The sequence below is a fragment of the Haliotis asinina genome, chromosome 2 (genome assembly GCF_037392515.1).
Source record: "Haliotis asinina isolate JCU_RB_2024 chromosome 2, JCU_Hal_asi_v2, whole genome shotgun sequence".
NCBI classification, from domain to species: domain Eukaryota; kingdom Metazoa; phylum Mollusca; class Gastropoda; order Lepetellida; family Haliotidae; genus Haliotis; species Haliotis asinina.
The window spans coordinates 91,033,664-91,559,747 of NC_090281.1; the positions used below are offsets into that span (position 1 = coordinate 91,033,664).

Here is a 526,084-nt window from a genome sequence, read left to right on the forward strand (position 1 = left end):
ACTCGCGGATAATTGTGGGCGGGGGATTTCTCAAAGTACGTACAGTTCTTGCACAATCAGGAGGACGTGTGAAACCAAGAATAGCGTCGTTTCTTCAAGACATCGCCAGTTTACACAACGACCCCCCACACTATTGCATGGACAAAGAACCCAGTTCCAATCGGGTGGGATCATATTGTTCAGAACGAAACTCGCTTCGTACTTTGCGTGGATTCTATGCTAGTACAAGATGACAGCGAATCAATCTTCAATGACGAGGAATTGAGTAGATTTACAATACACATTTTTTACCTATCTTCATAATTCGTATATACCCCCTCGAAGAAGATGAAAGAAACACCTATAAAAATACACACTGGGACATTTTTGTCCACGGGTTTAGCATTCAAGTTTGTTAAACTCTCATTAACCTGAATGTGTGTTGGTACAACTTGAAGTCGATACGTCAAGCTACCCTGTCCTGTTACATGTCTTAGTTCTTATCACGGTCTACCATACCACAAGTAATGTGTGTATTTCTGTGCGTGCGTGTATTAATTCCTGTCACCCCTTTTCCCGTATCACTGAAGGGATTTCTGTGACATACGTAAACGACAGGTCGATACTGTTCAATAGTGCACAGCAAGATGGTATCTTCCTTCTACACACGGCCTTGAGCCTAGATTTTCGAAGCTATCTTAGCGCTAAAGTAGTCGCAAGTTTAAGCTATCGCACTTAGGGCTATCTTAGCGCTAAGAGAGCTTCGAAAATCTAGTCCCATGCATTCTTTACCCTGCCTCACACATACTCGGTTCACTTCAGTGTGGTACCCTAAACATCCGGGTTAGAACTAGTCTTCAGCAAACCACGCCGTCTGATGTCAGAGATAGGAGTTTAGTTTTACGCCGCGTTTATGAATATTCCAGCAATACCAAATAGGGGATATCAGAAATGGGCTTCACACATTGTAGGGAATCGAACCCGAGTCTTCGGTGTGACGAGCAAACGCTTTAACCACTAGGCTACCCTACCGCCCCAGTGATTAAGAAGACGGTTCAGACTTAGCGCAGCTGTGTGGCACCGATATGTTTATGATTCTATTCTGTTCTATATGTTTAAGAATTATAACATTCCACATTTATATTTTGCTTATGAATCTTAATTCACCATAACTCTATAGGTGCGTATCGTATTCACGTAATGCATCATCTGAACATGTCATTGTGGTTTTCTTTTTCAGCTGGACCCTGTACAACTATACATCCTGCTGAGATAAAGTACAAAGGCTAATTTTTGTCTGAATCTTATTCTACTCACATGAAATGTCGAAGTATGATTTGGACACTTGTAGGCCGCTGAATGTTCCGGAAACACGTGGTCATATAACCGTTTGATGGTGATTATAACTGTACTTAGGGGAAAACGTATGGGATCACATGGAAGGACAAGCGTCTCTTTATTTTTTCTAGGTTTCTTCGCAAGCTTTGTATCGCATAGCTTGCTTTCATGTGATCACTTTTTCACCCTCAGTATATAATCGCACATTCTGCTCTTGGTGGATATTTCTAGTGGTTATAGAAAGAGATTTGTCGGTGTTATTACTTTCATGAAGGTCATCGGGCCCAAACTGATAGTTTTATGGCCTTTAGTATTGTTCGTTTTGTTGGAGAGAAGTTGATATTAGCAGATAGCAGAGGACAATCGCGAATGGCGGACACTGATGGTAGGAGTATCAAGAAGCAATCACTTGGTCTCAAACGTCAGGTTGTATAAATATTCAGATCAGCTAAATGCGACAATGTCGCCTTCGATAGTGGCTTGTCATTAAAGGTATTTAGTTGACGTTCAGGGTGTTGGCGACACTTCCTTACCGTCGTAGCCGTGAATCGTAGGTTTGTCATGACGTCACGAAGAATATATAACCGCAATTTGTGTGCTAAGGTTGGTAGACCTGGGGTGCTGTGTGCCATGTGGGAATCGAACCAGGATCTCAGAGTGACCTAATCGCCAGCACACAAAGTCAGCAATCGAATTCTCTCAGCCATCGAGGCCACCAGGAGAAATAGTTATGGGAACCGTGCCAATTAACACCTGTCAAGATCCATTGTAAGATCCAATGGCGATTCCTAGTTAGTGTTTGTCGGGTTCACGGGTTATTCGTTGATTGTGTCTTCCAATCATTGGATTGTCTGGCCCAGTTTACAGGCCCCTAACCGCCGCCTTGGTCTAGCGGAGGGAACTCCTGTCCATGGAAGAGAAATTCCGTGGTTCGAACCCTAACTGCGTCTTACTAGATGACTTGAAAGGATGATTTGTTATCTCCTTGTTCGGTATCAGGCGTTATAGGGAATAAAGTCCATATACCGTGTCTTAGTAGGGTATCAATGTTACACTTTGGCATGGTATCTCTGTGGGTATTACCACTTCGTAACTGGTATACGTATTTGCCACAACCACGCATGCTCATAACAGGATTAATTTAAGAAATTTCTTCTCTGGTTTAGCTTACATGAAAGACTTCGGATAAGGTTTCCAACAATTTGTCCTAATTGGTACGATATCATCAAGTCGTTATTTATTTGTCAGCAAAGAAAAATCAGAATCCCTACATTGAAAATCCCCTTTTGTCCTTGAATACATTTTGCGAGATATTGAATTGTAAAGGTTTGATCAACCTAGTCAGTATATGAGAAGATATTCCTTATAACATTTTAAAAATAAAAAGTTGTGTTTTATTAATGCTGATCTGAGTTCTCATTTATTCCATTAAACTTACCGTACACCTCCTGTAAAGTGCAATGCCATAAATGACTCCTTGATATAATCCATAAACTGAAATGCGTTGATTAACTATTATTGTCTGACGCTATATCCCCTCTACCTGTGTCCTCATTAGAACCTACTTGAACAAAGAACTGTACATATTTAACAGTCTCGGAAACTTTCAAAATTCTTCAATGAAATTTCAGGTGAAGTTATATACACTGGAATCATTGTTAATGCCTAATCTCTAAAAGTGTCACGCCTTAATACCATAATAAATGTTAGCTTAAGTTCAATTAGCGAGCACGGCAGTTTTACACCGCTATGCGAGTGCTCCTGCATTGTTCACGCGTCGTAAAACTGGGATACAGTCTGCTCTCTCGATCGTCAACCTGTGACGTCACGTTGCAGAAGGACAGCGTGAGCCCATCTTCTGCGACTCGTTCCAACATCTGCAGATGTAATTTGTCTGTTGAAATAAACCTAATCTTAAATATTAATGGAGGATGGAGCTAAAAATATCTAAAAAAAACCCCAAACCTCAGCATTCGAGAATTATACTACTCCATTAATAACTTTTTCCATACATATATTTTTGGGGGGTAAAAAGCTGTGTGTTTTAATCTTTAATCTTTTTCCTTAATGCTATACTTAACGCTATATACACTTCCTGTCGGGTGTAATGTCCTTGCATAATGTTTGTGTACAATGGTAAACTCAACAACTGCCTGTCTACTCTTATACACCTTTACCGCTTCGGGATAGTTCGGAAGTATGAATTTCTAAAACATCTCCGATAAACGCTTAAATGTAATGTTTACATAAAACAGCAGTTTTGAATCACACTCTTGCTTCATTGCGTCTGTGAGAAAATCAACTGAATTAGATTTTCACAAGTTGGTTGGAAACTAAGCGACGTCGACGTCTCTGATAAAGGCTCGGCATGATCTAGATTGTTCAAGGTGGTTTAATGGGCGATACTTTGTTCGAATCTCAACGTGAGACGTCGAGTAGGTGACGGCAGGTTAGATATGCGGTTGCAGATGGCGCCCAAACAACGCTGCTGACGTCCTTGGTGACAACAAATTGATAAATTGTGTGTACAGTAGACCAGCAGTTAATGCTGTGACTCTCGGTTATGTGCAATTAATTTGTAAAAGAACAATTTTCTGGGATGCTGTCTCAAACAGGGGTTAGATTCAGACGTTGGTCTTGTGTGCACCCACCCGTGTCAGATTCAATGAGCCGCAAACCTCAATCCGCTGTTTCAGGGAGAAGAAGGCCATTTTAATACAGAATCCCGTTGAGATATTTGTTCTCACAGAGGGAGTAATTTAACACGGTGAGGTGTGGTAGCCGAAACACATTGGGCCATATTGGACAGATTGTGGAGACCTCGCTTCGGTGCGTTAAAGAGAGAAAAAAACGTTTTAGCGGAATATCCATCATGGTGTCTGTTTTATTTATGATTTGTCACCTAAATGAACCATTTGTCTTCATGTATGATTTTTTCAGAGGCTTTTGAAGTCAGTTTTTCCGTTTGACCTCAGCGCAGGAACATATATATTTGACCTCGGGAAAAATGGTTGACTGCGCCACATCAGGATCAAAAAGAGTGCACACAATTTCGGTGTCTTTCATGTGTATAGAACTCTGTTTTTTCTCATAGTTTACTGTGTGGATTTACTCTCTGGTGATTTTGTAGGAATCCAAGCAAAAATAATGTACATGTTCTTCAAACGATGGCGTCTTCTCTTGAGATCTGAAAAGAGGGGAATACAGAAAATATCACATTGTTTATCTACGCAGAAGTGTCTCTCAGCCTTGTCACTGTACCCTGTCTCAGTTTACCTACAGCCTATACCCCGTTTGTATCCCCGGTCTCTATACCCCGGGTTTATACTTTACCCTGCGTCTTTACCTCACCTCTGTCGTCCTTATAACCCGTCTCTGTACTTCGTCTCTACGCACCGTCTCTACAACCTGTCCAAGAACTCGTGTCTATACCTCATCTCTATACAAGGTCTCTATACCTCATATCTACATATCATCTGAACACCACATCACTATACCCCATCTCTGTACCAGGTCTCTATACCTCATATCTACATATCATCTGAACACCACATCACTATACCCCATCTCTGTACCAGGTCTCTATACCTCATATCTACATACCATCTGAACACCACATCACTATACCCCATCTCTGTACCAGGTCTCTATACCTCATATCTACATATCATCTGAACACCACATCACTATACCCCATCTCTGTACCAGGTCTCTATACCTCATATCTACATATCATCTGAACACCACATCACTATACCCCATCTCTGTACCAGGTCTCTATACCTCATATCTACATATCATCTGAACACCGCATCACTATACCCCATCTCTGTACCAGGTCTCTATACCTCATATCTACATATCATCTGAACACCACATCACTATACCCCATCTCTGTACCAGGTCTCTATACCTCATATCTACATATCATCTGAACACCACATCACTATACCCCATCTCTGTACCAGTTCTCTATACCTCATATCTACATACCATCCGAACACCACATCACTATACCTCACCTCTATACCAGGTCTCTATACCTCATATCTACATACCGTCTGAACACCACATCACTATACCTCATATCTATACCAGGTCTCTATACCTCATATCTACATACCGTCTGAACACCACATCACTATACCCCATCTCTGTACCAGGTCTCTATACCTCATATCTACATACCGTCTGAACACCACATCACTATACCCCATCTCTGCACCAGGTCTCTATACCTCATATCTACATACCGTCTGTACACCACATCACTATACCTCATCTCTATACCAGGTCTCTATACCTCATATCTACATACCGTCTGAACACCACATCACTATACCTCATATCTATACCAGGTCTCTATACCTCATATCTACATACCGTCTGAACACCACATCACTATACCCCATCTCTGTACCAGGTTTCTATACCTCATATCTACATACCGTCTGAACACCACATCACTATACCCCATCTCTGTACCAGGTCTCTATACCTCATATCTACATACCGTCTGTACACCACATCACTATACCTCATCTCTATACCAGGTCTCTATACCTCATATCTACATACCGTCTGAACACCACATCACTATACCTCATCTCTATACCAGGTCTCTATACCTCATATCTACATACCGTCTGAACACCACATCACTATACCCCATCTCTGTACCAGGTCTCTATACCTCATATCTACATATCATCTGAACACCACATCACTATACCCTATCTCTGTACCAGGTCTCTATACCTCATATCTACATACCGTCTGAACACCACATCACTATACCCCATCTCTGTACCAGTTCTCTATACCTCATATCTACATACCGTCTGAACACCACATCACTATACCCCATCTCTGTACCAGGTCTCTATACCTCATATCTACATATCATCTGAACACCACATCACTATACCCCATCTCTGTACCAGGTCTCTATACCTCATATCTACATACCATCTGAACACCACATCACTATACCCCATCTCTGTACCAGGTCTCTATACCTCATATCTACATATCATCTGAACACCACATCACTATACCCCATCTCTGTACCAGGTCTCTATACCTCATATCTACATACCGTCTGAACACCACATCACTATACCCCATCTCTGTACCAGGTCTCTATACCTCATATCTACATACCGTCTGAACACCACATCACTATACCCCATCTCTATACCAGGTCTCTATACCTCATATCTACATATCATCTGAACACCACATCACTATACCCTATCTCTGTACCAGGTCTCTATACCTCATATCTACATATCATCTGAACACCACATCACTATACCCCATCTCTGTACCAGGTCTCTATACCTCATATCTACATACCGTCTGAACACCACATCACTTTACCTCATCTCTGTACCAGTTCTCTATACCTCATATCTACATACCGTCTGAACACCACATCACTATACCTCATCTCTGTACCAGTTCTCTATACCTCATATCTACATACCGTCTGAACACCACATCACTATACCTCATCTCTGTACCAGTTCTCTATACCTCATATCTACATACCGTCTGAACACCACGTCACTATACCACATCTCTATACCCCGTCTCTGCATCTCATCTCTTCACCCCGACCCTATCCCTGGGCCTAGATAGTCGTAAGTTAATGTTAATGTATGGCACTTCCGGCTATCTTAGAGCTAAGAGAGCCTCGAAAATCTAGGTTCAAGTCTCTAAACCTCTTCTCTTCACCCAGTCCCTAAATCCCGCGTAGTCTGATGGTCTGTATACCTAGCCTCAATAGCAACCCTCACCCCTTACCCCCCCCCCCCCCCCCCCAAACCCCAAGCAGCCAACACACTTAACAGCCAAAGTTCCCAAAGTTCTATTCGGCAGATAGTTGCCTTTCACTCGAGAATGTAAGTTTTCAAAAAGTGCCAAAAAATTATTCTTCCGATCAAGATCACAACCTTCACAGCAGTATAAGCTTTACTGTTTGCATAAAACTGGATAGCCTCACTATTTGAGAGTGGCTCCTTACTAATACAGTTGGAATCGTACAACATGTTAAAGAATATCAGCAACGCTGGATACAGACAGCAGTAACAACCTTCAGGACCGCATGTCTATCTACTTTTGAGAGCGAGGCGAGCAAGTCTTAACGATATGCTGAAGTAGCTCATATGGTTCGATGGGACTGGTATAGCTCACCACATCCGCAACCATCTGAAGCTGACTCTCCTTGTGTTGCGGCCAAGGGTCAGTTCTGATTCAGAGTTGTACCAGGTGGACTGTTTGTCATTTCTCAACGGTCACCTGAACGGTCACCTGAACATAATCCTTATGTATAGCTATCTATAATGGGAAGTATATCGCCATATGTTGTGTGGAGACATGGTGTTGTTGTCTGAGCTTAAGAGAATATCAACATAACATCATGGTTATATCATATTTTACTTCAGGACTCATTTGAAACATTTGTTTTTGTTGTTGAAATGGAAGAGGGCGGGGTCAGGATGTTTTTATACATCGTTGTGGTGGATTTTCAGTTTTTTGTTCATTGTGGTTCTATTGTATATGCATTACCACAAACATGGTTCTGGCTCCAGTTGTACAAATCAGCCTTGTTAGTGTTACGACTGTTAAGGTATGGGAATTGCGATCACTTTGGACAAAAGTAACAAAAGTAACCAGGTCAAAAGCTGTCCACGTTAGGGGACTGACTGATGGTATATCAACTCCAGGGAACCTTCTTCATCCTCAATTGTGTTTCTGAGTCGGGGATTGGTGTGGACGAAGCGTGGTTGCGTTCACCATCTATAGGCAACAGTTGCACATCTGACGAGGATGTTATTCTCGTAAATCACTCGTTGGATAAGCAGCCCGTCTGTATCTAAACATCGCTTTGAAACAATTAGGTATTGAGCTACTTTTAAATAGTAATAACTCAAAGCAAAAAGTAAAACCACGCATTATTGTTTAAATTAGTACCGCAAAACAAATATCAGGGGAATCCTAATTCAGGTCACATCTGAACGATAGGATGCCTGATTCAGGTCACGTCAGAACGACCTTGACCGTCCGACCTTTTGGAACGATTAGCAAGAAGACGACATTAATCAGAAAGCACTTTTCCCAAAGTTCACGGCAAGACTTTCATGCCAGACTACACGTTGAAAATACTTTCACAAACGCTTTCAGATGGCAACCTTCAAAACGCTCTGACTGGTCCGATGAAATGTTTTTGTGACACGACTCTTAATTAAGAGAATGTCCTCAGGTCTCTCTTATACGGCACCGAGAAGTAATATCTTATGTAAATGAGATAGGAAGAGGGTTAGTACAGATCATTATCGCTATCGTCATATTTCCTTGCAGATCCCTTGTTCCTCGGTGTGGATTAAAATCACATCAAACATCATTTTTCTTCATTTTGAACAATATATACCTCTTGGTCCACTTTAGAGTGTCTGAAGTTCCCAGTTGCTTGGGAGCTATATATTCAAATAACATGAAAATGTATACGCTTACAATTCTGTCAGTTTTCAGTCAGTGTCTCAACATCATCGATCTGATGACGTAATGCAAGAACAGGTGTGTTCTGTTTTTATGGGGATGTGTCAAACACGATATGCTCATGGCTTACACACACAAAACGCTTAAATATAACGCAAATATCCCCTTCAGATATCGCGAGTCGATTGTGCAACATGCTAGGCGATATTAGTCGCCCGCGCATTCTTCGAATGTTGAGTATGAAATACCATGGTGGCAATAATGCCAGATTCGTACGTCACCGTTTAAACGTTTATAATTCATAGTCGAACTAGGCTGACAAATAAGAAATACTTTAACACGTCTTACTGAAGGTTATTACAGCTTTTCACCTGTCTATATTGCATGTGATAAATCTTTTGAAATCAGTTCCATTGTGTTTTTAAATTCATAAAGTGAAACTTGAATAGACTGAATAAATTGTTGCACATTTCTTTTTCTGAGATGAGTCAGGTGAGTATCAAATGATTTGTCCTATTTGTATTTGCCGAAGCAGAAGATATAGTTGGAAAGAAAAGGTAATGAAATATTTGGATGGATTATGTCAGTCCACTATCACAAAGCACCGAACAGACGTGAATGAGTAATGGATCTATGGAGGTTTTATACACACAAAGGCGTTCCCGTTCGAGTTAAACCACAATAGGACAGAATACATGAACGATCCGATACTTTTAGCAAGGTGACATGCCCTTTGTTATATATGTCAAAAAATTGAAATATTGTCAAAGCGACTTGTCATTACAAAGTTGTTCATGGCGGGGGTCGCCATTTTGATTTGACCAATGGAAGGGAACCGTTGATCCGTAGCGCCATCTAACGGGAAAGAGTGTCATCAGGACTCAACTTGGAGAAACGATCAAAGAATCGTTCTCTGAGGTGTTTACTTTATGCTTTCTCGTAAACTTAACGCTATTTTACCATGGCTGTTAAATCAGCGTTGGCCACAAAGCGCTGATCCTGTACATGTCCGGCATAAAATGCTTTCTAGCGTATGATATGTAGATAGATAGGTTTTCACCAGACACTTCCAATAAACATGATGAGATCGTTAACACTCGGGTGAAACAGGGGGTATATCACAGTGTATGGGATTAAAAGCAGATACTCAAGGTTAACGAGGGATTATAGCCCTGTATAGAAACATGTAAGTCAATACGAGCAAGAACTAACGTTATTTCACTAAACTTGTTAACCATGCTAGCAGTAGGCAGTGAGATATACGTTAATTAAGACCCTCCCTCTCTCTCCCTCCCTCTCTTTCTCTCAATCTCCATCTCTCTCCCTCACAATTTCTGTATAAAGTATTGTGTAATACACATACGCATACATAAAATATTTGGTACACGTGAAGACACACAGGCGTGTGTGTGCGCGCGCGCATACGTGCGTTATATTTCATAAGCATGGACTTTCTATTTGCAATTATTGATGCATATTAGGTACATTGTTGATGCATAATTGATGCATTCTTGAGTGACTCTGAACTTTAATCAGAATCATGCATATTATGAATATTTGAATTTTCCTTTAAAGAGACAAGTTGAATATGATCTTTTTAAATAATTTTAGAATCAGTACTGGGTACGAATAACTTTAAAGGAAATAAATATTTCATGAGGCAAACATTACTTCTGTATATTATGAATATAAAAAATGTCTGTTTACTTAAATTGGAAAAAAAACCACTTACAAACACGTGAATTTGTATTGTATGAATCTTGTACCCAGCAATGAACGATTTATATATCCAAACCATTTACACTTCGTATGTGTGTGTGTTGTGTGTGTGTGTGTGTGTGTGTGTGTGTGTGTGTGTGAGAGAGAGAGAGAGAGAGAGAGAGAGAGGTTTCTTTATACATATATGGGCACTCAAAAAACATACAATAGATGAACAGGACATAGAATTCCAGCATGAGACAGTATGTGTATATTGCATTCATGTGTAAAGTGTTGATACCGTGTTAATATAACAGCGTGTGAATCGTTCAACAAGTTAAAGTACACACATACACCGGGAATTATTTCTTCATAGTATTCAAACTTATAGCACTCGCGTTTACTCGTCTGTTTGTTGAAGACTAACGGCGTCTTGCTATTCAAACATCAAGCAAAAGGTCTGTAGATATTCCGTTATTTGTGTCGACTGAAGTGGTTCCTTATCTGAGAACGAACCCCAATCCCATCCCATATAGTTGGAACTCCAAACAATAGTTACTTCACGTCACGGTTTTCTCGCTTCCATTCAGCACTATTAAAGTTCTGTCTACCCATTTCTATCAACCATTCACCTTAGGTCCGATAAAAAATATCTATTTGATCAATTAGTAAGTCAATTTGCTCTGGGCCGATTGCTACTAAATGGTTATTAATGACAAACACCTGTGTGCCGTTCGCCATTTTTCAGTTGCAGTGTATGGTGTGGTGTGTATCGGGAAGATCTCATTGGGGTCTTGCATGTTTTGGGCTATGAATGGCCATTATAAACATTTATAGCTGAGAGTCTTCTTCGGGAGCTAATATGTATTCTTCATTGGTGTTTATGGCTTTCTGTTAGAATCCTTCATGAATAATTCATTCTGTTCTGATTATCACACACGACGAGCAAGACGATCTACAAGGTTTGTGATTCAATGGTCCGATACAACAACGTCTGTGATTCAATGGGTCCGATACATTGAATCAGTACATTAGAATCATACATTTAGATACAAAGCGGCTGAGTAAAATAAGAAAACGCTGAAAAACCTCCTTCATCTTATAGCTAGCAATGTGTGGGATTCTTCTTGGTGAACTGGAAAGGCTGAATTATATGACACATGTTATTTGATTGATAACTAGTCAGGTTGTCCTTCATTTCCTTGAAAGTTGGCGCGGGATTATAATGCACATGAAAGATCATATGTATGACATGAGTCCATATAGATATAGACAGATTTGATAACGTGTGTTTGATCTGATGTAAACTACCCATTCACAGTTGACACTCAAGTGTTGATTGTTGTTGGATTGAAATCGTCCCTTTTGCCATACAAATTTGTGGAGATTGTTTTGTCACTGTGAATCTGTGTCCAAACATCTAAACATGAACCAGATGAGCATTCACTGGGCTCCTTTACGTCAGGTACAGGGCGGTGGGGTAGCCTAATGGTCGACGTATTTACACCATTATGAATTGAAACCATTTCATGTATTGTGGTTTTTCAGTCTAAAAGATCTCGGTTCGATTCCCAACATGGACACAATGTGTGAAACCCGTTTCTGATGTCCCCCGCTGTGATATTGCGGGAATATTGCAGAAAGCGGCGTAAAACTAAACTCACTCAGAACTTCAGGTACAGACTGGTAAATCCGTGAAAAGGAATTGGCTATCTGATGGTGATAGAAACATGTACCTGAAACATGAATTATACATCTTCTTTGGTCTTTCCAAGCAAAACAATAGATTCATATTCATGAAGGAACAGCTCGGCACGAAGGGGTGGGGAAAAGCTACCCATGAGGATGACTGCTTTACCCCCAATTTTACATTGATGATATCACTGAGGAAGACGAATATGTTACATATTCCTTCACGGTGCACTTTGGAGGGCACGTACCTTACTTTTAACAAATCGTTTTCTATCTATACAATATATATGTTCAGTACTTTCATTATGTTTCATGGCATATGTTGAAGAGACATGCATCAACAAGATCTGGGACCCTAACAGACCAGATCCTTCTGATTCATCACGGGTTATCGTATTCACATACCTGAAGACTTCATCACGGGTTATCATATTCACATACCTGAAGAATTCATCACGGGTTATCTTATTCACATACCTGAAGAATTCATCACGGGTTATCATATTCACATACCTGAAGAATTCATCACGGGTTATCATATTCACATATCTGAAGAATTCATCACCGCTTATCGTATTCACATATCTAGGTGACACAAAAGAAAACAGCTTATGTTTTAAGCAAATGTCCACGGAACTATTCGCGTGTGTAATCTTGAAGCACATATGGTTTGAATAAAAAGCAAAATATTTTTGTTTACAGGTAAGATTATGTTGTCTTTGAATGGCAGTTAAATGTGATACTACAAGGAGGAGCGTTTTTTGTTGATGTCAACTTCTTTATTAAGAGGAAGAACACAGCGGTTAGGGTGTATCATTACCCCTTCGCCTGGTGAAGGAATGGTGAGACGCAGAGGGCTAATTACTGTTATATCTAAATAGTGGTGATGCCAAATATGTTGCTCACATATAAACAAAGGCTCATACTCTGCCAACACACAATAAGAGTACATGCATCGACAGTTTTTATCTCGTATTGACATAGTGTGTGGAACGGTTTTGTTGTGAGTTTTGCAATACTGCATCAAAATCACATTGAGGGGAAGATTTTTATTCCATTTGGGCGAAAAACTGAATGAATGGGCGTGTCCTGGATTTTGTTTTGTTTTGTTGGTCTTTTTCTGCGAGAAGGCGGAAGATTCTAATATAATTTTGGACAGAATTTGCGTGAATCTTAACACCGTTTTAGCTGCGAGAAAGCGCCATTGCATCAACGTGAAATCGAGAAAGGGGTTTTAATGTTAAGTTGGTCAGAGTTCGCATGAACCAGTGTTGCCCTTTTTCACACGCCTATGAACTACCAGCAGAATAGTTCGCCACGAAATCCTTGTGATAGTTTTAAGATGAAAGGCTAAATGTTGAAGAGTAAATACAAGAATATCAATTAATTACCAGCATTCCGACACACACTTACACTAATACCTAGAGCCAACATCAAGTCAGGTGCAGGGCGATATTCCCAGATTTGTGATGTATGGAACACCGTCGGGGCCAATCTGGGTCAACGATCACAAGACCTGGAGGAACACGATAAGCGGATGATTTGAAGGGGAACAATGGGGCGCCTTTTAGCTCAACACCGCCGTATTATCTGTGTCCGGTGTGGGTAAACAAACCTTCCTAGGTTAATATGGGCAATTAGTCGTGTTTACCAGGTTGTCTATATCAGCTATTGGAAGTGGCTGATTGATGGGATGCTAATTATTGATGCGGAAAAAGTGGGCAGGTAAACACCCGGAACACGTGTTGTTTTCCTCTAGGGTTGGAGGGAGGAGCGGTGAGTTTGATGTTGTAGGCCTTTCACACTGTCAGGTGAATTGTGAAACATGTTTTACAGTGTTTGTCAGCTTATGAATAATATATCATCAGCAAATTGTGTTCATACAAATTCGGGATGCATACAAATTGTGGTGCATAGAACTTGGGGATGTTTACAGAATGTGGTGCATATAAATTGGGGATCCAGGAGACATTTACACAGGGCATACTTTGTATTACAATTATTACTTATAAAGGGGACTTTAAGTCGTTGTCTTGGTTTGGTCGACAAATATATACAAGAGGATATTAGTCTAAATACAGAATGATAACTCCAAAAAATAACCAGGCTTGTTTATCACCCGAAACTGATTTCATTGCTGTAAATATAATGCGAAACCAGACAATATCAGATCATGGTCTTGATCTACCGTTCATTTTCATGATTATCTGGATTCTTTAAGTGGTACTTTAGAAACTGTTGAACTCACGATATATTGACTTATCAATCTTTACTTCATTATGTCTGCCCCAAACCAAAAGACTTTGAATGATTGTATTTGTTGTTACCTTGTCTTACGAGTGGGCAAGAAACACGCTCTGGTGGGCTTGGTTTCATTTCAGTAGACGGTAACGTTAAACTGTGACATGGTATTCCAGAAAAATCAACACGTTATAATACATTGTTATGTTATAGTATGATGACCCGACATTAAAAATAGAGTCAGTGAGACACTGACAAATAATCACAAGTCAAAAAGACGAATTGTGTCGGGCCTACCATTAGCCACTGATGCCTGAAAGTGTCCTCTTTTCAGTCACCAAACCTTTTACAAGCTTAATGAAATTGAAAGCTAGAAAGGGTGATGAAACAACAAGACTCGATCTTCTTTCAGTTTTACTTCAAAAGACAAAAGCATGGATCTGCTGAAACAATGCTGAAAGTAAAACACAACTGTAAATTATTTGAAAGTTAATCTGTTATTTATTTTTTTTCATCATGAATGACACCTGAAACTGTCTTTGTTATGTGTTGAATAGGACCTACTCACAGTGTCATAGTCTTGACCTTATGGGATCGGAGATGAAAAATATAACAGTTTTCACCTACGTATTTACTTGACCATTGTCCACAACGAGTATATCGAGATAAGATCAACGATCTGTACTGATTGCCCGCAAGGGGTTAGAGAACCAGCAAAGTAAATAAAGATACAAGTAACTTTCTTTATATACCAAGATGAAAGGCAGTGATATTTGCTTTCAGCTTTTTCGGCTTGAGCAAAAACCGGTAATATATCTGCATTACGCTTTCATCTGTGGTTGGAGTCCCTCAAAGCACCCCCTATCCCCACTCCCCGTCCCTTATTACATGTGATTACATCCTTGCGGCTTAACTTAAGCTACAGGAGACGCAATCTTGTTTTATCCAGGTGGGTGCGTGTAAGAGATAAGTATTTACCCACTACAGAGGACGAGGAACTGTCTACTGGGGGTACTTTACCTCCTCTGACAGTGGCGCTCTATCCAACCGGTGTGAGAACTGACATATTCCTTGTTTCATTTCGTACTTAATGAATTTAGCCTCCGCTGTTTAACGTCTTTTTAACTCCTGTTAGTGTCTGCTGGAAAGATAAAGTAACATGATTCTTTCGCTATTTAAGCATAATTTACATGTACGAATTGTACCTATATAACAGGTTAAGCCCTCTTAGCTCTAAGATAGTCGTAATTTAATGTTAATGTAAGGCACTTACAACTATCTTAGCGCTAAAAGAGCTTCGAAAATCTAGGCCCTGTACAATATCTATATTAAACGTAAATGCACTTACAAATTACGATTATGAAAAACAACATTTGTTTATTTGATTTATTTGTTTAACAGACATCCACATTAAAACCTTGATTTTCATTGAGATAAATTTAATAAATATTGGCAGAAATGGGAGTTTCTCGGATGAACAAGATACTTCCCTGAAGAAATGTTCAAGATGGTGCCACCATCGGGTCAATATATAGGATCGTCTTCCCCCTTCCCCCACCCACCCATCACCCACCCACTCGGGTGTCTTAGTTTAGTGTGTAATCACTTAAAAAAGTTACCTGTAAGGTTCATTAAAATTAATCATTCCAAAACTGAACCATCGAGTACTGGTGGAATAATGAAGTCTTCACTACGGAGCCACAATTGAAAGGTGGTGGAAACTAGGACGAGGGTGAGTTATTTTTTTAAATATCCTGGCGCATGGACGTGAGTTTAAAAAATTAAAATCTAAAGTCACATCGGCAGTATTTCAGCCATGCCGTGCGTGTACCGTTGGCCGCGAAACTGCAGACCACCATTCGGATGCATGTCTCCCTTAGGAAGATGTCTTCAGGTCTGTTCTATCAAGTGACTTGTTGACATAAAGCAACGTGATGCTTGCGAACCTTCAAATTATTAAGGAGGTAAAGAAGGAGACTCGTTCCGGACCCGATAGCGCTACCTGCTAATGCAAGCTCATTGAGGCAGATTGATGTCTGCATCCGTGTTTCCGCTCTTTAAACGAAAGGGCTTTGAAGTGAGAAACTCTTTGTCTTTCCTCTTTAACTTAAAGGGTCATTTGGTACCTGAAAGAATATTTTCCAACTAATTAACTGCAGCTAATGCTTTTAACTCCCGTGGTGTTTAGACCTGGTTTATTGTCATCACTTACAACAGAGCGAAATGGTTGCTCTCACTGAATATTTTAATCCACGAAGTCAAAGGTAGATGAGTCATATCTGTCCAATAAGTATTTATGTCTTTTTAAGACGTATTCTACAATACATTAATCCATATTTCAAATGGCTGCTACATATGAAAGAAAGGCACTGTGGATTCATTTCAAACTGTTCGTGCTGATTTTGTTATCTTTGAACTGATTATTTTTTACTTAAAAGCAATTGCCATTTTTCAGAATGGTCAACATCCACCTTCTGAAATGTGACGCCATTCTTTCTCCGTTTATATATATCTGGCTTATCACTGAAATGTTAATCTTCCAGGACATATTTTTAACAGTTATTTGATTAATCGTTTCCACAATACATCCACAAATATCCAATAATCAAGCGTAAACAATCTATCGGTGGGAGTTCACTTCATGTATTACGAATTAATCTATAGACTAGATTAACACAAAATTCAACAGCTAGATATATATTGCAATAAAGACCTTGTACTTACTCTATATTTGAATTTCATCTTATTTCAGCTGATGAACTGGTTATGGGACATGTTTTCTCGTGGACACTTTGTTGTCTTCTGTTACCACGTATGATATCGTCGTTACATACAGTGTACCACAATTCTACATTTTCGATGTCGTTTTTATGATTACAGAAACATTTATTACAACTTCAAAGGGTTTTTAAAACCTCCTATGATTTCTACACAACATTATGTTAATTTTGAATTTGCAGATGTTTTATCATCTACATTCGAATTATTTTTTAAAAAGTTGTTTTATAAAGCCTGAATCTTCAGCATGGGCGTTGTAAGTTTATTGCGTCAATAAAAACGTCTAGGTCTTTCTTCAGGGCTGATGGTGAGGTATAAAAGGGGTATTCGTTAAGGAAACAAATTGTGTATTTAATAACAAAGTATCCGTGTTCAAATTACACACGCTCCCTGCTCTCCCATCTGTTTTATAACAATAGGCATTTTGTCTCCCCTGTATCCAGACTCTAACTAGAGATGGAAGTATAAGCCCACACAATGTTCATAATAAGTTAATTTTAACATTTGTAATTGACTACGCGACAAGGCGTGTGTTTGGTGCATAAAAGTCGTCTTTCTATAGAAACCCGATCTTGAGGTGAAAGAATATATCGGCAAAAGAAACCGATTTTTTAAAAAAAGCAATTCTCCCAGGGATATTATATTTTTTCGGGGGCCGAAATGACTATCAGAGGAAGGTTTTTAATCATATTCATAGGTCTGAGCGATTGGATGGCGCGACACGTCTCGGATCACTATAGCTCTAACGCCATCGGTAGATTCAATTGATGAAGGATCTTTGCCACACACGTTTATTCCGTTACAGATAAAGCCATGTTTTTCCTTGTATTGATAAGCTTATCGTGGTACATCAGTGGGATACGTATTTCATTGCACATAAAATTTCGAGTGAATTTGTGTTTTATATTAACCATACTTCTGCTTTCGTGAGAATTCATAAGTGATTGGAATACACGATGTGCAGGATAGCCTTGACAAGTAGCTATCGTTTGAGACGATGAGTCTGTGGGTCTTTATTTGATCGAAAATTACAAATATTATTGTTTATTGGATTCATATGTAGCTGTTCGTGATTTGGAAAGATTTGAAAGTTCACACAGCGTGCAGGTCAGTGGTTCTGTCCCCTGGACGTCCTTGTGGTCACTGAAAAAAACAAGAACAGCTAAAGGAACATGTGGTACAAATTATTTGAATTTGCAGCTGAAGTCATTTTGATCAAATTTGTTAGTAGTCTCTTACATATCTACAAGGAAGCGCTTTGAAAGCTGTTCTAATTCCTTGCATATTGTAACCGTTAGTAGCTGTCGTAATGTTCATTCCACCAGGGATTACTCCAAAACTGACCCTTGCAGGAATATAGTCTTCGGTTTTGTGAACATTTGGTAGACTTTGAATGAAAATAGTTTTCTTGCTTTCCTTGACCAGTTTTCACCATTGGCCATTCATTTTTGCTACAAAGTCTTGTGGATTGTGTTTTTGTGTATTTTTGTGACTCTTAATCTTTATGCATGCATCTATACATCCATACATCAACCCTTGGTTCATTCAGGCCAATGGTGACCACGTCAAGCTGTGTGTGTATATGTCACGAGTTGTAGTCCAATCACAGCAACTGGTGATGGGGAACAGACAATGGAACCTCTATAAAATCATCTTGACTGACAAAATGAGATGCATGATAAATGACTAAACAAACAGCCCCACGTCGATCACATCAAGGAGGGCACTCGGACGGGATTTGACTACAGGCTTCTGTCGTGGGAATTAAGTACGATTGTTCACGATCCCTATTGTGAAAGCCCAAAGGGGGTTTTATGAATATGTACCCCAGGTATTGGACTGTGTAGGGTACAGTACCCGTACAAGAATAAAATAATGCAAATATCATAAAATAGAAGAAAAGTAAGAAACTAACGTTATCTGAGTACGTGGGAAAAAAGGTTTCACCCAAATCCCTTTCTGGTTGTTGAAATATCACATTAATCTTTCCAAAGGGGCGTGGCGTCTAAGTTACGATTCTGATACACAATAAGTATTTTGCAACACTGCCATCCTGCATTCTCACTTTAGAGGTAATGATGTTATGTTTGGACCCAATAAACTACCCTTTTATTACATTGTTCAATGTTCCAGAATGGCAGGGTTTACCTCTGCATACAATACGACAGACAAACGTCATTCTCACTGGGCCACCCACGGTGAACATGGGCACATCTTGTATAGTAGCATTAGTGATGTATTACACCAAAGATTGTATGACGGTAGATCTGAAGAATTACTTCCTGTTTACAAATGTTGTACATATTAGTGATATATATACTGAGGGAAAAATCAGGATTCACGTGAAAGCTATAGCGTTCCTGTATTTTTCCAAGACCTTCCGAAGCTTGTGTATTGCATTTCTTCTGAAGAAACCTGGAAAAAAATATGGAGCACTCATACTTACATGTGATCCCTTATTTATTCCCCTCAAACATTTTCAGTACATTTCATTTCTGTGGACATGAAAGGTTTTAATGTAGACATACAGAAATCATAATATTTATCCAATTTCAAGGAAGAAGTGAACGAGCTTAACTTTAGGCCGCTTGTAGCACTGTTCCAGCAATATCACGACGGGGGATACCAGAAATGGATTTCACATGTTGTACCCGTGTGGGGAATCGAACTCGGACTTTCGGTGTGACGAGCGAACGCTTTAACGACTAGGCTACTCCAACACCTCTTTAAGGAAGGAACATAGAGCACATTTCAAATAGAAAGTCACCAGAGATTCACTTTCCGTTCTTGTTACATTTGTTTTGTTATGAATTGATGACATATTTTAACTTTTAACGCGGTACTCAACTTTACAGTCTTGTTGTCCGTTTCACGAGGCATTATACAATCATTCGACAGAGACAATTTAACATGTTTTGCTACACCCTGACTCTAACTATAGAAGGTATCGCATACAATACTCTATCCTTGTAGTGACAGAAGTCTTCCTTGTGTAGTTAGTATAGAGATCCACTCTATATTCCGTTGGTAGGTCGATATTTCCCATTCGCTTTTCTAGTCGAATACGTCATCATGTATACATATATTTACCTCCGGTTGCCGTAAAGCCCATTCGCACGTGCTTATATGTCACAGGTTTTTATTGACTGACTTCATCCCTCCCACGGACACATACCAGCTGGTACCATCTACACACAAATATCGAAGGGAAGAAGCTAAGGACATAATACGTAGTTCAGGAAGCATCAACATCTCTTGCTAACCGTATTTAAATGCATGGGACAGAATAACGAGAAAGAGTCTTAACCTGAAGTGCGTTCAGGGTTTGTTGGAGAATAACACCTTTGGAAATGTTGATGTACCTCGTGTAAATGTGAAAAGGGAGACGCAAGGTTAAGGACTAGCTAGTCTATGTATCCCCTTGGCCGCACATTCCCTCACATTGGTACCCACAACCCCACAACACACTCCCTCCTTTAGTATCATATTCCCACCCTCGTGCTAAAGGGGCGGCAGGGTAGCCTGGTGGTGACAGCGCTCGCTTGACACACCGAAGACCCGGGTTCGACACTAAATGGTGCCGTGGGGTAGCCAAGTGGTTATACCTCATCCTCGTATAAATAACACATTCCCTGGAGTTTTCGAAAGCGCTTCCATTGTAGGCTTATTTTGAGCCATGATAGAGTCATGTATTCACGTATGGTAATACTGCGTTACGTGTGGCTATTTCTACACGTCCACTGTCAGTGCATGTCATTCGCCTTGTACATAATCCTTTAAGAAGACATAACAGAGGTCTTTAAGCCGGGCACACTGCCAGTACGAGGTCCAGCTACGTTTACAACTAACAGAAAGATACTGTGTGTTAAGAGGGCTCTTATTAGAGCAGTAGCTGTGCCTCTGTGTCTTCAGATACTATTGGAAGCTCTATCAATACCACTGCCGAGGCAATAAACCCCTCATAGCTCTAACTTTCGACCTTTTGTGGAGCGTCTGTGTAGTTTTGTGAGGGAGGTAACGTATTTTATAGACCTATGTTTGTCGATCAAAGTGCCTCCCTGCTGTGTTAAGGTCTGACTCGTTATGTTGAGAATAACCCACATAACGGTCAGACTCACTCTACCTGGAGGACACGCACGGTCACAGCTATTGGCCAGGTAATTATTCACTGTTAACTTACCCTCGCGCGACCTGAGCAGAGACCACCCCAATTCAGTCAACTCTCATCAACTCAGCCCCACCCATCCTGGATAAATAGCGGAGTAGACGACAGACAGACCACATGACTAGTCTCTACCCGCTTACAGCAGGCGTGAGCACGAGAGTCGCAGACGACAATCTCCATCCCGGGTCTACACTTGGGCCAGTCAATCAAGCGTCACATTGTGTTTGCTTTGCGGTGTTGGGATAGAAAAGGGCATAGTGAAGCAGGCCGAGGAGGAGTGATCGCCAAATCTGGACGACCAATCCGGTTGACAGACGGTCCCATAAAGAGACCTAGGATTAGTGTGGTCGCTTACAATAATCTTATTTTGAAAGGTTAATTCATTTCCACCCATCGCTATTTATACGTTGTGGGAAGTCAACACCGTGTTGGATCACTTAATACCAAGGCGGCATAACTTCAGATCAGGCGTGCACTTTCCTCGCGGATTTTCCTGGTTCGGTCGAACACTGTGGTTCTTAAAACTTATTTTGTGACATTGCGGATGTTTAACTCAGCCTTGATCAAATTGGAAATCCTGTCTTTCAAACTGGCCAAGTGACTGTGACTGTGTTGTCATACAGCTTGTGACATATGACCTAAATTTCAAGTTGAATCCCGAAAAAGCAGTTTTCAAAATGACCAGCTTGATGTCATCACCTTGCGTGAACCTTGATTCAGAGATGCAGGACACGGATGACACTGCAAATCTGCTGAACTTTGTTGACATGGCTTCAAGTAACATCAAACTTGCTCTGGACAGACCATCAAAGTCGAAAAGGAAGGTAAATCACAGAAAATACCTTCAGAAGCAACTGAAACGATGCGGTGGGTCCCCGAGACGCTCTGGAGAAGGCAGAACTGGTGTTGTTAATAATGTGTCCTCTGGGAGCAAATCTAACAGGAAAGAAACGTCACAAATTGGTGTTCAAATTAAGTCTCTCCAAGCCCTGTTTGACCCCCGGACGCTTCATGAGCGTTGTTGTACTGACCAACCCAAAACAACTGGTCCAAAACAATCACTCAGAAGTCGAAATTTACCAGCGTCATTTTTCATGGAGCCGGGAGCAAGAACTGGGGACCGAGATGGTTTAGACGTTGTAGACCCTGCGATGCCACCGTTGGCGTTAGCGACGTTTAATACATTAGGATTTGATTCTACATTAAACTCATACCCGTCTTTACCCGCAGACACGATTGAGAGTATCTTGGGGCAGACCGACATTAGTGATTTGTTATCAGGTTCTTGGCATGATCCCCCACGTGACGCCGCCCGAACCCCCGGGAGTGTTGGGACTTGTAGTCCAAGGTCATTCTCAGATTCATCAGAAACCTACTGCAGTTCGTCACCTGATCTCTCAACCCGAAGCCCGTCATGGCCGTGCCCAAACTCAAATATGGCGGCAACTTTCATGCAGTCCACTGAAGAAAATGTCAGCAACTTCAACATCTACCAGCAACACCAACAGTCTCATCACCATCATCATGTTCAGCAACAACAACAACCACAACCACAACACAATAACGAACATTTCCACCTGAATTTCAATCAAATCGCACCTGTTTCTCTGGAAACTGAGAGCCATTTCCCCAATCAACATACGATATCCGGTATGACGTCTGCCACAACATCATTGCCAGGATTCCATCAGACATTTCCCAACTCTTTCGCGGTGCGTCAAGGCAATGTGATTCCTTCATCATGGCAGGGAGTAAGCATAGAACCCAACTATACCTATTTATAATGAATTTGTATTACCTGTGCTCCATGTTTGCAATGACGAACTGCCAATTTGAATCTGTGCCATAATTAATTTGTGCAAGAAATTCCGACGACTCGTCCGTTTCACGGAGTGACGAATCACTAGCTTTCACGTCGAAAGTTAGTAAGGTATATATTTATAACTGTGACATACCTTATCAACTTGACGAATGTATGGTAAACTTATTTGTCATCAGGTTTGTGACGATTGCTAGAATAAGTAATATGTCTTTAAATGAAACGTGTACAAATATGACGTGTCCTTGACATTTGTCCTGAATTTATTTCGGGGATACATACTATACTTTATTATCATATGCTTCATTGTATTTCAAACATTCGTAAACTGTCGGTGATAAGGGAAACTGTTTCCTATGAAAAAGCAAAACCCATGTCATTGATCACTGTGAAAAGAACGCAATTGTAGCTCCATGTCATGTTCATAATCAACGACCTAAACATGTGATATTATACTGTGAATATATTTATGAATAAATCATGTGCATATTTTGATTTCATCCATATGTTCTCTTTGGTATTTTAGCAACAATGGTTACTTCATAATTATCTTGGACAGTACATGTTTAGCCTAATCATGAACTCCGTGTGTCATCTCTAATTTTAGGAGTATCCAGTCAAATGATCTGCACCGTTTATTTGCCTTTCGTACAAGTGAAAACCGTAACGGGGCATAACTGACAATCAGGCTCTGCCGTTAGTGTTTTGGATTCATATCTTTCATTACACACACGCACGCATACATACATACACACCACCACCAACAACAACAACAACAACAGCAGCAGCAGCAGCAACAACAACAACAACAACAACAGCAACAACAACAACAACAACAAAAGCAACACACACACACCGAAGTAAAAGACATGTAGAATCAGACCAATGTAAATATTGTTTGGGTGACATTAATCGTAAATTCCCGTTATGCAGTGGAAGTAGATAGATAGATAGATAGATAGATAGATAGATAGAGAGAGAGAGAGAGAGAGAGATAGATAAATAGATAGATAGATAGATAGAATGGGTAACAGGTGCGCTGTTTGAATGGGTCTGACAAACGTGTAATCGTTCATAGATGTGTTGATGGATGAATGAGTGTGTTGACAGTTTAATGGTAAGCACCCAGTCTGGCAACATACATTTACTTTTGAAAAGCATCCACATACTTTCAGGGTCATATCAACCAGAGACCATATAATAGATATGGTCTCTGTAACAACGTATCCATAATTTGTTGAGGCTAAATTTAAAAATCAGGTCAAAATGACGATTCAGCGTCCGTATTAATGTTTTTTTTCGCTGCAAATGTGTAAACATCAACGTTATCGTCAAATACATCACGCCAGCTGTGAACTTAAGTTTCAGAAACGTGTTTCAAATAACGAACATGACAACTTCATGATATTATACCCGCATAACACAACACAAGACCATAGAACATGGACAAGAGACATGGCCTTGATGGTATAAACCTTATATGTTACCATCATAATATAACACATTTGTAACACCGGATAACAGATTTATTCCCTTCCAGATGTAACACTTGTATGATGTTAACTTATAAAGCTTGGATGGTCCTATCCTTGTCGTTTTGTCTCATGATAAAAAATATACACTGCTACAGTTATCGAAAATAGTTTGCGTTTGGAATATTTGAAATGACGTTATCAATATATGTGACGTTAATTAATGAGTTTATTTACGTTAGGGATCACTTACAAATTGCTTGTCTGCACTGCATCCGTCAAAAACTGATTAATTCATTACGAGAAAAAATAACAACACTCATACCTGTAATATTGATCAAGGTGACACGGGTAATTGAATGGGAGGTGTACGTTGCATAACATTGTCAAGCCGTCAATACAGGTGATCCTCAGCGCCTCTCATATTTGGTTGAGGTACCCCAACTGTGTGTTCACGTGTTGTCCTGTACAATATTTGCTTGTTGGCGTGTCTAAGAAATTGATTGAAACCACACCATGGAAAAGTAAAAGCATATATTTACGACTAAATTAACTGTCACGCGTTCTTTGTTTGTACCACTCAAAATCAAAAAAAAGTTAGGAGGTTAAGACCACCCAGCCCTTCGTCCTGCTATGGTTAATTTGTAGTAGATTAACGAATGAATAGAATGTTGTTCTTCTACTTCTTTTGAGCAGTATATTTTCATATGCTATAACACGATATAACGAAGTTATTGAGGAAGTACTTCGAATAAATGTCTGTCGGAATATTTAAAGCGATAAATGATTGACATTATTTCAAACAACAAAGAAATGTCTGGTCAAGTGCAACAAAGGTATGTATTAAACCTTGTTCTTCTCTGAAACAGAACAAAAATAGCGATGATTAAAACACGATTGTGAAAAGACACAAACTTACTCGTTAGCAACAATAAATGTCAAAGTAATGCAGTGGCCATTACAGATTATGTATTCTGTTTTCCACAGCTAGTTCATTATATAGCTGCCATATTAAATGATTAATGTATGCAAATATGACATATAATATGTTGAGAAAGTAACGTTCAAGGGAATCCTCTTTTTGCCATAGCATAACGAATTATATATGTTTGTGCTCAAGAGTAATTATTCCAATTTATCGAATGTTATAATTCCTTGGAAATTGGGAATTATTAAGATGATATCACAATGCGGTTAACACATAATAACTCACCACATGTTATATAGCTATATAACATACTCTTGACCTTCGATATGGGGATGCTTGGCCAAAATTTCAATCGGACATCTGTCGTATTATAAAAGCTATTGTGGACAAGCTGCCTTCTTATAATTACAGACAAACACAGTTGTCCCGAAGTTGAAGGGATCTACGCAAATACTTAGTGCTATTAGAGATTGGACAAACTGATGTAGTATGGAATAGCTATACATGTATAAGGAATGGGGACAATGTTTGTGATTCGAGAAAACCGTAGATTCGACACAACGATGTTTGTAACTCGGTGGTATGATTTAACGACCTTTCCAGTACACCCGTGACTCCTGAAAGGGACATTGCTTAGTCACAGGAACGGGACCCCTAGAACAAGACGGTTTCACTGTATACAAAATGTTAAATTTGATATAAAATCAAGTCCGGCATCATGACCCCGCCGTGTCTCGTTTTCCCTTGAAAACAATGAAAGAAGCCGTACTTATGTGTCAATTTATGTACATGTATTTCTTTGTATGAAGATGACCCGTTGTTTGCCTCACCTTGGTGGCGTATGTAGGACAATATTTACGATCGTGTTTACACTGCGCATGACCAGGATGACAGTGATTATTTTGATGTTATTATTATGATACACATTTAGGCCTTGACCGTCAAGAGAAAAACAACAGAACTTTATTACACTCGGACCTCTTTCAGTGGTATACGAGGTGTGGTACTGTCACAAGTATATACACGCATTCATTCATACTGGAAGGTTTATGTACACTGTTTACACAGAGTATGGTGCTTTCATAGTTTGGGTACTCATTGATGGTCTTTACTTCAGTTTTCCCAGTTGTTGAAAGCACATTTCTTTCATTTTGTCAACACATTGATTCATTTGTTATTTGAATAATTGTACACTAAATACATCAATCGATGTTTAATATTTCGTCGCTCTGTTTGTTTTGTAACACAGGGCACATGGAATCAAAATGGCATATGTATCCAACGCCGTTTTTCTTAAAGAGATTCGATGCAAATGAATATTTTTACATCCTTCTGTATTGAATATAGTGGCTACATCATCTTAATTGATTGCAAGTTTGTGGGGTTTTTTCCAGGGACAAATAAAAACGGCACCTGGTATTACGTTTCATAAATGCATATGCATGTGTGTTTTTACAAATGGCTAATTCCTCTTTGATGATGGTAATCAGATTTGTTGTTTAGCAGTTTTGACATTAGCAGGCGCTCCAATTCGCAGCCTGCTTTTAACAGATTATCTTTCCCAGATATGACAGAGACCTGAAAATCAACACCGGAAGAGGCAGAAGGATGTAGTCACTCGATCCCCACACCAAGCTTACACACGGTAATGGCGCGACATGTTGTCTGTCTTTAACTTTACAAGTCAACTTGTCCTCCAAATTAGCAAATACTGCTCGAGATTATAAGGTACTTTAATCTCCATTACGTCACACCTGACCCGGTCAGCCGACCACAATTACATTTCTTCGCCCTGTTCTATCTTCGATTCTGAAACGTATATATTCTTAAATGACAGGTTAATAAAAAAAAGCGTTAATAACAATTATCGTTTATGGCACTACATTAGTTTGGGGACACAGCAGGTCCCCGCCTGTAATGTCAACGTTACGTCATCATTGCGTCATAGGTTTAAGAGTGACGCTAAAGGTCTGTACAAACAAAGTGAAGGTGGGTAATTATAGACTATATCAGTCTAAATGAGGTGACCTTTAGAGTACATATAACAGCTGCTGTAATGCTGTAAGTAGACAATAACGTTCCGATGTCTGAAATCATGAGCCCAGTCCATGTAGGATGTGAGCTGAAAAGCGCCTAAGTAACGTCGGGGAAAGGATGAGGAAAACTTGAAGTCTTTGATGTGTTATTGATTTGTTCATCAGAGGATTTGTGACATTGAACAAACTGCATCCTGGTTGCAGTTTAAGAATTACATTTTGATGCAGAACAGGAAACAGTTTTTTCCTGTTCCATTGTGGTATCTGTTAATGTGCTCCCTGGCAGTCGTTCTAACAGGGGTCGCGTGTACAAACCAGCAGTGAAGATCGTAATACCACTGCAGCTGAACAGCTGTGATATGTGTTGTGTTTATATTTTGGTGCTGAGCTAAACCTTGACTTATAACTATAATATATTTATAATGTAGGAACACCTTTTCAGATCAGTCATCATTCAATATGTGCACAACACAATGAAATGATCGATTCCACAATCAATATATGAACCTCACAATCAAAGTATCGATTACACAATGAACATATCCATCTCACAATCAACGTATCAATTACACAATCAATATATAAATCTTACAATCAAAGTATTGATTGCACAATTATTATATCAATATATCCAACACCTGATCAACACATACATCACGTAATCAATATTTCCAGTGAACTTATACATTAAACAATCAATACGAACATCGCACAAGATGCAAAATGTACATTTGAAAGTCTCTCTCTCTCTCTCTATCTATCTATCTATCTCCCTCCCTCCCTCTCAGTCCCTCTCTCTCTCTCTCTCACACACACACACACACACTAACACACACACACGCACGCGCGCGCGCTATATCATAGACCCGTTTTACCTACACCAGCATTGTTTTGCTGCTGTGATCCCTTACTGGCGGCTCAGTGACTACGTCCCTTGATTGGTTGGTTGTGTGCAGGAAGGCCCACCTTCCATCCCACGTTGGCACAACATGATATAAGGTGAATGCTATTTATGTTGGTATTGGGCGTTAATGTGCCCGTAACAACGTAATAACTTGGTAGATCAAGCAAAGGAAAACAATATTTATTTATTTATTTATTTATTTATTTATTTATTTATTTATTTATTTATTTATTTATTTATTTATTTATTTATTTATTTATTTATTTTACAAGATAACAGTAAGTGTACTTATAAACATGTTCATCTCTGTCAACTGTAGATTCGGATGTTGCAATTTTAAACTAGCCGTGGAAAGGGGCAGATATTCTGATATTAATTATAATGAAAGGTACTGTCTATGTTGTAAATCTAATGGTATTTTTATATCAAAGATGAATGCCATGTATTTTATATGTGTGAACATTCTAGTATCAGGAATAAATATAGTGAGAAATATATTAGTAACCTACCCACTAACATATATTTTATACCGATTTTACAGAGTGAAAATATGGATATGATAAGAAATGTATGTATATTCTTATATCTTGTAAACAAAAGACACAAACTGTACATACTGATGTGTTACACATTATTATGACTGTATTCTGGGCCGGTGGCCTGTTACTGAATGCGTTGTCAAAACAAAACCCTGAACTTTCAAAGCGTCGATACCTGTGAAGGTCCGGGGTAGAATAGGCCTTCAGCAACTCATGCTTGCCGTCAAAGACGACTGTACTTTGCCATGACAGGATCGGGTGGTCAGGCTCGCTGGCTTGGTTGACACAGGTCATGCGTTCCTAACTGCGTAGATCGATGTTCATGCTATTGGTCACTGGATTGTCTGGTCCAGACTCAATTATCTACAGACCGCCGCCATATAGCTGGAATATTGCTGATTGCGGCGTAAAACAAAACCCACTCACTCAAAGTGTCGAAATGTGGGTCAGTTATTTCTTCGCAAAATACAAATTTGCTAGTTTCGTATCATAACTTCAACTCGTTTGTTTAACTTATTTGATGTCCGAAGCGACGCCTATCGGATGATTGAAGAATGAGAAGCTGCCTGTCATAACAAACTATATTCAACAAAGAGGTAAAGTCAAACTGATGAAAGTTTTTGTTTTTAGTTAATGACTACAAGACTTGAAGTGTGAAGCTATCGGTGAATATAACATTTATATAATGGATAATTTATAAAAGTCACAGTATCCCTTCAGGGACTAGAGGTAAAAGATAACAAATTATGTCGATAAACTAAAATCTGTGATAATTCATCACTTAATGATTTACTTTTTGAACTGTATTTGTGTTCCTTATATATGAAGACTATGTCCTCGTATATCAAACCGTAAACTAACTGTATTCACATCTTGCACAAATCCACCAGTTAGTCAGTTAAAATAAGCCCAATATAAGTTTTGGTGCAGTGTCCTAACGATCGTGTTATTTCTGTCAGAATTTGATAGTATATACTATTAAGTCGACGCTTTTAATAAACATATTTAACAAAAAAAAAATGGCTCTTCTTAGTAACTGAGAGTTCATATCTAAGCGTGGATCAGTTTAGATGAAACTATAAATATAGCAATCACATCAAAACAGGTGATAAATACAGTATCATGCATCTTGTTCGGGTAATGTATCCGTCAATAATATCAACATCGGGGAACAGTACCTCATACATTGAAAGATGTACAGAGAAATTTCATCGGTGTCATGAGCCTTTGTAACGTTATGATATTTCATATAATATCTATAATCGCGTGCCCTTCTCTGATTGCTTAACATGTCTCACATCTCATTGGTCAGCTGAGACTGCATGCCTGGAATCAGCGTTTCTGATTTCCACGGTTCTTTAATAAATTCAGTTTAGATGAAAGGAACAATCACTCACCTTATTATCGCTAGTATCACTAATCCTATAAACCAGAGTATGTTGTTTTCACCTACTCCTCCAGACGTGGTTGTATCCCCGTCTTCTATAGTAAACCCACATACATAAACACTTGGAACAAGTCTGCTGTCCAAGGAAATGCAATGATTCATCAATCAAAGGATGCATTATCGGTCAATCCTTTGACTAAAGTTTTTTTGCAAAGTCTAGGCTAGTCGACTAATAATTACGTGCAATAAAGTCATCAGCTAGGCAATATGTGTAGGTCTTATTCGATGAGACAGGGGTGACAATTATGAAATGTTGTATTGTATGCAACACGCCTGAATAGGTAAGAGGAACTAGGGACTCCTTTGTTGGTCTGGTATCCAGTGACTACGTCGGTTTGGTGACTAAGATTTGAATTTTCTTTCAGTTTGACATACTTGTTAATCCAGTGAAGGCTTGTTCTTGAGGTACGTAAGATCCAAACCATAGCAATGACACCATATCAGATACTTCGACTTAATCAATGGACAAACCATTTCTTCTTTGATTTTACACATTGAACACGTTGCACGTATTGTATTCTCAGCGGCATATGGCATTGCATTCCCTGTAATGACGAATTTCAGTTAGGTGTATCGTGAACAATAGGGATTTTACGAAAGGTCAATTTGTATTACATTTGTTGTGTGAACCCCATTGTGTGGTGGTATGTCTGTATGCCAGCATGGAGTAATTGTGACAGCGAAGTCCACATGGTGGAAGTGAATGTCATGGCATACCTCAGTCCCAGCTACACGCTCTGCCACTGCCTCTAGGGTAGCAGTCACACTTCCGCATATTTCACACACACTCGGGTGTCTGGGGTGGTGCTTGACGGGTAGTACACGCTGCCTTGAGATACTTAGAGGTAATTCTGGAATTCGGTCACTATGAGGGCAAGACTCGGTGTTTGGGACCTGTGTTACATCACACGGAAGTAAACTGGAAATGCCTCCAGTTTGACGTTACGTGACAATTTTGCTTCATAGAAACAAGACTTTTTATTTTTTTCAGGATCTACTAATGCTTACAAATTAACGTATATCTTGATATACCATGAAAAATATTCTTGTTTTATGTCAGGTGATCAATAATACATGTAGTGTTGTAAGGTTTTGCTTATTAATTCGAAAGAAACATGCAATGCTCCAAGTCTACGTTTCAGGTGAACAAAGATGAGTATTTAAACTTAAAGGTTCTTATTTCATCTGGATATTCCACAGGACACCAAACGTCATGTAGACACTGGGATACCAGATGTGCAGGTTTCACACAAAATAATGAAACACCCCACAGAGCTGCATCATACTTCTGAAAAGTTGGTTTGTCTATGCAAAACTAGATGATGAATGCCTTGAAACGCCCGAAAGTTAACACAGTAACACACGTTACAATGCACACATGCAGACAGGGTAAGTGAGTGAGTGAGTATGGTTTTACACGGCTTTTAGCAATATTCCTGCAATATCACAGTAGGGGGACACCGGAAAAACACGACAGGGAAATCATGGTTTAACCAAGACGGTTCTATGTAGCCAGCAAGTGTGCGCTGAATATTGATAAACATATATCAAGTCCGGTTATTTCCAACTTGATGGAAGTTAATGTGAGGAGTAAGGTAACCGCTGTTCCCGAAACTGTAAACACAAAAATCTAGATTTGTAGGTCTTTGTTATCATTACGTTTACAGCAATACGGTGAGGCGTAATATGTCAATTTCATGATATAATCAACAGCACTGTTATATTCTCAATACAAAAGCCATGAAAGCCCGTACGCAATGTTTCCAACATGTACGAGGCCCTGCCTACAAACTGTGTATATGGCAACCAGGGCGATGGAATTCGCCTCCAGCACAGGTATCGTTGCAAGAAACTATGCAATTCATGGCTGAAGTCGACGGCACGTGGCTACATTTGGAGGGTCATGGCATTGGTGAGAGTCACGTCGTGTGTTCAAGGCAGGTGGGGAACCTGGAGCACAAATTACCTCCACGCCTTCTTAGGAGAATGCTTTGGCTGAGAATGAAATTCCAGATGACCCCAAGAGCGTTGTTAGGCCATTGAGTCAAGGTTAGGAGAGATTTTCAGGGTTATCGAGAACTTTCTCATACGTTGGCTCGCGGCAGGCGTGTTAATAGCTACGTTTACGTTCATTTGGTATTGAAGTTTATCTTGTGTTATGACATTGTGTTGTAGGTGTGTCGTCGTCATTTGTTCTTGGGTGGTTTGAGAATTAAATTGTGTAAGGAGATTTCAGTGTGGACAATAAACATGATGTGGACATTAGGAGGTGTATTACTGGACAAAGAGCTGTAAATCCGACTGACACTTTAACTAGCCATGGGTTCAGCGTAACCACCATTGAAGCGTGAAGTTGTTTTGGTTTTCGTACATTGAAAATAGTATTGTTAGTATTAAACAGGGTCGTCCAGTTTTTGTAATGCCAAATCACAAGTTTCATTTTGAAATGTCAGAATCAATTGTGCATACTCTCACAAAGGCTCAGCTATCCCATTGGGATGGATTTTCCGAACGGCTGCTATCTACCACCTCCAGCACCACACTACTACTGCTGCTGCTGCTGCTGCTGCTGCTGCTGGTTGGTGATGTAGCCTCGTAGTTAAAGCCTTCGCTCCGAACGCCGAATACTCAGGTTTCATTCTCTATATTGGTACAATGTGTGAGTCCCATTTATGATATTGCCACAATATTGCTAAAAGCTGAGCAACACCTTACTCACTACTAGTACTATCACAAATATTACTAACAACATACGCATGATGTTCTGGGTTACAACTAATCATCAGTAACCCGTGCTTGTCGTAAGAGGCGACTAACGGTATCGGGTAGTCAGATTCGCTGATTTGTTTGACACATGTAATCTGTTCCCAGTTGTACAGATCGATGCCCACGGTGTTGATCACTGGATTGCCTGGTCCAGACTTATTTACAGATCGCCGCCATATCGCTTGAATATTGCTGGGTGCGGCGTAAGCTTAAGTCAGTCAGTCAGCCACTACCAACACCAATATCACACACTGGTACTAACGCAACCTCCTTCGCAGACACTGCTACAGTAACGTCCTTCACCGGTACAACCAGTATTACTACAACAATCATCGTCACCAATACTACTACATCCTCCCTCCCCTGCTACCATTTTAACTTCTGTGTTATTACATCTTACAGCATCTACAATACCCGTTACTGCTTCTATAACAGCATCTACAATACCCGTTACTGCTTCTTCAGCATCTAGAATACCCGTTACTGCTTCTATTACAACATCTACAATACCCGTTACTGCTTCTATTACAACATCTACAATACCAGTTACTGCTTCTATTACAACATCTACAATAACAGTTACTGCTTCTATTACAGCATCTACAATAACAGTTACTCTTCTGTTACAACATCTACAATACCAGTTACTGCTTCTATTACAACATCTACAATACCAGTTACTGCTTCTGTTACAACATCTACAATACCCGTTACTGCTTCTGTTACAACATCTACAATACCCGTTACTGCTTCTGTTACAACATCTACAATAACAGTTACTGCTTCTATTACAACATCTACAATACCCGTTACTGCTTCTATTACAACATCTACAATACCAGTTACTGCTTCTAATACAACATCTACAATAACAGTTACTGCTTCTATTACAGCATCTACAATAACAGTTACTCTTCTGTTACAACATCTACAATACCAGTTACTGCTTCTATTACAACATCTACAATACCAGTTACTGCTTCTGTTACAACATCTACAATACCCGTTACTGCTTCTGTTACAACATCTACAATACCCGTTACTGCTTCTGTTACAACATCTACAATAACAGTTACTGCTTCTATTACAACATCTACAATACCAGTTACTGCTTCTATTACAACATCTACAATACCAGTTACTGCTTCTGTTACAACATCTACAATACCCGTTACTGCTTCTGTTACAACATCTACAATACCAGTTACTGCTTCTGTTACAACATCTACAATACCAGTTACTGCTTCTATTACAGCATCTACAATACCAGTTTCTGCTTCTATTACAACATCTACAATACCAGTTACTGCTTCTGTTACAACATCTACAATACCCGTTACTGCCTCTGTTACAACATCTACAAAACCAGTTACTGCTTCTGTTACAACATCTACAATACCAGTTACTGCTTCTATTACAGCATCTACAATGCCCTTGACTGTTTCTGTTACGATATATACAACATACGCCACTGCTTCTGTTTTAACATGAATAGTGCAATATTTACAGAGGTATATATGCTGTAGGTAAAGAGTTCATTGTGTTTGATAACAGGTGGTACATTGGCTAATGATGGTGCATTATAAACTCAATGCAAATAAATAAATGGATACTTGCACAAGAAAGACAGAGAATGCATTAGGGTTAAATATAATGCACTATAAACAATACGTCAACATTTACACAGGTCCATAAACCACGTACAGACTTCTGAACTGCACAGGCAGCATAGGACGAGTCATTCTCCCACCATCTTGAAGCAAAGACACACTGGCAGATACGTCTGGGAGTGGGCAGTATCACCCGGTTGACCCCAGAATTCAGGTGACAACTATACAAGAGGAGGGTCAATATACAGGGAACGTGAAAGGACTAATATGACCTGTCCTTACAGACTTTTCTTCTCGATGTTTCGCTTTGAGTCGCCTATTGTTCCGTTACCTGGTAATCCCTGCTTCTGAGAGGAGCAGGGCAGAATATAACGTTATACACTTTCTATGGGAGCCGATCAGCGCCTCGTGATCAAGTTTGGTCACAGATTGTTGGGGCTGTGTTCACAGACCAGACTCGCGGTTATGGTCAACCAAACTGACAGTTTCTGTCTTTGATCACACGGGTTTTAATTAGAGTTTTAATAACCTAGTCATGTTTTAAACGATATGTAGTTTCATCTCTTTGGTGGGGGTTTTAGTTTGATTTCAAACACCATGTATATTATACAAACATGAGCTCTAGAAAACAGGATGGGAAAGGCAAAAATGTCAGTTGTAAGACACGAAACAGTTGGGTTCCTTAGGTATTGAGGAAGTTGGGTGAGAGTAGAGCTAGAATAGTAACGAGAGTTCATTGGCGTCTTCGAATTGTTAGGTAGAAGGTTATTATTTCTGACACAGGGTCATATTCACTCACTGAAAATCGATCATCAACGAGTCAATTGTAATCCGTCCTTGAGTGCTACGACAAGCTGTGACGTAAGTCACATATAAATGTTTGTACATGATGCTACTGTTTCATCTATTACGGTTTTATTGAAAGACGCTCTATAGTGCATACCGATATACGGGACGTGGTGTACGGGAAGTGGTGTACATACATAACTGTAGCATTTACACTTACCGCCAAAAGAAACGTTACCCTCCTACCTACCTGAATTTCTGAAAAACAAAAAAATGGCACTAGTTTACAAGACAGCTGAACAGCACAGCTTTATGTAAATCACAAAAAAGAATTCTCAAACCCATTCAAATTTAGGAAAAATGCATCTTTTACAGAAGAATTAAATTGCCCTACGTCGAAATAATAATGATTAATAAGAGTGACCAATAACAGTGATTTAGATGACGAAAAGAAAGGGTAAAATATGATTCTGCTTTGAGACAAAGATAAACCATTCAAAGTCCCCATTTTTCAACTGTTAAAACAAGAAAAAAAACTGTTTTGGATTGGAGCAGATGGAGTGGACATACCATGCCTCTCTATATGGTATAACGGTGTTACTGTACGCTACTCTCCGACGTATAACCGCATTATTGTATGCTGTTCTCTGATGTATGACGGTATTACTGTACGCTACTCTCTAATGTATAGCAGTATTACTGTACGTTACTCTCCAGTGTCTAACGGTATTACTGTACGCTACTCTCCGGTGTATAACCGTATTATTGTACGCTGCTTTCTGATGTATAACGGTATTACTGTAGGCTATACTATATAGCGTTTAACCGTATTACTCTATACGATCAAGTGTGTAATGTCATTACTGTACACTACTTCCGGTGTATAACCGTATTATTGTACGCTGCTTTCTGATGTGTAACGGTATTACTGTACGCTACTATATAGCGTTTAACCGTATTACTCTATACGATCAAGTGTGTAACGTCATTACTGTACACCACTTCCGGTGTATAACTCGTGTCACTGTATGTTGCACTCCTGTGTATAACCATATAACTGTACGCTACTCTCCATGATATAACGGTATTACTGTACACTACTCTATAGTGTACCCAGGTACTGAGTGCTATCCTGAAGGATATAACGGTCTCACTGAATGGCATATTCCGCAAGTGTGGTTACTGAAGCCGCCCCATTCTTGATCCGCGAACAGAATATTCATATTAATTCAGTGCTATCAATGTAAATGAATAAGAGGACATTTATTGACGCGCTCACAGAGGTGTCAGTTCAGCCTAGTTGGACCGAGAAGACAGGAGATGAAAAGCCGATTGAGATCATACCTGATCTCAGTTTGAACGGAGGGAAACAAAATTGACGCTCATTTGTCAGACCGTCTGTCCATTCACGACTCGAGCGTGACCCTCGTAGGCTTTCTAAGTAAACTTTCACGGGAGAAGTGAAAAGCTGTCAATAGACTTTAGACGAACACAGTTGCAGGTGGGGATTAGCCATACAGGTGAAATTCACCTGTGGACATGTTCACACAGGAGCTTGCACAGTCCCTTCCCGGGATGATGGTGTGTTAATAAATCAATCAGCCTTAACAAACTACTCTCAAGGAGCATGACTTGGCGGCATGTTTTCTGTGCCAGGCATATGCTGAAATGGAGTGGGGTATTGCAACGGCTGCATAACAGACTTGGTAACTGAGTTGCACCTTCAATACACATGTCAATACACACCTACTACATGAATATGGTGTTGGCTGTCGTGTTGTCAAAACAGACAATGATCTTTGTTCGGAAGACAATTTCAATACACCTTGATATTGTAACGAGTTTACGACACACTGTCGCTATAAGTTGAGTTATCAATTCTTACCTTATTGATATTGATATACACACGTAATAACATGAGGAATGATATACAAAGTGACATAACATGGAGTGGTCAGCACCTTATTGTGACTGTACATTTCACAATACTGCTCAACTGCAAACCGAGGCGGTGGGGTAGCCCAGTGGTTAAAGCGTTCGCTTATCACGCCGAAGACCAGGGTTCGATTTCCCTCATGTGTGCAATGCGTGAAGCCAGTTTCTGGTGTTGCTTGTAGCTATATTGCTGGAATATTGCTAAAAGAGGCGTAAAACCAAGTTCACTCAACTAACTACAAGACATGCTCCAATTCAGGCTTTCGTCTCGCATTAATCTGACACGCAGTGCTGAGCTACTGAACAAATAGTGGAGTTAAACCCACCTCACTCACTCACTCACTCACTCACTCATATACACACAGTTAGAAAATCTTTTATGAGGGGAAACAAAAAAATGATATTTTATTGCTTGCTACTGTTATGTTTACATACCAGATCACATAAAATAGAAACACGTTAATATTTAGATCCAGAGACTGACAAAAGGAAGATTGCTGCATTTTGCCCGAGTGAGCGAGTTTGCGAGTGCGTGAATAAGGGGGGTGGGGTGGGGTGGTTTGGGGTGGGTGGGGTTGGGGGTTCGCACATTGTACCAAATTAATGTCCGAAATCAAACATGGGCATTTTATAGGCTTGAAAACTGAGTATTTTTAAGCGTAAACCCACCAGTGGATTTGTTGGGTTTTTATTATCACGTTGCTGTTTCAGCAATTCATCGCCCATACCCATTCTATCTGTCGTCCTTTCTCACTCCTTTTGGCGTTCTATTCTTCCGATCAGTCAAGGATGCTGAAGACAATACCGTATTCCGCACTCGTATATACTGTAAATGTAAATAAGTACCTTCAGTGTCAAACAGAACGCTATTATTCGTATTAACCTAAGCAACCTAAGCTGTACGTCTCTCCATGTTTCTCTGTTAATCTGTCCTTAGGAACATATAACATTCATAGTGACATCTTGAATACATATTAATTACACATATGTGATACTGTTGTAATGCATGATGCCTTTGTAAACATTTTGTACATACAAACTTAAATACACAGTGTCACTAACTGTTCAAGCGTGGTTGTGTTGACGATAGCGTTACCGATGCTCAATTCAAAGAAAGCTCCGTCCAGTATTTAGTCTCCTGTATGTATCTCTTACAAGTAAAAGAAATACTGTTATTAAGTGTACCTTTGTGTGTGTGTCATCAAAGACAACTTTTCTTCATTTTTTGTTCGTATTTTGGGGATGGAAGAAAGAATACTGGGTATCTCCATTTCAATGTTGTCATTTTCCAAGTGTTTCACGTTATTTCCCACTTGGCTAACATGTGTGAAGACCATTTCTTGTGTCCGCCGATATATTGACATCCCACGTATCATTAAAGGGACGTTTTGTCACCTTGACGGCTGACACTATGTCATTCTTTAGCGTCCAGAATTTAGCTTCTTGGGTAGGGGAGAAATTGGAATTTAATTTTAGCAGCGATGCTATTTATTACAGGGGCGTTTCTATCCTAAACGTCATTAGATGAGAACGTTACCTGACATAGTATGTGACCACCAAATTTCTGGCAGCACTGGGACATGAAGGGTTTGGTCTCAGTCGTTTCTGAGTTCTGTGGGCTCGAAAGTGACCAATGATCATCGAAAGTGACGCCCGATCCTGATGTATCAGCACCATAGCTGTGTTTGAAGGTCTCCACAAAGAATTAATACGCCTCACTATTTGAGGTTTTCCTGCCGTACAAAGCTGTCATATAACTCGAACATTGTTGAAGCAGAGTCAAACTCAACCCACTCACTCTTTTCTTTGCAAGCGTGTGTGTCTCCACTGTGCCATGGTATTTCCGCCTTAGTGGAGGGTCTTGGGGATTACGTTTTTAATAAATTAACGTTTTTGTCTTCATTTATTACAGAGACACCAATTAGCTCGGACTGACCAAAGCATCTGTTTTAGACTCTTCGTGAGGCCATGCTCACGTTGTTAATGCTCCCATTATGGCCGTAAGTTGTACTGCAGATACATATTTTAATTGTGCACTAACGTGTATAAGTTCAAACATACTTCAGGAGTCAATCTCCGTCTCACCACAAAACCTGCAAGCAACTTGTATGTGTCATCAAGGTGCACCAATCATTTAAAATCTTTACAGGAAGAAAATATATTTTTCACTATTGCTTAATGTTGGTCTCGAGTTCCGACTTCAAATACACAGCTGTGAATCTCGTATTTTTGAATATTTCTAAATGGAAAATTTTCATTAATGACCACATCAGTTTTGCATAATCTGTAGAACCAGGTGCGCATAAAATCAATTTAATACATCAGCCCAATTTCTCAGTAAGGCTCCCCCTACTGGTATTCATCGTTTTCCACCCGATGTTCCCCGAACTTCACGCCTGTGCTGAATCTTCACTGAAGCAGACGACTTCCGCTAAAGCCATGATGACTGCATTATGGGGTGAAAAGATGTCACTTCAACTCCAGTGAAAGTTAAGACGTTGTATACTAAAGCAGCTGTCGCTGTTCCGACCACGCACATCACCAGCTATAACTCTCATAATCTCAAAGTCGAAATTGTGATGCGAAGCGTTATACATGAATGTGGCTTTTGTAAGCTGAGGCGGAGTTCCCACAGTGGGAAAGATCAGTAGTATTTCTCATTCAATTTTAACAACCACACGCATATCCACCCATATTGTACGTGCATTGAGAGTGTGGAACGCCCATGGGTCGGGGGCAGAATAAGTGCTTATCATCAGGAGGTGCTGTGTGAGGGATATGATACCAGATCGGGCGCTGACTTGAAGTTAAGCTTCTATGTGAGCCTATTTCAATAGATGTATGTATGTACATTGTCCCCTCAAATCACACAAACAAAGAAATGGAACTCCCCGTTGCACTGATGATGAAAAAAGGGCGTGGTGTTAGCATAAAGTACTGGTCTTTGGAACAGGTGTCCCTTATATATTATGTTGGTTTCATAATAGAATAACGTAGCCGAAATGATATGAGAACAGCCTAGGATAACATTTTATTGAGTAAGTATTTGCAAACGTCCTGAAACTGAAGATATTTAGAAAATTATTTATATGCTATTAGAAGGAGTTTATGAATTTTTTACAAATTATGAAAAGAAAGTTCATTTACCAGTTATAATGACAGTTTATTATTAATAACCTTTTGTAAAATACGTGAGCTTAACTACCTGTTGTACAAGAGTGCGCGTGATTCCCCCTTTTTAACATGAACAGAGTATAACTTTTATTGAAATATTGTTATTGTGTGTTTACCTCATTATTTGAGAGTCACGCCGTATCCAGCCAAAGGAACGAACCTGAATATATGAAGAACGCTTTAACCTTAAAGTGCTCAACCGGTTTTCCGAAAATAATTGTGTAAAATGAAGCTCTTATGCTGACATCTATATACGCCTTTCTGACATTAAATGGAACAGCATCATTATCTGTTGAAGTAAGTCGTTACGATGTAAACTCAAATAATATGATTATTGTCATTAATATGAAAGTCATGTAAACAGTAGAGTGCAATAAAAGGGTTTTTCAAGCGATCCGCGAGCGAAGCAGTTCTGTACCTTAAGTTCAAAACTTAGCCAAACTGGTATCAGTCACTGATGGCGTGCATGCAATGGGATCACAAATTTCAGTTCGTTCAAAGTAGTTTGTTTTACTCATTTCGACTAAAACATACAGCCAGTAAGATGGACCAAAGAAACAGTTCGCTGTAAGCGTGTTCCACAATATACTCCCGACATGACGGGTCGTGGATTAAGTTACATAATGACGAAACCAGGCTTCGGGGTTAAGGCATCAACTGTGTCTCACAAGAATACTCAAGTTAGGAACTATTTTTATATATGTATATTATATTTACGTGCATTACATGTTTATATTTTATACATTTTATACACGAAAAACTTTTCTAGGTTGAAAACAGTCAGCGAGATCATCAAACTTCAGGTGCAAAACACTTTAATACCTGTATCAAATACATCCCAGTGTATCGACGTGTCATTTCCTGTCTATTTCTTTTCAGAATTTTATCAATCGCCCGACTCTCTAAAGAATCCACGGTGGTCTGTTCTTAATGCGGACAAGGCGAACCTGGGTTCTCATTGTATATAGGGGTACCCTACTTACCCATATAGGGCACCCTACCTACCCACATAGGAACTCGGGTATACTAAAAGCATAAACGACATGCTAACTCGTTTGAATGTTACAATAAACTCCAACTGCCGAATCTCAAAATAACAAAAAGACAACCTATATACACGACTGCATGGTGTGCAGAAAATTATCCTGAGGTATCCCGCCGTCCTTGGTAAGTACCCGGAGCTCAGTCTAGTGGTTAAAACAGACACTTGCCAGACGTCTGTACGATACACACGCCTCTGTGCATGCACATTTTAAGTAATGGCTCTCGAACCTGGGCCTTCGGCGTGGCGATATTGACAGTAACCCATTAGGCTACCCGGTTATTGTTAAAAGCGGCGTAAAACCATATTCACTCACCTTGTTTTATTCCCTGTTCACAGGGAAACAACAAGTATCATGTTCTAACGTAATAAGGGACAGCTCGTTTAAACGAATACCTGTGTCTGGATAAAAGAAATGTATATAATGATCATGACTTTTCATTTAGTTTAAAGTGTTGAGCCAGTCTGCAGTATTGTTGTTGAGTACATTGGGGTTAATTGTAAACTGAAACAGACTTTCGATGTTAAAAACATTTCTTTAGATAACTTCATTGTTTCGTTATTTTTCAACTTTTTAAAAAAAACCGTAGCAAAGACCAGTCGATATTATGAGAATAAAATCACATTGGTGATGAACATACACACAATGTATACATAAGATGGTCTAGATGAAATATGTCTTGACAATATTTAACATTACATGGAAAACAGAAGCCCATTATGTTGTCATGGTTACACAAATCAAAGGCTTTATGTTTTCAGCAGAAAACCCAACAACAAATTATTTCATATTTAAAAAAAAGACCGTAAAATGAACATATGGTGGGTGCTCTCATTGACTAACGTCTTGCTTGAGTGATAATGTCCATGCATTTGTTTAATGTACAGGCTTAATCACATGCATGTCTGTGGGCTGTCTACTAAAAATCAGCACACCACTTGAAGTTGATTTCCTATTTCCGTCAATCACCAAAACAATTATACACCAAGACATAAAGGCTCAGAACCTTCCAACCGATCGTTCCAGGAGCATCTGGTGGCAATGTATACCTTCTTGAGCACATTTTCATACATACGACCCATCGTAAAGTAATCAATGTCCCCTTGTCCTCTGATAGCCTCCATCTGCGCGACAATTACCTGTAATTGCGGGGGAAATAAAACACATCCCATCCCAGCAACCTATTGTCTGTCCACAGTCCCCGGCCCAAAAAAGGAAGTGGGTTCGTTGTCTTTATTGTACATGTTGGCGGCCCGATGCCGTGTACCTGAGCGTCTTTGATTACCACAATACCAAGAATACACCTGGACCGACTCATATCTACCTGAAGACAGAGCCAAGGCATCACCCTCTACTCAAGAAGATGGTTTCTTGTCCGGGGTAGCTGAAGTGGCCATCGCGTTAAGTGGCAGTCCATTGTATGCAGATTATGACTATCTGTTGAGAAATACAAAAGTATTGTGTGAGTCTCGAGTTGTTACTTCCGATGATCGTATTTGATGTGATGATCAAGGCGGTGCTGACAGATTGATGGGGTGGGTGTCGTTCGTGATGAGGTTTACTGCCTTCAGATGCTATTATCTGTGAGTGCTGGAATCGGGGGTGTACTCACCTTAAAGGTTAATAAGGGTTCAGTTGCTTTGTCTCCGTTTGCCCTTGTTGGAGAAGGGAAACATTGGAACTTTTAGAAAGTAGAAATGGCTTGTAGGCTGCTTTAGTCATCCAGCTGTAATGTTTACACTTTGCCATAAAAAAGATTCGAAACCAGAATTGCGATTGTTTTAACCTCAAGCCAAACCTACCACCTCTGAATAACTAAATGATTGATCTATATTAGAATAGATCCTGTTGAAAAAAAACAATAAAAAAGTAGCAAACTTACAAAGAGCGACAGTGGGACTATATATTTTGGCAGTTCCGGGATTTGTTTGTTTTTTTCAAATCGACAAATGTTCAGAATGTCAGGTTTTGCGCTTTTGCTTCCTTAAAGCCTGAATGTCCACTAGACATAAATTTTCCTCCACTTGTGTAAAATTCTATTATATAAATAAATAAATATACCCAACCCCCAGTTTCAGTTGGAAATTGGTGAATAATTCCTCTTAATTTTGAAATTCATGATTTAAAATTAAAAGGTAACGTCAACAAGTGCTTATAACTTTATAATATCTCTGACCATAGAATAACACTATCCTTTCGACGAAGGAAACGAATTAAGATGCCATGATTGTAGAAACTGGCCTTTAAATTTCACATATACATTATTTTATTTTTCAAGAAATTCTGTTAACGTCTATAGAAGTCCACACAATTGAAAATCCTGTTTCTCCCAAAACGATTTTAACACTATTCATCAGAGTAAAGTTATATTTTCCAGTCACTGTATTCTTCATTGCGCTATGGCCAGACACACTGAAGACGTGCACGCCGACATATTATCGCCAATGTATGAATACAATGTATTTCATTAACACAGTTTAATATCGCAGACCATGAAGATCTTTGAGAGCCGCTGACCTACAGTCACTCAATATTCGGTCACACTTAACCCTTTCAAGACTGTAAATACGATTTCCTCTGCGATATAATATTATACGTAAAAACAATTCACAATGGGGCTACTGCGTTGTGCACCTGCATAGCGTTGTGTTTATGGGTGGTAATAGAGGGAATTGGTGGTGCGTTCATAAGATGTCTGTACTTGAAACGTTTGCTAACATTTACACTTCCTATCCAAATTGAAGGTTCAGGGTCCCCTTCTTTTTTTTAAAGAATATATATGATCATCAGAGCGAGTGAGTGAGTCTTCTTTGATGCCGCTTTTAGTTAATATCAGGGGACACAAGAAATGGGCTTCACACATTGTACCTACGTACGGAATCGAACCCGGACCTTCACCGCAAGGCATTAACCACTTGGCTAACATCTCATGAAAGATGGGAGGCGAAAACAGTCTCAGAGCATAACACAGACTGGACAAGTGTATTACATTCTTAATACTCAACACCGTACCCGTGAACATCAAACAAACAATACTTGTCATACTTTTAAGGCATTTCATGCTTTCGAAACTTGCGTTCCTTTTCTGCTTTGAAAGCGGATCCGTTTCATGTCAAGGATTTTATGGGCGCCTTGAACAGTACGCCCGTTGTGAATCAGGCCTCACGTTAAGGAAGATCTAAGCAAAATGTGTCATGTAGTGACGAATATATTGACTTAAATCCCCCGAACGTGGTGCGTGGTACATTTAGATATCAGCGTGTAGGGGGTTAACATCAGTGAGGCGACTGATCAGTGTTTTATTACCTGTCATCGAACAGCCCAGGTGTGACATATATATAGGTATCGGACATGTCACACTGTGTCAATACATAAGTAGTAGGGGGATAGTTTACAATTACCATAGTCTACGAATAAAACACGTGTGACCTAGGCTGGCGATTAACCCAGATAATCTTTTATGAATGTCTTTAAAGTTGGGCCGCACATATACAGAAAAAAAACATAATGACACTATTTGTTCCTTTGAATTGATTTTAGAATTTCAATTAATACTTGTATCAATGCTCTTTTGGGGTTCCGACGCTAATACCCCTATGAAGCAAATTCTCTACAACGGGTTGGACGCAGCTATTCACATTGATAGAATAAAAGACTGGAAATCAATGGCAACCGTTTCTGCAAATATTCTACAGCTTGCAATACCGTTCAAAGATATGAAAACATTTTAAGTTAGGTACTTACTATTTTATAATACTCATAATATATATTATAAATTACACAAGGATCTTGTCAGCACTGAGAGAGAGGGTACTTCTTCATGGCTTCAGTTAAATATAATTTTATTTCAAAATATTTAAATTTATGTTTTTAAATTTGAAAATACGGCAGTGTTGGTTGGTTTCGCTGAGATGTTCAATTTATTATAATCCATACATTTACATTTTTAGCACACATTTACAAATGATAGAGGTCATGTGGAGCAAATTCATATCAAACAGTCTTCTTTCCAACTCTTCTTTACTTCGTTATGTTATAGGGGTAGCCTAGTGGTTAAAGCGTTCGCTTGTCACACTGAAGACCCGGGTTCGATTCCCCACATGGATACAATATATGAAGCCATTTTGGTGTCCCCTGCCCTGCCGTGATATTGTTGTGATGTTGCTGGAATATTGCTGTGATATTGCTGTGATATTGCTACTTTAGCGTATAAGTAACTCCACTCACTCACTGCATATGATTAACCCTCACAATGACCTGTCCACGGATTATAAACAAATTTACTTCATTTCCAACTGCGTTATGAAAAGAACTTGGGGTGTTTACTTTTGCCACTCCGTACTATTAAACTTTTGCAATTTGTACAATTACATATTTCAACACACATGTAGAATTGTTACATATTTATATATCGTTGTCTAAAAGAGGTAAAACGTCTGACCGGAGAGCATAATTTCAGGAGCTGGATTTCCAGGTGTTGTACCACGTGACGTTAAGACATGATACTTGATTTTACCCTGCCTGGTCTTGCGCTCGACATTCATGGGATGAAACAGACTAGCTTGGAACTGGGACTGTTAGAGTAAGGACAGCATAGTCTATGAACACGCACGCACACACACACGTGTGCATGTACGTAATTATGTGGGAGCAATAACCTTGAAAGCGACAAACCTACCTCATCTCAAACTCCTTACAGCCAGTATCTGCCCACCCTTCGGTGACAACGTTATATTTTACGGCTGCTTGTATCACTGTTGCCATCAGAATCCAAATTTCAGACGTTTGGGTTGAATGTCGCGTTATAATTCTCTTTCTTGTATAGCTCACTGCGCGTCAAGTTGTGTATAGGCTTGTGTTTGTGCATGCGTGCTTGTGTAGTTAGCTTCTGGTTTCAACAGTCCGGACAGGGCTAGCTCACTCAGTATTTACATGGATTCTCGGGACAGCGGAATTGTTCAGGTCTTGAGCGTGAATTAACCTTTCTTTCGGTATCTGATACAGTTGCGAAATAACATTCAGTTGATACAAGAATGCGAACATATATGAAAACGTATGTTTTCTGTCGTTGATACCTGGCTCCCTATTCGTCCTAGACGAAATACAATTCTGAATGAGTACACCTATTATTGTACAAAGCCTATAGAGGAACTCATATCTTCGATCAACTTTTTGATCGTATGATCTTGCTGTAAACCGTTGTTCAGTGCTTGCAAAACATGGTGAATGCCACACCCCCTTGTGACACGCCCACCCGTGGAACCGACAACAAAAATGTACACTATACTCTACTGTGACCGCGTGTGTCTTTGAGTACATCTTTCATGGTCTTTCATCTGTTCTTCTGAGTGGAAGGATAAATATTAAACCAACATCTATGGGGACAAAGTAGAGACTACTCTTAGAAGTCTTTAACCTAAAACCCAAGCAGTGTCATAAAACTCGGGGATACCCATATACACAGAAGCCTATTTATGAAATGAAAAAGAGCTAAAATGTAGATATGACTTGACTTCAGTCTGACAGGTATATTGAGTTATTTTATGTTGTAAGGGAACGGTGGATTAATGCAAAGCTGCAACAAACAAATAAACAAAGGTCAAAACGTCATGACAACATCGAATACTGTTCCCAAAATGTCTGGGCAATTATCCAATAGCATTCTGCACGAGGCCAAAAATCAATGTGAAGATACTTAGGATGCTAATGATTAATACGACGAAGCACGGTTTTCATATCACGTGTGTCAGAACTATGTCAGGCCAGTTTCATTACCATACTGTTGTCATCAGATAAATAAACAGCTCGCATAACTCAGTAGATGTATTCATGATATTTACGACAGGGAAATACACCCAAATAATGATCGCAACGTATTTTTCCTGATGCCTACCCCATCTAGCTCAGACCATACTATATGATAATTCGCGGGTTTTATATATGCATAGGAGATTGTCATTGAAGTGTCTGCTTAAATTAAACCATTATACAATACGAGGCGATCACACGTGGTGCGTAATGAGAAGTAAATGTCGTGCTATAGATTTATGTAGGGTATCGTTTGTATACGAGATGAATTATATGACAGGCACGTGAAACGTTTAATTCGCCAGCTGTCACTTTACAAACATCCCGATACGTTTTCATCACAAAGGTGTCACCCCATTCACTAAATCTACATGTGTTAGAGAACCTGAGATTGTGCCATTGGTATTAGTGAATGTGAAACAAAGTGAAAATCAGATGTAAGATATAGTACGTACAGTTAGTGACATGCGGGGTGGCTTGGGAATCGTAAGTTTAGTACTGGATGTAGTGGTAGCCAAACACTGCTAGCTAGATATTGGACTGGTTGTGTGGTGCGTGCGTGTGTTGAGAGAGAGAGAGAGAGAGAGAGAGGGAGAGAGAGAGAGAGACTGAGAGAGACTGAGAGAGAGAGAGAGAGAGAGAGAGAGAGATCCAGGCGTAAGAAAGAGTATGATGGTGGTGGTTAGTGTATGTGTGTGTGCGTGTGTGTTCGTGTGTGGTGTGAGGGTGTTTGTGTCAGTGGTATGTGTGTGTACATACATTACATACATGTTTGATTCTGACTCTTTCCCACTCTCTTTCTCTCTTTGTATGGTGTCTTTGGGTGTCCTTACTGTCTGTGTGTGTGCGTGCGTGCGTGCGTGCGTGCGTGCGTGCGTGCGCGCGCGAGTGTTGTGAGGGTGTGTGCGTCATTGATATGTGTGCATATACGTTATTATTCAGACTCCCTCCCTTTCTCTTCATGTGTGTGTGGTGAGTGTGTGTGAGTGTGTGTGAGTGTGAGTGAGTGTGTGTGAGTGTGTGTGTGTGTGTGGTGTGTGTGTGTGGTGTGTGCATGCATACATGTTTGATTCTGACTGTGTGCGTTTTGAGAGTGTTTGTGGGTGTCTGTGATCTCTCATCTGTATTTTACTGACATGTATATCACAAAACAACTTGGATAACATAGCATAAATATAATAAAGTAAACAAGGCGTGACATGTGATATACTTGGGATTACACATTCTTAGTAAGATCATCGGATCTTGGCCGTTTGTGGCTATGCCGGAAAATACCACATGGTAACTTACACGTTATGGAAAGGGAGCGAGTGCTAACAAATACAGCTTTACTCTGAGTGATTGAGTCAGTGAGTGAGTCAGTGTGTGACTGAAATCGGAATTCCCGTTGTGTCAGGAACAAGAATTTCAAAAGGATAACATCGATATGACTGCATGAGTGCATGACAAATGCCGCCTGTGTATACAATATATAAATGGAAATGCTAAAACAACAGACATCTTTTTCATCTATTCGTTCGAAACATACTTCATGAATAGTAAATATATATTGCATCAAACAATTACTTTGCTTGTTGTCACTAGTGTGATATAGACTAAATTAGCATTATATAACAAGGTTTTCTAACGCATTACCTCTCGTGTCATACCAACTATACCGGCCTTGTCAAAGGCTGGAGTAAGTAGTCAGGCAATTTGGCATATGTCAAATGTGTCTTTATGTATTTCCTGTACGCAGTCTTTGTTCGACACATATATTTGACAATCGCAACATATCTTAGGCTACAGGAAGCGAAACGGCCCAGTATCAAAACGGCTTCGGATGTGGGGCTTAGCAATCTGTTAATTAGTAAGTAAATTGAGCCTACTACAAACGCCGCTTTGAACATTGAGAAGAAAGACCAAAGATGTTAAGATGAAAGACGGCGGCCGCTCGGTGAGTGAATGAATATAGTTTTACGCAGTCTTCAGCACAATATTCCAGCAATATCATCAGAAATAGGCTTCGCACCTAAGTCTTAGGCGAGGCGAGCGAACGCTTTAACCCCTGGGCTACGCCGTCGACCAGGAGGAGTATGGAAAACAGAAACATTACATTGTCAAACCGACATTCGTACACAATGGTGTGTCCATTGGATTTATCTTTCCTTTTGAGCACTATGCCACATCGCTCATCGAGAATGTATATTCCAATGCATTGTGTTTGTATTTTTTTGTATTCCATGTGCACCCCTCCCCTACACCAAAAGTTAGACAAACAATAGAAAATTGTCTTTTCCTAAAATCTGTGTTTTACCGGAAATTGTCAGAAACGTTTCCTCTGGATAAAAAGTTACAATAAAAAGCAAATACTCTGACTACATCGTATTAATCCATACGTATAATTTCTCATTCTATTCCACATCCACATCACTGCATGTCGCACGTATATTTTACGGCTTATTCGCGGTCCATAATAATGAGTTGACACGTGTGTGTAGAGTTATCTGCCCCTATGAGACGTCACTAGATGGCGTAACACTTCCACGTTTGCTATTGACAGGCATGAAGCCCATGACAAGTTGATAAGGAAAACTTTTGTGAAAACAACCGAAGACAACAAAATGTCTGTAGGGGGAGGAAATCTACAAGGGGGGTCAACCCATCCTCTCAAGATCTTCGCCAGCATATTCATATCCTTCATCGGAGCTGGAGTTCTGGGGCTCCCTTTTGCTTTCAAGGAGGTAAACATTTGATCGCCGGCGAGCTTATTTATCGTTATAAATAATCTATCAGACTCATTAACGAAAGCGTCAGTATTAAGTTAGTTTGTAGTAAGAATTATCGTATTCATGCCTTGTGTATAACCTGGGAAAGACTTCAGTGATCAACTCCTGTTGGGATGTACGTAAGCAGCTGTTACGTATACAAGCAGGTAATCTTCAATGTAAAAGAAAAAATGCCAACACTATGAATTGATAAATTCATGATAAAAATCAAATGTGTGGGTTTTTTAAGTGAACTGAATATGCATTACTGGTCCATCTCTCTGTGATAAGTGCGAAGTATATGTTAATATACTTTTGACCTGTTATTTGTATATCACACGTATATCAGTTGGAACTGATGGCCATCATTTGTTATAACCGTGACAAGCCTTTTGTCAGTGATATATCCCAGTGTTGTTGGTTTTCGACGGTATAAGACAAAAATGGGGAGTAGTGCACTTTACCAGGCGCACTTTTTCTGATTTATTTTTCGGATGGATATACTCACACCAGAGGTAAGCCAACCCTTACCTTTACTCGCTAACCCTAAGGATCTAGAAGGGGGTGCCAATGGTAAATTCAGCGCGTTCATAAGCAAACGCTCAGCAGTCCCTGGGTAGCGAACCCGATAAACTGCACTCTAGCCCCAAAACATGATTTTTATCATAAATATCATTTAAAGTTTTGATTTTGCTAACCTTGAGTGATAAAGATATGCTCATCTATTTCACACAAAAATATCATGTGTTTCCTGCAAATATAGTGTTGATGACATAACATCGGCAAAACTGTAGCCGCTTGCCACATTAGGGTATTTTGTATATGTTTTCCACGATGAGCCATACTTTCACCTCTGCATAGTGAGAGAGTGTTTCGATCACATGGCTTCCTGGGTAAATAATGTTGATGTTTATTTGCTCTTTACATATCAATTGTCAGTAAAAAGTCTCATGACAGGAACTGGGCATCTGCAATACTCATGAAGCAATTTGTGCACTCTGATGGTGAACGTACTTCCCCGATATATAGCTAGCAATGCAATCATTGAAATCACCAGAACGTCAAATTCATCTCGCTTTGGGATCTTGATTTTGACATTCTAGTTGATTCAAATAAACTATTTTCAGTAACAATTTGTCAGTTCTGAACCTGGAATAATTAACACTTCAGTGGTTACACATTAATAAGCAATAACTGTACCCATCAGTCCCTAATTTGTAGATGTTAATTTCTTGTGATAGTATACTGGTGTTTCCTATTCTGGCTGTACTTACAGATAGCAGCTGAAAAAATATTTTTATAAAACATTATCGTAAGAATGTTTGATGATTTTAAATGAAGAGACTCCTCCTCTAACATCTGCATCTATCATCTGCTTGATCACTCAGGTGTATTACATGTACAAATCTTGAACTCGGTGAAAAACTAGGTGGTCCTCCACTGACTTATTGAGACATCTCCTATTTTTGCGACATAACAAGGAAGTTACATTATGAGGTGTAAGGAAGAGGATACAAAGTATCATGCATCAGCAATCTCAGCAGAAAACATGTTTATTGTAAGAAGAGGAAACCCGCTAGATCCAGTTTGACAGTGGCTCTCTCCACTTGAGGACTCACATTTTGCTACACAACTAAACAATCTTCTTGCTTCTCCATTGAGTGTATTTGCAGTGGGTTAAATCATCATGTCAGTGAATGTACCAAGAAAAAGATGTTTCAAGCCATGTTTGTTTGTTGGAAGTAATTCATTAAAGCATTGAAAATGAAATTCTCAATGCTGTGATAACTACACATTTTAAATGTTGTAAGCCGAAGGGGGTGAAATACTTTGAGATTATTTGGACCCTTAACCATGCTAATTATCAAACTCCCCCTTTAAATCTTAAAAACATAATCAGTACAGTAACCTAAAGAATGTGCAGTCTGATTTGGATTAGTATGAACAATGATGTACTAAAAGTTCAAAAGGAAACATTTATATCAGATGCAGTGCAGTGGGGATAACTTACCTGAATTGAAAGTGCATGGAATTATAAGTTTTTAGTAATATTTCACAACAGGTCATAACTGGTTTACATCATCTGATATGTTGTTCAGGTTGTTAGAAATCTAAAACCATAAGATCATATTAGTGTGACAGTGTACAACAGTAGTGGAAGAGAGACAGTGGCTTCGTGTTGGTTTATCAGAAGATTGCAGACTATCCTGCAGTATGATATGTTCAATTTTGATGGACAGGTGCTGTTAGTGTTAGTCTGTTGATCAAATACAGTATGTAAGACTAAGAGATTGTAATTTAGTTTTATGAACAAAGACATGCTTTCTTGCCTCACAGGATTGCTGTTAAGGCATTGCATGGGAGCTTTTCAGTGAACTACAATGATGGCAATAATGTACGTGTTTGTGGCAGAGATTCAAGTACTATTATATAAGACAGTAGTAATACAATGTTGGGTTTGCCACGTTGACTGTGAGTAGTAATAAGAAAGACATGTAAGCAGCATCTGCAGCAAAACCATATTACTACCATATATCATTATATCATCATCTTACTTCTAAGACTCTGCAAACCCACAAGTGATATAATTTATTATTGCTCATAAACAAGTTGATCAGCATGAAAGTTACTATATTTTCAGATTCCATTTAAATTTTATCATTTTTTTGCGCAAGAACAGTGAGGTCATTTGTTCATTTTGTTCATGATACGATATTTTTCAGAGCATCAATTATGTATCCCACAAGTATGCTGTCATTAATACTTTTATTTGTGAAATTGGGGACACAAATGCCTGTGTGTGGCTCAAATGATTCATTTTCAAAGGAAACTTACAGCAGATGTTTTGGTCATGTTATAAAGGGATGGAAACTACCCCATCGTTTGTGCTAGCTTGAATGTTCACAGCTTTTAGGGAAAGAACACACATTCTGTTTTACATGTCTTCTTTGTCTGATGTGTACTAGTTGAACCATAAACATTGGAGAGACATTATTCAGAAAGTCCAGATATCTATCCTTTTTGTAATGTATCAATAACTCATTTTGTTTGTTTGCAGGCCGGAATCATAGAGGGAGCGATGATCATGACCTTTGTCGGCATCGTCAGGTAACTTGGTACCTTAGTTTTACTTCTTGTATATATAGCATAGTGTTGTGCCCATGTGGGATATTGAGCTTGGGTCTTCAGCTCGACAGGTGAATGTTTTAACCGCAAGACTACCTACCCCCATCCCATGCAAGTGTTGAATACACAAACACTGTGTATTATGATACACTTTACATATATGTTACTGTGTTACATGCTATACATATTACTACCAGATCATAATACATATAGATGTATCACAAACCTTGTAATATAGGCACTGATTCAATCTCTCATTGTAATATATACCATGACAGACCCATTGGATATTTATGAACATGAGAAATGTTAACCCAATAGTTTTATTGTGCATCAATCATGTCAGTAGTCTGAAGCCTGAAGTGAATGTCTGTTTAGTGTTAGTAGTATCTGCAGCTCCATATGATAACACAAAACTGTTCTGAAAATGATGCTATGAATTGGCTGTAGTGTATCACGTTTTCTCATATACTAGTTATGTCTGAACTAATTGATGAACATGAAACAAACACACGTTACTTATGCTTTGATAATATGTCTTTCATTGAGAGAATTTGATCAGTAATGATGCAATAGGATTTATGTTTGTATTTTATGTTATGAAGTTTATTGCATTAAACATCGTCCAAAGATTTTACTAATCCAGGTAATATAAAAATATATTGATGCATCTTTTCTGTCACAGATAGTTTGTATGAAAGCAATGTTCAGTGAAACTTTGATTGTACTCAGGGATAGTTTTGTGGTTAATTTGAAAGTGTTCACTCATCATGCTCAAAACCCTAGGCCCGCTTGCACCGAACAATCTTAGTTACAATCAATCTTAGGCCCCTACAATCAACTTTACTACCACCATACAATTGCCCTAATCCACTTGCACAAAGACAATCTTAAGACAGCATGGATTTAAGATCGCAATCATAGTTTAGATCAAACTCTTCAACATTAGAAATTTCTTATACTCGACTCCAGTCTACAGTTGTCTGCAAGTGCGCATAGCATGCTATGCTAATAAAAGGTGGAACAGGTTACTGCATGCAACACACACACCTCCCATGCACCTTGCATAAAAAAAACTAAAACAAAACAAAACCCTCAACTGGAAACAATTACGTGGAAGATAACTAAATAGTTTTCTATATTCCAGCTGTCTTGATTCATTAACCAAGAATGTGATATTGCAACCACAGAAGTACCAACCCATTTTTATGAAGATATTGAAATACGGAAAAATACATTTAATAGATTTGGGTCTAGATTTAGTGACATAGTCATTATGAAAATTAAATTTATACAAAATTTCTTTTTGATATAGCACCTAAATGCAACCCTATTTTGTTGATAATTATTTTTTCTTTTTGAGAAAATCTTTTTCACACAAATTTCAATTGAGTCAGCAATGAGAAACTAAGACAAAAATCATGGACACGAACATGACCGAAAAGAAATAGACGTTGAGTTCTGCGATGTCACAACATAATATAAATTGTATTTGGGCATGGCAGATTTTACAACAACAGCATAATATGCCAAGGGAAACCACTCCCATTTTGCGTAAAAACTAAGATTACTGGTAGCTGCCCTTGAGTTACTGAAATGGTTTGGGCCATTGCAGTCATCTTTCGTTACTATCGTTTCCTTGATTATCAAAAAGGAATGGTATTTGTACTTTTTCCAACACTGAATTTAGTGAGAATCATACTTTATGATACCGTCTCGATAAGATGTTGTTCAGTACCACAAATATCAATATTTCTGACATTAAATCAATGTTGCATTCTGTGAGTTGTTGTAGTATGAGGGGAATCACACACTTTTACGAATATAAAAGGTTCTTAAGGATTTACAATAAGTGTAGCAGTTTGCCCACATGGATACGTTTGAAGCCCATTTCTGGTGTACCCCTCCTGATATTGCTGGAATATTTCTAAAACTGGTCTAAAATTAAACACACACACTTATTTCAATGTTGTCATCTGCTGCAGATGGGCAGTTAGGTTGGGTCAGCTTCATCTGTGCTACACTGTTAGAACCTCAATTAATCAGTCTGGTATTCTTCATGTATACAGTGTATGAAATTAACCTTTTTAGCAAGTAATTATCAGTAGGTATCTAAATCCCTTACCTGGTAGCAGCATTCGTTAGTATTGGTGTTAATGCCTCCTGTTCACCCAGTGTCAGATATATGCATGTTGGATACCCACCATAAGTTTGAACAGCAACTGATCTGTTTTATCCTTACTGAAATCACAACACACAGAACACCATATTTTCTTCACAAAAGAATCATTTTAACCACTCTCACTCAGGTTCTAAATATTTGTGATTTTCCTGTAAATCAAATTTCCACTTGAACACTGTACTATTGATGTAACTGGGTTAGATTTTGTTCTTTTAGTTTTAGCGATCAAGTAGGAAATATTCTGATCATCTTGACAGTGACTGTCATTGTTTGTAAAACCACCAGAATATCTGATAGTTAAAGTTTTATTCATGAGTAAATCAGAGTTTCATTTTGACAGCGAAGGTTAAAAAAAATGTTTTCCTCATGAATAAATCAAGCCATTTCGACCAATCTACATTTGAAACGAAGACACATATGTAACGTGCATCATACATCAGTTCATAGCGTGTACTTCTGAGTACTGGGCTGTATTAAGTTATGCAAAAATGGGTACTTAAATTGTTCTAGCAAACAATGTTTTACCGCCCTTATGCTTCAGGCAATGATGAATGTCCATTACCAAACATTGGAAGCAGTAATGTTATACTTAGGAGCATGTCGGCTGAGTGGACAGGCTCTCTGTTGCAATTATGTGAGTTTGCAATGTGTTAGTGACCAATAAGTGCTCCAATGACCATCTGTTTGGAAATTAAAATACCAGTGTTGGCAAGTTGGAAGTGAAAGTGCACAAGTGGAGTTCTAAACTTTGTTCAAATGGCATCAAACTGATGAATGTCAGTGGTTTCACTAAAAAATACCAGGAAACAACTGTGTTTTAGGATTTTGAATAACAAATATGTTACCTCAAAGCTTTAATTTTGAATCCTGCTATATTGTTTTCAGTGTTAAGGCCATGTTGTTAATCATCGACTGCAAGTACAAAATACTAGAAAGACGCAAGTCAAAGAAGGGTTACAGCAATGGCAGTATTGATGAAGATGGCCTCACAAGGTCTAAAGAAGAGGTTACAGATCTCCTCAAAGGAGAAGGGGCTCTTGTCATTCGAGTTAAAGACCCTCCAGTTCCACAGGTAGGCAACTTTTGATCTGATCTCCCCTGTGCATGAAGACTGACAACATCTGTAAAGTGAATCCATATCCAAGAAAATACAGGAAATTCCAGTAGCCAAGGTGAAATATGGATCTTCAAAGACTTTATTGATTCCACTGGTCTTGAAACTTTTAATTATTGTTGACTCCTGGCTAACACTCTTGCTGTCAATAACACTGCAACATAACACTTGGTTGATCTAGGTCTGTGTGCCATGATTGTTATATTTAGGGTTCCTTGACATGTGCCTTGTAGATCGGTATTTCAGTGCGGGACTCAAGGAAAGTGACAATACATATCCTGAACTGGGCAGTTGCCCAGTGGTTTAAATGGAACTTGCTCTTCACCTGAAGGCTGGGATTTGAATCCACACATGGAGTTAGTGATGCCATGGTGTTCCATGTGATGTGCAATTAGTATTACGAAGTGAACAGTCCATACCTTTTCACTTCTTTCAAGTTTCACTATATACACTATTTGCATCTATTGTAAATTGTAAATTTGTGTTTCCAAAACCCATACTCAAGTTTTGTTTACGTCCATTTTGAAGGTGTTTATATTTTGCATCAGTGGTACAAAGCCTCATTATGGTCACAAGCATAGTGTCTGCTGAGTAGTGGTGATAGTCCTCCTGTTCCTAATGCAGCTGTTTCAGCGACTGTTTGTTTAACATTGCAGCATGCATTCACATGACTGATTCCCATTTTGTACAGTTATATTCCATTTATTATGCTAAATATTTTAGATGAGATTTCATTGATTTATGGTTAGTAGGTTTGTTGTGTCACTTTGTTCCAAATCTGCTGAAAATAATCACAAACTATATCATGTATATAAACATGAAATACTGTACTGTGGTATTGCAAGAGCCCATGGGCCCATATGATTCCTGTGTGAAAGATTGAAAGTGGATAAAGGGGGCAAGTCACATGGTTTATAAAATCCACAATAATGTACTTTATGATATAGCTATGAATAATAATGGACCATTTTGCACATACAATACTGGCTGTCAGCACATGTCCATACTGATCACCTGGGATGAAGATGCATATCAGCCATATCAGCCAAAGGGCCTAAAATCCATGTCCGCCATATTGCCATGTAAACTGGTATTGGTACTGAATGAATACATGCAAATGCTCGAAACTTTAATAGACAGAGCCTAGTTTATTTAGAGTTAAGTCCTCTGCTCAAGTGTCTGTGCGTCAAGAAATGGTGGAAGTATGAGTTCTAATCTTGGTGGTGATGATGTGGCTGTGTTTGCTATGACTGTTTTCCCTTCACTGGTCATATCAACACGAGACTACCAGATGAGCCCGAGGAGACTCTGGTCCTCGGGCTGATATGACTGGTGAAAGTTATATAATAACTTCCTAGTATGTGGTCCCCATTGTATTATGATATATACCCCGGGGCATCTTTCTTGTCTTCATTCCAGCTTGAGAAAGGTTTAGTACAAGCCTCATCAATGGTTAGTGACAACATAGTCTTGAATGAAAAGGAAATGTACAATGTAATATAATGTCTTTTCACTATGAGTGTTACACAGTGTTAAATACATTGAGGCTCACTTCAGTGGGGCAGCTTTTTCGGATGTGGATCTGTGTTATTAAGAATCACTTTGCCTGGATGTTTATGTTAAGAAATCCTGTCTTGTGTTAAGGGTGAAAGAGTAGGTGATGTCAGTTAGAAGAGGAAGGGTTGTGATCAGGTTTATGATCATCACGAAGATATATAGCATGAAATAGGTCTCTTCAAGCACTGATTACAGTATGGTAAAGCAAAATGAGAATTCAGACTTCAAGGAAACAACTGAAATAATTACACTGCCATGTGACACCTCTTCTTGATAGTATATAGTCATGATCGGTTGAATGGCTTGTGTGAGTGAGTACATGCAGGTGAATTGGCCTATACATTCCCTATGCTGGTTCTTTTTCTAAGTTTTAGCGCTGACTTAAGTTGGATACAGTCGAACTGATAAGTCAGACAGACCTCTCATGATTCGTCATAATTTTTTGTTTGGAAGATATTGAGATACATTTTCAAAATTATTTTTATATATTATAAGTTGTTCACTGGTTGCGAGGTGCCAGGGGCTCATGTACCCTCATGAGGGCTCATGAGGGTACATGAGTCCATGGACCCAGATCGACCAGTGAGCAGCTTATTTATCTTACCGAACAACTGAATTTTAATTTTGAACTGTTTGAAGCACTTCTGTTGAATGTGAGGCGAATTGCCATTTGCAGACGACACAAGGTAAACAGATTTAGAGTGATCTCCCTTCCATTGATTTTCAATCGCAAAACATCAGTAATTTCCGTGCCTGATGCGTGATTCAATGTTATTCGAGGCAAAGAAGTACTACCATGAAGCACCAGAAGAGTTTGGAATTCCCAGTGGTGTACATTGAAAATAATACATCGCCTGTAAGCGGGGTACATTGAAAATAATAGAATAGGGCTTAGCCAATCAGAAGGCGACATTCATGTGTGATATGAGGTACAGTACTTTAAATACTGTCAAAAGAGGGGAAATCTTCCATACAATTAATCCCTTATCAAAAGAGAGGTGGCGAATGTGATCAGGATGTTGGTAGGTTGTTTTTGTCAATGGAACACACAGTAACATTCCAGTATGTGTCCAGCAATCATATATTAATAATGTGAACAATTAAGTTTGCATGCTTTCCTTGGTTCCGTCTGTGTAGCACATGATTTTGCTGCCATAGACAAACTGGATCTTGTTCATTCGCCATGAGAAGCTGACATTATTTCCATTGACCTGAAGCTTGTGGCATTTTTTGTGGAGCAACAGGTTGTATGTAGGAAACTGTTCGTACTGCTTGCTTATCAACTCACGAGGCTATGTATATCTCTATGCTTATTACAGATGTTTTAAAAAACATGTTTTTTGCAGACTGATGTCATATAGTTGTAATATCACTGAGTGTTGTGTTAAGCAACAAACAGGTAATAAGTAGTCTTTATGACCTACCTGCATATAAGACCAACATTTATATTGTTGTCAGTATGTTCATATGAACCTTAAGAGAAGGGTACAATATTGTCCAGTAATATTATCAAATATGTTTCATTTTCGTGAAAACTAACTTTGATGATCACTACTTCCTTATGTCTGACAATCAGGGATAAACCTGGCTTGGAAACAATGTAAGATAAAATCTCACATGGGACCAAAAGCATGAGATGTTTTCAAATCATATGAGATTTGACTGTTCATGATCGTTCACAAGATAGGGAATAAACGACAAATATGACATTGTCATATGTATTTAATCAACTTCAAGTCAACCAATCATGAATTGCAATGAATTACACAGCATGAAATTGAATTGACAATTACACTTCACCACTCACCAAATTTAGTTTTCCACATATTTTTGAAATTTCAGTTTCAGAACTTGGTTTGCAATTGAATCTGTAGATCTACTAGCGTCTCCATTGGTGTCTATTTTCTGGTTTTCATCAAGATCAACGATTTTCAGTTTTTCTTCGTTTTCATTTGTAGTGTTTAGAAATTTTAGTATCAAATGTTTTTCCTTAGCAAATAAATATAATCATAGCTATTGTAAGTCTTAAAATGGTTACAGCTGTAATGGTGGTGATCAGATATGTGTTTCTCTTACAACTGTCAATATATGACAATGTGAATCAATATTTGGATATACTAGATAGATTTACATGTCTCATGAGGTCATTGACTGGTAGAATGTGTAGTGACATCAGTACACACGCATCCACCTGTTAGTCTTTCTCATGTATGTAAGCTCTTGGTACTGTTGGTATATGTATCATATATTTATACCTTGTATCATGTGCCATTTTCAGTTCTGCTTGACAACTTTACGATTTAAGAAAAGACACCCCTCTTTCATAAAATAAAGTTGCTATCCATAATTCATGAATACGTTTATCAAAATTTATCTTCCCAATGAGGAGGATCCTTAAGAGTAAATCTATTAATTTTCCCTGTTGTTTTACAAAAGTGATAAAGCAACCCTTATTCTTTTCTGACTGTTCTAATTACACATTTGTTACTGGACTGGTGTATGGTTGTGATCCCAGTCTTCATGCTCAAGCTACACCTCTAATCAATAGCCACATTTCAACACTGGTGAAGGCAGTCGAAGATGTATGTATTTTCACTTGAAATATTAGTTCATACTTACGGTGTCTGTCTGTTGAGAGGGCATATAGACAATTATCTTGCTCCTGTATGTAGTATATCAGTTGTTTACAGTTCTACTTTTCCTCACTGACTTACCGTCTTACTCACTTTTACTCTTTACAAGTGATTTATTCATTCTTCATAGCTCATTCCCCCATGCCTCATTTACTCACTCTTTTTCTTCACAGCTCATTCACTCATATCATCACTAACTTGCCACCATTCATCCTCTAGTTCTCCCACCCTCTCAGTCACTCTACAACTCATTCTATCATACCCACACTAACTCGCTAACTATCCCATCATCAGCTTTGTAATGCATTGTTAACCAGTTGTACAATGCATCAGTGTTGGGAAAGACACAAGCCTTTTGCTGCATTGAGTTGTGTCCCTTTGCTGTCAGAATGCATCCACGTGCCGAATGTGATCTAAGCGTTAAGTCTGTTTTGAAGTATAGTGGCTATAACGATAACACAAGTCTTTGCACTTCAATTACTGTGTGTCTGTGAGGCCTAATGGATTCTGATATAATCTTGATGGTGATCAGCTTGGTTTACAGCCATGCACACACACATACACCTGTGTTTATCAGATACAGCATGCTTGTCAACAGGTGTTGCATCTGTTCAGCCGGCAGACAGTGACAGCCTTTTGTAATGGTGTAAAGTCCTGAATCACACATCCAACAACTCTGGTATAGACAAGTCGATGTCAGCTAACAGTTCTCTTCTACCCTCCATCCATGATATCTTACACTGCTGCTAATATGAAAAATAGAGAACCAATTAGCTGGAGAGTGAGTGATGAACAGTAGAACACAAAACAGATGTTATACTGTTTACAGAAGCAAGATGGTTGTCCATGTTTCATCAAAATTCCTTTCCCACAGAATTGAGCCTATTGGACTAAAACTAATATCTCATGGAAAAATCATACCCCTGTGATATTGCTGGAATATTGATGAAATCAGTGTAAAACCCAACTCACTTCCTCATGTAAAAATAGAGGCACAGGGGTCATTATCCAGTGCTCCCAAATTTCCTTCCAGAGTTGCACCCCTTTGGCCTACTATTATCCTAAGATTATGGATGTAAGGCTGTGTGCCCCCAGGCTATGTTTCTAGGTGTGTCAGCACCATAGCCATGCTTGTGTCCCTGTCAAGTGATAAACATCTAAGATTCTCCCACCTTAACCTGGCTCTCCATGATAAGTGAAGTACATGTTGAAGTTGTGCTGAACCAAAATTTGCCAAAAGACCAATTGAAACCAATTTGAATGAGTATTCATTACCGGCATTAGTGTTTATAAATATTCACTTCATTTGAAGCATCTGTCATTGCAGACCTCACCTATCAATCATGTCGTCCTGCTGGATTTTATATCCATATATAACTGTTAGACACTTATACCGATATAGTGACATTGATTACTGTAACAAGAATGCTGTTGAATTATTGATCTTGGCCTGTCTGTTGGCATGAAGCAGACCCAGAGATGAGCAAGATTGATGCAGAGAAATATAACAAGTCTGTGTGAAACCCAGTGAGTGTGAAAGTGTTGAGTGAAGCAGGTGTTGTGCTTGTCGGCCTGATGTGACAGATGTTGCATTGCGTGAATATGTTGGCAATGTATGTGCTAGGTGCTGTGCGTGTCAAATTATGCATTTTCATGAATGATTGATATATATTTTTTCTTAACATTTACAGGATAAAAAGATACTAGTATTCAATCACAACAGAATTATATGTTATATGTACCATTTATTGATATACGTAAGAGATACTGACTCTGAATTTATACCAGAAGCATGATTAAACAGACTTCTTATTCAGTCCTTACTTGCCAAATATGCAACGTGTTTGCCTTAGCCCTGTTAGTAGTCTTACTAGTTTAGACAACTGAGACAAATATTTGTCAGTGTTAAATATAAATAATGACAGTTAATGAATTCTGTCCATGTGGAGTGGTTTCGTTTGTTACACAATAGTCCAGCTGTATGATGGCGGTGTGTTTTATGACATGTAAGCCACATGTGATAAGGTCTGACAACTGGTTAAACATACGTCACAGACATGAACAGAATCGTGTATAGTATCTAGCAGTATATCATGATTTAATGATACATATTACTGTTTCAAATATCTATGATACTAGTACTCTAGCTTTTTTTTCATGCAAGAAAGATATCAAATGAGGAATTATATTTTTCAGTACAAGGTTTTCGGTTGAATAGTGCAGGAACTGAAGTGTACAGCTTGAAATATTTAGAATTGAGATGGTATGGTTGCCGTGGTTACATAAGATTCCTGTACACACACACATGGTAGACATTTGTGTGAATTGAAAGAAGCACAAGGGAAAGTGTGTGTTGATTGTTTGGATGTTGGGTAAAAGGGTTTGGGGGAAGTGATGTGATATCTTAAATCTGGACATATTTGACATGGAGTATCATGGCACAGCATGGACTCTTGGTATGGTGTAGTAAAGAGACATTACCATAATGTTGTCACCGTCATCAATATCACTCTTAAAATCATGGAAGTAGGATACAGGCCAGAAAATAAATAAAAAGTCTGTAGAGAGAATCTTGTTTATAACAGGCATCCACAGTCTATGTTGATCATACTCTGCGGCACAAAAAAAACGGGGATGATTTTGTTGGGGTCAGCATACCCCAGGGTTGTGGATAATAGCACGAAATATCAACTTGATTATCTCATCGAGATGTGAATTTTATGCATATGCAGTCATCACAAGACTGCAATATTGTTATTTTGTGTTAAACACTGTCTTGATTGACATGGCAGTATTGATGATCATTTGTATCACGTTTTTGACAATCGTCTATCATGGCCATGTGTGAAAAGAAGCAAGAATTGTGGGCAGTGATGACTACTTTTCATGAGATAGCTTGATATATAGAGATGTTTTTCTTCTGCTGGTTAACATTGTGATTTGTTCTGTGTTTCAGACATCTGACCTGACATATGGCGATGTAGGTGAGTGGTGGTGATAAAGAAAGTAGGGTGCGTTTCCTGACACAGCCATGTGGTGGCCACACTTCAGCCTTAATGTTGAAGGGCTTGATTAATGCATTGTTGCTTGCACTAGTGCACCCCAGTATTACTAAGATCAATGTAGTTTCAAGTCGAGAATATTTTGTGTTGGTAAGCTTCTGAATGAAACATAAATCAGTAGCATCTTTCTCTCATTACATATTGCAGTAAAACAGTGCAAGTGGAATATGGTTTAACCAGACTGTTCCCTTGGGTTGCACCTGGTGCAAGTAGGTTGACACTTCTTAAATTGAGCCCTGTGTTACCATGAATGATAAATGTTATTTACAGGATAGATCATTCCATTCTAAGTGGTTCCATGCAGTCTGCTTGATACTGTGTTAAAAACTAAGAGGATATGGGTTAGATGTATGTTTACTGTTTTAATGCTGTTTTAGCCATGCTCAAAGACTGTACTGCATGATATTTCAATGGATGTGTCATAATTGTGTCCTTAAAACAGGTAGGTCAAGATTCATGAATGGTTAAAAAAGGACTCCAGTCATGCATGGGGACAGTTTGGTCAATATATATTCTTGAAAGTCTCTTCCTCTGCCTCCCCCCTGCCTCCCCCTCTCTCTCTCCCTCTCCCTCTGCCTCCCCCCTCTCTCCATCTGCCTGAATTTTTCTGTGTGTCACATCTGGAACTTAATTGTAGTGGTATATAAGTAATATTTTCTTCAGAATACAATCAAGTATATGTGTGTGTGTGAAATGAATGTGTGAGTCAGTATCTCACCTTGTAATAAAGGAAGGTATTAAACTGAAGCAAGATTGATTGTTGTTTCCCGTATTTAATGTTATAGTGAACAATGTTCCAGGTACAGCACAGCAACATGTCTAGGCCTGAGAACCATGTCTATTCTTATCAGATGTTACAGATATTCAGTTCCACAGGCATGTTTCATGCATGCATGCATATTCATGTATGCATAATAGGTATCAACCATCTGACAACAGCTGTGAGGAAAACATAGCTAACATGTTGTTTAAAGTGCTCATTAAACACTCAAAAAGTTGCATTTACCTTAAAGTATAAACGACCACACCACATTGAACTTATATATGACTATCGAAATTGAGGATGTTCCCATACTGTTTGTTTGTAGTGTACATTCCGACAACAATCAACTATCCATGCAGCACCTGGAAATGTAGATTTTGTCAACCTTCAGGTTTTAATGTGATCATTTTGGTGATAATTATCTGCATGATCAGGAAACTATCAAATTATGATTAAGTGTCCATTCACTTGGAGAATATGAAATTAAGTTACTGACATTATATGAAATATGAGATCCTTGGGAAGGTGTTATTTTATCATGTTTGCATAATTAATATTGAATTCACAGATGTGTACTATAGTAAGAAACATGAGTACTGCTTCGCTATCAACTGTTTATCTGCTATCAAGCTGCTCTTGAATGTGTAATATATGAATGTTATGAGAGCGAGTGGTTTCTGTAATTTGTATAATAATTGAACTGGTGATAGTTGTGATGGGTCACATTTCGCATCAGATATGTTTTATGGTAATACTATTTTAGTGGCACACCTTTTAAGGTAGCGCTTTATTGTTGCCACCCTTTAGGCAATCTTCCTTAATTGAGCAAGCGTTTTTGACCATTGGTAAGCAAGACGCCAAACAAGAAAGTTCTAAGTTAATGGCGATGTTGTCGCACTGTGCTTGAATGTTCAAGAATCTGTGACTGTATATGTAAAGGCTGGTTGTTGTGTTGAAGGGACATACACACAGAAACTTACACTTGTGTCCATCATTCAGCCTGCCTACATCTGCCTGCCTCTTCGTCTGATTGTCAACACATCTTATGAACCTTAATACCTTATGGCTAAAGCATTCATGTTTACTACAGTGACAAAAACATTAACAGATTCATTCATGCTGTGATATGGCAGACATATGTTGGGTGTATATCTATCCTCAGGGGTTTTGTATGTCATGTTACGGTTAATAATTTGCCGTGACAGAAGGCATAAGAAATCCCCCCTGAACCGGCAAAATATGGCACTGACAAATCTGAAATATTCTGTAACATGTATTGACCAAAAAAAGCAAGATACTGTTACGAGTGTTTATTTTCTGTACATTTTGTTGTTAATTAAATAATATTTATTACTGGATCACAACGTTTAGTGTCTTGAATAATAATTATGATGGGTCACATTTCGTATAATAGATGATCCACATTTTGAGGATTCTGGCAGCAGGTTTGTCCGGAAATTATCTGCCCATGACTTCCTCTGTTTACTTCTGGGAGGTTATTCTGGGGTATTCTACCGTGTTGGCGATGGCTGTAGGTGCTGGAACTTTCGGGAAATGATTGAAGGTATATATAAAGGTTAGTTGCCGTGTTGTGACGGATATTCACACTCACATCACTGGACTTTACATCGCCAACAAATCCGTCAACGCCTGAAACTGCTGTCAGACCGCTCGCCGTGTTACATTTTGCACGACTGTTTCTCTCTCACACTAAGACTTTGGTGAGTTTGCTATACTATATATTTTGTGATCCATTGCCTTAGATTTTGTCGCATTTTATTGTGTTTGAAATCTGTATTGTGAAATTGACTTGTGACTTTGTATAGCTTGCTCTCTTGTGGCTAAATAATAATGTCTGAATATTTTAAACTTGAGGTTTTTTTTGCTGGTTCACAGGGGTATTTCTTACATTGTTTATCATAGTAAATTTCTTAACCATAACAGTATGATGATTCACAATAGAGGTTTCTAGTACAATGCAGTTAAGCAAAGTAATGGGTCACAAACATAAGATCAACTGACCAAAGTCTTGGTTTTCAATGAAAAACAGATCTACTAAATGTTAAGGAGCAAGCCATCTTGAATGTAGGTTGAACGTTGACAAAGAGGCAGACAGATGTTGATAGGCCTAATGATGACACAACTCCAGTATTATGCAGACAGCACAACAACCAGCCTGTATATACACAGTCCCTGATTCCAGAGTATTGCATGGAAGTATGGAAACTTTGCGAATGGCCTCGTGTTTACCAACAGTCAAAGTACACACCCAATGGAAGAGGGAGGCAACTCTAAAGCACTACCTTAAAAGGCATGCCACTAAAGTACTGTAACCAATGATACGAGTGAGTGAGTTTACTTTTACGCTACACTCAGCAATATTCCAGCTATATGACGGCGCTCTGTAAATAATCGAGTCTGAATCAGACAATCCAGTGATTAAGAGCATGAGCATCGATCTGCGCAATTGGGACCCGATGACACATGTCAACCAAGTCAGCGAGCCCGACCACCCGATCCCGTTAGTCGCCTCTTACAACAAGCATAGTTGCCTTTTGTGGCAAGCATGGGTTGCTGAAGGCCTATCCTACCCGGGATCTTCGCGGGTCACCGATGATACGAAATGTGACCCATAATAACTATCACTCAAAACTGTAAACATGGTGACCCAATAATAACTGTCACTTAATAACAATGCAAATTACGGAAAATACAGTCTCGTAAAACACTATTCAGTGTCATTGTAGCAAATATTCCTATAAGTTAGTTACAATATATGTTTCAGGATTTGAAGCTTTGGGTCACACAGGGAGGTTCCTGGTGGACTTGGCCATTGTGGTTTCTCAGACAGGTAAGATATGGCTATTGGAGACATGAAATATTGTCTGCCTCAGGCATCTGAGACAAGTTTGTCTCAGACAGGTAAGATACAGATATTGAAGACATGAAATATTGTCTGCCTCAGGCAGCTGAGACAAGTTTGTCTCAGACAGGTAAGATACAGATATTGAAGACATGAAATATTGTCTGCCTCAGGCATCTGAGACAAGTTTGTCTCAGACAGGTAAGATACAGATATTGGAGACATGAAATATTGTCTGCCTCAGGCAGCTGAGACAAATTTGTCTCAGACAGGTAAGATACAGATATTGAAGACATGAATATTGTCTGCCTCAGGCATCTGAGACAAGTATGTCTCAGACAGGTAAGATACAGATATTGGAGACATGAAATATTGTCTGCCTCAGGCAGCTGAGACAAGTTTGTCTCAGACAGGTAAGATACAGATATTGAAGACATGAAATATTGTCTGCCTCAGGCATCTGAGACAAGTTTGTCTCAGACAGGTAAGATACAGATATTGGAGACATGAAATATTGTCTGCCTCAGGCAGCTGAGACAAATTTGTCTCAGACAGGTAAGATACAGATATTGAAGACATGAATATTGTCTGCCTCAGGCATCTGAGACAAGTATGTCTCAGACAGGTAAGATACAGATATTGGAGACATGAAATATTGTCTGCCTCAGGCAGCTGAGACAAGTTTGTCTCAGACAGGTAAGATACAGATATTGAAGACATGAAATATTGTCTGCCTCAGGCATCTGAGACAAGTTTGTCTCAGACAGGTAAGATACAGATATTGGAGACATGAAATATTGTCTGCCTCAGGCAGCTGAGACAAATTTGTCTCAGACAGGTAAGATACAGATATTGAAGACATGAATATTGTCTGCCTCAGGCATCTGAGACAAGTATGTCTCAGACAGGTAAGATACAGATATTGGAGACATGAAATATTGTCTGCCTCAGGCAGCTGAGACAAGTATGTCTCAGACAGGTTAGATATTATCTGTGTTCCTGACATGTGAGACAAGAATTCATGAGGTAACATATCTGTCTAAGACAGAAAGACAGATTGTCTCAGTCGTGAGGTAAATTCATTTTATGTAAGACAGGTGAATTATTGTCTGTTGTATTGAGTACATCTCTGAAGGGTAAGATATTGTCAGTGTGTCTCAAACAGATGAGACATTGTCATCTTGTCTCAGACATTGAGACATTGTCATCATGTCTCAAAGAGGTGAGACACTGTCATCTTGTCTCACACATGTGAGACATTGTCATCATGTCTCAAACAGATGAGACATTGTCAGTGTGTCTCAAACAGATGAGACATTGTCATCATGTCTCAGACAGATGAAACATTGTCATTTTGTCTCAGACATGTGAGACATTGTCATCATGTCTCAAAGAGATGAGACATTGTCATGTCTCAAACAGATGAGACACTGTCATCTTGTCTCGGACAGATAAGGGGCTCTTGACTCTGTACTTCATGGGTTTGTTTCTTTTATGTTTTAGGATTCTGTTGTGCCTACCTCATCTTCATATCTGAAAACCTCTCTGACTATTTCAAGGGAATGAGGATGTAAGTATCCACATGCATCATGTAGTGTGTAGATGTCAGATTTCGTGTGATCATACTTCTGTGAAGATTCACTGTAAAGTAGGTCCTTTTCAATTTATGCTGGTTTTACCACATGCACTGGGTGGTCAGCCTTCCTTACTTGATTGATTGCATGGCATTTGAGGTGATTGACGCTCAAGATGTCAATCACTGGATGGCCAGGTCCACAAATATTTGCCAGCTGTTATATACTGTCTGGTCTAGTGGATGTGTCAATCCTTGGCATCATGTACTCTTGCCAGAAACCTACAATGATGTCTTAGAATCTGAGATTTGTCCTGGATATGTTGATAGTTGGCAATACACACCCATGCACCAGGCTTTTACCAAGGTGGTGTAGATCTAAACTGACTGGCTTCAGTCTGGTGTTTCCTCCTACACAGAGCTTACATGCCTGAAATGCTGTTTAAAAATATGTTAAAGGTCACATGCTATGTAACACACAACTTTGCAGATTCTGATACCTTTTGGTATGCGCTTACCGAAACAAGTCATGAAAAATGTCAATTCTACCTATAAAGTTGAAAAAAAACATGATGAAAAAAGCCTGCGAAATCAGAATTCAAATGATTCACTAATTTCTCCCCAGTGAAGGGGGAAATGTGGCTTAAGGAACTGTGCTGCACTGCACCCATATGTATGCGCAGTGCTTGAAACAGTATGCATGCCCAGAGTATGGGTCCGTGAGCAGTAGTCTGATCCTGGTTGTGTACACAAACAAGTAAATATTCTACTTGTTACCTGAAAAAACCCATGTTGATTGTGATAAGAAGACTCTGTCACGGAAAACTCAATGTCTGGTTTATTGTCACCTATATGTCTGCCTTCCTGTTTGTTAATGCAATGCACAACTTCAATCAATTGACCACATGCAGTTGAAACTTAACACCTATCTGGCTTATATGCGATAAACAGAGAGTCGGCTAAGTGCATTGGCAAATGAGCTAGCCAGTGAAAAGATTTCATTACACTTGAGTGCACACCCAACTGCTCTGACTGGGTTCGGTATTTTGGGTCCTTCATTTTGCATACTGGGTCCAAGTACAAATTATTTCACTTTCAATTTGTAATTGTCCACTTAATGAATAATAATTGTTGTTTTAATTATGCTTGATTTTTTGGTTGCATGTGACCTTTAAACCATCTCATTCACATACATCTGTTGACAGTATTTTTATTCATTTGTGTGCATTGTGAATTACATCACAAAAATAAATAAGACCGCGTTGCACATGATGGCTTGCATCATGGACTTGTTCTAAACAGGGTTAATGTAGGAGAACATTGCTGTAAGGATAAAAATTGTTTTTATTCAATCCTTGTAGTATAGTTCATGTTTCATGTTGGTGTTGCAGAGGTCACTGGCTGTTGATACTGTTGCCGCCACTGTGCCTGCTCACCCTCCTGCGTCATCTTTCCAGCCTCTCTATATCCAGGTGGGATTTTGTTGTAATCCCATGTCCGGGTATAATGTAGATATCTCTCCAGCCTCCCTATATCCAGGTGGGATTTTGATGTAGGCCCATGTCCGGGTATAATGTAGATATCTCTCCAGCCTCCCTATATCCAGGTGGGATTTTGTTGTAGGCCCATGTCCGGGTATAATGTTGATATCTCTCCAGTCTCCCTATATCCAGGTGGGATTTTGTTGTAATCCCATGTCTGGGTATAATGTAGATATCTCTCCAGCCTCCCTATATCCAGGTGGGATTTTGTTGTAATCCCATGTCCGGGTATAATGTAGATATCTCTCCAGCCTCCCTATATCCAGGTGGGATTTTGTTGTAGGCCCATGTCTGGGTATAATGTAGATATCTCTCCAGCCTCCCTATATCCAGATGGGATTTTGTTGTAATCCCATTCAGGGTATAATGTAGATATCTCTCCAGCCTCTCTATATCCAGGTGGGATTTTGATTTAGGCCCATGTCTGGATATAATGTAGATATCTCTCCAGCCTCCCTATATCCAGATGGGATTTTGTTGTAATCCCATTCAGGGTATAATGTAGATATCTCTCCAGCCTCTCTATATCCAGGTGGGATTTTGTTGTAATCCCATGTCTGGGTATATGAGCACCTGTTGTATGCAGCAGATATCTCTTCAGCCTCCCTATATCCAGGTGGGATTTTGTTGTAATCCCATGTCTGGGTATATGAGCACCTGTTGTATGCAGCAGATATCTCTTCAGCCTCCCTATATCCAGGTGGGAGTTTGTTGTAATCCCATGTCTGGGTATATGAGCACCTGTTGTATGCAGCAGATATCTCTTCAGTCCCTAAGTATCTAGGTGTACTACACATGTATTTACATGTCTAGGTAAAGGCCCAACCTACACAACATAGGAATACAGAACCAGTTTTTGTAGATTCCCTTGTATTACCTGCCATAAATAGCAGAATCTGTGCATTGCTTCCGATCTTACATGTTTTGTTTCTCCCTACAATGTGCTATTTTTGCTGTCGAAAATGCCTCAAACAGAAAATTTAGGTTTCTGGATCACCTAGAAGAAAAGGACCATGTTAAGTTTTGATATGAAGCACTGTGTTGCACTTGTATCACAATCATTTCATGAGAATGACTATTAAAGCAGTCCATACTCCCTTACTCCCTTGTGTACACCAGGTGCCCACTTTCTATAACACCAGGAGAAGTCAGCTGGAGAAAGGGGGGAATATCTATCCAACTGCAGTTAGACTAAGTTTTCAAACAGACAAAGTTTTCAAACAGTGATGGCAATATTTTTGCTTACATCTGCTAGAATCAAACGTTTTGATACCTCTGGAATCTGCTTACAAAATGGTATTATTTATTATTTATATGCTTAATATCTGATCTAATTTTCAATTATGCATGAAAGTGTATGACCCGAAAGTTTATGACATTACATTCTCCCACCATGGCTAGAATATTGCAGCAGATTATGAGGAGTATTGCGTTCCTAATCTGAAAAAATATGTCTGTTTTCAGCTTGATGGCTCAGTGTTCTAACCTCATGGCGTTTGCTGTTGTGTTCTGGTTTGACTTTGAACATCTGAACAATATAGAGTGAGTGATCTCCTTTGTCTTCTTCTTGTGGCATGGTGGTCATGTCTAGGAGGAGCGTAATTAGAAACCAGATGTTGCATTATATATTTCACAGAGACAGCGACAGAGACATAATCTAGAAATAATGAATGTACAGTTCTTTGAGCAACCTTTGTTTTATAAATGTACAAATAATCAAATACTAACTGCTTGCTTTTTCAATATTTTTCTAGACTAACACTGCTTTTTGACAGCTTCTTCTACTTGTAAATTTATAAATTTATTGCTTGTCTGTGTTTTGAATGATTGTGAATGATGACATTATTTAGTTATCCTGGTGTTTTCCCAGTTGCTGAGGAGGAATTACCTGTTTTATCTTTATGGTGAAATGTTATGTGCCCATACCTTTTCATTTGGTCACTGGACTTTCATGATCTTTTTATACATCAATATCACAGAAAAAAGGTTTGTTGTATTTTCTCCTTAGATATATTCCTATCTTGAAATCATTAACATTAATTCACCTGGTTAAAAGATTTTAACAACTAATTCCAATTACTGAAAAGAATTTGTGTGGGAAATCTTTTGCAAATGTTGATCTGGGACATTTGGGGAGGGACTTTTTTGCATGAAATGTTATCATATTTGGTTTGATGGAACTCAAGAACATTGAAAGATGCCTCACATAGAACGGTTGTTAGGGTAATAGCTTCGGATGAAGACTTCCTCAAACATTCACAATATCATGGCTATTGATAGACATTGTGAAGTCCTTTTATGTATGCCATAATCAGTATAATATTTGGTGCGCGAGTCTGGAAATGTTGAATTGTCATGGCAATTTCCAAGAAATGTTTTCCAGTAAAAGATCTGTGTTATTCAAGTGTTCTTACCCATTTCATATTGTGTTTTTAGCATTATGTCATTCATAAGCCCATGAAAAACTATATATCTATAAAAGCTTCTGATGCCATGAATGATTTGTGGATTGAGAAACAGGCATTTTGTCTGGGATTATTGATGTTGCCAAGCGTGTCCATAACTGGTTGTTTGGTCCAGACTTATTTAGAGGTATCCATCAAATTGCTGGAATATTTGCTCACTTGACATGACACCTCATACGATCATAAAGGTTATTGATAAAGTTATTGAAGATTCTTTCATAGATTTAATTGTTAGTATAGACAGGAAGTTGTGTTCTCAATGTAAAGATGTGTACATGACTTGTAGCAGTTTTTGCAGGGATATATCAGAGCAGTAACTCATTCATCTACAAGAGCAGGAAGTATCTTGAAACACTGATCATTATGAATACTCAAGTAAAACATCAATGTTGTCTTTCTCTACCTAAGTATGATATTTGTGCATCCATTTCTTGCATATTTGTCTGTCTGTAGGTCATGTTAACTTGCAGGTGTTTGTCGTTGAAAGGTATTTTTTTAGTAAATCCAGAGCACTTTTATCCTAAAACTGCCCATCCTCATGGACTTAATTTCCATAAAAACCTAAACTAGTGATCATAGGGAACATCCCTTGAAGATACTAAATTATCATTTTTAAGGACATTATGTAGGAGATAATATTTATGTATTTATTGAGTTATACAATTTCATAATTCTAGGTGTGATTTGTATGTTTACCCAGGTGTGTGAGTGTACACTGTAGATACATATGTTTGTTCTGTAGGTGCTATGTCACTTTCGAGATCCTGCTGCATTGTCACACTAGGTATACTAAGAATTATCTCCCTTGGACCAGGCTGTTGTACATGTTGTACCCACGTAACCGACATTTAGGCTGGGTGTATTACAGTTTTGGGTTAACTGAAGTTTCACTGTCCTCTGTCGTATACTTTTTTATTTCTTTGGTTTTGTTTCTTTTCTTGTGGAGGGACAGTGGGATACCTTGTGGTTAAACAATTAACTCGTCTCGCTGAAGTCAACAGCATCATATACTGCTGTGGGTGTATGTTGTGAACCTTATTTTCATGTCCCCTGATATGAATGAAATATTGACAAACACAACATCACGCTAACAGTGACACCCTATATGAGTGTATTTACCCACCCTGCAGCTCTTCAGCAACCAGTATATGATGTTAGAGGTGAGTGATGGAAGCTGATGATCACGTTTACTTACACATGTCATTGTATTCCTATGTGGATCGATGCTCATGATGTCAGTCACTGGATTATCTGGTCCTGACTTGAATTATTATGGAACATTGCTGATCATGGTTTTAAACAAGAAACAAACAATGTTGAATAGCCTGCATTGACAAATCTCTGGACTTTGCAGAGTAAAGATGTAAGTGGCTGACCTTCAGAATGTACCTCGTGTTTCAAATTTTGAGAGGACAGTGTTTAACTCTGGGGTATGATATTGCACCATCATGTTATGAATTCTTTTTCATTTTATGGTTTGTTTACTTGTTTTTTCTTATTTTCAGTTTCAATCTCACAATCTATCTATGATCATATCCACCAGAATGTTTCTGTTGCCCTTCAGTTTTACAGAAAACTCATCTGCTAGAGTGACCATTCTGATGGGCTTCAGGTTTCAGATAGGCTTTCGGTCTTAAGGGTTACAAAGTCAGGGTTTTACAAATGGATCCTGTTGTCAAATTGTATTAGTTTTCAGCTGACTCTTCTGGGTGTATATTTGAACAGATGGTCATGGAATAGTTGTAAACGGTATAGCTTTAATGTGAAAATTGACAGATGGGTCTGTTGTCCAGGACACTGCAAGAAGTTGTGCTGATTGACTTCCCTTTAATGCTGGAATATTAGCTTGGGGTAAAAGCCTATAGTTTGGGGCTCAGTTGCTGTTTCATAATTGATTCATCACAACCACGCCAGTATTCATGAATGTCATCAATGCAGTTGATATCTTGGACCATTTTGAATATGGAGCTCCTGTAAACTAAACATAGTCATATGAACTAAATGCTGACCAAAATGGCATTAATTTTCCATGTAAACAGTCAGTTTTGTACAGAATGACCCATGTTTATCTGGATTAGAATTGGTCCTCTTCAATGCTTCAAAGAGGTGTCAAAGGAGATTGCACGGTCAGACTTGTTGACTTGATTTATTCATGTCATTGTATCCCAGTTTTGCAGATCCATTCTCATAGTATCAGTCACCAGATTGTCTGGTCCAAACTTGGCTGTATCTGGACTTCTCTCATAGAGCTATACTGCTGGTGAATGGTGTTTGACAACAAAAGATTAGAATGATAAGTTGCATTTGGATATCAGCAATCAGCAATTTCCATGATATTTATGATTATCAACAGGCTGTTCAGAGTGATAATTAAGCTTTGTCAAGGGATATTAAGCAACACTAGGAGCAGTAGATGAGGTGGGACACTGGGAAGAAGCTCACCTTCCCATGATTCTACAGAACAAAACAGGGGAGACAAATTCTATTTTCTCATACAGCAGTATACATTAGAATGGTGGCTGAGCCAGGGAGGTGTTCCATTTGTGACTCTTAAAACCTTTCTTTGATTCTTCACATGGATTTAGGACTACATTGACTTGGTGTTCAGCCAGTGGACATGTCCATTTCAGGTTTGGTCAAGCTGTCTAGGATTATTGCTTATGTTTTCAATCACTGTCTTCTCTGGTTTACATTTCAGTTTACATTTTACTTTTAGACTGCTGTGAATGAAATAGCTTACTATTCACTTGCTGACTTATTCTGGTACAATGGATCCATTGTCAGTCATTGAGTCAGGGGATTGTCTGGTCCAGCTCATTTGTTTATGACGGGAATATTGCTGACTGTGGTGACAGAACCAAACAATGGCTACAAACTGTATTATGAAAACAGTATTTCCAGACAACTGCCTATAATGCCCCAGTCCTATTTGCAGATACTGTAATGAGGATGGGCATATGGTTCCCTCTCACAAATGTCTTGATGAGATCTTCAGGTAAAATACCCATTATGACGCTGGTGTCGGGTTGTGTTAAAGGGAGGTAACTCCTCATGGCACTAGCTAGTTCAAGTACAGAAACAAAGGTGTTGGGAATGCACTGACCTCCGCATAGCTGCAGCAATGTATCATGCAGATGTTTAGATTCAGGCCTCCATTAAAGTAACATTTCATTCATTCAGTTGAACAGTAGATCTAACTTGTGCACCGTAGAATTGTTTACTAACACCACTTTAGTTTAGGAGACTCAATTGTTAGATGCATGTTAGTTTGTAGAATAGTTTAGATAACTGGCATGGATAGTTTTGATGAAAAGCTACCATGGTTAATTTATTCTGTCACACATCCATAAGCACAATAGATTTGAACTGTATTTGACGTCATATTCGTTTGTGGCTCAATTGTGAGATACATGTACATGTTAATTTGTAGAATACTCTTGGTAGGTGACATTTATAGTTTTGATGAAGTTGCCATGGTTACTCAGTTTTGCAGGTACTATGAGTAAATACTTAATACCAGATAAAGTATATCATTCACATTGAATATTGATAGTTTTATGTTGGTATTGGGTATATTTGCTCCTGTAGTTTGAGACTGTTGGGTGTTTTCACAACATTTAACTCGTCTGTGCACGGATTATTCCACTTGAAAATGCTGCTTCTTGTGACATCTGCACTTGCAGATTAATTTGTCATATGTTTGATGTGTTTTACAGAAACAAAATATCCTGCTTATTTAAACATGGTAAACTTATCAGGACCTTCATCATTGGGCATTATGTGTTTTGTAAAGTTTATCCTAAACTGGTTATATTCTGCAGTGTCAGTGTTTATATGTATCATTGCCATACCATCATGTAAAATATTGAAATTTCATTGCTCAAAGACGCTTTAGCAAGTTTCTTTGTCATCCCTCCTAGGAGGGTGACAACAGGAAAAACAGCCACTGCTACGGTAACCACCAAACTCTCCGCCAAGAAGCTGTATTACTATCAATCATATGACATCGTAATATGACGCAGACAGTGCATGAAGTTAAAAAAAAACATGTTTGTTTGATAAGCTGTTTATGAGTTCACATTTATTTTACCATCTTTCACTGCTTTATTGAACTATTTTACACATTGCATCATTTGTACGCTCAACTGAAGCATAATTAACCATTTTATAGCAATCTTAAGCTTGTTACAAAGTTTCACTGATTTTGAAAATCCAGTTGAGAGGCAGACGGCATTTTATTTACATGTCATATAGTCAGTACCAAGTGTATCGATATTCAAAATATAATATAGTATAAATTTGTACATTTAACATGGCAGTAAGACAAATACTTCTCTGTCAGGTACTGTCTGATTTTACATCATGTATTCCTTTTGTAGCAGTGTCATCCCATGCTTACCAGCTGTATTGCTGTTGCCAGAAGCATACATGTTATATTAGTAGCTGATCATATACTGTCCATAAAGCTTTTATGTACAACTTAAGATAAGGATACTTGTCAGTGTCATACTTTTACTCTTCTCAGGACACGTGTACTCATATTTACCTCCATCCTCGATTTTCAAGGACTTCATGTGAGCTATCTATTATGACAAATACTTTGGACCCAACTATGCTTAGTTCAGATTGAATGATGCCACTAAGTGGAAATACTGCTGCTCAAAATGCAGTATTTCTCTGAATCATCAGTGAATGCTTGTTTTTCTAATTCTTGAAGTGATCACTCGCATATATGTAAACTGATATCTCTAACATTCAGAGGGCAAAGTTGCGTTGGTTCCTATCTCATGAGAGATAAAATGTAGGGAGGTGGTCACTTCTGAAACAAGTCACCATATTGAATGGATCTATGATATCCATGAACATATCAGAGAGAGATAATGAAGAATGGTAAATGTTAATTTAAAGTGAAGCTACTGATTGTGTTCATTCCTTTCTGTGAACTATCCATGATATACTATTGAGAAGACACTTCCATGTAACGGAGACAATCTACTCGCCACTGTGGTCTGTATTTTCTCTAACATTTGTTGAGCATTATATATGGAGAATGCAACATCCAAATGATGTATATTTATTGCTGCAGTATACTGCAGTGTAATACCTTTACAGCAACATTACACTAAATTAATACCGCTAGACATACGACATCATAATGTTTCATAGTTATGATGTCACAATGCTAATGCTGCTGTTGCTTGTTTGATACCAAATCATTAAGTCATGTAATAAAAAGGGTGTTTTACGGAAGGCCGTTTAGTATATAGATATACACACCGAGGGAGAAAATAATGGATCATATGAAAGCACAACTGTTCCTTTATTATTTTCAGAGTTTCCTCAAAAGCTGTGCAATACAAAGCAGAGAATACATGTCGGTTCATGTGATCCAGTATTTTGCCCTCAGTATGTATCCATTATCTGAGTGCCTGAAATGTATGTCTGTGTATTGTGAAGATAAGACCATGATAACTTGAAGGTACCATCTGAACATGCCAACACAGATTTCATGTTTGGCAAGGAGATTTTGCAGTTGTCTGGAAAGTAGTATTTATGTAGTGAAATATAAAGTTACATGTAGGAAACTGAAATACTGTTTGCATGCTAGGTTTGACATAAACATAAGGTTTAGTCCAAGTAGCTTTGACTGTCATGTTGCCGTTAAGCTAACAGTAACTCTGCAGCAGGTTTAATGAATATGGAATTATCTTCCTAACCCTCGTATGTAGGTTTGGTTCACATTCAGCAGGGACTGATGAGAACGACAGGGAAACAAACTGATGGCATACGGTCGTCTGTAACTACAACAAGGAGAGAGCATGTGCATGTTTGATGAGTTTTCTGTTTACTGCAGTGGTGGTGGTGGTAATGGTGGTGGTGGTGGTAACGGTGGTGGTGGTTGTTCTTGGTTGCACATGTTTGGTAGCTAAAAGTTAAAATATACATTTTGTAATGGTCCAGGTAGAACAGACCTTCTGCAACCCATGCTTGCCATAAAAGGTGACTATGCTTGTCGTAAGAGGTGACTAATTGAATCGAGTGGTCAGGTTTGTTGACTTTGTTGACATGTCATTGGTTTCCAGTTGCGCAGATCAATGCTCATGCTGTTGATCACTGGATTGTCTGGTCCAAACTGTCATTTACAGATTGCTGCTATATAGCCTGAATATTGCTGAGTGCGGCATAAAACTAAATTCACTCACTCACTAAAATATACAATTAATATATATCTGATTATAGATAGAGGGTTATATTATCTGTAAATTTTCTCAAGAATAAATATCTTTTTGTCTAACTTTTTTTCATCATTTTCATAGCAAAGGACTAATTCTTGTTGTATTTGGGCTTTTTTCCCCAGTGATTAAATTTTGCTTTATTCCTCATTTCTGTACTAACATGAAGCCTAGAATAGAAACAACAATGTCTTGAGTCACTTTCTGTTGCACTCAAGCAAGTGATGGGCGAATTATGTCCCTTATCTACATCAGGACATAGTGGATTCAAATCCCCCAATCAACCCACTTGCTCACAAACACTATTCACATCTTTGTTAATTGCATTTATTGCAAAATGTATAGAGAGAACAAGGAATACCCTCTCACAGCACTATAGGCTTCCCTTACCCAATATCATTACACATTCCTAGTTCATACTTTACCATTGTTGTTGCCACGTCAGAAACACAACTCTTTCATGATCACACCTTACTTATACCTGTAAGAATCAACGGGACCAATGAGTTTCATGTATTCTCACATAGTTTCACAACATGTTCACATTACTTTAATAACATGTGCACAAAGAGATTCACATTTTTATGGTTAGTTTTACATGTCCAGCGTTAATTTGATAACATGTCACCCTTAGTTCCACAAGATGTTCACATTTAGTTTTGACAGCATATGTCACCCAATCACCTGAAGCAGAGTCACATTCCTGTAATAGTAGGTTTGACTTCAGGTTCTCTCCGATTATGAGGCTTGGTTTATGAGCACCGTCCACATTCACTTCACTAAATATTTGACACCTGCATCACGTTCTGAACCTGCATGAAGTGCCACATACACTTAGGTCACTGTTCTAAGGGTCTTAAAATCCATCTCACTCTCGCATACACTGTTTCAGCCATCAGCAGTTCCTCCTGCTTGGTTGTGTGTAGATTATCCTGATGTCTATATTCCTCTGTTTAGGATTCACCCGAAGAATATGTCGATACGGGGATTCCCCTTCTTCCTTGCCATAGCGATCTACTGCTATGAGGTATGTATTCCTTACTTGTACCTCTGAAGATCCTGTTATAATTGATCTTCAGCATGTATGCAACAACTGACGGCTGGTTATGGTTGACACTTGTCACCATATCCTAACTGCATAGATCGATGCTCATGATGTCAATGTCTGTATTGTCTGGTCCAGAGTCGATTATTTGCAGGTTGCTACCATATGGCAGTATCTTGAGTGTAAGATTGGTGTGGCTTTATACATTACCCCCAATAATATTACCTAGCTGTACCTTGGCTAGCTTATCTGAGGTGATTGTAATGATTGGAAGAGAATTCGATGGACAATGGGTAGTTGTCTTTGTTTATGATGTATATCATATCTCTGTTGTATTATTGGGATGATTGGTAGCCTAGTGATTAAAGCACTTGCTTGTCACTCCTAGGACTGTGTTCAGGTCCCTCATGGATACACCAAGTCAAGCACATTCCTGGTTCCCCCCACCATGATGTTGCTGGAACACTGGTACAAGCAGCATGAAACTACCCTCACTTGCTATATTAGGTTGTTTCTCATTAAAACTATTCTTGTGAATGAGAGAAGTCAGACCAGTGAGAATGACACTTCCATGTCAAACCTATGGTGGCCACTAAGAAAAAGATGTGAATCATAACAAAATGGAAATATTCCATGTTGAACTGTTTAGGATGATGAATCTCTTGCTGTTGTATGGTGACTGAAACATCAGATATACACAGTGGTTCTCTTCTTTATGTTGGCGATGGGTAGACTTGTGGTTAAAGCATTCGCTCCTCACACCAAAGACCCAGGTTCGCTTCCCTTCATGAGTGCAGTGTGTAAAGCCTATTTCTGGTGTCACCCTAAGTGATGTTGCTGGAACATTGCTTAAAGTGGCATAGAACCAAACTCAAATTATTCTTCTTTGTGTCAAGTGTTTGAAAAGGATATCAGAGTGGCACAAAGGGTCTCTTGCTTGTGTGAGGATACTGAAAGAGGATTGCAGGGATGTAATCATTAAGTCTCGACAATATTTGCACGCTTACTAACCTACTCTTACATGGTTTATATGTTCTTTCAGGGTGCTGGCATGATTCTATCTCTGGAGTCTTCCTTAGCTGAAGAGGTCCGACATAAATTTAGAAAGTAAGCAGTCTTCGAGAAATGTAAGCAGTGTTCGAAGAATGCATCACTGAACTGTCACTTCTCTTAAGCTCTTATGATTACCTGGAATGGTACCATGGGATTTAGCATGTCACATCCCCTGTCCAGGGGATAGAGTGTCTGACTGGAAAAAGTAATGTCTGGATTCAACCCCAGGACTAAGATGTACAACATTTGCTGTGCTGAGATTACTTTCTGCAACTTCACCTGTGGTATGAATGGGGTGTATACACACACATGCTGTATAGGTTCAGTGACATTAAACGTGATGCTAAATCCTGAGTTCGAAATGATTTCACTTTCTTGTGGTGTATTAAGTTAAATAACAGATTATGTAACCGTCCTTGACATTGATTAACTTCTATCGTCACATTTCTTGCACTTCTCCATTTCAGATTTTTTATAACAACGATGGTTATTGTAACCTCTCTATATATATCTTTTGGAGCGTGTGGGTATTTGGTAAGATATATTTCTTTGCCTACAATTCTGATTCATCATGGGGGCAGTGGGATAGCCTAATGGCTAAAGCATACGCTCATCACGCTGATGACCCGGGTTCGATTTCCCACCTGGGCACAATGTATGGAGCTCATTTCTGGTGTCCCCTGGTGTGATATTGCTGGATTATTACTAAACAGTGATGACTCTGATTCATCAGTGCTGCTTGTTCTGATATTCTGTGTCGGTTTGCCATCTAATTAGTGTTCATTTGAGTAACTTTGACAGACAATCCAAACAGGTGGATCTCTTTATGTCTCCTGAAGGAGACTGCCTTTTGAATTGTCTAGTCTGTTGGAGATCAAGTTCACCTTTGGGTGGAAATATTGTGAAGAGTCTTAGTAGTTAGAGTATTGCATGGTCAGCTCATGGTTTGAAGTGTCTATGGAATACCTGTTCAGCTGTCACATGGTATTTTATTGTACAGGCACTATCAAAACCTGTCAATAGTACAAGCAATTTTACACCTTCATGCATGCATTCACATTGCCAGATGGGGCAATGGGGTAGCCAACTGCCTCAGGTTCGATTCACTACATGGGTACAGTGTTCATTTCTGGTGGTATTCTGGGAATATTGGTAAAAGTGGTGTAAGAGCAAACTCACATGTTCATATTGTTTTGCATGTGTTGAAGTCTTCACTGCAGTGTTACATGATTGTTCCTTCACTATCCCCTTATGTTTCAGTCGTTTGGACCAGAGACAAATCAGATAATAACCTTGAATTTACCTAAAGGTAAGAATGTCACATGGAGTCTTTACTCTTCCATGAAAATGCATTTATGCTCTGTAGTAATTAGTATTTTGCTGAAGTAAATGTCAAACAGACACATGTGGGTGGCATCAGTTTTATGATATACCTGTTTCCTCAATGCTGAGATGGTTGGTTTGTGTTTCAGGTCAATCTATAGACTTCAGTATGATTGTCAAGTCCTTCCTGTGTATAGCCTTGTACTGTACCTATCCTGGTGAGTAGCACTTGAGACATCGTGTACAGTAGCCAAATATATTGAAGTCATGAGAGTAGCTATGATAGTCAAGTCCTTCCTGTGTATAGCCTTGTACTGTACCTATCCTGGTGAGTAACACTTGAGACATCGTGTACAGTAGCCAAGTATATTGAAGTCATGAGAGTAGCTATGATAGTCAAGTCCTTCCTGTGTATAGCCTTGTACTGTACCTATCCTGGTGAGTAGCACTTGAGACATCGTGTACAGTAGCCAAGTATATTGAAGTCATGAGAGTAGCTATGATAGTCAAGTCCTTCCTGTGTATAGCCTTGTACTGTACCTATCCTGGTGAGTAGCACTTGAGACATCGTGTACAGTAGCCAAGTATATTGAAGTCATGAGAGTAGCTATGTGGGCAGTAGTCAATAAGTAGCCTCCTTACGGTAAGGGAATTCATAAGTAGCCTCCTTACGATAAGGGAATCATTAAGTAGCCTCCTTTTGGTAAGGGAATTCTTAAGTAGCCTCCATACGGTAAGGGAATTAATTCATAAGAAGCCTCGTTAAGGTAAGGGAAATCTTTGTGGAAAGTAGGACTTAGTAAAACTCTGAGGGTGCGGGTTCGAATCCCGGATGGGACTCAAGCAAAAAAGTACCAGAATTTGTACTTTACTAAGAAAATGAAATCCCAAATATGACATATGTTACATTTGACCACTTTCTAAATGGCATCGTGTAATCTTAGTAAAACTACTCTTTGTTGTGCTCTAGTTGTAGATAATCATGAGCATAGCTAGTCAGTAGAGAGCAAATTCCTATGATGTTTACATTTAGTGAGGGCTGCAGTGTATTGTTATATTCCTACTCATGTAACAATGACTGAAACTGCATACCAGTTCCAACATACAGTTATCACTTGTTGTATCACGTTTGTTAGAAGTCTTACAATGTATGTTGAGCAGTCTCTATATATGTAGTATTAGATACTCTCTTGTAGACATGCTCTTGGATAGATCTACTCAGATGGGATATGGCTAATAGTTTGGTTGTGTGTTTCAGTGATGATGTTTCCTGTGATGAAGATCCTAGAGCGATATACAATCACAGATGCAGATAAGAACTATTGGAAAGGGGTGAGTTCACCATGCAGCTGGGTCTAGTATAGTCATTCCCTGTTTATTGACCTAGATGTTGCCCCTGCCCCTGATGACCATGCTTTAAGCTCCAACAATCCAAAGGGGATTTGATGACTAAAATGGCTGCTAATTGTGAGCACATGAACAGTGGCCAGTGTCTGTGTAACAAAGTGTCTGTAGTGCTAAGACTGTCATATCACAGTGTTAAACTGCAGGAATCACGACAGGATGATTGCTTTCGTAAACTTCTTGTGGTTTACCTGCAGGTATGCTAACTGACAGAATGACTGACGGTGATATATTAAATGGAAAGATAGCACTTGTTAATCTGCCTGGCTCTTGATAAGGGAAAAAACCTTGCAGTCAGTAAACAGATAGAAGCATCCATGTTTAACTGCATCATGGTATATGAATGACCTAGGTCTATAAAACTGTCATGAGTCGTTACAAGTGCATGCAGCTACACTCTCTCACATATGTGTATACACAATACTGTTGAGGTGCAGTAATCTTCAGTGCAACATAAATTCATCTCACGTTTACATTGCTACTAGAAACCTGAAAACTGCCTACATCATGTAAGCAGGGCCAAAAAGGATGAAAACAAATCAGAATCAAGGTCCCAACCCACAAAGGGACTAATGTAACATTATGACCTGTTGTAACTCTATAGTTTATCAAAGGCTAATTAATGTTGTTGCAATATGAAAACTTTGTGGATTGGGACCTACGTAAGTATTATGATTGTTCAGATAGTTTCCCGTGACAACCTGGAATTCATTGCATCCTCCTGTACTTTCAGAACATCCTGCGAGCATGTATGGTGCTGTGTACGGGTATTGTCGTCATGATGATCCCCAACTTTGCTAACCTCATGGCCCTTGTGGGTGCTAGCTGTTGTACCCTCCTGGCCTTCATCCTGCCCGGCGTCTTCCACCTCAAAATATTCAGTCAGTAAGTAATGTCTCCTGCCTGTCATCTACCACCTCAGGATATTCAACCAGTAAGTAATGTCTCTCATCCTGCCTGGCTTCTTCCACCTCAGGATATTCAACCAGTAAGTAATGTCTCTCATCCTACCTGTCGTCTTCCACCTCAGGATATTCAACCAGTAAGTAATGTCTCTCATCCTGCCTGGCTTCTTCCACCTCAGGATATTCAACCAGTAAGTAATGTCTCTCATCCTACCTGGCTTCAGGATAGTTAAAAAATCTTTACATGGGGAGAAAGTATGGAAACCTATCAGTCCTTTATGTTTGTGCCACTGCAGTAACAGAACTATTGTGTTGGCATCAGGACATGGGCAGATGTTGAAATGCTTCATAAATGTCGTTTTCTGATTGGCTGAGTGCTTTTCTGTTACTTTCATTGTACCCCACTTACATGCGAGGTACATTGCAACATACCCCACTGCCATTAGCAACTCATTTGGCAACTTCATGTTAGTTACATTTTGTATCTCAAATAACATTAAATGATGCACGGAAATTACCGATGTTTTGCAAATGGAAACTGATGGAAGGGAGATAACTCTAAGTCTGTTTTTCTTGTGTTGTCTGCAAGATCTAGTTGAGGCTACGAAAACATTTAGCTCTCTTTGCAATCAGTAAATTTTGACAAAATGTTCAAATTTAGTCCCTGTAAATATTAAGAAGTGGAATTACTTCGCAGCGACTTTACCAAGACAATACCTACGGGAAAAACAGCAAGAGACAAGATTCGAAATGTTTGATTCACACATGTTGGCTGAAGTGTACGATCTGATACCCATGCTTCAAACAGTTCAAAATTAACATTGAGGTGTTCGGTTAGATACATATGTTGTTCACTGGTCTCTTGGGGACCATGGATTGAGGTACCCTTGATGTTTGTTTATGTTCCCCTCTGCCTTTGAGCTCAGGGTCATAAATTAAGCATGGAGTTTACCTCAACCCATGCACTCCTTGTGACCAGTGACCAGTGCACCTGTTGACTGTTGTGGCCCCACAATGCACTTGTGGGATGTTTTAAGTCATACCATTGATTTGAAACAACATGATAAAAACATAAATTAAACTTATTCTTGTGTGGAATTTTGGATATTCATATGCTGAAATGATACTGCCCATTTTGGTGATGCTGTGTTAAGTTTAAACAAATGTGTCTGTAAACTTAAAGGGGCACTGATGCGGAGCGAATAATGCTTCTCGCCAACGGTCTAATTACGAAAGCAGACCGCAAATTGGTCAGCGCCCACTCCTTCGACTGTGACGGACAAAGGAACTGGGCTCCTGTCCATATTAGCAAAATTTCTTCACTTAAACAGTCAGGAGGCCGGATGCCCATCACATGCCATTTGTTTAAAAATATCCATGGTATTCCTTGTCTGATCGTAACCATATATCCCAGCAGTGTAGTTCTTTTCGGATGCTTGGATGGTATACTTACTGATCCAATTTGATCCTATTTCTGTGTTTTTAACCTCGATATTTAATCATGTTACATGAAAATATGATGTCTACAGGCACGTAGCAAGCCATTTGTTTCAGTACGGAAGATTGCAAAGCTGTATATTTAGGTAGTTTTGAGTGTTGGTTGAGCTGTGATAACAAACAGCATACGTAAATTTTGGTAGCTATGGTAGCTACAATGGTTTATTATTTATGATAATAAAACACACAGTTGATTTATTTGAATTCGTAAACAAAAATACGATGACCTTGGCTTTGGTAGAGAAATCTGAAAATTGTCTTACGTAAAAAAAACTTATTTCACTTATTCACCAAAGTACACAGCAAATGCCTGTGTGTATTCCTTATGTAACGAAATTCCGTTGGTATCCTCAAAACAGTTTCGGCCCATAAGTGTTTTCAGGCTGCATGCGACACAGAGATTACATCCTCCTTGCTGTAACTCGCGTTTGATGGTGTAAACCTACACGTGTTATTTGTCATCATTCTCTTGATGGTCAATTCATGAATTTATAACAGGTATAATTAGTAGCAACACCACTTCAGTTACTCAACAAAGGTTCCCATTTGGCATTTCTCCTGTCTGGAGTAAATACTCAACATTATAAATTAAGGTCTGTAATGGCAAATGTATTGTATGTTATGTAATATGTGCATGTAAGTGATGCAAGAGGGTTTATCACCTGAGTTACAAAAACAAACATCGATCAAAGGATTAACCGATAAGACACTGATTGATTAATTACTTTTGTTCTTCTAGCGGATTTGTCAAAAGGCAGTGTGTGTAGATGACTACACCCTGTCGTAAAGTGTGAGTGCAAAAACAACATCCTCCCTTCAAAGAATTAACCACTCTTGCGTTGATTGATTGATTGCTCAATATTGGTCAACTAAATTACTTAGAATAGTGGACATCATACAATTAGTTGCCAGGTGTGCTATCTTGAGAGACCAATGAGAGGTTTATCTAGTTTTCACCAACGAAAGACGTGAAACGATGTGTTACTTTTTCGCAAATGAGACAGTTGTAAGACACGCGACACAGAGCAGGATTATTTACCAGCTGCAGATGAATGGAATACGATTTCTTTTACGTGGATATTGATGGATACATTCCTGAACAAGGTAGTAGCCTGACACTGTTGCTATAAAATTAGTCTGTTTTACGTTCATTATTTGCATTTTGTTTTAATTTATTTGTTGTAGCATTCAGCAGAATCTGTATGACAGAAAACACACACTAGATCGCGTATGTGTGTGAAATAGGATCCACATTGGCAATCTATACAATGTATAAATATTGCTGTTATGTTAGAAATTTACTATGAGTATAAGCAAATCGTGTGTTCTTTTATTAATTTTCAGAATCATACAAATATGACAATAAACTAATTAGGGTTATGAGACAAAATATAGAGACGTACATTGACTTCGTTATTTTTCCGTCCTAATAGTTTTTTACCATTTCTACCACTGGCAGATGATTAACCTTCTAAGTGTTTCATTTGTTTTCATAATACATTTGTAATGAAGTACAATTGACTTCACCTCAGTTGATCTGTCAATAATTAAACTATCAATTGCGCTTACGGACTGCGCAGCAGAGGTCACGAACCAGTCACGAATTCTGGGATATCATCCGGGTACTCACGGGAGAAAAACAATAACAAAAGTTTACACCAGTCCACGGAAAATGCTCCGCATCAGTGCCCCTTTAAGAGTGCAGTTAGCTTAATGCCCCTTAATTCTTGGTGGAGGATTTTCAGACATCGTAACAGGTCATTTCAGTTGTGATTTCCATCCACTACCAATACAAAAGAAAGTTAGTCCAGAATTCTACATTGATGTCTTTTTAATACATGTACATTCTCATCCTGCAGCTTTCTTAGTTCAGTTAAAAAATTATTGACAGTGAACCATATCTCATAAATATCTTTCTTATCACAAACTTACTGTCACAGTATGTGCCCTCAATATTTCTGCACTCAGTAAATTGCCTTGTAATCTCAGGATACTGTTTTTTGGAGCAGTACCGGTATACCCAACTCATCAACTTGACATTAACTGTCATTTTGTTGATCAACTTCAACCATGCCTGTGTTTCAGATCTCTATCATGGCCACAGAAAGTGACAGACTTTTCACTCATTGCTATTGGAATCATCGGGTAAGTCCTATTTACACAGTCTACTAGACTTAGTGCCATTGTACAAGGTGATCCTAGTGCTAAGGTGACCTAACTCCGTATCTTAAGACAGACTAAAGCACTGGGCCTTTGTGAAAAAATAACTGTATCTGTTTGATGAAATCTGTTTAATTATTAAATATTTCTTATAATTTGTTTCAGAACTTTAGTCGGGTCCATTGATGCTATTAATAGATTGTATAGCAATGAAAGTACAGAGAAGCCCATGCAAACAGTGTCAACACTGACAACAACAGTTGCCAACGCAACATCATCGATCTTGTCATCATCCAAGTTGAGCACGATATCAAGTCCAACATTATCAAGTGTTATCAACAATATAACCACAGCATTGAAAAATCCTGGCCTTCATTAACATCTGTTGTCAGTGTATGATGTGATTGTCCTCATGTTGTATTTGCCTGTATCTCATACTGCCAGTATTCATTTTAGGTAATGCCAAGTTACGTGGGCCAAGGCTACTCATGGGCTCATTGTATATCAGACTAGCAGACCAGGGACTCCGTTCATGAAGCAGCCTTTGCTAAGGTTAATCTTAACTCCCATTCTTTGACATTGCACTACGGTAACAGTAGCAACTTATAATCACCTTAGTGGGATCAGATGGTCAGGCTTGTTGCCTTGATTGATCAGTTCTCATGCGGTTGATTATTTACAGACTGCCATCATATAACTGGAATAGTGCTGAGCGTGTTGTAAAACCAAGCTCACTCACTCATTACAATCACCTTAGTGCTTTGTGAAAGGAGACCCAGTCCACCCTGCAAAAAATTGAGTCACTGTAAAATGGGTGAGGGGTAAGAATGGTAGTAATTTGTTGTTTAACGCTGCACACACTGTTGCAGATGCATGGTGGTGGTGTGTAAATACCTGTAATTGAATCGGAACCGACAATCCAGTGATTATTAACAAACCATCAGTCAAGTCACCTGACCCCATAATCCATTCACTCATCTCTGTGTTTGACTCAGGTTCATGAGGAGTTGAGCTGTAACAGTGCAGTTATGATAGGTGTCCTGGTTAGTGTTTCATTGTTAATATGACAGTACACTGGATGCATGTAGTCGCATGGATTTCTGGGTTGGATGAGGTCCTAACCAATCGTGTTTACTGTATGAGGCACCCGATTGGTCAGTTGTCATGTGTGTGTCCTCATGCCCTGATGGAGTGGATGCTTGTTAATAACATCAATCTTTGGGATGTTTGGGTCCAGACTCTGTCATTTACAAGATGCCATCATTTGTTTGTGTGGGCACGGGTAGCCAGGTTCCGGCTTCCTTTCACATTATGCTGACATGATATAAATGGAATCATGTTCAGAGTGTCTTTACACCCAACACTCCATTTTCTATCGCTACAATTAGCTACAATATTGCTGATGAGGCTTAAAGCAACATTTACTTGCTCATATGTTAGTATACTAACGATGTTATACTACAGAGTACGACAAACAAAATTTTGTTAATAACCAATGACTGGATGCTGCTCTCTCATGTGGATGTACATTGCAGAGTGTGACGTTAAACAACAAACAATTAAGTTGAATAACCAATGAATGAATGCTACTGTATGGGGAATGTGTTGATCTGATTATTGTTTGAACGGTCCCCTTGTCCGTATTACTCTGCCACATCTCTATGCATTAGGCATCACTGCTGGTTTCAACAAGGAAGGATATGAGGGTTATTGTACTCTAAGTGCATCTTAACATGATCTCTTCAAGTGCATATGTTATCATGTGTTGTGATTGACGCATCTAGTAATATAGTTTAGATTATGATGGTGGGAAGATGATCCGTCCATGTGGCCTATGTAGTGATTACAGCAATCTTGTTTTACCTTGCAAGATTGTAAGTTAGTTCCTTGTAAGTTGTTCTTGATTTTTCTGTGTTCAACATACTAGTTTACTGTGTCAGATGAAACATTTCCGTAATGAAATAGAGGCTAGCTGTAATTATGGATCACTCACCTGGGTAAACTAGTATTGTAACTGTGTTGTTGTTTTGTCATTTGTTCAATGATTTGTCTTAGGAATTATCTATCAGCCATATCCATGTTAAATAATAAAGGACATAACACATATGATTTATGTTGAAGTTGTATTCAGTGTTGCTAATTTCATTGAAACTAACATCACTTTAGGACTAGGGCCCTGTTGTACTTAGTGTCCTTTGTGCTAAGATTGTTTTAAGTCAGTGTTAGGCATGGTATCTTTGATAGACATTCTAGAGGTTGGGTACATGAAGAATGAGGCCTATTTTTATGGTTAGGCTTGACAGCATTAGAATCTATGCCGAAACATCACCTATACAGAATGGAAAAGTTATATCCATATAAATAGTCTTCATTCTTGTTGGTCGTTGGAGCTAATTACCTCAGTGCCAGTGTCATACACGTATCACAGCCCATGTTGTATTTCTTCTGTCTTCTTACATTCACTTTCAAACCATGTGATCTGTTTTGAGTCATTGTGAGGGATATATTCAACATTGACAGCTATTCTATATATCAGAATATATGATGCAGTAACATGTGATAACAGTCATATTACTTGTTCAACCATTAGACATATCTTACATCACTGTCATATCTTCAAGTGGAATGTAAACTGTGCAATCTCATCCTGTACTTGTGGGACCATTCCTTTATTTACAGTCTTGTCAATATCCTGCAACCTTGGTAGACAATATTATCAGTTTACTATGCACCATAGCCTTTTGGTTGAAGATTACACAATATGTTGTGAGTGCAGCTTGCAGATTTCTATTTGAATTGTACAGATTCTTTTATTGTATTTTATTTTATTTTGTGTAAATTTTGACATGCAATGTTTCATATTGGCCTTGCATGAAGTGATGTGTTACTTTATGACTGTATATAACTTCCTGCCTGACTGTAGTAAGCTGGGTTATACAATTGTTATGACATTGTGGCTTGTATATACTATGTTGCTGTATCACCTGCAAACACATTTGGCTGTAGTAACTCACAGAGATCAACTGAACCCTTTATTGAATGTTTTATGGATATGTTGATGTCTGACAGATGTGCATTAAAACATTACTGTAATCTGACCACTCTTTGATGTGAGCTCTCTCTGGTTTCACCTTACAGTAAACATACAAGTGTCTCTCTTGCAAACAAACCTTTTCTAATTGATTTAGAAATGAGTTTTAACTCGTATTTCATGTCACAAATTGTTTTATCAAAGGGCTATTTTACTGTATCATTTTTAACGTTAATTTGGATGAATATTTTATAGGAAACCTGTACAGTCATCAAAGTCATCATTGTCAAATTAAGAACTATATACATTACTTATAACCTTTAAATGTACATGGACTTATGGCCAATACAGGTTGTTTTTGTTTGATGTGTCTGGAAATATTGACTACACTGAGAAGCTGTCCCAATATTCCTGGTAGTGTACATGGACTTATGGCCAATTCAGGTTGTTTTTGTTTGATGTGTCTGGAAATATTGACTACACTGAGAAGCTGTCCCAATATTCCTGGTAGTGGAGGACCAAGTAAGGTGCTGGAGGAGTGCAATGTAGGCAACCTTTTCCTGATGATGGGGAGATACCACACAGTACAGCATTGTTTTTGTGGCATTTAAACAAGTCATTTATGGCTTGTTACTTCTACTTATTGGGAACAATACTTTGTGAGAGGTAATGTGACTATGGCTTATAACGCTTCTGTTATCCATATTTGCCTGGGACCAGTTGGTTTTACTTTATCTGTTTGACCAATCACAAAAGAATTGTCTGACCTCTGACCTGTCATGCATATGATTTACAGGTTTTCTTTTAATGTGCTGGTTAATAATGCAAGGCTGTCTGTGACCTTATTAGAAATACTATTCAACAAAAGCTGTTAGATGAGATCCGTCAGGAGGCCAAGGACCACTTTCTATTGTATCAGTACAAGCAGAAGTAGGCTTAAGCAAAACATACAGCTGTCATTACCTTTGTTAATTGAATTTACAAGTTACAAGCAAACTGTTAATTTTCTCAGAAAAACGGGAATGTGAAATTATATTTCATTCTATAGATTTGCTTCGTATTAACATTAATATTTTATGTTAATTATATTCTGCTGAGCACTGAGCTCAGTCAGTGTGTGCTTGGATCTGTACAGTTTGCTACCACTATAGACAGGATGTTGAATCTCTGGGTGCTCGGTACAGGAGGTACATAAATTATGTATTCTATAATGTAGTTTCTTTAGAACAGTTGTTTCTGGAAATAAAAAAAACAAGACCTGAAACAAGTAATTTAACTGACTTGAAACAAGTGATCGTTGAATTTTTTCAGTAATTTTCACAATGACCGATAGTGGCATCAGATAATTGTCAGTGTATTCCTGGTTTAGAATCAACCCAACGACAGTAATGTAATGTTATCATAATGGCTTATAAAAGCTTACTAAATTAGCTTGATATTTCCCTTTAAAAACATACATACATACATACATACATACATACATACATACATACATACATACATACATACATACATACATACATACATACATACATACATACATACATACATACATACATCATACATATATATATATATATATACACAAAAATGTTTTATCTCAATCAACAGCCGTTTGAATTAATTTTCTTCCACATTAGATGTTTTTAAACACATCCATCGTTTCATGTATGAAATAATTGCCATGTGATGCAGCAGAAGAGTTGTGTCCCTGGACTGATGGGATCATTGGTTCAACCCCAGATATAACCCATCTATGATCCTCGACTGGAATATCACTGAAATACTGATCAGTGAGAGCCTTTCATGCATTGCAGTATATGATGTAGTATCTTTCACCAAATGTTAACATTTTACATACATGATGTGTATTTAATCCTCTTGCCCCATCACAGGATCAGTATTCCATGTTCATACCAGTCGTAATGGTATGTTTAGTCGTGTGGTTTCTATATCAAGCTCAGCTGATCAAACAGCTGACGGCATGAAACTGATTTAGTGTATCAATTTAGCATAACAACAGTGTAGACAATTTGAACACCTTTTGTTGGTTGCAGGTTGTGTTGGTCATGTTAGTAGTGAATGTGTATTTTGACCTGGTCACTATTACATAGAGTATCTGCCTGCCATGCAGGGTTTTGAAGGCTAGCATTGTTGAATGTGGAATAAGACCAGTATACCATGGAGACCAGTATTGGCTGTTGTTATACATGTAGCATTGATCTTATCACACAAGCATAATTTAGAGAAATTTTAGGGAAATCTAGTCTTGTTGATTTGGGGCATATTTTGTTTTAATTTTGTCATGTTTTATTGGGTCTTTTTCAAATTTGAACATTCTGTTCTTGGAATAACAAAGACAGATAAACCTCTTGCCTCAACAGGAACATTGCAGTTATGTTACACTTTCTGATGACTGAATCTTTTTTATTTTTTCAATGTTCAGCCATGTACTGACAATGATTGTTGATAAGATTTATGGTTTCATAGTATCAAAATATTTACCTGACATTAAGTTTCATCAGATCAGTGACACCTGGGTGACCAAACATGGATCCATACGCTCATTCACTCACTCTGCTGTGTTGGCATTGAAGGTCAAATGTAACAGTGTGGCATTAACTTCCCAGTCAAACAATGGACCAGGCAGAAAGTCATTTTTGTGATGCAGTTTCTGGCGGTTTGTCTGGCAACTTTGTCCCTGATTATTGTGATGGATATTATTTTGGAATATATTTTTGGTCATGTCTTTAACATATTTTATGCACCATGGCCAAATTATTTTCTGCTCAAGACAACTTAGGGACCACTTAATTAGCAATATCAAACAATATGGTAGTTGTTAGTTTCTTTGTGTTATATATATCAATCTAGAAATTCCATCTGAATATTCTAAATATGTGTGATTTGCAAAGTGCAGTTGTTACATTTTACAGATTTTTTTAAAGATAGCATACTTTGGACTAGCTAAGCATTGGCTGATTAGGGTCTTGATACTCCAGTGATATGGTAACTGTTACGTATGTTTGCTTTTGTGAGCATTTTTGTGATGGTGATATTTTGTGATCATAATGAAGGAGAGGTTTGTATGTTGTAGGAAAACATCAGAGGTGGCTTGTCACTGTATATGAATATATGACATATTTTAAATACATTGTACAAATGTCCATAGCTGTAAAGAGGTGTATATTGATGTGTACATAATATAGGAGCATTGTATACTTAGGGTGAACTATGACAGTGGTGTACTAATATACTAAGTATATTGTGCTATATTTGGGGTTGGAAAATGGGAATTAAACATTTTTTATATATATACATACTTCCTGCTGTTGTTTTTCGAAAAGATTATCCCTCTAAGGAAAACCGTGAAGATCCGGATTAGAATTGATTTCCACCAGTCAATGCTTGTCGTAAGCAGCTACCAATGGGATCAGGTGGTCATGCTCACTGACTTTGTTGGCTTGTATCAAAATTGCATAGATAGGTGCTCATGATGTTGACCACTGGGCTGCCTGGTCTAGACTATTGAGTTCAGCGTTAAACAAGAAACACTTAAAATTCCAAACCCTCTTAGGAAGTTATAACTAGATTCCAACAACCAACAGGCAGTAAGATAATAATAACAGCATATTTGTAACATGCATATACCCATGGTTAAGCATGGTCAGAGTGCACATAATAGAGATGACATTGAAGGAAAGATCTGTAGTTCAAAGGCTAGCTTGAACAAGTGTGTTTTAGGTTGGATTTGAAGGTATGAAGGTTACAACAGTCTCTGAGGTTCTCCAGGAGACTGTTCCAGGCTATTGATCCTGAATGTCAGCATGCGGACAGTAAGCCAAACTGTATAGTGTTACCTCTCTTGACCCTGGTGGTTGTATGTTTGGCTCTGTGTACATGCTTTCAATCAGGAAGTTAAATCACCTTGTTTGAGGAGAGAATGGTAATGTTTTGGGCCCTCTAGTGCCTTAAAGGCTCCTAAAGAACCTCATGCACCATGAATATATCAAGCATGGATAGTGCAATCCAAATGTATCATTACCAATGACTATTTCAAGTTATGTGCCAAATTTTACTGAAAGCATTATTGATTACAGTAAATATGTTATCTGGTTCAAACCAATCATATTTAATCCAGAACACAGTGATGCAAATGTTACAGAAACTGCTTATGAACATTTATTGACAAGAGGAATGTTTAAATTTACACACACATCTCCAATATAGACAACACCCTGCAAGAGAAGACGACAGTTACATGAGTACCATGTTTAACCTAATAAATGCACATCTGGCTTGTAAATATATCTGGGTACATTAAGATAAGTGTAGATGTCCAAGTTATTAATACTTCTAGAAGTGGAGAGAATTCCATATATTCCTGCCCCTTTCCTTAAGATAGGGTTAGGGCTATACAGATTTAATTCATAGCTGATTGTCTTCTGTATTGCTTATAGACATAATCTATGTTTTAACTTAATAAAAATAACATATAACCATATCAGTTTTAAGTGTATGGAACGACTGGAAATCTTACCCTAGACGCTGTATCAGATAAAACCTCATGCATATTTGTGAGGTATGTTAAGGAACAGCTCAGTAGTCAGTAGGGCAGTGTGTTGATGATCAAGGACAAGACTGGTTTGAAACCTTGGTTCACAGTATCCAGTCATAAGATACTTGATATGATGGTAATGGTTCACTGATTCATTAAGTTTCAAGGGAGTTCATGTAGCCCCAAGGGAGAGAACTAAGGCTGCCATGACCTCACTCTGTAGAAATGTTATGTTCGCAATATCAACCACTCCATACAGATTGTCAAGTGACCTTATGTCAGTTATTAGGTTGAACATGGTTAATAACATCTTGCATAGAACAAGGCCATCACAGGTAACATACAACCTTTAATGAAACAGGTGAGTTGTCACTGACAGTATGACACATACACCGTTGTACCAGAACACCCTGAAGATGTTCATTGTGTGGAACACTCTGACAACATCAGTCCTTGGTTTAAGTTTGTTAGATCACAGATTTGCCTCTGTCAAAGGCAGAAGTCGGAAATGGAACAAAACCGAAAAGAAGTCTATCAAACCAACTCACAAACATAGGTGAAAATGAACCTAGTTACAATAATCAGGGTAAAACTTGGATTCAAACCCATGATCCAAGTTTCCTGGTAGCAAAGGGAAGGAACTACCCACATGGGTCACTTTACATTGTGTCTACAGGGCCATTTGAATGGTTGGAAGGGTGTCCACAAAATGTAAAGGAATGAATTCATTAACTGATCTTCAGAAAGCTTCTTGTCAGACTGTGAGTGTATTTTTCCCAAATGATGAGTAGTCTCTTGTATATCTGAATGTGTCACAGATTGACAGTTCAAGTTAAAATTTCATAAGATATTGCTTGTAAACCTGTGATCTAACATAAAAAGGCTTTAGGTGTTTTTTTAACACATGTTCTGAAGGAGATATTTGTCATACTGTATAAATTACACCTCAAACTGAGATTATGTACAAAATAATTATAGAACACTTAGTATACACTTATGTGTAGCAAAATATAAACAAAGACAAATCTTATATACAGCCAATTTGCAGAGCAGTAAACAGAAGACCACTGCCAACCTTGTTGATAAAGGGAGACAACGCCTCTCAAATATACACCTTAACAAAGGTTCAATGTGACTTACTACATATTAAAATGTATCATCAAAACAATCTTTTTCATAAACTATATGCCGTGTTGATTTCTGAAGACATATACATGCTTTGGCTTACATGCTAAGACAATCTGATAATATTCAAACCTTTGATACGATTCCTCTCAACAATAAGTTATCATGTAGGATGAACTCTCCACTAAGCCAATCAGAAATGAGGCTTCTAAAATCTTTTTTATGAGCAAAGTAGGGGTTAAACTGTATACCATGGTATTTGTAGAACTGTGGTATTTTGCCTTCATTTTGATAACTCCTAATGCCATCAAACAATTTGGTATTTTTTTTTTTTGTACTGTCATTTTATTCACTCAAAATCTCTGCATTTCTTTGCTAAATGGCTCTTGTGACTTTTCCACATTGTGATCATATCTCATATACCGAACTAAAACAAAACAAACTGAAGCCTTTGTACCGCAATATGTACAGTACCATGATGTACCTGTTCACCCCTAAAGCAAACCATTTACATCAGATTATCTAATATCTGTAGTCTGAAAATAGGTGAACCAAATGACACCCAATATATCGTATGCTTTAACAATTACATTGATGAGCCATAAATACAGTTAGCTTTAGTTCATTTTGGGGGGGTTTTCATCAGCACAGATTGAAATTTCTGTTTAAGTTCTTCCAAAAATGTAAAGCCGGCAGCTGATTGACTCAAGAACCTCATGGATTTCTTTTATAATAGTATAGCAAAAGTTTGATCCATGTTCATCTGACACGGTGAGAGTATTGAAGTCCAGATGATCTTAATAAAATTGGTCAGATATTTTTTTTTACTTGTAAAGATAAGATACATGTATAAACCATCTTTTACATTTAAGAGTGATGCTTCTGTGTAGGTTTTAATCCCATGGTGATTTCCAAGCATCACTTGCTTGATAACAGTGTTAGAACCTCCTCTGAAATTTGAACCCTATTTGTCCAGAAGGAGTTGCTTATCCATGAACTTTATCCTTCCTTAAGATTCTGACCTTGGAGAGAAGATATGTAATGTCTATGAGAATAATACTTCACCTCAATTTCTATTCCTTCATGTCATCTGTGCCTCATGTGGTATGCACTGGTACTTTCAACCATCTCATGAACTGTCCTTGTACCTATTAAGGTGTTATCAGAAACTTTTAACAAGTGACAGAATTTCATGGACATATTTCAGATGCCATACATGAAAGTCCGGGGTAAATATAATGTACCTTAAGTCATTATAGTTAATATTTTCAGGGTTTTCATTTCCACACATACATGCATGCAAACTCGTATATAATTCACGGGGCTGGATACAGCTTTTTGAGAAAGGGGTGGGGTGGGTAAGTGGGGGTATACACACTATTGAGAAAGGGTGCACACTTAATTTTCATGAGAGTTCCAGTGGTCATGTAATTAACTTTCAGGACAAAATGGGGGTAGTCCACCCCTGCAACATCCACCCTCCACCCCCAGATCTGCCTATGATGCAACAAGTTTGAATCCGACATTACGCATATTTTTCACATCACAGTGAAGTAGGCACTTACAGATACACTGCAATATAACACTGTTTCAAACATGAAATTAGTGAAAGGTAATTAATCATGACAAATATAACCTCCCCCCCCCCCCCCCCCCCCCCCGCCCCTCTGCAAATATAATTTATAATTAGCTGAAATTCAGATGTTGGCATGTAAAACCAGTTATTGCTTGATAGAACCTGTTCTTAAACCTACAGAGGCAGATGTTTGTGGAAGACGTTCTGTCTTAATTACTTACTAGTACAGTATCAGCTGTTTAACTTTGAACAAAGAGTTCAACACTCTCGTGTATACAAGCTTGTCTGCTGACATTTAATTAGAGATAATTATCTGCAGCTGGGGCAGCAGACATCAGAAAGCCATGATTGTTGGTAAATACACTGATTCTGTATAAACAGTATAGACAATTATACATGTAACAATATCTCTAAATCTAGTTTCACAACAATATACCAACAAGCATGATTGGTGTGAAAGAGAGGCGGGTTGTAAGGCTAGGCGGATACTGTTTGATGGAGTATATATCTTGAAGAAAGACATGACGACTTGATAAAAATATTGTTTTGATTTGTTGAATAGTATTACATATAAAGCAAACATGGGTAAATGTGTTATCAAAATCAGTTATCTTTAATGTCCTTGTGTATAGTGTACCATTTCTACATTCTATTGCAATGAATACTGTGAAACCATTCCCTTTCGAAGTCTGACACTACTTGTGACTTGCCCAGTTTACACAATGCACAATACTAAAACTATGGCTGGTTACTAAAACTAACTCACAGCGATTAAGAATCATTCACTCAATGTCAAATGATGACTGACAGCTATCAGTGAGATGAAATCATGAAAATGTCTGAGAGAGATATTTCATGTCATTAGTGAAGAATGGATCACTAAAACTGATTTCTAACAAAACATTGTTTTGAACACAATTGAAGCAGCCAATGAACTGAGACATAGTTTTGTGTGTGTAAACTGGAACTATGAGTTTCATCACAATAGTTTATGTATGATATTATCAGTGACAGACTTTGCATATCAATAATCATTTCATAATTCTTCCCATATTGCAATTATCAAAATCGTTTTCACCAGCTCGAGTAAACATAGTCACCTGATTACCTTACACAGTACTAAAAGTTGCCAAATTCCAGCATAGAAATCATACACTATGTGACTTCTGCACCATAGTTTTCATAGATATTGGGTGAAGGACATTATCACAAAAGAATGAAGTAACAATAAACTGAATCATGAAAGATGTTGAGAAGGAATTATCAAGTTATTTACCTAGGCAGAGTCTTCTTCGCTATGCAAGAACATAGGAACATGGACCTCACTAGCTGGGTAGTTCCTTCTGAGACACCTTTGATGGTTCTCTATCTTTAAGTGACTCTTGAGGAGAAGGACACAACAACTTGGATGTTGACCAATGCTATTGTTGTGATTGTACATGTGTCTTGTAAACAAATATAAATGTCTTACTTTATGTCTTGTTTTACAATTTAGTCAGTTGTCAGTAACTGTAAGAAAGGCAAAACAAAATATTTTCTGGGTGAAAATTAGGGCTGAAGTCCTAGCTGAGGAAAATATATCAGTTTGGAACTGACCGTTTAAAAAACACTATATTTATCATGACAAAATTTACAAAATTGTGTAATTCTTGAAAAACAAAGGAAACAAAGTTTCTGAGCGTAATAATGACATTTAATGTCTTTCACTATCAAAGATCCTTCTGTTTTGAAACAGAGTTGGGTAATTGATAGTTTGAGGACAGAAAATACCATTTTTTAAATACAAATTTTGCATTCCTGTGTTTTGACAGACCAATCCCATTTTGCTTTATGTCTGAAAATCATGCCCAGAAACAGGTAATATTTGACTAAGTATGTTTATATATGTTGGACAGTTAGCGTCAACCAAACCATGATTGTTTACTTTGGCCTTGTGCCGAAAACACTTGGAATAGTTCATTCTGCTATCATGGGGAGATCAAGCATTAGCACAGGATTTGCCCATGCAGTGTATAAACATATGTAAAGTGGAACATTCTGCTCAGCTCAGCCCAAGGTTGAATATTACAATGTACGGAACAGAGTCCTCCTCTACTGCATCATCCAAGTTAGGTGGTTTTGCTGTTCTGCCTCTTTTTCACATGCAGAGAAAATGCTTCTGTATATTCATGGTTTCGTCTACTGGCAAACAGTTTACAGGAAAGAAAGTCAGGATGACAGGAAGTCTATCAACGTCTCATACTTATTTGTGCTAGTGTGATCGTATCCCACGACCTTGATTTCAGTTCCACCAAATATAACCTCGAGGTCCACTGCTCTCTCCTTGTCCCCGGTTAGATCCGGCATCCGGACTATTAGCGACCCACATTTCTCAACTCCAGCCTCATCTGTGTATTTCACATGTCTTTTAGAAGACCGGAAGAACTCAAATATAATTCCTTTCTGGTTGGTAATAATGGGGGTGTATGTTTCCCTCCATATTTCATTGTGTCCGATGGTCTCACCAGCTTCGGCCCATGTTTGCAATATGTTCTTACAGAGGGTGACACCATCAGAGACAACTCGGAGGTCCTCTCGGTGCACGCCTTCTTCAAATGGTAAGTATGATCCAACACCGTATGTGAAACGACAGATCCTCTGCCATATCGAACTAGGATCATGCCCGAATGCTACTGCTCCCCTAACAACTGCAAGACTGGCTTCATCTGGAACAAGGCACGTTACCCTTTCGCTAAAATGTGTTTTCAGAGCTTGTTGCAAACGACTGGATTCTGCAAAGCCACCGACCAGGAAGATATACTGTAAGTCTTTGGTCTTTGGCTTCTGGAGAAGCTGATCTACATGGTCTTTAATCTGGGCTAAGGCATCGGCAAACAGCGACGTCACAACTGCCGACGTCAACACCAACTTCCCAGACGAGAATTTGACTTCATTGTTATTGTCAGCAGCGAATGTCTTGATTGCCTGTTGTACACTGACTTGATTGTGTTTGAAGTTACAGAAGTTGTAAGGCAGGGACACACGGATACTATCACACTCTCCACGCTTCTTGATCTCAAAGTCCTGTAGGAGTTCCACAAAATCTTTGGGGTAGCTCTGTTGGAACTCAGTGATGAAGTCTTTGGTGAAGATTCTGTGGAGAAGATTCAGGAACTGCCTGTCTATGATGGTGCCACCCCACGCTCCACCAGTAGCGCGAAACAGTTCCCGGATCCTCCCGTCCTTGCGGATCTTGTGCGCCACACAGTCAATGGTTCCACCTAAAGGGAGGACAGACCATTACTGAGTCAAGATTTATTACAGGACAGTCTATTTGTGAGTCAAGATTTGATATACGACGGACCATTAGTGAGTCAAGATTTAATATAGGACAGACCATTAGTGAGTCAAGATTGAATACAGGGCAGACCATTAGTGAGTCAAGATTTAATACAGAAGCAGCATGTGTCCCAACAAATAAATAAAAAACAGTAAAAGAGACTATCTAATATAAAGAATGAAAGGTACACTTTTAAATACATTTGAATGTTGCTCTTTATACAATCTCCTTCAAAAGATGTTTTTGGTATTTATTTATTTTCATTGAAAAAGTATCAAAATATTAATTCATTTTATTGTAATACTATTTTCTTCTTTCAACAGATTGGGTAACATTTTCTTCAAACATAAATAAGCTATAAACAGCCAGGTATATACAGGAGTTATTCCTCACAATATCAGCAGTAGCTGTAAATATGTCTGCTCTTTAGCATAACTTAAGACCAATGATCCCCCATCAGGATAAAAGTTCACACAATCAGATGATTTGTCCACCTGATTCAACTTCTTTCAGCCAGCTGTCTATGCACAGATTATTTGATACAGATTTCATTTAGATCATGATGTCAGTCTACTGATCTATTCTTAATTTTCATACTGTATCAATACAAATTTATGAATAATGTTCCTAAAGTTAACTGCCATGCATGTAAACTGCCTTAATGTTTACATTGACTATCATGGCTAAGATGGAACTTTACAAAGCAGAAAAAAGTTATAATAATTATTTAGGAGATAGTCTTAATACACTGAGCACTGAATTTACCAATTACAGTTCTACATATATAATTTACAGCTAATGCCTGTGCAAGTAATTTTGTTCTAGATCTATATATTTGAAACTGTGGTAATATTTCCAGTGACACCTCTTCTATAATGACCTATTCAGACCTGAAATCCTGTTAATGGTAAATCTAACCAGTATGTACCTCCAGCATCCACAACAAGGTACTTGGTGCCAGGCTCGAAGCAAGGGTTGGATGCCTGTGCTGTGTCCTTGTAACCGATGAAGTCTGTAGCAGGGAGGTTGCGGCAGTGGAGAGATGCGGCCTCTGGCTCCAAAGCTATCACTAGCTGCTCACTGTGGGGAGTCAGAATCAGAGAACCCTGCAACACAGACAGGTGAGCTAAATTATTGACTGGCAACAACCAGGGCCATATTACAGGTGAGCTAAATTATCAATTGGTAACAATTGGGTCCATATTACAGGTGAGCTAAATTATTAATTGGTAACAACTGTACTTTGGTATGATGCATTTTGGAAATTCCTTCTATTGCTGTGTTTTTACTCAGGCCTTTCAAAATGCAAAAAAAAATATTGATAACACCATCAAGCTTCACTGTCTTCCAAAAACTCACATCAATTTAGGTTTCTATGTTTGTTTCTGTCTTGGATAGAAAACTTGCATTTCTTATATGTGTGAGTATATAACATTCATAAATCAAACATAGAACATCTTTTAAGCCCATGTAAGAAAATAAATGACCTCTAAACCTAACTACCCCTTTTCCATTCCAAATTCCCCCAAGAATGAATCTAATTTTTTCTGGCATGGTGAGACATTGATGCATCGCACACCTACCCTGTATGCTGCCTCTCTCATGAACTGCTTGGCATTCTCGTCCCAGATGGCGGGCACGGTGAGCACCCAGCGGACAGTGTCTGGGTGGGGGTCATACCCAAGGTGAGCACCGATAGCACGTAACATGTGTTTCTTCATGAAGTTGAGTGAGTGAGCAAACACGTCCACTGCAAGCTGACTTTTGCCATTGGCATCTTTCAGAGTAATATCTGCATTCAGCTCCTGAAAAAACATTTGTTACAGATTACTGATGGTGTCTGCCTCTTCAGATATCAGTGAAGTGAAGAAATGTCATTTATAGGCTAGGAAACATATATTATACTGATATTCATTAGTAGGATTCATTTTGAACAAGTGATGTTAATGCTTCATATTCATTTCATGACATTGTCTAGAGGGAAGAGCACCTGCTGGAAAGTGGAATGATGTTGATTCATGCCTAGCCAAAAGACATTAAAAGATGGTACTTACTGTTCCCCTTGAAATTACATACTACTTAGTAGTACAGACTGGTCTCAATCTAGATAATTGTTACAAAATGAAATAATGTTTGTGACCTCAAGATTTTAACCCACAATATATTGTCTGCTCTCCCAAGGGGGATAACTCATTGTAAAAAGGAGTCAGATATCACACACATCTTAAATTCCTGTCTTGTTAGGGCATAGTCTGAATGATGATCTTGTGTAGCCAGTTGTGCTACTGTTTATTTGTTTTACAATTTTAATATTTCATGTATTTATATCATCTGTTTAATCAGAGGAACACAAATTGTATGTTTAACATCACAACATAAATATTTCTAACAATTATTGAAATATATATCTATTTCTATAACATGTTCAATTCTTAGAACTAAATAGAACATATGAAATAACCTTAAACAAAAATGGGGACCAGCTTTCACTAATTTTAGTTCTATATTTTTATGTCGGAAACTATGTATTTTCTTGCACTGCAATATACTGTATAAGTCTTAACAGTTTATGCATACATGATGCATGTAGTATACATGTGTATATGGACTATACCCGTGAAGGTCTACCCTGGGTAGAACAGGCCTTCAGCGACCCATGCTTGCCATAAAAGGCGACTCTGTTTGTGGTAAGAGGCGACTAACGGATCGGGTTGTCAGGTTTGCTGACTTGGTTGACCCTCAGATCAATGGTCATGCTGTTGATCATTGGATTGTCTGGTCCAGACTCCATTATTTAAAGACTGCCACTATATAGCTGGAATAGTGCTGAGTGCAGAGTAAAACTGAACTCACTCACATGTGTATTTGTATATTTAGAGGGAAATGAGTGAGTGAACAGTATCGTATATTCTTTAAACAAAACCCCTAAAAGGTACAGATAAGTCGTGAAATATTCCTTTCATATTATTGATTATTTGTACATATTTCCCCCCATAAAGCAGAAATAAAAGTTACATAAATAATATTATGAATATGACATCTTAAAATCTATGTTGTAATATAAGAAATCAAGATTGTGATATCGAAAATTCTTAACACCTTTTTAATTCACTAATTCATGAAAGCTTATGTTTATGTGAATAAAATGTACATAGGACAGTTCTGTGGACCCTTAGGTGAATTTGTTACCTTATCCTTATCGGCTGGTCTGCTATGAAGTTGGGTAGACTAAAAAATATAACAGCTGTCTTTGTGATGAACATAGTAAGATTTGTTGAAAAATTCTCAAAATATCTTAATGAAATATTCAGGAACAGCACTAACCCATTTCAGATGTAGTTCCCATGATCTTCTAATAGAAAAGGGTTGGCATTTTGGGATACCAATGTTGTGAAAACATTGTACTTATCAAGGGGTAGAGGAAACATATCATCTCATGCTTGTTTGTCGGTTGTATGCAAACATCAGAAAAAAATACATACAGAAATGTTCTACTTGAACTCCCGAATAGATAAACTCAATACCCTCATGACATCAACAACTCACAGGATACCTTGCAATGTATATATACCACGCCATGAATATTAGATCCTCTGCATTACAGATGTGATATTACTTACTGTATATCTATGTATATTGCACCATCTGCTACTGATGTAAAATGTACTAGTATAGGCGTCGGATAAGCCAATGGAAGGCTATGCTAATTATTCCGTCTGTTTCGATTTACAAGGTTTTTGTTTATAAAAAGTAATGTATATTTATGCCATATGCCCATAGATTCCAAACTTTGTGTGACATACACTTCTTCTATGAACTGCTTCGTTGCCAAACTGTCCGTCCCGCAAGACAGAAGCACGTGTTTGCAGAGTCACGTGACAGGTCACATGATCACTCCATGTGGGTCTTACACAGTATTATGTCACAATCAAGCTCTCTATACCATGACTAAAATATGCGGAAACAACACTACTCAGAAATTATTCATGATGAAATACTGCGCCTGATATCGTGCACTGATTACAAAACAAAGAAGAGCAGCCAGGCGTGAAGTAAACCATTTACACAGAGTTAAAATACTGTCAATTATCTAATAACAGCTGACTCAACTGACGAAACGACACGACTGCATGCCAGATTTGAAGCATACTTCAGTTTCACCATAATGACAAATTGGACACATGGATATTGTATAGTTTCAAAACAAAGGAGATATGCGATTACCAACCTTATTGTCGTAGAGTTTCATCTTGAATCTGTCAAAATAATAATAATCTCCAGCCTCATCCTCCGCGAGATCATTATACCTAGACACTGCTTCAAACCCGAATGCTTCAAACTGTCCGTCGGATTTGAGAAGAAGGCAGGTGGGGGTTTTATGCAGCAGAAAACCCTGAGTTTGGCCCCAGTTCTTGTTGACGTGTATGGCGTCTTTGTTAGAAGCGAAAGAATACGCATAGCCGCTAAAAGTCGTACCAAAATCTATGGCCGCCACGATTTGATATTCTGCTGTGTTCTCCGAATCTGGCGGATCGTCTGTTGGGGATTTCATACCTCCGCTGCACATGGGGCTAACATCTACTGGCTTCAGAGAAGAGGCGGATATTTTCGGTTCTGAACTTGCGGCCATTTTCCTTGACTTCCAATTATATTCCAGTCTCCCAATACAGCTCGCGCCACGCTCATTAATATAGAGTTATTGATTAATCTGTCTCACCCCAGACTGAACCCCTCCACATCTGTCAATGTTCATTTCGCGCAGACAAAAGATTCGGGAAATTATTTAGTGCAACATCAGAATTGTTACTGATATCTCAATATTTTATCGAAATAAAATAGCATAAATATTTTCATTAAACATTGTCTGTAGTTAGCATACGCGCATGTGCAGTATTATCCAAAACCACGAGACACCGCTTATGAGAATGGAGAGCCTTATAATGAATTCGCGTGACTACAACAGTGGTAAAATCGATAACTTTACCCAAAATTCCAAGCCGGTTGTTGGTTTCTGAATCATCGCATGTAGACAGTGTCAGGTAAGAAATTCTTGCATATATCAGAATGAAACGTACAAAACCGCCTCAGCATATACCAGAGCATTTGTTTTCACCCTGGGCGAATAAAGCGAGACAAAGCAACAAGGAAAATACCATCTAGTGCTGGATAGCGGCACGCGCGGTGCACGAGAGAACGGAGACTGACATGACGCGTGTTGATGTCGCTATCACACGTCTTCTAGTCTTCCAAGTGAATAGTGTAAACATTACAGTTCAGATGCCATTTTCACAACAATTTGTCTGTGCTGTATACATTATCCATATCACTGTAGACAGGAGGCATATCTCCGTACACCCAACGCTGAATTTCTGCAGATAAAACGGAAGATTTGCAGTTTCAGTCGACCCTCTTACTTCTTTTCGATTTCCTCTTTCTTTGTAGTGATGACTTAGTTCAGTTGTAGTACACAAACTCTCTGGTGAGTGGCTGTTTCGTTTGTTTTAAAAGGAGACACAACTGTATCGAAACCGTGTGATTTGGTTAATATTACTGTTGAAAAACGACACCATATATGTTGTGCTACTTAAACATCTCGACACGGCGTTTGTTTAATGGACGGTCATTTGTTGACTCCAGTGAGCCGTCATGTCGACGGCATGTATTCTTGTTGGCTAGTTAGCAACGAGTACTTGTCACACCTGTGTAACATATCTCTTGTGATATCTAGACCAATGCTACACCAATGGCCTGCACATATTGGACGCATGTGGGAAATCAAACCCAAAGAATTCAAGGTTTATCCATTTGGCAACGTATTCACGTCTGCTGCCTTACACACGCATGTTCGGGCATCGATATACGCTATATTTTGTGTGAGGGGCAGTAATGAGAACCGCATTTATAGACTGCCCATTGTTTCTCAAAAGCAGGAAACGTCTGAGACCTGCACTTCCTTCCTAGGTCCTCCATTATCAATCTCACGCGCCGTGAGTTAACTGCAATACTAAGGAAAGCGGCACAAACCCAAACTCACTCGAAGAGTTTGTTTAAAGTACCCTTCCTTGTTAGTGATTGATGATGTTACATGTGTCACAAGCAGGGTGTATGGAGCTCGACCTTCATGTAACCGGAAGAAGAACCTTCCGTTAGTACAAACCTGTATTTTGGGTTGTATGTCACAGTATATCGCATGGTTTAATGTCGGAACACAAACCATACCCCACTACTCATGGATTACATGTATTCCTGCTGCCAGTAGATTAGGGCTGGGACGGGTAACACCTATACCTCGGACAGTAGGGTAATGAGCTGGACCCTGATACCCGCCTCAATACCCGAACCCGTTATGTGACGTATTGATTAAACAGTGCCATATGTTATTCTTTCATAATTTTACGGTTGTGTTGTCTTTGAAGATTTTGACATAATTCACCTGTCATCTGTTTTGAATATCATACATGGTTAAGATATTGGCAAACTCAAAATATATGCCTCAGAGCTGAAGAATATATTGTCATTTCTTACAAGTTTGGTGTCAAGGATTAACATCAGTATCAGGGTAGGGAGTGTGGTATCCAGGTAGAAAATTTTGGACCCGTCCCACTCCTCTTTAACACATTTCTGGTGATATGAAGGCGGAGGATAGTCCAAATGGCCTACACATATTGGACCCATGTGGGACATCAAACCTAATCATCGCCGCGAAGAGCGATTTCAAAGTTTAACCACTACAGGCACAGTCACTACATCTGCTGCTATTCATATACATGATCCAACAAGGATTGACACCAGTAATGAGAGCAAGTTAACATTCATGTCACTGAGTGAGTGTTGGTTTCTATGTTGTCTAACGCCGCACAATCACAAAAACAAGAGCTGACAAACCACGACTGGTCGTCTGAGGAACCTGGAATTATACAAACAACTCAGATATATCTGAAATATTACCGTCCAAATATACTTGTTTTTGTTTTAGTTTCACCACTGAATAAACAGGATAGAGGTAGTCATGTACAATGTAACACAACAGCGTTAGTCAACTATTCTCTGGCAATGAGTAAATAATCCACTTGAGTCGCGAGTTGCGGAAGATGCATGAGAAATGTTCTGGCTTTTTTCATCTTAATAATTAGGGGTTTTATATATTCTTCTAAGACACATCTGACCAGATTTCACCTGGACGACGAAGGTCCATATACTTGAGCATAGTTATCAATATTCATCAACTGAATGTTTAAAACTTGGTCATTCAGAAATATTGAAATCTCTCTTCTTCAAACGAGTGTCTGCCTGTGTACAGTTTGTGGTGGTAGGGGGTGCAACCTGAGGACGGTGATTTAAAGAAAACATGAGCGCTTCGAATAGAAATAAGGCCGTGGAAAACTACCACGGTTGGGAAAGAATGGCAGCCATTACTAGGATAGCGACTAGGGGGTGTCCACCACCATGACTGGGATTTATGAGGTTTAGGTAACAAGTAAAACGTCACTATGCATGGCAATATGGAAGTAAGACTGTTCTGATTCTCTGTTGACAGCACATAACACATTGAGGATAGGCAATCTTCCAGCTAACATGTCTGGCGATGCCAAGAAAGATCTGATAGCGGAAGCTCGGAGCTTCTCCGCGAGTCTCTCCAACGTCTTCCTCATGAAGAAGCGAGATCAGCAGACGAGACATCTCTTGGAGAAAGCTCAGAATCTTTTGGAGGGACTCTTGGCGGAGAACCAGCGTCTGTCGTCCAACACCGGCACCCCGCGTCAGACACGTGGGGGAGGCATGGGTCAGCTGTGGGTCAAGTTGGATGAGATGAAGAGAGAGAATGAAGATCTACGAAGACAGCTGGGTCGCCATGACGACAGGTCCACGCCCACCAAAAATATGAGTAAGTCTGGAATGTTGTGTAACTGTAGTTTGGAAATTCAACAATATTCAGAATATCGTAGTCGATCATGTTTCTATCTAACACTAAAATATCCATCTATGATAGGAATATAGAGTTTGGTCGTATACATCGTCGTACTCACAGAATCTCAAACTTGTATTGCTCAGTAACTGAATGTCTACATGTGCAGGTCACGGTCCTGGTGACGTCATCATTGCCGACCTACAGAAGACGAAAACTGAGAACGAGGCTCTGAGGAATCAGGTAGAGAGTCTGCAGAAGACCGTAAAGGAACTCCAGAACATCACAGCCACTGTGCAGGTGCGTGCTGCGATGTTATAAAAAGCGGGTATATACAGTTGGTGCAACAATAAGTCCTCCTTACGTAAGTTTCGAAATTTTGCGAAGGTGAATCACTGGGTTAATCCTCCAACAAATTACATTTTTCAAGTCGGTATTTTTTGTGGGCAATGGCGGCTACCATTATAAGGTATTTCAAAATTTTTGATCACTACAGCGTTTTCCCACAATGGTCACTCTCTCATTGTCCATTGATTTTAAAGAGAAAAGAAAGTTACCATGAAATAGAGTTAAGGTTGGCGACAATTGCGACAGTGATGATGTTTCCACGCGTTTCAGGATGAGTACAAGCGGGCGAAGATCGGTCTGGAGGCTGCACAGAAGTCAATGGAGAAGGCCCGCCATGAATACCGTAGTCTGGAGGCCAATCTTACATCTGCCAAGACAGAGAACGACTCCCTCAAACAGAAGTAAGTCTCAGATATATTGTACAGTTGAGTCTTCAGGCCAATCTTACATCTGCCAAGACAGAGAACGACTCCCTCAAACAGAAGTAAGTCTCAGATATATTGTACAGTTAAGTCTGGAGGCCAATCTTACATCTGCCAAGACAGAGAACGACTCCCTCAAACAGAAGTAAGTCTCAGATATATTGTACAGTTGAGTCTGGAGGCCAATCTTACATCTGCCAAGACAGAGAACGACTCCCTCAAACAGAAGTAAGTCTCAGATATATTGTACAGTTAAGTCTGGAGGCCAATCTTACATCTGCCAAGACAGAGAACGACTCCCTCAAACAGAAGTAAGTCTCAGATGTATTGTACAGTTGAGTCTGGAGGCCAATCTTACATCTGCCAAGACAGAGAACGACTCCCTCAAACAGAAGTAAGTCTCAGATATATTGTACAGTTGAATCTGGAGGCCAATCTTACATCTGCCAAGACAGAGAACGACTCCCTCAAACAGAAGTAAGTCTCAGATATATTGTACAGTTGAGTCTGGAGGCCAATCTTACATCTGCCAAGACAGAGAACGAATCCCTCAAACAGAAGTAAGTCTCAGATATATTGTACAGTTGAATCTGGAGGCCAATCTTACATCTGCCAAGACAGAGAACGACTCCCTCAAACAGAAGTAAGTCTCAGATATATTGTACAGTTGAGTCTGGAGGCCAATCTTACATCTGCCAAGACAGAGAACGACTCCCTCAAACAGAAGTAAGTCTCAGATATATTGTACAGTTGAGTCTGGAGGCCAATCTTACATCTGCAGATGTAGATGATGTAGATGATGAGCTGTTGTGCTTTCAGCAGTAACCCTGGGCGTTTCATTACACAATACTCATGTCTCCATTAAGTGAATTTCATCGTGGCCAAATACAGCCGATTAGACTTACTTTAATATTATACGTTCTGAAAATATACATAGACCGTAGGCGAGGTGCAAAACTACTATTGTCCTGGTCGAGTCAGTTTTCTTGATAACAAATGCAGCTTTACCAAAATGGAATTTCTTTCTTCTTGATTCGTATTATGCTAGTATGCCAGGTAATCCCGTGCACCTGTGTCATGGTATACCATTGTTTAATCTTTTTCCTAACAAATTATTGTCTCAGGTTGACAAGCAGCGTGAAGCCCATGGTAAGGGCAGATAACCGCCTTACTGAGAACATCAACGAGCGGTGTCGACCCAGTGTGATCGCCATGAGATATAATACCCTAGAGAGTCAGGAGTGGATGGATGCTAAGGAGTCACTGGAGGACAGCTCCGGCATGGACGAAGAGGAGATAACTCGTTTCTTATGCTCTTCCATAATGGTGTGATATGATATTTATTCGAGTTATAATCAGCATAAAAAGGCAATACACCAATGAGTGAGAGACTTGAGTTTATCGCTAGGTATTCAAGTAATATCAACATATAATCGGGGAAACAGTGGATTCGAACCAATGATTACAGCATCTATCTGAAAACAGCCATGTTCTGAAAAAAGTAAACTGAATATTGACACTTGTTTGAGAAGACACTCCGAAAACAGGAGACGCGTCCACACAACAATTAACATGGTGGACCTATGGATGGGAGTGATGACTATATTAAAATACTTTGATTAATCATAAAAGTATATGTAAAAATGAAGTGAAAGAAATGATGTAATTACAATGTGTACTGACCTATGACATGACGTCATCTGCCACAGCAAACGTATGAGGCTTCCCGTGAGGTATACCAGTGTCTTGAACTTGCCATTGGAGAACTGCTGAGGAGACCAGCACTGGCGGTGAGTATGGCCGCCAGGGTTTTAGACAGTATCTGCTTAAAAACTACATGATGTGTTATTAGATGTGCCGGTGTTCTTTTAATGCACATGCATAAAATGAAAGACAATATAAATTCACACACGCCCTTGTACATTAACACTGATCATTTATATAACTTTTCTTTTGGGTTTTCATGCGTAGATATGCATTCTTATATATCTATAATGTATAAAGAAATAGAACGTGTCCACACAGAGACGAATGTGAAACACATCTAGGTAGATTAATATCACACGAATGTCACAAATGGTGTACATTTTAACTATATGGAGCTGATGTGATGATGCCCGTGTAATGCCTGCCTATGTTCTGCATATATCTGGCTCTTCTTGACTACAGGTGAGCATCGCACAGGGCGGCATGAGCTCAGAACCCACGCAGCTTCCGGAGGAGATGACCGACGCCATCCGAAGCCGACTGCGACAGAATTGCGACAGCATCGACTCGGGAGAGCTCATCAAGGTACATGTTCACCAGACAAACAGGGGTTGCACAGTTTTGGAACAGTGATGAAGAATTTTTTAACAGTCGTGCGCAACCGTTTGTAATAGAAAATACACATGCAGCTTTTAACGAATAGTAGTGTCATGAAGATCTTTATGTTAATAGCAGCCCACAGCTTTTGGGGAATAAAGGGTGAGCATCGCTTTGGAGAAGGGGTGCCCGCCCTCTTGGAATGATGATGCTAGGCATTTCCAAAGGCTTGCACAAACTTTGGGAATACTGGTTGAACAACCTTCAGGAATAGGGCAAAACCCTTTGTAATAAGGTACACAGCCTCTTTCAATAAAGTGTGCTAACGATGGTAGCAATATAGGGTTCTGGAAACCTTCACCGCAACGTCTATTAGAATAATGTACAGGCTTTCAAACAGAGGGTAAAATCTTGTTGAAATTGAGGTGCACAACAGTTTTAACACGGGAGTGCATCGCCTTTTGCAGTGTACAGCCTTTCGACATATGGGTACCCAGCTTGCACATGAAAATGCACTTTCTGATTAACTCCGTTTTCAAATAGATGCTTGTATTCCAGATCACAAAGAACACCCTGGAAAGAGAGTTCAAAGACGTGAAAGGCCTTATAAGTAACAAGGCCGTGAACCGCTACCTGCACGAGAGCGCGAGACTCACCTGGCAGATGGCGATACAACAACCACCGATGAAGATGTCCATCACGGATAAACGTTATAACGATGAGCGTCACAAGCTGTGGTGGTCATGTGACCAAGCACGTGCATCGTCTATCAATCACTTTATTTGGCCAGTGCTGTTTGATTACGATGGCGGCAATCTCATGGTTAAAGGATGTGTTTTTGCTAGCTGACTCTGTTCTCATTTACATCGTGATGTTTGTGACAATGTTTTATATTTATATTCATCTATGCATTTTTAAATGAACAATTCCCGATTCACCAAGACAATCCAAACTGTTCGAGGTGCGCCATCATGATTGTGCTTTGCCCTAAGGTTAAAAAGGGATTATTTCATAAGTGCTAACAAATGTCCCGTAAAAAGTATGATTTCAGGTGATAATCATCATTGTTGTGACAGCATTATTTCCTATTCGTGTAAATTTAAGACCATTGCTATGCGTGTAGTAATTTGACTAGTTCCTTGATATACGTGGCACCGAAGTTCGTAACTCTGGTATATTCAGATTTATACAACTGGTGAATAATTAAGCAAAAATACTTACTTCTTTCCCTTGTATATCCAACCTCAGTACAATATGATATAACTCAGTACATAATTGGGGTATTTCAGTACACATATGGTATAACTCAGTACATATATAGCATGACTCAGTACATATATAGCATAACTCAGTACACAGAATGAATAACTCTGACATTCTTCTCATGTTGATAAATGATTAAGGTAACACTAGTCTGGGCGGATACAGATTTTTGAGAAAGGGATGGGGGTAGGGGTGTTGCACAGTTCATTTTCACCCTTTCTCACAAGTTTCCATGGCCATTTAAGAGACTTTCCGGACAAAGGATCCCTCCGCCTGTGCTTGTGCTTGTTGAAACGTTAGTACCAAAAACTAGCGTTTTGCTGGTTAGTGTCGAGAGCTTTAATAGTAGTCACGTGGTCAATCACATGACGCATACATGCAGGAGAAAGCAGTTAAGTGGGTATTAACTGGTGCACCTGTGGTAACAGTGCAAAAATATGTCATCATTTTTTATGTTTAATGTCGGCCTACTTCTGTTTTTTGAATGCCGCTTTGTGACTCGTTATGAATTTTTCTGAAATTTAAGTCGGGATACACTGAAATGCCACTTTTCATTTTTAAATGTAAGTGGTGCTTAATTATTTTCCAGGAGTATGTAATACTAATAATATATTCAAATTATGGCAAAAGGAGCTTTAAACAAACACAAGCAAACACACGTAAATTGCCAAAGTGGACACATAGTTGTGGCCCTTTTCTAGTCCAGATATATGTGTGTGATAGCTTCTTATATGTTACAGACAGCACTCTTTTCATAATTTCCATCGATGTAGATTTGCACCATATGAAGCATTTATTTTTACATCAAGTGTGCTGTTTAAAATATTTTTTGTACGTTTTGAATAAGTTCTTGTCTTCCTATTAGCAATATACGCGTAAGCTATGTACCTGCCATATGTAACTGTCGTGACGTGATACACTTGCGCACCTAGGACACGGTACCAGTCTACACCCCCGTTAGAATATGATGGGTGAACCGTTCATGCATTGGCAAAAATAAGAGACAGGAACGAATTTAAGTATTTAAAGAGTCAGCAAAATGAAAATAACAATCAAAACCGACTCCATTCAACTCGTGACCTACGCTTGTACATATTTGGTTTACGAAGTCGAATTTACAAGTTACCTTGCTGAACGATAATTATACTTATGTACATACATGCCAATTTCAGTCTATGTGGTTGTGTGATATCTAGGCATTACTGTATTGTTTTCTGTGATCTTTAACGTGAGAGTTTTAGAGTTTCAGTCTTTCGTGTTTTCATCTCAGTAAAATACAATCTGCTAGAAACAAATAAATTTGGGATTCTGTAACCAGAACTATATCTGCTGAATAAGTAGTCAACAAATTGTTGTATTTCTTAAAATTACAGCAAACGATCAAAGGGGAAGATGACAACAATCCCTTAATTCAACTTTGTGGACCAACATATCGTGCTGGTTAACTATTGTACCAATTGCACCCCGTGGCTAAAAACGTCCAGACCAACCGTCCCTTCTGCAGACGTGCATGGCCTCATCCCTTCTCAGCTGATACAGGTGAAATGATGCGCGAGGCTGGTCTAACGCGGTACACTTTCCAACTGGTCTTAAAACTCAAAGAACTTGGTTTATCCAAGCAAATGAATTTGCCTTTGACCTTGAGGCATTGAATCTCTTGCTTTAGTGAGTCCAATGATTATCATACCAGAAAGAATCTCCATTTATTTAAAGTGATACATAAATTCCCGGGTTCATTTGTAAACATGATCTTCCAAACCTAAACGCTAATCCTGAATCAAGGTAAAGCCTACTGGGTCAGTTTGAAGTACGTGTTACATTATCATACCGTATATTTGAAAATCATCAAACCAATAATCGCGAGATACCGAGGTGTGAGGGGCGCATGGTGAGTTGGTGAAATCCACTAAATCGTGATTTGTTTAGAATTTACCTATTTTGTTAAACAATACTGATGTTGTACATGCCTTCACTGTTGATGCAAGCATTGTGAGAGTTGTTTCCCTTGCACCGCCAATGCAGCGTTAAGTAGTTTCACCTGATTATGTTCACTCATAAATTATTTGTTTATTGCAATTGTTGAATATTTTCTGAGTATGTGCTGAAATAAACACGTTTTTTTCTATACACAAACCAACAATCTTTGGTCTCCGTGTTTTACACGCTGTGAAACGTGGCTACCGAAATGTCAGGTTAAGACTCTCATGGAAGTTAAGCATGTGGTACGTAGAGATCTTTCCTGCCCACAACAGAGGTAAAGATCGATTCTGTTCTGATACCGGCTGAGGTCAAAGCATGAAGTCAAGCACTTGTCTCACCATAATTCATCTCGGATACTCCTCGAGGTGAAATATTCTGTAGTTTCTCTTTTAACACGATCGCAGCAGATGTCAAGCACTGTATTTGAGATCTGTAGAGTTATCCTTAATATCTAATCTGGTCTGATACTAGCCGAGGTCAAGCACCTTAGGTCGAATATGATCTCATACTATAATACCAGCATGGGAACTGCGATCTATCCTGCCCTTAGATACCAGCATGGGAACTGGGATCTGATCTGTCTTCAAATACCTGCATCTAGGATTCTGCCAAAACCTCAGACACTAGCTTAGGGCAATGGGAAGTTCAAATATCAAAGGGTCCTTGGATGGGTGCCATGTTTGACAGCACGACTCTTGAGAAGTCAAGAGACTTCAGTCCTGCCTAACAATGAAGCAAATGACACACCTTAGGTAAGAGAGTTTGATAAAAGTTATCCCTGTTCGCCCAGCAGAAAATGGGCAGCTACAGCTAGTGTTATCCAGGGTAATAATCTCCAACATGTTGTATGCTCTTTGGGCATGCCTGTGCAGTGATATATAAGTGGCCTTACATTATTGGGTATGGGGGTCTGTCTTGCCCTCAGATAAAAGCATGTAGTGTGGGTGTGACTGACTTGCCCTCAGATAAAAGCATGTAGTGTGGGTGTGTCTGACTTGCCCTCAGATAAAAGCATGTAGTGTGGGTGTGACTGACTTGCCCTCAGATAAAAGCATGGGGTATGGGTGTGTCGGTCTTGCCCTCAGATAAAAGCATGGGGTGTGGGTGTGTCTGACTTGCCCACAGATAAAAGCATGGGGTATGGGTGTGTCGGTCTTGCCCTCAGATAAAAGCATGGGGTATGGGGTTTATTCCAACTCCAGATACCAGTATGGTGTACTGCATATATATTTTTTCACAGTCGTCCTGTTCCATCTTTGTTGGCTCCAGTCCTCATGCCCTAGATATCAACTTCAAAAGACTATCTCTGGAGACATACAGCTAATGTCCAATGAGGGTGGAGGTAAAAGGTGGAATATCCACATACCACAGTGTGAGACAATAATGTGAGTCTAGTGAACAAGACGTGCACAAAGAAGTTTCAACCAGGAAATATATGTTTATTCTAAGATGGCATACATCAATATACAGATGGAAGTAAAGCAACAGCTTACAAAGGTCACCAATAGAAGCAAGTCAGGTCCTCAGTTTTATGTTCATATACCATCTACAGGAACAAGGGATCACAAAATCAAAATGGACGAAATTCTTCACAAATAAAACTGATCAAGTTTTAAACATTAATGTTTCCAAAACAAACATACCAAAATAATCAAAAGAACAGTCATATTTCGAAAATATTGTACAACCTTTTCTTACTAACCATAATGGACAAGCTTCTTTGTGTAACTTAGCAAAGTTAATACTGTTATTAAAACAAGCAAAGATTTAAAAATTCTAATTCTATATATGAAGGTACAGAAACTACAAAAAACCTGCATGAAAAAGTATAAAGCACCACATGTCTTTCCTGACATTCAGAAACAAACAAGATCAGAGGATCTACCAGTACAATCACAATGTCCCAGTTAACCTGTGTGAACAGACACACTGTTCAACACATAAAGAGCCAGACTCTATAACAAATATTGAGAGCTGAAATGCATGTTGAAGCATTGACCTGAAACAACTTTTTCATCTTGAATGCTGATGATTGCTGTTCATTTCCAAAGAGATCCAAATGGGTAGAAAAACAGATCACCTAAACCATGCTATGCATTCACGATATGAGAACATTGACATACTTGTGCCAAGTCTGTTGAAGGTATATTATTACGTTTTGTCTTAAGAACAAGGCCCTCAACATGTTGACTACAGTATCAAGTTCACATAAGCAAAATAAACTGGTTTGTGTGCATTTTCAATTTTATTCCAAATAACCTGATTTTTCCAACATGAAATTATCATACTTCATTAATTAAACAATTTCCATACAATCAGGAATAAAAGCAAAATATCCTTGATGTTATTACAATGCAAAACACATGCCCCTCTTGAACAAAACAATTTCCAATAACTACAACATAAAAGTATAGTTAATATAACATTCGGTAATACAGGATTCAGAATAACTATTCAAACACTTATATCGAGATTTGGTAAATCACCTCAGTTGGAAGAAGCAAATTAAATCAAGGGAGATAACTCATCTTCTCATGACTGATAGAGGATTATGGTTGTTGGCCCCAAATGGCTGTCTACACATATATAACATAAACTAGAATGTGAAATGCTTGAAATGCAATGAAAATGGTTAGCGTATAGTTTTTTCTGTACACAAAGGTTCCAGTGTAACATAACACACCTTCGCCACGCTTTGTTCTAACCAATGTATGATGAATAACTTTATCGCAGGGCTTTGTCTAAATACCAAACTGTAACGTCCTTAACAGGGTAAATGGGAACCAATCATTAGTTCATTCTAAAATATGTAGGTCAATATTTTTCACAAAACTCAATAGGCATAACATCATTTGTCTTCATACTAAAATATATTCCCCCCAAATTGGTGAATATCTGCAGTCTTTGTTGGGGCTGAATATTTGCCTCTCACATATCCTTGATATATCTGTACTGAAACTTTTCCCAAAATCAGACATTCAATACATGATTTTTGCTATCAAAAATTTGGTTTGAATATGCAGGGAATATAAGTCAACTGTCAACTGAAAATTCCAGATGGTATGCATCGTATACCTGTTCTATGTTGTATACGATGCTGTATCACATGTGTATGTACAATGCTAGATACAAGTAGTAACATGCAGTTGGTAACCTGTAGTAACAAGTAGCAGCCCTCATCTATGCTTTACCAGACTTCTCGGCTTCAATATCTGAAACAGAAGTAAAGACAATTTCAAACTTCCTAGAGTGAGTGAGTTTAGTTTTAAGCTGCACTCAATATTCCATCAATATGGCTGCCGTCTGTAAACAATTGAGTCTGGACTAGACAATCGATCTGTCAACATCTGGCATACAATGAAATAGGTCAATAACCCGATCCTGTTAGTGGCCTCTTACAATGTGATTGAGTTGTTGAAGATAAATTCTAAGAACAACAATGGTATGACATATATAGGAGCAATAAGCATGGAATGGTGTCTAGCACAGCAAGGTATATATAGCTGATTTATCGCACTATGTGGCTGATCTGAAGATCTGAGTTGTTGAAAACATGAAAACAGTTTACTAAAATCATCAGACCTCTTTCAATAGCCTTTTACATTACGTTTTCTGGAGTTGGAAATATAAATATGAACCATGTACTCAATGAAGTTTCACAATGAGTTCCCGTGATTTCATTTCTCAGGAAACCATCATGATTGAAAGAACTTCTTAAGCTAGAATATTACACTGTGTACTAATTTTCCCCCAGACACCAAGGCCTAATCATCAGACATTTCACTAAATACGTCATAAAATCTATGTCACATACTCAGCTAATTACTTAAACTAAACCTAGAATTAAACATCAGACAGTCTGAATTACCTTCTTTGGAAGGCAAACAACTTTTCTCCTGGACATTTGTCTTCTTCAGGCTGGCCCTCTGAAAACTCTGGATAGAGTTCTCGAACTCCATCTGCTTCTTTTCAAGGTCAATGGCTGAAGGAAACAAAACGTACTGGTTTATCTTACGCATGGAGAAGCATCAGCACTAAACATGTAAATAATTAAAATGTTGGGCCGCAAATCCCCACAGATGACCTTGGGAGTCCTTGCCATAAGAACAGCATTTACAATTTACGTCAAAACCACATGTAACAGCAACAGATATCATGGAGAGAGAGATAGCAGAAATGGGTTTAAGACAGTGTTCCTATGTGGGGTACCAAACCTTGGCCTTCAATATTTTGAGCAAATGTTTTAATCAATAGGCTATCACCTATAAATACAATTCCTGTTTCTGTTCTTTATTTGTAGAATTTATTTTGTACAGATGAAGTGAAGGGGTATCACAAACGTTTCAGAATTACGATAGATAATTCAATTTTTAACCCAGGATAAACTTATCCTGACAAGTAAGGGAGACAACTCTGCACAGACAACCGCTTCAGTGAACACCACTTGACTGTTTTCCATCACACACAGGAAGTATGAAGGCCCAAGAAGGGGCTATAAATGTATTCATGCAATGGGCATACTAGACTGATCAACATTCATAACATTGTATCATTCAGAAGACATACTATCTTTTGGTGGAAGGGGATTTTTCTCCTGGACAGTTGTATGCTTGAGGTTCTCCTTGTCGAATTCTCCAATAGATTTCCTCAGTTCAGTCTCCTTCTTTTCCTGACCAATGTCTGAAACAATATAAAGGCAGAGTTCATGAATAGTGTCTGACTCTCTGACAAACCTGCTGGCCCCAGTGTCTGACTGACTATATCACAATGACTTTGTCTGAAGTTGTTATTTGTGGCACGTGACACTTTATAAATTTATGTTTATAATGTTTGTCATAATATAATGATAATAATTTCAATACCAATTATGAGAAATGTTAAATCTGAAATGTGTGTTTTATTGTATTCTGTGGGTCCAGTGAATTTTCAGTGGGTCAGACAGACATCTGAAACTTAAGGACCCAATGTCCTGTTACTTTGAAACACCATTTGTAAACACTGTAAAGGAGTGAGTGAGTGAGTTTAACACTACTTTGAACTGTATCCCAGTTCTACTTGCACAATATGAATTACGCCTTAAGATTTAACCAGATGCTTATGAATGAAGAAGAAAGAGAATCTGGTTGCACTGAATCTATCAAAACTGCGCCAAGGACACTTTGATAGGTTGGTTTGCGTAATCTTGCTCTCAGCAATGGCAGTGGTCTGAGAATAATTGAGTCAGGACCAGACAAGCCTGTCATCAATAGCATGAGCATCAATCTACACAGTTGGGACACGATATTTTGATAGGCAATGCATCTCCTATTAATGCCATACACAAGCCTAAGAATGTGACCAACACATCAGACTATGACATTAAACTTCAGCAGAACAATAATTAATAATGATTATTTCATTTCAAACTGCTTTCCAAATTTGAAAACTTTTCGACCAGTATCTGTTTTACACAAAGGTGGTCCCCAAACAATCCTATCAATGAGTGTCAAGTTACTGGTGGATCAAAATGTCTTCAGATTGTGAGATGGAATTCCTTAGTTTATTCATAGACCCTGACCTTCTTAGGGGTCATAGCAAGGTACAGCTTATTTTCAGTGTTGGATATACGTTGAAATTATTATTTATTATCATTACTGGATGTTTATATAGCACACATATCCAAGCAACAGTTACTACTGCTTGCTCAGGGGATGGTATTTTTTTCCATCTATCATTGGATGTCTTCCATCTATCATTGGATGTCTATCTCAACAGCAGATCTTATCATCAGTCTCACCTCCCTTGGCAGTATACAACTCTTGCTGCCTCCAGGCGCACTGAGTTTATTGTGGCTTTCTCACCCTAACAATGTACCCATTTACAGCATGGTGGGCTGGGACACAGTCACAGTACTTTGTCCATGTTTACTGCACGTTGATGTATCTGCAGCTAGGTGTATGCACTCATTCATGTGGCCACCATCTGGTCATATGCCAACGGATTCGTGGATTCTTGTAAGTGCACATGGTGGTGTACTGTACACTAGGGGTTGAGACAACAAGGAAAGAGTGCACACAAAGTTGACTTCAAGGTTTTCACACCCAATCATCTCAACATCACTACATCACTAGCCTTTCTCTTTTGCCAGCTGCACCCCTAATAATAATAAAACTTTAAATGTCAATGAAACTGAAACAGTTTTTTAGAATAGTTTCAATAATATATACTCCTCTGCATCTCAGTTTTCTATAAAATACATGTGGTTTACATGTGAAAAAACTGTTATGGTTGTGTTTTCCATTTTGCTGTTATTTTTCATTTCCATTTTTCCAGGGTTAATTTTGGTAAAACATTTCTATTACAAATAATCTTAGCAATGATCCACACAGTCAGCACATAGAGAAACTCAATCATCCAAGTCACTCGATCCATCACCTCTATACATGGTATTTGTGTTCTTATAGTCTTTCAATCCCTGAGTCACGTTTCCCTCCACTCCAGTCTCTCGAGCTTCCATCTGACTGGAGCTCCTTTTCACCTTAAACAGGGTTATCTATTTCTACCAAAATTTAAATGTTAAAATCTATTGTTGTCATTGTGCTTCAGCTTACCGTCACTGTTAGGGAGCACTTTCTTCTCCACAGTTTCTGCCTTTTTCAGTCCCGTTTTGTCAAACTGGTTGATGTTCTGGATGGTCTTTTCCTGCGCCAACGCTGGAAACACAAGTACATGATCAGCAAAACATTAAATATTACTTCACCATTAATATTCATAAAACAGAACAAATAGAAATTTTACTAGTTTCAATGTCATGTGCACATGAATGGAAACAGTGTTCAGTATGTTCCTCCTATGGCCTGACTGTAATGCTTTGATTGTTTGTTGTTTAATGCCACACTCGGCAATTTTTCAGCAAATACGGCAGCAGTCTTTTAATACTCCAGCCCTGACCAGATGATCCAGTGATCAAGAGCATGAGCACTGATTTACTGATGGGGACATGGTGACATGTGTCAACTAAGTCAGCTAGCCTTACCACTTGACAGGTGTAGGTTTCTGAAGTCCAATTCTAGCCAGGATCTTCAAATATCTAATCATGAAGTGAGGCTACTTTCATTGCTCTCTGTACTATCACATGCAAGCATGACTCTGACACTGAGTATCTGATTTTGTTAATAATTCAGTATGAGGATATCGGTCATTTGATGTTGTTAAAAAAATATTACACAAATGCTTTACTGAGTCAACCACATTATCTTCCATTATTACTACTCCTGAAAGTTATTAAACTTGCTTAGGAGACATAGCTCATGAATATGTCTCACATCAAATATCAAACAGTATTTGATTTAAAAAAAGACATCACCATAATAGAGAAAAATTAAACTAGAAAATTTTATATGATTACAAAGCAGTTATTTAAACTTTGGTAGCTGCATACTGATATATAAAGAGGCACTTACATGTGTTTATTGGCTAAAGCACATAGATATGTACATGAAATGTGGCTTAAAATAACAAAAGAAAATGGTATCAAAGAAACATATGAAAAAGAACTGCAAAGCCAAATTTAACACAAGTATCTGTGACTTATTGCAAACTATGTATACTAAAGAAGAGACATACATAAAACAATATGACAAAGAACTGCTTGTGATTAAACTATTGGGATTAGTTTGTGTATACATAATTAAATACAATTGTACGACGCCCACATTACCAATGAACGATTTCTTTAAGTTCATAACTTTGAAAATCTACCATCTACTATAGTTAAACAAAAATCCCATAGGACAAAACTGTACCTTTACTGTCCAGATTTGTAAGCTAATAGTGAGCAATCAGATTGTGACATGAAATACTATCAAGTGACAGCTTAAGTGACCATCTTGGATTTGGTTAGAATACAACATTCATATTATTTTTATTATCAAAGTGCTTATTTCAAATATATATATGAAATTCTTCATCAACTTTAATATTCTTAATCACAAGGTATGTTTTTCCTATATCTGCAATCAATTTAGTGATTTGTCAGAGAAAGGTGAAAAATTACATATTTTACCAGAGAGAAGTTAAAGAACATCCAATTCTTTCATATTACTACTATTAATCTGTTATGATATAGTTAACATTTATAATTCCTCATAATAATGTAGATGTTCATTATAGATGTTAGAAGCTGACATCCATAAATCCGTATGCGTTTAAATTCTAAATGCCATTCACAGACTCAAGACACTGCGTGTGAGTGAGTTTAGTTTTACACCACTTTTAGCAATATTCCAGAAATGTGTGGGGGTGGGGGAGGGGGAGGGAGGGCACAAGAAAAATTTTCACACTTCGTACCAATGTGGGAATCAAACTGTCTTCAGTGTGACAAGCTAACGTTTCAACCACAAGACTACGACACAGTACCCCCATGGCATGACAGAGTAACTATAGTAACATAACAGAGTTGGGTGTTCTTCAACTTTCTGTGAGTGGCATATGCTTGGAAAAAAACAAACCAAAAACACATACATATAATTATGTAAGGGTTCAGATATTGTCAATGAAGCATTTGAAGGCATCAAAGTGAGGAAACATTTCAATACTTGTGCAGCATTATTTCAGTGACATTCTTATTAATAACTGAGCCCAGTTAATATCATTGAAAATCATGACAAGTTCTACATCTCATACAATCAAACACCAGCTCTACTTATGTAAGTCTAGAACACACTGCACATATGTCATGCAGATTCCACATTCATTTGACATGCTTGTTGAATTGACATGCTTGTAGATACAAGCTAGTCATTGTTTGTAGGTTGGGACAGGGGGTAGAATTAATCATTTTGACTTATATTGATAAAAACAAAAAACCAAACAATGAAAAAAGACCTGTCTTCAGGCCCAATTTAAATTTACCAATTTCCTCTAACAAGAGCACACACACACACAATAAGTGTTGTGCAAATTGTCGTGTCTGTGACAGATATTAGGTTATTAGACTTGAATTAATTCTCCCTGAAATAATAAAAGGCTTTAAAATAAGTGTTGTCAATGCATTTCATTTTTACCACATTCATATTTGCTAAAGTATTAGGCACCAGCTGTCTGATCAATGCAGGGGCTAATGTACCTGGACTTTAGAAAAAAAAAAAAAAAAAAAAAAAAATATAAATAAATAAATAAAATTAAAAAAGGAATAGTGACAAAAAGGGGGTAAACAACTTAAGAAATCTTCAGAGGGGCTTATTACAGCAAATACAGTAATAGTCAAAGAATATCTGGCTAATACCTCCTCTGCGCTTAGACTGAAAAGAGCATAGATTAACTTTTCATGCATATCATTCATTCAGTAATCATGCGAAGCCTACATTTGCCATATTACATATAATCTTTCAGTATCTTCCAGGATCAGGGTTAATGCTACACCGAGGAACACTCTGGACATAATACAGGCTGATGCCAAAGATGTTGACGAAACATTTAGTTGTCAAAAACTCACTGGAATATTCGAGAGGAATCATACACAAGTCTGAAGAGTACACTGACACTTTCTTAAAACATGTTCACTTTCAGTGTTCTTGCATGGTTGTCGGGTACGTGGTGGTGGTTGAGGATATGAGAGGGTGAAAGGAATGTGGTGGGAATCTGGAAGGGTATGTGGATCAATACTTTGATGGGAACTTAGGTTGGCAATATGGATGGATGAGTACAGTACAGACACACACTGTACAAATACAATGTACGTCATGCTCAGTAACACCTACTTTGTACATCGGGCAGGACATTCTTCTCCTGAGAGATAGTGCGTTTAAGCTCTGATCGGGGAAACTTGTTAATGTCCTGGAGGTGAGTTTCTCGCTTCTTCTCCTCTGCTAGGACTGGCCACAATTAGCCGTGCAAAGCAGACGTCACAGTGCAACAATAAGCAGACGGGCAGCAATAAAAACCCAAGGGGGATGAGGAAATAAAAGGAGAAATTCATTAAGAACTTGACCTTGAGGTCAAAATATAAGAAAGTGTCACATAAGCTGTATTCAAAGGCCAAACTTGCAATAATTGGGGCAAGGAAATGCAAAGTAATTTATGTGTTTCAATAGTAATTTAATAACATGACAAAGCAAAACAAAGTCATTGGATGGGGAATATTAAAAATATGATTGACTTTTGTACAGACTCAATATGACACTTTTCTTTGTGCAAGACGATGTACTCATGAACTAAGATGCTCTAGTAAAGCTCCCACAATGAAAGTATCAAACACAAATTTCTGAATAGCATTGGAGATCTGTTAACAAATGAAAACAAAAACTGCAGGAGATAATAAATCTGCACTGAAGCTTGTTGCCAATAAACAGGTGAGACAAAATACATGAAACCAGAAAAGAAAGTTGACTTTGTATTTTGAAGTTGTTATTCCATGCAGTGAGTACAGTTCCCTGTTATAGGACTCACAGGATAAATACATAGTGGATATATGACTTGTGAATCCATGCAATGTGCTGTGGGTACCATAGAATGAGATACATATAACCTGGTCCAATACATGTGCTATTACAAGCCAGCAAACTGGTTTCTCAGGGAAAAACATGGGTTGCTTTCACAGATGCTTCAAAGGTACCACTACATGAAGAGACAGTGTGAAAGTTAGGAAATCAGTCATTAAGTACAGCTTGTTTTTTTCACAAGAAAGAGTAAATGTTGCTTACAGGAAAGGCATAAAATAAAAACAATGCAGGGAAGGTTAAAAAGAGTTCAGCGCCACTCAAAGATAAAAAATATATACAGTTCTGAACAGGGCATCCAGATGAAGGTCAGTTTGGAAACAGAGACACATGCCTGTTTGGAGGAAATGGAGGTGGGATCAACAGGACAGTCTGTAAGGGACATCTGTATTGTCACTTGCCCATGCGTACCCTCTTCCACTGATTGGATACGACAGAACAATGTACTGATTACCATGATGTCTTTAAAGGGGCACTGATGCGGAGCGAATAATGTTTCTCGCCAACGGTCTAATTACGAAATCAAACCGCAAATTGGTCAGCGCCCGCGCCTTCGACCGTGACGGACAAAGGAACTGGGCTCCTGTCCATATTAGCAGAATTTCTTCACCTAAACAGTCGGGAGGCCGGATGCCCATCATATGCCATTTCTTTAAAAATATCCATGGTATTCCTTGTTTGATCGTAACCAAATATCCCAGCAGTGTAGTTCTTTTCGGATGCTTGGATGGTATAGTTACTGATCCAATTTGATCCTATTTCAGTGTTTTTAACCTGATATTTAATCATGTTACATGAAAATATGATGTCTACAGGCACGTAGCCATTTGTTTCAGTACGGAAGATTGCAAAGCTTTATATTTAGGTAATTCTGAGTGTTGGTTCAGCTGTGATAGCAAATATCTTACGAAAATTTTGGTAGCTATGGTAGCTACAATGGTTTATTATTTATGATAATAAAAACACATAGTTGATTTATTTGAATTCGTAAACAAAAAACGATGACTTTGCCTTTGGTAGAGAAATCTGAACATTTTCTTACGTAAAAAACCCTTATTTCACCTATTTACCCAAGTACACAGCAAATGCCCGTGTGTATTCCTTATGTAACGAAATTCCGTTGGTATCCTCAAAACAGTTTCGGCCCAATAGTGTTTTCAGGCTGCATGCGACACAGAGATTACATCTTCCTTGCTGTAACTCGCGTTTGATGGTGTAAACCTACACGTGTTATTTGTCATCATTCTCTTTATGGTCAATTCATGAATTTATAACAGGTATAATTAGTAGTAACACAACTTTGGTTACTCAACAAAGGTTCCCATTTGGCATTTCTCCTGTCTTTAGTAAATACATTATAAATTAAGGTCTGTAATGGCAAATGTATTGTATGTTATGTAATATGTGCATGTAAGTGATGCAAGAGGGTTTATCAACTAAGTTACAAAAACAAACATCGATCAAAGGATTAACCGATAACTCACTGATTGATTAATTACTTTTATCTTTTAGCGGATTTGTCAAAAGGCAGTGTGTGTAGATGACTACACCCTGTCGTAAAGTGTAAGTGCAAAAACAACATCCTCCCTTCAAAGAATTAACCACCCTTGTGTTGATTGATTGATTGCTCATTATTGGTTAACTAAATTACTTAGAATAGTGGACATCATACAATCTTGGGAGACCAATCAGAGGTTTATCTGGTTTTCACCAACGAAAGACGTGAAACGATGTGTTACTTTTTCGCAAATGAGACAGTTGTAAGACACGCGACACAGAGCAGGATTACTTACCAGCTGCAGATGAATGGAATACGATTTCTTTTACGTGGATATTGATGGATACATTCCTGAACAAGGTAGTAGCCTGACATCGTTGCTATAAAATTAGTCTGTTTTACATTCATTTTTTTGCATTTTGTTTTAATTTATTTGTTGTAGCATTCAGCAGAATCTGTATGACAGAACAAAACACACTAGATCGCGTATGTGTGTGAAATAGGATCCACATTGGCATTCTATACAATGTATAAATGTTGCTGTTATGTTAGAAATTTACTATGAGTATAAGCAGATCGTGTGTTCTTTTATTAATTTTCAGAATCATACAAGTATGACAATAAACTAACTAGGGTTATGAGACAAAATATAGAGACGTTTTCCGTCCTAATAGTTTTTTACCATTTCTGCCACGGGCAGATGATTAACCTTCAAAGTGTTTCATTTGTTTTCATAATACATTTGGAATGAAGTAAAAATGACTTCACCTCAGTTGATCTGTCTATAATTAAACTATCAATTGCGCTCACGGACTGCGCAGCAGACGTCACGAACCAGTCACGAATTCTGGGATATCATCCGGGTACTCACGGGAGAAAAACAATAACAAAAGTTTACACCAGTCCACGGAAATTGCTCCGCATCAGTGCCCCTTTAAATGTTTGGATGTAGGATCAAAAAGTGGTATCTAAAAGTTGTAGTTGTTATAGGTATGAGGTATTCCTGGATGTGAAGCACGTCCCGAGACATAATACTATTATGGTGAATTGAACCCGGGGTTTCAACATAAGGGAGTGCATTATCTATTAGGCACCCCAGGACCCATGCACAAAAATGACTCTAGCTCCAAATTATACAAGCATTCCAAAGACTCTAACCTCAAATAAAGCACCCATGCACTTCAATGACAATGACCCCAAGTACTGCACCACAACAATCCAACAATTTTAACCCTTTCCCTGAATACAGATGTGCACAAGTATCATAGCCTAAAGCCCAGTCAAGCTTAACAAATTTAGAATACCACAAACTGTAATAGATCCTGGCCAGAGAGGGTAGACTAACAGAGCTCTCTTTCATAAAAAAACTGTCTATTTCACCCATCACTGACTCACATTAGAAGGCAGTTGTGGGACTTTTTTGAAACTCTGTGTTTTCATACTAATGCATTGTATGCGATTTTTCATGCTCTGTATGTTGAAAAGATTACTACAGGAGTACAAAATTTTTGAAAATGTCAGTCACTTCATAAAGTATTTGAGGACATTAAGAGGAATTTGTGAGGATCCCCTTTCTGCCACTGTATATTTCATAGTTCCTATACCTAGTCTTGGAGAGATAATCTATACACTAACACAGCTGTATCATATGATTCTGTTGGATGACTGGTCACATAACTTTGTATGATTTCTTGTACATAAATTATGAAGGTATCATTTTAGCTTATTGTACACATGAATCTGTGTTACCTGGTTGATTAAGAACATGGGATGAAGAAAGAAATGGTGGATAACATGCTCGTGGAAAAAGCAGAGCATGCAAAATCTGCTCAGATGTCAGAATCTTCAACTATCCTTATCTTACCTCACACATAAATGTCATTTTCAGATTGGCTAAGCGCTCTTCTATTATTTTCAATGTACCCAAATTACAAGTGAGGTAGATTGCAACGTACTCTGCCCCAATGGCAACTCATTCGGTACTTCATAGCAGAACTTCTTGTATCTCGAAAAACATTCAAGCATGCATGATGCATGAAAAGTACTGATGTTTTGCGAATGCAAATTGATAGAGGGGAGATAACGATAAATTTGTTTTTCTTGTGTCATCTGTAAAATCAAGCAATTTCTACAAAAAGTTCTGCCTTGCATTACAATTAATAAATTTTGACAAAATGTCATCCGTGTGAATATTAAGAAGGGAAATTACACCATATTGACTTTATCAGGCCCCCCTAAGTAATTGAAGGAATTACAGCAAATTTGAAGGAATTGCATCTCAAATGTAAACAAACACAGCCCACTCGCGAAACAATTGCAGCGATATCGGTAGTTTAGCGGTAATAACAGAAACACATTGGCCCTATCGGAAGCAATGTCGGTAATACTGGAAACGCGATCGGCCATCTTCGGAGATTTTTCGGTCGCGAGCGGAAACTCACGCAGCAAAACATGGCGTCGTTGGAAGAAGCACCCGTCTCGGTGAGATTTGTTTTTAGTTCCTACTATTACATTTTCACACTTATCCATCTTTGACCACCCGCGTTGAATGCGTTTAGGTATGAGGTGTTGTCGGGGCAAAAGCTTATGTTTTTAGGAAAAGATTGTCACTGCAGAAGAGTGTCACAAGTCATGCCCCTGGAGATTGTTTACATCTGAACATCGAAGTCGTGCCGATGATTACGAACATCATGAACGTGCGCCATGAAGAAGTTTATGAGCCATAATTTTTCTTGCTACGAAGTGCAATTGACAAATTTAAACACATTTTACAAAAAAATGATGTTATATCTGGCGCACGTTCGTAATCATCGGCACGACTTCGATGTTCAGATGTAAACAAACTACAGGGGCATGACTTGTGACACTCTCCTAGAGTGACTATCTTTTCCTAAAAACATAAGCTTTTGCCCCGACAACACCTCATACCTAAACGCATTCAACGCGGGTGGTCAAAGATGGATAAGTATAAAAATGTAATAGTAGAAACTAAAAACAAATCTCACCGAGACGGGTGCTTCTTCCAACGACGCCATGTTTTGCTGCGTGAGTTTCCGCTCGCGACCGAAAAATCTCCGAAGATGGCCGATCGTGTTTCCAGTATTACCGACTTTGCTTCCGATAGGGCCGATGTATTTCTGTTATTACCGCTAAATTACCGATATCGCTGCAATTGTTTCGCGAGTGGGCTGCGTTTGTTTACATTTGAGATGCAATTCCTTCAAATTTGCTGTAATTCCTTCAATTACTTAGGGGGGCCTGTTTATTAAGACAATACATGCAGGAAAAACAGCAAGATGCAAGATGTGAATTGTTTGATTCACACGAGTTGGCTGAAGTGGATGATCCACTACAAAGGATTCAATCAGTTCAAAATTAACATTGAGGTGTTTGGTAAGATAAATACATTGTTCACTGGTCCCTCAGGGCCAATGGGTTGATGCATCCTTTGATGTTTGTTTATGTTTATAAACAAACATCGAGGGTACATGAACCCATGCCCCCCTCATGACAAGTGTACAACTTACAATGTATATCGCCCACATGATAGATAACTGTAATAAGTGTCCAGCTTTTGGACACAGCCTGAGCACCCCTTTGCAAATTGTTGGAATAGGTGCTATGTACACATTAACTGTAGCACCATAAACATATAGACAATGTCAAGGACAACCTTCCATGTAAAGATGGGACAGGAAACAACATGGAAACTGAATAACAACCAATCATACTGCAGCAACACTGTAACTGCAGAATCTATAAATGAAAATAACCAATTATATCACAGCAATAGTGACACTGCAGAAACTCAGAATTTAAACCATAAATCATAGTGCAACAATGAAAGAGCAGCCATAAATATAGTGTAGTAATTTGCAAAGCATTGGCAAGATATTCAGTTTAAGCTGTGCAACAAGCATATCCATAAAGCAAGGCTGTAAATACAAGCAAACTCTATGAAGCATGAAGAAGCTACACACCTAAATACTACTGAAGGTGAAATACCGGCCATCAGGAACTCACATCATGTTCATCATAACATTTGCAAATACTTACACTTTATTACAAAGATAAAAAAGTTTTATGTTAATTAGGTTGGGGAACTTCTGAACTGTATAATTTATTGTTTTGTTGCGGTAGCATGTATCCAAAAAGACCAAAAGAAATTGGTGTAATTACACAGATATGCAGGAAATTCTCATCCCTGCTGTCTCTATCCATTTCCAAAGCAGTGATGATGATTTCAGCAATATTTGCAAATCCTATGATGTAACTATGAAGGAGCACCTCCAGCCAATCATATGAGTGAAGGAGGCAGAGAGACAAGCCAAACTCACTACTGGTGTCAGGCAGGATAGACCTTTCCTTGGTTTCCGTATGATGGAATGAGGATTTATCAAAGTTGTTGACACCGTCAAGGACTTGTTGATGATGCTTCTCCTGATTTACATCTACAACATCATGCGGTTGTCATAGAAACAGATACAGCTATGTCAGGAGCCATGTCATAAGCAAAATAAACTATTTTGAGAAAATGTCATCACAGTAATTCAGTGATACTGTCTTCAAACGCATGTTACTGACAAAGTATGCACATAGCCCCATTTGCAAAGATTTTGATCTTTCAGTTGCTTTTTGGTTTCTTTTCCACAACTATTTCCACAAGTATTTGCTTCTCGCTCTTGATCACAACCTTTTTAACAAGGCTTTAAGATCTTTAACATTGGCAACATCCTATCCAAATTTCAAGATGTGTGCATATGTACATATGTACAGATCTCAACCTTGTCAGTCTATCTTCAAAAACTAGCTGTGCACTTTTTTGGCAATGTTTCTTGTCATATTGATCTCAAGACTGAGATATATTGAGAAGATGGATGATTAGAGGTCATTCTAACAGTGAAACAATCAGCGATTTGGCTGACAACAAACTGCATTAGAATATTTACATGATCAAATTATCATCTGCAGTGGAATTCAATGGAAACTGGTATTTTCGGAATATGATTAGTTAATGTCCTGGAAATTGAACCAACCCTAAATCCTGAAATGTCACCAACTATAAAATTTTATTGAACAGTATCAGTTGATTACTCACCAACATGTAAACACTGCAATATAGTGTGGTAGATTAACCATGGAAACAACTGAATGATCTGTGAAAGCTTAAGCTGAAAGACTCTAGAATATCAAACAAAACGCAAAAGCTCAACATTCATGTTGTCACAATCTACAGGCAGTTCACAAGATACACAAATCATGCCAAACATTTCTGTCTATAAATTACTACTTGGCCATGATGTTAAACAATGACCTTCACACATGAGAAATCATTATAAGGCATTGCCTTACAGTGTATAACTTTGTAATGTGGGAAACCAACTTTGAATATACCTCTTCATTTCACTGTAACAAGAAGATTATACTTTCTTGAAAACTATCAATGTTCAGTGTTCTATGTTTAATATAACATGCAGGCATAATAATTAGGCAATGTTCACTATTGCCATACTTTGTTGAAAACTATCAATGTTCAGTGTTCTATGTTTAATATAACATGCAGGCATAATAATTAGGCAATGTTCACTATTGCCATACTTTGTTGAAAACTATCAATGTTCAGTGTTCTATGTTTAATATAACATGCAGGCATAATAATTAGGCAATGTTCACTATTGCCATTATTTGTTGAAAACTATCAATGTTGAGTGTTATATGTTTAATATAACATGCAGGCATAATAATTAGGCAATGTTCACTATGGGCATACAATTCCAATATTACCCATCAACAATGCACAAGTATGGCAATAGTTGTCACCACCTGCATCAATACTGAGATAGTATTAAACCAACTTTAAGGCTCACTAATTACATCAATTAATGTAACACAAACAAACAAACTATTCCTGATAATGTCAAGGTCAACTATTTTCCTCTCCGCTGCTACTCAAACCAGGAAGTAATACTAGTGTGAAGAAGGAGTAAGCATATGCTCCAAAATGTTGTGTTCCTCATATCCTCATAATTAAAACATTCATGTCCATAAACTATCTTCCCCTATCTGACGAAGTAAAACCTTGTGAAATAAAAACAGAGCAGTTTGAAAACTGACGGTAATTTTTATAAGAAATAAAACTTATACATGTGAAGCTAGGCAATACCTCTTCCATCTGGCAGTGATTTGTATTGGAAATCTATAATACCCAGAAGAAAATATGGGTTGCCAAGTAAATATTTAAATTTAGTTCTGGACCCTTATAGATGAGCGAGTGAGTTTTTCGGTCGTTAAAAGACGATTCTCCAGCAATATGACAGCAGGTGAGAACACAATTAGTCTTCACCAGTACCAATTTGAGATATTGGACCCGAACTTCAGAATGACGAGGACATGAACCCATGGGCATTTGGAAAGATTACCTGCTGATTGCTCTTGAATGGGATCTGCTTTTTGAAGTTTAAAATTACATTAGGTAAGCCAAATGTTGAGGGCCCAAAAAATGGAGTCTTATCTACATGTTACAGTTTTGTTAAACCTCTTTTTTGGTGGTAAGAAGACATCATATCACTGAGTGAAGAACCAGAGAAAATGCCTTGTCAGGGAATATGTCAAATGTGCAACTAAACATCACTAGGCAAGATTATTTACTTTTTCAGTTCTGATTTGTTTATGCTTGGCACTGTATTATAAGTTGAAACCTTTTCTGATGTTTGATGAAAACAAGATGAACAAAGGTTGGTGGTTCCGCTTATGTCTGGTACACAGCATTTGGATACTGATTTTAAAGGTCAAGTTTGGACCTTGGTAATATACAGTAAAAACAATAAATTCAGTATCATAACAAACTCATCTAAAACCTTACTGACTTAAATTATTTCCTCAAATTCATGTATGGAATACATATGGCATGGTGAAAGATACTATGCACCACAAAAAGTAATATGTTAAAGTACATTTACTTTTGACAGGCACTCAAGATTTCTGATTTCTCAGTTTTTGTAGATATTTTCTGTTTCCTTAAAGGAAACTAAGACATAAACACCTGAATACTATTGATTATAAATCAATACGCATCAAAAGTCTGGATGATTTGAATACCATGTCCTGAATAATATCAAGTAAGTGTTATGACAAGATGAATTTGAGGCCAAAATCTTTCCTTTTGTTTTAGGTAACGTTATAGTCAGATTGTTTCCTTTGAAACCCCAATGTCTATTTAACAGCTGGGAACAGCCATCAAGATGTCATAAAAGGTGTGAGGTTTCAGCATTTTATCACTGCTGGTCTAATTCCTCTTTTGGACCAATGAAATAGACAGCCTTGTCTGCTTAGGGCAGATTTCTGAACACCATCAACAAACTTGCCAAAACAAGATTTTTCTTTCAATGAGACATTTGGATGTAGATATCTGTATATTTATCTGTTGAAGACAAAAATTGGATGACAATTATGCTGTCAAACATAACTTTGCATTTTTGGCACATCTGCATAAATATAAACTTGTATCTTGCTGTAACATGGCTGGCATAATGCCATTGTGGCATTAAAACTTAACGTCACTTACTCGTACCTTCATACAGACACTGATAACTCTTTGAAGCTGCAGCTTCATACACACCATACACAGATACAGATATGGTTATCACTCGGCACACAGTGCTATATATCAGTCTGATACATCAGGTCTGACAACCACCACCAAAGAGGAAGCATTTGTCTGATCAACTGATTGAGTATCAGCACGTGGTGTGGATGAATACAGATAATACATGCCTCATCCTGCTGTAGAATGTCTTCCATACATGTACACTTAGGACCTGTATTTACAGTGTGGCTTTAATCTGGCAGTGTAAACACGATTACAATGTTATCCACACATAAGGAGTGATTACTTCTACTTGAGTTATCCCTGACAGATCATGTCGCCTACCTTGTACAAATACTTGTTTGTATTCATTCATTATCTCATTTAAATGTTAAAAGAGAGTTGATAAGAACATTTTATGTAATGGACTTATGAAGCTTTCATGCTTTGAATTGAGTCTGACATAGACAAATAATCCTCTTAATTATTAATCATTAATCATAACTGTCTACATTTCAAAGCACAGTTGGGTAAGAACCTTTCAAGTTAAGGATTTATACAGTAATCATGCTCCCAGTTCAGGAAATAGACTGAAGCCATAGATACTGCCAGATAAATGGCCATTGTACAACAGTAAATGGGCTACCATGCAGACATGCAGGGGTGTTATTTCTACACATATCTGATGAATCACCTGAAACAGAAGTTGGTAATTAAATTTATTTGCAGCCTATACTGCTGACCTACCTTCCATGGAGGGCAGAGGGTTTTTCTCACTAGTGTCCACATGCTTCAGTTTGTGATCACCCTTGATGGCTCCCAAGAGGGAAGGATCGACTTTCTGTTCAGTGGTGGCCATTTCGAATAATTGAGATGCTGGTTAAATCTGAAACAACAGGGACCTCATGTCATCTAAAAAGTTCAAGAAAAGTATGAGATCTTGTACTGGTCTGGTTGTATGCCATGAACTCAATGGATTGAAAAAACTCTTGTCAACATTGACAGACATTGTGTCAGTAAAATCAGCCAGAATATGACTGACAATTGTGGTCACCACAGAGTAAATTGTACTCCATCACCATTCTGACCGCACAACTGACAACTGATAAGATGAAGATCCAGACAAAAATCCAGAGAAACTAAGAAATGGGCAATGGTTTCCCACAAATGAAAATGCGTCACAAACGATTTCAGCAAGAAACGAAAATTTGTTGCAGTGAACAAGGTGAACATTTACATTCATTAACTTAAGAGAAACCACAAATCCATTCTATTTTGACTAGTACAAGACAACTTAATTCACAGCTGTGGCCAAGCCTGAATCATAACACATAAATCTACAGAGCAGCCCACCTTGCCCAAGCAATCTACAACATCAAACCTTAAGGAACAACAAAGGTTGACTCTGTTAAATATGGTTTTACATCATTTTTAGCAATATTCTGGAAAAATGACAATGGCTTTGCACATTGTATTGATGTGGGGAAGCAAACCTGGTCCAGGTCTCAGTGTCTAGTCCTCTGAGCCGCAACATCTGCTGCAACCAGTTACCGAATGCTAAGGATCACTGAACACGGAGTATTTTTACACTCGTGCTGTCATCAGCACGAGATATAGCAGTCATATGAATCATCTGTATTCATATTCACAGAAGAGATATAGTAAAACACCTGAACACAAACACACAAGTCTCGCATCTGACATCAGCAGAAGTCCTGTCTTGAATGTAAACAAATACAAATGTCTTTAGACGTTAACACCTCTATAGTCAAAGGAACAGAGTGTATGAACTACATGCCTTTCTGGATCATCAGGGTTAGACATGGTCACTAGACCTTGACAAGTGAATACCTGGATGATCCTTCCGTTACCGTGACTACTGAAAGGTGATGATTAATAATTTGATGATGGTTATCTTCAGTAAGTTGTAGCAGGATCCTCCTCCTCCACCACATCTCAAATGGTTCTACTTTGTTACTTATTGGAACAGAACGAAACGGACATCAAATGTAAACATGAACAATCTTGTCTTGTTGCAGAAGGGCTAGGTAAAAACTCTGAGATCTAGTGGCATAAACACCTGAACCAGTCTAAAAACCAAACCAAAATGAACATGAAGTGACTCACCATGAGTTACCCTAATCAAATTACATGCTTGTTCTTGATAATGTACCTTCAATTCCAAGGTTCTTCAGACCAATTACATGACTGACCTGTTAAAAGTGTATATGTATGGATGTATTCAAGCGATGTGACAGTGGTCTGTGAATAGTCTGGTCATGACAATCATGTAATTGACATAATAACTATTGGTCCAACAAATGGCAGTCTTTGTGATAAGGGTGACCCCCCCACCAGTCTTCAAGATTTCTAAAAACATTCTGTGAAGGTCTGACAAAAAATCATGTTCTTATATCCTGACAGCTAGTGTCTTCTACATTATAAATACTCAATCCGTGAACAAGGTGTGGCGCAACACCGCTTGGAACACTACTTCAGTCATCAGTATCAGCTCTAAACAAGGCAGGCTGTACCTGCTTACCACTGTAGGGTGAGTGAGAGAGTTGCGTTTTTTGCCAATTTTTAGCAGTATTCCAGCAATAGCAGGAAAATGGGCTTCACACATTGTAACTATGTGGGGAATAGACCCTTGGTCTTCAGCTTGATCTTGCAGCACTTTAACCACAACACCCCTTATCACTGCAGGAAACTCCTGAGCTTGGGTACAGTTCATATCATGCATAATAATTTGGATAAGAATCCAAACCAACAAATACTCATTGCCTAATTCCTCATAAGGGCAATTTGGATCCATGCACTGAAACAGCTTTTCCGTGGGTCTAGCTCAACAAATAGTTTCTCAAACACTTCAGATATATTATTTCCTCTTGTTGACTCGACAAGCCAAGGAAATATTTCAGCAGACATGATTACAGGGTTCACGAAACTAACACTTCATTTTATTCAATCTATGGACCATCAAATACTTCAGAATGTGTTTTTGTGATTAATATAACCCAATAAATGTATTTTAAGCTGAGCAAGAATTGAATATCACTGCCTCAGAACCACAGTAATTGACGGTTATAGGTTAGGTCTAGGGTTAATTTACCTTCACCTCAACAAACTTAAACATGGGATTATACTCAATAACATTTGAAATGAGAGTCATTAATAATATCTTATACTGTGTGGTGAAATTACACTACAGTTTCAGTCATTTAAATTTAGAATTTGAAAGGAAAATCATTTTGAAATACATTTTGTTGAATAACCAACCATAAAAACTGGTAAAAACAATAAAACTGTTGACACTAAATTTCTAACTTGTCCAGCTCTATAGCTCTATACCAGTCAGGCGTAATCTGTGAAGTGCAAGTAACTAATTACACAGGTTGTCAGAACATGAGTGACCTAGAATCCATCATCCTCGAACTCCCCAGGCTAGGCAAACTATGGCAAGCATGGTTCATCTGCCAGACAGACTTGAAAACAGTAAAAGTAGGTTATCCCTGGGGAACTGTGGGTAATCTCCTGTAACTAGTCCTGAACTGTGTGACGTGACCCCAACCCACACACCACTACAGATGTCAACACTCCAGCTACACAGGGAACATTTATATCACACCCTGTCTGGGTATTGCCCTACCTTGAAGACGACCTGTTTCAGCGTGACTCACTCACTACAAACAGGAAAATCATACCATATTAAGAGAAGCCCTACGCGTTTAATGCTGGACACAATTTAGACCACTTGGCATTGCTCAGCAGGAATTCCAATATCTTCAGATGTGGACGATATTTAAATTATTCTATTTAATTATTATTTTCTTTCTGTTCATGTAAATAATGTAACTTGACAAATTACTGGGAGAAATGAAAGAGAATTCATGACAATACAAAACCATATACATTTTATACTAATAATGCTTTTGTCTTCCTAAATACTTAAAGATGGTACACTGGCATAATGGCAAAATGATAAAAAAGTATTTTCGAGCAAAAATTCTACAGTTAAATGAAAGCATATATGAACATAATTAACCTTAGAATCTAACAGTCTTCCAATGATATTTAAAGATAATATCCCGGTGTCAGCATTTTTTGGACAATGCAAGACAAAAACGTAATGTTCATCAGTAGTATCATGTACAGCTTTTATTTCACTAACCTTGGGTGATAAAGGACATACTCATCTATTTCACACAAAAATATCAAGTGCTTCCTACTAAAATAGTGTTGAGGCCATTGTACCGGAAAAACTGTTGCCGCTTGATACATCAAGGGATTTTCTATGGGTTTTCGATGATGAGCCATACTTTTCGCTCCGATCTGCAAGCATGTGGATTCCTATTTAAATATTGCCTGTCACTATCAAATGGTTGATCTTACTGAAATTTTGCTTGCTATTTTTTCTTATAAAAATAATTGATTTTGCATCTGAAGTGGTATTAATGACCTTGGGTAAATAATATTGATGTTTGTTTTCTTTTTATATAAATTAACTTCCAGATTTCAATTGTCAATAAAACTTCTCACAACAGTGACTGCGCATCTGCCGTACTGATGAAACTGCTTGTGCACTCTGGTCGCACACATATTCCCCTAACATAGCATGAGCAAGACAATCGTCTAAATCACCATAATGTTGAATTCAGCTCTTTTGGGGATATGCAGTGGCACAATGATAATCAAACTTACAATCTAACAATGCCACAAATTTCCCCCTCAAACAAATCTTTTTTAAGCCTGGAAAAAAGAAAGTAAACTTTACACCTAAATTTTTTAAAAAAAATTAAAAGTAGGCTTTCCCAGAAACAAAAATCAAACTGTGTCTTAACATAAACTTGAGCTTAGAGTGCCTCTAATATATTAGCTATCACAGAAACCAACTACAAAGGTTGGGTTGTCTAGAACAACAGGTGTATGGTATCAATGACAGGTAACACTTTACCTGTATTGCCAAAGCTGCTACCTAATTAGCATAAAACTAAACTCACTGATATAGAGGAGAAAACAGAAAAACTTCATCATTCCTATTGCACACTTGCAGAAAGAAACCACATCTTGATTATATCCTGATGTAATCACAAAAAGTAAGATATTTAACAAAAACTGAGGAGCAAATTAATCAAGAAAATATTTAGTTCTAAAACCACCATTGTTGAAAATTGTAGACCTGAATGCTGTTTTGAATAATACCCTTAATGCCTGCAATGTTGACAAACGGTTATAAACAATACCAGTGATAACTAAAACTTTAACTAACACAAAAAGTACACAACAAAAACAACTAAATAGATCCATACACAAAACAAAAACAACATTGAAAAATGAGAAATGCATAACAAAATACAAACTTCTAAATTTTGAATTTATCAAAATTTATCAATGACTTGATTCCATAGCAATACCAGCATGAGTTAAAAATAACCAGCCTACCAATCTGCTGTCCTCCGTGAGTGAGCTGAGTGAGCTGAGTGAGCGTGTGACTGAGTGGCACTGGGCGAGGGATGTGAGCCGCTCTACCTTTAACCTGCTATCTCCATAACAATGTCTGATTATGTCACCCTGATGAGTCAGGAAATATTTACACAAGGAAACCGGATTACGATAGGTCTACATGTTATACTTACATTGTCATTCATTGTGTGTTAGCAAGTTTGTCAGATGTTTACATGCTTGGGAGATAATATTTTTTGTTGCTCTAAATGGACTCATTTAATTATAATCCTCTTAACATACTTCTAAATGCAGGTAGTCTATTTCTGTTTCAGGTCTGAGCAATTGCCTTCCCCCAACAGAGACTCCATGCACTTGTAAGCAGATACACTACACAATTCTTCCCAATGGGGTGACAGATTTGTTTGATCACCAGTATAAATCCTAGATTAATCCTGATCATGTTTGAAGGATAGCATCACATCTGTGCGTGTGCAGTTCACAAGAGTGGTCAACACCTAATATGAGCGTGAATGAGTGGTTTTGTGCGGTGGTCTCTAAATAACAGACAGTAAAGGGATGATTATCATAAGATAACATGAGTCAACCAAGTCAGCAAGTCTGACCACTTGATTTCATAAGTCTACCTTTTAATGAAGATAAATTCTAACCCAGGTAGAGAAAAACGTGATGAATGTTCAGGGATATGACATATCATACCGTGGTGACTGGAGGACCAGCGGGCATCCACACCCAAATATATTGGGTGGGTGGGTGTAGGTTAATTGGCAATATGATTAAGTGAGCAAGCAAACAAGCAAGATAATGGGCTATAAGTTAGTGAGTGAGTGAGTGTGTGCACAGGCAAACTGTAGCGCAAATGGGTTGCGCAGCATAGAGAAAATGACCTGTTTTCTTACATGTTGGAAACATACTTACCTCGCTTCAGATTGAAAACTGTTTTTATGTCAAAACAAGATATTGCCACAATCAAAGGTACACTCCCATTTCCTCACTTGGCTGTGATCTCAGACTAACTTGAAATATGTTTCATACAACATTATAAGCACCTCTCACGGTATTCTGATCGTTCTTTGCCTCCATTACCCCTGCCAGCTTCTGGTTGAATGGAGTGACAGAACAAGAATAAGCACAAATAAAAATGAAATACCATATTGCCCATTTTTATCATGAGTTGGAGTTTAAATGTCTTATCTGTCACTGCTATTGTTAGAATTTTGTAACACTTATTCTACATAAAAAAACTGGCATTTTGGGTGAATGAAGCAGGGGCGATAACTAAGTATTCCATATGGAATAATGCCCTCCTGTTTCTTCACCCCATTGAACTGAAAGCTGGATGGGGGAATGGAGGCGAAGAATGATCTGAATACGATCTAAATATTTCATGCTAGTAATGGTTCAACATGGGGTTGGAAATCTGAGAGCACACCCCAGTGAAGAAATGGGTGTATACCTTTGATGGTGGTGATATTTGATTTTGACATGAAAAATATTTTTCGAACTGAAGCGAGGAAAGTATGTTGTCAACCTTTGCTCGCTTCTCTCGGATTAAAAAGACTTGTGATTTTCTCTATGCTGTGCAACCCATTTGCACTACAGTTTGCCTGATGTTGTGTGTGGGTGGGTGCTGGGGGCAGATGAGATGTTGGAATACTTCAAAATAACGATCATGCTATAACATTTCAACAACATGCTTCATCAATACTACCTACCATACAGGACTGCAGCATGTCATTTGTTTGAATCATATTCTGACTGCATACTTAACAGGGAGGGAAATTATCCAAGAAGTGTATCCGTCATAAAAGTGATAACATTTAGCAATATTCCCCCCAAGATTTCAAACTGCCCTATTTCCTCTCAGGATGCGATAAACATTACCCAAACAAGTCATGCTTCCATGCTATGCTAACATCAGTGGATGAACACTACCGTCTTGGATGACGACAACTAACTGTAAGCCATGTCACATAGTTTCACCCCCAATCACCATGTCTGTATCTCAGGAGGGCCAGATGAGGGGGATGGAGGTTCCTATTGCATGCTGTCAGACCTGTGAGACATTTCATGCTATTCTTGTATTTCCCAAACATCTATTCTACTTCCGACATTTTACTAAACATGCACATTTTGGATTCCAAGGAAGATCAAGATCACTCTAGGTGTGCAGGTAATGCTAAACCATTTGGTAATAGCATGTGCTTTGGCGCCATGCCATTCCATAACCTATTGTTTGCTCTTGTTTGAAGTTCTACTGCCACACTCAATGGTAAGAGCCCGGAATAAATCAAGCTGGAACCAGACAAACCAGTGATTAATACCATGAACACAAATGAGGAATGATGACTGCTATCAGTCAAGTCATAACATGTCCTTTGGCTTTGTGCTATTCCATAAACTAATGGGTCTGAAATTATATTGCCGCACACAAAAATCCTCCAGCTCATGACAGAATCTGGCAAAATCAATCCTGAACCAGACAAGCCAGTGACAGATAGTATGAACAACACTGATAAGGAATGATGCTTATCAACCAAGTCATGGCACATACACCCTAAACCGAGACACCACATGGGTTAAGCAGAGGTTCACAGGATCTTAATTTTGATAAACAATTCAGTATTATATAATTTGTCAGGCCTGTTCTACAACTAGAACGTCTTCTGACTATGGCATAGTCACTGCTTATCACTCCTATCGAAGTAGAACCTCTCACAAATGACTGTTGGACTCAACAACACATTCTATGTTTCAAGACAGAATAGTATTTACATTTTTCTTTTTAAGATAAAACAGCATTTAAAGCACATCTGCATTTCTTTCTCACCGTAATTGCTATGGAGTATTCAGAAGCTCAACTCAGTCAAAACCAGTTGACAGTTTTCAAGACCCACCCTCATCAGATAGGAAGGGGATGCATCATATAGTGATTGAGGTATCACAGTTTCCCCCATTCTTGGTCATACAGGGAAATGTCTCCATGACAACTGTCCTGGACACTTCACTGCTCCAAACTGCATTGGAGCATTCATCAAAACTGAACTAAAATTTACATGATAAATACGAATGCGTAAAAACCTTTTAAGGCTTACATGAAAAGTTATACATGACGAAGAATGGTATACGCATAGAAAAGATAGGATGTTTTATGGATGACAACATAACATATAACAAAAAGTTGTTGTCCATATAGTATCTTCCTTTTCTTATTAATTTCTACATTGCCAACAATACTGATCATGTTATACACACCCAATATAGAGCACACCTTTCTGTGAGTGAGTGAGTGAGACAGTGAGAGAGTGAGTGAGTGAGAGAGTGAGATTAGTTTTATGCGGCTTTTAGCACTAATCCAGCAATATCACTGCTCAGACTCCACAGATTGCAACCCATGTGGGAAATCATATCTGAGTATTTGGCTTGATAAGCAATTGCTTTAACCCTGAGGCTACCCCACCCCACTGCCACAGCATAGCTTTGAATGCAGTTTGGACTATTCGAAGCCATGTTTGGAATCAAACCAACACAATGACACTTCTACCACAACACTGGACATATTTAGTTCACAACTGACAAGGGTTGAGACATATTTCATGTCAATAGAACACTCTGATCAGTGGTTCCCCGCCATCACAGATCAGTTTACAGGAAACACCCACTTATTACAGTAGCCTTGAACAATTACAAGGTCAGAGGTCCATCGGATATGTACATTTGATGAGATGGCATAATCTTGTCACCTTCATAAGGCAAGGGTGCTGTCGAAAGTTCAAGTTATTAATACACTGTGTATATATACATAGGAAGATGTATTGCGAGAATTATGTTATTTGTAAATCTATACTCCCTATGTGATGATGCACAAGAAAATCAAAGTAGGTATGAATACCAACTGTTCAGCCTTACATAGAAGGTAAGATTTTACTTTTATAATTTGTTAATAATGCTATCTTACTTCACTGAATATAGATACCATGAAATAGATTACATGGGTCTGGATTTTACCTTGGAGTTTTCTGATTGTCTATATTGCACCTTACTCAAATAGTTAAGTAAATAAACATACAACATTCCGAAAATGATCACCAGAGTGATGGAGATAGGACGAAGACAGAAAATGTAAACACAAACACAAGAATCATTTCCATCCATGAATAAATCAATTCTAAATCAATTTGTGAGACTACAAGAATGCACACTGAGATCTTCCTGTATTCAAATCAAGACTACCTGCTCTCCCAGTTAACATCAGGGATTCTGTATGATCTTCACTGATCTACAATGATAAACTAAAAGTCAGGTTAAGAAATAACATACAACATCTATAGAGCTGTCATGGAGACCAACAATTTTACACAAGAAGCCACAGTTATCTAGAATTCCTAATTATTTTCCAGTGGCAGACAAACTGGGGCAAATTATATGTTGTTAAAATTGATCTTCATAAATATATAAAATTCATTATTCTGAAACTAAGCATGAACACATCCCTCAAGGTCTCAGAATCCAGGAACTAGTAGTCACCCTACAAAGGTGTTCTAGGAATATCAGTTGAGGAACTCATACTGACGTTTGTTTCAGACTTTAAGCTCAATATCTTCCGAAGAGCTTGGTCTTGTTTACAAGTGGATAAAGAGGATCATCGCAAGTTGATGTCAAAAAGTGGGAGTGACAATCACCTCAGTGCTAAGGCTATGGAATGGGACATAGTCTAGACACAACATTCAACCACCGAGGAGAAACACACATGGAACTTGGGACATAGCCTGGACACAACATGCAACCACTGAGGAGAAACACACATGGAACTTGGGACATAGTCTAGACACAACATTCAACCACTGAGGAGAAACACACAGGAACTCTGACCAAGAGATACCATTCTCTTACAGTGGAGATACCATTCTCTTGCAGTGGAGGACAAAAAGCAGTACTTGTATCAGCTTCATCACATGTCAGTACAAACTATTTGTGTTAGATTCAAGCTGTATGGTATGTAACTATGTAATTGTAAATAACCAGCATTGGATCTCACTACGGAATGTGGGCCATCACATCAGACCAAAGCGTGTATCTCTGTGTTAGTTAGTGCGACAGAATTACCCATGATCAAATGTCTGGTGACCTTGACTGGAATTTGCAGAAAATGTTGACAGATATTCTAGGTCAAGCATTGTCTCCCACTGCTGTGTAACTAACTGCAAGGAAGAAGAATTTCACGCTGGTAGTGATCCATCCCACTGGGAAGGATGTCATGAAGACAATATGCCGGATTGTACACAGGGAACTGAAACCACGAAGCTGTCAATTTATTACAGCAGACAAAATGAAATTCTGTTTATCTTCATGAAATAATTCCACTTCCTACATCATGTGTGCTGAAGTGCCGATTTATCTATAAGAAGCAAAATGGGATGCAGTACAAGTTCTCCAGCACGTCACTTTCAGCTTGACAATGGTGTAAGAATCTACATTAAAACATCAAACTGTGCAATAAAAATGTTGTTAATATCCATAGTCAATGTTTCAGTGAGTGAGTGAGTTTTAGTTTTATGCCCCTATTAGCAATATTTCACCAATATCACTTCGGGAAAACCAGAAATGGGCTTCACACTGAAACCACAACGCTACCCCTTCAGCCCCCACAAGCATCAGTATCATCCATATTTCAAAAAGGCAGTAACTGACATACATGCTTTTATTATCCAAATGTTTCATCCATCAAATATTTTAAGGTTCTTACTCAACCAATCACATTTTACAAACTGATGTGTCTATTTACTGTGTAATGCTGCATTGAGGAATATTCCAGTTTACGTGGTGCAGTTGGAATGTAATCTAGTCTGGACTGCATCATCCACAAATCAACAACATACATAAGCACTGACCCACTTAAATAGCAATAATGACAGTCTCCTTAATAAACGGCACTGCCTGATGTGAACTGGTGCAAGATTGTTGATGGCAATTCATAATTAATCACCTACCATCTCCAACTTGGATCAACAGATGCCTAAGGGGTTGGGGAAGGATAGTGGCATGGGCTACAGATATAGACCAAACACAAAGTAACCCGGTACCCTAAACGTCAAACAAGTCCATTATACCGGTACTTAAAACAGAAACCTAGTGTAGTTGTTTCCAGTTGTGAGTAGCGTACTGTGCATTGCAAACTACACATTACTCTGTAAGCTTGTTTCTTATATAACACAATCAAATATATCTAATACACAGTATGACGTTTCTGATCAAGAAACCTACACAATGCAGAATAGACTCGTCCTAGGATATATTTCTGTGTTTTCTGCTTTTGTAGTGCCTGTGCCGACAACACCTTCAGAAGATTCTGAATTGTTGCTGCTAACTTTCTTGCCTTACGTCTGAAATTAAAGGAGCGTCTCTTAACTTTTTACAAAGGTTATGACAAAGAATAAGGACTTCTATGCTTGATTACAAGTGACTCATATCTTACACAAAACATATTTGTCCCAAATTGAGTAAGCCTGTATCACCAAGGGTGTGCCCTTGAACATGTTTTCTGACTGAGGTATGCTTAATGTTCCTGTCAGGATTGACAATCTGTGGCCCACTGTCAGCCACTTGTAGACTGCATCACAAATGTAGATCTTGTAACAGCAGCCTCAACAGGTGCCTTCCTAGGCATTCATCCCATCAGCAGTGTTGGCTCAAGAGAGGGTTTTGGAGTGTTTTGACTCATCAACTTCAGTGAGGACCCCCTCTATTTTACATCTGCCCATCTATTTAACATTGGAGGGGGTTGGGTGGTCCAGAAACATTATTTTCATCAATTTGGACCCACTCAAAATTTCACCCAAAATCTAACACTGCATCAGTGTGCCATCCAGGCATCATCTTGTAGCAACTACAGTGAGTGAGTTTTTCACTGCTTTTTGGCAATATTCCAGCAGTGGAAACCAGAAATGGGCTTCACACTTTGTACCCATGTGTGGAATCAAACCTGAACTTGTGAACGCTTTAACCATTAGGCTACCCCACCATCCCTTCTGCAACTAAAGTCAGAGGCCAGATAAAGAAAAGAAGTTGGATTTAATTCCACTTCAAACTGTACTTCATGTACATTGCTCCTTCGAATGTTTCGTGTGGAAGGAAGGGCAGATGGGATGCAGGTCTTTAAAGGTCACATGCAACGTAAAACACAACTTTGCAGATTCTGATACCTTTAGGTATGCACTTACCGAAACAAATCATGAAAAGTGCCAATTCAGTTTATAAAGTTGGAAAAAACGCAATGAAAAAAAAGCCCGCGAAATCGGAGTTCAAACGATTCACTAAATTCCCCCCAGCATTGGAGGAAAAACTGGTTTCAACAATTGTGCTGCGCTGCGCCCAAAACGCATGCGCAGTGAATAGGTTTGCGGAGCTTGAAAGAGTATGCATGCTGAGGTCGTGAGCAGTAGTCTAATCATGGTTGTGTATACAAACAAGTAAATAATCTACTCGTTACATAAACAACCTTGTTTGATTGTCGAAAGCAGCCTCTGTCACAGAGAAAGCTCAGTGTCTGGTTTGTTGACACCTGTATGTCTGCCTGCCTGTCTGCTAAAGACACCTATAAGGCTATACACCATAAACAAAATAAACTGATTTATGACTCGTGACCCCGAGTCCAGTCTCTGCCACATTATGTAATTAGGCAGGTGTGATACTTGTACACATGACAAGTTTTTATGTCTGTGGGTTGCAAACAAACTACATTCATTTTTTCGGATGACTGGATTTGACGGAAACTGGTGCAAACTCTTTCAAGTTCTGCTTTGTACTTGGACGAATGACACTTTCCAGTCATGTAGTAGTTCACCATCTCTACCGAGATGATTTTTGATTTGATCGAAATCAAATTCAGAGAACGTGTATTTACAAAACCCAACATCTCTATATACATTCTCTAGGGATAACAACTTATTCTAGTGTAAATGATTTTGTTTGACAACGGTATATGAATCCATGTTGAAACGATGCATCAAGTACAATAAAAGAAGTTGTTATCCATAAAGAATCTTACTTTCTTGTGACTACAATTACTTACAAAAGGCCCATCAAACAGATCATCTTTCTGTACACACAATGAGCCCTCAGCGTATCAGCAAATGAAACAGCCAATCGGAATCCGTCGTTACCCTTGAGTGCACAGCCATCCGTTATGACTGGGTTCGGAATCCCGAGGGCTTCGTTTCGAGGGAAGTAAGCCCAAGTACAAAATATTGCACTTTTGAATCGCGATTGTACGCTTATAATTTTGTTTATGTGTTTTTTAACAAGCAGCAATGTATATTAGATGTCATGAATAAGTGATAATTGTGTTTTAATTATGTTTGATTTTTGGGTTGCATGTGACCTTTAACGTTTACTGTTTTGACTAAATCCAAAAGTACAGGTACAGCACTTATGAACTTAGAAACTAGTATTCAAACCTGTGATCATTTCTGGTAGGTCCAACTTCAGGCCCCTCGAACACATTGGTGAGTGAGTATGGTTTTAGTTATTACTCACCAATAGAGATCCTGCAGTATAATAATTTTATGGAAATATTACACTAGTGTAATACCGCTAGATGTATGACGTCATAAGGGTTCAGAGTTATGACATCACAATGCTAATGCTGCTGTTGCAGTGGTACTGGACCTTGTTTGTTTGTCTAGAGGATAACTGTGAGTCCTCACACAGTAGCTGCATTTTCTATGAAATTGTGTTGGAAGCTTTCCCTCGTTTGATACCAAACCATGAACTCATTTAGTAAAAATGGTATTACATGGAAGGTCCTTTAGTATCCTCTATGCCTCTCTTATCAACATTCTAGCAATATCACAACAGGTGATACCACACATTGTTTCTGGCAAGTCCAACAAACCCAACTTCAGGCACCTCAAACAGAGTCCAGTAATATACTGTCAGTATAATAACACAAGAATCTATCATCTGGGAATTGAAAATGCATGTTCAGGGTGTTAGGCTTAATAAAATTATTTTGCATCAACTTTCACATCACACAAAACTGACCCCAATAACAATTTTTATCCACACCGACCACAAAACAATGGTCAAATTTAGACACAGAATTTACACATATAAATTACATACAAAATTTCTTATCAGTCTTAAATGCCCATGAAAACTCACATCTTACAAATTCAAACTTGCAAAAGAAATAATTCATTCACACGTTCTAGTCCAATGCACATATTTACCCGAACTACATCGCACTTATTACCCAACACAAACAGCCAATCAATACCTTGTGACAATGAGCTGTGCATGAGCCATGCTATATTGCAGTTATACACAGATGTGTGTATAAGGCTATATCGGCTTTTTCTATCAACCAAATGTCAAATGACTATTTACACAGCCTTGACGGCAGGAAATCCAAGACATTACTGCCTAATACTAACACACAATAAAAAAAAAAAAATTAATACAGTGCTTCAGTGTCTAAAATGTATGCAAACAAATAATATTTTTTGCAAATGTTTAAATTTAAAAACAGCAATATTTTTAAATCTATTGTGTAAGTGGATGGAGATGCTGCAATATTCTTATGCAAATAAGCTTTGTTAAATTAATTTAACAAAAGGCTAAAAATAGGCACCTAGCAAATAACATTAAAACTGTTTTAAAGCAGCCTTTCCATCAACTGTAAAGAGTAAAGCATGCGTACATAAACTGTGTAATCAAAATCATAATGCTTATGAAAAGTGTTCTCCTAATGCATTATTTGAACATTACAATAATGCAAATTATTAACAGACATATTGTTAAGTTATTAACAACACTGCAATACCAATGTAAGCATCCACCTAAATGCAAAACAAGTAAATACTTTGAAACAATGCAAAGACAGAGTAAACTTACAAGCAGCCAGTGGGAGAACAGCTTTACAAGGTCCAGAGTTATGTCCAGTCAGTCAAGTGTGACCTTTTTTATCTCATGCACAATATCCCCTGAAACAAGATGCTTGAACTACCTGTGCAGGTATGCAGTTAACGAAGCTTCACACCGGTTTCACCTGCTGTAATTCTGATATGGAGTACACTGGTCAATGGTCAATCTGCATGCTAGGCAACTTCCCCAAACTGTCTTGTCCCCAGAACAGTGAGTCAAGCCAGGAAGATTTGCGCAGGTTAAGCTCTAACTAAGCCTCACATCGGCTTTGTCGGACAACAGCACAAGCGTGTGAACCATATTTAGGTTTGTTGTAACCATCCATTTATAGACTTTGTCGGTGTGGAGCGTGTAGATGTAAACATTCCTTATAAGGAAATACCAACATGGCGTTTGGGATACTGGATGTGGAGTCACTGTGTAAGAAGGACTATAAGTCATGAACGCTTGAGTTATAAATGTTGAAGTTACTTCTCACATATTCCACTGGGTTCAGGAAGTACTTGTACTACAATGTACTGATTTGGAAGTGTAGACTCTACCCATTCTTAGAATCACCATATAAGGACATCTACTAGAGACCTACACAGCTATGTGTGAGCATTAAATCCCAGGTACCATGGCAGTGACAGGTTAACTGTTGATCTATTCCAGAAATGTATGTCAAATTGGACATAATTAAAATAGCCTTGACTCAGAATCAAAAAGCTGAATGGAAACTGAATATTTTATTACAATAATTGCTGGCATCTGAAAAGAAAATATACCTTGAATGCAGACATAATAAAGTCAAATCATTTCAAGAGAACATTGAATATATGTGAGTGTACATCTGCACTTATCTATTTATCAAAAAGTCCCATTTGCACAGTGAAACAATTTATTATGATACTATTAATTATTATTTGGCTTGAACAGGGCCATGTTCAGCATGTACTGACGGTTTTGACAGTTAATTAGAAGGTAGAAAGTGGCAAATTAGCAAAACAATATGATATACCAGCTGTAGTGTTGTTAGAACTTAGATCAATACTGCAATTGTATAATTAGTGACACACAAGGCAGCTTATGTAGGTGAGCGGCTGGGAGTAGAGAAGAGCAGAGTGCAATCTAGTGTAGTAAGAGTGACAGCAACATGCCAGTAAATTCACAGCAAGGTGCAGTACACAAGAGTCTATGTCAGAGCCAAACTAGTTGTTGATAGCACGAGCAGCCCTAAAAAACAACTGTACATAATTAACCACGTAGTACACTTTCACTTTTTGTGTACTGTAAACTAGACATTTCTGCTCTACTATAATCTGGGATGCAGAAGATAATCCTCTTCCATGTATATGGACTGACTTTTTGACACCTGTATCATACATCTGGACACTGCCACTACAGTGAGTGAGTGAGTGAGTGAGTGAGTGAGTGAGTGAGTGAGTGAGTGAGTGAGTGAGTGAGTGAGTGAGTGAGTGAGTGAGTGCGTGCGTATAGTATTCCACCTTTTGATGATAATCCAGTCTGGACCAGTCAATGCAGAGATCAACAGTATGAGCATTGATCTACACAACTGGAACCTGGTCAGAGAATCTGATCACCCGCTCCTGTTGAACACCTCTTACAAGCACATGTACTGAAGATCAATTCTGACTTTTTTATAAGTCCTCCCACTACTAAGACTGCAAATACTTGTGTCCACAGACTCACAGACTGACGTACCGCATGCACAGCTGATATGATACTGAAATCCCCTACTAGTGTAAAACATATTATGAAACATAACAGCTGTATTGAGCTGGCTTTTATGTTGCTGATCAACACAGATTGATGTTGTTCCACAATGTGTTGTTTCAATTCTTGTGTTGAAAGGAGTGTTAAGATAAACTAGAAATTGGGACAAAGTTATTTGCAAACATCTCAATTTAGAATTAAGCAATTTTTTCCCCCAAGTGTCTAACTGTGGCCCTTGGGGTGGAATCCTAGACATATGTCTGATCTGAACTCATTGCTGAAAAGCTGAGCATTGCTTGTGTATTGATTATTAGCTCTTTCCATGACATGCAACTACACTTGACAGAGTGTTATGGCAGTAGGTGGGGGCAGTACTTACACTAAGTGATTCATACATCAGCCAGTCTCACAGTCCAAAACAACATTATTTTCCCTTCCACTCAGCCTTCTCTGCAATGTGAAAGCCTTAAACAAGCAATTCTAGATTTCTCCAGGTCAAGAACCCCCCAATCTGACTGGGGAACCTTTACAGTTTAAATGAACAATATGTATTGAGAGACCTAAGTGTCAGGCTCACACATATACTGGCAACAGCTTGTGTGTAGTATACAGTCAGGTGCAACATCAGGGTTATCAACTCTGCCCTGTTTAACAGATACAGGTTTTCGTGAGTTAGTCAGCTTAGTTTTATACTGCTTTCAGCAATATTCCAGCAATATCTTATTAAGAGTGAGTGAGTGCATGAGTTTAGTTTTACGCCGCTTTTAGCAATATTCCTGCAATATCACGGCGGGGGACACCAGAAAATGGACTTGTACATTGTACCCATGTGGGGAATGGAACCTGAGTCGTCAGCGTGATGAGTGAACACTTTAACCACTAGGCTACCCCACCAGCTCTATCTTATTAAGAAGGGGAGAAAGGAAGAGGGAAGAAATAGCAGAAATGGCCTTCACAAATTGTATGTATGTGGGGAATCAAAGCTGGATCTTTGTTGTGATGAGTGAACACTTCAACCATTAGGCTACAACCATTAGGGTCATACAACTTTTCTTCCTGGAGAGAGGAACAGATCAAATTTCATGAGGAAAAAGTAATATCTAAGTTTATAATTTAAAAACTACACTATAATATAGCAAACTGAATAGAAACCAATAAATTCAGTTAATTATGATGATATGTTTGGTATGAACACTTCAACTGTCATGGCCGGAGTGAAAGTTTAAACAACTGCTTTGAATTCCATATTGAAACAACACATCACAATTTACCAATGTGCAATTAATCAGAATCTTGACAATCATGATACCTAACAAAAACAAAAAAGGTTTGCTGAAAAAACATATTTGAAAGGGTATGTTTTCTTTCTTTTATTTTTCAACCACACAATTTAAGCAAATTTTACATGCAAGAAAGGCTAAATAAATGTTTCAACTTAACCAAAAGTAAAGAAAACATTTTCTTTGAGATGTCACCTATGATACAATTATTAATGTACTTAATATGAAAATATGCAAATAACATTTCAATTTCAGTCGGTAAAAGAATAAAAAAATTATTTTGTAAATTATCATAAACAAGATGACCCATGAAGGTCTCGGGGTAGAATAGGCCTTCAGCAACCCATGCTTGCCATAAAGGGCGACTCAGCTTGTCGTAAGAGGCGACTAACGGGATCGGGTGGTCAGGCTCGCTGACTTGGTTGACACATGTCATCGGTTCCCAATTGCGCAGATCGATGCTCATGTTGCTGATCACTGGATTGTCTGGTCCAGACTCGATTATTTACAGACTGCCGCCATATAGCTGGAATATTGCTGAGTGCGGCGTAAAACTAAACTCACTCACTCACTCATAAACAAGATGGATAATAACCACTGTATTTTCCTGGTGACAAAAAATCTCCATTATACCCTGGATGCATTTAGGGCTTGGCCTAATGAATATATTGCCTCCCTTAGCTGGCTTTTTATCCAATCAGGTGTCTATGATGGGAAGTCAAGCATACCAATCACAACTCACTTTTGCTTCTTAAATTATCTTAACAATTAAATTTGGCAAAAGAAATCATGCAGAGGTACTCTGAAAGAGGTACAAGTTCTTGGACAAGTTTCAGACCTGTCAATTTGTCTGTATCATTTCCCAAGATCTGAGTCGCACCGCGAACAAACCTTTGCAGATGCAACCACAATCTTTGTTGATGCTGGCAAGCATGGTTGTAATGGTGGCTTAACTGATTGGCTACTGTGAGAACGGAGAGCCAGCACAGGGGCATGATAAAACAGCCATAGATGCATCCAGGGTATAGCGGAGATTTATCAGAATGTATACCCCAGAGATATCGAGTATGGGCAGGGTGACCTTTGAGAATAATTTGTGCAATAGGTGTATGGATCCGAGGTTACAATCTAAAACAATCACAAAGTTAAGCAAACCCATTCATTCTGTATGAGATGGTTATATCACATCTTCTTCAATGATTATTTAGTGCTAACTTTGTTATAAATAGTTTAACATATAGCAATCCATGCTAATGTGTCCCCAATGATAGGTCATGCCACATGAATTTGTTTGTTTGCTGTTTAAAACTGCTCTTATTTACCTTTAGCCTGCTGAATTAATTTCAGCATAAGGCGCTGAGAAGAGGGTGGGTGATTTCAAACAGTCGGTGTGTCACTAAATAAGGAACAACTGAAAAAATATTCAGCTCATTAATACTAGATAGAAAAATAAACATTATAATAAAAAAATATCCAGATAATTTCAAACGTACAGATATTAATTACAAGACAAACATAAATAAAGTAAATTTTATTGAATTTAACTGAACTGCTCGATTGACAGCCGGATGCATTTTATATTAGGAGCCGTATAAATTGTTCAATTATCGCAAACCGATTTCAATATTCTTACTACTGATATTTCATAAGTATCTGACTTTAATTTCGTATATTTGTATCGGCAAATATCCGCGCGACGACCAATTAAAAATTAATTCTGAAAAAAATAATCGAAAACGTTCGTCGTAAACAAATCATATTTTCGATGCCATGACAGGTCTCACTGAAATGGCACGATTACGTTTATTTAAACGTGTCATGTCATGAAAATAGCAGAATAAAATACATGATTTATAAACATTCATGAGTGCAAATTTCAAGTGTTATGGTTCAATAAGTTTTGCACAAACCCGCAAAAAGACGGTGTTAGATCGTGTTACACGTACGAAAAACAAACATGGCGCGCTTCGTCCAACTCCTTTATAAAATATAGCTTTTTTAGTCAGAAGAAATATTACAGAACTCTTCTGTGTAAGACCTGGCGAAAGAGGGAGCATTTCTCATTCTACAAGTGTCCCATGTATCATTTTCCGTTTAGTATGACGAGAGACATATGAAAATTAAGATCGTGAAATCTAACTTGTTTTCTAGTAAATGCAAAGGTCACCGGATGTGATGTCACAGACAGGGATTGTCTGAGGAAATTCATTCGTTATTGAATATTAACAGAAAAGTTGGAGATATTTCGTCTAACAAACCCAACTTTAGCACAAATAACTGTCTAAAATGATTAATCAGAGCTCATAGATTTTTCTTGGTGTATTTTTTACTATATAATTCGCAAATAGCCGAACCAGTTTGACCTTGTATGCTCCCGTGACCCGGAAACAGTAGTCGATCAACACTGCCGATGCAAGTTTTTCAGTATCTTTATTTGAATGTTTGTTCATATTAGGCACATTACTCTATTGTCCACTGAATATAATGACAGCAAAGATATAATTGTGATGCATGTTGATCCTAGCTCATTCTTTTTTTGACATGGTCCGACACAAAAACGTTTACAAACATCATTCTCAACAACAGGTGCGCGGATATGGGCGTGGCATTTGTGTTTCAAAATAACATTCATGCTTTTCTTTTTGTGACGATTTAGTGTAGTAGCAACTGCAGTATACATGTTTTATTAACTAAAATATATTTTCAGTTATAGTTTCACATAACATCGGAGATGATTTGATAAATATTGCGTTCAAATTACATGATTGGAAAAATTATATGTCTCACTTCAGAACAAGTTGAATTACATTCATAATTTTATGCAATAAATTAACGTTCTTGTTGAATAATTATGATAGATTTGTCAATGCTTTATGTTTCATAACTGGTTACAACTTTAAATCTTTTCATATGTTTTCAGATGTTAATTGATATTAATAATATAACAATTATTTTTCTCTCCAAAATACACAAGGGCAAAGACACTTAAAGTCTGTCAATGCATAAGCAACGTGTAAATAACCAAATTATAATTAATGTCTTTCAGTAATGTTGAAAACTGACAATTTTACACAATTCTTAAATACAACTACATGTATGCCATAAAATATATGGATAGATGTTACATATTATTTTGTGTATTTTATTTCTTTATAATATCATGCCAAAATGTACATCAAATACAAATGGGTGATGAGCTATTTTTGTTTTCAACAGTACCACTTTGTTTACTGAATTATTTTGAATCACACATGACTAATGTCATTTATGTTGTTGCAGTAACAGTATATTTATCAGAAAATGTTATCATTTGATAAAAAAAAGAAACCATATACATATAATAAGTTATATTGTCTCTGGTGAAAGTAAACAGGCTTCATGTTCTGTAAATATATATTACTCTACCTTATTGTCTTTTCCTGGGTTTAGGAGCAATGTCACAATATCAAATGAGTCTATTGAACTTTCAAGGATTGTTTCTGTTTGCTGAAGTGTCTGATGGTGATACTCCAATTATTTAGTGTTCAATAGCCTAAACCATCATAAAACAAGAAACATCAAGAACAGTCTTCTTTGAATAACAAAATGCCAAGGTCTTTGGTTTAAGATCTGGAAGCATTTGATATATATGTCTTTGTCATATAAGTATTGCAATGAAAAAAATCTAAATTGAAATCATAATGAATAGTTCCAAACTGGACAACAAAAACCACTCACCGCAGAGCTCAGTATTAGGAAAAAAGAAATCTACTTGTCCCTGGTGCCACCACATGATTACCTTGATGCCACAGACTAACACAGGTTGCACCTCCTGCTCAGCACTTAATTATCTGTCACTTGTAGTTTTGATATTCCATATTCAAAACATCACTACAACAAAATTATTCTAGGTCTGGTATGATAATTTCATATTACGTCATGAAATTTCATCACAAGAAAAAAATGAGTCTGTCTTTCAATCACTGTCAGTGTAATCACTGCTCCAAGAGTTTGGATCATCAGTCTGTTATAACAGTAAAATAAGAACATAGACACTTTAAAAAGTATGGCCATAAACATGAGGTACATTTTGCAGTTCAGATTGCACTAGTGCAATATCTAAAAGCTTTATGGAGCCACGGACTGAGCCACATGACATGATTTTTTTACACAAATATGCACACACGTCAAACAATTTGATCTGAAACATTACCTGCATTATACTAGGTAGAATTAACTCCGAAAGCTCTGCCGTTTGGAGTAACAAAATAATTTCAATTTTGCTCCAAATTCGTGAACAAAAGATGTGGTGTTTAGCTGTTTTAATGTCTAAAATAAATACTGATTCTCTAAGACGATGACAGTTGTTTTCTAAGCAGTAATTAATTTTTATGAAATACATTTACTGTACGTTACATTCTCACACTAGCTCTGGTTTCGTTCGTTTCTGCTCAAGGAAAAATGATTTTTTTCATGACATCTTCAATCATCAAAATTGTACTTCTTGTGACGATATACACAGAACATTATAATGTTATTGTTACGACACACTGACAATTTATAAGTCTCCCCGTGTCAGAACATTCTTCGAAAAAAATAGACCGCGAAAATCATCGACTTCGGATTTGCTAAACTAAAGATCAACACATCGACGGCTAACTTGAGGAGAAATACTACAACACAAGCAACAAATGACAACTGCTATTGAACACAACTAACAGTAAATAACTGAGGATGACTGAAAGGTAATTCTGGTGTATAGTATGGATCTTACGGGAATTTGAATCCGTTTAGAAAATGTATCAATGGTCGTTTTCAAACTCGTTCATATTTTACTTCCACGAGTGCCATGCCGTGTACGTGCTTCCGGTTCATCAAGGGTGGGTACAATTACAAATATTGTGATATTGTTTCATGATCTGCATTATATAGGTATTGAGTCGTTTTCTTTCAATGTATATGTGTTCAGATTCTGCGTATGAACGCGTTTTTTCAAACAACCTTCGTATCTTGTAACTTAGAGAGACCGCGAGTTTGGCCACGCCCTTTCGGGTCACCTACGGCTGTCAACTTTGTGAATGTTGGAAGGTTTATCAAACAAAATCAAAATAAAATCGCTAAATATGGTAATTTCTGTGCAGAGACAATAACATTTACCTATTAACACCGTGTAATTAATTCCAGATAAAATAGTTGGATATGTCAAAAGGATGGCACATTCCCTTCGGCATCACGATGCATGTGGAGTTGTTTGTTTACCGCCGTTGCCATGATCGTTCCTGTTCGTCCAATCGATGATGTAACATTGAGATTGGTTTTGTTTATAATTATTTGAGCCGAAAGTTAGTAATTTTTAGAAAATGGGAAACTTATGGGCTTTCTCTTCGTCAAGGAACAAAAAAATATGGATTAAACTATCAAAAAATATTTCATTATGAAGAAAATATTAGACTGGGTACCACACGATGGTGGTGCGCTGGAAGTCAACAATGGCCGTTACTTTCGACTGCGTGCGGAGAAATTCGGCGATCTCATTTTTATTTAGCGGGCGTTTCGTTTTAAGGTATACAAACGTATTGAACATTATGTATTTAAAAAGGTGAGAATTAGTACATTCCATACATAATTCATATGACACGTAAATCCGACTCGTTGAATAATTATTGCAAGTTTTATTTGGAGATGTCACTATCCTGCACTCCTGTCGAATGGGTTCGACGGCAGCATTGAGAGGATTAAGAATCTAGGACATAGCATGACATTCTCAATAATTTGGCCTGGATCAGACAAAAAAAAAGCAGATCAGTCATATGAAAACCTGCAGATAAGTAATACGAAAATATAAAAAGATGCTTGCCTTTTAACACAACCACCCAGAAATAAGTTGTCAGTCTCTGTGACTTGGGTGATATTGCGTGAGAGGACCCGTGCAATGTGGGATTGTCATAACTCAGTTACAAACCTCCAAAGTAAATGAGTAATTCACTGACAATGATATAAAACGCTAAATTATGCTGTACTGTAAATGTACTGCAAGTATGAAGGAGATTAAAGATCAGGCACTTAAAATAACTTTGCTGTGATTACAAGGGGTCAAGTCCAAGGCCATCAACAAGGACTGGTATTGTTGTGGGCATTAAATGTCCCCCAGGATCTTGAAACAGGGTGACAGGAACGTGGACATTATTCTTTCATGGCCTGTAGGTATTGCTGACCCACTGTGAGGGAGATACATCAAACCCTGTAGAGCAACTTAAAGGATCTGTGGAGGCCGTATTCAAAATGTCAGTGTCAATCTTGGCCTTGTTATTCGTGTCTCTAGCGAAACTGTAGTATGGGTTTCAATGAGAGAAAAAAAATTGAGTTTGAAGGCTGCTGATATGATCCTGCAAGTTCTGAATGAAGCTTTCCAATGAGCCTCTAGCCTGCTCTAATTAAAGAAGGATTAGGCTCAGAAACATATTGGACAGACTCATTAAGTTTTATTAAACGCTTTGAGATAGCACTTTGTTTGCTGAAATAAACATTACTACTTTTAGCTATGAAAAGGTATCGGTTATCTTACTGCAGATAACAAAGTCTGCTTATATAGATCAGAGTGAAACTGGGCAGTAAACTGTAGCAGAGACTCCCTTTAACTCAGTCAATGACAGGTTTGAAGTCTGGCACAGTTGCCATCTCTGCACTACGATTATCGGACAACGTTGATATGGGTGACAAAAAACTCAGTGCTAACATCCTGTTGTGCATGTGACGCTGGGTAGGTTGTCAAACAAAGGTATGACTAAGCCTGCTCTGAGCAAATCTGGTTGAGGGGGATGTTTCTGTTTTTCTGTTTAAATAGATTTTGAAACATGGTGCTCATTAGTCTGATGATGTACCTGCAGAAGGGTGGGAAGGCTAAACTTAAAACATGCTTTGTTTGGAAGGAGATATTTCAGGCTTATCAATAATAATACCCAAGTAGACAACTGAACTGAGCCATCTACCACCCCTACTAAACAGGTACACCAGTTATTGTAGGAGTTTCACACCAACTCCAACTCTGAATCATTTGTCAACATGCATGATCAAATTGTTATAACTATTTTACAAAAACAATCCACCGAAACTGTTGAAGCAGAAACAGAATTGAGCAGACGACATAAACTTGTGAGATGGAAATGATGAGCATACGTTGATATCACCAGGTTGGTGTACTGCCCCACATTCACAACACCACAAACATATGCAAAAGATTTTCAAAACTGTTCGCAGTTAATGCATTATTCTGCATTATATTTACCACGCACTGATCTGTTTCTACAAGACAAACTGAATCTCTTCCAAAACGTCCTAAAGATAGTTTTCATTGTTAGTATGATATAGAAACATATTGCAATTAAATCTTCTACTATTAATTCAAACGACCATTTAAGACTTGTGTTGTTATATGCATAATGTGCCTTGCTGACAAATGAAATACTCAAGCACATTAGGATACATTAGTCAGTATTCAAACTACTTCCTATAACGGAAGACTGTGTAGTGTCTTTACATCATGTATACGTTTGTACAAGGATGTATAAACATCAAACATTGCCCAATACTGATGAAACTATTTCTTCAAGTGTGGCCGGATATTTTCACGCTCAATAGCTCACACCAGTCAGTGTTTATTTAACCAATCATTGCATAATTGCACCTATGTGCAGCAGTCAGCTGGACTTAAACTCTTAGAGAAATGAAATTGAAGCCAAATGTGTTTGTCAAATATTTCAAATGTTAAAATTCCCTGGCAGTTTTTCAAGCCAGCATGACAACATGCTATGTTTTCCACTTGTTCAAATGCCCAGGTTATGGAAACTTAGTGAGTTCTTTCTTTCAGCTTGTAGGCAAACAGCTGTCACAGGTCAATGATGCCAGATAGGAATACAGTCATGTCATTTAACACATAAACATGCCATCAACTTCTGGAGAATGTATCTGGGAAGAATAGAGAATATATCCATAGAAACAACAAATATGTAGACTGAATGCACACTACTGGATATATAAAGAGCAGCTGAAGCTGCTGCTTCATGTGATGCAGGGATGATCCATGGTCATAGTTCAGATACCTGTCAATAAAGGTCGTACATGCCACATATCACGGTTTTACCATGAGTCCTGTATTTGAGCAGCGGTTGGACTCATACTGTTAATTTTCAAGGGTCCTGGACTACGAACGACACTTCAGTATTATTATTAATACTATGTTGTAATATGGTTGCAATTCAGTTACTGTTATTATATTGTCTATCATGATCATCACATTGTTGCAGCTATTCAGTATATTGTAAATGATACCACAACTCGGCTAGTTGCCGACTCAGTGATAGCTTATTGTACTGGCTGCAGACTACTATACAGAGAGCTATGCTGTAACCTCCACATCATACGTGATTCCACAGGGGGACTTATACACAGTATACACACACACTTAGTCTCTAATATATAAAACTTTGACTCAAACAAATAATTCCTTTAACATTGAAAAGGAGCACAAGAAAGATGGCAGATTCTGAAGAAAACTAGACTTGATTCACTTTGGGTTTTAGTACTTCTGGTAGCCTAGAGGGTAAAGCGATCTCTCATCACGCAGCAGACCTGGCTTTAACTTCCCTCATGGGCACAATGTGTGAAGCCCATTTCTGGAGTCACCACAGCCTAGATATTGCTGGAAATTTGCGAGAAGCAGGGTAAAACCAAAACTCACTCATTCAGCACTGAGGAAAGACCTGGGCGGAAAAGGGAACATAATACAGTTCCTACATCAGTACTTCAGCCACATGTGATTGTATACAATGCAAACCCATTGAGGCCCAAACTCACTGAAATTAATGCTAACATTCCATTTGTGACTAGAAGACATGGTTTTCCTACATACTAGGTAAATCATAAATATAACAATTATGTGGTTTGTCATACAGTATCAACATAATGAACATGAGTCATCTCAAAACCTAGTAATGATAAATAACATCTGTTCACTGAAAAAGTTAGTCACTCGTACAGACCCTACAGCAAATATAATGAAGAAAGAACAAGCAAGTCTAGAATATGTGGCAAGTCTAGAAGAAAGCCTCAGATCTCCTTTTCATTTCAGTTTAGTTTCTTTCCATATGAACCTTTTCAGTAACAGTACAAAATCTTCATTTCAGGGACAAGCTGTTAGTCTATGAGAAAGTTATCAATATGCTTTACACTCCGGCATATCGGACTTCAAAACCTATTTACATGTATGGAAACCCAGCCACAACACTTTCACTTCCCTGTCACAGTTCTATCATTGTTTTACCAAACATTCATACAGATATCTTTGGCAATACCAAAATGAGGTGTGTGTTAATTCTCAAAAAGAGCGTCATGATTTTTGTTCTAGAATATATAGAATAGTTCCAATATAACTGACATACTAGAATATATTGATGGTCTTAAACTAATGAGATGACTAATGAATCAACATATTGCTATAAAAATTATTGAGTTTGTGATACCTTAAACCAAGAATGCTGAGCGCAGGGTGACCTGCTCAAACTGAGTTGTTATTCAGGTAGCTTCTAAAACGATGTCCTAAAAACAGGAAACATGAGTACATGAGTGACTATAATACCAATCATCAATACTTGATATCAATGTAAAGTATTGTGATATCCATTTCAACACTGCTGCACCACATCACTGCTACAATAAGCAGATACCCAGTATTGTAAACAGCAAACTGTTAAAAATTAAACTATTTTAGGAACAGTACAACCTTTCAATTCAATTTCATAACAAATGGGACCTTAACCCTATCACATTTCTGTTGAACTGTGACTCCAGACTGAATGTATCCGACCAAGCTATTTAACAATGAATGAGTCTATTATCCAGGAGTAACCCAACAACTCTTCAAATGTCAAGGTCACTTGATTGATAGCTTCAAAATGTCAACATGCTCTTGTCCAACAAGTAATAAATGTTCAATTACAAATTCCCTTGATCTTATTGATGTATAGCCATACAGAGATTTCACAAAATGCAACACTTAGAATGTTATGCAATTATCAGAAATTCTGTTAATTGAGCAGATATCAATAGCTTCATTTTGAATAACATTCCATGTTATCCACCTGATCACATAAACATGACTCGCTGACCTAGTAAATCAACATCGCAATGTGTGCCAAGGTCATTGGCAGAGATCAATTATAGCAGAAAAATAGACATACTCTCTCTTGCTCTAGCTGTTGCCCTGTTTGTTCAAAGATTTTATCCTTTGCAATAAAACTGAGGTCAAGTGAAAGGGGGATTCATGACTGATTCAAGATTTTAGCACTCATAAAGCAACTTACAGACATGAGGGCATGAGCATGTGTTTCGATGTACTTGTCCCGATTCATCAATTTGCTTGCAGGGTGGGCTGGTTGCTAGTATATGTTGGCAATCTGCAGATACTCTTTTTCCATGACCATGTGTGATTGTGTGGTACTAAAATCATTTAATTTATTTACTTTCTTCTATATTGTACTTCTTAGTTTTGGTAGTACAGAATACTTTCTTCATTTCTCCCTTCTCTGTATTCTATTGAAATGCCAGTCCTTTAGATCCATGTCACCTATCTGTATATTTAATTCCTGTCACCCAGTCTGGGTAGGCCTCCTTTAATTCCTTGTCACCCGGTTAGTGGAGAACAGCTGTGATTCCCTGACACACTCTATGTGGAGGTGTCTTAATTTCCTACCCACCCATGGAAACATGCCATATAAAAACAGGATACAAGAATTGCAATTCAGCTACCTATTGTGATGATTGTATCAACATCTTATATCGTCAAGAAATATCTGTTTTCACCTTTTCATTTTACATCCCGAGCTTCTTGTTTTGTTGAAGGCAGTCAGTACAACAAACAAGTATGGAATGCTGCTGTAAACAGGTTACTAAAATCATGTCAATTAATGTTACGTTGGTAACTTGTTGAATCATAACTATTCTTGATTCATAAAAAGTAGCAGAACAGACCCGTCTTCTGTATTTAGTCTCTGTGGCCTTTGGTTGAAGTGTCTTCCAGAAAATGAGTTGGCAACTAAAGCCATGGAGAGCACTTCCTGGTCTAGAGCTGTTGTGGTGAATGAGATCAAGAAGATCATGGAAATGATAAAAAAAAAAAAAAGAAAAAAAAAAAGAAAGAAAGATGCAGTCCCACACTTAGACGAACAACAAGTCTCTGAAATGAACACATTTTATGAAAAAAAAATTGAACAGTGAAACATGCTGTTATTTGATCTTGCACATTGTACCATAATTGATTAATGCACGATTATACCTCAGTTGGCAAGTAACCAGATCGGGTGATCAGACTCGTGAACTTGCTGACACGTCATCCCAGTTGCATAGATCAATGTGCATGCTATTATTGGTCACTGGATGCTCTGGTCCAAACTTAATTATTTTTGTTGTTGTCCCCCTTAAGACAAATTGACATACACTAGTCTCAGATATCACCGTCCTTTAGATAGAGCACTCAAATCTATTGAGGGACATTAGTGTAAGTTCCTTTATGAAAACAGTTCAAGTGAGATCCATCGGCTCTCTTTACTGAGGGGGGTCACCCGGTAGTGATAATAATCATTTATCAACCCTTCCCCTGTTGAGCTTGTTTGCACTGTCCCACACTTTTGTAAAGGCTTGTAATGTGATCTTTAAGAGACTGTAAATTGAGAAGTGAGGAAATCACTTCCTTCCCCTTGTCTGGCGATATCTCAGCAGATGACCATATCCCGGAACATAACCTGTGAAATAATAAGTCCTTTTGAATCACCTGAAGACATCTATTGAGCTACTGCAAAAAGACATGTTTCACAAACCTTTGTGTTTTTTTAGCCAATGCCAAAATATTACCGACAAGAAAGTCATTTTTCAGGGTTCTATTTCTAAATTTTCTGTTTAAACGCTGTTCAGGAAGGTATAAAGACTGTGACAGTGGTCTATAGATAACTTAGTGAGAGACCTGATAATGGATAAACACTGACTTACATGACTGAGCGAGTCTGATCACAGGATCTAGTTGGTCGCAACTTTCATTTTTTTTAAGAACAGTAATTCACACTAACCATGACAAGTATGAATTCTAATACCAATAATGACTTAGTGAAACTCAAAGCAGCACAAAATACATGCAACACTGGAATGGCTATCTACAAGGCTAGCTAAACATGAGAAACCAGTTTAGGCATATTTTAGGATAAGGAGCTCCTAAACAGGGTCATTTCAGAAACAGGAAACAACATGCAGAAGGAGGAAAGTTTATCAATATATTCATGCCACTCTGTGTCAGCTTCACATACAACTGCTGTGTAAGAGGGAAGAAAACCTGAAGTGACTCATCTTACAGATGTCCAGCCATCTTGGATAAATTGAAAACTTACCAAGTAATGGAGAATGAAAAGAACCCATGTGTCTTCTCTACTTTGTAAATTTATCTACTGAATATGAGCGATGAAAAAACAGAGTGAAAAAGTCAATAACAGAAACAATAACTAAATTGAAAATAACTCATCATATATAGCTTCCAATTCCAAATGATAATACGTTAAAGAATTAATACTATCTTAAAATTATTAACCTTTCAATAAAATACTTTGAAAGATATCTATACATTCTGAAAATGCCTCTGGTTTGTTTGCCTCTGGACTTCTGCCCACTCAACAGAAGGTGCTGGTAGGTAGTTTGTTCCCTGGTCATGGTTCACAAAAAGACATTAAAATAAAGATTGACTGGCCTGCAGTTCATTTGTCCCACAGTCCCTGAACAGTATACTGCCTAGCCCAATGTAAAGTCCCATCTGTTTGTTTATACCAAAATATACTGTATCAGAGTTGGGGATCCATGGTCAACTGCAATTTTAGTCTTAATTAGCAAAAACACAAGTAGGATGAGAGCATGCATGCATACATAGACACACATTGACACTAGGTCGCTACAAGCATATGAATGTTAAATCAAATTCTATTTTGCCTGACCATGCGTTCCATAAATACACGATAATTGCCGTAATTCCACAATCTGCCCCATCCTTAAGTTAAAATCTTCTGTCTATATTCATTAACAGGGTTGAGCGGAAATGGGATGTAAAACCAACATAGTGTATAATAGGAACACAGGAAGTCAGGAGGCTCTTCACACCTCGGGCCTGGGTTACGTGATTGTTCTATAAAGAATACTGCTTGTGGCAGGTGTTCGTATTCGAATTTGGGATAACGTATTCTCCACTTCACGTTCCTCATGTCTGCCTGTGCCCCTGTTTGTTTTGTCCTCTTAAGTAAATTCCATATGTTTGTCTATCACTCCTTAACTCACAAAACATCCAGGATATTTCTGAAAATTGTCTCAAGCTCCTCAGACAATCTGCAATGTGTGTGGCTTTAAACTGGAAATGTTAAATATATAATAATAGATGAATGAAATATTTTCCCACTTTGTTTTTTTTTTCAAAACTAAGTTCCTGGATTGACCTTATCCCAATTGAACTTTCTGGTGCCCTATATTTTCCTCCTACACCCCAAAAGCATCAATCATGATAAAATTATTTATTTTGAAAGTAACCCAGTTATACAGTTTGTTTAAAACATAATTTTTGCAAATAAATTAGATTACTTCACAATCAAACTAAACTAATATGTATCATTCCTTTGCTGCATCCATCTTGTTACACAAACCAATGGAAGGTATGGCTATAATTTAACATGTAAATGAATTTTATTGTTTTAAGTATCTAAAAACAAAGCAACTTGTAAAAAAACTCTGCTTAATATAATGATAACGGACAATTTCTTCATAAAACTGATTGACATAGGTGTCAGTGGTTCGTGCAGATCACATTTGTCATCATTATGATCAATAAAAGACAAACCAGATTAGTGGGCAGCCAGCTCTCCTCCATCACAGTTAGCATAAAACTGTCAGGTCATAAACACCTTGAACACATTGATAAAAACCTCATCTGAATATGTCCCGTTGTCTGACTAGCTGTGATCAACCAGTGTACCAGTTATATGCTCAGGTACCATCCATGTAGTGTACAAATGAACTCCACATGTACCATCCACATGAAATGTATTTTCTGGTACCTTTAAGGAACTAAACTTTCATTTGTCAGAAATATTTGATGTTGGTTGTTCAAACCAAGACCTTGCGCTACCCACAAGCAGTAAACAAAGCCTCTCCCATTCCACATCTTCAGACTAACCTCTCGATGCTCTACAAATACTTACTATTTACCCATAATCCTTCAAAGAAGCCTATAATCCTCTACCTTAAAATAGAGTCAAATTAGTCTTCTGATAGCCGACCATTCTTTACCCTTTAAAGAAATTTCCCACCATTCAGTATCTAACAACTTGCATCAATCAAGACCCGTGAAGGTCTGGGGTAGAATAGGCCTTTAGATACCCATTGCTTGCCTTAAAAGATGGCTATGCTTGTTATGACAGGTGACTAACGGGATTGGGTGATCAGGCTTACTGCCTTGGTTGACACGTCATTGGTTCCCAGTTGCGCAGATCAATGCTTATGCTGTTGATCGCTGGACTGTCTGGTCCAGACTTGATTAATTGCTGACCGGCGCCATATAGCTGGAATATTGCTGAGTGTGGAATAAAACTCGACTCACTCATTCACTACATCAGTCAACTTATGAAACAACAAAATACATGGTGTACTTTCTCACTTTTCTCTTAACGACTTGTCTTCTTGGGTCCATGTTTGTTGTCATCCATTCCTTCATTTGAAGATTTACCTGAACATTAGCATGATTAATGTAACAAGGACATCTTGAATTCAACTTTTAAACATTGTCTAAATATTTTCTTCATGTGAGTCTGTTGTGGAGGCACTGCACTGAAGTAGCCACATTGAGTAACCATGGTGACTCCTCATCCATGACTATGATGTTACTTCCTGCCATCCTTCTGTAACCTCATGAAGAGCTTAAACATATCTCATTAACTACTTACTATATCTAGAAGGAAAGTGACACAAGGCAAAATGAGGCATGACTTTAAACAAGGAAAATACTGTAACCTAATTTGCATTTGCCCTGTTTAGTCATCTGCGAGCACTTTTACATTTGCACAAATGTAAGTGTCAATTCCCGTTTGGACTTTATCCATGATTCGGGACGTAAGATACACTTGACTCTGTAAATGATGTACAGTTTCTAAAGGCATTGAGTGATAAGACACATAATACATGGCCACCATGTATTAACGATATGACATTTTATACAACATGTGAACACCTGACTTGATACAACCATGCATGGGATCAATAAGCTAGTGATATGATACCTGACATTAACACTTGAAAACTCTTACATGAAGGCTGTATCATGTCAGATAATTACAAAGGGTAACATCTTTTTGAATGAAATCCCCGGTAGATTTTAGATAAAACCATTGAGACATTGACAGAACTTGTTACACTTATTTAACCAAATATAAAAGTAATGAGTACTGGTGATACTGTACAGTCCAATATATAATCATAATGTAAAAACAGGCTACAGAAACTAACTAAAAGCAAAACTGCAAAGACTAAGAAATAACAAGCAAATTGTTTTTTAAAATCCGAATTTTACGCAAACTTCACTGAGTGGCAAACAGCGAACACATTACTTCTTGGGGTGCTTTTCTTTTAACAAACACATATTTTATGCTAGATAACCTTCCAAAAGCACTGAACTTGGCATTTTCAATAACTTCAGTATCAAAACCACAGTATAAGAGCATGTGTAACATAAGGGTTAACAAGGGTCCTCGTTCCACTCCATGATGTCCATCTTTCATTGACTGCATTCACGACTGTACACATTTACTGACTAAAATTACAAAATGAAGCAATCTGAACAGCATACTGAACAGCAGTTTTATAAACAACATGTGCATATGTAGACGCTGCTCAGCTGACCTAGATGAGCCAACATTTGAAAGACACACATTCAAAGTAGCCCTATTCAAGTCCGACTGACAACCAACTTAAGCCTTAAGGTCACTGTACTTCCTTAAAGTACACAGCTGAAAGACTTTAAGAAATGCTAAATGCTTGAAAGAACTTGAAGCCTTCACATTTTTCTGGAATGTTGACCTTAACCAGTAAAATTTTGAACCTATAACAGAACAATCAACTTGCACATTATTTTGAAGCATTCAGATGGGTAAGATACCTCCAAATTCACAATGAAACATTCACATTTTTCTAAAAAATTTACACAGATACAATCTTTTGCCTTACAAACACAAAATACATAGATAAAAACAAAACACAAAGATAAAAAGCAAAACATCCTAAACGCTTACTTATTCCGACATTTAAACATATTCAAAGGCATGCACAACATTGTGTCCAGTCTGAACTATTCAAGTTACACCAGCATGACTATTTGTTTCCCATTTGTAGGATAACAAATTTGTAACTTGGCTCTGGTACTGAAACAGGTGATGACGCAACAGGATTCATCAACTGACGTCCTGCTCATGTTTCCTGATCCTATCATTAAAGTAAGTAACCTAGCAATCTGGTTTATGGAATCTTAATACCAAATATGTTACTAGGAGCACTAGTCAGTCTTGTAATTGTCAAGATCACAGATGATTTCGTTTATATAATTAGTTTATGGTACTGTAAATAGATGTAGTATGGTATTGTTAGAGTGTGTTATATATTGTTGGGAGTGGTTGTTAGATTATGTTCGGTAATACTATGGGAACAGGGTTATGTTCAGGGAAGCGTGACCAGGTATGGCCAGAGAGCTGGGGTGTTAATTTGTAAACAATAGAGAGGTGTTGAGTAGCTTGGGTATGGGAGGTCAATATAAATAGTGAGGAAGGGTAGTAATCTGCACAGTCAGCCAGAATCACCACTGTGTTCACCTGTATGGGTTCAACTTTTGTATGGGATTGCATCTCACGCTGGCTGGCGTAAGTTTTTATTATCATTATTACTTTTGTATTTATTGATTGAGTAGATGTAGCAAGAAATTGTTTTACTGATGTAGTATTTCTAGATATATGTGCATATTGTAACACTATATAGCCACAAAGCCATTCAAAATTTGAATGTTATCGTTCCACAAAACCTGTTCCACTTTCAAATATGTAAATCGGAGTAAAGTACATGCATAAAGTATAAGACATTGACACATGTCTTACTGAGTAACTGTAGTTACTTATATTGTATTGTAGTGTCCCGGAACTGGCCGGTTATCCTTAAAGTAAGGAGAGGGGTATTATCTCCGCCTGTAAGGAGACAGACAAGAGTCTTCCCTGTTGTACAAGGAGCATGTATCTCCTAGTAATGTGAGATGTGGATGGCACAGCCATCAACCATTACACAGGCCCCTTAAACTCCGTGAGGGAAACCATCGCCTGGGTGTGAGGGATACCACACAAATACCATGACGTCACCAAGTGGAACCAAAGTGCACTGACATTCTGATTACATTGTAAAGAGAAAGTGTTCTCTCTGAGTGGCAAATTCCTTTATTGTTATTTAGTTCAATTGTTTAGTTTCTGATTGGGATTATATGTAATCATTATCTATATTAGTGAGGGTATTAGGATTTTAGTGTAGTTAGTAGTAGTAGTAGTATTATTAGAACTTTAGCAATATAAGTGGTAGACAGAACTGTATATGTAGCTAGGTTAGGTAATTAGATTAGTTAGTTGTATTTGCACCTGTAGAATTAGTTTAGTATAGGTATTGGGGTTACTTATATCTTAAGGGGAGGAATAAAGTTTTGCAAAACAAACTATTCTTCTGTTGTGGTTACTTTGGTATGTGACATTTTGGTGGCAGCGGTGGGATAATTAGATTATTTGTCACTATCAAAGGGAACCCTAGTTGTGTTCTGTAGCGCATTTGATGTAGCGTTGTTGATTGTATATCGCTGCAGAATCTTTGTGTCCATAAAGAAGGGTTAGAACATACGGCACCACTTCTGCGTCCTTGAGTGTATGATTTGGAATTCAAGGGTGGAGGGTGTATTGTGGTTATTGGTCAGTTAAGGCCATTGGTTCGTCGTGAACATTTTGAACATTGGGATATATGGGAAATCACCTCCGGTTTTATTCTTGGTAGGATCCCTATTTATTCCAGACAGTTTGACTTTTTGTGTACCCTGCTTTGCCCTCATACAGACAATTATGGACATTGACAAACTTATCAAACTGGGTCAGAGTTTAGGGTATGAGAAAGATGATTTGAGAGTGTTTGTGAAAGAGCAAATGGAGTTGGAGAATGAGAAAGAAAAGGACAGGCTCGAACGGGAGGAAAGAGCTAGGGAGCGGGAGATTAAAAAGTTAGAACTGGAGGAAAGAAAGGAGAAAGAAAGGTTAGAATGGGAACGAGAGAGAGAACGATTAGAATTGGAGAAAGAAAAGTGTAAAATACAGTCAAATGAAAGAATAGAACTAGCCAAGTTAGAAAAGAGTGCGGCAGGAAATCAAGAAGGGCAGGTAGGAGAGAATAGATCGGCAGCCATTCCCAAGATGCCTAAAATGCCTCCATTTGACGACCACAATGACAATATTGATGCATATCTGCAAAGGTTTGAACGTGTAGCTACAGCGCAAGGCTGGGACCCGTCCCATTGGGCAGCTTACCTGTGTACTCTGCTGAAAGGTAAGGCTTTAGAAGTATACTCCCGGTTAAATGCCTTTGAGGCTGAAAATTACAATGCAGTTAAAACTGCATTACTTAAACGCTATGAAATGACTGAGGATGGATTCCATCAGAAATTTAGGACTGCTAAAACTGAAACAGGTGAGATTTTCACACAATTTGTAGTTAGAATTGAGAACTATTTCAACAGATGGATTGAACTAAGTGGTACACAAAAGACGTTCGAAGGTGTGAGAGATTTGCTGCTGCGTGAACAGATTTTGAATGTGACTGGAAGGGATCTGGGTATATTCTTGAGAGAGAGAAAGCCAAAAGACGCGATGGAAATGGCTAGACTAGCAGAGCAATTTATAGAAGCTAGAGGTACGAGTCATGGAAGATACAATAGACCAGTTATTCCAGGTCAAACTGACAAGCAGGTTTCCAAAGGGAAAATAGTCGAGGGTAGCGCATCAGGTAAACATGGTACTTGTTCCAAACAATTTGTTCCTATTAAGGAAAGGACATGTTACAACTGCAATCAAACTGGGCATTTGGCAGCACAGTGCAAGAAACCCAAGTTTAAAGTGGCAAGTATCCAGGTGAGTGAAGACAACACAAACATGTCTCTAATACATCCAGATAACACAAAAGTAGAGCCCTGCATACATGAAGTTCTAGATGGTGATGCAGCAACTTCAGAGGAGGTTACTAAAGCAGATGTAGCCTCAGGGAGTGTGCTTACCAAAGATCACCGCATGCCATTTTATCAGGGAAAGGTAAACGACACTCCAGTAGATGTGCTTAGAGACACGGGATGTAACGGTGTAATAGTGAGGAGGTCAATGGTAAAAGATGCATGTTTGACTTCAGAAACACAATCTTGTAAATTAGCAGATAGCAGGATCTTGACACTTCCGGTAGCATGGATTACTGTAAATACGCCCTTTTACACGGGTATGGTGAGAGCAGCATGTATGGACACACCAATCTGTGACTTAATATTGGGCAATATTCCCGGAGTTAGAGAGCCAGGAGATCCAGACTTGATGTGGGATAAGCAGGACATTAAAACAGTAGGTGCTGTAGAGACAAGGAGCCAGAGAAGAGTACGCCAAGTAGGCATGGAACCCTTGAAGACATTGGAACCTGTTGGGTTGACACTGAGTCGAGGTGAGTTCGTATCCCTACAACATCAGGATTCAAGTCTGAACAAAATAAGAAAATTAGTGGAAGAAGGTAAGATTAGGGAGACCCGACATAGTACTTCCTCTTACTTTGTGGAGAATGATATGCTGTATAGGAAGCATACTTCCAATAAAATGGACAATGGTAAACAAGTTGTACAGGCAGTAGTACCGGTTGGATTGCGCACACAGGTAATGAAGGTATGTCATGAAGCACTGATGGGTGGACATCTTGGAATCAAGAAGACTCTAGATAGGGTAATCTCACAGTTTTATTGGCCAGGAGTAATTGGTGATGTCAGAAGACATGTTCAGTCTTGTGATATTTGTCAACGTACCATGCCGAAGGGAAAGGTAAGGAAAATACCACTGGGACAAATGCCATTAATTGAAGTGCCATTTGAGAGGGTAGCTGCTGATTTGATTGGTCCATTGTATCCTGTCACAGACAAGGGTAATAGGTATATACTGACGGTGGTTGATTATGCAACACGATACCCAGAAGCAGTAGCTTTACCCAGAGTAGAGACGGAATATGTTGCCGAAGCTCTGTTCGAGATATTCAGTAGGGTTGGTATCCCCAAGGAGATATTAACAGACATGGGAGCCCAGTTCACGTCAGGCGTGATGAAGGAGGTAAGTAGACTATTGTCCATACATCAGCTTACTACTTCCCCTTATCATCCAATGTGCAATGGCCTAGTGGAGAAGTTCAATGGAACCTTGAAGACGATGCTGAAACGGATGTGTGCAGAACGACCAAATGACTGGGACAGGTATGTACCTGCTTTGTTATTTGCTTACCGAGAGGTACCTCAAGAGAGTTTGGGTTTTGCCCCATTTGAACTCTTATATGGACGCACTGTGAGAGGACCAGTACAGATTCTGAGGGAAATCTGGACAAGAGATATACCAAATCCAGAGGTAAGAACCACATATGAGTATGTGCTAGATCTTCAAAACCGTCTTGAGGAGACTATTCACGTAGCACAGCAAGAAATTCAAAAGAAAGCATGTAAATACAAAAAGTTCTTTGATGTGAAGTCCAAGCCAAGAAAAATGAAGGTTGGTGATAAAGTATTAATTCTGTTGCCCACTGATTCAAACAAACTGTTGCTGCAGTGGAAAGGGCCATATAAAATACTGGATACCTTTGGCATTGGCAATTACAGAATACAGGTTGGTAACAAGATTAAAACCTATCATGCCAATCTACTGAAAAGGTACATTGAGAGAGAGGAGGTCAAGGACACAGCTGCATGTGACGTCAGCATAGCTCAACTTGTGCATGTCAGTGCTGGTCTGGTGGATGTCAAGGCTGAAGAGGTAAGTATGTTAGACATAGCTTCACCTTCTTTAGTTTCTAAGGAAACGTATCAGGATGTAGACATTTCTGAAGATTTGACAGAGGAGCAACAAAATGAGGTGAAGGAGCTCATAAGTGAATTCAAAGATGTACTGAGTGATTTACCAGGGAAGGTAAATTGTATGGAATATAAGATCAAGCTGACATGTAATGAGCCTATACGATCCAAGCCCTATCCACTTCCTCATCATATGAGAGATGTTGTAGCTAAGGAGATACAGCTAATGTTAGACATGGGGGTGATAGAACCTTCTCAGTCACCATATGCATCCCCCATTGTACTTGTGAAGAAGCCTGACTCGACTTACAGATTTTGTACCGATTTTCGCAAACTGAATCAGGTGACCGTATTTGATGCCGAACCAATTCCATTAGCTGATTCCATCTTTGCACGGTTACGGAACTGTAAATATCTTACCAAAATTGATGTAAGCAAAGCATATTGGCAGATTCCAATGGAAGAGAGTAGCAAAGAACTGACAGCATTTATAACTCCTGATGGATTATACCAATGGAAGGTGATGCCATTTGGAGTAGTTAATGCACCTGCAGTATTTTCCCGACTGATGAGACAAGTATTGCACAACATACCAAATACAGACAACTTCATAGACGACATCATAGAAGGAACTGAGAACTGGTCACACCACATGGTAAGTCTGAGAGCAATATTTACGAGGTTAAGACAATTCCATCTTACAGCTCGACCTTCAAAGGTAAAAGTGGGATATAAACATCTGGACTTTTTAGGGCACAAGGTGGGTAGTGGTCTAATTCGACCAGAAGGTAAGAATGTAGAAAAGATCCTAAATGTGGAGCGACCTCAAACCAAGAAACAAGTGAGAGCGTTGTTGGGACTGACCGGGTACTACCGGAAATTTATCCCAAACTATGCAGCCATAGCAGTTCCGCTAACTGATCTCACAAAGAAAGGAAAGCGAAACAAGGTAATATGGACAGAAAGCCAGGAATTAGCTTTCACTACGTTAAGAACCCATATGTCAAGTTTTCCTATCTTGAAACTACCCGACTTGAAGAAACCATTCTTGGTAAGAACAGACGCTTCTGACGTTGGAATCGGAGCTGTACTGCTACAAGAACAGGAAGGTGAGCGATTTCCAATATTGTTTGTGAGTCGGAAGTTAGTAGATCGTGAGAGAGCGTATTCTACAATAGAAAAAGAGTGTTTGGCTATTGTGTGGGCAATACAGAAGTTAGAAAGATATCTGTATGGGAGAGAATTTATTTTGGAGACTGACCATCAGCCCTTAATATGGATGACCAAGGCAAAAATGACCAATGGACGAGTGATGAGGTGGGCCCTGACTTTGCAACCCTACAGATTTCTAATTCGTGCAATCAAAGGAAGTGAGAATGTTGGGGCTGATCTCTTGAGCCGGTGTTCACCCTAGTCATACTATGTGTATGGTAGTGTGTAAATAATGTACTCTCTGCATATCCAGATTATTTGTCAGCAGTTATTTCTTATGTATTACTGTGCTATTGTACATTTAGACAATTGTGTTTTATGATATTTATGCATTAAAACAAACTTAAATGTGATCTTGAGTGTAATATATAATTGTACTTGTGTACAATTACTTGAAGAGGGGAGTGATGTCAAGATCACAGATGATTTCGTTTATATAATTAGTTTATGGTACTGTAAATAGATGTAGTATGGTATTGTTAGAGTGTGTTATATATTGTTGGGAGTGGTTGTTAGATTATGTTCGGTAATACTATGGGAACAGGGTTATGTTCAGGGAAGCGTGACCAGGTATGGCCAGAGAGCTGGGGTGTTAATTTGTAAACAATAGAGAGGTGTTGAGTAGCTTGGGTATGGGAGGTCAATATAAATAGTGAGGAAGGGTAGTAATCTGCACAGTCAGCCAGAATCACCACTGTGTTCACCTGTATGGGTTCAACTTTTGTATGGGATTGCATCTCACGCTGGCTGGCGTAAGTTTTTATTATCATTATTACTTTTGTATTTATTGATTGAGTAGATGTAGCAAGAAATTGTTTTACTGATGTAGTATTTCTAGATATATGTGCATATTGTAACACTATATAGCCACAAAGCCATTCAAAATTTGAATGTTATCGTTCCACAAAACCTGTTCCACTTTCAAATATGTAAATCGGAGTAAAGTACATGCATAAAGTATAAGACATTGACACATGTCTTACTGAGTAACTGTAGTTACTTATATTGTATTGTAGTGTCCCGGAACTGGCCGGTTATCCTTAAAGTAAGGAGAGGGGTATTATCTCCGCCTGTAAGGAGACAGACAAGAGTCTTCCCTGTTGTACAAGGAGCATGTATCTCCTAGTAATGTGAGATGTGGATGGCACAGCCATCAACCATTACACAGGCCCCTTAAACTCCGTGAGGGAAACCATCGCCTGGGTGTGAGGGATACCACACAAATACCATGACGTCACCAAGTGGAACCAAAGTGCACTGACATTCTGATTACATTGTAAAGAGAAAGTGTTCTCTCTGAGTGGCAAATTCCTTTATTGTTATTTAGTTCAATTGTTTAGTTTCTGATTGGGATTATATGTAATCATTATCTATATTAGTGAGGGTATTAGGATTTTAGTGTAGTTAGTAGTAGTAGTAGTATTATTAGAACTTTAGCAATATAAGTGGTAGACAGAACTGTATATGTAGCTAGGTTAGGTAATTAGATTAGTTAGTTGTATTTGCACCTGTAGAATTAGTTTAGTATAGGTATTGGGGTTACTTATATCTTAAGGGGAGGAATAAAGTTTTGCAAAACAAACTATTCTTCTGTTGTGGTTACTTTGGTATGTGACAGTAATGTCCCTAATTTTGGATTCAACAAGTCCTTTCACTAAAATATTTTTTCTCAATATTATCAAAGGAGTGTTTCTGCTCAAGGTCTAGTCTGTCTCATTGTCTCTGAACCACATTATTTTCACTACTGCCTAGCCCACTCTTCAATGATAAAACCTTAAATGAAATAAGTCTTGATTTTTCAACTCACTGGGGCTACTTTTCAATTTAAATAGGTCTATTTTTTTTCTATCAAAACCATGTGTACTCTGAGACTAAGCATTAGTCTCCACAAGCTGGTGACCCTTCTCCAGAGTATTTATAAACCTGGTGGTGTCTTTGAAGAACATAAGGTCTGGTCACACCCATGAGAGTAAGCCACTGAGTTCTTTCAGGATATGAGTTCTGGGCCTCTTGAGACCCTCTCTCTCAAAAGTGTAACCTCTCAGTCATTCAAACATATATCAAGGCCATGAGAATACCTTCTTAAGGGCTTAAAGTTACTACCTACTCTGGGCAGAGGTTTATTATAGAACTGTCTTCATAATTTCAGTTATATAACATCATCATCCAGTTGAATCATTGCCAAAATCATGAAATAAACAAGTTTGCAATGACAGGAATTCCAAGAATGGTTTCCATATGCTTTCTCCACATGGGGGATTCTAAAGTGTTCTCACTGTCACCCTTAGAGAATGATCCAACACACAGCGTAATTAACCAAAGTTGGTTATACAGTCATCAACCACTTTATATGGTGCACATCAGAAAGTGACAAATAAGCTTTTCCTCTTCAGAGAAGTCCTCCGGGTAAGCCGATAGGCTCTGTTATCAAACAGTTGCAGACATCCGCCATGGCAAGCTGACTCATAAAATGCGTATGTGTTCATCTGGATGACCTTTAGGCTGCCATTTGAGCTAGGTTTGTTGTCTGTCACCACGAACATGGGTGAAATGTAATGGAGTGAGAAAATTAAAAATATGAATTACCTTTGACAAAGGAACATGACTGCCTGATTTGTTTGTCAAAGATTAATGACAGACTAGTATGCAAAATCTGAGAATTCATAAGTGTTCATATCAATACTAATTTTCTGTCACTCAATATTTTGACTAAAAATCTAATAGCAGCTTCAGAACTGTATAGTTAATTTGAAATGTTTTTAGGCAAAAATACATTCTTACACTGACAAGTAATGTTAACAATGAACGGGGCAGCCTTTAAGCTTTGTGCTTAGTTGTTGCCTTTTTGTTTTTTAACATTCCATCAGTGACAGGCATAGTTGAAGGGTTAAATGTTTTTAAGCAACAGCGATAAAATCTCCCAATATTGACCAGAAAACCACAATTCTTCTGCTCATACTGTCTAATGCCTTAAAATACCCAGAGCTTACAAAGGGCAAAGCGTCAACAGGCGCTGCCTTGAAAAGCAAGCCAAGCAGAAATAGATAAACTTTTGTAAACAACGGACGATTTGCTTTAAGAAAATGTCACCAAATGCCATACGAATCTGTCGTAAAAATATGTGAATTAACACATTGACATAGTGAAGGATGCATTTGTGGTATAATATTTTTATCAGTGTATCTGGGTTGAAACGAATCGCATTAACAAGATCCAACAAAGACGTGACGGGGATCATTTCATGCCAGATGCACTGCAACTTGTTGCCTGCAGCTCGTCAACAGCGCATTACACCACAAAGTAAAAGAAACAGACAAAGCCTGCTTAAAACCATGTAAGATTCTTAATGTGGAACCGGTATTGATAGTTTGTGGCTACATTTGCAATAATCTAAACCCTTACCTTCAGCTAAAGTTGCAAACTGTCTCTTGCTGAGCTGTCCCAGGCTGAAAGTCCCTAGTCCAATGAATCGCTTTCGCGCGTGGGTGTGTCCTCGCTACACTACGGAAGCCTAACATGGACAAAATACCGCCTCTTCCGCTTAGCGCGTTTCCAGGGCCCATCTCACACCCGGAATAGCCACTGAATTTTTCATGTACACAAAACTGAACAATTGTTTGATGCTTGAAATAAATGTGTACATTTCGTGATTTTAAAAAAAAGGTAAAGCACGAAAGGTTATAAACTCGCTTAGCAGTTACAGAATGCGCAAACGAGATTAAGGTCGACCATAGTTCCTCTAAGTTACCGTAGGTACCATGGTGTCCAGGGCTATGTGCCAGTGTGGTATCATCACGAAAACTCCGAATTATATAACATCGACTACTGAAGAGATGTATAACAGAGGCTCTGTTTCGAACACATTTCTCTCCTGTTTCCGTGTCTACAATCTGAGATGCAGAACTTATACCGTTGAAAGAAATGGTTGGAACGATTGTTAAAGAAGCATTCGTTCGAAGTGACATTCCTCACATAACTATGGCATGCTCAGAAACAAAACATAGATATGTGCCATAAGTCGAATCTGGACACGTGACATCATGAACGTCGAGCCTCACCATAGGTGTTACCTGTGCCGTTTTACACTGGAGTGTATTAGTGTCCTGCGTGGTCGTACCAGAGACCATAGGTGTTGAATAGCCTTTGGTTGTACCTAGACCGGAAACAATGGCGTCTTTCGAAGGGATTTTACATTGAATTATATATGACACATTTTAACACGTATTTGTAATATAGTGAAGTCTAGACCAGTCTACAACATACCCGAAAGTTCACTGGTAATAACGTGAAAGATCTGCCCGTTATTTTGCCCGATGTGAAACAATTTTCGCAAAAGTGCCACATGGATTTTATATTATAAAGATACCTTTAAGACATCGTAAAAACGGTAACCGCAGTAATGCAAGAAAAACGACATTTCAAATGTCTAACAGTTGTGTGCAGAGTTCTGTCCAATCCATGCACGTGAACTGATGTTGTGGTTACGACTCATATTACTGATCACATGCGTGTTCAGTCCATGCTAGATACATGGCATACCTCCGCCACACAGGCTTCGTTACTGATGGCTACGGTGGCAGGTAGTACGTACCTATTAGCCTATTTTCAGAATACGCGTCGAAGATTATTACTAATACGGGCTACCGTACATTGACGACATTGTCATGCAAAACATTTCCCGTTTTGTCGTGTGGTCCACGTGTTGATTCAGACTATTCTGACCCCACGCAGTGTCTGAAACTTCATTCCGCTTCACTATCGGTGCAAAATCACCGACAGTAGACAGCATTTACACATCACGACCCAAACGCAACTCACAAAAACAGATGTTTTCCTTTGTGAAACACGTCACGTGACATCTGTCAACTGCGGTGACCGCATGAAGTGGTGGGACGCTCATTGCAACACAAACCACACGATTTTCTTCTCAAAGTCAAGCCTCTTGCCTGATGTACTCTACCTTCATAAACATTTTAAACTTTAAATTCAAATTATAAATATAATATACCCTGTACGTAATGAAAAATAAACAAACCACTTAAACTCTCGCCTATAAAAACACCTTGGTTTCTTATTCATTCTTATACATAACTACTGCAGTACATTAGTACAAGTGGTTTTATTTCATAAAGGAAGTGTAAATTAAAAAAATTATATAAATACACATATTTAGCGCAGATTTGTTCGCACTCTGAAAAGATAGGTGGCGCTTTGAACCTTGATCTAAACGTTTTGGGTAATACTTGGCGGATGATTTGAAGATTGCCGCCTTATGCCGTATTTCTTGTAACTTGTAAAATGACATGGACCTACGCTGTACAGCACAATAAACGCAGGATACGTTGGAGCCCAGGAATACAACTTCAGTTTGTATCCCAATTTTCGAGATTGGGAGATTCAAATTCAATAAGCAGGTTAGGCTCACGTTTTGGCAATGTCTTAAATTTTAAGACTAGGTAGGGGTTGGGGTGTTGGTGCATAGTTAATTTTCACCCCAGTTTCAACAAACAAAATTTCAGAACAACACACACACACACACACACACACACACACACACACACACACACACACACACACACACACACACACACTGCTGGCCGATGTACATGTATGGGTATACAATGTGTGAAGTCCTCTGCCGTGTTATTGCGAAAACTTCACTCACCCACACATATCGTATATTCAGGAAGGATTGCCTCAAACTGATGTGGACTGACAGTGTGAATAACAAGTACATCTTCATTTGACGTGTTTCTTTGTTTGTCAAGTCCGCTTGAGGCAACAGTGCAGCAGTGTAGGACCTGTAAATAATCAAATAATTGAGTCGGAAGAAGACAATAGACAGATTGTTGAGAACAACGACCTTTCAGTCGTTCATGCAAGACGCGGGTGTACATGTTTGCTGCTATAACGCCGCACGATATTCCACCTATATACATGGCAGCGGCCTGTCAGTAATCGAGCCTGGATCAGACAACCCAGTGAACAACAGTATGAGCATCGGTACAGAGTTACTGATGTGTGTCACCGGATATCCGAATGTCTGAATAAAGCAGGAGTTTTGATGAAGTAGGTAATCATCGATATGTCGGACTCACGCAATAGGCCCCAGAACAAAAAAGTAAAATGATATGCTGAACAAATGCTTTTATTCAAATTCTACGCAAAATGTAGTTGCACTTAGTAGTGTGGTGAGGGTTAAGGTCGTATTAAAATTATTTCACGTGTTTACAGCCTAGCCCCTACGTTGACTGAGTTTGTAGTACCACCAAACAGATACGATGTCGCAGTTTAACATCAACACAACTTATATGGAGTCGGGACTGATCCGCCTTTAGTTTACTCACATGTATAATGTCCATGCAGCGGCAGGCAGGGTATAAACAAACAAAATCTAAACATGTTTGGTTTGATGCGCCGTGACTGGTATGGAGCTTCCGCTCTCCGTGTAGACATTGTATCCTCTACACCTTAAGAGTTTGAATCTCATAGCTCTACTTTAATGACATGGCCGCCAATTGAATTACACCATCTTGAAACATAAACGAGTCTAAGAGTGTTCCATGTAGAAAGTGACAAAGTGTGCGGTAGGTCAATACTATTTTGAGGTAAATATGCATCAGGAAAATGGTGTAAATTCTGACAGTAGTCAAGATGGCGGTAACTGTAATACTGACGTTCCTGTTGTTGCCATTTAATAAATCACACGATACAGAATCCATATCAATCGCGAGCCACAGAAATACTAAGATCATTACAGGAATCAGTAACGCCAAATCGTTGGATAAATAGTTCCCATGCAGTAATTTGCCAGCACGTACAGTCGCGTGTTACCAGTCGGACAATGTTTCTTAACGATTCGAAGGGATGCCTAAACCCTAAGGCGGGCCCCGAGCAAGTCAAAAAAAGAAGGCAGAACCATCAATATCCCCCGCAACGGCAAAATACCCTTCGTGAATATGTCTACAAGTTATGATTATGCCGAATGTTTTGGTGTGTAAGTAAAAAAGTGGAAGGAGAGCAATGAAAGGTTTTCAAAGTTGTCCTCCTGAAAGGAGCAAAACCACCAGTTTCAGTCTAAGTCAAACTTGTTGTGATGGAAAGGCCAAAATATTTTACCCAAAATTCAAAAATTACCAAAAGGCACCAATACCCATTAGACCGGACCATGTGCAAAGTTTGCTTAAGAAATAGTGAACAGTTTAGAGTTCTACTTGTCAAACTTGTTGCTATGGAAACGTAAAAGATATTTTATTCAGAATACCCAAATTATCAGAAGGCACCAGTACACCACCAGATTTATCTATGTGCCAAGTTTGGTGAAGAAATATTGAACGGATTTAAAGTCCTGCTCCGGAAAAGATAAATGTGCACGGACGGACGGAGCACATTTTAATACCCCCAGCAAAACGTGTTGCGGGGGATAAAAAATGTTTAATCGTAGATTAACATACGGCTACCGAACTTATTTTACAAAAAATACACCTGAGGTAATCTAGACTTGCATGGGGTGTATTGGATGTATTTCATCTGAATGGCAGAATAGTATTATCGCATTCTGTCGATCTCTTAGAATCTTTGTCGTTCCAGTTAAAACTCGGTGACGAGCCCGTCTTGTCCTATCTACAAGGCCCTGTTCCGAGATAATACTCTAATGAACGTACCCCGGCACATTCATGTTAATGTTTGTAATTAGAAACAACAGTCCAGGGACTCCATGATGAAGCGAAACCCAGGGGTGTTTTGGTAGCCCAGTGGTAAAAACCGTTTGTCCGTCACGGGGGTTCAATTCCTCACATGAATACACTGTGTGAAGTCCATTTCTGGTGTTCCCCGCCGTGATGTTGCTGGAATATTGGTAAGTGGCTTAAGACCCAACTTACTTAAGGGAAACGCTCCATTACGATCATGTGAGTTGGCACCCAATACCACACGAAGGAGCTGGGAGCCTTAACACAGTTACCACGTGGAGATTGTGGGATGTTGTTTTTTTATAGCTCTACAAAGGTAGGTTTTCTACAAAGGTTTTCCCTTACCCTTCCACTATTAATTAAAGCGTGTGATTTATGTTCTCGCTGAAAACTGTGAGGGACCAGACTGAAGTGACCTCGGCGAAATCAGCCTCTTTATAGCTGTATGCAAATGAAGGCCCTTTCCATAGAGAGGACATATGACGTCATCGCATGAGTCCCAAATCATCTTTGGCGCGCAAATGAAAGATGACGTCACAGAAGCGCGTGCCCATGACGTCATGGAGGTACGTCAGGAACCAAACTGCAAGCCTCTTTATGGCTGCATGCAAATGAAGGTACTTTCCTTTGAGCGGGTATATGACGTCATCGCATGTGTCTCATTGTCATCATTGGCGCGCAAATTGAAGATGACGTCACGGAGGCGCGTGCCCCATGACGTCATCAAGGTACGTGGAGTGTCTTTCCTTTAGTCTGATAGAGAAGCTCCAAGCATGCAAACCACACACGGTTCGGCTTACTTCGTCCTCTGCAACACAAACCAACTGTGTCTGTGTTGCCATACAGTTTTCTATGAAGTGTGTGATGAGCAGAGTCACCGTTTTTGCAGATGCCCACCGAAGCACCTGTTTGTCAGTTGTGACAAGCACAATAAAAACACCTGCAGCCACGGCAACAAACATGGTTACTGGCCTCATCTCAGTTGTTACTACGGCAAAGATGACCAATTCACTCTTGACCGTCCAACCAAGACCCAGAACCACCAAACATCTGGTACAGCTACAGCTGCAGACCATGCTCCGAAGAACACACCCCAACCTCATACAGGACACGGTGTTCTCACACAGCTGAATGACAAGATAATCAGCACCCAACAATGTTTACAGGACATGCAAGGTCAGCTCACACGTATCTTGCAGGTACGAGAACTCACGGAAGAACCCATGGAGATAACTTAGTGACCAAAGGCAGCAATCTATGGACCTGTGATGCCCTCAGGCCAAGTGTCCTTCAAGACTTCCCTACGTTTCCAACGGCCCTTTTCAGGGCCACAAAATTGGTCCAAAAATAGTACTTGAAACAGGTTTGAGAACCGACTGCTATATCTTAGCATCGTATCACAGACACAGAACCATGGCACACGTCGAGACAAGATACGAATGTCTGAATGAAGGGCAAGTATTTTGTTTTAGTCAATGATCATTGATGTGTCGGACTGAATGAGACTAGAACGAAACATTCCAGTGCAATGTATTCAAAATGTATTCTTACCATGAGGTGATTTGAAGTGGCATGTAAAATTGTGTCAAAATTGCTTCATGCATGTGTGAGTAACAGCTTTTGATCTTTCGCTCCGGTTTGACGATTTTGCAGCTCTAGCAAATTGAGATATTTCTCAATTTAACATTGACACCGCATTCTAACTAAATGTATAGTGGAGAGGCAGCCACTTAATCCAAAATGTGTTATTAATGTCAGTGTTCCAGTGTAGGGGTGTAACGAATAATACTGGGGCTAAGTTTACTTAGACTGTCATAGCCCGAGAGTTATTCCCCTTTTTCCGACGGCCGACTCACTGCGCATACTGCTAAATCAGATTGAGTTATCTCATTTACATCGATGTTTAACTAAACATTGTTTTTACCTTAATTGCTACCATATTCAACAGTAGAAATATGAGCCACTACCCTTGTGGCCGCGTGCAGATAAATAGACTTTTATCGTCATTTCGGCCGAAAACGAAGCTTGATGTAATTATCGCTACGCAGATTTGCTAAAGTCATCTATTCTGTAACGGAAATGGCAAGTGCGAAAAAGGTCAGTACGCACTGCTTCTGTAAATGGGGTGTCAAACTACAGCTACCATCTCAAAAACGCTTGGCCTTTGACAATCCAACTGGGCCTGCGAGATGGATGAGTGTTGCTTAGAACACATTGGCAATCCTTGGCATCGGCTGGAAGATTCTTGGACCGGTTCTATATGCTTTGATGTCATTTAGTTTTAAATACAGGTATCGTAGAGCTGATATACATGACGCCATCGCACGTTTCCTGTGTCGCCATCCAAGCGCGTGTATAAGCGTTATTATCATCGTGCCGCGTATGGAAAATAATAGAGTGAGTGATTGAGTGAGTTTAGTTTCACGCCGCACTCAGCAGTATTCCAGCTATATGGCGGCGGTCTGTAAATAATCGAGTCTGGACCAGACAATCCAGTGATCAACAACATGAGCATCGATCTGCGGAATTGGGAACCGATGACATATGTCAACCAAGTCAGCAAGTCTGACCACCCGATCCCGTTAGTCTTACGACAAGCTTAGTCGCCTTTTGTGGCAAGCATAGGTTGCTGAAGGCCTATACTACCCCGGGACCTTCACGGGTCGGAAAATAATAGAAGCTAAGAGGCAGTGATAGAGAATTATATGCATTTATAATACCCTGTTAAATTGCTACTATGGCGCGTACTGATACCAGTAGTGTAAATGGAGGATATCGTCATAGTAGCAGTGATCCATGTCGTCATCGGGTACTGTTCCCTGCTGATCACTTGTTGCGAGATGTGCGAGACGGGTCCCAGTTTACCCTTCAGTCTGATATAGAAGCAGACGCCACCCATTTAGTCCCTCTTCGATGACCTTGAAGTTGCCAAACAGTTTTCTGTGAATTGTTTGATTATCAGATATATCGTTTGACACCTAGCATGGCAACATGCCGTTACTGGAGCCTCATCTCTGTTGATACTGTGGCAAGGATGACCATATCACCTATGTCCAACCAAGACCCAGAACTAGCACGCATCTGATACAGCTACAGTTGCAGACCAACATCTGAAGCGCATACCTCAACCTCGTCCACAGCATATGGTATACTCATTTCTGTGAATGACAAAAAGACCACAAACTTCGAAAAGGTTTCCCCAAGCACTGTTTGAATAGTCAAGACTAAAACTGTAGCTATCATGCTTGAAAATATCTGCAACAATATCATGACTGAAAATATCTGCAACAACATCAGTATTTTCCGCTTCGTACGTGCATCCGGTTCAGTGGACAATAATAGTTCAAAGATGACGAAAAGAAGAACATCATGTGAAATTATACAAACACAGAAAGCGTAATATATGAGGACATACGGATTTTCTGGAAAAACGACATGCAAGTAGAAACCTATATAAGAACTATTCAAATTTGACAAATGAGGAAAAACGTACTTGTGATTTCGTTGCCGATCCTCCCATTGCAAACAGACGCTGGCACACAGAGCAAACATCACTCATGCACTTGATCATTTTAGAATTTGCACATTCTGTGATAATGAACTGAACAACATTTTCTTAGTTCTGTTGTTATGAAGACAGTAAATTTGATTTGTTAAACAAATTCAATTCTACTTTTGACAACAAAAACTGAAAAATCGTAAAACAAACCTGTTTTATTGCAAACAGTTACAACTTAATTCAATTTTTATTGAATTTCTGGCATGAGCGTTTATCTAAGAAGTTGAAAAAACGCATTTTGTGCATGTGACATGTATTAGTGTTTAGTGAATGTATCCTGATTTAGTGAGGAGACTTCAGTGACTAGCAAACCTTATATGCCTGGATGTCATTTCTTAAAGGTGAATGCAACTTAGCTATCGGGTAATATCATAGCGAACATTTGATGTTTAAATACACCATGTCCGTTATTTTTCTCACTCAGTGACATCCCCACCCAGGTCAGACCACGTCTACAGTGCCATCTCGAGCGTCAACATGAACCGGTCAACGCAACCTTGAAACCAAACACTACTACCAAATATTAGTGTAAGTGACAGGAAAGTAAGTAAGGAAAATTGTCATTTTGTGAGTGTCACTGAAATGTTATTAAATGTATACATCACCATCCCATTACCATTCCTTGTTCGTTTCATTATAGCCCCATTAAGCAAGGGGGTGTATATACTTCTATTGCTTGAATCCAAAGACAGACACCATAACATTTTCTTGCTGATTTTACGAGTGTTTGTCTTATTCTGCGCTATGCATTCAATCGTGGCTAATCCAATGTGTTAGAGAGCACCTCCCACGATTCACGCACATGAACGTTGGTGGGTCCGGTTGACCATGCGTGGCCGTGTCAATGTTAAGTCAATATTGAGAGATGCCAAGATTACAAAGGATTAGACAGACATTAGATGGCGATTTAAACAATAGCCATGACATGCATCGGGTAAGGCCTGGAGCTTTCGCCGTTCGCTTGTCCCGCCTACGGCCCGAATTCAATTCCCCCACGGGTACATTGTAGGAAGCCCATTCCCGATACCCCTGGCTAAAAAAGTCAACGTTTAACGGCATCGCTCATAGCGATCTTACAACAATAAATGTTGTAATACCACACAACAGTTGTCATTGGTGCACATATATTTGTTTGAAATGTATGTTAATATTTAACATTGCATTCCATACCTGTGCGAATATTTATTTCGAACTTTCGCCAAGCCCAGATTACTTTCAGATGACAATAAGCCTTCAACATATCAATAGCTTAGTTTTATTGTTTGTTTTTTCACGTGTAATATAAATTATTGCAATACCCTGTAGTTCTGCGGTCGACATGACAGGACATTGGACGATTGAGTGATGGGATTATACGTGCGGTTGGTTTAATCTGTGGTGTGTGTGTGTGTGTGTGTGTGTGTGTGTGTGTGTGTGTGTGTGTGTGTGTGTGTGTGTGTGTGTGTGTGTGTGTGTGTGTGTGTGTGTGTGTTTTCGTGAATGGCATATTTTACCTAACTCAATTACTAGTAACGATTACCTCTTCAGTGCTTCAAGGAATGGTACGCAAAATGTCAGGCTTGGAGTTTAGGCTTGAGACAAAACAGAACAAATAGAGCTAGATACAGTTGTCAGCACTTCTCATTCATCAGTATGTTGTGGGTTATGTTCCGTTTCCATTGTCGTTCACCACGAGACTTTCTTTCAAAACATGTTGATAATGTACAGACTTCAGACTCGGCTGCACACGTTTATGAATAACAACAATCACAACTTGTTTTCCTACCCTGCTGATGCAAATGTGTGCTATTATTAAGTGGTTTCAGGACTCACAAAACAACATGAAAAATAGATTAGTCTAATTATAAGTTCTATAACAATTAAGATATTTATGAGTTTTGTCAAACTTGTCAGTAGTCCAGCTATATATTTGACGGTGGTCTGGAAGAAACTGAGTCTAGACCAGACAATCTAGTGACTGGCGTCAGCTGGGACATGATGACATCAATATTAAAGTCAGCGAGTTTGACCAGCCAATCGCAAAAGCGACCTAGCTCTTACGACAAGCATGGGTAAATCGTTGACGACCAACTCCGACCTGAAACATCCGTAAAAGGTCTTCGCTGCTTTCATCGCCATAGCTTCAGACCTGTTTGCAATTTGCATGGAATGATTTAAAGAATAGTAAGCTCCATTTGCACTAAGCAGGAAAATACAATAAAATATATGTGTTTATTAGATTAGTAAACAGACATGAAACAAGTGGGACATGTGCAGAAATGCAACTGCTGCAGGCATAGTAATATTGATGTTTCTGTTTGTGAACACTTCGAGACAGGAGGTTGCACAAATCGATCTAAGCGATTGCGTAACAAAGGCAACACATGCCTTTTTGCTAGGCAATATAAATTGTTATGTTCTGTCAGCATACGTTGCCTATGTCTTACCTATGTATTTAACTGCATAAACTGACAACTGATGTATTTATGCACAAATTATACATATTCATGCGTCCCTGTTTCATACTGAGCTACTTCCCAATTTGGCTTGCCGAACAAACGTAAGCTGCAACGTGACTGTGATCTCGACCTATCAAAATATCCACATATCGATTCGTTGAATATTCATATGCACACGTGAGGGGTCATCTCAAAACATTGTTTACATTATGTTTTTTGAAACGTGCTCCGTTGAACAATAAAATGTATAATTTAAGTATAAGAGGGTAGATTTAAATAAAGTTATTAATTCATAGTTTGTAATTTTACAAATAATCTAGAAATTATATTTCATTCTATTGTGAACAGCATGTTGTTCTGAGTCCACGGCAGTCATTATAAATATACCAAGAAAGTTTATAGAATTGTAACGAATCTCCTACCGTGTATTGTGTAAATTATGATGGTTCCTAATCTGAATTTTATATGCAATCAAGACGAATGTTGCGAACTTGTAAAGAAGTTATGAAAGAAAGTATTATCAGATGAAATGAGATATGTTGTCGAAATTACTGATGCAAAAAAAAACCCAAACGCTTTACCATTTGACTGACGTTTACGGTATATGTGTGATCGTTTTTCTTAAATTTGACACTTTAATTATAAATCCAAAAATCATATGCCTTTCTCTAATAGGACATGTTCAGTGAAAGAACGGAAATGTTTTAAGCACGAAATAATATCGAGGATGACAACGACGAGTGTCTATACGCCCCCTACCATATACAAATGGGCATGCGCAGTTAACTTTCCATGAAGTGGCAGCATGTTGATGACGTCAGGAATGTAAAACATTGCGACGGGGCCATGGACTCTGTATTTCCAATTTGAATAGTTAATCGATTCAATGCTATTATATGGTCATACGCCACATTAGTGCAGAAATTTTCATTAAAGGACATATGTAGATGCTATTGTCGTATGTGGAGTTCCATGCACATGAACCTGATGTCAACACCTTACAGCAAGGCATGACAGTTCCTTGATATTAACAATGCTAGATCGGGGCACCCTATAACTATAGTAGAGGAAGCAGAAAGGGTGAACGGTCGGTCAAGAGCGGTACTTTTCTTCGAAGAAAACCCATTATTACAAGTCAAATATTGGATCAACGAATACCGCTCCTTTGCTGTCTACATATGAAAGTGCGATTTCCTGACAGAAAGAGTTTTGGCTCTAGGACATAATATCCGGTACATAATTCTCCGCGTGTTGGTAATCACACTACGTTGTAGATGAAGGAACCGCCATCTTGGAGTGTGAACCACAAAGAAATGGCTCATATTGCGGACTCTACAGGTAATTTATGTGCCTGATTTGTCGTGTAGGACACATGTAATTAGGATTCTAACATTCATTATATGTACATGTAAGTATATTTTGACGTTGTAACTTCAAGCATTCAATGTTTTAGCTGAATGTTCGGAGAAATGCCTCCCGTACAGTTCACAAGTTTGACATAGATGCTCCAAATAGCATACCTAACCTACTGAGCCTAAGGGTTGTTGTTGTTAGTATTTACGGGGCCGTATTTACATTATCTTTAATTACGTGCAAATATTCTGAAAGATGTATGCAGTGATTGTATACACCGTCTTCCATTTTGCCGTCTTCTGTCTCATCTACAATAGCGTTCGTCACTTAGTGACGTTCAAACGTTTCATCTGAAGTTTGGGACCTGTGTGAATATTTTATGACAGTAAAAATGAAAATGCTGATGATGCAGTCATCAAATGTCAGTAGAATTAATGCTTTAATCATGATTGTATTGTCAGTGCCTTTTGATTATTTGTACCTTTAAGTATTATGAAGTAGGAGAGTTACCAAAGGAAAGATAAATATAGATCGAAACTGTATTAAGCATCCTTTAAAAGTGGTTGAAGTGTATATCAGTGTTTCCAGTAAGAGGTATGTGGTGTGATATCATTATATATTTAGGTGATAAACATCATGTATTGTCAAATTTCCGGGTGTTATTGAGTATTCGAAACACGAGAATGCGTCTGTTTCAAATGAAATATTCAACCTAAACATGTTTCATTGATTGTATCTGAACACACTGAAAGACATGAAAATGCCCCTCAAGGAAAGTTTTCCTCATTTTTAAAATTATGGGGGATACAGGCAGAAATCATGTGGAAAGTGCTAGGGGGACGGCTTGAATATTGATAGCTAAAAACTGAGGATGAAAGTCTGAACACTTCAAAAGTTCAATATCTTGTGGTACTAAGTAGTAGCATGAACCAATTTTTGTTCTCACCTGTTGTCTCATATCACTGTTGTTTATTGTGTTTATGGGTTTGAAATTGGAAGTTGAAGGGCCTACAGGAATTGGGATAGAGAACTGTGACAATTGGACATTTTTCGAGATTACTCGGCATTTTTTGAATTCAGAATGGGCCACTGCCCATGCATCAGTAGTAAACTTCAAAATTTTGATGGGCCATTTTTCATTCTGTTGTGCAAAATGGCGGATGGCCTCAGCCTATTCCAGTCCCTGGGCCTAAAGATCACATATACTCAAGGGGGTTACAAATCCATTAATCATTTATTAACATTATTATAAACTACCCATTTTAACATGTAAGTACCTTAAATTAGCCTTGTTGAGCGCACAATTCTCAACACTATGGTTCACCACGTCTTTGTTGAAGTCGGGAAATCAGCAAATTGATGAGCTTTTATTAACACATTTTATATGCAACTACCTGAAAATCCTTCCTTGCATGACATCACTTCAGGGCTCTGGCAACAGAGTGGTTTCATGGTGGGCGAGAGTGAAGCAGACGACTTTTTGGCACCTTTCAATGTCTCTGTATTGATTAACCACATGTTTTTTAAGAATGAATTTGGTGTTCCGCTTAAGATTAACCACAAGTCTTTCATATGAAATGGTTAAAAGAGTAAAAAAAAATGTGAGTCTCAGTGGTTTTCTAAGGGTTCAAGGCCCCTTCAGTGGCTCGAGCCTGACATGGTGTGTACCTTTGCAGGTTGCATTTGTTATGAATGCAAAACACAAAGGTGCAATACCACCACAATGATGTACATTTTTTTGTGTGGCCCATTTTGTACCAGTTGTTTTTGACATATTTTGATCCATCTTGGAAATAATGTTGTGTTTAAAAACTGTAAAATCTTGCATCTTTTTTGACAGAATATTTTTTAGAATTGCATTGTTGATATTGTGAATGCATTGAGCATGTGCTGTGTACATTATGCCTTAAAATCTTTTGTGATCAATTTTGCTACAGGTCACCAACAGAACTGAATAATCTCAAATAACTTCTAATATTTACCAGTTGCTGTCTCTACACAGTGTTGTATTGTTGCAGGTCTAGCAGAGCTTGCTCATCGAGAGTACCAGGCAGCAGACTATGAGCATGCTGAACAGCACTGTATGCAGTTATGGAGGCAAGAACCTGACAACACAGGGGTTCTTTTGCTTCTCAGTTCTATCCACTTCCAGTGCAGGAGGCTTGATAGGTCAGTTGTCACTGTAAAAATCACAGCTTTCCTCTTCCTGTTTGGGCATGTCTCGTCTTGTCATGGTTAATTAAACGGCAGGTTTTCCGTTGGCTTGGTGTCTGATGTTTTTTTTGATTATATTTACATGGTTCTACCTTGTTTATATAAATATGTATCTCCTATAACAGACAGAATCCTGCATCTATATAAGCAGCTTTTTTATGCTTAGTTTTCTCTTAAAAGATAGATATTTAAAAGTTCAAAAGGTATATGTGAATGTCCACTTTCGCGACTTGGTAAGCTGTGCTCTCTTTGGTCAATCTCAAAGGTTAATTGACGGGACCCTCTAGGTTTTTTGGACCCAGTGTAGGAGTGTAACAAATAACACTGGGGCTAAGTTTTCTTAGACTGGTAAGTCACATCATATCACTCATGGCAAATATTTTTCTGTATATCCGAGTTTGTATTCTGTATGTATAAGCACCAGTTCAAAATTTCTTTTAACACGGAATATATTCCAGATTGACAAAATATCTGGAGTTTGCATGGAGTGTTTGCTCATGTTATGCATTCGTGTCATGTATTGATTATCCAGCTGTTGGGCACCAACTAAGAAAGATACATGCATGACATTTTGCTGGAGCCTGTCCATGGCATCTTTTGTGGGAGGAATAATTTTGGATTCAAGAAATTAAACATTGATGTCTGGGGGTCTTCATGTTGTGATTTAACTTGGGGTCTGTCTGGACAGAAGTGATAAAAAGGTCTCTAAGGCCGCCCTTAATTCTGAACAGTGGATCATTGTATTGACTCAGTCATTTTGACATGATTTCATGAAAGGTAGGGGTGATTCTGGTGGTCTCTCTGTCTCTTCTCTTATTGGAAGAAAATGCCACTGGTACTTGAGATTAGATTTTGAGTCTACAGAGTGATGTCTTGTCCAGTAACATGTATTCAACTTTGTAAAGATATGATTTTACTGGTCTGCATGTAAGACTAAAATCTGATAAATGTAATTCCTTTATTCAGACACAAGATAGTTTTTGTAGAGTTTTCGGTGGTGACTGTGGTAATGTTATTGAGATTGTTCTCATGGTTTGATGTTATTTTTGATATTGTTGAATTAATTACAAATGATTTTTTTTTACAGATCTGCATACTTCAGCCAACTTGCCATTAAACAGAATCCCATGCTAGCAGAGGCATACTCAAATCTAGGCAATGTATATAAGGAAAGGGGGCAGTTGCAGGAAGCACTAGATAATTACAGACATGCTGTGAGGTTAAAACCTGACTTTATTGATGGATATATCAACTTAGCAGCAGCCTTGGTGGCAGCAGGAGACATGGAACAGGCGGTGCAAGCATATGTGACTGCATTACAGTATAATCCAGTAAGTTCCTACTTGCCACTGCATAGGTGGAAAAACCTGTTTTTTAGGCAAAAAAACCCAGGCTGTATTATTGTTTCGTTCTTCAGAATGTTTAAGATAGTTGTCGTGTGCTGTGAGTCTTTTTTTTTTTTCTTGTCAGTTTCGTAATTAAGGTCAGTTATGTGCTGTCTGTTTTGTGGTATAAGCTTAAAATTGTTTTCATCTCTTTTTTTCTATTTGAGGTTTTCACGAATTAGTTAATTGGTGAAATGCTGTCACTCCCATACTTTGGACTAACTTGTCTACAGTTGCTTTAATTAATGGTGAACTTTCCTTGACTTTCTAGGACCTGTATTGTGTGAGAAGTGATCTTGGCAACCTCCTAAAAGCTCTTGGAAGGCTGGATGAGGCCAAGGTATGTCCACCCAGCTTGTGTGCCAGCTCATCCTGCACCATAGCTAGGTCTTAAACCTACCTAAAGTGACATTATTATATACATATGACATATCCATGTTAGAACATTATGTTGCAACCAAAGCATTCCCATAGGATTGATTTTGCTAATAGCTATTGTGCAGTTGTTCACAGGACTGGATAGACAGTTGTTTCTGTTTGACAAACACGACCACATTCTGGAAACATATTTGTTTGTACTGCTGCTTATGTGTATTTCAGTTGCCCAGGGTTGTTTCCTCACCCATAGAATGAATTTGAATGTTCAAAACACCGATACAGAACACACCTTTCTTAAGTAAATGTTGCTTATGGAAATATTCAAATCTACTCTATGGAGAATAGCAGATTTTGAGCATTTTGTCAAGGGGAGAGATGATTTTGTTTTCCTTCCAATACCAAACTAAATGTTGAATTCAGTTACTTGAAATTTAACCATTTAGTTGTCAGATTTTTACGTTTTTATGTATTTGTCAGAAAAGAAACATATTTTAGACACTTGAAATTTCATCATTTGGTGGTGAAATGTTTGGGGGTTAGGTCTATGTTTAAACAATGTTATCCTGGTCCAAGGTTACTGAGAAATCTGCTATGTGTAGGTTTTGAGCTAAGAATGACATGGCTGGAATGTGTAGTCTCTCAATGAGAAGAGATGGAGGCCCTGTCACTCGAAGCTAAAGCACGGAGCAACACTGGGGTAAGCCGAAGATTGGTAGAATTTAAGTCATTCCAATGAAAATATTTGGTCTACTTTTGTCGAGAAGCAGACTGTCTCTCCAAATGCTTGTTTATTCGTCTGAACCCAAGACGCTGGCAGCGCATGAAGAAATATCAATCATAGTGAATAACATCATTGTTGTTTTTTCCCCATTGTCTTGGTAATAACACCAATGTGATGTAGTGAGGTTGACATGGTGAGATTGATTGTTGGGGCAAGACCCACACCAGAATCCTACTGATTTTGAGACATCAAGAAAGTCTGAATTTACAACATTCTTTTACTGATTCCTGAGTGATATTGCTCTTGAATCATGGAACTACGGGATATCTTAACGAAAATATTATTTGCGGCAATTGCAAGTAAAATTTCTGTTCAAAGCAATGCTGTTTGATATGCTAGATCAAACCTCTGCTTTTCTGATTGAACATTAGTTCGTTCTGATCAAGATACTTGATCTGATGTCTGATCTGTGGACTGATATCTCAATGCACTGAGACATGAGATCTCACATGGTTGACTTATATTCTGTACACCAAGGATGAGATTTGCTATGATTGGGTATTCTGTTTATCTTCTCCATTTTTCGATTCATACTGGTCATTTGCAGATTTTTTTCAACTATGCCTCCACATGAGATAGAAGGTATCATAATATTGGCAATGATCTAACATTCATATGGAGTAAGTGCAACCAAAAACCAATTAATATTTGTGCTGTGTTAAAAGCTACTTTGTGTAAAGAAGTAAAGTGAAATATTGAGGTGTTTCTGTCAGTGATTTGTTAGATCATTCTCAGTGAACTGTTCGAAAAAAAAATGACACAAGTGAAATATTACATCTCTGCGTTGTGCTTTTTGTGGGGTTATTGTTAAATGTATGCTGTAAGAAAACTTGATGCCTTCTACCTTGGAGAGAATAATTTGTATAAAGAAAATGTTGGGAAAGCTTTGGTTCCCCAAAACACGTCTGTAACATTGGTAACTGTATTTGATGTCAAGTAGTTCTGGCATCAGTAATGAGATGCCTGAACAAGATTATGCCAATTGTTAATAATGCTGTTTGTTCTGCAATTTGAATTTCAATATTAATCTCCAATCTTTTACTATTTCTGCACTAGCATTTAGGCAAGAGAGAGTGTGCTTTGATTATGGGGTGAGGTAAATGAGCATCGAATCAACGGAGCCCAATCCCACCCACTCATCGAGGCGGAAGTGTTATCCGAACCGGTATGAATACTTGTACTGTTGCCACCATAGTTTGGCAGGTATTGTATCAACAACAATGGATGTAGTCTGTTATCTTCAAACAAAAAAACAGCCAAAATTGACTTTTCCTTTCTTTTCCTCTTGGCTGTCTGTGCCAAATAAATCGTCCACATAAAAGCTATGTACTTCCCAGTTTTGACTGTCTTTGGATTTCTCTTTTTTTTTTTTGCTCTTATCCCAACTGTGAGAAAAGATCTTTTTGTAGGAACAACTCCAATTGTTCTGCGTTTGCGATTGAAGGGCGCGCGTTTTATTTTGCGCAGGCGGTCGCGCGATTGCTTCATTTTCTTTAATCCATTGGGCGAAGGTGTTGCAAACCCTACTGTGTTTTTCTAACATTGTTCAGTTTTTCATCTCAATACCCTTGATGCTTCATTTCAGCTTTGAAACTTCAGCAACCATGATTATATGTGTGGTTTCCAAAAGGATTTCAGAAGATGAAGTTTGGACCTAGTGAGTTGAGGGTTGTCGTGCCATCGATATATGTTGTAGCCAAACCTTCAGCCCGTCTAGTGTCATGCGCTTGCGGTTCGCACTAGGGCAGTCGCATTCAGCGAGAGAAGCAGAGCTTGCGTACCTCATTTTTGACTCTTTACTAAAAGCATTTTTTCTTTTGTCCCTCCCTCTTTGTTCACGCCCCCTACAGGCCTGCTATTTAAAAGCTATAGAGACATGTCCAAACTTTGCCGTGGCATGGAGCAACCTGGGATGTGTGTTCAACGCTCAGGGCGAAATCTGGTTGGCTATTCATCATTTTGAGAAGGTAATTGTGAAAAATATTACCTTTAAATGTAAAGATTGCAGTTATTATCCATGAATTTGTGTAATAATGTAGCATTTCTAGCTTACAAGCATCTCATGGTACTAGAATTAAGCTGTGTCATATGAGTGGCAGACCCCAGTTTTGGGAGTCAAGTATATGGTGATACTAGACAGACTGACAGGTTTTTTTATTGTTCAGATCTTAGAACACCCACAAAGTGTAGTTACAGTGGTAGTATAGCATGGGATCGTGAAAGTTTTCAAATTCATTAATTTTCAATAGACATACGCGAATGTGGCAAGTTTATTACAGTAATCTTGATGCGTGATAAATAAGAGTAATGTTGTGTAACAGTAATCTTCCTTTGCTGCATTATAAGTTCCTTATGGAAGCTTCACACACCATTCTCTCACTTTTAGGCAGTTGCATTGGACCCTAATTTCCTGGATGCCTATATTAATCTGGGAAATGTATTGAAAGAAGCAAGAATATTTGACAGGTAATTATTGTCTTGTAAACTTTCATTTTTATATCTTTTTCAGGGAAAGCAGTTTGTAAACTGAAACTTTGCAATAAGGTGACATCTAGATAAAATGAAAGTTATTGGCTAGAAGTTTGCAATAGATTTGTAGACCTCATTGGTATGAATACTTGGCTCCTTCCTGGCATGTTGACATTTCTTTTGGTGTATTGTGAAAAGAAACATCGCCTTGTGAAGGATAATTCTTTAAAGTTTGGAGTAAGAATGCTGTTTTGATTTACGTTTCAGAGCTGTTGCTGCGTATCTCCGAGCTTTGAATCTCAGTCCAAACCATGCAGTTGTACATGGTAACCTGGCTTGTGTTTACTATGAACAAGGGTATGTAAAATTATGTACCATTTACTGAGCAGAAAAAGTTGAGAATGGATAGATTTGATTGTACATATATTCATCTTAACTACCAAAGCAGTAATGTGATCTAACCCCTTTAGTTCAGTATCTATATGTTGTATATATTTATGCAGCTAGTGGGAATGACTGAACATTAACTATAGATTCTAAAAGTAATATCAGCCAGATATTGCCGAAACACTCCAATGGGGTACCTTAGTGGTTAGGGACTTCGCTTGTCGTGCCAGTCTGGATTCAATTCCCCACTTGGTCACAATGTGTGAAACACGCTTTTGTTGTTCCTCACTGTTATATGTATAGAGATATTGCTAAAGTGGTTTGAAATCATACTTGCTCAGTCACTTATATAACGAGTGAATGATTAAAGGTGTACTGTATTAGTTATGTCAGTAGTTGGTAATGACAAGGCTTCTGTCCCTTGTATGAGGCTCCTTGCACTAAGGTTACCCAAGTGTAAGGTAACCTTAGTGCAGTGTTAGAGAATTGGAGTTAAGGTTAACCTTAGTAAACGTTGCTTTGTGAAAGGAGTCCCAGCTGGTTTGCCTTTCAACTGTTGGCCTGTTTTCAGACTCATTGATCTGGCAATTGACACATACAAGAGGGCAATAGAACTGCAGCCTAACTTCCCTGATGCCTATTGTAATCTTGCCAATGCTCTGAAAGAAAAGGGTCAGGTAAGTATTCCTTGAACTGGTGGAGCTTTCCCTCCTCACATATATTTCTTTCAAAATGAGGAAGGAATGTTAATGGGTTCTCCCGACGAAAAGTGGCTAGGAACAACAGCATTTAGATTCTATAGTAGCAAAGTTTTAAACTGAATTTGAATGTCTGTTTTTATTTAGGATTTGATAACTTGAAGAAGTTATTGCTAGTTATTTTATATGAATTCATGAAACAGGGAATTTATTAAACAGGGAGAATTTGTGGAAGAGGAGCAGAGAAATTGAATTCTACGTTTACTAGTGTCGTCAAGACAAATTTGTGTCACACATAACACTAATTACAGTTTAAACTTGGAATTCAAATGAAATGTTGAAAGACATAGAGCTATATGCTGTGTGTTATGTGCGGTAAATAACTTAGTCCCGATTGGTGTAGGTGAAGGAAGCTGAGGAGTGCTACAACACAGCACTGCAACTATGTCCCACTCATGCAGACTCTCTCAACAATCTCGCCAACATCAAGAGGGAGCAGGGCAACACAGAGGAGGCTGTCAAGCTCTACCTAAAGGCATTGGAGGTAGCTATTTCATTCAAACTTTCAATCTGCCTACACGTATCATGTTCATTTTCATGTGGTAGATGTAAAAGTGTCATTGGTGACCATCTCTATGGTCCTGTATTGACGAGTATCTGGCCAGAGTGGAAGGCTGGAGGGTCTATGCCATGCCAAGTTATAGCAGAGAAGATACTGTTGCCCTGTCTTATGCTTAGCTTCAAAGGAGTCTGTATTATGCTTATCATTAACATAGTATCTCAGTAGGTTAGTACAGTACTGGGCCTAGATTTTTGAAGCTCTCCCAGCGCTAAGATAGTCATATCTGGCCACAGCATGAAAGTCAGACACATGCTCATATACACATATTGCTAAATGAATGGTATGCAATTTCAAAGTGTTTTCCTTGCAGGTCTATCCAGAGTTTGCAGTAGCCCATTCAAACCTGGCTAGTGTTTTACAGCAACAAGGAAAACTCCATGAAGCACTCATGCATTATAAGGAAGCAATTAGGTAGGAAACCTGAAAGTCTTATGACTGATTATATATGCAGTAGAGAGTATTGCCACTTTAAACTGCCTGTCAATTTCTTTTTATTAACATCAGTAACATCATTCTCAATTCTTAACTAGTTGTTTTTATATGGATATTCTGAATTTTTAAATGCCAGAAGAGCCAGCTTCTGCTCAGTTTAAGGCAAAACAATAATGATGTTTATGATTTTACAAGAATGAGCAGTTAGTCACTTTTAGTGATGAGGCAGGTTGAAAAATGCTAGAGTAAGCAGGAGTTGGTGACAGTGTCTATATGAAGGATAACCTTTTTTGCAGGATATCTCCAACATTTGCGGATGCATACTCCAACATGGGCAACACATTGAAGGAGATGCAGGACATTCAAGGTGCACTGCAGTGCTATACAAGGGCCATACAAATCAACCCTGCCTTTGCTGATGCTCACAGCAACCTGGCCTCCATCCACAAAGACTCTGGCAACATCCCAGAAGCCATAGCATCCTACAGAACAGCCCTCAAGCTCAAACCTGACTTTCCTGACGCTTATTGTAATCTTGCTCATTGTCTGCAGGTATAACTGAACTTCATTTTTTCTTCAGAAATGTTATGTGTTAGTGTTTGTGTGAAGATTTGAGTCAGGATTCAAGTTGGATGGGCATTCTAGAAAACACTGTCATTACAATTTACAGGTGGATGTGTTACAGCATTGCCATGCCCTGAAGCCAGGGCTTTCCACAGTCTTGTATGACATTTAGGCATATTTTGGAACCATTTGGGATTTTGATTCTTCAGCAGGAATTTACTTTGTACCTTGTCCTTATCATCAGTCTTTGGAAAGTCAGGTGTGTGAAGTGAAGTGTTACACGTCATTTCTGTCCTCTGTTAAGGTAGTAATGGTGCTTTTTGCTGCTTGTACATGCCAAACCCAGTTAAATGATTGATAGCCCATCACAAGCCACTGTTGAGACTTGACATTGTGCAGCAACTGGCCCATGATAGCTGTTGAACAGATTCTGACCACCTTACATTTTCCTGATTGAACAGTGCTGCATCGGTCTTGTTTCTTGGAAAGTGTGGTAATCCAAAATATTTATCTTGGAACAGTACTATCTTGATTGTATCACTGAAGATCTTTTTTCCAGAGTCTGACTTTAAATACATTGTTAACAGTTGTCAAAAGGTAAGAAATGGTACAACTTAGTTCTTGTCAGACGTTTACACCATTCTGCTTGTTCCAGATTGTGTGTGACTGGACAGACTACAATAGTCGAATGAAGCGTCTAGTTCAGATAGTACAAGATCAGCTTGAGAAGAACCGTCTTCCATCAGTCCATCCACATCACAGTATGCTTTACCCCCTCTCTCACTCAATGAGGAAGGCCATTGCAGCCAGACATGCCAGTCTCTGTTTAGAAAAGGTAAAAAGCTCTAGCAAAACAAGTGTATGTTTCAGTTTCTTCCAGAGTAAAACTAAAACTTTGTCTTAACGTATATCATATGCCCATTAGGAGATAACCATCATGTGTTGGCCAATTTCTGGGTGGTATTGAGTATTTGAAGCACAGGAATACATTTGGAACCGATGGTGTCAGGCGGAGATTTCAGATGAAATATTCCTGTGCTCCAAATACTCAATAACACCTGGAAATAGGCCTTCACATGTATTGACATTGTAAACAAAAATGTAAACCAGCAGATTTTACTGTCAGTGCCTTTTTACATTGAGTACGGGTACAGCAGTGAAGTGTCATCAGCTTGCCATTTCAGTTGGTTCCCATGGTAGCATTTTGGGCTGCTTATTTGTGATGCCATTCTGACTTTACATCACAATATGATTTGAATCACGTCACCACTGTGGATGATACAACAAAACAATTGTTTGCAATGTTTCTATCAATCTATGTGTCAAATACGCAGCGAATAGTCTTGCAGTTTCCTGGAATAGAAGACAATTTAATCATGGTTTTCAACCAATAAGATTACAGAACACAGTGAATTTTGGTTTACAATTTGAAATAACTGTTAGCAATTGTATTTGGCATTGTTCTGTTCCTGATGTTTAAAGGTTTAGCATAAGGAGAATATGAGGCCTTATATTTTTATCCCCCGGCATGTAATACGGTTGGATATAGTCGACGCCATGTCTGTCCGTCCGTCTGTCCGTCCGTCCGTCCGTCCGTCCGTCCGTCCGTCCGTCCGTAATCATTTTGTTTCCGGAGCATAACTCAGAAACCGTTCAATATTTTTAGACCAAACTTGATAGATATAATGATCTCTACCTATAGTTGTGCCTTTTGCTATTTACAGAGTTTGGGCATTTTTATTTTTTTTGTTTTTCCATGGAACATTTTGGTGTTAGTCAAGTGGTGGGGCAGGCTTCGTTTCCGGAGCATAACTCAAAAACCGTTCAATATTGTTTTGCAAAACTTGGTAGATATATGTGACAGACCCTGAAGTGGTGCCTTTTGCTGTGTACAGGTTTTTGTGAGTTATTATTTTCTCGGTTTCCATGGAAATGTTTCGGACTTAGTCTCAAAATGGAGGAATGGGCTTCGTTTCCAGAGCAGAACTCAAAAACTGGCCAATTTTTTTCTGCAAAACTTGGTAGATATACCAATCAGAAGCTGCAATGGTGCCTTTTGCTAGTTACAGGTTTTTGTCATTTCTTAGTTTCTCGGTTTCCATGGAAACGATTCAGACTTTGTATCAAAAGTGAGAGATGTGTTTCGTTTCCGGAGCAGAACTCAAAAACTTCTAAAGATCTTTCAGCAAAACTTGGTAGATATGTGTGGCAGACCCCAGAGTGGTGCCTTTTGCTATTTATAGGTTTTTGTGATTTATCATTTTCTTGGTTTCCATGGAAACATTTTGGACTTAAGTCTCAAGCTGGAGGTATGGGCTTCGTTTCTGGAGCAGAACTCAAAAACCATTCAATATTTTTTAGCAAAACTTGCTAGATATATCAATCAGAACCTAAAGTGGTGCCTTTTGCTCTTTTCAGGTTTTAGTGATTTATTATTTTCTTGGTTTCCATGGAAACGTTATGGACTTAGTCTCAAAAGTGAGAGGTGTGTTTCATTTCTGAAGCAGAACTCGAAAACTTCTTAATATCTGTTAGTAAAACTTGGTAGATATGTGTGGCAGACCCCAAAGTGGTGCCTTTTGCTATTTCCCTTTTTTTTATGTATTATTTTCTTGTTTCCATGAGCATGTTGCTGACTTTGTTTCCAGAGCACAGCTTGAAAACCATTTCATATCTTTCAAAAGATCTTGGTAGATATACGAGACAGATCTTGAAATGGTGACTTTTTCTGATTACAGATATATGGCATTTATACTTTTCATAAATTCCATGGAAACAATTCAGACTTGGTCTATGAACACAATAAGTAACTGTCCGATGATTTGTCCTTTCAACTATTTGGGGGCCGGGGGGATATGTCATCTTCTGATGACTCTCGTTTTAAGTTGGTTTATTAGACTTACAACGAAAAGTGGAAAATTAACTTGAATAAGAAAAAATCTATGACTTTTGACAATTGTCGTCTTAGTTTTGAATTTGATGTATGAAAAAGCCAGGATTTAAACATGATTGTTCTTGCAGAATGTGCAAAATCTTTATTCTAGCATCTATTATGTTCATTGGCACTTGAAGGTCTGGGGTAGAATAGGTGTTCAGCAACCCATGCTCGCCTCAAAATGTTCCCAGTTACAGAGTTTTGTGTTCATGCTGTTGATCACTGGATTGTCTGGTCCCGATTTGATTATTTACAGACAACCACCATATTGCTTGAATATTGCCGAATGCAGTGTGAAACTAAGCTTACTCACTTTTATTTTCATCATTAGTAGCAGTAAACATCTGGAAGTTGGAACAGATTCAAGCTTATACTTCGAGGTTTAGGCCAGCAGTTTGTGGAAACCATCTAAGAGAAAATGAAGCTCTTAAAGTAGATCTCTCTAACAAATCACATATGGTATGGTGAAATTTATTTTTAGATACACAGTGAACATATTTAAGAAGGTATGATGGCAGCATGTTCTGTGTGGGATACTAGTCTCGTATAATTAGGCTTGTTGTTGCTTTCATGCGTGGTAAATGTTCTCTTGTACTCATAAACATAAAGAATATTATGATTACATTTTTCTTCACAGATTAATGTGTTGCATAAGCCCCCGTATCAACATCCCAAGGACAAACTATCAAGTGGTGGTCGCTTGAAGATTGGCTACATTAGCTCAGACTTTGGCAACCATCCAACATCTCATCTGATGCAAAGTATTCCCGGTATGCATGATCTACAGAATGTCGAGGTGAGTTTGTTTCAGCAGAAATGTTTTCCTTACAGGAGATGAGTGTGTATCTCTAAGCTTTTGTTATTGAATACTGATATAAAAAAAATGACTTTGCTGTACCATGAACAGGTACTTTCACTGAATTATGCTTTTCACTTTGCTGTGCCTACAGAAGTCAAATAAACAAATTTGTGTATTGTTTCAAACTTTGTGGAATAGAAATGAACATGTAATATTTGTAGTGGTGATATGAACTGTCAGAATTGAGGTAATATATATGCACAGAAAACAGTGGGTCAAGAAAACAGGCTTGAAACATTGTTTCAAGCTGTAAAAGAAATTATTCCTGAAAGTTTGTGTCTTCAACTGACTGAATTGTGTTGCAGGTGTTTTGTTACTCGCTAAGTCCTGACGATGGAACCACATTTAGATCGAAGATTGAGAGAGAAGCAGAACACTTCATTGATCTGTCTCAGGTAGGACGGACAGTTGCTTCCTGAGCAATGAATTGAATATCCTTTCAGGCATTGAATATGATTGTCTATAAATTCAGGTTATGTGTACAAAGTTAACTCTCAAATGCCTCTTGAAATATGTTTAAGATCAATTTACAGGCAGGTCGTTTTTGCTCATAGCTCTAAAACGTATGATCCTAAATTTGAGTTAACTGTGTTCATTGTGTTCAGATTCCCTGCAATGGAAAGGCAGCCGATCGAATCCATGCAGATGGAATACATGTACTCATCAACATGAATGGATACACTAAAGGTGCTCGCAATGAACTTTTTGCCCTGAGACCAGCACCTGTACAGGTATGTGGATTCAGTATGTGATACTCCTTCAGAGGCCATTGCCATATAGGGATTTTGGTACAGCGTTATGACCGGAGAGATACTATTATATATTTTACTGAGTATCAACATATTTTTCAAGTTGGCAGATCTGTTAACACTATGCTATGAAATCTAGCTATGTATATATTCTATGCGATGAAATCTAACTATGTACCTATTCTATGCGAATGAGCTGCGTACCAGCCATTTGCTGGCTGTATGAAGTAATATTGTAGTACAGGATTATGGCCTGCTTACAACTGATTAAGAGAGAGAAAAGAAGGCAAGTGCAAGACATTTGGGGCAGTGACTGTGTCTTAGTGGATAGTGCATTCACTATCACGTCATGCCACAGACCTGGGTTCGTTTCACCACCTGGATTAGAATATGTGAAGCCCATTTCTGGTGTTCCCTTGCCATGACGTTGCTGGAATATTGCTAAAAGTTCCATAAAAATATGCTCACTCAATCTGACCTGAAACTTCACCCAATCATTTTCCAGGTGATGTGGCTGGGTTATCCTGGGACAAGTGGTGCGTCTTTTATGGACTATGTCATCACCGATAGGCTAACCTCCCCAGTCTCTGTGAGCAAGCAGTACTCTGAGAAACTGGCATACACGAAAGACACATTCTTTATTGGAGACCACATGAACATGTTCCCCCACATGATGGAGAAGTTTGTCATCAAATATACAGATGAGAATGGCAAGAAGTTTGAGTACATCTTAAATGGCACTGACCTTAGTGAAGCCAAGGAGATTGCCACAAGTTTTAAGGTATGAGACTTTAGTATTAACATCATAAGGCTTGATAGTAGGCTGATTACTATGATGCTAAATGGGTAGATCCTATTTAGGCACCTTTTTTAGTCGGCCGGCTATATCATATCATATCAGTCACTGCAGCTATTGATGAGAACCCAAATACCTTGATACTAATGCTGATAACAAGGTAGAGAAATACACCATACTTGCCATACACATTTTCAAGCTCTGAGAGTGCCTTTGTCTTCTAGTGTTTGTTTCCAGATTATTTAAGTCTGTGAGTCCTGTGCCACGATATAACTAAAGACAGAAAGATGGTTATGTTATACTGCTTGGCCATTGATACAAAGGGGATAGAGGGGTAACCAGCACAGGGGTTAAGAAAACCATTGCCTGACGCCTGGGACAAGTCAGTTTTCGTTTCGGGCATTCAAATAATGGTATCTTTCTTGTCTGTGGACTATTAGATAATTTCCACTTATGGTTCCAAACTGCAAATAATCTTAAATTTCAATTCATATCTGCTCATAATGAAGCTATTAAAGTTAGCACTAATAATAAAGTACAGCTAGTAGAGAATGAAATTATCACTCCTTGATCAATAATCCAGTAACATTAACATCATGCATTACGTCATAAAGTCAGAGCAAGTGGAAAACTAGTCACTACAAGTTGCTTTCGTGAAGTAACTTGCCCTGTGGCCTGTGGCTTTTCAAATTGTTGTTGAACCCCTGCAGCATAGTGGTGTCTGAGAAGTATCCATGAAAGATTTTGGCATGGTATCAGAGTGGGTTAGAACTATTGGACCTGCTTATATGTGAGCCCTGATTGTAGTACATTAGTGTATGGCTGGTGTGTTTTCAGGAGGTAGTGCAGCAAGTGTTGCCTGGGGCGACTGTAACTGCCCCTGATGGAAGCCTCATGTCTATGACGACCACAGTCCTGGAAGTACCCAAGACCGTGGTAACAGCGTTGAACACCATGATGCAGTCAAGTCAGCCACAAACAGTAGTTAAAGGGGATACAGTCATCATGAATGGACTCACAACAAGTCAGGTAAGGACAGATGACAGTGAATAACTGACATATATCCCTGATAATTAGCAGGTAGCTGCAAGTCCTTTGAGCACTTGTTGGTGACAGCTGCCAAACAAGATGAACAGCTTCTTTGATAAAGTAGATTTCATCTTGTAAGAGGGGAGGACAGGGAAAAATACTTTATCACTGTAAAAAAAATAGTGTCAAACTATGGGGTTTAACTGTAAATTATAAATCAATGTCAGACATTAAATGTGGGGAACTTTATCTGGAGTTGCAACTGATTTTTGCTGAAAGTATTAATGTAGTTAAGTATCTTGATTGCAGTTTCGTTTGAGCTTGTTCAGTCACAGATGTTGTCATGTCTGTGTGATATTGGTGAGGGCAGGACAATACATAGCAATGTCGCTTTCTTCCAGACCAGCAACAAGGCTGCTACAGGGGAAGAGGTGCCAAATGGCATCATATTGACGACGCGACAGCAGTATGGCCTCCCAGAAGAGGCCATTGTCTACTGTAACTTTAACCAGCTGTACAAGATCGACCCCTCCACATTGGAGATGTGGGTTGACATCCTCAAGAATGTTCCGAACAGTGTGTTGTGGCTGTTAAGATTTCCAGCAGTTGGGGAGGCCAATATCATTCTTTCGGCAACCAACATGGGACTGCCATCTGGGCGCATCATCTTTTCCAACGTAGCACCTAAGGTGAGATTAGGATCTAGAAGGATACAAAGTCATGGACAGGAATCATTCAAATGATTTCAGTTTATGTGTTAAGTGTATTCAGACACATGTTTAGGACAGAAGGTTTTCTGTCAACTCCCAAAACTTGAAATGTAAAAATTCAGTATAAAAGCAGTGTAATCTGATCAAGAACAAATAGCCTCAAGCTTTTCGATGTGATGACTGTTAGTTGGCTACATAAACATAGTTGACTTGATGTAGCAGTCATTGCTGTGATCATGGCAAACACTGATGTTGTTCACCATCGTATGAATATTCTTGTCCACACTCAACTATGCATAAGTCACTGTTATGAATTTGAAATACTGACCAGATTGACTGCTAACATCTGTTTTTGAAATGTTTTTGATTTCCTGAGCTTGACTCCATCTGTCATATTTCTAGGAAGAACACGTGCGTCGAGGCCAGCTTGCTGATGTGTGTGTGGACACTCCACTGTGTAATGGACATACTACAGGAATGGATGTGCTGTGGGCAGGCACACCAATGGTAACCTTCCCAGGTAAGAGGTGAAAATGTGTAGAACAGTTATAGGAAATTTACAAGGGAGAACAACGAACTGCTTTTGGCAGATTCCAAGGTAGAACACACAGCTGTGGTGCTTTTGTTACAAGGTGCAGTGCTTATTGACTGTTGAGGAACTTATCTTTGACACATTATGTATGCGCTGCAAGTCAGATGTCATATTGTACTGTAAGGATCTTTGAATTTTGACATTTCAGTTATTATAATTTACTCACTTGATCTGGAAGTTGCAAAATATAGTTAACATAGGGCATGAAATGCTATACTCGTATCTTGTACGTTATTAAAAAATTATATACTCACAGGAATCAGAAATATACTGACACAGAGGAGTCTATGCCATACAAGTTTCTGGTTAAATAATTCCATAGTACACTTAAAGGAGCAAACAGTGCTGTTTGGCAGTCACAATGAGAGAATTGGAATTTTCACTATCAACACATTTTTCATGTAGCTATTTATCATATGATCATCTGGTAGTGTGTTTTGAGACTAACATACTTATCATATGCTCAGGTGAAACGCTAGCTTCACGTGTTGCTTCCTCGCAACTCCACACTCTTGGGTGTCCTGAACTTGTAGCCAAGACAAGAGATGATTACATCCAAATTGCCACCCGACTTGGCACAGATGCAGAATAGTAAGTATTCAAGATTCACTAACAGTCATTATGTGGAGTTATTTGTATGAGTTACAAAGTTAATTTGAGTGTATATTTTTTTCATGAGTGGCATTATGTCATAAGACTTGACAGTTGACTTCTTATGATGGTTAAGAATGACTTTATGCTGTTTTGAGTCACATAGCTGTCTAAAACGGAAAGTGCACTGTCATGCTCATGGTGGTGTTTCGTTTTGATAGTTGTCGAAAAATTGAACTTCTTTTTATGGGTAATGGTTATGAACACATGCACCATAATGTTAGCAAAGAATGAAGAAGAATCCTTTTGATTTTCATCTTCAATCAAATTTCCTAGATATTTGAGACCCGTGAAGGTCCTGGGGTAGAATAGACCTTCAGCAAACCCATGCTTGCCACAAAAGGCGACTTTGCTTGTCGCAAGAGGCGATTAACGGGATCGGGTGGTCAGGCTTGCTGACTTGGTTGACACATGTCATCAGTTCTCAATTGTGCAGATTGATGTTCATTATGTTGATAACTGGATCGTCTGGTCCAGACTCCATTATTTACAGACTGCTGCCATATAGCTGTAATATTGCTGTGTGTGGCGTGAAACCAAACTTGCTCACTCAGATATTTACAGTTGATTTTGTTTCTTAACAGTTTAAGTGCAATGAAGGCTAAGGTATGGACAGCGCGCCAGTCAAGTCCCCTGTTCAATGCCAAGACCTACTCTAGAAACTTGGAGAAACTCTATGAACGAATGTGGACCCGATACGAGAACAACCTACCCCCAGAACATATTGTGTCCCCCTGGAATTAAGGGATTCTACCACACAGGAATTCTGATGAACAATACTATACAGCAGTTTCATTCTGCAAAAAGCCTGGAGGCAAGAAGGAATATAAGACCTGACGATATACTGAAAAGAGTGAAGTAGCTGTGCAGGATTTTTACCTGTTGGAAATCCCATGGACTGGCCACATGAGAGAAGATATCTCAAGAACATTGACACGTTCAAGTGTTAACTTTGTCTATATTATTGTATATAATGGCCATTTTTCTCAGAAGGGAAATGTATTTTCATACAAGGTAATACCTGGAACATTACTCTTGAGGGAAAAGAATTTCTTTCTGGAATAATTATTGGTGTATTTTTTTTGTTTTGTTTTTTTTTCAAATGAGGAATCTACAGTATAATAGCTCTGCATCTTTGCAAGTTTATCCTGTCATGATATCATCATCTTTCATCTGGTCTGCTTTTCTCATCATCCATCATATTGTTATCACCCCATTTATGCTTTGTCATTTTATCTTTGCACAGATTGTTGTTATCACCGTAATGTAAGATACCCCCCTCCCCACTTGTTGTACATAGTGCACTCCTGCTTATAGGCTTTGTAAATGATATGGAGTTTAGGTTATAGTATTTATTTTTACTACTGTTGGGTTAAGCAGCTATGTAATTTTATCTCTTCTCCTTCTGTCTCACGACCTGTGCTGTATAGGAGGTAATATTCATCTATTGAGTTTTTGCTTTGCGGTGAATTAAAACTTTGAAAATATTACTCAAGTTTTGTCGTCAATAAGTAGCAAATGTGTTGTGTGGGAGATATTTTGCAAACAGTCTGGTCTGAACCTGACATCACAGATGGCTGCATAGTCAAATGTCCACGTTGTACAAGGGAATGGGGCACTATGAAGGAAATTATACCACCATTAATGCTTGTTGCATACCCACACATGTAATACACACAGGTTTGACAAGTCCAAGACCCTGGCCATTGGAAATTTCTGCAGAGATACAAACAGTTCACACTCATGCTGTGATATTGATACATGCTGTGACTTAGGTATTTGCTTATATGATATTATTTGGATGTGAAGTTGGGTGTTTACTGGTTCTTCAAGCAGCCCTCTTGCCCAGTTTTATTTTTTCAGAACAAAGAGACAAAATAATACCTTTTACCAGTCTGTGACCTCTTTTGAGATGACTTCATATAAGCCAACATTTAACAAGTCTGAGACTAGCAATGACAAACAAAAACAGTGAAGTGACTATTTCACAATAACTCAAAAGAGGACCTAAGATGGACACAACCTCAGCATTTCATATGGTATACATATGAATAAGTTCATTCATGTAGACCTTGCCTCAGTGAGGGACATATCAAATTTATTTATTTATTAAATAAACCCATCTACAGGAAACATGTCAAAACTTCCGCAATGTGGACATTGACAAACTAAAAAAGGATATCCAGTACTCTCCATTCTATGAGGCAAAACCGGAGACTGTCACAGAACTAGCAGATCTATACAACAGAGTCTTATCAGAACTTCTAGACTAGACAAACACACTCCTCTTAGAACCAAGATTATATCTGTGAAACCAAGCTCGCCATGGTACACAGGCAATATTAAGTTGGAAAAAGATGAAAGGAAAATGCTTGAAAAGCAATGGAAAAGGACAGGCGTGGAAATACACCGCCAGATGTTTGTCTCACAGAGGAACAAGGTGAATCATTCCATGAGATGGGCTGAGACTGAGTACCTTAACACCAATGTGCTTGATGCTGAGGCCAACCCTAAACAGCTACACTGACTCGTCTCCAGATTGTGTAACAAGTCCTTTGATACCAACCTACCTGAGTACCAATCTCCTCAAGAAGCTACTGAGAATTTCGCAAAATTCTTCAGAGAGAAAATCGTGAGTGTTCACAGCAAATTAGTAACTTTGGCTTCAACGCTAGATGAGTACATCTACTTCAGCTACTTTCAGCTATTTTGATGAAATACAACCTTTCTCAACCGATGAAATCAAAAGATTATTAAGCTTCTGCCAGGTAAGAGCTGTGAGCTTGACCTATACCAACACAACTTGTGAAATCATGCCTGGAGGTTCTAGTCCTTCCAATAACCAACATTATCAATCTCTCGATATCATCAGGCGAGTTCCATAAAACCTTCAAACAGGCTCTGGTGAGACCCCTCCTGAAGAAAAGTAACCTGGACCCAAAGACTCTGAACAACTACAGACCCGTATCTAATCTCCCATTTCTTTCTAAGGTGCTAGAGAAGGCTGCGTGTACCCGCCTCTCTGAACATCTGACACGACTGACACTAACATACTGCTGTCAAGAATGGTAAATGATCTGAAAGTCAAGGGCACTGCTCTTTCATGGCTGCAGTCTTACCTAACAGATCGATCCCAAGTAATTAGGATTGAGAGCAAAACATCAAGGCCAACAGATCTCAAGAATGGTGTCCCACAAAGTTCTGTGCTAGGACCACTGCTGTTCTCTGTGTTTACTACACTACTGGGAAGAATAGCAGACAAGCATTAAGTCAACCAGCATCAATATGCAGATGACAACCACATCTATTCTTCATTCCCTACCACGGAAGCCATCCTTGGACTCACTCTCTGATTCTTGCAATGACATTCAGACATTGATGATTAAAAACCTATCGAAACTCAATGAAAGTAAAACAGAATTCTTGCTTATTGGATCAAAAATAAAACTCTCCAAACTTGACAAGCCATCTCTCCAAATAGGAACTACTATCACAGCGCCAACCCGGAAGGTCAAGAATCTTGGGGTTATTCTTGATGGACATCTGAAAATGGACAAGTGTATCCTCAACATCATTAGCGCAGCTCACATGCATGCATCTCAGGAACATTGGAAAACTCTGCAATTATCTCAGTGCTGATGCGACATAAAAACTTGTCCTATCTCTGGTTATGTCCTGAGTCCATTACTGTAACAGCCATCTCAACAACGTCAACCAAGATCAGCTATGCCGCCTTCAAGCCCTCCAAAACAGTGCTGCAAGAATCATTATAAAGTCTAAAGTCCCTGATCACATTACTCCAGTACTAAAGAATTTACACTGGCTACCAATTACTGCAAGAATTGACTACAAGACTATTGTAGTGACATATAAGTGTCTTGACGGATTGGCCTCTGACTACCTCACAGAGTTACTTCCCCTGTATCAGCCGTCACACTCACTGAGATCCCAAAACCAGATGTGAAAGACCCAAACATAAAAACCAATTTTTGCAAAAAGTCATTCACTTTCAATGCAGCAATAAAATGGAATGTGCTACCTCTTGAACTCAAAACCAACACCTCACGAACATCTTTTAAGACTGCCCTCAAAACACGTGTTCAAGTGTCAATTTCCATTTTAAGCGCACAGAGCACCGACAAGTGAATGATGCACTATATAAATGCAAATATTATTATTATTATTATGTTTTACAGATTAAGATTGATATGCAGCAGAGAGGGTTCGGGTGATCCTGGCACAGTCAGGCCGGTGAGGCTCATCATCAGCTCAGGGCCCTTGCCCCCTCTACACGCAGCCCAGACAGCGAATGGGACTTCTCCCAGGAAACACTGCCTAGTCGAACCCACCAAGAACTTTCCGGAGAATATGGAGGCTCCCCAACACTGCAGCCTTCTGCATTACCCAGATTGTCAGAAGGGCTGTCCAATCACACAAACTTCAGTGTGTCCTATCTGCAGGTCCAGATATATCACACTTAGTGTGGTATATCTGGACCAGCAGATGTACCAAATTTTTGTGTGAACGGTTCCTGTAGATGGGTTTATTAAATGTCATTGCAATGGACCTGGAGGTCAGCTGTGTCGAACATTGATGCAATAGATCTTAAGCTGAAGGTTGTCCACACCAAATGTTCATGTGATGGTATCTAAACATTTAGGTCAAGATACAACACTTTTTGACAAGGATCATTTAAATATAAAAGCTGGTCCGTGGTGTACATGAAACTGGGTTCAACATTGTGACAGTTAAGGATTTTATGTGCAAGGTCAAGCAGGTTTATCACAGATACCCACACAAGACACTGAATGCTGATTCAAGGGCTGACTAATCCTTAGTTTATACATTTATTTCCAGGTGTTAGGTGGGACAACAAATAACATGTTTTATCATCTTCAGATGGAGTACAACTTGAGACTCAACCACTGACCTTCCATTCAGTGGGTGGAACCTCTAAACAGGCAGTTCTTAAAAACAGAAGATGTGACACTGCCTCAAACTAAATCATTCTTCTCATGATACTTGTCTGACTTGAGTAATAAATGAAAGAAACTCAAGAAGTCCTTTATTATGGCAATTTCTTTATTGACTGCAGTGTCAAGTGTCAATATGACAAGTGTATACCAACTCTAACCAGGCAGAATAAATAACCTCATCATTCGCTATAGCTTTAGCAGCTATTTTCAAGTTCAAGTTGTTCTACAAAAGCTATCAAGTGAGTATCACAGACACAAATATATGGATGACGCATGGAACATAAGTCACATGATGAGCTTTAAATATTATGTGTCGAAAAACAAAGGAAAAATTGTTTGATGGTAGCATTACATGGTCAATGCCCTCAATGTTGTGGCTAAATGTCCAAGCAGGGATACAACTGTTATCTGCTTCATAAACTCGAAAATCCAAAACAGGACGCAAATGGTGATGTTTTAAATGCTAGCTGTTGAATTAAGATCATACTGACTATATGTAAGTTTGATGTTAATACAAATATTATTAAGCCATGCCAAGGAGTTCATGGATAAAACAGTTTTACTAAATCCACAGCCTATGTTTTCTTTGTGTTCATTATAATGATTAAAAATAGAATTTCTGTAACAATAGATGTGCCTTTCTGTAAACAGTAAAAGTGCTACTTCAGAACTAAAAGTCCACATATCCTTCACTTGCCAAATGCATTTTTCTGCGACACTGGAACTTACCACCACAGGCAAATACTGTAGGAAGGATACATATACAGACCATTTCTCTGAAACTCTGTTAGGTCACTTGTCATGATTTATAACAAGGGAAGCAATTAATATACCCTGCCATTCTCACTGGACCTAAGAGTTTAATATTGCTGGAACTGAAACTGACTAAAATGAAGGATGAATATTACATTTATGGCATATGTCTATTCTGGCTAAAAACAAATTCAATACTTGGACAGTCCATGTCAGACTTACATTTGCATTCAAATATGAGAATCTATTGGACATAAATTGTCTTTGTCTATAACTTGCTGCTGCAAAAAAGTGTGATTTACAAATACACAGACCAATCTGAATGTGTAATAAATAAGGTGGTTGAAGTACTCTTGCAAATGAAATCAACTTTGGTGTCAACCTACAGGAACTATCCAATTTCCACTTATTACAGGGGGATATATTTTTACCTCTTCTCACTGATACACAAAAGCCTACCCAATTAACATGGCACCTTATCTTGGGAAGACTTGAAACACCCTACTCAGTCTTTCAATTATATTCCCTATAGAGACAGGGAGTAACACAGTTAAACACTAGTGTGGGCAGTATTTCAGTTACAGAACATGAAGCAACGCTCACTGTTTAACATTACATGAAGATTACCTTTAATGACTTACTATCACCTTAGTGCTTTTAGTGAGTGAGTGAGTGAGTTTACTTTTATGCCACACTCAACAATATTCCAGCTTCCCTGGGGCCTTCACGGCTCCTTTTGTGCTTTTACCTAGTGGTATATATACCAGTATGTGAAATCTTGCAGAGCACTCAATATCTGCTCCGTCTCACTGCTTGGATCAATGGATCAAGAAAACCTTTTCCTTCATTTTTGGTGGTCAATAGCAATATACTGACTCAACACTTATGGAGAGTGGAAACTGATGTAAGGTCAGACAAATTTTATATCTTGTTTTACAGATTTTTGTCCTCTGAAAACCTAAAGGCAGGTCCGGAAAAAAAAATTAATAATACAATTTCCAATCACAGTAATATTCCTTCTAGATACTCAAAGTATTTAACTTCTGACAATTTATGAAGTGAATATGGGTAAAAAACAAAACAACCTAAAGAGTATTTCCTTGTGAGTTTATATTTTTAGCCAATAACATCAAAATTTTATTTTTTCAGCAGGGAAAATTGATTTAATTTTTTTTTTTAATATTGAAAACATACAGCATGCAGATCTGTAAATCAAGAAACATAATTGGTCTGGCCTAATTCTATTCAAATATAAATAAAAAAATATATATAAAAAATATAAAAACAAAAAATGAAAATTAAATAACAGACTCCTGTGTTATTGGGAACACATTATGTATCCCTTACAACATTGATTGTTCACAATTTACAACAGTCCAAGTAAACTTCGTCTCAGTGTATTTCGTTACTATCCACCACTGAGTCTAACAAAACCTAGTAGAAGGTCGCGTCAGGTAACCTTTGAGCAACCAATGACCGTCCAATTAAATGCGAGACGGTTAAATAAACCAATCAGACAACGGTTACTATTTAGGGATCGGAGGGAGTTTCAAAATATTCAGGTCACCGACACAGATCTCTCCACAAACAAAAATCAGCATATAACACAGTTATTTGACCTGCAGTATATACGCTTTGGGGTTTATGTTGATATGGTTACCATTAGCAAATTAAGATCCTTGAATATTGTCAAAAACACTATTTTCAGCGACTGTTTACTCACCGTTGTCATGGCAGTACGTACGCTGTGTGCGTTACCCGGAAGCAATCGTACGCTAAATAGCATTCGGAATTGTTCGGGTACGAACCTTTTCGAGATAAAAAGTTCACAAGGAATGTACGAATGTGCACTTTCGCGATTTGGTAAGCTGTGTTCTGATTGGTCAATCTCAAAGATTACCTGACGTGACCTCCCATAAGGTTTTGTTAGACTCAGTGGTGGAGTGTAACGAAAGGTACTGAGGATAAGTTTACTTAGACTGCAATTTACAATGAAATTTCCCTCGTGATCAATAACTTGCAGTTCTTCTAGTACAATTATTACATAACTGGTATAAGAAGCAAATCTGGATCCTGTTTTACAAATCAACCTAGGTGCTAAGATGATCATATAACATGCTTTTACAGCAGTCAAAGCACCTAGACTGCTATGTGGAACAGTCTGGTTTGCAGGTTCTCATCATACACACACCCGAATGGATCTGCAGTGTTAGTTTACAGACAGCTCAAGGCTCAACAATATACCAACTGGCTTGACAGAAATGACAAAATGCATTTAATACAGGTAGTTACAATTTTATTACAATCTTAAAATGTACATCGATGGTAGGACAAATGTAGTGACTCAACATAGAACACATTTATTTGATCCATGCTGCTCAAAGATGGACTACTTTGTGAGTTGTGAACCAATATACCATTCAGCATGGCAATGTTAAACAGCAAACTCCCAGCAATGAAAAGCTTCATTAACAAAGCTCCCTCAGATTTAGAGCAGGTGTGTCAGAAAACACAAGTCCAACAAACGTTTCAATGGCTGTATGAAGATATAAATATAATTGTGAATATTTGTATGCACAGTGTGACTTGACTGACCAGACTCTCAACATACCAACGCGTAGCTTCCATTTACCACACTCAAAATGTTACTACATTCACTTGAAGATCATGCAATATACAGATACCAATTGATAATCCTTATCTGCATCTATCATTGTCTCTCAGAATAATTTCCATGGCTCCTGTGTTTAAAGAACTCCAAATATATGGACAAATAGGTTGTAAAAGCCTTGGCACCGAGACTGTTCTAGCACAATGATAAATGGTCTCTATGACTTGCTTAAAGCAGCCATGATCAGTGTATTCATGAACAAAATTGTACACATGCTCTGTCCAATTATTTCAGCAAGGACATACATATATTTAACTATGCAGTAAGATGCTTAATTTGATGACAACACCGAGATAAATGGTCTCTATTAATGCTTTGCTTTAAAGCAACCATGATCAGTGTATTCATGAACAAAATTCTACACAGTCTGTCAAATTATTTCAAAAAGGACATGCACATATTTAACTATATGTAGTATGATGCTGATGTTGATGACAACACTGTGCTCACCATGAACTGTTTAACTGGAGTTGGTTGACAACACTGTGCTCACCATGAACTGTTTAACTGGAGTTGGTTGACAACACTGTGCTCACCATGAACTGTTAAACTGGAGTTGGTTGACAACACTGTGCTCACCATGAACTGTTTAACTGGAGTTGGTTGACAACACTGTGCTCACCATGAACTGTTTAACTGGAGTTGGTTTAGTGACCCTGTAGTTAAGCGGTATCACCCCATTTCGGAGCGCCCAAACAGACAGTTTGACAATGCCCATAACATCAGGAAAACCCAGAAGCGTAACTGAGCTGACAGTCTGAGGCCTCGGCCAGGGTAAACATTGCGTTGGATTTCCCCACGAGCAGACCACAGCCAACTAACTCCATGTTAACCTGTGCAAGTCTACTCCAGGATGAGCAATACGAAGACCAATGGTGCATCAGTTCCCACCAACAACAGCATAATTTGAATAACAGGTGATTGGGTACTGTTTCATTCAAATCCGACTCTTTAATTATGTTTTGTTCCTAACAGGTCCAATGGATTCATTATAAAAGAATGGACATACAATACCAAGCTCCTTGCACTGATAGCCTATGTTGACAGATCTCTCAACATGAACACTAGTTCCAGCCACAGCTCGTGGTTGGACAACTGGCCTCACTAATGACTTTGGTTTACAAAGAAGTGAAAACTGCTCTTCATACATCTAAACTGTCATATTTGCTTAACAATTTGAATTTCAACTATCATGTACAGGATACACTACAGGTGCATTTCCATTTCTCAGGCTGGTTCTGAGTTGCAGGTGTTAGAAATATTCAAACCTACTCCCAATCCAGCAGAACGGGTATCGAAAAGACATTCATTAAATATGCTAAATTTGGTGTTGGAGGATACTATTAAGATTTTTGTGATGGCCCCACACTGGTGATGGTGATAAGACTGGGAGCTCTCATGCCATATGCAAGGAGCTTGATACAAAACACTGGGGGAATGGAGGACTGGCTGAGAAGGGACATAACTCTAAACACATCATATACCCATGTGCACTGATATCCCCTGTACAGACACAGGAACAGTGGGTTTGTGTACTTCAGAAAACAAACAATACTTCCAGAGTAAAACAGTAACATCAGAATGATAAACGATAACAAGCCTTTCACATCAATAAATCAATAACATTTTGATTCCTGCCTAAACATCACAAACCTTACACATACAATACTAAGTACAGTAGCATCTATGGTGGGTAATGACAACAATCGTTCATCATCCCTGAACAATCTCACCTTAAACTGCCACTACAAGTACACATCGTAAGAGGGCACTTCAGGATTAGAAAATAACTGTTTTTTTTACTAGTCCGGAACCCTTACATACCAGAGACACAATCTACTTAATGGTGAAGTGTACGAGGGCACACAACTTCTCCTTCCAGAATTATACTAGTTTTGGACTAGCTGAATAGTATCTTTAATGCTAGATGGGCTATTTTCCATTTTTCTACACATCTTTAACGTAAGTGAGAACTGTACACAACTGCAAGGTGTGGAAGTTGCTTTCTGATCAATCAGTCGAGTTTATTGATCCATCTGCAGAACAAAGACTTTTAACATTTCTTGATAAAGATGTCCCCCAAGTACTGCAGCTATTACCATTAACAAATGGTACGATGCCCAGAACTTTCTCCACTGGCATAACAACTTATGAGTGACGACAACTGTGAACATTGTGAAACACAATTGAATAAATCAGATTTGAAATAAGTTAAAGAACAGCACTTTCATACAACTTCTGAACGTTCTTCTGATGCATGCTTGCAGTATAACATACTGCCAGTACCAATCACAAACAATACCCTAGCATTGGTAAATTACTAATCTACATCCATTTCTGGCTTGATGTCTCCTTCTTGTGTCGCTGACTTTGCTTCCTCGGAGGCTTGTTCTTTCTTCTCTCCTCCCTTGTTCTGCTCCTTCTTTTCTTCTTTTGGAGGTTCTACTTTAGGTTTGGGTTTTGATATAATTGGTGCCACAGTTGACTCTAGGGACTGAAAAAACAATAGAACAATATGAGTACTACACTGGATTAATACCGGATTCCAAACGAACTGTCGGCACCAGCTGGGAATAAATGTTCATAAAAGTTTCATTGACATTTGCTGCTGAAATTGGGCTGACCATAGGCACTAAACAGCAGTAGATGTTCCCTCATATAACACACACCACCCCACCCCCTAAACCATGAAAGATGAGATTTTTCATGTCAGTGTTCATTAATCATTCACAGAAACATAATGATAATTTGTAAAGATGTAAATGTTAGGGAAGTAAGAGAGTTATCATGAGCAATCACCCAGGACGTCAGGAGACAATAGAGTGTAACCTTTGCATCAGGCCACTTGGATCAGAAAATCATTGTGTCTAATTTGAGTATAACAATAAGAATCAGACTTTTCTCTTATAGCATTTCATGATACTAGAAAATATTCCCAGGTACAAAAGGGTGGCTTAATAATATGTCAGTCTGAACCACATACAGTGCTTCAAGGTACAAAACACACTAGTAAAATAACACAGACTCACCTGCTTCTGTGCTATAATCTGTGAAACCAGCACAGTTGGACTGTCATATTTCTGAGCATTGTTTGAAATGTTCATGTTTGTCTCGTACCACTTTAACTTTTCATCGTAACATTTCTGCACTTTGTCCACATCAGATTTTTCTATATGGTCGTACTTCTCATCCTTTTGACTCCACTGGTCCAAGAATTTCCTTACATGCTGTAGTGAGGCGCCGATCTCGTTAAATGCCTGTGGCCTTTCCTGAGCCTCTCTATGGCGGTCCACGATTGGCTGGCCAAGTTTCTGAAATTAATGGGTGGTTTAATACTTCTTTAGCTGTTGTTTATTGGCAGAGTGCTAGGTAAATCACAATGGGTATGCTGTTTTGGAAGGAAAGCTGAAAATTGTCCAGGCTGCAAACAACTATCACTTATGTGGAAACCACAAACTCGAGTATGCTACTGCTATTAAGAATAATGCCACACATTAAGAATATTTGCTCGTATGACGATGTGCATTTGTGTGCAAGTATGACTTCTTGTACTAGACTCATGATGGTTTTATAGTAGTGCTAGCTCACTCAGATACCATGCTGAGGGTAAGCATGATTACACCATTAAGACATATTGTACTGACTCTGACTTTACCAATCCTTGTTTTATACCGATTAATGCCAAGTGCCAGACAGGGACCAACAAGTACCAAATTTTGGTATGACGAGGACTGGGATCAAACCCATGACCTTTCACACTTGGGGCACACGCTCTAGCCATTACACCACTACACTATGCCTCGGTTTAAACAGCCTAGGGATGCAACTGTGCACAAAGTATTAAATACAGTCGAACCCCGTTTACCAGGACCCCACATATCCGGAAACCCCGCCTTCCGGACGATTTTTATGTGAAACGAAAGTTACGTTCATTAATTGTACTCGCTTAACTGGACCCCGAGCTTCCGGACCTGGACGGCGAACTTTCAAACCATTCCCATACATTTCCATTGAAAAATGATCCGGTTATCCGGACGGAGAGATCTGTGCAACGTGCATGTGTATGTGTCACGTCAATACCGTTTACCGCACGACTATGTGATTCTATCAGAAGGCATTTGGTGTGAATTGATTAATTAGCCATCAAAACACTAGTGATGCGTGTCACTCAGGTTGTTCAAAAGGATTTTGCGCATGTGAGAACATCTCATCAGTAACGAAAATACATGTTAAGTAGGATTAAGGGAAACTACACGATAATTGCACTGTATATAAAACTTAAAAATCGACCCCTGCTATCTGTAGCAATGCAAGTTAAAAATAGCCTGCCACATGATCTAAGTCATGTGATCCCGTCCGGAAATTTACTTTCAGCAGACAGCATAAATTTGATACAATGTCGTATGTTTTAGGGCATTTAAAATTAACAAAAGAATATGCAATTGGCAAAATATAAACTTTTTGTCATCGATTTATGTTTTTCATCTAACTTACAATCTGAAGCTCCACATGATACATGATTACGTCTGAGACAACTTGACAAATGGTAACCTATGTTCCGCCTTCCATGTATTATCGGTACACTTATATGTTATGATGATTCACTGTTATTACTAATGACTGTTGATTTATTGATATACGTACGTGAATATTTTTTGCTTTCACCTAATTTTCACGTTTTGCATGTTTGATCCAGTTAACCAGGCGTCTCGCTATCCGGACGATTTTTGAGTGAAAACAAAACATCCGGGTAAACGGGGTTCGACTGTAGTAATTAATTGCAACCAATTTAAAAAAAAATTAATTCTTTACGATTTATCCTCCTTTGCAAGGGAAGAACAAAGAATTCAGTGCCATGACTATATTTGGAAACTCAAAATTATTCATCAGGCCGAATCAGAAAGCAGACACTCAACACTCAGCGGATCAACACATCTTGAAGTAACCAGTCAATCATGAGTCTCTTACAACAAATATTGGCATTGACGTAACATCTGGGTACAAACCTTTAAACTTCCCAGTTTGTCAACATAGACCTGCTTATTCTGATCATCTCCCTCATCATAAAGCCATTCTTCTGTGTCCTCCAACAATTTGCTCAAGTGAGCCCGATCCTGAAACACATCCATGAAACTATAAATTTCACTGAAAAAAAAACAAACCCTGCCAGAATTGACTTCACATGGAAACCAAATACATATATCACAAAAAGCATCTACAAACAGCTCCCAATACATTGAATAACAGTGATCAGAGCCTTAATTACATCTTGAGGGACACAATCATCCCACCATGACTTCACCACGGACAGGTCACATGAGGTCACCCCAACACACAGGAGAACCCTGGGAGTCAGAGATTACCCATGATCCCTCACCTTGAGGTGTTTCCATGGATCAGTCACGTGATCTCAGAGAATGGATTAAGCATTTCATCATGTCACTGTTAACAAAAACGATTTTGAATACATTCCATCATGGTGCAAATCTTGAAAAGACAGGAATTCGAAAGATACTAATGAGGTTCAAACTGATCGTAACGTAAAGAGATTATAGAAATATAATGTCATGGTATGATTAAGCATTTCTAGGAAACAGCTGCACACAGTAAAACTGTGGATTATGAGTTACATATTACCCATTAAACTGTATGCACATATAAGAAGACTCACACGCTAAAATATATATTAGCAGATAATGGTACTGTTTTCTATTTTATGGTTCTTTATCGTTGATTTGAGACCACTAAATGTAATTTAACAAGAAGACAAAGTCATCAATATACCCCGCAAATGCAAAAAACTCTTCATGAATATGTCTACGATTAAGTCAAATGTGTTGACGTGTATATGGCAAAGTGGAAGGAGTGTACTGAAAGGTGGTAAAATCAGCCCTGGAAAAGAGCACCATCACTAAATTCAGTTGAAGTCAAACTTGTTTCCTTGGAAATGCAAAAACATTTTAATCAGAATTCCAAAACTACCAAAAGGCACCAGTCCACCTACTAACCTATCTATGTGCTAAGCTTGGTGAAGAAATATTGAATGTTTCAAAATTCTGCTCCAAAGAGAAAAGAGAAATGTGCAAGTATGCACCCACCCACTGACGAACAGAGTACATCTTAAAAGCTCCTTGCAAAAACGCAGGGGATAAAAAACAAAACAAAACCAAATGTTTTGTCAGTGAATCATCACAAAAACAAAATGTTTCAAGTTCACTAGAAAAATAAAGGACAAACAAGCATCTGCAGTTACCTTTTCTATTCAAAACAGCATGGAAATATTTATAGTCAAGAGGCTTAATTGTGAATTGAGATGACTACGTATTGTGAAACATACTATGTTGTAATCTTTCTACTGTGAGGAGTATTGTATTGTGACTTCGCAGTACTATTTCTCACAACTAGATCCTTGCCCTGCTCACCTCTTCCTTGGCGTACTCCTCTAGTGTTGTGCTGAGTTTATCTCTCATCTCATACACATATTCCTCAACAGCATTTTTAGCATCTGCACGTTCCTTCTCCAGCTTGTCTTGCATGATCATCTGGTTCTGGGAAGCAAACACACAACACAATCAAAACACAAACACACACAACACAAACACACACAACACAATCAAAACACACCTGAATTGCTGCCATATTGTATCACTTGGACTAATCCACTCCACCAGGATATGAGAGCACGCATCAAATCAGGTCAGTCTTATCGATTCAGAATGCATGAGAACAAAATCCCATCCTGAACAAACAATATTAATCTGGGCCGTCAAGAGCTTACATTTACGAGAGCTTTGTGAAACGGGGTCCCGAACTCCAATAACAGCTGACAAGCAACCAAATGAAGAAAAGCGTGGAACCCAGTTTAATTCAACCATGAAAGTCACCACTGCCCATATGCTGACTACCTCCAAATTCAGTTGAAATCAAATCTGTTGTCATGGAAATGCTAAAATATATTTTATTCCAAATTCCCAAACTATCAAAAGGCACCATTATCACATTAATCTATGAGCCAAGTTTGGTGAAGAAACAGTGAACAATTTTAAGGTTCTGCTCCAGAAAAGACATATCAGCTTGGACAGTGTACATTTTAACATCCCTGCAAAATGTGTTGCTTGGGATAACAAGCAGGTTTTACGTATAGGAGAAAAATGAGGAGAAGTGTTTTCTCTATCATATATACCGTCAATGATGGGTAATTACAGTGTAGATCATCATTTAATGAAGTTACATAATAACTGAAGCGCGTGTAAAATCAATTTAATGACAGTAACTACATAATTTAACACTTGCACCTTCGTTGGCCTGGTGGCCGTGCAGTAGAGCGTCTGCCCATGGATGAGAGAATTGCGGTTCCAATCCCGCTTAAAAAAACTTTGTATTGTGACTTTAATTTTGAACGATATTTTTCAATTGATTTTAAACACTCATGCATCATTTGTATGTTGATGGAGGCATGGTGGGCGAGCTGGCTAAGGCGCCAGGCTAGTGATCCAGTGAGGCTGAGGTTTCGGGATCGAGCCCACCTGTGACCGGGTGCAAAATACCTTGGAGTCAACTTGGTGTGCAGACTCTTTCAAGGTTGTCAAAACCCCTAGTGTACAGTACACATCTGTGTGCACTTATAAGAACCCATGAGTCCGTTGGTATATGACCAGATGGTGGCCACATGAACACGTGCATACACCTAGTTGCAGGTACAGCAACATGCAGTAAACGTGGACAAAGTACTGTGACTACGTGTCCCGGTCCCTTCAGCTGTGAATTGGGTACCTCGCTAGGATGTGAGAGACACAATAAACTTGGTGCGCCTAGTGGCAGCATGAGTTGTATACTTCCCTGGGAGATTGAAATACGATGTGCTGTTGAGATTGACATCCAGTGATCAAGGGAAAAATACCAGCACCTTGGGCATGCACTAGAGCATGGATATGTGCGCTATATAAATATCCTATATAAAGTTGCGAAAAGTAACATCTGTCCCTCCAAAACAAAACCTCAAATGTGGTTATTCTGGGAAAACAAGAGATGACCTAAAATATAGTGAGAAGCATGCTTTAGGTTTAGATATGGAACAGGAAACAGCTGTAGGATGTTGTTGATAACATACCTCTTTCTCTACATACAAATTCAGTTGATCCTTTGGGATTGCTGGTGTGCTTGAATGGACTGGTAGTTCAACTGTCCGGGTGGTCTTCTTTGGTTTTTTGTTCCCTTTCTTCTTTTCCTCCTCTCCCTCCTGACAAAAAACACAACAAAACACATACAGAACATAGAACAGCTTTCACATTTAGCCAAACATCAATTGCATAGTGCATTTACCACATAGAGGTGTATGTCAAAAAGCTGCCAATATGATTCCCTATTAGAATTTGTCATATTTAGCTACAATTTATCCAACACGATTCCCTGGAATTGTGATTAATAATGTTATTTCTCATTATTTTTACTAAAGCAACTTTCAATAATTTGCATGGAGTGTCAATAAAGAACCAAGACCTTTTGAATTTGGGGATGAATTAACTGAAAAATAGAATAAAATAAAAGCCCCAATTTTGGAGGCTGAATCAATGACAACAGTAATGTTCAAAAGAATCCATCTTCATGTAACATGGCAGTACTTCCATCACCTACCGCTGGTTTCTCATCCGAGTTGGACATAGGCTGAGCCTCATCCCCTGCCTGTTCTGTGCTATTTTCTGCAGCTGGGGAATCATCTGTTTGCATGGGAGTTTCCTCACTGCTGGCCTCCTTACTATTTTCTTCATTAGCTTCGCCATTCTTTTCTTCTTTCTTTTCCTCATCCACATCCATCATCTCATTCTGGGAACTCTCTTCCTCCCCAATTTTCTCCACCATGCTGGCCTGTGCTATTTTGAATATTCCATTACTGTCTATTCTCACTTTCACCTTGACCTTGGAGCTGTCCCCATTACTCTGCGGTACGACCTTGTCTATTTGGTAAGTTCCTAGGAATAAGGAAGAAAACATTAACAGGGTTAAAACTGTTGCACATTACTAAAACCATTTACAATCTTTGTGAACAAACTCTCATAAAAATTTAAGAAAAATGGTCACGAACTGTCAAACTTTCGAATTGTATAAAACATTTCTACACAAAAATGCTCCTGACAAAAACAAAAACACTATGATGACCATAATTTACTTAATGCTGTACAAACTGCTGACACACTCATTTCACGTATTATAGAGATCACTAAAGCTATTCAATTACCTATCTCTGGTCTGGGGTATGGAATATTGTTTGGGTATGTGTATTTGGCAAACAGTGTAAATGGTTCCTTCCTGTAAAACGTCAGCATCTTGGAGAACGGCGCAGGATGGTTCTGTGGGAACACCTCAAGGGAACTGCAACAACACAGGCTGGATTAAGCAATTTTTAAAATAAAATTGATATTTTATATTTTTCCTGGCTCCAGTCTAAGTAAAACTTAGTCTCAGTATTATTCGGTACACTCCACTAGTGAGTTTAACAAAACATAAGTAGGAGGTTGCGTCAGGTAACCTTTGAGCAACAACAACTACAGTTTAGGGTTTGGTAGGACTTACAAAATTCACTGGTCACTGACACTTATCCCTCAAAAATCCACATATAACACTGATATTTGACCTGCAGTATATATGCGTAGGGCTTTCTGATGACATGGTTACCATTAAATAACATTTCTGCAAGCTGACATCCTTGAATATTAACAAAAATGATATTTTAAGGGACTGTTTATTCACTGTTGACAGTACTGTAGTGCGCTTCATGAGCATTACCCAGTAGCGATCGTATGGAAAATAGCATTCAAAATCTTTCGGGTACAAAACTTTTTGAGGTAAAGCTCAAAAGGTACGAATGTCCACTTTCATGATTAGTAAGCTGTGTTCTGATAGGCCAATCTCAAATCTCTACTAGGTTTTGTTAGACTCAGTAGTGGCATGTAATGAAAAGTACTGAGACTAAGGTTATTAAGACTGATCTGCACTCATGCTTATTATGCTTGTCTCCTCCCTCTATGCGAATGATAGTGGAACACTTGAAATCCCTTGTTCCCTCTTTTGAGGACAACATACAATCACACTCAACCATGAGTAGCCTCCCTTCATGGTTTGGCACTCTTTTCGCTAACATGACCGGCCATGCTTGTCACTCTCTCCGAATATGCAAGACACATGAACCTACAGGAAGATTCAACGTGCCATATGTGGGGAGGTTGGGAGGGCTTGACATCACGAGTCAGGATAAGCATAAAATATAAATTTTATTCAGAAAATTACATATTTTCCCTTATCCTGTCTCATTATGCTAACAGAAAACGACAGAAATGGTAGTGGCCACATCCTGGATTCTCTGGCTGTTTTTAAGTACATTCTGTATTTCCCTCATGAGAACTAGAACAGCACTATGTCATTCCTGTTCTTCCAACTTCCATCAGCTAATATGGGGGAAGGGAAGAAGAAAGAGAAAAGGGTGGAGAGAGAGAGAAGAAGAGAGGAGAGGAAAGAAAATATGTCAGACTTCTCTTCTTGTGAAGTGACTGCTGACATCTGTGTGGATACATACATACACTAGCTTCCTGGTAACTGTCTAGAGCAATACTACGTCAAGCTTTCCCTATAAAGACAAGTTGAGACCCTCCTTCATGTTTGAGTTTCTTTTGTTTACAAGTACAGGGTCCACACCTTGTCAAATTTCTATAAGACAAGTGAACTTCTTGAATTCATGAATTCAGTTTAGATATACTAGTTTCAACTAGTTATCAATAGCAACTCATTCTTCATAACGTGCTTATCATAAGAGTTGTGACCCTTCCTTATGTACGAGTATCTTCCTTACAAGTACAGGGTCTTAATCACTCATGCTGGTCTAGTCTTAGACGTATGCATGCATTCTTAACTGTTTGTTCCTTGGAGAGCAGGTTATCAACAAGTAGGCATGATAAAGGGTGAGACTCCTACTCAGCACCTTTGAGGAACCGTTAGTTGGCCCCGAACTGGTGAATGCCGGAGACATCTTTGCTGGTGATGTCTCTCAGGTAGTAGTTGGCAAACACCATGTGCTACCAGAAACAGACCTCCATAATCAATAACATTGAGCAGTTCCCATGATTCATATAAAGAGCCCTGGTTTGAAGTTCTGCGGAGCATGCTGGAAACTGCTGTGGGATTGATGATATGTCTGAGTATGCTGAGGCCTCTTCAGGTCAGAGTCTGCGAAGAGTTGTCATAGTCACCATCTATGGTGCAAGATGTCTGAGTAGGTAGAAGGGCTTCTGTAGAGTGATGAACTTATTCCCGTTGTTGCAGCTGCAGATCTAGAAGACATAGTCTGCTCAGATGTCTTACTGGCAACTGGAAGCTCAGGTTGTAGTATCGGAGGGTCATCAAAGATGTCCACTTCAGGTACTATCTCCTTGTTCAAGGATCTTGACATACAACTTGAATGTGGCTTCGATGAGGACCTGGCGACTGACGCCCTTGTCAACACCGATTTAGAAGATCTTTGCTTCTTCGTCTGCAAAGAGGATAAGTCCAAGGAAGTTCTCTTCTTAAACTAGGATGTTTCCTCCTCTACATTAAAGACCTGCCCCCATGATACGCTTGTTGACTCACTGGAAATGTGAACATCAGCAGCAGTTACTAACATTGGGTTACTAGCGCTATCACCAGACATGACTTGAGAGCGTCGCCTGACCCTTTCCTTCGCATGTCTATGAACAGCAAACCACAAATTTTACAGCAAACACTGGAAAACAAATAGCAGAGCAAGAAGGACATAATAAACGTGGGTCAGCTGCAGACAGCAGGAACCTACAACAGAATCATGATTTCATCAAATGAAACATGTTCAATAGATCAAATACATGTCCAACAACGCAATAGTTTTAAGACAATGACAATTAATACAGACCAAAAGCCTTGTACAGCAAAAATTAGGTGCCTCCAACTGTTCATTAGGGCGATGGAGGAGACAGTGACAAACTTGGCCAGTCATGTGACTGAAAAGGGTGCCAAACCATAGTGGGATGCTACTCTTGGGCAAATGTGACTCATGTCATCTTCAAAAGAAGGAACTTCAAGGGATTGCAAGTGTTTCGCTATCATTCGCATAGAGGGAGGAGACAGCATTATAAGCTTTAGTCAAGATAAAGGAAAAAATAATATATAATTACATAAAGAAATGTTTCACTGCAATATTTATCGCAGAACACTTAAGGTCTGTGTTTTTGTCTTTTTACCGAAAAATTTCACAGCTACTAAAGGCTGAAGCTCTTACTTCAATTCTATGTTTTTAGTCCAACTGTATGTCACTTTTCTGCAGAGTACAAAATTTAATATGCATTTCCATGTACATTTTTAATCTTAGTAATAGGGGATAATAAAGATTTGCTTCAGATTTGTTCCACAGTTATGTGGACAGTACTCAAGGATTGGGCACTACAACAGTAGAGGATAGACATTAATGTGGAAAACCAGGCATGTGAAATAAGTTGAGCCACTGACCTGTCTTCATCTATTGTCCCTTGCCAGCTGAGTGTGATGGGGTAGGGCTGTGAGTTTGTCACATGGAAGTCCCGCACTCGGAACGTTGGCGACAGAATTGCACACTGAAAACACATTTTGTCACATACATGTACTAAACAACATAAATTATCGTAGGTGTTTGTATTTATTGAGATAAACATGAATGAACACCAGCTCTAAATATCATTTGAATGAATGCTCTCATCTCTTTCCAGGACACTTCTGTCTTCAGCACATGTCCATATGAAGCACCACATATGACTGTCTTGAGTTCAGAGCCTTGCATCCCATCATTATAACCCAATGGTACCATAAAAACACCAATGATATATACAATTTTGGAGCTGATCATTACGTAATGAAGGGAATGTTTGCTCAACACAAGTTAAACAACACTGATCTTTCCCCATATTCCTTAAGTTAATCTGCTGTAGCCAAAACTCAGAGGCCTGCCTTGCACATGTTACCATTTCTTAAAGGGGGCATGATACAAAAATGACAATTGATTCCTTACACAACAACAATACTGCACTAGGTTTTGGATACTTAAGTTCTAGATTGTTTATTAGTAACTTATGTTTTGTTTAACGTACAATTTAATCTGGACTGGTTTTATAATCTAAGAATCAAAAACTATTCATCTAAAATTGAATTAGAGAAGCTGCATTACCTGTAAAGCACAGCCTCTACTTGTGGCCTCGTCAGAGTTGAGAGTGGTACTAGGCTCTTTGCCAAATATGGTTGTAACCAATTTCTTGAATGACGGAATACGACTAGAACCACCTACAATCTCCACCGAGTATATGTCACTAGTTTTCCACACTGAAACAAAACAAATTCAAGAAATGAAGATGAAAACTCTATTATACTCATTCTGTCTTGAACTTGTAAACAACAGCGGGATACATTACTTATTTTCTCATGCAAGCTAGAGAGCATTTCCTTGACAAAGTATTGAACAAACTTTGTGGAAGAACAGAAGCTAGTGTTAATGAGAAAAGACCATCAGGTCAAACAGTGATTTGAACCCATGAGTAGGTTCCTGGTGTACTGAAAGTCTGCAACTCCACACATAGAACTACTGCACCTCACACAATTATCTCATAATGTAACATGACATGGAATATCTAAATGTACAATCATATCATTATCATGACAAAAGGAACAACTCACTTGATTTTTCCAGAATATCCTTCATGACACTTTCTATTCTTTTTAGCAAATCTCCACAGAGCTCTTCAAATTGAGATCTGAAACATTGAACAAGATTTTACAACTATCTTAAGTACGTTAAAATGAAAAGCTACACTATCCCTCATATATCCCCTTATTGTGGAGTGCAAGGCAGGGATGTGAGTACCATTTGTTTACATATCGAAAAGGCCAGTGAAACCATGACCTGACTTCTCAACAGTCACTCCATCCAAGAGACATGAGAGATATCCTATTCCAGTCATTAACTTCACTTAGAAGCCCAGCTTACATATTTTGAGGGATCTGATCTGAACAACTGAAAACACGACTTTGCTGTCTGTTATGAAATCAAAGTGAAACAAAAGGACGCAATGTGCTTATTCACAATTTGATATGCATAACATCTGACAAAATTTGTTGCTAAGCACATATAGCAATCTTCTAGTCTGTACATAACTGAGTCCGGATCAGACAATCCAGTGATCATGATAATCTTGAGCATCAGTATATACATTTGGGATACGATGACAAGTGCCAACCATGTTGGCGAGCCAAACCAATTCTAATAAGGATCTTGAACGATCTATTTGATAAACTTCCACTGTGGTCAGAGGTCTGCACTAAACTTGAGGTGGACCATAACACTTAATTAAACAACATTAAACCTGGCCCATCTGCCAGAGAACATGTAGGCATATATATCAATGCAAAGGTCTTTGTACACTAACCTGTCCATTTTGGATTTGAAATCTTTTTCATCATGGAGACATTCAATATTGATAGGAATGTTCTGTGTGTTTGCACTCATCAGTTTCTTCAGTTTTTCGCACTCTTGAAGCATGCGCAGATAAGGCTTTGGCTTGGTCTCCAGGTCAATTTTGTATTTTGTCTTAAATTCTTCGCGGAATACCTCATGAAGCTTTTCGTCAAAGTTGCGTCCACCTAGCTGGGGGTCAGAGGAAGTTGCAATCACCTGAAACATTGGAAGTGTGAGAGAGGGGTGTTGACTTTACATTCAACAATGTCTAGTCTTTCCCACCTACCAACCTGGAATTGCTTCATATGACCAGCTCGCATAGGCAATGGCCAATGCTAACTTGGAATTAGCACAGGAGCGAATAAATGTCTGACAGCCCTTCTCAAGAGGGCAGACAACTCTTACCTTCAGCTTGCCTTTATGGAATGAGCAAGCCGCTGTCTGCAAGGAGGAGTAGCCAAAGTCGATGATGATGACGTTCCTCGGTTTCTCTGTCTCAGCTGGGAGGTCCTGCTTGTAGATGCCATAGGCTAGAGCCGCTGTAAGCACCAATGTCGTTAAAAGTCAAAATTTTCTATTGGAAAATTGTTGTAGGAAAGTGTTAAATGTGTACTTAAAAGGATAAAGGTACAAGTCAAACACTGTAACTCTTATATAGTTGTGGGTGGGACTCGAGCACAATAAACAGACAGTTTATCTAGAAGCTGGTGAAACTCAAGTGAGACCTACCTGCTGTGGTATCATTCATCAGACGGAGACAGTTGAGTCCAGCCATCTGACATGAGTCGAGGAGAGCATGTCTCTCAGCATCTGTGTAGAATGTCGGCACCTGCAACACAGGCCAGGATTCAACACTTCACCAATAGGATCTGCACATATCAAACATTAGTTATATCATTTATCATTAGTATGGAAAGATTCAAAGTATTCTGCAATATTTCTATCATTACCACCAGAATTTTCTCTGTTCATAGAAGTGTCATAAGAAGGATTTTCTATCATTCATTCTATTGTTGTTACAAGCTGTTTGAAGGTGACATGTAGAGGACATACAGACAGGACGACATCAACAACTTTGGTCTTGAGTGCAGACTCAGCAATGTGTTTCAGCTTGCTCAGCATCATGCCAGTCAGCTGTTCTGGTGTAAAGCTCTGCTTCTCTCCCATGTACATCGCCTGCAAGAAGATCATGTGTGTTAGATGGGGAACTGAGGAGCGAGTCATATGATGGGATGAGAGTGAACTGAAACCAAGTAAATCATGGAATGAGTGATGGTGGAGTAAGCAAGTGTCCACTTGAAGGTTTCAGCCTTATATGGCTCAAGGCCGTTTGAAAAGACAACTTCATATGAACAGTGATCAGAGCCTTAATTACATCTTGAGGGACACGAGCTTCCCACCATGACGTCGCCACGGACAGGTCACATGAGGTTACCCCAACACACAGGAGAACCCTGCAAGTCAGAGATTACCCATGATCCCTCACCTTGAGGTGTTTCCATGGGTCAGTCATGTGATCTCAGAGAATGGATTAAGCGTTTCATCATGTCACTGTCCTAACATAACAATTTGTATGTAAACACAACAATATTTCAAAGATGTGGCCGAGGACACAGATCTTGACTAAAACTCCATGAGACAATGTAACTATTCATCGGACTGTAACAGCTATACATTTTCTTAAAGCACATTTGGCTAACGAACTAGGGACTGAAATAGGCTCCTTAATATTGAGTCATCTCTGTCCTGAAGGCAGCCACATGCATATAATATGGGGGTCCAACTGACAGTGCTTTCCAGTCAATGGTCCTTATCATGAGAACCTGTTCAGGTCGCTGCATCAAATCACAGATTGAACCAAACACGCAAGATTTCTGCATCAAGACAATCCTTGAAATACTGAATGCTTAAGCACCAGTCTGTTGGCTTTGGTTACTGATTAAGATTCTAACCAGTCTACATAATTGCACTACAAAACTGAAAGTGATACTAAAAGACAACTTTCGGCTTGTAGCAACTTCAGACTGGTTCAACTGGTTCAGACTGTAAGCACCAAGTTCTCTCATAGTTTGGGAATTAGAAACCAAATCTACTATTGATTATAGAAAGATTTTAAGTGAATGATCATCGATTTTAATCAAAATATGTACATTTTTAAGGTAATCACCAATTTTAAGGGGTTTTCCCAAATTTTTAATTTTCAAATTAATGTTATTAACCGATACAATCTTAAGAATGAAGATTTTATGGATATCAACTTCTTTATATGAGAACACGTTTCGGAGTTAGTGCTTACTCCTTCATCAACTCCGAAACGTTGTGTTCTCATATAAAGAAGTTGATATCCATAAAATCTTCATTCTGAGAACACAACGTTTCGGAGTTAGTGCTTACTCCTTCATCAGGTGATGAAGGAGTAAGCACTAACTCCGAAACGTTGTGTTCTCATGTAAAGAAGTTGATATCCATAAAATCTTCATTCTTATGCATTTCACTTCTAAATGCCCTTCAAAGACCCGATACAATCTTGTACTGACAGACACTGGAACTGTACTTACACAAAAAGTGTTTAAATTTTACAATGCTCACTGTCATCTTTTCATTACTTCATTTTACTTGATATTCTATGTATAAACATATACATGAGTATCCTGAATATCTGTCAAATTTAATGACTAGTTTACTTCATTCAAAGGTTTCAAACTAAAACAACAAAATTCCTATCAATCAAAAAAATGTTTTGTTATTTTTAAACTCGATAATTATTTCTAATCTTGCTTTTGATCATTTTTTTAATAATAGGAACACCACTATTACATAATCACTGGGTAGAATGACACTTCCATCACCCTGGCCAGCCAATTTTCACTTCTCAGCTGTTACAAGCAGCTAGGATCTGATAACCGAGGATGTCCATAGGAGGAAAAAAGTTACCTTGGCATACTGCCAAACACTCTACATTATCTCCCCTGATGTAACACCTAAAGCTTGTGATGAGACAATGATCTGGTTCCCAATAACACACTGACTACAGCTGGTGCGTAACTGGCCATACTGATTAATCAGGACTGATGTAAATAAGTGCTACAGATAACTTATTAGGTCATTGAGTCATGTGATCACTTGTGTTTATCTCAAAGTGGGTATCCTAAGTTTCCTTTGAGTAAGCTAATTTTCTACCCATCACACTCAAACAACTGGGTAATTTGCCATTAAACATTAATTGTAAAAACATAATATAGTGTATTTACGTGTTTGCGATTTATAAATGATTTGTAACATATGAAATGATATTTCACTGATATGCAACTTAAAATGTGATAATTTGGTGTGTAACATAAAGAGCAAATTTATTGAACATTTGCAAAACTTCAAGCATACTTATATGCAGTAGGTTTAGTAGGAATTACGTTTTCACATACATATTTGTGTAATTTCTGCAGATATGTGACTTATCAGTACCTCTGTCTACAGTCAGGAGAGTATAGGTCAAGTTGGTGCACAACAAACTTGATTAGAATGCTGTGTCTCAAGCACATAAATAGAATGGATGCAGGTAACATCTACAGCCACTTTATGGCTGATGACAAAAGCTGTCAAGCTGGCTAACATATGTAAACAATAGCAAATTCAAAAGTAGGTTGTACAGGCAGGGATTCTATTTTCTTTTCTTATGAAATCTACTGTATTACTGTATGCTGCTTTCTCATTGAATAATGAAAACATTTGTTGTGAATAAAAGCCTATGTAGATTTTCATTTAAACCACAAAGATAATCTCAAAAACTTTGTATGTTCATTAACCTATATACCAGTTCTCAGAAAAAATATTGCAATACATGTTGTTTGAAAATCATATTGCAACATACCAGTAATACTGTGCAGTCCCAGTACTTGTGCCATGTTAGCATACGTAACAGCAGTAATATGACAGAACAGAGTGTAATTTCACTGCTTGTGAGTAGAAAATATAGTTAAAGATTTGTACACACCAACACAACAAGAAACCATTTGGTTTAACTTGGAACAGAGATATGAACAGCTGATAAGGTTTGGATACGCCATGAGTAACTTGCTGATATGCAGAAAGGAAAAACTTCTCACACTACAGAAAGAGTAAAACAGTAACCTGAACTGTCCAATAGCTAGCTACGAGTGGGATGATGACAGCTGAAAACCTGTCCACTGAAAACCTGAATTCAACACATTCCCCAGGTGGTCATCAGAGCCTCATGTTTAAGATATTAGCATACCACAGGGTTCAATGTTTTTTAAAAAGCCACTTGTCACAGGGAAAGAAAGTTAAGAAAGTAGCATTTTGAGCAGATATGAAATGAAATCCAGGGGCTTCTTTCACAAAATAACATTTACTAAGGTTAATCGTAACTCCTATTCTTTACGCTGCTCTAAGGTTACCTTTGTGTCTTACAATCAACTTAGTGCTTTGTGAAAGGAGGCTCTGCTTATTTGCAGGTTGAAATTGTAAGCAGAAATCATCTAGCAGAACACGGACAAGTAATATACAATTATTTGCTTGCCCAAAATGAAAGCTGACTTGACAATAATAAAGAAAATGTTCATTGCCAGACAGACATTTGCCCTGCTGGACAATCGGTTGCTGTTCCCTTTCAAACCAAAATGTCCATATTCCTTCATCACACATTCACACATTATTTATTCAAATTTGATGCCTTTAAATAAAAGTGTCTCTGGTAACAAAATGGAGGTGATATCAAGACCCAGGACAGTTATATTGATGCATACCTGACATGTTCCAGCAGTTCACATTTTTATCCATGCATTTTTCTTAAAGTTTTCCAGCAGATTCAAGGACAAGTAGTTACCTAAGAGGTTGGAGGTAAGTCTTCATGCTTAAAGCAAAAGTTCAGCGCAATACTGCTGTTATCAAACTGAACACCATGTCTACCTATCTATCTTTATTTCAATACTGAAAGGCCACCGGCCTATAGTATAAAGACGTATCATATTACACATCATATAAAATCATATGAAAACCTGATCTCATATCATACCATGTTATCATTTATATGATTTCGTTACACTCCACCACAGTCTAACAAAACCTAGTAGAAGGTCGTGTCAGGTAACCTTTGAGTGACCAATGACTGTCCAATTAAATGCAAGACGGTTAAATAGATTTAACCAATCAGACAACGGCTACTATTTAGGGATTGGAGGAACTTTCTAAATATTCAGGTTACTGACACAGATCTCTCCACAAACAAAAATCTGCATGTAACACAATTATTTGACCTGCAGTATATACGCTTTGGGGTTTCTGTTGACATGGTTACCATTAGCTAATATTTCTGCAAGATGACATCCTTGAATATTGCCAAAAACACCATTTTCAGTGACTGTTTACTCACCGTTGTCATGGTTGTACGTACGCCGTGTGCATCACCCGGAAGCGATCGTATGCTATGTAACATTCAGAATCTTTCGGGTATGAGCCTTTTCGAGATAAAAAGCTCAAAAGGTATGTGCGAATGTGCACTTTCGCGATTTGGTAAGCTGTGTTCTGATTGGTCAATGTCAAAGGTTACTTGACGCGACCTCCCATAAGGTTTCGTTAGACTCAGAAGTGGAGTGTAACGAAAGTACTGAGGATAAGTTTACTTAGACTGTACCATATCATGTCATATTATATCATAATCTATACATATTAACATGCAAAATCGTATCATACAATACTGTATCATACTATACCTATCAAAGTACATTATACCATTCATATCATGTCATATAATATATCATATCACATATTAAATACCAAATCTTATAACATTTGTCATGGCATATCAATCATATACATATATCGCACTAAGTATACTATAGTATCATGCCAACTTACTCATTTCAAAATATCATATTTATGTGTGTATATTCCCTATACATCTCATTTGTTGAATAGGTCTCTGGATAACATAGCTCTGTGAATAAAAGTTGCAATATTTTGGATCACCTTTACATTTCAGCACGTCAACAGCTAGGAGAATTTATCAATCGACGGGTGCACAAAATAGAATTCTTTCATGTATTTTCTACAGAGAGTATCGTATGCTGGACAGACAAGAAGGAAATGATATTAGTCTTCTGTAGTATTGCTAGTGCAATATTAACATACTCTGTCTTCTCTTTTTAGACTAAAAAATCTCCCTTTTCCAATCATCAGGTCATGGGATGAGCATACACCATGTCATTAAGTGAAGTTCTGCAGATTTTGCTGATTAGTCCTGTGGTTGTCACGACACATCTCATCAACATTTTCTGATATGCTTAGTTCAGATTTTGTTACCAGCCATTTTAGCAGATTTACAGAAATGTCTCATGAATACGACACAAGGCATTTATCATGTTGGACAATCTGCAGCTGTTCCAACACCCTCCCGCTTTTCAGACCAAAATGTCCACATTCCTTCATCACACATTCATAAATCAGTTGAGACAAAAACTTTAGAAAGTGCCACCATAAGCTTCTCAGTACAAACCTATCTGTCATGAGTCATCCTTGGGCCTGTTTGACTTGCAGAACAGGCCCTAATGCCTCACAAACAGGTTATATTGTTTAAACAATGTCACTATCTTAGCAAACATACATAAGGAAATATTCTTAACATCAGAATGAAACAACCACTATAAATCAAGCACAGAGTTGATGAAATAATCGCTTATAATCCTTGGATCTCAATTACATGTACTTTGATGTACTGTTTAGTTTTTTTAAGTCACTAGTGGAATGGAGAGAAGCAGAGTGGGATGTAGTTTGGGCACACCAAGATCAGGTTCAAATTGCTACTATGGCAAAAAGCAAAGAATACTTCTACCATGACAATAACATGAATTACCAAATAGCTATGGGTGGAGATATTCAATGTTGAAACCTGTCCACTGAAAACCTAATACACATATCCCAAGTAGAGATCAAAACCTCATGTTGAATACATTGGGATACCAGAACGTTGTGGTTATGGATAACTTTGTGTGGTTTCGAACAATTATGTTTCTATTTGCTACTTTGAGCAGTGATCAGAGCCTTAATTACATCTTGAGGGACACAAGCATCCCACCATGACGTTGCCATGGACAGATCACATGAGGTCACCCCAACACACAGGAGAACCCTGGGAGCTAGAGATTACCCATGATCCCTCACCCTGTGGTGTTTCCATGGGTCAGTCACGTGATCTCAGAGAATGGATTAAGCGTTTCATCATCTCACTGTCTTCACTTAGTTCTGTGAAAGAAAATGTCTTCCCAGGTTGATGCAATGAGCAATATTTGAGTAACAGTGAGCATGGTCTCATGCAACTTTTAGCAATATTTCAGTAATACCACGGCAGACGACACCACAAAAGGGATCCCCAATGTGGGGTATGAAACTTTTTCGGGTTTTGGGTGTGATGAGCGAATGCTTTAACCACTGAGCTACACTATTCTTAACATCACTTGTCCTGTGGCAAGTGGATTTTCAAAACCCCTGATTACATGGATCATATGGACCCTAGTTTTGAAGGTTAACACATAACACACCTGAATAACTGCATTCCCCGCCTTGTCAGCAGCCACTTCATTTGGGCGGAAGAAAGCATTCACTTCACTCTGCACTGCTGGATCATCAAATTTCCGTCCAACAATGCGTGTAAACCCTGCTACTGTGTTCCTAAAGTTGGTCACACTCTGCTGCTTGGCCCCATAACCAATAGTTCGGTTCTTTTCATTGAAAGACACATAGGTCCTGCAAAAGAAAGTAGTCACAGTGGAATTATAACTATAAAATACTGATTAAACTTTCTTCTTGCCTCACACAACAGTCAATGCAGTAGAACAATCCGAACCAACAGGTCAAGTAATAGCTTGTATCAAAAGAAGTTTTTCAAATGAAACAGTTTACAATTTGATAATCTGGGTGCAAGAGTGATAATAATCTGACATCCAAAAACTGCCTCTACTACACACCAGCATGAGGTGTAGTTCTAGATCAGTAATTGTCCAACAATAAATGAAGCAGCTAAAGTGACTGCATTATTATCAACCATGCTGACCTTTACCAGACTAGCCATGCTAACAATGGATCATAAATGATTTAAGAAACATATCTCAAGGTAATAAAGCAATATTCGAACATCATTTTTATGCCTGTTCAACAGTATTACCATTGTGAGTGAACATCGGAATCTGCAATTACACACTATACCCATATGGGAATCAAGCCTTAGACTGGGCATGATTTGGGCTCCAACCATTCCGCTATAATCCTTAGAAATCGAACCAGACACATCAGTTTTGATTTTCAATAACCGTTATCACTATTTCGATCCAATATTTGAATATGTACCTAAATTATGTCCACACAGCGAGAACGTAATTTTGACTCCAAATTGAACAGTTTACACCATTAACATCCCAGATAGCATTCAGATGTTGGTCCAACTATTGCCAACATTGGGCCAATGCCGGAATGCTATTTGAGATAGTGAAACATCTTTAGTTTGACACCAGGCTAATTATCCAGTGGCAATTGTTGGTAGACATTGCTAAGCTGATGATGGATTTCAGGCTAAAAAGGACGAGTCACAAGAGATGAAATGAATCTGATGTTGTTACTTCCATCAAGAATCAAACTGAAAATGAATGAATCAATGGTCGAATATCGAAAATTAAATCGAGGTCTGGGTGAATTGCTGCAGCCCTAAGCATGACAAGCGAATGCTTTACCCACTGTATTTCATCACCAATCAGAAATTAAGGATAAATTACACATATTCTAAGTGCACCAACAACTGAAAGTTAAAGCTCTTGTTAATTTATCAACGAAATTTGATAATGACATAACATGTTGCTCAGCTTAACATGTTGTACACTATCCCAAGAAACACTTTCAAATGTTGTTCATTTTGATACAAATCAGGGTTAGGACTAATGCATGAAGTAAGCTGGAACAAAATGTAACAAATATATTAACACTAAATATGTCTACACGAATGATAGAAAAACATGATATTCTGAAATTTACTTCCTTCATCAAATATTTCTTGTGTTTTCGCCTTTAAAATGAGAACATAAATGTGATGGGTGTAAATCATTTCTCACTAAATATGGCATCAAGAACAGCAGTATTTCCAGAGAGAATTGAACACACTATGGAGAAGGAAAATTTTCAAACAATTAAAGTATTTCATAAAGTCGTTATTTCTGTAACACTGGGGTACTTACGGTGTCATTCTTGCACTGTACTCATTATCAATTGTTTCAATACCTCCTGCTCGAGCGACTGCGATGTAAGAAGAATATGAACCAAGATCAATCCCTACAACCGCCATGGCAGACACCTTTTTTTGGTCAAACTTCTCTTGATTGACGGTAGTTCGTAGGCTCTCGTCTGTTACGACCACAAAGTATTATACTCTTCTGTCGTTCTCCAGAAGTTTCAGTTATTTACTAGCACCCGGCGAAACTTCTCGAACAACACGTGAATCACCGCCTCAGCGCATAGAGAAAGATATGACATGCTATATTCCTAAGGATAAGTTATCATGCAAATGGCGGAAAAGATACTCTACCAGAAAAGTGGCTGGCTGTTCATATTTTCTGGACGCAGTATGTAAGATATTCTAAAATGAAATTGATAATATATGTATTATAAATCCTCGAATGTTGCTATGCTAAACCATATTTGTTTCGTTGTGTAAACCTGATGAATAAAATGTTTGAGGATCATAGAACAAAGATGAAACGATAAGTGGCCAACTCAGAATACACAGATACAGAAAGTAGATATTTGTTTTGCAAGCACAAATATTACATTTTAACGGGGGAACTCTACAACAGATGTATGAATCTCCCTGGTTTAAGTAAAATACAGCACATGTAATATTCCAGATTAAACAGACTAAAATGATATGATATATCAGGTTCAGCACAAATAGTTGACTAGTAACCATAATCATCCTTGGAAATACTTCAGGTTTAGTAAAGCAAAAATCCCTTAGATCTTTGGCATTTTGAAAACAATCTCTATCGTTGTCGACACAAATAAACAACAACTCTAAACATTTGCTACTTTGGTTTTATTTCCCTGAAGTTTCAGTTTTCGTATGAAAGGCCTTCTGTTGAAAACACCCCGACTGGTATATTTTCATGTGTTTCCCCATGATAGAATAGAAAACGTGAGAATTAATACAAATTTCTGTAATTAAACTGATCTTACCAATTGCGACATCAAAAACAACATACATATATGTTAATAGAATTCTTGGTGGTTGATTGTAGGATATTGTCCTTGTTTCATCGACATTTCACCACAGTATCAATAGCAATAATGGAACAGTTTGTATGTACGCAAGACTGGGATGATGATGGTGATAATGACGACGACGATTATGACGATGCTGATGACGACGACGATAATAATAACGATGGTGCTAGCGACGACGATGACGGTTTAACGATCCGGGGATGTTTTGTGTATTGTCGGATCTCGTCAAAAAGTTAAGCCGTACTCTGAGTTACTATGTGTTCTACTGTGATATTATTCTCTGACGGTCATGAATAATTAAATCCTTTTCTGAATATTTCTAACTCAGCGTGCAGTCCTCGCAAAATCCATTTCAACACGACTGTAGCGCCTTTGAAGTACCTTACTCCTAATACCTTATAATTGGAGATAGACATACTATTTTCATTCATCTCTACAATGTTGTAGATCAGTTTGAGAAAAGATCTAATTAGTGATTCCGTTAGTAGTATTCTATCCAACTTGAGTAGACGAGCCGATGTTTGCAGTATTAATTGTGCTATCGGAGATTTCATGCTCAATTGCTCATTTAATTTTTAAACTGATAGATAAAATTAGGTTTAACTCTAATCCTTCAATACAGTCTTTAATTTTTGTCTAACAATAATCTCTCAATCTGTTTTCAAAGGAATTAAAGGTGTCGCTAACAAGTTCTGTTGCCATGCCAACCTAAGTTAGACGGTTTGACACAATGACTGGTCGTTATTGGTAATTAGTCAATGACAGGAAAGGCACTAATCTCCCTGAGTCAACTGTCTGCCTCCGCTAGCCACCTGTGTTTGATACTGGCGTCTATCCTCGAATCATATTCAACTAGTGGCACACAACGTGATATTCTGTACATATTTACTGTGTACAAACACTGTTAGTGTTTCTTTTATTTTAAAAGGAGTCATTTCTGCAGCAATTTATGATTGGGAGTATATTATTTTATGGACATGTGTATTAAATATTTATGTTTACATGTAATAGTTTCCAACAAAGAATATTAGTAAGTTAAATTAAACCTTTTTTCAATGGTTGTTTTTTTTTGTCTTAAATTAGTTATGAATATACCAACATTTGCAAACATTACTTGAGTACCTTTTCGTTCAAATTAGTTGGAGTAGTATTAAGGAATATAGTACCTTATCAATTCGCAGTAAAATTATGAAAATTGTAAAAAAGACCACCAAATATGGTAAAATATTTCTTCCCTTTATACACAAAAATGAAAACTAAGTGATAGATACATGTTAGAATCGTTAAAACAGAACGATGTGCTTTATTTGTTTATCCAATCGTATTCACGAAGCCATGTTTTCCGCGCGCCTACTCTCCGTCGGCGGATATAGGCGCGATTTTGAAAACTGTTAATAACAGGAGAGTAGCAAAATATGCTTCAAAGTACACAAACTGTACGGAAAATATTCCTTTTACAGAATGGTCACTTAGGATAACTGACTGTGGTTCTGAAGGATAATAGATCTAACGGGATAACAAACCATGACGGAAAATATCGAGGTATGTTCGTCTAGTTGATCTTTTGGAATTGGAAACAAGGGAGGTAATTTGCATTGTGCAAGTCTGATCACGTATTAGCGCTAATGAGGCCTAATCCTAAGCTGTTTCTCGACACATAGCGGAATGTTTGGTGATCGATTCCCCACACCTTTATACACATGATCACATGTGATTTGTGGACATAACTGTCTTGGATGCCGTTGGAGTTACATCGATATTCGTATGTTCGATGTTAGCCGCGACAAGATTGTTTACATTCGAAACGGAACTTGGATATGACATGTGTCTGACTTGAAACTTACGGATTACAAACACATATCTTGGACCGCTATCTTGCATTCTGCTGATGGTCACACATATACACTTATATTTCATTTCAACCTAACAAGATGATCATGGTTTGTGGTTCAGTCTCTCAGCGTAATTCACTAATTGTGTTTTTTCAAAGTTCACACATTCGTGTGAACATTTACGAATTAGACATTTTTCTAAATTTTACTACTCTTTGTATTTTGTTTATATTTTGTTCTAGCGTCATTTGTATAAGGCATGGTTGTTTTATGACAGTTGCCATGGAGAATAATTTTTCAGTCATTTTTATTTTATGTCATTGGGTTATAAAATTATTTTTTCAAGTATGGACCTGTGTTTCACCATGTATGCCATGTTTACCATCACAGCCACCATGGCTGTCACTTAGGAATCAAAAGGTTTATCCTTTGTTGGAAAATATTGTAATGACTTAAATAACTGTTAATTTTAACTAATAATTGTAGTTAACACATAATGTGTTCATTTCAGTTTTAGATTTTCACTAGTCATTTTGTTATTCAGGATTATCAGGTCTTGAACCTCCTTGGCAAAGGGGGTTTTGCATGTGTCTACCGTGCAAGATCCAATAAGACGGGACAAGAAGTAGCCATAAAAATGGTAAAGTTTTCAATATTGCTTTAATTAACAGGATGATTCCTAATATTACAGTGGTTTATATGCCTTATCAGTGTCTGAATCTTCTGCATTAGTTTTTAGTTGACATAACTCTAAGTTTAAAAACAAATTTTCCAGACTGACTTTATAGTGAGAACTGTTTGAAAAAATTAACGCATGTCATACATTTCCATAAAACATCAATCTTTTTTAATTGTACTTTGTGTTATGAATTCAGTTATGACTGTATTTTTGCTTGTTGTTTTTTACAGATTGATAAGAAATTAATGAAAGCTGCCAACATGGTTGTAAGGGTTCGAAAGGAAGTAGAAATTCACTCAAGATTAAAGCATCCAGCGGTACTGGAGGTTTGTAGTTATTGAATTTATGATGCATAGACTTTCTCTGTCATGTTCAGACAAAATAAACTCTGTTGATTTATGTACACAAGCTGTCAAAAGATGTTGAAATGCTACAGTGCTGAAAGAAATGACTTATTGCTGAACACTAAAAACACTATTTTGAATAAATTTTAATGTTTGGGTGCTATATTGTGTTTTTCCGTGCAGCTATACAACTACTTCGAGGACAGCAACTATGTGTATCTGGTGCTGGAGATCTGCCACAATGGGGAACTGCAAAGATATCTCAAAACTAACTGTAAAGTGCTTACTGAAGATGAAGGTATATAAACATTACTAAGACATTTACAGATGTAACCGACAACAAATATACATAAGTTACACCCTAGCTATGTACTAAATACTAGTTTGCTTTATTTGATTCTGTCATTGAACATAAAGTGGAGCAACTTGTATGAATAACAACTTCTTAATTATACCTTACATTTTGAGACATTTCTTGTCCCTTTTATCAGATGAACCTCTCAAATGCCCAAACTATGATGTTGATGATGATATCTTTTGTTTCAGCTCGTCACTTTATGAAGCAGATCGTTGAGGGGATGCTGTACCTGCACTCACATGGTATCCTCCACAGGGATCTCACACTGTCAAATCTACTCCTCTCTAAGGACATGAATGTTGTAAGTAGTCAAGTCATTAACTTGATTAATAGTATAAGTCCAAATATATCCTCTAAATGTTGTATAACTATATACTTACTAAGTGTTATTTCCAACTTATATATACATGTATGATGAAGTAATCTTCTATGATGTATAACATAGTCTCACTGAAGTTTGTTTGACCTAAAGAAACGTTTGAAATGTTGTGTGTATCATCTTAACATTGTTGTGAACTTGTGTCTGTTTTTCAGAAAATAGGAGATTTTGGATTGGCAACCCAGCTGAGTGTTCCAGATGAGAAGCATTTCACAATGTGTGGCACACCAAACTACATCTCTCCGTGAGTAGCACAATCATATCTGGTTAATCTCCTTTTCTCTGAAATTTGAATTGATGTTTGTGTAATCTATCAAGTATCTGTAAAAACTGTTGCCAATGTTATAACTGTCATCACCTTTTCTCCAGAGAGGTGGCGATGAGATCTGCACATGGCCTTGAAGCGGATGTGTGGTCCCTGGGCTGCATGTTGTACACGTTCCTTGTGGGCCAGCCACCATTTGACACAGATGCTGTGAAGAAGACACTGAATCGTGTAATATCGGCAGAGTATGATCTGCCAGAACACTTGTCTCGAGAAGCAAAGGATCTCATTCAGGGACTGTTACGCAAAAATCCTAAAGAAAGAATCCCTATTCGAGGTATGGTTGAGGTTGATTAGATGTGAAAAGTTTTCATATGCATCAGTGTATCAGAAGTTGATTAGGATATTGAAAGGGAATAAGTTAATTTTGATGCTTCATTCAGCAGTATTTCGGTAATATCATGGAAAGGGACACCAGCAATGGCCTTGACATTGTACCATTGTAGGGCTTCATCTCCAGACCTGTAGCATAAGTATATGATACTGCAACTTCTAGACTTCTCACTGACACAAACATATTGATGGTAGGCATGAGTATGCTATGCTTGTTAGACATGTTGCTGATGAATGTGATCTAGGTTTGATCTGATATCTCAAAACTGTTTGAAATTTATCATGTTAATGGCAAAAATATGCTTAATGTTTCAGAACTCTTAAGTCATCCTTTCATGACCAACAGTTCTTCAGGCAGTAGGAAAATTGCCCACAAGGTTTGTATCACTTTCTGATAGCTTAACATCCAGGTGTTGGGTGCTTAATTATGTCAAAATCAGTTGTGTATTTCTTACTTTTTGTTGAATTGACTTTCTTCTCTTTTGGCATAATTTATTTCAAATTTACTGTAATAACAGAAACTGTAATGTATTTTGTTACCGAATTTGCAGTGTCCGGAAGTGTCGATGGACAGTGGTCGTGGGACAATGGCGACTGTAATGTCGGGGAGATCAGGTTTGTCAAGTATCCGTAAACCTATGCCAGCATTCCCCATCAAGGATATCAAATCTCAGATCATGGAGGATGAAGAACGTTGTGGCAATGGCCATTACAGCAACGTCTCAGACAGTGGCAGTTACACCAGTAGTGGTCATCAGCCACTGTTGGGTGGTCAGTCAGCTCACCAGCGTCATCCTCCATCACCCCCAGTCAGGCTTCGAGACAGGTACGACAGGATTCTGTTATTACTTTGACATGGTGTAAATGTCCTGTGTGTATTTTGCAGATCAGAAAAATAAGGTGTGGGTTTGAATTGCTTTTGCATGTTTTTTTTATGAAAAGTGTCTACATCTTTCTTCAGATGTAAGGTCAGAATGTTTGATGAGAGTTTTGAGTAGTGTCTGTGATGTAATGAATGTAATATTCTTACAGTGAGCGAGAGGCTGAGCTATACCAGGCTCGTCAGAGCAACCTTGCTAGTCAGCACCGAGTGTTAAGTCACCCACACAACACAGACAAACCTATCGTCAGGAAGTACAGCTCCCAAGAAAACATGTTAGACTATTCCAAGAGACACAAAGACAATGTCTTGCCCACCAAGACTCCTGTGCCCCACCTGTTTGACCCCACCCGTTACCAGGAGGGGTCCCAGACTAACAGTTCTTCCACATGGTCTTGCGCCTCCTTCCACAGTTCCAGCACAGGAAGGATCCCAGCCAGTCCGGGGCTCCGAGTACTCTCTGACACCTGCAGCAGTGCTGATATTGCACAATCAGTGAAACCATATCTCAGTGCTGGATCTGACTCTTCATCTCATGATGGAGACTTCAGTTTACAGAACACGAAACGAGTGTTGACGTTTGACTCAAAACCTGGGAGTTTGCATGAACCTGAGAATGTTTCCTCAAGTTATGGTTCTCAGGGCCTATGTGTTCAAAATGTTCAGAGTCCGTTCTTGAGGTCAGCTTCGGTGGAGGAGAAGCTCTCCCATATGCCCAACTTGCATGGACCCGTGGAGTTTTCATCCCCTTATGGACAGAGGGTTCACATTTCGGAGAAGGAGGTGAATGCATGTGTTAAATCTCGGTCAATGCAAGATCTTGTTGGGCCACGAGGGGATTCACATCGATATGGGGAGAGAAATGAAAAGAAAGATCGACACAGCCCAGAGCTAGCCTCACAACTTAATGCTCAGCGATTACGTCCTATCAGACAGAAGACAAAGAATGCTATTGTAAGTTGACCATTTTAGTTATGATTACTAGTTTCCCTAAGCATTGTAACAGTGATTTCACAGCACAAATGTATTTTGATTTGCATGTGATCACTGTGAAACTATCTTGTAAATAACTTCATTGAGTAAAACAAACTGTTGACAAAAAAAATTTATGTAGCACCCAGCATCATTCTGGCTTTATGGCATCAGTCTGTAAATAATTGAGGGTAGACGAGACAATGCAGTGATCACTAGCATCATCATTGATCTATGCAATTGGGATACAGTGTAAACCACGTCACTGGTGAACAAACCTGACCACCTGATCCCGTTAGTTGCTCAGTATTTGAGAGCAGTAAGAGGTAACCAAGTGAGAACATATGTCTGTTACGTGATCACACAATTTGTCAAACAACTGTTTTGGAGTGTGCCAACTTATTCTTTTAGACTTAGTCGTACATGGTAGTCCTAATGATTGTTTAAATGCAGGCATATTCTATTCTATTGAATTGATCTTGAAATGTGAATTGTTCAGAACTCCTGTATCTTAAGACCCAAATCATTGCAGGTGTCTTGGTTAAGCAACCCTATCCCTTTCACTCAAGCCTAGAATAAAATCTGGCTTGCTTTGTTGTGAGTATGTGTGATTTGATGATACTTCAGTATGCTAAAGTTTATAGGTATGCATACTGTCTCTGACTTCAGGTGAATATTCTGGAGACAGGTGAAGTGTGCCTTGAATTCCTGAAGAGCAAGAACAAGATGGAGAAAGTTGTCGAGGTCTTCTCTATATCAGCAGATGGCAGTCAGGTAGGTTAAAGTAACAATTTACAAGGAACTATAAACTGGAATATATTAGAATGGGTTTGAACTCTTTATTTTTGATTGATTTTCATTCTTATGCATGTGGTATTAGTATGAAAATTAAAAACTGTAATGAAAGGTTCCTCACTGTTCTTCTAATGCTTTTTAAAGCATGTAAAAGTTTATTGTACATCATCGATAGGTAGAGCATATTCTTTAAGTGAAATATTGTTTTCCAGCATTGATAGGTAGAGAATATTCTTTAAGTGAAATATTGTTTTCCAGCATATTTGATGAATGTGATAAGCTTGTGACATGCAAACCCTTCATTTTTCACTCTTTTCCTTAACATAATAAGCTGATACAATATCTTTCTCAGAATCTGGAGCACTGTTATATAGTTCTAAGTATTTTTCCTGAGTGCTAATCAATAATGATGATTATCTCCCTTTGACAGTGATTAGCACCCTGTGGTGTCTTTCCCCACATATCAACAGAAGGACTTAATATATGTATGCAACATCTGTGGTTACCCCGACTGCCAGTAGGTGTTTGTGTATAGCACCTCTCCACTTATCTTGATGAACATAGATGAGCTGACTAGAGGGTATCACACGGGTTGTGTTAAGCTGAGGAATTGGTGGTGTGAACTCTCCTGGGGAAGTGTTTAACTTTTAAACACAGCACTTGCTGGGTGTGAAACACAAGCTAGGGAGCTGAAGAATGTAGTTTGTGGCAATGTGGCTAATGTTTACTCTCACATATGGTGTGAAAGTGTTCAGTAGAACCCGCATGTGGTATTGTTGCTGAATTAGTTTGTGTCAAGTGAATAAATACTAAATTGAGACATTGTGTTCCTTGTATTCAACTATGGATGTGGATGTTTGTAAAGGAATGTGTTGTTACAACTGTTATTTCATTACCATGGTTACAGGTCAGTGTATACCAGCCTAACGAGGGCCATGGAGTTGTTGTCACAGACCGACCGCCATCACCAGATGATGAAATGCTCAAAACATTTGCATATGGGTCAATGCCGGAAAAGTATTACAAGAAATATCAGTATGCTACAAGGTATGGCTTCTATTTTGAAAGTGTTTGTAATGACAACTGCAGTGGTTGTGATTTATAATTTTGTAAATATTCTTTTCAGTAGTATGAAATGTTACTTAGAAAATCAATTTGTAAACTCCTCTTCAGAAGCTGACTTATAGTGTGGCTAATATATGTTGATATTTGTTGGACTTTGTGATGTGGGTTTTCATTCACATGCCAAGGAAAAAACTTCAGATGCAATAATAACATCATGCAACAGTTCATGCATTTTGAAATTTTAAGTAAAGTTGGTGTTTTGAGCAGAAAATGTTTGAATGTATATTTGAGATGTCTTCCTTACCAGGGCCCCATTTCACAAAACTGTCGTAAGGCTAAGATCTTGTAACTCTTCTCATAGCATTCATACTCCTTGTGTTACAGTATTAGAGGTACAAATGCTATGAGAAAAGTTACGAGAACTTAGACTTACGAGAGTTTTGTGAAACGGAGCCCTGGTAACATATTGTGTAACCATGGTGACTTTCTGCATCAGGTTTGTGAACCTTGTCCGGTCCAAGACCCCGAAGGTGACAATGTACACTCAGAGAGCCAAGTGTATGTTGATGGAGAATGCTCCTGATGCAGACTTTGAAGCTGTGTTTTATGATGGTGAGGAGCCTTTAATAATTTTGTTCTCTAAGGTCTTTTGTTGTTTCATTTTCCTTTACAAATTATATGCTTGACAATGACATTCCTGTAGACAAGATTAAATAGTGAAAGCAAATTGATTGCAGTAAACAATAATTATGAATTCATAAGTAGTTCGTTGTTGATATTTTGTCCAAAATAAAAAAGAAGTTTATGATAACAGTTGATTAGTTAAACTAACGTTTACTATAAACATTGCAGATTATGGGAATTGGGATTGTTATTTGAATGAAGTGGCTATGCGTAATTTTTGTCACAATCTTCACGTCATGTGTTGGTATTTTACTAGGTGCTAAGTTCACAGCCAGCAGTAAGGGCATGAGGATTATAGAGAAGGATGGCACCTCACTGGCCCTGGAGTCACAGGCCATGGAGCAACATCTTAGTTGTGACACGAAGGACTTATTGGTGTATTTCAAACAGGTCAGTTGCCTCCCTTGTTTAAGGTTCAATGCTAATCTTATCGGAACCTATGGAAATTGTAAGAACTAAAAGCTTAACTGGACTGACCTTAGCCAAAGTTTCATGTTTGTCTTTGTGCCTGCTAGGAAAATATGAAGATGATGCATAATTTTGTTCAGTGATGTCTGCTGGTTTGGTACTTCATGGTTACAACGTGTGAATTTTGAGTAGTTATCAGCCTCATAGGGGAATGAATGGAAGACCCGAGTTAGAAGTGGCAATCAGGCCAGTCACTAATGGTCCTTAGGTCTAATGGTCAGACTTATATGATGTTTGTCATGTTATCCCAGTCACAGAGAACCCGTGAAGGTCCTGAGGTAGAATAGGCCTTCAGCAACCCATGCTTAAAATAAAAGGCGACTATGCTTGTCATAAGAGGTGACTAACGGGATCGGGTGGTCAGGCTCGCTGACTTGGTTGACACATGTCGTTGGTTCCCAATTACGCAGATCGATGTTCGTGCTGTTGATCACTGGATTGTCTGGTCCAGACTTGATTATTTACAGATGGCTGCCATATAGCTGGAATATTGCTGAGTGCAGCGTGAAACTAAACTCACTCACTCGCTCACCCACTCACCCAGTCGCAGAGAAAGATGCTTATGACATCAATCACTCAATGGTTTAGTCCAGACTTCATTAGTTACAGACCTTGTAGTGGTGTTCAACAACAACAACAACAATAGAACAACAAGAACAGCATTAGAAAGTCATTAACCCATAATTTGTTTGCTGTGACAGTGTCAGACACAGTGCATGGAGCTGGAGTCGGTGATTAGCAGTCTGCAAAGCACAGGATGTGGCAAGGACCATCTATTCCCTGTCATTGTAGGGAGACGCCCACACTCGGGCCTGGGTGACATCAGCAAGTCCAGTGACAACACATCTGACACCAGATCTTCTCAAGACCATGACACAACCAAGTGCTCTCAGATGAAGTCACCACCCATGGTGAGCAGTGAACATTTTTGGCCTTCTGTGTTGTTTTACAATTATCAACAACCAGGATTATTTGCTGTAAAAAATCATGATTTATGTTAATTCATTTTCCACCTGAAAAAAGTCATTATCAAAGAAAATAATGTCTGATTTCAAGTATTTATTATTTTGTATAATGTGCATTTCTTAAATGAGTCCTTGTTTTACAGATGACATCGTTTGATGGAACAGTTGTTAGTGCAGTGACAGAGGCAGGAAGTCAGTGCACATCACGGCTGATGGCAGGAGATAGACATAATTCTACTCTCACCTCACAGGCTTCCATGGCAACCAGCAGCACATCCTCAGGCACCAGTGGCGATCCCAGGAAGCCCAACAAAGATGTCGTCCACCAGATGTTTGTTCCGAACATAGGCTGGGGCCAGAAGGTTTGTACCTTGCATATAGAATCAAAGTTGAACAGTTGTTCCTCATCATAACACTTTTTCCGGTAATAAAGCTGATATAAAATGTTTTCAGTGTAAAGTATGTCTGTAGATGTACCTAGGTGAGGAGACTAAACCTTTTCCATGAAACAATTGCAAGTGTTTCTTTTGGATCTTTTTGACTTAAAGTTTCAATTTTTGGATATATGTTTATTGTGTATCCCTGTAACATGACTTGTCCTGTTTCAGTATTCAAATGGTGAGATTGTGGTTAACTTCAATGATGGGACACAGCTGGGGATGAAGTCAAATGCTACAACCGTCACCTTCATAGACCAACAGGGCAAGACATTCAGGTGGGTCTGACTGCTGACGTGTACATGGATTTCTCTAATTGGGGCAGGTCTTTCCCTTAGTTAGTGGGTACTAAGGCTGGTAGAATGTCCAATATATTGTGATGGTGTTTAGTTTTGCTATCACTAAAAGATTTGCATAATGTCTATCCCTACTGTGCATGTCCAGTACACCAACTCATTGTAAATACATGTATTTCTGAAATATTATTACTCTTTTTTACAATTTGATATCAAATGGCTTTCTTGATATGACATAATGTGAACTTCAAATGTTTCATCTTAAAACATTTATTAGTGTAGTGAAATTGAACTAATATGTCCATACTGTCTGAAACTGGCATTAATACTGACAATCTTTATGTTTCAGGTTTTACCAAAATGACCATTTGCCTGACTATGTCAAGTCACGCCTGGAGAAGGTGCCCCAAGTGTTGGAGCACATGAGGAAGTCAGCCCAAATGTCAGTTATCTCCGTGGCTCAGTCCAGGAGATAGTATTAGCGTAGTAGCCAAGTCAGTAGTCTAGTTGACACTATGTCCAGGTTCATTACTTACACTAGGGACCTCAATGCTTCGAGAGAACCATGGGGATGGTAGCTGTCAACAATGTAGCTGTAGGGAAATTATGTTATTACAGTTTTGGTAGAAAAACGAATTTATGATGAACTGTTTTGACTATTTATGTGCGATTTATACACTTTGTTTTCTCTGACAGCCATTGTTAGTGCTATATTTATTGTATGTAACTATGGCATATCTCCGAACCCTCAAAACAAGTGGTTTTTTAATTTGTCTCACACCTAGGGATTTTCTCCAGTTAGAAAACTACTCTATTCAGCAGGTAACATAACAATATCTGAATTTGCGGCTCTTATATACACTAGCTACTGACCATATGGAATAGGTGGGCTATAGTATGAAAAGTCTGTGGTTTCCATTATAGGTATTAACCCTCTAACATGGTAATAACCAAGGCCCCTCGACTCTCACATTTAGTCTGAACACTGCACATTGTAGACTTATGGACTTGAAGATCTGACCGATGGATCCGGCATCCTTTCGTATGCACATTTGCTTCCTAATTGTACAAAGTCAATTCGGTGCTTACTGCCTCATGTGTCTTACTAAAAAGTGCCATTTTGCCTGAGTCAGTATGACTGACTGTGATTGCTGTCATTACTGGGAGATTTGTCTGATTGTGGAGAGCTGCCTCTGTGTGACTGCCATGATGTGAGTGTGTGTGACTGTGGAGATCTGACTGTAGTTGTGTATACGCTGTACATTAGAAACTGTATCATAGTGTATACTAGTGTCCATTGTTTTGTATATAATGTTGTATGTAAATATGTACATAGAGAGTCTGTGCTAGCGTCTGCATCTTCCATTCTCATCTCCTCATGTTATAGTCTTTGTGACAAGGTGGCGCCGCTGAAAGTGACAAAAGATGCTCCTTTTTACTTAATGAATTGAATAATTTCATCATAACAAGAGCCATTAATTTTTATTTCTAATGTATTTTTTGCTGTATTTGCAGAAGGAATAAGTCATTATTTAATCTTTTTTTTTAAAAAGAAAAATGAAAAATGTGTAAAGATTATTTATATCTGTGTATGTTCGTGTCAGTTTTAAGTTTTATAATTTTAATCTTTACAGATGTAATTTTTATGAATTTTTAATTGTTATTTGAATTTATTGGTCACTTTCAGAGTTTCTGATAATTGTTGTTGGTCCAGGATTGTTGAACATGCTACTGCACAGCGTACACTACAAAGTGTTTGAAATATCTTTGAAATGTGTTTCTAAAATGATATTAGAATATGGTAGTTTTGAGGTTCCTATGACATGACATGACATGACATCCTTGAGTTAATTCAAACTATTTCCTGTTTTTCTCCATATAAGTTTAAGCACCATATATGTTCCTGGTTCTCACCTGAGTGGAAAATGTGGAAGATCTACATCACTTAAAACTTTTCTCACACATTGATCTTACACCTGTTGAATACTGAAATACTGTGCAAAGCGATGTACAAGACTGTCAGTAGCTTCTGATCACATCCCTGGACTAACAACAGCTACTGTTACTCTGTTGTTGTTGAACTTGTCATCTTTTACTACTGCCCATGCTTCTACAATAAACTGTTACTGAAATATGTCTGTCTTTTCACTGTTGTGCCCAGTGTGATTTACACCGTTTATTTATTTAAGTACCGGCTGTTATGTGGAGTACTACGTTGCATACACAGTCGCAGTGTTACAGAATGTACAAATTGAAAATCTTGGGGGAGAAGTTGAAATCAGAACCGTAACTGGAAAACAAGTGCGTTTTGATGTCCTGAAAAGTCAGCAGTTTATTAATATCCAACAAGTTTGTGTCATGTTTTTGTCACGTCAACATGATTAGCATGCTTCAAAAATAGAGCTGTGTGGTCAGGGACATTCAAAGAAAGATACGTATAGATGCATCGATCCTTGGACCGCCGATACAGTGAATCGATACAAAGATTAACATTGTCGTTTATCGCGATACCATGTTTTAAACGGGCCACGGTAGTAGTATAGGGAATGAGAGTCTTAGACCAGTCCCTAATAAGTCTTTAATTTTAATGAATCAAGGGTCCAGCAATGATGAAACAATTAGCCAGTCAGTTCCTATACTACTCGCGATACATCGTTTTTTTATGTTGAATATTGCCAAATCACGATATCTGTCAAGAAAAACTTACTGTTGTTTGATGATTAAAATATATGAATACTTATTTTCTCTTCATAAGTTTCTTGCACCAGGGACTGTGTCAAACACAACGCACGCAGTAATTTTATTATGATTCACAATGTGCATAATTGATAAAAATAGAGCAATAATCTTTTGTGAGATGCAAAACCCTATTTCAACCCTCAGTTTCCTTCCTCCCTGACAGATTCTTGAAATGACTATTCTATTCTACGGATACATGCTGTCACGTCTTCAGAGTGACAATCTGTTTGCTGAAATCTGACCTTACACAAGAGACTGATAGTTGGCTCTGCCGTCTCTGACTCTGTGTTGAGATGTTTTGTTGGTTCGAATCCCGTCAGCGTGGATTTGGGCATAAAAGAAAACGTGCAGGGCAAGACGACACGCCCTAATACAACTGGAATACCGCCGGAGACAATGGTAAACCTAACTCACCCACTTACTCATTACACGAAGCAATCTCTTTGAGACCTGGAACCCCTGTAAAGATGCCCCCCTTTTACTGGAAGTGAACTTCTCGAGTATTGTAGGACATGTCCATTCCTTCTGCACGGAACACATGCAGACAAAGGACGATTAATCCAAGCTAACGGCCAAGTAATACAGACAAGTACTTAGACAGATAAGCCGACACAAGGTGTTACCACTAGGTTACTTTATTTGGTCTCATTTCATCTCAAAGTGTGATTAGTTGTCGTTTAAAATGTCGTGAGTTTGGCCGTGAAAGTTATGAGTTATCGTGGATTTAACAGTTGTCTAATGGAAGCCACACAAAAAGAAAAGAGTGTCTAGTTAAGCGTTTCGCTTTCTGTGTACATCCTCGACAAAGCATGGCATTATATAACTTTTCTGTTCTGACAAACATCCAGTTGTCGTCATGACTTCTTCAGGAAGTCACCTCTTTCATCGTCCACTCTGTAGCCTAGCACCAGATTTCCCTCGTAACTGAACGTGATTTTATTGGATAGCCGTTATTAATGATGATGATGATGATGATGATAATGACGATGAAGTTGGATGATGATAATGAGGGGTGATCCAAATCCCGATTGTGACATGTGTTTCCTTGTGGGACAGGGAGGAAGTCTGAAGTACACATTAGAATGGTGTGGCCAAGATGGTCATACACCCACCTAGACTCGCCGTGTAACAGAGTAACTCAAATCCCGAGTGTTGTATTTAGTGTGTCACCGTGCGAGACTGGGATGAAATACCTTGGGCAACCGAGGATGAAAGGAAAGCTACGGCAAAAGTGTCTGTAACCCATTTAGGGGTAGATAAGGTCCACCCGTTCCACTGTTATCCCTCCTTGGATGGACATGTGACTGACGAGACTGAGAGCCTGGGTGGTGTATGAACACAGTTGCATCTCTTTGTTGTTCGCCAGTACCTGGAACAGCCACGGAAAGTTTGTACTTTACTAGCGTCAAAGGGTATATAATGCATACCTAAACACACCCATGGACTTAAAACTGGTTGTTAGTCTCGCTGACACGGCTGATTGCCCCGACGGCGAAGTCAGTTACTTACGATATCGGTTGTCTGATTCAGGCTGCATTTTGAACGAACTGATGTCATACAGGTTGAATATTGTTCCGCGACCGTTAAGCGAAAATAAACACTACTTTATAGAAAACGACATTCATCGACAGTGTATACCTACAAATAGGCCTGCCTACACTCTGAAAAACCATGCAGGACCGATGATTTGCCGCAGACATACGATATATAGGGAACATATATTTTTTTATTTATAATAACAATGTGAAATAAAAATATGCTCTCTGTATGTGTCTGTCGCTTCTACTGAAATTTCGATCCTACGTTTCAAGATAGGTACAGCCTGTCAGCATGCTATACATAATAACGTTCTTATATCACCAATAAATTAATTTTACACACATGACGCATCAGCCACAGAAAATGTTACATTATGAGGTCATAAGATGACATAAACATGCAGATTCACGAGAAAAGGGTAATTCACTATTCCAGCAGAGACAATGTCGTTGGGAGAGACACCTGAAAGTAATTACAGATCAACACACAGAAAGTATTTCCCTACAGGCCTATCTTGCACGAGTGAAATATCGATAAGATATTTTCATATACATATGTTCTTTTGTCAAGAATAATGCAAAATCAGGTTGCACATGAAGCAAACCAGTAAATCAAACACTGTGATACTTATTTGACTCATGACCAGATGTACATCCATATCTACAATCTGTGGTCCAGATCACTGTTAACAAACATTTCTCACCAACAGCTATATGATTCAGGACCGCATATGTGAATAACTAGATCCCTTGAGTATAGTCATCTGTTCAGAGTTGTGTCCCTTTGGCGTTCCAGGAACTTGATCATGAACAGGATGCCTAGTTTCACCTTGATAACGTCTGTATGGTTGTCACCATCGCTGTTATCAGCCCATTTTCGTGACCCCAACGGGGTTTTGCCCGGTTATTGCTATCAGTGATGGAGACTTACGTTCAGACGATCAGCATTACTTCGTGTGTTTCCGGTTACCTGAAGCTTGCACGCTGTATGGTGTGATATTAACCAGACTCACTCACCTGGATGTTGTTAACACGCACACTGAGTGTGATGTTAAAGCTTTGTTCTGCCGTGAAGGGGAAAGCAGTCAAGGTTTCACCCGGCGCCATACCGTCCACCTCGTGGTACCTGCGGACAGCTCTGGTGGACATGTCCACTTCCATGGCTAACACCTTCCTGTTTGTTGCCAGATCCACTAAAGCCACAGTGAACCTGAAAAGATTTCAAAAGCTTGGTGACAGCTGAGTGTTTCTTACCAGCACTGCGTGATAATATCTCAAGTAGAATCTACGAAATGCTTATGTAGACATGCATTTTCTAAAAAAATCACCTGTTATGGAATGGTAGCCTGCTGACACGAGAATACACACTGAAACATCGCCTTGAAAGAACGTCGCTCAATTGTCGCAAACCTCTCTTCATCAACATATGAAAACAGTGAACAGTCAAACATCTTTCCAACTAAATGTCATAACCTCTCAGACTCATAAATCTGGTGCATTTTGCTTTTGAAAACAAGTAATGACTGTATCATAAAAGATGGTGTATTATTATGTTATGTATTTAAGCACATTAGAAATGTTCCTCTTAAACAGCATGTGCACTGACGATCAATACCATATGCAAATGACTGTATGATCACTGGTAGGGAACTTGGTTGCAGTGAGGGTGAATCCATTGTGATTTTTGCAACAGAAAGTTTGCGAGATGTCCCAGAGTCTTTGTGATTTTAGTATCAGCATGGGAAGGGAAAGGTAATACTTGACCTGTACACCTAGAAAATCAGTATTACAAGAGAGCTGAATAAAAGTTTACTAACATTCCTATTCACTGACCAGTTTGGACGGATCATACCCCGTCAGGTATATTTTGGGATTGCGGTTTATTTGTGACATTGAATGAATTTTCCGTTTCCATCAGTTTCGTAATCATAAAGTTTCTGTGACATTTGACCAGTTCATGGAAACTGATACGTACGTTTCTTTTCGCAGATAAAACAGCACATGTTTTATGATGAAAGAGGATAAACCCTCACTGGAACACGGATATCTTTTACACTTTTCAACGGGATTATTTGTCACTATAAAACGATTGTTTATCAAAGTTTCCGTCGCAAAAAACACAAAGTCTCCACTCTCGCTGTAACCAAGTTCCCTAACAGTGACGATGGGCCTGTAGCCTTTTACTGAATAACCTCTTCTGTCTGTCTGTCTGTCTGTCTGTAGGAGGATGGAATTACGCTCATGAAAGAGTATAAAACTTACAAGTCTGTGACCGTGCAGCGACCGAGTACACTGATCCTGGTTCCCGCCATTAGGTTATAAGGAAGGCCTTCCATGAAACTGCCTATCTGTAAATATACATATCAACACTATATACAGTCAACAACAATACGTGAAGGCCTTCCACGAAGTTTCCTGTCTGTAAATATATCTATATATCAACACTATATACGATCAACAACAGTTATGGGTTTCACACTTTTTATCCCGGACCCGTTAGTTACCCTAACGTCGTAAAGGACCCACAAATTGGGATCTGAGCCATAGGAATTCGGCCACTGGTGTGTCTGGCGCAGAACACAAGAAATTTGCTTTGCACACTGTACCCATGTGAGGAATCGAATCCGGGTCTTCTACGATATGCGCGAACGCTTTAACTATCAGGCTACACCAACTTCACCATCGTGAGCATGGCGGAATTCCTGACTGGTTAGGAGCAATAACGAACGGACGTTTTTTTCACGGGACATTTCTCCACCGAAAAAGGAACACTGTAAGAAGTATCTTGCAAACACTTGCAATAATAATAGTTCATTTATAACACATATTTACACGTATAATGCATGCTGTCGGGATGAGAAAGCTTTTTGGAAAGGGGTGGGTCTTTAGTGTTGTTCAAAAGGTTGAAAGGTCTTCTATTTCTCTCAGATGTTGTGACAAATGATTCCACTGTGAAGCTGCAGCATAAGAGAAAGTTCTTTGACCAAACTTGATTGTTCTGACTTTAGGAATGCACAGAAGATTACGTTTGGAGGAATCTTGTTGGTTTGTGTGGAGAAATGAGGTCGGACAGATAACGAGGAACATTTCCAGAGAGATATCTGAAGGCGAGAATGTAGTTTATGATAAATGTGCTGTGGAATGGGCAACCAGTAGAAGTCTTTCAACACAGGGGCGACGTGAAAGAGTGAGCAATGTTTTTGATGCGCTCTGGATCTTTTGCAGTCAACCAATCTGAGATTTTGTTGCACCAGCAAAGAGGTTGTTGCAATGATCTAGTCTTGTCATCACCAAGGAGAGGACATGGATTACAGCTGGCACCTTTGTGAGTAGCTTTTCGGATGTTTCCAATGTTTTGGGGGGAGTAGGAAGCATGTTTTGCACGAACTGGTAATGTGCTGGTCCAGTAACACCTCCGAATCAACAGTCACGCCAGGATCCTTAACGCTGCTTGATAGTGGAACACTGATTTCGCCATAGTGAAACGACTTGATGTTGGTCTGTTCTTGGCGAGCTGTGGTCGCTACCAGAAGGCACTCCGTCTTGTCCTCGTCGAGCTTCAGTTTGTTGGTGAACATCCATGACTTGACGTGTTGACTTGACTTGCCAAGACTCTGCAGAATGTACGCCAGCTGGATCTAGTTTGAAACTGTTGCCATACTTGAAACTGGTCAGTGAGAATCCCAATAGAGTCACTTATGCATAGTGTGAAAAAGAAACCCGTCCAAGAACATATCCCCGAGGAACACCACATTGTAGATGAACGTTGTCAGAAGAAGAGCAACCGTCAGTGAACACAGTCTGATGATGATTTGTCGAGGAAGATGTGAACCAGTCCAGCACTACTCCATCAATACAGCAGCTATTCATGAGACGAGATAGACACCTTATAGGTGCCTTAATTTTGCGCTATTCATTTGTTTGACTGTGAGCAAGTCACGAAATAAGGAAGGTGCGACGGCCCGAGACGGTCTAGATTTACAGTTAGCCTGACGGTCTGGTGCAAATGTTCCATACATCTTAGTGAATTCTTGGTCTGGTATAGTGCACTCCATTTTGGGCTGGTAGCAAGTTACCAGTCCTGATGTCTGGCTGTTTTGGGGCTTATTCCATACACTGATTAATGTATTTTATGTGTGAACTTTGTACGTGGGCCTTCTACTGACTAAACGGTTCGCTCATTCATGCTCCAGATGCTGAGTTCATCAAGATCCAGATTTCATTTCTTCAGAAGAGGTTTCACTACTGCCGATTTAAATGGAGTGGGCATTATGCTAGTGTTTATCATGTTTTTGAAGACAGGCACAACAATATATATATTTTCTAACAGAAGTAGCGTAGTACCAAACACAAAATGCTGGCTTAAACTTTTTGATGTGCTTCACTATTTCTTCTTCGGTGAACTCTGTAAAGGTGTCAGAAAGCGCCAGTGATTGTTGATCATACGAAGACATACTGTCTGGATCATCTATGGGCTGCTCCTGTTAAACTGAAATATGATCCTTTCACTTGCAATGGCAGATTGAGACTCTTCAGTCTCCAGGCAATGGCAATGTTTCAGTTTACACTGAGTCGCGGAACCACGATATTCTTTCACTTAGCTAAAAATGCAAATGACTCTCTAAAAGCAAAACTGCTTTTGCGCTGTGCATTTGATTCATGTACAGACCAGCATTATAATGATGAAACTACAACAATCTGATTTTTGAAAAAGAATATTGTGATATGTCAGTATTACCTATGCGTTTCTTTTGGGAGACAGTACAGATAAAACTGAAATGTATTTACGGGATAGGTCCACGTAGACTGGTAACACTGCCCCTTCTCGTCTGTATATGACCTCCAGTCCCCACTCTCCGTGCACGTGAACTTTGAACCCTGACCCAGGTAGGTGTAGTTGTCGTCACAGGTGACGCTGGCGATGGTGCCAACCATTGTGCTACTGTAGTACACGTGACCATTCTCAGGGGCAACAGGCTCCAGGCAATGACCTTGTCAACAAAAGTGTTTTTTTTCAAAAACATAGCCCTCTGTAAGTAAAACACATCGCCTTCAATTATCTTTTACATAACGGCTTCTTTGGTGTTTTTTCACCACAAAATTAGGTCAACTATACTATGAGTGGCGTGTAAATGACCCATGCAATACAGTGTGTGATATCATGAGCATTGGCCAACCAGATACTTGTCACTTGAAATTTTATCAAAAATTCTCCAATTAGAACTTCCCACCTTCAACTTCCGCCGACATTTGTTCGACATCTGGGGAACCTGACACCACGGTGTTGAGATTCTTCAGTCTGTTATTCAGGCTCTCGACGTCTGCACTGCACGCGGCCAGATCTTCCCTCAGAACAACCGTCAGACCCACTGTCCTCGGCGAAGCGACACGTGGGGGACTGAGAACCAGTTTATCTTGTAAGGGAACACTAAACATCTTTTGGACATTCTTAGGCACAAAGTCTTCTATTTCCTGAGTCGTTGCCATGGTAACCAAAGCATGGCAAACTGTCAACGCAGTTCCAAACTTCATCAGGGTTTTGAGGTACTTCACGATTTAATCCTATTAGACGCAATTCTCACAATCACAACGACGGCCAGAATCAAAATCCGACCTTTACTCTAAGTTGATCCACGTCAACAGAACAAATGAACACTCTTCTAGGCTCTAGTGTCCACAATGGCACACCGATTGCGTTTAAAGTGAATTACAATAATAAGCTTTGTTGAGCAGAAATAAACATATTCGTGACAAACGATATATAGTCACGCAACATGTTGGCGCCTTACAATAGCTACCTTAAATATTAATTGACCCACAATTATACAGGATACATTGTAAGAACACTGTGGGAATTGTTAGCATAATTCTACGTAAATTGCCCTCACTATCTAATTAGGGAAACACGATTTCACTCCTGTGTTTGTAGCTCAGAACAATGTCTGTCACATCAAAGGTGTGCCACGGCGAATATTCCATTGTCTGTAATGTTTAAACTTCGCACCATTACAGTAAAAGGTGTTTTCAGATCCCTAAAATGTTTTATCGGCTGGTACCCTACACAGGTTTAACCATGGAATTCTCGAAAAGATATTGTCACGTGGTCAACAAGCAACACATGTCAGAATTACACTACTTGTGGTGATTTTCATCCTTTGAATAATCTTTTATATTTCTTCCCTATCGGACACAATGTCGGAACGAGATATTTTTCAAGGTTAAGATATGTCGTCAAATCTACAATGTGTAGAAAGGTGATACAATGGGCAAGTGTGTACGTTGTCGGGTGTCACATCTGTGTTCACGGGTTCATTAACAGTATATGAGCAGCATGATAAAGTGAACCAAGACAAAGATGATAGAATAGAATAGAATAGAATAGAATAGAATAGAATAGAATAGAATAGAATAGAATGTAAAAAATGTCAACAAATCATCTTTTCACTTTGTTTTCCCAGCAAAAGGGTGCCGTGATATCGTCAGTGAATAGTGATTTACGCCACTTCCGGTCCTTTGTGGTTACCGGTGCTTGGTGCCAGCGTATATAGGCAATGGACGCGGCAATACAATTGACCATTGTCGTATGTAATTACGGCAATCATTCTTAATCATGCTCTTTATGATGAATACACCTCTCGAATTACTTCATGTTTCGTGTATAGGAAATCAGAAATTTGATGTAATTGTACTGAAAGTTGTTTCATTGGTCTGAACGGTGTTTTGCTTACTGGTGACACGTTCTTCAGATCCTAGTTTGTAATGAAGCCACTTCTGTGTGTATTGCTGTTTCTTGTGGCTGAGACGGGCGGCAGGTCCAGGTTCGATCCCAACAAGGTAGAAGTGAAGGCACATGCGCCTGTCTATGAGACATGGAACTTCAAGCTGGATGGAGCGTTCGCGTCCGGCTTGCAGCAACTCTCGGCGTGTCGCCGGGATCTCAGGACACTGGAGAAGGAGGTAGCACACCTCCAGTCACGTGGCCAGGCGGAAGCAGGAAAAACTGCTGCGTCTCAAGGTAGGTGTAGCGACATAACAAAGACTTTTTGTATCGAATAGCATATATTCTGGTGTGTGCAAGTGAAACCTATTTTGTGCCGTTCCAGCAATTATTTTGAAATTTTCTATGTCCTGTAAGAGAAAGCCCAACCATCCAACATGGCTGCCTGCCCAAAATATGTTTTGTTTGTCTCCTCTTTAGGTACAAGTAGTACACACAGAAGTTTCGCTTGTGTGTGAAGAGGAGTGAGTGAGTGAGTGAGTGAGTCTGGTTTTACTCCACTTTTAGCATTATTCCAGCGATATCACGGCGGGGGACACCAGAAAATGTGCCTCACACATTGTACCCATGTGGGTAATCGAACCCGGGTCTTCGGCGTGACGAGCGAACGTTTTAACCATTAGGCTACCCCACCGCCCCTATGTGAAAAGGAAAAGTGGTCCTGTGGAAAACTACCCAGATTAAATGAAACTCATGTACCTGTGCTCGCGGGAATCGAGTAGGAATCCTCAGCACAAAGTGATCATGGAGTGAAGTGTAACAAGTAAAACACATTCAGATAGCTGTATTACTTTCCTGATCTTTTTCCAAGTCCAGTTGAGAGTTTTGAAAATGCTAGACACTGCTGTTTTCAAAATAAACATCAAAGAAAAATACGTAAGTAGAAGCAGCCAAGCCCATTCCATAATCACAACAAATGTCTACTTCGCCCATGTACACCGATTCTAACTACTGCTCTACCTTAAACATGCGTTTATGAATTAATATAAGATAGTGATGAAACTGGTGTTAGCATCGCAGAAAAATTGTTCATCTGACTTCCGCTGCTAGCCACCGGGTACGGAATAACATATAATTGACTGCTATCGGTTTCAGAATGTCCGGAACCGCCACCACTGAGTAACGCACTTGTGACTATGGATGGAAACGAGGCTTGGTATTATTGTAAAGACAACTTCCGCTTCCGAGGCACCAGCCAATCAGCTTCTTGCTGCGCCGACGGCGAGTGGAAGTTTTTCTCTAACAATCTGGGAATTTGTTCTCCAACGCTGTTGTAATAAATCATCAAAGCACATTGATATTTTTGTATTGACACACTGATTATCACAACGTTATACATTAACCGTTTCCTTGATCTTTAACACGACGTTAATGTAGATTATATGACCTGATACATGATACATTATCATGAACTGCTGCAGTGTACCGGAACGTAAACTCGTTGTTAGTCTGCAGCTAAGCTATGGTCTGCCCACTACAAGTAGACTGGTTCCCCTGCCCTATTCCGCGCTGCGCCATCGCTACACTACTTTGTGTAGCCAGCTTGCTGAGCGTAGCATAGGCAGAGTACCCACTGCAAGCTGCATATCCTCTTTTCGCTACCTTCAGTGTTTGTGTGTTAATCGTAATTTGAGTCTCAGCACATAAAATATTTTGTACAACGTGTTCTCTTTGTACACTGACATCGTATTTGTAGTTTGGACAATAGTTAATCCGATCACTCTGTACACCGCCACAACGAGTGTACGAAGCTGAAGCAGGTGTAGACGCACAGAACAATCTCGGAAACGTTCTTACTCACTTACCCACCTGTGGATATTTTACTGCCGATTCTCTTGTCTCCTTCTTGGATTCCGTCTTCCACACGAAGCAAATGGGTGAGAGTTTCACTCCGCTTTCCCAATATCCCGGCAGAATTATGGGGGTGGACACGAGACATGGGCTTCCCTTTAAAAAGACTTCTATAAACGACCAAAACGTCGATGGCAAAGATGTATGAATGTGGAAGATGAGTATGTTGAAAATTCATGACAAACTCTTTAAGAGAAATCTTCCTGTGTCAGTCTGACAACTTACTAATTGATAATTTTAAAGAAAAGCTGAAACATAGTAAAATGATGACAAACATATGAACAAAGTTTCATTTTATTTGACAAATCGTTTCAAAATAAGGGTAGTCTAAACATTGGCACTCAATACATGGCACAAATGAAATAATTGCATCAGTTGTAAAAATACATACACTAGCAAAACGTATTCGAAATATTCTGCTGAATCGAGACATTATAACGTCTCATAAAATAGAGAGAAATACTATAAATTAATGTTTACTTCATTAACAAACTAAGTTTACAAACATTATGAATGTGTAGGGTTGGAGGGTTGAATAATGTAGATGTATGCACCTTGAAAATGGCAAGTAAAAAGATGAGTATATATCATTAATGTCTACTGACAACAGGACACTGATGGGAAATTCCCGAAGGCATTTCGACCTTATTGGCCACAGACATTTTGATGACTTCCCTGTAGATATTGTTATTGTTACTTGGCTACATGTAAGGTTGGCATGTGGGTGCTACGACTATCGCGCATGTCTGTTTGAGTGATTCCGGTCCATATTCGTTTCGGTGTAAAGCTTTAACAAATTTGATAAACACGATATGGTTGATAGTATCTTGTCTCCATACAACAAATATCCTACAGCTGACAGACAAAAACGAAACAAAACTAAACCGAATCATTAAGTCTGCGACCCATGTATCAGTGGAACTTGCCCGCTGATCCCGAAGGGCCATCAAACGTTGACTCCATGTTGTCTGCATGGGAGAAACCGGCATTGTAGGTGCCGATCTGCCGGAAGTGACGTGGGAAGGAGTCAAAGTTCATGTCCTGACACATTGACCGTCGCCATATTTTCTCGGTGTCAGAGACATCGTAGTCGTCGAAGTTGCTGTGTTGTCGCTCCAGCTGCAGCTGCTCATCGGGGTACGTACTGCTGTCTCTCCGCCCCTCGACGAATGAAATGTCGGAAAAGTTGTTGCCCATCTGAAACGGAAATGTATCAGCTACAACTCGTATTAATTATACTTTTATCAAGTAGTGCGGGCCACGACCCAATGTACACTTCGGTATTAACACTGTTATTACGCTATAAACTACATCACTTCTATAGTAAAATAAATGTATATTATTCCATGGCATTTGGTAGGCTAACCTGGCATTTTGAAAGGTTTCCATTAACCTAGAAACATCCCCCCGGAACAATGGAACCCCATTAATCCATACATATGAACGCAGAATAGTCTGGATTATCAGAGTAATTAATCAACATGGAGAAGGTGTGGAGAACCCTGGTCCTCTATCGTGTACACATGTGCATGGACTGCAGGTGAAGGAGGGGGTAAAATTACCGATGTTTTCACTGTTGAAGGCTCAGCAACATAGGTGTCATTGTCGGAGGAGCTCTTCTTCCGTCGTAGAGTCGTTATGTCGTTAGATGTCATTGTTGTCAGGCGCTTCCTCTTCTTGTACCGACGGTCATATGCAGAATGTACCTACAAAAAATGGTCAGCTCCCTATCAGATCGGTCTTCGTTTTGCCTTTTCTGAGATCTCAATGCTCTCAATCTTGTGACATATATTTTCAGAGTGGTAGACACAAATATTTACTCATATACCGGTCCTGTTAGTCACCTCTTACAACAAAAATGGGTTGCTGAAAACTATTTCTTGCATCTGGCACTATCTTGTATCCGGACTGCACCTATGGTGAGCAGAAAAATGTTCCTCTGTTCCTAATATTATTTCATACATGCAGAAAATGCTTAATTTTGTTCAGGTTCCATTTAGGTATTGAAATAATCTGATTTGCTTTCATTGCGCTTCATGTTCTATATTCATGTCGTTACAATGTTAAGAAACGGTATACATACGTCAGCGTTGAGCAGACAGTGGAATACAAAGAACACGACCCCCTGAAAAATTGGAAAATAAACAGATATGACAAAATACAAATACAAATAGTTCAGTTCTTCAAGAGTAAGATATCACTGAGCTTTAATAATTCCAAAAATTCGAAAATAAACAGATGTGACATATAAGACAATTACAAATGTTCCAATTCTTTTAGAGTAAGATATCACTGAGCTTTAAAAAGATCAGTATAACACTATTTCAATAGTCTTTAGAGCTAGTTTGTATGTGCTAAAATAGTTGTCTGTTTTATTCAGTTCCAATTTGTAGCAACCATGATGCATTGATAACGGGTTCCAAGTTGTTAGGTTTCAAGTGCTTTCAAAACACTAACGGCCAATGAAGACAACTGTCAAGACTTCTACTTGTCCTCGGCAGAATTTTGTGTAAATTTACAGTACTGGTGTTACCGTGGTATCTTGCAGTTACCTGGAAGCTGTTACAGATAGTGAAGAGGTATGTAAAGATGTAGCCGACCACTTCTGTACCGGGAGCGTCCACTGCCAAGAATGCTAACATCCACGTCAGCCCCAACAACGGCAACAACACGGCTGCGGCCTTCAAGCTCATCCTGTAATTATTATCTTGAGTCATGAAAACGTATTGAGACGACGACGACGACGACGATGATGACGACGATGATGATGAAGGAAATGATAATGTTGTGTGGATAACAAAATGCGTGTGTAATTTCAAGGATGAGAGTTACAGAGTGGTTTATAAGTGACGGTACAGAACGATGGTAGACGGGAGCTCTTATGTGCATACACCAACATGACATAAGTGTATATTATCCCGATAGAAAAAGACTGTAACCTCACCAGATTCCAGACTTCTCCTCCTTGCTGGAGACAACTTTAGCGGACGAGTGAAGCGACTTCAACATCACCCTCAGGACCATACACAGGATTACCGTGTTGATCTACGTAATGGAAACACAACAGCTTGTTCATCTGCTTCCACGTCCAACTCATTCCAGTGATTTCATCAACTTAGACCATGTTGTGTTTGACGTATCATTTCTCTATAATGTTGGGTAATGCCCTAAGTTTGCAGGTTCAAGATGACTAGTGAGTTCCTGGCTGAGAATCCAATATCATCAGCATAACGTCTCCATAAGCGTATAACATTTCTTCACCAGTTTGGTGACTTTGGTGCCACGCTGGTAACTGATATAACAGTGCCATCAATTCAGCAACGCATAAATCTCAGTATTCAACATACCACCTCTAAATACAAAATATCATTTAAGCAATGTGAAAAAACGCAAATTCGGCACAAAATTATACCAGGAATGTGTCATGTGCCATTGCTGGTGAAAACAGAAACTAAAACTTCCTTAATTCTCGGTGAGGTGAAGCAGGATACACTCACCACGATGACAAGGCCTACGGTCGGCACAAAACACACCAGAAGCATCTCGTTGTTCAGCCAGCAGCTGCAGCATAAAATAGCAACATTGATATCATTGTGGAGGGTGGTGGTGTAGCCTAGTGGTTAAAGCTCTCGCTCGTCACGCCGAAGACCCCTGTTCAGTTCCTTACATGGGTGAAATAAGCGAATCCAATGTATGGTGTCTGCTCCTAAAAGAAGCGTAAAACCCATCTCTCACTCACTTACTACCTCAGTCACTCACTCACTCGCTCACTTAGTATCACCATGTACCGCGCGAACGAGAGCTAACGAGTGACGCTGTTTTGATGACATTTTTAGCATTATTCAGCAACGTTTGGTTGAAGAACATTAACAATCTGATAAATAGAACTCAAATGAGCCATTGCCAGGACTTGTGTGGAGGTCGGTCATTCACCATAGTGTACAGGCCACTCAACTAAATATGAAGGCCACAGTACTACAGCTGAATGCCACGGTCTTTACACAGTGTGACTGTTGTTATTACACCAAGTGATGTATAAGTGTGTAATTATGATCACAATCTGGGCGAAAACCTGAGACAGTACCATGACTAACGATCCAAATCATCACGTCTCAAGATCTTTATATCACCTGTACCACACCAACTGTTGTAAACCAATATATAAGTAAGATGTATTCAGTGTGATTAAGGCGATCCTGTTGTTGCATGCAAGTTACATCTACATATAGACAATTTACCTATTTCTATTTCCTATTTCTACCTACTTGATTTATACTAACTACCATGGTAGGCCGTGCTTACATTCCGTTGGTTCCATAGCTGTGAAAGAACACTCCCACTGAGATCCCCACAATCACCAGCGGCACCCCTAGGGACATCAAGTGTATAGTACATTCAATATGTATAGTAGATTTTCAATATAAATTTTTGCACAGAGCCATTTACACTAAGTGAGAGATACTAAGAATGAAATTGACAGATAGTGACCTATGTAGATCACGTGACAGCTAGCGAGGATAATTACCATGTAAATCTTGATTGTTCAATCGTCAAAATGTTCTGGGCAGAAATTAACAATTTCATAACTCAGTTTCTTGGTAAAACGTACGAAGCGTCTTACCACGATATTGCATGTTGTTGCAGTGGAAACCATTTACTCAACCACATGATTCTTTTGGAAAAGCGCCATATTTTCTTTATGAATCTAATACAAACCCAGCTTCACAATCTACAGAACATTATTAATGGACGTTTATGAGACTGAGAAATTTATCGATAAGAAAAACGTCAACATAAAACACTTTTACAGAAAATGGAATGTTATTGCTGCAATCATGTAACTAGAAATGAGCCTCTAGCATTCTCTGTATCATCTATGTATCAGCTGTACTGCTTAATCCAGATATTACCAGTACGAAATATTTTGTAATGTCTGCCTTTTTACTATGCAGTTTATAACATTTTACTCTACCCATATATCCTGTTGAACTGTAACCAAGTAAAGTGAATAAAAAGACTTAAAATAAAGTGTATAGTACATTCAATCTTTGAAGATATACACAGGGACTAATTTCGGAATATCACAGATTACACACTATGATAATGCTGGCTCACGCTATCACGCTGTACCAGGAATATGGAATAAGACAACACACAGCTATCCACAACACCATATTACAGCATTACGCCAAGCAAGAACCAGTAGCTCCAGAATTCGGTTTGTATGTTTCACATTAATCACTATAATCGAGAATAATGTAATTTTAGTGTCACTTGATCAACCTTATACCACTGAAGCCATTGGTAAAGCATTAACACTTCAAATAGTGGTCTGGTTGAGGAGTCAAATCTGACGCAATGATGTTCCAGGCAATTTCTGTTTTAACATGTCATGTGATATATCTTGCCTTTGTATGTGTTTCTGACGGGCGCTTGCAATGGGCAGTATAAGTCCACATTTTCGGGACCACCTGGTATCTTAGTTATTTCATAAACACACGCTTCTGATTTCTAAAGGGTTTGCTGTTTGTGTTTAGAGTTAGCCCCAACAGAGGGCACTGAACGTGAACGTTGGCAACGTCGTCGTCATGTACGGAACCTACCCCATCCAATAGCGACATATTTCCTGATATGACTGTCTCGTTTGAAGACTTTGACCAGCGCCACGTAGAGATTGATGCCTTCCACCAACATCCAGCAGAACATGGCGGTCAGAAAATAGTGCAGCAAGATGGCCACCGTCTTACACGCCCACTGTAACAGCGAAAACTGTCACTGTCACATAGTAGGTAGACAAGTCGGGATTAAAACTGCCAGCGTATTTCGTGTATTTATTCACCAGACATGGCTACATAGATTACATGTAATTGATTACATTTGTAAAAAGGAAGGCACATAGTAACTTTGAAATGACTTACAGAATATATTTCTGGTTTTGAGACACCACTTGTAGTACCAAATAAACTTTTTCCGTTTGATGCCACAGAGCAATCGACCACCGCCTGCCGTCCCATTTAAGGTAGACAAAATCCTTGTCGAAACTGCTCCACGCCAAGCTTACGCATTCTACTGCTGTATGGGAGAATGCGCCAGGAACCCGTCGGCCAAGAGAGTAAAGTTCCTATTTGACAATATATATGACTATCTATAAGTACCAATACTGAGATTACTGATTGAGATATAGGTCTGCACTTACAGTAGGCGTGGCGCTGTTCTGTGTGCGACTGAACCCGATCAGGAACACCGTTTGGACACAGATGATACACGCTGCTAACTGTTCATGGATGCGCACCCGGTCACTGCGCAGCCTGAAATAGTATATCAATGAAACGATATGAACATTTGAAGTAGAAATACGCCACGTTCTTTAGCGTTTATAAATATCTGACTGTATGGTGATTTGATATAACAGCAGTGGTAACGTTACCGGAAGTACTCGAAGACGATGATAGTGGCGAGACAGCCGAGGATGGAGAGGATGCCGCCGATATAGGAGATGTAGGATAACACCTGGCTGTTTCTGTCGTCCAAGTTCTCCTGCAACAGGTAAGTAAGCTGTACAGAGAAGATCGTTATACCGTACGCAACCATCCCTTGGGATGTCTTTTTTGTGTCCAGTTCAGTATCATTTGACCTCTATTTTGTCCATGGAATCTCTATTTGCAATAGTCGGGACTGATTATCTTCTGGGGTTGAGGTTTTATAGACAAAAAATACTACCATAACCACAGTTTATCTCACTAAGTGAAAAGCAGAAACACATACATCTGCCCGAATGCTGTCGAATTTTGTCACGATAATGCTTTCGTTCTAAATTTTCACACTACATCTGCACAAACTCAACCGTTTGACACGAGATATCTCAGCGCTACCTACGGAGGTTCCATACACGTCCATCAGAATGGCGAAATTTGTCAGGTGGGAGCACACACAGGTCACGTGACTTCCGTTAATGGTCTTCAGTTGGCACCCATCTCGAGACCATCGGTTTTTGTCAGACCTGTAACGGTTTCAGCTCACAATTAGAATACAGCTTTCTTTAAATAACATCTAATGTTGCATAATAACTTGAGTCATGATCAAGACTGAGATTTGACGACACATGGATCCCGACACACCGATCCACGTCAGCAACCCATGCTGCTCATATGATGTAGTCAAATGGATCGGACTGTCGGACTTATGAACCTGGCTGATGGCGTGACAGCTTTCTCCCTAAAAACAAGAAGCAAACAACGAAAAGCAACAACAAAACCAAACAATACAGCAAACAAACATACAGAACAAAACTCAACAGAAAGCAACGTCCAAACAATCGCATAACAAAAACAGGTGTAGCAAGATCAACATTCTAATGGGTAATACTTTGTCCGAATTGTACAATTTCCGCCATGGCAGATGTTAATGGCAGATAATACAGTAATCATTAAAGCTTGAAGTTGCCGTGAGACCCTTACGAAAAAAATAGATACATCGTTTGGCTTGACACACTGGGTGTTCTGAACAAACCTCCGTCCTTGCAAACTTTAAATTTGGAAGCACTAAACATATTCTGGGATGACCTATTCTATCCTTCACATACAGTGCATGAACTGAATGGTCCCTGTATCGTCTTTAAAGATGCATATCCGACAGGCAAACTAACATCCCGACACATCCAAATATATGATGAAGCACAGCAAAGTTGACGTCATGCAGACAGGGCTGACGTCTCTGTAGCAAATTTACTATGTGAATATGTAAACTATCCCCCACACTACACAGGTATATAAACATATAGAAACTATACGTACATACGACTAAATTCTCGCCATCTATCGGGACCACTGGTCCGATCAAGTGGGAAGGACCCATATTTACTAGTCTATATGGATATACTCACACAGCTGACATGTTCATGTACACACAGTACTCAGTCAGGTTACCCCCCAGTGTGGCGTTCTGGATCAAAGAAAATCACATTCAATGTCAAGGACGTTTGATTGGACGGTTGTAGAGTCTTTTTATGCGTTGGATAGAACAACGAATGTATGGTAATGAATTTGTTTTTGGTACTAATCAGAATGGAAATATAATACATTGGCAAATCGAGAATCTATTTGTTCTTTATTTGCTCATAAGAAGACGCAACCCCAAAAATTCCGGCAATTGGTAGAACGGGATCGGTTGGGCAGGTTCCATGACTTGGATGACACAGGTCATCGTGTCCTTGTTGCCTAGATCGATGCTCATGCTGTTCATCACTGGATTGTCTGGTCCAGACTCTATTATTTACAGAGTCACATAGTATGAATATTGCTAAACGTGGTGTTAATCAACCAACCAACCAACAAAACCAAAAGGAGACAGGAGGATACTCATTTGCGACTGAGGCTCCTGGTTTCCAGAACAGTCTTATTACTGTCATAATGTGACATGAGTTGTCGGGTTACTTGATCAAATCAGATCCCTGTAAGTGGGGGCGAGGTTTGACATGTCCTCTAACGCGCACAGTCCTCTGTGCAGAAGTTGCTGCACCTCTGTCTTCCCCTCCTTCCACAATTGTGATAAAAATGGCGTATTTGTTTAGTTCCTCCATTTCTAAAACAAGAAACTGAAAGCTCTTAAAAGATCCTGACCTTGAGACTGAATGTGATGACGACGGGTTGATCTAGTGACCTGAAGGAGCTTTCTGGCACGCGGAGGACCCGGCCGGATATGACGTCAGAGTTGACCACGCCCACTGTACCCGGCTCCGAGCTGACGTTATAACAGAAACAACACGTGGTTAAACACAGTTTGAATTTTGCTGAAACAATATGGTTGTGTACCGATTGAGATAGATTAAGGCTTTCACGGTATATTCATAGATACTGCCATCTATCTCAAGCCAAAATATAGTCTGGTAGAGAGTAGTAAATATCATCTACAGGAAAAAATATTACCTTATGAGATACAATACGCACGCACGCACGCACGCACGCACGCACGCACGCACGCACGCACGAGTGAGACTGTGAAAAATCGGTGTCTCGTGATTCTTTGTGCCTTGATGTAGTGGCAAGATACGCCTGTCAATTACAAACTTATATACCAAGAATAGGGAAAAGATATACAGCAGAACAATACAGTGTGATAGTACTTTGACAGCGTTTGATGTTGTTTTGTGCTAACTTTATGTAAGTCTGAAAAGCCTATCGGAATGCAGGCAATGAAGTGGTCTAATGCGGAGACATACATTTGTACCCTGTACTGAATGAGTCCATAAGCCGCGTCAGAAACATTTCTGGGTTCGAATCCCAGATTTTTACTGGTCATATACCTAAGATTTGTTTGCAGCATACCCCTGTACGTTTCATCTGAGAGACATGAGTCCTCGATCACGGTAGGACTGAATCAAATCCTACAAGTCAAAGGTTCAGACTCAGTTTTGTAAATGCAGCCACTTACCTCAGCCAACTGTTTTAAACGAGATTTTGCAAAGTATCTCATACTGTTTATAGGTAGTTTACACATGAACTGATGTATTGTAAAACAAATTCGAAGTGTTGAACAGATTATTGTCATGAGTTCAATACATGATAGAAATAAGTGAAAATTGGTGAATTTTTAACCAACTTGACACCAAAACGCGGCTGTCCACATACACAACACTTGCACATTCTTTTCATCAGTTTGACAGATGATCCTCGTGCAATGCATCTGCATACTTAGGATTTGCTGTTGGTTACTGGGGAAATTCATCTTCGATGTAACCATATATGTAGACATAACTTACAGTGAGTGTTTTAAGTGAGTCTAAACTTTTGATGGGTAGAATATATGGTTACAGGTTGGTATCAGGTTAAAGGGGACCTACCCATTGTGCCGGTCTTCCTTCAGAGATAGCAGCGCAGCCATGGACCGGAACTTGGCGTAGTAGATGTTGAAAGACGAACCTGAAACACCGGACACTCAACATTCAGGCAAGTCTAAGCAATAACAAATCAAAGACTCTAGTTATTCAAGCATCCTTTCAAAATGCTGATTTCATTTTATGAATTATTGTGAATTACATACTTCCATCTCGAATTTACTGACCGTCAGTGTGTCTGGAGGCAATGTCCGCAACGGTGGAGGGCAGTTCGATATAACTGGAGGCCGCAGATCCTGTAAATGCCGGAATGTGGGTCACGTTGACCCCTTTCTGGACACTGGTCACGCGGAACTCTGTGAAAAGATGAGGGAGTGAAGAGGTCATTACAAACACGAACCCCACAAGAGAGTGAGTGAGTGAGTGAATATTAATTATGAGAAAATTAATCACTTTGTCCATCAGTTTGACCCGCAGCGTTCCTATGCCGACTGAAATCGTTCAGCCCTACTTCTGCGACACTTGTTATGTAAAGACTACTTTGTCCTTACTACACGACGGAAAGAGATACCCAGAATTCAAAACACACAAAAACAACAAAAAGTGAACCCGTATGTTGATTTCCAATCGGCATGGAGCAGAGAGACAAGAATTTCACAAACACCACGTGACTTACCCAGGTTCCGGGATGTTACGACAAGAGGGTCACGTGAGGGGAAGGAATTCACAGATCGACGTCGCCTAAGTTGATGCACTATCAAATTCTCAGCTAAAGCCTCTGTGGATTCTAGAAGTGACGTCATCTTCTCCCCTATCATAGTCTGCGTTAATACAATAAACTAAGAGGTAACAAACCATTATGAAGTCTAAACATCGATTACACAATTGTCTAGTTTCGTGCTGACTGGGTTCCGTCCCATAGAGCAACTTAGTACAATATACAGTCCAGAATTTTTAGCCCAACTCAATCGACTGAGATATTAATAATTTTACAACAAATTAATAATTATTGTTTGATATATATAATCACTTGTATATTGCAACACTACACTCCTATTCCTTGTAAACACGTCGTGCAGCGAGTTCTGTACACAAAGTGCTCTGACAAACGAAAATCTGGGAATCGTAATCTCAAAACGAGGCTCGCCCGCTGGTAAAACGTTTGGCGGACTAGTACGGACTCGATACTATATCAATCACACTATACCTTACAAGTATACATTGAATAAGCGCAAAGAACACATAGCACGTGTAACCAGTGAGCAAAGTAAATTGTGAATCATTGTACGACCTCTTCTAATAGGGGGCAGTCTGTGACGTCTTATTTAAGGATATGCCGCCTAAACCTCGACAACAAAATATAGAAATACGACTTCATCAAACTTTAAAATTAAGACTAATTTGTTAATACCATTTTCTTATGAAGCTGGGAATTCGAATTTGGTGTAACTATAGTTGTTTGTAAAGTCTCATTTCTTTTTCACACGAGAAAATTCGGATCGGCTCAAAAGTGGGTCATTGTCTGAACTGAGTAATGAGACAGTCACTCATGTTTCGGTTTGAAGAACTGAGAGAGTAATTGAGTAAGTTGGGTCTTACGCCACTTTCAGCAATGCAATAGCAATATCACAGCGGGGGACGCCAGAAATAGGCTTCGCGGAATGCACCCATGTGACTAGCGAACGCTTTAAGCACTAGGCTATCCCACCGAAGAAGATCGTGAAGACTACCGTTAGTCTGAAGAGCAATCACAGAAATGTGGGACAGTACATAACAGTACCACTGTGACCATGCAGCATTCGTTAGAATGCTTAAAGACATAATATGTATCAATGGCGCTGGTTGTGTTTCCAAGGGAGGAGAAATGGTCGTAGTGCGTGTATGTGTGTGTGTGTGTGTGTGTGTGTGTGTGTGTGTGTGTGTGTGTGTGTGTGTGTGATATCTTTGCTGCAGTTTAACAAAGATATCCCCATCAGGCACAGTACCCTGTTTCCGAGCCCACTAGTCCTTGTTTTATCTTTTACTATCGTTTGCAAGGCAGGGTAATAACAAGTACCATGTATTAATGTGGCTGGGTGGATCCAAGACCTTCCCGTTATGTTTATAGTGTTTGTTATAGTGACATTGTTCATGTCGGAAAAGTCGAAGATTGTACGTACGTACCGTCTTTGTATTTCGCCATATGATAACCGTCTCTGGGTCCACGATGTTGTCCACTGCATCGCCATACAGCTGTGTGCACAACATGCATCAGTAAAATATCTCAGGATGTATACTGGGCAAAAAAGTGCGGGACGTATGAATGTGTAATAAAATAATGTTAAGAAGACAATTTTATATTACGATGACGCACTATCAGTCAAGCTACCGATCCTGGCCACGTGGCACCTTTCGTCTCCTCCTACGACAAAATATATCGTAAGAGATCCAATATTCTTAAAGAGAGTCCTCGGTCGTTACAGGATAAATATATCTGTATGAAAAATATTATGTGATCTTTAACTTGTGTCCTTTAAACAATAATATTTATTTATACTGATGACAGGTCTGTATGATTTACATAGGACAGGGTTTTGAGGGATTGGCAAACAGGCAAAATTGCCTATATTAATGGCTATTAATGCCACTCCCCTAACTTATTTCCAGAAGCATAAAAGTTTATGATGAAAGAGATAAAGCATGTAGTAGTAGAGATTAGTAGTTACATCTGCGATCGACTGCACTTGGTCAGATATGTCATGCGCAGTGGTAACCGCTATAGACACTATTCGGACGATCCCTGTCGCGAAAACGAGGTCGCCCGGATATAGCTGCGCCCCCTGATTATCTCTCACAACAGATGTGGCGTTTGCTAGCTGTCTCGTGACGTCTTCAATGGTGGCGCTATCGACTGCCCTGGCCTCTTGAAGGGCCTTTGCCTGTAAGATACCCATATCAATGAAAGAAAGACTTACACAAGAGCGGAAACAGAGGAACAGTACAGAACTGTGAAACGAATGAGTATAATTGGATGTATCGTTGTCATTCACTGCCGTCATTACACAAGTTTAAAAAATCACTGGTACCCGTTATCTCAACAAAGCTCTGGTTAATACTCAACCAGTAAAAGGAGGAGAACCTACCGGGTTTTTAAAAATCAGACTCGATTCTTCTCATATCAATTTCTGTGTTAAAATTAACATTCTATATTTACTTTCCGACTCAACATTTCAAATAATAATTGTTATATTTGCATACAAGTGTATCCAGTGTGCATAACACGCGCGAATATTAGACGCTTATGAACAGTTCATTTGCCAGTCCTGACCATGTTTTTGACTTTTTGACTTCCATAAACTGAAACTGATTGGTTGCAGCAGATTTGGATGTCTGGAGTTACATCCCTTGGTATTAGGGTAAAACAGTTACAACTACCAGTTATCACCATGAACACGTGATCCGTTTCGTAGATGCGGCATGTGATTGATTCCAGCAGAATACCCGTATAGTTACCAGCTCATTAATTTCCATGATTCGTGGACTGACGCACTCTCCCAGGTCTGGACGAGTCCACCTTCCGCCACTTGGGGATGAGGAGTCGTGGACGCACTTTCTTGTAGCATTGCCTGACGACATACAGAAATTCAACAACTGGCGACAAAGGCGTAACTTAGAAGAGTCAGATCCAACCGGCAAATCCACTATTTCGCTGTCAGAACTGTTTCTATCCAAGCGAAGGGATATAACGTTAGATTATCAATGTTCATCTGCAGATTGATTATGTTCTCCAAAGAAGGCCATGGCCTTAATGCCACATTTTGTGCAAATACGCCACACTGGAGCCTAATTCTACGCACTGAACGATACCTTAATTTCACCTTACTCACAACACAAACAAATGGAAAACTTAATGTTATATTGTCCCGTGAAAGCAGTTTATGAAATGTCTGATGGTGGGAACTTGCAACATATGTCATATTTGGGATTTCACTTTCTTAGTAAAGTACAAATTCTAGTACTTTTTTCGGTTGAGTCCCATCCGGGATTCGAACCCGCACCCTCAGAGTCAGGCACCTAATCGCCAGCACACAAAGTCAGCCGCCTAGCCCGCTCAGCCACCGCGACTTCCACGAAGACGTAAGAAAGTGAAATCCCAAATATGACATATGTTGCATTTGACCACTTTCTAAATGGCATCGTGTAATCATAGCCTTCGGCCGTGGGAGCCGTGCCAATTTACACTCATCAGAGGGGTACACAAAGTACGCAGTCGAGACTACCAGTTGTCTGGCTGAGCGGGCTAGGCGGCTGACTTTGTGTGCTGGCGATTAGGTGCCTGACTCTGAGGGTGCGGGTTCGAATCCCGGATGGGACTCAACCGAAAAAAGTACTAGAATTTGTACTTTACTAAGAACGTGAAATCCCAAATATGACATATGTTGCATTTGACCACTTTCTAAATGGCATCGTGTAATCATGGTGGGAACTTGTTAATGGTCAGTTGATTGGTGTTCACTGACGGTGTTCTGTCTTATACTCCCGCTTAACAACAACCTGAGGCAGATGGACCTTTTGCCAATACTGATCAACCACTGACTAACAACAATCCACACGTGTTGGCAAGAAGGCAGCTTTCCTAGAGTAATACTACACTAGTGTTAAACTGGCGACTTCAGTACTTTGATGTTTTCTCAAACTTGTCACTGTCCTCATAGTTGATGGAATGAAATGTCGTTCTGGCGTTACCCATCATAACACTATAGCCTGGACTTTGATGACTCCCAGAAGAATCAACCACATTTTACCACCAGGCTTTTCCACCTAGGAGTGTTGTGTCTGTGAGGTATCAGTACCAAGCCTTTCTAGGCGTATCCCTTACCGATTATCCCTGGTGGACATGGCACGACGTCCACGCGGTCCGCGAGAGTGTCCTGCCAAGTCAGTCCACTGCCGAAAGTTGTGTCCCGAGCTTCAAGACAGTGGGCCGAATCTAGATGGAGACATTGAAGCAGACAATTGCTTGATGTTCATATAGTTTCCTCAAATACAATCTACACAAAATAATTTACATATAACCTCTTATAAATGTTTCATATTTAGTTAGAAGGGGCGGTGGGGTACCCAAGTGATTGAAGCGTTGGCTCGTCACGATGGACGGTTCGATTCCTCAAATGGATACAATGTGTGAGGCCCATTTATGGTGTCCACCGCAGGGATAGTGCTGGAATATTGCTAAATGCGGCATAAACCACAAATTCACTTAAAGTGTCTCGCCGATAACCAGAAACCCATTCAGCTTAAAGATTAACAGCTAGATAGAATCTGATGTTTATCGCAAGTCTCTTGCCACTTTCATCAGCGTGTGTGTAGCCTACTTACCGACAGGAATGGAGCACTTGCGCCCTGTGTACTTCGGGGTACATGCGCAACGGAAGCCATCTTTCTCCTGTATGCACGTGCCTCCATGGTAACATGGCTCCCAATCACAGTCTTCGAACGGAATTTCACACTGATTTCCTTTGTATCCTTTTACGCATGAACAAGAATATGATCCAATCTCGTTTACACACGTACCGCCATTTTGACAAGGAGTTACGTCACACTCATCAATGTCCTTTTGGCAGAGCTGACCCGTATATCCGGTTACGCATGAGCACTGAAACCGACTGGTTTCATCCATACACGTTCCGCCATTTTGGCAGGTAATGCCCAAGCAGAAGTCGATGTCCGATTCGCAGTCTTTCCCAGTGTAACCGTCCATGCAGCCACATTGATAGGAACGGTCGACCTCGGTGCAGCTGCCATTGTGCTGACATGGAGTGGAGTAGCAAGGTTGGAGTGTGGACTTGGCCACCTCGCAGTGCTTGCCCGTGTACTCCTCTTCACATATACAGGTATAAGCGCGCCCTAAAAGGTCACGTGGGTCCAGACATATCTTCAAGTTGTTTGTGCTGTTATCACATATATTTGAACAAGATGGTCGACCTGGAAACGGAAGGTAATATGTGAATGAAATTGTGTTCGGTATCTTGCGATATTACACCTTGCAGTTATGCCAATACTATTCGTTGTGTTACCAACAGATTCTCGTTTTGGGCGCAACCCACAAGTACTCCAGCTGTAGGATGGCTGTCTGTAAATAATGGAATCTTGACCAGACAATCCAGTGATGGGTTTCATAAGCAACGACCTACACAATTGGGATCCGATGACATGCATCATGTCAACAAAATCATTGGGCCAGATCACCCAGCCCTGTTCGTTTCCTCTTGGGGCAAACCTAAGATGAAGAGGACTCATAACCTGCATCTTCGAGTGGGTTCAAACAGCTACTACGACTGTTTAGAAAATGGAAATTCTTAGGGGCCCTTAGTGAAAGTGCAATACTGAAAATGATCACACTTAAATAGCGACCAGTAAGTTGTTTCTACTAGACATATGCACATCATACAATACTATCTTACAGTGATACCATGGCATGACAAAATACTCCGAAATGACCAGTCCTTGTTTTATCCCACTATGCCAAGCGCCACAGGGTAACAGGAAGGACGGCCTTTCCTCGTGTTTCCCGGGATCCCTCTCGGGTGCTCTGCCCACGACTCACCTGGTTTGTAGATGACCTGTAGTTTGCCGACCCAGGGGTTGGAGTCGGTGCTGGCGTTGTACACCAGGGTGATGTTCCCGGGGGAGAAGAGTGCGTAGTCAGACAGACACAGCTCTTTGTTCCACGCCTCGTTCCTCTCGTTGATGGCCTGTGTGTGACACCGTATAACTTTTGAGTGAGTCAGGAAGACGATGCATAAGCGGTGGGATTCGTGTGTTTTTTGTTTGAAGCTGTACTCAGCAAAATTTCAGCTACATGCCTGGAGCCTGTCTACAATCAAGTCTGGACCTGACAATCCTATGACTAGAGTTATGAGGAACTACCCACGCCGTCGCGGTGTGAGTGAGTTGAGTGGTAGCAATATTCCAGCAACATCACGGCGAGGGACACCAGAAATGGGTTTCACACTCTGTACACATGAGAAGAATCGAGCTCAGGTCCTCGGTTTGACAAGCGAACACCGTGCGAGACCACCGGATCCATAAGTCGACATGGTGGATGAGACTGAGAGTATGGATGGGTAAGCGAACGAGTAGTTATATATGGCGTCATTCCGTGAATAATCGAGTCTGGCCCACACAATCCAGTGATCAACACCAAGAACACCGATCTACGCAGTTTAGATACGAAGACGTGTGCCAACCCAATACGGTGACTGGGACCGTATCCAGAAAGCGTCTGTAGCACTCTTAAGATAGTTTTGAAGTATTCGAAGTGTCATAACGCAACGAACGCTTTGTGCATCAGGCCGCGGATCACCTGATCGTGTTTGTCGCTCCTTACGACAAATATGATTTGCTGAGGACCAATTCTAACCCGGATCGTCACAGATCGAGAGGTAAAATGGCGTGCTCGTGGATATCTCAGAGAAATGTTATTACCTACCATTACAGGTGATTCTCCGCACCAAGGCAGGGACCCGTTAAACGCCATCCCACGTACAATGGTTATGGCATTTTGTTTAGGCAGAATTTTCCACTTGAATATCTGGTCACGGGGAGGGTAGTCTGGATAACCGGGTGTTTCTATGATAGTGTCTCCAGTGATATCGTCGCTTGGAACACCTGTTGAAGAGTTACTTCCCTTACTGCTACAGAAGATGCTATGACATTCGCTCTAATGATAACAACATTAATTCTTACATAGTTGACTATTTCAAAGACGGTTCATTTGTTAAATATACCCCACTAATAATAAATAAATAAATAAATAAATAAATAAATAAATAAATAAATAAATAAATAAATAAATAAATAAATAAACCCCAAAAGAAGCATTCACCTGCGTCACTATGTAACTAAGTACAGACATACGTCCCTTGATTTGAGAGACATATTAATACAAAGCGATAATGTGATAACAGTTTGACTTTGACAGAGACCGGATTATATTTTTGAAAATACTGGTCGCACATTAGCCATAACTCCGAGACCGTCTTGGGGCTTTTACCATGCTGTATTCACAACCTTTCTTTGATAAACATTTACCTGTACACTCACAGAGTATGTTTTGTAAAACCATGACAGCCCTAAACTCAACTGTACCTCTGTTATAACGGTAAACAAAAGGTTAAACTCTCTAGAATATATATTTCACTACGATAGCTGACCTACAAATGGAAAAGAGTAAATGATTGTGATTGTGTTCGGCATCTGGTGATATTACATCCCGAAGCGATCTGAAGTTATGCGAATCGGGCCAGTGTCTCAGCAATGAGCGCGTGGCCTGAGGCAGCTCTTCAACTTGAATCAATCAGTATTTCGACTGTATAATGGCATGCTGCAAATAATCGAATCTGGACAAGACTATCCAGTGCCTGACGACATATGCGACGATTCCATGACATAGTCACATGTAATTGTATTATCTTTCTGTGACATTCACGGAGTCAGTTCGGAGGGCCTAACGAGCGAGGAGTAGTAATATTTTACGAATCCCGACAGAGTGCGTATGAACCGCCGTACCTGTGTAGTCGAGGCTGAACCCGGGTGGCTGTCCACTCTCGTCCGTCACGAAGTTTATGGTCACCTCGTTTGAGTTGGACAACAGTCCCTCAATACTCTGCTTTCCACAACCTTGAAACAACACGTCCGACCCGTCAGTTATCTGAAAAAAATATTTGTATGTGTTTTCGCCCTGTTTCTCTCAGTGTACTGTGGTTGGTTGTTGTTTAAGGAAGAAATCAGCAATATTACATCTATATGGCAGCGGCCTGTAAATAATTGAGTCTCGTCCAGACAATCCAGTGATCCATACCTTGAACATCGACCACACAACTATGATGACATGTGTCAACCAGGTTAGCGAGCCTAACCACACGATTCCCGTTAGTTGTCTCTTCCGACAAATAAGGGTTGCTCAAGAAATCACTGTGTCATTTACTCGCCATTTTACTGCTATTCTCTTCATTTAATTTCGTCCTAAAATTTGCTGTAGTGACTGTCACCAGAAGCGCTATATAACGCTATGCATACCCGGACATAATCTGTGCACGTGTTTCGACTGTCCCTGGGGTCGGCGTTGATGAACCTCCCGACCTCAAGTTCAAACTGGGTGAAGGTCATGTTGATTCTACTTCCCGAATTGACGCGGATGTTCCATGTGCAGTTCTGATAGTTCGGGTACATCCGCTTCTCAAACCCAGGACTGCGTACCACTCCGCTCCAGCGGATCAAGCTGATTGGCTGCTGGCCCAGGTCGCAGTCTGCACGTGCAGCTGTGGATAAAGAGCATAGGTCATGGTGTGTCAGTGCAAAGCCACGGGTAAATACAATGCAAGAATGGTCACAGGAGAGGTGAAAGATTGTCGGAAATAGGACAAAAATGTTTTAGGCTGTTACTCTAAATCCTTAAATTTTCACCCAAATGCACATAGCATGTGTAGGAATAACCCACATCGGAATAACTGGGCGTTCAGTGGGATGTGTAAAAGGATACCGACAACAGCATATTTACTCGCATAATCGGGCGAGAAAATAAAGTACAAATAGCTGCTGAAAATAATAGATCACACTATAGATGACAATTAGGTTCCTCAGCCAGGTAGGACGACGGAACGTCAACTCACCTTTCATGAAATGCCCACAGGTACAAGGGGTTATCTCAAAGATATTTTATGCATTTCCATGTGTGTTGAATATATGTCATCTATTGATACCATCTTACGTGTTTTTCTTCCATAACGATTTCACGGCTTATTCTTTCATGAAAGTATGATACCCCTAGAAAAGATTAAATCAGACATCCTATTGAATGTCTCCATATATATACTCGGCATGATCACCAGAAGGTCGACTGATCTGGATATTATTTGTAAATTGTTGTGACATGCTCTTCATTTCCCTGTTTAAATTCTCCTAAAGGATTATCTTTTCATAGCTGATATCTCTACCTGCTGATTCACCTCGGGTATGTATCTGATAAATTTGCGCTACACTACCGTTATCGCAGTGAAACACCCTACATCGTAGACCTTGGATCTTGCCCGTGAAGATTCATGCTATAACAAAGGTCCCACGCAAACCGGTGCTGGTCGCACATGGTACTTGTTGTGGGATTGGGTGGTCAGGCACCATAAGTCAATGCTCAGATACTGACACGCCGCCTTCATATACCTAGAATATCGTTGACTACCGCGTTAAACGACAGATATGACCCCCAAATTCTTAGGTTTAACCTGGCTTACAATTCAAGTGACCCATGTCGTGGGTTCAACTATTACGGAATCCCTGAGAAAATTAACAAAGCGAGTTGAGACCATCTTTTCAAGAGTCTGCCACTGCTGACGATGCACACCGTCATCCTTGCCTGTACATCACCAGGCTCGAGCTTATAACGTTGTTAAGAGTAATGATTATGTGTGCTTCACGTTAAAGCATACACAACTCCTCAAAACATCCTCTGACTGTACACTTGCTCGTCTCTAACACCCGTGGCATTCAGTGGCGAACACACTGTTGAAAGCTTCATCCACAACAAGCATGGAGTCCAAAAGGTTACATTTCAAAGCTTTTGAAACTAGGCTGAGAAATATTTAGTGATTAATACAGAGCGGAGTTTGCGTCCTTTGAGCTGGGGGTCATAATTTATCACAGAACTTGTGGAAACTGGGGGCAACACAGCTTTGTTTGATGACCTCTGAAGTTCGGGATTCAGCGATGATGTTTGAGTGCCGATGTTAACAATATGGCGATCCCTGTACAACGTGAGTGAGATGCTGAATGGTGTGATGATAAAGTACAGTTGTGGTCCAGATGCCATGGACATCAATCATACTATTCATTGAGTGACAGATTTTACACAGGGACTTGTGTCGCTTAGGAACGGCTTTTTTAAAAACATATAGGTCTATAGACCCTAAACAAGTACTATATAAAAGGAAATGGATGTAGCGAAGAAACTACCCACTCCTCGATCAAAGTTATATGTCACCACGTACAATATTTTTAAGGTCCCGTCGAGGATCGAAAGCCAGATGATTTCCCTACACAATGAGCTATAAATGGTCAAAATCGGATCATTATTTCAAAACTTATACGCCACGAGTCATCGAAAACACCTACCCCCGCAATTTCACGCCAAAATCATTGATCATCCAATACGGTGATAACTCACCACCTTTCAAATTCGTTTATTAAATCCATTCATGTCGGCAGCACCAGCATTGTGCTGGATTCTATTCATGTTGGCAGCGCCAGCACTGTGCTGGATTCTATTCATGTTGGCAGCACCAGCACTGTGCTGGATTCTATTCATGTTGGCAGCACCGGCACTGTGCTGGATTCTATTCATGTTGGCAGCACCAGCATTGTGCTGGATTCGATCGGTGGCGGCATCCCGCCGTTAGGAAAACTTGTTGCAACATCTACATGTCATTTCCTCTACAGCAAGCAAGCATTTTCACCCAAATTGCCGGCAATCCTACTCACTTGTCGGCCATAAGTGCAAATTTACAAGTAGTATATGTCGAAATGGACATTTAAACAGTGGCATTTGCGTAAAGTCATAGTCTGTTCGAAATAATTCGCTTTGGACTTAGTCCTTTGTTCATTTCTGCACTAATCTCTCCCCAGTCAAGTCCTGTTTCTACGTTTCCTGTCTCCATACCACTCAAACTGTAGTTTTGCCGAACTTTGTATAACAGATATTTCACACTTTCACATATCAACTACTTAAATTGTAGATATAAAATTTAATACGAAAAAGTTTTTTTTTGCGATTTCCGACAGTACTTCACAGAAATGCAATATGATAGCGTGCCTTTAAGTTACTTGGACGGTAACAATGTGTCCGGATGTATTACTCCTTGATGTAGCGTTCTTCATGGTTTGTGATAACATTGCAAATGTTTGCACTAATATGTAAGTATCATGACATTTCATTTTCCATTGGATGCCAACCAAACTGAATTCGATTCCCCAAAATTTCGAAACATATTTCTGGTAATTCACCACCAGTACATGTAGATAGTTTGAATATTCCTAAAAGTGACACTTACGTCCTACTCCCACAGTCATAATATTTTATGGTAAGATAGCAGTTACACACACACGCACGAACGCACACACGCATGCGCGCAAAAACAAAACAACAACAACAACAACAACAACAATGCTGCCCCACCCAGCACTACACGTGGTGAACGACGTCGGGTCTGACACAGAGGGCGATACTGTCAAGCCAAGTATTACACGTGGTGAACGACGTCGGGGCTGACACAGAGGGCGATACTGTCAAGCCAAGTATTACATGTGATGAACGACGTCGGGTATGCGTGGAATCTAGCGGGAAGGCAATACTAATATTTACCTACCTGCCAGACAGCAGAGAATGACATCTGCAAGCAAAACCGTCCTCATCTCTATCTACGTCGGAAAACTGAAAGGCAGAAAAAAACATTTCAACATTCTAACTCAACATCACAGATGTTATAGCTTCTGTTGGGCAATCGCAAAAGAAAGTAAATATTTTTGTTGATGACTGAAGAACAGTAATACGAATATATATTAAGGTGTTATTTGTCTTATAAGTGCGTCTTTCACGAGCAAAAGAGAATAAAAAAAGGAAAATAATAATTAAAAAAAACACCCCAGAAACATCGCATGTACATACTTACGACTGACAATAACAAACAAACGCAATTGAAATTTTTACGTTTAACAGTTCTGTCCCCGGTTAAGACGCATATGGTGATGCTTGAAGAAGATACAAGCATTTGAACTGAAACGTCTCATCATTTAGGAAGCTGCCATATATTAAATATCTTGCCTTGCCTACACATCAGAAGTAATAGATATCGACCGCCTTTATCACGAGCTGCTGAAAGTGTTGTTAAAATAATTGTTGTTTTTTTTTATCACACAATCATCCATGAACGCACTGATAAAGTTGAGGATGTTCTGATCCCGGGGATGTAGGGGTGCGTCCAAAACCGCACCCCAGTCCCTCAGCTGGAGGATCCTAGAACCTTCATAAAACCTGGACTTCTGTGTGTGACTGGGACTACTAAAAGTAAACGAGAAACATCACTGACAAAATCACTGCACAATGAGGAGCGCACTTTCCGTATGTTTGAAAAAAGCTAATTAAACTTGCTGCAAACCCGTTTTCTCAGTCAGATCCTAGTACAATCGTGTGAGGTATTTTGTCCTGGAGCCCGTGAAGTGTTCTGGGTTGATCTGCTGGTCCACTCACAGAGCCGGAGATACCCCGCCCACTTCATGGCGCAAAAAATAAACATTGTCTTGTCATCATTGTCTGTTTTAGGTCATCAACAAACATTATTTGTGATGGCTATCCTTCAACAGTGCTGTGATACTGAGAAATCTATTACAAATGTGACAGATGGGATAATCTAGCTGGGGTATTGACAATGAGATAATTTTATCATCCAATGTGTTTTTATGTGTTTCAGAGTGGCAACTGAATCATGTGCTGTCATTAATATCATTAATATCGATATGGAACACGGCCTGAGTTATTCCACTGGTGGCATTCCGTCCTGATGACGTTCTGATGGGATGCTACCGCCATTGTTAAGTTTCCCTTATTGTCCATCGTGCTGGTTTGTCTCACTGTCTCTGAATAACATATCTTTTTCATTTCCATCCACCCTTTTCCGTAAAACAAGAGCAATTATGAATCAAGTCTAGATATTCCTCAGGATCTCCCATTTTACAAAGATTCTTTTCAATCTTGTGAAAGGTTTCCATCACAACTGCATTTTTTCAGAGACCAAGCGTTAGTGTATCCTTCGTAACTGTATAGTTTTAGGCATGATTATGTTTATAGCCTCACAAAATAATATTCAGCCTGACCCAGACGGTCCAGTGATTGATACCTTTGACACGAATTCACGATTTGGATGAACCAAATCACTAGGTCTGACCATTCAGCGGATCCATTAGGTCGTTGTACAAGACGCACGGGCCTATGTAAAATACATTCAAGGCCAAATCCTGACGAGTTACAGTGTGAGTAAAATAATGCAAAGTCACAGACCCGTTGCACAATGGTTAGTCGAAGATGACGTCATTTCGAGTCCCATTTGAAAAAAGTACTCTGTCTTAATCTCTTGCCATGATATTTTTTATAATTGTTTGGGCGTATGCAACTTGAATGGCGGTAGAAAAGATTGTGAGTGTGGTTATGCTACTTGGTATAAAACGATTCTACTTCTTGTTCAACTGTTTTATATCAAGTGGTGGTGCAGTAAACCAGCTGTAGCGTGTACACCTTTCCAGACTGGTTTTGCACTGGAATTTGAATTATCGGCCTTTGTTGTAAAATGAAAACTGCAGCCTGGAATGTCCCAGACGTTTCTGGATCTGGCGGTTGCTACTGAGGTGACCATTAAGGGGGAACAACTATTGCCATAGCGATAGTCTACTACAACCAACTATTGTAAAAGTATATCTCTCCTTGAATTGTCTCATTTGAAGACTTTACCCACAATTAATATACAATTTATATAAAAGAAAAAAAAGTTGAAATAGTGTCTGTCTCTTTTAATATATGACAAGAAACTCAGATCATGTAAACAGGTAAAACTTAAACTCACCAATGAAGCTGCAAGAATACATCTAGTATTTTGTGCTGAGCATTTATCAGCGGAAGTCAATTACTAAGATATGGATAGTCACACACTATATGGAAGCATCGATAGTTTTTCGTTACCATCGTTTAATTGCTGTAAGAGACTCGACAATTGCAAACCATGGATAATTCAATACATCGTTACAGTGCTGGTTTCTAGTAAGCAAGTTAAACGTTGTGCCTATAAACGCACCACAAGAGGGCGATTCAAGGTTTTTTTACCTGACGGTTTCTAATCTACTTGCCAGTTAGACATCACTCGTCCCATGTAAACCGACAATGAATATGTTTAAATTTATAATAACATTTTTCCACGCTACATTTATAGCATTTTAAGTTATTAGTAGTTTATTTCAAGTTGACAAAAATCGCGAATGGAGATGCCCATGTCCTTGTTCAAAGCAGGCTTTTGCAAAGTGTCTCCTTGCAATCGGTTAGTGGATTTAGGCAGATCGTGGCTGCTTGTCCACCCAAATCACCATTAACTGGAACGAGGACGCTTATGGTGTTGATTCTGGGGAAATTAGGCGTCACATCTCGTGTCATCTCGTCGTGGACGAGATATGGACGTGGGTGTGACAGTTTCATGTGTTCCCTGTGTGAGTAATTGTCGTTTAGTCCCGTGTTTATTCGGACAATCCCTACACAAACTGGCCGTCAGACGTGAACGCATGTCGTTTATCTTGCCGCGTAACGCCGAGGACGAAGTTAATTAGGAGGCTTATGTAGCGAATGAGATCGAAAAAAATAGGTTGCTGTTTGGGAGGTTTTCTTGTCCGGTGTGGTCAACGCTGGGACGAAGACGTTTAGTGGTATTAGATTAAAAGACTCATAAGTGTGTATAAACGAACAAAAATATATATACTCTAGTCTTTGAAGGGCATATATACTTACAGTATGTTCTTTTCAATGCTATTTTTTCTTCATTGACATGTGCTACAGGATGCAATTTGTGGTATTCGAATTAAATACAAACCTGCCATTCTTCAAAAATGATTTTGATTGTTAATTTTTTATTTTGTTAGTATTTATATATAATTTTATTGCTGGATTAATGCCCCGCTAAAACACTTATCATTAACTAATATCATTTAAAGCTATAGAGAATGAGGAGACTATATGTATATTTAAATATGTATGCTCAGGAATGGATACTCACATTCTATAGCAGACAAAGGAAAGGTGAGTGTTTTACCAACAGCCCAATATTTAAAGACTCCACTTAATCGTACTGACCCGCGAGCTTAGTGCGTCATTTCCGCGAAGTAAGAGACATTCACGGCCATGCGACAAGCGACGAATATAGAATTAGTTTTCTTCCTTCGCAAAATTTCAAGAACGCACCTGTTGTTAGACGAATCACTACTGACAAGGAATCAAACATTGTTAGAAAATAAAACTGGCATTTCATTCATTTAAAAGGAAAGTACGAGATATTTGCATGGACAAGCACGTGTTGAGGTTGTAAGGCCTTGCTTGGCCTCTAAGTGTTGTCAGCATAACAAGCCCGTGCAAACACTGTCTCCGGTTGGAGAGGGGAGTAAGTGGGTGGAGGAACGGATAACGGTTTCACACATATACATGACAATCGCACGTCTCACCCGCACTAAGTCTATTGGTATATGTAGTATTGACATTTAGACCTGATTGTAGGTATTTCCTCCCCATACCACCATCATCTCCGGATCGGATCACGTCAGGTGGAACTTTACTGGGTAACCCGGGGGCAACAGGATATGTTGGTCGTCTGTAGAAATTGCGCCATTTCTTGTTACACAAGCCAACTAGGGTATTTCCTTATGCTTATCACGGACAAACTTGAGTTCATTTCTTTTCACAAAGGTCACAGCCAATTCATTAGTTTTTCTTCAAACGTGCTGGTATAGAGAAGAAATGATAGTTTCAGTACTTCTCTAGACCGATATACCCGGATGTATACTGTATACGAATATTGATTTTGAAATTAGCGAAATTCACTATTTTGTTCATGGAAAGGTAACTCATTTTCTTATTGTTAGTTCTGTTTCTTTGAGTCAGGTGTTTAAACAGGTTCTGCCTGTTGACCAACCCAAATCAATTCGGAAAATAAATATTGTTTAGAGTGAGTATCCTGACATATGGTAATACGCCACCCAGTGCTTACGTATTAACTTTTCGATACTATCATTCATTCAGTTGAGACGTTTTGTTGGTGTCTCTTCTGAGCAGTATGGGTTGATGTTGTTGTTACCATTCTAGTGTTAGAAATGTAAGGAAGCATTTCCGGGTATACGGGTATGAACATTTATCAAGGCAGTAAAATGTTAGTCTGGTCTCAATAAAGAACACAGTTATAGCTTTTTGGATATCGCTGTAAACCCTCCGACAAACATAACACGATCCAATTGAAGAGGTTGGATGCGACAGTCAGCGCGTTTCTGGCCTAATCATACTTCATGATATTTTGAACACACAGTTCCCAGTAGAAAGTGTATCCAGTACCTGCGCATTCATTCAATGCCTTGTTTTGCTAAAAGACGGGGATTTGATTGGAAAAAGAAATGCTTGCAGATCAGAGATTTACGACAATGTAACATCGATTATTGGGATGGCATGTCATAATGTGTTTATTCCATAGTGTGTTCCTGCGTTGTAAGTATATGTTGTCAGGGATACAAGAATACGAAAGCCCCACGCGTTATGATTTGTATGCCTAATACATATTTATATGATATGTGCACAGTTTTCACAGCAAAAACGCTCAGCTTCATTGGTATCAGCTATTTTGACCAGAATTCACAAGTCGAAGACTTTTTATCCATGAACCCTGTAATAAATGTCTAATGTGCGTGCGTGGTTGACACAGCCCACGTTCCGGAGTTTACCGATCATTAACCACGAGTTTATAAACGTGTCTCTCCGCGATGAACCTTTCGGCATGTTGAGGTTCTGTTTCGGTCAAACATTAAAAGGGCAGAAACGTGTTTGAAAGACATTTATTGGGGTGTTTCCACAGCTTTGGCGATAAAGTATGTACATACTGACACAGATGCCGTCAATACGACCATTGAGGTCAGTTGATGACGTTACATTACCTCTAAATGTCTCCAGAAACACCTGCTGAGTCTATAAACAGCCAACCCCCATTATCCGGACAGTAGCATCAATTTGGTAATATCAAAGGTTGCATGTATGCCGGGATCATACTGTCATTGCCGATGTGTTTAACAGTCATCGTTCGGAGAGTGCGGTGTCCGGTTTGACGAGTTTATACTATATAATATTTGACGTTTTGGGACATAATTGATATTTGGGACATGCGTCTATAATGCAATGGAGCGAGTGACTGCGGCTTTATGCCGCGTTTGGTAATATTCCAGCAATGTCACGGCAGGGGAACACTAGAAATGGCCTTTACAAAACGTACAAATGTGGGGAATCGAACCGGGGTCATCGGTGTGACGAGCGAACGCATTAACCACTACGCCACCACACCGCCCACAATGCAGTATAGCGGAGAGGAGCGTTGGCATTTTGGGTTCAAAGAGGTATTAGCTGATTATTGACTGTTCAAAACTGAACTCTGGTTGAATGTAGATTTAATTTTCAAAATGTATTAATATCATCTCTTTTAATACATTGCGTTGCCCCCATAACTGGAGACCAGAATATATGTCGCTCAGAGTTTAGCCTTCAGTGAACCTTTGAAATTTTCCGAATTGGTACGAGTGGGCGAGTTTCTGTGTGACGAAATGCGAGTTTCGAAATTAGAAATAAGAGGGTCACCATTGTCAAATGCCTTAAATATACACTGTCGTTCCTGAACGCAAGTGAATCTACATCAATTCGTATCCTTTTAGAGCACAGTCATTATGTGTTGAGGTGTCCTTTGGCTCCGAATCTTGCTGAATCAATTGACCTGAAATGTCTTACAAAACCGAGATTTGATTTGCTCAAGAATTCACATATCCCGCAAATGGACGCTGAAGAGAGATGTTTCTTCGGCAGAAAATTCTAGACTTTTTTATAGTATCAGAATTTATGACATAAGAAATATTTGGTCTCTGGACATACAAGATGTTCTAAGAACACCGGACTCCGTGCGTCAGATGCAAATTTTCTTGCTATGAGTAAGAGCTATCTATTGCACGTATTCTGTGCGGAACATCCTAACACCGGCTGGATTGTTTATGTTGGTATCCTCTGTGTTTCCCGCTCTACTGTGTGTGTAGATTGTGTTGTATAGGGAGTTCCCCATCTGTCCAGCCGCCGCCGATGTGTCATCAAATCATCTCCGTTTGTTCTTCAACTTCAGTGACTGTCGGAAAATTGACTTTCCCGCGGCTTGTTTCAGTAACCCACTAGGTGGAAAAAACCCTCAAAGGCTATGAAAGTAATCGCGAAAATCCATATAATGTAAATGAGTTAGCAGTCCTCCAAGCCTACATCTATAACTGCGTGCACCCGTGAAGGTCCCGGGGTAGAATAGGCCTTCAACATCCCACGCTTGCCATACAAGGCGACTATAGTAGTATAAGTAATAGTGGCAATGTGAATACTACGACTATGCTTGACGTAAGGGGAGACTAACGGGAACGGGTGGTCAGACTCGCTGACTTGGCTGACACATGTCATCAGTTCCCAATCGCACAGATCGATGCTCATGTTGTTGGTCACTGGATTGTCTGGTCCAGACTCGATTATTTACAGACCGCCGCCATATGGCTGGAATGTTGCTGAGTGCTGCGTAAAACTAAGCTCACTCACTCACTCACTCACTCACTCACTCACTATAACTGCCTGAAAGACTATTACCGCTGATACTACTGCCAGTACTATTGCTACTGTTCAGTCATTTTCTGCTGCAAGAAGCATCGAACACAAATAGAAGTTTATATGTAACTGTCGATTAGGTTGCATAAAAATAATTAAATGTTTCCCCGGCACGTTTTCAAAAGTGACGAGGGCGGTGGGCCCTTTTTTCAAAATTTTGAATAAAAAAGTGATGAGGGACGGGGAACACATTTTAATTTTTTTCTTTCGGAAATACAGCTTGGGAAGTTTAGCACGTGTTAATGAGTTGTAGATTCAGTCACACTCGCTCTTACAGACACTCAATTTTATAGTGGACAAGTAGATGATCGGGACGAGGCCAAGTCAAATTTATTGTTTTACATGGCAATAAATATTGTTTCGCGCACAAATAAAAGTGACGTGCCCATGCCCGGGAAACATTTCACATTTTTTTAGTTCGCCTTAGGTGTTGGACAGGAGTGAACGCCATAGAAGCTCTGAGAAGTCAAGCTTGCTGAGTCGGACCATCTAACTCTCCTCCGAGCTTAACCGCGTATTGTTTTGGAACCACCGCTATGGCGTGCAAGCCATCAACACGCCATGGCGTCTGGATCAATGAAACCATGAGCTGATGGTGCGAACTTCGAAAGCGGTCATGAATATGGTCTTGGTTAGGTCCCCGATGAAGACGTGTCTCGACTAAAACATCGTTCACACGCTGTACCCAAACAGGGAAGAGATCCGAGGCCTTCAGATTAATGAACGAGTGAAAATAGGTTTTACGGTAGACACGTAGGGCCAGTTTCAAAGTAGGATAAAGTGACGAAAAATCATATCATATGCAATTCTCTATTTCTCTAACGAGTACCACACATTTCCCATGTTTTTGTTCGGAACAACTGGACTTGCCTTTGCATGTTTGCATCACACGGGGGTCACGTGTGATGCACGACACACAACTCTTGGTATCTATTTGATAGCAATTCACATGCTTAGGATAAACCAGGGATAGGATGAATAGGATAAGGGATGTCCTGTTACGGAGTTTTACGGCGGACACACACACACACACACACACACACACACACACACACACACAAATACACACACAAACACACAAACACACAGACACACAGACACAGAGGCATATCTATCTGTCTATATATATATAACACAAATACGTTCGATAGATAGACAGATAGATAGATAGATAGATACACAAGAGGTACACAGTTTCAATAGCTCCTCTACCTCGATACGGATTCACTTGTTCACCTATTGTGTATACTGAAGTGGAAGTATCAGCTCTCTCCTCACACGCGATGTCAGTGTTATACACTTCACATTTCCAGCAATAGATTCACTTATTCACAGAATATTTACATGGTCTTCAACTAACAAAGACCTCCCTCTCCATTTCACGTGTACACGAATGCTTATGAACTCACTAATCTATTGTCCGCGTTGTAATGTGGCTTGGGGTCGACTAGTTTCCGCAGACAGATTCACTAGGTTTTAGTTTACATACAGGGTTAGGACTGTTAGTTATCATAGTCTGAGTCGGTGAATGAAGGTTTGAACTAGACGCAGGTATGCTGTCCCGCGGCGAACATGAAACCATGGGTATACGATAGTGTTCCTGCATGGCAAATATTTGAACATGTAATAAACTATCTACAGCTGTTATGTTATTAAGTAAAAGAAAAGTAAACCGAATCAAGTAACAAAATCAAGTTTCTTTGTATTACAAAAATGTACGATTCGTACTTTTATATGGTCGGTGAAATCGCTGATTTCGAGAAACCCTTCAAGATTGCGCAATCTTGCTCATGGCGCATTTTCCACATGTGTATGATACCTGAGACCGGCTGGAAATGGGAGGGGTAATTTAAAACAGATAAAACCAACAGTTATAAGCAGCCACACTATTACATGTTTATCGCTTTGGGATTCTCACACCACTCTGGAGCTGACACATGCATATGTGTGTTTTTTTATTCGAGTGTGTGTGTGTAATGCAAGGTTATGCACTTTGTAGTATTTATTTAATGTTTTTAGATGTAACTCGCAAGTGGAAACAAATAATGACACAACCAAATATGGGTGGCTACTGTGTACACAGCTAGTGTCATGACAAGGCACTGTGTATTACCCACGGTTTGTGTCAGTGTATTAAATCTGTATCCAACCTACGATGAGAATCAGACCATTTCTAGTAGTGCGAGGATTACGTGTGAGTGAGTGAGTTTAGTTTTACGCCGCACTCAGCAATATTCCAGCTATATGGCGGCGGTCTGTAAATAATCGAGTCTGGACCAGACAATCAAGTGATCAACAACATGAGCATCGATCTGCGCAATTGGGAACCGATGACATGTGTCAACCAAGTCAGCGAGTCTGACCACCCGATCCCGTTAGTCGCCTCTTACGACAAGCATAGTCGCCTTTTATGGCAAGAATGGGTTGCTGAAGGCCTATTCTACCCCGGGACCTTCACGGATCACGCGAGGATTACGAATTAATGTCAGTATAATGCATGTATTTCATAGACACAATAAAAATCGTATGTATGTATGTATGTATGTATGTATGTATGTATGTATGTATGTATGTATGTGTGTGTGTGTGTGTGTGCGTGCGTGCGTGCGTTTGTGTGTAGGTGCGTGCGTGCGTGCGTGCATGTGCGCGCCGGCGAGCCATTAGGATGTATGTAACATAAAGATTTCACAAATCTGAGTCACTCTATAGTCATTAGAAAAGTACTTTCTAACTACTTCTATAAAACGTAGACTCATTAGAGGACAGAACGTTTAGGATTGCGCACAGTAGTGCCATGTCTTTAGTGTAAAACAACCTGTTTAGCTATGGCCACACATTCGATGACGGGTAAATATCATTTGTTGTTTTTTTAACAATAGCGCGAGCGCGTGAAACCTACCTGTCCTAAGAGGTTGTGCCCCCCGTCATTCATCACCTGCTACTCCCATAGTCCATGAATGTTTAAGACAGTGTTCACATGAAGAGTGCGTCGTGCATCACCTGGGATACCTACCTACCTTATGTCAATGTTTTCCTTTCACCCGCCGCACCGGCGGTATGCCCTTGTGTTGTGTTGTTTCCGAGTCTTACTCTTGCATTATCTTACATCGGAACTCTTTCCCAAACTCTCCCATCTCTCGACATCGAATGAGAGTCACCATAGCAACTCGAAAACCTTATTAACTAAGGTTGATGAATGTGTGTGGTTTGTCAACAAAGGGAGGCAAACACTGACGGAAATACCGTTTGCCTTTTAAAAAATACCTGGATAATGTCCACGTAGCTCCACAAAATCCGTCTTCAGAAGGGGGACAATTGTTAAAGAGAGTGTATATATCCTACATGTACACGTGAGATTAAATTCACAACGCTAAGTGTGATATAAAGGGAGTTAACTGCTGTTGTAGGACAACAATCTGTCCCCCATACTGAGAAGACGGTGCGCAATTTATAATTACAAGGGTAACTACAGTAGTTTCTCCTCAGTCGAGCGTTCTTTCAAGAACATATTTACCTTCGTGGGTTCACAGACGAATACGATTCTGTAAAACTTTCGCAATAATGAGAGCCTTATCTAGAATCACAAACATCGCCATGTGTCTTGAACAAATCGTAATTTAATTGAAAAGAAAACCACCGTTAAGGCCATAGCTGAATGTTGTCACGATATTAGTGTCTGTTCTGTTGGCGAGGAAATATGCCGAAGGCGGAGAGGTTTTATTTTGTGATACCTGTGCAGAAAGTCTGCATGGTTCAAGAAAAAAATATGGATGAAAGCGTTAACGACAAGAAAATACAGTTTAGTTTTGTGAATACAGGTTCTACAACTCCAATGTAAATGTGAAGACCACGTTTCGACTTACATCTTAAGATGTTGGAGAGTGATTGAGTGGAGGTATTTTGAACGCCCAGTGACTAATGCGGCAACTGCAACACGACTGCTTGCGCGCAATACAGCAATGACCACCTCTTGTTACAACTCATTCCTACTTTTTGACCAACATATAAAAGAAGCGAGGGTTCCACGCGAACTTGATTTGTAAGGAAAAACAGAAGTAATTTGGGTCATTGAGCTCACCGTCTTGAAAAAATGATCAGTGCAGATCGTGTGTTCAAACCGACGATCATAGGATTCTTACATGCCAAAGGGGAGCAACTCTGCAAAGCAAGTTGCACAGTGTTATACAAATAGGCCATACTGTAGCAACACCCCCACTGATACCATTATATAACCGTGTTTCGTAATTTTATCTATTGCTAGTAATTGCATTGAATTTCCTTATTCTGATTCCACCCATTTAAGAGACAGAAACTACAGGTATATTCTCCTCATGACAATATCCAGCTTCAGGTAAACCTCTGACGTTCAGTTAAGCATAAACGTCTCCGAATGACAGTACTGTTATATACAACAACACCTGCCACAGGATGGTTAATTTTCACAAAAATATGAAATAAATATCTAATTTGCAAGTCATATTCATTATTCTCGCGCTCTCACAACAGGTACTCTCGGGGAACAGGTGCTCTGACGTGGGCTCATTATTTTGAATGAACACACATATGTGGATGACATGCATTTTATATACAAAATTTAAGTGCATAACTTGATCACAATCATGTAATGTAGTTTAGTTTATCATGTTGCCTCATATCTAAATATCATTACAAAGTTTGTATCAGAGAGGTGTTTTTCCTGAACGGATTATAGCTGAGAAGAGTTTAAAACCAATATGCGACAGCACTGTAAAGGTTCGATGATAGATCCCACTTTGTTGTGGCAACATAACGCTCTAGCTGTAACAACATGGCCGGAATAGTTAAAATATTACTGAAAAAAAATCTAACGATAATACTCACGAAACTTGCTTCAGTTTAGACTTTAGCACCAGTGTTCAGTATGACCCGTAAGTACCCTTCAGAATTATAATAATAACTTATATTGCTAATAAAAACATGCGTCCGTGTGTAACAGAACCTAAAATGATTAAAAACAAACAAAAATTGCTGTGACAGGTAGAACATTTCCGACCCACCAGAGAGAGAGAGAGAGAGAGAGAGAGAGAGAGAGAGAGAGAGAGAGAGAGAGAGAGAGAGAGAGAGAGAGAGAGAGAGAGAGAGAGAGAGAGAGAGAGAGAGAGAGGAGGGGGGAGAGACTGACTGACTGACTTGGCTGACTTACAAACTCAGCATGAAATTATTAAATACATCAGGGCCTACGCAAGTATATATACCAGTTGGCATGTTGGCATGTTGGCATGTCAATATTACATTGTCTGCGTGGCTCATTTTATCGTATGCTATTATTACATCATTTCACAACTATTCGTTGTTGACTTTATTGCACTTAAAAAATGATAAAATAGATAAAAAATAGATATATGTAACATACCATCAATATGCTTACTCGGTGTATTTCATCTATATCGCATTCAAGAATACAAATGAACGGACGACGCGACAAGGTGTCTATTATGTGGCATGATGTGACGCGGAGTCTCTACGTGAGCCGTGGTGACTCGAATGAGAACAATAAATAATTCGTGAGAATCAAAATTTGTTTTAAGTAGAATTGTTATGCATGTCCCTAAATCTATGTCAGGAGATGACATCTACAATATTTAGAATAATTCGGATATCTTTCAAAAGATGGTTCAAGAGCGTTTCTTGTGCTTCTTGGCCACAGAACGACTAGTCTTCCGTATTCGTTTGGACCAATCATATTCAAGCGCAGGTGCGGGGTTTTCAAAATGGCGGTGTCTGTAGGAAGTGGACTCTGGATTGCATTGACATTAGCCGTTGTCATTTTATATTTCCTGGTTTTCTATGTTTTCCCACAAGTTGAAATGCTTGCTAGGTTATACCTGATAGGAAAACTTCGAGAAAAGGAGAGCAAATCGAAAATCCTCAGTCTTTTCGACGTTCCCAAACGGTAAGGCTCTCGGTGGATATTATGAAACTGTAACATCTGATATTCAGTATGCTAGTGTAACTGTCAGTATGTTCTTACTAAAGAGTTTTAAGGGGCCTTTGTGCGTACCATCAAATGTATTGTCAAGCTGCTGTGTTATTGAACTAAAAGGATATATGCTAATTATGTACAGGACAGTTCAAACTGCAAATTGAGTTAAATTGGTCGTACAAATGCAACAAACTGCAAGCACTAACCAGTCATTGCTGTAGGGGGAGCCGCCATAGGATGTGTTCGCTACCCAGGCAGAAAAGACAGAAAGGCTAACCCAAATCTAACCCTAACCTAACTCTGAGTATTAGAGGAAAGAACAAACATGGTAAAATAGTCACAAAATAAACATATTCTGTGATCGCACTCCAGAGCGAATGAATGTAAAGTAGAAACTCAAATTTAGTATGTTTGTGCAATTGTAAATTGCCTCAGCTGTATGAAATGTGAGTTGTTCTGGGCGCCATTTTGCCTATTTAGACACTGGATACACTGCCATATCAACTTATATTCCACTTACAGCATGGTGTGAGACTCCTAAAGATTTTAGCCAGACCACAGAGCTGGTTAGATGTAAAACTTGCCATGACCAAAACTTACCTGCCTACAAAATAACTTCATATATACGTCTAAATGTGTCTAAATTCTAACCTGAACATGGAGTCTGGTGAATTTGAGAACAGTCTGAGTTGAAAATAACCCATCCTGGACGTTTGGGCAGTCAGGTATTTCAAGAGCTGCTTAAAGACGTGTTTTGAGTTTCAGATTATTAGAACATATCTGGAGTACCATGATTTCAGAAATATGACTGTGCAATTAGGACTTGGATGGAATGTTAGCTGAGACAGAAGGTTTAAAAGGTTACTTTTAATATTTAACTGGGATGTAATGTATTTTTCAAATGCAGTATGTCCTAAACCACTTTGTCAGTATATTATCATTTCATGAACACAGTTCTGTAACAGTAATGTCAGTTGTGTTGATTAAAATTCATTTATGTTGGAGTGTAGCTATCGAGTATTCCCAAGTTTGAAGCTGACAGGTAGGTTTGTAAAATTAAGTATACTTAGGTACTGTCTTGGTACAAAATGATACATATCAGCAAAGCTTGTTTCAGATGGTTCACCCACTTCTATGTAGTTGGCATCATTGTGAACACTTCCCTGATTGTACTGCTTGTGAGAGTAGTGGTGTTCCGTGTTCCCTTCCCACAACCAGTGCAGAACATCTTTAACACTCTGTGGGCACCCAACTATACACCAGGTGAGAAATGCAGGGGAGGCAACTCAGTTTGTTGAATGCGTGTTTGAGGTGATAGTACATATTCAGATTGATTAGAATCCTAGGGTTTTACAAATAATCAGTGCAAACACTCAGTTGGCTATCAAAAATGTGACAAAGGTCATATATGCCAAAACAACAGATGGCAACTTACTTCTTGAAATCAAGACGATGAACTGTTAGTATGAAAAAAAATCACATAAACCAAGCAGTGAATGGGTACAAGGTGGGATGACATGGATGCAGTGATGCATTGACTTGATAACAATAATGTATAGCAATGCTTGTTCAATTTGTGGATAGTATCTGATGCATTACAGACTCATTGTTAAGTTGTTTTTGCTGTTTTTTGCAGAGGGGGTGTCAGGAACAGCTGTTGTGATTGTGTTGGTGATGGAGGAGTTGCAGGTGTTGCGGCGGTGTTACGAGTGTGTTTATGTTAGCGTGTTCTCGGACAGCAGGATCAGTGTTGTACATTACATCATGGGAATACTGCTGTATCTCACCTTTGGCAGCTGCATTCTTGCATCATCCGATTTTAACAACTTCAAACTGACAGGTCTCTTCATCTTCTTAGCTGCCTCAATCGTGCCATATACACAGTATGATCAAAATAAAAATAATTCCTGGTAATTCGATATATCCCTTGAGCCTATTTAACCTTCAGGTTTCTGACAGCTGTCATAACCTCCATTAGCATTTAACCTTCAGGTTTCTGACAGCTGTCGTAACCTCCATTAGCATTTAACCTTCAGGTTTCTGACAGCTGTCGTAACCTCCATTAGCATTTAACCTTCAGGTTTCTGACAGCTGTCGTAACCTCCATTAGCATTTAACCTTCAGGTTTCTGACAGCTGTCATAACCTCCATTAGCATTTAACCTTCAGGTTTCTGACAGCTGTCATAACCTCCATTAGCATTTAAGAGCTACTCCTAAATTTGTAACAGTTTTTATTATGTTAGAAAGACAGCATCTTTCATGATGGCATGTTTTACCAGATTTATTTATTCATTATTGACTGTGACCAGTGAAGTTGCAAAGTATTCATGTATTGTGTTGTATCTGGATGTTTCAGGTGTTGGTCAGATGGACCTGGTGTACATCGTGACCGGCTGCTTCCTCTTCTTCCTGGCATCACTGTTGCAGCATCAGACACTACAAATCCTGTCTAAACTCAGGAAAAGCTACACTGGTGAGATGAAAGCTGTGTGCATAGGATTATTAACTAAGACTCAGTAAGAGCTTTAACCAGGCTAAATTAGGGACTTTTTAAAAATATATTTCCAAAGTTTTGAGGTAATTTAGCGTTGAATTATTATTTTGTGTTGAATACAATAATGCTAAACTTGGCGACCATTGATAATTAATCACTTGGTGGGTAGGGGTGGGAGTTGATGATGATTTTTATTAGAGAAGCATGTACAATGTGGATAACCCCTCTAACATTTATGTACAAAGTGACACCACCATCTCTTCTTTCACCACCACCACCTAGCTCAAGATGGAAGTGGTGTTATGAATTCTAAAAGAATGTGATATTGTGGAAATTTTTCCATTTTTTTGGTTAAAAGAATAGATAAATATTACACAGGATGACTGAAGATAAAATTCATCAGAACATCTCATAGTTTTGCAGAATCACAAATTCATGCTTACAAGGACTGAAGAGTTATTTCCCTTAGACAGAAATAAGTGGAATAAAATCCTTCTGATATACATTAAGCTTTGGGTCTTTGAAAGTTTCTGCCTATTTAAGGTGAATTATTGCCTTTGTAGTTTTCTTTTAATTAAAGACATTATTAGTATTACTCCTTCCTCTTCCGTGCAGGAGTTGTAGAGAATCGACAGCACCTGCTGCCCAATGGTTTACTGTTTGAGTATGTGTCCTGCCCTCACTTCTTCTGTGAGATCCTCATCTACCTGGCCATGAACATTATTGTCCAGTTCCAGCATCAGGCCTGCCTCAACATTGGCATCTTCGTCCTTGTCAACCAGGTGATCATGTCCCTCATGACTCATGACTGGTACCGCAAAAACTTCCGCATGTTTCCAAAGGACAGAAAAGCTGTCTTTCCTTATCTTTTGTAAACCCAAACCTTGTGGTTCTTCAGAACATGTTTTTAAAGTTATATTTTGTACACTATATATATAATATATATTTATATATATGTCACATTTGGATCATAATTCTCAAATATGTAATGTTTCAATGATGCTCATGTCCATCCACAATTATCCTGTGTATCACATCTTCATTTTGTTATAGTTAGTACCCTACACGCATCATGTAGCTTTAGTTCCAGAAGTGTAGCACCATTTGTCTTATCACTTAGAAAAGAGCTTCTTTTGCTCATGAGGAGGCCCAGTTGTCCAACAACACTGCAGTGTGCTGTACCTAAAGACTGTCACTCAAACAGTTGAAAGTCAGCTGTACCACTGCTCATTCAGTTCTCTTTAAACACTAGTTTGTAAGTTTGGCTTTGAATTAAAGAGTATTTTTTTGTGAAAGCATAATCTTTTAGAGTTGACACTGCTTCTTAACTTCTCTTAAGATTATTATTCTTAGGTAAAGTAGAATTCCAATTTACTTGTCAAGAATGAATGAAAGGGTAGTGTTGTTTGTTTTGATTGTTTTTCAGTTCCTACTAAAATGTTGTACGCTTTCATTACACTAGAGACCAGCTGCATCAAGTTACCTATTTCTTACCTATTTTAGAGTCTGAAAAAACTGTAACTTCATTTAGACATGTTCCTAGTAATAAGATATGTAAGCAGTATATTTGGTATCTGTTGTCTTGACACACTGACATAGGTAGAGCGGTAAGTAGCTATTCATGGAATATGCTGCAAATGCATTTCTGTGTTGTCACCTTGTCAAGTGAGTGTCTTGGTTGCCATTTGTTTAACCCCATGCTGCTATGTTTGTAGTTCAATATGACTGATTCTTAATTCGTTAAAGTTTAAGAAACAGCTTTTGTCTTATTTCCAGACTATTTTCTTTCAGTGCTTGCTGTTGTGTGAAACCGATATAGCTGAATTCAATGATTCTTAGGGTTGAAAGTTATTCATAAATTGAAAACTGAATTTGTATATAATTTGTATACATATTCGCTTTAGGAATATTTGAAGGAATGTTTATGTGAAATTATGTTGATGTCCATCAGATATAAATGTTTACTTTACAATCACTAAAACACTGAATCTATGATAGTTATCTATTGTTGACATCTTACAGCAGTCCATCTTGTCAGTAAACCAATCATATCAATATCAGTGAAGATATGCACACACGCACGCACATACACAGTTGATGTAATATTTTTGTCTATAATGTCACCAGTCTTTGTGCAGTGGAATCACTTGAAATGTTTAGGTATTTCCATATTTGTCTTACTTCAGCATGTTTGAATATATGCTATTTGTATATGTTGACCAATATGCATGAGCATGATTTCTTGCCATTATATTTATTGTCATTATCTTTTTGTATCATTCTAGTTTGTAATAAACCCCATTAAACATTTCTTTTGGTCACTGGTGTGGGTTCTAATCAACATAGCGTTGATCCCTCAGTGGTCAGAACCCCTACATATGCTTGTGTGCCTCGGTTAGAATGATTAAATTGTATCACGCTGGGTTTGGCCCAGACCTGCTTAATACAAATAAACTGATCCAGTGCTGGGCGTGCCGTTGACTGGACCAGTGTGTCTGTCCACTGAGGCAATGCACAGTGTACTGCTGCTGACTGGACCAATGTGTCTGTCCACTGAGGCAATGCATGGTGTACTGCTGTTGACTGGACCTGCCGGTGTGGCTACTGAGGCAGTTCGTAGTATACTGTTTTTGACTGGACCAGTGTGCCTGCTTACTGAAACATATCCATAAAAGTACAGAGCTTTAGCGGCCAATGGTGGAGTATCTTAGTAGCATCAAGTACAGGAAGAAATCGCATGTAACGATGTGATGATCAAGAGTAGACATTTCAGACTCTGGGTTTGCCATCACCTCTCTAGCGGTAAACGTCTTTAACACGTCTTTTCTTCACAAAATAGGGTCAGAGTGGCCTGGTACCAGGTATTCTCAGGCACCATACAGAGTTAGGTCTTTTGGGTATCTATAATTCGCCTCCCGCAGCCCATGCTTGTTCTAAGAGGGCTACCAGTCAATATAACCGTGAAGATTCGGGTCAGAATTCGTCTTCAGCGACTAACATGAGTCGTCAGGCTTACTGACCTGAGCGACACGTCATCGTTTTCCCATTGCATAAATCGATGCACTTGCTCTCACGCACTTGATACACGGCCAGGACTCAATTTATTTACAGACCACTGTCGTGTTACAGACCGCTGGAATGTTGCTCTGTGCGGCAGTAACAGCAAGCAAACAAAACACGAATGCTATATTCGTTGGTTCGAATCCCAAGTTCGTGATGGTCATGGTTCTCTGCTGGTTGAAACCATACCCACTTTCGGGGTTGAAACCATACCCGGTAACGCCTGGGTCGTGCATCACCTCGGGGTTCCTTACCCCACTGGTAAGACATATCGTGGTATATCTCAAATACTGTTAGCAGCTGTATGGAACACGTCACACTCACTCCTGTCACATCCTGGTTACTAAGAACGGTGCAATCTCCAAAATCCCGTTAACCATATGCGTCGCGACTAGTTTCATATACATGATACAACATTTTGCATTGTTGCTCGAGAAACCACAAACTAAATCACAGACTGAGAGTTCAGGTTGTGACCAGCCCTCCAAGAACGATAGAGCAATAATAAACTATCAAAAAGGAAACTTCACAAAATGTAATTTTTAAAAATAATGAATATTTTTTCTCTGATGATACATCTGTGTATCCGAAATGGGATCTTTCGACTTTAGAAAAACGTTAGCAAAACCCACTCAAACCCATCCAGTCATAGTGCAAATGACGTTAGTGCCAAAATCAAGAATGTTTCTTTTTTGACCCAGTGTACATGCCCTCCAGATCAGTATGATAACCAAGCATACCCATGTGAGCACGTTTTCGGAGCGCTTCGGAATCCTTAGCAGCATTTCATTAGCAAGCCCGACATGAAGGCGAAGTGTCATGCTTAACCTGTGGACATAATTTTATTCTTGGCAGTATGAATTAAAGATTACTAATTAGATTAACAAATCATTATTTGGAATCGCGATCGAAAATATGAACAGGCGATATGAGCTTGTTTTCAACATCCATAATAAAAGATAGACTGAGCAGTTTTAATGTTGTTCCTGGCGACTTGATAGTACTGAGTAATATTGCAGCTATATATTGTGCTGCCTCTAGATAATCCCGCCTGCGATAGACAATCCAGTGATTAATAGTATCCCACCTCGTTGGGGGTACGTAGACATCAACCGTTGTCCCCTAGTTCGACTGCCCGATCCAGGTAGTTCCAAGTGGTTATTTGGTATCTAGGAATATCAAATGGCTGTGAAAACTAAGCCCGATGTGAAGGTCGTAGATATTTATGACTTTCCCGAAAACGACTCCCGGGCATGATTCTAGAACCTGTAAAGATCCATGTTAGTATACCCCAGCAACCCTTGCTCGTCGTAGGAAGCGACTAAGGAGATCGGAGGGTCAGGTTAGCTGACTTGTTAGCACATGTCATCTATCGTATCCGAACTGCATAGATCGATGCTCAAGGTGTTGAACACGGGAATGTATAATTACAGATCACTGCTATATAGCTGGGATATTGCTGAGTGCTGTGTTAAACAGCAACCAATCGATCAGAAACTATCAACTAACCAATCAATCAGTTAGTCAACCAAGCAAACCCGGTTCGTCTGAGTGGTGCAACCATGCAGCGATTGTTCAGTGCCTTATAGTGAAACAACTGCTTCGTACCGTGAATTGTTAACTAGCATCTTCTGCAGAATGGATGGGTTTGTTCCCAGACAGCTCTGACCTATGCTCATACTGCCGATGGTTTACCTGCCACAGATTTAATCCCCGTGTAAAGCCATTCTCATACATCGTCCTCTTCAGAGTAAACCCCACTGATCACATAAAGTTGGCAGTATGGTGCTCTTACAATGGATTGCAGAGAAAACAACAAGAAACCAGTGGAAAACATTCACTACAACGTCTACTATTTCAGTTATTTAGGAAATAATGTCACTGGCTTAAGTAAGTTTTGAGTCAGATTATTACACAAATCACGTCGACTCTCCCATCTGACTTTAATTCATGTCGTTACAATAGCTGTAGTAATCTCAACAACGTTACAGGAAGATGATATGTTTGATTAAGTAACCCAGCCTTGGAAACCAGCAGCAGGATGTACGGCAGGCCAAGACGACAGATGGACTCCTACTCTAAGCAGATCTGGCGGCTGATAGCTGCTCAGTATTGAACTATTCTCCTCGCTCCTTGTAACAGACCCAGTGGAATCGAACCGGAATAGGATTGGAATTAATAACGCCACGAACCACCTGTATAACATTGGGTGGTTTGTGCTATGCATGAAACTGGTTTGTTCGGAATGATATTTTTTCAGCCTTTCTGTTTCCCAACTATGACTGAATGAAACCAGACAAGCCGGGGGTGTATCCTGTTGATGCGGACGCTGCAGGAATGCGTAATGGAGCCAGGTTGGTGTCTTGTCTGTTGCGCTACATTGTGGGCTGGTGAATTCATTTATTCATAACAGAACTACGTTTCCATGTACAGACTTCCGTGTTCCCATGCAATGATGTTTTGTTATGTCGGGACTAGTTTCCTTTCAGTGTTATTGCTGAATGACCGTCGTGTTAGGTTGGACTTGTCGGTTGATCTAATCACAACACACGACTATGGCGTGAGTGTTGATAGTATGCTGTTTAAAGCCGCAATCAGATACGTCCGTCTGAATCACAGATTTCCGTCAAACGTCGATATGAACTCGTGGTGAGCACCGTCCAACATGATCGTAAAGACACGACGCGTGTTTCACAAGGTCTCAGTCTAATGGATTATCGAACGTAGTCCCCTGGTCCACTGTGACGTCATTTATTTGTACGCAATTAAGAATATAGTCTCATTGTTACAGCAGGAGCACATACTTGCACATCGGCATCGCAGTGGGATAACGCTTCAGTACCGGCTTTAGTCCCAGCCAGTACGCGAACGAAAGTACGAACGTATTCGTCGCTTTACAAGTACTTGTTCGTGAAACCCCATGTTTCCTCACCCTTTTCAGCATGGGAGGCACTGACTTTAAGAACACCGTGGAATATACTCCCTTTGCTGTTTCACTATGTCGGCAATCATGTCGTTTCAGAGATTCTCTACAAGACTTGATGGGCGAGTCTACAGTATCCAGACTAACGGCAGCAGTGCCACATGGATGTCTGTAGGCTGAGACTCTCAACCATCCCTGAATTCTGGTTAACGTCACGTGACGGCCACATGCTCTGTTTCACCTCTGGAAATGCTTTTTCTGAACATCTTTAAATATGGAGCAATTAGATAGAACGTTGGTTCCACCCAAATCTATACACTATCACCTCAAGGTGGAACGACCGTCAATACGCTGCTAGTAATCGTTTTAGAAAAAAAACACCACATGAGCCTTTAATCTTTGTCCAGCAAAGCACCAAAGCACTGCCGCCATGTTTTCTTTATACTACCGTCGGGGCTGCTTTCAAGCATCGGGTCGGTATTGTCACCATCAGGAATTCTGGCTGTCGTTTTTACCAAAGGGATATTTTACCACCCACCACGAATCGTTCAATCTGCTTTTCAAACCCATTTTGCATGATTGAAGCGAGTGGCCAGAAGCAATGGTGTCTTTTGAAGTCATGTTTTTAAACCTTACATCCGTATCCGTTACACTGACCATGTCGCATGTGATAGAAACAAGGTGCCACGTGTTGATAGTCTCGCTACGTAACTGTGTCATTGTTCTAGCCCTAACGAACATTGACTAACAAACAATTAACAATTGATCCAAAGGGATTTTCAAAATGATTTGCGACAGGTTAATTATTTGTTGAGCTATCAGCTCGGAGATCGGTTCCACAATGGCACCGGGTTGCGTGCCCAGGGAGCCATACAGATACCGGAATTAATAAGCTGGATTAATAGATGGGTATCAATTTCGTAACGTATCTTGAAAACGATTCAGAAATTGATTTGTTTTGGCAGACAGATTTTCTATTTATTTTGTTGTATCCGAAAAAGTTAATTCAACGCAAATGATAAGACTGTATATATATATTTTTATTGAAATAGGTTGTTAGACACGCATCATTAGACAAAGGAAGAATGTTGACCTTCACTTTGATGAATGGATAAATACAGCGATTTTGCAAATTTTGCGGAAAAGAAAGTAATGCAAGGTTTGGGTACGATTTTAATGTGGTTTTAAACGACGGAAGGCGCAAAGTAGTGTTAAGGACTGGGGGTTGACGATTGTGCGCCAGGGAGCACTTAGCGACAATGGACCGACAAGATGCACCAGTGATTGTCTTAAAAAAAGGACAATAGTGGATGATGCGTACGTAAAATGCAATACCATTGCTTGAATACTTGCGAGCGAGAGCAAATAATTAGCGAGAGAAAATCACTGTAACTGTAAGCATGATGTATAATGTAAATGATGCAGGTAGGTAAGACGCAATCCCATCTGACGGAACTGATCAACCCATCTACTGAGGAAGACCAACGTGAGACAGTGGTTTCCGATCGTCCACCACAGGCAGCGTTACTGGAGATATAGTTAAGATATGGTGCTGCAGCTGAACATTAAGACGACGCTATTGCATGGAAGTAGCATAACTCAATCTTAAATGTTTAAACAATCCTGTCACTACATATGGTCGACATGATTGACATGATACGTTATTTAGACTAATAGATGATAGACTTACCACTGTATATTTGTCTTTCTGTCGTTGATGGACTTACCGTATACTCGCCCGTATCGGATGACATGTTGTTGTATACTCGACTTGATAGACACGAGTATACACCTCACTGTTATATTCTAATTTGTTCTGTCAATTGCCATATTTACTTACTGGTTTTGTTGGTTATTAAACACAACACTCAATAATATTAATTCCAGCTATATAAACTCGAGCCTGGACAAGACAATCCAGTGATTGACACCATGACCATCGCTCTACGCAGTTGGGGTATTATGTGTCATCCAAGCCAGTGAGTCTGACCATTCGCCTGTTACGGCAAGCAAAGGGCCAGTTATAACCCGGATCTTCACGGTTATATTTACTGGTAGTCTGATGTCGTTGCGCGTCTGCATCATCATGGTTCCAGTGGTACTCCGGAATCTCGGCGTCCTTGGACTTAAACAGTTCATCGCAATATTGATTTCTTCTGGCCACGCTGACAGCGATAGGGACGAGTGACCGGACATGAAGTGAATGTGCAGAGTTACTAAGCAGACAACGATCATATTTATGAGGAATTCATGACGGGTAAAACGCCGCGATTATCAAGAGACGCCATGTGGTTCAGGGGCTTCAAGGGAAATAGGAAAACTGATGTAGGAATTGCCGTAATTGACCACTGCTGTTTTATGTTTATCTTTTAGTGAAATAAATAACAGGTAATAGGAAAATTATGAAGTACATTCACATGGAAAAATAGTTTTTTTATCAGAAAAAACTGTGTGGTACTAGTATGTGAAGTAAGTGTGAAATATATCCAGCACAAGTGTGTTCATTTCACAAAAGTTCCAAAGGTTTCAAAAGTTGTTAGCCCAGACCAAAAACTATCATGCTGCGGATTGTCAAACAGGGTCTCCTTTCACGAAGAGACCGTTACTAAGGTTAACTTTACCTCTCATTCTTTAACATTCCACTAAGGTTATCTTAGTGACTTACGATTGCCTTACTGCTTTGTGAAAGGAGGCCCATGTCTTATTTCATACACCGAGGGGACTTCCTTCGAAACATAGTATTGTGAGACGTGAATAACCGTGTACTATACAGCCAAGGGATATTGAGGATTTTTGTAAGAAACTCGTCCTGTAGATGAACAGTTTTTGTTTAGCATCCAATTCGTTGTAGCCTTTATGTGTATTGTTGTTCTGATGTATTGTATGTGGTTATATCCGTGAGACTGCAGTTAATCCAAAATATGGTCTCAAGAACATGAAGCCCCGCGAAGATCCGGCTTCCCAGCTCGTCCCGTGAGGAGACAGGTGACTTCTTGGTGGTGCTCCGTAACATGGTGATTCATGTCATCCTGTCACGGCTTAGATCAACGCGTGTGATGTCAACCATTGGATTGTGTGGCCAGACACGGTTATGCAGATCGCAGTCACGTAGGTCGAATGTTCCAGAGTGCAGCGTTAAACCAACGACCGAACGACAAGAACGAATACCCACCACCTCCCGAAAAGATACCAGCGTTTTCACCCCTTCCAAACCAAGAGGAGACGGATAGCCATCGACCGAACGACAAGAACGAATACCCACCACCTCCCGAAAAGATACCAGCATTTTCACCCCTTCCAAACCAAGAGGAGACTGATAGCCAACGACCGAACGACAAGAACGAATACCCACCACCTCCCGAAAAGATACCAGCGTTTTCACCCCTTCCAAACCAAGAGGAGACTGATAGCCAACGACCGTACGACAAGAACGAATCCCATAGGAATACGAATACCCATTCAGACATTGTACCCTGCTTGCATGTGAGGTGTTGATTATAATACCCGGAAGAATTGTATTCTTGCTGCGTGTCAACACCAGTTATGTGACAGTAACGCTAAGACACCGTTCTCCGGATATTAGTAAAGATGTATTCGTTGTCTGTCAGTTTCTCGGTCTCTCGGTTCATCTGTGTAGGTTTATGTTCCCCGAGGAAGAGGGAACATTAGTTAACAGAACCTATGTGACCGCTGGACCAGTTAGAATATACTGCAAGCGTTCAGCTAGGCTTGCAGGCATAAAAAACAAACGTGTCTTGAAACCATCTCTCAGAATAGCGAAAAGGAGAAACCAGTTTATTGTTTTGATCCCGCCCAGATTGAATCAACACAGATTCAGTAATATGATACTTTGTTCGACCCTGTAGCTTGGGTTGATCAAGACAAAGCCGGGAGCATTTCTTGATGGCAACAGCACTTAATCAATCCTGGTGGAATATCTCTCACAGACTGTTGTGTCATCCTAAAGGTTTCACCGGGAAGCACTGACGTTCTTACATGAGGTTTAGGACATAATGATTCTATTTGCTCCGGGGACAATAAGTAACACTGAAGGTTCATCAGTCCATAGGATGGACCTGTTCATAGCTTACAGTAGACCCCGAGGTGCATAGCTTGCGGGAAACCCTGAAGGACAGCGGTCAACTAAGGATATTTTTTCTACTCTGTCCACGGTGCAAACCACAGTCACTATCACAGGATAACACGCACTCGCCAGTATTTTGTTGTGGTATGTAATGAAATTGGCAGTGGGTCCTTTTTGTCAAAGCGCTTTCACTCTTACTTTGTAAAAACACTTCACTTTTTTCTTTAAAGAAAATTGCTGTTACGTTGATCAGACACCAAGAGCAAATTTCTCTGAAATAGTTAGGTCACAAAGTGACTGGCCATTATCGTCCTGTTTAAGAGTGATGTCAGTGGCTTACATCAAAGGACTGTGAATATTTGCAGAACAGTTTCAGAAGTAATTCACTTTCAACGTTCATTCTACTGTTGTCCAATATTAGCAGCGGTTGTCTTTGTTAGACAGAATTTGTGAAGAATAAAAACTAATTCAAAAAGCAATTAGCCCGATCATTCCATATTTATCACACGAGTTAAACTTAATGTTATCGATAACACAATTGGGATTGCATACAAGACAGCTGTAAATGATACACTATTCTGTACAAGATGCATAAATAAAAGAACCATACGATTTCTTTTTAAAGCATAATCAATTTCATATTCAGTTACAACTGTATACAAGTCGTCAGTAAGACGACTACCGGCATTTGGTGACAACAAGTCATCAGTCAGACGACTACCACCATCTGGTGACAACAAGTCGTCAGTAAGACGACTCAATGCATAATACTGCAATCGATGTTCGCGACATTTAAAAGAATCTTACTTCTAGTTCAATTCAATACATGGGCAAAATAACACTTTACGATTTTAGAAAATAATTTGTTCTGTTCCTGAAAGAGCTGAAAAAATAATTTCTAGAATCTACCATGACAATGTAAGCATTTATTAAGGCAAGAATAACTACTTGTGGTCGTGTTCCTTAGACACAACTTTGGTTGCCATGACAATGGAGTCTCGATGAGAGAGACACACCACATCCGTTTTCGTTTTCCTTCACAGAAATGAGTCAGTTGAGTATATTTACTACACGGTCTGGTCCTTTAGTTGAAATGTTTTAGTAAAGTCACAAAGAAGGACTATTTATTGTCAAGGAATTAAAACATCACTCTTACAATCAATCCAAAAAAGTTACCTTGTGAAAATGTCGTTTACTGTCTCCACTTTCCCTCATCGAATGTCGTCAATATATTTTCATTTCTTCACAAGGGATCAAGTCAAAACACTCGTGTAAAGCTTCCAAGCACCAGGCAAATCAAACAATTCTTCGGACCATCCCACAAAATACTATAGAAGAAGAATCCAATTCAATATTTTGATCCTGTCCAGATTGAATCAACAAGCCTGATGCAAGAATATGATGGTGTGTTCGATTCACAATGACAATCGTGAAGCGTCAAGTGTGCAGATGTTCAAAGTATATCTGTTGAGCTTGAGCATGTGATATATAGGACAGGTATATGCATATTGTCTACTTTCACCGGTACTTCGCCTGGTATACAACTACGTTTGAAGACATGGTGATATGCGTATATGGATGTCTTCAACGCGTGTATTATATACAGTTGTTGACATCGCCGATGACAGCGACATAACTGACATTTTCCAAAGCACCTTTTGAGATCACTCGTTCTCTCAGATATTTTATGTGCAGTGGGAAGCTGTAAATAGTTCGTATTAGTTGCGATGGCAGAAAATATTGAAGAAAGGGTTTCTGGATGGTTATGCATTTGGCGAGGGTATAACAGCTGAGATGCTTGGTTTAAGGTATAGCAAGTAAAAACAAAGTGGTACTCGTGACGTTGTAGGTTGTCAACCAGTCCTCTAAAACATTCATCAACCGCGGAGTGACTCAGGGAATGTGTACATGCAGACTGTTGGAGCAAGTGCACTACAGTGTGCCCAGAACCAGTCTGCACATCCACATCCAGACGGCATTGCAGACAGATAGGTCTCTCACGGTGACAGGTCTAGCAGAAGAAATACCCATTCATATATTGCCGCCCCCTCCGCCCCCTCTTTTACAATTTTCGTCCAGTGGATTCTGTTTCCACAATATACGAGACCGGTTATTCCCTGCCCATCAGGTAATATATTCAATATCACATCACTCCAGCAGTCACCCCCATATGCGGAGAGTGGTCTTTGGTTGACTATATGTTGTCTACGATATTATCACTGTGAATCACGAGGCAGTGTAGATTATGCTCAGTGATTGATACTGACAGTGTGTTGTTGTTGTCTCAATAATCGTGTGTACATCTAACTCTGCGCTTCGTAAGGTTTCGACCAACGGATGACAGACCACGAAAATCTAAACAAACCTGACGTGTCATAGATTAAGGATGGAGAAAGATCTCTCTGATAAAGGACAGCTTCTCTGACGTGCGGACAGATAGACTGCCGCGAAGGCAAATAAAGCAAAGTGTGTTGGAAGTTGTTGTCTAATTATACTCATGCCACTGTCCGCGGTCAGTTGCAACTACAATGACTCTTGTCACTGTCCGACTGGCACATGGCTGACCTTTTGGCTCAATACATATATATTTGTTGCGTCATGACACATTCAACGTTTCTCGACAACAGAAATTAAGGTATACATTATATGCCTAATTGCTAGCGTTTATTGGGTGTTTATTGTTATTATAAGACATTTGTCTTGGAAAACATACTCACCCGATAACCACAATGTGACAATCAGACAATGAATATTGACATTCATATACGACCTTGGCATTTGTGACACTTGTCGGCAAGAGCCTGATTTATGTATAAACAGAAAAATCAGTGTTAAGATAAGTGATAAAATGTTAAGCTGAGCAAATACAATGATGAATTCAAGTTAATGGTTTACCTCATACACGCGGCCACACCAGCCACGCCAAGGACGGCTTCTATCTAACCGACGAGGGGGCAGGTTATTGGTAGTTAGACACCCATGCTCTGCTACATGTATTCGTAAGTGGCTTCTGTGATCAGGTGGCACCGTCAACACTTTGGCGACAAATTTCTTCACCAAACAGTTCCTTGTACTTGTTGGTGCACTGTTCAAGCGATGCAACACAGATATATTGCCAGATTCACTGGTATGATCTCATAACTGGTACAACTGTTTAAACGAAAAGTTTGGCGCTAACCGTGTACCTGTCTAATTTGAAAGAATCACAAAATAGGCAGATAAAGAGCGAGTGGGGGTAGAGGTAGGGGCGCACCCTCTTTTGCCCTGAAAGTTTATTAAAAGGCCGTAGAAACTGAAACTCTCGTGATGAATTGTGCACCCCCACGTTCTCAAGTGCGCGCAGGGCCCTTTCTCAAGCATCTGTATCCGCCCCAGCATACACAGTAGACAGTTTCATTGTGTGTTCAAACGGTTAAGTAAAACTGATACCTGATGGAACAACAGCTTAAAATCTTTTTCTGTCGAATCGCTGTCTGATGAATCATGAATAATTAATCATCATAACGTCATTAGATCGATTGTCCGCATTTCTATGCATGTAGAAATGAGAAGACCGATCATAAAAGTATAAGCGATGTCGGTGAATAACAATGAAAAACAGAAGAAACTACGACTGCTTGAGTATCGAAACAATCGTCAGCTGAAAAGCAAAGAAGGTGATTAAGGGTTTCACAGAAACCAAATATGTAATTTTGTTTATTTGTTGTTAATTCCCTACTCTGCAATGTTCCAGCTACATGACGACGGTCAGTAAATAATCGATTCTGGACCCGGCAATCAATTTGTTGACATCATGAGTATCGATCTGCGTAACTGAGATACGATACCACGTTAACTAAAGTCAGTGAGATACAGACAAACTTTATAGATAACAGCTTCTTGATGTCGTGAGTGTCACTTAGAATACAGATTCTTGAACCATTGTCAGGCTTGATCATACAACAAAGGAATACGACAACTGTACACTAGTCATCATCGAAAGGGACATAAGATGACATTATACAAATGATTTTATTGGACTTATCCAAAAGGCCATGTTTGTTGACCCGAGGCTGTATAGGCTATCATTTACCATGGAGTCCTCTACACATTTGTGTCGTACCATGGATGGAACTCTGAGACCAAACCACAAGCATGGTTAGTGCTTTCGAAAAAAGAGATCGAGCTATGCCATGTCGCTCAAGATGTCGTGTTTGTGCTAAGGTCATCAAGTAACGCTGTGTTGGACCGACTCGTGTAATCTATTGCATAACGTATACATTTACATTGTGATGCAAAATCTCTCTTTGACGGTTTACCAATCGGAAGTGATAGACTCAGCAATCAACGTCTTATGTTTGATCCTCAAAGCCAGCATTTTATTGCACAGATCTACACACATCAGTGACGGTTGTATGATCTTGGCGCAGTCAGATTTGTTAGGCTTATTATCATAGCTACGCTGTGTGTATCTGTTCTCTAGATAGCTGCACGGTCAGATTGTTGATTTGCCGACACATACGTCTAACACTAGAAATTCACCTTTGAATAGTGCAAGAAAAATCTCTGACAAACAGTTCTACCAGTCATCGGTTAAATAGTGTTGCCATCAAGAAACACTCAAGACTTTGTGGTAATCAAGACAAACAAAAGGATCGAACACAGCATTATATTCTTGCATCAGGCTTGTTGATTCAATCTAGACAGGATCAAAATATTGAATTGGATTCTTCTTCTACAGTATCTTGTGGGATGGTCCAAAGACTTGTTTGATTTGCTTGGTGCTTGGAAGCTTTACACGAGTGTTTTGACTTGATCCCTTGTGAAGAAATGAAAATATATTGACGACATTCGATGAGGGAAACTGGAGACAGTATACGACGCGATTCGTAGAGCCTATAGTGTGGAACATTTTCACAAGGTTACCTTTGCGGATTGATTGTAAGAGTGTTGTTTTAGTTTCTAGACAGTAAATAGTCCATCTTTGTGACTTTACTAAAACATTTGAACTAAAGGACCAGACCGTGTAGTAAATATACTTAATTGACTCATTTCTGTGAAAAACCTGAGAAGGACGAGATGTGTCTCTCTCATCGAGACTCCATTGTCATGGCAACCATGACTAGTTGTATTTAAGCGAGTCCGTGTCAAGTGGTTATGCTTGCTTGAACTGATGGATGAATATATCATAGGCTGCTGATATGTGGGAGGTATAGTAGAAGCTTCCACAAACGTTATCGTAGGAACATTGCTGGGGGGAAATCTGGTATTCAAATTTAAGAACCTTATTTATGTTTTCTGTTCGATTTTATAACACATGCAGACTTGATTACATAATGCCATATAGAAAGTGGTCAGATGTAACATATGTAATATTTCAGATTACTATGTGGAAGTCACGGTGGCTGAGCGGGTTAGGTGGCTGACTTTGTGTGCTGGCGAATAGGTGCCTGATGGGACTCAACCCATCAAAAATACTAGAATCTGAACTTGTGCAATCCCCAACATAACATATATGTTATATGCAGATTTGTTTTTCCAAACTGCGGTTCTTGTTTTGTAATGGGGTTTTCTTTTCTGAATCATTGATTTTTATTTGATGTCATTATACAAATGTTACATCAGTGTTTCTATTATTGATTCAACTTGTGCAAAATAGAGTTGTTAGACCTAGACCTTTGCTTTAAAGGTTAACGGAGGTAGTTTTGAACAATCTCACTTGCCTAAGGCGGACCACATGTATCGCATATGCTTCGTTGTGGGGCAGGACTGAAGTCTTAGAAACTCTAAGGAGCCAAGCTGCCAAACACTGTCACTCATCCAAGAACCCTTGCACCCAGTGTTGCTTAACGTCACCTGCACATTTGTGAACTGCTCTATGACCAGTCACCATCACATATAGAACTCGATCAAGAAGTGGCAACGTGTTGTTGGAGCTTTGTTGTTGACTAGAGCTTGTTCCTGCGGTCGATTAAAACTGGATTGATGGCAACCGGTATCGACTATGATATCTCCCAGGGTCTATTGGTTATACGCTATTATATCTACTTTCACCACCGTGATCCACGAGGGATCGTTCTGTCTATAGATCCTCCTATAATGCTGTAATGATCAGCACAACAATCTGTAGCGATGGCATGCTGAGGGTTCCTGTGGGGTCTTGACCACCCACGACATGACGTCTCTCGGAAAATAGTGAACTGTCAAACTTGTTTATGCTAATTAGCAAAACTTCTGGAACATACTTACTCTACACTACACACCGTCTACACTATGTGTCCATGAGGCAGCTTGTAAGATCTGAAGTGTAAGTCTACTCTGCTTACTACAGACAAACTCCATATGGCACCCAATGTCGTACCTAACACTTGAATTTCTTCTAATGTTATCATACGATATATTCCAGTACTTACAACCATCTGAATGGGAACAACGCTTGTCAAACATGTTCATAACAAGATATTACAGTTTTCTTGGAACTGTATCCCCTATTGTAGATCGATGCTGTTGATCACTGTATTGTCTGGTCCAGACTCGATTATTTACAGACCGTCGCCAAACAGAGCTGAAAGGGGCGTTAAACAGTATCAAACCAGCCATGTGCCAACTTCAAACTAGTGATGTAAGTAGGAAAGTTTACATAATATATGGCTAGTCAGTTCTTAGTGGGTAAGGGTACAGCCAAATAGTTAAGGCTACAGCCAAAGCAGATGGTTTTTGTAAGTTGGAAGCGTCTGTATTACTATCTTATCCTTGCCGGTTACTGTCAATGACGTGCCCACATGTTACATATGTTCATAACACAACGACCTGGTTGTATTTATGAATATTACCGAAAACGTCAGTCTGAAATTCTGACAAAATATTCTTTGAATGTTATTTACTTTCTACATAGGAATCTTCCAAGCAGCAATTTACGTCAGTCAGCATGTATCAGCTTTGACCATAGTTTCCGATTGAATATTAAAGTGGTTGCACTGGGTGACCGCTAGAGTTCATCGTTAGACATCGAGGAAACATTACCAGCATTCGTTTCGTTCCAGATTGGTGTATTCTGATGTCGAGAATGTTTCGGGAATAGTTTCACTGGGCTTGAAAATATTACACCTTTTCATACTCTAGTTTTAGCAATAGGATTAATACCGGTCATGTGAGGGTCAGAAGTATGTAGAGAGTTCGTGGCTGTAGAAAGTTTTCACAAGCTCGAAATGAAAATATACCCTCGCAAGTACTTCATGCCTACATGTAAGTCATCTTGGCATTTACTTTCAGAACCCATTTTGCTATGAATGGATGAATTAAAATTGAGATAACGCACTCCTGAAGTGTCCATGTAGCCTCTGGGCTCCGTTCATTTTTTGTGTATGAAAGAATATGATAGTTAATAATCGCTTTGATTTTGGAAAACATTCAAAGCAGTTTCGTTGGATATTCGAAGATTTTGCTCGAAACTTTGTCCTTCCAATTTGAAACGTAATCAAGTAAACATCTTGAACACGGATTTCATTGGTTCTAACGGTCAGCGTATGGTTTATCTTATCTGTTATGACTAAGATGACCAAAGCGAACTCTTCTTGATTATAATTTTATAAATCTTGTATGTTTATTAATGTTCGTTGGGGTTTCGGAAATAACTTCAGTTGCTGAAGTATCAAAGCACCAACATCAAACAATTCCAATAGTTTTGTGTGTTTCTGCAGCTCTGCTAGTATCAGTCAATCAATCAATCAGTCTTTATTTCAGTACTTAGAAAGCCGCAGGCCTGTAGTGCCTTTAGAGTTTACATGAGTAGACAGAAGTCATTCTTAAATTCTTTTCTGTAACAACACTTTTTCTTAATTAGTCTCATAGCTAAGTAGATGTACATTGCCAGATTCTGTAATAGTGATGTGGTAGTATCTCTTAATAGTGGAAGTAATGTTCTTACACTTGGGTGCTCATAAAAATATGGTTTTAGGTAGCTTATTGTTAGAGTCGTATAAGCAGCACAGATTAGAAGCAAATGTTGTTCATCTTCAACAGTATTCATATTATCAACTGACATATTCGTTTTCTCTTTGTATACCTGTATCCCTGCCAGTTTCAATAAATAATGCATGGGAAGAGCAACGGAAACGAGAGGCAGAAACATTTTACGTCGATTTTCGCTAAATAGTCTTCAAAAGGTATATCCAACTTCCATTGATTATAGTGTAAGCATATTGTGCATAGAAGTAGCGATTTCGACCAATATTCATTCTTTGTGTAAACGATATGATAAAGTTTGTGTGTAACTGAACACTGTGATCGCTCTGAGTGGTAATGGAGCTGATTCTCCTGGAGAAGTTTGATAGTTCTGGAGAAGAAGGAAGTGTCTCATTTATTTGTTTTCTGTGTTCTGTTTCCTACCGTCGCTTATTCCATCGAAATGTTCCTTTCAATGCCAAGCAGTCACGACAGCACCTTGACTGTATGCAACAAAGGCATATTTCTTAACCCCTCCCATGACCTTTCGTCGTTTTTCACTATACAACTGTCTTTCCTCTGCTGAAGCTTAAGGCTGCGCCCGGCCTTCCCCCATATCCTTCTAACATTGGTTTTGCATGCCTCTGTTGTGAAACTTCACCCCTCTCTTTGTAGCATATTGTAGTAGCTGAAAACGGAGACATCTGGATTGCAAATATGGCATTTTCTGACAAAATGATTTCTACGACAAATGTTTCCCATCATAAATGCTTCAATGTCATGAAGTAACATCTATTTCACGCAAAACTATTTGCTTTTTCGTGTCGTAAACTGAAAATAGATTTCTTTTGGAAAGTAGCTCAAGCAAATTTCTTGCCTGTGTAATGTTGTGTATAAACAGTGATGCAAGGTACAGTTACGTATATATCATCCAGTTGGTATGCTCGATTCAGTCTGAGTTGACAGTGAGCACTTTCGACGATGTTTTTCTCAGGATTCAGGAAGGAAAACACAGTAAACCCCTCAAACAGTATTGTTTCCGACCGTGCCCGTTTCCTGGATGCCGTTGTACAAACGCCGTAGTTTCTTTGGTGGGCGTAGCTAGCTGCTTTACTTTGACTTACGACAAATGTGGCACTAGGGTTATTTTCTTCAACGTACGTTACTTGGCTCAATACAGTCGCCGAGTCGCTGCTTTGATCACCATAAAAAATGCATTATCACTGAATAACACATTCTTGTTTGTTTCTTTTTAGCCACTGTCAAACATAGGGTGTACATTTATCGCAATCACTTACCTAAAGTTAATAGGATAATTCTGATGAAAGGAGACGTTATGTTTATGATAAATTATACGTTTATTAGGTTAATTCAGTACATTTAAACAGTACAAGTGGGATTTGATATACGATGGACCAACAGTGACTCCATCAAGCATAGCACTGGTGTCAGCCGTCAGCAGAACAAGTACAGTTGATCAAATACGACACTTGTTCACGCCTTAAACAGTGAGTCAGGCAGGTCTTTATATGAGGGAATGTCATGGCTGCATGCTACAAATTCCTGTTTTAGAAATCAAGACTCTGTGTAGGTGGGAACAAAACCTATTTAGCAGTACAGACTTTATACTCACATTATCACCCGAGATGTCTGAAAACTACATGGTTTCAAAAACAAACTGCAGTGAACAGTGAACTACAAGAAGAAGTCATATGTATTTAAAAGGAACGAGGGAGTGAGTTTAATTTTACGCCGCTTTTATTAATACTCCAGCAATATCATGGGGACACCAGAATTGGGTGTCGCACATTGTGCTCAAGTGGGGAATAGAGCCCTACTCACTCCGCGTTAATAACTCGTCAGACAACCAAGCTGCCCGAAGACTCCGTGTTTTATCGTAGACGTGGATGTCATATTGATATTTTGACATATGTACCATATAATCCAGTGTTTGATATGTTCCGTGTGTCTGTGACGGTACCAACGATGGAGTAGAATACTTACGCCGTACATCTCATTACTATTTGACAGAGTTTTATAAACACACTGTGTGAACAGATCAATATTGTAACTTCAGTTTAGGCACCAAATCAATTAATATTGTGTACTACCACGCATTCTTTCATTAAGATCAACCCGACTTCAGGCCTTTCTTGAAAACTGTTTTAGTTACGTGCTACTTTGAGGATGGTCATTAGGACTGATTAAAAACTCTTTACATCTTCAGTCGCCAGTTGGGAGCATATCCTCTCGTGGCCATTTCGTGGAGCATAAATGCCGAAATGGGAAACACCATGCATCAAGTAAAGCGTTGACGTTGAACACCGTACAAAGTTATGGCAGGTAACTTCTATAAGTGGCCTTTAGAAGCTGGTATGATGAAGGGGAACACGTTACATGGACAAACAATTCTTTATTGCAATGTATTCGACGTTTCGGTGCAGGTCGTAACACACTATCAAGAAAAAGATAGGCGTTTGTTCGTGTCACGCAGCGCTAAGAAATATTCGTATGACGACGATCGGTAATTGAATTACACTGGACGGGACAATCCAGCGACACGTCATCAAACCATTTACCTGTCCCGGACCACCATTATATCCCTTTATATCCTCTTACGACCATCACAGGCTGCTTGGGACCAACCAAAGATTCATTGTAGCGAAAACAACCCCAGAAACACCAAGTTTCTTTTCACAAACCTGAAGGACCAAAATCAGAGCGTTCAGTGAACCAACTCACACCACACTTCTGGTGACAGATAAGCGAAAGTGTCAAAATTTGCACCCACAAATATGACACTGACCAATATCATCGTAAACAGGCGTGACATAACTTTATGGCTGATGGTGGAGTTGTGACAGCTCCGTCACATCCCACTAAGAGCACAGTCCAATAATCATGTATAATCGACATTGGTGGGGGACAAGCAGACATATTCACATTATCAACGTAATCATATAGGGACAATATTACAATCGACCGGGGGTAAAACAATGCCCTTGGATGATCACCTCGTGTCAGAAGGAGACAGTGTAGATGGATTAATCCACTCTCTTCTGACATGCTCATCACTGGCGCAAGCCAATTATAGCTGTGACTGACGCTCTTCTGGACATGTCCTTAACAAATCCGGCTCCGATTGTCGTGGTTAGATAATGGAGCTGGAAAGCAGAGCTGGCTTGAGAGTATTGTGGACGCCGAAAATGTGTTGTGGTCAGTTCTATATATGAGTTTGCTTCTTAATTTATTAAAGACTCATTTAGACTCGTACTCACTTCGGATGGACTGATTGAAAACAATGCGCGTTTGAAGTTTAAATGGGGTTTTACGTAACGTTCAAGATTATCGCACTTACCGAGCGATGTGCGAGCACGTTTGTGTGTATACGCAGGTGAGTGTATTTGTTGTAGCCCCGACCAGAGTGTTATCGTGCTAGCCCATTGCGATGATGCAGTGTAACATAAAAACCGAGTTAGCTGCATTTTGACGCTTCAGACCCAAATGGTGTCCAAATCCATTCCCTGTGCTCACAGGCCTTAAGACCCCAGGTTTGTTCAGTCAAAACTTGCCTTGCCTTTGAGTGTGTTTGCGACAAGAATCACTAGTGGGGCATGAGTACATGCTTGGCTCAACTGACATGTAATTTTGTCTCCTTTTAGCATTAGCAGGGGTCTTACTTTCACTAAAACTGATCTGGCGCTTGGATTTAATCTGATAATATTGGGTTCTAACCCGAGATTTTAGGAACAGACCTGCCCTGTTAGTAGTGAGTGAATGAGTGTAGGTTTACGCCACACTCTGCAATATTCTAGCTATGTGGCGTCGGTCTGTGAATGATCGAGCCTGAACCAGACAAGCCAGTGATCAAAAGCATCAACATCGATCTGCACATTTGGGAACCGATAACACGTGCCAACCAAGTCAGCGAGCTTGACCACCCGATCCCGTTAATCGCCTCTTACAACAAGTATAGTCACCTTGTGTGGTAAGCACAGAGTAGCAAATTTTTTTAAATATATACCCCTTCAGTATGCCCCAGCACTGAGTCCACGACTGAAAGACATTCCCTTGCGTCGATGGACAACAGCGCGATGGATTACAATGGTACCATTAAACATGTACGTCAAAAGTGAACACAATATTTTATTAAAAAAGAATACTTTAAAAAATGGAATAAAATTTCGGTTTAGAATTTAGTTTATAAGACTTGATTGCAGCGTGACGTCAAAATGCTGATAGCTTTAATGGGTTGAAATGATTACGTGCTGTGGGATCAATGGCCACTTAGCATGGAATCCTCCTTAGCCCTTCATCTGGGAGAAGCTGGTGATCCTCCCACATATAAATCCTGCTGCTGTTAAGACATTTCTACTGTTCATATCTCCTAGTGCCTCGTTCCAGCAGGCATCGCTAGATGGCAGTGTTTGGGAGAGTAATTGTAGAACAAATATGGCAAGAAGACGAGACCCTTACACGGCGCGACAATGAGCTTTGCTTTTAGCAAAATTTGAAAATGACAATAAATCTACCAGAAGGAACACTGAGTGTATTTTCGGGAAAACAAATGAGGTTTTCATTAATATGATGGGACATTTTGACACGGATTTTGTGAAATATGTAGACTGAGGAACCCATCAATGGGTTAATTTTGCTACTGACATGAAAACCGTTTTACTAGTACTTAGGTCAGCAATGCACAGTTCACCTTAATGGTCTGGTGGAGTCTAGGAACAATCTGCTTTAGAATAAGGAAAACATGAAGCGATGTGAGGTGTCAATATCTTGCTTCAGAGTCAGAATGATAATGGTTTTGTAAAATCTCTTAAAAATCAAAATCTGATATGGAAACCATGGTGACCTTTTCAGTAAGTATTATGTATTATTGTCGGCGTACCCTCAGCTGTAATTAAGTGTCATGCTTGTGAGATGTAACCCAGCATGGCAGGTGTGAAAGAGGAAACGTTTTGGGAAAAGGGAATGCAAGGAATATAGGCACAGGTCACTCTGAATAGAAACAGTCAGACAGAATTCACTCTATCATGACACAAAGTTAAACAGAATCAACAACGGAAAATAGAGGCACACAGGATTCACGGGGAACACAGATACGTAGGATTCACTGTACGGGGAACACAGTTACACAGGATTCACTCGCTGTACGGGGAAAATAGTTACGCAGGATTCACTGTACGGGAAGCACAGTTACACAGAGGATTCACTGTACTGGAAACACAATTACATGGCATTCACTGTACGGGGGACACGGTTACGTCGGATTCACTGTACGGGGAACACAGTTACACAGGATTCACTGTACTCCCACAGTTACACAGAGGATTTACTGTACGGGAAACACAGTTACATGGCATTCACTGTACGGGGAACACAGTTACACAGGATTCACTCACTGTAAGGGAAACAGTTACACAGAATTCACTGTACTCCCACAGTTACGCAGGATTCACTGTGCGGGAAGCACAGTTACACAGGATTCACTGTACGGGGAACATAGTTACGCCGGATTCACTGAACGGGGAACACAGTTACGCAGGATTCACCTGCTGTACGGGAAGCACAGTTACACAGGATTCACGGTACGGGGAACACAGTTACACAGGATTCACTGTGCGGGGAACATATTTACGCCGGATTCACTGTACGGGGAACACAGTTACGCAGGATTCACTCGCTGTACTGGGAACACTGTTACGTTGGATTCACTGTACGGGGAACACAGTTACGCAGGATTCACTCGCGCTACGGGGAACACAGTTACGCAGAATTAACCATGTAGCGAAACACAGTTACGCCGAATTTACTCTGTGATGAAACACGGTCACACAGAATTTATTCTGTGACGAAACACAGTTGCACAGAATTCACTATGTGATGAAACACAGTTGCACAGAATTCAATATGTGATGAAACACAGGCATACAGAATTTAGTCTGTCACTAGCCACAGTCACACAGAATTCACTCAGTGATGAACCTTGAATAGGAGTTCTGAATTCATGCCACAGTGTAGCACAAATATTACCATCACTTAATGTCTTCATTAACATCAGAAATTAAAGTCAGTAATTTTAAAAATCAATGTCAGCTGTCAATGAAGTTGGTTTTGGGGACTGATGAGGCATATTCATAAAACCTCACGTGAACCCTCCAAACATCCGTACTCACTAAAGTAACATATCTGTAAATATTACAATAAATCATACGGTATAATCATAAAAATATATTATACCACATAACCAATCAAATATTACCACTGCTGATTGAAATCTTGATTAGCTGACCGCCGGATAAAGAAGGTCAGATGGCTAGTACCGACTGGTCAGTGTTAATGAAGGCTCTAATGAGTGATTCATTACCACAGCTAACATCACGCATGGGCACTGACGAGGGCAGCGGCACCTGTATTCAATAACTGCACTAATTTATGCATATGGACAGAGGTTCAGAACATCGAAACAACTACCCTACTTTATAATAAAGAGGCATGTACTGAGTCAACCACCCTACTTTATAATAAAGAGGCATGTACTGAGTGAGAGAGTGAGTGAGTGAGTTATGGCATGATATTGCAGGGACTGGGTAATACTGACACAGCGTTCTGAATGAAGCTTACAACATACCTCTTCAGGAGCAAAGAAATGTTTCTGGGAAATGAAACACTTCACGTCAAGTGAAACGGGACATTCCAAGAATAAATATATATATCACGCCGCATAAACACCAGCGACCTCAATAATCTTTGTTATAACAAATATCGTCTATCACGTTTCGATTGCAAGAACTAGTCAAAACTCCAAAGAATATTAATACAGAATTTCAAATGCAATTATGATCATGAGGAAAGCCACTGCGTCACATCCCTGGGTTACGAAGCACTGAACAAATCCATCACTTGTGTACAATTTCCCTTCTTGGCCAGCCACCAAGGAACAACCAAATTAGGAATCATGTTGAGTCCTCTCAATAAGACAGGTCGTAGAATTAATGGGACTTAAATGAAGTGTAATTATTGGAGGCGGCTGTATTAATGCTATATTAGTCCAACCATGATCACACTTTCAGTTGGTTATTGCGGACACCCCATATATTGGCATATTGATTAGAAGGAACATATCTACATTCTATTACCCACTATGCTAGTTCCTGCAACGGAGATCTGTAATTTGGGTGTTGCTAGAGACTTGGTATGTATAAGTACTTAGCTCCTTGTGGGTAATAGCGAGGGAAAGATAATTGGTAACTTCCGTTACAAGCAAAGGACATAATTTCTTCCGAGCACTGTTCAAACAAAATGTTTTTTCCAAGGTTATTTGGTGCTTCAATATTGTTGATATGAGATTCACGGTTTGTTAGGGAATGCATTTTTCATTTGTTTGTTCTCCTTTGTCTGGTGGCAAAACATAATACAAGGATAGGATGCTTAATAACAAATCAACGTTATCCTGAAGGGATACAGAACACGCACGGAACAGTTGTAGGACAGGTCTGCTGTTGTGAACAGTTGTAGGAGAGGTGTGCTATTAAGAACCGAACAGCTGAAGGAGAGGTCTGCTGTTGTGAACAGTTGTAGGATAGATCTGCTGTTGTGAACAGATCAAGGAGAAGGATGTTGGTGTGAGCAGTTTTAGGAGAGGTCTGCTGTTGTGAACAGTTGTAGGAGAGGTCTGCTGCTGTGAACAGTTATAGGAGAGGTCTGCTGTTGTGAACAGTTGTAGGATAGATCTGCTGTTGTGAACAGATCAAGGAGAGGGATGTTGGTGTGAACAGATCAAGGAGAGGGATGTTGGTGTGAGCAGATCAAGGAGAGGGATGTTGGTGTGAACAGATCAAGGAGAGGGATGTTGGTGTGAGCAGATCAAGGAGAGGGATGTTGGTGTGAGCAGATCAAGGAGAGGGATGTTGGTGTGAGCAGATCAAGGAGAGGGATGTTGGTGTGAGCAGATCAAGGAGAAGGATGTTGGTGTGAGCAGATCAAGGAGAAGGATGTTGGTGTGAGCAGATCAAGGAGAAGGATGTTGGTGTGAGCAGATCAAGGAGAAGGATGTTGGTGTGAGCAGATCAAGGAGAAGGATGTTGGTGTGAGCAGATCAAGGAGAAGGATGTTGGTGTGAGCAGATCAAGGAGAAGGATGTTGGTGTGAGCAGATCAAGGAGAAGGATGAGCAGATCACCGTACATGAATGGCAATATCAACATTCCGGTTCATCTGGGTATCCTTACACAGATATCCTATTCAGCTCGGCCTAACCTCGCTTCCTCCCTTTACAGAATATGACCCGCTGATCATGATTGTCAACACAGTGGTAACTCAAACACGTGCAGTTCGCTTCACGGTGCTTTTATATAAGGATATATGGATTTAGGCCGCTTTTACCAATATTCCAGCAATATCAACACCGATAATAGGCTTCACACATTGTACCAATGTGGGCAATCGAACCCAGGTCTACGGTACGACGAGTCAACGCTTTAACCACAAGGCCACCCCACCGCCCCTAAAACCAGTGTAATAAAGAAACACTTATCCACATAAATATTTTTCACTCGGGTACAATAAGCTTTTCCTCCTCCGGATGATCTGACGGTCTGCCCACGACTTACTGCGTCCTGAGAGATAGAACATAGAACGTTGTTAATGCGCTCTACATCGCCATCATTTAGTAAGATTTTATTTGGAGAAACTAGTTTAGGCTTGACTAGCAACGGTCAAGAATCTTGTATGAAAGTACTAGGAAAGGGTGACAGAATCACATTACCAAAGATCTGTTTCTTTACACTAAGATTCCCTCGGTAGGTTTTGCTGCCACTTAGTGAGTCCGAATTGGATTTCTTTTCAAATGATGCAGAACCCTTTCATCTGCGAGACATATTTTTCATAATTTTTATTCCTTAATAGGAGTGTCAACATAGTGTCTCTGTTCCTTTTCACTCAGTGTGAGATTGTATCAGCTTTCTTCTGTTGTAAAGGGTATCGATGAATAACAGAAAACTCATTCTATGGAACTGACGTTTCCTCATGGCGAAATTTCATTTGATTTACAGATAACTTTGTATTAGAAGACTCCTAAAGCTGTCCGTACGCTCAAACAACACTCTTCAATTAAATGAAAATCGATTTTAAATTAATGCAAGAGAAAATAATCAGCAATATGTTTTGATTTAAAAAAGTGATGGAACATAAAATGTTTTGAAATTTAACGTTTTGTGTATTGAGTTCATTCCATTTAGTGTTCGAACTGGATAATGGTAAATTTAATGACATTGCATTGTACCAAAAGAACAAGCAAAGATATGTCACACAACATTTTTGAAGCTGCACATTTCGGTGGAAGAACCTCATCTTTTGTTCAGAACCTCATTTATTTTTGTTCAGTTTGTCCGACGAAATACGCTTCGACACTGTTTTCTCCATTAAATCACCCGACAAAAATAAGAAACAACATGGAACTCTACTAACGTTAATTCAGTTGCTTAGAAACAAGCCTTATATAGATGTTCCTACACATTTCCATTCTATAACATTATTATGATGAAGAGGAATATTTCAGAACGTACTATTTATGATCATAGAATCTATTTTTTGTTGGTCCTTCTTTAATGCTCCTTTATAACTAAAAGAAAACTCTCTCATGAAATGATGCCCATGTTCAAACCTAGATGTGTTTTCAAAACCATGAAACCAAGAAAGTTTTTGTATTCTCAGACTAACATGTGGTTGAACACACTTTTGTTTTCGTGTAACCTGAATCTTGAGAATGTTTCATCAACGCATGATTTTAGTCTTTCCAATAATATGCAAAAAACTTTCTAATGTCACGACCTTATATTTGTTCTGATAATTTACAACTAACCACACTAAAAAGCAATGTCAGTTAATTGGAAATCCCCCGACATTTTGGTCATTGCTATTTTTTTATGAGATTGGTGGGAACATATTTTAAGCCACATATATCATCATATACAGTCGGTATTAACCGACTCACACTCTCAAATTGTATTGCCATTTATGAGTACCCCTTTAAAGCCATATTTATTTAAAGTGTAATCCAAATATTGTGACCCTAAACAATCAAAGCGTAAAAATATTGATATTTTGAAAGAAAACTATTTATATGTTTTGGTTATTGTCGCTTTATCCATGCCATAACCTGATTGCGGGCATAAAAGAACATATTGTGCTTTCATGTGTAAATACACAGTAAAATATGCTGTATAAAAACGCAATAGATAGTGATAAAAATATGGAACGTGTGACTACCGATGAGAAATTGAAACTGCGCATGAAATGTGACCAGACGTCCAAACTGAATCCTACGAACTATAAACAGTATGCTATAAACATTTGGACCCGTGGCTAAAGAACAGTCAAACGGGCTGATGAACCCGACCAATTGACCTTTATAGCTCAGTACACCAATATGAAGACGCAAACAGTTCACTGATATAATGGTTTCATTAAAAATGGCCATTTCACAAGGAGCATGTGTTTATATAACATTCTCTCACCGTGTAAGTGATCGGCGGTGGTAAAATTTTGAGAATGAGTAGCCGTATTTGGTGAGTGAACGTGCGTCGTGAGCGTGAGTGAGTGAGTTTATTTTTACGCCGCGATCTGCAAGTAATCGAACCTGGACTGAACATCGATCTACGATAATGGGATACGATGACATGGATGAACTAAGTCTGACCACACGATCCTGTTAGTCGCCTCATACGGCAAGCATGGGTCAATTCTAACTCGCATCCAACGAAGAGACAATATAGGTACAATGATATCCACACATCTAAATCGTCACCATCAAATGAGTATTGTAGTTTTTACGAATATAGCCTTGTTTAGTGAGAGACCCCCAACTGTGGTTGTATAGTACATCAATGATACAATAACCGGTCTGAATAAACAGATTCCATTTTGAATGTATCACAAAAATGGGGAGTAAGTAGAATGCTCTTTTCATAGCGGGCCTGTAACATTGTGTGAGAATGGTCAAATATGCCTTGATTGGAGTTCCATTATTCGGATGATTGTATGAACTATGACCCCTCTTTGAGAATACAAACAACTTCGCAAAAATGGAAATATCTATGCTTAGTTTTAGATGTAGAACGGAGGAGAAGATATGTGTGATTACATATTAAGATACGCAAACACTGAAAGTCGTTTAGCGGTACCACTGTGCGCGTCAACGGAGTTGATACATCGATTCTCAATTACCATAGAATTAGGATTATTCAAATATCCAATGTACTTTTCAAGAAATGCTACAAGTTATGACTTCTTGTCAGTGTGCGCACCAGATTAAAGACTTGTTCTAACTTTCTAACATGGCAGCTTTTGCACGTCTCCTGGACATCGTCGGTGGTGTCCTCTGGCGCCCAAAATGTCTCGCGTTCCAAGACCCTTGGAAATCATGGTTAGCAATGTAAGGTCCTACAAACCAATGTTGTTGTGACAGTCAGTTAAGTGGATCGATGGGTCCGGTCTCGTGACTTGGTTGAGTGAAATGTCGATGTATCCGGCTTGTTATCAGATGACTTGAGATGACGTCAGTGCCATGATACCAACCTCTGTTAATCAATGTCACCTCATAGATTGTACTGTCGTCAACTGATTAAAATTACACCTTATGATTGTTGAAGTTCAAGATCATCTTCTACAAACATGTTCGCGTCATGTATGATATTTTACATGCAATGTCATTTAGTCGTTTATGCTACTTATCAGTGTTGTGCCTACGGAACAGTTTACACCACGCTCGTCTGAAGAATAATCTGTTATCAATAAGGCTAAAGGATTCATTTTTTACGCTTTAATTTCTGTGTAATGTTAAAACAGCTTCAATGTGCTTGAATTAAGAAATGGTTAGCGCGACAGCGCTTATGAAATTCTCAATCGATTTAAAGTTAGAACATCACAAAATAACCATTAATGCATGTCTAGAAAACTTCTTGTGAAAAGCTCATCTAATTTAATATCACAACATAACACAACCGTTATCACACACTTAGAAGACACAAAAAGCAACCATTGATTATTTGTCCATATATACAGATTACAGTTGACGTCCTGCCATCACCGAGCAATTGTGATGTGGCATATTTTGCACGCGTGCTTTTCCTTTAAGTGAAACTGTCAACAAGCAGCCTAGAGACCAGTCAGATCAACGTGTGGCTGATTATTGAGATGTCGTGCCATACAGCATCATACAACCAAGGTATCCCTGTGATGGAGGAGTCTCAATAATGGAACATGGCACCAATCAATCCTCAGCTCTGTACTCTTTAACCAGTCAACGCCCTTAATATTGTTCCACCTTGATATCAGCATTGTAAGAGTACTGGTAAACAATGAGAACATCAAGAAAAAATACAAAAAAACAAACAAACAAACAAAAAACAAAACAAAACAAAACCGAAGGGGCGGTGGGGTAGTCTAGTGGTTGAAGCGTTTGCTACTCATGCTGAAGACCCGGTTTCGACTCCCCACATGGGTACTATATCTAAAGCCCATGTATGTCCCCCTCCCCCCTGTGATGTTGCTGGAATATTGATAAATGCGGTGTAAAACCAACCTCACTCACTTGTGTTCAGGAATAGGACACAGACATTTACAAAAACTCCCGGTTTGGAGATGTACATGCAGTATGCCTACAGGTCACTGGTGTTTTATGAAAAATATCAGTGACTATCGAGAGTGAAGGTAGACATTGCATTGTACAGTTGCCCATTTCCACCGAATCTATACTCTTCAGAAAAATAAGAGAACTGTACTTACAATGTACGAGTGTCGAAATTGGGAGATATGTGGGATTGAATCAGTGTTGATACAATAATAATGGATGTTTTGAGAATGCATCACCGCATGGATTTCATTCAAAACAAAGCTGTTCGTTCAGTTATCCCCTTGTTAGGTGACTGGAGTATGACATAAAAATTTCAGGTTTAGAATTTTCAGTGAGTAGTGTGTGCTTTGACCCTGAAAACCCTGACCATGCACAGAAAATTATCGGAAAAAAATGTTCTACAGTGATTTATCGACCTGCCTGAGATTCATAATGACACCCCATTCACGTTGTGCACGTGCATCCTATGCATTGTGTTTGCGTGTGGTGATAACGTGAAATGAAGCTGCAGACACAAGATGAATGGCATTGTAATATTCCTCAATGGGTTTTCTTTTTACCGGACTTCAACGTTCAGGTTCCTCTACTTTTTTTGAAGAGTATATAATACTAAATACATTACGCCAGGTCGAAATGCAAATACATCCATATACTATACATTTATGTATTGAGTTAAAAGAAATGATATATATTCTTTGAATAAGTACATTTACCTTTAATTGATAGGGCTCCTTCACATTTGTGACTATCGTAAATAAACCCACATATGAGCATAAACGATCAATGTCTGTTCCACATTTCTGTCTGATAAATGACTTTTTCTGTTACACAGCGATAGATTTGGGCGTCTGTGATCGAATGTAATGTAAGTTCCTTTTTCATGTAACGGCTGTTCAAGTCATGTATCACAAGATACGAAAATGGAAAACAAATTACCCCGAGGTGTGATTTATAAGTTAGCGCTGGTGATACAACAGGATGTTTGGAGACATATATGGCCACAGCGAGCGGCACGGGACACCATGGTCTCGTGATTTAGCTGTGTTTATGTTGTAACTATTGTGGATAAGCATTGTGTCATTTCTTGTTGGTTATCGATTTATGACCAGAGTAAATCAAATGCAGTACTTGAAATTTACCTTGTGTCCACTCACAGATGGCAATACGTCAGCTATAAAAATCAGTTGGTTTGATTTTCTGTTAAAGTTTACATTCTTTCGTTAGACAGAAAGGTACCCTTGCCGTTAAAGGGGTTAGTCGTCCCACTGATGTCTGGGTTTGATGCCCCGCAAACTTTACAAATGATGATGTGCTGACTTAAATCTGATCCTAAATACAGAAAATTCTGTTATAGCTTCAAATAGTGCCTAATATTAATAGTGCATTCACTGTTCACTGTTACTGCTGACGGATGGTGTTACGTATAATAGTCCGCTTAGATGGCACTCATATCCAGGCACATTGCCGACTCACGGTGCAACGTACATTACTATCTCCTGGTCATAGAACACTATCGAGCTTTCCTATACTTTTTCAACTCCACGGGGACCATGCTGTCATGCTGCCTGTTAGGTGCAATGAATAAACACTCACATTGCCAACACATCCTCACGGGTCCCGTTTTACAGTTGGGTGAAATGAGACAATGTGGATCTAAGCATCTTGTCCAAGGATACTATGCAAATGTGAAGACCACGGAACCCGAACCTAGGTGCCTCCACCGGGGATCGAACCAGGGCCTTCAGCGTGATAGGCAGACACCTTCCCGCTGGACTAGTGCTAAACTCGATGTGAAAGAAACGAGATGGTATGTGAAAGGTTTAGAAAGTGATATAGTACTTGAAGAGCTGTAAGGATTCCGGGCTAGAGCTAGGTGGGGTACAGCTAGGAATACAGGAGGCCAGAATGGACCAAGTGATCAGGTTCGGTGCCTTGGCTGATTGTGTTATTGGTGTTTACCACTGTACCAACTGCCGTTTCGTCTATTTCAGACCCGCCATACAGCTGGAATATAAAAATTCAAAGTCGACTGACACAAGAAACACTGAAACAAAACCAAAAACACAAACAATAGCAAAAGCTTCTTAACTCACGCCAGAAACATTGTTCAACCCTGAAACAGAACTAAAATCATAAAAACACAATCTTCGTAACTCACGTCATGTTTTAGGGTGACGGACATATTGACGACAAGCGGACTCCGGCAAATCTGACATGAACGGGTACCTCGCGTCTGTGAAACATGCCAAATAGGACAGTTCGTATTTCTAAAAAATGACACAATTATTGATTTTAATTAGGATGTTCCGTAACCAATTTATGAGTGAAGCCAACCTTGATTGCAGATTTTCCTCACAATGACAGATTTGGACATGGAATTTGGCAGGTCCGGAGATAATGTAGTTCAAGTGACGAGGCGTGGCCACCAAACACATTTCAATGTAATTGCCTGTTTCAGCTTGTGCTTGGCGGTATAATTCGAAGTCCACACATTAGTGTATATCACCCCGGAATCATGTTTACACCTGCTGAAGTCTTATTGTCAACACTGGGAGTAAATATGTTCAAATTTAGACGTTATGTATGAGTCAAGCCCAATGTTGATGACAGTCTGGTAACTAGATTTCTACGGATTAAGAAACCTTACGTTAACGGCCTCTTTATCTGGGAACAGTTGAAACGCTTCAACATGAAACTGACACTGCTATTGATTTGTTTGAATTTCTTATATGAAAAGACACAAATCCAACTGTGATATAGTTTGGATGTGATTGAAAGAGGATGTGAAACATTTCTAAATCACTTTAATGACTTTTTAGGCTGCAATCTCTGTAAATGTCTTTCTGTGAAAATAACGCATGTGAAATGTCCGAATTTCGTTAGACTAAATTAATTAACGCGGAAAACGAAGTCAACGACATTTCGGATCTAAATTTGGAAAGATACTTTCCTTCAAAGTGCAAAGTCCCGTTTGTGATAATAGTATGATATAATACAGCTTTATTCCGACTTAACATTAAACGTAAATTGGAAAAAGGGTGTATTGAAAACCTTACGGCACAATATAATAGTGGATTGGATTGGATGGGACACCAGTGTGTTGAGCTGGATTGGAGTTGAATTGATTGAGTACATTTGATCGGATTGGGATTGAGTGAAGCGGGACGACTGTTGGATAGCTGGAGCTGGAACGAAGAGGTGTTGAAGGGTGCGGAGCGGAGAGACCTGAGCTTAGCAGAATTGAATGCAGCAATCTAATTTATATGCTCTTCACCCGCCCCCCCCCCCCCCCCCCATTGAAAAAAGCAGAACAAAAACAAAACCCAAAACAAAACAAAAACAACACCCCGTCAAAATATACAAACAATCCCCCTCAGAACAACACCACCACCACCAACAAACAAACAACTCCCAAAACAAAATACCAAACCAAACACCATAACAAACACCCTCACAAAAACAACACAAGAACACATCAAGAAGAAAGAAAGAAAGCCCCAAAACAACAACAACAACAACAACAACAACAACAACAACAACAACAACAACAACAACAACAACACACACAAACGTACAAAGGTCCTCAGATGATGCTTTGTGTGATACATTACTTATGTTTGGCACAAGTCATTATTCCTGACGGAGGTTCATTATGGGACACATGAAACAATCGAATATCAAGGTGAAGGTCATCTGTTCCCAATATCTAGTATGGTCTCTATGAGAGTCTTCCTCGCATCTTTGCCCCAGGGAACCAGTCAGATTATGAATTGCATTCTGGGGAGTGTTCACCCACTTTTCCTGAAGAGATTGTGCCAACTGTTGGAGTTTCTGTGGTTGTTGCTGGCGTGATCGCAGATGTTCACCAAGAGCATCCCATAAATGTTCCTTGGGGTTTAGATTTGGAGACCATTTTACTATTTGGATGCTCCTCAAGATGGCCATAGTCAATCTCATGGTGTGGGGTCGGTCGTTGTCGTGTTGAAAAATGACGTTTTCTTTTTGCATAATGGGAAAGACGTGTGTCCTCCCGACGGCTACAGACAGGAGGAATTCACATTTAGAATGGATTTTACATCAGCAACACTCTCTTATTTTGTTTTTGTGTTATTTACATCATGTAGTGGACGCTTATCACATTTGAGAACAAATATTGAAGCTCACTGGTATGACAAGGTATCATCTAAACTGTGATCGATATTTCATATAGTCGATATTTCATGTGTAGTGAAATATGATCTATTTCTCATCGAGTGACTGAGTAACGCGATATCTTTCACAAGAGCATAGATGAGGGATACATTATATTTCAATAATTACAAAGTGTGTGTGTTAGTCTACTTTTTGCGATTCTCATTGTCTAATGAAGAATCAAAACTGAATGCTATTTTGCAATAACTGCAGGAAATCGGAGAGGGACGGAACTATTTATCCAAGGTGTGTTACCTTATGGTCTTGACACGAGCGCGTCTATACATTGTCTAAACATCTAAAAATAGAACATTGCACGGGCACTTCTCGCTATGTGCTACATATCATGATGCGTTCAATAACATTTTTTGTGACAAGTCATTTGTGTTTTTGTTGCATATCCCATTAACAGAGGCAAAATCGTAACCAGATGAATCAGACAAAAATTACAAAAGCAATTTTCGTGAAAAATGCGCGCATGGGTCGTGGACATATGCCAGGAGTTATTCAAGAGGTACATTAGAGATTGCTCTAAACATCAGAAAGGTTACGCAAGGGTTAACTGCATATCAAAACACTAACACTATCATAAAAGATTCATGCCTGCGGATCTGTTATTGTCAAGCAGTTACCTGGTTCCCAGTGATGACATCCTCATTCCGGAACTGAAAATAGCATTAGCACTCCTTATCCGCTTCCCAAGTTTTGCAAAAGTCAAACACTGACAACTGTTTTCATCAAACATTGCCCTTGTATAGGCTTTGCGCTAGCCCAGTTAGTCGTTCAAAACTGAATATGATACCTATTTAAGTGAAGTGATTCAACGTAATACGAACTGGTTCCAAACGCTCTATAAAATGCACATTATATAATATTTGTATAGGTGAACTTATCTGATGCACATAGTTTTTGTTGTGTCTGTTATTAATCAGATAAACTGGATAACTAAACACCCTCAGATGATTTGTTGTCGTCACATCTGAAAGCAGAAATGTTTATACACGTGTGAATCAACTCGCCACTGTAAACTTACCAACAATAACCAAATTAGGTTTTACTCGTAACTTGGTAACTATCAGGATTGTTTTACGTGCATTCAACGAAGGGTAACGGCCGGCCACAAATTACATAAGTGAACAAGATACTGAACACACTAACGAAGAAGGTACTTCTTACATCAACACAGAAGATACCACTTACATCTACGTAGAAGATACCATTGTCATCACCATTGTCATCAAGATGCTTCCGTATAATTATATATGATATCAATATATGATATTAATGTTTTATGCAACAGGAAGCATAATTTCCTATAGAATCATCTACTTTGACGACAATACTTTCTCGAGTTAATAGCGTTTTGGGTGAATGTCAGACTCTCAGTATATTTTTCTCTCAGTATATTTTCCACTTCTATTACACCCTCAACGAACACCTTACATAATGGTGCGGGCTTGGATGACCTGTCGATCAATCAGGTACAACAACAGTTTAATGGACTGTTTCCGGAAGTATCAATTCCTTGAAAATCTTTTATACCGCAGTCCGTAGCCTTTCTGTCCACATGTTGGTGTTGCGGCAGTTAGCTATGTTCAGGCCATGTAATTGATTGTTTGAGGACAGGTAAAGGAGACAATTCCTTTGGTGAATTATTTCAAAATGTAGAGCAGGGTTTTGCCATCGGTTTTACCATTCTCCTCTTAAAGTGAAATTGGATATCAGAACTACTGGCATGGTTCGCTTCAAATGGACGTTAACTTTCTTCATTTCGTGCGGAAGCTAATCGATTTTCTGCTTTGGTTGTTCCAAGGATAATGCATCTAAATTTCAATCTGGCCGTTCATCGAAGTAAATGTTATATACAAAGATGGCCATTATGTTTAATCAGCGGTATAATTTTGCAGCTGTTCGCCCGATGCCCCAGAAGCAAACATATACTGAACAAAACATCTCAGGGATCATGCAATATTTACGCATACCGCACACACTGAAAGGCTCGCTTACTTGGCTAACACAGGTCATCGAATCCTGACTGCGTACATCTATGCGCATGCAGTCGATCACTGGATTGTCTGGTTCAGATTCGATGATTTATAGACCGCAGCCCAAAAGGTGGAATATTGCTCAGTGCAGCCGTAAAAACAAACAAATGTCGTTACCGAAACATATCTTCCAACGTGTTTATGATCCATGATCGTCTTGTTCAGTGTTCTAATAGGAAAGGTTTAGTGAAGTATATTCAAATGGTCACATCGATACTGGTATTCAGCATGATCACAGATATGCAGAACATCGACATATGTGTGAACAACATGAATTTACACTTACCTCGAGATATAGAACGAGTTGCTGTATCCACATCAGAAATATGACAAGTGATTTAACGATTTCAGTTATTACTAGCGTATGTTTGTCAGCACTGCTTTACGGAATTTCATGCACATCAATTTCATGTGGACTTTGAATAAACTCTTTGACGAAGAGTACATCAATGTTGTGCGGTTGATAGTGGGTTAGAGTCGGTTGTCTTCAACGAGTCTGGATCACAGGTACAACAAGCTTTAGCACTATATTCGGTTGTGTCAAACAATGCAATGTCGAACTCCCTTGCACTTCTATATGAGCATGTTTGACTGTACATTGATATGGGTGAAAGGGCAGACTCATTAAGATCTTAAACGATTACCTATTTAGGGAAACTAACAATCACGTGATTGGTCCAATTCAGCCAAGACAATATCAGATTCGTACCCACTATCACGCTTAAGGAACGTGATGTCCTGAAAAGATCTGACGCGGTTGGAAACTGTACTTTTCGATGATTATTCCAAAGGTGTCACAGGGAAGTTCGCTGTGTTCATAGTTTATCCGATTGTTTCCAGTGTTCCAATATATGCCATTCACTTACCATTTTAAGAAGAATGTCTAACTTTTGATTATTAGAGGATATTGAATAGTATTGCTTCCATACCGCCAGACACCCACTGTAGAAACCAGACAAAGCGATAAGAAAGTGAATGTACTTGATTTAGTTTGTCACAACTAAGTGCACCGGGAGGTTATTCTTCCTCGAATCATCATAATTTCTAAAGGTATAATTTTAAAATGTTTCCAGTGTGTGTTTTACCTTTTATTCGTACTTGTTCAGAAACACCCAAAACACCAAGGGTGCTGGTATGATAGAGACCACCCTGTGCCCGCCACCCCCACCCCCCACCAATTCATCAGGGAAAGTGATTTTTCCATTGAGTACCACAAACCCTGGATATTTGGACAACATCAACACGTGTAATGTAACAAAGGTACAGCCGCATAGCCAAGCACAGTCCAGCACAGTCCAGGTAACCATATACTAATTGGAGATGATTGAGAAAGTTAGCAAAGTTTCTGCGAGTTGAAGAAAAAGTAAAGCTAGTTGCAAAACAGGTTGAAGTTGAAAAAGAAACAAACTGGCATTCAAATTGTTTTTCAAGAATTTATGAATGTTATTTCAAATACGTTTTCAAACGTTTTTCATATTTATCATTCTGTTTATGTCCTTGGCTTTGCACACGCTACAAGGTGCTATATAGCAACACACACTTTGGTTCCCTGGAGCTATCTATATAATATGTTAGATTATGTCTCATTAGAACTACCAACATCGGAGAGGCCATAGATCCTATTTTATAAGTGTGTATTGGTGTAAATTATTAGCCAAAAATGACAATGTCTTCCTTTAGTTTTTTATCTTCTGTAATTGTTTTAAAGTTAACATTAAACGTTAAGCAACTGAACACGAAAGAAATTTTTTTCTTCATAAATAACTTGAACTGCATGGTAAGGAAATGTCATGAGTTGAAATGAAGTCTCGATACCAATGGCAGATCGTGCATGCATATTCATTCAGCAAAAGAAACTTTTCAAAAAGTTTCCCAGAAGCAATTTCAACATACGTAAAATCCCCCCTGGATATTTGGAAGCACGACTCTATCTTGCAAAGACATGAAGGGCTACAGTTGGTATATGACGTAATAACAACATTTCAAACATAAAAACAAAATAACTGTCAGTTGAAATAGCGATCTTACTTCAGTTCTATTTCTTCCTGTTTGTAGTTTCTGGTAAAGAAAGAAAGCAATAGATTACGCAAGGTCATGTTGTCATGATTAATGTAGTAGATTATGGAGACAAAGGTTAGATCTGCAGATGGAAAAACTGATATTCAATGTGGTAGATGATAACATGCAAAAACTATCAGAGGAAACCATTCTCGCTTCAGGAAAAACGTTATCTCCAGATCTCGTGCTGTCCAAATCCTGCTCAGAAACGACATGCTGGTGACGCGCGTGGTGCACTGAATCTAATGTGGGCATGAGAAGATATCTCCTGCCATCCAAGCTCGCAAAAAACCCACAGCTTTGATTTTGAAGAAGTGATGGAATTATTGATTTAAGTGAAATACTCAGTAGCCAATTTAAGATCAAGTCCGTCCATGATTGCAGATTTACCTTTCAGTGGCAGATTTTGAAATGGAATTTGACCCAACGGGATATAATTCCCGCAGAAGCTCGGTCATTCATTTACATTTCAATCTTATTGAGTAGCGGAATTCTGTTGATCAGGGATGTATTTGTCTTGAAACGTGTTTTGCCCATACCTTGTGATGAAGACGGCTCGCAACAGTTTTTGATTAATGGACAAGGTGATGGACCCGAAATAGATGGAAGGGGTAACCATTAGTTATTGATACAGACAAATGGATACTGAATGTGAGATAAGAACAGGTACAAAACAGGTTTTGAAATATTGACCCATATTTGTTACCTTACTACGTCAGAGCGGTGACGCTTGCCTAAACGATAGAGTTAGAGTGAGTTTGACTTTACGCCGCTTTTAGCAATATTCAAGCAGTATCAGGGGGACGCCAGAAAGTGACTTTACACACTGTACCCTTGTGGAGATTCGAACTAGGGTCTTCGGTGTGACGGGCGATCGTTTTAACCACTAGGCTACCCTACCCCCTAGACACACAGTCGGACGTGCGCCGAGTTATCATGCTATGTCTAAAGGTTGGCTATTGCGAAGACATTGCGCGATAAGTACTGGCCACGACATGTAAGAAGCGTTATCAGACTATCTTGGTCAGCTACAAATTTGAGTATTTTTTAAGGGTTTAAACCTCTCTCAGAGGGAGGCCAAAGCACTACCACGCAAATGTAGCGAACAAGCAAACGTAGCTACAGCGGTTTCCACCAGAATACATTTAAGTCCAGCAACAATAGGCCAGATCACGTACTTTGTGTTACTCTCTAACAAGCGTAAATTGACACGGCTTCCATGGCTGTAGAAAGTCTCGATGGCTAATGAAGTTAGATCGCATACTCCGTGTGCTGGCGATTTGATATCTGTCTTCAAGAGCGATTGTCAGATGTGACTCAAAATTAAAACCGTTCCCAACATGTACTTACTATGACAGTGTAAGGCCAAATATAGCATGTTACATTAGACCAGTTTTTGAACAACACTATTCCTCACGAATTATCGTACTAAGTTGAACAGACAGCGCTTGTTGCATGTACCTTTATGGCCGTCGCGATATGGCTTAAATATTGGCTAAATACTAACTCAGCCACTATGACTTAATGGTCAATAACTGACCAAAATGCCACAGGGTAAATGTTACGTTTTGCTTTGAAAACTGTGGCAGTCATATACTTGGGGGTAAACTTGGTACATAGGATATTATTGTCACTGTGAAATCAATCATGGCTGTGAGAGAGTGTGGCAAGGATGTCAAGAGTAAATATCCATAACTCTGCCCAATTCTGCCAATCATCGATATTTTATCAGTTATACCAACCTGTATCGATAAAAGTCAATTTATATTCACATTCAGCCACGGCATGGGTTATTGGGTCATATAAGGTTTCGGTTGTATCAGTAATCCCCTTACAGAGGAGGCATGCTCCCTTAATTCCCTAGACAACCTGGCAGTGCACAAACTGCATAAAAAAGTCAATGAAGAATAAAGCGCCATTTAACTGCTGAACAAGACATGTCTTCTAAAAAACAGGTACCATAATTGACATCGGGTCAGATTTGTGGAGCATAGCAGTGGAAGAACTGTCATTCACGTACATCAATAATCCATAGAACATGATATCTGACAACTGCCGGAGAATTTTTCCCCTCACCTCAGCGCCAAATGAAATTGACATTTTCATTGATTTTGCTGTTTAATTTGAAGAAATGAAAAACTAACAAGTGTGATTTCGTTAGAAAACGATTGTAGGACGTGTTAACATAAAAACGTGTTTCCACTTCATTTTAATATTTTTTAAGTCTGTTATCTCTCTAAATGCCTTCAGGTTGAAAATGAAACATTGAAAATATCAGCGATTCTACCACACTGAGATAATTAACGAGGTGTTATCCCGAAACAAGGAGCAGGCAGTTCTTGTGGACCCAAAACAATTATTTCTATAGCTCCTCCTGTTTCCACGGTATGATTCAGGGAAGGTAAAATAATATCCAGAGTTAAAGCTTGATGCACCTACATAAACAATCTTGAAAGTATATAATAACAAAAACGCTTGATTGAAACAGCTTTGTTGTGTTTCCTAAGTTATGCTATGACTCTGCCGGGTCGATATCAGTATTTAGAACAGTGGATACCTGTTTAATGGAACTTGTGAGTCCTCTCACAAGTTCTGATACAGAGATGGTAATGCAACACCGTGTCTTCTCCCAAGTACTGATGCAGAGATGTCAATGCGGCACCAAGTCCTCTCACAAATACCGAAGTAGAGATGGAAATGCGGCACCGGGTCTTCTCACAAGTTCTGATGCAGAGATTGTAATGCGGCACCTGGTACTATCACAAGTACTGGTGTAGAGATGGTAATGCGGCACCAAGTCCTCTCACAGTTTCTGATGCAGAGATGTCAATGCAGGACCTAGTACTCTCACAAGTAATGATGCAGAGATGGTAATGCAGCACCTAGCACTCTCACAAGTACTGACGCAGAGATAGTAATGCAGCACCTAGCACTCTCACAAGTACTGATATAGGGATGGTAATGCGGCACCAAGCACTCTCACAAGTTGTGACGTGGAGATGGGAATGTACCTAGTCCTCTCACATTTTCTGATACAGGGATGTGATTGCAGCACCTCGTCCTATCACAAGTTGTGACGTAGAGATGTGAATGCAACACCTAGTACTCTCACAAGTACTAATGAAGAGATGGTAATGCGGCACCAAGTCCTCTCACAGGTTGTGAGGTAGAGATGGTAATGTGGTACCTAGTCCTCTCACAAGTTCTGATGCAGAGATGTCAATGCAGCACCTATTCCTCTCACAAGTACTGATGCAGATATGGATACGAAAACATTTATGAACTGTTCATTCATTGGTCTCAGAGGTGAATGTTTCTCCAATATCTGTAATATCAAAGTATTATCTTTCTGATCTGGGCACTGTCGAGCAGCTGAATGATGAGGATGTTTTGTTCCTCAGTTGAAAGACCATTAATCCTGGGTACATAGGTGAACCCGATTCCTGAATACTGGATTATTGCTATGAGCAATTGTGGGAGCCGAGGTGACTGAATGGGATAGATTGCTGACTTTGTGTGTTGGCGATTTGGTGTCTTTGAGTATGAGATTGTGAGTATCCATCGCGAGCAATGCCTAGTGAGGATCACTACACTCCACAGTCCATCTACCAGTTCTTGTCGCTTCAGTTCGAAGGTGTACTCTCTCAGTACCCGTGGCTTCGCCTGCAAGATTTGCTAAGATTGTTACACGTTTTGCTTTTCCCATCAGCAATTTGACCTCGATATTTAACATTGACCCATATAACAGTTTAGTTGCATTTATAGTTTAAATCATATTTCCTAGATGATGTCTTTGAGAGGCATTTAAGAAGTTGTGAAGATGAAGGGAAACCAGGTTCTGTAGATAGTCAACTTTGTTATTGCATAGAACACGAAAAGCATGTTTCAATGGAAGTCTCTTTAATCTAGATAACATAATTGCCCAGTCATCGATTTATAATTCAGCACAGCCTGGAGGCAAAGAGAAGATGTTTTACACAGTGTCATTTGTCAGGCATGCATAAGAGCGTCTGAATCATGTTATACATATAGTTTTCCTGTCTGTAAGAATGGAGTGATTTAAACTGACGCGTTGATGCCTGAAGCCTTTTCAAACTAATACAGTTTGAATCAGCAGACCGAATGGTGTTGGCTGGATCAAAGTATTCCTCGACTGTCAGAATACAAGGCTTTATCATTCTGTTCTGCTACAGCTGGCGTGTATTTAATACATCACACTGTATCGTGGGTTAAAATATGCCCTTTAAATGTGAAAGGTATGTGAGTGTGAATACATTTCACCTTTCAGTCTCTTTCGACACATTCACAACCCGCAGAAGGGAATATTGACAGCATCATTAAATAAATCATTGTTTCAAACCTCGAACAACTAAGATGCATATTCTAAATATCAGCTCATCCTTATTATTCATAATAACACGTTTTCATGAAATCGATGACAGAATTCAGGCAATTTTTTCCCCACCATTTGCTGATCTGTGCATTCATCTGTAAGGCATGGCGAATTGACTTGCTATTGACATGACGAAGGACTTATTCATACAGCGTGGAGACGTGACTCTCTGAACAGCTCACGACCACGCAGTCAGCAGCAAAAAAATATGTCAGATTATGTTTTTATTCCTGATGATTTCATATCGTATTACACCGTAAACAAATTATGGCTTATTTTACACGCCATATTGATATTTTTCATTGATTGCTTGGCCTTCGTTATGTAATAACGCCGGGACTTATGGGCCCTCGTGATCAATCACAAGGATCATCATCAGATTTAATGCATTTGGCCGTCGGAATCAATGCCTCATTGTGACCAGTATTGTACTCTATGAAAGATTCTTCTGTTATGTCTAGAATTTCGTCGGTTGTGTTTTCTCATGAAGGAAATGAAAGCAATGGACGGAGAAAGAAATATCTTTTTGTGTTGGAAATGTTTCTCCGTCTGACGAGCATAGAAGCTAGGCTTCAGAAAAGGCGATATCGTGTTTCTCTTTAGTATCAGAGTGTCGCTAAGGTTGTGTTGGGCATATTTTCTTGCATGTTTAAAAGGCCATTTGTATCTCTCAAAAACGACATTTACATCAGACGAACCACTAATGCTGAGGCATCGCATTTCCTGATTCTGTCTTGTGACTTTCCATGCAGAAGCTGGTGTGATTTTCTTGTCAGCTGCCTTTTCTTTAACAAATACATTTTAAAATAGAAGTCTAACTTTCTCACATTTGATGAGTGAACTATTACAGACATGAGCAAGATGCACACACTGATGAGACGTGTGGATGAATATGGCAGAATTTATAATAGATTTTTGGTAAAGACATTGGTTGCATCCATGTGACACCTTCTATGTTAATATGAAGATGTGCACAGTATGCATACAGTTTAACAAATTAACTGGACTAAAACGCTTACTTTGTTAGATCATTTATCATCCGTTGTATAAAAAAAAATTGTTTTCTCCAGACGTAGCATTATTCGGGCAGTTTGTTCTGAGTGTAACACTAGTAACGCGTTATTATGCATGCGTCTTTATCTCGCTCATTGGTGAACAACACGTACACACAGTCACACAAAGGCACACACACACACATACACAGAGCCACCACCCCATCCCCGCACACACACAGACGCAAACTGTTTCATACGTACATCTTCAGATATACCTGAATATGAGAGTGTTGTTTTAGTTGGTACTATGGAAGTTTCGTATAGATTTCGTTTGAAGGTGATAATGTTGTTGTCAAAAAAAACCGGCAAAAAATCCATGGGAATGATTGTAAAGAATAAAAAATATTTTAATCCCATCAGAGTTAGAATGTTAGGTGCCGACTCGTACTTGACTCTCAGCCACGGGCTCATCTACTGGAACTATGTACCTATAACGTCTCTCGTTGCACAGCCATAATCATATTACGACACATGAAAACCCTTTCTCACTTGCCTCTTATTTGAGGATGTTGAGCTACAATTTGTCCCTAATCATTTATACGTACAGATTCGGCATACAGTAGATATCTATTGGACACGCCACAAACGTACCGGTGCTTTAGAAACTTGATAGCACGAGGGCCGTAACTTTTCTAAGCGTTGATTAATCTATCACTCCATGTGAGCGGTCATGAAAATAACATAACCCATGGATTGTGGGGTAGTTGTCGTGACTTGCCATATCAGTGTTCGTATGTAAAGTGGGCTGGATCGATAACAGTTGGGGGAATTAACAACTGAGTTATTTTCAGCTGAAATGTCTTCCTGCTCCCACAAACGTGTATGATTTCTGAGACAACATGTCTTTGCAATATTTGCAAAGTGCTAAACGGGTTGTCTCCGTCGGGATCAATGCTACAAGGCTCAAACAATAAATCATCCAACGACTTGCTCTCCGATAAACGTGCATACCTGAAATATTGACTGGTTGTTTACGTGCGCTGCGCTGATCCCATCATGTTTCCTAATGGCGTATTCATTACTGGAACAAGGCTGAAGCGCTGATTGGGATAATCATTGCAATGCATGCTGGTACCTTGGGATGGCTTACTTGTTAAAGGTTTGAGCATGGCGAATACAATCATTTTCTATGTTCATCTTGGAGCAGGTTTGTGATATTTCTGTAATTGTTTGACAATAACGTGACATGTTCGCCAGCTTTGGGGACCCGGATTAGGATCGTTCCTCAGCCATCTTTGACTGCCGTATGTTGCGACCAATTTAAATGAGTGGCTGTGACTTCGTTCATTGCGTGTCTTTATTCCTCGATAGTACTCACCATATCGGCCACTGAACTGTCTGCTCCAAGCTGTAGTATTTACAAGTCCGCGTCACGTCGGTACAGACCAAACCAACCAACCAACCAACCAACCAACGCCTACAGGTAACTGAGAAATTTCGTCATCCGGGTGCCCACATGGCTGTATTACCTGTATGCTGAATTATGCTAACATGTGGGTGGACTTTTGTACCAAGTTTGTAGCGCCAACCAAATGAGATGCCATAGAACGGTTAAACACGGGCACCCCACTCGGATATTCTATAATGTACGCATCCCTTGCCCCATCCCCACCCCGCTCCTCATGATGAGCGTCAGGCAGGGAAAGTACCATCTTTTAATGTCTATTGGCATTACATGAGGGAATGGGACCAACCATCGCTCATGGGGAAGACAGTCCATCCGCTGCACCATGTTGTGAGATGGATGAGGGTACACCTAGAAGATACATCTTGCTCCCGTGTTCGCTGTGTTCGCTGTTAACAGCGCGCTCCCTATATTGTATCTGGGTCAAATAAAGCAACCTAGTTTTAATAATCTTGCATCTTACATGCGTACATCACACTGGTTTTGTGTGTTGTAACATTTATTCAATACAGGAGATACTGAGCGTCTGTTTTACAGTTGCCTTTATCATTTGCAACCAGAGTACAAACCACAGTTCCTTTTCTCGGTGGGTTTGTCCATTTGTTTATTTTATAAAGGAAGCGCCTGTGTAGTATCATCTTCCAGTGGACAGATGAAGGTCAAGAAGCTCAACGTCAGATCCAGCCTCAGCGAAGAACTCTATCCACGCCACAAACGGGGATATTTCCTTTAGTGTTCTTGTGAACATTATTTACTTAAGCCATGAGTAGAGGCTTATGCGTCTTTGAGCTTAAAGTAAGGACATGGATGCCTCTGTGTGCGTTTGAAATCCCAAATATCCTTCTTTCAAACAGATTTAGAGCGATATTATTCTGCGTTTCAACCGCAGAAAAACGGTCTCCTTTAATTCAGTTCTCGTTTACATAACCGACGGCGCTTAAAAATCGTCCATTTGAAAACACCTTGGCCAATTACCGGAACGTAACGATTTACCGGAACGGCGTTAAAAACAACGGCAGCTAGCGTTGGTTAATTTGAGCAGCTCGGCTAGATCTGAAGTAGCAAATTAAACCAATTTCGTCGACCCCGAAATAATGCCAAGTGCAATAATCCATTAGTCTGAGAAACTGAACTGCTTGCTCCCCTAATCTAAAGCTCTTGTAAGTGGCACTCCAGCACTCATCAAATGATGCTGGCCTGAAATTGTACCAAAACCAAAACGTAACCAGTGCAGACTCAGGAAGGGTATCACAGCTCGATGTGACGGTTATATAAGCCTTGTCCAGAAGCTTTATCAGCGTCTGTCATACCAAGCAGAGATTATGTCTAGCAATATCATTCTTAAATGAGATCTCTTCCTACTGTTTCGACCCCAAACAAGGTTCCTGCAGTTGAAGTGCACTTTGGACCAAACATCAATGTCTGGATGACTTACTAATTCCACTAAGGTACAGACGAGGGAAGTAATGACATGATATTGATAGTCCTACGTCTTGGGCTTCCAGTTCAGTTTATATGTCTGACTGAAGATGATGTATTGATAAGCACCTTTAATGCTCTCAGATATGCCACACTGGTTTTATTAGGATTTGATCAAGAGACTTTGAGCATTTTTGATACGTTTGCATCTATGAAATGGTTTTTCGCATGAAACTGACTGGCATTGATTGTCTCGTGAAATATGAAATATTTGAGGATAAGGCGGTAAGCTGTGTCTATAGAGGTTGAGGGCAGCCAAACAGTTAAAATCGCACTCAACTCTTCGGTCGGTGGGCCATCTAATTGTTAAAAGGTTCGGAGGTCACGCCGAAGGGGTGGGTTCGATTCTGATAACGAGTGGAGTCAGCATAATATGCGAAGCCCATGTCATGTAACCCTTGTCAATATATTATTGATATATGTCTAAAAACTGCGTGAAACAACTCTCGCCCACCGAAACCGTTTCACCACCATTATCTCCTATGGTTAACACTCCAGGTCCGACAATAGACAAAGTCGTATTTCACGTCGACCTGAAGATCATCCAGGTCGTCCTTATCAGTGTTGATTTACAAATACAGGCAAACTGTTTCGTTCATTCTAAGCCCTGTGATGTGATGATCCGCTTGAATTGATATCAAATTAACGTGAAACTGGTATCAAAGTAACAGGAAACGGTTAAACATTTTACTCGATCCTTGCTGATATACCTACACCTGCAGTGATAGACAAAGGTCACAAAACCTTTTCGTAATCAAAAATTGCATTTAAAAATCCATGCTCACCGTACGATTCGGACTACAGCATACAATGACCAGATAATTAGGAAGATCCACTATCGGTATGGGGTGGTTTAACAACCTAAATCGTGAAAGCTCAACTACTTTCGACCCCTTACGTAAAGTGATGCTCCAGTTGGGTATACGGGCCTATTTGTGGTGTGTAATATCAAGTCCTGAATTAGAGGAATGTTTCTGTTATTATTAATTATACTGATCAGAGTTCTTGGATCGAGACTAAATTCGGGATGTTGAATTTCATTGGCTGAATAAATGTCGCAGGCCTATCCGAAGTGACATTAATCTAATCTGGTTGTAAGTGCAAAAACAAACATATCGATCAAGCAGTAACATTTTGTCCGTTGTATTCCATCTGTAGCATTAACACGTAAACAAACGAGGGGAGGCATCCAGAGGGTGATGGCAGATTTGAACACCGAAGAGATAGTTCATTAGGATGGATTTATCATGGAGATGTCTCAATTAATGCATTTTCTACTTTCATAGTTCTCGAATCCGATCGACATGGCAAAGACGCACGATCCGAAGACAAAGAAGGATATTGCAGACACGGAAACAGATAAATGATTGTCCATCACAGCACGTGACGACACCGGTGACCGGCACGTGTCGGGTAGGGATGTGGCTGATTAACCTCAGTGCCAAGAGACAGCAACAAGTCATGGAGCTCTGTCCATAGTCCTCTATTGACCGGCTACACAATGCTGAAGACCACGTGCTGCCAAACATTTCTACAATTCTTCCAACTTCTCAGCTGACTTCTCTATGGCGCAAACCTGTTGAAAACATGGAGGAGCAACGTCCCTCTTCTTACAATGGTCAGTAATTGGCAGTAAACTCCACTAATTAATTCTCTGACCACATAAACATTCTAACAACCCTCCAAACCGTTTCATGCGACGGTTTCCGAGCCTCTTCATACTACAGAGGACTTTATCGATCTTCCACCAGTCGAAGGAAAGGTTCGCTTGCAGTGCCAGTGTTCCTATACAAGTCATCGAAAATGTGACGAGCCCTTTCACAGGAATAAATGAACTTTCTGCCGCCCTTACCTTCTCTTGAAGTAAAACGAGGAATGGCTCGGTACTTCTGGTTGTGGTGAGCACTGTAATGCTTCACGCTAAAGGCACATATTTTATGGAATGGACGGCCTTCTAAGACATTTAACAGTGAGTAATGCTTTGTTTCGATAGATTGTTACAAGTTTACTTTAATCACTTGGGTTTTACTAGCCGCATGGTTCCATTGTTGCATGTAAATGTCTCAAGTGAAATAGATAATGTTTTATGATGCTTTCTATGTGTTTTGTTTTTTATTGTAAGGATATTTTTATTTTGCTTTGTGAAATTTAGAATATTATGTTGTGGCATATCAACTGAGTTAGATTGTCTTTGATCATGTGCATATTTTACACTTTTTGATGTAGGGAATTAGTAACCAATTTTGACTAATAGTTATTGGAAAATAGAAGACATGGAGGTCAGAGAGTGGATATTATGTCATAAATATTGAACTAAAGATGGGATTTGATGAAAAATATTACCTTTGGTCCTGTTTATCGATTTAGATTCCCTTTAGTCCGTCAAATACCTAGTCATGCGCTACAATCTGTCTTGAAATGAAGCATGTTCAATCTTCTGGGCACTCGGTGTTTCCCTGATCATCGACTTCAGAGACACTGTGTAAATTTGATAGAGTTATCATGTCAGCAATGTTCCCTGACAATTTCCCGTTTCTGGAGAGTGTCAAGAACCAGTTTCGATATTTATTTTTACCCCCTTCGAGTAACTGAGTTTTATGGCTGGAGGTAGTGGACTCTCCGCAATGCATGTATTAACAGAATACTGCTGACAGTGCCTTTGAAAGTTGCGCTTGGCAGTCTGTTATTTTTAGGCGTAAGTAATGTAAACGGATAGGGATTATTTTAAGGAAGGTATACATGAACCCTTGTCGTAACACTGGATGTCTCCGTCGAGCGTGTTATAGTTATATGTGACCGGTAACATGATGATGTGTGCAATGTATATGCAAAACATGCAAACCTACGAGAAACATTTACACAAATGGGTCGAAGATATGAGTGGTATGGTTGATATATTACACCTACATTTTTACTGAAACTATAACGGCCTGCTAAAACTGATTTCACTTCTGATAAAATATTAAAGAGTGAAATATTTATATATAAATAAATAGAAAATCTATACCGACACCAAGTAGCCTCGAATTGAGCAATCATGACCTTATGCACAAATAGTGCATGCGTTTTTTCTAACGCTTCACCCAGTTATCATCCTGCCATATGACAGCCACAATGAATAATAGAACCAATGACAATCCAGTGATAGAGATTCTGCACCATGTGATCTTGTGAGACGAGAGAGCGTTTACTCATGTTATGCTACTACCGAGTACAAGTACGTACAGGGCTTCGGTTTTTTTCAAACTAAAGAGAAAGATTTAAAACTATGTTTGCTACAGGAGTTTTAAATGTTCGCGGCAAAGTAGTTCACTGAAATGTTTCAAATGCATCATGCTATAAAATGTGTAAGGTCAACGTCTAAGAATGTCAGTCGGATTTATCGTATGATATCGTATGATATGCATTCCGCGAGGTGTGAATGGCTAATAATAGATGAATGAATGTATGACTGAAAGCTACTCATGACACCAAACGCTGCAGGCAAAACAGCAAGACTCATAGCAATCCAACAAGGTGGAGCAATATGCTGGTTCGGCGTGTGAACGCTAAATATTCATACAACCTGATGTATTGCTGGAATGATTCGTTTGGGTGTGTTCGTTGTTCACAATGAGATCACCAGCTTAACGAAGGAGATGAGCCACATGTCGTTATATCCATTTAGTGTGTACTTAAACTATGCAAATAAAAGGATGAGACTGCGTGATGGGATCTGCTATTTGTTAAGAAAACTTCTACACAACATAATTCATAGCTTGTCAGTTTATCCTGTCAATATAATCGTGATACGTTAATTTATGTGAGGGAAACGACGCTAATAATGACTGTAATGTGTCTAGTGGAGTTGTCCTTATTAACTGTCCGGCTTTACCATCAAGGGATGCATAGTAATTATCCTGAACATGTTTCCGTACAGTCGACTGTGGTTAGTTATTCATGAATTTGGGTGCAAATACTGCTCGGTAGTTAAAACAGTGTCCCTTTATCCCCACATGATGCCCGTACACTTAGAATTTTGGGTCTGCCTTTGTACAACATAACCTTATTGCTAAAACTGTCGTACGATTGTCGTAAGTCTGTGTTACGTTATGTGAGTTACGATCACCGTAGCGCTAAGATCAACTACAACAGCACCATTACACAAAGTGCTGCGACTGACGAAGGTCTATGTTAAGATATATGAGTTACAATTACTGTAGCCATGATCACAATATACAGCTGCATCTTGTTCTGCAAAGTGTTACGACTGTCCTATAGCTAATTCTATGTGAAATTATGTGATCACAATACACTACCTTGTGCTATAAAGTACTGCGACCGTCGTAATAGTACAGGGCCTAAATTGTCGTAGACTAATGTTAATGCATGACGCTTACGACTATCTTAGCGCTAAGAGAGCTTCGAAAATCTAGGCTGAGGTCATAGGATGTTCTATGCCGATGTACAGTGTGCTAGTGCTAAAGTGATAACAACTACGATAACATAACATAGACGTACGACAGTCTTAGCTGTACAATAGGCAGGGCCTAGATTTTCGAAGCTCTCTCAGCTCTGAGAAAGTCGTAACATAATGTTAATGTATGGTACTTACGACTATCTTAGTTCCAAGAGAGCTTCGAAAATATAGGTCAAGAATTCAAGGACTATTTTTATATTAAAAGTATATTAAAGACTACCTCTAAGGTCGCTCTGGCAAACGGGGCATTTAGAGCTTTAAGATGGCATTAAGTGGCCATACACATTTGGGAAAGAATTTTCAGGATGCCAACATTTAGATTCCACCTATTCTGAGAAACAACAACACAACGAATATATGCCTTCTCCTGCTTTGCACCTGATGAAAGGTCCTTAAACAATGGCCACTGAAAATATGCTTACTATTTCATTTGGAAATGTAGATGTCCTTTGTCAGTAGCCGCTGAATATGCATTCATTCTCCACTCGACTGATCGAGTCAAGATGTACTCTGAAACGGTGTTTTCCTCGTAATAAAGTAATTGATATCAATAAACTCTCTCCCACATGGAACACTGTGTTCCGATATCACGTGGAGTGACTACTAGTGGCCTACAGCGCTCTAACGCGGAACCGGGAAAATTATCCCGAGCCGTGAGCGCTTCTCTACAACATTGATCTTGCAGAACAAATGAATATTGTACTTGCCCGACCGGCGGACGTTTTTGTACTGTTTCATTAACCGTACGTACATTCCTGTAATGTTGCCGAAGTACATTCACTATATTCACATGAGTTAGACGCTTTCACATTAATGGGAATGGGTATATTTTACACTCTATTGTAAGTACAATTGGGAACGTTTTGGGAGGATTTGTTTAACTGTGGCAAAAACGAAAGACATCTCCAACATTGGTATAAAAAACTTGGGAGGTCGGAGAAAACGCAAAATCGAAATGTCTACTACGGCACCAAGTAAATCTATAATTGTTAAGTAGGTTTAGCATGACAAAAACTGTCTTTGACGAGGTCAACATTTTCACAATTCAGTTGAAAACGTAAGGACTTCACCGACATTGAACCTCTTCAAATGACTGACGATCATGGTGAAGGTCACGTGAAGGTTCGCGGTTAATGCAATATGCATGTTTTATGCATCATTAACCACTTTAGGCATGATATGATGTGTCAGCGTGAAAGTCCACTTTTTTAAGTTACCCAGTCTAATATTAACCAACATGGTGGTACATGCAGAACAGCGCAGAAGCAACACCAGGCTGCTCCACTCACTACTCTCAACCTCAAAAATTATAAAGCACTTCAGCTCACTGAAAACATCGTCACGATGCTACTGTCTTATAGCGAGGTAATTCTACCATGACGATGTGTTTTATGGGGGATTTGTCACGGATTCATTATTTAGTTGTCGAACACCACCCGGAAACGTGATGCAGCTGAAATATTGATCAACGTGCGTTACACACAATGTAGCCTCTCTACCTAGTATGACATTCCTGTAACATACACCCGAAAAGATCCGGGTAGAATTGGTCATTAGCAAGCCATGCTAGTGGGGAACTTGCTGACATGGTCGACATGTCTTCGTATCCCAATTACGTAGATCGATTTTCGTGATGTTGATCACTTGATTGTCTGAACCAGACGTGGTTATCTACAAACCGCTGCCATTTACCTAGAATACTGATAGTTCGGCGATATACAACCCCCTTCACCACCCCACCCTCAACATTTCAAACATTGTGTATATCATGCCCTGACTCTCTTGGTAAGACATATGTAGACTCGGCTGTTCCTGTCGTCTCAAGCCCTGCTATTTGCACGCCAGAAACTTACAATCACCTAGTCTGAATGTTCCGTTCTAAACTTGACGACCCGTGAAGGTCCGGGGTAGAATAGTCCTTCAGCAACCCATGCTTGCCATAAAAGGCGACTGTGTTTGTCGTAAGAGGCAGGCACGGTAAGGGTGGTCAGGCTCGCTGACTTGGTTGAAACACGTCATTTATTCCCAATTGCACAGGTTGATGCTCATGCTGTTGATCAATGGATTGTCTGGTCCAGACTCGATTATTTACAGACCGCCGCCATATAGCTGGAATATTGCTGAGTGCTGCGTAAAACTAAACTCACTCACTCTAAGCTTGCCAGCAGATTACCCATGCTGATGACAAATACATCACTTTGAACTTTCCTCTACCTCTGACATGCAGTGGTATACATGGATAATGTTCAAATCGGCGCTAAACAAGGTGACTACGATATGTACTGTTATTACCTGATCATTACGAACAATCATAAAGACCGTTCGGACACCGGTCATTGTATAACAGTAGCTCACACCGAACTACACATGAAAGACCTTCTTTCGTGGTTACACACACTTCATCCAGCAGGCTTACTGAGACGTCAACCCTAAGGTATTGACTCACACTCCAGACGTGTCTATTGCAGTTAAACCGTTTGAGACTAATCCGGCTCTAAAGCCAGGGATGAGTGAAACGCAGATGTTTAATAATGCATATAAGCGGGCGATAACACCCACTCCTCTAGGGCAGGGGGAATCCGGGGAAAACAAGCTACTTACTCAAGAGCGTTGCGTGCTGTGGATTTTATGACAGAGAACATTAGTACAAGGGTGAGGATACGATTGGGGTCAGACAGGGTCGGAACGCTGCACTATTACTACCTTTATTAGAAACGTTTGATGACACGTACTATCAACTGGCAGTTTATCTGCACACAGTTGAAGCAGACTAGCGCTTAACACATCGTTGACTTTAAAGACTATGGTTAATTGTACATAGTAAATCTGACAACCACGATACGATATATTTTTAAGGTTGCTATCGGTATGTAAAAGGTATATATCTGATTCGGGGAATTATATTGACTGTACCCGGGAGAGGATGCAGGCAGAGTGTTTTTATGCTCGGGGTAATTGAGACATGATATTATCTGTGTTATTTGAAGACGTTTGTAAAACTTAATTTGGATCGGGTTGTAATTCTACTTACAGCATAGGGTTAGGTAACAGTGGTCCCATAGTAATTAAATGAGAGAGCCGCAATACAAAAAATAGAACAGTCAGTGATATATTTATACAAACCAAGAGGCAATCCTGTAGGTATCTTCCCATTATGACTACTCCCAATTTGACTGCTCATGAACATAAACATATAAAGAAGCACCGTTAAATGTACTGTACCTGTATAACGGATTACTCCCGGTTTATCTACTCTTTGAAATAAAAATGTAAGGGAGCACCGTTAAATGTACTGTACCTGTATAACGGATTACTCCCGGTTTATCTACTCTTTGAAATAAACATGTAAGGGAGCACCGTTAAATGTACTGTACCTGTATAACGGATTACTCCCGGTTTATCTACTCTTTGAAATAAACATGTAAGGGAGCACCGTTAAATGTACTGTACCTGTATAACGGATTACTCCCGGTTTATCTACTCTTTGAAATAAACATGTAAGGGAGCACCGTTAAATGTACTGTACCTGTATAACGGATTACTCCCGGTTTATCTACTCTTTGAAATAAACATGTAAGGGAGCACCGTTAAATGTACTGTACCTGTATAACGGATTACTCCCGGTTTATCTACTCTTTGAAATAAACATGTAAGGGAGCACCGTTAAATGTACTGTACCTGTATAACGGATTACTCCCGGTTTATCTACTCTTTGAAATAAACATGTAAGGGAGCACCGTTAAATGTACTGTACCTGTATAACGGATTACTCCCGGTTTATCTACTCTTTGAAATAAACATGTAAGGGAGCACCGTTAAATGTACTGTACCTGTATAACGGATTACTCCCGGTTTATCTACTCTTTGAAATAAACATGTAAGGGAGCACCGTTAAATGTACTGTACCTGTATAACGGATTACTCCCGGTTTATCTACTCTTTGAAATAAACATGTAAGGGAGCACCGTTAAATGTACTGTACCTGTATAACGGATTACTCCCGGTTTATCTACTCTTTGAAATAAACATGTAAGGGAGCACCGTTAAATGTACTGTACCTGTATAACGGATTACTCCCGGTTTATCTACTCTTTGAAATAAACATGTAAGGGAGCACCGTTAAATGTACTGTACCTGTATAACGGATTACTCCCGGTTTATCTACTCTTTGAAATAAACATGTAAGGGAGCACCGTTAAATGTACTGTACCTGTATAACGGATTACTCCCGGTTTATCTACTCTTTGAAATAAACATGTAAGGGAGATGCACAGGCCTTGCCTATAATTATTAGACCAAGTAAATCGCGGATCATTCATTGTGGATTGATATTTGGTGATAACCCCTCTACTCTGATGAAAACTTTTTTAACCTATAGTACAGATTGTTTGTTTTGAAAACCTTCCAACTTCCATTTAAACTAGTAACTGTAGAACGCAAAGATATTCGCAGTCTTTTCACCCAGATCAGGTATGTCGTGGAATTTATTGCGCGATGGGGCTGTTAACACTATTTTCCATAATAAACCCAACAGAAATTCAGAATTGCTTTGATCTATATTTTGAGACTAGATTTTGTCAAATTATCCATTGTCGCCTCGGGCTCGGATGTAGTGGTATGATGCATACCCTGCCAGAGTATCTTTTATCGTCTCAGACATTCAAATGCATTCATGAACGTTTGCTTATATATTTATACCATGTCCAAATCAAAGGATTTGCCCTAGTGTATTCCTTCCTAGGTCAGAAGAAACTTTTATTCCTTGTGCGAAGGGAAAACAAAGGTCGTTTTAGAATAACTTACAAGTTTCGTGTAGAGAATACGAGTTCAGCGCCTCTTCTCCAATACTTTTAAACATATCTGAATATTCTTGTTAGTATATTCAAGTGGAGGATAAAGTAAGTCCACTCCATCCTTGAAAATGGGTGCTATTGTTTTTCAACTGAACTTGAAATTCTTATAACAATTTCCAGAATTTATGTTTTAAAACCGAGATATAGTTTAGAAAGGGTTTGTTGATAACTTAAATTTTACTAACCCACGACTGTCGTGATAAAGACAGCATGTGTTGGAGACTACATACATGGCACCAACATGTCTGTTGACACTATACGGAAAGGACACCCGGTTTACTGATTTGCTGATTTATATTAATGTCGCCAGGTATTAAGGAATCGTTTTAATACGAGGGACATTTTGGTTGTGTTGTTTTCCAGTTCGTATATGACATGACTCATTTAATGAGGTCTGCAACGCCGACCGCCCACAGCGAGCCGACCCACAAAACGAAGTACCCAAATCAGTCAAAACATTGCCTGATACAGCGAGATAAAATAACTGTTTGTATAATGCAAGCGATTTGATTTCAGTTGGTTTTGACGTAAAATGAAGATGAATTATTTTCATATAACACGTGTATAACACGTTTACACCGACACTGATACGGTAGTGAACCAGATTCACATCATAAATAAGAAATGTGACTTCAAACTAGCAGTCTGAACGTGTCGTGGATGTGGGCTGTATGTTGCTGACACATGGCCCCAGTCCCGTGTTACTGGTCAAGGTGGTGATGTTGGATGTCCGATCTTTACTTTGTTGGTGTCCAACTCCCTGGAGAGTCCTCATCCTGCCGGACTGTTCCCGTCACCTCATCAGACCCCACTAAAGTATTCAGTTGTTCTCACGGTGTAAGATGGAATAATCGTATTTTGTATTTATGACACTTTCGTTCACACGTCGTCATTGTGTGTGGGCGTGTTGCCATTCGATTCTCAAGTGACACGTTCGTGTTGGATAAAACAGTATTTACCTAATGGAGTCGGGAGGTATTATCATAAATTACGAAAATCTGTTTTCAGCTGTGTGATATATACAGGAACGGTTCACTCCCCAGCCCAGTGATCGATATTCTGAGCACCAATACACAACGAAGAACGAGCGCTCATATAAAGACACACAAATGTTGACACCAGGTATTCAAGTTGTGGAACCAGTTCTTCATTATTAGTCGTCAATATTTTCAAACCGTCTAGGTTCTTCGGGTGCACCATGTTGACAATTGTGTTGTATACCGCGTCGCTGAGGACCGTAATGGGATACGATTGGTCAAAACTTTACTGTGTCTCTAGAATGTTCTGCCTTTTGTATCTTCGGTGCCGACTGTATAAAAGCGAGTTCTGTTTTGGATAATATGGAAAGGATGGCATTTGAGTGAGACTCTTGGTTTGTGAAAACAAACTAAATTATTCAAACCACCTGTCGGTGAGTGAGACGTTTGGTTTCTGAAAACAAACTAAATTATTCAAACCACTAGTCGGCTTTTTCAACAGCATCGTACCTTTTAAGACGTTTAAGAACTGTGTGTTTGAGCACTTCCAGTAATGTCACGACGCATTTTAGGCTAGCTGAGGAAACTCGCATTAATTAGGTAACTCATGATCTAGAGCACAGAGAGTGTAATATGTTTTTCACTTTTCCTTTTTCTCCGCCTCTCTCTCCCTCCGTCTCTCTCTTCCCCCCCTCCCCTCCCTTTTTGTACCTCATCTATCAGTCTCTATGGGTGTATGGTTTATTCGTTACATTAGTGTGAACCGACTTTTGTCAATTGAGTTAGTGTCAGTGTGTCATCACGTTTTCCTAACGTGTTTGTAGATGTGCATCTTGGCTTTGGATTTTTGTAATACTTGAAATATCATACGTCTCACACCACAAGCTAACAGGTTTTGTTTCCTCTACATTTTCAATCATTGTATCTGCTCCATAAACGTGAACGCTTCTTCACATTTACATGCAATTAGAGAGATGAAGACACAGGAGAATACCACGTCGACATGACATGACATGACATGACATAGGCAACAACGACCGCAGGGATATTGAACTAATTTATTAAATAAAAATATTATGAGAACAACTTTGTTGGTTGTCTTGAAGTAGAGTATTTAATTTGATAGGTGTGAGTGAGTGAGTGAGTGAGTATGGTTTTACGCCGCCTTTAGTAATATTAGATAGGGATATGGCATATTGTACCCATGTGTGGAATCGGTATTATGTATGGCAACCGTACGTGTTAACAACTAAGCTATGCCATCGTCCATTTATTTGACTGTCTCTTGATTTACGGTCGAAAACCTACAGGTTGGGAGGTCGAGCAAAATAGATATTATGTAAAATGTGTGATATTTCTGAAATGTTCGTCTGAAAAGATTCAATTGTTTCCAATCATGTTGTTACAATAACTTCTATTCAAAGTGAAAATAAACGTGTTTTTGTCGAGTCGTCAGAATACAGACAACGCTTAAATATGTTGAAGTGGGTGTTTGTTCTACAGCAAGATTAGACGCGGTGGGCGTGCTAAAACGCCAGGCTAATGATCCAGCGAGGTTGAGGTGGCGGGATCGAGCCCACTTGTGACCCTGTGTAAAAACCTTGGAGTCAACACTGTGTGCAGACTTTTTCCATGTTGTCACACCCCCTAGAGTACAGTACACCAACCTGTGACACTTGAAAGAACCCACGAATCCGTTGGTATATAACCAGATGGTGGCCACACGAATACGTGCAGATATCTAGTTGCGGGTACAGGAACGTGCAGTAAACTTGGACAACGTACTGTGACTGCGTGTCCGAATCCACCCAGCTGATGAGAGAACCACGATAAACTCGGTGCGTGTAGTGGCAGAAAGAGCCGCATACTCCCCATGGCGTTAAGATTGATAATACGATGTGACGTTAAGATTGACATCCAATGATCGAGTGAAACAAATACCAGCACCTTGAGCAAGCGCTAGTGACATGGATATTTGATATTATAAATGTCCTGTAATAATAATTATAAATAACAAAACATGGCCTAAATGCAAAGTACATCAACAGCAAAATCAACAAGATATATCTGTATACAGATAGCTGTTACCTCAAAGCTCCGCGACTGTCTGAGAACTCTCCCTGACAACCACCCACTATCACTCAGGAAGGAACTGTGATTGTTCATTCTGAATTCAAGACAAACAGTTTCCCATCTTTCACAAAATACATATTTTTTTCTTCAGCGCGTTAGTTTGTTTCTGACTCGTATTTCATCTTCCAAAGAAATTGGATTGTATTTTGTTTGTTGAACCTTATGAAATCATATTATTTTTGCAGCTTGCCATGGCAAGACGACATGGAGCTATTGTGACCTATTTTGTATTAAGGTGAGCAATGTTGTAGAGTAGTGCATGACTAAGTTATGCATGTATATGTTAGAGTCAAATTGTGAAATCAGTCATTTCGCGAAATGACCAAAGATGCCAGTCATTTCGCGAAATGACCAAAGATGCCAGTCATTTCGTGAAAAGACTAAGAGGGAGAGCAATTTCGCTTCATTTTGTGTAACAAAAAATTCATGAAACAGCATTTCATCTATGTGTGGTGGATAGGGGTTTGTGAGGTGTATTCAGCTGCTAATTGCACTGGCGAGGCTTGTATTTCTTCGTCTTTGGCTCACGTTGATGGTATTTATGTCTTTGGACAGCGTTGTCCCGAGCATAACGGGAACACGTTTCCTCTTAAGTCACGTATTGTTTTTAGTCCCGCAAGCCATTGGGTGTCGATTGATGGTATCCTTTATTTGTTAAACGCCACCTTTTATTGCTTCCACATGTAGGAACATGTATGGATTTTTTTACTTCGTGCCTTCCTCAAACAGCTTTCTAGTCTTGAAATCCCTCTTGTCAAAACTGAAAAAAAAAACCAACCGGAATTTAGTGCAGATAGTGGGGAGGCCATGGCTAGGAAGTAATCATTTCCTGTTTTCCTTCGTTTTTCTATTATTGACAATGTATGACAAAGTACTGTACCTTACATCCAGGAATTAACTCCAGATATTTACTTATTTCGGAAAGTACTCAGCTCGAGACAAACGTTTTATGTCAGAAAGTCGTTCCATCAAGTGTTTTCAGTACTGTTTCACATTATTTCGAATATCAACATTTTACTTGCGATGATTTTAGTGACACGACCTCGGAGGGTCTATTTCGTAAGTTATACAAAATGAGATATGCCACGCCAGGATTGTTTAGATCACTACGAGAGTCGAATTTTCATGGTCGCTTGCAGTTTTGTCTTGTATGGAGATTCACACGTACGAGCAACAACCTTCTCAACTAACGACTGACTAAGTGTGAAGGCGTATTTTATATTTAATCCCCTGTTTGCGTCGAACATCGGTTATCTCAAAGTATGTAAGTAGATCTTCAAATCTTCAAACTTCAAATACCTCGATGCACATAGGTAGATCCATTAATTCCTACACGACAGGGTCGAGTCTGAGATAACTGGAAGTATACAGGTACATCTCGTTCACCTCCACACAACGGTGTCGAACCTCGGATAAATCGAAGTGTGTAAGTAGATGGCGTTAACTTCTCCACAGTGGTATCGAATCTTAGACAACTCGAGTTTTATTAGTATATCCCGTTAATTTCAATATAACAATGTCGAACTTCGCATTACTCGAAGTGCATAAGTTGGCCCGTTACCTTCTATACACCGGTGTCGAACATTGGATAATTCGTGCCATGGAAGTAGATCCCGTTAACTTCTTCGAATGTTCGACTTAATATGTTCATAAGTGATCCTATGATATCGAAGCTACCCCACACAACAGTTACCACTATAAATCGTTTGATGCAATTAGGTCGGAAAATGAAACATCTTTTATCGAGAAACGTTCGTCTTGTTTTTGATAACCAAATACTTTGACACAACGCAGCCCTGCTTTTTAAAACGAAACATGTTAATAAATAACGGCATTAGACTCAGCAGATGGCTATCTCGGGGGGAATCTACAAAATTAATTCATTATTCCGTCATACCATTGTCGCCGAAAACAATTTCTAAGCTGAATTACGTAAATAAATATTTCAGAAGTTTTAAAGCAGGTTTATTATTCAACGGTTTATAAGATCTAAGGAATATTGCCTCTACAATTATACCCAAGCTCGTTAATTACTGATGCCTGTGTTACTAACTTGCTTCCTCCTTTGCCTCAGATCGCTTTCTACAGGGTCGAGTAGCGGTTGATGAATTGGGCGTTCATTTGTCATTCATTATGTTTTAATGAATAATGACACGGTGAAGGAATACATGCGTCGGCCATTGCACACCAGGTCTGACTATCGGGGCTCTTAATTCCGTTTCGTTTTGTGCTTTCGTTTTAATACGGGCACTCCTATTATCACGACATAACACTTGATTAAATCATTGAAGACGTTCCTGGGATATCCAAATGTTTAATTATCTACAGTTCGTGACATGTTCTGTCTTTAAGACCGGGAGACTCGGCACGGGTATCAAATTAAAGCTCTATCGATTTGGGCATCTATCTCAGGCAATAGGTTATGTCACAGCGAATTGGCAACATTTGGTCTAAATATCGTCAATTTGGGAAAACCTTATGAGATAGCCGATGACATATAGTGAAGTCTGAGTATTACTAAATTATGCCGGTAGATCTAAGTAAATTCGAGCCATGTTTCAAGAGGGGTGTGGACTCACGTTATAAGCCACTTGAGTGTACCGGGGGAATATTCGGACATGTTTACAGGAACGGCTTCATCTAGGCAGTCACGTCATCTGAACACGAACTCTGTTTTTTTAAACATGCTTGCACACTTTCAATTTGTTTTGTCTCTTAAACAAGGACATGGAACGTATTTCGGAACCATTTGAATGAATGGGAAATGAGGTGAGTTTAGTGCAAATATGTTCTTTTGAAGGTCGAATTTGTTTAGTTCCTGTGGTATATTTGAAAGCAACAATGTTTTTGTATCTGCCTGGGACGATTGTTCATATAGTTGGGACAGAGTAATCGATTCCAGAACTCCAAACCGATAAATTTGGTATCACGATTCGATAAATACCAAACGAGGTAATCTAGGAAATACGTTCAAGCTCCACACATCGATGCAGTAGTGTTCGCTTCTTGAACACACTATTGACTAACGTTCAGATAGGGTTACTGCGCTGTCGGTGTTGTAGAGAAACAGCTACAAATCGTTTTTCACGACACGATATACTGATATGATAAATGGAACGGCTCACTCTGACGTACGCACAATTTGCGTCGTAAACATTGCGTTGTTCTTGCTTTCCATTGCCGCAACATTCCAGCTATATGGTGGTGGTCTGTAAATAATCTAGTCTGGACCAGACATTCAGTGATCAAAAGCACGAACATCGAGCTACGTAATGGACTAAAATCACAAGGTCCCGTTAATCGCCTCTTACGACAAGCATAGGTTATAAGTTCAACCCAGGATGTTCTGGGGGAGAAGAACATTGTGTGATGAGGAACCGGTTTAAGTATAGTAACATGTTATACACAAAGTATAAGCGTTATACACGATGTCAAAGTCTCGTCTTTTCTATTATAGAAAGTTTTGTCAAAATTTCTCAGATGAATTCACCTGTATTACAGGCACCAAAGTTTGAGAAAGCATTTAGGTTGCAAATTGATGCAAGTGATGTAGGTGTAGGTGCTGTCCTGATTCAAGAGGATGAATCAGGAATTAAAAATCCAGTTTGTTATTTTTCCAAGAAACTTGACAAGCATCAGAGAAATTATTCTACCATTGAGAAAGAGACATTGGGCCTTTTACTAGCGTTACAGCATTTTGTAATGTACCTAGGTACCACTACCTTCCCAGTAAAAGTGCTTACAGATATCAACCCCTTGACTTTTCTTCATAAAATGAAGAACAAGAATCAAAGACTTGTGAGGTAGAGTTTGACCTTGCACGCGTTCTGTCTTGTGATCAGACACATTAAAGGCAAAGACAACGTTTGTGCTGATGTTTCTGGTGTTATTCACATCATTACATGTCATGTTCTTATGTTAGTTATCTTGCGATGATGGTAACAGACTTTTTCTGTGAAACTTTCTTTTCCTTAAGGGGGATGGTGTTGCGAGAGTGTATTTTCTGTGATCTGTATTGTTACTGATTACGTGATAGATGTTACTGGGTCACAATGTTTAGAGTTTTTTGAGGGATAGTTAGTATGGGTCACATTTTGTATCACTGTAATAGTATTTTAACGGCACGTCTGTTAAGGTAACGCTTTAGACTTGCCTCCCCTTTTTCTGCATATGAGTCTACGTTTTTTGACTGTTGGTAAACACGAGCCTGATCGATATTTCGCTGGAATGCTCAAGAATGAGTGACTGTGTGACTATAAAGGCCGGTTGTTGTGTTCACACACACACACACACACACACACACACACACACACACACACACACACACACACACACACACACACACACTCACACACGAGCGCGAGTGCGCGCACGCACACACACACACACACACTCACACACACACATGCGCGAGTGCGCTCGCACACACACACACACGGACTTATACTCGTTATGTCATCATTCAGCCTACCTACATCTGTATGTCTTTTCGTCAAGCTTGACCTACATTCAAGACGGCTCGCTGTGAACGATTTAGTAGAACTAATTCTCACTGAAAATCAAGACTTTGGGCTCAATTGATATAATATTTGTGACCCATTACTTTAGATTAAACTGAGTTGCATTGTATTAGAAACCTCTATGGTAAATCTTTATATCTTAATCTTTGGTCAGTATATAATGTTGGATATTGTAACCTTGTCTGTGTTATATTTTGCTGGTCCTTAGAGGAATTCTTATACCTTTTGTCACTGCTAGTTTTTAACCGTAACAATGTTAATGTTTAACGTTGATGATACTGAAAAACATTTAATTGAAAATAAGTATACAAGTACAGTATATGTAAACAAATAAGAATACGACTTTCTAGGACGATGGGACGTCAGCGGCACGGCTGTCAGCGTTTATCTAGAACGATACAAGCGTGACGCTACGATCGCCGTACGAAGCCTGACTGGAAACAGAGCGATGGCGGAACTCACTGAAATGATAGGGAGTTTGGGGATTTAATGTCGCTAAAGGGAGTATTTCAGTCATGTAATGGTATAGTGTCCATAAAACAATCATGTGTGCTACAAGAACAAGATCAGGTCTCCGGAGATATATGTAGGTTTCCTGGGAGGAGTTCCGTGGCAACACTAGATGCTCTGGTATTCCTGCCTGGCCGTAGATCAAGGACGGTAACTTATGGCGCTGATGACATAAAAGGTTTAAGGACCAGTGGATTGAAGAAATAGCGCCACAACAGAAGTTTGCTGAAGCCAATATCACACGTGCAAGGGAACCGATTAAATGAACGTATTGTTATTAGCACGTAAAATTCAGTGAGTGATTTTTGGGGGGTTGATTTTATCAGCAAAATGGCATCCCAGTGATCCACGTCCTAAAACAGTTTTGTGAAACCCTAGGTTGTAGGTATAGTGCTGACACCCTGGGAAAGCTTCTTTGTGGGGCATTTTGTAAAGATGAAGGAAAACCAAGTTCTGCTGATAGTAAGCTTCGTTATTGCAATGAAGGAGACGTTTCGGGGTAGATACTAACACCCTTATGAAGCAAGTCCGATGTTTCGATGTAGAGATATTAGCACCGCTGTCAAGCATTCTGCTTGCTTGATTACGGTTTTAGTATATACAGAAATGTAGAATGTAATGCAATGAAGAAGTTAATTATCCATAGAAATTGGTCTTATTCCTGAAAAGGTCCATGTAGAATTCGTAGTCATGTTTCTAGAAGAAGGATCTCTGCTCAGGCAAGCATTTTTGTGGGAGACTTTCCGGCTGGAAAAAAATTTGAGATGGAATATATTCCCCCCACAAATATGTGTTCGTTTATTCTATTCTCTTACTCATGTTCAAAACAATTCACCAACTCGACCACTTGCATATGAAACCAAGCAAATATAAAATAATGCACAGTGAGGGATTCAGATTTATATCAAGTTATGATGTATCACGTGACTTGGAATTTCACTGAAAAGACATGTATCGAGTATTGGTATCAGTGGCAGAGTCGAGGGTCGAACGATTCTGCTCCAATACACGTAAACACTGATGACATCTATTTTAGCACACTGATAACGTATCTATTACTTATTGGGACTATATTTCACAATGACAACTCAAAAGGAGCGAAAGAACGATAGATATTTTGACTACACACACAATGTGTAGTCTATAGACGAACGAAAGAACAGTAAGTTTTTACAAGACCTACCTATTTCAGTACGTATATTCAGCGCACCTATGTAGTAAATCCCACAGAATATTTTGTCACTAATTCAGCCAATGCATTAACTTTTGTGATAAATGACTGTAGGATTTTATCACATACAAAAAATGATGATACAATTCCGATATAAAAATTACCCTTGCTTCAGCCATAGTATCAACTCGCATATCAGTAAGTGAGCTAATAGCTCAAGCGGATTTGTGTACATGTCGCTCATTAATCATCTGTTTGTCTTCCTTAGAGGAGGGATGATTCTCATTGATGCTTCATAAGCACGGAACAACAGATTATGTTCTCTGAAAGGTTCGTGTCTCCTATTTGTCACGATAACGAGGCCGAGAGGACGTCATTGTCTGCACGAATGTTTTGACGCCATTTTATTGCCATCACGGGTTGTTTGAGAATATTGCTGCATCTTGCTATGTCTAAACAATTGTGACACATGACACGGTGATTTTGTTACAAAATCAAACTTATTTGTATAATTTGACTCACCACTGGTAGTTTTATCGGTACCTTTGTCAAGTTGTTAAGTTTCTTTCAGGCAGGTGCTTGCTGTTTTTTTTTATGATAACATGTCAACACCTACTCTTTGCGTACAGAACAAACTGAGGATCAGGATGTGAGGGATGTATTTTTTGGTGTGACCCAACCCTAAATAGAATTTCGCAAAACAATAAGCCGTCAAAACAAAACAGCCAAGAAAATATTGTGAATGGATCAATAAAATGAGGTATGACAGCAGGTGTTCGTAGAAAAGATAAGTATGACTGCAGCACGTGATGCCCACACATATTTATATATTCGTTAAAATGCAAGTGTCTGTATATTGCATGATGTGACTCTGCGGTACGACAACGGTTCTTAAACACGCGAGGGATGAGTCAATCCAGCAACACATTACTGTATTACTATATTACTTCAGAGGAAATGTTGCTTGATAGCATGTAGTACTGATGTACCGAGGCATAGCTCAGAAATAAAACCATACTTGCATGTGCTCAGACTGGAACCAACTCCGTAGTAGCATTTGTACCGTGTTGAGACCATCCGTGACAAAGGTTCTTGTGTCTAGCAAATAAATAGGTAGCAATCATTCCCCGCCGTGTTGGTTTTCGCGCTAACATAAGTCAGCTATCCCGATCATATATGCTCATGGTCACACCATTCTTGCTTTCTCTGTGTCTGTGGTGGAGCAACTGTCACCAGCTATCAATGATTTGTTATCTTGTTTTGAACCATTTCTCCGCTACATAAACTTAAGGTCACACGATAACTGTGAGAGGCTTTCACTGCGCCAGCCAGTGTGTGGGTTTCCAATGATCACTGATCGGGGTATTAATAAGAGGTACAGGCCCTCATCATGTGAAACCCCATAACATTGTGGGAACATATAAAAGATAAGAAAAATGAAAACAAACTATACCTGACTCATATGCCGACGTGATGGATGGTAGAAACATATATCTATTGACATAAGTTTTAAGTAAGACTATCGGGCAGGTTTATGGACCTGTTACCATACCAGTTTAAAAGTCACTGCCATTTCGAACACTGCGTGCGGGTAATAGACGACCGAACTCTAATGAACTAGCACACTTTTTGATATGTCTTTAGCCTCTTCAAATTAGCACACGAAATTTTCTTGAAGCTGTTGAAGGATTAGAGTTAATTCCTTATCTCCATAAAAACGTTTGACTCTTTTATATCTATCTAATTTGCACGCTAGAGTCTGACGTTTTCTTTATGTCTACTGCTAGAATGATGGATCATGGGTACTGAAGGTGTCAGGTCAAAGACAGTAGTACCAGCTATAGTTAGTTGTGTGTTGCATTGTACAGCAAGCAGAGAATGTAATTAATCAGAATTGTTTGAAGACTGACCATCACGTGATGACCAAGCAGCACCGGGTTATCAGGCTTTCTGCATCAGTCCTAGAATCGCGTGCCGTGCCACGTGTCTATCACTGCGGTACAACAGGTTTAAGCTAAATGTCTGAATAATTTAGTATGATACTCCCGAGGGAGCTGAAAGCATCAGCGTTGTCTGTTTTTTTTACAATCTGATACCACTACTGTGAATAGAATTTGTTAGTTTGTTAACTCTAAAGAATATTAAATGTGCCTTCATTTCCCGTGTGTATATTCCGGATGGTATGCACGTCAATGGCCACAGCTTCTCTTGTAGAGTGGGTGAGTGAATGTGTGCGTTAGTGAGTGCGTGTGTGCGTTAGTGAGTGAGTGAAGTTCCAGTTTTCCAACATTCAAAACACTGAAACATAAAATATATTTATGACATGAAAGAAATAAACAACAGGAGATCATAATTTCTAGGTCATATTTCATAAAGCATTTGCAGATTTCTCTTGATGTGTATCGTGGTACATGAAGCACGAACAGACCAATAGCTGCTAATATGTTTGAAGCGCTGAGCAGAACGGAATCTTCCGAGCTTTAACGATTGTCTGTCAGTCAAATCATATCCAGCAGAATGTGTGTTTATGTGAAAAAACCCCAAAACATAGCATTTTCACATCGATACTAGCAACCATAATGATTTCAATTGTCGTGTATCGACTTCACACAGAGGGAGAGGAGACAAAATGATTGACATAAACGCTGGATCCGTGACAGGAATCGAACTCAACGAACTCCGGATGTGCAGCTTGTTATTTCAGACTTTGACCTTTTACTGGAACTATCTAGGTGCCACCTCACACTGGAATCGTTATGGGTCTCAATAATCTTTGAAAAGATGGTGTTGCATTCCGTGTAGTCGTTCTCCAGCAATAGTCATGTTGGGGACACCAGAAGAGCTTCATACGTTGCGATGTTTGTGTGACTGGTGAAAGCAAGTGTCGTGAGGCAAACGAAATTATCGTAACCAATAGGGGAAATTAAGTCATAATGTGTTTCATATTTCCTGGAACATATATGAAAGGAGGGATTACGACAGGTATATGGAAGGTTTTGAAACTTCACTTTGTATGCATAAAATACAATTTCAATGTTCTAATGCACAGTCCGTGTACATACACACACTCACACATACACACACGCACACACACACAAACACACATACACATACAAACACACACACACAATTTCACTCCTACGCGTTACATTAATATCTACAAGGATTCAGAACAATATATATTTCAAGCTAGATAATAATAATTCAAGACATATGATCAAACATTATCTTACCTAACTGAAATTTCTTGTTCGTTGCATTAATGACATACACATAATCTAATGTTAAAGAACCACGATGGCTGAGCTACACTATTAATTAAGATAAAACCTAACGTAGCATTGTGATTATTCAGACATATAGCGATTTAGATACTGTATATATAAATAGATAATGACTAACACGGAAGGTCATGAATACTGTATGCTGTTGACGACAACCATGTAGGCAATATTTGCCCGAGAGCATGACATATTGACCTTTGACGTTCTTTATGCATGTCCCTTTGGCCGTTGTGTTTTCAATTTCCACATGGCATAAAACTAAATAATTCCTAAGGTGTCTTCTGAACAGTAGATTCCAAAGTCTGGTGTACACCCAACATCAAGCTGATCATTTACTTATTCCATTAGACACTTCTATTGCATAGCAAATCCGTGTAATGGATAGTTTCTTATTCTTGATGGATAGTGGAAACCAGAGAAGGAATTAACGGTATTGGGAAACATGGCGATGGTGGACGCGGCTGGTGTTATCAAATGGACGACACTTCTGTCAATAACACTATTACCACCGTGAAAAAATAATAAATCAATGCACTGACCAAGAAAATAAATAACTTGAGCCCAGTTTCATTTCCTCGCGTCTCCCCTTGTTCACCGGGATAAGGTTAATTCACTGACCAAAATGAGATTAGTTAGCACCGTCAAAGATCGAGTTCAGATAAGCGAAACTCACAGAACGTTCAGTGTGTGTTTAGGGAAGCCGTACCCCCGACAAGTCAAATTTGTTTTTGACACATGAGATATTTTTGTTGGAAGCAGTATTTTTGCTCTTCCGCTTCCTGGATAATTTGTGGATCGTGTAATGTCTACTTCATCAACACGACCCTCGACTTAGGATATTGTGTTCTACTGTGAAGATGTCAAATTATCGAACGCTTGTATGTCTGTAAAGGGATAAGACTAGAATGCATGAGAAAATAATTGTGAAACAACACACAATGCGAATTACTTTTGAGAAACAGCACAATTTAGAGAGCCATTTAAGACGTGCTACAATGTAATTTACGTATCAAAGAATAAATAAATAATGAGTCTTATTTTCTTCAAAATAATTCACCTCTTAATGCTGATCTCCAAGATAGAAAAACAAATTCAAAGCACTCTTATCACTGTTTGTGCAGCTGAAATGTGACCAGCTAAAATGAGAATTTTGAAAAGTGTAATGTATTTATATTCAGCAAAATGGACATTGTATTATTGAACTCGTTACCACTTATCTTGTAGGCTTCAACGACATTTGTGAAGTGGATTAGAGCTTGAATTATTTCCCTTAAATCTCCGTATTTATTAAAATTGCCTGTTCAAATTGTATAAAAATATTTTCTACGACGTCTGGGAGTGGTGACTGCTATCGTAAGGGCTGGTGACGTTTAGCAGCCAAATCACGCATTTTGCAAAATCTCCGAGATGCACGGCTGAATTCCCATTGGTGAGAACTCCCTGTTGTGAGACACATTAGTTAATGCTTGAGTGGACATAGATGGTGCTTCCACAGCCCAAGAATGAGGGTGGGAAAATTCCGTTGCTGAGGAGTACCCACATGAGGCATGATTCATTAATGAGTTAATTAACGCAGAAGACTTTGTTCGGTAAAGAGCATTTGTTGTTTTTAATAAAGAACATCGACAGACTCAGAAATAATGAAATAGAGTATCAAAGACATGAAGCGTCGACATTGCTACTTTCTGAAGGACTGCCATAAATGGTGATCGAAAAGAGCAGTCAAAGGTTGATAAGTATGTTTGTGTTAATTATAGTTAAATTAGTTATTGCAGTCGGAGTTAGATACCCCATCAGTATATCTGTAAACGTGAGATGTATGTCACATTGTACTAAAGTGTTATATTGCAATGGCAAATAAAAAAACATTTTTCATATTGCCATGTACTGTATATATTCAAATGCTTCAAAGTTTCCATTGTTTCAAGTGTCAAGTGCATCGTACCAAGTGTCAAGTGCATCGTATCATTTGCTTTTTTTGTTTGTCACAATTACCTTACTAGCATAGGTTCTGATTTACTAAATTTAGAACTCCAAACCACTAGTTGCCCATCGAAACAGGACGTTGTTACGACATTGAACGATAGAATAATCTGTCAGTTTTATACATCATCTGTCTGTGATGAACTCCACATCATATTTTACTGCCCGGCACTAAATGTCATTAGACATCAGTGCCTTTTCCAATATGTCTGTAAACACCCTAATGTTTTAATATGTATTAGTATGCTGTATGGTCTCTCTCACGATATCTGGTCCAGATGTACTTAACTTCCCGTTCCTGTGATAGATGCAATTATTGCCCTGTTAAAGATGTACGTATTGCCATGTTCCGGATGTACTTATTGTCCTGCTCCAGATATATTTACTGTTTTGTTCCATATGTATTTATTGTCCGCTTTCAGATGTACTTATTGTTCTGCACCAGGTGCACCCATTGTTCTGCTCCAGATGAACTTATTATCCTGCTTGAGATGTATTTACTCTTCTGTTTGAGATATATTTATTATTCTGCACCAGATGTACTTTTTGCCTTTCTCCAGATCTAACATTGGGTATTATGCCATCGAAAGGTGCAGGCTGCTATCATTGGGATTTTATCATGTTTTCATGGGATTTTAAACACACACACACACACACAAACACACACAAACAAACAAACAAACAAACAAACAAACAGTAGTCACTCTTCGGAATAAAAAAAACCTCATACAAATGATAACAGTGTACTGTGCTTTCAGGGGTTTTCTGTGATTTTCTAAAGTAGGGTGCTGCTTTTATTTAACACAAATAACCCTCACGCTCTTCCTCATGGAAAACCTCCCCATACATAAGCTCTGCTGCACCTTTGTAAACTAATTTGATACACATGGACGTAAGTTCTGCGTAGTCTGTCCATGCATTCCCAATCACGTCATGGCAATAAATGATCGAATCCACGGTGTAATCAACGCCGTTGAATGACGATAAGCTAACAGTAACACACATCAACACCAGTCTCAGAAATTAACAGATATTTGCCGCATAAAAACGTCTTGCGCAGTTTTGTGACTTCGTCCAGCGCTGTTATCAACTTAGGTAAGGACTTTTTTTACACACATGCACATATTGATGATGATGTATAGTGAATTAACAAGGATTTGGTGTGACAGTTACTGCCGCCGGCCATCTCATGTAGAGAGAGACATTATTCCGTGTTGGAAGGCTACCAGACTTGAGGGCAGTGGGGACAATACTCAACTGCTTTCCAAAAAAGACTTCCTCCTTTTATGTTTCACCAGTGCTTGTTGATAATCCCGTGAATCGATGGTCTGACCGCTCTTCTATTCTGTATGCTTGACTCGTGTTGATGGTGCTTCGGAAGACGGTGCTTCATGGGCCCAATATCTTGAGTGTCACTAACGTTGTTCTGGTCGCTAACCGTCAAAGCTGACCAATGCCATTAACCAATCGCTATCATTGCCGAGAGGGACGTCGTTTGAAGGGGAAATTGAAAATTTGCATGTCTGTGTACTCAATCTAAATTTATCACCTATTTATATAATAGGAGTATATACATATGGATGAACGTCTCAGTGCTAAAGCGACGCTAATATATACATACTATGGGGTGTAGACACGTTTATGTTGTTTTTCATTGCATTAACGTTGTGATGTATGTAATGTGGGCATGGTTTTCTACAGGATGGAAATGAACTATCAGACAATCCAAATACTAAGGGGCGTTTTAGAAACTATTAGTTACATGTTCTTGTGAAGGCATCTCTTTATGGAGTCACGTCTATTTCATATGTATGTGTACTTGGCAGTTCAGCGAAAAGAAATTTTTGAGGCTATCTAGAGTGCGCGCGCGCGTGTGTGTAAGCTTGGTTTTACACCACTTGAAAGTTCACCCATGATTGGAATAGAACTAGGGACTTTCGGTGGTACGAGCGAACGCTTCCGCCACAAGGCTAAACCATTGCTGTCCCAAAGATTATATGAGCATTCTTAGGAGAGTTTTTGAACATGCATGCCTGAATAACGTCTTGGCAGATCTGACTGACTGGAACCTTTCAACTGTTCATTGCAACTCGGAATAAACTGATGACTGAAATATTAGTTTCAGAAATATTTGTAATTGAACTTGTGATAGTGTATGTGGACGTTCAACAGCTTAAATAAGACAATAAATGTCAGGTAAACCATTTTTATTACTGTGCATATGTGAGGATTTGAATGGCATTAAACAATACTAAGAAGAAGCTGTCAGTATACAACTTTACACACAGTTTATTGTTTACGAATCGGCTATTCATTACCTCAGGCAGTACATATCTACCTTCATTCCCCTTATATGGCACGAATTTTAGATTTTACATTGTTGACAGATGACTGGAACGTACTACCGTGAATACCATCAAAATAATGTTTTTTTTTTGGCGATTGGTATATATTTCATCCTGTACAAATAATATCTTATGGTACTTTGATTTTAAATTTCAGGTAAATCGAGATCTATTATCGTTCATTGACTATCAAACAGCCAATTACCTTTTACTGATTTACCCTTTGGAATAAAGGAGACTAATCAGACCGCTTCGTGTTTAATATTTCGGTCTATGCGAAAAAGATTACAATGACAAATATGTTTCCCATCATGTCCACCAATATTCCAACAACTTCAACCCTTGTTGTATCACAGCTGTTGGGGTACAACCGAGCATGCCGTCTTATCAAGGTTACAAAAACCGTCATATGATTCATGTTCAGAAGTTGTTCGATGGAAGTTTAAAGCCTCTGAAAATGTTTCAAAAAGACATGCGGAGGGTATTTCTTTATCTGCAATCTCCCATTCTGTTTTGATCTCTCGTTGTTTTGGGGTATTTCTTTTTCTTCAAGATATCAACTAACCAACTTTGTCACGGGTGCCAAATAACTAGGAAGAATACGTTCACTTTTTCGCGGACAACCTTTTTCACCATTATTTGATACTAGTTGACAAAGACACAAAGACTCAAAGGTCACAATGCACTTAGAACTATACAATCGACTATACAATCGACAATAGCAGAGATTTCTTAATTGATGGTGATCGGTCGCTCTAAATTAGGGAAGAATGCGGTTCTCTCTTTTCATTCTGCTATAAAAACATTCTCTATATTGATGGCACTAGGTACAAACCTATTCGTGTCAGCTGGATTCTTGTTCAGTTGGGCATAGACACATATTTGGTATACCGCTTGCCTAAGCACATTAATAAGTCAGTTTTGGCAAGATCTCATCTAGACCAATGCTTAGTCTCTGAATATATCAGTTTGATTTTAACAAACAAACCTATTTAAATTCAAAAGGAGTCCAAGACCGACCAAAGATTCCTGAACCTGGGGATCTCGACTCGCTTTATTTAGAGCCTTAGCACTGCAGGGAGGGCCAAGCCTTGAGGAAACTAATATGTTTCAGTGACTGTGAGACAGACTACAAAGCATCCGACAAACATTAATGAGTCAGTTTTGGAAAGATCTCATGACGTGAGTATGTTGACGAGTTGATCTTGGCATCTTGTAGTTGTAGCACTCATGGCTGTAGCCGACCACATAGACCTTGAGAAGTAAGTAGGTCACTGAACAATCGCACACAACTGTCTCGTTACATTTGGCAATTGTTTCTGCAGTCCTTCACAACAATAGCTCAGGACGTAATTAGCCATGGAAATACAGACGCATTCTCAGATAGCGTTCAGTGATGTTAACCTGTCCGTGAAATTGGCTGTGGGTTTGTCAGTGCAATGAAAACTCATTAGAATGATTTCCTTCTCGCTACTTCTAATTGTGTCCTTTTCACAGGCTTCAATGACTTGTTAGAAATTCTTCTTACAAAGGTGTAGCGCATTAAAACTTTTGTACATTTCGTGGAAATCACTTTATCGTCATCGTTTTCTCCAAAGTATTGTTTGCTTGTAAGAGAAGCATATACAGTTGGTTTATCTGTTGGAAGATCTCCGTGGGAAAAAACATCTCTGTTAAAAATACAAGCTCTCATTGATATAACAGTTTACATCTATTTAAAGGGCTTTGTTCTAAACCACCTGGGATCACTGAGTGTTATTTATCTTCCAGGAGACTTTTTCTTATTGTCAGTCATTGATACGTTGCACCATCTATCCACTGAAACCAATAAGCGAGGTGGACAGATACTTGCAAATTGACCCTAATGGGCAGGAGATATTTAGCATTGGATGACGTAGCTGCTTTGTTTTCTGGCGGAAAAGGGAATTAAATATATTTAATATCTGAAAATCAATAATCACGTGGAAGAAACATGCTAAGCGGATTGGCCAGTCACTGTTTGCACAACACGCCACTTGTCAAATTGTTGATAAGAAATCAGTGAAAAACGTCAAGTCACTCGTGCTTCACACCGTCCTTGGCTGATTGGAAGTGAGTGAACTATTTCTCAAGTGCGTTTTCTCCAGACGTGTATTGTATCATCATCATATAGCCTGTCACAGCCGAATCTCAGTGTAAATATTCGAGACAACAATTAATATACTGGTGCAAAAATTGATGTATGGATTTCAGAGTTTCGTTTTTGTCATGTAAAACAGGATCATGAGTTGCCAGTCGTGGAAACTCTGAGTTTTGTACCTAAAGCGTTTCAGAATTTTGTAATTGTACGCTCGAATACCAATATGCTGTAAGTGGTTCAAGGTTAAACAGTCTTAGTCCCAATACTTGGACTAACCGAAGTGGAGGACCATCTGAGTCGTGCATCCCTTTCAACATTCCCAGCATTTCAAGCACAAGCTCAAACTCCCATGTCATAGTGCTGCCATTGCAATGTGACCTGTGGACAGGATACTTTGGACGCAGCTGGTTCGGTGGCTCAAGGAATCAGTCAAGAGTACACAACAGTATCACTTTAATCAAGTTGTTTCCAACGTAAAATAGCATCACCATATCCACCGTTATACATAGTAACTGATGATAGTATTAAAATTCGGTGCTAGTGAATGAGATCGGGATGATGGCCAGTTCATAACAGCAAAAGGGATGTGAAAACATGTCGAATGAAATAAAAAAATGAACGGTTTTCTGTTTTCAATTCCTGTACAGAAAAATCAGAAATCAGAATGTAATGGACACATTTCAGTGCCTACATATATGATGCAATTTATTACAAGTAATGTTCAAACAGTTGGCTTTCGGCACACTCAAAGGACAAAAGTACATCAACCCAGGTCCCACTTCATAACTTTTAAAAGCATGTTGAAACACAAAGCGTAAGGGATTTGGCTGTACTGTCTTTGGTGTGGTTTATTAGCTGTTATCGAGAATGCCAAAGTGGTCTACTGCAGATGTTTCCCTAAAGTACAGTCTATGCCTGTAACAAGAGCCACGGAAAGCCAACACGCGGACCACTGACAACACAGACAATAGGGTCGATCGCTGAAGGGCAGGCGAGAAAAGTCAAGGGTATCTGCACAGTGTACCTTTTGTCTTACCAACAGGAATCGCACGATTTCTCGACAGGAACCGACCGTTGGGCATATATTTTTATCTCTGGTAAACTGTAATGTGTGTTCTGGCGAAACGCAGGCGCACTCTCGTCACAAATCAGGCAAATGTTCCTGCTGCAAAGAGACAAACTCTCTTCAATACCGACGGAGAAAAATACTCCGGGACATTTACCATCCCAAACACAATTATTGCACCACTGACTTACCGTCTCCCCTGCCCCTCAACAGCTCAGTGTGCCCGTGATTTGATATCAACACCCCATTTCTTCCCCTCGGCCTTATTAATGGCAGTGTTTTCTGGTTGCGTGACATTCTGGTTGGTTATTCATCATCTGTGTTTCACTGTCCGAAGCACGAAATTGTTCTGATTGTTTTGCTTAAAGACAATACAATAGCCTGTATTAGGTGTATTCTGAAACATACTATTGATATAAGTTGAAAGATGACCTTTGTTAAAGACTGTTTGAGTAGTGAGCGAACTGTGGCTGAAGAGTTGCTGCTGCAAAAGTACTGTCTCTTCCTATCAACACTGCGGGCTTTAGTGAACATGTCAGTGTTATGTCCCATGTGTCTAATCACCAAAGTTGGACCTTTGTCTACCTGATATTTAGCCTGTGAATCCCCATATATATATGTGTGTAGTTATTAATGTATGTGTAGTGTTTTGCGAACAACAGACATGATTAGTGCAGTTCTACAGCACTTCACGAACACCTGGTATTCAACTATTGTTGCTTTACTATGTTAGACAAGCACATGGCATGACCATTGTATCTTTCCGTGTTTCACAAGTAATTGGTGTTTATATAATATATATATTTGGTAAACACCAATTACTTTTAATATATATACAAGAAACGCATTAGAAATCAGAATGGAATATGCAAATCTACAGAAAACACTGTAAAAGATTTGCATATTCCATTCTGATTTCTAATGCTTTTCTTGTGCAGGAACCTGCTCCAGATCAATCGTGAAGTTTCTGAAGTTTCTACCAAGGTTCCATATCCGTTTCGCTGCTTTATCTAGAATAATTCCGCTGTCATATACTGAGGCTGCATTGTACCACGATAATCAATTACCATCTATACCTGTTCATATGACGAACCAGTTGCAATAATAGGTCAACCAGTTCATATTTTCAAGGGCCGGCTAGCTTCAGAAATAAAATTAATTTTCGAAAAAGCGGTTAAAAAGCGATGCTGCTTGTTAAAATACTAATGCTGTCTGGTTTTAGTCTTCTGCGTGACTGACAGCTCTTGCCGGGTCGAGTACAACAGTCACTGTATTTCTGTCGCCCACAGCAATCTGCTTCATAATTTCCCGTGCACATCTGATGTCATCACTGCCAATCTGGCGTTATTATAACCACAGGCTTAATGTAACTGTTCTTCTGTTGTGAAATGGCTTAAAAATAATTACAAACGTTAGAGCTACCTGTTACACGCATTATCATGTATATCAGTAACCTTGTTGTGTTCGCCAAGTCTTAATAGACTGTGCAATACAACGTCGATCATGGAGGAACTATGTGATGTATTACAAGTAGTAACTGATATTAGTGGTTGCTCAACTAATGTGTTCTCATGACGCTACTCAGGTCTGTTTCACATATAGGTGAGTGCTGATATAGGCTAAACGTTGCGTTGTTTTAGTTATATCATGGCAGGTCAGTTTGACGTGGGAGGGGTGCCCAAAGTATCCTGTTCATTTAACACATCGTGAACGCAATGCTGTGACAGTTATCTGCATGGGTGTTACAGCTAATGTTCCGATTGGTATGAATACGGAAATGGATACACGTCTGAGTTTTTCCCTTACTCTGCGATTTTCCCTCACCAACCTTGATTCAGTTGAACCCCCCTTTTGAACCCCCCTTTTGCAGTGCTTTCGTCGACGTCTCCACTCGTCATTCTGTTTTACATAATGATAGCAGAGATAAAGATATATTAACTTTCCCCAGTACATTATCTCTTGTCTCGAATGTTTAATCTGGTCTGTTGTATTCAGTTGTGACAGGTCAGGTTCTGTGTAGTTTACATTTTTTTCTCATTTAAGAGACACAAAACTATACACGTCTGAGCAAATACTGAATATCTCCTGCCTGTTAACGTCAAGTGTCTGTCTACCTGGTTTATTGGTTTCAGTCGATAGGTTGCGCAACGTATCAATGACTGACAATAAGTTAACGTCTCTTGTCACATTCAATAACACTTAGTAGTCCCATGTGGCTTAGAACAAAGCCATTTTAAGTAGATGTAAACTGTGATATGAATGAGAGTTTGTATTTCTTACCGAGACGATTTCCCAAAGGAGATACAGCTAATGAAATACAGATACTCTCTCTCTCATACAATCCTTTTGGTGCGAAAGATCATTCGGAAGATAAAGTGATTTCTATGAACATATACAAATTGTCATTACGTTATGGCACTTTTTGAAGAATTTTTAATAATCATTGATGCCTGTAAATAAGACACAATTAGAAATAGCAAGAAAGAAATGATTGTAATAAGGTTTTATTGCTCTGACAAACCCATGGCCAATTTCATGGACAGGTTAACATCACTGAACGCTATCTGAGAATGCGTCTGTATTTCCATGGCTAATTACGTCCTGAGCTATTGTTGTGAAGGACTGCAGAAACAATTGCCAAATGTAACGAGACAGTTGTGTGCGATTGTTCAGTGACTTACTTACTTCTCGAAGTCTATGTGGTCGGCTACAGCCATGAGTGCTACAACTACAAGATGCCAAGATCAACTCGTCAACATGCGCACGTCTTGAGATCTTTCCAAAACTGACTTATTAATGTTTGTCGGATGCTTTGTAGTCTGTCTCACAGTCACTGAAACATATTAGTTTCCTCAAGGCTTGGCCCTCCCTGCAGTGCTAAGGCTCTAAATAAAGCGAGTCGAGATCCCCAGGTTCAGGAATCTTTGGTCGGCCTTGGACTCCTTTTGAATTTAAATAGGTTTGTTTGTTAAAATCAAACTGATATATTCAGAGACTAAGCATTGGTTTAGATGCTTTGGTAAGAGACAATGAGTTTCATTTCTTTTTCGAAAAATAACAGATGTATCCACTTTCTCTTGGTAAGCGTCTTTGAACCGAATTTTAAAACATGTGTTGTTGTATGGTTCCATGCCCAACAGAACAAGAACCCAACAGTCAGGGAAAGGTCTGAACTTAGCGTCATTGACTTTGGAAAGGTTCTTGGCAGGGGCAACAAAAGAAAGAACCCTACTCTTTCCTAATCAGTAACGACTGAACGCTTTTCCAAGTCCTTCTATGTTTGCTGTTGTTTAGCTCCAACCCACTCTATCAGGCTATGAGGCATTGTCAAATAGCGATGAAACAAGGTGTCCATGATAAGGTGAGTGCATTCTGCCTCATCAGTGGCACCCGTTCTAAACAAGTGTGCTCATTTGTTCACTTGAAATATCCCAGAAGGAACGCTAAGGCAAAACATATGAGCAAATCTTGAAACATTTGCAAAGGTCTCGAATAACTTCTGACAGACATCACATGACTGTCTTGTAAAAGAACATGCTTGACTGTACCTCACAAGTTGTGAAACATTAAAGGCTGAAGTGTTGGGAAATTCGCTAGTCGTGATAGAAAAGTTAACGTCTGGAAAGATGAAGTCACCCCTTTTGTTACAAAGTCTTGTCACCCTGAATCTGATGATTTAAACATGGAACACATAAAGCAGTGCCATTAGTCTCCTCTATTCCAGTTGGTATATCAGTGACAGGGGATTGACTGTTTGATTGTCATTGAACCATAACAGATCATCGATTTATCTGACGTTCCGCTTACCTAGATCTGAAATCCGCTATCCAGACTCTGCAGTGCGGTTGTTGCATGTCTTATTCTTGTACCTCCCCCTTTCATGTTACACAGGTATAATAGATGAGGATGCGCAGAATTTCACAAACCTTGATTCAAACCCTCAAGCCATAGTGTTTAAAAGTAGAAGGGACACTCGTGTACAAAGTGAAATGTGGATCATTTGACAACATCCTTATATGCTCATGCCAGACACCTGTATGACAGGTCATTAGCGAATACACCGTCTTCAATGCAACGTCGCTGAATACCGTGTGACTATGGAATAAACCTCTTCACTCCCAGACCACTTTATTTGATACATGGATGTCTCAGGTACTAATTTCCCAGAAATCATGGACATGGCTCTTTAATTTGACGGCTGGGAATGCATGAAAAAGCCGTTACATCTACGCTACAGTCATGTCAACAGTGTCCGGGAATTGTCATGAATATATAGCTGGGAGTCCCACCTATAGATATATTTTGGAATATACAAGATTGATTGGGGTGTTTGCTTATTTACAGAGTGACTGCATCATACTCCCTTGATTACCACCAGAATGTTTTGTTTGTGACTGGAGCATGTTTCATCCTGTATAAGTACAGATATTACCTTACGTGATGAACTCAGATACTTGTAATACAATCCAGGTGGTGATTATCTGTGTCTGACTCTTTCCTGACCACGACCTAGTGTACGTTAGTGCTACCATTTGCTTCATCCTGAAGTTGCGTCAAGTCTCAAACATCCCACTAACAGTGACTGCACCGATGATTCAGCCATCTGCTATTGTACTCTTGAAATAATGTTTACAAACTATTGATGCTCAGTATGAGTCTAAGGAACGGGACGAACCCTGGATTTCGAGCTTTGAGCATGGTGACTTTGCTCGTTGTGATGTCATCAGTGCAAAAATATTTCACATTTCCAGTTTGGGCCAGATATGGCAAACAACTTTGAAACAATAAACTGAGCATTGTTGAACTGATACTTAGAAATAGCTTCTGTTACATGTTTGACGCCTGCTCCCAACTACTCGTCCCAACAGTTGGCTTTCAGCACATATTGGGAACAAATACGTCAACCATGTGGCCACTTTATATGCTGCATAGCCAGTTGAAACACAAAGAGTAAAGGTTTTGGCGCTACACTGTCTTTGGTGTGGTTTATTGTCTATTCCCGAGGACGCCAAAGTGGTTCACCTAGATGTTTCTTCAAAGTAAAGTCTCGGCCTGTAAGAGAAGCAACGAAAAGGCCAACACACGAACCATTGACAACACAGACAATAGGGTCGATCGCTGAAGGGCAGGCGAGAAAAGTCAAGGGTAACTGCACAGTGTACCTTTAGCCTTACCAACAAGAATCGCACGATTTCTCGACAGGAACCGACCGTTGGGCATATATTGTACAATCTCTGGTAAACTTTAATGTGTGTTCTGGCGAAACGCAGACGCACTCTCGCCACAAATCAGGCAAATGTTCCTGCTGCAAAGAGACAAACTCTCTTCAATACCGACGGAGAAAAATACTCCGGGACATTTAACATCCCAAACACAATTATTGCACCACTGACTTACCGTCTCCCCTGCCCCTCAACAGCTCAGTGTGCCCGTGATTTGAATTAACACCCCATTTCTTCCCCTCGGCCTTATTAATTGCATCGTTATCTGTTTGTTTAACATTGTGTTTCATTGTCCGAAGCACGACACTTAATTGATTGTTTTGCTTAAAGACAATACAGTAGGTGTTATTGTCCACATGTATTCTGATATAGACGATAAAAGGTGACAGTTGTCGAAGACCTTTTCAGGAACGAACTGAAGACACCGTCAAGCATATTGCTGTCACACAACTGTCGTCTCTCTCTAGCAACCGTGTATATCCTGGCTGCTGTCAACAGTGTAATTGATATGTCCAGAAAGAATGGTCAGCAACTTTCGACCGTTATTTCTTCTATATGGAACCTGTGAATCCCTGGTTATGTATATGTACTTTTCAATGTGCATTTAGTATTTAGAGAACAACAGGTGTCATGAATGCACTTGTACAGTGCTTCACGAACATCTGGTATTCGACTATTGTTGTGTTACATTGTTTCATAAACACACGATATGATCACTGGATCATTGCATTGTTTCACAAACAATTGGTGTTTCAAACAAAGACAAATACTGATTATTGTGACGTTGCAGCGTTTCACTTCACAGACCCTAATGTAATCACTTTAAAGTGATTCATTCGTGTAGGCCCAGAACCTTGTCCATTCCATTTTGATTTCGACTGTTCCTGCGCAGGAACTCTAAACAGACCTGAAAAGCGTTCATGTTTGAGTATTCTTCCACTTGTTTTCACATCAAATTTCTTGGTATGAACTGACCATCATTCCTATTCCATTCACCAACACTGAATTGTAATACGATCATCAATTACTGTGTGTAGCGGCGGATATGGCGATGGTATTTCTATCTAGGAAACACCGGAATTAAAGTGATACTGTTGTGTATTCTTGACTGGTTTGTTGAGCCACCGATCCAGTGGCGTCCAAAGTATCCTGTCCACAGGTCCCATGGCAATGGCAGCACTATGACAGTCATAAACATGGGAGTTTGAGCTTGTGCTTGAAATGCTGGGAATGTTGAAAGGGATCCACGACTCATATGGTCCTCCACATCGGTTAGACCAAGTATCTGCAACGAGACTGTCTAAATTTGAACGAATTACAGCGAATCGGGATTATAAAATTCTGAAACGCCCTAGGTACGAAACTCTAGGTACTAGGTGTTATGAATGGCAGTGCTTTTGACGATTTGACCACTTGTCATCCTGTTTTACATGACAATAACGGAGAAAAGTAATTCTGCACCAGTACAAACTGCTTATTTGGAATATTAAACCTGGCATATTTTATTTGGCTGTGACACAGAGATATAAAGCTAAAGAAAAACGCACCAGAGAAATGTTTTCAGTTACTTCCATTTATCAATTTGACAAGTGGTGTGTTGTGCAGGCAGGGACTGCCCACGCTGTTCAGCACGTTTCTTCCAAGTGATTAGTGATTTTTCTGATATCAAATATACTTAATTCCCTTTTCCGCCAGAAAACAAAAACAGCTACGCCACTTGTGTCGTCTGATGTAAAGTGCCTCCTGCTCGTTAGGGTCAAGTATCTGTCTATCGTGTATACTGACTTTAGTAGATAGGTGGTGCAACGTATCAATGACTGACAATAAGTAAAAGTCTCTTGGTAGATTTGATAATACTCCGTGGGCCCATGTGGTTTAGAACAAAGCCCTTTAAACAGATATAGTCTGTGGTAATAAAGAGAGCTTGTACTTGTACTTGTGAGAGCTTGTACTCCGATACGTTTTCATTACAGATAAAACCAAGTACATCTATCTCTCATACAATCCCACAATGTATCGTTTTTCAAACAAATGTAGAGCTGTCATTGCGTTAAACTACAGTACGCATAATTTCGGTTACGCCTGTGAATAACTCACAATTAAAAGTAGCAAAGAAGAAATTATTGTAATGAATTTTCATTGCACTGTAAAGCCCATAGCCAATTTCACGGACAGGTTAACATCATTGGACGCTATCTGAAAATGCGTCTGAATTTCCATGGCTAATTACGTCCTGAGCTATTGTTGTGAAGGACTGCAGAAACAGTTGTAACAAGACAGTTGTGTGCAATTGTTCAGTGATCTTCTTACTTCTCGAGGTCTACATGATGGGTTAGAGCCATGAGAGAGCTACAACGACAAGATGCCAAGATCAACTCGTCAAAATGCGCGTGTCTTGGGGTCTTTGAGATGGGAGAAAATGTCGCCAATGATATACACGTGTTATGTGTTTGTCGCATGTTTTGATGAGAGGCAATGGCTGACTAGGTGAGGGCATCTTTTTCAAAATATAACAGACTGAACGACTTCCTGTTGGTAAATAGGATTCGGTTTTGCTAGTCTTATTACTGGAAGTAGTTCCCAAAGTGTACGTTGACGGTTTAGGTTTCACACATTATTTTCCAGTAACCTTCAGAAAACATTTGCTTTCATATTTGAACCATTCCACGGAGAGATACGTAACTGTATCTGTGCCCAACGCATTTAGTAATAGATGACCATGGGATCAAGGAATGATGTTTTCCCTCAAGTTTGTAATAAGGATGTTTGCCTATTTTGACTGTGAGTATCATAACTCTATACCTGCAAGATATCTAATAACAGTCCTGTATAGAATCTACAATGAAATCATGGTTAATATAGAGCTGCTCTCCAGTGGATAACATCTTTCCTCTGTGGTTGCAAATAACCTGAGAAGATGTGTGTTGTATATTCATTTTATATGGTGTCCCGCGAGGCTCTTTTCTATTCACAATTCACATACTCCCAGTCGGGCACCTTATCAGTAAACACAGTCAACTTTACATCGCTTTCATCTATCAGTATCTAGAAACTCGAATATGCATTCATGAAATCAGACTGTCGATGAACGGAAACTACCTTACGTTAAATGATGATAAACCTACGTCCCTGCTCACTGGCTTCAAGTGCCCACTGAAACAGATTCAGAACCAGTCTACATCACTGCATATCGGTGATACTAAAATGATGACCTCCGAGTGTGGCCAGAATTTGGGCCTCGTTTTGGACTCAACTACATCCATGGATACATATATCACATACTATAAGAGCAACAACGTTCGTCACCTTCTTGACATACAAACCAGAAAAAATGTTAATGCACAGTCTTCTCGCCTTTGAACTGACTTCTGCAACAATCTTGTACAGGCAAAACAACCAAATCCATTCAAAACCGTCAGAGAATTCAAAATGTAGTTGCCAGATGTATCTTACGCGTGTCTGTATAATCACGTCAGCTCTTCAGACATAAGGCTGGCTCTCTATTAACTTCCACCATTTTCTCATCTTCACCCATGACTGCCTCTTGGAAGGAAAACGTGTCCTCTTATCTTGGTGACCTTTATCTCTTTATAATCCTCATCGAAGTCCTTTATCTTCCTACCAACTCAACTAAAATCACCAAAATGACTCTCTGACCGTGCCCTCTGTTTCTGTAGAGCCAAGCGTTGGAGATTGCTACCTAAAGTAATCAGAATCACAGTCTCAAGCCCCTCCAAAAATCTCATGTCTTTGTGTCTGTACATAAGTGCAATTATCTGAGCCACCTGCCGTTCTACCAGAAAACGTTTAAAACCATTTTAATCTTTTAATAGACCCATTGGTCCTCTTCGGGACATATATTACAAATCCATTATTATTTTTATATTTTTTGCAAAATTTATAAATCAAATCAAAACTGAACTGAATGATTGATCCGGCGTGGAGGCATTGCAAATCAATATCAGAATTTGAAGCTACAACTGTTTTAGAAGTTCTCTACATTGCGTCGTAACACGAAAGAGACGTTATTTTCCTAGTATGGTTATTTGTAAAAATCGATGGAAAACTTGAGTTGATTAATTGGTGAGTTTCTTGAAAGCGTAGAGAATCTGTCCTTAATTTCAAGCTTAAAACGTAGGTTTTGTGTACTCTAAGTGCTTTATACACCTGTTATTAAATAAAGGTGATTTCACAGTCTTCGTACTGCTATGCTTTATAGGTAATCTGAATTGGTGTGTTAGGAGAGTTTAATATGGCTTTGTATCCTTCGGCGCCTATGGTCTCACAGTTTATGCAAAAACCTGATTATAAAACCATTATTAGAAACCATCACTGCTTGATCAATAGCACTCGGAGTATTATTGGAAACACTTAATCATTCAAAATGTCACGATGATTATGACTGAAAACACCATTAATGTCCGATCCCTTTGATCATTACATAACATATGATAGTGATTTAATTCTCTTACTTGTTCTTTGTAGCTGACGTTTTGAACTTACATTAATAAAAAATGTATACTTGATATCGACACACCCGCTTTGATGAGTGTTGGGTGCTTGGTGATAAACAATCCCGGTCCATGTTGGAAATTCTTTGGTGAAACTAATAAATAAATAAATACGTCCTACTTAAACAATACAGTTGCTTTGTGAAGAATCTTCAAGGTTCTTTATGAGAGTTTGTTACATTTCTTTAATTTACCCTTTGCTAGCAAATTTTCTGATTTCGTCTTTAAAATCAGTCGGAACAAGATGGGGAGAGGAAATCAAAGAAACCCATCGGCTTTGAACTTGATTGCAACCCCAATACCTTACACCATCATTTAACTTGTACACAAAACGCCACGACAGAACTAAAGGTATTTATCTGAGACTATTAGTGACAGATAGGTGGCACAAAGTGCTGGCCTTGAGCGCCCGTTACAAGTGTCTTTGACTATGAATCAAAGGAAGGACTTCGTGATTGATAGCCCTACAACCTCAAGTCGTGGCGAATCTTTTCACGACTCATCTTCACAAACAAATCCAATAAAGGAAAATAAGGCAAGTTTATAAGATTACCCCCAAGTATTACGTGGGGTGAAGGAATCAATGCATGACACGTGTGTAAAGTGATTACCAATATTATTCAAATAACGCATGTTTAAGGAAAAAGCCAATGTATGCTTTCAAGCACTTTGGTCTTCAAGGCAAATACTGGGTTCCTTTTAAGCTTTATGACAGCATTACTACCCAAATAATAAGAGCATTGAAAGAACTCCTTATCATTTGCCGAACTGTAAGTAGCGCTTGTGGGAGAATTAAGTCAAATATTTGATTACCTTACGTTTGTACTCCAAACCATCAAACATTTCATTATTCTCTAACGTGCTTATATATGGGCTTGCTTGCTTAGAGCTTTTTCTAGAGACAGTTCTGTTTCGTATCGATGTCATCGGGTACAATAGATGATGTATCGATTCCAAATTTAATTGGATGATTTCCCCCTACGACTATAAAGTCTGTCTTAGTCCAATACATTCGTCATACAGAGCTGATACAATCAGGACCTACATGGCTATGTCGGACATGGGTCGAGGCACCTTTCTTAGCATGCGATTACCATTATCGGTGCGTCGGGTTATTCACCAGCGTCTTGAATGAATACCATGTCTAGACGCAGAATGAAATATTCTTGATATAAAAATACCTAGGCATTACTGAAGGATATTTGTATTATGTCATGAAAAATTGGACGCATGTATTAGCCACGTTATGTGTGTATTCACGAGACTGATGTATTAATCAGTCCATCAGTCAATGTTTGATGTTTCCCTCTGATTTTTAGTTACAGCATTGAGTTCACGACATTGAACACATTTGTGGATTAATAGCTAAAATGCTGTGGCGTGTTTCTTGAATTCGGTTACAACAATCTGTTCATGACATTGAACGCATTTGTGGATTAATAGCTAAAATGTTATGGCATGTTTCTTGAATTCAGTTACAACAATCTGTTCATGACTTTGAACACATTTGTGGATTAATACCTAAAATGTTATGGCATGTTTCTTGAATTCAGTTACAACAATCTGTTCATGACTTTGAACACATTTGTGGATTAATACCTAAAATGTTATGGCATGTTTCTTGAATTCGGTTACAACAATCTGTTCATGACATTGAACGCATTTGTGGATTAATAGCTAAAATGTTATGGCATGTTTCTTGAATTCAGTTACAACAATCTGTTCATGACTTTGAACACATTTGTGGATTAATACCTAAAATGTTACGGTATGCTTTTTGAATTCGGGTACAGCAATTTGTTCATGTCATTGCAAACATTTGTGGATTAATAGCTAAAATGTTGTGGCATGTGTGTTGAATTCAGGTAAAGCCATCTGTATGCCTGTATATGCGTGTAGCCTGGTGAGGGTGTCGTGAGATAGTCAACATTTTTCATGCTTTTATGATGACATACATCTGTACAACAAATTGCAGTGCCTCACACATTGTTGTGTACCTCTGCTTGCAACGTACTAATTTAGCTGGATAACTTCAATAGAGCCCGAAGTTGAAACATGTCCTCGATGTTTATTATGTGAAATCCACAGGGGCTTGTAAGGCAAAAATCAGGCATCAATGTGTATACTGTCACTGACGGGGCTCTTAAGCAGCATATGAAAGGACCCCTTCTCTTGTCTTTTCCTTTACCTGTGGTGGAGCCAACAATTACGAATAAGGTGCTGACAAACTTAAGTTTGAGTTGATATGGGATTCTAACTAAAGCAGCTGATGGTCGCAAATTCTGTAAAGCGAAGGTCAATACCCCAGGCTAGCCACCCTGCCCTCAATCATGCTTAAACTTTGAGTATCGTGTAGCTATATAGTTATTCTGTCTGTTTCAGTGCCTTGCCCTTGACCATGTCCCTGGCAGAAGTCAAGATGTACAATGCGTCCCAACTGCTGGAGAACATGCTTGTGGGTTACGACAAGCGGCTGAGGCCTGGATTCGGTGGTGCGTGTGTACTGGTCATGCTGTTTGTTTCATGATGAATCTTCCCACACAATGTAGACATACGTACGAAGGGTCTGTCTGACCTGACAGTGGTTGAGACGTTCAAACCCAGTGCTCCTCATGAAACTGCATGTCGTTATACCATTGGTTGCTTTGGTAGTAGAAAAGAGACACAAACCAAACTCATTCGGTTGACCTCGAATGATGTCGTTTTGCACATTTTGCAACGCGTTCCACGAATGCCGTCGATATTCTTACGAGCACTTGTTTGGTAATTATTTTTAAAGGTTTGTTCCAATTTCTTCTGAAATGTTCATTCCAAACTTTACTTTATTGTTTGGAATGTGTTAATGTTTTTCACAAATAAACGAATATGAATAAAACAGGAGATTCAAATGTTTATGATTACGACTAGCTGCATGGATCTTTATCGCTCCACGTATGCTGGACTCTTAAAAATCTTTATTCCGGAGTGTGATGTACTTTCAAAAGTCTTTGCTCAGTTAATATTGATAAAAGCGGAGATGTGTTGACAAGGCCATGTATGTCGCAATTAAATTAATGTCAATAAAAGGACAAATATTTAAGCAAGGAAATAATTTTCCTTGACAGAACACGATTGGCACATTACCGAGGCTGCCTTTATCCATACAAAAGCAATTGGAAACCACATCAATCAGAACAGTGTAAGAATATATCGCAATTAATATTATCGATAACACTTTATAGAATAATACATTACGACAGAACAGAACTCGTAGAAGAACATTTATTACTATTATCACAGTGAACTGAAGTGTCCCTAACCAGACCAGAGAAGGCCAAACGCCCGTTTTGATTTGTGATCCAAATGTGAAAGAGATAATGCATAAACTTTGAAGTTTTACTTTCAGTTTTACAAAGATATTGATCCCAACCTTGTTTTCTGAAAACGTGAATCGAACAAAACTTTGAAGCGTAGAGGATAAATACCGAAAAAACCTATTTTAGATCGCCAGTTCACTGGAATAACTTTCCCAGTATTGTCCAAAAGCTTTTCCATTAACCAACCTGCTTGCTGGCGATCCCGCAGCCAATGTTTTCCCTGGTTGAAAGGAAAATATTATTGCCCGGTATTCAAAATATTTCGACTCGACAGACTTTTGTTCCGCGAATCCACTTAAAAGCACAGACTTCATTCGCTGGAAAATCAGACACATTGACTGCCTTAAGATACTGAGTTGGGATACTATAGAATCAATATGGCTTTGGAGAAACTATCTGGGTTCGTTTCCAGTCTGACAGATTTCCTAACACTAACCGTAGTCGTACTTCGCTCGATGAAATTGCTACATGATCGCAATGAAAATTGAAAATAAAGCCAGGATCTGTGACGGTATTCCAGCTTTCTAGTCTGGTCCAGGAGACGTCATTATGCACGACTAATCAACGTTTAACTCAATTATGAATTTAGTGATGGAGACAGCGAAAGCCATTGCAGTTACTGAAACATCATGAATAACATCAATATTAGTTATATCACGGCGTCCTTCAGAGCGGCAACAGATTTCATAGACGTATGTAGGCATAGGAAGCACTTGACCCACGCCGCTAAACGGCATTGACTCTGTCTCATTGCAGTGTGTATGTAGGAATGGTTTAAACGTTTCTAAAAACTGAATTAGTCCAAATCTATTTTACTTACATGCATTTACTTTCACAGTTAATCTACACAGGCCTCTTAATGATCGAAACATAATATATTATATTTGTTAGAAATATATGAATCAGGTTTCGTGTTATTTTTCATAAGTATTCTTACTTTCTTTCATTAGCACTAGTCAATATGACGATGGGAGACACCAGTTGTAGTCCCCTTGTATCATTATTTAGTTTACAAACTGACGAACGAATGATTTAACTATAGAAGGTATGGAGCTAATAATAAAGTAGGAATAAGTCTGAAAAATAATAGGAAAACTGCATTATATATGCAGGTTTAGAATAGATTTAGACTACGTCAGTTTTTAATAAAATGGATGCGCATAAAAAGGTTGAATAAAATAAACAGGTTTTGTAATATGATAAATAATTTAAAAAAAATGTATTTCGTGTTTTCTAGTTGTCCGAACAGATGGTAATTTAGCGAAATGCAGCAAGGATTAAGAATGTATTTGGGTAGAAATTTGACTATTTGATACATAATGAGATTTAAACATAATCAGTTTGGTGACCTAAAAGATGTATATACACGCGAATAGAAAGGAAATCAGTTAGTATATCGACAATCTCAATATGTAAAGTAACCTTATTCAAGTATTCTAGAGAAGAATTACCCGATTACCCTCAAATAAAGAAACCCGGAAATAGGATTTCCGAGAAAACACGTTTTATGTCTTATCCAGCCGATTGGTCAGTTTCGACGTCATTTTATGTGTTGACCATTACCAGTGGGTGTCCTTCAAGGACAATCAAATGGTAAATGACCGCTATACTGTAGCCTTGAAAGGAGCGTTTGATGACCAGCATCTAATCTCATCAGTTCTAAGAGCAGTGTTTGACCATGAAGACGTCACATGACTCGTCGTATAGCTATTTAGACCAGGCCAAAGAGTCAACATGGTCTCTTCTCTGTTTACATAACATGACCCCTGACCTAAATCAATAGCCAATCACGGGACACGGCTATAAATAACTCCGGCTAGACGCCGACGACATCTAATGGTGTGAATCACCAACTGTGACTTATAATGATATTCCTAACGAATACAATAATAAATTAGTTTCACGTTAGTAATTGATATGATACATAATTAATACGTTTTGCAAAATACATGTATGCCCGCAGTTGCACTAAGATCAAACATGTATACAGATTTTGAAATGCACGCGATATGGTTGTGTCCTATTGTTACGTGTTATTATTAAAACTTGTGTTAAAGTCAGCACTAATGCATATCAATGTGTAACACACCTGTGATACACCGAAGGCCTGCGGGTTAAATTGGGAGGGTATCAATGCACCCAACTACATTTTCACAACTTAGTATTTTGGTGAAGATAGGAATAGATATAAGTGAGGAGTGTGCTTCTTTCAGTGGCTTTCAGAAATGGGTACAACTTCTTTATTGCAATGTATGCGACGTATATGGTAACGCCCTTATGAAGTAAATGATTCACTACAATATATATATATATATTGACGGATAATTGACACGGTCGATGATCATAGTGACACAATTAATGGGTGAGTGACCAAATTTAGTTTTGCGCCGCTTTTTAGCAATATTCTGCATAGCGGGCCACTTCAGATGTGGGCTTCACACGTTGTGTCCATGTATTGAATGGAACTCGGGTCTTCGGATCGACTAGCTAACACTTTAACCACTAGGCTACACTAATACCTTTGTAACTAATGGTGTTGTGTTATTAGATGAGGGCCATTAAGCCAGATGGACAAAGGGTATTGTTCATTCGCTTTGATTAGATGATGCTACATATAGGGGTGTAATAACCTTCAGGATGTGTGATGACCAGCTGTTGTAATCTTCTTTTGGAGTTGACACAGTGACATCATCTCGGCCACTGGGGCGTCTGGTGTCGTGTTATGACCTTCGCTTGAACGTGTCATTCATATGTCTACCTCAATATTTTAAAAACATTAATAACTCAAACAACGTTTATGCGAGAGTAGTAAAACTCTGAGAAGAATGGCTGTCCTTGAGGAGGTTCACACTAGACGTTATCCATGCAGGTTTTCCTTATAGTCAAGTGAGAGTATGAAAAACATTTCTGACCTTAACGAGGAAATACACAAGAGTCACAAAGGCGTGATAATTATCACAAGGTAGGACTGACACTGATCCAGAAGGACCATCTCGTCACAGTATCTTCTCACGTGATCATACACGCGTAAGAATACACAATTCGCCTGACCTCGAGGTCATGTCTTTGCAAAGGAAGACGCCTTTGGGAGGATGCGGGAAAGATTATGAGATTCTAGCAACCACTTTGTCCAATTAGTTGCAAATATCAAGAATAACATCTTAACAATGCCTTTATCTGTTTGTTATATGATCTAATCTGCTTTGTCTTTTATTGCAGGGAAACCGTTAGCGGTGATGATCTATATCAATCTACGATCGATGGGGCCTATATCGGAATTAGACATGGTAAATGATACTGGATTTAACCTATCTGAGATCAATACTCTAATGACAGAGCATCACGAGGGATGCTGTTCCCTGTTATTCTGTCACCAGGCAGCTGACAAGTGTGACGGTGACACATATCTGCTGCTAATGCGATGTGGACGGCGAAGAAAATGGCTGATATCAAAGAAATATTGAAATCGAAAACTTTTCTTTCTTCCTGTTCAAATTCGGAACGATTATTACAAGGGTATTATTATTTCTAAAGTGTGATGATTCATGCCTTGTTGGCAATGACAATCCAGTGTGAAAATATCTCTTGAAATCGTTAGGACAAATTTGTTGCTTAAATTTCATTGTCGTTTTCAAATAGTCATGTTTCCGATAACAGGCACGATTTAGATTCAGATCGATAGAGAAGGGGGCTTATAGAAAATCATCCGACATAACTCTGTATATTTTTATTTGGGAAGATTGTAAAGTTGTGTAAAATATATTTGTGTTGGAGGATTAACATTCTCTTCCGATGTGTTACTTCATTGAAACCGTGGAGACTTAAAAGAGATTGAAATCTTCCGAAATAGAGAATTAGGGCCTTTAGTAATCTTTCACATGCAGCTGATTACCATTTTGAATATCCAGAAGAATGTTATCATCGATTGCCAACAGACTTTCTTTTGAAAAGCGAAACAAAATCTATGCCTAATATGTGAATATTGGAAGCCAAAACAGGATTATGTGTTTTCTGCTTGAAGATCAGACAGATTATGATAAAAAGAACACACTTTTATACACTTTGAAAGGTTCCTTGTACCTACTATGGGCGATGCATGTTCGTAGTGTGTATGGTGTATTGGCAGTCTATGACTTACTTGCTGGTACCGTATGCGTGGCAAATCCTCTACTAATGTTGGTGTTGTATGGGCAGGGTAAGGCTTTCTAATGTTGGTGTTGTATGGGCAGGGTAAGACTTACTACTTACTGTTGGTGTTGTATGGTGACGTATGACTTCCTAATATTGATGTTGTATGGGCAGGGTAAGACTTACTTATGTTGGTGTTGCATGGGCAGGGTAAGACTTACTACTTACTGTTGGTGTTGTATGGTGACGTATGACTTACTAATGTTGGTGTTGCATGGGCAGGGTAAGACTTACTACTTACTGTTGGTGTTTTATGACTGGCGTATGACTTCCTAATGTTGGTGTTGTATGGGCAGGGTAAGACTTACTAATGTTGGTGTTGCACGGGCAGCATATGACTTACTGATGTTAGTGTTGTATGACTGGCGTATGACTTACTGATGGTGGCGTTGTATGGGCAGCGGTGTATGACATTGATCATGTCCTAAGGGCGCTGTTATTATGATGTTCCATGAGCGCATTTGGGCAGTTAGACAAATCTTGTGTACGGATACATTATATAACAGATGCCTCTGTAACTCGTGTAACAAAACTCACCATACGCTAGAAGGGTAATCATTCCCCCCATGCATTCTGCCTAAACAAGCTACATCACTTTAAAAATCTACAGTCTTCTACCCAAGGGAGTTTCCTCATGAATGCATCAATACGAAGCAATGAAGTAATAAAGTCTACGTAAGAGAGAAGAGGTTTACCCGACGACTATGAGTGATGAGCGAATGGATCAACGGGGCTCTTGGGAATGCTGCAATGTATTATCAACAAACAGTCATTATAAGCACGGCTGATGACACGTGTGAACTATCGCTTACACAAAGTGCATTCCGTCATTTCAGTATAAATTACCCATCTTACCGTGCTGTTGAGTGATACATCCTATGCTATGTCTGGGCCATCCTCTAGCGTTTGTTGTGTTTTGCTGGTTTGTTGTACGCCGCACTCACCAATATTCCAGCTATCTGGCAGCGGTCTGTAAATAATTGAGTGTGGACCAGATAGTCCGATGATCATCATCATGAGCATCGATCTGCGCAACTAGGGTACGATGACATGAGTCAACCAAGTCAGCGAGTCTGACCCCACGATCCCGTTAGTCGCCTCTTACGAAAACATGAGTTGCTAAAGACAAATTCCAACCCAGATCTTCACGATGCCATCCTCAATTGATAAAAAAACCCGACAAATATTACTTATCCATTCAATATAGTTGTCGACAACTGAACTAGGTCTATTTTCTCATATAGTTTCTGATTCAAAATAGTCGTCGAATTGATGACAGTGACCTAATATGTAACTGGCGAGAGAAGGTGTGTTCTTATCTAGGCATAGAAAAACTGTAGCTGGTCACAATTGTATGTGTGGGATTACATTTTTTCGGAAAATTACAGATTTTTTACATTTTTGTCGAGCTGAGATGGAACCCACACTCTCAGAGTCGGGCACGTAATCGCCAGCAGGTTGAACGAAAAGTTGGTGGTCAATAGTATTGATTCAAATAGGAAAAAGAACAAAGAAAAAAAAGAAAAAAAGAAAAAAGAAAACAAACAAACAAAAAGTGTATAATATCATTTTCCGCACACTGATGAATATGCTCTCAGTGTCCTGTTCACTGAGCGAGTGATTGTTAGAGAATTTCTGTCATAGTTCACACGTCGTTTCATTTCGCAGAGCCATCCTATCCAGCCACCTGCCTACTATCCTCCGGACATCAAGCACCAAATCAATCAATCATCTAACACCCTTCCCAACACCCTTCACAACCACCCTTACAACTACCCATACAGTTGTACGCACATTTCAACAATTCACCCAGTAATCCACGCATCCGTCTACCGGGGCATTGTTACAAAACCCCACCAAATACAGAGTCAGCTACCCAAATGAATAACATCCATTCTAGAACAAATCCCCCAACACATTTACTGCCTGTTTCATCAAGGGAACGCTGTCTTCACTCTGTATGTGTCAATTCAAACCTGTACCAGTCTTTCTCGGGATATGTTTGCAAAAGAAACCATGTCAGTCAGTTGTCACTAGTTCATGTGAACGTAAATGAGCTGTTGCATTGCTTCCGTTCTAAATGCTCTGTCTCTCTAGTGAAGCTGCTACTAAGATCACCTCCCCAACTGTTTCAGGTTTACACTCTGGACTGCTACTTCCGACAAACCTGGTATGATAAACGCTTGTCCATGAACATATCACTGGAGCACCTCCCTCTGGGTATCACCATCCTAGAACGGATTTGGCACCCTGACACCGTCTTCTACAACGGCCAGAACTCCTACCTCCACACCATCACGACGCCCAACAAGTTTGTCAGGATCAGTCCTAATGGGAACGTCCTTTACTCACAAAGGTAATTCCAAAGGATGATGACAAATCTTGATCTTGATATGCTCATGACAAGATGTATTACTTCTATTCAAGTTTAGTCATGACAAATGAGTAGACTTTAAGCCTTCAACAAGAAACAACATAAATATAACCCAATTAGCGTCATTGAAATACTAATTATTTTGATAGGTGAAACTCATTTTGAGGCAGCGTGGGCCCAGTCATCGAAATAATCGACATTATTGCAATGTGTTTTGCAAGGTTTCGTTCCTTTGGTGAGAAATTATGGTCGTTAACCGCTCGAATCCTGGTTCTTCCAATCCTCTTGTTTATGTTTATCAATACATCTTCTGTGTGCGAGTAGAGTCCTCCGTCTCCTTCCCGTTACACACACACACACGCACGCACACACACACACACACACACACACACACACACACACACACACACACACACATATATATATATGCAAACTGACGCCTAGCTGCTATACCTGGAATAATGCTCCATACAGGCTCAAACTAAACCCAGTTATTGCCAAGAGACCCTATAAATCAAGGAAACAAAATATTAGATTATGAAACGAGTAGGTGCTACTTTAGGCGCGCCTCTGTGCCTTGGTCTTAAATCGAATACGTCTGTCTGGCTGCGACCTTCCTAACATTTAATGTCTAATTATTGATTATATGTACAATTTACAAGATGTAAATGGTTATAAACATCCCACAGAATCAATTGCAATTAAGGCTCTAACATTCTTGCCTATTTCTGGCAAGCCCATTTACAGGAATTAGAACCATTTTCTTAGGAGGTCGATCACAGTCGTTCACATTGTGCCTTCGTCATGGTTTCTGTCGAAACTTGTACTTTTCTTCCTGTTTATTTATATTCCTCGGATATTGGTATACATCCTGATAATAGGTCAATACAAAATTAGACACAGAGGTAATTACAACAGCGGGGTCCAGGTGAACTGTTTGGTTTGGTTCTCTTCTTAAAGATAACATAGCGGTCACTCTCTTATGAATTCTGGAAGTTAGGTGTTCGAGAGAGCAAGCAAATCCAAACTTACAAGAAGTGACGATGTATGAGATATTGAAAATTGGTACGCTAGTGTGTCCAACCCGACTGTAATATTCCTGTCGAAATAGGATCCCATATTAGAAATACAAACGAAGTATGAATAGTCTGGATAAAAGCAGATGGATGGAGATAATTGTAAGGTTGTCAATGATGGGGAATTCAATATATGAATGGATTAATAACTGAATGAATTATGTTAGATCAATCAATCAATAACAAGGATCATTAACCAACACAGAAATAGTTAATTAAGAACAAGTGAAGGAGGAATGGTGGAATATATGACAGATGATTTAATACATATACAGTCGAAAGATCTATACACTATGACAATGTTATTGATTAATTATCTGATCGATATCTAACTTGAAGTTCTTCCTAGTATGGTGATCTACCTTCAGGTGCTGGTGATCTATAGCCTATTATATATTATATATTGTCCAAATTCTGCTATTAGTTTTAACTTCAGATGCTAGTTTTAAATTCGAACTGTGATATTCTAGCTGTTTTACTGTCCTTTGGCGACATGTGAATAATAGATACTTAATCTTTATAATTATCAAATTTGTTCTCCTCACGATATGGGTCCGATATTGCCGATGTGAGGTTAAACACTCACTCACTCACTCACTCACTCACTCACTCACTCACTCACTCACTTTCTGTTACGGCGTCGATGATTCTTCGCGGTGTGCCATTACCTGTCCTTCACGAAGGAACTAGTTTAGTTGGACTTGAGAGACTTGGAATTATTGCACACATTCTTCTTGCGTGTTTCTAAAGATTAAGCAACATCAAGTCCGTTTAGTATGAAGCCTAATAGCATGGGGAATGGGATTCTAAACAGGAGGATCAGTTTACAAAACAGACACGTTTTGCTTTGGGATCTGGAGAAAAAAGTCTCCATCTTTCCTAATGTAATTTTCAGTTGTCACTAGTTTTGAATGTTACTAACATGCTATCTGGCACTGGTGGTATATATGGACGTCACGTCACATGTGTTGTACAAATCACCAAATTCCACATATCACAAAGCATGTTGGTATGCCTGACTTGAGAAATACTTGACTTAAATTGTAAAGGTTAGAAAGGACCGCCATCCGCCCTACAACTACATACATGAAGCATCTGTCTTTCACGTCAAACGGTCAAGATTTTGATTTACCCGAGCTCGAGACTTCCATGCAGACATTCTTCAGGTGGTGGTAGTGAAACTACACTGGCAGGGAATATCCCTGACTGGAATATATCCCTGTCCTGTGGAGATGGTGTAATAATATTACAAGTCTATGTATTCGCCAAGCACTATAACACCTATACCAATACTGTCTTTAGCAACACGACTCTTGGTCCATCAACCCAGTGGCAACCCATGTATGACCCACACTCAGAAAGTCACAGAGAGTGACCACCGAATGTCTAGTGCTTGCGACCTACTGCCAACTTGACACCATGAAACCTTCAATGAAATTGATGTTGATTTGCAACACTCAACAGTGATAGCACTCTATTGAACAAACTTTGGATAACGCGTGCTTCTTGAGTGAGACGTTACGGTACAGATTCTTCAACTGATGTCAAGCATGTAAAAGAATCTGTATCGAAACGTCGCTCTCACGAATAAAAGAAGTTGTTATCCATATAGTTTGTGCAGGATTATACGACCCGTGAAGGTCCGGGGTCCCATGCTTGCCACAAAAGGCGACTATGCGTATTATAAGAGCTGACTTGGTTGACACGCGTCATCGGTTCCCATTTGCGCAGATCGATGCTCATACTGCTGATCACTGGATTGTCTTGTCCAGACTCGATTATTTACAAACCACTATATTTACATCTAACTGGAATAATGGTGAGTGCGGCGTAAAACTAAACTCACTCATTCACACAAAATAATACATCCCAACTTGCAAAATGCCACGCAAAGAACATAATAACACTCTGTTAAAGATTTTTCATGTTCACACTCTACTAATCAAACTGTATGAATAACAGTGTTAAACATAACGTATGGTGTGGCAAGTGCCACCAGAAAAGGACTGATTGATTGTTTCTGTACAGGCTGACGATCCGGGCAAGCTGTGTGATGGACCTGAAGACATTCCCTTTGGATATTCAGAGCTGTCCGCTTTTCTTCGGTAGCTGTAAGTATCATCACCTGACTGGTACAGTATTCGACCACTGCTGTGTTGAAGTATGCAGGTCTACAATCGACCTTTGAACGTCTATATTCTACCACTGCCCTTCGTCTTGTATTATGGGTTTCTGTGCTTTCAGCACTTTCATATGCCAACCAACCTTCAGCTGTCCCTTGTGATCAGCTGCTACATTTTTACATTTGTAAACATTCAGCTGTCCTTTGCCTTCAACTGTTACGTGTATAGATTAGTAAATAATCAGTATCCCTCGTGTTTAACGCAGCGGTGGGGTAGTCTAATGGTTAAAGCGTCCGCTGAAGACCCAGGTTCAATTCTCTACATAGGTACAAAGTGTGCTTGTGTTCAGCTGTTCTCCGTGTTCAACTGTTACACATGAAGATAGTGCTAGAGTCTCCACATGGGTACGATGTGTGAAGCCCGTGTATGGTATTGCTGATATTGCTGGAATATTGATAAAAGCGGCGTAAAACTAAAATCATACGTAAGTTTTCAGCTGCTGCCGTGTTCAGTTGTAACGCGTGTAAGTATGTAAACCTTTAGCAGTTCCCAGTGTTCAGCTGTTACATCTAACAGCGTATAAGCCATCAGCAGTCTCTCGTGCTCCACGCCTGAAGTGTGAATGACACGGGACCACCAGCTACACGTCTAACGTTATGCCTACAGGAGATATCAAATCCTAAAGCTGTCACAGCTAATCTGCAGAACAGCGAGAACACATGACCCCGTTCGTTTATGGAGTATCGAGAATGTTTTATGCATCTGACGTAAATAGTATCTTTTCGCTTTTACGTTCTCTGCCCTCAGTAACAAAGGCCCATGAATTGTAGATGTCCATTTTGTCAAGGCCGATCGCAGCAAAAAACACTGATATTTTACAATGAGTGCCTATTATATACGCTGCAATATAAAGTTTTATGAATACAACTGAATGTTCGAATATATCATATCGTAAACAGAACTACTCGCACCACGCGTATCCTATTAATTCGAACCTCCACACCTTACGGCTATAACAAGTTCTGATGCAATCACTGTCTTCAAGAATATTGTTCGATTTTCACTTAAGGTGCCCAAAACATGGCAATTTCATGCTCAGGAAAGTCAGGGTGATGATTTATGACCGTAGGGTTTTATTTGTGAGGATATATACTGACCTCCAAAAGAAACGAGAATCTCATAAAACTTTTATTCAAAACACAAATGAGACAGCTTTCATTAGAATAAAGACATCGGTCAAGTGCAAATAATTCTGTTTTACATCAGATTAAATATCCCTTCGTAGATAAAACATTCCTGTTGTTAGTCTCCTGTTATTGGCGTCGTAAAAAGCGTTTTACTGGTACGATTATTGCAGCCATTACTTCGGTTTATGTGCTGCTCCCGGGGATTCTTACAAGATGAAATCATGGCACGTTGCGCTTATACTACATGTTCAAATGATACTTGATGTGTTTAAGCGTCTTATTGAAGTTGACATCCGGGTGCATCACTTGCCCAGGATATATGTAGAGTTGTCTCTTAGAGTTTTAACTGTCTAACATCTTCTCAATGAGTAGTGGCACAATAAACTGCAAACACGCGTTACTAAACTAGCGTCTAACAGAAACGCCACCAAATATTTTTCTAGTCTAAACAAAAACGTAAACAAAATATGGTAACATTAAATGTTTTATTGCAAGATCAATCATTCACCAACAGTATGGAAGGGTAACAAGAAGAAAAAAACACAGTCACGCTTCTCGTGATCTAATATCACATGATTGATACTAGGCTGCATTATCTAGTATTCGATCACCAATGAAATTTGACTGCGACATTTTACAATTTTCTGGTCAGCACATATTGCACAACTCTAGCAGTGTTGCAGGCACGAACCCGGCATCGAGCTGAGTAGCTGAGTCTCCTGACGTCATGATTAGGGATTCGACACCATTATTTTAGCAGAGCAGCTGTCTCCTCGTTAATAGCTGATTTGGGCGTTTCCAAATACGACGTCCCAGTTATTCCCAAAGGTTCTCATTTGGGGACAGATCTTGAAGTGCTGGAACTTTCGTTCGTCACCAAAGTTCACTATTCGCCAGTTTCGCTGCTGAGAGAGTGGCACAGCCTTGGTTCATTTCCTTCTGGCACATCGGTGTTGCCACGTCAACGCCATGACCTTGAAAGGTCGATCGGCACAGAGACAATGAATGCGGAAAGGTCTGGTCACACACTCTGTCTGCTGACTGGATGTCCAATGCTGTTGGCGTATCGGTTCCACAAGCGCATCACCCGTAAATACCGGCCTTCATGTAGCGTAGAGACCCTCAGTATATTACTCTTTGTCCTGTCTGCAGTACTGCCAGTCTGTCCTAGACGTGTATGGATGGTTTATTTGGAGCCTCCCATAGTCGTAAACACATGCTTTTGTGTCCGTAACATACCAATTGCTCCCTCCCTCCGCTCTGGTGTTAAACAAGGCATGTGTCTGGTTGTCAATCGATTAAAATGATATCAGGCAACACGCCTAGTTAGCTTTTTAACCCTAATTTGATACGGGTAACTTTGTGCACAGTCTCCGTTTCATTCGTATAAATTCGGGTTTTTTTTGGTTTTGTTTTAAGATACGAAATCCAAGTGCAAATGTCGTGGTATAAATGTAGCGTAAACGACACAAAAGTATAGGTAATTGAAAACCGAAAACCCGTTCTTTAATTTGACCATGCTTATGTAAATATCAATACTTTTTGCAACAGTGTGTAAAAAGATATTTATGGTTTTGTAAACCTGTTAAGAATGAATATTTTCAATAAACCGTTGGTAAAACCGGTATTCGTTTGAATGTAAGAGTGGAAAGAAAAAGCAGACATATTGATTTGATCTAAGATTCTCATTTGCTGTGTACTTTGCGAATTGATAAGCGATCAATAGTTTAAAAGAATGAAAAGATCAGGAAATGCAATCATGTAGAAGTATTCTTTGATTGCTGCCCAAGAGCAAGTGCAATTGGTTTTTTCGTATCATATTGCTAACGTACCTTATCTTGATTTGACAATAAGACATGTTAGACTCAGTCAAGCGGAAAAGTTTACTTCGCTTCTCAATCTTTAACTTCATTTTATTAAAAGTAAGTTGATATGTATAGATTAAAACAATAGACATGTTTGTTTGACAGTGTGTTGGCATTTCATTGTTACATTAGGTATTGCCATTCTGTAGCTATAGTGTTCTGGTTTATACTTTCAGTTGCGTATTCCACTGAGGACGTTGTATACCAGTGGCGTTATGGTAAAGATGGAAAGTCGGTGGAATTTGGGAAAGACATCTGGTTGTCTCAGTTTGATCTCATAGGGAGTCCATTGTCCAACTATACAGGCAACATCAAAGGAGGTATGTACATATGCATGTATGCTATCTACATGTGCTTTGAAAACACGTACCTACAAGCTGTGATCCACGTTGTCCATCTGCATTTAGCCTTATTAACTCAAGCAAACTCATTAATGGCCCTATGAAATATATTTATTAATAATTAACACCTTCCCTAATAATTTATATTGAAAACAAGAAGAGAGGATAACTGTACACTTTTGTCCACAAAAATGAAGATGTCATATGAATGAGGAGCGGTCTTTTCAACTAACGTTTTGGACAACATAAAATTATAATTTTTATAGTATCTTAACATAGTCATGTCTTTGACCCATGCATATATGTATGGGAGCGATATATAAGAACATTATATTTATCAATAGGTAAAAATCCATATTGGTTCTTGCTTATATTTTCAGTTGAAGATGAAAACTCATAGCCTTATGTATGTATTTATCATGTCAGAGGTTCATTTATAGCACAGTGATGTCAATTAAAAACCAATAGACCCAACCCAACAAAAACACAGTAACCTGTCTTTAAAGATATATTTATTTGCGTCAACTGAATCAGTGATAACTTAAATATGTAATCCTCTGCACGAAGTTAGATTCGTCTATTGATTCCATTTATGTTTCCACCAACGCATCGTTTCGATTCAGGTGAAACAAATAAGTCATAAGTATGGGTGTGCCAAAACGTCACGTTGATATCAAGAAGTTGCAATGCACCAATCAATTCATACCGGAGTGATATTACAGCTTATAAACCTCACTGGCAATACCCTTCAGTAGGTCATTGATACACTTGGTCTGTTCCAGCTCCCCACACTATCCTGAAGGTGAAGTTCCATCTGTACCGCCATGCTGGCTATTTCATCATCCAGGTGTACGTGCCATGTGCCTTACTCGTTATCCTGTCCTGGGTGGCCTTCTGGATCAACAGAGAGGCCACGGCCGACAGAATCGCTCTAGGTGAGACAGGATCGACACATCATCATCCATTACCTTAACACGCAGTACCGTCGAAGCATATATAATCACTAGTACTTCAACTCGAAGGCTTAAACTTACCATGTTCAGTGTCACTAGAAGGAATGCCATGTTGTGTGCACATTTTCCATAGCAAAAATAAGTGCGTTGTCGTCAATGCAAAAATGTGCACTTTCATCTTGGGTTGCACAGTCTTTCATTGAAAATATATTGGAACTTTCACCAGCACAACCGGTTGCGTTGCCGCTTGCTTCCCCTAGCCTACCACAGCACAACTGTCATCTGCTTCCCCTAGCCTACCACAGCACAACTGTCATCTGCTATCCAAAGCATTCCATAGCACAACTGGTTGCACTCTCAACTGCCTTCCACCTCCATTGCAATCTATAGCACAACTGGTTGCACTCTCAACTGCCTTCCACAACATTTTATAGCACAATTGGCTGCACTCTCACCTGCCTTCCACAGCATTCTATAGCACAACCGGTTACACTCTCATCACCTGAGAGCCATATTCAATAGCGCAATCAGTTGCACTCGTATCTGCACCGGTTGTACTGGCAGCTGCCTTCCTTAGCCTGCTATAACACAAATGGTTGCACTCTCAGCTGCCTTACATATGATGGCATTCCGTAGCACAACGGGTTGCACCGTTATCTGTCTTCCATATGACAGCATTTAATAGGACAACTGTCTACACTGTCATATGACTTTCGTATAATGGCATTCCAACTGGTTGCACTATAATCTGCCTTTCATAGTATTCCATAGCACAGCTGGTTGCACTATCATCTGCCTCCCATAACATCCCATAGGACAACTGTTTGCACTATCATCTGCCTTCCCAAAGTTTAGTGAAAACTACTTTACAAATCCGGAGGGTGCTGTTCCTTCGAACACAACGTGCAGAATGCGCCATGTGAATCGATGAAGGGATAAAACGACATGCAACTATTACATAGTATATTATTCATATAGTATTATTGTTAAAGACTACAAACCACTCGGGACAGTATCACCAGGTTAATGATAGCTGCAATATGCACTATAATTATACACATGGAAGTAAATTATTGCATTTTAATGCCTATATACTAGCAATATAAACTATCACTTCTTAATTAACGTTTTCTCGTTTGCTTAGAGCAATCTTCATTCTGTTGATCACTGGATTGTCTGATCCAGACTCTAGTATTTCTAGACCATGGAAATATGTCTGTAACATTGGGGCGTTAAACAACCAAACACCAACCATTGGTACTACTTGATAAATTGGGCTGATCACGCAAATACGTGTCATGTTTAAGGTGAAACAGTGATTATCGTAATAATGACATTACCTGGTACAGAGGTTATTACTCTAATGGCGGTCGTATATTTTCGACAATATCATGAGCGTATCATTATGAATCACTGTTAAAATTGGGATAATGCTAGGCGTTAGAGAGAAGGTGAGCGTATTTAGTACCTTACATGCAAATGCTAGTCCATTGTCCACGTGAAACAAGTCCGGAACGTTTGGTACAAATAAATATGAGGAATCGCATCGGACATCAGGTTTGTCACATTGTGACATTTCTCAATATGTGTACCGTAAAACCCCCTAATGAAGCGTAAGCCGTTAATTTAGTTATCCTCCATCTCCAACTCCAACTCTTTGAAATCTTAATAAGAACTTGCATATCAAACACTTTGATTACAAAAATGTGAAATTTCCGATAATAAAACACACGCGGGTAATAATCTCAATTAAACGGTGTCCACCCGGGAAAGCCACGTTTGAAAATTACCTATTGCCGCTAAAGCAATATTTTAGGTACAAACCTCGTTCAAACGAAAGTCATAATGAGTAAGAGATGCATTACCATGTTTTTCAAATAAGCGTCCCCCACTGACCACAATAGATAAAACGTTAATGTCTTCGTGACTTGTCCTTTGTTTTTTAGTTAACATATGATGGGAAACTTCTTTATTCTCGTTGAAGATTTTAGTTAGCACTAATCTCTCGCAATCTCGGCGTTTATTTTAGATGGTATTATCTTAATTCCTATGCATAAAATATGATCTGATACATGCTAATAGGTCATTGTATGGAAAAGGGCAATTTTAGCTTTTGCTCTTCAGAGAATTCTATTTGTAGTTTTTGTATTTGTGTCTTCATGTAAAGTACTTTGGTTAGTATGAATCGTATATTGCAGCAGCAGCAGAGACATTTGCACAAAACTTTTATCTCTAGTCTTAAAGCAGCCATGAAACACGCGTGACTGTTGATAAGTAAGTATAATAAGTATTATCGTGTAATAAATGGTCATTCTGAATTGTTTTTAGCACGAATGCAAACATAATTACTGAAGCAACAATAGCTCTGATCTCGAACAGTTATCAGAAAGGACCAGCCATTGAATTCCTTTGATCTTCCCATAAGTTAAAATGCTAAAGTAAAGTTAAAGTACCTTCGTGAGGTATCCTCATTTGGTATCCTGCATTTACGGGAACATGGACTAGCACTGCCGGGACAACCACTTTCACACGATCTCTCAACCATGCCCATTGCCGGTGGAGCCACACCATTTTCAAATGATTTTTTTCTTAAATGTGGCTTTCTAGTGTTTTTCCCATGTTCCGGGTAGATTTTGATGTTTTATGACAATTATATCCATGACTTCCAATATGTCTGATTACACTTTCTCAGAAAAGATTGTGGTACTTTTGTTTTGTTGAGTACCATACAGAATTCGAACCCACAGAGTCTGGCACCCAAAAAGTCTGACCGCTTTCTAAATGGCATCGCGTATTCATATTTCCATGGCCGTTTTTTCCTCCCATGCTTTGTTCAAACGATACAGAGAGTCCGATGGTTCAAGGTTTGGCTCGGGTTCGACTCCACGTGGGGCAATCTGTGAGCCCTATTTCTGGTGTCTCTCGCCCTGATATTGCTGGAATATTGCTGAAGGCGGCGTAGAACCACACTCATTCACTCGACACAGATCGTTTTCCACAATACCTGATTGTGACGTAAAGCTAAGTAGCTTTCGCTGTAGACTGTGACTGTGAGTACTGCACAACACGACCGTATTCGATATTTACTTCCAAATAAGCTAGAGATAGTTTATTGATGCTCCACAGAGATAACCTTGAGGAATTTATTTCAGCGATACATTTCACTGATATAGATTACTGTTTGAATAAGATCTGGGAGAAAACAAATGGTCAGTTTGTGTGGCAAATATTGATACCATAATGAGGATCCCATGGGCGAGTTATTTTAATATCGATCAGAATAAGCCGAATTAAGTCACAGTGAGTTAAATTTTGTGTCATGATACTCAAAACTTACTGTTATTCATTTACAGCCTCCAGAGCAGGAATTTTGAGTAAAAGTAAACATTCATGCTCAATGACGTGGCAGTTTAAAGTTTGAGTTTTTGAGAAGTTTTGTTTTGATTACTTGATTCTTTGTCAAATCTATTGTCAGAAAGTGGTCATTACGTGTCATTGTGTGTGTATATCTATCTATCTCAAGTATCTATCTACCTATCTCTGTATGTGTGCTCGCGCGCGTGTATGTGAAAAATATAGTATCACGATTCCACATGCACATTATATATACAAGTAGTTGACAACTTAGCTTACAACCGTATGTAATTTTTACGCCGTATTCAAGCATTTTTCATCTAAATTAAATGACGTAGAACCACAAGGTCCTGTGACGTTAAGTAACGAGCCACACTTTGGGGTGCGAACACGCCAACAAATAAGTCGGGGAGCTTGACCACCCTCTACATTATATTGCGTCGCCTCTTACCACCAGCATAGATTGCCTGGCATCAGTTCGAACACGAGATCCCAGCGGGGATTTCTCGGTGACTATATTCGTAACCGCAGTGCGACAGAAAGTTGTATAAATTAAGACACTTTTATCTTTATGAAATTGTGTTTTATAATTGAAACCGTCACAGTTTATACAAATTAAAATCTCTTATACACAATCTGTTTGGGCGGGTTAAGTATAACTGTGGTTTCTCAATTCAGTGTTAATCAAGCCGGTGTTGATTCACACTGTGTGCCCCCATAACATTGAACTTGTCGTGGTGCAGATACGATTTACTAAGATACGGTGTGGAGTTCGCTTAGACTTTGTTCATGTTATGCCATTGAACGACTAACTGGGACACCAAGACGACGCGTGACTCAGGAGAAGTGTTTGATCTAGACACAACATTCCAGGCAACGGAACAACATGCAAAGATATACAGAATATGACAGCCATCCAGCAATGAGTAGACAGCCAGAAACCGGAATAATTGAAAATACGACGCATGGGCGATTAGACATGATTTTCATTTAAATAGTTCAGACGAGTTACGAGACGGTGATAGCACAATATAAATACTGGACGCCAGATCTCATGCAATACCTCATGTATCCATGATTGATGTAGCTACACTGCAGTCTCGAGCGTTTAACACGGAACGAGCAAGCACCTTTCTCCCGTTTTGGCTAAGTCTTGTGGTAAAATTCTTCTTGGCAAATACAAATTATTGGAGTTTGATAATTTCCCCCGATGCGGGTATGGTTGAAGCTTGCTGCTTTGATTGCCTCCTGCAGGCTTAATATAACATTTAATTTGGCTCGCTGGGTCGGTATAGGGGCAAAGGCACTGCAAGCAAGGATAGGGTTGTCAAATGTAAAGTGAGTGAAACATATTTCATGTAGCAACGCAGCGGCAGTATCTGATTTGGGGGACTTGCAGAGATTGGGTAGAGGGGAAGAAGGTGATTTACGATGGCGGGGGCTGATGGTCAGACGATGGTGTCGCCCCGGATATATAAATCAAGTCAGCAATAAAAACGGTACCGCTAAGGTGACACATCATTGACTATTACGAAAAGAAGAACTTTGTATACAATTGGTATTAATCGCGCCATCATTCCGTTGATGGTAATAGTGTTTGAGATCGCTGATTGTCTGTGGATAACCCGTACCTACGTCTGTGTTTCATTGTTGATGACACGATAACGAGAGGGTCGAACAAGGTTGTATCAACAATATTGTTTAAAGGGGACTTGACGCTGTAACCTGATAGCCGTTTCCAGTTAAGGTGCTGATGCTGTAGCTAATGCTTTATGGGAAACAGAGACATTGTCTCTTGACCTTAAGATAATCACTAACAGTAAGGTTGATTTGGATTAAGATGAGTGATATCAGACACACTGTAGCTTTAACATCATCGAAAAATAATAAACGTAAAATGCAACTACTCTGTTTTATGTCTTGTGTCGAATGTTCTTGACCTTTTTGATGAAATGGTTTTGTTCAGCACAGCTCCGTCAGTGTTATTGCTGCTGCTTCATCCGGGTTATTGTCTTGTGCTGTTAAATGATACATACATATCTATGCCGCCAATAGTGCTAGTGCGCTTTCTAACTAAATTCTGTTGACTTATGTCACTCGTACAAACACTGTGAATATTGCAAGAGTGCTTCTAAATGAACTCTGTTGGCTATTTCAGTCATACTATGTACTGTCAATGTTGCAATATGCTCTATTGCAGATAGCTGCGTTCTTCATTTCACGAATACATATTTTTATCGTCAGTGTTTCAATGTGCTTTCATGCGGATCGTTGTGTTGGTGTACTACTAATACACATACCGACAATGTTGCAATGTGTTTTCAGGAACGCTAACCGTTTTGACCATGACGATTTGCGGGATTGAGAACAAGACTGATTTCCCTAAGATATCCTATATCACAGCCATTGACCTCTATATCGGCGTCTGTTTTGCCTTTGTTTTGGCCACCATACTTGAGTTCGCCTTTGTCCATTACTTTACCAAATACGGCACCGGGGAACCTTTACTGTACGAGTCCAGCGATGATGATGATGATGACAGTGTGTTCGAGGAGGTAATTATTGCATTATATATTTCTCTAAATACTGAACCAGTATTAGTATTAACAGAAGGTATGGTGATACCTGAATTAAGTAAACTAACACGACGTAAATAACGTCCGGTGTGTCAGTCTTAAGGAGGGTGTGGAGTAGCTTAGGGGTAAAGGAAAATACCCGAGTTCGAGTTCTCACGTTCGAGTTCTAAGTCTTTCTCTGGTGTTCCCCGCCATGACACCATTGGGATTTACCAAAAGAAACAACAACAAAAAACGGCGTAAACCATGCACATTTTAGCTTATCGTTAAACTTCCATCAAAACGACCTTCTATTTATCATTTAGCAGATGCTTAAATGAAGTTGGAAATGTTGAAATGTACAATAACGACCTCGCGTGTTCTACCTCCTCAATCCATACATATTAAAATAACACATATACGCTGTGTGCTGCTGTCACGTTGCAACACCCTTTTGACCATGTCGTGATACCGTAGAAGATAACTAGTTGTAGCGTCACTTAGAAGGCGTCAGCGTTAAGCAGTTGAATCTGTGGTGTGTGTATAGTAATATAAAATATGAAAAGGCTTTTGAAAACATCAATCTTTTTAATTCAACGAGTTGAAATTAACAACACGTAAATTAGCTGCAAACGTAATCGAATACAGTGGTGTGATTATGCATGTCTAATGTGATACAATTCTCTCTTGAGGCAGTTGGGTTTTTTAATCAACCTAAGTCTTTGGAAACCCCGCTCTGAATCCACTTTGTCAATATTATCCCACGGTATAAGAAATAGATGCCTCAAAGAGACCATTTAGATTTGAAAGACTGCTATCAGACACGTCATATTCGAGTACAATGCTCTCCGCGTTAAGTATTGATTACTCATTAGGACCCATTCTCTGTTCTGCAAAAGAGAAATGAAGGTTTTGTATCGCTGTACATTTCATCAGTGCTGCAATTGGGAACACAAGGTTACCATTATGTGTAACGAATTAAGATGCCTTAGATTTGATTAAACATGTAAATAGTCTCAAAGCCTGATATGTGGTCGAGACGATCTTAATGAAGTTGATATTAAAAAGCAATTTCATATTTCACAAAGTGATTATGCGTGATGTCGTTGACGTAACATGATTCGTATTTGTCCTTTAATTCTTGAATTTGTGGATAATAATTATGATTAATAATTTACTCAATACCAGTGGCGCCAACCATTTTGTTTGCTTTATTCGTCTTGGCTAATAGACCGAGTCAGGTAACATCTTACATTTTCAGAAAGGAAAAAGAAAAAAAAACAACAATCAGAATTTGGTACAACACAATCACAAGATAGCGTATGGAGCAGGATTACATAGGATTGCGAAGATGGTTGCCTATTTGCTATAACACTCAAGTCAGAAATGACTCCAATTATGTCGGAACACTTGCTATCTAAATCGCCATCAAGTCTTATCGTATCCGGCAATTTGACATGCTTCATATCTCCTTGGGTAATGATTTTAGGTCATAGTGACACATTATATTTGCATAAAGGTTCAACAAGGAGAAAAAAGGGTAAAATATTTTGTCATCAGCTTAGTAATGAAGCTCTTTTGAACACATAATTATTGTGTGGGTTAAGGTTTTAGCCTCTTTGATAATATTCCAAGGAAGGGGGCAACAGAAATGGCCTTCACACATTGTATCCAGATGGGGAATCGAACCCGGGTCTTCGGCATGACGATCGAGGGCTTTGTCCTTTAGGCTACTCCGCCACACATCAACCCATGATAGAAGAGGGGGCGAGGTGGTTGTACCATGAGGGAATACACACCATTATAGGTGCTTAAAATATAACTATTTGGTAGGCATTGTCTTTCTCAACAATCAATTTTAAAACATATTCTGAAAGTATTAACGCCTCTGTGGTCTTTAAATGCTAACTTTCCCATTTTTGCAGACTGAAGAACATCAAGACCTGGAGTCCAATGGAGTGGACGGAAGGCACATACACAAGACAGTGCCTGACCACAGCCTGAGGGCAACCATCGTGGCCAAGCTGTGCGATTGTATTCACTGTCTGACCCAAACAAAGCGATACTACGGCTTCAAGAAGAAGAAGACTAATGATGGTTATATTAACAGTGTTAGTCAGATTGACAGAACATCTAGAGTGGTGTTTCCGGTGTCGTTTTTCATCTTCAATGTGGTATACTGGGTGTCCTACTCTCGATGGAAGTTCTAAAGTGTTGGACAGATGTGTTCGCGTGATGTACGTGTATTAGGTTTGTTCACTGAGATAAACAAGCAATGACACAGACCCTAAAATGCGAATAAAGAAGATGACGTATAAATCAGGCGAATGTAAGACATTCACAGAGGTTCTGGATTTGGGGGAATTACATATCTATTCCACAGCTGCATTATTGAATAAAGCTTGTAACAAGGAAGATATGTACATGATATAAGGTGATTATTGTATGTATATATATTGGTGTAAATATTGTGACTTGGATTTTTTGGAATGGATGAATCTTAGAAGGTGACACGTGTAGCTTTAATGAATACATGGTTTATGTGCAAGATTGTCATCAAGGTCGTCATCACATCGCGTCACGTTCACTTTGTAGGAGTAGATCATTTACCATTTACAAAGAATACCGACACAACTCAAATATGATATGGAACACGAACAGTACCTTTTGGAAGAATAAGAGTAATTGTGTCAAACGACATGACCACACGTGTGTTCTTCATCTAACGTAAGCTTTATAATTTATCAATAGATGTCACACACGCACGCACACACAGACACACATACACACACACGCACACAGACAGACACAGACACACAAGCGCGCGCACACACAAAAACTCACACCACACACATCCCAAACGCGCACACACACTCATTCACTCACACGCGGACACGCTCAAACATTCACACATTGTCTTTCATCACATATTAATGTTTCGTGAAATGGCTTACAGCTGGAGTTATTCAAATACAATGTATGTGCATTGGCGATTTTACGATTCCTTTCCTAATGGTCGTAAACAGATGACCAAACAGTTTCCCTATGTAACAATTAAGTTGGAACCCCTTCTATGAAAATACCATTCCAATACTTTCGTTTGTGGTCACTAGCTTCACGAATGTTTGAATACATTAGAAGTCGTTTCCTTCACATTGAGTGTATAAAATTTCACCAGTGTATCAAACGCAAACATTTGACCATTTTACATGTTATTACCTTGGTTGTAAACCTAACATTCTCTAACTTCCGGTATCAGTGTTGAAAATTCGGTGGTAATGCCGTAGAGGTAATACATAAGCACTTGACAAATACCCTGTGAATAATGCTGCTTGTTAATGGTAATCCAAAACACTAGTGTTTGTAACGGCGCTATGTATATACACTCTCTGTATAATTGTCGGATGAAGTAGAGCATCCTTTCATCTTGCAACCCTAATATGTAAAAAAGAATGGTTTGTGTATTGCCTGCATACATATTTGTTCGTACAGTATCATATGGCGTCCTAGCTAATATTACCACTTTGGATCGCGACCACTCGAAATACATCTCCATCGTCTTCAATTTGTTTAGGTTTTCATTTAAATGATTACAAATTGAAATGAAAGCATGAAACACAACTGATGATCACTGGTTTCATTAGCATTGGTTATTAATATATATGCGAGTTTTGACTGTGGACACCGTGATCAACCGTTTCCCAAACACCCGGTGCCATTAGCGTACCTTTCCCCAATAACTTGATGTTGGTACATGATTGGTTAGTGAAATTATATATTACAAGTTTTACCCATATATTTAACTAAACTTTAACAGTATCCATGAATTAAGACTATTATAAAATATTTTAAAGTGATTTGGCGGGTAGATATACATCTGTATCTCACTGTGTATTGAGTTGTGAAACACGTGTTACCTAGAGACCGATGTTATGGTGCGATACGTTTGTTACATTGATTGTTGCACATACACGCAATGCTGATGGATCGGTTATAGCATATCTATGACAACTCATACAAACGTCTATGTGTAATCAATATACATATTTATATTTCCTACATAAAACTCTTTTGCTTAGATCTTAAGTTATAATATTATTAACATGCTAGCTGCTTGGACAGAGTTTCTATATATGACTGAACAGAATACCCAGCACAGTGTGGTTTGACAGAGCAAGTATACATTGATGACAACTTCTCTAATTCTAGAGGTTCATACAGGTTCATGCATTGTTTTCAAACATGAATTCATCGAAACGTCGTGTGCTAGAATGAAAGAAGTTGTCATCCATACATACTTGTTCTATCTGTCTTCTGACTTCTAAAATGCCACTCAAAGAAGACTGTGTGGTTAGGTTTACAATCTCAGACAAAACATTTGGCTACAAACACATTGAATGAGACACCGTTGTGTTTTCTCAATGGTAATGTGTTTGACATGATGCGGACAAACGGATTAGGAGATTTTCATACACTGACTACATTTTGCACTTCTTTTGGTAATCAGGAAGGACTGCTCTTCCACCGGCTTTTGTCCTCATCTAACAGCGAATTACATTGAATAACCATGACTGTAACCAATTTCCTAGGCTGTTTTTCATGTGTTATTAGTTTCATGAGGGCTAAAACAAAGTAGAAATGGAACAAATTCTTGAAACCAATCGGAATGCATTAGCTTTTTTTCATTTGCTTTAAAATTAACTCGAACCAAATAAAATTATAGCCGTGGCTAAGGGAATATCACCGGAAAGAATTACAGAGGTAATTGTGTGATATTGAATGTTATTTAATTACCATGACGAATAGTGCTTCCCTGATTTTTAAACTTTTAAATGTGGTATAATGCTGCACAGATTTGATTATTTCCGTCTGTGCACTGTAGCAACATTCTTTGAAATCAAATTTTGTGGGAAACAGTCATGACATGATTAAAGCTTCAAACCATCATAGTGTGCCTATATGACCTATGCCTCTGTATGTAAGCAAGAAGAAGTTAAGTTAAGAACCGGTGCTACTTTGAAATGTGATATTATTCTTATGATCATGTGACCTTTGAACCCAAAAGCATCTGTGTATTTACCATTCCTTTTAAGGTTTATTTAAAATCAATTCCAACTTTGGAACGTTCTCTCACAAAAGCCAAAATGTGATTATAAAAGTATATATTTAATTAGTGTGCGGCTTCATTCCTAAATTGTACATTTCAGTGAATGTCCGATGTCATTCTATTTTTAGGCGAATACATTAAAATTTTTCACGTGTCTTTTTCAATTAAAAATATGACTTACCTTTTCATGTGTTTCAAACCTGCACTACAGGTGGGACAGACTATGCCCATCCTCGAACGTCTGGTATCTCGTCATTTTGATACTGATTCATAAACACACGTTCCTGATATACCTTATTTCCTCTAACAAGTGCGCATGCCCGTGCCCTTATTTAGTTAGCAAACTTTCAGACCAGGCGTTTAAGATGGGGCGGCGCTTATTATGGGAAGTACGGTAGTCGGAAATGTAACTCTGCTTTTAGAAACGTTTTTATATGAATGTATATGGAAAGGAATATGTTGCTTTGATTAATTAATGTTATAATGATGTAAAAATAATCTGAAAATGATCAGTATGGTTTCATATATTTTGTGTTAATTGACATGTATGAGGTTTAATCAAAACGCTTTAACATGTATTCATGGTGAGTATACTCTACGTATTTGCTTGCAATATGAATGAACGAAACCAATATTTGTGACCTGTGTTGAAAATGAATTGGACAATCATTGATTAGACTCTTAATAAACTTTCAGAATGAATGCTGTTGCTTGATTTTTTATGTACAACAGAAACGGCTACGCGAGTCAGTTCGGTAATATCCGCAGTGGTCAGCATCTGCAGAATCTCCTCGTGTCTGAAGTAAAATGTGACCATGATACTCAAGCACGAGATTATACGTCATCAAGCGAAATATTGTGTTTATCTAACATATAAATATAAAAGCTTAAACATAAACATGAACGATATGTTTTCCTCACAGCAAGCAACAAATACTACACTAGTCCTGCATAAATGTTATGGAGGCGTTCCGGTGAACTACTGTGTTGACTATGCATGTGTTTGTAACAGGTGCCACAGCTGAGGCTGGAATTTTTGCGCGAGCACCTGTTATCACTACTCAGTAGTGATTCATAAACACAAATGACGAATTCTACAATGGACTCCAGCTTTTAGCAGATATTTCCTATGATTATGTGAATGATTTTTTTCTCATTAAGGGTCTGGTGCGTATACGTACTGGTTATATTTTTTTAGCTTTTGTTTACTTATTGAGTGTTCTTAATATCATGTACACAACTACCCGGCAAAACCGGAAGTAAATTTACCATTGGAAAAATAAGAAACAAGTACTCTTTTATTTTCAGTATAATAAAAGCCCTGTAAGTACACGTGGCTTTGTGTTCCGCTTTCCTTTTACTTTTAAAAAAACAAACATGTGTGAGATAAACATCCCATTAGGCTCTTAAGCGGTTCGTTTGATGTAGCTTTAATACGGCTATTGTTTTTGTGAAATAACAATATAGATGTGGGTATCTTTTGCATATCTGAACGGATTATCTTCCAATTTTTGATAAACTAGATTCTTATCGATCTATTGTTGAAAGATTTCCCAGAAGTGCCTCTTTTGTTTCAGTTATTCAAAGCGTTGATCTGTTCGGTTAAAAGTACTGACAGTCTTTATTGTCCATTTGAGAACGGGGGATAATCAAGCTGAGGAGTATTGTTCTGTACATTTTGTTATAATTCTATCGTTTCTTGTAAGGGAACTATGCCAATAGTTGCGGACATGATACCATTATACAGAAATATCTGATGTATCTCGTCTGTTATTTAAAGTATTTTTCATATTTCAGTAAAATATTAGTGACCTGAACACTGACAGACAAGCACTGTTCTATATCGTGTTTTTTAATTATGTTAAGGAATAACGGACATGCTGGTAACAAACTGTTCTGTATCAATTATTAATTCAGGCCTTAGGACTGAGTGTACGTACATGATCGACACAGGACAACTGGGTCACTATGTACAGTGTTACCAAACAGTCCAAACAGTGGAATGATGTATTTAGGCCACGCTGTTATGTCTGAAGTCTGCAGTGACAACGGACGAACACGGTTGTCTGTGTGAACCCCCTCTTGGAAGTCCAGCTGCAACAAGCAGGAGGATCGCCCAGGTGATGGTGGAAGCTCCGTGCGCAAATCTGAGGACAGATCTTAGGTGGTAGCAGCAATATTCAAACATTCAGCACTTGTAAATGACATCAGACGAACACCTAGTACCTTGTTGTTGTGTCAGTAATATGCAAGGCGTTGTTGTTGCTGTTTCTGTTGCTGTCGTTGGCACATATCTAAGTATCCCAATTCCGTAGATCAATGCTCCTGCTGTTAATCACTGGATCTCTGTCATATAGCTCGAATTTTGCTGAGTGGGGTCTGAAACTCAACTCACTTGCTTCGTGGAAATACATACTCACTTGCTTCGTGAACGTAATCCTGCTAATGTTCAAGCAAACCTAACAGAAACTCCGTCAATCGCATTCCGCGTGTTCCAATATTGCAATGGTTCACTTGATGACACATCACGAGAATGACCCTTGACTTGGAATACATGTTGTGTCTGAAGGCACTCACGTATGACCCATCCTGAGTCGGGGCCCCGTTTCGTATTGCGATCGTGATCGACTAGGGTGATCTTAACTACCATACTTTAACACAGATTTACGACACTTGTAGAGCAACGATCACATTGTGAAACGGGCCCCAGGTCTACAGCATTAAGGGCAGACCTGTATTACTTTCAGCGTAACACATAGTTGAAACAGATTTTATCGTTACATATACATTTGCGAATGTAACACAATCTATCGATATATCATTTGAGTACATAGCCTGATTGTATCAATTGTCTTTAATCATGACCCTTGAAGATCCGGGTTAGACTTGATCTTCAGCTACCCATGCTTGTCGTAAGAGGCAACTTACGGGATCGTGTGATCAGGCTCGCCGACTTTTTTGACACATGTCATCGTATCCCATAGGGTATATCGATACTCATGTTGCTGATCACGGATTGTCTGGTCCAGACTTGATTATTTATAATTACAGACCACTACCATATATCTGGTGGTAGAGGATGGTCTAGACACGGAGGAATGTTTACGGGGAGTCGTAGGATAGGAGGCATCCTTCAACTGTACTCAGTAATCACTCAGTTAATGGTTGTAAGTAAACTACGTTGATTAAGATGGGATACCATTTGGTTCAGAAGTTCCTTGACAATAAATCATTAGTACACACATCCAATGACTTTACTGCTCATCTGTTTTTCAGGAACAACAACTGTTTTGACCATGACGATTTGTGGAATCGAGAACAAGACTGATTTCCCTAAGATATCCTATATCACGGCCCTGGACATGTACGTGGCTGTATGCTTTGCCTTTGTATTGGCCACCATACTTGAGTTCGCCTTTGTCCATTATTTTACTAAATACGGCACCGGGGAACCGCTACTGTACGAGTCCAGCGATGAGGATGATGATGACAGTGTGTTCGATGAGGTAACTACTGACATACATATTTATATACTCAGTCAAAAAAGAAACTTCACAATATGTATTTCTTAAAAATGAATATTTTTTTTCTCTGATGATACATCTATGTATCCGAAATGGGATCCCTATCTTTCGATTCTAGAAAAACGTTAGCAAAACATACTCAAACCCATCCATTCGTAGTGCAAATGACGTTAGTGCCAAATCAAGTTTTGCACATGCAGTCGATGACGTGATCTTCGCATCGAAGTTTTCTTCATTTGCACGTGTTTGGATTGGCCCCAAGAATTGAAAAAAAACAAAAACACTTTTAACACACAGTTCTAACGGTACTTTACGTGCCACGATTGTCAAATGTGCAACGTGAATGTGCCGTTGGCATGTTGCAAGCGGGAAGATCAGCTGTTGATGTCACAAGAGCAATTGGATGCAACCGTCGTACTGTGTATGACTTGCGAGGTTGTCTACAACAAACTGGCACCACTTCTGATCCCCCAAGGTCGGGTCGTCCACGTGTGACGTCACAAGCAGAAGACCGTCAAATCGTCCTACGTCACCTACGTGACAGATATCTGCCGGCTACACGAACCAGGGCTGACATGTTTAGAGGTTGACTGTCCTCACAGACCATTCGAAATCGGTTGCGGGCTGCCAATTTCCATTCGCATTTTTATTCTTGTGACTTGACATTCTGTATACCCATGCTTTGGAACGGCGGGGTAGCCTAATGGAACTGATTGTGGCACTGTCAGTGTATCGAGTACATCACACAGATCTCAGCAATGCAATAATATTATTAACAATTTAACCATCTTACAATCTCTTGTTCTGTTATAGTGCCCTGAGACAAGAATGTGAAGTTTCTCTTTTGACTCAGTAGCTTTTCTGATCCAAAATCTATTTCTTGATCTCACAGGGAAACGTGTCTAAGAAATATAGCTTCCCATGGTTAATGCTTTCATTTGTTATGCTGAACCACCGAGTCCGATTTTTTTTTTTTAAATCTAGTGTCGGTATTCTCGCCATGACATTAGTGGTCCACCGTTAAAACATGCTCATCCACCTGACTGGTCAGTCTTGCATCATCATTCACTTATTATAACAATACCCACCATTATGCACCAACAACTACAATTCCACCATCAGTTATTATCCCAATATCACCCATAAATTAATCACCATCCACAAAACACCACTTACCCAAATAACCATCACCCATTAACCATTATCCACCAAATAACTATTATCTATTCCATAATCATTATCCACCAACCGTTATCCATAAACTACAACCCAACCCAATAACCATTATCCATAAGCCACTATCTGCCCAATAACCAATACCCATCCAATAGCCATTATCTATAATTCACCCAAAAGTCGTTGTCCATAAACGATTATCCACCCAATAATCATTATCTATAAACCATAATCCACCCAATACCCATTATGCACCCAATACCCATTATCCACCCAATAACCGTTATCCACCCTGTAGTCACCATCAACTACATATTCAGTCTCAATCCAACTTCCATCACTATTCACCCCCAAAACTTTCAATATGTCCATATTACCACTGTTGTCCATCAGTGATGCCATCGTTATTCATCATTCATCTATCAATCATCGACAGTCTTCCAGTTCCCCACATTGGGGTTAGCCTGGTGGTCAAAGCGTCCGCTCATCACACTAGAGACCCGGGTTCGATTCTCCATGGGTACAATGTGTGAAGGCTTCTTTTGGTGTCTCCCGCCATACTATTGCTCGAATATTGATGAAAGCTGTGGCTGTGTATAGCCACACGTACTTATTTACTCACGTTATATCACTACTCTTAAAGTCTAAATATAATTGTCTGTAACGAACACATTATAGATACAATCTGTCCAGTATTGATATAAACGTGTTTCTCCTTTTTCACTCATACTTCAATTTCACACTCTTGGGTTGAAAAGTTTGGGGATGTTTTGAATACCCTTGTGAGCAAGATCAATTGGCGCCATACATAAAATGTCCCATTGTGAACTCTATCCATCCTTGTGTTCGCATTTATGAACAAAAGCCTCGTAAACCTCGAAGGTTTTCATCGCCAATATCGATTGGATGGATATCCTTCATATGATGTATCAGTTTTTGCTGTAAATGTTTCTTCATCTGCAAGTGTGTCTGACATTCGACATAAAGCAGCAGTGTTGTATTCGTCCTTCGCTAATGATGCAATATTTTACATTTGACAAGTCGATACAATCGTCCTTTCGTGTTTCCCCCGCGAACATAAGGATGTTCCAATGAATTCAAGATTGTCTGACTATTTCTGTTAAACTATAATCCTGATTTATCTAATATCCATAGCCACAACACTCAAATAAGGAGTCAAAAAACTAAACAAAAAGTAGTCTTGCCTCGATCCAGTGTTATTAGTTTATTCTTGGCATATGGAAACTGTAACTAAATTACATTGTTAAAAATACTGGAACATCTCTTAGAGACTAGTGTCATAATTATACCAGTCTTGTTGTGCAGAATAATGTCACTTGTTCGTGCCGGAATCCGCTGAAATGGGTTCCAATACAACAACCGCATGTGTCGTATCCACCAAAGATTTTCACACTGCGACTCAAATACATAAATATTATATTTTTTATGTCAGTCATTTTAGAGGCAAGCACTTCCAGCTATAGCGAGCCAATGCATGTCAGGCAATGCAGTGAGAAAGAATGAAATCACAAATTTCCCTTGGGAAAACGGAAAATATGCAATGCGTGTTCTCCAAACTTAACAACTGTTATGAGTTATGAGTTTTACTTATGTCCTTATTTCTTTGTACATTGAGAAAACTATACATTGCCCACATCACAATTTTTGTACCGTACATTCCTTAATAGATCAGACGAATAGCTACACGATTACAGGACATCGATAATGTTTGGTAAATTTATATAATTGACAAGTCAGTGTTCGATTCTTCATGCAAACCTACATGCACGAGCTCACACACACACAAACCACACACACACATATACATGCATGTATATACACACACACATACATACATATACACACACATACATACATACATACATACATACATACATACATACATACATACATACATACATACATACATACATACATACATACATACATACATACATACATACATGTGTATGTATGGTGTATGTGTGTTTAAACTAAACGCCAGTTAAGTATCTGCATGTTCGTTGGCCGTACATGTTCCCATAATGTTCTTATTTCTTACTAACTTATTTTCTACTAGACCTTCGACGAAGAACCCGAATGCCATGACCTAGAATCTAATGGCCTGGATGGATCACGCATGCCAAAATCTGTGAAGGATGGTAATTTCGGGAGGAACGTGCTTGCCAAAGTATGGGACTGCCTCCACTGCATTACAAACACAAAGGTGTACTATGGCTTTAAGAAAAAAGATATGACTGGCTTCATTAACAGTGTGAGCCAGATTGACAGGTCCTCAAGGGTCTTATTTCCTGTTACGTTTTTGATCTTCAATGTTGTGTACTGGGTGTCCTATTCTCGATGGAAGGTGTAACGCACAGTGGAGACCCTTGAGCTGTAACGTTGTGAGATCACAGAAGACAAGCGGTGCATTCGGACAAAGCAAGAACGATGGTTGATTAAATGTCTCTGACCCAATAAAGCGGCTGACGGGAACACGTGGCACATGAAGTGACTTCGCCAGATGGAGCAGGAAATTACCGGAACTGACCTACAAATGGTTTCATGAGGAAGCACCGAATCCCAGCTGAGGATGAGTAGGTCGTAGTTATGTATAACACGGCATGGCACTTAGCAATATTCCAGATATATGACAATGGATAGCGATGGACTTCGACAGCAAACGTGTAAACACAACAGAAATTGCTCATTATCAAACATAACTGTGCAATACTAACTTCAAATATTTCAATGTTTAAGGAACGTCGGATATGTGAGAATGTGTCCATGACCTTCACGGCAATATCAACTGACAGCTCGACGAGGTTCCGTTGGGCGAAAAAGGAAATGCATATAACTTGTATGAATGAATCACTGGGAATCAGTGATGACACCAGGTGTTTTTTTCGGATTGAAATAGCTGAGATGTATAGACGTGTAAGTTGTGCGTGTGTTTCAAGATTTTTATTTGACATACTGTCCAAGTCTCACATGCTTCGCATCAGTATATATCCTATTCTTATTTGGAAATGCCTGTATGCTGGACACATTTCAATATTGTACAAATCTATAATCTCGTTTAACCAAATTTTTCTTTTTATAACCACATTGTTTCTTTCTGAGAATACTCTATCACAAATATATGGCAGTCTTCAAAAGCAATATTTCATGTTTGTGATTGTGAGAGATGAATATATGGATATATCGATATTCTGATTACTTTTTTAGGATGATGAATAGGTTTAGATTAGAATGTTCTTTATTGTTAATGTGTACGGTGTCCTGTCAGGCAATTCACTAAATGTGAACAACTGAGGGAGGAAATGTTCTAACATGATACGTTCATGCAGGTTTTCTTGTATGTTACAATGTAAGAATGCGTCCATCTATTTATTAAATATGCCACTGAACTGTGTTTTCGTTCTGGATTTCTTATATTTCTTTACACTTATTATAACTGTTCAAGTTTGAAATAGGCCTACATGCATAATTCAGATTTTGGATAACAGACAAGTTGGATCCCACCGCACGCGACTATTTTTAAAAAAAATCAATTGCACTCTGGGCTTTTTAAAGGTTTTCGTATCAAGTCAATGGTGTGTTTTAAATAGTATTTTCAACAATCTGTTTTTTAAGAAAGCTTGAATAAGTGTGATTCGAGGTTCGGAAACATCCTAGTGCATTCACTGAGTACGATCACGTTCTTGATAAGTAGTTTTTTCCTTCTTAATCCCAATTTTGAAACGCTTGGTCATTCGGCGAGGTGAAACGCACTGGTTTGGCCTTTGATAACTGCTGTTTGGGTCAAAAACTTATTTATCGCAATGGATTTGGCGTTTATACTAATATCATATCAAGCAAGCGATAACTACACGGAAACGTCGCATCCATTACAATAACAAAGTTGTCTATAAAAAAAAATCGCGCCAACTTCTAGATTGCACCTAAGTTCAACGCTTTTCTTCACTGCGTCAGTGCTCCGTGTTTTTGTCCAAACGACTGTTACGCAATGCAATGAAATGTGTTTTGCACTTTATTTATAGTTTAAACAGATTCATAAACCTTCAGTAGTACTTGGTCTTGTACACGTGACCCTCCGCCAAAGGTTCTATAAAGACCGGAATTTCATTATGATGGCTGGCTGCGAATAGCTGCAGAATTACTGAGGCGGCTCTAATCACAATTCACTCACTCAATGGGATGACATTTCTTATTACAACTTGTTCAGCATGACCTGAGCTACTATACATATGCATGATCCGGGATGTCAAATAGCACACAGGACAGGTATAGTTTAATTAAAATAGGGGAGAAGAGAATGTTAAAATGTTTCGCTGCAAATCATGCACACATCGGAAACATTAAACCACCTTTCTTGACACTGATCTCAAACGGCAACCTTGTCTAGGCTGTTCAGACATGTTGACAATAGACTGATAAAGGTGTACCTTTCACAGTAATAGTGACATGTTCACATAATGCATTAGTATTCACTTGATCAGGTCAAGCTGAGCAAGCTGTCGTTTCATACGTTTAAATCTTAGTTTCATGTGATCTCAGTATTGTTCAGTACGACCTGCAAATACGTAGATTCCACTAGTTGCCGATGTGACATAAATATCATGTTACTAGTTCACACATTATATATTCCACTGGTTCACATCGTGAGCTTCTAAATCCAGTCTGCAGGTCGCACAACTGGAGTCAGTTCACAGCAGTACGGTCGAATCTCAGTACTGGAGGGGTAAGACCACATGAACGCAAAGCATGAAGGCATGTCCAGACCCTAGGGGGACTTGGATTACGGTTGGCCTCTCACACACTACAGGCGGCTTAGTGGATTGGGAGAGCAGCTTCTCAACTTGTTGCATGTCATCGTTCTTCGATTGGGCTAGCTGTTGTTGATATCGCCACCTGAACGTCTCATTTTTATTGTTTTTTCATTACAGCTGCTTTCAACTATATAGAATGCTTTTGAAAAATGGCTTCACGGTAGTTACCGCGGTCTATATGGGATAACTGAAGTAGTTCTCTGTCCACACCAAGTTCTTTGAATCATCCTCGTGCATCAGTGGTATTATCAGTGTATATCAATTACAAGAAAAACAATTTCATTTGATGCAGAAGTCGTTAAGCTTCAGAGCGTATTGAGTTAACTAACTAAAATAACGGAAGAAATAACGTGTGCTAAAAGTATAATAGGAGTGACTGAGAGTCACTGCAAAGCTATTTTAGCAATGGATGTAGGGTATTGATTCTAATAACATGGATAGGTCATATTCCTAATAATCATGTGTTATTGCTATAATAATACAAGGGTTATACAGTTATATCCGACTTAGTATGTTCGGCGCTCTTCTACCGGATCATATAACATGAAGCCAGACTTACTGATGATGACTGAGGGCCCAAACCAACAATTATGTACGCGTATATTAGACTTGGGCAAAACCAACACTGCCACATGCACAACAGGTGGACGAAACGTTTGAGGAACTATACTGTCATAATTACTAATAAATGCACAAGACACTGTATCGTCCTGTCTCTGACTATTCTGACGATTCGGTTTTGTACCAGTAAAACTCAGATACTATTAAACATATTTATGCAGTCCCGTATCAGTCTTATTAAGATTTTGACACAGGTTTATTGAAAGCAAATGCCCTTTGTCTAACAAACAACTTTATAATACTTTCATGGTTCTCATAGTTACAGGGTTTTGTCTAACAAACAACTTTATAATACTTTCATGGTTCTTATAGTTACAGGGTTTTGTCTAACAAACAACTTTATAATAATTTCATGGTTCTTATAGTTACAGGGTTTTGTCTAACAAACAACTTTATAATACTTTCATGGTTCTCATAGTTACAGGGTTTTGTCTAACAAACAACTTTATAATACTTTCATGGTTCTTATAGTTACAGGGTTTTGTCTAACAAACAACTTTATAATAATTTCATGGTTCTTATAGTTACAGGGTTTTGTCTAACAAACAACTTTATAATAATTTCATGGTTCTTATAGTTACAGGGACTCTTTGATATAGATGTTTACCCCGCTATCAGCCTGATTTTGGTTAATCACTCTGTATAATTATTTCATAGGAACTACAAGGTAGAGTTGTTAAGCAACGATTTTAGTTGATTATTTGTACATGTATATAGTATACAATCTGCAATAAACAAACATTTAATAATTAATAATACCTGAAATCAGTTAACTGTTCTGATTACCAACTGGATTAGTTCATATTTGTTGCAACACAGACTGAGAAATTGCTGAGGTACATTCAGCAGTTGAACTGTCTAATCCGACACCTGCCTATTCCGACATCTGTCTAACCAGACATTTCCCCCACGGTCGCAAGCAGTGTCGGACTACAAAGAGTCTACTTTGGGATACTAGTCAAATAATGGCCTTACGTATTGATTACACGTGGTACATGTGTCATAAATTGAATGCCCCGTCTTGCTAGATCAATGATATTGGTTAAACGTGTTCAATAAATAAAATAATCGAAACATATTGTGATTCTTGAGACATCGCCAGCTATCTCTCATCTAGAATCTGCCTCCAGCTCCCATCTCATCTGTGCTGCCGCCTCCAGTGTTAAAGGGAACCGCTGTGAAAGCTGAACGTGACCACCACTGGCGATCGCTACAGCATAGTGCAATCAATTTGGCATCACAGGCAGCAAAACATGTTTGAGAAGGCAAGTGATCGAATCTTTAGTGTGGGACACTGAGACAGAGAGTGACGTTCCCCTACACAATGCAAGAGATGCACGATTGCATGGTCAGACAGTCGTTAAATGCGATATTTCATGCTTTGACACACCCGTAAGGTTTCGAACGATTCTACATGAAGACTTCTTGTATGCTATGGATCCTCAGAATGCGCTTGGAAGAGGACGTGTAAATAAGTTATCGTTTGTGCAGAAAAGGTCCAAGAGAATTATATAATTCGATCTTAAGACAGTGTTATTTGTGTTACAGAGCATATGCACGGTTTTATTGCTCAGCAATTGATTGTAATCTTAAGGAAGCGAGAAACGTGTGACAAATGATACACGGAGAGAAGAAAACAGTAGTAAATGTAATAAATGTCATCTGTGGTTGTTTTTACAAATAGAAATAATTTCTAGTTGGGGTTATTTCAGTTGCTGATAAACTGTTTGACATTTCTGTGAAACATTCTGCTAATGGCAGGAGTGGCAGTAATTTGTAAAGATAAGCGTTCCCTGTTCCCTTAGGTTTCTATTGTTAATAATGATTTAAATTAGCGACAAGTATCTGACCAGGTCAGGAATGAGGTCAAATCTCAGTCAGACTACCCTGTCATACTTGTGAAAAGAAGAATATGTAAGAATGAAACATCAATAGTGACCAAGTAGCTCTTCGGACGGCGATTTCTCATAACGTTTGTGGGGTAATTCTGTAAGCAGAAGTTCTATCCAGTTTGGTAATGACCATTGTCCATCATTAGGCGCACTGTGTTGGACCCTACAGGGACCACTGTTTAGAAGGGGTCGTGCTGAACAACCATGAGAATACTCAATCCACTACTTACATCGCCTTGGAAGTTCTCAGTAACGAGAATGCAACCATTATGCAGCTTCACATGAAAGAAAGTAGTGGCATTTTCCACGTTTTGCGAAGACGGATTCTGAAGGTAACATTGTCCGATCAGTACCCTTTGCGTTCGCATTCTCCATTATAGGAAAAAACCCATAACGGCAGTACGTGAAGGAAGGTCGTTTAACTGACAAAAGCAGCAACGTTGGAAAGGGACATTATTCTGGAGCTGATGTTAATTCACCGTTACGTATTGGGAAAGAAGTCGTTATAGGGTGATTAGGGACTGTCGGTTGAAAGTTCCACGTTAACGGACATGTGAAGTTTGGAAAGATCGTGACGCCATCTCTGGTCTTGTGAGGAAAACAGCACCCAAGACTGTGCATAAAGTCACTTAAAATATACATTGTCTCATTCAGCTGAAAGCCTTTACACCCTGCGTACTTTAACTTCACAGTATAGCATGATGGGGTTTTTCTTAAATGGTGTATTCCAAATCAGTGTCTTCACATGTGTCTCTAAATATAAATATCTGAATATTCATTACCCATATTATCAGTTTGAATTATCAATGTAACCATATGTGATCTGATGCTTGTGCTACCTCAGAGAAATTCCAATCGGTCTTTCCCTTACAAAAACAAGTTTTTGTTTATGCAGAAAAGGGCCAAGTGAATTATATATCTTGAGATACTGGCATTAGTGTTAGATAGGGTATATAAGTTTGCATTGCTCAGCAATTGAATGTAGTGTCTGTTATTAAGAAACGAGAAACATGTAGATAGTGGTATACAGAGAAACGAAAGGAATAGTAAATAACATACTCTGACTTTTTTTCATGCGGTTACTTATCATTTGGTCGTGTATAGAGTTTGTCCCGTCTATTTTCACCATTGTTCCCCATTGTCGTGGACACGGAAACAGTTCGGCTATGAATGTCTCCCAACGGGTTGACAAACACATGAGACAAGATACTCGTAAATAGCATTGATCGAATCTCGACATTGATTAATCCTCAGATACATAATCGATGAAGCAAAAACAACCCGGAATTGAAACGGTGTGGTGTTTTCGAATTTACATACACTAACTGGCGCTAGAGCCTGCCTGCTTCGGTTGATTGACAGGGTGTCAATATCACTAATGCCAGAGACAGGGACTAGGACTCGTTATCATGCAAGGAGTCATCCGTCAATTAGTCGATAGGCAGCACTTAGTGTAAGTGTGTGGGTGCTCATCAGTTAGGTCGACAACTGCAAAGTTCACAGGGAGGAGGCGTGGAGAGACTGGTCATCTCTGCCACCCCTTCCCATTACTTGCCTGTGGTGATGGACACATGCACTAGCACTATCGTTTGAAGGATACGCTGTGCAGGAACATACTCCTTTCTCTAAAGGGTATTATTGAGTCGCACGCTGTATCAAAGGCGACTCGATTGAGTTATGAGTTTTAATAAGAACTGCACAATTTGTTCACAACTTGTTTACATTGAGTAATGCCAAGCAAATGGGTGATTTCAATGTGACAGGGTTTCACTGGATGTCCTGGGACTGCTGGGATTTCATTGTATAAACTTGGATTAACTGTAGGTACTCGCAGCTTGCGTTTCAGAGTATGAGGCGCTAATCTCAACAGAAGCTATCCAAAGAAGCCTGGGGGAAATAGCCTCTTGGTAACCAGAGTTGGAACTGTGAATATAAAATTGCATAATCAATTACTCAGCTGTAGAGAGCATCATATTGTACGTACGACAGAGGTTCATCGATACTATCCACCATCTCCTAGAGGTTGCCTAACACAGTTTACATAATACGATAAACCCTTCCAGTGTTAGTGAGGTAATATCATGTTGTGGTGGAAACACGGAAAAGTGTCATCAACAGACACATTCATTGTTTCGACATTAAAGATGTCTGTGAAAGGGAAACAACTCTTAATGCCTTGTAAGATGACATGAACCTTTCAAATCTTTAGGAGCTGGTCCAAGAAGATCGATAATACATATTCATTGATATTGTGCGTAACGTTATTAAGGAATAATTGCTCTCCTGGATATATCGTGTTTTAGAAGAGCTGTGATGATCCGGGGGTTGTACTAGCACTGACCTGACGTGATTCATGTAAAATTGAACATGAAAATATGCTATGCTGAAATACACCGAAAGTCAGTGCATATATCATGCAATAGTTCCTGCAGAGGATGCAAGTACAAAAGTACACGTGACTTTGCTAATTAACGCTTACTGATAGCGTGTCTTCGGTGAGGTTCTTACGAGAGGTTTGGCCATAAACAACGCATCCGGTAACAATGGACGGGCCATCAGAGGACGTAAATATCACATTAAAAAGCGCACAGCCACACCTCAGGCAAAGACGAGACAGAAATGAACTATGTCTAAATGTCCTTTTATTGAAATATATATGAATAGATTTCTCCTTTTATATCTCGTCAGTAACATAAGCCAACGGGAAAACGCATTCCAGAGTAAAACAGCTTCACCTTGCTATCATCTTCGAATCACATTCATTACAAAGCAATTCGCCAGAGGAAATGGTCACTGTCGTCTCCCAGCTTCCATAGATTTCTGGCGTGTGTGCCGATCATGACATCTACACTTAACTTATTGCATTCCTCGGGAAGTAATTGCATCTGATTTGTTTGATTGGGGATAATATTTAGGAGGCTGTTGATGGTCGATTATTGATTGCAGGGTTGCAGTAACAAGTTTGTTTAGACGGGACTCTAAGAGATCCCGTTACTGTGTGTACACAATCTTCTAATTAATCTTCCTACTGGTGACGAAATTGAAAATTACTTTACCAGCTTCTGTCCGATGTGTGCTCTTTAGTTAGACGGATCGGAGTAACCTGATTTGGGGTTTTGGTAATTGAATGAAGACGGTTATGGTTGGGAGGGACGGTATCGGCGTGAGAAAGTGTGGATGGGTCTCTCCGCATGGTTGGGTCCATCAGGATATAGTGGACGGTTGAGTGGACGCACTGACCGTTACATGATCTCTAAATACGCCTGGTGAGTGAGTTGTAAATAAATGGGAATGTGTGTTGAAATCCGGTTGGTTGAAAAACGTTGTTAATGGGATTAGATCTTGGAAATATCTTCCAAACCTCCTCTGCGTATGAATATTTTTTCCAGAAGAATTTAATTTGTTCAATTAGAACAAATTTGAAAAACGCTGCCGTTGGGACGGAATGGATGTCACAGGATATTATTTGTATCAGCACCACAGGCACAGAACACGGTCTCTCATTAAGCTACTCGCCGCGACCAACATTCGCCTTCACCTGCCACTGTGTAACATAACAGAACAGTTTCTCCTCTCAAATATGGGTTTCTTATTTTCCTTACGGTGATTCCTTACGCTGATGACAGTAAATAGTCAGAATAGTTTTTAGAAGTATAATGACAAGCATTATATGTAATACCCTGCAGTGACGACACTGTCGGGCAAAAGAACAACCACATGCTGGAAAATACACTATGCCATCAAACATCAAACTATTCCCCCCGCTGTGTACTGTGAAATTACTACCTTCTTGTTACTTGGAAAGTCATAAGCACGTCACATGTTCTGGAATCTTTGATAATGTGATGCATGGAATATGGCCGGCGATGTCTGTATGAAATACATCACGGTGCTTACCCTGGGTCTCCTGTGGTGTTCGCGAAGATGTAACGTATCCTGTTCCACCAGAAGGACCCACTGCAGACACCCGGGAAACCGTCATTTTTCGGTCAGGTCGCCCAGTCGGAATTTTAGTCACACCGTACACCAAACATGCAACACAAATATGGTTAACAGAATAAGTGACCCTTCGCAAAGTGGCAGTTAAGTGTGAAAACATGCAATCAGCCACGCCCGATCAATTCAGTCGCCTGTTATGACAGGCCTAGGTTAGTGAGGAGAACAATTCTTCTCTGTTACTAGGCATAATGAATTCTATCCAAAAACAAAACATACATTTCTCTGTAAATTTCTCCAGGGTAGAGTGATAGGTAGAAAGAGGAAAAGAATATGTTTATCTAAATAAAGCATGTGTTTGCTAAAAAGCAGCGTTCGACTATACCATTTTGAGTCAATAGAAACTATGGTGAAATCCGGGTTTGAAGACATCATGATCGTATCCTGCGCGCCCAACTGGTCTCAAACGTCACAAACACATGCAAAAGCATACAATTTGTTTTCCATATACGTTCAAGATTCCACTTCGGAAGTTGTGAAATATTCGACATTAAACAGTTAAGGACAGGAACCATGCTTGACAAAACGAGGAAGTTGATCACAGGAACGTTTAAGACGTCCATTTCGTCACGCATGCATAAATCTGATTAAAGTTTGAAACAGTTTCACTTGCCTCGATATGTGGGTAAACAAGAAGACGGTTACTGGTTATTTAATCATTTACTGGACAATATCGCTTCATCGATAAACCCGACCCCTGACTTACACTTCAGTTCCATATTTGCTTACGTTAACAGTGCATGATATCATACTGAGTTCCTAAACTTTGAAAAGCGACCGGACTCTTAACGATATGCAGCACTATTGGTTAAAATTGGATTGGGCGGAATGGGCCACACAAATATCGTAGAAGGTTTACTTAATAGCTAATATTGTCGAGGTTTACATTTGTTCTTGTTGTTCTGCGATGTTTAACCTGCATGATGCTGGCCAATACTGAGGTAGACTTGCTATGATAAGAATTTAAGCTGTATCTGGGTGGGTGGGATCTAGGGCAATCTACGTCTGTACAAAATTGTGTATTAAGTATTGGTGGGTCAAACTGGCAGTGGGTCTATTCAGAATGAAAAGTCATGTTTTCAGGTCAAGAAAAGGTGCCACAAGACCTCAAGAAAAGTGTTGAAATTGTATTGCACGTTTAATACTGTAAGTGCCTCAGCAACACATTCCTATTTTCTAACACCGTCTTGATAATAGCAAACTGGTGCACTTCAATTTCAGTGACACAGAAATGGGGTTTCTTTCGTCAGATAATTTAAATGCTGCAAGCTTTGTATGATTCAGTTCTTACGATATTGAAACTCTGGTTTTATAAATTGAAATTGGCTGAAAATGTCTTGCTTTTCTTTTTTGAAATTTATTCTTCCTTATCCACTAATCCTAATTTCTTTCAATCATTGCAGCAGATACAGCGAAATTGCAACAGAATGAACAATTCCACTGAAGCATTTCTAAATTACTGCCGAAATCGGTGTATATCATCCTACACAACGTCTTCACCCTAACGGGAATTCAAACGTACAAAAGAACAGATAGATGACATTTTTATGCCGAGATAAAATATTCTTAATTTTGTGTGAATCAGTTTGTTTCTCAGGGGTGTTGTTTTAGTGTTTTAAAGGTTTTGGCGATAAATAGTCTTCTTCTTCAAAGTGGAACATATTGGACGTTTTGGTTTCTTCAGATTTGATCAATGTCGACTCAGATAAAAGTCTTAACGTAAAATTTACAGCTCTCCCTTGAGCTTTTCGGAATATAGGAGAATTGGAGTCTAAACCCTCCGATTGGAGAGCTTATTCAACGGAGAAAAATATAATTCAAGTGTTTCATCTCCAATTCGCAAAAGTTGTTTGAATACCAGGAAATTTCTTCTCAAGTGAACTATTGACGTATCAGAACGTGTCACAAAAAGAACCATTGGGTGGGACAGTAGATAGGGCGTCTCCCTAAAGAGGGTAAAGTGGCTGGTTCGATCGTAGGTTATATAAAATACGTTAAAAGACTGAGTACTTGGTGGCTACCCTGATGTGCAGGGATAAAACATTGATCGGCTCGGAGTGTTGAGATGCTGTAGGTATATGAGCGGCCTTAGATACAAGTCGCACATAGACACGTGTGCATGACTGTACTCAGTTATGTCAGTGCATTAATATACATCATAAAACAACGTGGGCGCATAATGGAAGGCACTGTTTCAAAACCACACTTTTCCACAACTCCTTACCCGCGGACTCTAACTTCTGTAACGTAAGTGGCAAAGTGGATAGAGTGACAGGTGTGTGTTCTCTTACTTCAGCGATCATGTAATGGTCATCACTGATTTTCTGTTTACGTTCAATGGAATGGCAGCTGGGTGTTAGAGGGAGTGTTGCAGGTCTTAGTCCTTTTCAAGACTGAGAAACCAGGTAACGGTTGGGAACTCCAACCTATGATCAAAGAACAAATTAGCAATTCATTTCAGAAAGCAACAGAATGAATATTCCAAAAGTGCACTGACAAAATACATGCACTGATACGTACGGGTCTTGGTCTCTCAATGGTGTTTATGTTGGTACTTTGAATATATTTAAACTCATCTTCTGAATGACTGTCTATGTACTTCAACCAACCACGCTAACACCTCTCAACCTCCACCCCCACACCATATCCATACCCCCCGAGAATGCCATTACCATAAGAACAGACAATCATTATTCCATAAAGAACAAGGTGAACAATCTCCAACACTCCCCACACCATACAGACACTATCAGATCCGTTCCTTTTAATATCCCTATTGTACTGTACGTCAATCATAGCACAGAGCCCGTCTACCAACTGTGCTTGTCAGCCGCACTGATCTACCTTGTCACATTTCATTCTCATTCCAGCACAGGACCTGCCACATTTATTGGCCATGTTTTTACAGATTTTCGTGCATTTTGACATAACCATTGTGATAGCTGAGGTTGAGGCCATGCTTTGTAAAATCTAATTACATAACAAGATTTTGCCATGGCTGTTTCCGACAATCTACAATGCTATTTAGACTGAATTGGAAATCAATGTGTCTGTCGGTAATAGGTCGTGTGACTAGAACAAGATGACTGAGGCAATTAACAGTGAGATAGGTCCTGATTATGCATGGACATGCATTCAGTGAGCTACCGACTCAGAACGCGCTCGTTCACTATGGGATATGGTGTTGAGCAATTGTAGTAATTTGGCTTAAGGACAACACGGTGCTTCTCTCTGGTGTTTATATTGCTTGGATTGAAATCGCCGTTTATTTGGTTAGACATAAAACAAGAACATGTTCTGATTATCTATGTATCATTCTGTTCGTTAAATTGCTTCCCATTTGCTAGTATCGTGTGTTCTACTGGAACGGAGTGACCTCAACGGCGATATATCAATGCTTGTGATGTTGTAGAAAAAAGTTACAGCGGATTTCAAGTTTTGAAGCAATATATTGAATTTTAAAAGACTTCGGATAAAAATAATTAGGTTGATGACAGGCATTTGAAATCCCTCTTTTCTAAGAACATGGGGAAGAAATGGCGACAAGGGCAAACCTCATGACTTCCACATTTAGGCAGACAAGTGTATTTTCACAATCTGTTCTTTGTTGTTCACAAAACGAGTGGGGCTATGTGTTGAGTGAGTGAGTTTTGCCTTACGCCGACTTTAGCAATATTTCAACATGATCATGGTGGGGGCACCTGAAATGGGAGTCACACATTGTGCCCATGCGGGGAATCGAACCCGGATCTTCGGCCTATGGAGCGAACGCTGTAACTACTTGGCTACCCCGACACCATGTCTTTATGATTTAATGAGATATATTTTTTACACTACTAGACTGAACTAGACCCCTATGTGATTTGATGTTTGTGGCATCAACACTCGATGAATATTCAGGTGATTTACCTGTTACTTCCTGTAATTTATTGCTGAAGGTAAAATCTAATTAATTATTTATTCATATTTTATCATACCATATATGCACATTATTGGGAAATAACATGAGATTTATTGTATTAAAGAATGTAAACGTGGAAAATTACTATTTTACTTCTCATTAGTATTATTTCAGTCATGTACCGAATCCGGGTTGTCTACAGATTCTTTCAAGCCAATAGTTAAAGGGTTAAAGTATGGCAATGACGTCATGTGGTATCATGATATCAGTGAAGGAGCGCATGTGTTAATCCCATGAATGTGTGCGAGGTAAACAGTTTTGTCGTGGATGTAGTATTTGAATTGTGGACAGTAAATCTGACGACACTTTATTCTCAAGGAATGGAATCAGGATCACACAAGAGCCCTGTAGTGTTTGGTCATCTGCGTTTTGTTGGAAAATCATTTATTGAATTGATAGTTTTATCGAATTTTGAGCAAACTCAATATTGATGTTGTGAATTTATGTAACTAGTCCGATTTACCACATATTTGAATATACACATTTTCAATCCCATAAGGATGACTTTATTTGCCATTTTCTAATTGCACTTCACATTTTCTTGAAACCATTAGATTTCCACCTCTTTCTGGCTCGATACGGAGATTCAGCATATTGACAATGATTCATTGCGATTCTCCCAAATGTCATCACGTCAAGCTGCCGGGAGCAGATAAACTCTATTAACACCTTCACAATGACCACGAACATCCGGAATGTTTCCATAATACCATTTTGTCAAATCTCCCCCATTCCGTTACGACAACGCCATCAGCAACAAACAGAAGCTGTGTTTACGGACGTCGTGTTCAACGTCGCTTTCAGCCAGGCTCCAAACACAGCAGCTCAGACAATGATGGAGGAATGGTCCCGGAGGCAGAGGACGTTGATGAGGTTTACAGCTGAAAAACGCCTACAAACACACCCAGCTCACAAGACAATATCATCCCGTTTGCAGGATCATTGCTGTGGCTTCCAGTGTTCATCTCGCCGGATATAATGTCGTGAAACCATTTCCCCATCAGCCTTGACTTGTCTACTCAGACTTTGTCAACATTTAAACCCTAGCAGAATATTTGTGTTAGTGAAGTTAAATATATGTGCACCAAGACTTTCAACAATGAATTGGTCTGGTTGTACATCACTCTCCTACCAGTATGACATTCATACTTTTAACTGGGTGGTGTGGTAGCCGTGTGGTTAAAACGTCCGTCACGCCGAAACACTACATGGGTGCAATGTGTGAAGGCCAGTTTTGGTGCCACCCCCTCGCGTGATATTGCTGGAATATTAATATTCCTAAAAGCGATGTAAACTAAACTCAGTCTTCTTTTAATTCCCAAATAGATCATTCCACGGATAGTAACCTGTAATAAACTACTAATAAAGATGTATAAAATGGTTTTGGAATTTACTTTTAGTTTAGTTTAGTGTTTCAAGTTGGGGGTACCGGAGTGGCTGTACAATTCAGACTGGATGACTTGACGTACGAACTTCAGTACGTTGTCATTCGAATGTGTTTGTGACTGAATCGTATGATCAATTCGGCTTTAAGAAAGATTGCTTTATTCCCTACGCCACGCAGGGCTATGCTACGCCGTGTTACTACTTGCGGTGTTATTTTGCAATGCTGTGTTATTCTATGCTGAGCCATGCCTTGCAACGTTATAATATGCTATGCTACACTATGGAAAAGTTCACCTGTACGGCGATACCACACAGTGACTGGCTGGACGCAGTTACTGCAACCTCTGTTACCCCGAGTCCTCATCGACAACTTTAAACAGCTGCGGTCAACCGCCGAAGGCTTGTATACGTTAGTTCAGTTCTGTGTACCATTCAAAACATACAAGAAGTATGTAAATATTGTAATGTGAACAACACACAGACATGTACATTGTTCCAGTTTTCGATTTCTTATAAATAATTGTATTCCTGATTCTAGCATGGAGCACACACCCTGTTATGTTGATAGAATCAATAGATGTGCCCTTGCAATTGGTGCTTTCAACACAGTCTGGTGAGCATAAATATACCAGCTGAACACATACCGAGCAATAACATTGTTGGAAATGTCAAACCGTTTCTGTCTTTCGTCAGAGTAAAGCAGGATTCCTTCAACATGTAAGTACATCATATATAATTTCGATTTTCTTGAAAGAGCGGTTCGCTTTTGCAACACATAATGACATGAATTTGAAATGACAGCTTTTGTTTCAAAGAACCAGTTTTCTTTGGGGCAGTGACTATGGTGTATTGTTTACTCATATTCTTTTGCGAAATTACACAGAAACAGTGAAATCGCAAACGAGTCGTGCTGAATGCGGAAAGATTACAGCTAATTAAATAAATAAGTTTAGTTTTACGCCGCTCTCAGCGATATTCCAGCTGTATGGCGATTGTGTGTAAATAATGGAGTCTGGACCAGACAATCCAGTGATCGACAACATTGGTAGACTGGTAGACACCTCTTACGACAAGCATAGGTTACTGAATAGCTATTCTCATCCGGATCTTCACGGGTCTTAAATACGAAGACATGACCCCCACTCTTTTGCACAAACAAGGAGAAATGTGCGCGATCAAGACTGTGAAAATGCATGTATCTCATTAGGTAAATGTAAAGTACGCTAAGCTAAGCTTTGTGTGAATTTGAGGTGCATATATACCCGAGATGTTTTAATGAACCAGCCATGATAAATTTAGGTGTGGGGTATCCTTGAGAAGACCGTATGTTGGAGATTATATTTGCAAATACAGAATTCATGAAGCAAAGGGAAATGGTTCGTTTTCCCTACAAACACGGGACCATGTTCAGAGGAGTACAACTGACATTACCAGCCTGCATCTGTTGTGTTCAGATTCTCGGTTCAGAGGTAGTAAAGTGTTCACAGCGCTAACAGTACCGCTAGGAATGCATGCAAATTCAAGACTATCAATAGGGATATTACTCTTTGTAAATATGGCCTTTCAATAGGACATTCGTTCATCATCTAAACCCTTCTGTTAATAGCTTAAGTCGCAACTGCCACTACTTCTTCTACTGCTGTTGTTACGATAACTGCAACTACGATGACTACGACTGCGACTGCGTTGACCAAGACTCTACTCTTACTAATATTGCTGCATATATTTACGTTATGTTCCAACTGACCGCCGACCGGACCGACCGACTGGCTGGAACTAATGCCAACTACCAAGCAAGTATCTACAACTACGGCTATTACTACAGTAGTCATACTAAGCTAGACATACATATAGTACAGTTCACAAGATTACCAGTATATCTTTCTCTGAATGGTATCTTTTTGTGAAAAAGACCTTTAAGTATGATACGTGTAAAATAGGTACAAATGTATGTGTATCAATGTGTAATATCAGTTGAAGTAGACAGGCTTGTTTAATTTTGCGCGCATATAAAATGCCATTATTCACGCTATTCACAGCAGAACAGCCATTGTTAATGGTACGTGATACATATCTTGTTCCTGATTCAGTAACTTTGGTATATGTCTTGTGTAATCTGATACCTTGAATGTTCAGTCTGAGAAGGATTCACGCGTCTGTATTGAGCCATAGAATATCACTGTTAACATAATTGACATTATCAGCACTTCCCCTGAAATCCAGTGTAACTGCACTTTGGCCATGGTATATTCTTTAAAAGTGCCACTTGATTACAGGAGAGAGAACTAATGTGTCTGGGAATTTCCTTTCATACGTATTGTTTGGTTTGCCGAGGTAATTGTCATTTCAGCATAACTTGAAAATAATGAATATATATCGTCAACAACAGAGAGTACCAAAAGCGTCCGCTGTGTGCTACATTTAAAGAACTTTAGAAAATATTAGAATGGATCACTGACTTCGGTTCCTGCATAGTGTTTAATGTCAACCCTTCACAAGCGACGGTATATATCTAAAGTGTTTGTTGTGTAGCGCCACGCTCGGCATTATTTGAGCTGTAAGGTGATGATGGTATGTTAATAATCGGGTTTTGACCAGGTATCCAGTGATCAACATCATGAGCATCGATATACGTAATTAAGGTTTGGTCAACCAAGTTAGCGAGTCTCACCACCCGATCGCCTCTTTTGACAAGCATGGGTTGCTGAAGACCAGTATCAGGCAAATAATGTACTGCAATGATTTTAGTATACGTCTTATTATTACATACATATTACATACTACAGTTACATACTACAAATGTGAATCATATCTCCCGAGACGTCTAATATATCCATGCACTATGAAAAGTTAAAAGAGAAATGAATGTGTGCCACCCGATCTTACGACATGCATGGGTTGCTGAAGACCAGTTCTAGCCCGGATCCTCAGGGTATCTAATAACGGATAGTATCTATGAGATGTGTATAACGAAGCGAGAGGTTAAGAAAAGAAAATAGGTACTGTTATGTAAATGACTGTGGGACGAAGTTCCGCAGAGACTGACAAAGGTGGAGCTGTCTCAATTCAGGAAATTGTATGTGGGTCAGTGGAATACAACATGCGGTAATTACACGACGAAAATCCCTCCATGCTCAGAATCAGCTTTCTAGTCAGTTAAAAATAAAATATACTTTTGGATATTGCAGCATTCCAGGCCTCAAAAATCTTCTAAAAACTTCTAAGATGGCCTTTTCGCGGACATTTCCAAATTTGACGGACCAGTGACAAAATGACGCCAGATGCAATTCCTTCATTTGAATTGCACAACAGGTTCCGGTGTTGTTTCCAGGTGAAAACTTGATTAGCTATTGGACATTTTTATGACATATTTCACTCAAGTGACCCTTTCGCAAACATCTAGCATCTGTCATGATATCGTCGGCACTAAATCGATTGATATGCAACCATATACATGACACAACTTACAATGAAAATGATACAAGAAAGGATGTCAATTCTACCTTAGCCCCGTGATTATGCATTAGAATTTCCAAAGAAAATTATTTTGTCTGTTTACCGTTTACCGCTGCACTCAGCGATACATGTATTCCAGCTTTATGGCGGCTGTTTGAGAATAATCCTGGCCGCGAATAGCCGCAGCATTGCTGATGCGGTGTTAAGCAATATTCACTCACTCACTGTAAATAATCAAGTCTGAATCAGACGATCAAGTGATTGACATCATGAGCACGCACAACTCGGATACCATGTATCAACCAACACATCTAGTCTGACCCCGCTAGCCTTTTACGACATGCGCGGATTGAAGATCAACAAAAAGGTAGCCGATATAGGCTACCACATCGGCCAATGCATAATATGACAGATGTCAACGTTTGCTACACTGATCGATTAACTATAGCAATGTGAAAGAACTGTCCTTTAACATTTTTAGTTCAATAAAAAACAAACCCTCCAAGTAAATATACATACCTCTTGCTACATTGCCTACATAAGCGTTGTTAAGGGATATTGAATCATTTGACAATAAATAAATCACAACTATTTGCCATTACACAAATGTCCATGTGTGCTGACATGATAGCATGGTGGTACAAACACCCATGCATCTAAGTATGTTCAGATAAACATCTAACGTGAATGCCGTTTTAATCCCAGGCCCGCCAACATGAGTGTGATACATCGTTTCTCCGGAGACACAGTTTAGTAGTCTGTAGAAATTGCTCCAACTATCTATCACCCTGAGCGTTACCTTCTCCGGTCGATTTCACCAATTACTGCTTTGTAAATACGATCCGAGTCTAGTCTTTCTGATCAATTACATATCGATTTAAGATGTCTAAGTGAACAAAAATTAGTAGGTACACCCCAGACTGACAGACTAAGGTTCCTTTCAACGCCCAGACCATTCTAATCTCGATCAAAAATCGCTGAACTAATTTGCACGTCGCATGTATCCTGTGCAAGTATGTAAACGGGTCTGTGTTTAATCACCTTAAGAACCATTCTATTGGTGTGAAAGGGTCTTCTCCATCAGTTGTCCCGGACTCGCTAGTGAATAGGGTTGTTTTAAAGACACGGAAGAGTTCGGAAAGAAATCACTCGAGGACATGCGCTATGTCCTTGTACCACCATGCCTGTCTGTAGAGGTGTGTAGAGGTGTGAATGAGCCGGATGTTGATGCCCTTTCAGCAATATTCCAGCAATATCAAGTCGAGAGACTCCAGAAATCAGTTTCACACATTACCCATGCAGTGACTCGGACCGGGCCTTCGGTGTGGTCAACGGACGCTTCGACCACTAGGCTATAACACTGCCTCATGACGAGGTGAAGTGATTCAGCTATACAATACGAATATTAGTCTACAAAACAAACCTACATGTCTAGATTTCACGTGCAGAATCATCGTATAACACAGATGTATCCGATCAGCCCAGGATTGTTTTGTTGTCACTATCTGTCAGTCCTCATAAATGTGTTCCATGGTTTGGGCTTTGTTCCAAAGTAAGATGGTATGATTTCTTACAGGGTTTTGTTTTTAAAATAACATGATTTTGACTGAAATATTTTTATGAATTTGGCTGTGCCCTACACTAACCTATAATTCTCTCAGAAATGTGTTTCATACGTATAGTTTATACAAATCTGTCATCCCTCATGAAAATGTTTCATGTGTTTGGCTATGTAACTCCAGTGACCTTAATCTGTGAGACATCATAAAAGTCTTGAATGAGCTTACAGATCGTCAGAGCACATTCTGTCGGTATTCACCGCTGCCAATTAGCGACAGCCTAAAGTGAATGTCTTACTGCTTTTAAAAAATCTTTTAGACAAACGACCGCTTGGCGTGATCCGACTGGAACACGAAACACCAGTCGTCTAGGAAAATACTTTATAATTACAGTCACTGTTGATATATGTGGTACTCCTTTCTCTGCTGTATATCTAAATATCAATTAAGTATCCATCCAAATATACACTTCCAAGGGATTTCCATCTGAGAACACCGATCTTTCATTATAGGAAAGACGGACGAGGCATTTTCATGATCCCAGAGACCAAAGCTGGACGTGAAACAGTGTGGACAGAGTAGTTGTTCATGCAACACGTCAATGCTAGGACGGGGATCCAGTAGTCTGGCTAAATCGATATACAGATAGTAATCTCGGTGCCAAAATGGCACAGAATTCTTTCCTTAATCCTGCAAATGTCACTTCATAGTAATGTTGCTGCGGAAAGAGAACGATTAATAGATCTGTGATGAACGTGTATTAGACACTTCACATAATCCATGGAATTTTCAATTCTAAAAATTGTAGAATCTACGGGCTAGCTTAGTGGTTAAAGCGTCCACTCATTACACTAAGAATTGGATTCAATTGCCCACAGTGTGCAAGGTATGGCGCCGCATATTCTAGGAGTTCTCAGAGATACTGGTGAAATTTAACCAAAGAAGGTAGAGTAGAAGAAAAGACAAAAAGGTCAAACTCGAGATTTATGAATCCGAGAACGAACAGACTGGTATCTTTGTTTTGTTTTTTTTATCTAAAACGAAAGTAAGGGAATGTTATCGTGATGCTAATTATATTTCAAAGGCTGCCTCCTAATGCCATCTTCAATGACACATATGTTGAACTTTTAATTACCTGAATTCATTAAAAATGTTGGCTGAACTGAATGTATTCACATTCAGATGACACAGATGAACAAGTCAACACCTTTGCGGAAACAGCCAACGTTGAGTCATACATGCTTGTCTGTGACATAAGAGCATCTGAGTGGACAGGTTTCCAGCATGACAGTTACAAGCAGGAGAAGGTAATCTCTGACGCAGACTGAATCGTATGTTGACCAACAACATGACAGATGCATTAACTGCAAAATATGTGTAAACACAGCTATGCAGCTGACCCACGCCCGAGACATATCGAATGAAACCCATTGTGATGATATTCACAAGCCGTGGTACAAACCAGGGACATGTCTGTTCAACTCCCCTGACTCGGGAACCATACAAACCTTCTTTCCGGATTACATGTAGTTCCCGCTGGTCCCTGAGATTCTGGGTTCGAATCCTGATTCATCCCCAATTTTGTTTCTAGACTTGTCAACATCATGGACATTTCTGAAACCATGTAAGACCCTAATTGTGGCGTCTTATAAAATTAGGTACTGCAGCAAGTTCTTCTCCCTAGTAAATGTCAGTGTGTGTAACATAACTATACACGGTTGTCTGGTTTGGGTATACGATGACTTGCGCAGCTTTTTTAACTACCCAGGTAATTCTGTTTCCACCAAAAGCGGCTAAAAAACTGTGCATGTCCCATGCAATGAATGTAGTTGGGCCTGTGGTTAATCACTTTAAACCATTGATGAAAGAGTTATATGTGTAATGCCCTTAAACCCTATTAATCAAACAGGTTTTCGTTCAATCAAACATTAACAGTTAGGAGCAGCATCCCTAACGATGTCAATAGTTTAAAAAAGCACTAACTGATAAAGCGCAGCTGTCGTTGCAAAAGCGCCACATCAGTAACGTTGACCTTCAACAGATGAGTTTCTTATAAAATTAGCCTTCGTCATGAATAACAAGGAAGAATCATACATGGTCATTTGGTTTTCAGATGTGGTATTTACATATGACTGGTTTTAAACTGGAAAGTTTCAAATGCGATTCCCTATTTTGACCATTTGTTTCCCTTCATTTAGGCTAACCGCTTGCTTGGCTATGCAAGTTTTGTTTGACTGGTCCACCTTCGGGACATGTTAGGCTCATCTGGAATCATTTGATAGTGATTCGTGATCACATGTTTATGAGACATTTGTAGTGGTACAATGGACGCTGCATCTGGTAGATTTTTAATACGGTAGAAGTTTGGTACTCAAAATTATCGTGATTCATGAACATCTGTTCTTTCATGCTATTAATCACTAGAAAGCGTCGCAAAACAGACCCATGCTGATGTTATTGCGAGAAAACAGTTCTATGGAGAGTCAACTTCTCTAATGCAACGAGTACGGCGTTTCGGTGTAGGTACTATCCATAGAGCCTGATTTTCCTTTATCTTTACAACCTCTAAATTGCCTATCAAACAAGTTGCTCATTTTATTGTCAGAATTGTGAAGGGTTTGCCGTTTTTATAATGATTATTGAATTTTTGCCTATTCTATCAATTCCTCAGGATATATCATCACTATATGTGGTATATATATTTTACTTTCACTTGGAAGCTATGCTACCAATAGATTTTACCTGTTGAATCTGAATATGAGTGAGCACTAATATGTAATAATGGTGAGTGAGTTAGTTAGTGAGTGAGCTAAAATTTATTTTGACACATATTTCAGCCATATCGTGACTAGAGAACCTTATACAGCAATAAGAAAGTATGAAATATATCTAACATCTTCGTACAACTAGTACATCACATTTTATTTAAAGCCAGTGAGGGAGCATAATTATATAATTGTAAACTGTTAAGTGACAACACAATAGGGAAATGCTCTATAGATCGCCATCAACTGAAGGTAGGTCTTGACACCAGGGACCATGTGGATTGTGATATTGGCGATTCGGAAAATGCTACAAGTAAGAGCACTGTAGCGTAGCGATTCAGGAGTCTCAGTAAACTTAGTATCAGTATTATTCGTTACACTTCTCTACTGAGTCTAACAAACCTTAGTAGGAGGTCGCGTGAGCTCGAGGTAATCATGGAGACTTGCTAATCAGAACATAGCTTACTAAATCGCGAAAGTGGATAACCCCATATACCCTTTGAACTTTAACCTCGAACAGGGTTGTACCCGAGCGATTCCGAATGCTATTTTCCGCAAGATTATTTCCGGGTGATGCACATATGGCACGCTACAAACACTGTCAGCAGTGAATAAACAGTCAAATATTTGACAATGTATTTTATGTGAATTTTCGTTTGCTGAGTGAATCGGTGTCAGTGAGTAGGGAATTTTGTAAGGTCCGCTGTAGCTGTTACGTGATTGGTTAAATCCGTTCAGCCGTTTCGCTTTTGATTGGGCGGACATAGGTGAGTGAGTGAGTTAATATTTAACGTCACATCGGTAATATCTCAGCCAATTCGTGACGAGAACACTTAAATGAATACTTAAATGAAATATATGCATATTGTAAAAGTCTGTCAACCAAGGACAGCTAAACAACTAGAATATCACAATTTGAATTATAACTAGCATGAAAAGTTAAAACTAATATCACTATTTAGACAATACAATATAAAAACAGGCTATTGGGCGCCAACAACAGAAGGTAGGTCACCATACTAGGGGCCATGGGGACTTACAGTACCTTTGCTACCTGCTGGATTTACACCATCCCTTCAGCCGCTGGTGAGTGTACAAAATGCTATCGAAAATTAAAACAGCAAGAATACAACGATTAAAAACCTGGTAGACTTAAATTTACATCGAATGTTTTGGGACTTACGTACGCGGACATAGGTTCCCCTGACGCGACCTCCTAGTAGGCTCTGTTTGTAGGAGTGTAACGGATAACACTGAGACGGATAACACGGATAACACTGAGACTGAATTTACTTAGTCTGATCAGGTGATATAATGCGAGCGGTTGTTAAAACGAATTCTGGATGAGTCATGGCACCAGCGTCTGGGTTCACAGTCATATCAGCTCGTAAATCAAAGCAGGCACAAATGTTCCCTTCTTACTTTTCCTTCCCAGCTTTCAATATATGATAAATATAGACCTATAAATGAAGTGGAGGTGACAATCCGTCCATGTCTTGGAATAAGATGACTGTTGATGTGGACCTGGAATGAATCCTTAAATCAAAAGAATGTGAATACTAACTTCCTCTAGTGTTGATCTTTGCGATAAATGCTCGACTCTTCTCTGTCCACACATCAATTATCCGTAGCTTTTACACATAACGAAACATTAGATTTTACACGAAATGGCAGGATTGGAAGACGGACGAGCGGGTTGCATGATGTTGGCGAACACAGCCGATGTCTAATGTAGCCTTGTCGGCTAGCAGACATGCTGACTAAAGAAACACTTTCTCCACACTGTAGTAATAGAGAGTTAAAACACGGCGTATAGGAGGGACGGTCCAACAGTTCACATAACTCAAAATATAAGTAAAAGTTAGTAACTGTTTTGTCTAAACTGTGTGTAATATGTGAAACATCGTATGAAGAATAATAAGTAGATGTACTCCATGAAACGTGTCATGTATTCATGTTCGTAAACCCATACACCTTTCAAGAACGTCGGGTGCATTGTCGTGAAGAAGCAGAATATCAGCAGTTAACATCTCTCGGCGGGTTTCTTTGAATGCTTTAGTCATAACCAGCTTCTTTCTTGAGACATCATAGTTGCTGCCAGTGTGTGTACATTTGTAATCAGTGATCTGCTTCAACATTTTTGACTACTGTTTGGTATCGGGTCCCAGTGGTGATTCCAAGTTTCATCTCCAGTCACAAAAGGTGCATTAAAATTTTGACTGGCTGTGTATACCGTACTACTGATTACACTGCTACTGCAACAATACCTCAATAAGATGGATGTGTCAGCTTTTGTTACCAACCCATGTACAGTCAGAGTTACCAAACCACCATCGCCATAACTGTCGTATATCAACAGATGTTACCTAGTACTTTTAGAAGGGGGGATGGCAAAGCCTACGTGGTAAAGCGTTCGTTGGTCATGCCGAAATCCAGGAGTCGATTCCCCACTTGGTTACGATGTATGAAGCCCATTTCTTGTGTTCCCTGGTGTGATTTTGCGGGAATATTCCTAAAGGCGGTGTAAAACTCACTATTACTATAACACCCGAAGGAAAAAATAACAACCCCAGAATACAAAGATTCGTTTAAAGACGCTATTTTCAAATTCAAATGTTTATGAAACCTGTTCCACATATTTAATAAGGCAATCTTCACAATACACAGATCAGTTGTTCCCTTGACTGAAATGGTAACAAAGATCTAACATTAATGTTATTCCGTGCAATATTTCAACGCTATATTTTTTGTCACCTATCATTTCAATTCTGGGTAAATAGACACAGCAGAATATTACTCAACAGACAAGACTATCAGGAACTTTGATTTATCATTGTTGGGACAAAATGCATTCTGAGAAAATAGTTGATGCCCACTGCATCTATACTTCTAGAAAGCAGTGTCCACATTGGGGATCTGGTATTCACCTGTATGATCTGATTGTGTATTCACCTGTTCATGTCCGTCATGTTAACTTTTACGCCCAGTCAAGCAGTATTCCACCTTGATGGACAAAGGTTCTGTTTTGAGGTTTCAGTTAATAATTCGGCGTGAGTGAGTGAGGATGAGCTTTTAGCAAGAACGTCCTTTAAAAATGATGACACGACAAAATCTATATACTCTGAGACTGACTCACAATACAGAACATATACAGAAGACTGCCTAGATGACGATCGCGAGAACTATGAACTGATGACTAAGAACGCTAAAATGGATGAGCAAACAATACTTTTCTAAAAACATACATGATGAATAACTACTGTAAATAGTAGTGTTGTGTTGAAATAGTTTTCAACTGGTTAACTTTCAGACTAATAACGGTATGACATTGTATACAAATGTATTCAAAGACAATGGTGCCCATACATGCAGAAATATTTGTGTTTGATTATATGGATGACAAAGCAGATGATTTGATTACTGTTCTTGGATTCTGCATGGAAACACACCTTTACCTGGCGCGAAAGTAACTGAGCTACATGTGTTTTGTTCAGCGTGTCTATTGCGCCTGAAGGATAAAGACAAAAAAAATGGTGGCTATGAATGTCAAAGATGATCTGATTACTTTAACGATGGTATGACTTTTTCATTTCAGTTTAGCGAAAACACATGGTAGGATCATTAACATACAGTGGTTCTTTTACCCATGCGGATGATGTGTTGACATCGTTACATGGAATCTGACATGTTTATAATTAAGGACATGCATTTGTCGCTTGTATGGAAATCCATTAGTTCATCCATCGCCATCTTAAGGTCTCTATAGGACCAAGAATTGAGTGAGTTAGTCGTAGTGAGTGAGTGAGTTACTGGGACCAAGAGAGTAACACACGTTTGAAAAATGTAGGCACAGTGACAGCAAAAGACACGCAAGTTTCGAAAAACTGAAATCTCACAAAAGTAAGCATTCATGTTTATGTCTTATTATTAAAAAACACTTGACAAAACGCCAGAGTTGCGTTTTTTGCGGTTCAGCATACCATATCACTTGGTGGTACACATACAACACTGTCAGTCCAGTGTGTCTGAAAATACTTCACGAATCTTTGACAGAAATTGTGTTGCATGCATTACGGATGCATAGGTTGCTGACGTTGGAACACCGTGATTAATAACCTTTGTAGGAGGTTCAGTGGCAATACACTTGAAGGGCGGGTAAGTCAAGGGATTAACACAAACACAGGATCGTATTTGCGGTCTTCATCAACACGTGGCCTTTCTACTGTTAATATGTATCATTACCAGTACTATGGCTTCGGTCGATTATTTATACAATGATTACAGCTTATCGTTTATATATTTTTTGGGATATGAAGGATAATGAATTTAATTACATCTATTGAATACACAAGCAGAAATTAGTTAATTAATACAAAAAAACCCCAAATAATCCTAATTGCTTTTGGAAATGTAATTGCCTGAAATATAAATGATTCCGCAAAATTTGATGTAACTTTTTAAAGATATAATCATGTCTTATCAATCTGGGAAACTATTTCTGATTGTCTAAATTGGTTTCTTCTTTTAACCATGTAGCTTTGACATTATGGGCAAGTCCTTGCATTAGTGACCTTTTACTATCAATGATTTCTCTACTGATTTGAGTAATCTCAGCGAGTATCTGAGACAGGAGGAAAGTCAAAGGATATGCTTGAATGTTTGAAAAGAACTAACTTTAATTCTGTAAAAAAGGTCACATTTTTCAACTCTTTCAACTCCACCTTCCCCAGAGATAAACAAAAGGAAAAGCTTCGTCTGATACTAAACATGGTGACTCTGGTGACAGTTACTTATCTATTTTCAATGGATCAAACGAATTATTACAAAATGAAAGCACATGGCTCATAAATGTAAAATGTACACTTCATCATCATTTATTGCGCCTAATTAAGTGACATATCAAAGGAATACCGTGGGTCAAGACGCGAGCTTCCCTATTGGCACAACTGGCTCCTCTTCTTGCTCATCTGTTTCTATATATCAGTTGGTATTCCTTCCTTTTACACTGTGTTTGTGACGGCGACCAAAGGTGTGACAGGATGCGCTCAACTTGTTTTACCTGGTATCGGCAGTGTTTGATAGTAATGACAAAAGCCAAACTCGTATAACAACTTTGCTTCGGTGGATAATTCGTATTGATAATGAAGGGGGCTTTTGATTCATATAGGCGAATATTTCTCAGTGCAGTTTTAGGATTCTTATACTATCTTGGAGGGATATGAACCTAAAGTGAACGAGACGTTTACTTACATATGGCCTTCACGTATTGAGTGTGTTCCTTTTGTATATTATGTCATGTTTGACTCGTTGCCAGTACTCTTGCTGTATTTAGTTATCTGTATTTTGTCGATGCAATTTTCTGATTACATGCTATTCAGTGTCATATGCATGTTAATAGTTTTGTCAAATTTACATATAACCCCACTCTTTTCAAGTCACTGGCCTTTCATATGAATGTCGTCATATTATGAATTTTCACTGCTTTAGAAATACCAGTAGATAGATTTGTGTAGATTCGCACATCCAATAACAGTTCACATTGTCACCCTGGAACGTTATTACCTAATTACATAATATCGCTTATTCACATAGTACCTGAACATCACTAGAATTCACATACTTATGTTCGAATTAATATCTGACAAATCGATCTGAATAAACAGTTTATACTACTACTACAGTTTATGTCGCCATAACGTTAGTTCCAAATCTGAGTAAAATTATATAACATTAGTTGAGAGGAAAGTACGCTTTTTTGTAGTTTTGCAATAGCATAAATGCATGAACGTTCACGAAGACATGCTGTCTTATAGATGTCATAACTCTATCCTTTCAAGTACATTCTGAACATAGATTAAGTCAGATTCCTACTTTTTTGTTCCAACATGTCATAAAACTTAGACTCAGACTGAATTACGTACCAAACTCAAATTCTCACCTAACCCACGTCAGATCCAACTCAAATTGTCACCTAACCCACGTCAGATCAAACTCAAATTATCACCTAACCCACGTCAGATCAAACTCAAATTAGTACCTAACCCACGTCAGATCAAACTCAAATTAGCACCTAACCCACGTCAGATCCAACTCAAATTCTCACCTAACCCACGTCAGATCCAACTCAAATTCTCACCTAACCCACGTCAGATCCAACTCAAATTATCACTTAACCCACGTCAGATCCAACTCAAATTATCACCTAACCCACGTCACATCAAACGTCGTCCATCATCCCGATGCTTTTAACACAGTCACAATAGAATCTGTTTGGGCAAAATATTTTCTGTTGTTGACATTTTTAATCTACTTCTGTTTCAGCCACGATAATGGCATCTACAGTCTATAGAAAAGCGAGAACAGTTTGAAGTATTGAATTAACTTGTCAATGACGTGTATATGTGTCCCGAAAGGCTGGTTTCCTATAACATATTGTCAATGTTAGTCTGTCTTATAGTATACCCATAACTATAAATAGTCTGCTGTGGACAAAGCTGACATGCGTTTCCTATATATATCGCTTCCAATTCCATGTGTTTATTGTGAAGTCCTCATCTGTTCTCGCTACTTGTTCATCAAGAGACGGAAACTGTTTAACCATGAGTGTTCGTCTCTCTCAAAATGTATCACTGTAAGATGGAGGCTCAATGGACAAAATCTCTAGCATTGACATGATCATACGTGTTGCATTGCATCCATTCCATCTGGTAGAGCTCAATATATTTTATGTTGCCAGCAGCCATTGTAGATTTTCTGTGTTTAATTTTATTGATCCCTTCTGGTTTGAAGCTAATATTAATCACTTCGTTCAAACATCAACAGTCCGGATCACCGTCCCTAATTCTGTATTTAGGAAGACTGATGTCAATACATCTATATTTATGAGAATTAAACATAGATTAGCGTTTAGATGTGGCGTAAACTTATGAACATGTTTTATCTTTTTCAGTTGTTGAAATATGTCATGACCCAAATGTATCTAATGAGAGTTTTAGACATATACTTTTTGGGTATACAGGTAGTATGGTTTCAGTTTACTGTGACCTGCAGTTTGCACTGGTTTCACGTCTGCTGTTTAACGTCACTTTCAGCTGCATAACGGCCGTCTGTAAATACTCTGGGCCAGACAATCAAATGATTACTATTATGAGAATCGATTTAAGCAACTCAGATAAGATGACCCCATAAAACAAATCAGTGTGAATAACTACCCGATCCCGTTTGTCGCATCTTGCGACTAATTCTAACAAGTTTTTGATGACTCACGCGTTACGTATATATCGCGCTACGATTATGAAATTGTTTGTTTCCTTCTGATCCACAAGTATTTTCAATACTTTTGCATTGCGCAAAAACAACGACAAGATACAAAAGATTCACAACAGAGGTTTCATGTACAATGAAACTGATTCAAATCTAAAGTAATGGGTCACAAATATAATGTCAACTCACCGAAGTCTTGGTGTGAGCGTGACAAACAGTTTTACTGACTGTAACACAGCGAGCGGTCAGGCAGCAAAGATCGAACGTTGACAAAGGCAGGGCAGTTTAGTGTACTCCATTTAATCTATGTGTGTTTCCCGAGTACCAACACAATAACCAGCCTTAATATATTCAGTCCCTGATTGCTGTATATTTCGGCGAAGCATGGAAACTTCGACAAGTCAAAAACCAAAGGTAGGTAACTCTAAATTGCTACCTCAAAGGCCTTCCGATAAAATACCAATAGCACTGGACATTTATGATACGAAATGAGACCCATAATTACTATCACTCAAAACACTAGACGTTGTGACCCGGTAATAATTATTACTTAATCAATAAGACTATTTACAGAAAATACACCTTCGTAACATTATACAATGATGAAAAATGTTTATGAAGTCAACAAAGTATAGTCACTTTAATCAAAAGCGAAAGTCTTCATTCTCAGTTTTCGACATGCTTTTAGTCTGCAAACCGTTTCTCCTTCCATACGTACCGAGCTTAAATGGTATGGAGAGTCACTTTGGCAATTTCCAGCTGTGTATTCTTTAGATCTATGGCTTGTTGCCGTGGTCCGTGTTGAATCCTTAAATCTGTTAGGAAAAGAATGTGAATAATAATTAATGTCCGTGGTGATGTATGTGATAAACGTCTGGATCTCCCCTGTCTACACATCAGTTATGTCAAAGTATCTACATAGAACTAAACATTAGATTCGCCATGGAGGACCATGTCTCGAAGGACGGATGAGTCTCAGGCATGGCCATCTGCAAAGCATGGTGACTTTGGGAACGTCTAGATACCTTCCACCATCTGGATCGATGGAACAGATTTCCCTCGACAGTAACGACGGTTTCCATTTTAAACTACACTTGTAACTTCAAACTACTTGATCAGATGAGATCAATAATCCCTATGATATTGTAGAATTCATTGAGGTGTTCATTTGATTAAATTATGAATATATTTAATACTGAATGGCATCTACTTTGGTAGCAGAAAAACAAAATTAATATGACAGTTTTAGATGCAGATTTTAGAGTACTAAGTATATAATTTACTTAGTATTTGAATGTATCTCCGAAATCGGCGATGACAGTAGTGACAGCTAAAGGTACAACCCATTTTTCATATTATAAATATATTTGCATATAGACGTTCCTCGACATAAGTACATTCCTATATGCATTAAAAAAACATTAGAACTACTGAAAAAGAAAACACAGTAATAAATGTTTAATGTGTAATAATCTATACTTGTGGACATTTAGTGGCGGGATTGGTATGCTACTATATTTAGAAAGGGTTCTCATAGCATCAGCATAGGTGTGTAATAGGTACATGAAGGGAACTAAAACACACGGCATCTGTACACTCAAGAAGACGAGCAACTTATCTTTATCTGGATGCTCTAAATTGTCGTACTTGTTGCACTGAGGTTAACAGTACCATTAGTGACTTTATTGCTGTAATCAATGCTCGTAAATTACAGAACCTTCCGTATTGCCATTCTGTATTGCACTGCTACTGCAATGCCCGTGTTCATTGGGTTTTTTAATGCAATAATTGTTATTGTTATTGTATCGAATTACTATTATATGTTTGGTTCCACAATGGATCATTTATTTACTGACTGCAGGAATTGCAATATGAGAATCAACATGCAAGAAACAATTTGATTTTGAATTATAAAATATCGGTTCAAGTGAACTTATGAAATTAAGTTTTCATAATAATGTGACACCATATAATTTTATCTTAAATGTCGGTTCTATTATCTGCCAAAATAGATCCCACTGGGCACGGCAAAATAGCGGTATAACACACATTAGGTTGGCGCTTTAATACCAACAGTGTTTCTTACATTTGAACACAACAGAGAGACAGATGACTTATTGTATGCGAAATGGAAAGTTGGTCACGTTGATGTGAGGACACATGAAACCGGAGAATTAATTCAGCGAGACAGGCTATCTGCTTGATACCGTATGGGTGGCTTCAGGGGAAGAAGTTGGAATTGGAAATGTTTTGTGATGTCACCTATCGTAATGTGCTTCATCAATGCCTTGGCTGATAATTATCTCTCCTTGTGTAGAAGGCTGAGGCTCTATCTCATATTGAAATGTTTGTCATTAATTGTAATCTGAAAGAATATGGCAGTTTTCTGTTTGCTAGAAATGGAAGCTTGATCCTAGTATCATAAGTATGAAGCGTGTTTGTTTCCGAAGATAGAAAGTTCTTAACAACATAGAAAGGCAAGTCAAAGTAGCAATTGTTTTGGCCATGGTAGACAGAAATGATGAAGAAACAAAACCTGGCATATATATTCTATGGACCTTCCAAATGTCTAGGACATTGTAACCCTAGGTCTGAATACTACATTGTGATATGAAGTTTAATTGGTCTTACACTGACATGAATAAATTGCCATAGGATGTATTTATCTAGTGGTACCAAATAGTTAGAAGACATATTTCATTTAAACATTTGAATTGAAACTTACAAAACGCGAAACTTCATTGATTTGCATACCAGCCAGAAAATGTGTTATCCCCAAGCCCTAGCTTCTCCATTTGTAATAACCTGTAATAACCAATATGCATGAGTCATATCACAATGATATTCATCAAAGTTTCTGATAAGTAAACACTTTAATACTTCATAGCAAAATGAAGGCTTTAATATAATAACTATACTTTTATGTGACTTTATTTCATGGCAAATCGCAACTATTATAAAGCCTAATATTGATACGGTTAATAAACTGCCGTGACAAAAGGTAAAAAAAACCCAAGTCTAAAATATTCAATAATATATTGAGCAATGAGCAAGTTACAATGAATCACTATACAGATTCTAGTACAATGCAATTGAGTCACAAGTCTAAGGTAATGGGTCATAAATACGAAACATTAACTCAATGGAGTCTTGGTTTTACAGAGAGACCTGATATACTAAATGAAGCTTGTGTACACAGAGCAGGCAGACACGAAGAGTCAATCTTGGAAGTACGAGCAGATGTCGATGGCAGGCAGCGACAGAACTCATAATAACCCATAATAACTATCACTTAATCAATGATTATACAAATTTGAAACAAAACACTCTCGTAGCAATACATAACCAACACTTTTTTCACAAACACCCCACGAATGACCGAAGTTATGTGAATCCCTCATCTCAAAAAGACTGTTTCCTTAAGATTATCACTATTGACATTTAATTTCTAAATGAACTGCTTGTTCTGTGGTGAAAATTGTAATGTTTCAGAGACTGAATTCATAAAGACAAGAGGGATGTTTTTATTTTATTGATAAAAATGTTAACAAGTCACGCTTATGCAAGAGCATTGAGGATTCATACTCTGACACAGTTAGCAATAGCTGTTATTTCCGTGCTATTGAAGGTCAACCTGGATAAAACAGGTAAAGTTTGTCTGAAGACTTTGTATAAGGATGTTCAAACCACCATGTGATCCCTGATGAACTTCCAGCTACTGCCAATGTCAATATTCTGAGCAAGTTTCTTTGACATACCAGTTCATACGAGCTAAAAGGATCGGAGACTGGGAGAATTCATCGAGATGCTGCCTGCAAGATAATGCCATATTTTCATGCCTCGGTTTATACCATAAGTAGCATCCTCTTGAATGTTCAACAGATGTCACACCTGGGAGATTTTATTCGCAAGGATGAACTGGAAGTTCTACCAGGTTTTGGTGGTTCAACTGTCAGGCGACGTGACAAGATGTGGGCTGGCATCTGGACAGATATGACAATCGAACAGGTTCTCATGCAGGCGATGAAAATATCCGGTGGTTTCACTCGTGGACAAAGACTGATGGGCAGTGATGTTGGGGCAGTGGATCTTGGCAATGCCTTGTTGTTCTGAAACTCAATACTCAGAGGAATTCTGTGGGACCAGATTTTGTAGTGTTGACCAGAAATAAGTACGTCCAGAGTTGAGAGGGACTCCAGTGACCCTGACAAGCTGACCGAATGACTACCAACACAACCTCCATTCGATCTCCTTGAGTAGTGGAATTGTCTTGCAGTTGGAGATTCTGATTTGAAGAATATACAAGTTTGCAAAAGCTTTGGAGATCTCCATATTTCCCCCGTCAGAAGAAAAAATACGTAGAGTTTTTTCCCTATCTGTCATGGTCAGCTCAGTCAAAATACTGTATGAAGTTATACCTGTCAATATCATGCAGCTTTTTCATTGCATCCTGTGTTTCATGAAAACAGATGGTGACTATTTATCCTGTTTGATATATGAACTTTTTCCATGTCTTCTATGACTATTCGATGAGTACTAAATAATTGACACAGAAAAATCTGCCGTGTCCTCTATCATTGATTCTTTGTCAGGCAAACAAAGGACTTCCATACGATGAGTAAGTTCCTCCAGATGCCATGTACATACTAGTAGTTGATGATGGATGATCTGGTGCTCGACATCCATTTGTATGCTTCATAAAGATTGTACTTCGTTAAGCCTGGAGCGGAGGGAATGCTTGTCGTCTTGTTGTGGCTAGCATTCATTACTGAGAGCTTCTGTGTTCGGTTGCTCTTTCTCCATGTCATGATTGACAAGGAAAGAAAAACACTTGTCATTTTGTTCACAAAACAATATGACTTGCAATCACCCACTCGTCAAAGCGTTCATAATCAATTATCCACAAACGATATGGTTGCGATTGTAGGAGAGCAGTTCTTACTGGCATTGTATGAAGCCAATGCAAAACAGGGTGTGAGAATATGTGTCGGTGCAGTATGGCAAGATTGAAATGTTCGCCTCTATGCGTATGTTATCACGGTAGTTGCAGCAATTCGAACATAGGTATACCTTGTAGAGGAGAATGAAGAAAAAGAAAGGAAAGGAAAGTTAACTTTTTTGGACAATGTTTGTGATTTCATTGACTTCTAAAATGCCAACAAAAATTTCACTGTAAATTTTCAGTGTCATTCAATATTTAAAAACGTTTTTTTTATTCAGTGATAATTGGTAGTTTGTAGTGCAAAAGACATTGAACGTTGCACTTCAAGGTCTTTTGGACATATCAAAGCTTTATCATTTTACCTTGCCCGTCCCGTCAATACAGCAACCAGCCTTTATATATACAGTCACAGATTCTTGAGCATTCAAGCAGAGTGGGACCGCATCGCCAGTAACTTTCTCGTTCGGCCTCGTGTTTTTGCCAGCAGTCAAAACACATAGTCAGGTACGGCGCAAAGCGCTACCTTAACATGCGTACCGCTAAAATACTATTACCGCTGAACATACATGATGTGAAATGTGATCCATAATAACTATAATAATATAATAATGATTGTATAAAGTATATAAAACACTCTCGTAACAATAGAATGGGCTTCGGTTGATATTCAACACAGCATTATCCAGCGATGACTTTTCATATTGATTGATTATCCCGTCACACGATAGGTGTCACGTAGCGCCGGACACAAGTCACACCAGTTGAGATATTCCATAATCAGCACATTTCGGCTCTTCGAATAAAGAGCCGATCCATAATGCAATACCATCACGTCCAGTAACAGTTACCAATATGAACATGGTTGCTCGTTAGTATCCAGAAATATGAAAAATAACAGAAAACAAATCGCTGTCTTGCTATCATGTAACTAACCTATATGTTGAGGGCTCGATTGTGTACAAGAAGTCCTGTGCGACGCTAGGCAAACTAAAATACTCTTACTTTGCTCTGAAATTTTGAAACTGGAGATTGCTGCAAGGAGCGCAAGCCATGCGTTACGTTTTCACTAACTTTTGGTGATCCATTCTTATAACACCCTTTAACTAGGCCATATAGACTCTGAATTAGACGATAATATATGAGTGGTTTTAAAATGCTTAAAGAATGTCTTAAATTCTCATTGCCGTTTGAAAGCAGCATTGCCCGGGATATTAAGCATTCTGTCACATTTGGTAGACGCAAATACCCACATATTATTAATTAGTGTAGTGAATTTTTTACTGTTTAGAAAGCCATGTATTTCCCCTCAGCTGCAGAGAGTCGGCGGGAAGAAATAGCGTTCTCCGAAGAACTAATATTATATAGCGGTATTTTGGACATCCCTCCATCAATGTCTTTTTTCCGTTGCACTCCTGGATCGATTTAACCAATAGTGCTTTGCAAGTAGAGTCCAGATCTTGTCTTTTTGACCAGTGTATATCGATTTCAGTCGTTTAGTACACATTAATTAGTAGGTACACTGAACACTGTCAGGATAAGCTTCGTTTCACTGCACAGACAATTTCCCCCTACGTGAGAAATGGCTGAAATGGTTCTTGGGGCAAAGGTAACCATTTGCCGTGTGTTCACGGGTCAGCCTGTAGATCAGTTTGACATTAAATCAGCAGGGCATCACATGTTAACAAAATACTAGAGACTAGTCATTTGTAAGCTGCAAGATAAGGAACAGATTATAGAATCAAAACAATAATAATGCATGCCCAAGGCGCTACAGAGTCTGTAAGTATGTACATATGTACGGAAGTGGTACTAGAGCACATTAAGGGAAATACTGCTGGAAGAAATGTGTTTTAGGTTTTGTCTTGAACAAGTCAAAATTGTCAACAGTTTTGAGGTTATAAGGAAGAGAGTTCCAGCGAGTAGGGGCTGCATAGGTGAAAGAACGCTGTCCAAAAGATTTCAGTCTAAAGCTGGGCACAGTGAGCAGGTCCTGGCTGTTGGAACGAAGATCGCGTGAATTGGAGTATGATGATAACATATTAGACGCGTACTGGGGAGCAAGACCATGCGTGGCATTGTAGGTCAAACACAGTATCTTGTGCTCGATCCTGGCTTTGATTCTCAACCAGTGAAGCTCCTTCAGTACTGGCTTGATATGGCAGCGTTTAGGGAGACGATAAATGATGCGTGCGGAAGTGTTTTGGATTTTCTGGAGTCTGTCATAGAGTTTCTGAGGAATGCCAAACAATACACTGTTGCAATAATCCAATCTTCAAGTTATGAGGCCTCTGACCAGGGCATGGGTAACATCCACTGAGAGACAGGAACGGATAGGAGATAGAACGAAGGTGAAAATGACAGGTTTCGCAGATCTGACAGGCTTGAGCTTCCATCGAAAGTGAGGACTATACCAAGATCTTTTGCAGTGGGACAGACAGGGATGATAGCATCAGCTATTGTCACAGATTTGACAGGGATTTTAGACAGCAGGTGTTCGGATCTAATCAGAAGAGCTTCGGTCTTGGTGTCATTTAGTTTCAGCATATGCATATGGTTTGTCATCCAAGATTTGATGTACCTTGTACACTCAGAAATTCCAGCTAGACCGTCAGTGGGATTTTTTGCAAGAAATTGCCTTGATGAGTTAGTTGTCGTCTGCATATGAATGATGTCAGCAACTGGACCAGTGTACAGGACAAACAACAGTGGACCCAATACTGAGCCTTGTGGCACACCGCGTGGTACCGTAACGCTCTCTGATGTCTTGTTTCTGACAGTGACACATTGGAATCTATTATGGAGATACGATGCCATCCACTGGAGGGCTGTACTAGAGATTCCACATTGTGTGAGGGTCTGTACCAGGACACTATGATCTATAGAGTCAAAAGCCGATGACAGATCAGGAGTATCAAAGCTCCTGCGTCCCCTCTATCCACAATTTGTCTCAGGATATCACTGACATGTATAAGAGCTGTCTCAGTGTTGTGATGTTCCCGGTATGCAGCTTGGTACTTGTCCACAAGGTCACACCTTGTCAGATGGTTCTTCAGCATCACACTGACAGCCTTCTCAACAATTTTGGAGAGGAAAGCTAAGTTGGATACTGGACGGAAGTTTTTTAAGCGCAGACTTCTCAAGGTCGTGCTTTTTGAGTAGTGGTCGAACAAAGGATTTCTTAAAAAGCCTCTGGAAATACATCTAATTGTAGGCTCTTGTTCACAATATCAGTGATTATAGGAATGAGCAAGTCCAGGTGTTTCACAACGAGTTTGGTGGGCATTGGATCAGTTTCACATGTTGTAGGCTTAGCACTCATAAGCAGTGATTGGATCTCCATATCTGTGAAAGGCTCCAGGTTACTGAGAATATGTCCACTGAAAGCAAGCACACAGAACTCATCTAATATACTGTTAGCATCGCCTGCTGCACTCTCAACTTAGAGAAGCACATTGGGATGTTTACATTAATGTCCTGAACTATAACATGTGGCAATATGATACCATACTCCTTTCACATTAACACAGACATGTCTATAGTTACCCTCTGAAGAATGTGGGATTCGACATGATCACAGATATTTTGTCACACACTGAAATAGCATGGGATTAGCTGTAATAGCTGACTAATATTTAAAGAATTACAATATGTATTCAACTTGAAGCGCAGATGCTGCCACCAAATTTGATGGACGATAATTGTAAGATGGAAAATCTCACGTTTTTCGATTAATTCTGCTTAGTACGATGTGCCCAACATTTGTTTACTCCACTAGGTGTATTGCATCAGTCTCCCTCCCAATGACAATATGCCTGCCTCTCCAGAAACATTACAGAATGAGACTGGCATATTAGGCGAGTGATGATTCCATTCCGCTTCTTTGACCTAACGTGTATATTCTCCAGCCCGCTAGACATCACTCGTAAAAGTCGAACATACGGCATTATGCTCAAACACACAATGTGTAGATCTGTGTTTTGTGCTGGAGACCGTAACCGTTTTATGAGTCGTGAAGATGTATCCTTAGATTGGAGAAAGTGAACTGTGCAGCAGACCAGGCTGCATTATACATACGAGAAGCTTTGTTGTGTTTTGATCTTCTTTTCTACTTTCATATTTACGACCAATGTTTCTTAACCTATGTTCAGTTTTGACCGCATTTGAACAAACTATAAAAGACCATTGCGATGGTAGCGAAACAACTTTCAACAGTCTCAAAGATCGAATTTGTATTTAATGTTGATTTAATGACTGTTGTTCATATAGTTGAACGACGTTTACAAATAAAAGAACAACCAAAAAAAAAACCCAACAAAACAAAACAAAACAAAAAAAAAACCCCAAAAAAACAAAAACAAAAGAAACCAAAAAAAAACCCACTCCATTTTGTCAATAAATCAGATACGTGGTTGCAGGGATAATCTACAACATATATAGTCTCCCTGAAGGTTGTAGGACTTTGCTAAGTTTCATTGAGCTATTATTTCAATGTGCACCACTATTTTTACTTTTTCGCTTTATGGAACCTGTCTCAGGGTATAATCGAGACTAGTGATTCTCTGGCGTTGACGTTTAACATTCCACTGCAAAAGAAAGGACACGGTCATGTGGCACACCGAGGAAAACATCGATATCAGCCATTACTGTTTGCTTCGAAACGTGTTCATGCTGATGTGGGAATCACTTTAAACACAGGGGATCAATAGGTTTAATTTCCCGAATAGACTAGGTGTCACGGTTCTTCATTCTTATAAATTGGAGTCGAAATGTATAATAAGATATCACGTTTTCATAATGTCAAAAGGTTTTACCCTCTGTTGACTCTATGACCTGGAACACGAGTAACTTGTGACATAATATTATCTATTCAGCACTTTTCACTGTGAGATAAATGGGATGAATTTGACTAGTGTGAGATCATTTAATGTGTAAAAGAAGTAAATACTTCCCTAAGCTTTGGTGTCTGCTTTGGGTAACATCTATGCAAGAACTACGTCTTTAATTCACGGATAATATGTCCATGTAAACTACTTTTCTGAAAGCGCATGATGAAACGATTTTCAGAACGATTGCAAGTGAGATAGTGTCTTAAGCACTGAGTTGAAAAAAATACGATACACGTCACCAGCAAAGGAAGCTGAATATTTTAAACAGGAAAGAGAGACACAGTTTCCATTCCCAGTCGTCACGATGTCTTCAGTTTTGATTAGCCAGGGCATGATATGCCAAAAACAACTCTCTAAATTATTCTCCAATACACATGGATGAGAATCATGATGCTTTTAAGGCTTTACGTGCATAAGGTAATACTTGATGTCATACGACTGGATTAATTTGTCAAAAGAGACAAGGTACGACTTCGTTATACTTTTTAATTCTTCCTGGGGTGAGGACCTCTTCCTTGCCCAAATAAATATTCAACTCTACAACAGAAAGAAACAATAAAACAGCCTAAGTTTTATTACAGTCAATATATGTGACTGTAATCTTCTGAGCTAAAACACAATACTGGAGACAGTTTCATGATGTTAAAACTTCATTTTCTTAACAGATGAGACATTTGATTAACCGATAAACACAAAAATGCATACAAACACACTGGAATTTGAACAGACGTTACCATCAACCGTCCAATTCGAACATGATTTATCTGTTGTAATAAGTGGCGACGAAACCATCACACAGTCAGAGAAAATCCTCGTGAAAAGGTGTAAGTACACGACTGTATTTTGACGTGACTAATTTTTCACGACAAATTTGGGCGTATCATTCCCCTTACCCACTGGAAAGTCAGCCATAAAGAATAAATGACTTGTACTAAGAGAATTCCGCTGGACATGATGCTTGTCAGTTGTGCACAATACACAATAATAATACACAATAACGTGACACATGATATCATCTAAAATACACTGTCAAAACCGATGAAGAAAGGGGCAAGCATAATTATTATTGACGTTGAAGAGCATTGTTCCTGTTAATGTTTCCTTAGAAATGTGTGATGATGCTTTTATACTGTCAGGTACAAAGATGAGGTCTAGAACAGATTAATGGCTCCTATTGATGCAATCCAAACATTCAAAAGATCTAATTCTAACTTGACTGTGGTGTAGAAAAAATAAAATGTCATTGTATCCTTAAGGGATAAGGATACCCAATATGGTTGTGTCACTATAAAGAACGCAAAGCTCTTGTCTTCTTCCTACCCATTCAGGACTGGAGTGTCGACAACAAGTCTACTGTTGGTAAAAACGGAACCTCTCTGATTTATTGAATTAAAATGTCAACGATATGTCAAAGTTTCGAGTTAAATTGGCGATCAGCTTCCCAGAAGCAGGATACACACTAACACATCTGTCGCAGTTTGGCGATTTGGTTTGGAGGGGATGTTCTCACTGTCCCGGAGATGTTACATTTTCCTATCATGGCCACAGTGTTACTTTCGCATAGTAAAGGAAGACTCGTGACTCCAAGAGGTACTGCTTTCCACAAACTTTAGGTGTTATAGTAAGTGTTTTGTGATGTTTTATCTGTATATTTTGGGAAAAGGTTTACTGGTTGTTTCACAAAATGACACATTTTGATTCATAAGATGAGCATTGTATTGTAAGTATGTTGTATTTTGTTACGTTATGCTGGCTTATGTGTATACCTGCACTACCACCCACTGGAGTATGCTATTCCAACATCACCATGTGTTAAATTATCATTTGAGACATTTGATAAACGAAAGGAAAACAAAATATGATATTGACATCAATGATTGATGTACCTCAATTATCCAACTTTAAAGCGAATCATACAAATACACTGTGAATGTATCGATTGTTAGTTTGTTCTCATTGGTCACATAAACCCATGCAAGGGACTATGGGCACTATCTGAAGTCACTAGGATGGCATACTTCCTCAAGCAGTATTTTTATTTGTGTCTTACAGGTAATGCTGCGGAATGGTATGGAGTTAATACAGTGTCGTTTTATTATTAATATATAACTACTTTAGATGCAAAAAGAGATCTGTTACAAAATTGCATAATATGAAGAATGTAGATAAATATTTGAAGTAGGTTTTCTAGGAAATAGCATTTCCAGAGGGATATTTAAATGTTATGGGAAATGCCCGTCGAAGCCGTGCTCCATGGTAATTACAATTTATCTCAGTAAACTCTTGAAACAAGAACTGAGGAACAGTCACGAAGTAAACATTGTTCAAAGTGTTGCTTCCCTGCATTCACTCACGTGATATGATCTCCACAACGTAATGACCGATTCATCTTTAACTTGACTGGGGATATGGCAATTAATAATTTGAAATATGCCGAACAACAATCCCAGCTAACGCTCAACGCTTTCGCAACGTTGTGGAAAGATTGTTTTGAAACCATGAAAGACCGTTGTCACATCGTTCATTTATAACCTCGCGTCACACCCCAAATAACAACGTTACAAATTTACGAATTTGACCAAACTTTATGTATTATAACAACATTTCGTATAACTTGGTGTCACTACAGTGTTCTGTAAAACGTTTCATTTTGAGATTTCACTACATTCACAATTGTTTAACTTAAAGTTTGCAATAAGATTACAAAATACATAATACATCCTTATTCTACCTATCACTGCAGCTATGGAGTACTCACATCAATTTATCTTCAGGAACTTGATCGGGACTTATCTTTGTATACGTATACGTGTTTCTATTCTTAAGCAGTATACTCTTTAACTTTAATTGTCATAAGCGAATATATGGATAAAATCCTTTCCATGTTCATAAGAAATCTCTGATCAAAGCAACCATGTCAGAAATCTCTTTTTAAAACATACAATTTCCTTCTTGACTCTAAAAATGGACTGTGCTTTATATCTTTTAAAAGAGGTTCGCCTGACGTGACTGAAAGAAAAACACCAGACAAAATGAAACCGCACCATTGTCGTCTTTTATCTTCTTGCTGCTGTAACCACCTCCTCTTTTCCTGAAATTCTATTAACGACCACAGAAAACTGATGCATGACGTCAGCCTTTATCCTAAACAAAGAGAGCAGTTCTGTTGTTAATAATCTTATACATGAGCAAAAAATGTGATTTTATGTAATGCTATATATCCGAAGATTTAAAAGTTTGATTTGATTCACATGTGTTTCAGATACTTTGCAAAGACATTTTAAATAACTGTGTTAGAGGCAGTGGTTGGTCAAGGTTATATTCTGCGCCATACGTTTCATTTTGGAATGTTGTCCACTACACTACTTGGTTGTTGCATCAATGTTATTGAACGTCTTTAATGTTCATTTATTTATCTCTTTCACCCTAAGTCATATATGGTCGTGGATAGTTTGACACATTATATCCGAAAATATAAGATTTTAACCAAATTACAGTTGTCATGATATGATCTACGTTGCTTTTGCCAGCTGTTGTCGACGTTTGTCCATGTAAAAGAAATAAACAAACTTTGTAGATGATGACCCATGAAGGACCGGGTTTGAATATTGGCCTTCAGTAACCTATGCTTGTCGTAAGAATCGTCTAACGGGATCGGGTGGTCACTCTCACAGACTTGGCTGACACATGGCATCGGTCCCCAATTGCACAGATCGATGCTCAAGTTTCTGATCACTGGACTGTCTGGCCCAAACTCGATAATTTATAGACCGGTGCTATACAACTGTAGTATTGTTGAGTGCGGCGTTAAAAACAACCACATACCTGATGTGTCTATTTGCATGTTGGTTTGGCGTCTGTTACCCGCATCAAAACATTCAAATAAATCATTCATATCAGAATGTTTGTCAAAAAAAGAAACTCACTAGTAATGGACACCATGTGTACAGCATTGTCTGCCCATCCAGTGCAATCATTTAAGCCACAGTATTACTCTTGCTGAAAGAGCAAATGAGATTGTACCTCTTAAAGGCTGGGTCGCCTGGAAATATTCAAGGAAAAAGTTTTGTTACTCTGAAACTCAGTGTATATATCTAACTTTGAAACTCAAAGCATAGATCTACCTACAGGTATGGAACAGATTTTGATAATGTTTTTGAAAAATAGGTTCAGATGGTATCGATACATACGTTTGTTTTAGGGCTACACTTTTGTATACACTTATGAAAACTGCGAAGCTTTCACTGGTATTTGGAATATCTATGTGAGTTGTGATGTCAATATACACCATCACTCCATAAAACATATAATATACTTCATCACATACACAGTTTCATGTAAATAACACATCACAACCATTGACGAGTTTATGGTCAACTAATGATGACTTTTTCTTGTTGCCATAGTGGCTCATCATCTGAATGACACATTAACCACTGACACATATCATTGACACCGAGTCGTAATATTGGTATGGTGTCCGAGCCTCCGTAAGCCACACAAACATCATTTCTAAGCCTGGGAAGACGTCTTGTTGCCTGAAAGACGTCGTTTGAAAAAAGTAATCGACCTCCAATACGCCCCAAACTCAGCACCCCCAAAACATCAAATTACTTTGACCTTCTTAGTTTTTTTTAGCTGCACGTTTGCCATCAGCACTTCCACAGTTTGCAAAAGGGAAACCTGTCTCAATAATTGAATTAAACTGTCAATGATGTGTCAAAATGTCTCCTTTAATTGAACGCAATCAACTTATGGGTTCAAACACACACACACGCCAATGCATCTGGCGTGGCTCGGTAATTTAGTTTCGAGGAAAATGTTCGCGCAGAGCGAATACTTTTACTTTCTCACATCGTTGTTATAACACAGTGACGTAAGATTTTAACACCATAACGTAATCAGGGAGACGCGCTGTAAATAAAGGCTTAATCGGATGGAGTTTGTGTAGAAATCCACCAATTTTACATTATCTGACTCGTGTCCGGCACACATGGAGAACTTGTTTTGAATCGATACAGTTGAATCATATCATTGACTTTATAACAATGCTGAACCACCGTCATGTTCAAAGTGAAAGAATTCTTTGCATTCTTCTCACATGTACTTTAACTCCTATTGAAATCAACCAATAATTATTACCATGAAATGACAATATCTTTGATTCTCGTGTTTTATGCGTACTTATCTATCATCCCAACGAGCAAAGTTAACTCTATGGAAAGAAATTGATTTTTGCCTAAACACAAAAGAAGATCTTTTTCATTCTCCATAAGGTATCATTGTTGCACTGCACGGATTATACAGTCTGACGTCTGATCGACTGCGTGTACCCAGAATTAAGATGTTTAATAGTTCCAAGAGATCTCATCCAGAAATACAAATAATAACATATAGATGTATATAGCTTTGATATGAATAGATAGTTGGCCTCGTCCTGATCGGAATGTGTTCTGAAAAGGACGTTTATGTCTGAAAATTGAACTTTTCTGCCGCACTTGTTTCAAGCCATTTACGAGGATCACAATAGCCGTGCCGGGGAAAAAATAAATAATATCCATTCGGCTCTTGGGTATATATTCCTCTTTTCGGTAGAGAATATAAATGTATGTGAACGGATTTCACAACGTTTGTAATCTAATATGAGAAGTCTAGGACTTCTGTCAGAGTTTGTCACTGCCCTTCAAATGAATGCTATCTTACCACAGCAGAAACACCGCCACGACTCATTGAATTAAATTAGTTAAGTGTCTTTGTCAGTAATTTGACACAGTCTTCTTTCTGTCGTCCTTAAAAAAACATCAAGAAAATAATGGTATAATTTCAAGCTTTCTTATTTTCTGAAAACAAAATCTTCAGAATGTTAAAGTCAGCACGGGGTCAGGGATGTGTGGAAGGGGTACTTTTCACTGCCTACCTCAAACCTTGAATGAATGTTTTGCTCCATTAACAGATTTGGTGCTGTGAAAACGAACCTCTGGTCGCCTGTTTGAGACAGTGAGGAATTTAAACCTGGATTTCAAATCTTGTCTGCATCAATACTATCTGCGGTGAGTCTTCATAACATGCTTCTTTAGGCTTATGCTCATCATGAACCGATTTGTCAATATTGTGATATTTCACGGATTGTGCTTAAATACTGCTTTGTAACGAAAGATAGCGTTGACAAGGAAACGTTGTCACACACTACTTATGTATAGGTTTGAACCCCAGCCTCTAAGCACCAATCACGCACCCAGTCATGTTAAAATAACATGGGATTTAAAGATTTAGTGTCCAACAGTCCAATGCCATCTTTGATTTTTCTAAAACCAGATAACACAGAATAATGATATATATGTTCATGCGACTAGTCACACTACTTAAGGGAGTCACTAAGACTGACAATGAGCAGAAAAGTAAAATGAAAACATTCTTACGTGTCATAGTCGAAATAGCATTATTCTTGGATGAAGGATGATGGTGTATTTAACTACAGTGGTCCAATGTGTGTAACCCACTTCTGGTGTCGCTAGCCGTAAGATTGCTAAATGTGGCGCAAACTCACTCACTCACCCATTACCTTTTAGAGATATATAACACACTTGTTGAAACATGTTTATATTTAAAATCGTTTATTCGTGGCTCATGTAAACTGCTGTAGTACCGAATTCCCCTCTGGAATAGGGCTTTATTAGTAACAGAAGAGGCTTTACTAACTTTGGTCTGAGTGGGTACCAACCATACAGGCGACTAAAGGGTGTTGATGGTAGTCTTCTGGCATTGAAAGTAATAAATTTTCCATTTCTTTGCATTTAAGTCACCATGAAAAGAAGTTATCTCATATATGATCGATATGTGATCTGATGTGTTTCACTTCGACCGTACAACCCATGAAAATATCAGGATAAGAAGTCTAGTGTGGCGTCCAGCACTCGCAGAGACTTTTCACCAGAAGTTAGCAAATGAATCAGACGGTATCCCTATTGAGGATTTCAATAATATGGTGTGACACAACACGCCACTGGCAGCCCATAAACTGATAGAGTGTATTGAGGCTTTAGCTGAGAGTTGTGTTATGACACCCAGTATTGATAGTAACTTGGTTAAGCGTCCCATGAGTGCTGCCTGGTTTCATGAAGACTGTGAGCACCTGAAACGAGAAATATATAACCTTCTTGATAGATTTAGAGACATTTGGACATCTAGCTCGGTTTCACATAACCCGTCATAAATTCAGGGAGTTGTGTCGCCACCGTAAAGAACTATATTTTTTCAATGTTACCAAAGTCAGCAATAGCATACAATATGAAGGTAATAATGCAAATGTTTTTCGTCTTATGTTGAAGGCTTCAGTAATAATTACATATAAACACTTCCCCTCATTGATAGTTCCTCGTCCGTTGTATACTTCACACCTGTTCTCAATATACATGACACTGTTGCCGATGATGAGTTTATCAATTTCTAAAAGATAATATCAATTGTCATGACGATGCGGCAGTTCATTGTGATGTATGTGATGATGATGATTTTAATAATCAACAGCGATTTCACGCAAAATGAAGTTGATAGAGCAGTGGGGGATCTCAAACTGAGACAAAAATCGAGTCTTGATGTTGTACCACCAGAGGTTTTTAGACATAATAACGATTTTCTTTCATATTATTTGCTTGTACTTTTCCAAAATGTTTTCAAAAGTGGCAATTTTCCAGAACAATGGTCCAAAAGTATGATTTTCCCTTTGCACAAGAAGGGTAGCAAACATGATGTCAATAATTATTGTGGTATATCACTTATGGATATTTGTGGGACATTGTTTACCTCTGTACTTAATAACCGTTTGACAGATTTTGTTGAATTTATGGATATGAATCCTGAGGGTAGAGGGGTAGATAACAGATTCACGTTGCAAAGCATTGTTCAGAAGTGTTTATCAAAACCAAGAGGGCGTTTTCATTGTTTACATGTAGATTTTCGTAAAGCTTTCGATTCAATTAACAGAGACTTCTTGTATTATGTTTTACATCAAATGAATATTCAACATTACATTTACACTTCCGGTGGCTGAGCGGGCTAGGTGGCTGACTTTGTGTGCTGGCGATTAGGTGCGGGTTCGAATCCCAGATGGGACTCAACCAAAAAGGTACTAGAATTTGTACTTAACTAAGAAAATGAAATCCTAAATATGACATATGCTCTATGTACCTATGTACATCAATGACGATGTTATGATAATCCAACCCAATTTCTGTCCATCTCAGATTATGTTAAAGATGCCTTAATTTTGCGCAGTTCACTTGTTTTGACAGCAACATGTTTCATATGTTGACATTGTACGTGGGCCGAAGGCCTTTCTACCGAATAAAAGCTTGACTGAAGTCTGAAATAGTAACTCATATATGACTGATATGTGATCTGATTTGTTTCACCTGTGTGGGATCGTGTCTTGAAACATCCACACGTAAACGCTTGGTATGATGCATAATCTGCTGTGCAGGTAACATCAGAACATTCATCAGTCAAACAACTAAAACAATATCTATATGATTATATCTTTACTGATCTGACCATTTATTTATAAAGGTGCTTTTACTTTTCACAGTATTCAATGAATATGCTTTAACTGACGGTTAGCGCGTGCAAGGCGATGTGCCAGTTGCCAGTTTCATCCCGGTCGATTTCATCAGTGAATATCACATACTGAAATTATATCCCTAGGGCACTTCCCGTCGGAAGAGGACTTACTTTTCAGTATATAGTTACACATAAACATAGGTTCATATCAGTATCGGATCCTACACATAAACATAGGTTCATATTAGTATCGGATCCTACACATAAACATAGGTTCATATTAGTATCGGATCCTACACATAAACATAGGTTCATATCAGTATCGGATCCTACACATAAACATAGGTTCATATCAGTATCGGATCCTACACATAAACATAGGTTCATATCAGTATCGGACCCTACACATAAACATAGGTTCATATCAGTATCGGATCCTACACATAAACATAGGTTCATATCAGTATCGGATCCTACACATAAACATAGGTTCATATTAGTACCGGATGTCATAAAAATGGGTGACCCTTTTTGTCAACGTGTACTCTTAATGACATGTTTGATTATAAAATTCTGGTTTAACATCTTTGAAAGCTGTGTTGGTTTTGGTATTCTGTTCGATCGTCGTTGTATTGATGAGCTCACCAAATATTCGAAAGCCACACGAATTTCCCTTCTGAGCCAAAGGAACACCTCTGCGCTTTCTTCAAAGACGCCGTGTTTAACAAAATCATCGACCTCAAATACGCCCCAAACGCTTGCGCTCCCAAAACATCAGATTACTTTGTCTTCTTAGTTCTTTACAGATGCAAGTTTGCCTTTGCCTTCACTGCGTCTACAGTTTATGTAAAGGGAAACCTGTCCGATTTATCGAGTTAAACTGTCAATAACGTGTCAAAATGCCTCCTTTAATTGAACATAATCAAATTATGGGTTCAAACACATACCCAGCGCATCTGGCGTGACTTGGGAATGTAATTTGGATGGAAACGTTCTCACATATCAAATAAACTCCCATTGACACAACATTGTTATAGCATCGTGACTTAAGATTTTGATCCCTCGCGTTGTAATGGTGACTGCATTGGATGATGTTTGTTAAACAAACTACACAGGTCTACGATGTTCCCCTTGTGTCTGGCATACATACAGTAATTTGGGGAAATAGATGTAGATGTCAAGGGAGGATCTTTAGGAACACATATGTTATACAACCGCTGATTTTATAATATCGGGTTGCCTCTACAGCGCATATAGTCTAGGCTTTACTGAGGGAAGGTTATAGGGAATGCAGTAGGTATGAACGACAATTGGCCTTCTTTGCATTGCATGGGTTGCGTTTACGCATCTATCATACATAAAAACAAAATGTTCAGGGAGAAAAACATATTTTGAAAATTCTCTCGAACATATCTTGTATCAGCTGCAATGGTTATTGGTTCTGGTGTCTAGTGGACGGAGTAGACCCAGAACTAAGATACGATTAAGAAACAACATCAATACGGTGTACATGTAAATCACTTTGATACGAATGTATTGTTCGTGTTTAGTTAATAGGAATGCACACTGACCATATTGCTTTTGTTTGAAAATACAACTTTTCCTGGACCTTTGAACGCAAACGATTTAGTGGGAACTGTGCAGAGCAAACAAGAGTTCTAGCTTTGAAAATCCTTTCTTTGGTAATCGTAACTATTTAACCAAATGACATTTTGTCATCTATTCAGGTTTGTAAGATATGCTGCTTCTCCACTTTCGCTGTAGTGGAAATTGGCTTACATCTTCACAGCATAATTAGGCTGAAGACATAATTTAGTTTACATTTCTATGCATACTTAAGAATGTACATATGACATGAAGAAAATTCAATGAAGACAAGGTCAAAACACTAAATATATTCATTTGAAAGCTAATCCCTGACATGTTTGCCTCCGTCGGAGCTCCAAACAGGTTATTAAAGTAAACGTTTTTAGTAAACGTGTGGGTGATGGACACGTTTCTTCTGTAACTGAGGTCTGCAAAGAAACATCTCTTACCATGCTCGATCAACCAGTCTAATTTAAAGACTAACCATGCTTAAGCGTTATATGACAGATGTGCGTGTAGGCGAAGAAGCGACAAGGCACAAGGAGACTAATAACGACGACAATGAATAATTCAGTAACTGTTGCAATTTTTTATCTCCGCTTTTAATTATTTATTGAAATTCATATGTGCCGTTATTTCTAGGTAGAAGCTGACAAATGGACAAGTAAGGGGGATATATGATACAATCGTATTCCGATCTATATGTCACATGAAATGAAAGTCTTTGAACATCACTGTTCTAAAAATCGTAAGAAATAAATTCTGACGTAACATGTTGCTCACTTGCCAACCTGGATATGTTGACCATCTGAAGTTTTGTTTCTTGTCAAATGAGATGACAAGGCTGTGGCAGCTGCCTTGTGGTCCTTGTTGGGACAAGGAAGGTTGTCATGCTGAGCTTAGAGAATAACTCTGACAGCTGTTGTTGTGGCATTTGTGAGATCAGTGTCTTGGTTGACACTGACTGCTCACAGAAACACTGCTTCTATGAAGTCAGGATGAGTTCCTATTCGTGCGTCTTCATTTCATGACCTCAAATATATCCATATAAGTCAAGAATATATGAAAGTGTGATAATCAGTTTATCAGAGATCATGTTTAGAAAGGGCATTAGTTCGGCCTGGGATTGTCCTATTACGTCACAATCTAAATTTCTACAGGCCGAAAGCTACATGTTTAGTCAAATTCGACATGACACACAAAGGTATCGACCTCCATTCTTCGAATCCTGCCCTTCCCCTCTCAGTTTGCCATCAGCACGTCTTCTTGAATTCAGCTATCAATCATGTCTTTAAATAGACTTTTATCGGACATGAACTTCTTTGTGCAACGGACACTCTGTCCTAACTCCCGTGGCGTGGTAGTCGTGCTTGGAGGGGAGGTTCAAATGATCTCCCATTTGGCAGCATGGACATTAAGCTGCTTTGGCGTCGTACACAGAATCCAAGGTCTAAGGTCTACCTCTCTTTATGTGGATCAAGATGTTATATTTCCTGTTTTTTCTGTTACTGTGTATTGCCAGATGTATCAAGCTCCTTTATTGTCAACGATCTGAATAACCTGAAAGTCAGGTATAACCCAGAATGGTAGGGACAATTCCAGTTGCAGCATACATAAGAGCGAATAACGACGTCAGTTATCTCACATAACGATAACGTTCTTTAATGTTATCGATTTGCAATGATTAGTTAACTTGATATACTTGTTGATTGTTTGCTGGGTCAACATCGAACTCTTTTACGGACTGACTTCCAGTTAACTACGTGTAGTTTCAACATCGACTTGTATTCAATAAATATAATTTATTGGCAGTGAATTTTGTAACGCTGGAATCAAGCTATTAGAATTAATTAGCATTAGCCCATCGTACATTGTACCGAATCTGCCATATATCCAAGCGTTGAAACATCTATGCGATTACACCCTTCACATTCTGAATTTGAGAAATGTGGCATCTCACAGTAAAAGGAGCAACATGAAGTATCGCATTCCGTCCAACGCAATAAATGCATGTGTTTTGTATCAACCTAGCCCAGTGGTCATTTCAGGATGTAATTACAAAATGAAACATATAAAAAAAGAAAATGACATTGGTAGTATAAGTTACAATACAAAAATATAGGTGCGGGCATTGATGAGGGCTCCTTGACCTCTTAAAAATCTATCCATTTGTATCTCTAATTTAGTTGTTGAAAACAGTAATGGCATCAGGTAATTTAGATCATATAACTACTGGTCGATTATCTTGAACTGGAAGTACCAGCAGTTCTGTATGTTGAGATCATTTTACTACAAGCTCATTTCTTATATATAAAAATAATACTTAGGAAACATTAATCTCAAAGCAAAGGGTCTGTTTGTTACATATTTCAGAAACACGGACATTTTTATGTCCCTAACTGAATAATTTGAATAAGGCTCACTGTGACTCACATGCGTTTGTGACAGCTACTGTATTGATGAAAAACCCAGGCCACTTAACATGCGCATCAAAAAACATATGACATCCTCGAAGCTGATACCAAATCGGCTATTTCACAACACATCGCCAACTTTTCAGAACACATCAACTGGGACACTGTCAAAACAATAATCATGATTAATCCTTCTGTTAATAGAGATCAGAACTATTACATTCTGTCAACTTAAAACCATGCACCTAACCCTCACATAATTATCTACAAAACCCAATCTAGCTTTTCAACCTGTCAGATTTCTCATTACTGGTTTCACACTAAATAATCATCCACTTCTTTGGCTTCTGTCTAATTATCTTACATTCGCTAATTGTCATGGTAACTCCACTCCATCTCATTAATGTTATCTAAGTTCTTTATCATGTTATCGTAGCTCATCATGTGACTTTCTTTGATGCTTTGTTTCCCACCTTTACTATTATTATCTCATTATCATATGTGCATGGGTGTTGTATAAAAACAGGTGTACCCCATCACTTGCATAAGAATCTTTACCACAATTATACCATGACTATTAAGAAGGTGATCACCCATAACGTTGTGTCATCCCTGAATCAGTAATTTCTAGAATGCAGTCCATTGAAATGCGTCTAGTGTGAACACTTAAGATATTTTGTGGGTGGTCAGTTATATTAAATATTCAGTTTCGTGTGAAGGGAAAATTGCTGTGAAACTTATATGGAATGGGCCATTGGAAACCTGTGGTGACACCATCATGTATGTGAACAAAAAAGAAGCTAGGAGAGTGAGAACAGTTAACAAAACATCTAGGCTAGGGGCTGGAAAGACTAACTAGCAACTTGTAACAACATGAGGCTGAGCTGGATAGAAATCATTAGTGCCGAGGGCCTATTAGTTTGAGTAGGTCAAACTGTATATGTGCGAAAAATAAAGGACTTCAGCAAAGGATATATCCTGCTGTTTAGGGCTTGAAGTATAGATTAATCTCTTTGCAGTAAAATGTGATTGACTATTTGACTGTTAGAGGGCAGTCGAAACATAATAATGAATTTAGATAGTTTTATATTGGTTTGGAGATTGTTATTTAGGAATTCTTGAAGTTTAAGCCAAACGTTCTGAACAATTTCACAATCGAAGAACACATGTGATGTATCATCTCAGGAAGTTTTACAAAATGCACATGTATCGGCATCAACTGACTTCATTTTACATTTCAATTCAGTTTTTTTGTGTAAACGATTCTGTTTGGAAACCTGTATTGAAAGTCTAAGAGCTTGCTGTCTTTTGTACATTTTCCATGATAGCTAAATACATCTTTCAAGTCGATCTCCTGCTGAAAGACGGTGTTCCAATGTTTTAAAGACTTCATCATACAATACCCTTGCGCCATTAGCATTACAGATAATATATTTGTATACATTACTAATAACTGGTTGATCAAATGTACGTCTTGTGTTTCTTATCTGATATCTCCAGTTATTTGGAATATTGTTTAGCAGGTGTTGATAGTCTAAGAAAGTTCCCTGTATTTTGTATCTCTGTTTTAAATTTTCAAAACGTAGAAAGACATTTCCATTACATATATCTTTGATCCTATGTATACCACGACTAAACCATTTGTTTATAATGTATGATGATCTAAACAAATGGTTCAACCAAAGTGGATGAGTCAAGATTTGGTTTACATCATTTTCCTCAATATTAATTTTCTTACAGAATTTCCTCCAAGCAAACAAAACGTTTCTCAAATGAGGATTATCGTGGTCAGATAAACAGTCAACAGCACTGGAGCCAAGTCAGGATAAATACATAATAGGAAAGATGTTTATCGATTCCTTATTTTTGTTTATATACTCATTATCGATGAGGATAATTTCAAAGCATTAATGAAATATTCTATATCAATCATTCTTATACCTCCATCTTTATACTTTCTTTATATATTTGATCTCTTTATTTTGTCATTTTTGTTTTTGTATAAAAATCTACAAATTATTTTTTTAAGTTCTTTGATGAATGTTTCAGGTGGATTGGGCAGTGTTGAGAAAATGTGTAGAAGAGTTGAGATTGTCAAAGTCTTAATGACAAGTGATTTTTCAAGTAAGACACAAATTTCTTCGGCGCCAACTGGCAAGTAGTCTGTTGTATTAATCACCCACAGATCATTTATAATGAAGCATTTAGAATAATTCCTAAAATTTGGAAGATCCCTTTGTGTCAAGGTTTAGGTCAAGGCTAAAGTTACATTACTGTTGGACACTGAACCTATCCAAATAGCCTTTGTTTTATCTATGTTCAATTTTAAGTCCTTAGATTTGGTGAAATTTGTTCAGAGTTTCAAATGCCGCATTAAGGCTTTTTTCGAATCCATCTAGAAATATCTGAGTATCGTCAGCATATTGTCCTAGTTTATGTTCAATATCATTAAGCATTATGTCCTTTATGTCCGGATTTGTCCTTATCGTAATACCTAAGAATGCAAGAATGATTGTTTAAAGGAGCTCACTTTTTGATGCGGAACTAGGATTGGTGTCTTAAAAAAACAAATATCACTTGGCCGATGACAATGTACTTAGTTATGTTTACAAATTTTATCGTTACTGCAGAATTGTATGGGAAAACGCCCCAGTTTGTTTTTCGTAACCAGAAAATGTTAGGTCCTGGCACCATCGCGTACGGTTACTCGCTGTGTGGAGTTTTAGTGCCGCGCAAGCTTGCCGATTCAGTTCATTAGATGTTAGTACGTCTTTGACAACTGAAAAGGGCGTTTGAGGTAATATTCTCCAGGTTTGAAGTATTTGATGCTGATTTTGCGTTCATTAATTCGATTTCGTATCCACGATGACTCATTCAACCGCAATCTTCGTTTACTACGGGATATAACACATCTTGAAACAGTTTGCGTGTGATGTCACCATTTTTCGTGGTATGTATGACGCGTGACAGACGAAAGTTCGAAACGCTATATGGACGATCATAGTTTATTGGATATTGATTTGGAAACATAAAACGTAACCCCCTTTTTTATTTTATCACGCTGTAATAAATAACAAATGTTTGTTTATAAAAAAATCCTTAATGAACACTGCCCACTAATCTCAATCTAAGTAAACTTAGTCTCGGTGTATTTCGTTACACTCCACCACTGAGTCTAACAAAACCTAGTTGAAGGTCGCGTCAGGTCACATCTGAGTGTCCAATGACCGTCCACTCAAACGCGAGACGTTTAAGTATATTTAACCAATCAGACAACGGCTACTATTTAGGCATCGGAGGGACCTTCAAAATATTCAGGTCACTGACACAGATCTCTCCACAAACAAAAATCCGCATATAACACAGTTATTTGACCTGCAGTATATACGCTTTGGGGTTTCTGTTGACATGGCTACCATTAGCTAATATTTCTGCAAGATAACATCCTTGAATATTGCCCCAAACACTATTTTCAGCGACTGTTTACTCACCGTTGTCATGGTTGTACGCACGCCGTGTGCATCACCCGGAAGCGAGCATTCGCTAAATAGCATTCGGAATCGTTCAGGTATGAACCTTTCCGAGATAAAAAGTTCAAAAGGTATGTGCGATTTCGCGATTTGGTAAGCTGTGTTCTGATTGGTCAATCTCAAATGTTACCTGACACGATCTCCCATAAGGTTTTGTTAGACTCTTCAGTGGAGTGTAACGAAAAGTACAGAGGATAAGTTTACTTAGACTGCTACTACTCTTACCCTAAACAACATCCTTACCCTAAACAACATCCTTACCCTAAACAACATCCTTACCCTAAACAACATCCTTACCCTAAACAACATCCTTACCCTAAACCCTTAATGAGACCCTAAAACCTGATGAATAGGACACATTTCAAGCTGGGGTTGCGGGCGGAACTCTCACCATTGATATTTCTTTTATCGTCTGTGTAGCTTGATGAGTAGTTTTCTATTCCCATATAAATATATTTGTTATTGTAATTATCAAAATTGTTTCGGAACTAACATTTAAACATCCGTGTGCTCAGTGTACAGGTCGTTTACGTGTAGAATCGTGCAGATCGAGACTAAAAGAGATGTATAGTAAAAATCATTACTCGAATGAGCTCTTAATCATGAAAAAAGAAATCTGTTAAGTAAGAACATTTCGTAGCCAAGAAGATTTTGAAATAACGAAAAAGAAATAACACAGACAACATTAATCTTGAAAATACCTACTAAAAGGCAAGTATTATGAAAGACAACTTTTTCCTCATTGTATGTTTCAGCGTTTATGGGCTATTCCTTGCTTCTTTGTAAGGTGAATTGCAATCATAGGTTTGCATTTAAAGACTGTATACGATTTCGTAATGTGTATGTCTGTTACACCTTTTACCTGATGACCATAGATTTGCCCCCAGATTGGTAATGATTGATAAAAAAATGACACTTCGTCCTTTTGGGGATTCTCTGGGACACCCTCAGAAAAATACACTGTCTTACCGCACTTAGAATATGGTACTCTGTCTTCATGTTCATTTAGCTGGGAGGACATTGACAATCTCGTGAATAATAGTGGTGTTGTAAAGTGTCATTTGAGCATTATTAAAATGTGTAGCCTGAACACTTCTAGGAAGAGTACATCTGTGTCAATGATGAAAAACAACAGAAAGACAAACACACAATCAACCATTTTATTAATGTGCAATCAAAACAAATGTCAGCACTATTTCAGCAACATTAAGCTACCCTACCGCCCCAAAGTCAGCAATATTTCAGCCACATAAACCAAACATGTTATAACATGACAATAAGCTATCCAAACCTTATCCCTAACCCTTGTACCTGGAGTTGTTGTTAAGCATACTGTTTCACAGACACAATTGTGAAAGAGAAAGAATTTCCTTCGGAAACTTCCTTAATGTGTTCCTCCCACAGTACCAGGGGGAAGCATCCTGCTGCATCACACAAAATGGCCTTTCTCAAGGGCTTTAATTACTCCATACATCAAGACTTCTTTTTCTGCTAGTGTACAACCAAACTTGTCTGTAATGTTGACCTACAAAAAATATGAAAGGGCGGTTTTAATACATTAATACTTTGGCAAAACCATTATATTACTATGATTGTTGCAATAAATGTGTGACAGAATCTGAAATCTATTTCTAATCATTTATTTTAAGGATTATAAAACCAGATATGCTGGAAATAAGTAATGTTATACATTCTCAGCAGCTGAATCATTCATATACACATAATGTCTTGATTGATTTGCTTTTCTCATTCTTACAGTGTCAGTCAATGCAGGTCATATCAGTCCCATTTGATAGTGTTAGGAGTCACTGAATTTGCATCATTGTACATACCTTTGTATTTATGGCCATAGACATGATTTGTTGGGTGTTTATTTCTTGACATGTCGTGTCTACAGAAAATTAAATGGAAGATTGTCCAGGTAGTGCAGCTTTGCATTTGACCCAAATCTCAAATTTTGACACATTTTTCCGATTTGGTAGAACTTGGCAGTTCGTCACCTTGACTGGGCTTCTGTAATGAGATAAAAACAAATGTATTTGTGATTTTTTCACTGTCAGGTCTTATTTTGTACATAAGAAGTTCTATCGATAACAGTGATGCTGATTAATATCTCATTGCAAAGGTACATCTATCACAATAAATGTATACTAACTTTCGTGAAAGCGTGAAATCACATGATCGGTTCTCTGAAACCATGAATGGCATTGAATTGGCATGGTAACTTAATGGGAAGAAATAGCAAGAAGGTACAGCAAGTATATATGTGTGACCAGCTGTTCATTTAACAACCAACGCTGGTAGGGGTGAGGACATCTATTTCTTGGTAGACTTTCAGTTATGAATCCACATGGATTCCACCAACAAAACCCATCCTGTAACATTTGACAATATCAATATAAACAAATTATATCATTTTTGAAAATGTTGTATAACATGGGTTAACGTACAGGTTGCAAGAACTGAATTAAAATAGTCATGTTTTACAATACACTCGGTCACAACATTCACACAATGCACTGAGAAAAATAAATTGTATATTTAAGAAAATGAACAAAAAGACCTTACCCATCCGTGGAAAGGAATGGCAGTTTAGTAATGATGAAAATAATTCGCTAATTATCTGTAATGTTTCCTTAATTCTATTTAAACAGTGTAAATGACAATGTCTATCTTAAGTGTATTTAAATAAAAGACCATCAAATTAAAACTAACCTGTGGCAAGTAACAATGTTGTTGCTGTGCTGTTCTGTCCTGTTCAAGGGCTGGATGCCAAGTGTCATGTGCTTGGACACTCACTGTATTAATATCCCCAAAAGAACTTGCACCCAATCAGAGACTTAATCTCGGGTCACATTACACACAATATGAAACTGAGGGCAGAATGAACCACCTGACTTCCTTAGTGATGTAAATATTCCACAAAGGGGCATAATTTAGATGCACCTCAAGCACAGAATTTTCTAACAAAACCTCTTATGAGCTTTGTACATCAAATTTCAGATAACCAAAGAAACATTTGAACATATTTTGGGAATTGAGCAGTTTATACTTTTTATTTGCATGATTTTATAACTACATAAAACACCTTCACCTGACAACATTAAAATCTGGTATGTCTCAAATTGACATCACTCCCTGTTATATACTTTCCCCCATTGAAAAATTGACCTCCTCGTCCAAAAAGATTAAGAACCTGCAACTAATCCTAAAATAGCCTTCCTTACCTCTGCAGGCAATTCACGGAAAGCACCTGACAATGCGAGAGAGTGAAGAAACTGTGCTCCCTCCAACCACTTGGGAACTGGTGTTGTGTGAGATAACACAATCTCAACACCTCTCATCCATTGTGGTTTTCTTCTGTGGCGACCTGAACGTCGAACATTTGTATCCTGTGTATCAGATTCCTCAACCTACTCTTGACCAATACTTACTGTGGACATATCTGCACGTAAATCACTGGAGGCACCCGATTCCGGTTTTGAATGCTCTCATACGACTTCACACCTACCTCTTCAGCTCCTTCCCCCTCTGAAAAAATTCCCCAGCTCCCTGACAGTCATCACTGTCTTACTGGGAAGTATCAACCACTTCTTCAGCATCATCTTTGGCATTCAGATCATCATCCATAGCAGGAGTTTCAGAAACCGACACAATGATTTCAGAATAGCTATCATCCTGATTTTGTTCAGGTAATGACTTCATTTCCATCAGTTTAGTAGGAACAAGTCTTTTCCTCGTTTTTGGAATTGGATAGTCCTTAGACTTTTCAGGTTTACTGGATATATCACTAACGGGCAAAAGATGATTTCTGTGCAATGTTCTAGTTCGTTCAATTCCTGATTCTGGTTTCACCACAAATACCGGGCGCTCAAAATTGGGTTGATCTATCACTTCATAACTTTCCTTTTCACAGCGATCAGCTATTTTGTGCTTTCCCTCGTGCGCCAGAATGACAACTTCTTTAATTCAAGAGCACAATGTTTCAATACAGGTTCATGTATCGTTTTCAGGTGTGACTTAAATTAAAGAAGTTTTCATTCATATATACTTGATCTAATTTGATTTCCAACTTCTAAATATGCCACTATAACAATGAATATCAAGACGGTTTAAATTTAATGATCAAACTCAACTGTTCGGTTTGCTTAATGTACTAGATATTCATCAAAACATTTCACTGCATATGAATTATGTACAAGAAAACACATACCATCAACTGAAAGCAAATTAAACAACACATGAAATATTCAAGCAGTGGAGATGAACTTTACTTATACTTTGTTATGCAATTTATTCAGTATGAAAGTTCGCACTGTCATGAATTGATCTGTGGCTGCAAATAGATTTCATTTACCTTTGCTACTCAACAAGAGTGAAGGTATTGTGAACCCTGTCATTAAAAAGACCATTTCTCTGTAGTCCTGATCTGTTTGTTGTACAGCATTGAAATACTTGAGTTCTTTCTACTTAATTTCACTGGGGATATATTCGGTATATATCCAGTGTGGGTGCTTTATTCTTCTGATTCAGCAAGGCTTCTCTTCTTGGCTTGTTTCCCGTCCATCATGGAAATCTGAAACAAACCACACAACGATGAGGCTACATCATTTAATCTCTGACAAATATTGTCACCTCTAATGTAGGGACGTTTTGCTTATGTAGCTGTGCCCAATGTTTGACCAGTTCCTGAAATTTGTATTATATCCAGCTTTAACATTTTGTACACAACTGTACAAATTTCCTTTTTTAAATAATGGTGGGAGCATTGTTTATCCAAGAGACTTAGGACCATTTGGTCCAGTTCTCCAAGCTGCTATATCTGAAAACCTGATACCGTCTACAGTAGGTGAATGTTAATCTTCAGGTGTAGTAGCAACATAAAATTCACATAATGCATAAAACTGAGCCAACAAGTCATAGTCATTTGCTTAAGATATCTGAAGTTACTTCTGTTTAGTTACCTATCAATTTAGTTAAATGTTAGTGATTTCTATATATGGAGGATAAAGGCTACTTTAGTGCACTGTCAAAGCCAGTCGATCTGATATCAGCACAGGATGCATGTCATAACTGTTGGTAATTTCAACTTTTGACAAAATGACCATATATGTACAAATTGTTTTTGTAGGGGTTTATGAGTCTCTACATAAACTGTAATATTCTGAGAAAATAAAAGAACTGCACTGGAACAATTAAAGTTTCACTTCATGGTATTGTTACCATAGCAAGACTGAGTGTGCTTGAAGTTATCGCACCTCCATGACATTTGCGTTCATACAGAATGAGTGTTCATACAGGATGGCTGCATTTTAAATAAAAACATTAAATTTTCAGACTTATCCTATCTCACGTTATGCATCTCTCTTCCTCTCTTCGACCCAGTTTAGAAACGGGCTGTCAGCTAAGTTGAATCAAATCTTCTTGGCCTTTGACCACCCGACCTCTGCCCCTGCAATAGACGCTTGTCAATCATCCTGTACGCGCAGCCGATCACGTGACGTCCCATACATGTCATTCCCTTTCTTGTCGCACCACAGGCTGGACGCGTTGTTTTGACGATGGGTGTTCTGATAAATGTAAGCATTTTGTGAATGTAACTGCGGCTTTTGTCGGCAGATCCGCACATTTTTGTGTCGACTGTATTGGCTTGTGTGAGAGGTCATCTAGATGTAGATTGTGTATGGGATTAGATGACGATGAATTTGATCTGTAGCGGCGGGTGAATAAGAGGAGGACCTCAGACAGAGATAGGCGCAGGGCAGAAGATGGTTCTTCAGCGCCAAAGCAAATAAAGGCCGCCCTCGGTTGGTGGCACGGCGGGTGGCGATTGGATGTTTTTAGAAGATCCATTCATGGTGTCAATTCTGTCCAACGGGTAGAAGTTGCCGATTGTTGGGAAGCCTCCCTTGACCAGGTCACCAGTGCAAAGGTCTCACCCGACTCAGAGTTTCAAGTGTTGCGAGTCACCATAGACACCTTACTGGAGAAGTGGGCATTTGAGTCCTTAGGGGCAATGCCGGTGGATCCAGAGTTTTATTCCCCTGGTTCCGAAGAAAGACTCAGATAAGCTGAGACTAATGTTCAGCATGAAGGTGTTCAACAAGAAGTAGCTACAGACCCCTCCTCACTTTCAAATGGTGACTGTAGCGTTGCTCAAGACTGTTATCAAACCGGGAGATTTTATGGTCAGTCTGGATTTAGAGGTCGCATACTTGCACATTCCGATTTGCCCGACACATCAGAAGTTTCTGCGATTCGTGTTCTAGAGCATTCACTACCAATGACTTGTGCTCCGTTTGGAATTTCTTTGGCTCCGTGGCTATTCAAACGGGTCATGAGGCGGATCACGAAATTTCTGCATCGCAAGGGGATTGTGTTCGAGGCTTACCTAGACGATTGCATTTAGGCTCGGAATGACGCTGACAATCTGCTATTTCACATTGAGTTTGCGATGTGGCTTCTTCACCAGTCAGGCTGGTTGGTGAATCTAAAGAAGTCGGAACTGATCCTTACACGCCGTCTGCTGTTCATCGGGGCGGTATTGGACACTCATGTCAGCAAATTTTTTGTGCCGAGGGAGAGGCTTGACAAGATGTTACGTCTAATTCCCCTTGCTTTGTCTAAGCCCAGGACGCTCAGGCAATGGCAGGAGCTTTTGGGGTTACTGTCGTCTGCTCAGGCCCTCACTTTCAGGGTTCAACTTCAGCTTTGCAAATGTTTCTTGCTTCTCATATCAAGAAGGGCGACCTGTCCGCATTGACGATGTTACCCAGGGAGCTTCATTCTCATCTACTATGGTGGATGCAAGAATCAAACATTTGCGGTGGAGTTTGTTTAGAGCCATTGGTGCCGTTTCACCATATGTATGTGGATGCGTCACTACATGGGTGGGGAGTTCACCTTCTCGATCATTAAGTGGCAGGGCAGTGGTCTCCCGCAGTTCGCGAGTGCCACATCAATGTCTTTGTACTCAGGACAATAAGTTTGGCGATCACTCATTGGCGAATGCAACTAAGAAGTTTACCTCTCACGATAAGGTCGGTCAATGCAGCGTTTGTTTGGTACATAAATCGGATGGGATTGTCGCGGACTCTCTGTCACGTGCGAAGCATCCGTCCCCAACAGAATGGAAGCTGCATCCAGAGATGTTCAGGGCTGTTTGCCTCCCAGTGATGGAGCCGACTATAGACCTGTTCGCCGCCAGATTCAATCATCAAATTGACCAAGGGTTATTCTAAACATGTCGTTACTGCCATCACTACAGCGTATGGTACTTCCACGAGGTCGCTTTATGATGATAAGTGGAAGAATGTCGAGTCGTATTGCAGAGGGAAGGGCATTATGTCTCCTACGTCAGCATCACCACAGATGGTTGCAGAGTATCTTCAACACCTACGGTCTGCTAGGAAGTTGAAGGGTGCTACGTTCTACCTACTTAGCCGTACTTAACACAGTTATTGCAGGGGCGTCGGGAGTAAAGTTGTCTACTGTCCCTGAGCTCCAGTCTCTATCGAGATCGTATAAATTGGCAGATTAATCATGGAAGTTTCGAGCCCCGGCTTGGGATTTGTCCGTTGTCTTGGCTCATCTTACATCGAATGAATGTGAACCATTGACTGGGAAAGATTTTGTGCGTGTCACTTTCAAGACCTTCTTCCTTCCCGCCATGGCTACAGCTGCGAGTATCTCCGAGGTACATGCGCTGGATGTTGCGCGGGTACACTTTGAAAGGTCTTGACATGCTAGAGCTTAAGGTGGGATTTCCTTGCCAAGAACCAGTTACCGGGACAGTCAAATCGTACCTTCAGTATCACTCCGCTGTCATCTATCCTGGGTCCAGAAGACACTTAAGATTTATCCCTCCATTGAGGATATACTTCACTGCCTCTAAGGACTGATGCAGACTACGCAAGGGGCTCTTCATCTTCATTTCGACGGCTTCCAAGGCAGAAGTATCGCGTACATCCTTGGCGTTCTAGTTGAGATCCACGATCCTGTGAGCATACGCCTTTGAGAAGTTGTTACCACCTTCGTCCGCATGAGACACTTGCGCTCGCTTCCACCATGGCGCTCCATAGGAACTGTTCACTGCAAGCCATTATGGAAGGTTGCTTTTGGAAGTCAGATACTGTGTATGCCGCTCATTACCTACGGGATGTATCAGTCACGGACGTCGAAGGCCTTCATCAATTCGGTCCACTGGTCCTGGTGCAGCAGCTGTCGTCGACCCGTCCACACAGATAAGCATCTCCGCGTTCTCAGTCTTGCTATGTACATACTAAACGATATCGATGTTTTCCATATCTTATGTACTTTCAAATGGGCTAGATCGTTCTCACTTAGGGAACTAGGGCGTGGTGTACTGTCATACCCATGGCTGGATAGACTGTGCGGGCAGTCTTGTGCACGTGCAGAGATCATCGACACTCCACTTATTGACCTCTGCTCTCTGAGCAATGACGTCAGTGATGCGTTGAATTCCGATTACATAACGGTTTTCGAAGCGTTCGCTCCTAGGTCATTTCTCACCTTGGTAAGTAGGGAGATTGGTATCGAACGTTAAAGTAGTTGAGCATCCGGGCTACTCTTCCTTTCACAACCGTCCAACGTGTGTCTCTTTCGAAGCAGGGATGTGCCAGATCACTGGGGTCTCCTGATAAATCGTGGGGTGGCGTCGTTTTGATTAGCAAAAGTTACGGCTGAAACCACATTTACCCGGGAGTGCCCATTCCCTAAAGTTTTTGTGCCATGTAAGCCAAGGGGTTTCTGAAGCAACCCATCACAAGTACAGAGTAGCATATCGGGAGTTGGTGCTACTTTTGACCCCCTTGTGGAATGCATCCTCGCCTGTGCAGTGTGTCAGAGGGTAATCTGCGGCCCTCCAGCCAACTGTGGGCTAATGCATAACATGAGATAGGATAAGTTTAAAAATTGGAAATTTTAACTATAAATTGTATATTCATACACTTATTCTATTTCACGCGATGGATACCCACCCTTCCTTCCCCGCATCACAGATTACTTGGAGCTCCAAGAATGACAAGTAGAGGACGTCACGTGATCGGCTGCGCGTACAGGATGATTGACAGGCGTCTATTGCAGGGGCAGAGGTCGGATGGTCAGAGGCCAAGAAGATTTGATTCAACTTGCTGACAGCACGTTTCCACACTGGGTCGAAGAGAGGAAGAGAGATGCATAACGTGAGATAGGATAAGTATATAAATATACAATTTATAGTTAAAATTTCCAATATTTTGCTTTGTTAAGCCATATCAGCGTTTAAAATTCCTGCTTGACCGACAACCTGCAACTGTCATCATGGACCGTCTAATTTCAAAAGTAGCCAGTCCAGTGCTCTGGTCAGAGAAAATTCACAGTGACCATGCGAACTCGACTATGATTCAGATCTCTCTAATTTTTTATTGTGTGGCAGAAAATGTAGCCAATTTCTAGTTTCTAAATCCGGTCATGTGGCGTAGTCTCAACATTATAACATCATGCATGCAGCAATATTTATATTTTTTTATTCTTGAAAAGTGGACATCCACGTTTGTATTCGAATTTGTGAAAGTTATCACTCTGGCTGTTTGGATTGGAATTTTTCAGCGTTTTAAACACTGGCCATATCATACCTATCTGTCCAACTAACAACTTACAAGAGAGTTTTATTGGAATCAGTGATGAAGGATGAAACAAAATACTCCTTTAATATTGAGGAAGGATAATTTCTTTGTTGCGTTTAAATTAATGTCTTAAACATTATTTTCATGTTCTCTGCGATCAAATCATTCAATCAGACAAAAAATCATTAAGAGTGTCTTATCTGTTTTCATGTTGAAATTGTGTGGGATGAGTAGGTTTATTAATTTCATGAACACTTTGTATATTTGCATATCTTATGTTTCGTAGGCCAAAGTAATTGCATTTTGCTTTTTAAAGAAAGATTTAATTTCCCCATATTTTATAAATTATTCAAAGACAAACATTAAAAAATATATGGTCAAACTGTCAGGAATTGTCTGTGAATATGGTATACTGCACACATGAAAACTGAGATATTTGACATGAAACAGAGATATTTAATCCTTAATTAAGCCATTACTACCTGCTTCATCCGTTGCTACATGGTCATGGTAATTGCCTGTTCATTTAATGATTGTGATCACAGTGTGTTCTTTTGTAACTTTCTTGACAAATTAAATAAGATAATATAGTGTTAAGGTTCACACTAGCGTTTGATAGCAGAAAAAGGTGGCTAATAGTGCATGACCTTTGAAAATTACATGTCTGACTGCTTTGGGTACAGTGTTCACAGGTTCTTTCATGTCTTGAACTGTGTGATCTGTGATATCAACTTCAACCTAAATTCTAAAGTGATGGATGAAGTGAAACATCATCTATATATATATATATATATATATCAAATTCTGACCCCCACCCGAAAATGACCAGATCACATACCAAATATTGAAGCGATTGGTTCAATAGTAATGGAGTTATATGCTGTTTTATGCCGCTTTAGGCACACAATAGATTTCTGCAATTTTCAAAGTCATATGGCCGCCAAACGATGAAACATTTGATATACATGCAAGAATACGAAATGTTTAGCGTCTCATGCTGATACATAATGCCGATTTCCACGTCATTCTGTGTAGAACTTTAGTAACTACAGCGTTTCAAATGTAATGCCACCAGAATCTGCCGAAATCCAGTATGGCCGCCAAACAATTCACATTTTGACATCAAAGAACAAAAATTTTAGCTGCATAGCTGTAATAGTAACGGTGCGATGTTTTGGAAAATACATGTTAGTTGAAAATAAACAACAACATGACGTAATGTTTGATATATGACTAAGAGCAAAAAATGTTCACCAGCCAAAAGCAACTTCAGAAGAAAAGCCTGTGTACGTTTTTGAAGACAACTTTTGCCCCGAAGTAGCATCCAATATCATGGCCATCAAATCCACATAGTCACATCTGACGATGTAAGTGCGTAGGGAGGTGCCTAGACACAAAGTATGCCAAGATTGAAAGCTGTAGCTGTTGTAGTTGTAGTGCAGCAGATTATGGGAGCAAAGTAGTCAGAATTTTGCTGAAAAACCGCAACAAAAACTTCAATGCAAAATAGCGGCCAAACGGTGCATTTCAGCGACTCGATGCTTGCAGGTGTAGACATTTTGAATGTGCTTCTGCTCAAGAAGTTGGGTAGTCATTGCGTTTGTAGTTTTGGAGATATTTGCATTTCAAACTGAAAATATTGAATTAATTTAGAATTATCTGCCCTTTGCTATTGGGCCTACATCCTTGAGAGTTTAATGGGGGAATATCTACACCTCGATGGGCATCTGCCTGATTTTTTTCAAGCGATTCTGTCCACTGGTGCCCTTTGTAAATAAATAATAATAAAAACGTCAGTAATTACAAGGGGTCTTCTGCCTAGTGGCAAGAAGCCCTAATTATTGGTAAAAATACATGGCAAAATCACGTTAGTTTGGAGACAATGTCACACAGACACACTCAGCAAACCAGCAAAGTTTTCCATGCTGAGATCAGCTGCAGCTGGCAGGGTGCAGCCCCAGCAGCCTTCAGCACGTCTAGACTTTTACACGGGTCTCCGGGTCTCGTTATTGTGGCAGATCTTCTAACACGTTCATGATAATACCATGTTTTTCGTTTGTTCGTTTAACGTTTAATCGAATTTGGACCAGACAGGCACGTGATCAACACTTGCAGTATTGCTCTTCAGCAACCCGCCCTTGTCGTATAAAGCAACTAGTGAGATCGGATGATCAAGTTGACTGACTTGGTTGACACATGTCATCAACTTTGTGTATATCGATGTTCGTGACATTGATCACTTTATTGTCTTGTTTCCATTATTTACATAATGCCGCCATATTGCTTGAATATTGCCACTGTGGCGTTAAACCACCACAAATTAAAACCTATATTGCATCAGCACAACAGAGTTGGTCATGAAATTCTATTTGAGCGTTTTCATCCATAGCCGTTTCTTCAGGTCGTCATGACAAAGAGGTACCGACGTTAAAATACCAACAGGACACCAACATGTGTTTTCTCTGCCAGCTTGCCTTCAGCACCTTTATAGTTTTTTTTACAGGGAAACTATGTCTGGATGATTGAATTATGGTGCAGTAACGTCTCAGAATTTCTTTCTTTATGACTTAATCTACTCTAGGGTTTAGTTTGTACCAATGTAGTTTGTTGGAAATGTTCAGGAAATGCGAATAGTTTTATAGTGATACGACGTTATAATATATATTACTTCGTGGGGTGGGGCTTTTTAAAAAGTACAACAATTCCACATTACTATGGCTGCCGAAACGTTTTCAACAACCACGAAAAGGAGTATTCCGAATTTGTTTTCAATGTGGGTCCAATGACCTTTGTCCATGTAGTAAATTGCATTTAAGAAATAAAATGGCACAACAAATAATGTTTGCTTGGAAGCGTGTTCATGCTGACGTTGGCATCACTTTAAACGCAGGGGATCAATAGGTCTAATTTCCCGGATAGACCAGATGTCACGGTTCTTCATTCTCATAAATTGGAATGGAAATGAATAATAAGATATCACGTTTTGATAATGTCAAAAGGTCTGACCGTCCGTTAACAACATGACCTGGGGCACGAGTAACTTGTGATACAGCTGATCAGTACTTTTGTCGGTTAGATAAATGGGACCAATGTGACTACAAGTGCGAGATCAAACGATCGTTTAATGTGTCAAAGAAGTAAATAATTTATAATTCGCCTTGCCTTTATGCAGCCTTCTTTGGGGAACACCATTGCACGATTTGCAGCAGCTTTATGTCACTGATGCTACTTCCTGTATACTACGTTTTTATAAACAATACGTGTTGGTACTATTTCCATGCCGCTTTCAGAGAGTGTCTGGAATATAATTACATACACACGCGTTGTGAAAAATACGATAAATGTCAGCTGGACATTCATCAGCAATGGAAAATGAATATTAAACAGGAAAGAGGGACACGGGTTCCATATCAGTCGTCACGATGTCTACAGTTTTGATTAGCCAAGTTATGATATGACAAAACAACTCTCCAAATTATACTCCAATATACATGGATGAAAAATATAATGCATTAATGTTGTTCCGTGTATGAGGAGCATGTACTTGATGTCATACGACTGAATTAACACAGAAACAAAGAAGAGTTCATTATACTCTTTAATGTGTTCTGGGGTGAGAACCTCTTCCCTTTCCAAATAAATATTCAACAGAAAGAAACAATAAAACAGTCCAAGCCATATTACAGTCAATGTATGCGAATGTCATTTTCTCAGCCAAACACAGAGAAGTGGAGACAGTTTCATGATATTCAATTGCATTATGTGGACATTTTAGACATTTGTTTGAATGATAAATATGGGGACACGTAACACAGTGCAGTGAAAACAGATGTTGTTGCCATCAACCGTCCAATTTATCCTTCTTAGTAACTAGTGAGAAAACCCTCTCGCAGTCAGAAGAAATATTTGTCTAAATATGTACGATGGGTGAATCAATCCCCCATTACCCACTGGAACGTAATTCACCTATCCCGTAAGAAGACCTCAAATACACAAACAAAGAAAAAACAAACTATGCAACCAAAACACCCTCAAACATCAAAAGAATACATGAATGGTACAAAAAGTCAAACTGAGATAAAGCCGCCGGACATGATATTTGTGACTGAATTTGGAAATGTCAAGCTCCCTCTGTCTTATACACTAATACAGTCACGTGACACACTCGTATACACGACATCATAGTTAGCAAGTAACATATACGCTGTCAAAAGAAGATAGGGGAAGTATAATTATTGTTGACTTTGAAGAGCATTGCTTCCATTTAATGTTTCCGTACAAATGTGTGATGATGCTTTTATACTGTCAGGTACAAAGAAATGGCGTAGAAGAGATTAATGGCTCCTATTGATGCCGTGCAAACATTCAAAAGATCCAGTTGTGGTGTAGAAAAAACAAAATGCCACTGTACCCTCAAAGGGGACATTTTATGTCAACATAAGGACACCTAATATGATTCAAAGATCGCGTCATTAGAAAAAGGCCAAGCTCTTGTCTTCTTCCTACCCATTCAGGACTGGAGTGCCGACAGCACGTCTACTGTTGGTAAAAACGGAAACCTCTCTGATTTATTGAATTAAAATGTCAACGAAATGTCAAAGTTTTGACTTAAATTGCCGATAAACTTCCCAGGAGCAGCATACACACTGACACATCTGTCGCAGTGTGCCGATGTAATTTGGAGGGGAGGTTCTCGCTGTTGCAATGATGTTACATTTTCCAACCATTGCCACAATGTTACTTTCGTAGAGTATAGGAAAACGCATGGCTCCAAGATGTAATGCTTTCCCAAAACTTTAGATGTTATAGTAAGAGTTTTGTGATGTTTCACCTGTTTATTTTTGAAAAAGATGTCTTTGTTTCGATGACACATTTTGGTTCATAAATGAGTATAGTATGGTCTGAATTAAGTGATTCAAACATGCTATGGTGGTATGATGACGCATAAACCCATCTTGAAGATGATTCTTCTGTGTTTTCACACGTTTAAGTATGTTTTATTATATTACGTTATGTTTGTATACCAGCTCCAGCACCAGTTAGAGTATGGTGACAGGGCTGTTCCAACATTAATAGTTTTATATTTCCAGTTGAGACATTTTGACAAACAAAAGCCAAACAAAATATGATGTTTACATCCATGATTGATGTTGCTCAATTATCTCATTTTGAAGCGGGCAGTATCGACTGTTAGTTTGTTCTCATTGGTCACAAGACCCAAGAATGGGACTATCGGCACTATCTGAAGTCATTAAGATGACATTCTCCCACAAAAGAGTATTATCTGTTGTGTCTTACAGCTAATGTTAATCTTTCTTTGTTTGCCTGTCAGAGTGATTTAGCAAGTTATTCTGTTTTAATGTGGATGAGGTCACCAAGACACCTCCTATATGTAGTGCCTACAACCTGTCGTATTCGATACGTATAAAAATGAAGTGCTAGGACTAATGACTGTCTGTTGCCAAGACACGTTACTCTGTTAGAGGCTGGGTGAATGAGGGAGTTAGTGAGTGACGTTAACATATGTGACGTCATAGGCATCAAGAAGGGCGAGTGAGTGAGTGAGTTTTTGGGAGCAATATTCCAGCCATGTCGCGGCAACGAGCAATGACTGTCTGTTGTCAAGATACCTTGTGTTTTCCTCTGGCCACACTTACGAACTCAAATACTTTACTTTTTAAAGGCTAGGTGAATGAGAGCGTTAGTGAGTGACGTTATCACATGTAACGTCATAGGCATCAAGAAGGGCGAGTGAGTGAGTGAGTTTTTGGGAGCAATATTCCAGCCATGTCGCGGCAACGAGCAATGACTGTCTGTTGTCAAGATACCTTGTGTTTTCCTCTGGCCACACTTACGAACTCAAATACTTTACTTTTTAAAGGCTAGGTGAATGAGAGCGTTAGTGAGTGACGTTATCACATGTAACGTCATAGGCATCAAGAAGGGCGAGTGAGTGAGTGAGTGGCTGGCCGAAAATGTATGAGTCTGGAGTAGACAATCAGGGATCAACAGCATGAGCATCGATCTACGCAATTGGTATATTATGAAGGAAGGAGTGACGTAGATTTAAGTGAGCCGATGAATTGCATTTTCCAGTCCGGCTGACAGTTTAACAACGGGAAAGTAAATGCAGTAATCTGGAAGCAGCATAATATACAAAAAACTACTTTAGACGCAAAAAGAGATATGTTACAAAATTGCATAGCATGAAGAATGCAGATAAATATTTGAAGAAGGTTTTCTAGGAAATTGTATTTCCCAGATCCATATTTAAATGCCATTGGGATTGCACAGTCAAGGCCGTGCTTGATGGTAATAATTTATCACAGAAAACTCTTGAAACAAGAATTGAGGAACAGTCAGCAAGTAAACATTGTTCCGAGTCCTTGTTTCCCAGTATTTACTCACGCCCTGTGGTCTCCATAACGCAAAGGCCGATTTTTCTTTAGCATGACTCGAGACGTGCCGTGTAAGATTTAGCGGAATGCCGCGGTATAAATTGTTGCCGGGTCATTGTTTTTGGACACAGATCAGTATTGTTTTAAATATCAGTTTGAAATATATGACCAAATAAACAGTGCCATTATATGAGTAAGCCTCTATTTTCTGCAAGTTGTGTAAGCGTTACACACAATCAAAGTGTATGTAGAGTGAGCGGTATATACTGAGGTAACAGGGCTCGGTGTTCACGAGTACGTTGAGCCAATCGTAGATCTTTGTAGACGGACATACGTGGCTAAGTTCTGCAGAGAATCTGCATTTAGTGACGACACTGACATTTTAATTGGATTTACATAGAATGTATCGAATGTATCGAATATATACATGAACATCAGACATATAACTGAGTTACACTGATTTTCATTCTCAGTGCTTTTATACATGTTCCACTGAGCAAACCTGCAACACCAGAACATACAATCTTCTACCTATTACTGCTGTTATGGAATACTCATATCTTTTATTATCTTCAGGAACTTGTGACTCATCTTGGTATATGTATTTCTATCCTTAAGAGGTAGACTCTTTATCTTTGATTGTCAAAAGAGAATAAATCGATAAAATCCTGTCCATTTTCATCAGAAATCTCAGTTAAAAGTAGTTATGTTAGCATGTTTTGGTGTTAAAAAGTACAATTTCCTTCATGACTCTAAAAACTTACTGTACTTTATTTCTTTGAAGTAAGTGTTGAAAGAAAAGCTCAGACTAGTTGAAAGCGGGACGTGAAATCGCAGCACTGTCGTCATTTGTCTTCCTGCTGCTGTTACCATCTCTTCTTTACCGGTTAGTCTAGTAGAAATCATACGGAACTGAAGCTACATTCATTGAACTTTGCATTCAGAATATCAGTCTTTATCCCAAACACAACATTTCTGTTATTGAACTTATTGAATTTGATTCACATATTATGTTTCAGATGTTTTTGCAAATTTGTTATAAGTAACATATGCAGTGATTGACAAAAGTTTAATTCTGCGCCATATAGTCCGCTACAGAAAGTGGCTGTTAGAACAATATTATTGTAACTGATTCGTATGATGTAGAACGTTTTTCATTTGTGGTTTATATATTTACTTCATGAGCCCAACTCAGATATGGGCGTGGGCAGTTTGAAACATTGTATGAGAACATAAGTTTTAAAGTTTTCAACCGATCACCAGATGTCATGATATTATCTACACTGCTCTTACCGGCTGTTTAGGATAGGATATAGGTTATTTATAAAGCGCACCTATCCGAGCACTAGTGCATGCTCAAGGCACTGGTATTTTCTCCCTCGATCACTGGATGTCAGTCTAAACAGCACATGGTGTTATGAATCTCAACTCCCAGGGGAGTATACAACTCTTGCACCCACTAGGCGCACCGGGTTGTTGTGGCATTCCCATGCTAACTAGGTACCCATTAACAGCTGGGTAGACTGGAATACATAGTCACAGTACTTTGTCCAAGTTCACTGCACGTTTCTGTACCCGCAACTAGGTGTTTGCTCGTATTCAGATGACCACCATCTGATCATATTCCAACGGATTCGTGGATTCCTTTGAGTGGAGAGGGTTATGTACTGTACACTAGGGGTTGCGTGCACACAAAGTTGACTCCAATGCTTTTACACCCGGTCACAGGTAGGCTGCATCCCGACACCTCAACCTCTCTGGATCATTAGCTTGGCTCCTTAGCCAGCTTGCCCATCAAATTTTGTTCAAGCTCAATGTATAACACAAATGAAAAATACTTTGCAGATGACACAGTTTGTGTATATACTCATGGAAACGAATAAGGGAACACATGAAAGTACAAGTGCGCTTTCATTTATTTCCACAATTCTGCCCTCAGTGCAGTACAAAGCTTCTGAAGAAACCTGGAAAAGAATAACGGAGCTCTTGTACTTTCATGCGTTCCCTTACTCGTTCCCATGCAATGATTAAATCACCACAGAACATTCTGACAAAGAACCACATTATACTGTTACCTGATCTGTCTGTCTGTTGGTTTGGTGTATATTACCCACATAAAATAAATGAAATTGATCATTCACACCAGTATCACTGTCGCATAAATGGAATAGTGGTCATCATGTGCACTGCATTGTCTACCCTTCCAATAGGATCTTTTAAGCCACAGTATATACATTCTTTGTTAGCTTTTAGACCCAATGTGCATATGTGACTATGAAAAGGAATCCATTGATCTATCTATGAAACATATTTTGATTATGTTGTTGTAAAATAGGTGCAGATGGTTCGTTGCTCACGCTATTAATTAGTTTGTTCCAAGTCCTACAAAACCCACGAAAAACCCAATGTGCATATGTGACTATGAAAAGGAATCCATTGATCTATCTATGAAACATATTTTGATTATGTTGTTGTAAAATAGGTGCAGATGGTTCGTTGCTCACGCTATTAATTAGTTTGTTCCAAGTCCTACAAAACCCACGAAAAACCCAATGTGCATATGTGACTATGAAAAGGAATCCATTGATCTATCTATGAAACATATTTTGATTATGATGTTGTAAAATAGGTGCAGATGGTTCGTTGCTCACGCTATTAATTAGTTTGTTCCAAGTCCTACAAAACCCACGAAAAACCCAATGTGCATATGTGACTATGAAAAGGAATCCATTGATCTATCTATGAAACATATTTTGATTATGATGTTGTAAAATAGGTGCAGATGGTTCGTTGCTCACGCTATTAATTAGTTTGTTCCAAGTCCTACAAAACCCACGAAAAACCCAATGTGCATATGTGACTATGAAAAGGAATCCATTGATCTATCTATGAAATATATTTTGATTATGATGTTGTAAAATAGGTGCAGATGGTTCGTTGCTCACGCTATTAATTAGTTTGTTCCAAGTCCTACAAAACCCACGAAAAACCCAATGTGCATATGTGACTATGAAAAGGAATCCATTGATCTATCTATGAAACATATTTTGATTATGTTGTTGTAAAATAGGTGCAGATGGTTCGTTGCTCACGCTATTAATTAGTTTGTTCCAAGTCCTACAAAACCCACGAAAAACCCAATGTGCATATGTGACTATGAAAGGGAATCCATTGATCTATCTATGAAATATATTTTGATTATGATGTTATAAAATAGGTGCAGGTGGTTCGTTGCTCACGCTATTAATTAGTTTGTTCCAAGTCCTACAAAACCCACGAAAAACCCAATGTGCATATGTGACTATGAAAAGGAATCCATTGATCTATCTATGAAATATATTTTGATTATGATGTTGTAAAATAGGTGCAGATGGTTCGTTGCTCACGCTATTAATTAGTTTGTTCCAAGTCCTACAAAACCCACGAAAAACCCAATGTGCATATGTGACTATGAAAAGGAATCCATTGATCTATCTATGAAATATATTTTGATTATGATGTTGTAAAATAGGTGCAGATGGTTCGTTGCTCACGCTATTAATTAGTTTGTTCCAAGTCCTACAAAACCCACGAAAAACCCAATGTGCATATGTGACTATGAAAAGGAATCCATTGATCTATCTATGAAACATATTTTGATTATGTTGTTGTAAAATAGGTGCAGATGGTTCGTTGCTCACGCTATTAATTAGTTTGTTCCAAGTCCTACAAAACCCACGAAAAACCCAATGTGCATATGTGACTATGAAAAGGAATCCATTGATCTATCTATGAAACATATTTTGATTATGATGTTGTAAAATAGGTGCAGATGGTTCGTTGCTCACGCTATTAATTAGTTTGTTCCAAGTCCTACAAAACCCACGAAAAACCCAATGTGCATATGTGACTATGAAAAGGAATCCATTGATCTATCTATGAAATATATTTTGATTATGATGTTATAAAATAGGTGGAGATGGTTCGTTGCTCATGCTATTAATTAGTTTGTTCCAAGTCCTACAAAACCCATGAAAAACTGTTAAGTTAAATTTCATTTGAAATTGCTATGCGTGTCGTGATCTCAATGTATTCAATAACTTCGGAAAGGATATAATACTTCATGACATACAACCAAAGATGAGTATATTGTCACCTTGTGGTGACTCTTTTTTCCCGATGCAATACTCGTTTAGCATCAGAATGGCAACTGAACATTGACGCATGTCGTTGACGCAAAGTCGTAATATTGATATGGTGTGCAAGACACCGCAAGCCAAACAGGCGTCACTTCTGAGCCAAGTGAATAAGTGACGTTTCCTAATAGATGTTGTGTGAAAACGTAATCGACCTCCAATACGCCCCAAACTCTAGCATCCCCAAAACATCAAATTATTCTAGCTGTAGAGTTTTTTTCTAGCTGTAAGTTTGCCATCAGCACTTCCACAGCTTGCAAAAGGAAAACCTGCCTGGATTCCTGAATTAAACTGCCACTGTTGTGTCAAAATTTCTCCTTTAATTGAACGCAATCAACTTATGGGTTCAAACAAACACCCCAATGCATCTGGCGTGGCTCGGTAATTTAGTTTCGAGGAAAAAGTTCACGCAGATCGAATAATTTCACTTTATCACATCATTGTTACAACATAGTGACATAAGATTTTAACACCATAATGTAATCAGGGTGAGGCGTTGTAAATGATGACTGCGTCGGATGGAGTTTGTGTAGAAATCTAAATTCTAAAGTATCTGAATTGTGTCTTGTACATTTACAGAACCTGTTGGAAATGAGTGCAGATGTCCCGATGGGTTCTTGAACCAATACAATTGATTTATGTTCATTGATGTTATAACATGGCTGAAGCATCGTCATGTTCAGTGTGACAGAATAGTTTGCCTTCATCTTACATTTACGTTAGCGCTTTTCGAAGCAAACCGATAATTATTAACATGAAATGACCATATCTTTGGCTCTCATGTTTTATGCGTACTTATCTATCATCCCTACGAGGAAACTTTATGGAAAGAAATTGATTTTTGCCTGAACACAAAAGTAGATATTTTCATTCTCCATGAGGTATCATTGTTGCGCTGCAAGGATTATGCAATCTGGCGTCTCATGGACGGCATGGACCCAGAGTTACGATGTTTAATAGTTCCAAGAGATCTCACCCAGAAATATAAGTAATAAAATATAAAAGTACATAACACTGATATGAATAGATCGTTTGCTTTCTCCTGGTCGGAATATATTCTGAAAAGGCCGTTTATGTATGAAACTTGAACATTTCTAAAGCACTTGTTTCAAGCCATTTACGAGCATCACAATAGCTTTGCAGCTGGAAATTCAAAATATCCAATCGGCTCTTCCGTATATATTCCTCGTTTCGGTGCAGAGTGTCATGGTTTTGTAAACGGGTTTCACAACCCGTGTAAGCTAATATAAGAATTCTAGGATTTGTGCCATAGTTTGTCACTGTTTTCAAAAGGAATTCTATCTGCACAGATATGAACACAACACAGCAGAGACACCGCCATGACTGATTGCATGATATTAGGCGTCACTGTAAAGTCAAGTGTCTTCGTGAATAACCTCATACAGTGTTCTTAATGTGGTGCATATAAAACAAGTTAAAACGAACATTTGACATTTACAGAACAGAAAAGAAAAATGAAGGTGGGAAAGTCGATTCAAATATTTATGCGCCAAAAATATATAGCTGAAAAATATATTTAAATATTTCACCTAAACAAATGTTCTGAGAGATAAGGTGTCAGTCACCTTTTTCGAGTCATTAAAAGGTGTATATTATGTTGTGTCGAACAGGTGCTAAAAGTACATCAGCAGAATATTACAGAATTCTGTTGACTGTCAAAGGACGTGAAGTGATAATGTGTTCTGCATTAATGCTCAGTAATCAGTCATTTCAGGGAATGCCAAAGCGTTTTCCCTAGAATGTGAAAGGCAAATGAACAGATTTACATCATCAATAATTTTTACTGGTCTATTCACGAAATTCTTAGTAACAATTTTTACCAACTCATATATGTTTCAAAGACTGATCAAGGGCATTTTCTCTGGTGAACATCGATTCAAATACGAGTGTGAAGACCAGTATTAAGAACTGTATCATTTCAGTTCTATATACAGTTAGACTATCAATGTATTTTTAACACAGCATTCGGCATTATCAAGCAGAGCATCTTAATCGTATGTAAACTACAATGTAACCATGAAACAAGGTCAGATATTTCGAACTGATGGTTTTTTATGAAGTAGCCGTGACACTATGAGAAGCATTTACGTTACTTTGAAGGGATATTTTGTATCTGCATTTTTGACATGAGCTATTCAGTTAAGATATGTCCTTGATTTGCTAGGACAAAGCAGGTGACACAGATGACCTATTTCGTTCTAACATCCTAGCTACATGTGCACTGTGTATATCTGCAATGAGTAGGCATCAATGTCGCTCTTTAGGAGCAAACACTGCTATAGTAATTTAGCAGCATTCGGACATGTGGTATATACCTATCTAGTCAGTGCTTTCTTTGGCTGATTTAACAATATATTTGATCAGCGTGTGTTGCTTAAAGATGTCTAAGTGTAGTTGTAAGCAGCAGATACAGATACACTGACATGACAAGATTCAGCTGCACAAACAATTTGTGTTTAATCAGATTTCTGTTTAAGTCCTCCTGAACAACATTCAATAATTGGCGTGCTTCCCCTTACTGATGCGTATGCTACAGGGACATTGGTGCTTATGGAAGAAATAAAACGCAATTTTCTAATAAGTGAGTGCGTTAAAATTTAACGGCACATCGACAATATAGTGACGAGAAATGTTGTAGATACACAATAAATACAGGTATTTAAAGAACCGTCATCGACGGACTCTTCTAATAGTAAACGACCTGACAGATCTTTTTGTAATACGGACAACACCAGCACAAAACCCAAATGACAAATCATAATCCCTACATGATCGATCTATTTGTAATACGGGGAATATGTTTGATATTATGTCCAGATATATCAGTATAATCGTTTTCATATGCTGCAGCATATAACAAAAGGTCGGAGTTACAAAATCCTATTCGTTCCCACGTAGTATTCTATGGGTTAGGTCTCAGTAGTGTAGATGTTATCTACCCACGAATTTCAGGAATGGCAGGCTGCCTTAAAGGTTAACCTTGGAATTTACAACTAGAATAAACATATGCCTTATAGTAATTGTGCAACAACCCTGTCACTGCATAATTTTTTTAAAGGCGGATTTAAATAATGAGCATGTATAAAATTGCAACGGTTATATATTATCTGAAGATAAATAAATAGAATGTTGACGTCAGCATGAAATAAGCGTACAGTCCTAACCGTGTACAGCACTGGGGCAGGGGAGTGTAAAGGGGGTACTTTTCATGCTTGCCTAAACCCCGAAGTTTTGCTCCACTAGCAAATTTGTTGCTGTGGAAAAGCACCTCGTCTGGATGTGAACTAGATTTCAAAAAGAGAAATATATTTTTCCAATGTATGTTTTGTAGACTGCATCAATACTTTTTCCAGTGCGTCTTCATAATATACGTCTTTATGCTATGGCTTGATGTCATGAGGAATCGATAAGTCAGTTTTGTGATATTTCATGGAATGTTCTTGAATACTGCCTTGCTTCCCATCGAAAGACACTTTGACAAGGAAACGTGGCCCCACACCAATTGTGTATAGGTTTGAACTCCAACCTCTATGCACCAATCACTCACACAACTATATTAAATAACCGGATTTTACAAACTTTGTAGTTAACGGTCCAATGCCATCTATCTTTATTGTCAAATCAGACAACAAAGACACCTCTATGACAGCTTCCTTGTGGTAGGTTTAAGAAATGGATGTATGTCATACTGAACTAAGAGAATGAATGACACTGGGAGCTGTAGCTTAATTCAGTCACACAGGTTATCTGCTTGACAAACTACACGGATCTCTACAGGACAAGTAACCTTAGGTGACAAGGGTTCGATAATGTCACGGTTTCACACAAAGGTTGTGGTATTTCTGAGATCAACGTCGTGGTTCGTAATGACCTCTCACGGAAATAGTGGTGCTGTGCGTGTACGTTGTGTTGATGGGTTTTAGGTGATTGACAGCTGAAATCACCGTATATTTTCATATAATAAGAAGGAAATATTTCAAAACATCCGAAAAGTGGTAGCTATATTCATACGACTGGTATTACAAATTATGGTAGTCACAAACTAATGATTATTCATTAACAGGGTGTCGTGGTGCCTTTTCGTGAATCAGGCATGTCTGTATACCTTACAATTTTCAGAGTATCGGGTTCTCCTTGGACTATTGTTTTGATGAACCTGTCAATAAAATAATTGTTTTGTCAACCTCACAGTACTTGTAGAGTTTATCTGACTGCCATGAGCACATGAAACAACAACAATGAGAATGCATATGGGTTTCACTATTTGCACGAAGCTTAATTCCCTACGACTAAACAGTGACAACCATTAGGAATTAGTATTAACACTTTAATACAGGTGTTCGTCAATCAAGTACTTGTTTGGTGATATAACTTTATGATATTTCAGTTTGTATCACTTGCTATAGCAATCGCTTCCTACATGCACGCAAACAGTGATACATAGTTCCGTTTTGAATGCCATGGCATTATGACAAGGTAGATGATCAGGAATTTCAGGAATGATGCTTATCGTACACTGTATCCGCAACCAGTGATGAGTCAAACAGCATTGACAATTTAGAAACCTATACTGACACGTGTAGATAATGGAAAACGGTTGATGCAGTGTATGATATGTTGTGCTAGTAGCATCAAGAACACTCACGAGGCAAACCTTGGTACAACTAGAAAATATTTATATAATTTTATCTTTACAGATCTCACGATTTATTTATATACACGTTTTTACGTTTCACGGTATTGAATGAATGTGCCTTAATTCTGAAAGAAAATGCATCATCGTATTTGTGTTGTTAGAAAAAAATGTGTTGTCTAAAAAAATCACAAACTCACTTGAATCACTTTCCAATTACATGCCATGAAGCGTAATCCTAGATTGGGCGACTTACTGTTTCTTAATGAATTTGACAAGAAATAAATGACTGTCGGGCACGATCTAAAGAATACCCCTTTGACAAGTTGAGAGCGGAACGTGAATGAGAATTACTGTCGTCATTCATCTTTTTGCTGCTTTTCACATCTCCTCTTTGCTTAAAACGTCTATTAATGACCAAAGAGACCCGAAGGAAAGCTTTCTATCTAAATATCAGGTTCCTTCCTCAATCCCACGCAAATGCAGCAGCTGTATTACTGAAACATCACACATAACACTCAGGTTGGCTGCAAAAGAAAAATATGAATTCAAGGATCGACTTAATTTGTATCATGTGTTTGAAGGATATTATGAGGGTTCTTTAATAATTACTAACATCGTTGGAAAATATTCACAAAACTATTTCTAGGCGTCACGTGTGTACATTTACAGTTATAAGACAATATCATAAGATAGTCAGATGTAAAGTACTAGTGTTATTTGTGAATGTTCTCCCAGCAAATAAATCCTTGTAGCAGGACACATCCTTTATGCTTAATGTGAATGCAGACAGATTTGGAACGAGTGGTTCAAACGTACTCCAGGCTGTTTGTGGCTTCTTCCAATACTCACACGCTTATTTGACCCAGCATGGCCACTCCACAACGCCCATATTATAGCATTATAGAATATAGGGGTCAAACTCATGCCTTCAAATCGTAAAATCGTGTCAAGGTTTCACAAATCAACACCTTAGACAGCATGTACTGACGCTATACATCATCATGAACATGGGGACACAATCGGTGACCCTTTTTGTCAATGTGTGCACTTAATGACACGTTTTCTTATAAAATGCTGGTTTAACTTCCGTGGACTCAGTGCTGGTTTTGGTATTCTGCTTGATCGTCGTTGTATTGATGAGGTCTCCAAATATTTGAAATCCACATGAATTTCCTTTCTGAGCTAAAGAACACCTCTGCATTTTCTTCAAAGACACCGTGTTTAACAAAATCATCGACCTCAAATACGCCCCAAACGCTTGCACTCCCAAAACATCAAATTACTTTGCTCTTCCTAGTTCTTTGCAGCTGCAAGTTTGCCATCACTACGTTACAGTTTGTAATAAAGAAAACCTGTCTGAATTATCGAGTTAAACTGTCAATAATGTGTCTAAAATTCTTCTTTAATTGAAAATAATCAAGTTATGGGTTCAAACACATATCCAGCGCATCTGGCGTCGCTCAGTAATGTAGTTTGGAAGGAAATGTTCTCACACATCAAATAAACTTTCACTGACACAACATTGTTATGACATGGTTGACATATAAGATTTTAAACCCTTAATCTTAAAAGAGTCGCGTTTTAATGGTGACTGTATTGAAAGGTGTTTGTTTAAAATATCCACAAGTCTAGACGATTCCCCCTGTGTGTGTGTCTACAGTAATTTTTGGAAATAGACGTAGACGTCAAGAGGTGATCTTGAGGAGCACAATAGATTTGAAACCGCTGATTTTTTGAGTGAAGCGCACTTACGTTTAAAGGGAAAGAATTGGGTTGCCTCCTCAGCGCATATAGTTCAGCTGTATTGAGGGAAAGTTATAGGGAATGCTATAAGTGTTAACGAGAACTGGCGGTCTTTGCATCTCATGGATTGTGTTGACGCATCTGTCAGACAGAGGGGCAAAATGTACCGAAACAAATTGATTTTCTTTTGCAGAAAACAAAAGCAGATTTTAAAAAAGTCTCTATTGCGTATTTTTTATGCACTGTGATTATATGTTCTGGCGTCTGACAGACGGGGGATCCAGAAGTAAGACCTGTAGTTCGCAGAGATACGATTCAGAAACAACATCAATATTACGTACAAGCAAAGGACTTTGGTATGAATGTATTGTTCGAGTTCGGCTGATAGGAATCCACACCAAAAAGATCATTTATGTTTGAAAATAGTGGATCTTTCTGAACCTTTGAGCAAAAACGATTTACCAGGAACGGTGCAGAACAGAAACTGGAGTTCTAGCATTTGAAAAATCTTCACTTTGGTAATGGCATCTTGCCAGATTTGTTTGAGTGGCGTTATCAGAAGTTGATGAGTAATAAAAAAGTAAGAGTTTTTATGGATAACAGCTTATCAGTCATGTATACTTTGTTTCAGCTTCAGTTACCACTGGCTTCCTCTTATTGTCACATCCTTACCACCATGCATTGTTGTCGTAAATCGCTTTGATTCATACCTACATGTTGTTATTGCTTTTTCCCTGTTCATGTACATGTCTGTTCTGTGCTGTATTACTTCGAATTCACTCTTGCTTGACTCTTGCTTGACGCGGACTCATACCGCGACGTCGCATCATGTACATGTGTAATAAAGAAGTTGTTATCCATAAGGATCTTACTTTCTTAGACATTTGCCAGGTTTGTGAAAGAAATTGCTACTTTACTTTCTTAACAGTGGCAATGGATTCGACCCAGAAATTACATTTACACAATGTGACTGCCTGGCGTCATAGTTTAGATTGTTGTGCAAACAGAAAGAAATACATATCACATAGAAAAATATAATGAGGACAGCACTAAAATATACATTCAGAAGGTGCTCAAAAGAGGTTGGTGTGACATACGATTGTAGTAAACGTGTACATGAGAGTATTTCCCTGGTGTTTCCCATACGTAACTGTAAATATAGCATGAGTGATGACGTCTATAAAGAAACCCCTCTTACAGTCTAAACATGTTTTAAGACAGATGTGCATGCAGTTGAAAAAGCGACAAAGTATTGAGAGATTAAAAAATGTGGACAATGAAAAATTCAGCTGCAACTGGAAGGTTTTGTCTTTGCATATGATTATTCATGACATATGTGTCATTGTTTTTGTTTTGTACAGAAACTGAGAAATGGATAAAATGGAAAATACATTATGGAATCATGTTCTGATCTATTTATCACATGAAAAGAATGTTTTTGAACATCACTTTTCTTAACATCAAGATGTCATTGTGACATAACATGTTGCTCACTTACCATCCTGGATATGTTAACCATCTTAACCTTTGTTTCTTGTCAATTCAGATGAAAAAGCTGTGGCAGCTGGCTTGTGGTCTGTGTTCGGACAAGAAACGTTGTCACGATGAACTGAGAGAATAACTCTGACAGCTGTAGCTATGTCATTTGTGAGATCGATATCTTGGTTCACAATAACTGCTTAAAAATAGTGTTTCAGAGTAGGTTACTGTTCGTGCGGCTAAATGTCTTGCCAGCCGAACTGTTTGAGTAAGAATATTGTTGTTTGTATTTAAAAAGAAGTAAATAATTAGGAAATGACACGTGAGAGTGTTTGTATGGGACAAATAAATAATGAATAAATATTTATCAATAAATACGACATTATTGGCTGACTGGCGATCAACAGGATTCCTAACCAATCAACTGGATTCCTAACCAATTCTTCAAATGGAATAAAAGCAGCAAAAGCATCCATAATCATAAGTTCAAAGAAGAGAAGTGAAAACCGTCCCACAAATTACAGTCCCATCATAACCATACACCTGCACACAATGTAAAAATGTTCATATAAGGGTAACGCTATTGTGCAGACATGATCGCTTTCAGACGTCCAAGGTCATTAACTGCCCGACGTAGGAGGCAAAAGACCGGGCGGTGTAATGATAATTCTATCCATTTTAGCTATAATAGTTTTTATTCTTTGTTAGCTGCTGATTTAGAGATCTGTTGAATATAGCCCTTAATTTGCATGATGATGTGAATAAATGCAACATATCTATAACATTTGACATGTGATATGGATATCACCAAACCTGTCGGTTTGTATGAAACCAGTGAATAATGAATAATTAGAGTAAGGTCAGGTGAAATGTCCCTGGCTTTTCGTAATCTAAATCCAACTTCTAACTTATTCATATACTCGTCACAAAGAATTAAGGAGCAGATATAGTGTAATATCTGCATCAATCTCGATGGCTAGCTTTGAAAAAATGTTACTGAAAAGTCAATATTAACAAGGACACATGACCTTCAGTGACTGTCAAAATGATTTATCAGATAATATTGCCACATCGCCCGAGCACAAGCACCCTCAGAAGCAGCATGCAAAATGTGTGGCATGAATGTACTCCCCACTTCACACTGGCACCCAGATCGGAGTAAACCTACCTGTAATCATTCTTCTGGTACACAAATGGACTGGCCAGCAAGGTCACTTGATCTTGGTCTCATTGAATCTGCTTGGAGTATTGTTGGAAATCGTGTTTACGGTCTCCATGTTCACCCCCAGGATGACCTTGGGCGGTTGTTACAGAGAGAACTGCAGATCATTCCACAACGGCAACTTTAGAGGTTCATTTGGTCCATGCGAAGACGTGTAGAAGCTCTCGTGTAGTGGTCGTACGCGTTATTGAACACTGCTTCACTGTCCAAAACTGTACATGCTTTAGATGATTCATAAGGGAGTGAGTATGCTTTTACGCCGCTTTTAGCAATATTCCAGCAATATCACGGCGGGGGACACCAGAAATAGGTTACATATAGTGGGGAATCGAGGCCCTTTCTTTGGCTACCCCACAGCCCGATATGTAAGAGTATTATTGCCCACTACCACTTCATTTCATTTTGTTAATCGTGTGTACATATGCTTCACCTTTCTGTTGCATCATTCAAAGAATTGCGACTACAGTAAATGAAAATGTAATGAGCCTAAACATTTGTGTTGCTTAACACGTATACGGTTCACATTTTAGTTTGAAATCTCCGCATCAACCATGAATCTGACACCATGACATGTCAAATATATCCATGATGTATGAAACGTTAAAAAATGAATGTGTGATGTTCATTCTATACCATCCGATGCCGAGATCTTGTTCAAACGTGACATTTAACCGATCCTGAAACCTAATCTAATTTTATCATGGTCTAAAAGCAACCTGTTATGACCATCCTTCATCCTCTGCATCCTTCAAAACCTTACCTTCCCTTCACTGTAGCGGCACGTTTGTCATCGTCTCGTCCACAGTTGGTAAAAATGGAATCCTGACATTTATTAGATCAAGCTGTCAATGATGTGTCAAAATCGACTTTTATAGGAGATCAGCTTTGCTTGTGTAACATACACTCTGTCATAGCATGGTAATCGTATTTGGAGGGGAGGTTTGCACGGTGCCAGTGATCTCCAATTTGTCAGCATGGTCATTAAACTACTTTGACGTCGGAAGGAGAAACCCAGATCTGGGGTCTCCAGCTTCTTTGTGTGACTCAGACAGACATTTACAGACATTTACTGGGTATTTTGGGTTATAGTGTACTGCCAGATCTTTCGAGATCAACATTTTGTAATGAGTAAAAGATTGTTTGGATCACCTGATTCAACTATGTCAAAACCGAACCACCTGAGCAGGAGTTGCTTTTGTTGGTGTATGTCGTGGGTATCTTTCCTTTCACCAACGACATAGGCTTCTCGAAATCATTCTAACAGGGTCTTGGGTGTGACCAGCAACCGAGAGATGGGGATTAACTTTCAAGGAAATGGAGCTTGTCAAATAATTGACCTTCACACCATCTGGTTCATATGATTTAGAGAGAAATGTTTGAGGTGCAGGTGCTGCCGGTAGAATAGTGTCATGTGCAACCATGTCAACGTTGCGCTAGAACTTAATATCTTAACATCGACCTATTGCAGATGTAGCATTATGGTTGTTGTATGGGACATTTCACTAAACATGATTAGTTTGAGTGTTTTCGATGATGTTCAGTGATGAATTAATTCGATCTGAATCTCCATTGAACTTTTAATCTAATGAAATCTGATATTTTAGACTACCTCTTGAACTTGTGAATGTATTTGAATGAAATTAGCATACTGGAGCATCCATTTCTTTCGGTTTCCTGTTTTGATGTGTAACAATTCAAACAGTAACAACAGTTAAATAAAATATCTAAGCTATGTTTAAAACCCAGGACTTAAAATTTTAATTATATGATTTTATTGCATGGATTATTAGGCAGCACTATTCTCTATATAACAGTGACTGTTTTACAAGCTTTTGTGTTTCTCCTGACATTCAGCGGGGCACAGTGGTGTGCTATATTTGAATTTAGGGTTCTGGAAGCATGCATGGACCAAGTACAGTATACATGAGACGAACTTTTGCTTCAGTCACCTTCAAGAAACATCTCGTTACATGAAGACGAACCCCGAATACTCGGCTTTGACCTGTTTTGAAGCTTGAACATTGTTGTAGAGGGGGAATTATCACAGCTGTCTTTACTGCTCTCTCTGTATATTGATTTATATTGATTACTGACTTAGTTAACTTTAGAAAATACTTGTTTAGTTGGGGGTCGATTTTCCTTTTAAGAAATTCTGGTTGTTAGCTGGTTTCAACATTTCGTTTACATGTTGATTTCCAGTTAACTAGATTCAACTTGGAAATAAACACATAAACAACTGTATTCGATATTCACTGGCCTAGGAGTTTAGAACATTAGGATTAAACTTATTTCGAGAACTTTGGCTTTGTACCTGCATATATTGTATCGAATCTGGTATGCCCCTTGCGTTGACACATTTGATGGAATCCGAGAAGAAACATACACGGTCTGGACAAGAACTACAGTCAACGTGCGTCAGTTTTAAGTAGTCACTTTCAGGAATATTTCAACTACTAACATTTAACAAATAAATAATTTATAACTAATAATTTACAAACAAAACTTTGAAGCGATGCACCACAATGCAATAACACAGTACTATGACTTCGTTAAAAGGATAAGTAGATATGTGCAATCCAACAGTTTTCCCAAAATGTTAAGTTAACACGTCTATTTTAAACATGTTACGAAAACCTCTCAGTTTCAAACCTATATTACACCGACATTCTGAAACTGACAGTGAAATGAGGGTAGTATCATATTCTGGACAACGATTGTCAACGAAAATATTTGTAACAAACTTGCAAATTAGCACCTTCCCAGATTGATGAAAAACTTCTGATAAAAGTGACGCATTACAATGTTTACAAAAATGGGCAACTAACATCCTTTCGAGAATTTTATGATAAACGTGACATGTTGCAAAAATATTCTAAACGAAATGTATGTACTTTGTATCTACCTTGTCTAATATACATTTCAGGATAAAAGTAAAAAGCAAAACTAAAACACACACACACACACACACAAATCCAAACCAAACAACAAACAAACAAATAAGCCAACAATCGAACAAACAAAAAGAACAGTAGAAACAAAAGTGACATTGTTAATTCAAATTGTAAGTACTAAAAATACATGATAAAATCAAGTTAGTCACCGAGATCATTCAAGAAAAAATACTGCTTTTGCATGCATAGATTACGTATAGCCTTGGTCGCATTCCACAACATTCATGTCACAAATTTGTGACACGTTCATATTATTTGTATCACTTTGTTTCTTTGTCGTTTAACGCCGAGTATGGAGATCCGATTTAGAACTGACCTTCAGCAACCCATCATTTTCGGAAGAAGCAACTGCACGCAACGGGGTCGGTGGCCCTGTTCGGTGACATGGTTGACACATATCTTCAATTAGCGGAAATCGATGTTCACGATGATGGTTACTGGATTGTCTGGTCTGAACTTGACTAAATACAGAACGCCGCCATGTATGTGGAATATTGCCTAATGTGGTGTTAACCACAACAAATTAAGACCTGTTTAGTATCATCACAACAGTGTTGGGCTAGATATTCGACTTGAGCGTTTTCGTGTTGGCCTGATCTCCAGTAATTCGGAAAAGGTCTCTCATGAGCTAAAGCTGTTTCTTCAGGTCGCTATTATGCACATAGCTACCGACTTCGTCATATACACCACAGAGCTTGAAACCTCTCTCGCACTCAAGTCCCTTTGCTCACCAACACGTGTTTTCTCTGCCAGCTTGCCTTCAACACCTTTTGAGGTTTTAACAGTGAAACCATGTCTGAATGATTGAATTATGCTGTCAGTAATGTGTCAGAATTTCTTCTTTAATTGGGCGTAATCTACTTATACTCTACAAATACATAATCCAACACATCTGGCGTGCTTGGTAACGTAGTTTGTGGCAAATGTTCAGAAAGGCCGAATATTTTCGCATTAACACAACGTTAAACATACATTCAAATATACCATACCATACCATACCACGCACGCACGCACGAAATGTATGTACATCCATCCATCCGTACGTACATACATATATGTTTATCCTGAGAGTGAAAGAATATACGTCATAAACACTGCACCTAACATTGTGATATAAACAGAAATGACTTCAAAGGTATCAATAAAGAAATGCACCAATTCCACCTTGTTTGCAGAGAATGCAGACGTCATGAGACGTCCTTCAATCAGTACATTTGTTTTACACATTGACTCTAAACCCTTGCCAAAATGTCGTGATTGAAACAATACTACAGAATTCAGTTGCCCTCGTTTTTATTCAACTGGTTTAGAAGCAGTGTTATGAAGACATTAGCACGTATTGTCTTTCTTTGATTCTTAAATGCTGTGTATACTGTTTTGTCATGCACTCGACGAAAACAACCTGCACAGATAAATTCATTTTGTATGAGAGTAAAGAATGGTGTAATCTCTCCAACTGTTTTGTACCTTGTTTCCACTGGAACTGTTATCTGATCTTGAGTCCTGGAGCAGACCAACACAGAGCATCCTTGAGAAGGTCCGACTGATACGGCTCGGGCACATTATGTTGGTAATACAAATTAATGTAGACCTTGAATATAAATGTTAGGTTTGCTTTGAACTGGAGGGATAAATGTTTGAAAACGGAATCTTCTGACAATTTGCCATAAAGAACGACACGAACGAAATGCCAATAAATTGAACAATGCTTATTCATGTACAGTTACTTTTCAACAATGATATGAACAAGAACAATTAATCATAATAGCAATTATGATAATAAAATATGTAGCTCTGAGTTGAAGGGTGAAGTCAAAGTCAAAATGAGTTGACAAATGAACGTCAACTAAGAGTAGTGCCCATGCCAAATCCGCTCTCTGTTTTAAGGCAAGGTTCCCTGAACGACAACCGCACCGAGTTTATGAGCATTGTGTTAAGAAAAGGAGCAACCCTTTAGGGTTCTTGGCTTGGATGACGGCAGATAACCCGAAAAGTGAAACAGAGGGCTTTTTGTTTGCTGCTCACATATTGGTAATGCAAACATGAAATGTAAATTATGTCATGAATTTAGTGATGATGTAACAACATTTATAGCATATATGTTCTTCTTTATTGTTCCCTTTATTCGTTCCTCACTCAGAGAGTCGGACGAATCCAAGCCAATAAGTCTGACGTTGATTTTTGTAAATGTAAACTGATGAATTAATAGATATTTTCTATCCATTTCTGTCCCTTTAACACAAATGTGATAAAATGTGATATTCAAGGGAAATGTGCAACAGCTTACAAAATGCAATCCCAAATACCAACTTGTCCAACTCCCCATTGATCGTGCTAGGTTTGCTACTTGTAAATCTCTTGAGTGGTACTGGGAAGGTATTCAGGCCTGCTGCCACGACAACGTCCCATCTGACACTCTGGGTAATGCAGAAGGCTGTAGTTTTAGAAAGGCTACATATTATCCAAACGTTCTTGGTGAGTGCGACCGGACAGAGTTTCCTGGAGAGGCTCCATTCGCTGTCTGGACTGGGTGTAAAGGGGGTACGAGCCTTGAGCAGATGATAAGTCTAAGCAGTATGTCTGGACTGGTTGTAAAGAGGGTACGAGGATTGAGGAGATGATTAGACTAACCAGCCTGTCTATACTGGGCGTAAAGGGGTTACGAGCCTTGAGCAGATGATGAGTTTAACCACCCTGTTTGTACTGGGTGTAAAGGGGGTACGAGCCTTGAGCAGATGATGAGTCTGACCAGCGTGTCTGCGTCAGGATTATCTAAACCTGTCTGCTGTATTATTTCTCAATCTGCAAATACACAATAACTGAACACGTTAGATTTATAAATCAGTTTACTACCACGCTTGATAACAATACTGAAGTAATTGCCAGGACTCAGGAAAACATGTATTCATGACCTATGATGTGGGCGATTTGTTGTTGTTTTTGATGCACCCCTCATCACCTGCATATCCATTTGTGAAAATGAAACATCAAACTGTATGGATGACAAGAGCGACGACGTTTCGATGGAGATTCCTACACCGTTATTACGCTTTTAGAATCAATCAGAAATTGTCATCCATACAGCTGTGTGCTTCATTTTTGACTCATCAACTTCTAGAATGTCGATCACACTGTCCAGTTGTGATATATGTAGATTAAGTAGGTATGTGATTTTTTTACAAGAAGGCCCATGATTGACATGGTGGAGGAATAATTAGGAACATGTCTAATATCTTTAAGCACCTTCATTCGAGAAAACGGCAAATACTTCCATGGACATTATCAATCATACAACGTAAATACTGAATATATCAAAATGCAGGAAAAGGATACTTTCACTTCAAATACAAGTGCATTTTATGAACTGTTTGCGTTTCGGCTGATGTCACATATTTCCCTGTCGTGTAAGGATATTACTGAAAGAACCAGTACACGGAATCTAGTGGGCGAACACCATTCAATTTAATATATAGACAACACAATCCATCTTACCGACAAATATCTTCGTGTCTGCAAGGAAACTTCTCGGCAATACACAGCTTTATGAAAACCCTGAAACAGCGGGTCAGTCGCAAATATGATGCTAACAAATACTCTGAATGTAATTGAGCATCGGTGCGGTGTAGTACTCTCCAGCAAGTAGTCTGTGCGTAGTAAAGGGCTCCATAAACAATTTCACATCGAGCAGATGTCGGCAAATATTTAAACTAGCGGCGTGAGTTGCTATGAAATTGCATCTGCCCTGTCCACGCGCTAGTAATAAGGAAATTGATACACTTTCATGACCATAAATAAGGCGTTAACTACATTTATCTCGGGAAATATTGAAATATCAGTCGCCTATCATCACAGCAAACACTGGTTATTGTTCCCAGGACTTGTTTCACGGTATTTACACAGGCCATTTCATCTGTACAATCTGGAGTAGAGTGCCAAGTTCACTTTTCCACGACGTGAACGTTTAGCACGCTGTCTACGGACGTTAATAAATCATCTCATCTGAAAGTAACTTGATTTAAAACCTAACAGCTTACAACTTACACATTTTAAAACTTATCAGTTATTTATGCTCGCTAAGCTAACGTTCTGAAAGCCTGGTAAGCCATGTTGCCAATATGGATTACAACTTCTCTGCGGTAGACTACCACTCTTTTCCTCTTCTGCACTTTAGGTGAGCGTGGTTGGTGTCTCCGATAGAGTAGGACCTGCTTACAAAGTCCACACACGTCGTCTAGAATATTTCGTGTATTTATTCATATACATGTACTTTTCATTGGTGTTTTGCCTTTGTCTTGAATAGATTCTGTTTCGGCAGATAATCAAATCTGTTTTCTACCGTTGATGATGTGCTGTTTTGGGTGATATTTCTTAGTGGACAATTATAGGCAGTCACTAGTCCGTGACCTTAGTACAATCATGCATAATTCAGAACATGTTTAATATATGAACTGTGTTCCAATACTTGTCGTATAAATGACTAACGGGATCGGCGTTTCTGGTATCCTGGTGATATATGGCATCGTATCTCAGTATTTTATCGATCGATGCTCATGATGGCCATCACTGGATTGTCTGAACCCGATTCGATTATACTCAGACTGCCGTCATATTGCTCACAGTAAGTAAGGCGCTAAACGATATATGATAATGTCGCAACCGATATCATTGGGACCAAACTCACTTCCGACAAATTCGTCTGAAGATTTTCAAGTCATATGTCTGTCGAATAATATAAATTATCTACTTTCTATGTGACTCCATGATATTCGTATCTCTTCGCATGGATTCATGTTGATAATTTTGCTTATAGTAAAACCTTGGTGTCATTTAAACACCTTGGTTTTAGAATCACTTGGCTTAGATTGAAACGTCAATAGAAAGGACTCGACTTCCCGTCAATTTCCGGGATATTTCCTGCATGAGTAAACATGAAACACGAGCATGCTACAGGAGCACACTATCAGCCAACATAGCAGAGCTAAATTAATAATTATTGATTAGATATTTACTAAATGTGTGACTAAACTAGATTTTAGAGCTTGTGGCTAACTGCTTGTGTAAATAACATTTCGTTTAATGGTTTCGGTGTTTTTTTTCTTTACATATGAACGTGATCATGTATTTGATTCGCAAATAGATATTAGGATATTATTCCATGCTGTAATCCTCGAATAGCAGCAGGAAGAAACTGTAAGTTTCAACGTAATTTTCAATGAAATTTACCAACGGGATAAGGATGCAGAGCTAAGTGATATGTGTCCGATGAAGAGACTCGTCATCCGTAACCGACGTATTTAACCAACATTTAGGTGGGTCGGTAAGTTTTACGCCGCTTTGAGCAATATTCCAACTATATCATGGCACGGGACGTCTTCACATTGTACCCATGTTGCAAATCCCATTACCTACTAGGCTACCCCGCCGCTGTAACGTTGACATCGGGGCATTAAATTATTTTTCATGACATGATATTATATACCTATCAACATGTAATTTTACCTTTTCTGCGTTGAACGTAGATTATAAGATCATGACACCCGATAGGTAAGTATGTATATCTTGACACTTAAATTGGCAACTGTCCCCTTAGAAGATATGAGTGTTAGAACTGGTCTTCCGCAATCCATGCCGACTGATGGGACGGGTGGTCAGGCTCGTGGACGTGGTTGACTCATGTCACTGTATGCCAATTGCGTTGATCGATACTTTTAATGTAAATCACTGACTTCATTTATTGGCAGACCACCGTCATATAGCTGAGCTTGTGTTGAGCATAGCGTCAAAAGCAATAGACCACTCGGTCCTAACACTTCCTTTTTAACGTAAACTGGTTGAAAAACAATTTAGAGACATTCACAAATAGCTTCAAGGTACCGATATGTATATTAAATGATGAAATAACTCTGTATCATATTATGGACAATCTGCGATCACCGCATGTGGAAACTGCATTTGGAAAAAGGGCATCTTTGTTCCTTTCATCAACTCCTCACTCCATGACGCCGCAGTACAGTCAATTAGGGACCAAAACCTGGTTAGCCAGTCTTAATGGAGTTACCAGACAGTGCCACGCCTTTCAGAGAGTGTCAGTATGCTTTATGGCTGGCGGGGACTGTATTAAATACACCACTTAGTGGGGGTACAGTTGACTTGAGCGTCTCCGTGGATTATTAATAGTCAATTTATCACAAGTGCTGTATTTCATAAATGTTAAATGTAGTTTATATGAGAATATTGACGGCAGATAGAGCGAGAATTCCTGTACCTCTCACACATACACATCAATGACGGCACTTTGCTGGAACATAACTGTACATTGCCACCGAAAATTGTAATAAATAATTTTGCAGGCCTAACTGTCACAATGCCGTTTCGAATAGGTTCGTATTCCAATCTCCGAATCTAAACTCTTTCAGAGCCAAGAAATCTAATCTATTCTTTGCATAGCTTGTGCATTTCAGCCGAGGGTCTTACCTCAAGTGTTCCTGTACCTTGAAAGTAGTGTAGTTAGTGTCTTTAACGGGATAGAGTCTCGTATTTGGCAGCAAAAATGGATGAGGTATTCAGGCTTGTCTTGGGTGACTGCGTGAGGTCGGGTCGTCATTACTTATCCATATGATAATGCAGATGTGCTCACTATGTAAAATACATGACTTTAAATAACCGTATTCGTATTCACAGTCCCAAATCAATGGAAGTAGCAAATTCAGGCATATGTTGATATACATAGACAGGCAATAGAGCACGTTTCCACAGCTGTTCCACTGCTGTCAAACAGTGACACAAACATGTAGTAAGTAGGCACTTCATCCACTACCGTCATTCGCTGAATGAATGTTACAGTTGGTTAACTAACTAAAGTTGCCCGTCTGTTTCTATACGATGGAATGTTTGATCGCCTTGGCGTAGCTCAAAGGATGTGCCTACTAATATAACACGGATATTGTGTTGTTAGATCAACAGTGTGATCGTCAGGTAGGCATTGGTCATATATTCCTGTCTTTAAATGTTTGCGTGATATATACTTACTTTTATTTCGATCACACAGATAAACCCTATTCATGTCTGAGCATTGTTATACAAAAATCTTTTCACATGGGTTTCATATTGTGTTTATCAAAATCCAAATAAAATGATAAAAGTGTTTTAAATATCGACCATTTTCTAGCAAAACAAAACCAAATAGTATTTATTCCTAATAAATTCCAAAATCCAAACGCACTCTTCAACAGGTTATGATAAATGGGTATAGTTATTTACAACAATGTCAGTACTTCATACTTCAGACTTTGTGTTCACTGACATCAGATTATATATTATACTTTATAACAGCTATTTCTCTTGTCCATACTGCAGTATAGTGTCATCCTATAAACACATTAATGCACGCAGATGCTAAATGTAACATACTTTTTGCATCCCAGATTCCTGATCTTATGGAGCAACGCAATTTAATGCTCCAACAAAGTGTGTTGTCTCATGGCAAGAGCATCAGTGTTCATTTTACCTTCAAATATATGTGGGGCGATGGGGTAGCTAGTGGTTATAGTGCAAGGTTAACTCATGAGCGTTGTAATGCCGACCACATATTATTGTAATTAGACACCCGTGAGGATCTACGTAGGACAGGCCTTCAGCAACCCACGCTTGTCACAAAAGGCGATTTTGCTTCTTGTAAGAGGCGACTAACGGGATCGTGTGGTCAGGCTCGCTGACTTAGTTGACACATGGAATACTGCTGAGTGCGGCTTAAAACTAAACTCACTCACTATTATAATGGCAGTAATATCTTTACTCATTAGTTTTGCCAATGAATGTGTAAACTGCATAAAACTGATTAAACATAACATCGTATACAACCTACTAAAATTTCCAAAGGTATAGGAGTTTGATTATTTGAGATTAGCCAATCGCTGTAGGCCTTATAAAGAGAATACATCTCTTAACCAATCATAAAGTTTGGATGAAGTAAAGATAGCATGATGCTTTATGATAGCCTACGGTGAAATAAAATAGCATACACGGACTTTTGAACACAGGTCTCTGATTGTGTATCGATTTCTGGTAAAATAGCCTACTTTTATTATAGAACTCAGATTAGGAATGAAGAGATAATATTGATCCACAACATATTACGGTGAGGGTCACGGCAAATATTTTTCACTGTCTTTTCCATACCCCATGGGAATCTATCATCTCAGATAGCCTATTACAGCCTGAAAGGATGTTCTTTCACTCGCTGATAGAGGACTGGTGTTTAACAGATTAAAGCAGACTGCGATGTACTAGATTGGATATTTAGAGACACTGACTTATGGCATTTGTAATAAGCAGTTACTGGTTTAATAACATCTAGTATATTCGAAATGATGGTTGGCTCCGTGATCGTGGCTGAAATGTATAGTTCGTCATAGGTCAGGTACGCTAACTGCCGGCAAAGGAAAACATACTCTCATGTTTGGCGCTATTGCAAATGGAAAACGACAACTGAATATGGCTATTCGATTGAGATGTTCTGAATTCAAGAAAATATCTTAGTTGTGTTTTATCAAATCCAATTTTCAAAGCAGTTTAGTATTATAATTACATCTGTGATTTAGCATTAATTCCCATAATGCGACTTTTGGGCGATATTTTGTTTAAATTGTCGACATATTAATCAATATTCAGGCTTAGGACACTCTTGCAAAATAGTATTGCATGTATTGCACTTTGTAAACCATTTGGGTTGTCATCAAAGTTTACGCTCATCTCGATGAAACATGCTTATCCATAAACATCTTTTGACAGATGAAAAATTTAACATTTATATCATTTATACAAGATTTACGTCTCTGTCTTTGAAAACGCTAACGACAGAATCTGATTAAATACAACGCTACTGTCTGACTACAATGTATAATTTTCACGACATCAATGCATAAACTCACTCACTCACTCACTCACAGGCGTATCCAGGAAAGAAATGAACGGTAGGCAGAACTGGACGTGGGAATGCAATTAGTCCACAAGACTTCAGGGGGATTTAGAAAGGACGGTGGGTGGTCAGTGGGGGTGGGGGGATTAAGTGTGCATACTGACTGACTGACTGACTGACTGACTCACGCTTTCACTTGGTCCCACAAGCATCCATTTGGGTATTAATAATTATGTACGCATGGTAGTTCAATTTTTTAATAAGGTTGAATGTTGTTTGAAGTTCTTGACAAACATACTAGTAAACAAGTCCTCTTGACACAAGTGACAGACCAGCCATGCACACGACATCAGCTGTTCTAATGGTAGATGCAGGTGTAACAGGACCAAACTACGCAGGTAAATGGAAATCATACAGATTATATGGGATAGAATTCTCTATCACTACGGCAATTAAGCATTACACTAAACTTGCACACAATATCAATCGTGCCCAGCTAATGTAGTCAGTCCTCACTGGAACCACACACTACACTTGTACACATCTCCAACAAGGGACAGAAGTCTTCGCTATCACAATGTCCTTCTGAACCTCCATCGTGTTCAGTACCTGTACACATTTCTCACTGAGAAATCATAACGACATAACGGCAATGTCCTAGTATATACATCTACACAGAATCCGTCGTCTTCTACTGGGCCAGCAGCCCTAATGCTACTTCGCTCCGGCTCACGACACCCAAGGAATAATCCTAGACAAATTCACTACCTTCTAATTACCCCCTCGATTATTTAATCGGACCCATGGTGGACATTTTGGCAAGCTAAGCTGTAGTCCAACAAGCCGCGTCAGACATACTACCTTAATTGGAAGCTCCAATTCCCCTGTGTGTGGTGTGTGAGTCCATAGATAGCAGGCATCGCTGCCACAGCTACGGCAATGACTGTATTTCCGAAGCCAATATCGCCTTGGTTTGTTATTGAGTACAGCTATAAAGATACAATATGTATCGGTCATTCCACAACAGATTCATTATTGATCTCCTAAATTCACCACTTTATTTTGTCGTTTTTTTAATATGAATATGGTACAGTGTTCAGATAGGTACGTATCTTCTACTTTGATACAGGATTGATACAAATGACACGCATCGACAAAGTCCACGAACCTAAGCGTCCAAGCTTGGGTTACCGAAGACCAATACTGTCCTGCAACTTCACGACTTCAGGATAATGTATTTGAAACCATGTCTTCAGGTACCTAAAAGATTTTGATCTAGTAACAGACATCGTCAATCTCCCTTACGATAAAAAGTGAATATTAGTGCCTTAAGTATTATGGCGGTCAGTAGTACAGAAAACTTCTCGTTTGTCAAATGGACCACATTATCCAGTGACTTACACGTAGAACATTTATCCAATGATACAACGGGAACCTGTTCTCACTCTCAGGATCGAGAGAAAAAGGTACCGCCTTTTAGAATATGTTCCATGCTGCCGAGCGATCTGTCATTTCATGAAGTACAAAGTGCATGGCATCAACCTCGTCCTCTATTTCCATGCCGAACATTAATGTCAAGGGAAACATTTGATGACTTCCTGTATAACACTGGAAGATCTCTAATGTAGTCCTACAGGTGAGATGCCATGGGGGTGTACGAGGGTTAATAGTTCCTGACACCATTACCGCCAGTGCTAGCAGCAAGGGAATCATTTTCCTTGTTAAAACCACACCAACGCAATTGGCCATTGGTTCGAAGTCGGTTCGAATCGTGCGTCCCTCCTTAGAAAATAGCGCAAGGCCGAGTTATTGGATTGTTTTTAATGAATCGGTACAGTTATTCATTTCTAGAATTATCATTGTGCTACAGGCAGTTATTTTGATAATTGAATTGGTTTATGCAAGCTGTGCCATCAGTGGGTAATTAGTTATTTTTCATAAGCGCAACGAGGAAGAATTAAATAAATGAAAAATATAAGCCGAAATGGATTGTGAGAGACACCTGTTGATTTCCAGTTGATAAAAGCTTAAGGAGATTATGATATGATGCATTATGATCATGATTATGATCACACGTGATACGTCAGTCTGGGATAATAGTGAGAGTAATTGTGAAGTTATAGCTCAAAGCCCTAACACACAATGTGACATTATTATCCCGGATAATCCATTGCTTTCTGAGAGGCGCTAGAAGGGTAAGCGTCACTTGACTTATCCGATCGGGCACCCACTTCCTGTGGGGTGAACAGGTCAGTTTTGAACAAACTCATTTGCCTCACACGTGATTCGTTGTGGGGCAGGCATTGGGTTAGTGAATGTTTAATTTTTCAGTTATTGGAGCAAAATAATTAAAGACGTAATTTCACAGTAACTTTTAGCCAACCGCATCTAACACGATCATATTCTAAAATGATGCAATCAGTATTACAGACAAAAAACAATAACTTAATTATTTGAATTTCCCGACATCTTCCACAGCTGCCGTGGCTATAACGTCGGACACGTGGTGTGAAACTATCAATTCGGAAACATAGCAAACACTTGAAACCACTAACCTAAGGGTCTACTTTAACAATTATTTTATAATCCGTCTTCCTCGCTCCTCTGTGATCCATGTTTTCACATGCTACACGGTTCAAGAACT

General features: G+C 39.0%; 13 protein-coding genes across 21 annotated transcripts; 8 read left to right on the forward strand and 5 right to left on the reverse strand.

Moving 5' to 3' along the window:
• The first annotated feature begins 21,724 nt into the window (after nucleotides 1–21,724).
• Nucleotides 21,725–23,705, forward strand: LOC137272997 (protein FAM181B-like). Its single transcript, XM_067805434.1, has one exon. The coding sequence runs from the start codon at nucleotides 22,072–22,074 to the stop codon at nucleotides 23,176–23,178; it is 1,107 nt and encodes a 368-aa protein (XP_067661535.1). The 5' UTR covers nucleotides 21,725–22,071; the 3' UTR covers nucleotides 23,179–23,705.
• A 25,846-nt stretch (nucleotides 23,706–49,551) lies between these two features.
• LOC137274582 (uncharacterized) lies at nucleotides 49,552–90,923 on the forward strand. Of its 2 annotated transcripts, none has more exons than XM_067807848.1 (18): nucleotides 49,552–49,597; nucleotides 50,204–50,384; nucleotides 53,467–53,516; nucleotides 56,602–56,788; nucleotides 63,977–64,004; nucleotides 67,631–67,696; nucleotides 69,212–69,278; nucleotides 70,673–70,753; nucleotides 72,287–72,364; nucleotides 80,478–80,547; nucleotides 81,608–81,672; nucleotides 82,086–82,152; nucleotides 82,879–82,927; nucleotides 83,091–83,159; nucleotides 84,200–84,273; nucleotides 85,079–85,230; nucleotides 88,833–88,892; nucleotides 89,073–90,923. In XM_067807848.1, exons 2-18 carry the CDS (start codon nucleotides 50,265–50,267, stop codon nucleotides 89,284–89,286), a joined length of 1,497 nt encoding a protein of 498 aa, XP_067663949.1. In that variant the 5' UTR covers nucleotides 49,552–49,597; nucleotides 50,204–50,264; the 3' UTR covers nucleotides 89,287–90,923. The 2 variants fall into 2 exon arrangements, with proteins under 2 accessions (XP_067663949.1, XP_067663950.1); XM_067807849.1 differs by lacking the exon at nucleotides 49,552–49,597 and adding an exon at nucleotides 83,219–83,269 and having other exon boundaries at nucleotides 50,170–50,384; nucleotides 83,091–83,108.
• An 8,394-nt stretch (nucleotides 90,924–99,317) lies between these two features.
• On the reverse strand, nucleotides 99,318–107,242 carry LOC137274583 (heat shock 70 kDa protein 12A-like). Of its 2 annotated transcripts, none has more exons than XM_067807850.1 (4): nucleotides 106,745–107,242; nucleotides 104,100–104,321; nucleotides 103,445–103,622; nucleotides 99,318–102,457 (listed from the first exon to the last, which is right to left on the reverse strand). In XM_067807850.1, the coding sequence occupies exons 1-4, from the start codon at nucleotides 107,144–107,146 to the stop codon at nucleotides 101,406–101,408; spliced, it is 1,854 nt and encodes a 617-aa protein (XP_067663951.1). In that variant the 5' UTR covers nucleotides 107,147–107,242; the 3' UTR covers nucleotides 99,318–101,405. The 2 variants fall into 2 exon arrangements, with proteins under 2 accessions (XP_067663951.1, XP_067663952.1); XM_067807851.1 differs by lacking the exon at nucleotides 106,745–107,242 and adding an exon at nucleotides 106,320–106,383.
• A 173-nt stretch (nucleotides 107,243–107,415) lies between these two features.
• On the forward strand, nucleotides 107,416–116,896 carry LOC137272998 (myosin-2 heavy chain, non muscle-like). The gene is made up of 8 exons (XM_067805435.1): nucleotides 107,416–107,555; nucleotides 110,054–110,401; nucleotides 110,592–110,722; nucleotides 111,041–111,171; nucleotides 112,317–112,518; nucleotides 112,902–112,982; nucleotides 113,362–113,484; nucleotides 114,055–116,896. Exons 2-8 carry the CDS (start codon nucleotides 110,092–110,094, stop codon nucleotides 114,343–114,345), a joined length of 1,269 nt encoding a protein of 422 aa, XP_067661536.1. The 5' UTR covers nucleotides 107,416–107,555; nucleotides 110,054–110,091; the 3' UTR covers nucleotides 114,346–116,896.
• Nucleotides 116,897–118,157: 1,261 nt separating this feature from the next.
• On the reverse strand, nucleotides 118,158–180,590 carry LOC137274586 (thymosin beta-like). Of its 5 annotated transcripts, none has more exons than XM_067807852.1 (8): nucleotides 180,488–180,577; nucleotides 137,048–137,186; nucleotides 133,053–133,166; nucleotides 126,480–126,593; nucleotides 123,330–123,431; nucleotides 121,306–121,419; nucleotides 120,608–120,721; nucleotides 118,158–119,951 (listed from the first exon to the last, which is right to left on the reverse strand). In XM_067807852.1, the coding sequence occupies exons 2-8, from the start codon at nucleotides 137,157–137,159 to the stop codon at nucleotides 119,920–119,922; spliced, it is 702 nt and encodes a 233-aa protein (XP_067663953.1). In that variant the 5' UTR covers nucleotides 137,160–137,186; nucleotides 180,488–180,577; the 3' UTR covers nucleotides 118,158–119,919. The 5 variants fall into 5 exon arrangements, with proteins under 5 accessions (XP_067663953.1, XP_067663954.1, XP_067663955.1 ...); XM_067807853.1 differs by lacking the exon at nucleotides 180,488–180,577 and adding an exon at nucleotides 151,658–151,980; XM_067807854.1 differs by lacking the exon at nucleotides 126,480–126,593 and having other exon boundaries at nucleotides 180,488–180,590.
• A 10,985-nt stretch (nucleotides 180,591–191,575) lies between these two features.
• LOC137274587 (UDP-N-acetylglucosamine--peptide N-acetylglucosaminyltransferase 110 kDa subunit-like) lies at nucleotides 191,576–211,864 on the forward strand. Its single transcript, XM_067807858.1, has 21 exons — nucleotides 191,576–192,111; nucleotides 194,145–194,295; nucleotides 195,428–195,671; nucleotides 195,997–196,065; nucleotides 198,735–198,851; nucleotides 199,271–199,350; nucleotides 199,621–199,710; nucleotides 200,312–200,417; nucleotides 200,842–200,982; nucleotides 201,371–201,471; nucleotides 201,789–202,044; nucleotides 202,712–202,891; nucleotides 205,629–205,787; nucleotides 206,156–206,245; nucleotides 206,456–206,581; nucleotides 207,105–207,380; nucleotides 208,233–208,424; nucleotides 208,826–209,113; nucleotides 209,537–209,654; nucleotides 210,194–210,317; nucleotides 210,962–211,864. Exons 1-21 carry the CDS (start codon nucleotides 192,048–192,050, stop codon nucleotides 211,119–211,121), a joined length of 3,132 nt encoding a protein of 1,043 aa, XP_067663959.1. The 5' UTR covers nucleotides 191,576–192,047; the 3' UTR covers nucleotides 211,122–211,864.
• Nucleotides 211,865–218,380: 6,516 nt separating this feature from the next.
• LOC137274588 (heat shock 70 kDa protein 4-like) lies at nucleotides 218,381–242,807 on the reverse strand. Its single transcript, XM_067807859.1, has 16 exons — nucleotides 242,496–242,807; nucleotides 240,813–241,017; nucleotides 234,313–234,435; nucleotides 233,989–234,088; nucleotides 233,665–233,798; nucleotides 233,231–233,475; nucleotides 232,482–232,558; nucleotides 231,979–232,130; nucleotides 231,288–231,391; nucleotides 228,013–228,146; nucleotides 227,412–227,746; nucleotides 226,888–227,016; nucleotides 225,200–225,325; nucleotides 223,784–223,891; nucleotides 221,807–222,088; nucleotides 218,381–221,271 (listed from the first exon to the last, which is right to left on the reverse strand). Exons 1-16 carry the CDS (start codon nucleotides 242,600–242,602, stop codon nucleotides 221,098–221,100), a joined length of 2,535 nt encoding a protein of 844 aa, XP_067663960.1. The 5' UTR covers nucleotides 242,603–242,807; the 3' UTR covers nucleotides 218,381–221,097.
• Nucleotides 242,808–244,883: 2,076 nt separating this feature from the next.
• On the forward strand, nucleotides 244,884–256,481 carry LOC137274589 (serine/threonine-protein kinase PLK4-like). Its single transcript, XM_067807860.1, has 18 exons — nucleotides 244,884–245,079; nucleotides 245,914–246,009; nucleotides 246,279–246,374; nucleotides 246,576–246,690; nucleotides 246,939–247,051; nucleotides 247,285–247,373; nucleotides 247,499–247,731; nucleotides 248,103–248,164; nucleotides 248,339–248,613; nucleotides 248,820–249,621; nucleotides 250,309–250,413; nucleotides 251,342–251,481; nucleotides 251,996–252,111; nucleotides 252,440–252,573; nucleotides 253,353–253,562; nucleotides 253,760–253,978; nucleotides 254,225–254,331; nucleotides 254,699–256,481. The coding sequence occupies exons 1-18, from the start codon at nucleotides 245,062–245,064 to the stop codon at nucleotides 254,823–254,825; spliced, it is 3,057 nt and encodes a 1,018-aa protein (XP_067663961.1). The 5' UTR covers nucleotides 244,884–245,061; the 3' UTR covers nucleotides 254,826–256,481.
• Nucleotides 256,482–257,710: 1,229 nt separating this feature from the next.
• LOC137272999 (uncharacterized) lies at nucleotides 257,711–260,968 on the reverse strand. The gene is made up of 3 exons (XM_067805436.1): nucleotides 260,889–260,968; nucleotides 259,644–259,836; nucleotides 257,711–258,457 (listed from the first exon to the last, which is right to left on the reverse strand). The coding sequence occupies exons 1-3, from the start codon at nucleotides 260,960–260,962 to the stop codon at nucleotides 258,335–258,337; spliced, it is 390 nt and encodes a 129-aa protein (XP_067661537.1). The 5' UTR covers nucleotides 260,963–260,968; the 3' UTR covers nucleotides 257,711–258,334.
• Nucleotides 260,969–261,748: 780 nt separating this feature from the next.
• On the forward strand, nucleotides 261,749–266,698 carry LOC137273000 (uncharacterized). Its single transcript, XM_067805438.1, has 2 exons — nucleotides 261,749–265,641; nucleotides 266,500–266,698. Exons 1-2 carry the CDS (start codon nucleotides 265,386–265,388, stop codon nucleotides 266,679–266,681), a joined length of 438 nt encoding a protein of 145 aa, XP_067661539.1. The 5' UTR covers nucleotides 261,749–265,385; the 3' UTR covers nucleotides 266,682–266,698.
• An 883-nt stretch (nucleotides 266,699–267,581) lies between these two features.
• Nucleotides 267,582–299,674, reverse strand: LOC137273001 (adhesion G protein-coupled receptor L4-like). Of its 3 annotated transcripts, none has more exons than XM_067805441.1 (27): nucleotides 299,597–299,674; nucleotides 289,486–289,550; nucleotides 286,148–286,389; nucleotides 285,638–285,779; nucleotides 284,559–284,737; nucleotides 283,674–283,821; nucleotides 282,446–283,051; nucleotides 281,946–282,056; nucleotides 280,580–280,692; nucleotides 279,793–280,005; nucleotides 279,251–279,319; nucleotides 277,764–277,908; nucleotides 277,315–277,443; nucleotides 277,094–277,172; nucleotides 275,874–275,994; nucleotides 275,138–275,196; nucleotides 274,132–274,255; nucleotides 273,683–273,792; nucleotides 273,452–273,563; nucleotides 272,859–273,009; nucleotides 271,558–271,624; nucleotides 270,753–270,816; nucleotides 270,200–270,300; nucleotides 269,808–269,949; nucleotides 269,339–269,380; nucleotides 268,818–268,961; nucleotides 267,582–268,452 (listed from the first exon to the last, which is right to left on the reverse strand). In XM_067805441.1, exons 2-27 carry the CDS (start codon nucleotides 289,529–289,531, stop codon nucleotides 268,168–268,170), a joined length of 3,744 nt encoding a protein of 1,247 aa, XP_067661542.1. In that variant the 5' UTR covers nucleotides 289,532–289,550; nucleotides 299,597–299,674; the 3' UTR covers nucleotides 267,582–268,167. The 3 variants fall into 3 exon arrangements, with proteins under 3 accessions (XP_067661542.1, XP_067661540.1, XP_067661541.1); XM_067805439.1 differs by lacking the exon at nucleotides 299,597–299,674 and adding an exon at nucleotides 299,479–299,570; XM_067805440.1 differs by lacking the exon at nucleotides 299,597–299,674 and adding an exon at nucleotides 290,275–290,307.
• A 2,649-nt stretch (nucleotides 299,675–302,323) lies between these two features.
• On the forward strand, nucleotides 302,324–306,869 carry LOC137273002 (polyprenol reductase-like). The gene is made up of 5 exons (XM_067805442.1): nucleotides 302,324–302,511; nucleotides 303,659–303,804; nucleotides 304,178–304,381; nucleotides 304,899–305,015; nucleotides 305,652–306,869. The coding sequence occupies exons 1-5, from the start codon at nucleotides 302,330–302,332 to the stop codon at nucleotides 305,909–305,911; spliced, it is 909 nt and encodes a 302-aa protein (XP_067661543.1). The 5' UTR covers nucleotides 302,324–302,329; the 3' UTR covers nucleotides 305,912–306,869.
• A 7,267-nt stretch (nucleotides 306,870–314,136) lies between these two features.
• On the forward strand, nucleotides 314,137–427,000 carry LOC137272101 (gamma-aminobutyric acid receptor subunit alpha-6-like). Its single transcript, XM_067804462.1, has 13 exons — nucleotides 314,137–314,438; nucleotides 393,830–393,939; nucleotides 398,023–398,090; nucleotides 401,127–401,347; nucleotides 404,470–404,552; nucleotides 407,793–407,936; nucleotides 408,740–408,892; nucleotides 414,590–414,819; nucleotides 416,745–417,022; nucleotides 420,659–420,728; nucleotides 420,939–420,990; nucleotides 423,203–423,432; nucleotides 426,707–427,000. Exons 1-13 carry the CDS (start codon nucleotides 314,137–314,139, stop codon nucleotides 426,998–427,000), a joined length of 2,235 nt encoding a protein of 744 aa, XP_067660563.1.
• Nucleotides 427,001–526,084: the final 99,084 nt, after the last annotated feature.

Coding starts and splice junctions, on each gene's coding strand:
- LOC137272997 (XM_067805434.1), top strand. CDS start 22,072: ATGACCAGCTTGATGTCATCACCTTGCGTGAACCTTGATTCAGAGATG.
- LOC137274582 (XM_067807848.1), top strand. CDS start 50,265: ATGTCTGTAGGGGGAGGAAATCTACAAGGGGGGTCAACCCATCCTCTC. Junction 53,517..56,601: donor ACCTTTGTCGGCATCGTCAG/GTAACTTGGTAC, acceptor TATTGTTTTCAG/TGTTAAGGCCATGTTGTTAA. Junction 72,365..80,477: donor GAACATCTGAACAATATAGA/GTGAGTGATCTC, acceptor TCCTCTGTTTAG/GATTCACCCGAAGAATATGT.
- LOC137274583 (XM_067807850.1), bottom strand. CDS start 107,146: ATGGCCGCAAGTTCAGAACCGAAAATATCCGCCTCTTCTCTGAAGCCA. Junction 104,322..106,744: donor TGAAACTCTACGACAATAAG/GTTGGTAATCGC, acceptor ATGTTTTTTCAG/GAGCTGAATGCAGATATTAC. Junction 103,623..104,099: donor TGAGAGAGGCAGCATACAGG/GTAGGTGTGCGA, acceptor TCTGTGTTGCAG/GGTTCTCTGATTCTGACTCC.
- LOC137272998 (XM_067805435.1), top strand. CDS start 110,092: ATGTCTGGCGATGCCAAGAAAGATCTGATAGCGGAAGCTCGGAGCTTC. Junction 112,983..113,361: donor TGAGGAGACCAGCACTGGCG/GTGAGTATGGCC, acceptor TCTTGACTACAG/GTGAGCATCGCACAGGGCGG. Junction 113,485..114,054: donor ACTCGGGAGAGCTCATCAAG/GTACATGTTCAC, acceptor CTTGTATTCCAG/ATCACAAAGAACACCCTGGA.
- LOC137274586 (XM_067807852.1), bottom strand. CDS start 137,159: ATGGCCACCACTGAACAGAAAGTCGATCCTTCCCTCTTGGGAGCCATC. Junction 121,420..123,329: donor AGTGCTCCCTAACAGTGACG/GTAAGCTGAAGC, acceptor ATATTGTTTCAG/ACATTGGTCAGGAAAAGAAG. Junction 119,952..120,607: donor TTGTTTGCCTTCCAAAGAAG/GTAATTCAGACT, acceptor CTTCTGTTTCAG/ATATTGAAGCCGAGAAGTCT.
- LOC137274587 (XM_067807858.1), top strand. CDS start 192,048: ATGAAGGAACCGCCATCTTGGAGTGTGAACCACAAAGAAATGGCTCAT. Junction 201,472..201,788: donor CATTATAAGGAAGCAATTAG/GTAGGAAACCTG, acceptor CCTTTTTTGCAG/GATATCTCCAACATTTGCGG. Junction 207,381..208,232: donor AGATTGCCACAAGTTTTAAG/GTATGAGACTTT, acceptor GTGTGTTTTCAG/GAGGTAGTGCAGCAAGTGTT.
- LOC137274588 (XM_067807859.1), bottom strand. CDS start 242,602: ATGGCGGTTGTAGGGATTGATCTTGGTTCATATTCTTCTTACATCGCA. Junction 232,559..233,230: donor TTCAAATCCAAAATGGACAG/GTTAGTGTACAA, acceptor TCAATGTTTCAG/ATCTCAATTTGAAGAGCTCT. Junction 227,747..228,012: donor ATACCCCAGACCAGAGATAG/GTAATTGAATAG, acceptor CCTTATTCCTAG/GAACTTACCAAATAGACAAG.
- LOC137274589 (XM_067807860.1), top strand. Junction 246,010..246,278: donor AAGAAGTAGCCATAAAAATG/GTAAAGTTTTCA, acceptor TGTTTTTTACAG/ATTGATAAGAAATTAATGAA. Junction 251,482..251,995: donor AAATATCAGTATGCTACAAG/GTATGGCTTCTA, acceptor TTTCTGCATCAG/GTTTGTGAACCTTGTCCGGT.
- LOC137272999 (XM_067805436.1), bottom strand. CDS start 260,962: ATGGAAGGCCTTCCTTATAACCTAATGGCGGGAACCAGGATCAGTGTA. Junction 259,837..260,888: donor CGCTGCACGGTCACAGACTT/GTAAGTTTTATA, acceptor AAATCTTTTCAG/GTTCACTGTGGCTTTAGTGG. Junction 258,458..259,643: donor TGCGTGTTAACAACATCCAG/GTGAGTGAGTCT, acceptor TGGCTGTTCCAG/GTACTGGCGAACAACAAAGA.
- LOC137273000 (XM_067805438.1), top strand. CDS start 265,386: ATGAAGCCACTTCTGTGTGTATTGCTGTTTCTTGTGGCTGAGACGGGC. Junction 265,642..266,499: donor AAAAACTGCTGCGTCTCAAG/GTAGGTGTAGCG, acceptor TATCGGTTTCAG/AATGTCCGGAACCGCCACCA.
- LOC137273001 (XM_067805441.1), bottom strand. CDS start 289,531: ATGAGGACGGTTTTGCTTGCAGATGTCATTCTCTGCTGTCTGGCAG. Junction 285,780..286,147: donor CGTGCACAGATTATGTCCGG/GTATGCATAGCG, acceptor TATTTTTTTCAG/ATAACTGACGGGTCGGACGT. Junction 269,950..270,199: donor GAGGAGAAGTCTGGAATCTG/GTGAGGTTACAG, acceptor TAATAATTACAG/GATGAGCTTGAAGGCCGCAG.
- LOC137273002 (XM_067805442.1), top strand. CDS start 302,330: ATGGCGGTGTCTGTAGGAAGTGGACTCTGGATTGCATTGACATTAGCC. Junction 302,512..303,658: donor CTTTTCGACGTTCCCAAACG/GTAAGGCTCTCG, acceptor AGCTTGTTTCAG/ATGGTTCACCCACTTCTATG. Junction 305,016..305,651: donor ACTCAGGAAAAGCTACACTG/GTGAGATGAAAG, acceptor TCTTCCGTGCAG/GAGTTGTAGAGAATCGACAG.
- LOC137272101 (XM_067804462.1), top strand. CDS start 314,137: ATGTTCCAGAGTGCAGCGTTAAACCAACGACCGAACGACAAGAACGAA. Junction 407,937..408,739: donor TACAGGCAACATCAAAGGAG/GTATGTACATAT, acceptor GGTCTGTTCCAG/CTCCCCACACTATCCTGAAG. Junction 420,729..420,938: donor AGAATCTCCTCGTGTCTGAA/GTAAAATGTGAC, acceptor TGTTTGTAACAG/GTGCCACAGCTGAGGCTGGA.